The sequence below is a fragment of the Apus apus genome, chromosome 5 (genome assembly GCF_020740795.1).
Source record: "Apus apus isolate bApuApu2 chromosome 5, bApuApu2.pri.cur, whole genome shotgun sequence".
Taxonomy (NCBI): Eukaryota; Metazoa; Chordata; class Aves; order Apodiformes; family Apodidae; genus Apus; species Apus apus.
In genome coordinates, this window is record NC_067286.1 from 376,790 (window position 1) to 862,590 (window position 485,801).

The 485,801-nt window shown below is 52.5% G+C and overlaps 25 protein-coding genes and 1 non-coding gene across 41 annotated transcripts; 12 read left to right on the forward strand and 14 right to left on the reverse strand.

Annotated features, from left to right (window-relative positions):
• Positions 1–686: 686 nt before the first annotated feature.
• Positions 687–39,764, forward strand: PTDSS2 (phosphatidylserine synthase 2). 2 transcript variants are annotated; one of them, XM_051621303.1, is made up of 12 exons: positions 687–1,036; positions 10,621–10,722; positions 15,818–15,900; positions 22,954–23,021; positions 24,500–24,634; positions 25,645–25,695; positions 27,148–27,261; positions 28,675–28,793; positions 29,475–29,589; positions 31,681–31,826; positions 36,653–36,838; positions 37,374–39,764. In XM_051621303.1, the coding sequence occupies exons 1-12, from the start codon at positions 756–758 to the stop codon at positions 37,516–37,518; spliced, it is 1,545 nt and encodes a 514-aa protein (XP_051477263.1). In that variant the 5' UTR covers positions 687–755; the 3' UTR covers positions 37,519–39,764. The 2 variants fall into 2 exon arrangements, with proteins under 2 accessions (XP_051477263.1, XP_051477264.1); XM_051621304.1 differs by lacking the exon at positions 687–1,036 and adding an exon at positions 2,088–2,234.
• Positions 39,765–45,810: 6,046 nt separating this feature from the next.
• SYT12 (synaptotagmin 12) lies at positions 45,811–51,916 on the forward strand. Its single transcript, XM_051622305.1, has 7 exons — positions 45,811–46,639; positions 47,935–48,128; positions 48,538–48,924; positions 50,387–50,602; positions 50,695–50,815; positions 51,035–51,168; positions 51,654–51,916. The coding sequence occupies exons 1-7, from the start codon at positions 46,603–46,605 to the stop codon at positions 51,825–51,827; spliced, it is 1,263 nt and encodes a 420-aa protein (XP_051478265.1). The 5' UTR covers positions 45,811–46,602; the 3' UTR covers positions 51,828–51,916.
• A 2,351-nt stretch (positions 51,917–54,267) lies between these two features.
• On the reverse strand, positions 54,268–88,421 carry IGHMBP2 (immunoglobulin mu DNA binding protein 2). Its single transcript, XM_051621198.1, has 15 exons — positions 88,336–88,421; positions 87,100–87,260; positions 85,598–85,790; positions 84,849–84,946; positions 80,050–80,213; positions 79,472–79,672; positions 75,887–76,034; positions 73,536–73,710; positions 66,750–66,932; positions 62,878–62,996; positions 61,336–61,430; positions 60,851–60,974; positions 57,174–58,451; positions 56,360–56,541; positions 54,268–54,767 (listed from the first exon to the last, which is right to left on the reverse strand). The coding sequence occupies exons 1-15, from the start codon at positions 88,416–88,418 to the stop codon at positions 54,570–54,572; spliced, it is 3,402 nt and encodes a 1,133-aa protein (XP_051477158.1). The 5' UTR covers positions 88,419–88,421; the 3' UTR covers positions 54,268–54,569.
• A 28-nt stretch (positions 88,422–88,449) lies between these two features.
• MRPL21 (mitochondrial ribosomal protein L21) lies at positions 88,450–101,610 on the forward strand. The gene is made up of 7 exons (XM_051621216.1): positions 88,450–88,482; positions 89,691–89,751; positions 90,896–90,981; positions 94,219–94,382; positions 95,826–95,878; positions 100,636–100,739; positions 101,359–101,610. Exons 1-7 carry the CDS (start codon positions 88,461–88,463, stop codon positions 101,421–101,423), a joined length of 555 nt encoding a protein of 184 aa, XP_051477176.1. The 5' UTR covers positions 88,450–88,460; the 3' UTR covers positions 101,424–101,610.
• A 6,794-nt stretch (positions 101,611–108,404) lies between these two features.
• On the forward strand, positions 108,405–115,778 carry LOC127385448 (ras-related and estrogen-regulated growth inhibitor-like). Of its 2 annotated transcripts, none has more exons than XM_051621214.1 (4): positions 108,405–108,571; positions 112,973–113,029; positions 113,427–113,500; positions 114,078–115,778. In XM_051621214.1, the coding sequence occupies exons 1-4, from the start codon at positions 108,475–108,477 to the stop codon at positions 114,564–114,566; spliced, it is 717 nt and encodes a 238-aa protein (XP_051477174.1). In that variant the 5' UTR covers positions 108,405–108,474; the 3' UTR covers positions 114,567–115,778. The 2 variants fall into 2 exon arrangements, with proteins under 2 accessions (XP_051477174.1, XP_051477175.1); XM_051621215.1 differs by having other exon boundaries at positions 114,081–115,778.
• A 5,174-nt stretch (positions 115,779–120,952) lies between these two features.
• On the forward strand, positions 120,953–131,807 carry LOC127385441 (SITS-binding protein-like). Its single transcript, XM_051621199.1, has 10 exons — positions 120,953–121,411; positions 123,522–123,693; positions 124,396–124,603; positions 124,735–124,885; positions 125,489–125,671; positions 126,432–126,700; positions 128,185–128,321; positions 129,518–129,639; positions 130,594–130,773; positions 131,551–131,807. Exons 1-10 carry the CDS (start codon positions 120,953–120,955, stop codon positions 131,722–131,724), a joined length of 2,055 nt encoding a protein of 684 aa, XP_051477159.1. The 3' UTR covers positions 131,725–131,807.
• A 2,088-nt stretch (positions 131,808–133,895) lies between these two features.
• On the reverse strand, positions 133,896–135,642 carry LOC127385445 (E3 ubiquitin-protein ligase RNF8-like). Its single transcript, XM_051621203.1, has one exon. It carries the CDS (start codon positions 135,337–135,339, stop codon positions 134,350–134,352), a length of 990 nt encoding a protein of 329 aa, XP_051477163.1. The 5' UTR covers positions 135,340–135,642; the 3' UTR covers positions 133,896–134,349.
• Positions 135,643–138,112: 2,470 nt separating this feature from the next.
• Positions 138,113–154,013, forward strand: DNAJC17 (DnaJ heat shock protein family (Hsp40) member C17). Its single transcript, XM_051621205.1, has 11 exons — positions 138,113–138,258; positions 139,888–139,957; positions 140,623–140,681; positions 142,216–142,303; positions 142,689–142,771; positions 143,481–143,577; positions 144,736–144,785; positions 145,285–145,362; positions 146,048–146,128; positions 146,903–147,031; positions 153,799–154,013. Exons 1-11 carry the CDS (start codon positions 138,181–138,183, stop codon positions 153,919–153,921), a joined length of 936 nt encoding a protein of 311 aa, XP_051477165.1. The 5' UTR covers positions 138,113–138,180; the 3' UTR covers positions 153,922–154,013.
• On the reverse strand, positions 150,888–151,787 carry C5H15orf62 (chromosome 5 C15orf62 homolog). Its single transcript, XM_051621217.1, has one exon. The coding sequence runs from the start codon at positions 151,468–151,470 to the stop codon at positions 150,940–150,942; it is 531 nt and encodes a 176-aa protein (XP_051477177.1). The 5' UTR covers positions 151,471–151,787; the 3' UTR covers positions 150,888–150,939.
• Positions 154,014–154,253: 240 nt separating the features above from the next.
• Positions 154,254–160,988, reverse strand: GCHFR (GTP cyclohydrolase I feedback regulator). The gene is made up of 3 exons (XM_051621218.1): positions 160,879–160,988; positions 158,933–159,027; positions 154,254–155,071 (listed from the first exon to the last, which is right to left on the reverse strand). Exons 1-3 carry the CDS (start codon positions 160,912–160,914, stop codon positions 154,948–154,950), a joined length of 255 nt encoding a protein of 84 aa, XP_051477178.1. The 5' UTR covers positions 160,915–160,988; the 3' UTR covers positions 154,254–154,947.
• A 2,624-nt stretch (positions 160,989–163,612) lies between these two features.
• On the forward strand, positions 163,613–186,436 carry RMDN3 (regulator of microtubule dynamics 3). The gene is made up of 13 exons (XM_051620933.1): positions 163,613–163,781; positions 164,390–164,443; positions 165,962–166,157; positions 166,728–166,874; positions 171,678–171,945; positions 172,452–172,554; positions 173,430–173,490; positions 178,219–178,294; positions 179,081–179,158; positions 181,219–181,317; positions 182,867–182,920; positions 184,991–185,071; positions 185,989–186,436. Exons 1-13 carry the CDS (start codon positions 163,613–163,615, stop codon positions 186,040–186,042), a joined length of 1,440 nt encoding a protein of 479 aa, XP_051476893.1. The 3' UTR covers positions 186,043–186,436.
• Positions 186,437–196,037: 9,601 nt separating this feature from the next.
• RAD51 (RAD51 recombinase) lies at positions 196,038–203,881 on the reverse strand. Of its 2 annotated transcripts, none has more exons than XM_051621202.1 (10): positions 203,845–203,881; positions 202,112–202,221; positions 201,528–201,665; positions 200,761–200,878; positions 200,386–200,477; positions 199,480–199,574; positions 198,697–198,810; positions 197,706–197,835; positions 197,393–197,514; positions 196,038–197,116 (listed from the first exon to the last, which is right to left on the reverse strand). In XM_051621202.1, exons 2-10 carry the CDS (start codon positions 202,196–202,198, stop codon positions 196,993–196,995), a joined length of 1,020 nt encoding a protein of 339 aa, XP_051477162.1. In that variant the 5' UTR covers positions 202,199–202,221; positions 203,845–203,881; the 3' UTR covers positions 196,038–196,992. The 2 variants fall into 2 exon arrangements, with proteins under 2 accessions (XP_051477162.1, XP_051477161.1); XM_051621201.1 differs by lacking the exon at positions 203,845–203,881 and adding an exon at positions 203,304–203,373.
• Positions 203,882–203,933: 52 nt separating this feature from the next.
• KNL1 (kinetochore scaffold 1) lies at positions 203,934–225,137 on the reverse strand. Its single transcript, XM_051621197.1, has 25 exons — positions 225,079–225,137; positions 224,603–224,642; positions 224,387–224,446; positions 222,741–222,802; positions 222,194–222,249; positions 221,674–221,713; positions 220,529–220,566; positions 220,170–220,222; positions 213,671–218,704; positions 212,981–213,125; positions 212,256–212,323; positions 212,059–212,157; positions 211,627–211,742; positions 210,758–210,848; positions 210,010–210,126; positions 209,292–209,379; positions 208,820–208,888; positions 208,397–208,436; positions 208,179–208,280; positions 207,652–207,752; positions 207,294–207,362; positions 207,041–207,150; positions 206,387–206,505; positions 205,162–205,284; positions 203,934–205,050 (listed from the first exon to the last, which is right to left on the reverse strand). Exons 1-25 carry the CDS (start codon positions 225,135–225,137, stop codon positions 204,945–204,947), a joined length of 7,005 nt encoding a protein of 2,334 aa, XP_051477157.1. The 3' UTR covers positions 203,934–204,944.
• Positions 225,138–226,765: 1,628 nt separating this feature from the next.
• On the forward strand, positions 226,766–226,847 carry TRNAS-GCU (transfer RNA serine (anticodon GCU)). The gene has a single exon. It is a non-coding gene; the product is annotated as a tRNA-Ser (tRNA).
• Positions 226,848–227,682: 835 nt separating this feature from the next.
• RPUSD2 (RNA pseudouridine synthase domain containing 2) lies at positions 227,683–232,027 on the reverse strand. Its single transcript, XM_051621200.1, has 3 exons — positions 231,640–232,027; positions 230,564–230,860; positions 227,683–229,855 (listed from the first exon to the last, which is right to left on the reverse strand). Exons 1-3 carry the CDS (start codon positions 232,003–232,005, stop codon positions 229,013–229,015), a joined length of 1,506 nt encoding a protein of 501 aa, XP_051477160.1. The 5' UTR covers positions 232,006–232,027; the 3' UTR covers positions 227,683–229,012.
• A 631-nt stretch (positions 232,028–232,658) lies between these two features.
• On the reverse strand, positions 232,659–238,414 carry LOC127385447 (protein-L-isoaspartate(D-aspartate) O-methyltransferase-like). 7 transcript variants are annotated; one of them, XM_051621209.1, is made up of 10 exons: positions 238,344–238,396; positions 237,452–237,472; positions 237,210–237,347; positions 236,281–236,385; positions 235,810–235,841; positions 235,230–235,334; positions 234,501–234,621; positions 233,791–233,876; positions 233,426–233,595; positions 232,659–233,107 (listed from the first exon to the last, which is right to left on the reverse strand). In XM_051621209.1, the coding sequence occupies exons 3-10, from the start codon at positions 237,322–237,324 to the stop codon at positions 233,095–233,097; spliced, it is 747 nt and encodes a 248-aa protein (XP_051477169.1). In that variant the 5' UTR covers positions 237,325–237,347; positions 237,452–237,472; positions 238,344–238,396; the 3' UTR covers positions 232,659–233,094. The 7 variants fall into 7 exon arrangements, with proteins under 7 accessions (XP_051477169.1, XP_051477171.1, XP_051477168.1 ...); XM_051621211.1 differs by lacking the exon at positions 237,452–237,472 and having other exon boundaries at positions 238,344–238,414; XM_051621208.1 differs by having other exon boundaries at positions 237,210–237,469; positions 238,344–238,411.
• Positions 238,415–238,534: 120 nt separating this feature from the next.
• Positions 238,535–244,677, forward strand: CCDC32 (coiled-coil domain containing 32). 2 transcript variants are annotated; one of them, XM_051620759.1, is made up of 4 exons: positions 238,535–238,589; positions 238,954–239,203; positions 240,749–240,905; positions 242,686–244,677. In XM_051620759.1, exons 2-4 carry the CDS (start codon positions 238,963–238,965, stop codon positions 242,822–242,824), a joined length of 537 nt encoding a protein of 178 aa, XP_051476719.1. In that variant the 5' UTR covers positions 238,535–238,589; positions 238,954–238,962; the 3' UTR covers positions 242,825–244,677. The 2 variants fall into 2 exon arrangements, with proteins under 2 accessions (XP_051476719.1, XP_051476718.1); XM_051620758.1 differs by having other exon boundaries at positions 238,557–238,585.
• A 6,824-nt stretch (positions 244,678–251,501) lies between these two features.
• Positions 251,502–254,166, forward strand: LOC127385195 (prolactin-releasing peptide receptor-like). The gene has a single exon (XM_051620756.1). It carries the CDS (start codon positions 251,705–251,707, stop codon positions 252,794–252,796), a length of 1,092 nt encoding a protein of 363 aa, XP_051476716.1. The 5' UTR covers positions 251,502–251,704; the 3' UTR covers positions 252,797–254,166.
• Positions 254,167–262,184: 8,018 nt separating this feature from the next.
• CHST14 (carbohydrate sulfotransferase 14) lies at positions 262,185–264,442 on the reverse strand. The gene has a single exon (XM_051620757.1). The coding sequence runs from the start codon at positions 264,348–264,350 to the stop codon at positions 263,262–263,264; it is 1,089 nt and encodes a 362-aa protein (XP_051476717.1). The 5' UTR covers positions 264,351–264,442; the 3' UTR covers positions 262,185–263,261.
• Positions 264,443–275,951: 11,509 nt separating this feature from the next.
• BAHD1 (bromo adjacent homology domain containing 1) lies at positions 275,952–310,956 on the reverse strand. The gene is made up of 7 exons (XM_051620755.1): positions 310,796–310,956; positions 286,187–287,839; positions 282,784–283,145; positions 280,771–280,930; positions 279,781–279,857; positions 277,422–277,513; positions 275,952–276,317 (listed from the first exon to the last, which is right to left on the reverse strand). Exons 2-7 carry the CDS (start codon positions 287,820–287,822, stop codon positions 276,128–276,130), a joined length of 2,517 nt encoding a protein of 838 aa, XP_051476715.1. The 5' UTR covers positions 287,823–287,839; positions 310,796–310,956; the 3' UTR covers positions 275,952–276,127.
• A 19,577-nt stretch (positions 310,957–330,533) lies between these two features.
• On the reverse strand, positions 330,534–346,329 carry IVD (isovaleryl-CoA dehydrogenase). Its single transcript, XM_051621497.1, has 12 exons — positions 346,177–346,329; positions 344,062–344,151; positions 342,962–343,013; positions 340,150–340,319; positions 338,624–338,717; positions 338,023–338,159; positions 337,229–337,325; positions 334,635–334,728; positions 333,786–333,867; positions 332,763–332,867; positions 332,051–332,123; positions 330,534–331,906 (listed from the first exon to the last, which is right to left on the reverse strand). The coding sequence occupies exons 1-12, from the start codon at positions 346,306–346,308 to the stop codon at positions 331,773–331,775; spliced, it is 1,260 nt and encodes a 419-aa protein (XP_051477457.1). The 5' UTR covers positions 346,309–346,329; the 3' UTR covers positions 330,534–331,772.
• An 87-nt stretch (positions 346,330–346,416) lies between these two features.
• Positions 346,417–351,862, reverse strand: KNSTRN (kinetochore localized astrin (SPAG5) binding protein). The gene is made up of 8 exons (XM_051622302.1): positions 351,768–351,862; positions 350,678–350,810; positions 350,471–350,527; positions 350,163–350,262; positions 348,426–348,540; positions 347,927–347,988; positions 347,714–347,788; positions 346,417–346,862 (listed from the first exon to the last, which is right to left on the reverse strand). Exons 1-8 carry the CDS (start codon positions 351,829–351,831, stop codon positions 346,731–346,733), a joined length of 738 nt encoding a protein of 245 aa, XP_051478262.1. The 5' UTR covers positions 351,832–351,862; the 3' UTR covers positions 346,417–346,730.
• Positions 351,863–353,359: 1,497 nt separating this feature from the next.
• DISP2 (dispatched RND transporter family member 2) lies at positions 353,360–370,799 on the reverse strand. The gene is made up of 8 exons (XM_051620937.1): positions 370,735–370,799; positions 365,227–365,673; positions 362,867–362,896; positions 360,634–360,757; positions 359,586–359,701; positions 358,965–359,083; positions 357,920–358,017; positions 353,360–357,272 (listed from the first exon to the last, which is right to left on the reverse strand). The coding sequence occupies exons 1-8, from the start codon at positions 370,797–370,799 to the stop codon at positions 353,853–353,855; spliced, it is 4,419 nt and encodes a 1,472-aa protein (XP_051476897.1). The 3' UTR covers positions 353,360–353,852.
• Positions 356,556–424,863, forward strand: CCDC9B (coiled-coil domain containing 9B). 4 transcript variants are annotated; one of them, XM_051620700.1, is made up of 15 exons: positions 356,556–356,676; positions 384,801–384,854; positions 389,491–389,604; positions 390,283–390,387; positions 391,152–391,214; positions 391,604–391,768; positions 397,794–397,943; positions 405,970–406,044; positions 408,593–408,777; positions 410,132–410,193; positions 410,697–410,750; positions 411,140–411,242; positions 415,066–415,123; positions 415,473–416,286; positions 422,470–424,863. In XM_051620700.1, exons 2-14 carry the CDS (start codon positions 384,834–384,836, stop codon positions 416,253–416,255), a joined length of 1,938 nt encoding a protein of 645 aa, XP_051476660.1. In that variant the 5' UTR covers positions 356,556–356,676; positions 384,801–384,833; the 3' UTR covers positions 416,256–416,286; positions 422,470–424,863. The 4 variants fall into 4 exon arrangements, with proteins under 4 accessions (XP_051476660.1, XP_051476659.1, XP_051476662.1 ...); XM_051620699.1 differs by lacking the exon at positions 356,556–356,676 and having other exon boundaries at positions 384,633–384,854; XM_051620702.1 differs by lacking the exons at positions 356,556–356,676; positions 391,152–391,214 and having other exon boundaries at positions 384,633–384,854.
• A 5,268-nt stretch (positions 424,864–430,131) lies between these two features.
• INAFM2 (InaF motif containing 2) lies at positions 430,132–431,281 on the reverse strand. The gene has a single exon (XM_051620704.1). It carries the CDS (start codon positions 431,155–431,157, stop codon positions 430,738–430,740), a length of 420 nt encoding a protein of 139 aa, XP_051476664.1. The 5' UTR covers positions 431,158–431,281; the 3' UTR covers positions 430,132–430,737.
• Positions 431,282–442,446: 11,165 nt separating this feature from the next.
• On the forward strand, positions 442,447–482,310 carry PLCB2 (phospholipase C beta 2). Of its 3 annotated transcripts, XM_051621724.1 has the most exons (32): positions 442,447–442,859; positions 445,952–446,029; positions 448,395–448,463; positions 457,174–457,314; positions 458,066–458,145; positions 458,756–458,809; positions 460,776–460,851; positions 461,424–461,524; positions 462,198–462,364; positions 462,563–462,709; positions 462,990–463,147; positions 465,001–465,083; positions 465,482–465,566; positions 466,945–467,116; positions 467,935–468,032; positions 468,660–468,756; positions 469,660–469,744; positions 470,144–470,268; positions 471,310–471,464; positions 471,896–472,060; positions 473,126–473,225; positions 473,492–473,596; positions 474,184–474,269; positions 474,354–474,447; positions 474,702–474,755; positions 475,176–475,383; positions 475,590–475,758; positions 476,319–476,395; positions 477,728–477,823; positions 478,479–478,536; positions 479,438–479,524; positions 480,137–482,310. In XM_051621724.1, the coding sequence occupies exons 1-32, from the start codon at positions 442,776–442,778 to the stop codon at positions 480,395–480,397; spliced, it is 3,615 nt and encodes a 1,204-aa protein (XP_051477684.1). In that variant the 5' UTR covers positions 442,447–442,775; the 3' UTR covers positions 480,398–482,310. The 3 variants fall into 3 exon arrangements, with proteins under 3 accessions (XP_051477684.1, XP_051477685.1, XP_051477686.1); XM_051621725.1 differs by lacking the exons at positions 471,310–471,464; positions 471,896–472,060; positions 473,126–473,225; ... (9 more) ...; positions 479,438–479,524; positions 480,137–482,310 and having other exon boundaries at positions 469,660–469,803; positions 470,133–470,217; XM_051621726.1 differs by lacking the exons at positions 462,990–463,147; positions 465,001–465,083; positions 465,482–465,566; ... (17 more) ...; positions 479,438–479,524; positions 480,137–482,310 and having other exon boundaries at positions 462,568–462,685.
• Positions 482,311–485,801: the final 3,491 nt, after the last annotated feature.

Sequence of the window (485,801 nt, forward strand, 5' to 3'; positions counted from 1 at the left end):
CCCCTCCTGCTCTGTTGTCAGAGCACGACTTGAACCTCCAGCTCTGAGCAAGACTTGGGGTGTGTGAGTGTGTCTGCTCTGGGGACAGGCTGGGGGAGCAGGGGGTTCAGCCTGGGGAAGAGGAGGCTCCAAGGAGACCTGAGAGCACCTTCCAGTGCCTGAAGGGGCTCCAGGAAAGCTGGGGAGGGGCTTGGGACAAGGGCAGGGAGGGATGGGACGAGGGGGAACGACTTGAAGGTGGAAGAGCGGAGATTAAGACTAGGGAGGAGGAAGAAATTCTGGGCTGTGAGGGTGGGGAGACCCTGGCCCAGGGCAGCTGTGGCTGCCCCATCCCTGGCAGTGTTGAAGGGCAGGTGGGACGGGGCTGGGAGCAGCCTGGGCTGGCGGGAGGTGTCCCCGGGCACGGGGGGACCGGCCGGACCCGCCGCCGACCCGGGGGACCCGGTCCCGGGGGGGCGGGGCCATGTGGGGGGGCGGGGCCAGGTCCCGCGGGGGGCGGGGCCGTCGGGGGGGCGGGGCGGCAGGGCGCGCGCGCCGGCCAACGGCCGCGTGGTTGCCACGGCAACAGGCGACTCCCGCTCCCCCGCCCTCCCCTGGCAGCGCTTGCGCGAGGCCGTGCGCGGCTCCGCGCCCTACGTGGGGTCGTGTCGGGAGCGCGCCCCGCCCTCCTTCCCGCCCCCCGCTCCCCCCCCCCACCGCCACGAGACCGGCGGAGCCCCGGGCCCGCGCGCGCGGCCGTTGCGGGCGGCGCCGCCATGAGGCGCGGGGAGCGGCGGAGCCCCGGGCGCGGGGAGCGACGCAGCCCCGGGCGCGGGGAGCGGCGGAGCCCCGGGCGCGGCGGGGCCCCCGGCAAGGCCGCCCTGGAGGAGCAGCCGCCCGCCCCGCAGCACCCCCCGCAGCCCAACGGCGGGGCCCCCGCGGCGGCAGCAGCAGCAGCAGAACGGCCCCCGCCGCCCGCAGCCGAGAGGAGCAGCCCCGGCCTGCGCCGCAGCACCGAGTCCGAGGTGTACGACGACGGCACCAACACCTTCTTCTGGTGAGAGCCGCCCCGTCCCGCGCCCCGCGCCCCGCCCTGCGGGGAGGCCTCGGCACCCAGCGGGCCCGGTGCCCCCGCTGCTCGCCCTGCTCTGGCCCTTCACTCTCCCCCGCCTTCGGCCAGCTCTGCCGCCGGCCCGGCCCGGCGCGGCGGGCGGGAGGTGCGTTCCCGGGCTGCGCGGCCCCCGCCGGGGCTGCAGCTCTCGTGCCTCTCGCTTCCCTGCACCGGGTACCGCGGCTGAACCCGCCAGGCCGTGGGCTCTGCGTAAAGGTGGTTTTTTTTTCCCGGTGCTGTGGCGCCGTTACTGCTTGTTTCCCGGCGCGCAGCAGCGGCTCGGGGCAGGCTGGTGGCCGTGGCCCCTCTCCCCGTCCTGCCGCAGACCTGCCGGCCGGGCGGCTGCTCCAGCCAGGAAGGCTGCCCTGCTCCCTGGGGAGCCCGCCGGGGCCCTGCTTGGTCCCAGCTGTTCCATCAGCAGCATTGCTACCAACCCTACCTTTTCTTTCCTCTCCCTCAGTCTGGAAAGAGGCCCCTTCTGCCCACGGTGTTCCCTGTGATCTCGCTAGGAAGCTGAAGGTGTGACACTCAGGTCTGCTGGGCAGGGATCCCGCGGGGCTTTGTGGCCTGCTCAGCCCAGAAAAGGGGGGCAACAAGCCAGGGCTGCCGGTGTGAGTGCTCGTTTGGGTTAAATTCAGCCCTTGCGAGGAAGAGATGTGTTTGTACCTAGGAAAGCGCTTCTAAATCCGGCTTGGCTGGAGTTGTTCCAGAAAGCCACTCCAGCACACGCGTGTGCACGTCCCCAGCTTTCCTTGGTGTTTGAAACATGCGTGTCCCTTTGGGTGGAGGAAACCCAGCTGGGACAGCAAAGCCCCTTGTTTGGAAGAGGAGCCGAGGGTGACACGAAGGAGCAGCAGGGGGAGGGCACTTGGCTCCTGCCCTGCCAATATGGGCAGCGGGGGGAGTCGGTCTTGGGGGAGCTGCTGATTCTGGGTGGTGTTTCTGCCCGTGCAAACTGCCGCGGGGTGGGCTCTGCAGCAGCCTGACACACCGGGGTGTCACCGAGGGACCTTGCTGTGTTGAGGGCGAGAGGAGCTTTCTTGGAGAGCACGTTAGCGTTGCCACATGTCGGCTGGGGGAACGACTGGATAACTGGATCCTGCCGGGGGCTGCGGAGCTGTGCCGACTTACACATGGAAAATGGGTAACACGCTCATTTCCTCACCGTCTCGTTAAGGTGTTTCCTGGTGCTTTCAAACCGCTTGTTGCTGCTTTTATTGCATAATCTCACCTGGTTGCACCTTCTCCCTGCTGTGGGGGTGTGGGGCCAGCCTGCAGACCGCCGCTCCTATGGGATTGTCATCCCAAAATACCGGCGGTCACAGCAGCTATTTTGTCCACGTGAGTCGTTCTTTTGAATGTCCAAGTGTGCTGCCGTTCTCTAGGAGCTTCCCCTGTGTCAGCTCACCCCATCTGGGAGGGCAGTCAAATTGTTTACGTTTTATTTTATTTCCCCTAAGACCGTGTTCCCTTGCGCTGGCAGCCCGGAGTTCAAGTGCTTGGGAAAGTTTCAGGGTTTTTCCTGCTGTTCCTTTTGACCTGTTCATGGCAGTGCCGAGTGTGTCAGCGTGTCCCTTGGCAATGGCTGAGGTCCTGCAGCAGCCAAGAGTTAAGTTTATACAGAGGGACAGTTTTCTTCCTGTGACCCTCGGTACTCTTCTTGTGCTGCTACAGAGGTGGTCACAGAAAATGGGATTTAAAAGAGTAGGTGCCCTCTGGCTTTCCCAGGGTGGAAAAGTATGGACAGTACCTTTTCTCCTTGGACTTCAGAAGCTGGTGGGTGTTGTTACTTGCATGCCTGGCTTGGTTTGGGAAAATTCAACAATTTGGGACTTGCAGACACAGTCAGAAATCATTTTAGAGGTAGCTCAGTTTGCAAAGGTAGTTTTAGTGCTGTAGCTGCAGTCCTTGGGAAAGGTGGTGCTTTCTAGCTGTGTGTCTGCTCTTTTAAAATCTTTTTAAAACTTTGCAAAACAAGTTATGTGCTGTATAATGCATCTGTTCTTACTCAGGCTTAATAATTTGAGACTGGAAAAATGCTGTATCTTAATTACATTGTGGGAACCTGCTCAGTCAGTACCTTGACAGCTCTCCTTGTCATTGGGAAGTGTCAAGGAAGGAAAGGAGGAGAAGATTGTTGCTCTCTGTGACTTTTATCCCGGAACTCATCTCAAAACATCTCCCTGCTGTCAGGGAGCTGGAGATACAGGCCTGCCTGGCCAGCTGCTGCTCTAGGCAAGCGTTCACTGTTGTTTCCAGTAGGTTGGATTGTTTTTTGCCTGCCTGCTTACAGAAGGAGCTTTCTGAGCACAGACACAGGACCTCTTTGTGGCTGAGGTTCTGAGTTTTATTTTTTGTACAGTATGAAGTGCTGTATATCTGGTATTTTTACTGAGCTAGTATGGAAACACCACCAGGTTTGTGTGTTTGTTTCCCTTTTTTAATGTCCCCATATAGAGCTTTCTACAGCATTTCTGTGGCTTTATTTCAGTACTGTGGCTGACACTGACTTGTCTGACAGGTTTTTGCTGCTGGGACTTTGTTCTGGGCAGGAAAAGGTGAATCCAACAGAAGCTGGATTTTGCTACCTGGGAGCAGTCACTGGGACAGATGCCTTAAATAAAGATGCTGGAGGAAGAGGAGCTGGGTGTCTTTCTGTGGAGGAGCAAAGAGATTCAGGGAAGCAGTAATTTGATGTATCTCCACTAAATGAGATAATCAGTAAGTGATAGATGTAGAGGTCTGTAGCAACTTTTTTGTAGATGAAACTTTCTTCCCCCTCCTATCAGCCAGCAACAGGCACCAGAACATGATGTGATGGTGTTTTCTTCCCAGTCCAGTCTTGGATTACCAGTTTGGGATAATCTAGTGAGCTATTCTGTCTGATTTTCTCCTAAAATTTCAGTGCTGCCCCTGATTTCTGTATACATTTCATAGCCTGTATTTAACCAAAGCTTATCTTCCAGAAAGGCATCCAGTCTTGATTTGAAGGTGTTGGGAGGTGCCAGATAAATCTTTACCACCAGGTTACATTGTGACTTTATAGGTTAATTGGTTTCAATAAGCCTTAATTTAACTTCAATTTAATTAGCTGTAATGTCTTCTGTTGGCTATTGATGAGCTTTTGTCTCTCACTAAATAATTCTCTATTGCCATCATGTGGATGTGATGTGAGTTACTAACAGTCACAGCGTGGCAGCAGGTGTCTGTGGAGGAAGTTAAAAAACAAATAGGAAAAGAAGAGAGGGTAATGGTGGGTAGGAGACTCTGGGCTAGTACAGCTTTCACAGGAATGGATTCAGCCTGTTTGGTGCAAAAAGCCTAGAAAGGGCAGGTAAGGAGAAGGCAGCCTGGGGATGCCTCTGCCTGGATGTTGCTCTCCTTTTGCTCTGTACTGTGGGACATCTCTCCTGGTGGCAGCACAGAGATGTCTCCTTGGAAGTGAGGGGCTGTGTGTGCAAACCCGCCAGCTTTGGCAGTGCAGGATTGGTATTCAAAATGAAGTATTACTCAGCCACTCCTTGCACACTGCTCTCTAGAAAGCCGACCTGAGGCAGCAGGGGCTTTACTAAGAGGCTGCCTGGAGGCAGAGGGGGATTTATCTGAGGGAGCTCAGGGACACAGAAGATCTGCACGTTGGCAGGAGCTTTTCCTGTACCCTCTGGTGAGGGTTGGCTGCGTGTTCCTCAAGCTTGTTGGAAGCTTAACATTTGATGGATATTTCTCATACAAGAAAAGCTGGCAGGTTTGGAGCAGGCCCTGGTGAGGTGCTGTCTGTGCTGACCTGTGCTGCTGGCTCCCCACTTGCTCCCAGTTGGCCAAGTTTAGGCATGCTGCTTCACTGAGCAGAGAAATCTTGCATCAGGGTGGTGCTGTGACACCCAGGCTGTGCTTCCCTGCTGCTCAGGCATGTCCTGGCAGCGTCTGGAGTCTGGAACATTTGGGAGCCCCTTCTGCAGTCCCCTGAGCTGGGTCACAGTAGCTCTTGCCTCAGGTGCAGGGAGCTGCCTGTTGGGAATTGCATTATGAGGCCCTGTTACCTGTTCCTGGAACAAAGGGATTGCAGAGCTCCTTCCAGTGAGCTGGAAGTGGAGAAGAAATATCATTATACAGAGACTTTTTGAGAGTGAAATTGCCCCCTGGGCTTTAGGCTTCTCCCAGGGAAGTTGCTTTCCTTGGGATGGTGGATCCTGTGCAGGCACACAGTGTGTGTTGGAGGGTGTGCCAGGCTGTGGGAGCTCTGCAGGCTCAGCTGCTTCCATGCAGTTAAACCTGGCATAAGGGCACCTTCCTCCTGTTCTTGCCACTGTTTGAGGCCTGCTCCAAGTGTGTTTTAAACTAAAACTGTTTAAAACCTGCAACAAAGGTTTCAACAGGCTTAAACATACAAAGATGCTGATTATTTAGAATAGTTTTGAGAACTTTGATTACCTTGTGAGCTCTGTAGAAATGGTGAACAGAAACTTTGTCTTTCCTCACTCAAAGGAAAAGAGCTGTTTTGCTGAAGCTTTGCTTTTGCCTCTGTTGCTCGTTGCCCTGTGGGGTACGTGCCATTGTCCTTCTCTGAGTGATCGTTTCATGAGAGGCACCAACTTGTGGCAAGGAAAATGAACGTTGCTATTTTGGAGCATCCAAGTACATACAGAGATTTAATCAACGTTGTGTGCCTTTAGAGATGTGCTGAAGACTTGTTGCTGCTCTAAGAATAGGTACTTTTAAATGAGAGTTTTAAGCATCTTTTGCAACGCAGCCTGCAGCTTAGAGCCAGCAGCCACATCAGTACTTGGTGCAGCTGGAGGTGTCTGGAGCTTTTGGGCAGTGTCACGTACTAAGTCCGCACGTTGATTGATTGCCACCAGCTATTTGCTTGTGGTCTAGGTGGATGAGAGAGAGCTCATGTCACAAACGGGTGGTTAACCTCTTATTTTTTCAAGTGTTGATGCCTGAGTGCTTGCTTTGGCCCTCTGCAGTGTGAGCAACTCAGTTTCTGGTCTCTAATTTTGGGTGTATTATCAAGATTATGACCAAGGTGGAATCTTTGTTGAAGGTTTGAAAAACCTCTCTGTGCCCAGTCAGGGTTGTTTCCCTGTTAATTACGATTTTGATTTTTTAATATCAAAATACTTGTCAGGTTTGAATTGTTACTAATGTTTGTTGTATTTTCCTGTACCTTATTCTTCACAATAACTGAACCACTGTTCTGCTGCAGAAGTAATAGATTTGTTGTACTGTTTGTTATATTTTCCTGGAATTTCCACCATGTGTCAAATGCTGAGTTGGTGCATGGAGGGTAGAGAGCTTTGACATCTGTTCTAAAACTCTTTCAGAAGTGCTTTCATGACTTTGCCATTATTGGGAGTAAAGAAGAAACATTGTTGTGAAAAGCTGATGATAGGCTAAAGTGGAACTCATTGTTTTAGTTGCAAGATTCTGTCTCTAGCAGTAGCTATTAATTCAACTTTTAACCCAAGAGGCAAACTGCACTGGCTGTTGGTTGGAATCTTGTTTCGCCTAGAGACCTGACAAGAAGACTAATCAATAAATCCTTTGCATGCTGTTCTCACTGATTGTTATTGTCTTTAGTTACTGCATCATTTACGGCAAACAGGAACTCTTAATGCCAAGCAGTGGACAACAGGGGTGTGGTCCAGTTCACTGGAGCTGCTTTTAGTTTGTGCTGGAGATGAAAGGAGGTCACGGAGCACTGGGGTGTTCCTGCTCCTGTCCCTCCAGGGAGCTCAGCTGGCTCAGTCTCCCCCAGAAAAGAGATATTTAAACATTTCCTTATGCCATTTTTGCCATGTACTTTATTTGGAAAGTAAAAGCTCTGATAGTAATTTCCTTTAAAAACCTACAGTTTGTAAATGTGTCAGGAGAATGAATTGCCACGAAGAGGAGAAATTAGGATCAGATTGAATGGAAAAGCCCCACTGCTTTGCAGGCTGCAGTGTGGGAGAGGTGCAGTGACTGCTGCTGCTTGTGGACTGCTGGAGTTGCTCTCTCTTGGTGTGTAACTAAGGAGCAGGGCAAGGAGTTTTATAAAAACAGAACTTGAATTATTTCACTCTAGTGCCCCAGTGTTTGGACAGGGAAAGAGCTAGAGGTAGGATATAGGAAGAGAGAAAAATGCAGGTGCAGAAGAATAAGCTGCTGAATGTTCCAGCTTGTTTTAGTAGCTTGGGATGTGTTTTGGATTCTCTTTGCCCTTCCTGGCCTTACCTGTTTTATAGGCATATACTTTCAGGCACTGCTTTCTCTGATTTGTTTGCCATAAACCCCCCAGAACTGGCTGTAGTGCCAGCTTGCTTCTGGTGTAGCACCCAGCTCCTGAGTAACTTCAAGGGTATAATACCTGGTCTGCTTAGCTTGGCTCTTTCCAGTCCCCACACACTCCAGGTGAGGAGAACATAAGCCTTTCTGCATAATTCCTGCCATGCTTACCTTGCTGGGATGTTCTTAGATCTCTTGCCTTCCTCTTGGTGTATTATTTTAAAGTGTATGTGCAGACAAAAAAAAAAACCCTTCCTGCAGTTAATTCCTCCAGACTGGGACAGGCACTTCTTCCATATGCTGTTCATTTTTCTGGCTGCTCTAAATGTTTCACTTTTGGTCTCATTCCACATGGATTTCTATTATTTCTATTTTCAATTTTTTCCTATTTCTATTATTTTTCCCCCCCTCACACTGTGGGAAGGCCCAGTGTGTATCAGTGTACACTTGCCTGTACTTTTTGCCCTGACAGGTGGGTCTGTCTGAAGCTCTGCTGCCTCCAGCAGCTGCATCACTTGGTCATTGTTTGCAGTTTTCTGCTTAGAGCTGCCAACTTGCTCTTTCCAGAAGACAATCTGGAGGGTGTTTCAGCCTGCCCTCTGGATTGCATGCTAGCCTGAAAATACGTTTCTGCGACCAACCACCTTGAAAACTTGCTACAAGAGGATCCGCTGGAAATGAAGACTGAGCCAAAAGGGAAACGTTTGTTGTTAAAGAGGGGAGCTCAGTGAAGTTCAAGCTGATGGTTGTGACACCAAAAGTAAGCTGAAAGGAGTGAGGTGAGGCTCTGCAACACGGACCCTTCCCCAGGGATGGAGGAAACGAGAGCATCGGTGCTGTGCTGGAGGAGCTGCCGAGGAGCTGCTGTCACTGGGACGTGCTGCTCGCGGGCTGCTGGTGACCCACAGGGCACCCATGCCCTGGCATGGTCAGGGGCTCAGAGGGGTCCAGACAGGGCAGTGCCAAGGCAGAAAACAGCACTTCGGGATTTATTGGAGTAGCCTCAGAGGCACTGGTTTCAAAGAAGTAAACAATAAAGCAAGGCATGAAACATAAGGCATAGCCTTGCAGTTAGCAGAGCCTTTCCCAGCAATGAAGGTATAGGTGGTTGTTGGGTTCATTATATACATTGCTAAATGCAGAAAACAAGACCAGGGTCTGATTTAAGCGAATTAGAGCATTTTGTTCAGTCCATTGCTGTACTTTGAGAGAACTGTATTTAGTTTTTTAAACTACTGTAGGTTACAAAACAGGCCTGTCACGTGGCTGTGAGATGCATGTTAAGTATGTGCTGTCTGAATCACCTGGTGCTGGCATCCTGGGAGGCAAGGCAAAGGAAAATGCATCTCTTGAGCAGGGAGCTTGCTGCTGCCAAGCCTTGGCTTGGCTTTCCTGACATGTTCCTTCCTTGCTAATTTTGAAAACACCCGTGGGTCCTTCTCTTTTTTTTTTTTCTTTTTTTCTTTTTTTTCCTGGAGCTGGTTAGTCTGTGTCCTCTGGACTGCAGGGGAGGATAGTGTTAAATGCTGAACACCTTTTCAGCAGTGGCAGAAGAGGATTGCATCTGCTTATGAGGTATTGCATGGGTTTTCCAGTGGGATTAAAAGGATGCTGTGAGACGGGGCTGTGTTTTGGGTTAGGATGAAATTGTAGTGCAAAATAATGGTTGCCTTGTCTTTCAGAGTCATTTCAGGTAGATTACTGGGTTTGGTGTTTAAGGGTAGGTCAGTGGACTTTTCGGAAGTCTGCGGTGATCTCCAGTTTATCAGGCACCCTACAGCATGAATGTATAAACTTTGGTCTTTTGGCATAACATGGAAATATAATGCTAGCTTGTATTACAATATAAGATAAAAAGAAGATGTAAGAAGCACCAGCATGTACAAATACTGGTCGTATAGTAATTTTCATTGGCAGTTTTTCTATTCTTTAAGCTCCGTGCTCTATACCTGTGTTGTTGTAAGCATCTGTGTTAAGAGAGGTTGTGTAGTGCTATAGAGCAGAACTCATGTCTTTGTCACAGAATCATGGAATGCCAGGTTGGAAGGGACCTCAAGGATCATCTGGTCCAACCTCTCCAGGTGCCACTACAGTTGATATGAGGTGGCTCAGCACATTGTCCAGCTGAGACTTCAAACTGTCCAATGTGGGGAAATCTACCACTTCCCTTGGGAGATTATTCCAATGTTTGACTGTCCTCTTGGTGAAAAATTTGCCTCTTGTGTCCAATGGGAATCTCCCCAGGAGCAACTTGTGCCCATGACCCCTTGTCTTTTCCATGGGACTCCTTGTAAACAGGGAGTCTCCATCATCTTTGTAGCCACCCTTTAAGTACTGGAACATGGTAATGCTGAGCTGAGCTCAGGTATGTTTTCCACTGAAACTTTAAATTAGACAAAAAAAAGCAAACAGTGGAGTGTGAGAACATGGCATGTATATGATGAGTAGGGGGGTGTGTGCAGAGCAGCAGCTGCAGGAAGGTCCCCTCTTCTCTCCAGGTCTGGCTCACTGTGCTCTTTCACACCAAAACCAGGACCAGCAGATGAACTCTCGTGGGTGGGGAAGGGAGAACTTGTGGCCCTTGCACACTAATGATGTTCTGCCTGTACCAGTGTGTCACAGGGTCCTGTGTTTTACCAGCCTCAGGCCCTCCAGGGGACTTTGCTGGCAGAGCTGTTCCAGCAGAATCCCCTCTGGGAGGTGGATGTGTGGAGTGAAGCTCGGGATGCCTGGGAATGAGCACTGTGCTGCTTACAATTGCAGCTGCTCTCATTCAGAGCTTTTTAATTTTTTAATGACTAGTTTTTCTTGTCGTGGGTAATTCCCACGTCTGGAGTGAATTCTTTTCTGTTCAGCCCTGACAGTCTGTTCATTCTGCTGCAGGTGTTGTTCATGAGCTTTGAAACAGAGAGGTGTGGCAGCACCCCTGAGTGCACACCCAGCAAACCAGGAGGGGAATCTGGAGGGTTTCAGATATGTTAGCACAGTTGGTGCTCATTTTTTTCAAGTTCACTTGGCAAATGTTTGTCCAGATCTTCCTGAACTCAAAGCACTCTGGGGAAAAGGAGGGAGACCTGTTCCTGTGGGAGGTTCCTGTCGTGTGCTGGTGCATGGGGGACTGACTGTGTGAGTTCTGTTGCTGTGCAGCACTTCAAACTTCTTTCACTGTCTGTGTATTTGACTCACTGAGGCTTCACTGACAGGTGAAGATGTAAGGCTTTCTGCTTCCTGATGTCAGTTTTCTCTCTTCTGCATTTTAGGAGAGCTCATACTTTAACAGTCTTGTTCATCCTCACGTGTGCGCTGGGCTACGTAACCTTGCTTGAGGAAACACCACAAGACACAGCCTACAACACAAAGAGGTGGGTGTTTGGGAGGGCCTTTCTGTGAGGCGTGTGCTAGAAGAGAGCAGCTGTATGAACAACTTACCCTACACACTTCTACCTTGTGCAGAAGGTACCTCAGATGACTTTTGCATTAACTTGTCTAAATGCCTGAACCCTTAGAAAGTGACCAAACCGAGTGTAAGTCTCTAAGCTCCTTTGATGCTGGTTGTTGAATTTAATTTCTAATCAGCTGAGTGTCACTCACTGCCATACCCAGTGGCTGCTCAGTGTGTGTGATTTAAAACAAAATACTGAACTCTCTCCTAAGCCTCCAAGTACTGGCTGTGTTTCTTTGGCAGTGATCCTGCCCCTCTCTTGAAATAACCTGACTTTCTAAATGACATGAGCTGTGACTACGTTTTTCTGACTCAAGTGCTTTTTGTAAAATCCTGTTCAAGATTTCAATGCAGATCATTACTTGTTGTTGAAAATTAACAAGAGAACTTGTAGCCCAAAGGGAAACTCTTGGGAAATAAGAGTGAGATTAATCTTACATATGTGGTCCATTTCTACCATTATTTAAACTGATTCAATGCACTTGAATTTCTTCTCTTTTTAAAGAAATACAGTAAGGGAAAAAAGGGGAAAGAAAAGTGATCTTTTAAAAATTCAGGGGATGCTTCCAGACTGCAAAGCATCCTTGCCATAAGCGTGCAAATAATTCTGTTTTCTGCCAGCCTGCTCTCTCAAATACAATGCTGGTTTTTTCCCCTTGCTATTAAGGGTTTCTTCCTTTTTTTTTTTTTTTTTTTTTTTCCCCCTCCCTCCACATTTTTTAAGGTGACTCAGATACAGGATTCATTGCCACAGAGGTGCAGGAATCGGGGTATTTCCTGAGATAATCCTGCTTGTTATTCTTTCAGTTACACAATATCTGTAGCTGAGGGTTTGTATTTTTATGCGTGGGGGTGAAATGGAATGAGTTGGAACACAATGCCCTGTCTGGAGCTGGGAAACTTTCCACAAGGCTTTGGAGTGACCAGTTACACCAAGTGAGTCTAGGGAGCAGATGGGGACGTGCCAGTCTCTGGACTGGCAGTTCAGAATAAAGAAGGGGAAAAGCTGAAAGACAAGGGATGACACATCATTAGGGAGTGATACAGATCTAAGGTGATTCAGTGGACTATCTTATTATTAAGATTAGGGCCTTTACTGCTTTAATAAAAACAAAACCAGAGAAGATTAACTGGCAGATCCGCCTCTCTTGCATGAAGCAGAAGTTGCTCTCTGCATGTTCAGTGCAGGGAATGGTGTGTCCAGCTAAGATCAGTTTAACAGCATCATACTGGGCAGTGGGTAACGAGTGCTCTTTGGTCACTCCTCCATCTCTGGTGCTGCAGTACTGCCTGCAAAAATACATGAAAAGCAGCATCCTGGCAGTTGTGTACAGTCTCCCAGATACTGGCTTTTGTGACTGGTTTTGAAGGACATGTCTCTGTTTCCACTCAAGCTGCACTTGGATGCTCTTGCCATCTTCATTCAAGCTACATGCTGGATTCTGAGAGAATAGTTAATTCATCCGAATCATTCCTTTTTTCTAGCTAACAGTCAGGGTCCTGTGGGCCTTCCCTAACCTTGGCCCTGACTTACAGACTGACTGGGAGTGTCTGTGGAGCTCAGCACACTCCTTAAGCTGAGTCAATTTCCAGTGAATTCCAATCTGGTCCCAATTAAATCTCTGCTCTGAGGTCCTTGAGGTAAGTGCTGTGCCAAGTTTAGCACCATTAAGTACGAAGGATTCCAGATCAGTTCAAGTCCTAGCCCTTGTTCTTGCCTCCTACAGCATCCCTGTGTGCCTGCTGCTTTCTTATAGCTCATTGCTCCTGACCAATTTCGTGTGGCTCTTTAAGTGTATATTTGAACAAAAAGGGGCATTTCAGAGCAGGAGCAGGATGGTCTCAACATGCATAATTATATCCAAATTTTCACCGATTTTTTTTTTTTTTTAATATTCCATACCTTATCCTATCCTGAGATCTTCTTCAGCCTTAGTGTTGTGGGGCTGTTGTGTGTTTCGGTCTAAGGTTTTGGCTGGCATGAGGCTGTGGCTGTGTGCAGATACTTCATGGGAACACGTGCAGCTGAATGAGCAGCAGTGGTTTCACTGCCAGTGGGCAGTGTCTCTGCCTGTCAGGAGCTTTTATTTCCACCTGCTGCACAATGACAGGGGAGCAGTGTTTCTGTGCTGAGATGCAAGGGCTGAAAGGCCTCCACCCGCTTTGTTCCCAGGCTCTTGCTGAGGGCTGCCCTCTGTGAACTGTGAGAGGTGCTCACAGCAGGACATGAACTTGAATCAGTGTCCAAATTGCTGTGCTGTCCCTGTGCTTCCTGGGGTAGATGGAGCAAGAGGAAGTCAGCTGAGGCTGCTGTCATTGCTCCTAGGAAAGTGCTTCATCCAGTCACTCCCAGGAGCAGCTGAGGGCAGGGGGAGTGGCTGAATTCATGCAATAAGGCATAGGAGAAACGATGGGCAAAACCAAACTAGGTCATGGGGAGTGGTATCTGTAGCCAAGAGTTGTGTTGGTGTGCCGAGTTGGAGTGCCATCTTCCTGCCTGCAACTTGCTGGGGCAGTTAAGGGAGGATTTGTTGGGTTTTTTTAAGGTAAGATTTATAGAAGTGTTTTATATGTAAATCTAGTCAAAGTTGATTAGGATCATACACAGATGTGGATGTGATCATGTGATGTAGATGATCAGGTTGCCTCTGTTGCAAAGACAGTTAAAAATTTGCAGTGCTCACCAAAGAGGTGTTGTGCTGCAAAGCCTATCTGATCGAGGAGAATTTCTGTTCCCACAGTTCCTACAGCATTCAAAGCAGCCTTGGAACAGTCCATCCTGTCTGACAACTGTCAGCTTCTCCTCTTCCTGTAACACCCAAGAGGAGCTGACAGGGCTGAGCTCCAGCTCTGAGGGTAGTAAATGTTCAGTGACCTCCTTTGCATCCAGCGGCTGTGGAAGAGATGCACATTTCCCAGACATGTTGAGTGATGAGCAGGGGTTCTTCAGATAAAAAGTTAGTAGTTTTTCCATGTAAAAAACGCATTTGGGTTTAAAAATCGTGTGTGCATCAGGGCTGTGCATAGAATTTCAAGTGGTGAAACAGTCTCTTTCCTAAGATGCCTCTCTGCACTAGTTTTGTCAGTCACTGCTCACCATGGCAGCCAGGGTGTGTGTTTGCCAGCTGTGATCTGCAGCTCCTGTCTCTCACACCCACAGAGCAGACAAGGTAACAGGGAAGCCAGACCTCCACTTGTCAGTTCTTCAGCTTGTGATACCATAGAGGGGGTTGTACCAGTCATGCTACTGGAGATGCAGCAGGGAAGGGACAGGGAGTGGGAGCTGACTCATTTAGAGCCTGGAACAAAGGATGGTATCCAGATACTCATAGACAAGCTTCATTGTCTTGGGTCTCTGGATCGACTCAGTAAAATAACACAAACAATAACTTGTTTGTACTCCTTAAACTGTTGCCATGTTCCCCCTTTCTTATTTGGTGAAGTGCTAAAATTATTTTTGTAGGCAGGCTTTCAGTGTGCACTGTCTCCTGATCTGCTGCTCACAGAAACACATCAGCCGTGTCCCCCCAGGCTGCCCACAGAGCTGGCTGGAAGAAACCCCCTCTCAAATCCTGGAGAGGTTCTTGCCTCAAGTCGTGGGCAGCCAGCAGCCCAAGCTGCGGGTTGGGCTTTGAAAGCTGCACAGGGAGGCAGTGTGATGGTGTTCAGGGGAGAAGGATAATGGAGCTGGCAGGGTCATTATGCAAATTTGTGATCTTCAAAATTCCCAGGGTGAACTTGAGCTAGAATTATATAGTTGAAACTCCAGCTTATTCAGCACAGCTGCTGTTTGGCTGAGAGTGGCTTTTAGGAGAAGGAGCAGAACTGGAAGATGTGTGATTTGGGGTCTGGTCATCTCCAGCTTGGGGAGAGTTACCATCACAAGGCCTGAGACACTGATCTTGGACATCTGGGTTCATGGCTGAGCATAACAATAGTGAACAATCCAGTAGTAATTCTGTTGTGCTTCCTAGTGTCATAAAGCAGGCAAAATAACTGAGTTATGTCTTGTTAAGTAAAACCCATTTTTATTTTCAGGAAGCACAAACTACTTATTCTCAGAGGTGTATGTTGCAAAATAGTTTTCATAAATCCTTTTGTTTTCTCTCTTGAAAAGTTTCTGAAACGTTTAAAGCATAAACAGTAGTCTGCTGTTGCTTCTGGTATGTAACATTTTCTCAATAAAAGCAAAATTATTCAGTGTTTTCTCTGGCTGTTCTATTTACAGTTAAGTGTTGCATCCTTTGCTGCAGACACTGCCCACACTTGCCCTGCAGTGTGGTGAGGTATTTCTCAGTCATCTGTCTCCTCAGCCAGCTCTTAAGCAGTAATATGAGAAAGCATCAAAGTTCTGTGGGGAGTCCAGAGGTAGAAAAAAGCAGTTTTTCATCCCATTATACCATTTCATCCATTCGGACTAAAGGAACATGCTCAAGTACAGACCACGGGACCTCGTCTTCATGAAAAAGAAGTGGTGCCCCTGAAAAGAAAAGTGTACTGGAGCATTGAGAAGCTCTCCAACCTGAGAGCTGCTCTGCTGCCTGGTTTGAAGTGTCTTTCTGACAAAGTGGGTATAAAGGACCTGGGGAAGCGTTTGGCTTCTCATGCACTTTGTGATCCTCTACAGGCTGAGGCTCACCCCGGGGCTGAGGGAACTGCTCTTGTTCTGTTCTGCTGGGGCTGGGTACTGGTGAATGGCAGCAAGCTGGGAGGAATGGCAGCAAGCTGGGAGGAATGGCAGCAAGCTGGGAGGAATGGCAGCATGCAGCTAGGGGGGAGAAGGGTGGATGGGTGAACTGTGGGGTTGGAGACAGTCTGTCATCAAACCACGCTTACATCTGTAGGAATTTATACCCATTCCTCTGAAATACAGCCCCCAAAAGGCATCTGTTTATGATTGACATGTTTAGGAGTAACAAAACACAGACCAGACTTTTTTTTTTTACACCAAAGACTGATTTACAATTTTGTTGGGAGGCTGAAGCAATACAGTTTGTTCTGTTTTCTACTTCCAGAGGAATTGTTGCCAGTATCTTGGTGTTCTTATGTTTTGGAGTTACACAAGCTAAAGATGGACCATTCTCAAGACCTCATCCAGGTAATTTAAGTTGCTCAAGTCACTCAGATACTTGTGGTAAGTTGCATGGTTTATGGTGAAGGTGAATACTTGTGGTGCTTGTAGAGAAGGTAAGTGCTGATTGAAATAAGGATCATACAGGTTCACTGGCAGTGCACACATCTCACCCAGCCTCCAACCAGCACACTCATCCCTCTCTGCTTTCCCTCTGCATGTACCATAGGGTTATTTAATAGTGGGGGTTTTATCTATATCCCTGTTTTGGCTTCCTGTTGTTAGTGAAAAACTTCATGTGAACTGCCAGATTCTACAAACCTGAACATCCCTTGTATATCCTTTTTTTGCCTTTTCCCCCTCCTTTCTGAAATGGAGCTGCACTTCTGGCCATGTGTCCAGTGGCTAGAGCACTGCTGTCCCCTTGCTCTGTGTCCGTGATCCACAGCAACTGGTAGATTAGAAGCCCTCAATTATGAATTTAAAGATTTCTAGTAAGAAATGCAAGTCTTGAAAGCATTTCAAGCACAACACAAAACTTCTTCCATGTAGTGTTACATCAGGTGAAGTATGAAAATATTGTAATACCTTTGATTGTCTGCTTATTTTTAAATGTGAATCATTGAGAAAGAATTAAGGGAATCTATCTAGGCTTATATCCTGAAAGTATTAAGCTCTTCTGCTGTCAAATAGGAGTATTTCTTATGCCTGAAATTCAGCCTTCCAGCTTAGGAATGCCATTCCCTGTGAGAAACAGCAGACACTTAAAACCTTGATCAAAGCAGCCGTGGCTCTAGAGCAATGCCCACAGCACACCTCTGCAGACTGCAGGTTTTATTCAGAAGTTTGCATTTCTCAGGTCTTACTAAATAGCAGTTTTTAGCCTTTCCTCTCTGCTGCAGTTAATTCTGATGCCTCCTGTAAGACAGGTTACTCCTTTTAAGGACACTGTGATATTTGGGGGCTTTCAGTTTCAGCACGTCCAGTGGCTTTGCCTGGGATGGAAGCTGGTTTTATTCCCTAGAACAAAGTAGTGCAAACTGGATGGGGAAGGTCCCAAGGTCAGAGACCTCTACAACAAACTTGTGGCAAAGACTGAGCCAATGTCCAGCACCTCTGTGTGTTCCTGTCTTGGAAACAGCAGCTGCTGGGCTGAGCTGAGTACCTGGAAACAAACTGTCCCTGACAGGGTGACTGAAGAAGCTCCCACGTGTGCAGTCACTCCCAATGCTGAGGGTATCGGTCTTAACTTCACCTTTCCTCTAGCTTCTTTGATGGGATGGTCTCCTGAAGAGTGGTTTTCAAGGGCTGTAGCAGTTTGCTGGGATAGTGGGCACTTCCAGAGGCACGGGGGAGAGTGGCAGTCCTTCCTGTGCCTCTCCCATGGGAAGGCTCCTGCGTTGCAGCCCCTGAGCTGCAGCCTCAGCTCTCCAGTTACTGAGCTGGATCAGGAAGTTCCCTCCAGGCCACGGAGGCTCTGACCTTAGCTCTGTGCTGCTGTTCCAGGAGAAAGATCTCATCTCCAAGGAACTGGCATCACACTGGCTGGTGTGTGCTGCTTCCATTTATAGGGCAGGAGGAGGCAGTGGGTTGGGCAGGTCACCCCTGCCACACGCAGCCAGGGAGAGGGGCTCTGCAGCCTGGGGCTGGGCAGCCCTGGGGCTCCTGCCCTGCTGCTCTCAGGCCATTTTGCTCAGGGTGTGTGTACCTGTTGATGACCAGCTCCGAGATGTGTTCAATTTCTGTCTGGATTTCATGGGGTTTTTTTCTGTTTAAATAGCTCTTCTTGCTCAGTGTTGATCCTCCTCAATCCTTTGTTCCCAGCTCTCCTGTGCCAACTTGCCACTGGTTTTGTTAAAATTTTCTAAAGGAAAAAAGTTTTGCTTTTAGTCTTTCCCCTCAATCTAAGTCTGCTTTCCCCATAACATTTTGCTAGTTCTTCTCTTCATGTGTTTCGAGTTTTCTTCTTTAAAATGGCTGTCCAGAGCCAAGGAGAATATTGTAAGTGTGAGAGCACTTCTGTTTTTTGTGATAGTATCCAGTGTCTCTCTGATAGCACCCTGCTGGCTGGCTCTGCATTGCTTGTCCTTTTCCCATGTCTGACAGGGAGAGCTGAGTGGCTGGCAGGGAATACCAGATGCTTCTGTTTCAGCTGATGAGCTCACATGAACTGCACTGGTTCCTGAGTGTGACCTGTGTTAGGAGCTCCTCTCTTTCTCCAGCCCCTTGAGATCATCCGATTTTCTCCTTGCTGGCCCTGCCTTCCCTGCTGCTGCTGTTTGTGCCTTGTGTTATTAACCTACTTTTCACTAAGGCCACTAATGAAACTGATCTTAAGAACCACGTAGGTGGGATCCATCCAGACAGGTGATTTTTCTTTTTTTGGTGTTCCCTTCAGTATTACTGGCAATGTCAGCTTTAGCCAACAGCTCATCCAGCTTCACCATATTTCTACTGATTTCACACCCTCCTCCCCCATTTTCTCCACTTTAGCTAATAATTTGCTACATGGACCTATGCCAGTTGCTTTGCTGTAATTGAGAAATGTAGGACATGAAACTAAATAATGAACATAAAATAATGAGAAGTGTGACTATTTAGGCAAGACTTCTTTGCAAACTTACCCTGCTTTTTGTCCCATTTTCCATTTCCCCCTTGCAAACTGTTGTCGTCAGGGCCTCCATTTGGTTCCATCCAAACCTTGTCACAAAGCAGGGACACTGCCTTGTCCCCAAGGAACAATATTTTACAGGGCCCAACTCTTAAGCTTTGCTTGAGGGTCCATTTATTGGTGGGTGAGCACCCAAATTTGGGGAGTGTAATGTTTTTCATGGTAAAATTAAACACAGATGAAGTTTGGATCACTATGCTAACTTCTTAATATTTGTAAATTAAAAATGTTCTTCATTCTTGTTGTCAGCTCTTTTTATGGAGCCTTGACCATGCAGATGCCCTGGTGCTGTAAGAGTTCAGTGAGGCTTTATTGTCTGTGTCAAGATTACATGCCCACGTTGTAATTTAAAATAAATCTTCCATGACAGTTATTAATGCCCTAAGACAAAGCTTTTCATATTCCCAGCCTTTGCCAGCAGTGATTTGGGCTTCAGAGATGCTGTGTCAGAGCAGAGTGAGCTGTGCAGGTCCCAGCTGAGCCATCGGCTGGAGGGGTGAGGCAGCCAGAAAGGAGCAGAAGAGCTGATCCTTCAGCTCTGTCCCTGGGCAGAACCTGAGGGAGCTGGATGGAGCAGGTGGCCTTGGTGTTCTGCAAAGAAATCCTTTCCTTAGGACTTACCCAGGGAGTAGGATGTGATCTGCCCTTTCTGCCAACTCCTTAACAATTCAGGAATCCAGCTCACAGCTGGTTTTGTGTAAATGTCTGGACTGCTGGGATATCATATTAATGGGCTGCTTTTCACTGGTGCTGGAATGGATGACTCTGTAGGGCTTTGGACAAGCCGAGCTTTTAGCTCACGTTTTTCTCTCTTAACGTAGCATTTGATGTGTTCAGGCATTACATTGAGAAAGGCAAAGCTGCCCGTGCAGAGCTGAGAGCAGGACAAAGGGCCCCCTGCCCAGTTACTCTGCTGTCCCCCCTCTGGTCACGGGTGGTGGAAACCCTTGTGCTGCAGAGCAGTCATTCGAGCAGGGGAGCTGCCCCACGGGGCTGCTCAAACCAGACAGGTCCTTCTGCACCTTCTGATTCGCCCTTCAGAGCTCCCACCCACTTCTCAGCTCTGATACAAGGGCCTTGCTTGGGCAAAGAACTGAGAATATATATTATTTTTGGCCACATATATATATATTCCATATATATAACTGAGAAGATAAATTTTTTTTGGCTACCCATGTATATTATTTAACTGTTCAAGTGGCATAAGTCAGACTCAAACCTCTGCTGATAAATAGGGTGAGGGGCTGGTTGTGCTCCAAGCCAGGCAGTGCTCTGGGTTAAGTGTTCATCCTGTGTTCCCAAGCCTCCCTACAATGACAACAGTTTAGTGTTTGAGCATAGTAATCACCAAACTATCATGTATGTAAATGAGTAGTTGAAGCCTGCTTCATCAGGAAGATAGTCCTAATTTGAGGGAGGTTCATGGTGACAAGTGCATTTAAGGAAAACAAATATTAGAGGCATGCCAAAAATAGCTTTATAGCTAGAGCTGAGGCCAGGCCAGGCAGGGAGAGAACACAGTGTTTGTACAGCTTGGAAAACATCTTGTTTCTGGTGTACAGGCACAAATACAAAGTATTCTTCAGACCCTCTTGGGTGCTCCTGCCAGCCAGGCAGAGAGCACACCGAGTTACAACCAGATCCTGTTTGCTGCTGCTGCAGCCTCGCTGAGCGTGCCCAGCAGCTGCGGATCCTCTGTTGCCAGAGCCCTGGGTGCACAGGAGAAGGAAAGCTCAGATAAGGGTCTAGATTCTCTGCTTTCTGAACCGTGTGTGCAGCAGTCGCAGAACTAGTCAGCCACAGTCTGAGTGGTGTCAGGTCTGTCATGCAGGGCTTCACAGGTCAGAAAAAACTCGGTGATGTCAGGCTCCCTGAGGGGGAGGTGGGAAGGAAGCCATGCGCCACTCTCATGGGAGAAGTGTCTTAATTAAAGGTTAATTCTTCTGGCATGAATATAGTCCTTACTCTTCAAGGTGTGCAGCCATTATAGGAGAGAATAGCAGACACCTTATCAAATACAAACTGATGTTTTGGTCACTTCACAGCCCCTCAGCACCGTGTTCCTGTCCTGCTGACTCACACTGCCAGGATGGCCAGGGGTTCCTCTTCCAGATCCTTTGACCAATGGAGGGTTTTTTGCTTGCTTGCTTTCCCTAAGCTCATCCTAGAGAGACAGGAGGTTGCACCCTCAGTCAGTCCTGCCAAGAGAAGTTTGCCAGTGGATTTGAAAGTTAAACCTCAAGGAAAGGCAGAAGCCTGAAGCTGTGGTTTCTGTAGCTGTTGTGCGAGGAGAGCAGCAGATGGGGCTCTGGCCAGAGCCTCACCAAGGGCAGGGTGGGCTGGGCTGGCTTCCCTCAGAGAGAGCAAGGGCAAAAAGCACCTCGTGTTTAGAGGTTTGTCTGTTTTTTTAATGACTGACCTTTAAAAAGGCATTTCATCGTGCTGCCTAATTAAGACATTCCAATTAAGTTTGTAGGTGTGTTAAGTAAAAATCCTAGAAGTTCCAAATTTTCAGTGGAAGCTGTTGCAGAGCTCTGAGCTTCCTGTTCTCCAGGCCACACCTGCCTTTTTTATTTTTCCTTGGTTTGTTTTTTTGTGTGTTTTGTTTTGGTTGTTTTGGTTTTTTTTTCTTCTGGAAGTGTGAAGTAGGCCATTTTGATTAAATTAGCTTAGCAGTTTTGCTGAAAAAAGTTGGCACCTTCTCACATGTCAGCCTGTTTCAGTGATGGTGTCAGAGCAGGCTGTTAGAGGCTCCTGTTAAAAATGTAGATTTATTGATGTATTGATTTGTTTATTTAATTGAGGGTGAATTGGCCAAAGACAACATTGATTTTTGCTTCAGGGGGCAGACAAGCCCCTAGGAAGCTCTGCAGCACCATGGCTGCTTGATGGCAGGTTCTGAGCTGATGAACAAACACGTTTGCAAGCCCAGAGTTTGCTTAGTTCTTGCATTTGTTATGTCATGGTCCTGCTTTTAAGTGTGAACGTACCCAAGTTGCCTTGGGGATAATAGAGGTAAATGCCCACATAGGGGCTGAAGGTTCTTGTTATTTTCACTTCCTGGCAAACCACACTGATGCCAGTGGAGGAGCTCCACGTTCTCCACTCAGCCATGGGAGCCACCCTCTTGATTCCTCTTTGCCCCAGTCCAGCCCTGACTCTCTCCAAGTGTAACTGTGCAAGGAGAGCTCTGCTTTAGAAGTGTAAACAGGAAACACCTGAAGGAAAGTCTATTAAATCATTCCAAAGTCATTAACACGTGAGAGATTTAATAGCCACTTGCAGTGAGTCAAGTTTTGCTGCATTGCCCTGTGTGGATCCTTGATGTGGTTAGAAGTGCTGGAGCGCTCTGTGCAGATCCTGGCTCTGTGTTAACCACCTTCCCCTGCTCAGGAGCTCACAGAAGGCCAGGTGAGCTCTCAGAGCCCAGAGATCAGCACGTGGAAGGCAGGCGAGGGTGGGGAGCAGGATGGGCACAGCCCATGGACCACAGAGCTTGTACTCAGGACAGCCAGAGCCTGTCACCTGAGGACTGAGTCTGTCAGAGGAGCTGAGGTGACAGTGACAGAGCTGGAAGTGCACAAATACTTGAGTTTGTGTGCCCTGTAGGTTCAGGTGCTGCTGCAGGGTGAGAAGAGCTGTAATCACACAGCTTGGGAGGGTGAAAACCCACTGCAGGCTCTGAGGCAGCTGAGTTTTGCAGGATGTTTCTCTTACTATGAAGAGCTTCAGATGGTCTCATAGGTCTTGCATCTAGTACCTGCTAAACCTTTGGTACATTTTAAAAAATTTAATTCCAAGTCAAAGTGAAGAAACCTTTGGTGTTTTGGAACACTTTCTGCCTCCTGAGGAAACAGCTTTGTCTTCAGGGGAGAAGATGGGCTTGCAGAAGTGAAAGCGGTGGTTCCTCCTGCTGGTCTCAGTCTTCTCTGTAGACAGGCAGTAGAGAGGCAGAAGTTGGCCAAGAGCCTTGACTGTGATAGGGCTGGGAGAGCCAAAGCTGGTCAGGTTAGGTGGGAATGAGGAGAAAGAAAGTAGGATAGTTCAGGGAGGATATCGTTCTCTGCCCTGGAATGCTGGGAAGCATTGCAAGGGGCACATGCCATTCCTTCTGTTCCTAAGTGTTTAGTTCACTGGGTTGAGGCATTTTTATGCATTCTGGTCCCTTCCCACAGATCCAGACCATTGCCTGAGCAATTCTGGCAGATTTCCATAGCAGCCTGTCTGGGAGTCCAAGAACCTCTCTGGCTGTGCTCTTGGGGAAGGATGGTGAACTCTTCCCTTGCGTGCCGGGCTTCATAACTTCGTGGTGGGAGCATCTCCTCTTGAAATGCATAGTTACAGTAGATGAGTAATGGACTGCTGCGTTGCTGGAAAGCTGGCTGACATCCCCTTGTCTGTTTCTGCAGCTTACTGGAGGTTTTGGCTCTGTGTCAGCGTTGTGTATGAGCTCTTCCTCATCTTCATACTCTTTCAGGTAAGTGCCTTAGCCCTCTGGTTACTGAATGCCAGCTCAATAGTCATGTGTGCTGTTCTTCAGGATACTCGCTGACTCCAGGAGATACTCTTCCTTTTTGTGAGATCAAATAATTGTGCTACTTAATGGGACTTACTTCTAGGTTGAGGAAGAATTATAATATTCTAGGAATATGTCACCTTGCTGTCTGACCTCCAGTGGGTCTCAGCCTAGGTTAGATGTGGCAGTGGGGTGTTGTGGAATGAGTTGGTAAGAAGCCAGAGTTCCTGTTTAGACCAAACACCAGGATTTGGAGCTTCTCATGTGTGGTCTCTGCTGGACTTGCTGAAGCTACACCAGCTGGTGGTTTCCTAGGTCCTGCAGACTCGGGGGAGATTCAGCTTCTTTCATCTTCTGAAATACTTTTTACCCTGAATGATTGGTGGTTTGGCTGTTTTTTTAGCAAGAAACCAAAACTTCCTACAGAACTTGGTGTAGTGGCAGCAAACTGAGGATGAAGTTTTTTCCCAGAAAGACACTGTTGGAGCTTCCAGTTATTTTTTTCCACATTCTTGTCCTTTAGTAAACTGAGAATTTTCCCCTGGCTTTTATGATTCTGTGAGTTCTCAGAAATGCAGCAGTTGAGGTAAAATATGTTGAGATAAGCAAGAACAGCAAACCTGGCGGTAGAACAAAGCCCCTGTGTTTCTGTGCCCACACCTGCACCTCTGCAAGTGGAGCTTGAGTGCCAGGAAGGAGCTGGAGATTTGGAAGGAGACCAAGTAAATTAGTTCAAGGTTTGGTCACTGTTTAGAACTAATATTTTAAGAATTTCTTCCTTGCTGGTTGCTTCAAGCCCGTTACCTGTGCTGCTGGTGGGACCTTATTTGGAAGGTTATTGACTGAAAATCACTTTCTTTTGCCTGCCTGTTCCACAGCCCTGCAGGGAGCTGAGCACACATGCTCTAGCCCTGCCAACAGCCTGCCAAGGTCTGCCTGGGTTCCTTGGAGGGCTGTTGGCTCTTGCCCATTGTAGGAAACCAGAAGGTCATTAGCACAGGAGGGGCAGCCACCAAAGGAGCATTTCTGAGTCACTGCCTGCTCTTCCTTTGCCCTGGCCAAGCCTGAGGAGGGGAGAGAAAGGGCAGAGGGTGGGTGGGAAGGATGGATGCTGTGCCAGTGGGAGTGCTGAGCTCTTGGGAGGGAGGGACATGGGGAGTGTCCCGTGGGCTTAGGAAACAGCTCTGATTTTTCATCTGTAAGAAACCTTAAGTCCATCCTGTAGGAATTCTTTTCCTTAGTATTTAGCATTAGAGGCAGATAATTCAGGTTTGTCTGCTGTGTGATGCCTGCAGGTCTGGTTGTATTGCAAGAATTGTTCTGCAGCACATTTTTAAAACCCACCCATTGGAGGGTACAGTGTTGATCTTAATGATCTTTGTCCTTTCCGTGCATTAATACTTCCTAAGAGGGAAACGTGGCTTTGTGTTCCTTTGCAGACTGTACAGGATGGCAGGCAGTTCATGAAGTACATTGATCCACACCTAGGTGTTCCTTTGCCAGAAAGAGACTATGGTGGCAACTGCCTTCTTTACGATCCTGGCAACGGGAGTGATCCATTCCACAACATCTGGGTAAGAAACAAACAAAGGTACTTGTTAATGAGTCTGGTTTTGGTAATAGGTTACTTAGCTGAGCTTTGCAAAGTGCCCATTGTCTGGACACTGAATGAGAGAACAGGTCATGACTGTAGGTCATGTAGCTCTTGCTTCTCTGGACCTTTCTTCTTGAGCAGATGGAGGTGTCTCTTTGTGTCCTAATTACATTGCCCGGGAGAGAGGGTGAGCTGTTCAGCAGTCCTTGTTCCTCAGATCATGGATGTAAGCCCTTTCCCCTGGGAGTTGGGGTTTATAGTGTGCTGAACAAACCTGCTCACAGTCACCTTGAGGCACAGAGTTCAAAGGCTGCACATTGCAGGCTCCCCTTGAGCTGCATTTTTCTGAACATCAGAAACCATCAGGTTATTTTTTCTTGCTGGCAAACAGAAAACTTGAAATTCAAGGAATGATGGTGATTTACCACTCCCTGACTGCAGGGAGCTGGTGGTGCTGTGAGGTGAGGAGCACTGAACCCTTTGGGTCTCCTGTGGGAGTCTTCAGCACATGAGGAGCTGGAATAACTGAGAGCAATTCCAAATGTCCTGTTCAGTCTGGCACCCAACCCAGGAGGCAGGGCAGTGGGCCCAGGGGATTCTGGTGACAGGACTGGTACCATTTAAGCAGCTCTGCTGAATACAAGGTGAGGGTCTAAAGAAGAATTGCATGTTCTTGCTCTGGCTGGGACATGTTCTGCTGCTGTGCCCTTGCAGAGCAGGGAATGTGACATTTAGCATTAACAAGTAGTTTCTACTTTATCAACACAATCCTAATTCCAGTTTCTCCTTCTGACCGTTTTTTACTTTGCTTTGAGGGGAGCTTGTTTGTTCATTGTAGGTGAGAACAAAGAAGCTCCTACAGAGCAGTCAGTGTTTCTGTCAGAGCAACAGAAGTTAATTGCTGCATTTTTCTTGGGGGAAAAAGTCATCCTTGAGAATGGGGGATTGGTGGTGGTGCAAAGTGACCTACACACTCTTCTTGGTTTATAGGACAAACTGGATGGATTTGTTCCTGCTCACTTTTTTGGCTGGTACCTGAAGGTAAGAATGGGCCTTGTGTGACATTTCTGTCACAGAGCTGTTCTGCTTTCCAAGCTTGGCTGCTCCTGTTGGGTGGTGCCAGTCTTGGGGATCAGTCCTGTTGGGCACTGGGAACTGGGCTGAGGGTTTGCAGTAATGAAAGGCCATGTGAGGTCACCTCACTTCTCTCCACAGTAACATACATTGAGAGGCTGCTCCCTCCACCCTAATTCATGCAGAGGGCAGATCAGTGCAAGGAAAAGCCTTTTCTCCTGTAGCAGGGTGGACACTGGACTGGATGTTTCCTGTGGAGAGGGGAGGGTGGAGCTGAGATCCAGCAGGGAGCTCTGCTGTGACCAGAGGGAGGAGCACCATGTGCTGCTGCTGCCCCAAGGCAGGTCTTGCCTTGTCATCCAGAGCATGATTTTAAATCATCAGATGGCAGTGGTTTAATTCTTGTTACTTTTTAATCAATGTTAACCCATGTGGAAGGAATTCCAGTGGTGCTTGTGTCTGGCAGAACACATTCAACACGTTTTGCTCTTTACTCTGGTCTAAATATTCGCTTTTTCTTTAACCCAAGCAAACCCAGCAGCTAACCTCATTCTGCTCTGCAGGCCTTTTGTTTTCATAGCCACAATGTGATAAGCTGAAAAAGCTCAGGCTGTTTCAAATAAGCTATAGCTGTTGTTTTGTTTTGCCTTTCAAAGGGCAGATGTATTCCTGAGTGTTTTGCCTTGGTCTGGTTTCTCTTTCCCCCATAAGAGGGGTGTGCCAGGCATGGGGAGACCTGGGCTGCAGACCAGCTTGTCTGGGGCTTGCTCTGTTACCATAAGGAGTTGGACATTTGGAGACACTTGCATCTTCTGCGTCCAAGAGAATTGCAATAGAAGCTTAAATAGCATTTCAATTGCATTCTGTATCTATTTTTACAAATACTGAGGAAAAAATACCTGAATATTGAAAGCCTGGTAACCAGACCTAAGGGGAGCAGGAGCCCATTCCTGAGGAGCTGGAAGGTGATAGGGTTCCATGTGCCAGCCCACTCAGTCAGGCTGTTATCTGCCTTGGTCTGGAAGAAGCCTCATTTTTACCAGAGAGTCTTTCTGCAGAAGTGCTGGAGATGATACATGACCTTGTCAGCCTGCAGCCTGGTTTGGAGAGTCCAGCATGTTCCACATGTCCTCAGGATTTGGAATCCAGAAGGGTTAATCACTTATTCCTTAAATGATCAGGTTTGAAATCAGAAAAAAAAAGTAATAACTTTTCCATACCTGGTTGCAAAACAGTCCATCTGAGCATTGTCCCTGCAGGTGTGATGGAGTTCCTCTGTATCTCAGTGTCCAAAGGGCACCAGTGTAGGTAGTGGCTGGTTCTGCTCAGTCTGGTGTGCAAGTGTGTGTTTCTGTTACGGTTTTTAGCCTGTTGTGCAGCTGTGGGTGGTATCTGACACTTTTCTCTCCGTTTGTGTAGACGTTGATGATCCGAGACTGGTGGATGTGCATGATCATCAGTGTCATGTTTGAGTTCCTGGAGTACAGCCTGGAACACCAGCTGCCAAACTTCAGTGAATGTTGGTGGGATCACGTATGTACTGCACAGATCATGTCTGTTTGTCTAAGTGGAAGTTTGGGTTTTAGAGAGGGGGTAGGAAGTGGTGAGAACTAAAGGATGTAGCTGTGGCCAAAGGTGTGTGACTGCTCAGCTCAGGAGCTTTGCTGCATCTCTCTGCTGAGTTTGTAGCATGGTTGTCACTGCGGGATCATTTTGCAGGTTTTTCAAACTGCTGCAGGGAGTTAAATATTTGTTTTGGCTTCATTTCACACCAGAGAGAATCTAAAGCTTTACCTGAACATGTTCAAATATCTGGTGTTGGTAAAAAGCATAAAATCTGAAATCAAGAAAAAGGTAAAACTTTGAGTAAGTCGTTTCAGATGGTGACTTTTTTCTTGTCTATTTCAAACAAACAAACAAAACAGTGTAATTTGTGTCCAGCTCTTCCTTCTGTGCAAACCTGTCTTCACTGCCATCTGGAAACAGTAAATATTTCTGTGTTTAGAATTTCTGGTGTGCTTTAGAAAGAGGTTTTAAAAGATAAACTTTTGGCCTTACTGAGAATCTAAATGGTCTGTGCACACAATGGTCTGTAGCCTTTCTTGTCCTAAATTACTGCTTGTGTGGATTTTTTCAAGCCAGAGGGACTACTCTGATCTAATTTCTCTGTGGAAAAAACAAGCTCTGCAGCTGATAGTGACACACATTTATTTATTTTTAAATTTTGCTATGAAATGCAGGTTGGTTACCAGAGCAATCAGAATTATCTGGATTCAGGGCACACAGCTGTGGTTCTTAGGGTATTTCAGCTTGGTTGTATTCTTACAGTAGAAACTCTTCCTCAAGCTTGTAATGATTTGCTGCATGCTTGTGTTTATAAAAGTGAATACATTATTTATAAAGACATCAAGCAAAGCTATTTTGTCTTAAAAAAAACCTTCTAATGAAATTAAGGCTCTGTGCTCCACTGCTTTGAATGCAGAGGAGAGCCAGTGCTTTTTCAGCTCGAGAGCTCCATCCCCAGAGCTCACACTTGGCAGCAGGACAGAGCATGGTGAGAAATCCCTGCTGTAATTCCACATTTGGAGCCTGCAGATAAGTCGTTTCTTTAGGAGCAGCCTGAAGCTGGAAGAGTGGAGTTCTTTGGTGTAGTAAACCCAGTCTGTAGGAACACATTCAGATTCTTGTGTGTTTCTGAAGTTCTCACCTGGCAGAGTGGGCAGAGGTCTGTCCTGTAGCAGAGTGAACACAGAAGAGAAGCTCCAGCCACCATCTGCACAACAGTTTGGCTCTGTTAGTGCAGGCTTGGGCAGCTGAGATTCTTCCTGCTGGCAGCTGTGCACCCTGGGGATGCTCAGGCCTCGTGGCTGGGAGTGTGTCTGCACCTCTGTGCCTCCAGTGTTCCCTTCTGCAGTGCCTCTTCAGCACCACCCTTTCTCCTTGCAGTGGATAATGGACGTGATCTTGTGTAACGGATTGGGAATTTACTGTGGGATGAAGACTCTGTCTTGGCTCTCTTTGAAAACATACAAATGGCAAGGACTTTGGAACATTCCTACGTACAAGTAAGTGGGTGTAAAAAGTAACTCCACAGGTTTGGGCCCGTGTTAAAGATCCCAGTTGTGGAAGGGTTGCTCTGTTAGTTAATGTGAATTGAAGAATTCACATCTGCTCAGATGACTCCAGTACCTAGTAGCTTGTTGCTGCATGAAAGCTTGCTATGAGAGTTTTATTTAACTTGCAGATTAAACTGTTGAAAATAGACCTGTCAGGAGCTTTGCCTGATGTTGAGGAGTGAGGGCAGCTTGTGGGAATGAGCTTGGAGTCCAAGTCAGGATCATATTTCCTTATTCACAGCAAGGATCTGTTTGGTCCTTATGCAAAGAATGCATTCCCTGGTAGTCAGAATGTCATAGGAATTGCAGCACTGAAAATTAAAATTTAAGAAATCCCTTGTAGTCTTGTACCAGCAATTAACTACCCTCCTCTGTAGCGTGTCTCTGCTGAGCAAAGCAGGGCTGAGGATCTGCCTGCACAGGGGGTGTGGTGCTTGAAAGTTCACAATGACAGTGCAGGTGACAGGCTTTTCTCTCTGACTCCCTCCTGTTAATCTCATTAAGTAGCATTTTTTGTGGGGTCAGTGGAGACATTTTCTATGTTTGAATCAGTGCCTCAAGAGGAAATGTTAGTAGTCTCTTATGTGCAGTTTCTTAAAATTGCAAGAGTGTGCTCTGCTTTCTTTTCAGAGGTAAAATGAAGAGGATTGTCTTCCAGTTCACCCCGTACAGCTGGGTCAAATTTGAGTGGAAGCCAGCGTCCAGCCTGCGCAGGTGGCTGGCAGTGTGTGGCATCATCTTTGTAGTAAGGAAACTCCTCTGTCTCCTCTCTCTCATTTGATTCAATGTTTTGTAGCTCTCCAGCAAGTGTACTAACAGTAGCTGAGGCTGAAGCTCTGACCTGGTGATGTTTCTGTAGTTGAGGCTGGAAGGGACGACTTCCAAACCCTGCAGAAAAGGTGTCTGCTTCCCTGCCTCTGGAACAGTTCACAGAGTCACTGCCTCATGATTTGTCCCTGCTTGCTGAACAGTGTTGATTGGCAATGTGAGCAGTGTAATCCATGATCTACACTTAATTCAGCAAGGAACTGCTGCTGGCCAAGCCACTGGCTTTGGATGGAAGTGTCTTGTTTCCCTCAGCCTTCAGCAGATCCGTGTCTCCTCATGGCTGGAGAGGACAGTGCCCAGAGCCCCAGGCCTCTGCGTGCTGGCTCTGGGCCCCACAGCTCCTCAGACATAGTATATTTTGTACAGACTTAAATCATTCATTGGTCCCTGATTATTTTTTTTTAGTCTTTGTGTTTCACTGAGCACATAGCACAGGAAGGTATTGACAGTATCCAGCTGGACCAGTTCAGGTAAACTGGCTGCCCCATTTAGACAAAAGAGAAGCTGGCTTCTCCAGTGGCCGTGGCAGATGGTCAGTGCCTCCTTCACCCGCCCTCCGAGGGGGCTGTGCATCCCCCTGAGGTCAGAATGTCCCTCACAGTCACAGGTATCAAGTGTGACACTGATGGGGAGGCAAACGTGGCAGTTAAGTGCCTTTTCCCCACTCCTACTTCTTGTCAGCTGGAGGACTTTGGCCTCTGTGCTGCCCCTGGAATGGCACTGGATCTGTTTTGAGCAACTCAAACTTCTTTTAATTCAGCAAATGTGAAGTTTAACTAAAAAAAAAATAACCCCTTGTGACCCTTGTTATGGTTGCAGAGATGATGGCATGGACCAGTTCCTGTGGTACTGGTGTGGCACAGGAGGTAACCTGGTGTCACTCTGACCAGCTGCCAGAACAGCCTGTCTTTAAGCAGCTGGAAACAGATGGAGTGTGAACCCTGCTGGTGGTTTACTTTGGGGCCTGCTCAGGGAAGCTCCCTGTCAGGGTTTGCTGAGTGGGGCCCACCAGTCAGCCTGGGAAGCCCCCAGCCCTGGTGGCTGCCACAACAGCCCTGCAGTCTGTGCAGCCCCTTCTGCTCCCCAGCACTGCCTGGGCCTGGCACTCTGCAGGCTCAGCTGAACACAAGTGCTCATCACCTCATTTCTGCTACATAAAACCCTGGCCAAGTTCACCACAAACTTGCTGAGGTTGCCACAGTTTGTGGGAGGAATAAAGTAAACGTGCCTGCCTAAACAAAGCATGTTTCTGAGGGGGCAGCATGTGCATACCCCAGCTTTTGGCACCCTGAAGAAGCAGGGGTTTTGGTGCTGGAGCAGGGTTTGCAGCTGGGAGATTGCATTGAATTTATACTAGTCTTTGTTATCAAAATGCTTCTTTTAGCAAACCCTACCCTCAGCTGACAGTTTGTAAGCAGCTTCAGGTATTGGCTCACTCTTTTGGATTAAACAATCCTTAATGCCATTTGTCATTTATTTTGTGTAAGCAGCTTGGGCCTGCTTGCTCACTTCCTCACACTGCCAGGGCAGCTCCCTGGAGAGCATTTTGTTCTAAATGCTTAACCAGTCCTCTGGAGCTGGCTTGGGCAGTGATGTTTGCATAGCTGTAAAAACCAACCCAAAAACCCACAGTGTGCTGCCTATGCCTCCTGTTATTTTCGGGATCCCTCAGTCAGATTTTAAATGATAGAGAAAAGACAAGTTTTTACTTTAGGATTTGTTATCACTAGTCCTGCAGGTGCTTCAAGCTCCCAGTAGACTTGTTCAAGATAAGAGACGGTGCTTGTCCAGGTTTCTGTTGTGTTTTTGTTGGGTTTTTTAATACCTCTCCCAACACACAGAAAATGTTTAAAACCCAACTGTTGTTGGTCATCACTGCAGCTCAGTAATGCTGGGTAGAACTTTGTGGTGTTGGAGCAATGATGGGGAGTCGTGCAGGGAGAGAGGGAGATCCCAGGCTTCAGCCAGGGAAGTCTTCTGAATGTAATTAAAATGTCCTTTTTCTCAGTTTTTATTGGCAGAGTTGAACACATTTTACTTGAAGTTTGTCCTCTGGATGCCACCAGAACACTACCTGGTCCTGTTACGCCTTGTCTTTTTTGTCAATGTGGGAGGTGTGGCTATGAGGGAGATCTACGACTTCATGGACGACCCGTAAGCCAGTCCTCTCTGTAAATACATGTCAAGCTTCACCTGCTTTGTTCTGAATTTGCTCCAGCTTGTTGGCATCCATCTCAGGGCAGTTGGTCAGCTGGTCGGGGTCAAAAAGACCTAATCCCAAAGCATCTGCTTTGTGTTCTTCTGTTTTGGAGGTAAAATTCTGAGTACATCTGGTTAGAGAGCAGCTGTTGCTCAGGGAGTTCCATGTGCACTGTTTTTAACCTCAGTTTTTAATAAATGATCACTCTCTTGAGACTGTAACGTGTAAATTAGCTGGCATGCCACGGGCTGGTGGGCAGAGGAGCACTGAGCTCCACTTTCAGATTGATAGCCAGGAACTACAGTCCTTAGAAGGGCCTTCTAAGGACAGCAGGGCCCAAACTAAACAAAAAAAATGATTGTTTCTTAAAGGCACTTCTTTTCTTGAGCATCTTCCAGCTGGGCCTGGTCCTCTGGAGCTCTCCTGGCACCCTCTTGCAGGTCAGAGGACCCTTGATAGCAGAGTGTATTGAAGGGGAAGGGCACTCACACAGAGCAGTGCATGTACTGTCAGACTGTTCCTACCTAAGCATCATATTTGTCCTTGCTGCTTTTGTTCTGCAGACCATGCAAGACCTGAGAAAGCTTTTGTTCTCAAAGTCACATTTTCTTTTAAGTTTTAGTAGTAACGTCACCAGTTGCCTGAGCTCACATCTTCGGTCTAAGGCAACATCTGGCTTCAGGGGATGTTCATTGTCTGTCACTGACCAACGCAAAAAGTGTCTGTGTTCAGAATTTAGGGCTCCAACCTTCTGTGAAGATCAGTTCCCCTTGCAAGGGGCTCCTAGAGCTGGGAAGAAGGGCCAACCCACATTGCTTAGTCGGAGCTCAGGACATTCAGCAGTGGCAGGCACCTGCCTTTGGTGTCGGACCTACTGGTTTGGGACGTGCCTCCAACTCAAAGGTAAGAAGAGGTCTCTGCCTCTCACTGGTGAGCTCCTCTCCTTAGCACCATGCACAATCTTCTGGTCCTTGTGTTTGGGTTGGAAAAAGTCCTCTGCCCTTGGTTCAACCACATGGCATTAGCATTGAAGTGTAGGAGATCATCAGTCACCGGTGCCTCATTGCTGATTCAGTCGTTGCCATTCTCAGTCTGCTGCAGAAGTTCATCCAGCAAGCAGAGACTCATCCTGAACTGCATGTCTTCACCATTGCCGCTGCCACCTGCTGCTCTGTGTCTCTTGGTGGGGAGGTGACTGGCCCCTCACTTCTGAGGCTCGTGGCTCTGCTTGGTGCACCACAGAGCTGACCTCTTCAGACTGGTCATGCAAATGGCAGAACCTGACATCTGGTCTTACCTCACATCTTCTCTGAAGGCTTTTACAACTGGAGTTGGACTCCTTGTTGCATTTCAGGTCATCCAAGCAGAGAGAATCTGCCCCTGTTTTACCAGCCCAGCCGGGTGTGTTTTCACAGTGCATCACTTTGAACTGAGGAACCATTTGGGATATTTCCTGTTGTGTTGTAGGGAGAAGCTGCTGGGGAAGAGCAGGCTGTACCTGGGGATCCAACAGCACATGAGAAACCTTCCTGGCTTTTTCCTTTTGGACACTCACTCAACTTCTTAATGGACAAAGGTTGGAATATTCCATTGACCTTCCTTGCCAGAAACATGGCTCAGTGCCTGGTCTGGTGGTGACAGGATTGTCTGAGATGAACTGATTAGATCCCTTCCCCTAACCTTGCAATATTGAGTCTAGAAAGTGCTGCAGTTCAGACATGAAGACTCCTTTTCTTATTCAGGATTCCTAATATCTGCAGATAGTTCTAGGGCTTTGCTTGCAGGAGCTTGGTCTGAGCATGGGGACAAGAAAGTATCTAGAACTGACATCACCCAAGAAGAGGGGTGGTTCTTGAAGCTGTTCTCCAGTTGTTACCTACCATGCTCCTGTTGTGATCCCTGTGCTGCCCGTGAGCTCTGGAGGACTGGCTGTGTGGAATGGTCCTGACCAGAAATACCTTCATCCAAGAGTCTGGAGCATCTGACCTTGTCTTATCTTCCCGGTTTGTAGTCTTCAAGTCTCTTCCAAGGAAACTGCATTGAGGCCATGGATTTTAATCTCATTCATGCAGTTAAAAAAAACAAAACAAACCGACTTCCCTTTAAAACCTTTAGTGACCAGAAGGGCAGGAAACCACCTCTCTTCCTCGGCTGGTTTAGGCTCTTCTGCTGTAGTTCTTCTGCCAGTGTGCTGCCCTGAGCTAGGGGAGGAAAGCGACGGGAAGTGAGGAAGCAGATCAGCAAGGCAGAAAGCTGACCTCGTCATCTGAGCAGCCTGAGCTCACAGGGAGGGATCTGCTGTTGCTTTTCTTCTCTCTGTCCATGTGTCAGGGTTAGTTCCTGCCCATTTAATCTGTCACACCATGAACCAGCCGGAGCAGTGTCTGAAGTACTTTCATCTGAGTTGGTCTAGGCAGGATACTTTTAAAAATGGAATGCACTCATCCCATCTGCATCAGCAATAACCTGCACTTGGTTTACTGCATCACATTTTATTCCAGTGTATTTGGTTGATTTTGTGAAGCCTGAACTTAAGCTTTGGTGTCAAATGTGACTCTGAGGCCTCATGTTTACAAACTGTGTTTGTGTGCTCAGCTTGCAATGCCTGCCCTGGATTCAGGAGGGGGAAGAGAAGCTCTAGTTGCAATCTGTGCTTTGATCCCTTCCCAGATACTGGGAATCCGTGGGGATGCAGTGGGGCAGGTATGTCTGAGCAAAAGGAAAGCACCTGCTGAAGGAGGGGTCCTCTCCCAGTGCAGCCACTGGCAGCTGGTGAGAAGAGGGGAGGAGGAACTGGGAGGAGCAGATGTGCAGTCCCAGCTCTCAGTGCCCAGCACTGCTGGAGGTGCCTGGGGCCTGCTGAGCAGTGCTCCAGCTGGAGGGAGGCACCAGTGTCAGGCACTTTCCAAGGAAATCCTAGTCAGGGATTTGTTAGGTAGCTTTTTTTTTTTTTTTGTCCACTCCAGGGCAAAACCAGCAAGGAGATCTGGCCCCACATGCTGGGGTGGCTGCTGCAAATCTCAGCATTACTAAGTCAGAGCCTGGGGCAGATGCACTCCCAGCAGCCACAGGCCAGAATGCCCCGTTGTGCAGAGCCCCAGCAGCTCTGCAGGGGTCATCTCCACATCTCCAGCCCTCCATAGGCTCCTGATACCCCTTTGCTCCCCATCTCTGTCCTGCCTCAGTAGTTCTGCCACTTCACACTGAGCTCTGCCTGGATGTGTTTCACTTCATCTTCCTCCAGGTAGGAATGGACTAGCAGGGTCAGCTGGGCAAAAGAGAGGGGGGCTGGTGGGAAGAATGTTCCTTAGAATACTCTGTAGTGAAGTGAGAGGACAGAATAGCTGCTCCCTGGGATTAAAGCAGGGATGTAAGGAGCACAGGCAAAAAGGGCCAAGAGGCCAGTGCACCAAAATGCTGCCTGGTCTGGTCTTTAAGTAGAAGATGCAAGCCAAAGGCTGCTGAGGAAAGGTACCTGTGGGTGCTGCTGGGGAGACAGGTGGTGATTATGGTGATTGAGGGTTTTGCTGTTCTCAGGTTTGGTCTTCCTTGGTTAAAATTGGTTGGATTTTAGGAAACATTAAATTCATGCCTTTGGGGGAAGAGAAAACATACAACTTCGAGTAGCTTTCTCTTTTTGTTTTTTTCCTCTAATGGGAAGAAAATCCCTTTTTAGATTCAGAAAATGGGTGATGGAAGAACACAAATTTCATCTGCCAAGTGGTCTGTGATGGGCCTGACTGTGCAGCTGTGGGCAGGGCTGCGGTGCCAGCCAAGGTGCCATCAAAAAAGGGCTTGTTCTGTTGCCCAAACAGCATCCCATGGGATTACTGACATATGAGTGATCTGGTCTGTCAGGCCAGGAAGCTGTAAGAAATGACAGGAAGAGGCCAGGTCAGGAAGTGGAGGACCTGGCATGAAGCAGCTCCCCCAGGTTTCTCGTGTGAGGACAATGAGGCTTCTGGAAAGGCAGCCTGTAGGTATTTGGGGGTCATGTATTTTCCATGCAGGAACAGGTGACCCAAAAGATGGTATCTTTCCATCTCCCCTTCTGCAAGCAGAGCCTCTGAGTAGATGTCTTGATTCTACTGCAGTTTAATTGCTAGTGTTACTGATTGATGGGTCCTTCACTAGACCCATACACAGCACTGCAGCTTCTCGGGAGCTTCCCTGGTGCTGCTTAAAAACAAACCCTGGGCATTACATTTTAATCACATATTTGCCCCAGGGTTGTGTTGTCCTAGAAGTGAAGTGTTGTCCCTGCATCTTCCATTATCCTGCCTGTTTTTTGTTAAGCTTTCTTCCCCTAAGATCCGTTCAGAGATGATCAGTGACAGCTCATCAAATACCTTTTGGGGAACAGTGATTTTCAGGGGCCCTCACAGAGGGGCTCAGTGTGGTTACTGCAGCTGGACTTGACATTTGCTGAGGAAATCCAGGAGTCGAGCTCCTGTGCCCTGAACCTTAGCTGATCTCCAGCTGGTCAGATAATTGTTTTGTGTGGATTTACCAGTGCCCTGAAAACGGGGGCACTGCCTTGCATCACAGGATGGTGAAGTTCAACTTCTCGGGTGTTTTCAGAGCCTCTGAGAGGAAACTGAAGTAACACCAACAAGAAAGTTGTCAGTCTGCGTGGCCTTAGTACCTGTGTAATCCAGACTGCTTTTAGAGTGGTGCAAAGCTGACTGCAGTTCTTACCCAGCTGTGCTTGTATTAATATTTCTGAGAACGCTTGGTTCTGCAGCCCTAGCTTTGTTTCATCTGTGTGTCTGTTCTGCAGGAGGTTCCATAAGAAGCTGGGTCAGCAGGCATGGCTGGTGGCTGCCATCACTGCCACGGAGTTTCTGATCGTGGTGAAGTACGATCCCTACACACTCACCCTTTCCCTTCCCTTCTACATCACCCAGTGCTGGATCCTGGGAATCATCCTGGTGCTCACCTGGACAGCCTGGCGCTTCTTCATCCGGTGAGCAGGGCTGGCTGTGCTGCCTCAGGGCTGGGGTGGGTTGCTCTGGCTCTTCATAGGATCACAGAATCCCAGACTGGCTTGGGTTGGTGGGACCTTAAAGCCCATCCAGTCCCACCCCCCCTGCCATGGGCAGGGACAATTCCCTCTAGACCAGGTTGCTCAGAGCCTCATCCAGCCTGGCCTTGAACCCTTGCAGGGAGGAGGTGTCCATAGCTGTGTCAGTAGGTGTCAGTGCCTCCTGAGGACAGGTCACTGCTCTTTTGAATGGCTTGAGCTGCAGGGCTTTTGTGTAAGAATTGTTAAATGAACAGGGAGTTTTCTGTGCATCGTCCTGGCAGTTGTTATTTCTGGACCAGGCACACAAGTCGAGTGAATAAAACCATCAACAACTTTGGAAATACACAAGAAAATCAAGTGGGTTAAGCTATCCCGAGGGCACTTGCATCCAGAACAGCCTGGCCTTGCTGGTTTTGCTGTGTGTTGCAGCTGTTTGTCCCATCCCTGGTTCCCATCTGTGTGTTTTCCTCTCCAGGGACATCACTCTGCGGTATAAGGAGATACGGCGGCAGAAGCAGGAGCACAAGTATGAGAAGGACAAATGCCTGAGCAATGGTGATGGACACTCATCAGTGCTGGAGGAACAAAACAGGAACAAACTGAGGGAGAAGAAACTTTGAGCAACAGACAAAGGGCTAAAAGGAACTGGTAGTGCTCAAGTTGGCCTGGTGGACAGTTGCAACCTTACCCTACCTAACTTGTAACTTTCGTTGTTAGCTTTCCAACGCGTGAGAGCCCTCTCGGGGGAAAAGGTGTCGTTCTGACACACACATCCTTCCTCCTCCTGTCCTAGTGAGAGCTGGAGAAAGGCTGTGTAGAGGGAAGTCAGAGCCACCACCCTTGCAACAAGATGGGCTCTTCATTCAGACGTGTTGTATGTCTTCCTTGAAACCAGGTTTGGAGACAAGGGGCTTTAAAACAAAGCGCGAAGGAAACCTAGCTGATCTATTTCCAGTAAACTGTGAGATTTTGGTTTTGACCTTTGGGCATTAGGAACACTTGTTTTGGAGTGTACAGATACCTGGCACAGGAAATGAATTGATTTTATCTGCTCAAGCTTCCTTGAGCTGTGGAGCCAGGTCGTGTAAAGTGTCCAGCCACTGGTAACAAACTGCAGCGAGACAAATGTAGAGAAACTGAAGCTTGTGAACAAGTTGCACAACTTGCACAGAATGTAACCCAGGACACTACTGTTACACCCTCTGCTGGGGGTGATTGCCTTTCTCTGAGCTGACTTCCAACATCCTGGAATAGCCTACAATAGTTCCGTGTTGTATCGCAGCTCTAGGGAGACAGCCAACTCTCCTTGGTTCTTTTATTTTTCTTTTAGTCTTGGTCATCTCTTTGAGGGCAGGTTCAGTAAGGTCAGCCTGCCTTCCCTTCGCTCCGGGGAGTCAAACACCTCGCAGGCAGGACGCAGGGAGTTACTCCATCGGGCTTAAGTTATTTGCCTTATTCTCAGCTCGTTCAGTTTGCTTTCCAGCAGGGTTTCATTCTTGGTGCCTGCTGCACGGGGCACGTCAGGTTCTGCCACCCCTCAGGGCTGCCCCGTGGCTCCCAGGGTGGCTCCAGGGAGTCCAGCAGCTGTTCCTGCAGCCACACGAGGTGCTGCTGCTGCTCCTCCCCTGCTGTCCCTGCCAGCAGAGCAGCCTGAGTGCAGCAAAGTGCAGCTTCTTCCCCAGGTCTGCGGGCCAAGCCAGACAGCATTTTTTTGCTTGGTGACTCAGCATCTAGGAAAAGCAATTGGAAGCCTGGGCTGCGTTGTTGTTTTATTTCCAGGTCATTATTCCAAAATGTAAGTGCTCCACTAAGCACCAGTTCTGTCACCTCTGCTCTGGGCCTTGCAGCCGCCCCGGCGGCACTGACGTCCCTTCGCCGTCACTCCTAGATGCTGCCACCTGCTCTGGCTGCTAGAGGGTATTGTTTTTCAGGGAAGTGTTTATGCAGAAGAACATGACATAAACAGCACTGGTGAAAGTTCAGGAGTGCAACCCCAATGTTTTTAAGTGGTAGGAGACCCGTGGAGCTGCTGCCTAGCTGCCATCCACGCTTTCCATCCCTTCTCAACCTGTGCAGGAATGACCACCAATATCTGCATCTCTGCCACTTGACAGTGACCCAGGCACCTCCTACCCCTGAAGGATGGGCACTCAGTGGGAGAGCAGACTGATCCATGGAGCAGTTGGTTGTGTCTGAAGAGCCCCACAGAGGCAGCAGAGCTGAGGGGCTGCCTGCAGGGGAGAGGGGGTGACCAACACCAGAGGGGGCATCAGCTGCTTCCTCCAGCCCTGCCACGTGCTGTGGGCAGTTGCTACGTGGCTGCTCCTGAGTGGTGGTGCTTTGCTGCTGTGAGGTAGTGCAGAGTAGACAGCTGTGTAACTAGATGCTGACAGGTCTGTAGATGGGCAGAGTGCTGAGTTGAGCAAGTATTTCTTTGCCTTTCCACCCGGAGTCGTTCTAGTTCCAGCTTTAGACCAGTCCATGGACCTGGTTGTTTGGTAGCTCGTACCAGTGTGTTGTGCTTGTGTTGTCCCAGCCAGGCTCAGGTTGGTGTCTCCCCATTCTCTTTGTGCTGGTTAACTCTGTGCCCCCCTCTCCCACCTCCTGGGTCTGTCTCATTTGGGTGGCAGCAGGCATGTGGAGGGATCCATCCCTGTACCTGGCTCCCCTCCCTGCCAAAACCCCATGGATGTACCTGTGAAACACCTGGTGAAGGATACCTGTTCCCTGGGGACCCTCCTGGAGCTTTGACCTAATACATGAACCACTGACTTGTTTGTCTACATCCATCTAAACAGCTTCTATGGTTAGTCTGGGTAACTGAACCAGTGTAATAAAGCAATGTTTGCTGGCGTGTTCTTTGGTACCACGTGTGCAGGCTCCTGGTTTGTGTCCCTTGTCTCCTCAGAAGTGGAACTGGAGAGCTGAGGAGCTTGGCCCAAGTTCCCCTGGCTGGAAAGGCTGTTGATGGGTCAGCACTGTCCCTGATGGCTGCTGGGCCTGAAGGTAATGAACTTGTTCAGAAGAGCCCTTGGTGCACTGGTGTGAGTGGGAAGTGCTCCTTGCAGTGCAGGCACAAGGTGATCTTTTCTCCCTGCAGTGCCCTGGGGCTGTGCACAATGAGCTGAGGGACAAGTCCCGGGGCTTCCTCTAGAGCCATGTCTGGGTTGTGGGTGGGCTCTGCTCCCTGCAGTCCTGCCTGTGATCGCCTCGGAGAAGCACTCAGCAGCAGCCTCAGGAGAAGATGAAAGGGCAGCTGATGAGCCTCAATTAGTAACATTTGAGGAGGCATAGAACGAGACCATCCCCATGGAGATGAGAGGCAGCAAGTTCCCAATCCCTACACATCTGCATCTTGCTGTGTTTCCTGAGCTTCCTGGCACAGCTGTCCTGGGGGCTGTGCCATCTGCAGAGAGGGACACCAGAGCTGAGGTGTTAGCTTGAAAAAGGGACGGTGCAGGGAAGGGGTGGGTGAGTGTGCTCAGCTGCTGCTGCTGCTGCGGGGTCAGTTTCCTTGGAGTGGTTCCTCTGGTCTGGGGGTTGACAGGCAGGGAGGTGCAGGGTTGGTGTCCCTGAAACCCACTGGTGGTGCAACAGCTTCTCTATTGGTATGACAGCTCTGCTGCTTCCTCCTCTGTGACTTTTTGGTCCTTTTTTTGCTTTTGGCATCATCAGCCTCTGACAGGAGAATTCTGCTCTTTTTGTTATTGATGTTTGCCAGCTTGCTGGCCCTGCCTGGCTCAGGAGGGGCAGTTCCTCACCTGCTGAAGGAGCAGCAGGGGTTTCCTTCCAGCCAGGAGGTCTGGGGAGCCGGGGGAGGCTCAGAGGGGTTGGTCACTCTCCTCAGAGGCACCTTTTTCCTTCCCCTGCCCTGAGCAGAGATTTCAGCTGAGCAGCTGAAATCTCCTGCCTCCTGCTCATCAGCCCCAAAGGGTTTGTCCTTTACTTGGAGCATCTTTAGTTTTTAATGTGTTTTTTGTTGGTGGATGTTGCTTTGTTTTCCTAAAGACTGAGTTTTAAAATTATTTTTCAACTCAAAAGGTTGCAGAGAGCAGCTCTAGGTGTTGTTTCCTGCAGGAATTCAGACTTGGGCAGGGGAAAGTCATTCAGGTACATGCCCTGTAGCTGAAGGAGCAGGTGAAAACCCACCTGCTGTTAGATGCCAGGGGAGACCCACCACAGGTGAGTGGGGAAGAAAACCAGCATGGGAGAGACGGTGTAACAGCTGGACACCAGATGTGCAGGTGGGCTGTGTGTGTGGGTCTTTCCAGGAGTATTTTGACCAAGTATAAATACCTTTCCCTGCACGGTGGGCAAGCTGAGCATGCCACCAGAAGCTACCTGAGGTACCTCTGCTGTGTCCCCATCGTGGTACCCCCCCCCCGAGGGCCACCTGGGCCCCTCTACCACCAGCTGGGCCAGTCATGTGTTGCTCATGGGGGGCTGGATGATCAGTCTGCACCACTGAGATGCTGTTCGTTGTCCTCGTGGTTGTCCCAGGCCTGACCTCAGCACAGGGGTGATGACAAACTTGGGTCATCTGTTCCCAGTGTGGTGGTTAATAGATGGTTGGCATCCATGCGAGGCTGGAGGAACTCTGGGAGCATCTCCCCGTGCTGGCCCTTCCCAGACCAGGCTGGCACAGGAGCTGGAGAGCCCTGCTGCAGGGCAGCAGAGGGTGGCTCAGCCCTGCTGCTGGTCCTGGTGTGTTTTCCTGGGAGTAAAGGTCCTCTGGAGTGCCCTGCTGCTCCGTGGCCACCTGGGACTCTGCTTGCTTGGGGTCCATGGGTTTCCTTTTCTTTTGTGATCGTTGCGTTTTCTCCAGCTGGGGCAAAGTGAAATCTCTGGCTGCTTGACATCCTGGGGGTCTGGCACTGAGGTGGGGTGGCTGAGAACGTGGTTATGGAGCCAGGGTAAGACAAGGGAAGATCTCCCTCCCCATCACACGAGTGCCCGTGGAGGAGAGGGCTGCCCAGTGCTCACTTGGGCACAGGAGAAGGCACCGAGCCTGTGGGTCCCAAACCGCTGGAAGGGCTTTTGGGGTGAAGTCCTGAGCTTGTAGCACCTTGGGAGGAGCTTTGCCTTCTGTGCTGAGGGAGAGGAGCCCTGCTGGACTGGCTTGGTGAGTGGGCAGAGCCAAGCCCTTGCCGTGGGACCCCTGCCGGGTGGGCTGCCTCGGGGCCGGGCCAGGATCCAAGGGCTGGGCTCTCGGACGCTGCCCCCAGCCCCAAATGCCGGGATGGAGGGGAGCAGCACCCTCGGGGGGCAAGAGGAGGGGAGGGGGGTCCCGAGGGAGAGGAATCCTCGGCAGGGTCTGTGGGGCCGCGGTCCTGGGTGAGGGGGGAGAGCTGAAAGGCACAGAGGTGCTGCAGGAGGGGAGCGGGGGGGTCCCTGAGCAGCAGGAGGAGGGGATACGGCTGCCTGGCTGAGCGAGGGGGGTCCCTGGGCAGCGGGAGGGGGGATTGGGCTGCCCAGCTGGGGCTGCTGGGGCCGTGCCCGGCTCGGGGAGCCCCCGAAGGGAGCGGGGGGAAGCGGAGGGTGGCAGGAGCCGTCCCCGCTTCACCCCGGCGGGGGGCGGGCGGAGGGGCGGGACCAAGGGGTGGGGGGTGTGTGTTTGTGTCCCCCCCCGTGCAGCCCCGTCGGCCCCGCCCGCAGTTCCCGCTCCGCCGGCCGCGGCCCCCCCGTCACCGCCCGCAAAATGCACCTTTTTCCCCCAAAGGAGCGGTGAGTCGGAGCCCGCGGAGCTCTGCCCGGGGGGGCAAGGGGGTGAAGCCGCTGTCGTGGTCCAGCCCCGGGGGATGCGACACTGGTGACAGCGGGAGGGGGGGGGTGCGGGGGGAGGGATGCACCCTGCCGGGGCTTGCGCCCGGGGTCTCGGGGGTGCGGGGGGAGCTTGCAGCTGCCCCCCTCTGGGAGGGGGTGGGGTGGGTTTGTTTGGGATTCGGTGGGTTTTGTTGTGCTTTTTTTTTCCCAAGGCAACTTCCCAAGGAAAGTTGCCAACCTGCGGAGCCGGGTGCTGAGAGCCCGGGGGGCAAAGCAGCGCGAGACACGGCCCCCATCTCACCCCTAGTCCTCTCTATTTCTCCCATCATTCCCCCGACCCTACATATCCCCCCTCGACCCCTCCATCTTAGCCCCAGACCCCCTCCATATCCCGCCGCAGGACCCCCATCCTCCCCCCAGGCAATCTCCCCCCGTTCTCCCGGCAGCGGGGCCAGCAGAGCCGCCTCCTGGCCACTCCGGGGGGCAGCCGTGCTTTCCCCACCCCAGCCAGCCCCCCGTTGCTGCCAGCCCCATGGCCCCCTGGAGCGGTGGCCGCCGCGTCCCTCCCTCAGCCCGGAGCGGGAGTTTCCGGATGGAAATCGCATCCCGGCCTCGCTCGCTCCTGCAGAGAGCGGGGGGGGTGAAGGGGTGGGGGGACGGAATCTGGGGTGGGGGGTGTTGCTTCTCCTCCTTCCCTTGCCCAGGGTCTTTGAGCAAAACCTTCAGCAGGGTCTGGCCAGCTCGGAGAGTAGCCTGGAGGATGCAGAGACCGCCCAACTCGTTGCACGAGTGAGCAGGAGGCGCAGCCCGCAGCCTCCCCCGGCCCCGCAGGCAGCAAAGCCCCGCAGCCCAGCCCGGATCTCCTGCGGTGAAGCAGCCCAGCCTGTTCCCTGCCCGGATCCAGGAGCGGTGTCCGCCGCTCTCGGGGTCCCTGGGGGTCCGAGCCCCCAGCGCCGCTTCCCGCCCGGGCCCGCTCGGAAATCCCGGCGTTTCTCTCCCTTTCTGCGGACGAAGGCGCTGCTGCCTCCAGCTGATGCCGGCGGCTGCCGGGAGAGCCCCCGCTCCGCTGCCCTGAGCTCCGGGGCTTTCCCTGCTCGCCGCGATTCTCACCTGCCCAGGTAAAGCGCGGGACTCGGCCTGGGGAAGGATCCACGGGCTGCGCGGCCGGTGGTTTTGGGTGTAATTGGGGTGGGACTGGTGCTTTCCCGAGGTTTGGGGCTGCAGCTGCTTCTGCTCCAGTGCTGGGATGGAGAGGACAGGGGCCGAGCGAGCCGGGGGGTCCCGCAGGGATGGGGGTCCCGCAGGGATGGGGGTCCCGCAGGGACGGGGGCAGCGCCCAAACCTGCGTCTTTGCTCCGGTCTTGGATGCGGTTTTATTGTTTAGACACACGTGCCAGGGCGGGCTCGATCCCACTTTTCTGCCCTACGAATGGAGGCCAGACAGGGCTTCCCCCGCCGGCGGGAGGGCGATGGAAGAGGCTGGAAAAGCCTCGCTCAGAGCCCGGGGTCGGGATGGGAGCAGCGCTGAGCTCATCAGTGAGGAGAGTTGAGCCCGGCCTCAGGCGCCCGGCACGACTGGGCACTGCTGCCTGGGCTGGGCACGAGGGAAGGGACGAGCACGGTGATCCCTGCTGAGGTCTGTGGCTTGGGCTGTGGCAGCTGGGGTTTGTGGGGCGCCCTGGGGGGGGTGTCTGCAGCCGGGGGTGCTGTGTGAGCTGCTTTGGGCTCCCCCTGCCACGAGGCCAGACCAGCAGCCAGGTGTCAGCCCCTTAAGTCTGGGAGAGACCCTTCTCTTCCAGAGGGGACACATGGCTTCGTTGCTGTTTCTCTCCCTACATTGAGCCATTTTGTCACCCCTCCGAGCAGGAAAACATCCTGAGCTCTGCAGCTCCCGAGGGAAGTGGAGGGCAGAGGTGGGCTCTGCACCCCCTGAGCTGGGACTCTGCTGAGCTCTGAGGTCTCCCCGGGTCGAAACCAGCCATCCCTGTGTGGCTGGTGGTGGGAGAGTGGTTCCTGCCCCTTCCCAGTCCCTGGGATTTGATTTTCCAGGGAAGGATTTGAAAGGCATGTAGGGGGGGAAGGCAGACAGAGCATCTCAGCGAAATGCTCGCAGGGAAGAGCTTAGTTAACATAAAATGCAATAAATCCCTTCCCCAAGCACCTTCGTTTGCTGGCTCAGGAAAGGCTGATCCTGTTTTGCTAATAGGAAAATGCTCCTGGTGGAATTCCCGAGCCGAGCGCTGCAGTCCCTCCCTGGCCCTGCCTGGTGCCTTGGAAATCTGCTTTAAAACTCGTTAGAAAATAACGTTTTTTGGGAAAAATCTTGAACAGAAATGGAGGATTGGAAAGAAACAGAGGGTTTAAAAGGGTGTTTGCCCTCCTGTGGAGAGAGCTGCTCCTGGAAACTTCAATGTGTTATATGGAAAAAAGCTACCAAGAAACAGCCAGGGGAGCAGAGCCTCTTAATGAGGCACAGCAGGTTTTCAGAACATAAAGAGGCTGTTTTGGGTAAATCTCCACCGCTATTAAGATGTCAGAGTGGATTTCCAGTGCTAAACAGCAAAGTGTCCCTCAAGCTGAGCTCAGTCCATACACATGACAGGAGTTTTGCACATTCTCAGCCAAGATTTTTATCGAGCTGTTCTCTGCTGCACACAGAGGTTTGTGCCTGAGGAAGGGGGTTGGGGAGTGAGATGTGCATCTCCCAGCCCTGTCCCAGCCCTGCTGTCATTCTGGGTTGGAGACTTGATTACATTTAAAATAAACTCTCCTCCTGCTGTTATTCCAAGGGTGAAGCAGGTGGCCCTGGCAGAAGGGGGTCCCCAGCCACACCAGGCCAGCCTGGCTGATACTTTACACTATAATGCCCTGCAATTTCCCAGTTTGCTATTAAAATCCAAGGTTGGATGGTTTGGGGGAGGGGGAGAGTCGACCATCCCCACAGCATGCCTATCCATGAGCATCTGAGGTTTAACTGGAGGGTGGCCCCAAACTTCCAGTGACCATCCATCTGAGGCAAATCCAGCTATTCTCCTATGGGAGGAGTGGGCTGTGGGAATTTGCAGAGGGTTTGGGGGGCTCCAATGGGGAGATTGGAGTGTGGGGCTGAAGCTGGGTTCCTGGGCTCGGGGTTCAAGGATGGCTCCAGTGGTCTGTGTCCAGGATCTCCTGGCCCAGGGGCTGGGCAGCCAGGGGGTGCTGGCCCAGTTCGTGCTGGATTTGCTTGCTGGGTGTTTGTGGGGGATCCCAAATCCTGTTAGCAGAGCAGGAGACACCTGGCTTGGTGTCTCACCCCCTTTGGCATCACACAGGGCCTTCTGTGGCACCTCTCAACCCAGCAGCCTCCTCACCTTTGGGATGCAGCTCATGTGGGACTCTCCTGGGAAAGCCCTAGGAAAGAGATCAAGCTTCCCTGCTGCAGGAATCGATTCCTGGGGAACGACACCATCTACCCTAGAGGTGGGGCTGTTCCTTTTGCATGTGGCCACGGCAGAGCCCATGGGCACTGGGCAGCCCATGGTGAGGCCAAGGAAAGACACAGGAGGGGAAGGTGAGATTTAAGCTAGAAAAGGGACTAGAAAAGCAGCAAAGGACTTAACAAGCTCCTGGAGGGGAGACTTTCAGGCAAAGAGCAGTTGAAAATATCCCCCATTAAATACTCCTGAGGCAAATCCTGCAGCTCTGCAGCTCAGCGTGGCCACTCTCCTGGTTCCCGTGGGGTTTTCCATCCCTTCTGAAGCTCCTGCCTTCGTGGCTGAGATGCTTCAGTGCACGTTCACTCTGTCCCTGGAAGAGGAGCCAAGGCTGGCAGCGATGGAAGGGCAGCAGCTCCTCAGCAGCCCTGCTAACAAACCGAAAAGCAGCTATTTTTAATGATTTTCCCTTTACCCTAACTCGCTGCCCCCTCTCGCAGGCTGCCCCGCTAGAGGGGGGTGTTCGCCATGGACAACGGGCACACAAGCAGATCCCACTGGAGCGGTGAGTACCCTGCGGGAGCCGGGGCAGGGGCTGGGGGCTCCAGGCCGGGCTGCTCTGGGAGGGATGGATTCCTGCTCCTCGCAGCTGAATGCGGGAGGAGCCCTTTGCTCCCAGGCACTCGGGGCTTCCTTGCCTAACACAAGGGTAAAACCCTCACACTGTCCGACTTTAGGTCCTCAGCCCTAGAAAACGGGGAGGTATGCGGAAGGGAGGGGCTTTCCAACTCAGCTGGGGTTTGTACCTGGAGTTATTCCGAAGCAGGAGCCAGTAAAGGGTTATTTTACCCCAATTTTGGCCCCCCTGCCTTAAAGTGCCCTAGAAAAGCTGCAGAGCTTCCCTGGCATCCTCAGCCGGGGCTGGGGGACAAACTCAGCCCTGTGCAGACCCTGAGGGCTTTGGGCGGGGGTGGGGGAAGCAGGACCTGACTCCTGCCCCCGGGTTTAACCCGGGAGATCCCTCTGGGCTGCTCCTGGCACCCAAATGAGGCGCTTTGACTGGGAAGAGTCGATTCCTTCTGATCCACCCCTTTGCCGGCGCCTGCCGGAGCTTGCGGGGAGGAAGCAGCGGGTTGTGGTGTGGGAGTGAGGCTGCCTTGGGCTTTTTCTGGCTCTGGAGCTGCCGCGGAAGGAGGGAGCACCGCGGCGTGACGCGGGAGGGCTCCCCGGCAGCCCTCTGGAATCGGAAACCCTTTTTTCCCCCCCCCTCCATCCCCTTTTTTCCGCGCTGCGCGGCCGCTCGGAGCCGCTGGTGCAATGCAGCAGCAGCAGCAGCAGCAGCAGCAGCAGAGCCCGGCCGCTCCCGGGGGGCCCGCACCCGCGCCCGGGGGGCTTGCCCCGACTTCCCCAAATCCTCCTGTTCCTTGGGTTGTTGCTTGTTGTATTTCTTTATTTATTTTATTTGCTGTTTCTGGATTTCCTGGGCATCCCCAGCCCGGGCGGTGCAGAGGGCTGCGCCCAGGTGCGCTGAGCGGGAGCGGGACGGGCCCGGAGCTGGGAAGGGATGCTCACCCCCGGGGTGATGGTGCCACGCTCCTTGATTTTCCCTCTTTGCTGGGAAACAGGGCTGATATCCCTGTGCACTCCACCTCCCAGGAAAGCAAAGGGAGGGCTGGGATTGTTTTGGCTGGCAGGGCTGCTGCCCCACACATCTCACCTCCCGCCCGAGGGGAGCACGGGGCTTGATCCCCCTCCCGCCTCGGCCCATCCCACCTTGATGCAGAGCCGAGCTCCTGGAGGATGGAGTGGAAAATGGAGCCTCCACCCCGGGGTCTGACGGTGCCTCTTGTCCCCTGGCAGTGGCCACCAGCCCCCCCCGCTGGGAGATCGGCATCTACGCGGCCGGAGCTCTGGCACTGCTGGGAATTGCTGCCCTCAACCTCTGGAAGCTCTGGCGCTCTGGCAGCTACCCGGCCCCTTCCCCCTTCCCCAACTACGACTACCGGTACCTGGAGCAAAAATACGGGGCAGCGTATCTGCATGTCAAACACAAGGTAAAAGGGCTGGAAGTTTGGCTCTGTCTCCTTTCCCTTTCACGGAATTGTTCTGGTTGGAGAAGGACCTTTGAGGTCATGGAGTCCAGCCGTTAAACCTTTGCAACACATGAGCTGCTGGAGAGGCAAAACCCATCATCTTCTCGTGGGGGGAAGAGCCACTGGAGGTGACCTGGAGCTGCTGGAGGGTTTGGGGGATCAGCTCGAAGCCATAAGCACGGTTTGGGAGCTGCAGGAGGGGCAGGGATTGCTGCTGAGGCAGCTTTGGGCCAAGCAGGGGCTGTGCAGCTGCCAGAGTGGTGCTGGTGGGTCCAGCTCTCCCTGGCTGTGTGCGGAGGGGAGGGATGGGATGGGTTGGGATGGGATGGGTTGGGATTGCATCGCCTGCTTTTCCTTTCCCTGTTGGCAGCGAGGGATGGCCCTGGGCTCCCAGAGGGCACTGGAGAAGACCCCCCCCAGCCGCAGGACCAGCCTGCGGGCAGATGAGACCTTCGAGAGCATCAACGAGCTGGGGAGCCTGGAGCTGATGAGCAAGGACTTGGCCCACTACGGCCCCTTGAAGAAATCCATCTCGGCCGACTCCCTCAGCTCCATCTCCTCCATCGGGAACAACTTCGGGCAGGACCTGGTGGTGGGGCAGGTGGAGGTGTCCCTGGAGTACGACGGGCAGGCGGCCGCCCTGCATGTGACGCTGCTGCAGGGCAAGGACCTGCTGGAGAAGGAGGAGACGCGCTTCGAGTCCTGCTTCATGCGCATCACCCTCCTCCCGGCCGAGCAGATCGTCGGCATCTCCCGGGTGAGCCCCTCGTCCCCCCCGGGCACAGAGCCCCCCCAGGACCCACAGCTGCAGCCATCGGGTGGCAGATTCCCTTGGCCAAGCACCACAAGGCCAGCTCTGGGAGAGGGTCCCCGAGGGGACAGGGATGGGCCCTGGGGAGGAGGGAAGTCCAGACACATCGGGAGATTGGCCAAGGGATTTTTGGAGCCCTGCTGGGGAGGGTGTGGGGGGTTCCCCATGGAGGCTTGTACATCAGGGACCTGGCAGAGGCAGGAATTTCTCCCTCTTGACCGGGATATGAGACGTGTTGTCATCTCTGTGTGGGCTGGGGGTGCTGGGAAGGGGCAGGAAGCATTCTGGGGAGGGCAGACAAAGATCTAGGCAGCTGCACCAGCAGGGCCAGAACCAGGGGGTGTTTTGGGGTGAGACCTTTCATCTTAAGTGCCCTAAAAGCTGCTGCCAGAAAGCAGGATCCTCCGTTTTCTTTCAGCGGCTGCTTTTTGCACAGCTCAGGGTCAGGCAGTTTGATTTAATGAGGGTAGTCTGGAAAGGAGCAGAGAGCTTCACCCCACCAAGGAAACCCTTCCGTGGGGAGGAGGTGCCATGTCAGAGAGCACAAACTTACTGCCTTGAAAATATCTCCAAAGCATCCTTTTAAGACCATTTTCCCATCCAAAGATCAGACTCTTTATTTATGCTCTGGAGATATTTATTATTTAGCATCATTATTTATAATTCACCAGTGCTATTTACCGCCTTTTGCTGTCCTGAGACAAGGCATAAAGACACATTTGGTTCTTTTCCCTTAATGTTTTACAGCACTAAGGGGTTTTTTTTAGAATAGCAGCTGACATCACTGTTGTGCCTTTCATCCAGAGATCCCCAGTCTGCAGGTGGGACCTTGGATGCTGGAAGAAATGGGGCTGGAGCAGGGGGAAAACAGCCTCTAAAGTCCTAATTTCAGAGCAGTTCCCCCCTGTCCTGGTTTGGGACCAGCACCCTGAAGATGGTCCCTGAGGAGCTGCTGCTGGCTTTGCTCCAAGTGAACACTGATGTGCAGACAGTGTCTGGCAAAGGGCTCTGCTCCCGTTTTTGGGGGCTGTGAAGCCCCCTGGCTCTGGCTGGGAGCAGGGCTGGGGCTCCACCCTCTGGGCCACATCCCGTAGGGGCTGAGCTGGCCACACTGCCCAGCTCCCAGGGCACGGGGCTGCCTGGCTCTTGCATCTGGGAGCACCAAACCAACCTTACACTTCTCACGACAAGAGTTACTGGGCAGTGGGGCAGGTCCTGGCCCCCGTTTGCTGCCCCGGTCACGGAGCAGCTGCTCAGGCGGGCAGCAACCTCACCCTTTGGGCTGGGGGACAACCTGCCCTGGCCACCCCAGAGCCCAGCGCTCCCAGCAGATCCCACCAGGGTAGGTAGCTCGGACAGGACCCCCAAAACCCAGCGGGTACCAAGGGACCCCCCGTTCCCCCGGCAGATCCAGCCCAGCGCCTGCTCCGTGGCCTTCGAGGAGCGCTTCTCGGTGCCGCTGGCGCCCTGGGCGCTGGAGGAGCAGGGGCTGCGTTTCGCCGCCTTCGGCATCGACGAGGACGAGCGCAGCAGCGGGGCCGGGGTGGCCGAGATCAAGCTCAGCGACCTGGACCTGGGCACCCGCCCCTTCAGCGCCTGGCTCTACCTGCAGGACGTCACCAAGGTGAGCGCGTGGGGAGGGGGGGGGGGGGGGGCGGCCTCGGGGCGTTCCTGGGGGGGTTTCTCCGGCGGGTGACGGGGGGTTGTGTCCCGCAGGCGGTGGACACGGTGGGGGAGATCCTGCTGTCCCTCAGCTACCTGCCCACGGCCGAGCGCCTGACGGTGGTGGTGGTCAAAGCCAAGAACCTGGTGTGGAGCAACGGCAAAGCCACCGCAGGTGAGCAGGGCTTGCTGAGTGGGCGTCCCTTGGTCTGGGGGTGGCCTCTGATCCGGGGGTGTCCTGGTACGCCAGGCAGGTGTTTATTGGAGTAGCTCCTGTTGGGGGCAGACCCCACCAGGAAGGCCCACCAGAGATGTTTCCCTCCATTTCTCCTTATCACAAGGGAAACATGTGACTGACCCTGGGGTGTTTTTTTCCTCCCCCCACCCTGAGCAGATCCCTTCGTCAAGGTGTACCTGCTGCAGGACGGGAGGAAGATCAGCAAGAAGAAGACAGCAGTGAAGAGGGATGACACCAACCCTGTGTTCAACGAGGCCATGATCTTCTCGGTGCCAGCCATCGTGCTGCAGGTTTGTGCCAGCTTGGGGGGGCAGGTCCCAGCCTCGGGGGGCCACATCCCATCGTTCCTCAAGGTCCCCAAATCCCCATTCTAGTGAGGAGTTCCCAGGGTGTGAGTGGTTCAGGGAGTGGATCACAGGAGATGTGGGGTGGGCTGGGGGGCCAAACGGGTGCATGTACAGTTTGGGGGGATGTGGGCATGAGGGGGGAGGGCTGTGTGTGTACAGGGGGGGGTGGCTGTTGCGGGGGGCTTGTGTGGGTTGGGGATGCAGATGTGTAGGGTTAGGGAATGGTTGGGGACATGGCTGGGAATGTGGTTTGCAAGAATGGGGGGGTTATGGGGTGATGTCTGTTTTTTTGGGGGGGAATATGGGGTGTGTAAGTAGGGGTCAGTACTGGGGGGGGGGGGGGGGTGTGGCTGGGGAGGGGAGAGGGATATGTGTACACGGGGGAGGGGTCGATGCTGGAGCCTGGTGACAGCCCCGTGTCCCCCCAGGACCTGTCCCTGCGGGTGACAGTGGCCGAGAGCGGCGAGGACGGCCGCGGGGACAACACGGGGCACGTGCTGATCGGCCCGGCCGCCAGCGGCACCGGCACCACGCACTGGAACCAGATGCTGGCCGCGCTCAGGAAGCCCATCTCCATGTGGCACCCGCTCCGCAGGAACTAGGGTGCTGAGGAGGGGGAGATCCCCCCCCCTCCCCAGCCCGGGGGTCTGCGCCCCGACACGGCTCTGCTGGGGGGCACAGCGGGGCGGGGACACCGGGCAGCGCCGGACGCGCCGCAGCCACCGGCGCCCGGAGCGGCTTCCCCCCCATTCCCAGCGGGATACTCAGCCGCAGCGACTCCTCGGCTGTCCCCAGGGCCTGGCACGTGCTGGGGGCTGCGAATGGACCCGCGAGAGAGGAGCCCCCCACCCCGGGAACGGATGGAAACAGCAGCAGCCCCCCCGGACCCAGGACCCCCCGGACCCAGCCGTGCCCTCCAGCAGGGACCCCGAGGGCTCCCGGGGAGGGGCTGGACTTTCTTGAAGGCAGTTTTGGGGGAAGCAGAGATGGGGCTGGAAAAGCCCCGGCCCCGCGGGGGGGGCTGTTGCCCCGTGTGCTTTTCCTGCTGGGGTCCGGAGGGATTCTGATGTGCTGCATCGGGGAGGAACCGTTTCCAAGGAGAATGGAAAAAGGGAGAAATAACAGCAGAAAATGCGATTGTTACTAGATACGGTGTTTCCTGCCACCTTTCCTCGAGCAGAGGGACCCTCCGCCCGCGGCTGCTGCAGGGGGCTGGCTGGGCTCACCCAGGGGGGTTTCAACCTCTTAGGTTTGTGGTCAGACCCAGGCTGTCACCTCCTACAGGTCCAACACGACCCAGCTCTGCTTTTCCCACCCTGGCTCCTTTTCCCAGCTGAACCCACCCTCGGGGCTGCTCCTAACAGCACGGGAAATGCCTGCTCTCTGAAGGCAAATCTCACAACTGGGGCTTAGCTTTTACAGCCCCTGTTCCTGGAGTCCCACTTGGACTTGCTCGTCCCAAATCCTGCTTGATTTATCTGAAACCAGGTGCAAAGGGGAACAGCAGGACCCCGGGAGCAGAGGCAGACACGAGACACCCCTCATTTTTTACTTTCTAAGCTCAACTCCCGTTTCAGAGGGAGGGAGGGAGGGGAAGAAGCCCTTTGGATCCTGTCTGCTTGTGGGATCCTGGCTGTGGGCTCCTGGCCCAGCCCCTGGGTAAGTGTTGGGGTTTTCCTGGGGAGGAGCTGATGCCCACCTGATGGAATCATTTGAGCAGGGGGAAACACCAGGAATGAGCTTTTCTTTCTTTTTTTCATCACTGATTAAAGACACCACGGTGGTGGCACCCTGAGCTGAGGTGGCAGCATTTTCCTTTCTGCCCATCTGTCTCCTCTGCCTGACCCTCACTTTGGGCTGTGGTTTCTGTGCATCCCACCCCTCCTGCAGCCCTGGCAGGGACCTCTTGGGCTCCTTCCCCTGGACCTGCCCAGCAACACTCGCCCATCCACAGATTTTCCTTTCCCATGCTCTGCTCTTCCTCCTCCCCACCTTTCCCTCCAGGAGCCCTGATGTCCCATCTGCTGCCACAGCCGGTGCCATCCCTCTCACCTGGGCACGAGCCAAGGTGATGCTGGGAGCAGAGGGAGGAGCAGGTCAGCCAGGATTGCTCAGGACTGGGGATGCGGGTGGAAGGGGTTTTGAAGGATGAGGTTTACTGAAGGATGAGGAAGGGTTTTTTTTGGAAGGTGTTCACAGCCAGCACTACCAGGCACTGAGTTCTGGGGGAGAAGCTGCCTGTCAGCTCCCTGATGCTTGGCTGTCTCACAGCCCCTGCAAACTGCTGAGCCAAGTCAGGATGAGATGAGCCTTTCAGGATGAGATGAGCCTTCCACTGCTGCTGGAATCACCCATGGGTGAAATCTGCAGTGGTCAGCCCCTAAGTGATGGGCTACGTGTGGCCTGGGGCTTTTCACTGCACCCTCTCCCCAGACACTCCTCTGTGGAGGCACCTCAGCACCTTTTCATTCCTCGTGGGGTGGTGCCACTCTGGGGACAAAAAGCAGCTTCTTGAGCTGCTCCTCAGGGGGTGGTGGACCCTGTGTGATGCATCAGTACCTGCTTGGGGCCATCAAGGAGAGGGGGCAGAGCAGGGGGCTGTGGGTGGACAGAGATGCTTTGGAGATGAAGGTCAGCAGGCAGAAACCAATGTGGAAAATGGATTCGTTTGGGGGATTATAGGAGCAGGAACAGGTGTGGGAAGGACAGGAGACACTGAATGGGTTGAGCCCTGCAGGGGCCACATCCTGCAGCAGGGCAGAGGCTGGTGGGGCTGAGCCCACAGCCCCTTTCATGGTGGGGAGGGGACACAGCCCTGCTCTGCTGGTTCCCAAAGGGCAACTGGGGCTGTGCTGGCTGCCCTGGGGACACACCAGTCTGCTCCATCACCATGCTGGGAGGATTGCTGGGCTGGGCCAAGAGAGCTGGAGGCATCCATTGTCTTAGTCACCCTCCCTGAGGAGGGGGTCACCCGGGGCTTTGGCTCCTGCTCACAGCCAGCCCCCTTCCTGCTGCAGCAGGGAGAAATGTCACAGGGACAGCTGAGTGCTTCAGGGCCTTTAATACCCATCCTCCCTGCACCCCCAGCCCCCTCTGCACGTCCACTGCTCTGCCAAGGATAACCAGGACAAGCAAAGCTGCTCTGCTTCCTCCTGGCTCTGTGGTGTAGGGAGAGGTCCAGCCACCCTCCATCCGGGCGTGCTGGCTCCAGACTGTCTGCCACCCAAAAATGGGGGCTCCCATTCTCCTGGGGGGCACAGCGCGGCCCTGCAGCTTCAGCAGCATCTTTGGTTCACCTGGGCTGACCCGTGACTCCACAGGTAGGACAGAAGTATCCGGATCCTTCATTTCTCCTTGTCTTTCTTCTTGCTTTTTCTCTGGCTGGTCAGCTCGCTGAGCTTCTTGTCCAGGCGCCGCTGGAGATGGGCCCTCTTGGCTGGGTCCAGGGATCTGTCTTTGGAGCCACTCCCGGGGTAGAGAACCCCTTCCCTGCTGATCCTCTGCCGTGCCTGGGCCTTGGCCTTCTCCCCACAGCCATGGACCTGGAGGGGAGAGAATGGACACTGCTGGGAAACGGGGCGGGGGGGGTAGATGGGAACTGGGAGATTCTGTTCAGAGCCTGGAATTCCTCTTCCACCTGCTCTGCACCTCCCTAAAACCAACTCCCAGTTATTTATAGCTCCTCTAACAGGAAACAACATATAAAGGGAATTTTACTCTTGGAACCTGCACAGAAGGTAGCTCATCCATTTGGACGGTTTAAATTTCTCCTTCCAGAGCTTTCAACATCTGGGGGAAATCCTCAACCAGATGTGAGCAGCTGGATCTTTCACAGTTCTCATACAGAGCCAGAAATAAAACGGGGCTTCTGGTTGTGCTCTCTGCTGACACAGCATGACTGGGGGGAGGAGTGAAGCAGGAGAGGTGGCTTGGGAAGTAAGAAGAGACCATTTCACCCACGTATCTGCTTTTTTAGTGTAATTAGCTCTGTCCTCTGCCTTGGATTTCAAAAAGCTTCATGAAGCTAATCCTGTGCAACCTGCCAACTGTTTGTCACTGGAGTCCTCATTACAATTCAGCAGGAAGAGGCAGTTCTGCAGGAAGCAAATTTATATCCCAACTGGACTGTGAATGACCATAAATACAACTGTTCTTTGCCATGGCAACAGATAGAGCTTGACACGGGAAAATCTGCACTGAGGATTTACAGGTCAGTTGGCTCAGTGTCACCAAGCAAAGAGCTGTGCCTGGGAGCTGAGGGACAAGGGATGATGAGCCCAGAATGGAAAACTGTCACCTCTCAGCCCAGATACTTGTCACTGTCACCAGCCCTGCCAGCTCTGCCCACAGGACTCAGAGGCTAGTGTACCATGAAGCATCAGCTGCCAACCCTGGAGGCTCAAACTCACCTCTGCACCCCAACAGAAGGATGAAGGCTGACAGCAGTTTAAGCTTAGTTTCCTTCTTTCCTTCCCAGATCTGGGGAGGAAAGGGCTGTCAAGCAGCTATGGAAGGACAGCAAGTAAGAAGCTGTTGGTTCAATGGCCATCACAGCACCACTTCCCACCAAGGTGCAGGATGCTACTGGGATGCTGAGATGCCTGCTCTAGAGTCCTCGAGGGAAGCAGAAGGGCTCTGTCACTCAGGTAGGGATGGGAGCTCAAGCTGAAGCTGCCCAGTGGGGAGCAGCTCAGCTCCAGGCCAGTGCAGGCACCTCAGGAAAAGCCTGCTGGCTGAGCAGGCACACAGCACTGCTCGGGGCAGGCTCAGGCCTTGCCTGGGCCCCAGGCAGTCACTGCCTCAAACTCTGCCTCTTCATTCCTCCTCTCTGCTTTGCTTTACCTGCACAACCCTGGAGTGTAAATGCCAGTGAAAGGGAAAGAAAAGCACAAAGGCAGAGGCAAAGCTGGCAGGGGGAGGCGTGCAGAGCCCACGTGTTGATGCCTGGCAGCCCTTTCCACCTGCAGTTCTAGCAGAAGCCCTGTCAAGAGGGTTCTGCTCCAAACTCTTTGCGAGGAGATCCTGCCTGGGGAGCTCGAGGTGGGAAATTCCCCCACGAAACCCAGGCTGCTCAGCACATCCCACCCCTCTGCAGCCCCCTGCAGCCCCAGGGCAGGCTCCCAGCCCCCAGTACCTCGGGGAGGTGGTGGCTGAAGCAGTAGCGCCTGCTGCAGTGGGGACAGAGCTGGCCCAGGGCTGCCAGGCTGGCTGGGCAGCTGGGGAGGCTGCAGGTGTTGTCAGCCTTGATGGCAGCACAGATCAGGGCGTCGATGTCCTCTTCTGCCACGCCGGCTCCGCTCCTGGCTGCTGCCTTTCCTGGGGAGAGGAAAGGGGAGGAGACCCAGCCTTTCACCCCCTGCTCAGAGGGGCAGGACCAACCCAAACACCTGCAGCTGCAGCCCCAGCTGTGTGGAGCAGTGTGGGGCTGCTGACAGGGATTTCAGCCCCCCGGGACACCCGTGGTGCCAGAAGACTCTGGCCCATGCTCAAAGGCACCCAGAGCCTGCCTGTGCCCCCCTCTGCTACAGCTGGGGCTGGGGAAGAGGAAGGGCCCGTGTCTGGCAGGGAGGGTGGCAGCTCCTGGCTCAGTCTCCATGTTCAGGAGGCAGCCACGTGCTTCCACGTGGGCCAGGTTCCCTTCTCAGTTCCTATCCCTACATTTGGGAGCCTCCAATCTAACTCCTAAGCCTCTCTTCCTGGGAAAGGGCCCCCAGTGGGTTTCTTTCAAGTTAAGAAACGTTTCTCCCGGCATCCAAACCCCCTCTCCCCCTGATGCTGCAGTCAACTGATGCAGCAACAAGCACGGGAGAGCTTTCCAAGTGCCACATCCCATCCTTCCATTCACAGGGATAAATCCCAAGGCCCGGAGGTAAAACCACGAGGATTATGTAGCACAGGCCATTCAAGGAGCACCATTAGTTGTGCTGGTTACAAGGAGAGTGACTTACCCTTGGCTTGGCTTTTGTCTTTTCTCCTGCTGCTGCTGCCCTGGGGGCTGCCCCTGGGCTCCTGAGCCTTCCTCGCTGCCTCCTCCCGTCGGGCTTTCTCCCTCTCAACTCTCTCCAGGTGCAGGGTTTTCAGGTCCAGGTTCCCTGAGCCCTCCCTGCCTCCTCTGGGCTGAGCAGGGCTGGGAGGCTGTGGCTGAGGAGGGGGCAGCTCCTGGCCGGGCCGGGGGGCTGCGGGCAGAGGGGGCTGCACAGGCTCCTTGCTGACGCTGACGAAGCGCTGGGGGCCCTGCCCGGAGCTCAGGTGCTGCAGCCCCAGCTCCTCGGCCGCCACGTGCACCAGCATCCGAGCGCGGGGGCTGAGGGTCGGGGGGAAGTCCAGCCGCGCCGCCCCGCTCTCCAGGAAGGCCTCCAGCGCCGCCCTGAAGCCCTCGGCACCCTCTTTTGTCCTGGGGCTCTGCCTCCCGGCCCTGCTGGGCTTTGGGGAGAAAGGTGCTTCCCCCTTCCAGCGTGCTGCTTGGGGGGCTGCAGCTTCAGGGGATGCTGCAGCTTCGGGGGCTGCTGCTGCTTGGGGGGCTGCTTCAGGGGATGCTGCTTTGGGGGCTGCTGCTGCTTCAAGGGATGCTGCTTGGGGGGCTGCTGCTTCAGGGGATGCTGCTTTCAGGGCTGCTGCTGCTTCAGGGGATGCTGCTTCGGGGGCTGCAGCTCCTGCTTCAGGGGATGCTGCTTTGGGGGCTGCTGCTGCTTCAGGGGCTGCTGCTGCTTCAGGGGCTGCTGCTGCTTCAGGGGCTGCTGCTTCAGGGGCTGCTGCTTCAGGGGCTGCTGCTTTGGGGGCTGCTGCTTTGGGGGCTGCTGCTGCTTGGGGGGCTGCTGCTTCAGGGGCTGCGGCTGCTTCAGGGGCTGCTGCTTTGGGGCCTGCAGCTGCTACTTTGGGGGTTGCTGCTTTGGGGGTTGCTGCTTTGGGGGCTGCTGCTGCTGTTTCAGGGGCTGCTGCTGTTTTGGGGTTTGCAGCTTTGGGGGCTGCTGCAGCTCTGGGCTTCCTCCCCGGAGGGTGTTTGTGGCGGGGGGCTGCGGGGAGCTGTGCGTGGCCGTGGGGCAGCAGGCTGTCCAGGTACTGGAAGGCCGAGCGCACCTCCCCGTGCTGGCTGAAGTGGCCCAGCAGGCGCTGCAGGAAGGGCCGGGCTCCCACGGTGTGCGTGTCACACACCACGACCACCTGCCGCCGGGCGCGCGTCACCGCCACGTTGATCCGGCGGTCCTCGGCGAGGAAGCCCACCTGGCCTGGGGGAGAGAGAGCGAGGGGGGTGGGATGGTCAGGGGGGGCAGGGCTGGGTCTGGCCGGAGGGCAGGGGCAGTGTCTGTAGGAACAGGTGCTGAGAGGAGAGGCTGAGGGAGCTCGGACTGCCTGGTCGGGAGGAGGCTGAGGGCAGAGCTCTCCGCTCCCTGCAGCCACCTGAAGAGCCTGCAGGGAGGTGGGTGTCGGCCTCTCCTCCCAAGTAACCACAGGACTAGAGGAAGTGGCCTGAAGTTGTGCCAGGGGAGGTTGAGGTTGGATATCAGGAAGAACTTCCTTACTGCTTCACAACTTTCTTTACCCAAAGGGTGGGCAGGCACTGGGACGGGCTGCCCAGGGCGGTGGTGGAGTCACCACCCCTGGAGGTGTGAAAACAAATGTGCAGATGTGGCACTTCAGGACATGCTCGAGTGGACATGGTGGGTGTTGTAGTTTGGGTTTTTTGCTTGTTTGTTTTCTCCTGGGAGGATGGCTGGACTTGGTGATCTTCGAGGTCTTTTCCATCCACAATGATTGTGTGATTCTGTGTGACTCTGTTTCCTGGGCTCTGGTCCCTGATTCATGCTGTCACCTTCACCTTTCTGCCTTTGTGTCACCACTACCCATGACCAGAGCTTGGGCTCCCCATTCTGCTCCCAAGGTTGGGAGGAGGATGGATGGCATGGAAATACTTTCCTGGGGCCCCACAGTACAAGGTCAGGCTGGGAATCTGGGAGCAAATGCAATATGGAGGTGGAAGAGGCTCACCTTGTGACAGACTAGGTACAGAAACACACCCAGTCCTCCAGAGCTGCCCCCAGCCCCCCTGCTCTGGAGGGGTTTAACACAACAGCCATTTAGGCACCTCTTCAAGGGCTGCTCCTGCTCTCTGGCTGTTTTCTCAAAGAGAAGCAGTAAGATCGAGCCAATGCCAGGATGACTCAGTGAGGATTGGCTAACAAGATGGATAGTGTGGGAGGCTTTGGAGTTTGCAGCTCCTGGAGATTAAGAGGAGGCCAATTGGGAAGAAATCAATCTGCTGGTGTGGGGACCAGCCTGGCTCTGCCCCTGCCTTGCCCAGCTGGGCTGAGCAGCCTGGTCTATGCTGCCTTCGAGGAACAGGGTGTGGGTGATCCCCCCCTCCATGCTCTGCAGCTTAGAGAATGATTTCCACTACTCTGATATGGTTCCACCTGACTGCAGGGGCAGGTCTGGGTCCTCTGATCCAGCAAAAAGGGTTTCGTGCTGGATCAGGAGTGGCTGCAGAAGGGCAGGTTGAGGTCCCTGCCCTCTGCTGAGCTGGGGAATGCGGCCGCAAGAAGGGTCTGGATTTCTAGCAACACCTCTAACAACATCTCTTGTGTCCCATGCAGGTCAGAGCTGTGCTCAGACACCACAAGAAGCTGCTCTGTGCCCCCAGGAAAGCCAGTGATCCCTGCCCCACAGCAGAGCCTTGGCTGCAATCCATGCCCAGGAAGGGGGCTGGGGACACACGCCTTCGGAGGCCACCAGCTCCCACTCAGCAAAGGTGAGTCACTCATGACTGAGAACTATTCTTAGTCCTGTCCCCCACTTCCACTCTCCCCCCCAGCACTGCTTCTCTTGCTCTGGGCTTTCTAAAAAAAGAAAAACCTCCTCCTTCCACGCATTCTTTCCCCTTTCATTTCCTTCTCGACACCAGCGCTCCCTGCACACCCCCGGCAGCAGGGGCTGGGGCTGACACAGGCTGAGATCCCTGCAGGAAAGAGGTGGCTCATGGAGTGGTCCCACTCCTGCCTCAGCCTGAGCTGCCACCAAACCTTTCAGCACAGCCTGATGGCTCCAACGAAGGAGCCTCTGGGCTCCAGGGCAGCAGATTTTTTTCCAGCTATTCACTTTTGCTGCAGCTGCTGATGGGAAAGAACTTGATTTTCCGCTCTAGATTTTGCTCCCAAAGAAGCATTTTCTGTGCATCACTTGCACTGCCAGCTCCTGCTTGCTTTCTGCAGGGAAGTGACCCAAAATAGGCTCCAAACCCAAGGAACGAGCCCCCCAGACTTTCACCTTTTCTGGGAAGTGCTGGGCACTCCAGTACATGCGGTGCTAGCCTGACATGTGCCATTCTTAGGGCCCTGGTTTAAATCATTTCTAAGGCCTCAACAGTCAGAAAATCTTCAAACTAAGCATCTCTGGCTTCCTTTTTACCTGCTGCCTGCACAGAAGCAACTGTGACAGCAAATATTGTTCATTAAAAAAAGAAAAGGCTGAAAAGGAAGCTTCTTGCCAGTAAAGTGATTCAGAGCAAAGTGCTAGAGACTGTGATGAAACCCCAGCACTTGGCAACGTGACAAGTGCCCTTGGAGCAACCCCACAGGTCCCATTCCCTTCCCCTTCCCCAGGGAGTCCCTCTCCTGTAGTGAGCTCTCACCTTTCCTGTTGGACCTCACAAAGGACAGGATCACTGCCTCTTTCTCTCTTCCTTGGAAACCATCGACTGATTTGATCTCCAGCTCTGGGTACCTGTGGCAAAGATGCTCCCTCAGCATGTCCACCTGGAAAACACAAGCAGCTCTTTTGAAGAAAAGCACCTGGTGAAAAGGATCCAAATGGCACCATTTTGGTCAAGTCCCCCTCAAGCCCACCAGGATGAGCACTCACATCTCCCAGAGACCAAGTGCTGACTCCTGAGGGGGGGAGTGGAAAATACCCAACTAACATCTCTTCTCTCCATGGCCTCAAGCTGCTTCAATGTGGAGAGGCTGACCACAAATGTCAACTATAGGATTTGGCTCTGCTAATTCCCACCACCATCACTCTGAGGACATTCTGGATGTCCAGGTTTGGTCCCACCTGGGTGCACGTGCTCTGTGTGCAGGTGGAAAGAGCAGGAGCTCCAGGAGCGGGTGCTCTCACCTGCAGGTTGTAGGGGGCCACCACAGCGATGTCTTGTGCCTTCACACCAGCTTCCACCAAGGCCTGGACGTGCAAACCCACCAGCTGGACCTCCCCTAGGGCAGAAAGCAGGACTGATGGGGACAGGCTGCAGGCAGAGGCTGAAGAAACCTGCCCACCTCCCCTTGGGCATCGAGCAGAGGCCAAGGCACGTCCTGCCTGCAGTCCAGCGTGGCACAGGGTAAGGATCCCACCCTGGCTTGGCTGCTTGGAGGGGGGTGTGTTCCCTGGGCTGCACAGCACTTGTCTCTTGCCTTCTTGCCTTTGCAGCTTACCAGCTCACTGAAGCTTAAGAGCTTTCTGAACTGCACTTGGCTTTTTCTGGCCTTCCTGTGCTAATGATCAATGATAATCCAGGCAATGGATTATTCTCCCTCTCAAGTGAGACCACAGACCTCACTAAAAATTCAATTATCCTCTGTGCTGAAACTGAAAAGTACTCCACCTTTCCTCTGGATTCTGCTTTCTCAAGTCCCTGCAGTTCTAAACCTCCCTGGCCAAACAAATAAGCATCACCATCATCCTCAGACCCCTGGGGGTCTGCAGGCAGGCAGCCAAGAGCCCCTGCCTCGGCAGGGTGGGCTGGTGCAGGGAGCTCCAGGAGGACAAACTAAACACTCACATGAACTGTTTCACTGGTGCATTGGCTGGGCTGCCTCTACCCTCCATGTTGCTGCAAAGCACAGGTATAAAACCCAAGAATCTGCAGGCTGCTGCTTCAAATTTTGGGAGACACGTATTTAATCCCCTGCTCAAAATCCCTGACCTATTTTAGACAAGGATTTTTGGCTCTTCACGTGGGGACAAGAGCCTCTCCCTGTTCAGCAAGGTCAGGGGGACTGAGAGGCACTTCAATGCTGGTTGGTTTTCAAACACAAGAAGGCAAAAGATACTTAAACCAGTACAAACTGTGCTTGTGTTTTACAGTACATTTTCTCTGTCTGTTGCCCTGAAAGAACAGTCTCACCTTCCCCAAAGCCAAGACTTTACACTCAACCTCCATAATCACACCTCCTTTTTAAGTCAGAAAACCAGCAGGAAAATCAAGTGTCTTAAGGAAATTCACAGAGAAGAGCCCTGCAGGACCTCATGGAAGGGCTAGAGGAATGGGAGGCAATTCTGAGCCACGTCTACAGCCCCTCTAAAACAGGACTGTGCTCTGCCTGACATCATTTGCTCTGCCAACTTGTGTAAAGCATCTGCCACAGGGATCCTCCACCCATCCAAGGCTGCAGCATGGAGAAATGTCTCTGCAAGGAATCCAGGCACGTGGCTGCACAAACACCGTGGGCCTGTGGCCACCCAGCTCTGGCTGTGAGCCCTTTAATCTCGAGGAGTTACAAAGAAATGATGTCTCAAATAAGCAAAGCTGCCCCCCCTGCCACCAGCTCTGGGGAAGACATCTCTGGGATGTGGCTCAGCTGGTGCAATGCTCAAGCCCATGGGAGGCTGAGGACCTCAGACAATCAATTCCTGCCAACAAAACTTTCTGAATGATGGTACCTGGATTCCCTTTGGACTGCTCATCTTCCAGTTCCAGCTCAAACAGGTCACAGCCAGCAGTGTCTATCAGCAACAGGGGAATTGTGGTCTCTTCTGTAGAGGCAACACCCGGCAGGTCCCTGCACAAGATATTTCACAGAACCACAGACTGGTTTGGGTTGGAGGGGACCTTAAAGATCATCTAGTTCCAACCCCCCTGCATGAGCAGGGACACCTCCCACTAGACAAAGATTTGGGGAGGGGCCAGTTAACAACACAGGAATGATGCCAAAGGGATGATCAGGTGTCTTGTTGCTCACTCCTCCCCATGACACCCCAGGACAGAGAGGGAAAACAGCTGGATACAGATCCCAGGGACCCACCTACCAACCAAGAGCAGTGCCTGAGTGGGGAGAAGGCAGGAAGGCTGGCTCTGGACAGAAACTGAGAGCTGGGGTTCCCCCCTTTCTGCTCCTCCAGGTTTTGGATCCCTTTGCACCTGCAGTGATGCTACTGAAGAGCTCTGGTGGACAACCCAGGCCTTCAGCTCCAGGCATCCAGGGGTCAGTGCCAGGGCAGCAGCTGCACCCACCAACACAGCGGGTCCTGGGAGCCCAGGGGAGGCTGGCAAGGCCAGAAAGCCACTATTGCCCTGCACCATGAGATTGCCATTTAAATGCTCTCCCAAAAATGCAAACGAAGAGCTGAAGGCCCCAGGGAGTCTCCCAGGGGCAGCCAGCAGTGCTGAGAGCCCCCCCAGCAGCTGTGCTGCACAGCCCAGGGGCTGCAAGGCCAGGGCCGTCTGGGGGTGTCAGTGCCCTGCTGAAATGGTCCCCAGCAGGAAAGATGTGCAGACCTAGGGAGATGTGGCACCTGCTTCTTGGTTTTTTTACAGTCTTGAGAGGGAGAAGGAGTGCCTGAAGTATTACCAGAGATTTGACAGCAGTGCTGTCAGGCGAGAGAAGAAAGAGCAGCACAAGGAGCCACAGAGGAATTGGCATTTCACATCATTTCTACATCTAAAGCTGCTGCATTAAAAAAATATAAAATTAGAAAACAGTACTTTAATACTCATGGAAGCTGACAGCTGAATTCACAGCCTGGGAAGAGGACGGGCAATGGAGAGCAGGAAAGGAGAGCCTGGAGATGGCAGGAGAGCTCAGAAACAATGACACGTCACTGTGCATCATGTACAAATCACAGAGAGCTGTGACTGTGCAGACATAAACAAGGAATCCTGCTGGACTGCCTCCCAGTGAGGGGCAGGGAAGTGAGGGCAAAGGCAGTTTTCAGCTCAAGACAAGCCCCCAGCTGCAGCCTCTCCTTCTCAGGACTCCAAGTGCTGCTCCTCTGTTTGTATGCCTCCAACTGCCCTCACCTCCACTCCTGTGCAGACAGGAGACTTTGTACATAAGCCAAGTTCTCCATGTAGATAATCCTCACTCTGCCTACTCACTGTGGCCAGGGAAAGCTCCTGCAGCACCTCTCAGTGCCAGGAAAAATCTCAGTCCCAGGAATGTCACTTCAGAGGAGTAATTTCCTGCAGAAATCCTTCAGGTGTGAGAAGAATTCACGCTCTTGGATGGCAGTGAGACTGCAGCAGAACTGGCTGTTGCCTTGGAGAAAAGCTGTCCTGTGCTTTGCTGTCCCTTCAGGAAGGAGGGGACAGGCACTTCTGCCACCTCCTGCAAACAGCCCCAAGCTGCAGAGAGGGACTTTTGTTCCTGGAAAGATTCTTGGTCTGTGGTGACAAACCAGGCTGTCCCTGCAGGCAGCCACTGGATCCAGGCAACCTGTGCTGGGGTGGGAGGAGGTGACCCCTCTTCCAGCTTCCCAGCAGCTTCCAGGTCTCACACTGCTGGGGGGTTCCCCCCACTCCCCATCAGCGAGGGGGTGTTAGCCCCAAAATAAGTCCTAAGGGAAGGGACACCCAGCACTGTTCTGGGATACAAACTGACAGCAGAAACTGCTGGTGATTTCTTCAAACCATCTTCTCACAGCGTGAGTCACACATTTTGAATGTGCAAAATGCTGCTTGCAGCCTCCCCAGCTTAATTCTGGAGATGTGTGGGGGTTTCTGATGTGCTTCATCACCCATTTCAGAAGGAAGGAAGATTTGGGAAGAAGGTTTTCCTCCCTTGGAAGTACTCTGCCCCTGAAAAGACACTCTCCAGGTTCCTCACCCATCGGCCTTGAGGGAGGAGGTAACAAAAAGCTACAGAGTTTGTGTAACTGGTGCTTCTGCAGATCAGAAGCACTGACAGAGAAGAAAACTTATGCCTTGCTCAGGTGAGGGACTAAGCAGTCATTTTGGCCTAAACCAACAAAAGACACGAGATGCTCACAAATACCATGAAGGAATTTGTACTGGCAGCCCAGACAGAAGCAGACCATCGAGCAGGATCAAGCCCCTGCATCACCTGGTCCCCTCCAGCAGCCCTCCCTGGCCCAGTGCCAGCCCAGGGGATTGCTGTGCCCATGTGCTGTGCCAGCAGGGCTGTGGACTGACAGGTCTAGTTCTCAGTTTAGAAACCAGTGTCTGCAGGGGACTAGGCTGTGGCCTAGACAGAAAAACATTCACTCCTTTGTCAGCTAAAAAAATGCACCAGCTCATCAGAATAACGGAGTCACCTAACTTCAACTTCTCAATTGGTTTCCTGTTTGAACAGTTACAAAGCTGGGTTTCTTCACTGGCTCCTATTTTTCATCTGCAAGGTTAAAAAGAAAAACAAAAAGCACAGCAAGAACCATCAAGAAGAGGCATTTGCAGAGTGCTGATCCTGGAGGCAGATCCATGTGGCTAAAACCTTGCTGACCAAGTCCTGTCCATCTCAGCTGAGCTCCTCTGGGTGCTGAGGATCCAGCCTTGCCTGCTCTCACCTGCAGAACCCACCAAACTCCCTCCTGAACTCACAGACACGTTCAGACACCAGGCAGCAGCCAGCAGAGCCTCACTGAGCTGAGCTGGAGCCCCTGCAGCCTCACCACAGGTCCTCCTGCCACCAGAGAAGCCCCCTTGCCGGTTGCAGCCAGGACCCAGCAGGGTGCTGGGGCTGCCCTGGACACAGAGCTCCCTCTCCCCATCCAGGTGGATTGCTCACACTCCTCACAAGCTTATTTTGAAACAAATATGATAAAACAGCTTCTCCAGCTGTCTCTGTCCAAAACTGGATCTGCTACGAAATGGAAATATTCTAGGGGAATATAATTTTTTCTGATTCCTAAATATTTGCATTTTTAAAACAGCATTGCTAAAACCCACCAGAGCAGCATGCAGGCAAACCCTGCAACAGCTGATGCTTCTCCAGCAGAGAAAATGAATGTTTTCCCACCCCCCTCCCAGAGCTGCACTGACTGCCACTGTAAAACGCCCCAATTCCTGACAGTCACAGCCTGTGTTGGGCAACCCTGCCTGTCCCAGGGTGCAATGGAAATGGAACCAGTCACTTCTAGTCACTTCCTTTAAATTACCACAGAAAAGGGAAACCACTGCAGACAAGGAATGGATCAGATGCCATCAAACCTGTCCTGGCAGTGAAACTACCCAAGCTGGAGACGGAATCTTGCTTTCAGGTGTTGATGCTGGGACAATGATGGGACACGCTGGCCCTCGTGATCCCGTGGACATGTGGGGACACAGCAGCAGTCTGGTGCCTGGTCCTACCCTCGATGAGAGCTTGAGATAGGGGAACATGGCTTGGGCTGTGCCCACTGCAGGTCAGGCCTCTGTCTGCTCTCCCCAGCTGGGAGGGGATGCGGTTTCATTGCTTATCACAGCAAGAGAGGAAACTGAGCAGAAATGCCACGGCAGGGCCAGGAGGAATGGAAAGCTTGTCACCGGAAGGGACAAACCCCAACTCTGCTCCCATACCAACGAAGAGCAAGCCACTTACTTGAGCAAATGCTGTGCCACGGAGGGGTGGGCTGTCAGGCGGCCGCCGTAGAGCTCGGCGGAGGCCCAGGCCATGATGTCCTGGTGCATCCGGTACTGCACGGTCAGCATCCGCACCACCCGCTGCCCCAGCTGCTGCACCACACGCTCCATCAGGCTGAGGGAGAGGCCCTGGGCAGCCGCCCTGCAGGGGAGAAGCAAGGCAGAAGTGGAGGCTGGCTGGCTGCTCCAGCAGCCCAGCAGCTGGTGGGACCCTCTGGGACCAGCAGCTCCGTCAGGAGCCACGGCCAGCAGCGCTGCAGCAGGAACCCAGCTCAGTTCAGCTCAGTGGTGATGCCACAGGAGCCCCTGCAGCTCCTGCTCCAGGCCCTGCTGAGCACCTGGAGCAGCTCTGCTGGGTGGTGGCACCCCTGGCCTGCCCCCTCTGCTCACTTGGGTACCAGCAGGCAGTGGAAGGGAGCAGGAGAAGCCGGTAGAGTCCCAGGCGTTGTCTTGCTCCCCAGCAGGGTGGAGACCCTCAGGGACAGACTCATGCCCTGCATGGACACCAGAACACCTTGAAGATGTCAGAGTGGAGAGATACCTGCTTCCTTCTCCATAGGGAAACGTCTTGGGAGTTGCCACTGAAAGGCCAGAGCTGCAAATGGTGTCAGCCCTCCCTGCAGCAGAAGCCACTTCTCCCTCCCAGACCTGCTCAGTGGGGCTGGAATAAGATGAGTGAGGACACCAAAGATCTCTGTGTGGGGAAACAGCTCCAAAACAAGAACCTCTTGGCCTGTAAGCTCACCCTGTCAGCATCCTTAGTGCACTGCTCACTGCCAGCTCAGCACTGGCACCAGAGTCACCCAGCAGCAGAGCTTGACCCAAAACCTTGAAACCAATGGTGTCAGCACAGTCAGGGCTGGCCCATGTGCCATGGGAAATGGCTCAAGCATTGTCCTCACTCCTGGGCTGCTCACCCCTCTCAGGCACTAATACAGTTCAGCACTTCTTGCTTTACTGCCCATGGCACAAACCAACACCCCAAGGCTTCTGGCAAAGGTCCTGTGCTTATGTCTGTGACACGAATTAACAAAGCTCTTGATGAAACAAGCCTTTCAGAAGCTCAGCTGCTTTCTCTTCACCATACAGAGAGGGTCTGTTAGAAGCATCACCTAACAGCACCGCCTGAGGAAGGACAGAACTGCTGTGTTTTGTTTGCATTTTGAGCATTTCAAAGCATAACAAGTTTTTTCATGCTGCGTGTCCAGCGCCTGGCAGAGGCTGTGGTTCACACTGAGGGTTCTGCTTGCCAGCAGAACACAGTGAATAAGCAGTGATGATGAAATGATGAGAGGGAACAGCTCAGAAGATGATTTCCATCACAGCTGAGGGGCACAGTGTGCATCCAGCTCCTGCTGTGGGCAGCATTCCTTGCCTGCAGGGCTGCCAGCCCTGTCCTAAAAACAGGGCACCTGGTAAACACCCCACAGCCTGCACAGTCCAGCTGCAGAAGAGAAAATTGAGGGTAGAGCTTTCCAAGAAGTCCAGCCTCATAAGCCCTCCTTCTTGCTAAATCACAGAAGGCAGCAGACGGGGGAAATACAAGTCATAACCTGGGCAAGGACAGGAGGGCAGGAGCTGGGAGGCAGCCCTGCTCCGCGGGGCGGCCACGGGGTTGAGGAGCAACAGGGCCAGGCAGGGAGGCAGGAGGGGGCTGGCAGGGCTGCAGTGAGGATGCTGTGCTTCACAAAACAGAGGTTTCCAGCTGTGCATTTTGCTGCTGGTCCTGAACCCTGCCAGGGTTGGCAAGGAGACCCCAATGAGACCCCAGCCCCAGTGCTGCTGACGTGGCACAGGGGGCTCCTGAGGTGCTCACCTGAGACCAGCAAGGAGTGTGTGAAGCAGCTCTCTGTGAGAGGTGGGCTGGGGCTTCCATGGGGAAGGGGATTAGGTGGGATGGGGGGAAGGAGCAGGACGTGGGGCTGGGCAGCTCGTTCCAGCTATCAGGAATTAGCTTCTCCTCCTCCTGCTGGACCCCGTTAGCAGCCCTGGCTACGTCCCAGGAGGCAACTCCAGGGAGAAGTGAGGGGTAATGAAATAAGATGCTCTGCAAGTCCTAAAGGCAGGCAGCAGGCCCAGCAGCCTTCCCAACCACAGGGACCTCCTCTCTGCTTTTGGCCTGGACTCCCCTCCCTCAGCTCACAGGTTCTTGCAAATCTAAGAACAAGCCTAAAACTGGCTTTCACACGGAACTGGCAGGAAAACCCTGGTGTTTTTTAGCAATAAATATTCTCAAGTGCTTCTTGTAATGATACACAACAAAGCACAGGGGAGGCATTAAGCCTCCCAGCAAGCTTCAGAAATACTGCTCTTCTGTACCCTAACAGCACATGTTCCACCACAGGGACCTACATGAGGTTTTATGTTGAATCAATAATGAGGATATTAAACTGCTTGCAAATACTTCACCTGCTAATAAATTTCCTACTAGCTGACCACTCAATTAATTCCTGAGATCTTTGATTTTTGTGCCAACAAAATCATAAGAGCACTGAGCAAAAGCTTTTTAAGTAACAATTTCTTTAGAGAAATTAAATTGGGATAGGAGGTGGGACAGACAGAATCCCACACCTGATGCTCAGGAGTAGTTACTTTAAAGTACCTAAAGTAAAGCTGGGAAAGCTAAAATGACTGAAGATAGCCCAGAGCAGCTGGTATTTGCTGCTCACCTGGTTCCACCTTGTATAATAGGCAGGAGAAGGCTGTACTTTGCTGGAATGCACCTTCCTGGGGAAGGGATACCAGGATAGATGCCAGTGAGGGAGGACAAGGCTTGGCTGCTCTTCACAGGTAAGGCTTCCTCCTCCAGCTCTTGGGAGAAATGCTGCACATCAATGGTGACAGCTGTGCCCAAGTGGAACCAAATATTTCAGAGGCTTTTGTGCCCACCCTGGTGTGAAATACCCTTTCTGGGCTGGGTGCCAGGAGTCAGCCTGCCATGTAGGCTGTGTCAAGAAGGATCCTTGCTGGGGGGGAACAAAAGGGAAGTGTTTCCCTTGGAAGGATGGACCTGTGCCCTCAGCCATGTCACATCCTTTCTTACTCATCCTCTGGATGGCTGGTCTCCTCCCTAAGAGGCAGGAGGAGATGTTGGTGTGACTGAGCTTGGTGCTCCAACAGCAAGGCCTGGAGAAGGATGTGGCTGTTTTCCTGCCTCGAGCTCTGCAGTGAGTGAGCTCTTGGCTGTTGTGGACATGCAGGGTATGAGCTTTGTGCCCTGGGCTCTTCTATCCTGCCAAGGGTCTCAGAGGTTTCACAAACAGGCAAAGTCATGGGAAGTGAGGCTGAGCAGAACTCCCCTTTTCTCTGGATGCTGAGGACTAGCACGTGGATTTGAGATGGTGGAGATATCCAGACTGACTGCTGGCAAACAAGGCAGCAAAATATTCCTGTGCTTGCCTAAGGAACTATTTAGAGCAAGAGGTCTGATAAGTATCTGCAGAGTGTAACAACAAATTAACAAATCAAAGCCCTGTGGCAGAGACAAATTTATTAGGATGTCAGAAAAGGATGGAATGAGGACTAAAATGAAAACAAGGAAAACAAATGTTCCTGTCAGACAGCAGAACAGGTCCTGGCATTGAGATGGCCCCTGGGATTAGGCCAGAACCCAGGGGGAGGTCTGGGGCTGATGTCCAAGAGCTGTGGGGCAGGCTGCTGAGAGGGGAGCAGCAGAAATCTCTGCTTCCCAGAGCCTTCCCACCTGAGCAGGACTGACTCCTCATACTGTAGTAACAGAGCATCCCTCTGCCAGCCCCGAGTCATCCCAGCTAACTTTAGACCCTTCACTGAGGCCCCCAAAATAGGAGCCCACCCACTTCAGGTCTGCTGTCATCAATGAGAAGGGAGGCAGGCAGGAGTGTTTGAGTCCTGGGCATGAATCATCCCTAGAAACAGCTTCATCCCTTTCCTTCAACCAAAGAGGTGCCAGGAGGTGATTCCATGCCTTGATTTGATCTCAGGAAATACCTGACAAGATGGAGGCAGAAGGAATCTGCCTGTGTGTCTCCTCTGGCAGCCTGCAGGGCCTGTGAAAAGCAGCAGGCAGGGCTCTGCCTGCTTTGCACTGTGCTGAGGGATGGTGCTGGGAAGGGGGAAGCCCTGACACGTGCCTGGCTCTGTGCAGCAAGTGCTCCCACTGGGGCAGCAATCAAACACCAGCCCAGAGTTCAGAGCTGTCAGGAAAAGGGGTGTTCATTTTTAAAGGCATTTATCTGAAAAGTAACTGGATTGTTCAAAAGCAGATGTTCTAATTGATCAAAATGTGTTAGCTTTTGCATTTAATTAGGAGGCAACTGAGCCTACCTGTCAGCTGCTCCAGCTGGACCTCCATGCACATCTCATCACTGACTGGGGGGTTCATGAGACAGTGTCATGACTTGAAAGAAACTCTCAGCATTAGGCAGCTTTGCTTTCCACAGTCTGTGTCATCCCAGGTATTTTCTGCAGGACAAATCCCGGGCGTTGTGCTGCTTAAACCCTTTGCAGACTCCAGGGCTCTGGGCCGTGGCAGCTTTGCCTTCCAGGCTAAACCAGAGACCTGCCTGGGGAGCAGCAGCTTTTGGGAGCACATCACTCCTCCCAGGAAGCTGGAGTCACTTGTGCACTTTATCTGGCAACTGTGGTGAGGCTGAGCTCTGGTGACTGATGTCTTGTCTGGCCAGCCCCTGGCTCGTGGACCTGCTGATGCCTTCAGCAATCATTTTGTTTAATGTAGCAAGTTTTTCAGAACATAATTTATTGGCAAGCCAGCCCGAGAGATAAATCTGTTAACATTATGATTCAGACACACATCCTCTCTGCTCTGCTTCCTTTTAAATCTTCTGAACTTTACAAAGGGCACAGAGTGACTCGGTGTTTAAACATCCCTAAGGTTTCTCGTCCAAACGGGATTACCCCACAAGAGATGGGAGCTGACCTAACCACTGCCTTCCCTGCACAGCTGGTAACTCTGCCAAGGCTGAAGAACCAAAAGATCTGATTTCTACCCAGATTCCCTCTTAATTTTACGAAGACCAGTTCTTTGTGCAACCAGGATTTTAAAAACACGGCAAGAAAACACACAAGATGCACAACAAGAGTGTTGAGCTCTTTGAAAAGATAAACCATGGGAACAGCAAGGACAAACAGCTCGGTCCAAGTCATACCCACAGGATCCAAGGAGCAAAACAGCATTTCTGATGGAGAGAGAGGACGTGCTGATCACCTGTGAGCACAGGAGAGATGCAGAGCAGTGGCAGCTTTCCACTGCAAAGTCAAACTCAAAACTGAGGGAGAGAAAAGCACCACTCCTCAAGCAGAACCAGGAGGAGATCCAGGAGATGTGCAGCAGATGGGTCCCACCATTGGGGAGCTTTTTGCTGTTGACTCCAGCAGAGAGAGCAGCAGCAAGCAGCTGGGCAGCTGCTGTAAGGCTTCTGAAGAAAACCTGCTTCACTTGAAAGAGGGGCCAAAACTGACAGCACCCAAGTGCTACAGGGAGGGAACCTGCCCATTTATTGATACTGGTTTTGGAAGTGGGAGAGAAAGTTCATGCAGCCAGCCCTACTTCTCTGACCCTGCACAAGACGTGATGGTTCAGTAATTCCAGATTCAGAACTGGACAAACACGAGAATGATTCCATTGTAAACTACCCTTGGGCTCCCAGCACTGGCTGGAGTCTCCCCCTGGAAGCACAGGCAATTTACAGGAGCTACAGATCTTTTCCACCAACTAGTTGTGCATGATGCAAGGAGTATGAGGTTCTCCAGTCCCTGTGGTGTGTGTGGTATCTGCTGCAGCAGCAGCTCGGGGCCAGTTCCCACAGTAATAGTTCAATAAATGAATGTGGAACCACAGCAGCAGAATTTAATAAAGGGAAGAGAAGAGTTGGGTTAAACTGAGCTAAGCCTGAACCCACAGAGCCTGCAGCCAGCAAAGAGGAGGTAAGCCAGGCCACCCTTCCTGCCAGGCACAAGGAAACCTTATATAGAAAAACAGATTATCTTTCTTTCTGACCATCCTTCCTGCCCCACTCCACTCCCCTCCCTGCTGCCCTGCTATGCTGCACAGGATCCTCTGCTGGGGGCACACAATTCCTAAGGGAAAGTGGGACAATGGCAAAGTGCAGGCTCGGAGAAGGCTGGGACTCCAACTGCTGGATCGTGCCCCTGATGCAGCTCTGCCAGGTGGGCACAGCAGTGTCCCACGGGCAGCCAGCTCCCTGCCACCTGCCAGGACCTGCAAAGGAATCACCTTCTGCCTCTGGGGTTTGCTTTAGCAGCTCAACCAAGGTCACCCACCTAGGGCTGCTCCTACAAAACTCCATCCAATGTATCCTGCAGGCCACTCTGCTCCTGCCCAGATGAGAGCCTGACAGGCCAGGTGCACACACCTGGGAGCATTCCTGGTGCTCCAGAGCTCTCCCTGCCTGCAGGCCCTGGAGCTGCTCAGCAGCCACCCCTCAGCACAGAAACCTCCTCTCCAGCACCCTGCTGACCACACACCCCTGTGGCTTGGTCAGCAGCAGGTGAAAGGACCGACTGCACCAGGATGGGACAACACAAAAGCCAGCTCAGATGGAGCCACATTAAACTTGAAGCCATCAGTAAAACAGGACAGATGTCACCCTGGCAGTGTGACCAAACCCAGCTCACAGGAGTTGATACACCAGGAGATAACCCACATGATCTTGACACTTGAGGCATCCAGAAGCATTTGGCTGCACAAACAGCAGGAGGAGCCGGGGCCGCGACCGCTCCTTACTTGTGGGAGATGATGGTGGGGGGCAGCTGCTTGTGATCCCCAGCCAGGATGCACTTGGGAGCCCTCAGCAGAGGGATCCAGCAGCTGGCTTCCAGGGCCTGGGCACACTCGTCTATCACCACCAGGTCAAAGTGATTTTCAGGAAGCAGCTTCAGCGGGCCATCGGGGGAGGCGCCTAGTTCAGGGAGAAGGGGCACAGTCAGCAGGAAGCAGGGAAGAACAAGCAACCTGTTTTTAACACAAACACCCTTTCATTGTGATGGAGTGAGGCAGGCAAATGTTTCCTTGCAGGGATCTAGAAATTCAGCTCTGTACTCCATGCCAAACACACACATTTACATGTGTATGTCAGAGTTGTTTTTGCCAACTTCTGTATGTCGCTTTTTGTCCCAGCATCTGGACCCGAAAGCTTCCAAGTATCTTTGAAAACAACAGTGGGACCCTAGTGACAACCAGAATGATGTGCTGGAATACTGCACCCAGAGCAGGAGTAATCAACACCCACCTTCCCTCTGCCCTCAGATGCAAACAGACCCCCTCACCAACAACTGGAAGGATGACAGACCTGAGACTCGCCCTGCCTGACACACCAAGAGGGAAAGCTCAGCTGAGGCCCTGACTCCTCTGCCCTGCTGACCCCAGCTGGGCTGCTCCGTCCTTCCTCATGGCTGTTTCTTTACATCAGATGTCCATTTCTGATGTCAGCCCAATAACTCTTCCACAGGCCCTGCTGAATCCAGACATGAACCAACATTGATCCACACGTTGATCAGAACAGTGAATTTCAGAGGCATCAAAAACATCACTGCAATTTGTAAGAAAAAGGGGTGCAGAAGGAGGAGAGGAGGATTTAGAAGCCGGCATGCCAGACAAGGAGATTTTTGTTCACAAAAGCCTTTTTTAAAGGCTCCCATGACCCTGCAGTGCAGCTCTGAAGACAGCTCTGATCAGGGTGATGCTGCTTTGTCACTGTAGCCTCTGCAGCCCCGCGTTCCTCAGGTGTTACAGTCTCTCAGCCGACACCCCACCTTTTCCTTCAAAAACATTTTCTCCCAGCTCTGGAAACAAGGGGCATACAACCTGAGCCTGACTTCTGCAATTCTGCTGTTCTGAAGGTGGGAGGAAAAGAACTAAGCAGGAATGTTGTGTGTCTGAAACAGCCTGGAGCTGCATGGCAGGAGCTGTGCGGATGGTTCTCCTCCTTCCCAGCCCTGCAGCTCCACTTGAGTTGATCGACCTCCCATTAGCTAAAGGTCACTGGTGTCCCTGTGTGTTGCTATGATTACAGTCTCTCTCTGCTGAACCTAGCAACACAGCACTCTGGCTTGCATAAAGAAGAATCCCTGTCAAACTACCTGGTTTCAGACAATTACCAAGATTGATTAACTGAGGAAAACGCAAAATCCAGCCCCTGTCTGTCCATCCTCTTTTGCTGAAGCAGACTTGCAGAGACCTGCCCACTAGCAAGCCCCAGAGCCCAGGGGCAATCACATCTGCTCACACAATGGTCACTTTTACTGGAAAAAGGAAACCTCTCCCTGCTTTTTCAGGCAAAGTTAAAAGAAGTGAGAGACCAATTCCCAGCAAATAATGCATGGGAAGGATTTTTCTTTCCTTTAACCTTCACACTAGTAATGCCCCACCAGCTTCTTTTTTATGACCCAAGATCACTGATGTTTCCCTTCAGCAAATAATCCCTGAGCAACCAAATCTGAAGATTTTAAGCAGGCCCTGGAGTATCACACATCAGATCTAGCAGAGCACATCAGCAGGTGTTGAACTTTCAGCCCCTCTGTTCCCTGTACATCCCCAGGGTGTTGCCCTCCTGCCTGCAGATGCAGACGTGCCCACCAGCACTGCCTGAGGAACCCCTGGAAATGTCCCCTGAACCCCAGGTTGTTTACAGCCTTTGGGTGACTCACAGAACTAACCAAGTCCATGTAGACTGAGACCAGACTATGGACACATGTGCTGTATTCCATGGGTCACAGAAATGACCCAAGCAGGAAAGCAATGAATTCAATGGGCAGGCTGCACAGCTCCCCTTGGCTGCTCACTGACAGCTCAGCTCCTGCTCAGAACTAACCAAGATGGGCCACACTGGCTCACACCAAAGGCCCTTCTAGACCCAGATTCTTTGCTGAAAAACATCATCCTGTGCCAGTGTGAGCAGGGAGAATCCCACCATGGGGGAGTTTGAGAACACACAGCACCCTTGACTGAACTCCTGGGAGCTCAGAACAGGAAGACTAAGTCTCCCTCCTCCCCTGGCAGGATGGTGCACTGCAGGGCACAGGGTTTACCTGAGTGCTGGCAAGTAAGGGAAAACACTGCACAGGAGGATCTCCCACCTGTATTCGTGGCAAGGATGACACTGGCATGGGTGAGGGCTGCAGCCATGGCCGCCTCTTCTCGTTCCTTCAGCTCCTTTCTCAGCACCTTAACCTCACTCAGAAAGTGGCTCCGCTCCCCCTTGTCTTGAGCCTTTTTGGTTTTTGCCTATAAAACAGAAAAATCAAGGTAAAACAGTTTCTAGGGGAATCTTCAGCTTCTCAGACAACCAAAGGCCCCAGATGCAGCACGGCTTCTCTGTGTCCACCAGGACACACCAGCTCATGGTAATCAGCCCCACCAAACCTTGGCTTCTTCCCCTCACCCCTGCCAGAGATCCCCTTCCACAGCTGCCTGAAGCATAAAGAGTATTTCTGTCTGTGCAAAAGATGAACCATATCAACACAGCCCCAGGCTCTAAGCAGGAAGCAGCAGAATGAGAATATGGCTGCCCAGGAGACTCCCAGGGAGCACCTGCAGTGATACTGTCACTAAGTGTCCCTCAGCAGCTGCTCAGACCAAGGAGGAACCAAGACCTCCTATCTCCTTCTGCTCTGCTGCTCAGGGGAAGCAGGGACCCTCTGGCTCCAAGTGACCTTGAAGCAGGAGGGCTCCCCAAGCTGGCTGTGCCATCTCCAGCCTAAGCAGCAGCTCTGCATTTTTAAAAAGGCATCTCTGAGCTGCTGAAATGGCTGAGCAGTATCTAGACAGGTTCATGGCTTGTTTCAGCAACACCTGTTAACTGTATCTAACACCTCAACTCATCAGCCCTGCTTGCCAGTGCTTCCCCAGCTACAGACCAGCAGCTACAGGACAAGGGCCAGGCCATGGCTCACTGGGAGTCACCTTGAGAGAGCTACTGGCACCCTCTGATGGAAATTTGGATGATGTCCTTGGAGGTAAGGCTGATGACTTGAGAAACCTGAAAAAGCTGCAGCCAGAAGCTTCTAGAAGCAGCCAGAGCAATAGGACTTGATGGTTCCTATAATCACCCTCTGTCTGGATGGACCCTCCAGTGTTTAATGTGGTTCAGGTCACACTGCAGCCTTTCTCTGAGGAAAGACACGTGTCTCACCCTGCTACTCAGCCACCTCTTGTGGTTAATCTTGTAGGTATTTAATACCTGTGAGACCTCTACATGTCTGCCAGGTGTAGTCAGCAGTGGCTGAAGTTACAGGGAGGGATCAGACACAGACAATGGTATCTTACAGGCATCTTCTCCTTAGCTGGATCTGAAGAGACAGGGTGGGCACCAATCCTGGCAGTCCCTGAGCTGAAGGGACAAGGCAGATTGACATCAACTGCCCCTCTGCTGGAACCAGAAGGAGGTCAGTGAGCAGGACTGATAGTGTTAGTAGGGCCTAGTTTTGTGTCTGTTCTGCAAAAAAGAACTAGTTAGTAAATTGTCAACAGCAACTGTTCTCTGATGTTGGCTGGTGACACCAAGACCCAGCCACACACCTGGCTCCCAGCTCTGGGAGCAGCTGGCTCCTCGTTAGGGCTCTGGGTGCCAGCAGGCTCTAATTGCCCTGACCTGCCTGGGGCCCCCACCCACACCCTCATTGGTCTGGGAGCTGCATTTAAGCTGCCCCTTCCCTGATCTACAGGGTTTGTGTCCTGGGTCTGGTGTCCTTTCTGGGGTGGCTGCTGACCCTGCTCAACATCACTGGACTGTGCTGCCTCCCTTGCTCAGGTGCTGGTGACTGAGTGTCCAGAAGCTGATGTCCTGGAAGGCTTGAACAGGTGGGTGAAGGAGAAACAAAGGGGTAGAAAATGTGCAAAGAATGTGTGGGTTTTCATTTCTGTTACTAGCTCTCCTCAGACTGGGGTAGTGGTAAAGGAAATGAGTGAGAAGGGTCAAAATGTGGAGTGGACAAAGGAATTATTAGAGGGGCAAGCAGGGGATGAGGGGAAGATAGGCCAGGGCCTCAGAGGTGAGCTGTGAGGGGCTTCTTTTGTGAAGGACCTGATCTCGGGCAGCTCCCAGCACTGCTACCCAGGCTGGATGGCAGTGGGATTGTAGCTCCAGGTTTTTTGTGGGGGATTTTGGTCATAACAAGCCTTGGTGGCCAGTCCCTATCCCCATCACCATATACCCCTTGCTCTAGGGAGAAAGCAGATGGAGACCTTGGTGCTGAAGGCTCTGCTTCCTCCCCAACTTCCCTTCTACTGTGGAAAATCAACAGTGGGGAAAAAAAAAAAACCCTCCTCCTGAAGAGAGTAAAGGGAAAATGAGACACTTGTGAGAAAAGCAGGAAAGTTAAGAAGGCTCAGGGTGGGCTGTGACTACAGCCAGGCCTGGCAAGTGCATTTTCTATGAACTTGTCTCTTGGCCATAAGTGCCACTTGACCCAGCCCTGAGATGTCCTCTCCTTCCCCTGCACTGTGTGCAAGAACAGCCTGTCTGCTAGCTGCCAGCCACGGGGTGAGTTGGGAAAACTGAAGCTGCTGCCCTGGTGGTGGCTGCAGATCAGTGTCTGTGGAGCTGAGAGCCAGGTCTGGTCTGTGCAAAGGTGCAGGGCAATGAACTTGGGCAGCTATGACCCCAGCAGTGTGCTGGGGTATGAAGGTGCCCTCCTGCTCCCTGCTGGAGACAGGCCCTCTCCTGAGCTGGATGCATCAGCAAAATGGCTTCTGGACAAGGCTGCCACCAGAAGAGGGAAGAAAAATGCTCATTAGCATCAAAACCTCTCCTCTTGGGTGGAAGAGCTTCTTTGTCAATCGAGTTTAGGAAAATTAGGTTGTGAAAGAAGAAATTAAGGATGGATTTTTATAGTGCACTCTGCTTTCTACTTGAGGTGGCTGAGAGTGGGAGGGAGTGTCAGGACAGCCAGACAGCTCGTTAGGAAGTGAATTAATGATGTGAATGTTCCTCTGGTGAAGAGGATGGCATGAACAATGCCAGACAGATAATCTGGAGAGCAGGGCACTGCAGCAGCTCCCCACGCAGCAGGAAGGACCAGGATTTTGTCACATGCGGAACTTGGCCAGGAGGAGTTTTGCCCTCAGCTCCTGCAGCAGATGAGGAGGAGCACGGGTGGCAGGTCACCAGAGGCTCAGGCAGCCCCTGGTGGGACCCCTTCAGGCTGCAAGCCTTCCCCACTTCTCAAACTGCCAGGCTTGCAGCCTGGTCCCTGTTCTCCAAGGCCAGGTTGAAAGCTTCCCAGTTGGAGCAAATGGGATGAATGGAGGTTGCACCCTCTCAGCTGTCACTGCCAGTCCCTGCATGATGCTGCTCCTCCTTCCCACTGGTGGCTGCCCACAGAGAGGCTCCTGCCCCCCTGCTCTGCCCCTGCACTGCAAGGTTGGGAGGGTCACGGTGAGCTGGTGGTGCCCTGAGCCCACAGCCAGCAGGTTGAGGCAGGGTGCAGGCTGCCCAGGGCTCACAGCAGGACTAGTCACTGTGAGGTGCCTCTAGCTACTCATGTGGGGCAGCCCAGAGCACCTGGCTGTGGGGATGGTCTTCTGAGAAGGTGCAAGAAGAGGCAGAATTGTTCCTCAGTTTTGGAGACAAAGCAGCTTGCCTGGCTGGTGGGTCAGGTAGTGCTGAGCCATGGTAACCCCCAGGACACTCTCAGGACACTCAGGTGCTGCAGGACACTCACCAAGGCCTGGTCGATGTCCTTCCTGATATCTGCCACTATCTGGGCATTGTCACCACGGGCCAGGACAGCATCCAGGGAATGCTGCTGGATGGGCTCCAGCAGGCGAGCAGGGTGGCCCAGGCGCAGGAGGCGGGCTCTGGAGCCAGCCAGCCTCTCCACCAGGTTATCCACAGCCACGTTGGAAGGGGCACAGCATAGGACCTGTGGGAGAAACCAGCTGCTTGTCACTGCCAAGGGCAGCAGAGCACTGGAGCAACAGAGAGCAGAAAGACAAGGATCAACACATCTGAGGGGAATAAACCACTGGCAACCCTGAAGGCTCCAGGCAGCAAAGGAAACTCTCATCTTGCTTTGAAGCACTACTGCAGGGTCTCCACTAAACAGCAAACCTGAGCTCTGAAGCTTCTGTCTGCACCAGATTTCAGATGACAGGGGGAACTGCCTGGTCCTTGAAAGCCAAGCCAGACCCTGCAGCGTGGCACAGCTGCTGCTGGACCTGCCCCAGCTGCCACCAACAGTGAGTCTGCCAAACAAACCCAGGTGGTTGCTGTCACCCTCTTCCTGTCACCCATACTCACTTTCAGGCCTTGCTGTACAGCTTGCAGGATGATCTCCACTAGTGTTGTGGTCTTCCCTGTGCCAGGTGGTCCATGGACAATGGCAAGCTCCCTCTGTGCCAGTGAGAAGGAGACAGCCTCCCTCTGCGAGGCATCCAGAGAGTCATTGAAGAACTTGAGAGGCCCTGGGGACACAGGAGAGTCACTTGGACCTCAGCCTGAACTTGGGCACCACAAATCCATGAACACAGTAAGAAGCTCTTGGTAGCTGGCCCAAATTAAGCTGACAATAACTTGGGGAGGGAGGCACACTGTGCTGCACCATCCAGCAGGACAGGCAGCCCCCCCTGCTCCCCTGCCTTCCCCTCCTGTTGTGCAGGAGGAGAAACCCTTCAGTTGTGAGTACTGGAACTTTTCAGCACTTAAGGAGGCATTTACTTGATATAACATCTGTCATGTAGGATCTCCTGGGTGTGGAAGCTGCTCTGGGTTTATTTTATTGGTAAACCTTCAGTAAAAACTGGGGAGGAAGTAGCTGATCTTGCAAACAAATTGCTCCTGTTCCCATTAACAAACCCAGCACAGCACCAGTGAAAAGGCAGCAGAAAAAACTACAGCCTCTGTGAGCTTAGAAGAGCAGTCCTGTGTTTTTCAACAATCACTGAAAAGGAAGGCAGGAAAAAGATACAAACCAGCAATATCAATGATGGAAACTAAAATTAGTTGGGGCTTTAAAGATCAGAAAGGAAAAAAGGGAAAAGAATATGCAAATTGCATTACAAGAGAACTGGCTTCACTGCAGAAGATCAAATTCTCACAAGCTGCTTTTTACCTCCCAGATTTATCTAATTTAAACCCATATTTATTCTTATCCTCCATAATCCTGCTGCTAATCTCTGTGTTCATTATGGAAGTTAATTACAGCAGAGTTGATGACTCACTCAGGTTTACTGAAAATAATGTTCCATGAAAGCTTATATAAGGCAAATCTCTGGGCATCCTGCCCTGCTGGGCATCATGTGCTTTATCCCCCTCTTTGGGCTTGATTAAAAGCATTTCAGTTTCTCCTGCTTTTGGGCAGGTGTGCAACAAGTTAACACTCCCTGTAACCTCTGGCACTGCCCTCAGAAGCAGCACAAGTTGTCTGGGTTAAATACAAGTTGTTAAAAAGATGCTTGGGGAGGAAGAGAGAACAGCTCCAAGGGCACCTTTTCCTGGTAACCTGCCTCTTGATTTGCACATCATTTTTGTGTGAGGGCACTAATGACCAAGAGACGACTGGGAAGCACCCCATGGGCTGGGGAAAAAAGAGAGAATAGCCTAAAAACTGAGAGGTATTTCCCACAAGGAGGAACAGCTGGGATGTAGGAGTCATTGATGCTTCCTTGCTGAAGGCAGGAGCTCAGAAACAGGCTCCTCCACAGCCCCTTCCCTCGTGGGCAGGTTGGAGCTGTGCCTGTCCCCTGGCTGGGCACTGCAGCAGGAGGGCAGGGCTTTTGAGGGTGCTGTGGCTTCTCTACACCCTTCACCCCCCAGCTCAGCTGCAGGTGGGCTCACCAGATGAAATGCAGTTTATCCACCCCAGCAGGGCTGGCCCAAGAACTCTCTACAAGCCATTGGATTGATGAGCACAACAAATATTTGCTTTGTAAGCAGAAGGATTTGCAGAGAAGCTCCCAGAGGACACCTGCCAGCCCAGCTCCAGCCCTGTGCTGGGGCCTCCTGCTCTGCCCAGGGCTGCCCACCTCAGCCCCCCAGCACAGCCCGTGGAGGGGATGAGGGTAAATCTGCAGGGATGGGTCCTGGTGATCAGGTAACTCAGTCCTTGATGTGCACCTTGATTTAGGAGTTCAGCACTGGAGAAAAGAATCACCTTGGCCATCAAGGTTGGTCGACCAACAACATTTCCAGGAACTGAGAGAGTTTTCTGCACAGTACCAGCAGTTCAGGAGAAGTGGGTTGGAAGATGGTATGCAGGCCCAGGAGAGGGGTCTTTGCACCAGACATGGATGGGAACAGTCCCTCCTGGGAGGAAGAGCTCAAGTTCTTCAGACCTGTAGGCCTCTCATTCCTCAAAGTCTGTTCCTCATCACCAGTGTGCACAGGCAGCAAGAGCAAACCAGGCTCCACAACCAGCTCCTCTGCAGCCCAGCTCTGAGGGACAGCACCCAGGTGGGTGACAGCCTGGAACCAAGCACTTTTCCTGCTCTCCCTAAGGAATCACCTGGCAGCTGAGCTGTCTGGACTCCTTAGTTTGCCCCATAAATCTCAAGGGCCTCCTCATGGCTTGTGATGACCAGAGGTACCACATGGCAGAGGCACAAGGAGCACTGAAGATTTTTGCAAGTGACTTTTCATATGCACTGGACTTGAGCCAAGGAGCTGAGGGATTTTTGCTGGTGCTTCCCTAGTGCCCTCCCTACTGGGTCAACTTTTACTGGGACACCCCTGCCAGGCTTTTTTCCTTCCTCCTTTCTCTTTCCAAATGTCTTTTTACAGCAATAGGTGTAACTAGATACAAGCTTTGCAGCCTCCACACAAGCCAGCCAGTGTCTGGGCACAGGGATGAACATCCCTTGGCTGCTTCTGGACCAGGACACAGGAGGGAGCTGGTGGCTCCTGGTGACCTGCAGGGTCACGCCTGCAATAATCTGCAGCCTGATCTCTGAAAAGAAAAGGAATGTGTCCGTGCAGCTTGGCTGGCCTTGGGGAGCACAGCAGAGTGATGCTGGCCTCTGCTGGCAACCACAGCCTCTGCTCATCCACCCCTGTGTACCCTTCCCCCCACTTAAAAAAAAAAAAATCAGATTTAGGATTCTGCTGCTGCACACATCACTTGCTGGAGATTGTTTTGTCCTTGGGAGAACATCCTTGAACATCCAGGCACAGAACTGGGTGCTTATGACTTCCACTGACCCTTCTGCTCCTTGGTCTCCTTGTAATTAGGTCCTTCCCCACTGTCTGTACAGGGGTGGTGACAGATGCTCCCCCTCTAGGTGTGGATCTCACCTGCTCTGGGCCTTCCTCTTTCCCTGCAGGAGTGTCAGGAATAGCTTCTTCACTGGCTGGTGTTGATGTGGCTTCACCCCTGCCCCTGGAAGCCTTCTGGGCTTCTGGCTGAAGTGGAGATTTTATTGCAGCCTGGAATGTTGTTAGCACTGAAGTGTGTCTAGGGAGGCAGCTTTATGAGATGTACAGAACTTGTTAACTCTGAGGCTCATGATGGGTTTGTCTGAAATCAGATCATGGGTGGGATGAGACACAGGAAGGCATCTCCCCAGGAAACCAGGGTAAAAGATGCTTAGTCATGAAAGGAGATACTGTGCCATGGAGGAGAAGCAGCCTGAAGTGCTGTGGGGGTTTTGTGTCCTTGTGTCAGAGCCTGCACCTGGGAATCCAATGGGATCCCTGGCTGCCTCCTGCAGACAGTGCCCCCAGCTGTGAGTTCCTGCACTTTGCAGGGACACATCCCATGCCCTGTGGTGCTGGGGACACCAGGGAGCTGTGTGTGCCATCAGACAGGTGTAGGACACAGGATGTGCCCAGCCAGCTGCTCAGCACCCTCCCCTCCAGCTCAGCTCAGGGCACCTCACAGGACCTGCTGAAGTCACTGTGAGTTAATCCCTGGCTGGGCAGGAAGGGGCCCTGCAGGGAGCAGGGAAGGCTGCTCCCCCCTGCCAGAGCCTTCAGCTGGTCTCAGGTGCTGTCCTGTCCTCTCCTGCTGTCTCTCCTCAGTGTAAGGTGCCTGAATCTGGCAGTGAATGTTCTCAGTGTTGGGGAGAGAGGAAACTCATCTCTGTGCTCAGCCTGGCACCCCTGGGAGTTTTGGGGAAAAGGAATTTGGCTTTGTTAGGGAGGCAGCTCCTCTACTACAGAGGAAAAGTGGAGCTGAAGCTGCTGAGGAAGTCAGCTCATTAAAATTCAGTCCTTTTATCTAATATTGAAACCCTGAGGGCACCAAGGTCCCCTGGTAGCCCAAAGCAGCTGCCTTCCTGCCCTGATTGTGGCAGCCCAGGTGAGATTTCCCTCCTGTCAGAGGCCAATGTTCACCAGCAGCTGCTGAGCACTTGGCTGCTGTGCTGCTCAGGGGCTCTGGCCTCCCCACAGCTCCTCTCAAAGGGCAAGCTGTGCCATTCCAGCTCTCATTTTATCAAAGACTCACAGCAAAAAAGATCTGAGTAAAAGGGGATTCTACTGGTATGCAATCGTTTTGACAGCTGTTGGTATAAGCCAAGTGGTGAGGTTTTAATAAAACCAAAGCAGCCTGCAGGTCTCCAACCTGACTGAGCACAGCCAGGAGGCTGTAAAAATAAAAACCCAAGTGTTCCCATGCTGCTCTGAACTGCAGTAGTTCCACAGCCACTTAATTCCTCTGGAGGCTGAGCTATTAGATTTTCAATATAGAAGCAGTGCTGGCAGTTTCTGATCAAGTTTATGGAGGCAGGAAGCAAATAGGAAATGCTTCATAAACAAAACTGAATTTCAGATTGATGAGTGTGTGCAAGCAAATGCTCCCATCCCAAATCCTGCCTGTTTCATGCCAGAATTCAGCTTTGCTGGGTACACTGAGCAAAGTGCACATCAGGCAGCTGAGCAGTCCCTCATCTGGTGATGAGGAGGGTCTTTACATGAGCAGTGTGTCCAGTGACCCATAAACCAGCATGAAAAGTAACACTTGGGTCTTCCCTGGAGCAAAACAAGCTGCACGTTTGGGGTGGATAAAAACCTGAGTTATCTGTGTCCCCACAGGTTTTGAACTGAGAGCCCAGGGGCCCTTCCCTGCCCCGGGGAAATGAAACCCTACCAAGAAACATCCTTACTTGTTTCACTGGCTGTGCTGGGAGCAGAGGTGAAGAAGAGGACATCGATCAGGGCAGAGGCTGGACCCCCAGGGTACTGCTGGAGTGCACACAGAGCTCTGCCAGGGAGGGAAACAGCCAGGTGAGACACACCCTCGGGGCTGGGGACAGACTCTGGGCACAGACTCAGCTCCTCCAAAGCTGGAAAATGTTACCCCACACCAGACTAATCCTGTCTAACTGCTGCATCCCCCAGCCCTCCCCCACGCTGCTCAGAATCCCACTTTCCAGTGTCACTCCAGCTGGATACAGCCAGAACCCTGTGCTGAGCCTTTTCAGGACAGCAGTTCAGCAAGGAGCTATTCCTTTCTCCTGCCAGGGTGGAAAAGGTTCAGCACAGAATCCAGTGAGTGCCAGAGGCGATACAACATGGGACCAAAATATGCAGCTGAGTGTGGGATGAGGGGTGGGAGAGGAAGAGGGAAGAGTTGGGGCCATCCCAGGCAGTTGTGATGCTGCAGCACAATGTGTCCAGTTGAGTTACCCCAGTCTGTGCTCCCCCAGTGGCCAGCAGGAAAAGAAAGGCCCATCCAAAAGGTGGATCCCTCCCCTGAGTGGAGCTGCTGTAGGAGTCAGGAATAAGAGAGGAGACAAACCAGGCCTGGTGAAAGGGGAGCTCTGGCCCCCAGGAGCCTTTCCAGAATGAAGCTGGCAGTTTCCAGGGGGCTCCTGAGCAGTGGCAGGGGGGCCAGCAGCCCCGTGGCACTCACCTCTTCAGCCTGCTGTAGGTGACGTCGTTGGCCAGCTTCAGCAGGCAGTAGGAGCCCTCCCAGCCCAGGCTGGAGGTGCCATCCCTGCAGTCCTCAAAGGCCACTGTCACAGCCTGGGAGGTGACACGGGTCACCACGCCAGTGCAGAGCAGGTCACCCCGGCCAGCTGAGTCGTACAGGCCCACGATGTCCCCTGCAGAGACAGGTCTGGGGTGAGTGTGAAGCAGGGCAAACATTCTGGCAGCCCTCCCTTCTGTCAGGGTTTACCTCTGGCCAGAACCCAGTGCCAGATGCTCTGCTGACCCCTCTCCCTTCCCAGAAAGAGAACAAACACGAGGGACTCCTGGGCTGGGAACTAAACTGCAGCTTTAGTGGAAACAACAGTGATGAGACAGAAAACCCTGCAACAGACAGAACCAAGTAGGGTGCAGTGTAGGCAGCAGGGCCACCTGCAGCTCAGCACCCTGTCCCCTGCCAAGGGCCATGAGGAAGGAGAACACCCCTCCCAGGTGGGAGAGGGACCAGCAGCAGCAGGAAGACACCAACCAGCACCCAACCCACTGCCTCAGACCTCCCCAGGTGTGGGGTGGAGACCAGCAGTGCTCCTCACAGCCCAGGAAGCCAGCACACCTTCACAGCCCTCGGGACAACCTGACTGCTCTGAACCCTCACACATGACATTTCACCCCCCTTTTAATGTTAAGAGTAGCCAAGGAGCCTGCCTGGCAACCTGTGCCTCCCAGCTGACTGCTGTGCAGCAGCCAGCAGAACTCAGAGCACTGGCTTTCCAGCTGCAGCTTCTGCAGCTGCTGGGAGATGGCAAAGGAGTCGTATCACAGGTGTCACGAGGGCATGGGGCTCTCCAGCAGATCAATGAGTTTGTGCTTTAGCCAGGGCTGACACTGAGGATTACATTTCAGGTGAAGGAAGCTTTCCTCCACCAGCCCTGGCTGTGTTCTCATGGATGGGATGACAGAAGGTGGGACACAAGTGGGCAGGGTGCTGGCTGCTGTGCTGGGGAGTCTGCATTTCTCTAGTTCCTGCATTTCCAAAATAAATCCCACTGCTGATGGAATGTATTTCACTTCTTCCCTTGCCAAAAGTAACAGCACAGGAAAGGCAGGAATATGGCAGCTTGGGCAGGAAAACAAAAACCCATTTTGGAATTAAGTGTAAGTGACAAAAGCTCCTTGCCTGCTGCAAGACCTAAGCATGGCTGCTTCAGCTTGAGAAAGGAATGCCCATAACCCTCAGTGACAGGAGAGCAGGGCTTTGTTTTGATGGCTTCAGCAGCAGGAAAGCCAGCTCTCTGGCTACTGTTTCCTGGTACCACACAACATCTGTCACAAGCTGAGGGAAGCAGAGGCTGCCTGTCCCTAGGTTCACCCTGTGGCCACGAGGTTTTTCCTCCCTTCCTCTTCTGCATCAGGTGCCCGTGAGAAGGGAGAAGAGCTGGGCCACCTCTTCAGCTGCTTCACCCCGACAGAAGCCCTGTTACTCACCAGGCCCGAAGCTGTTGCAGGGCAGCCCGGGGTGTGCCCGGGGCTGGAAAGCCACCAGCAGGCGGCCGTAGAGGCCGGTGCGGGGGCTGTCAGCCCGCAGCCCCAGCAGGCACAGCCCCCGGCGCTGCAGCTCCCGCGGGGACACGCTCTCCTGCCAGGCCCTGCAAGCACAGGCAGCGCTGAGCAGGGGGGAGCCCATCCCGGCGGGCACAAGGGAAGAGAGGGCGGGAGGGGACGGGGAGGGAGGGACCTCCATGTCTGTGCATCTTCCCTCTCCTGCCCAGCCACCCACATCCCAGGGGCAGAACGACCTGCCACACCAAGGGCTAACACGGAAGATTCGCCCCCCCCCTTTTTTTTTGTTGCCACGAAGCCGCACTGACCGGCAGCCCGTGTCGGGGGGGGGGCCTGGCAGGTGGGTGTCCCTGGGGAGCCGCTCCCACGCGCCCCAGGGGGGGCCCTGCCCGGCACCACAAACCCGCCTCAGGCCGGGGGGGGTGGGCTGCGGGGCAGGGCCGGAGGGGCTGCGGGGCAGGGCTGGAGGGGCTGCGGGGCAGGGCCGGAGGGGCTGCGGGGCAGGGCCGGAGGGGCTGGGGGGCAGGGCCGGAGGGGCTGCGGGGCCTCTGCACCCCCGGGCTCTGGGGGGAGGAGAGGGGGAGCTGAGGGCGCTGCTGCCTTGAGTGGATCCTACAGGAGGCAGCCAAGGGGGCTCCTGCAGGGCGAGCCGGGCCTGGAGGGGCGAGTCCAGCAGGGCCCACAGGCTGGGCTGGGATGGACTGGGACGGGCTGGGACGCGCTGGGATGGACTGGGACGGGCTGGGACGCACTGGGATGGACTGGGATGGGCTGGGATGGGCTGGGATGCGCTGGGACGGGCTGGGATGCCCTGGGATAGGCTGGGACGGGCTGGGACGCGCTGGGATGGACTGGGATGCGCTGGGATGGACTGGGATGCGCTGGGACGGGCTGGGACGCGCTGGGATGGACTGGGATGCGCTGGGATGGACTGGGACGGGCTGGGATGGACTGGGACGGGCTGGGATGGACTGGGACGCGCTGGGATGGACTGGGACGGGCTGGGATGGACTGGGACGCGCTGGGATGCGCTGGGATGGACTGGGATGCGCTGGGATGCGCAGGAGCGCTTCCCTCCGGTCAGGGCCGGGCCCGGTGCCTCTGGGCGGCCGAAGGCTCCCTCGGCCAGCCCCGGTACCTGCTCTGGGCCAGCCCCGGTACCTGCTCTGGGCCAGCTCGGCCTCCCGCTCCTCCCGCAGCAGCTCCAGCTGCCGCCCCGCCGCCGCCGCCGCCGCCGCCGCCATGGTCCCGCGCCGCTTCCGCTTCCGGGGCCGGGGGTCACGGCGATGGCGGCGCGGCGGGCGGGCGGTGAGGCGGGGCGGGGCGGGGGGCTCCGCCGGGGCAGGGGTGGCGGGAGGCGGTGGGGCAGGGTCTGCACGGCCGGTGAGGCTGCTCCGGCCCCCGGTGTCTCCGTGCCACGGAACCGGGGGGTGGGCCCCGGGGCCCTGCCCTGACGGGGTGAACGGGGCACGGGAGGAAAGGCCGGTTCCGGCCAGGGCCTGGCCCAGGCTGCCCGGGGCAGGGGGGAGTCCCCATCCCTGGGCGGGTTTCCGAGCCCTGGAGATGGAGCTGAGGGACACGGGGCAGGGGTGGCCTGGGCAGGGCTGGGGGAGGGTTGGATCTGATGGTCTGAAAGGGCTTTTCCAACCCAAACCGTTCCATGAGCTGGGTCTCCAGCAGCACCAGCCCTGGAGCAGCCGCAGAGCAGGGGGGAAGCAGGAAGGAATGTTAACAAAAAGGAGAATTAACTTCACACCCTTATTTCCAAGCCGGCATGAGCCTCTCAGCAAACTCCAGGGGCTGGGGGTGTGCAGGGGCTGCACCCCTTTCCCCCCCCCGTCTTGCTGGGCTGGGAGGGTTATTGTGGGAGCAGCCGGGGGGGGATTCACGTCTGGGCTTGGTTTCTGTGCTGGTGGGTGTGACCCCGGTGTGACCTCGGTGAGCTGCAGCTTCAGCAGGTGAGCTGGGTAAGCCTGTCTGCTTTGGAGAGGTCCCTCCAGCCCCTTCTGGTGGCCGCGCTGTGGTGGGTGAACAAGGTAATGATCCTGCAAAGCAGCTGTGCCCAGGCTGCCTTTTAAGTAAGCAGATTGTTCCTGAAAGGAGCTTGTCACCCCTGAGATGACACAGGGATAACTCCCTGAGCAGGTGTTTTTACGCCTTGGAATCCCAGGATGGTTTTCTGCTAGTTACCAGTGTGTGCTGGCCCAGCTCCTTTCCACGAACAGCTGAAGCTGCACCCAGGCTGTGATTCCAGTTGTAAGGCCCTCACCCCGTGGAGCTTTGGGTGCTGGAACAGGAGCACAGCTTCCTCTTTCCCGAGCGCAGCCTGCGTGAGGCTCAGCCGGAGCTGCTGGGATCAGGGGTGCCCGTGGTGCAGGAGCTGTGCTGCCCTCCCGGGGGGCTGGGGGGGGATCCTCCAGCAGCACCCGCTGGTGCTCGGGGCTCAGAGCCTGCCCACGGAGTTCTTCAGACCCCCCGGGAGCTGCTGGCTCTGACTCTGGTTCTCTCCCCTGCAGCCCTCCTGCTGGTTCCTGCCGTCCGGCACCTGAGCTCCCGGCGCCCGGCGCTGCAGCACGGGTAATGCCCAGCACCTGCCTCCTCTCCCCCTGGAGTCCCACCTGCCCTGGGGGTGGGGAGGGCAGCCGGCTTCTCCTCTGCGGTGGGGGCTTCGCTGCCCCCTCGGTTGCTTCCCAGTCAGTTCAGGACCCTCTGCCCACCCCCATCACGGGGGCCAGAAGGAAGCTGTGGGTTTGTGAGATGAAGCAGCCGAGGCTGGAGCGCGGGGTGCTCCCCCGAGCAAGGGGCTGCAGGGTGGGCTCGGATGGACACTCAGGATGCTGCAGCTGTGGAAAGGGCTTGAGCTGCCCCTGGGCTGCCTGGGCACGGGCAGTCTGCTCCAGGCCTGGGCTCTCCCATCCCTGCGGAACTCGTGCTGCGGGCTCCCTGCAGCGGGATTCCCGGCACGGCAGGACCCCGGGCTGGGGACCTTGAGGCTCCGTTTGCTTTAGCACTTCGAGAGCTGCTTGTCCAAGTGTTCCCTGTCCCTGTTCCGTGTCCCTGTCTGCTCTGGCCAGAAGGGGCCGCTGCCCGGGGGGCTCCCGCGGAGGGAGGAGCCGGGCTGGGCTCGTTCTCTCGGCGCTGGAAGGGGGGCGGCCCCTTCCCGCAGGTCCCCGGGGAGCACCGGTCCTTGGGCACTCAGCACCCTCTGGATCTGGCGCCGGGACAGACATCGGCACTGCCAGCCCCGGAGCCTCCGTGCCCCTGCCCGTGGTTCTGCACCAGCTCCTGAGAGCTGTGGGTCCCTGTTCCACCGGAGCCCTCTGGGAGGCATCCCTGCCATTGCAGAGCAAACCCCGGGAGTGCAGCTGCTGCTGCTGCTGTGTGGATTTCCCTGCTCTCACTCGTGGGCTTGTCCTGAACACGGGATGCAGCTTGTGTGCCTGATGGTGTGTCCTGAGCAGCACCTTTCTGGTCCTGTTTCAGAAGCTGACACCTCCCTGATCATCCCATTGAGATCCAGGGTGACTCTGCTTAATCTGGGAACCACGAGCTGGCCCAGGTTGGGTTTGGGTCGAGTCTTTCATACTGACAAATGATTAAGTCTCCAACAACTGCTCCCCCAGTGGAAAGCCAGTTTCTCCACCTTTCTTCCTCTCCTCATGTTTTACATCTCTTGGCAATGGCTGTTTGCTACAAGTGAGTTTTACCTTCTCATTCGCAGACTTGTTGCCAAAACATCTCTGAGCTCCCCTCCATGGCCTGAAGTGAAACTCCCAGATCCAGCAGAAGAGGCCAAGTATCATGCAGGTAAGGGTGTCCTGTCTCCAGGTGGGGCCCAACACTCCAGCATTGCCAGGGGTGGCCTGACTGAGCACGAGTCGGTGTCCTCAATGGTCTGAGATAGTTTTTGTTCTTTGCATTTGTCTCATGTCTGGTGTGTGTCAGTGTCATGGGGCTTGTGTCCAGCTGCTGGTATTGGAGATTTGGGTAGAATATGAGGTCTCCTTAGTTCATGACAGCTCATAACACCCCCAGAGGAATCTTGCCTGGTGTGATCTGGTGCTTTCTTACACATGAAACGGGCTTTTGGGACAGCAGAAAACAATTGTTTTTCCTCTAATGTATAAACCCAGGAGCTAAAGCCAGCAGGAGCAGTTGGCTGGTGGGCACAGGAGAGAGCTGGCGTGGTTCAGTGCCTGAAGCAGAGCACTGGAGCCAGCAGGAGCAGTTGGCTGGTGGGCACATGGCAGAGCTGCAGGGGTGTGACAAGGCACAGAGCATCATGTCAGTGAGCACATGCTTGTCCCCACATCCATCAGCTCACAGGGGACACTCCACCAGTCATCAAGGGAAGGGCCTGGAGCTGTTCCTCAGCCATCCTGGCTTAGCCATGCTGGAACCTGTCAGAGGTTCCCTGGCAGGTGGGGGTGACAATGAAGCACCCAGAAGGCTGATGTGCTGCTGTCACATCCCCTGCTAGCCATGCTGGGGGGACTCAGGGATGTGTCTCAGCTCTGGGCAGGAATGAGCCCCCACAGGGGTCAGTTCTTCTGCAGTTGCAGGGGTGGCCACGAGCAGTGCAGTGCTTGGTGCAGGCCACAAGCAGTTGAGGGCTTTGTGCAGGCCAGGAGCTCTGGTGTTTATTGACAGGCAGTCGTACTGTCATCTTGTGTCAGCCCCTGGGATGTCTGTGAAAGGCCTGACTGCTCTGCTGGAGGTGGGAGAGCTGTGGGATGGAAATGAGAGAAGGGGGGGGGGTCTTTCAGAGGGGGAAGGGGAAAAGCTGAGCTGTGTCCCCCTCCATGCAGACAGTCTCCTGTCCTCTGGCCAAGGTGTGTCAATGCCTGTGTGAGTGACGTGCTTTGGAGAGAGCCTCCTGCTCCAGCTCCCCTCTCTGGCTGCTTTTCAACCTGCTCTTTATCTCCCTTGCACTGCTGGGATTGCTGCAGTGACAGATGATGTCTGTCCCCAGCGTGGTGTGACCCCACAGTGAGCTGCCAGCTGCTGGGGGTGCTGTGCTGAGCTCTGTGGGGAGCAGGGTCCCATCCTCCCCTGCTGGGCTCACAGTGGCTCCCTGGGGCTGCTCTGACTTCTGTGCCTGGTCCCCTCCTGCTCCTTGTGAGCTTGGATCATTACCCTCTGGCTGTGCTTACCCAAAACACAGAACAGCCAGAGCACTTGGATCTGCCTTCTGTTCTCCTGCTGGCTCTGGGAACGGCCTGGATATTTTAGGAAGGGTTGCTCCACATGGTGCTGAGACACGAGTCACACCAGCAACCAAGTGGAAACACCACTTGGTGTGTCCTGTCACGAGAGGGGTTTGGAGGAGTTAGCAACAACTTCTGAGCCCCGGGATGGAGAGGAACATGGACCTTTTTTGGTTACAGAAAGGCAAGAAAGCCCTGTGGGTAGAAACTTGAAATCGGGAGAGGAAATAACCCTTGTTGGAGATTACTCTGCATGGGTTTTGCTGAGGGAAAATTGTGGGCCAGGATTTTGAAATTTGGTGTTTGAAGTGTTGACCCCTGGACTGCTGGTAGACCTGGGTCAGCAGATGGAGCCAGGAGAAACTCCTCATGGTGCAGGTGAGGGGATAACAAAGAGACAGGGTTGTTTTCTCTCCTGACTTGTTGCAATGGAGCACTGTGAACCAGAGAGAAGGGCACACAGTGGATTTTTGTTCTGGGACAGCAGTTCCAGCAACACAGAACCTGAACTCTTCATCCTAGTGGAAGCTGCAGCAACTGCTGCCTGGCACATGATTTCTTTTCTTACCACTACCTTAATAGTTTGCATTTGCTGAAAGTTGGACTCTTGCAGAGTGTTCCTGTAAGGGCTGGGTTTGGTCTGACTGGCTGCTAAATTCTTCTCTGTCCCAAGGGGGTGTTGGTTTGTTTACATTCCAAGAAAAACAGATTCAGCCACTTTTGAGGACAATGAAGGAAATCTACTTTTCCAGTTAGAGAAAAGCTGCTCTTTTTCTGAGCAGCTCCAGAGGGTGGAAAGCTGCTCCTTGGCAGTGGAATCGCTCTCACTAGGCAGTACCTCCTGATGTGCCTGTAGAACTTGGTGTTGGGTTCACTGCACAGGGAGCTCCTCACAGAAAGCAGAGTTTGTTGGTGTGCAGGACCCTGTCCCTGGGATTTGTGCTGCTCCTGGCACCTGCTCTGCCTGCATGTGTGCATGGAAGAGATTTGCAGGGAAAGGGTGAGGGAAAGGACTCCTGCCTTTGCTGCAGGTACAAGTTCTCAGGCCAGGCTCTGTTAGTTGTACTTTGCCAAACCCTTCCTGATGTTCCTGCACTCCTTACCTGGTATGAGAGTCCTGGGCCTTCTGCAGGTGACTTGGAAAAGGAGAGGAGCTCCCCTCCAAATGTAGGGTGCATGGACAAGCACTCCTTTCTGGAATGCTCTATGTCTGGTAAGAGTGCATTTGGGGATGCCTGAGGAACAGGCTGAGAATCCAGCAGTCTTGGATTAGCTGCAGAGTACACACACCAGGGGTTGACAGCTGCATGGGTTTGCCAGCAGCTGAGGCACAAAGTGGTCATCGAGTTTACAACAGGAGGGTCCCACCTCATAGGACACAACATGGCTCTTGATCCTGCTTAAAGATTCCCAGCGGATGAGAGGAAGAGGTGGGAAGAGGGAGAGGGGTGGCAGGGCAGGGTGTCTGGGCAGCCCCAGCAGCTCCCCTTCCCTGCTCCCTTCCCTGCCCTGCTCCCTTCCCTGCCCTGCTCCCTTCCCTGCCCTGCTCCCTTCCCTGCCCTGCTCCCTTCCCTGCCCTGCTCCCTTCCCTGCCCTGCTCCCTGCCCTGCCCTGCTCCCTGCCCTGCCCTGCTCCCTGCCCTGCCCTGCTCCCTGCCCTGCCCTGCTCCCTGCCCTGCCCTGCTCCCTGCCCTGCCCTGCTCCCTGCCCTGCCCTGCTCCCTGCCCTGCCCTGCTCCCTTCCCTGCCCTGCTCCCTTCCTTGCCCTGCTCCCTTCCCTGCCCCCTGCCCTGCTCCCTGCCCTGCTCCCTGCCCTGATCCTTTCCCTGCCCTTGGCAGAAGTGGTGCAGAGGGTGAACGGGCTGATCGCGGCCGGGCACTACGGGAGGCTCTTCGCTGTGGTCCACTTTGCCAGCAAGCAGTGGAAAATCACCAGTGAAGACCTGATCATGATGGACAACGTGCTGGAGGCCGAGTGCGGGGACCGGATCCGGCTGGAGAAGGTGCGTGCGGCGCTTCCGCGGGGCTGCGCGTGGGGCCGGAGCACGGGGGCTGCCAACAGGCACAGCCCTCAGCCAGCTGCCAGCAGCCAGCCCTGGAGGCCTCCTGTCAGATCCCCCCTTCCCACCATTTGCTTTGCCTTCCTTCTGTTCCAGTTTCAGCTCCTCTGTTAGTGATAATATCCTGATTTCTGTTGAGCAGGGTGGGAGTGAGTCATGCCAGACTCTGCGAGGAGACAGGTTCCTGTTGGACTAACCCCAGCCAAAGAAAGGAAAATTAAAGTTGTTGTTTCTAGGGACAGCAGCTAAAAGCTGTGCTTACCCTGAGACCCCAACACCCACAGCCCTTGCAGTGCCTCCGGGGACTGTCACTGCTCTGTGCTTCCTGACATCCCTCTCATGGCTGGATGGAGGGAGAGGGATGGAGAGGGAGGGCCATGGAGGGGAGAGCTGCCAAGATGCAGTTCAATATCTTTATCTGTTGCCTTGGTTAATTAGCAGGAACTTGTAGAGGCTCATTAATCCAAAGCTTAAGTGAGAGATGATGAGGTGGGATGCTGGTGGCCCCTGATGCTGGTTGCTGGAGCCAAGCCAGCACTCAGGGAGAGCCAGGCAGTTCTCCCACTCATCCGCTGCTCCCAGCTCCAGTTTTGAGGCAGTTTGTAGGCTTGTCTGCAGCTGTGTCCTGCAGCCCTGTGTACAACAGAGAGGATTTGCATGGAGCAGCCAGCTAGGAATGCAGAGGTCTAGATGGAAGTGAAGAAGATTAAATAATTGGAGGGTTTACTGTCTAAGCCAAAAGCCAGAACCCCTCATGACATTGACATGTTGCTTTTAGCTGCTCCACAGCCTTGGGAAGGCGCAGCTGCAGGATCTGCTGCCTCCTTTCCTGGTTGTCCTGCCTGCTTCTTTAGAGGGGCAGGTGGTGTCAGTGTCCTGGAACAAAAGGGTGAGTCCCTGGGGTAGAGAATCCCCCCAGGTGTCCATTTCTTTATTGCCCATCTTGAGGCCCCAGGGAGGAGCATGAGGAAAGCATTTCCCTGCTAGGATACACAGCAGTTGCCATAAAAATCCCAGGTTTTAGGAGCTGCCATTCATTCAGATCCCATACAAGGCTGCTTGTTCCTCTTCCCTGTATTGCTTCTCAGGTCTTTTACAACTGTTGGTGTGCCAGAACAGAACGGTTCAGTGTGTTCTGATCCATGTGAAAGATCCTTGTAAGGAATGTTCCAGTAGGATTTGCTCTCCTGGAGGGCTCGGTTTAATCACTCTGTCTCTTGCCCATTTCCCCTCATCCCTCTCCAGTGCCAGTGTCAGGTTTGAAATGGGTAAAGGCCTGTTTTTAAGCAGTTTGACACCTTTATGGTGACTGTAGAGGCTGGAAGATACTGTTTCCCTTTCTGCTGGGAGAGGGACCAGTGATAATGCCTGATTTATTGTCCACAGGTTCTGTTGGTTGGGGCTGAGGACTTCACGCTCATTGGAAGGCCACTCCTGGGGTAAGATGAATGCAAGAATTATCTTCAAGGCAATTCCTATACTTAACTGCAGGTGCAGGGCTCCTGCAGTCCCTGAAGCTGAAGAGAAACCTGGATTTATCAGCACTAACTTTTTTTTTCCAGCCCTGTGGCTTTTGAAAGAGTCACCAGTAGAACAAGGTGTTCAGCCTCTGCTGACTCCAGCCACCCCCAGTGCCAGGCAGGGCAGCAGTGCCATTTCTGAGGTGACTGGGATATTCACCTCTGCTGGGCTGGAGCTGTTTCTCATGGTATAAGCCTTGCACAAACTAGCAGTAGATCTTGCTCTTCAACATCTTTACTCCCTTGCCCTAATTTTGGTGATAGTCACGTTGGAATAGCCCAGAAATCCTTTCCCGTCCCGTAATCATTTTCACTGGGGTTTTTTAATCCATTTCCTTTTGCCCTTGTCTCAACCCAGCAGTCCTTCATTTTAGAGTTCCCAGTTTCCCCTTGCTCTTAGTCACACAGTCCAGCAGTCACAGAACAAGGAGGGGGTGTTTCCCCCCTTGGCACCATCTCCATCCCAGTGCTGTGGGACTTGCTCTACAAACTGGCAGGACACCTGGTTCTTCTGTCTTTGCTGTTCCAAAAGGCAGGTGTGGGGACTAGCCAGAAGTGAAGTCATGAACTGCTATTTTCCCACTCAGGATGAGAGGTATCGGTGGTGGAACCCAAGTCAGAAGTGCTCAGAGTGTCTGGAAGCCCTGGTTGTGGTCCAGTTGGAGGCTGAACCACACGTTTAGGTCTCAGCTTGAGCTGCAGCAGCTTTGGCAGAGGATGGTCAGAGAAGGAGGAACTTGTACATCTGAGAGGTATTTCTTGGTGTCTGGTAGAGCCAGGTTAGAAATGGCACCTGGTTTCAGGTGGGTTCCATGGCTGGGTGCTCCCTGCAGCCCCAGGGGCTGTGAGTGCTCAAGAGTTAGCTGTGAAGTGTTGGTGCAGATGGTAACATGATTGCACTTGCACTGGTGGCAACTGCCTCGGGTTCCCTGTGTGAGGGAACTGCCAGTCCTTTTCACAGCTCTGCAAATAGATCTGCAGCAGCAGCTCCTCGGGAGTCTTGGAATGATTGCCAGGCATGGCACTTGTACAAGGTTTTAGGAAGAGGAAGGAATCTCATCATTAGGGCTGGAAATGTCATCTTCATTCAAATAAGAGCCCAAGTTGTGCAGCTCAGGAGCATCATCCTTCACCTGGCTCTCTTAACCAGGGGGCCTGGGGTGGTTCTTTGCAACTCCCAGTTTGTGTGCTGGGCTTGGCTGGTGGCCCAAGGCCCAGGAGCTTGGAGGCAGGAGGAGAACCAGCTGTGTGGTTCCTGCAGGTGCTCCAAGTGTGGGGAGAGACTTGTCAGGTGCTTGAAGCAGACCAGACTGCACATCTGGCAGTGTTTGCTTGAACTCCAGGGCCTCTGGCAGAGGAGGATCTGTGGGAGGAGGAGGAGGCTGAGCAGGCAGAGGGGAAGGCTGGGGGAGAGGTGCCCTCCTCCCTCCCAGCTGCAGGGAAACCTCCCGAGTCCCCTGGCTGAGGAGAGGAAAGCAGAACCCATGGGGACTGCAGTTGTGTCCCACAGATCCCAGTTGTGCCTAAACCACAGAGGCTTTGGAGGGAGACAAGAGGTTGGATGCCAACAAGGGCAGTTTTGTTTGTTGTTTTAAAAGTCAACAGATGAGCGAATGTTTGGCCCAGTGTCTGCAGGAGACCTTCCTCCCAGCTGTACCCCCTGCAGACCTGGGGGTGGGCAGGAGCTTGTCCTGGACACAGCCATCCTGAGATTTGCTGTAGCAGCAGATACCTCCCAAGATGAGGCTCCTCTAAAGCCTCAGAAAACAACAGTGCAACAAACCAGCTGTGTGGCAGAGGCTATTCTGGGAACTTCTTCCTGGCCTCTGCTCTGGAATCTGCTGGGGTCTGTGTGTGTTCCGGGGCACAGGGGCACCAGGCAGTGCTGCTTTGTTCAGCTGGATGGTAAGTGGTGCAGGTCTGAGGCTGTGCTCAGCCCTGAGCATAACCTGGGCAGGTTTGCTCTCCAGGCCATCCATGGAGTACCCTCAGCTGCTCCAGACCTGAGGGAGAGGAGTGGTGCCTCTGGGAGAACGCTGAGCTTCTTGCTAGACAAAGTACAGCAGTGGGAGTGTTTTCCTCTAGGTGGGTCCTGTTCCCTCTCCTGCTCCCTGCCTGTTTTTGCAGTGGCTTCAGTGGGAATGCCAAAGGGTCCTGGACCTGTTCTGCTCCCAGACAGTCAGGCTGGGACTCCCTTGCCTGCTGCAGGGATTGAGCTTGGCAGCTGGAATTGTTACTGCCAGGAGTTAGGATCCTTTGGGGTTGGAGCCTGGATCTTTCTCTGATGCCAAGAGCTCTCAGCCCAGCTGAGGGCTGTGAGATTTCAGTGGGAATTTTTCCTGCCTCCTGCAAGAATCTGGTAGATGTGCTTTGTCCTGAAGCATTTTGCTGCTAGAAGCAGCAGGCCTGGCTGTCCCTGTCAGGCTCTGGGAAATGTGTGACCCCATTTTCATTTTTATGGACATTCCAGTCATGCCTAAAACATTTGATAACCATTTTTAAATTATTTTCTTTTTTCTCCTTGAGCTCTGTTTTGCTGAGAACTTCTCTGTTCATGTGCACTTCACCTCAAGTTGATTTCTACTGTGCTTCAGCCTTTCACCCAGCATGTCCTGGTGCTTTGTCCAACAGGAAAGGATCCTTCAGGACCTGCTAGCCTTGAGCTTTGAGGTGCAGAGTGAAGCCCCACTTGGATTTTCAACAGCACCCTTAAAGCTTTGCTGGGGACCACGTCAACATCTAAGAGCAATGTAGGGGGGACACTTACCTACAGATCTGTGTCCGTGTTTGTCCCTTTGGCTGGATCCTGCCTGGGACAGCCAGAGCAGGGCAGTGATGGGGGCTGTCCCTGCCAGCCTGGCCTTGCTGTGCAAACCCCAGGAGCAGGAGATGTGGCTGAGCGAGTGGCTTCAGCTGGCCTGGCTGCTTTCCAGTTCTCCCATGTGATCCTCAGCAGTGAGGTTCTTGCATGCCTTTAGAGTCCAAGCCTGGGAGAAGTCAGGGAGAGTTTAGCTTTCCCCCTGCCTTCCCCGGGCAGGAATTAGCCCCAGCTCCCAAGGCAGGGGGGAGGCACAGGCAGCCCCTCAGTGCTGGGCTCCTCCCTGGCCTGGCAGAGCTGGATGAGTGCTCAGGGGTGCTGAGGGGTCTTGCCACTGGGGAGAACACCCTGCAGCTGGGGTGTCAAGACTCACCCAGTGGTCTCTTAAAATCTAGATTATCTCATGTCTGATTTCTTCTGGGCTAGACACTGAATGCAGATAGATCAGTTTGCTGCTCGGGCTGCCCTCCCTCCTCCCTTAAGGGTTCAGTCTCTGAGATACAGATATATATTTATTACACCCTGGAGGGTAAATGTTGAGAGATGGTGAATGTCTCAGAGCCCTTGGCCTCCTGGTGACCTCGCTGGAGCAGTCAGGCTGGATGGGCTTCCCCCTCTGCCCCCCTTAAGTGCAGACAGGGCCATTTGTCAGGAAAATGTTCTTTAAACGTCTTCCGGCGCGAAGCCAGTGTGTGATGGGCTTTTAATGGGTTCTGCAGGGGTGCTGCATGGAGAGTGTCTCCTCCTCCTCCCTTGGGGCTGCTGATTAAAGGCACACTTTCTGAAGTCTGGCTCTTGTCTGGAGAGACTCCTCTGCCCGGAGAGGAGCTGCTGTGCAGGCGGGTGCTGCTCCTCCAGCACCTGCTTCACACCCCCCTGTGCCCAGCTCTGGCCTCCCTCAGGGAGCAGCTCGACATCCCAGCTGGGATGGGGAGGGCAGGAGGGGTGTTTGCCTGTTGGGAAGGTGATGTGGAGGGATGAATTACTCTGGGATCTTACTCACCTGCAAAGGAAGTTCGGGCCATATTCTTCTCTTCCCCTCCATGCCTGGGGAGGCAGGGTGTTCACTTGCTGAGAGTTTCCAGGTGTAGAAATGAGACCTAGACATAATTAGATTATTTGAGTGTTCTGGTCACTCAACTTGAACTCCCCCAGCTATGGTGTGAGAAGCAGTGTGTGAAATCCTCCCCAAGTCCCCATCCTCTGTTCCAGTTTGGGGTAAGCCAGCAGGTCAGAGCAGGAGTGGGAGGCAGGAGAGGCATGTGGGAGGAGAAGCGAGTTGCTCCAGCAGCCGATTGCCTGGGATTCCTGCTAGAAACAGTGGCCAAAGCCCTTTTCACTGAGCCATTGCCAGGACTTGCTCAGGTGAGCAAGGTGAGAAGGCTTTCTTCCAGCTCTCGGTGACACTTTGTAGAAGGAGGAAGGACCTCTGTGTTGGCCAGTGTAGCCCAGGAGAAGGACCAGGGCTGTGCCACCAGCACGGCAGGACACGTAAGATCATGTGAGCGTGACGGGGAAATTTATCTCACTGTGGTCCTACAAGTTCCTGCAGGTTTGTCTTCCTGCTCCTTCCTCAGCTGTTCCTGATCTCATCCCTCACATGACAGAGGTTCTGCCTTGTGAACTGTCCCATCACTTGGCTGATCCACGTGCAGCAACTTCAGGCCCCTGTGTCTGCACCCAGGAGCCAACAGCTCAGCCCATCTCCCTCCTTCCATGGAGACTGTAGATCCTGTGGGTCTGGGCTCTGGAAGGCAGGATGTGTTATCTCTGTGTCACCTTTCTCCAGAAACCTGCTGGCTGGTGGGGGAGAATGTAAATAATGAAAAAGTGATACTCTCCAGCTCTTGTCTTTCAGGAAAGATCTGGTCCGTGTGGAGGCCACTGTGATTGAGAAGACAGAGTCGTGGCCAAAAATCAACGTGCGCTTTTGGAAGAGGCACAACTATGAAAGGAAGAAAAGTAAGATGGAAAGGGGACAGAGCTTCACTTGGTGCTGGATCCGGGAGGGGGAGGCACCAGAAGCCAGGGCAGTGCCTGGGCAGGGAGGCTCCTTCACCATGTCCCCAGGCCCCTCATGGCACAGCACACCTTTCCCTGCACCTTTCAGGGTGCCTTCATATCCCGTGGTTAGAGAGCCTTGCAAAACACCTCCCTGGCTAAAGGTACCCTGGGCAGAAAAGCCCTCTTGTTCTTAGTCCAGAGCCTTAAATATTGGATATGTAATCCCAGGTATTAGCAAGATGTACCAGTATCCTGTGGCAGGCTTCTGGATTACCATGGCCCCTTCTCAGGTGTGACTGAGAGAGGGAGAGAAATTTTGACTTTTTTTTAATGGAATGGACTCTAAAGCCTTGGCCAGGTTGAGCCAGTCCCGGGGGAGCCCTGCCCAGACCTCCTGCTCGTGCTGGTGTGCCAGGTCCTGCCCAGGTGGCAGCATCTGCCAGCCCAGTCCCTGCCCAGAGCCAGCTCTCTGGGGCTGCTGGGACCAAACCAGCAGGAGCCTCCCAAAAGGTAAACAGCAGTTCTGTGCTCTTAGCTGATCCTGTTTCCTTTCCCCTCTCTTTTCACTCTTTTTCAGTCATCATCCACCCACAGACCGTCCTGCGGATAAACACCATAGACATTTTCCCCTGTCTGTCCTGATGGGCTGATCAGGAGTTGAGCAGCTTCCCTTGGTTTGTGCCTCAGGCAATTGTGGAAATAAACCTGCCTTGTCACTGGAAGGTTCTGGACTTCGTGCTGTTGGTGGGAATGGAAACCTAGATGTAATTCCTTTTCAACAAAACAAAACAAAAAAAAAGACAACATGAAATATTTTTTTAAGCTGTTATTTCTGCCTTGATGGTGTTTATTGGTCAGGAGTTTTGAAGAACCTGGGATCCACTGCTTGTTGTCAGGCTGTTTGGTGCCAGCTGGGTCTGCCCCTGCCTGCCTCTGTGTGCTGCAGGAGCTCAGGCTCAGCTGTGTCCCAAAAACACCTGGAGCTTCACTGGTGGTGGGAGAAAAGGGCCGTGGGTCCCAGCCCCAGAGGTGAGGCCTGAGCCTGGAGGGCAGAACCTGTGTAGAATTTGTTGATTGAAGCTGCTGTTGCTGTGCTCAGTGACTGGTGTCCCTGCAATTCTCCTGTCCTGGGGCTGTTGGTGCCTTCAGGCTGAGCAGGGGGGCTTGGGGGACTGGGCTGGTCTGTGGCTGTGGGTTGGCATGCAGGGGTGGCAGGGAACCCTCCTGGCACAGTCTGTTCCCATGGGATGTGGAAGCAGCATTGGCAGCTGGAGCCTTTGTAGCAGGGACCTCCTGGTCCCTCTGAGCTTCTGGAGGCCTGGGAGTGCTGGGGCTGGGAAGCAGCCTGCACAGCTTGGCTCTGAGAGGGGAGGGGGAATTTTCTGTTCTTCCTGGTTATGGAAAAACACTTGAGAATAACAAGAGAGACTTCAAGGCTCAGGAATACGGGAAGAAGAGTCCAGTGTCAGTTCAAAGGAAAAGGCAAGTCGAGCTGTAAAACTGGTCCCCCCCTGAAAGAAAAAGCCCTTGGGAAATGTAATTCTAACCCAAGTGAGATACTGTGTGATGGGAGGGTGAATTCACAACTTTTTGAGGGGAGAAAAATGCAGGGTGGGAAAATTCAATATTGGGAAGTCCTGAGTTTTGTTTCGAAAATGTTACAATACAAAATTCAGCAAAATACCCAGGTTTTAATGAAATGAGGCATTCAGACTGAGGCAAAAGGGGGTTATTTTTTACCTTTTCTTCAGGGGAATTTAGAGACAAAGTGTTTTGCCATTCAAGTGGAAGCAGAAATCCCCAGCTCTTCTCCAGAGTGAAATCACAAGTCCCCGTCTGGCTTCACACGGGGGTGGCTGCTCGTGATCCTCCCTGGCTGCTGGGGCTGGTTTGCCACTCACACAGTCAGAGCAGAGGTTTCTGAACTTTTCCTTTTTTTCTTCTAAGCACTGATTCGTAGTGGAAATGTATCTGTTAGGACAAAACATCTTGTTGGACAGCAGGTCTGATCAGGGGGGAATCTGAGATGCTTTGCCCAGGGTCTTTACGGCTGAGTGAGGAGCAGGGCTGGCTGCTGCCAGCTCCTCCAGGGCACAGCTGCCTGCGTGTCCCTCATCTCTGAGCCCCCCAGGGCAGCAGCCAGGCTTGTGCTGCTCTTTGGATCCTGGAGGTACCCTGAGGACCCCCCTGGCCCCCTCTGTGCCAGCGAGGGGAGGTGTTTCCCCAAGCCCTCCTGGTGTGCACAGGAACCCATGTCAGCCCAGCCCTGACCTCCCCTGCGCCCTTTGGAGACCACAGCACCTCCGTTCCTCTGTGGCTGCAGGGTGGGTTTTTTCCTCCCCCTCAGATCCAGAGGCTTTCAAGAGCTGGATTTGGAGCGAGGTTGCAATCATTGAAAGGCTAAAGCTGCTCTCCCAAACCCTCCAGTGGGATGTGGTGGCCACAGCTGCTTCCAGGTGCTTGGATTGGGGTTTTGTGTCCTGACAACAATGTGATCATCGTGATTGAAGGGGAAACAGCCTGAGCCTGTCAACCCACAGGACAGCTTTCTGTGGTGTGCAGCCAGAGCTCTGTCTGGACAAGTTTTAAATTACCTCCGTGGTGGGGTTCCTCTTCCTTGCCTTGGCAAGTTGTTCAGTGCTCAAAAATAAGCTTCCTGAGCAAAGCCATTTCTCACAGCATGAGGGCTTCCCGTGGTGAGGAGCTGTTGTTTGTGCAGCCCAGTGAGGTGTGACAGACCCTGTCCCTTCTCCTGCACAGGCAGCTTCTGCAGGAGACCAGAAGTGCAGGAAACTCTCTCCTTGGGACCCCAGGGCCAGCAAAGGGATTCAGCAGCTGGGTCTGATATTGGGGTCAGCATCACGTTCCCGTGCTCTGCTGCTCCAGGAGCTGCAGCGTCTGCCCTGAGAAGGGGCAAGGCAGCTTGAAAAGTTCTTTGGACGAGCTGTTGGGGCTGCTGGGGTGCAAGGGAAGTGCTGTTTGTGTGCCCCTCGGTGTGTTTTTGCATCTTTGAGCTCTTCCCTGCAGCCAGATTTATTTTCTCGGCAGGATCAGGCCGCGCTTTGGCCGCGCCTCGAAGCACACTTTGGTGGTTAGAAATCTGCAGCAGCCGGAGTGTAGCACCGGGAACCTGCCTTGCTTTGAGCCCTCTTGCACTGGAGGTTTTCTTTTTCCAAAAAAAGAACCCCTTCATTAAGGAGAGAAAGGGAATGCTTCCCTGCCAGCTCCGGCAGCCCGCGGGGAGCGGCTGGGCAGGCAGCCTGGGTGTCAGCAGGCGCTGGGGCCTTTCAGCTGCTTTCTCTCTCCCTATTTATAGGACGCGGAGGAGACAACTGGGATCCGTGTCCCTGCTCCCGCCGTGTCGCTGCCCGGCTGCTGCAGCAGCCCTTGCCCAGGGTTTGCTCCTGGCAGGGGCAGAGCGAGCCTGCGGGGAAGGGAGAGAGGAGAGGGCCCCGGGGGTGCTGGGAGCTGCCTGCCGGCTTTGCTGTAGCAACCGCAAACATGTTTATTGACAGGGCTGCATGGCTCCAGTTCTGTTCTTGGAGAGCGCTCCCCACGGCCCCCACCAGCCCTAACACTCACCACACGAGCTGGCAGCCCCGTCCCAGCAGGAACAACGTTTGTGAGTCGCTGGTGAGGGACAATTAACACGAGGTGTGAGCTGGAAACACGGGTCCTGAGCCCTTCGAGATCAGCTAAACTTTGTGGGACCAAAGCTGTGCCAGACCTTGGTCATTTTATAAAACAGGGTGCAGGCTCTGAAGGTGGCTTGGAATTGAGCTGGTTTCTGTGTAGATCTTTGAGCATCCCACACCTTCCCAGCATCTCACGGGAAGAGAAGGAACTGGCTTTTATTTTGTCTTCCCTTTCCAAATAAAACCAAACACACCACTTCTTTCTCTCAGAAGCAGCAAAGCTCGGGGGGGATTTGGGAGCTCTCAAAATAGCCAACCATCTGGCAGGGACTTGGTTTGGACCAAGGTCTGGGACTACCATGATCTCAGGCTACAGCCTGAGGTGTTTTGGTTCCTCGTCTGCTTTAGGCCAGCTTTTTATTTCTCCAGGATTGTGTTTGCAGGGACATGATTCATGGGTGCCTTTGGCCCCTTTCCCGGCACAGGCTCCACATCTTTCAAAAACTGCAAGTATGGAATAGCCTGACCACAAATATTTCAACAGAAAACAATATCTACTCCACCTACTTCCATCTGGCTCCACCACAGGTGCCTTGTGATGCTGGAGGTGGCTTATTCAGCGATCGCGGGTGATAAAGTCATGTTTCCATCGTCATCCAGCTGAAAGGTCCTCAGCAAACCTGGGGCCACGTCGGCACCAGAGCTGGATCCACGTGTGGGAAGACACGTGTGGCTTCCCCACCATGCCAAGGAGATCTGTGCCTGAGGTGAGTGGGAGTTTCTCCAGGTAGTCCCCAGATGTGCAGTCAGGGATATAAACCCCCCCGGCTATGGGGCCCAACCCAACCTTTTCCTGAAGAAAACAAGGATACATGTTTCTGTGGTGTCTCTGAAGTGGTTGGAGTTGAGTTGGAAGGTCACAGTGGTCCCATCCAGCTGCTCATGAGCAAAGGCTTTGAAGGTTGCAGAGCTGTTTTCTCTCCAAGAGGTGTTTTTTGGCTCCTCACCTCAGCAGGAGGGTCTGCAGCAGAACGGGGCTGTCTAGTGATGCCCAGGGCTGGAGGTGAGCACCACACCCTGGATTGCAGCACTCTGGTTTGGTGACTTCAATGCAGGGTGAAAAAGAAACAAATTTACACCAGTTCTGGTCTAGGTCAGTCTGCTCCTGCCCCTGTTCTGGAGATCAGTGAAACACCACAGTGTCTTGGAGGGAGAGAAGGAAGCTGGATGCAAGCTGGCCAGGGATGTTTCTCCTCCTAAGCTCTGCCCTGGGCTAGCTAAGGTATCATTACTCTGCACTTGGCTGGTTTTAGACATTTACCACCAAAAAGTGTTTGGGGTGGACTCTGCTGAATGCTGCTTTCTGTCCTGAAGACTAAAGAAGTACAGGAGGTGGAGTGGACCTGGATGGAAGTGCCACCTCTCCCACGCCTCCTCTGTGGGCCCTGCTGCAAGGGCAGTGCTCTCTTCCAGGAACACTCGTGTGTCACAGAGCAGGTTTGGCCAGAGCTGCCCTGGATGTGTGGGAAGTGTCTGGGTGTGCTGCTGGGTTCTCCAGCAGGAGCCCGTAGAGGTCTAGAGCAGGAGCTCAGGGAGGGGCAGGGACAGGAGAGGGGCAGCTCCCTAGAGCTCTGGTCCCTGAGCTCCACAGACTTCGCTGAAGAGCTGACAGATGCTTTCTCCATGCTGAGACCATCCACATGGATCTCCTGTATGGTTTCTTCTGTGTAGGAGGGGGCTGAGCCTTCCCTGCCCTCAGTCCCCTTCCGTGAGACCTTGTTGGGCTTTTGATGTCTTTGGAATGCTCAGCTGTACCGTGGCTGATCAAAAGCAACACAAGAGGGGACCTGGATGGGCAAAGGACCTGTTCTGGAGGACACTCTCTCACTAAGTCCAGTTTAAAAGGCCTCTTGAGAGAGCCCCAAAGTCCAGCCTGGGGTCTCATCACTTGACATCATCGCAGGGCTGTGATTTTTTAAAAATCTTTTTCCTCAATACTGGAAGAAAAAGACAAGACAGCCCCATTTTCTGTGCTGGTGCAGAGGCCTCTGAGCAGAACAGCTCAGCACGGGTGGAGGTTCCTGATGTTCTGAGGTGCAACTAGAAGCAGCTGCAGATCCGTGCCCTGCCGCTGGCACCAGAGTTGAGGCAGGTGTTGATGTGTGGGGTGGGGCTGCCCGGGCTCCAGCACCACAGGAGGCTGCAGTGCCAGCTCCAGGGGCAGCTCCTGCTGCCAGAGAATCTGCGCAGGGGTGATCAGAGCCGCCCCTGGGAGCAGCAGCCTCGTTACTCTGGGCCCCTCCAGCAGGGCCCTGCCAGCTGCTTCCTGCCTCCCGAACTGCAAGGGTTGGTTTCCAGTGAAATGTGACCAGGTTTTGTCACAACGCTTGCAGGAAAAGATGTTTTTTTCTACAGCTTCTCCCTCCTGGCTTTGGCTGAAATCGGGGACCGTGTTCAAAATGGTATTGAGGAGGGACAGGGGACTTGGTTGCAGACATCTCATTTCCTTAGGAAATTGGGCTAAAAATAGGAAAGGAACATAAAGGAGGCTTCTTTTTCGTGACAAACCACCCCCCTTCCCCAGCTGGGAATCGGCTGTTGTCCCGAAATTGGCGGTTTATTGCTCTTGCTGTGGTCTTCTGGGCTCCAGATGCAGCCACGCAGGGGACGTGTCTCGTCAGCTTCGGAGAAGTGGTTTGGGAACATGGTTGTGGTGCAGCCACATGTGGGGGAGCACATGGCAGCACAGGAGGGCAGGATGGGTAAGGTCTGCTTGTTCCCCTCTGGGCTCCCTGGGGACAGTCCCTGTGTCCCCACAGGACCACACAGGCCAGCAGAGCTTTGCCCTGGCAAATGCCCTGGATAACCCTCCTCTGGGTCAAGGTGAGACACCCACCCGGGCACTAGCTGTGTGCTCGTGTCCCCTGAAGCCACCAGTGATGTTTGTCCCCTGCTGCCACTAGACATGTTTGCCTCTGACACACGATAAGGACTATAAATACCAGGCTGGTTTCATCTTACCTTGAGCAGCATCCAAGGTGGCACAGAGGGTCTGGGCTCTGCTGCGAGCGAAGTTACCCGAGATGGTCAGGGAATGAGATCTCCATGCCAGAGAAATTACTGAAGCCTTTGGAAAAGCCACTGAATCCCTGGCAGAGGGGTTGGCTGCTGCTCCAGGCCCTTGCTGAGGTCTGGGGTGTGCAGAGCTGGTGTCTCCCCTGCTGGTGCCCCGTGGGTGAGCCCTGGCCTGCAGTTTGCTGGTCGGGATGTTGCAGGGCTTCTCCCTTTCAAGTGCTCTGTGCACCCACCACCCTCCCCACCCCCCGTGCCCCTCTGGCTGGAGCAGTTAGAGGTGACCTGTGCCCACCCGTGTCACAGCCCCAGCCCCGGGTGGGGACCAGCCCTGCCGTGCTGCTGCACCGGAGCACACGGGAATTCTGGCTCCGGGCCTGATGTCGAGCCTTGGCTCTGGAATGCCGGTGGGGATTTAGCCGCTGGTTTGTGCGGATCCGGGGCTCCCCCCTTGCCGTGCTGGCATGCTTTGGTGAGGACCTGAAGGATGGGCCGAGGGGAGAGGCTGGGGCTGAGCCCACCTGCCGTGTCTTTGCTAACTCGTCCTGCACACGCAAGTGGCCGAAGATGAGATGGTGACTCCAGGCAGGGACTTGGGGACAGGCAGCCCCCCCGACCGCGTTTCCCCCCTCTGAGGACGGGTTGCACCTCTCCTCCCCTCCGCCCCCTTTGAGGCGAGCAGCTCTCCGGGCCAGCAGCTGCCTTCCCTTTGGCGGAGGGTCCCGGCCAGAGCCCCCCGGGAGCTGCCGGCATGAGGGGAAACTGAGGCACGGTGCCCGGAGGGCCAGCCTCCTCCGGGACGAGGGACCGGCCGCCGCTGCCCGGGCGAGAGCAGGAGCAGGAGGAGGAGGAGGAGGAAGGGCAGCAGCTGGGACCGCCTGCCCCCAGCCAGGGCTGAGCCCGGCCCCCGGGGCGGAGCCCGCGGGGCAGCGCCCGGCGGAGCGGGGAGCGCCCGGCGGAGCGGCGGCCCCGTTCCCGTTCCCGGGATGAGCTTCCCGCGGCCCCTCCGCCGCTCCGTGAGCCTCAGCCCGGCCCGGACCCTGCGCCTCGTCGTGCTGGGGCAGAGCGCCGTGGGCAAGACAGGTAGGACCGGGCCCCCCTGAGTCCCCTTCGCATTCCCCCGTGTTGCCCCCAGCGTAGCCTCCTCCATCCCCTCTGCAGCCCCCCTGCAGCCCCCCAGCATTCCCCCCGGGCCCCCCCAAGCCCCCGGCTGTCCCCCGGGAGGAGGGGTCGGGCTCCCGGGGTCCAGCGGCGCTGGGCAGCGGGGCCGGGGGGGCAGTTTCTAAAAGCCGGGATGGGGAGTGAGTTTCCCCGGGGCATCACCCGAGCGGGACCCCCGAGCTCGTTCTGTCGCGGGGCAGCGAGTTTCCATCCTCCGGAGGTTTAGCTGTGGGCGCTTCGCAGCCAGGGGCTGATCCCGAGGGGATTTTCCAGCCCAAAGCGGTCCAGCTGGGTCAGGGTGGGATGTTGGTGACCGCGGGAGCTTCGGGACCCAAAGTCGAGCTCAGGTTTGTGCTTTAGCCCTCGGAGTCGCCAGTGCGACTCGTAGCGAAGGGGATGGTTTGCAGAGCCTCGTGTTACAGCCCTGCCTTGAGTTTTCCTTCAGGAAAAACTCGCTTTCCCTGCACTTCGCTCGCTGCTCTGCGCTTCAGGAGGATTTGGGATGCTGCGCTGGGAGCACCTGAGCTTTCTTCTTCGCCCTCATTCGCGCCCGGGGATCACCCTTCCACCCCTTCCTGCTCCTCTCTGCCAGCCCGGGATGCTCTGCGCAGCCTCTGGAGCGCGGGGAGCGGGGCTGGAGCTGCCGGGCACTGGTGGGAAAACCTGCGTGTCCGCCAGGGAGCAGCGATCCGCCCGGAGCTCGGGGGGACACAGGCGTGTCCCTGGGGACAGGACAATGTCCTGCCGGCTTGTCCCCCCGGGAAGGAACAGCCTTTAAAGAGGCTGCAGCCGTGGCGGCTCCTCCGGGCTGGCGGGCGGCAGCTTTGGCTCCTGGGGCCGTGGAAGTTGTGTTTCCATATACAGTAACCGGCGAGTCCCTCCTGCCCGGCGCTGGTGGGAATCACCGTTTCTCTGGTTCAGTTCAAGGAGGCGACTCCAGGTCTCGGTTAGGAGCCCAGCAGCGGGGAGCACGGGAAGGCAGCTCAGCTCTGGGGGTACCCAGAGCAGGCCGGGGGGTCCCACATGCCGTGTTTGCCCTGAGTCCCTGTGAGCAGAGGGAGCCAGGAGCTGGACGCGGCCTCCGGGCCCTTGGGCGCATCCCTGCTCCCCCGGCACCGACCCCCCCCGGCAGCGCCGGGTGCCCCCGCGGGCACGCGAGGGGCTCTTGCGCCTCTTCCGTGGGGCCCGATCATGCCGAGGGGCTTCAGAGGTTCCCCCAGCAGGTTTGTCCCCGGTGCCCTCCTCGGTGGCTCCCAGGGCTCGGGGCCGATGGCAGGGTGTGCCTGGGGTGGGCTCAGCTCCCCGCAGCCCTCACGCCCTTCATCGAGGCTTTTCCTGTCCCCTCGGGCTGTGACAGTGACACGGGCCGTGAAGCCAGGGCAGAGGGAGGGAATGGACACCTGGCTGGTGCAGAGCGAGCGTGCCAGGGAGCAGGGAGCAGCGGCCGGGAGTGACTGGCACATGATTCCCCCTGGGCTGGCAGCCATCCCGGCTCAGGGCTGTCCCTGTCCCCTTGGGTGCTGTCCTGCACCTTCTCTTCCGCAAAGGGACGATGTCACCTTCACTGTGCTGTGCCAGAGCCGCGGGGGCCGGCTGCCAGGGGCGAGGAGACATCCGAGTGCTTTTCCCCCAGGACAATGCCCAGGATCACAGAGCATCTGGTCTGAGGGACCTGCCATGAGATGCGAAGAAGGAGGCAGCGTGGCTGGAGCTGCCGCAGGGCTGGGATGGGAGGATGGGCTTGGGGGGGTGGTGCTGGTCCCTGGGCAGGGGAGACAGGATGCGATGGGTGGGGACCCCTGTTTTGGGGAGGGGGAGCGAGGTGGAGGTGAAGGTGGGTTTCATTCGAACCTATCCTTGAGCTGCCGAGCCCCTCCTGGTCCTGGTGGGGTGCGAGGGGACCCCACACTGGAGCATCACCGGGAGCTGTGGTATCCGGCCCCTCGGGAAGCAGAAGCCGGGCTGGGGGGAGCCGAGGGTGTGAACAATCCAAAGAGCAACTGAAATCCAGGCAGCTGCAAAAGGAGGGAGAAAACCCCTCAGTTCTCGCAAGAGAGTTTGATTCTTTGGAGCAGTTTGGAAATGAAGATGCGACGATCCGAGGTCCCAGATCCTCGGAGCGAGGATGTGCTCGGGTGCAGCCCCGTGGCCAAACCCCACCGGCAGGTTGGAGCTTTGTCCGGGGCTGCAGCAGAAACGGGGCAGCACGGGGGGGCCTGGGGCTCGGGGCGGTCCGGGGGGGACCCGTCCTGTCCCTGCACAGGTTGGCAGCGCATCCAGCCGTCCCGCCGTCATCCCTAGAGACCGAAGTGAATATAAAATCTACCCTCTCCGCTGCTTCAGCTTTCAGCTAACCCTTTCTGAGGTTACTTCTGGTCAAGATGGGGGAAAGAAAAAAAAATGAAATCATTCCTTATAAGGCCGCTGGATGTGCTGCTGCCTCCGCCCGCGGCCGCCGCTGCCCCCGGCAGCTCCGCCTGCTCCTGCGCTCCAGCCAGTTCCTAATCAATGTCCTTGGCTCCTCTTCTCATCCGTCACCATGTGCTCCAGGCCTGGGTGCTGCCTCACACGACAGAGAACCAGGTGCTTCCAGAAACCGAGCCAGACTTGGTAATTTGGTTGCCTCTTTGAAGGTGCTGACAGATCCTTCCTGCGGGATCCTGGGGGATCTCCACAGAGCAGTTTTGCTGAGTGACATATTTGTTCCATCAAATCCCTTCTCTGAGGGGCAGGGTTTGAAGCCCAGAGGCTGTTTGGAAGGCAAGAGGCTGGTGAGTACCCCGAGCAGAGGGGGGGGAAATGAAGCTGGCTTGGTGGCATCTCACCAACAGCCTGGGATTATCTCACCAGCAGCCTGGTAGCATCTTGCCCACTTTCACGAGTGCCAGACTCCTCGTGTCATCTTCCCGTGCCACCCAGGGTGCTGGCCTGGGGCCCACGATGTCCTGCAGTGGCCCTGGGGCTGCTGCAGTGCCCGGGAGGGCTTCCCTGTGTGCCAGCTCTGGAGCAGGGAACCATGACAAACCAGGGCAGGGACAGGTGCAGTTTTGTGGCCCTTTGGCCACTCTGGGGACATTTAGCAAAGCTGGATCCTCTGTTAGCAGGTGACAGGAACACTCTAGCTGCCTCTCTGCCCCATTCAGACCAGTCGGATTTTCAGCACCTCCCAGTTCCTTCATTACTGTCAAATCCTTTGCTTTCCCCCCCTCCCCGGTGCCCATCCCTGGCTGAGCCGCAGCCGTCCCTGCCGTTCCCACTGCTGGAAATTCCCGTCTGGAGCCCCAGGCCACGGCAAAGCCTTTGCTGCCCCTCACGGATAAACCTGAGGAGTCTCCATTTCTCTCTGCCAGCCCCCAACCAGCCCTTGCCCTGGGGCTGCCTCCTGCAGCCCGGCTGGGGAGGGGGCTTGGGCTCCGTGTCCGGCACAGGAGGTGTCACCCCTGCATGAGAGGGGTTTAACCACCCGCACGGCCGGGCTGTGCCTGCTCCCGCCCCTCCTTGTCTTTGCCAGGAGGAAAAATGGGGCCAAACAATGTGATTTCAGTGCCGGTGCAGAGGGAAGGATCGGGGGGGGCTCATCCTGTGGAGCTGCCAGGGGTCAGGACTCCTTGCCAGGCTGGAACAGAGTCACTGGTCCCAGCTGGTGCCCAGCATCCCCGTGCTGGGAGGTGACTTCCCCAGCGGATGGCAGGAGGGTGACAGGTCCTGGGGACATCTGCCCAGCTCTGGATGCTGCCAGGAGCCTTCCCAGGGCTGGGTTTGCTGCCAGGAGCAGGAGCTCCTGCTTCCCCATGCTCCACATTCCTCCCACTTCAGCCACTGGATGGATCCAGTGGGATTTGGTGCCATGGGCCCTTCCTCCCCTTCTCGCTGTGATGTCCCTTGGTGAAACAAACCCCACTGGGATTCAGGACACCTTTCCAGGAGGTCTCACCCCCAGCACAGTGATACAGAGGGGGAGCCTGACCTGGCACCAACTCTCTCCCATCTTGAGCTGATCATTGGGAATCACAGAATCATCTTTTTAGCTGGAAATGACCTGTAAGATCATTGAGTCCAACCATTAACCCAGCTCTACAGAGTCAGGAGCTAAACCACGTCCCTGGACACCCCACACAGGTCTTGGCTGGGGGCCCCCCAGGGGACAGCTCACCCCTCAGAAACCTTAAGCTTGTGCACAAATCTGTGCAGGATGAAGGCCAGAAAATGCAGTTTCCTGACTCTGGGGGTGCAGGATGGTGAATCCTGCCTCATACTTTGCGGTGGGATCTGACCAACCCTAAATCCCAACCTTAACTGCCTTTGTTGTGGGTTTTTTTACAGCACTGACCGTGAGGTTCATCACCAGGAGGTTCATTGGAGACTACGACCCAACCCTAGGTAGGTCAAGGCCTTTTTCTTGGTGCCTTTACTGCTGCCCCTGGCTCAGGCTGGAGACCCTGGTGCTCCCAGTGCTGCTCCTGGCAGAGCCCACCCTGCTCCCAGACTCCCCTGTTCACTCCTCTTCCTCCTCAATCAGCAGTCAGAGCCACTGGCCCTTGTGACACCCCCCTGGCCCCTGCAGCCCTTGTCCCTTTTCTCTGGTTTTGGTAAGGCAAAATCTGCTGGGGGAGCCACCAGAGGCCCAGCTTGGTTATCCTGGAGCCATGAGCTGGGGGGTGGCTTCCAAGGGGAAAGAGGCCATGGGTGGCAGGAGGTGGAAATGGGCTTCTCCAGGGTTGTCCTTTGCTACCTGGGGACTTCTCTCCCCCATGCTTTTGTGTCTGTCCTCCTCCAGAAATGATTTACAGACACGTGGCTGTGATGGATGGGGAGATGGTGCACTTTGAGATCCTTGACACGGCGGGACAGGTGAGCTCACCCTGCTCCACCACTGGGCAGTGCCACGGGGAAGGGCAGCTTGCCTGTGAAGGCAATCCCTGCTCTCCCACCAGCTCTCACCTCCTGTATCCAAAACACTCGTCGAAATGGGCCCCCCAACACAAGGTCATGGAGCTGTTGGATCAAGTCCAGAGGAGGCCACAGAGATGATCCCAGGGCTGGGGCAGCTCTGCTCTGGAGCCAGGCTGGGAGAACTGGGGTGTTCAGCCTGGAGAAGAGAAGGCTCCAGGGAGACCTGAGAGCACCTTCCAGTGCCTGAAGGGGCTCCAGGAAAGCTGGGGAGGGGCTTTTTACACAGAGTGACAAGACAAGGAGGAATGGCTTTAAACTGGGAGAGGAGAGATTGAGATGAGATATTGGGAAGAAATTATTCCCTGCCCTGGGCCTTGCTTGGCACGTTGCTGCTGCGTGCAAGCCCAGGGCCAAAACCCTTCAGGGAGATGGTGACCAGCCCCCTTGGGAGGTCTTCTAGGTTGCAACCCAGTGTTGCCAGAAACTGTAGGAAATGTTGGGGCTTCTGGTGTTAATGCAAGTGTGTCTGGCCCAGCAGGAGGAGGATTCCCTGCAGATAGAGGAGAAGATCAAGTGGGGCGATGGCTTCGCTGTGGTCTACTCGGTCACTGACCGGTGCAGCTTCGACGAGGTGATGCGGCTCTGCTTCCTCATCAACCACATCCACTCCAGCCCCAAGCGGAGCAGCAGCAGCGAGCAGCCCCCCGTGGTCATCGTGGGCAACAAGAAGGACTTGCAGTTCGACAGGATGGTGTCCACAGAGGACGGCGAGAACCTCTCCAAAGCCTTGAAGCTTCCTTTCTACGAGATCTCCACCCGGGACAGCTACGAAGAGACCGTGGTGGTGTTCAACACCCTCTACCAGGAGCTCATGAGACAGGGGCATTTCTCCCCAGGCTCCTTCAAGAGGAGGACAGTGTCCAAGCTGATGGAGAAGATCCCTAAGATGCAAGCCAGCTCCACCTTGAACTCAGCAGGCCGGAGCCTCAGCTTTAACTCCTTCAGGGACTACATCCCTGAGTGAGCACCCGTGGGGTGGGGACCAGAGCGACGGCCAAGCCAGGACCAAGGGATGGGTCACCCTGCTGCTGGAACCCCGAGTTGAGGAGCAGCTCCTGGGGCTGTGCTGGCTCCCAGAAGGGGACAGTTAAGAAGAGGGGTGGGTGGGGTGGGGATCCAACAGCCCGTGGGGTTTTACAAACAGGCTTTGTGTCGGCAGGGAAGATGCTCTTCATTCATCTCACCCCTCTGCTCCCTCTTCCTCCTCCTGCATGGCCAAAGTCAGTAGGGAAGGTGGTTCCTGGTGGCTTCAATGGTGTTGGGTCACCCCTCAAAGAGCCCGGCCGGCTGCTTTGCCCACCCACAGCCCCCAGGGTCTGTCTGTCAGAGCCCAGGGCTGTTTCTGCCTGGTTTTCCCCTGGCTTTGTGACTTGGAGCCAACGCAGAGGGGCAGACCCCTGGGATCCCCCATCTTGCCAAGGAGCTGCCAGGTCCCAGCAGTGCTGGAGCCCTTCTCTCCCCTGGGCTGGCACCAAGCCCATATTAAAAAGTAATCCAGGGATCTGTGTACAGGGGTGTGTGTGTGAAATAACCCATTAATCTCTTAATGTTTTTACCATTTTGGCCTCCTTTAATAACACTGTAAATGAAGCCCAGGGCAAAGGGCAGTGGTGGCAGCAGATGTTCCTGCTCCATCTCCAGCTGGAGGCACTTGGTGGTTTGCTGGGGCTTCTGCCTGTGCTGAATCTGCCCCTCGTTTTGCAGCTCCAGGGGAGGCAAATCAGCCAGATCCCGGGTCTGATGCACAGCAAAACCCTGGGCTGAGACCACACTTCTCCATCCTGGAGGCAGGGTATTCCCGGGGCAGCTTCTTCCTTTACTGCTGAGTGTGGCAAGAGCAAAGCCACCAGGTGGGAGCTGGCATCACTGGATGCAACGGGGCCAAGAGCAGGAGGTGCAAAGGTTGTTCCTGGTAGGGACCCCTCGTCTGCTGAGGAACTGCCCCAAATCACCACACCTGAGAGTCTGTCCTTTTGCCCGGAGGGGCAGGGCAGAGCGGGGCTGGCAGCGGCACCAGCTCCATCCAGCAGCCCCTCTCCCTGCTCCTGCTGGTGCAGGGCCCTGCTGGGGGTGGGGCTGTGGGAGACCCCCGGGGTCACTCACTGTCTCCCCCCCGGAGCCACCGATCACATCATGTGCTGCTGTGTCCTGTGACAATAAAAGCTGAGTCAGCTGCCGTGCTCCCGTGCCTGGGGGGCTCCCGTCCCTGGGGGGCTCCCATCCCTGGGGGGCTCCCATCCATCCATGCCTGCGAGCTGGGGAGGAACTTTTGACTAGGGCAGAAAGTGACAGGATGAGGGGGAATGGTTTTAAGCTGAAAGAGGGGAGATTGAGATGAGATTTTAGGGAGAAATTCTTCCCTGTGAGGGTGGTGAGAGCCTGGCCCAGGTTGCCCAGGGAAGCTGTGGCTGCCCCATCCCTGGCAGTGTTGAAGGGCAGGTTGGATGGGGCTTGGAGCAGCCTGGGCTGGTGGGAGGTGTCCCTGCCCATGCAGGGGGGGCACTGGGTGGGCTTTAAATTCCCTCCCAACCCCAACCATTCCATGATTCTACACTGGACATCTGCTCAAGCCTTTCCCCTGCACAGATGTTTTGGGTGTCCTCAAGCTCGTGGCTGAAGTCCCTGATGTCCCCAGGGTTTGTCCCAGGGCCCGTGTTTCCTGGCGGGCTCGAGCTCCAGGTCAGTGCGGTGCCGGGCACGGCAGAAACCCTCGTGACTCAACCCGAGTTATTTTAAAATGACGGGTGGGAGGGAAGCGGGGTGTGAGCAGGGCAGGGGGGCAGCCGGGAGCTGGGCACGGCAGGGATCGCTGTCCCCAAATACCCTCCGTGCTTCTTTTACAGCCCCAGGAATTCCGAAGAGTTCTCGGCCAAACGCTCCCGCCGCCCGCCCAGCCCGCAGCCCCTCGCCGCCACCGGCAGGCGGCTTGGCCTGGCGCCCCTGCTATAATTAGCAAGAAACCTCATTAGTGTCAGGCTCAGCTGCGTCCAGAGAGGCTCGGGGGAGCTTGTCAGGGCTGCTAATTGCTAATTATGGAAAGCATTTAATGGGTCTCCTGGGGGGGGAGAGCTTCCTCTCTCAGGTACCAAGTCTTGAGGGTGCCATGTCCATCATGGGTGGGAAAAGACTTGGCTGGGTGGGGAGGGTCCTCTTGGGAGGTCATGAATCCTAAGCCCCTGGGGTAGGGGCTCTAGGGGGCTCAGGCAGGAGGGGAGAAGAAGAAAGAAGTAAAGGAGGAGGAAGAAGAAGAAGAAGAAGAGAAGGAGGTTGTCTCTGCCTTCTTTGGAGCAGAGCCTGCAGCTTCAGAGGCTCAGGAAGGTGGGTTAAAATCAAGTCCCTGGAAAGGAGGTACCCAGGGACCTGCCTCTGGCAGCCCCTCGGGATGTTGGGTCTGTGGGGCTGCAGGACCTGCAGCCTCCTCCTGCCTGAGAAGGGCATTGTGACTGGAACAACATTGAAGGGGAGTGTGGGGGTGGAAGGCAGGAACATGTGGGGTGGGGGGCTGTGGTTTGGTTTGCCTTGGAGGCTTCCAAAAAAACCCCAAACCACCCTCGTGGGGGAGCAGGTTGAGGGCTACTCAGTAGCCTGGGCAGGAAAGAGAGACTGACAGACAGGGAATCCTGTGTTGATCCCTCGGGTAACGGTTCTTGTGTGATGCTGGAAAATATCACGCCTCTTCTGGGGACAGGTGGGAGCCCAGAGGGTTGTCCCACACCTGGGGACCAGCAGTCCTTGGAGCCCCAGTGGGGACAGGAGGAGGGGCACATCCCTGCTGCCAAGCTTGGGGCCATCTGTTTGGCTCCTCCCTAGATCTCCTGCCTTGTGGATATAATGGAGGGAAAAATGGAGGGCTGGGTGTAGGTTTTGAAGGTAATGCAGGAGCCATCCCCACAGAGAGCTTGGCTGGAGCCTGTGGGATGAGGCTGTTCCCCCAGGGAAAACCAAGGAGAGACACCAGGTCCTGCAGGCGCTTCGCTGCTCCCACCAGCTCTTTTATTCTCTGCCAACCCATGTGGCTTTGGTTTATTATTTTTTATATATAAAATAATATCAAAGGCCCCAGCCAAGCATCCTGGTACAGGCTGGGTCTACTCCTGGGCAGCTGAGGCTGGAATCACTGGAGCTTTGAGGCTGTAGGAACATATTGATGGTAAGAGCTGATCCTCTGCAAGTGCAGCCCTGTGCTCCTCAGCTCTGCCCGTGGACGTGGACAATCCCTGTGGCTGTCCCTGCTCCCTGCTTTCCAGGCAGCTCAAAAGGATTTTTTAAAAGGCTGCAGAAGGCCATGGACAGGGTGCATTGCAGGAAACCCCTCTTCCAGGCTGCTGATCCTAAATCCCAGTGGGAACAAGCCTCAGCCCCTGTTTTCTGGGTGTTTCACCAAAAAGCTTCGATTCCCCAGGTCTCTGTGTGGGTGGGCTAAATGCATTTCCAGCCACCCCCCCTCAACCAGCCCTTCCCTGGCCACCTGCAGCCCGGGGAGCTGCACCCACCCACCCCAGCAGAACCTGGAGGGTTTAGAAATCCAAGCCCTGGGGGGTGGCACGGGAGCCCCTCAGCATTCCGCAGGCTTGGGAAGTCCTGTTGGAGGTAGCCTGGGAAGCCCGAGGTCATCTCAGGGCTGCAGAGTCGGGAGGGCAGGAAAAGGTGCCCCGTTTTGCAGAGGAGGAGACTTAGAAGAGTAAAAAGCCTCTGGGTGAGAAGAGGGGCAGGCTGGGTTGCTGGAAACCAGGCAAACCGCCCCGAAATGTTTTTCCTTCTGCAAGCGGTCAAGGGCAGAGGTTTTTTTTGGCGGTTTGAGGAAGACCAAGGGAGGAGAAGCAGGACTTCACGCTGTGGGTGGGAGCCCGGTCGGGCTGTGCTTTGTGATGGCAGGAAAATTGTTGAAACTGTTCCTCCACCCCCCAAAAAACCCTGGGGTTGATGAGAGGGTGGGCGGTGGGCTCAGCCCAAACCCCCCTGTGCAGCCACCTGTTTGCAGAGCTGGGGTGGGGGGGACTAATTTGACAAAATATCAAGTTGCTGAAACCTCCGGCAGGATCTTCCCCCGATGTGCGAGGAAGAGATTTGAGCTGCTTTTCAAGAAAAGCTTTTTAAACCTTCCCCGCCCATCCCACCCCCTGTTCCTTCGGGACCCCGCCCGGGTGCAGCCCCCCCTCCCTTAGCCCATCCACCAGCTCTGTCAGACTCGGCATCCCCGTCTTCCTCCAATCCCGTTTTCCAGAGATTCGTGACCCCTCTCCCCCCCTGCCCAGTCAGGATTTAATCGCACACCGTGTGACAGAGCTTTGCCTGCAGCTGCTGCCAAAGAACCCTGTTGGTCACTCCTCCACCCCCCCAGCCCCTTTTGGGGTGAGAAACAGGGAATTGCTGATTTTTTTAACTGTCCCTTATTGCTTTTCCCAGGTCGGGGTGCACTGGGCAGCGCGAGTCCTGCAACATCTCCCAACACTTCCTTGCTGGAAGAAGCCCCCCTGCTTCCTCTTTATTTTAACTAGTTCTCGGTCTGTAACCTCGACAGCTGCTTTTGGGGGTCCCATGAGAGGAATGACCTCTTGAGCACACCCCTCCCAGCCCTGTCCCCATCCCCTGCAGCTCTGCTGTCACCTCCTCTCAGCCGGTGGCTGGGGAGAGCCTTTCCCAGGTGATCCTGGACCCTTTTTGGATGGATGTCACTGTCCCCACCTCATCTCGGCTCTTTTGGTGAAGTCCCTGCCTCATCCCTCCTCCTCATCCTGGATCCAACCTTTTCTCCCCAGTCCAGAGCCCCTGCCAGCAGCTGGGAGATGATGGTCCCAATATGATCAACCCCTTTTCCCCTCCATCCCGTATGGATACTGCCCCAGCTGAAGGGAAAAGTTCATCCTAAGTATGCCTGTGGAAAAGGCCCCTCCAGGGACTTATTTGGGCCCCTGCCATGAATTTTCCCGGTGGATTTGGCATCGCTGGGACTCTCCCAAAGAGCAGCATCTCCTGGGGTGAGCAGAGTTTTTTGTCTTTGGACTCGGGGCTTGGGGCTGTTGGGGTTTCATCTGGACATTGAAGGGGAAAACTCTTTAAAATCTCTATTTTAAGATCTGGGCAGCCAGCGGGCTGGGATATTGCTCCTTCAATCCAGATCTTCCCTGCTCACCTGCAGAGAGGGGAGGACTGGGGAGATCAGTGCCTGGGGCAAGGGGATGGAAATCCCAGGTTTCCAGATTTTCTGCATGGTGGGGCTGGGAACACGCCCCTGGGGGCCCCAGGGGAGCCCCAGCAGCTCATTTAGCACGAGGGAGAAAATGCTCCAAAATAGCGATAATAATATGGCAGTGATATTGCAATAGAATATAGCCATAATAATTTTAGAAATAATAATACAGCAATAATAATAATAATTGTAAAAGCCGAAGCAGCAGAATAGGGAGGCCGAGTGTTGCCATGGCTTTCTGGTGTGTGGATTCACCGGTGTGTAGTAAGGGCTCAACCAGAAATATCCCCATAACCTGGCAAAAAAAAAAAAATCCTTTTAACATGATTCCCATTAAAATAAATGATTTTTAAAAACAATTATTTTTTTAATATTCCTGCTTCTGTTTCTCCTAGAAGTACCTGAGGGTACGTGCAGGCTCGAAGGGGAGCGGGGTGGGAGGGAGCAGGTCTCGTCTTAGGTAACGCTCCGGGGCTTGGGCGGCTCAGGTTCTCTCGGCTATAAAGAGCCCTGAGGTGGCCGGGGAGGAAAAACCACCCCGGGGAAAGAGGAGAAAAAAAGCGGAGAGCGGAAAAACAAGCGGGGCTTGAGTGCCTGGTCATCACCCCCCGCTCTGGGGGCTGCTGAGGGGTCTTCTCGTCTGCCTTTAGGTAAGAGGAGCGAGCGGAGCCGCTGCCGGGGGGGGTGGCCGGGGAAGGGGGTGTCAGCCCCCCGAGCATTAATCAAATATTTTTACAGGACAGAGCGATGGAAAACTGGTGCTGTGTTTCCCCCCCCGCCCCGTTCTCTAACCACCCCTGCAATGTTTTTTCCTGCACCCTCCCGGTTATTTCGCCGCTGCTCTGCAAGCCCCGAGCGAAGGGGAGGCCCCAGAGCCCGGGGGGTGCTTGGGCTGCTGCCCCGTGTCCCCTCCCGCGGCTTTTGGCCCCTCGGGGGGGGTTTCTGGCCGAGCCCCGCAGCGGGGGCTGCAGAGGAGGCTCCCCCGACCCCCGGGATACTGCGCGGGGAGAAGAGCTGCGGCTTAAAAAAAAACCAACCAACTTTTTTTTTTTTCTTTCTTTCTTTTGATACTCCTTGGGAGCCCTCCAAGCAGAGGGTTTTCTTTCTGGTGCTGCTGCAGGAGGGGAGAGGAAGAGGAGCCCGAGCATCCCCGCCGCACCATGCCCCTCGCCCGCCCCGCCGGCCAAATCCCCGAGGCCGCTTGGACCTCGGGCATCAGGGAGATGACGGAGCCCTGGAAAGGCGCCCTGGGCTGCCTCGGCGTGGCCGTCTTCTTCGCCATGACCATCGGCATCATCTCCTGGCAGGCGCTGGAGCAGTCCCCGGAGGAGTGGGTGCTGCGGGGGGGCGCGGCGGGGGTGCTGTGGGAGCGGCGGCGGGGGGCTCTGCTGCTGCGGGGGCTGCCGGGGGGGCGGACGGCGGCGGTGATCGCGGTGGGGGGGGTGCCGGCCGCAGAGCCCCCCCCGCCCCGGGACCACTGCTGGCACGACGGCCGCCTCTTCTGCTACGCCTGGGAGGAGGACGCCGAGCTGCGGGTGTCCCTCGAGCAGCCGCCAGACCCCGCCACCGAGTGCTACAGCGTCCGCTGGACCCCCCTGCGCCCCGACGTCAGGCTGAAGGTAACGGGACACGCACACAACCCCATCCTTCCCCCCCCCGGGACCCTTCTCTGAACCGTGGAGCCTGGGGGGAAAATGACCCAAAACGGGGAAGGTCTGGACTGAAGGCAGCGTTGCCCAGCAGGGTTATGAGTCACACCATAGACTCGTGGAATGGTTTGGGTTGAAGGGACCTTAAAGATCACCCACTCCCACCCCCCCCGCATGGGCAGGGACACCTCCCACCAGCCCAGGCTGCTCCAAGCCCCATCCAACCTGCCCTTCAACACTGCCAGGGATGGGGCAGCCACAGCTTCCCTGGGCACCTGTGGTCATGGAAGCTCCACCTTCCAAAGCCTCCAGTAGCTGGAGGGCCCTGGCTGGGAAAAGCCCCTTGTGCCCTGATGCTAACCCCAAAATCACAGCAGGGCTGTGGCTGCCTCCTCCTGGGGCCACGTTGGTGACCCCCGGGGTGGGAGAACCATGTTTATATAGAGACCAAATAAATAACCACTTCAGATCACAATGCTGGCGAGAGTCCCAGGAGCTCGGAAGGTCCCTTCCAACCACAGACACAATGAGCAGCTCTCTCGGGATGGGATTCCTCCATCTCTGCTGCTGCAAACATTTATGGGGTTTTTTGCTTTTTCTTGTGTCCTTCCCAGTTTTCACCCTCAGTTAAATGAAAGCAGACTCTGAAAACAGGCAGTAGGGAGGGGAAGGAAAAACCCTGTCAGACCGTGGGGGCTCTTGGGACAGCTGAGGGAGTGGGATGGGATCCTGCAGCGAGGGGGGATTTTCCCCTTTTAGCCCTAAATCACCTATTGATGTTGTTTGGGGTGGTGGAAGGTGTTTCTTGAGCCCAGCTGTGGCACATGGGGCCGGTTTCCCAACATCATTTGGGGTGGTTGAGAGGATGGGTAAGATAGAATCGGGTTTTTTTTCCACTTAAACCCCCCCCCCAAAAAAAAAACCCTGAACTCTTGGACAATATGATCTGGTGAAATGTAAGAGTTAAGAAAGGACATTTTTTTTTCTCCCCCCCACCCCCGGCTGGTGCAACTCGTTCAGCTGACACCTGGCACAGCCATCGGAGCCTCCAGGGTTTCCACTTTAATAATTTACACCTCCTCTCCCCACCCCTTAATGAGACTTAACCTCTCTCTGCCCCCACGGCAAGAACAAGCCGAGGGCTCCCGGGGCTGCTGCCCCGGCCTGGGGCTGGGGTCGGGGTGACGGGTGGGGGGTTGGGGGGTGCTGGTGCTTTGCCCACCCCAGCCTGCAGCCCCGGATCCTCGGGGGGCTTTTGGAGAAGCCTGTCCCAGCGTGTGCAGTCACGAGGGATGCTAAGCCCTGCTGATCCTGCTCTGGCAGGACATTCAGAGGCTCTGAAGGGAAAGCTGGTGTTTTCTGACAGAAGGTGGGTTGAGGATGGGCATGTCCCCCTGGCCAGCAGCATTTGGGGATGGCTCGCTGCCCCCCCAGCCCTGTGAAAAGTGCCTGAGGAAAGTGCTTCTTACTGTCAGAGCTCCGGGAGGAGTTTGCCTCGGGAGAAAGCAGAAACCTCCTGTTACCCCAGGACACTGGTGCTACTAGGATGGGCCCTGTGGCAGGGGAAACACCTCCCTGCGTGTGTGCAGGTGGGGAGAGCTGCAAATTCAGCTGGGAATTCCAAAGCTCCTTCCCTTCGGTAGTGGTGGGCAGGTACTGAGATGTGAGAAGAGGCTCTTGGGGGTGAGGGGGGGGGGGGCACCTCTTGGTCACCCAGCTGCTTCACAGCAAGTTTAAGCTCATCTGCCTGAAACAGGCAGGCTTCGGGGAGGAGTTATTTTATTATTCCTACGTATAATTTTCTTTTTGTTTTAAAGGAAGCTGTAGTGTTTCAGGTATAGAGTTTTATTCCTGTGGTGGGATTTTTACATCCCTCCACCTGGAGGATGTTGGACGCAGGCACGCAAGGGGGGAAGGAGGAAAAATCGTTGCCTTTGGCTGTAATTAGCAAGTTAAAGCGCTTTTTTGTCTCTTCAAGATGAAGTGCATACCTTGTACTCTTGACTCTTGCCATGATTATTTTTTTTTATTATTTTTCTTCCCTCTTCCTGCCCTTACGCCATCTGCCAACTCTGAGCAGGATTGCTTCTCCATGGCCAACATCTCCTGGTTCGGCGGGGCGAGCACCCGCGCCCCCCGCTGGCCCCTCAACGGGGCCGAGAGCCCAGCCCAGCCCTTCGTCAGCGGAGACCTCGGCAGGAATCCCGGCGGATTCGGGCCTGTTCTGGACAGATACTTCTTAGGCTCAACAGGTAATGGTGCCCTTCCCTGTCCCACACCCCACTGCTTTAACCCCTGGGTTTCTCCATCCCTCCCCTCCTTGCCTGTAGAGCAACCAGGCTGAGCCCGGGGTAGGTGTCTCCGAGGTTAAAATACCCTACAAGTGCACTGACACAGCAGGACACAAGGGACCGCTCCCACCCTGCCCATCCCCGTGGAAAAGGCCGGGGTATTAAACCTCCGCGCTCCTCACCTGCACTTCCGAGTTGGTGCCTGAGTGCTGGGGCTGGCCCTGGGGAACCCCCTGCTCCCGGTGCCGTTTGTTTTTCCAGCAGGGATCTGTGGCTGTCACCGCATCCTCTGGCCCCTCTGGAGAGGCTTCACCCTGAGCAGATGGGTCCCCGATGCTGGGTGCAGGCACGAGTTCCGTTGCTGTGGTCATTTTTTGGGTGGATATTTGGATTATTCTGCAGGACACCAAGCTTCGAGTATGCCCCCAAATTCAGCTGAAGGTGCTGCTGGAGCAGCAAGGCAAGGAAAGGGACAAACCCTGCCCTCGGCAGGCTTCTGAAGGGAAAAAATTGAAAAGGGAGAGGCAGAAGCAGAGAGTGGGGATGTGCTAGCACGGCTGGGAGCAGCCCGGGAAGCCGGCTCGGGCCCTGTCCCCAGCGCCAGGACAGAGGGGAAGGAACCTGACGCTCGCTGAGACTGTTTCCCCTCTTCTCTCCCGGCAGGGGTGACAGTGACGGTGGCCCCCGACGTGCCCCTCTTCCTGTCTCTGGAGAGCAACCAGCACTTCTGCCTGGGGACTCCGGCCGGAGGGGCCGCGGTCCCGCTGCGCTACCGCCTCTGCCTCAGCCCCGACGTGGCGGCCGCGCAGCGCTCGGTGGGCAGCCAGCTCGGGGGGCTGCCCCGGGCCCGGCCGGACACGGCGCTGCTGAGGTGAGCTGCTCCTTCCTTCCCTCCTTCCTCCGGGGCTCTTTTCCAAGCTTTTGTCCTCGTCGTTGGCCGGGGCATCTGGTGCCGGCACAAGGTGTAAACGTCCCTCGCCTCCCCCGTTCTTCTCACCGTAGGGCTCCGGTCTGGAAGTATCACGGCCCGGAGGGCTCGGTTGCCAAAATCAAGCGAGGTTTGAGGTCTCTGGCCAGGAGGCTGAAGAGGCACGGGCTGCAGGAGGGGGTCCTGGCGCTGGGGGAGCGCGGCACCGCTGTCCTCACCGCCACGGTACGTCCCGTCCTGCCGGCTCACACGGCAAGAGGGAGCTGCTCTGGGCACCTTCCATCCATGGAATTGCTTTGGCTGGAAAAGCCCTTTCAGACCCTCCAGCCCACCCGTTCCCCCAGCCCTGCCCAGGCCACCCCTGCCCCGTGTCCCTCAGCACCATCTCCAGGGCTTGGAAACCCCCCCAGGGATGGGGACTCCCCCCCTGCCCTGGGCAGCCTGGGCCAGGCCCTGACAGCCCTTTGGGGGAAGGAATTGTTCCCCAGATCCAACCTCAGCCTCCCCTGGAGCAGCTTGAGGATGTTGCCTCCTGTCTCATCACTTGTTCCTGGGGAAAAAAGACTGACCCCCACACACTCCCTGGCTCCAACCTCCTCTCAGGAATTTGCAGAGCTAAAGGTCTCCCTTCAGCCTCCTTTTCCCCAGGCTAAACTCCCCTCACGCCCCCAGCCCTATGTGTAAAAGGTGGGGTGGGGGCTGTAAGCGCCAGGAGAGACACTCGGCTTGGGGACTCGCCCCAGACGGGCAGTGACAGAGCAGCCGGTGCTCGGTGCCTTTGCCCACTCGTAGAAAAAAATCACCTGTTTTCTGTCTCTCCCCCTGCAGGACGACATGCCCCGGGGGCAGGAGGCGGGGGGCTCCGGGGCCCCCTCGCTGGTGGCCCCCCTGCAGCTCTCCATCACGCTGTCCCCCTACGCCCCCGTGGCCTCCCCGCTCTTCCTGCGCTCCCTGCGGGACGGCCGGGCCAGCTCCTGGCTCAGCCTCCAGCCCCGCCCCGGGGGCTGCTCGGTACGGGACCCTCCTCCCACCCCTCCACCCAAAAATCGAAATGAGAGCTGGATAAACACCTGCCGAGGGGGACAACCCGGCCCTCCTGTGCTGGGGGCAAAGCGAGGTCCAGGGGAGCAGCTTCTCTTCTGTTGTAAAAGGAAGCAGCTTTTGAATTTCCACTTCCAAAATATGTTGTTGTGGGTTTTTGTTTTGGTTTGGTTTTTTTTATATATATAGTTGCCAATGTTCAGAAAAATCCCCCCAGTTCCCTTTTTCCTTAGAATCCCAGACTGGTTTGGGTTGGAGAGACCTTAAAGCCCACCCAGTCCCACCCCTGCATGGGCAGGGACACCTCCCACCAGCCCAGGCTGCTCCAAGCCCCATCCAACCTGCCCTTCAACACTGCCAGGGATGGGGCAGCCACAGCTTCTCTGGGCAGCCTGGGCCAGGGTCTCACCACCCTCACAGCCCAGAATTTCTTCCTCATGTCTAACGTAAATCTCCCCTCTCCCAGGTTAAACCCATTCCCCCTCACCCTATTCAGAAGCTCTGGCAGCCGTGTTAATGGTTTGCCAATTTGCCACCAGCTCAGGGATTATTTTTTTTTGGAGGGATGGGGTTGGAAGGGGGTTCACACCTGTATGGGTTGCAGTGTGATAGTGCCAGGAGGTGGGCAGAGCTGGCAGCCTCCAGCCTCACACCGGGGGCTGGTGGGACATTTTCAGAGTCTGATGGGCACTTTAAGAGTCTGATGGGCATTTTCCCCCCTCTGCCCCAGGTCCCACTGCTGACCATGTGGAAGGGGCAGCTTTGTGCCCGCCTGAACGTCACCAGTGAGGAGGCCCTGAGCTGGTACCTGGCACGTGCCCAGCGCCTGCAGCAGGAGCTGGGAGCCACCTACGTGGTCTTCGAGGGTGCTGAGGGGAACACCTTCCTGGAGCAAGCTCTGCCACCTCCTGCTGAGCTGCAGGGCGACCAGTACACCCAGGTGCTGGCAGCAGCACTTGCCATGCTGGGAAATGCCACTGTCATCAGTGCTGGTACCAGGTGGGTACTGAGGGGGAGATGCTGTGCTGGAGCTGATGGCACCTTGGGAGAGGGGCAAGGTGATGCTTAAATGTGCCCTTGGGGTGCCCAGAGGCTGTTCAGCACCCGGGGGGCCAGCAGGGAGGAGGTCTAAGGCAATAACTAGGGAGGGGTCATTCTCATACCCCCCTCTTCCTTGCTCTCCTGGAGAGTTTTAATTATTTTTAACATCTCGGAGCATAAAAGCTCTTTAAATGTGTTAATACCAGATGCTATAAAAACACATCTTGTCATTTATGGCTGGTCAAGCACCAGGTCCCTGCTTCTGCTGCGGGAGGGACAGGGTGAACCCTGGAGTCTTGGCCAAACCCCCACGCTGGTATTTGCTTGTGGGGTCAAACAGCTGCCGTTTTCTGACTCCTCATGTTCACATGGTCCCTAGCAGGGTAAACGTGTTCTCAGCAGTTGGGACCTGCCTGGAGACCCTTCACCTAAAGGCACAAAAAACCCCACTGAAATGTCTTTTTTTCCCATTATTTTTACACTTGGCAGTTGCAAAGGGACATGCAGCCTGATTCAAAATCACTTGTTTTGTGGTGTGAATGAGACATTGATGGCAAATTGCATGAGAAGGCAACTTCTAACAACTTCTAAATAGCTCATTTCCAAAGAAAAGGCAGAGCTGCAGATGACAGGGCAGTGATGGGCTCTTACTGAGCCATCTGCAAATCCAGGGTGGTGGAAACAGCCCTTTTTCTAACCACCTAGGATCATGCTTTTCCTGCTGGGCAGTTTCCAGGCCAGGAGTGTTTCATAAACCATCACGTCAGCCTCACCACCTCCTGAGATGAAAGTGTCCCTGGGAGACCTTTGGGGAGTCAGCACCCAGGTGGGGGGTGAGGAGACAACCAAGCTCTAGGGGCAAGCAGACTCAGACCAGCCCCACCCCTTGGTTAGATGAGTTCCAGACCATTTTTCAAGCCAAAGCTCATAATTAAGATCTAGATTTAACCCTTTATTGCCACCAGAAACACTGTCTCCTGCACTGGGCTGCTTGATGACAGCACCCCTGCACCCTCCAGGGAAACCTAAGGCATAGAAATGTTGCTGGAGAAAAAAAATAACACCCCAGCTGGTGTCCTGAGTATGGTTTTTCTGAGCATCTTCCCACCAGGGTTGGTGCTGCCATGTGAGAAGGAGGGACAGCAGGGCTACAACCCAGAGCATGCTGAGCTGCCATCAAGGTGGGCCGTCAAACCGTGGTCCTCATGAGGTCAAGCCAGGAGAAGGAAAGTCTGAATAAGGGACTCAGGGAGGAGGAGGAGGTCTGGAGTTACCAGATCTGGCAGGCACGGTGGTGGGAGTGGTTCTAGGAGCACTGGTTTCCCTCCAACAGGGATGCCAAGGGGTTGGAGAAACCTGTCCCTGACCCTGGGACTGCCGAGGCAGCGGGAGCTCGGGCTGCCACCAGCCCTGTGACAGCCTGGGGGTGTGTTTGTCCCCAGGTCCAGCCACCTCCCACTCTTCATCCAGATGAGCCCCCTGCGCTCAGACTGGAGCCACGCTGGGCTGAAGGGGCTCATCCCCTCCGTGCTGCACTACAGCCTCCTGGGCTACAACTTCTTCATCCCCGACGCAGTAGGTAAGGATTTATTTCCCGCTTTCCCTCTCCCCCACTCCTGGCTTTTCTGCAGAGGTTGCTCGGGGTGTTTGCACCCCCTGCCTTAGGAGGGCTCTATGGGTGCTTGAAGGACTTGGTTCCTGGTACCCAGTTTTCCCCCAGGCTGACTTGATTGGGTTGAATGTTACTAGGGAACTGAGCGAGGAGCTGAAAACAAAAAGTCATGCTGTAAATGTTCCCGGGCAGCCCCAGAAGCAGCCGGGCCTGTGGGGCTGCCCTTTGCAGAGCTGCTTCACTGGGGAGCTGAGAAACGATCCTTTAACGGGGGCTGATCTGTGTTTAACATGTCCCCAGCACGTGGAGGCTGCACAAGAAGAGCCAGGCCCTGGGAAAGGGGATGCTGAGCAGCTTCTCAATTTAGCCTCTATTTTTAGCCAGCTCTCCTTAGGAAATGAGGCTGAGGCAGTGCTGTGCCAGCTCCCTGCCCAGAGAGGTGCCCGAGTGCTGCTGGGTGTGTGGTCCATCGGGGGCTGCAGGAGGGCACAGGGGCCACTCAGGTGGGAAGAGGCTCTGGAAGAAACGGGGCTCAGTGGGGGCTCTGGATGAGCCCTCAGCACTGGGGGGTTTGTGCCATTTCTAGGGGAAGCTGCACCAGGCTTTTAGAGCGACAGCTCCTGGAACACTCCAGCCCCAAGGGCTTCATGTCCCTTTCCCTGTCCCATCCCACCCTCTCCCATCCTTCCCAAGCTCCTCTCTGGTGCTTCAGAGGGGAACTGGGGTCCCTTCCACCACATGTTTCTGTTTAATCAGTTACCTATACTCTGTTTTCCCACCACTTTCCACTATGAATTTCAAAGGATCCAAATTACAGGAGTTCATACCCATCATGCTTCATCTTTACACATCAAAGTGGCAGGGAAGTCCAGCACTTTCCCAAAACTCTTCTTTGAAGGAAAGAAATCCCCTTTTATAGCATTCTGCTACAGTTTAGAAACTCCTGAGGTATCATCCCCAGCATGTCTGGTCCTAAACCAGCCAGGGATGGGTGTCTGGTGGACATCTGATGGGGCTCAAGGAAGAACTGCACGGGTGAGGAGAATCCAGCTCCTTTTGCCATGGGGTAACAACTTCTGGCTGCAGGGAGAGCAGGTCACTTGGGATTCATTCCACGATGAGATGTCCCCAAGCAGCTTCACTCAGCTCTTTGTCCCTGGCAGGAGGGAGTCTGGCTGGTGACACCCCGGGGGACCCGGAGCTGTACGTGCGGTGGCTGCAGATCGTGACGTTCCTCCCCGTGATGGCCTTCAGCACACCACCCTGGATCTGCTGTGACACCTGGGTATGTCCCCCATGCCCTGCAGAGGAGGTCACTATGTCCCTTGGATCTCTTGGAGCAAGCCTAGAGGAGGCCCTGGAGATGATCTGAGAGCTGGAGCAGCTCTGCTCTGGAGCCAGGCTGGGAGAGTTGTGGTGTTCAGCCTGGAGAAGAGAAGGCTCCAGGGAGACCTTAGAGCACCTTCCAGTGCCTGAAGGGGCTCCAGGAAAGCTGGGGAGGGGCTTGGGACAAGGGCAGGGAAGGATGGGACAAGGGAGGATGGATGAAAACTGGAAGAGGGAGATTGAGTTGAGATCTGAGGAGGAAATTCTGTGCTGTGAGGGTGGCGAGACCCTGGCCCAGGCTGCCCAGGGAAGCTGTGGCTGCCCCATCCCTGGCAGTGTTGAAGGGCAGGTTGGATGGGGCTTGGAGCAGCCTGGGCTGGTGGGAGGTGTCCCTGCCCATGCAGGGGGGTGGGACTGGATAAGCTTTAAGGTCCCTCCCAATCCAAACCATTCTACACTCTGCTGATATGACAAACATCACCAAAAGGCATCCAGGTCCCTACTGGGGAAAGCTGAGGCTGAAACTCCCTGTCCTGCCCTTCCTGCCCTCAGAATCCCACCCCTGCCTCAGCAACCACAGCGCTGGGCACTCCCAGCTGTGTTTTTGCTGCAAAATGAACAGGAGTTTTTGTGGCTTTGCCCTTGGCTGCTGGTCCCCTGGCACCTGAGGAAGGGACAGCAACCCTGGCCTGTCTCTGCCCCGGTCCCTTCTGCTGCTGGAGCTGTTCCACTCCAGTTTGATCCCATAGTTAAGACCCACAGGAGGGCAGAGGCTGCAGAGTCACCTTCCAGATCTTTTGGAGCAGTTGGAGCCATTTTCCCAGGCACATCACCTGCAGGGGGGAGCGATTCTGAAAACCGGGAGTACAGGGGGAGGTGTCCTTCAGCCTCCCTCCCTCCCCCCGCGCCGCAGGTGCTGAACCTCACCCGGCAGTGCATCCAGAGGCACCGGGACTTCGTTGTGCCGCTGCTGCTGAGATCCAGCGAGGAATGGCTCCGCCTGGGACACCCCATCTTCCGCCCCGCCTGGTGGCTCAGCCCCACCGACCCCGCCGCCTTCGCCATCGAGGACGAATTCCTCATTGGAGATGAGGTAGGAGAAGGAGGGGCTGGACCCCCCCAGAGGGAACTGGGGGTGAAGCAGGTAGATTCAGTGAATGCTCCTCGCACATCCGGTGTTTCCACGCGTTGCCTGCGGCTTGTGCAGCGGGGGAAGTCGCTGCTGTTGTCTTCCCTGCAGAGGTGCCCCCCTGATCCCACAAAGTCTCCATCTAGCACCGAGATGGCACCATGTTTGATGTGAACTGTGGCTGCTTTAAGTCAGGACTCTCGGAAAGGCAATTCAGGCCTCCTGAAAAAGACTTTTCTGGAAGAAAGTTATGCCACGTCCTCCCATTTTTGCAAGGAGGCTTTTTATTTTGTGCAGCAGCATCACTTTATCTTTGTCCCTCCTGCTTTGCCTGGAAGCAGGATCCAGCAGCTCTAAGACTTTAACAGTTCCTATAGTTGGCTATTTTTTCATTCAAACATAACCCTCAGTTCATCCCATTGCATTGGTTTTGCAGCAACGTGCTCAGCCATCCTGACATGGGGGTGGCTGCTAATCGTGCTGACACTGCCACCCCAAAATACATCCCAAAGCCAAAAGCAAAGCTCAGTAGGAGCTTGTGTCTTGATCTAACAGAAAAGAATTCTCCCTGCCATTGCAGAAGCCTTGTCCTCCCCAGCTTTGGTCCCTGCTGGATGGATGTTCCTGCTGGCAGCCAGGAGCCAGACTTGCTCTTCGGGGATCCCCTGTGGTTGCCCACATCCCTGGAGCTTTGCTTGGCTCCAGCTGCTACACTGCTCTGTCTTCTTCTTCTCCCTGCAGGTCCTGGTGGCCCCTGTAACAGAGAGAGGACACACGTGGCGAGATATCTACCTGCCTGGAGCAGGACACCTGTGGAGGGACACCAGCACTGCCCGCCTGTTTGACGGGGGCACCATCCTCAGGAATTACTCTGCTGGTCTCACAGAGGTGCCAGTTTTTGTCAAGACCTCCTGAGTTCACCCACTGCCCCAGCCCTTGGGCAGGTGACCTCTTCCAGAGCAGCACTGCCCCAACGTGCTGCCTCTGCCTTCAGACTGTTTCAGCCTATTTGCACTTTTCCAAGAGCCTTTGTTTTTGTGGGGTTTGGTTTGGTGTTTGGGTTTTGTTCGGGTTTTTTGTTTTGTTGTGGTTTTTTTTTTTTTGGGGGGGGGGTGGGGGTTATTTTTATTTCAGCAGAAATTGTTTGGATCTTTTGTTATTCTCCAGCAGCAGAAATACAGCTTTGGCACAAAGGTACCTCCGTGCAGAATGCTGACCTCTGTCTTTTCCAGGGTTTTCCCAGTGAAGCACTTGTGTGTGTTTAGGTGGGCACATCCAGCACTTCCAGGTCCCTGGCACCACGCTCAAAGCTGCTGCCTTGGCCAGAGAGTGGATTCTGCAGAACAGGAGAGAAACAAACAGCAGGTCATACCAGATGGGATGTTCTGCATGGAAAGAAAGGATCTTAGAGGCACAGCCAGCTAGGGCAGCTTGGTCCTGTGCACGGACACCCCTGTGCCACATGCTTCTGGGGCTGGGGGTGCTCCCCCAGGAGAGCCTGTAGTAGCAAGACCCCGACTTTGAGGATAGTGGGGGAGCTGGGGCAACTCCAGGTCTACTGGAAACAGGTTTCTGGGGGAGAAAAACTCCAGGGAGCCCAGGAGTGGCTCTACCAGCTTCCAGTGATGAACAGCAACACCCACCACCTGGGGTTTGTGTGGAAAACTGTGGCTGTGCCAAGCAACAGCTCTGCTGAAAACCTGAGATTTCAGGGGTACCAGCTCCTCCTGGCAATTCCTCTCTGAGAATGATGTGAGGGAAAGCACAACAACCTGAACAAAGGGGTTTCAGGTGCAGAAGCCTAAAGAGCTGAGAGGTGAAGAGCTGGGGGGGAGGTGGGAGCCCCTCAGCTCCTTCCCTCATCCAGAGAGCTACGGGATGGGTCTGGGGGCAGCAGATAGAGGTGAGGCTGATGGGGGCTGGTGAGTATGACCAAGGCACAACCAGGGGCCTAGGCCATTTCCAAACACCTACCAGAGCTCCTCAGACACTTCAATGGGCGCAAACGGACATAAAGGAGCCTCTCACTGACCCTAACATAAAACTCATTTATTTGGAGGGAGGTCAAGGCCTGGCAGAGGCTGCCCAGAAGGGTCTGGAGGCTCTGTCCTTCATCAGAGCCTGATGGGAGCAGCCCTGGGCAGCCCCTGCTCTGCCTGGGCTTGCCTAGATGATCTCCAGAGCTCCCTTCCCATCTTCTTGAGTCCGTGGTTCACCATGAGCTACCAGGCCCTGAGCCCAGCAAGGCTACAGGATCAGCCCCTCTCTAGGGCCATGGTATGAGCCCCATGCTGTCACCTCAGGGACCTGCCTCAGGAACAAATGCTGCATTGCCCTCCCTGGCAGGGGGATCAAGTCCTTGCAGTGCTCTGTTCCACAGAGGAATCCCAGCCTGCTCCTGGAGGAGGCCTGATGTCCTGCTGGGACAGAGGAGCTTGGCCCTTGTGGCAAGCAGCACCCCAAGCCCTTCTCTGCTGCCACCTCCTTCTCAAGGAGTCTGAGCTCCAGGTGTGGTGACAGAGGCCACTGAGGTGCTATCTCCTGGACCTGATTCAGTCCCTCTCTGGGCTGTGGTGCAGGCAGCAAGGTGCTGCCTCGGGGACCAGCTTTGGTCCTTCTCTGGGGTCCCATCACGGCTGCTGTGATGCCTCCTCAGAGACCTCCTTCAGTCCCTCTCTGGGACTCTGGCGTGGCCACCACCATGGTCTCTGCTGGCAGCTCTGTGGTGCTGGTGGCCAGAGGAACAAGCTGCTGCTCCCTTTCTGCAGGTGGGCATCAACCTCTCCTATGCAGAGCTTCACGTCTGGCACCTCAGATTCCATGGGTCCCTCTCGGCCGACAAGGAGCTGAAAAGGCCTCGGGCAGAGGAGGTCGAGGGCATTTCTGCAGCTGCACTCCAGGATGCACAGAAAACAGTCCCTGTGCCAGCACACACCCACCAAGGCCTCCCTGAGGATGGAGTCCTGGCAGACTGGGCAGTCCAGGTCCTCCGAGGAAGCCAGCGGTGAGGCCTGGGGCACCTGGCTGCTGCTGGCAGCAGAAGAGGTGTCCTGCCTGGTCCTGCTCTCCTCCAGTGCTATCTGGTGCTGCAGACAGAAGAGTTCAAAGCTCATCACCTGCCCCTGAGACACAACCTGCAGGAAGCAGCAAAGCTGAGAGAGTGAGGAGCTACCAGAGGTGCCAGCTCTGCCCCGGGGCTCTGCTTGTGCTGTTGCAAAGGGCAGACGGGACGTAAGGGGGTGTCTGTGCTTCTGCTCTCCAGGCAGAGCAGTGACCAACCCCTCTGAGATGTGCAGGCAGGAATTAGGAAGGCAAGAAAGCACCTCCCAGCCTGTCAGCAAGAGCAGCACAGAGGTGGAGCTGCAGTGGGTCGGGACCAGCGCCGCTGGCCCTGCTGGTGTCCCTGTCCAGAAGATCCTCTCTGCCTCCATCCACGTGTCCCTCAGCCACCACCTCGAGGGTCTCCTGTGCCCCGGGCTGGCCGTGCTGCCCCAGGGACGCCGGTCGGGGCGCAGCGCTGCGCTCCCCATCCTGGCAGGGCTACCAGGCCCCGTGCCCAGCGCGGCTGCGGGGCCCGTCCCGGGACCGGCTCCTGCCTCTGCGGTGCCGCCTTCTCCTGGAGGAGGCCCGGGCGCCCCTTTCGAGGCTCAGAGCTGGCCCCCGGTCCCGCTGCCCTCGCCTCCCGCTGCGGCGGGACCTGCTGCGGGCTGGGCTCCTGGCGTGCTGCCGGCTGGAGGAGCCCCCGCTGCCGGCCCGACCTTGCCCGTCGCGGTGCCGCCTCGGGGACCTGCTTCGGATCCTGCCTCTGGCCTCGGCGAGGCCGTTGAGGTGCCACCCTGGGGACCTGCTCCGGACCCTCTGCAGGGTCCCGTCGTCTGGGGACCTGCTCCGGACCCTCTGCAGGGTCCCGTCGTAGCCGCCGCCGTCGATCCTGGTGACCCTGCGGTAGTGGTGCCCGGAGAAAAACAGCTGCCTCCTCTCCAGAGCGCGGAGCCGGGCTCTGTCCCGCCTGTAGGCTGAGATGTTGTGCACCTCGTACAGGATGGATCCCACCCGGAGGAAGAGGAGCTGGAAAGGCCTCCGGCAGAGGGGGCAGACGGCGTTCCGGCAGCTCCACTCCAGGATGCACAGAAAGCAGTAACTGTGCCAGCACACGCTCACAAAGGCCTCACTGAGGATGGGTTCCTGGCAGATCGGGCATTCCACATCCTCCGAGGGAACCAGCGGCGTGATGTGCAGCATGTGGCTGGTGCTGGCAGCGGGAAGAGGGGTGCTGTGCCCTGCCTGCTCCTGCCCTGCCTGCTCCTGCCCTGCCTGCTCCTGCCCTGCCTGCTCCTGCCCTGCCTGCTCCTGCCCTGCCTGCTCCTGCCCTGCCTGCCTTGTCTGCTCCTGCCCTGTCCGCTCCTGCTCTTCCTGCCCTTCCAGCTCCTGCCCTTCCTGCCCTGCCAGCTCCTGCCCTTCCTGCCCTGCCAGCTCCTGCTCTTCCTGCCCTGCCAGCTCCTGCCCTGTCCAGTCCTCCTCAGATGCCATCTCGTGCTGCAAGTAGAAGAGATCCAAAGCTCATCACCTGCCCCACAGACACAACCTGCAGGTGACACCAGGTGGGTCCTGTGTGCTCCTGCTCTATGGGCAGGGCAGTGACTGTGGAATTGGGCTGCAATGTGCTGCTGTTCTGAGACCCCAGCTGGAGAACTGTGTCCAGCTCTGGAGCCCCCAGCAAAAGAAGGACACAAGCTCTTGGAGAGAGTCCAGAGGAGGCCACGGAGATGATGGGAGGGCTGGAGCAGCTCTGCTCTGGAGCCAGGCTGGGAGAGTTGGGGTGTTCAGCCTGGAGAAGAGAAGGCTCCAGGGAGACCTTAGAGCACCTTCTAGGCCAGGTTGGATGGGGCTTGGAGCAACCTGGTCTAGTGCGAGGTGTCCATGCCCGTGGCAGCAGGTGGGACTGGATGGGCTTTAAGGTCCCTCCCAACTGAAACCACTATATGATTAGCTAGATCTATGATTCTATGACTGACCTCTCTGAGACATGCAGGCAGGAACTGGGAAGGCCAGGAAGTGTTTTCCAGCACAAGGATGGGGATGCAGCAGGTCAGGACCAGCACCCCCAGCCCTTCCACTGTCCCTGTCCACAAGATTCTCTCTGTGCCCTCAGCAGGGAGCTTGGGGGAGGGGGGTCCCTCGTCCTCCCACGTGCAGACAACTGTCCTCCAAGACTCAGGACAACAATGTCACTCTTCTGGGCTGCCCCAGCCTTAAAAGGACTGATGCCAACCTGTGACCCTCTGGTGATGTCATAATGCTGTTGCTGACCACACCCAGAAGACACAAGCCCCCACTTGGGGCAGGGGAAGTCCCATTTGGCAAGTGCATTGTGTCTGGAGCTGAGGAGAGCCCAAGATGGGGCCACAGGGGTGCTGACAGGACTGCAGCACCTCTCTGGTGAGAAGAGGCTGAGAGCACTGCTGGTCGAGGGAGCTTCTGTGCCAGGCACTGACCTGAAGTCTCCTAAACATCAGGCGGAGAGAAGGAGAGGAGCAGGAGGTAGAAAGGAGCAGGAGGAGGAGGAGAGGAGCACAGCTGGAAGGAGCCTACAACCATCATCTAGTCCAGAAGAGCTAGATGCTGCCCAAACACCTCACGGCTGACCAAAAGTTAAAGCAAATCCCATTGCACCCAAGGCTCCCCTCTGCTAGAGGCCTTTTCACCTCCTCTTCTTCTGGTGACGTGCAAACTGCTCATCCCACCCACCTCGAGGGGCGAAAGACTAATCGAACCATCTAGCAGTTGGTTCCCTGCTACGTTTCCCTCAGCAAACTCCAGTTTCCCTCAGCTGGCGCTGTGGCAACAGGCACATTTACCAGGTAAAGCAGGGTGGGACCCAGAGCAGGACCAAGCAGGGCTCCTCTTCTCCTGCTGCCAGCAGCAGCCAGGTGCCCCAGGCCTCACCGCTGGCTTCCTCGGAGGACCTGGACTGCCCAGTCTGCCAGGACTCCATCCTCAGGGAGGCCTTGGTGGGTGTGTGCTGGCACAGGGACTGTTTTCTGTGTGTCCTGGAGTGCAGCTGCAGAAATGCCCTGGGCCTCCTCTGCCCGAGGCCTTTTCAGCTCCTTGTCGGCCGAGAGGGACCCATGGAATGTGAGGTGCCAGACGTGAGGCTCTGCACAGCAGAGCCAGCTGCTGCCTCCTCAGGAAACTGCTGCCTGAGGGGCACTCGCCTCCACGACATCAAATATTAGGCACCAGATTTTGGGGGCTTCAAACTGCTCCCCAGCTGTGTCTTCCAGCATCCGGGGTCTGGGGACCCAGTGAACAACAGGCCATGCTACTCAAAGCTGAGGCAAAGTACCTCACTTTCCTCCTCACCCCCGAACACTGTGTTTCCCCCTACATCCAATAAAGGACAGAGATTCTCCTTAACCCTCCATTTGTTGTCAGTCTATTTAGGGAAGCATTTCCTGTTATCTTTGACAGCTGCAGAGCCAGATTAATTTCAAGCTTGGGCTTTGGCCCTTCTGATTCCCTGCACAGCCTCACGACATCTTTGAAGTCATTCTGAGTAGCCTGCCATTTTTTCCAAAGGCCATAAACTGTCCTTTTTCCTCTGAGTTGCCAGCAGATTTCTTTCTTCAGCCAGGCGGGTCTTCTTCCCAGCCAGCTCATCTTGCAGCACAGGGGGCAGCCTGCTCCTGTGCCTGCAGCACTTCCATCGTGAGGAGCGGCCAGCCCTCCTGGCCTCCTGCAGGGCAGCCTCCCGAGGGACGGTGACCAGCCTGTGGAACGGGACAAAGTCTGCCAGCCCAAAGGGCCAGCGCTGCTGATCCTCCTCCGAGAACAGAGAGCTCTGTCCCTTCGTGGTCGCTGTGCCCATGGCCTCTGACCATCCCACCCCTGTTCTCGAGGAACCCCCGGCCCTGACCCCTCCGGACCGTGCTGTTTCCAGCAGACATCTGGGACGTTGCAAGTCCCCGATGAGGACCAGGGCACCGATCAAGACACTCGTCCAAAGAATATTTTACTACTCTCTTCTTGGGGAGGGGCCTCGCCAGCTGCCTCCTCAGGAAAGGCCACCTGAGGGACCCCGGCCTGCCCCCGGGCCCGGGGCCCGCTCACGCTTTGCTCTGGGGCTCCCCATCCCCACCCAGCCGCCAACATGGCGGCCCCGCGGCGGCGCAAAGCCCGACGGGAGTTGTAGTCCCTGCGCCGCCCCGCCCCGCCCGCAGCAGCGCCCGGGAAACTACAGCTCCCAGCGCGCCCCGCGGGGGCGGGGGCCGGGCCCTGCGGCGGGGGTCGCGGTGCGGCCTGGGGTGTGTAGTCGAGGGGCCGCGGGGCCTGCAGCGCCCGGCGGGGCCGGGGGAGCCGCCCGGCGCCGGGATGGCCGTCGATAAAGAGCTGCTGGAGCTGGACCTGTACGGCCTGCTGGGGGTCGGCGAGAAGGCTTCGGAAAAGGAGGTCAGGGCGGCGGGCCGGGCGGGGGCGGCCCGGGGGGCCAGGGCCGGCCTGGGGGGCAGGGGAGGCCCGGGGGGCAGGGAGGCCCGGGCCTCGCCGCTGTCCCGGTGCGCGGCCGCTGCAGGCGCTGCTCGCTGGGGCCGCGCGGCGATGGGGCTGCTGCGGTGCCGGCCGGTGCGGCGGGGGCAAGCCGGGCTGTTCCGGGCTGGCTGCGCTCCCCTCCGGCCTGTGGGGCGAGGCCCGGCTTTGGAGAGGGCAGGGGTCGGCTGGGGAGAACTGCCCGGCTGGGGAGAACTGCCCGGCTGGGCTCGGACCGTGTTTCTCTGCCGCGGTTTGTTAACGTGCTGGCAGCAGGGAAGCTGCTCCTGCGTTTACCAAAACCCCCGTCGTTTAGAGGCCGGCCTAGGTGTTGTCACAGGTTCCCCGAACTCGCCTGGTTAATTTTGTGGGTGTGGAATGCCCTGCTTCTCTTTTTTCTTTCATTTAGTTGGTAAGCTAAATCTTAACGCAAGATTTGAGCAGCTGAGCTGGGAAGGTGAGCTTTTGAAGGGCTTGGAGTAAAACTGTTAGGAACTGAGCAAAGTAAGACTTGAAATCTTTTATTTTCCTGCTTGGACTTTGGTTGTTTGGGTTTGGTTTTGCTTTGCTTTTTCTCTAGCAATAAAGAGCAGTAGCAGGACAGGAGAGTAAAGCTTGGAAGCTGCGGTCTGGGCATAACCAGGACCTGTGTCTGAGGCTGCCTGGAAATTCCCTGCCTATGAAGCACAAAATCCTGCTGTCCGGGAGGAGGCCGAGCTCTCTCCTGACTGCAGCTTTGCTCGGGCAGGAGCTGGGACCAGCCCCTCAGGCTGTAGCTGCACATTTCCCTTCCCAGAGCCGTGTCCACCAGGTGGAGCCGAGGCACCGCTCCCGACACTCGTGTTGGCAGAGCCCTGCCTGGCGCTGCAGCAGAGCAGCTTCCCTTCCTTCCCTTGCAAGCAGAGCTTTCCCTGGAGAGGGCAGCTCGGCTAGTTAGGAGTGACCGAGCTCAGAAAGCTGTCGGTCTTTCGTAGAAGTGCAGACGAGATTAAACAGTCTTTGGTCAACATTTCTTCACCTCGCTGAGCTCGGCTGTTGCACAGTTAATGGAGCTTTTCTCTGTCCCAAAGTTACAGCTGCAAAAGCACAATATTCCTCTGGCTAGAAAACTGCCAGGGCAGAACCAGCCCTGGCTGTGAAGATAGGGAGGTTTGACTGCTGAAACACAGTGCACCTGGGAGTAAAACTACTGACTGTGAAAGGCAGAGGGAGTGAAAAGGACAGGTTGCTGTGTGGAGGCTGAGGAGGGAGCTTTTCTTGCTGTCACAGGGGCTGTTTGCCTCTCCAGCTGAGGTGAGTCATGGAGCTGGTGGCCCTGGGGGCACAACTAATCATGTCATGAATGCTGGTTCAGCCCCAGCCCTCTACTTAGGATGGGGAGGAGTGGTTTAAGTTAAACAAAAAGAAACACAAAAACAACAAAAGAAACCCTCTGAGTAGTAATTTCTTGTTTGGGCAGCTTTGGGGTTGTTTTTGTGGGGTTTTTTTCCAAGTTGTTTTTCTCCACACGGACTAAGAAGCACCAAGCAGTAAATGTCACCTCTGGCTCTGCAGGTTAAGAAAGCATACAGGCAGAAGGCCCTGACATGTCACCCAGACAAGAACCCGGACAAACCCCGAGCAGGTGAGATGGGGCTGTGCAGACACAGGCAGCTGGGGGTGTTTGTTTTCACCCGTGCAGGTTCCTGCAAGTGGCTCTGCTTGCCTTCAGGTCTGTCTCTGCGTGGGATCAGGGGCATGCCTGGGGGTGTGGCAGGGAAAGTACAGGTGTGCAGGACTAGGACTTACTTTTGTCACTGTTGGAGAGCTCTGATTATCAAGGCTGAATATTTACATGTTTGTTTTAGTAACATGGGTGCTGAAATTTTACTTGCACCACTCAGGATCCCAGGCTTCTGGCCACGCTGTCCCCAGCGTTTACTGGCTGGTCACTACTTCAGTTCATACCTTTAACAGTCAAACCTTCAATAACAAACTTAGAGATGGTATTATCTGCAGGCAGTGCCCATCTCAGTCTGTTGGAGACAAGGCCCTGACTCTGTGGAACTCTAATTGTTCATGTTTTCATCATGTCTGTTACAATGGAATGGTCCCAGTTTTTGTTTCTTAATTTGCCCTGAAGATAACATGACAAACGTTGTTCTTTGAGATGATCCTGCCTCTAGGGTGGCTTACAAATGCTTTGGGAAGATTATTCTTCTTTCTGATGTTCTGCAGACCTCTTCCTCAAGGGATTGTCTTTCCTCATTGCTCTTCAGGCCACTAACTTGGTTTTCTCCTTATTCCCAGCGGAAGTTTTCCACCAGCTGTCCCAGGCCTTGGCCGTGCTGACAGATGCAGCAGCCAGGGTAAGGATGCCTGTCCCACGGGGGGTGGGGAGCCTGTGGGGTTACTCCTTACAGGCTGGAGAAGAGCTGGAGACTGTTGCTGTCTGTCCTGCTCTCTTCTCTGGTTCAGGAATGCAAGTCTCATCTGTTATTCCCTGTAGTTCTCTGTGAGATCAAATAATAGGGGCCAGATAAGAACCTGGACAAATGTTCTTGTTCTGATGTGATGTGCTGGGAGTAGCTCTGTCCAATTGCTGCAAGGGGGAGATACTGTCTTTAATAATGTGTTGGACTGGGGCATATCCTGTTGAAAAAATCAATGATAAGCAGCACTGGCTGAGGGACATATTAAATTCCCATGACAACAGGGCCTTTGCAGTTCCCTTGAAGCCAAGGTCTGGCCAATAAATAATACCCAGATGTAATTGCTGAGGCTCAGAGCCGTTCTTTCCATGGGGCACAAGGGGCATGTGAACAGCAAAGCTGGAGCACAGTCCCCATCTCTGTTCTCTGGCTGCAGGAGCTCTGCAAGCTGCCCCGTGCAGCTCGGACTCTTTCCTTGCTGTGAGGAGGCACTTGGGTGCCTGCTGCTCAAGGCCTGGAAGTCATCTGGGCACCTGAAGGGAAGGAATTAAAACAAAGTAAAATGAGAAGTAACTCTACCCAAATAAACTCAGTAGAGAAGGCACATTGCAGTTTGGGATGATCAGATTTAAACACATTCATTAGCTCTCCTCTTTGCAAACACTGGCAAAGATTGCAATCTCCCCCCCTCCCCCGAGGGGCAATTAAGATTTCAGCTCCAATCACTTTTTGGCTTCTACATTTTAAAAAGGAAAAAGCTTTTAGCAAACCCTTCCCATACAGGAAGGGAAAACACCAGCCTTTCTGGTTTGAAGGGCTTTCCTGTGCAGCTGCTCTACAGGTAATGTTGGAGCATTTGTGCTGGTCTGTGCTTCACCTACTGCAGAAAGGTTCTGTGTGGGCTGAGGAGCATTGTCACCTGGTCTAAATGGGGAGCAGTGAAAATGCCAGTTTACCCCCTTTCTGAAGTCTCTGTGATGCTAAATGAATGTTGATGTGTTGCTGCTGCTGACGAGTTCTGAGGCTCTTTGATCTAACATGTTAGTGTGGGTCAAACATGTGTCTTGTGAATAAATCTTTAAAATAAAATAGACCTTTTTAATTGTATAACTTTGCTCTCAACCAAACCTGATCTGTTACCAATGCCCCTAAAGCTACTTCTGGCATGTTCAGGAAACCAGAATGTTCTTCCCACCCCTGAAGATGGGTCAGACTTTCTCTCCAGCACACTCTGCAGTTACCCCTGGGCTTCCTCCCCCTTCCACGCTCCATCCGGATATCCTTGGGCCTCTTCTCATGTTCTCAGGACAACTCTGTTGGCTTCCACCACCTTTGGGAGGAATGCCAGCAGAAAGCAGAAGATGCTCCACCTCTGCTTGCAGTGTTTCAGTGTCTGATCTCCCCTTTACTCCCTGCTTTCCATGTCATCTGCTCCGCGCGGTGTCGCCTTCCTGCGCTGGGTGTCGGGCAGGCGGCGTACGACAAGGTGAGGAGGGCCAAGCAGCAGGCTGCTGAGAGGACACGGAGGCTGGATGAGAAGAGGAAGAAAGTAAAGCTTGGTAATGCAATCAAAACTTCACCTTCTCTGCCTCCCAGCTTTTGCCACCTGGGTGTTTGCATTGCCTCTACAGCTGGAGGTCACCACTTGTCCATCCGCTGCCCGTTGGCCATGGCTGGGGTTGCCCAGTGCAGGGCAGTACCCAGCTGGAACCTCCTGCAGCCATGGCTGGGGCTGGTCCTGCTCGGGGAGGGAGCTGGGGGTTTTGGTGACTGTTGAGAGTGCTGATACTTGGTGTGCCTGGGCAGAGCAGGGGCAGCAGAGCCATCAGGCTCTACTTTGAAATGGGCGTGGGTGTAGCCAAGTTTGTGATCTTCCCATCCACCTTTTTAGCAGCATCAGCAGTGAAAATTTGGATTGTTTTAATTGTGTTGCTTTCTCTGCAGATCTTGAAGCCAGAGAACGAGAAGCCCAGGCTCATGAGAGTGAAGAGGAGGAGATCAAGATAACAAGATCACTAGAACAAGAAGTAATTATAAATTCTTAATTTTTCTGCTTTTGAGAAGAATTGCTGAAAGTCTTCACAATCAGAATGGAAACCATGTGAGGAGCTGCAGCAAATGTTCAGCAGTCCTTCAGCCTGCTGGATTGGTGGGCTTTTGTAGCAGCCTGGCAAATCCTAGAATGCCAGGTTGGAAGGGACCCCAAGGATCATCTGGTCCAACCCCTCCAGGTACCACTACAGTTGATATGAGGTGGCTCAGCACCCTGTCAGGCTGAGACTTGAAACTGTCCAATGTGGGCAAATCTACCACTTCCCTTGGGAGATTATTCCAATGTTTGACTGTCCTCTTGGTGGAAAAATTTACCTCTTATGTCCAATTGGAATCTTCCCAGGAGCAACTTGTGCCCATGACCCCTTGTCTTTTCCATGGGACTCCTTGTAAACAGGGAGTCTCCATCTTCTTGGGAGCCACCCTTTATGTCAGTCCCAGGATTTTATTTTTTGCCTGCCCTTTTCCTTCTGCCCAGCAGACAACAGCAGCAGCTGCCTGGTATGTGCTGCCTGGTGGGGACCGTCACTAGGAGCTTGGGGGGCACAGCTTGAGGAGCACTGAAGCTGTCACAGGGGCACTAGCAGGAGGATTGCCCAGGAGGTGTGCAGGACACAGGCTGCCCCTGGCAGCCTCCAGCCCTGGAGCTGTGCCCTCAGACCCTGCTGTCCTGCCTTGCTGCAGATCATTCGCCTGCGAGAAGAAGGCTCCCGCCAGCTGGAGGAGCAGCAGAGACTCATTCAAGAGCAGATCCGGCTTGAAAGGGAGCAGCATCTCCAAGGTGAGAGCAGATGAGCCTGGAGCCTCAGCCAAAGCTTTCAGGTGGGACTGCAGCTCTCCTGTAGGGGAGCTCCACACAGGTGCAGCCTCCTACCTTGGGCAGGTTGCCCTGGATGGGGGATCCTGATTAGCACCTTCTCCAGGATAGGTCAGAAGGCTGGGATTTCTGTGGGGCTGCTTTCTTACCCATGGCATGCTGCTCTGGAGCACAGTGCTGCTGCTCCTTCCCAATTCCTGTTCCAAAGCCCTGAACCTCCATGATCTGGGGTGGGGCCCCACAGTTAAGCTGGAGGGAGCCCAAATGCTGCTTGTCTGTCCCAGTGGAAGCAGCAGTGCTGCACATGCACCATGGGGAATGATTCAAGGTTGCAAAAAATAAGTGTTGTCACTGGGTTACTGCTCTGTATCCCCTTGGAGGTTTTCACTCCTTGTCATTCAAAGGACACTTCATGCTGGGAATCAAGTGTTGTTTAGTCTGTGGTTGCTGAAGCTTTTCTTTCTGGAACTTGAGTCTTGTGTTCCTTGGGCATACACAGACTTCATCCCAGCTTTGAACAAAGACCAGCAACAAATCTGCCAGGAAATACTGATTTAATGAGTTAAAAAGATTAAGAATAACACCAGAGGTCTAAATGTAGAAGCTCTTTTGTTTGTCATCAGGGTTTTCCTGTGATTCATTCAGCCCACTCTGGCCTTTCTTACCTTAATTTCCCATATCGGGAATTGAGGATGTTGAGCAGTTGCCCATCATTGTAAAGTACTTAGTTGCAGGGCCTGATTAAATTCTTAGGTAATGCTAAACTGGTTTGTGTCTGCCTTTAATTTTTCCATGCTTATTTCCAGCAGCACAACCCTCTTGCAGGGAACAAAGCTGCAGAATCTGACAGGTCTCCTGCTTGTATTTTTACCCAGCTACTTCTAGCCTGGATCATGACAAAGTCTGTGCATCCAAGAAGGGGGCAATGCTGCTGTGCAGTGTTCAGTCAGTGCTGATGAGCCCAGGGACAGTGTTGCACAAGACTTCTGGGCCTGAATGGTCTGGTGGGAACCCAGGAGTGTTTGCTCTTCCCCTTTGTAGGTTCAGGGAGGAGGGGAAGTTCTTTAGTGAAGGAGTTTTCACCTGTGTCCTTGTCATCTCTTTTTCCTTTCCCCTCATTAGGTAATCAAGCAAGAAATGGGGCAGAAGACAGAATAACTCCCAAACTCAAGGTAAAACATCCTGATAAAGCTGGATGTTGGTGAAAACCAAGAGAACATGATGCAGCTTTGGAAAGCAGAGGGGACAGTTCAGCTCTGCTGGGCTGGCATGTCCCTTTGTGCAGTAGGGTGACTTTCCTCTCTCTGGTGTGTGTCACACGTGGGAGCAGCTCCTGTTGCTGCCTTGAAAATACCTTTCCTCCCTCACCCTTTCCTCTGCTGCCTGCTCTAGGTTTCTGAGCCTGAGATTGCATTGCTTCTGCTTTAGGTACAGGGACACATCTGCTTATTGCCCTGCTGTGGCCATTATTAGGTTTTGAGGCACTAACTTGAGGATTTCCATGTGCAGTGTTTCTCCTCTTCCCCAGGGGATTTGTTCCCTTTCCACATTCTGGTGTGGAAATCCCTGTTCTGGCAGTTCTGGAGTGTAGCTGTAAATAGCAAACTCAGCATTGGATGTGGCATCACCTGTTCAAAGGTACAAAATTAACTTGTCACCTTTATTTCCCAGCTCAAATGGAAATGCAGGAAGGAAGATGAGACCAGAGGGGGATACTCAGAAGATGTTCTGTTGAGGATCCTACAAAAGGTCCTGTCTGACACCTCCCTATTACTTGATCTTACCCTGCTCTAAATGGTGTAAGAAAGGACACTAAATTCTGGGAAGCTCCACATATACCAGAGTGGCTCATTCATTATTTTTTTCCCCCATTTCCAGCTTTCTCATGCCATTTTCAGAGATGATCAGTATGATTCATGAGCTGTGAGCTGGCCCCCAGTTCCCACCCCTGTCTCATGCCCAGCAGGGACTCCTGCTGAAGCAGAGTGACTCCAAGCTCTTCCTCTGCCCTGGACAGAAGTCTGCCTGTTAAGGTGCACTTTTGCCTCCACTGAAAGCCCTGCACATCAGCTGCAGGGGAAGTTCAGAGGCAGGAATAGAGAAGCCTTTCATCTGATGAATCCCTGCATGTGGTCTTTATTTTCCTTCCATGCAAGTACCTCTTGTAGCTCTGACACTGAGCTGGGCCTTGCTGGAAGCAACGTTTGGAGCTCCATGCCTGCCCAGGATTATTTCCTGGAGGGGTGGGAATTATGACAGGTTGGGATCAGTGGAAGCATCATGTAAGACAGAAAGGGTGATGGCTCAAGCCTTGTGTCTGTGAAAACACATGTTTTCACTGTGAAAACACATGTTTTCACTGCTTTCATTCCACAGGTGAACTTGACTTCTCTCCTGGCCCTGTAATTAACTTCTCTCTCCCTTTGTCTGGCAGTATGGAGAGGTGCTCAATTTGATCATCTCCAGCAGGAAGACTGGGAGTGCAGTCGTGGAATTTGCGACCGTGAAGGCTGCTGTAAGTCTGGGGGGACCCCAGCTGTGTGACCCCAGCTGTGTGCAGTGGGGAAGGGACAGGAGGGGTGCTGCAGAAGGGGGGGGATGGCAGGCTGGGGGCCCTGAGACACTGCTGTGTCATTAAGGCAGTGGAGAAGGGTAATGAGAGTCTGGAGGCAGAGCTGCAGGAAGGGAGTGGCAGAGCTGGAGGCATCGACCCAGATCAGATCCTGCACATAAACAGGCTGTGCATGTGAAAGACTGAGGAGAGAGACACTGCTTCAAACAGCAGGCACTGAGCCACTGAATCAGCCCTCACTGAAGGTGTGTGGCCCGTTGTGGAGATGGGCTTCAGGAGCTTTAGAGGCTATATCAGGCATTTGCAGTTTAAAAGAAATCAGAGTGTCTTGGCTCTCCGGGAGTTACAGCAATTCGTGTGGCTGTGGAAAGACAGCTCCTCAGTTCCCTTAGTTTCAGTAGTTCCTTCAGCTTACACTGCAAGAGTCAGTGCTCTTGGCACCTGTTCTTTCACTCGTGTCAAATAATCACAGAACCCCAGAACTGCCCAGGAGCTGTTGATGAAAGCCCTGGCAGGGACGTGTTCTGGCCATGCTTGGTGCAGGTCTGGACCTTCAAGGGTGCTTCTCATGGGGGGCAGCTGTGGGATCCCCCTTGTCTGTGCCCTGCTTGGCCTTGATGCTGGGCTGAGATGGAGAAACTCTTGTGATGGGTAGTGACCTGTGAGGGAGTGGGGTCTGAAGTTCAGACTGTGATGGAAAAATGTTTTCATTGGTAGGAGATGGCTGTGAAGAATGAAGTTGGCCTGATCAATAATCCTCTGAAGATTTCCTGGCTGGAGGGCCAGCCCCAGCATAGTCCCAGCACTGTCCCTTCTGATAGCACTGGTCAGCCCAGGACTTCACAGGTAAGGAGACAAAGGCTGCTGCTATTTAAATCTGTTTCTATAGCAACCTAAATTTAACTGTGTGCTCTGCATTTATGGTGAGATAAGTTGATGCCCAGCAGAGCTGAAAAGAAGCTTTTACTGGAAGGCCTGCCTTTCTGCTGAGCCTTTCTGTGCTGAAGCAGTCCCTTGTTGGAAGGACCTCTTGCCTGAGCAGCAGCATGCTGAGAACACAGGCTGTTTGGGTGACTTGACTCTTGACACACTCTCACTTTCTTTCTACCAAGTGAAAAACAAGGATGTTCTTTGCTCAGCCCGAAGCCTCTAATCCCATTCCTCTGGAATTGTTTCTAATATGCTTTGACTGTGGGAATCCTCTGGCTGAAATGGGTCTGTTGGGAGGCTTCTTTAGAGAGGCTTGGTTACTGAAGAGGATGAAATTTCAGTGCTGAAAGGAAACCTGTTTTCTTAGGGTCTCTTAGGAAGAGAAAGCAATATCAAAAGAAATACCCTTGTAGAGACCTTGCTGTGGTTTGGGTCCTTGTCACCAGTGTGGTTGCCCTGGGTGCAAGGTGTCTGTTAACTCTCAAATGCTTCCTGTTTATTTCACCAGATAATCCCTCTGAAGCTCTTACTCCTGAGCAGCAAGTGTATTGCAGTCACAAAACACATGGAATGCAGTCACATCCAGTGGTTAGAACACAAACCAGTCTGGGGCTGGTTGTTGGCTCCTTGTTATCCCAGTTGGTCTCTGGAGTGGGAGCTGAATCCACTCCTGAGGCAGGGGAACCACACTTTGCTGGGCAGCACAGAGTGTATCTTGTGCTCTGCCTGTCTGCTGGGCTGCTCAGTAATTCCTTGGCTGTGAAGTTGTGAAGGGACCCAAGATCCTTTGTGGGTTATTTGACTTCAAGCCCAGTGTGACACTTGTTCCCCTCTTCTTCCCTGTGCACAAAGATCAAAAAGCTGGAATTGCTGAGAGGACTCCAGCCTCCTGCTCTGCTGGTGCCCTCGGTCTGTGTCTGTCTCCACCACCCTGGTTTGTGCTCACGACCTAGATGTTGTCTCAGCTTGTGGGATTGTTTAGTACATTCACTCTCCTCACTTCTTGCTAACTACTTCATTTATAGCAGATGCATTTACACGTCAGAATGCCTTGTTGTTACCCTGGTTTTGTGTCTTTGGGATGCTTGTCTCTGCCCAGCCTGGCTGGAGCAGCACAGCTTCCCAGGACTCTCAGGAGAGGCAGGTACAGTGTGGTACCCAGGGGCCAGGCAGATCTCTGCAGGGTGCAGAGCCAGTGACAGCCCTGCAGGCTCACAGAGGTGGTCTGTGTTGGCAGGCTGACTGGGGAGGAAAGCAGAATCCAACCCAGTTTCAGTGTCCCTTGCCAGTGGGGAGTGAGACCTGGCTCTGAAGAGCTTGTTCATCCCTAAGGGTGCCATGGGAGCTTGGTAGTGGATTCTTGCCTCTGTGGGTTCAACAGCCTTGGCTTTTGACTGAGTTTGTCTTGGCCTATTTCCATGGCCAGGGCTTGGTGAGGAGCTGCAGCATCTGCCTGCTGTGAAGGATGAGGGTGGGGCTCAGGGGGGTCCTGCTGGGTGGTGCTGATTCACTGTCCAACACAGCCCGTGGATCCCACCTTGGCTCTCTGAGTGCTGAGAGGTTCTGGCCAGGGACTTGCCTCCCCTCCCAAGAATTGCACTGCTGGGGCTGGTCTGACCTCCTCAAATCCTGCTGCTGCTTCCACTAGGATGCTTCCAAAATTTGTAACAGCTCCCCTTGGCTGTACTTCTCCAGTTGACTTACTCTTTGTCCTTAGCTCCTCAACTCTAGACTATGCAAAACAAGCTCTTCCAACCTGCCTCAACCTACTCCCTGCCTCATCCTTTCCTACCCAGTCTGGCTCCCCAGCCATCGGGACCCACATTCCTGCTTTCAAGCTGCACTCACCTCATTCTGATTCAAGCTGCCCTCGCTTCCCATTTGCTGTTCCCTCTGAGCTGCTCCTATTTTTGTCTGAATCCACCCCCAGGTTTGTTCCCACCCTGTGCAGTTGCAGCTCCTTCCAGCTCTGCCTCGGAAAGCAGCCGAGGACCCCCAGTTCTCATGGCAACACACTTGCTACTCATCCTGTCTGCTCCCTGCTGGGACAGTCAGCCCAGAGCTGGCACCAGAGCCCTCCAGGAAAGGGCAGCCACATACAAACTCGAGCAGGGGGCTTTGGAAGCAGGTCCCAGGTGCAAGCAAGGCTGGCCCTTGAGCAGTCGTGCAGTGAGGAGGTGGCACTTTGCAAGAATCTGCACAGTCTTGGTTGGCTTGTTTTCATCTACAGCCACAGGGATATTGTCCAGCAGTTCCTGGAGAGATGCTGGAGCCCAACGGGCGAGTTGTGCTTGAATTACAGAAGCTGTGGGTTGGCCAGTGTCACTGGAGGCTATTTGAGAGCAATGGCTTTGATTGCTGCAGCTCGGAGTGGTTGAGAGCACCCAGCAGCTGCACAGTGCTGCAAAGAGCACATTTTGCCACTACAGCAGCATGAAGCTCTTGCTTCTGGGGAGGTCTGCCTTGCACCTCCAGTAGTGGGATCTCCCTGCCAGTGCTCCTCAGGCTTTTTAAGCCATTCATTCAGCCATAAAGTGCTGAGAAAAGCCTTCTGCCTGGCACTCCTGCATCTTTTGTAAGCTCCTTTGAGGTTTCATAGACTGCTTTGTATTATCTGACTTTGATGTGAATCTAGTAGAGCAAGAACCATCTGTGCCTTCTGAAATGGCTCAGTGCCCTTTGCTGTAGCCACCTTCCAAAGCTTGTGGTTACCTGGGTGCATGGAGATTTTCTTTTTTAAGAACCCTAGTGTCTACCCTAGCTATGGAGAGGTAAGAACTGGTGGCTCAGTAGTTTCTGCAGTGTCCTGGTTGCCCCAGTACTGCCTAAAATGTTCTCAGCCTGGCAGAGCCCTTCCCACTGCCCAGCTCACAGGGTGAAGAACAGTTCAAGGCTGGGTCTTCACCTGAGCTGTAGGCACTCTTCTCCAGGGAAGGTGAAGTACCAGCAGCTCCAGCCTTCTCCCAGCCCAGGAGAGCAGAGCCACACTGCTTCCCCACTCTCCTCAAAACCTGAAGTGCCAGAGAGAACAGGTCTTGGTCAATCCAGATAAGGGACCTATGCTCTGGGCTTTTTTCTGGCTTGCTCCCAATGAAATGAGGCAACAAGAAGCTTCCAATCACAGACACGTTTATTCTCCCATATCTGTACAGGTCAGTGCATGCTTCAAGCAGCAGTAGCCAGAGAAATTTCTCATCCTCTAGTGGGGTAAACACACTGCTCTTGCTGCATTATGAGCCCACACGGATGCTTACCTGTTCCCAGGCTGGGAGTGCCAACTGCACTTGAGTTAGGGGAAAAGAAACCCACAAGGAAACAAAAAAACCAGAAGAGGAAGGGTTTTGATTTCTCGCATCCAAACGTGGTGGGAGAAGAAACCCCAGTTCCTGTCTCTTGACCCTGGCCACAGCTATGGCTTTGAGGTGCAGTGCTCCTGTCTCCTTGCAAGCCTCCTGCTTGCATCCACAGATGGTGTGTGCCAGAGCCCTTTCTGTCCGTGCTCCACAGTGTCACTGCCACATTCCCGGAACAACGAGTCCTTTGCCAAACAATGCCGCTCTTCCGGGCGGAGGGGATGCACAGTCAGGAGTGGGAAATTGCTGCTGAGGAGCATGGAAACTTGCCCACAGGGTTCCTGCAAACAGTGCTCTCATGTGAGCTCTGCTCCAAAGGGCTCCTTGGCAGGGACAAGGACAGTCTGTGGTGGGTGAGGTGAGAACAGCAGAACAGACCACACAATGGGAATGCTGCAGCATCCTTCCCATCGGGACGGTGAGCCTGACAGCAGCAGGAAGGGAATGGGATGTGTTAATTGATAAATACCTTCAGATGGCATAATCTCTTGGGTTCTGTTTCCTGAGGGTCTGCAGAACATCCTCGAGCAGCGATAGCCCCAAATCCACCTTGAAGGACAGGAGGGGATCAGACAGGTCGGGAAGAGCGGAGCCGTTCTGGGAACCCGTCTCTGCCGTCCCACAGTCTTTATCCTGGTCCTTGTGGAGCTGGGTCTGAGTGGCTTTGTGGTACTGATGGGCAGCACCAGAAAAGGAGATGTCAGAGTGAGAATCTGTGCGGTCGATGATGTTGGGGCAGCTAGAGCTGTCCAGGTAGAGCCGGGGAGGCTTGGGAGGTGCCTGTGCCTTGGCTAGGTTTTGCTCACTCTGACACGACAGGTAGTCAGACTTGTCCTTCAGATCCCTCAAGCCTTCCCTCTTCTGGCACTGTCCATCACTGTCCATAGTGTGGCTGTTCTTATTCAAGATGATGACTTGGTTGCCCAGCTTTTTGTGTCTCCTGAGTGAGAAACGTCTGAAGAACGTTGTGGACTTGATGGACCCTCTCCTCCAAGTGTCCATGCTGACGGAAGGCAGGGAGAAGAGGAAAGCTGCTGGCTCCCCACAGCTGGTGCTGGGCTCAAGTCGCAGGATCAGCAGCAAGCCACACAACAGGAACAACCTCTTCCTTCCCCGTCCCTGTAGCTGGAAGGAAAACGGAGAGGCTGGTATTGCAGGAAATGCAAACTTCACACCACGTCCCTGTGTTGAGGAGCAGTTGGCCTGTCCTGGATATTAAGGAGTCTCCTTCTTCAGTGAGAAGGAATGGCAGTGTCTGAGCTTACTGAATCTGTGCTGCAGAGACAAGCTGGTGGAGAAGAGCAGAGGCACCCAGTCACCATGAGAACAGATCTGCTCCAGCATCTAGAACAGAAGGGCACTGTGGTACCATGGTAACCAGCCACCTTCAGGGGAAGGGCAGGGTATAAAAATCTCAGTGGGTGGTTAGGAAGGGAGACGGTGACTCAGGCACACCCGAGGAACCGAAGCAGCGCAGCCAAATGGAAGCTTAAAAAGCAACAGAACGCTGATGTGGGAGACAAACGTTGGGGAAACGGAATGAGAAACAGACCTACCCTGTGTCGGAGCAGAGCCTGGGTAAGACAGGTGGCCAGGAGAAACTGCTGGAGCTCTTGGAGACCTGTGACCACCACGTTCACCAGCACGTTGGAGGAGCCAAGTCCAGGGACAATTCAGCCAGGTTGGAACACCAGGAGTTCCCAGTCCCTCCTCCTCATGTGCCTCCCGTGGCTGCTTCCGTGGCTGCCTGCCTTGTGCCGATGGACTTGTTTTGAGCCAAGCCCTTGCTGAGTCAGCCACGTCAGAAACTGGGTCTTACACTGCTGGTAATTACCAGGATTGCAGGAAGTAGGTGTGTGGAGTGCGAGGCACCAGCCCACACGCTGCCTGAGGAGAAGGCAAGAGCCCCCCAGAGGCACCCTGATCCCTTGAGAACCCCCAACCTGAACCTCAGCTTCTACCCATCCTGAATCAGACTCTTCCTTCTCTTGGTGCTCTCCTTTCTGCCACTTCTGATGGCTTGTTGTAGCAGCAGGGCTCCCAGATGAGGCCAGAAATAATCTCTTGTCTGTTTTAAATTTAAATCCGGAGAGTGAGGTAGTGATTCAGGTCTGTATGGGTGATTCATCTGCATGAGGCTCATCTAGGCTATTTCATTCAGCCAAGCAGATGACAGCAGGTATCTGTGGTTAGTGGACAGGGACTTTGAAGAAACCTGGTTCTGCTGATACAATCTGGTACTTTCTCAGACACTGTGCAAGTCCGTGCTGTGCAGCACTGGAAGGTTGTTTCATTTGTGCAGCTCCTAAGAAAGCAATTATGGCATATTAGTCTCTTTAATTTCCCTGTCTAAGTTTCTCATCTATTGTGGGCTTCTATTTTGTCCTCTGCAGCTGGAGGAACCACTTTGCTGGCACATAACAAATTTGCACTTGCCCCGTTTTCATGCAGAATCTCACTTAGCTGTTCTGTTGCCTTCTCATCCCTTTGATTCTCTAGTCAAGTTGTCCTTAAATCACCACTAACTCTAGTTCCTGGAAAAACGAACGTGGGATTATTTTTCCTTTCATTCACCTTCTGTCAAGATGCTTTTATTTCTACCTGAGCTGTCAGGCGAACGAGGTGGATGTTTCCAAGCACTGCAGTGCTTTGAATACACCAGGAACAGCAAGGCCACCTACTGCTGAGGTGGCTTTTGGAAGCAGAGTTGCCAGAACCAGCTCCCTGCTCTGCCACAGCCCCTGCAGTCACCACGGAGCTGGGTGGCAGTTGCTACCACCCGCAGCAGAAAGGCTCCAAGAGCCTTCAAGAACTGAAACGCTCTTGTCTCAGGTTTGGGAACACACCTGGTGGTTTTCCTTCTGCAGCCACTTCCATGACTAAGCCAGAGAAAGGTCTGATTTATTTTTTTATGGCATGAGGCCGTGTAACGGGTGCAGCGTAGGCTGGACTTTGTGCGCCAGCGCAGCACCTTGGTCACCCAGAGTAACCAGCCACGGGGAGGGAAGCTGTGTCCCCGCCCAGCCTGGGGAGCAGGGAGCAGCAGGAGGGTAGTTCAGGCTCCCCTCTGTCCCACTGGCTCTGTCACTAACATCACCCTGGCTCTGCTCTGGAGCTGGCTCTGCTCTGGAGCTGGCTCTGCTCTGGAGCTGGCTCTGCTCTGGAGCTGGCTCTGCTCTGTAGGCCAGGCAGTTTTCACCCCATTTCCCTGGGTTCATCCTGCTTTGAACCACCTTCCTACCTCCAACGTGCATCCTGGCAGGCTGGTTTGTGGAGAGGGGGGCTGGGGTCTGTGCTGTCCTTGACAGGCTGTTTGTTCCCTGCTCCCAGGGGTCGGTGGTCTCGGAGCGGGACTACGAGAGCCTGGTGATGATGCGGCTGCGACAGGCAGCAGAGAGGCAGCAGCTGATCCAGCAGCTCCAGCAGGAGGATGAGGAAGAGTCTCACACCTAGCACGAGCCAGGATGGGTTCCCCCTGCCCCATCGTTCTCCACTTCCCAAGCTGTTTCCTAAGTTAAGTCAATAAAGCTCCTTTTTTACAACCATTGTAGGAACAGACTCGCAGGGGCTGCAGCCCTGAGCCCTTTCCTGAGCGGGGGGAACTGGCTGTGTCAGCCTCAGGGTAGGTGTGTGAACCTGCCAGGCTGTGCAGCTCAAAGGGCAGGGTGTGAGGGGTGCTATCAGAACACCAAGGAGCTCATTTGGATTCCTGAGAGCCTACTCAGGAGCTGTGGATCCACAAGGCTTTGGCAACAACCGTTTAAAGCAACCCACAGACACTGGTCTCTTCAGAGGAATGTTTTATTGATGGCACCTCTACAGCAGGATGGATGTACAGTCCCAAACAATCCAGCACTGCAACAGCTGCTGCTCAGATCACAGAGCCCATGCCTGAAGTGTTCACAAGACCTTTCCGAGGCTGTGTCAGGAGCAATGTGAGAGGCCTGGATGGCACCCTTGGGGCCAAAGGGCTGATGCTGCTGCTCACCACGGTCCCAGCTGGGAGAAACTTGCTGTGCTGCTGAGTTGAAGGGGTTCCCAAGGAGCACTGTCCAGGTGCAGCAGTTGCCCTTGATGTTTTGGGGATGAGGCAGCACATCATCTGTACGTGGCCTCCCTAGGGCCTGGGGACAGGCCTGCCCTGGGCTGGCAGCACAGCACGTCCCTCTCTGGGGAGCAGCCAGACACGTCTGCTCCTTGAGCTTCCTGCAGTGCATGCTAAGGAGATGATTAAAATGGGAGAAGCTGGTGTTTGCCAGACTGCCATGCAGGGGCTGCAGAGATGGAGCCCCCTGTGCTGTGCCTGAGCACACCTTCCTCCCCCAGCCCTGGGAGGGGCAAGTGCCCACCAGGTCAGGGCAGCCTCTGCATCACTCCCAAGTGCCTGGAGTCTGGGACAGAAAGGAGTGAAGGGGAAAGGTTTGCTATGAGTCCTGGGTGAGGTCTTGTCCCGGGGGAAGGCAGGAGGAGCCTTCCTGGCTATTCCTTGTGGAGGCACCAGACCAGGGTCTGCCCCACGCCCGTCATGCTGACCACCCGGTAGCCGCAGCTCTCCAGCTTGTTCAGGACCAGGCGTGGGGCCTCGTTCACGTAGTACTCCCAGCTGCAGGGGCAGAAAGGACACGAGGTGGAGAAGGAGAAGACAAGAATTTCCTGGTGGAAGGGACTGCCTCGCCACCAAAGCGAGGTAAGGCACTGCATCAGTGCATCCAGGGCATCTGGCAGGGGGGCAAGGGCAAAGCCCACAGCTTCCAAAGCAAGGAGGAAAGCTGTCCAGAATGGAAGGGTCACATTGAAGTGTGGTTTGGGGACCAGCTGTGCAAAGCCACCAGGTGCTGCTGGGCTGCCTGGGCTGGAGCTGCAGCAGGGAGGGTCCGTGAATACTCAGAGCTGGGAATTCACAGGAAAAGAGGATGAGCTCTGCCAAGCAGGGAAGAGTGATTCGGGTGTTTCTAAGGGATGTTAAACCACAGTTTTGCCTGTATGTTGAGTGGGTTTGAGAGCCTGTGCTTGAAATCTGGGGATTGGGAATAAAGGCTGCCTTGAGCCAAGAAGTCTTTGGAAAAGCAGTAGTTGTCAGAGCTCAGCAGAGCTGCCAAGGGGGGAGCACGGGCCCCTGCTGGCCTGGCCCCTCCAAGCAGCAGGGATTTCTAGGAACTGACCCTTGGGATCCTTGTCCAGTGGCTCCTGCCAGCTCTGCACACCTGGAGCAGGAGCTGCCGTTCCCTCCACCTGATCCCTGAGGCTGCTTCTCCACAGAAAACCTGCGGGCAGGGAAGCTGCTCCCACCACATGGGGAAGGAACTGTGGGGTGGGAGAGCAGCAGGACAGGGACACAACCTGGGCTGAATGAGGTGGGGAAGCAGCAGAGCTGAGGTGGCAAGTGAGCCACTCAGTGCTGGGCCTGGCAGCCTGTCTGTCCCTTTGGCACAATCCTTTGGGATGCAGTATTACTTTGAGCAGATGGGCTGAGCCTCACAGTACTTTAGCTCATAATAGTTTAGCTCTTAGGTGACTCACTGTGCCAGATAAGCTGCTAATGATGGGCTACAGGACCATTGGTGATCTTGTTTGGGCACCCTAACAAAGACTCTCCTGATTTTCATACTAATAACAATAAAAAAAGACCCAAAAGCATTTCCAGAGTTGTTCTTGCTAGGATTGCAAAACATTAATGCACTGGTGAGTGCGTTCAAAGCGTGAAACAACACCAAGATGTGAAAGCTCTTTTTCAGTTTCTGAAGACAGACTATACTTTGCTGTAATTACAGATGTGGTATAAGGATAATATGTATTATTATAAGTGTCTTTGAACTTAATGCTTTCTCCAAGAGGCTTGCCACATACCCTTCGGATTCACATGTTGGAGTTGGGAGATGTTTCCATTATGCAGAGGCAGGAGCTGAGGCAGGGATGGTTTGTTCTTTGCAGGAACCTAAAAAACTGAGCAGCTGAGCTAAAAGCAGCAGGAAGGCTGACTGGCCTGGGGCCTTAAACACAACCCAGCACTGAGTGAAACAGAAGCTGGCACACAGTGTGTATCAAGTACACCCCTGTCTCCGTGTGTGATGAGGATGGAGAGTGGCTGGGAACATCCACAAAAGCTTTTCTCCCAGCAAAATGCCAGCAGGGAACAGGAGATTCACCTGAGAGTGGAGAGGACATCAGCATTTGTACACCATGAGCCTGTGACCTCCCAGAGGGGCCAAAACCAGCAAAATAGGGCTGGGGCTGAGCTGGGGCAGGAGCATCTTCCTCTCTGTGGCGGCGGAGCAGGCAGCCCTGAGCTGCCCAGCTGCCCTTTCAGCCTCCTCCAGGCCAGGGCTTGTGCCCTGGGGATCAGCCTCACGAGGGCATCAGCAGGTGCCTCAGCTCCCAGGGGGGAGGCAGGGGCAGCACAGCCCGGGAGCCTGTATCATTAGAGGCTGGGATGGTGCCCACAGCCACCCACACCTGCACGTCCACCTGGGTGGACCCAGCAGGATCCATCCCCTTCCCTGCAGCCCAGGGTTGGGTTGTTGATTCTGGAGCCCTCCCAGCTGCCCCCCGGGTCCTGCCAGCCCCTCGGGTGGGCAGCGAGGTGCGTGCCTGTGCCCTGCAGCCACTGCAGTAGCTGGTGCAGAGCTGCACGGCAGGCTCAGAGCTCTCGCTAATTAGAGGCAATTAAGTACTTCATCTGTGCATTACAGTCCCCCAGCAGGTCCGTACTGCTTAGACCTTTTCTTTCAGGCTCCTTTCAAGGTTATGTTTAAGGTTTTTGGGCCCAGGATGCTCTGGGAAAGGCAAGATCTGCAGCGTCCTGCAGCCAGGCTCCCTGCTGCCGTCGGCGGATGGAAAACCCTGCTGGGCCACGGGGCAGATCCTGGAGCTCTCATCCCTGGCCAGGATGTGTTTGGCAGCTCAGCACTGGGCTCACCCTCTGGCATGCTGCTGGGCTGCCCGGGGTGCTGGAGCCACATTCCAACCCGGTGACTTTCTCCCCCCCCGTGTTGCTCAGACGTGCGGTGAGGACACAGCGGAGGCACCTGGGGTACAACAAACTGTACCCAGTGCAGGTGGGGCAAGAGGGAGCTTGGAATGCTCCATGGGAGATCCCATGGGCAGCTCAGATCCCTTCTCCAAAAAAGTGACATGTGGCACTCTGGTTCCTTCTAACGCTGATGTCCCCCTGGCAGCCGCCCTGGGAGGCGTTTTACCTTTCTCCACCCAAGTCCTAGGGATCCTCACCCCCTCTCTTTCAAGAGCCAGCAGCACTTCTTCCCTCTGGAAGCCTCACCTTTTTCTCCCCCCTCGGGTCCTCCTTCCCTCATTGCACAACTCCTGCCTGCTCCCAGCCTGCTGTGACAGGCAGCACCAAGTGACATTGCTGCCAGGCTCTGGCCACCCACTGCCTTGGGAACAGCGGTGCAGGGACAGCTCAGCCTGGCAGTCCCACCTGGGGCTGGTTGGGAGGGAGGCCAGGGGCAGGAGGGGTCCAGGATCAGCCCTCCCACACCTGCAGCTTCCATTTGGAAGGGTTGCTCTTTAGCCACAGGCCCGTGGTGTTTTTAAATCTCTTTAAAATCTCCCACCCCCTTCTGGTTTTTAAGGCTGCAGGAGCAGAGGATCTGAAGCTCAATCTTTGCCAGGCTGGTGGGTTTTCCCTACAATGGAAGTTTGAGAATATACTGGGACCAAGAGGCCCCTCCTGCCCAACGCCTGGTTCTCCTCCCCCTCCTCTGCACCTCTGGGGGGGGCAGCGACCTGCCTGCTCCTCCTGGCTGCTTCAGTTTGCATCTGGGGCTTGGTTTGGTGGTTGGTTGTTGTTTTTTTTTCCCTCAGGAGAAAAAAATAAGTGAGATATCAAGTGGGGGGAAAAACGAAGTGGGTCAAGATGTGAAGAGCGTGCTGGTGACATCCCCGAGTCACACGTTGGTGAAGGCTGGTGTCAAACTTGGCACGGGGAGAGAGAGACAGGGACACGGGGGAGGGACAAATACAGACGGCGTGGGGACCTGCAGGTTGGTGGGCTGGAGTCAGGGGGGACACACGGGTAAGCATCTCCCACCCTGTGGCTCAGCAGCCCAAAGAGAAGCTTCAGGAGCCATTGAGAGGGGCTGGCTTGGGCTCTGGGTAGTGGGTAGAATCCTCAAGCTGCACTGGAGAGAGGGACAGGAGGGGAGAGACTATGGGGGGTGGGCGTGGGGAGGGGCTTGGCACTGGGAACAGCCACAGCCAGGGGGGGTCGGGGCTGAAATGGGGTCAGAGCGAGGAAAAAGCAGGAACTAAAGGAAGTATCAGGCAGTGTTTCCTTGGGTGAGTGTTCACAGGCAGGGGCAAGGACACGTGTGTGCCCTTCAGCAGCAACTGGCCCCGGGGTCAGACATGCAGCTGGAGTGGGGAACACGGGGAGTGCAAATGCCCCCCATTCTCTGGGGAAAATAAGGAAAAGGGGGAGCTTGAAATGAGGCAGAGCAGGACTTACAAGTGGTTCCCTATCATGTTCCTCTTGGTGGCCCCCAGGAAGCTCATCAGGCTGGGATCCGAGTGCTCGTCTCCCACCATGGTGGGACCGACCTCCTGCAGGGAAGGGCAGCAGAGCAGTCAGCGACCTGGCAGCACAGCCACCCCCAGCCCCCAGTACGGCTCCAGTAAGGGAAGGGAACTGCCATCGGCCACCTGCCCGGCCCAGGAGACGCCCTGGGTGGCTTTGCTCCTGGAGGGCCACCTGCTGGAGGAGCTCACGGTGGCTCTGGTCCTCCGAGATCCCCCAGTGGGGAGCCTGTAGTGGTGAGGTGCTGCTCTAGCCTTCTGCTGCAAAACCAGCAAATCCGAGTGTTTGACCATGAAAGGAGGGAAATCCCCGGGCCAGCCGGAGACTGACTGCCTCTCCTGGCAGAAGATGGCTTTGGGAATGGCCCCACTAACTGGGAAGGGTGAGGAGATCGGGATGAGAAGGTGCCATGGAGTGACCAGGGTAGATGGGCAAGTGGAGCATAGAGGGTAAAATCCCTCCCTGACAGTATCTGCTGGCACTGGCAAATTACTGGAAATCAGGAGCTTAAACCACCCTCTGCTACCCAGAGGGCTGGAGCAGCTCTGCTCTGGAGCCAGGCTGGGAGAGTTGGGGTGTTCAGCCTGGAGAAGAGAAGGCTCCAGGGAGACCTGAGAGCACCTCCCAGTGCCTGAAGGGGCTCCAGGAAAGCTGGGGAGGGGCTTGGGACAAGGGCAGGGAGGGATGGGATGAGGGGGGATGGATGAAAACTGGAGGAGGGGAGCGGTGCCACGGGACGAGGGGCTCATCCCTGCCCTGCCGGGAAGCAGCAGCCGAGCCACCCCCGCCGGGTCAGGCCGGGCTGTTTCCAGCCGCGGCTCCAGGCCAGGTTTCAGGTGGGGAACGTTCGCGCTGCGCTTCCAGCGAGCGCTTCCAAAGTCTGCGGGAGGACGCGTGTCCCGCCGGGCTGCCCGGCCGCGCTGCTCCGCCCGCTTCCCTGCGGCTCCAGACCTGGAGCATCTCGCTCCGCTATCAACTTCATCACCGTGTCCGGTGCCAAACGCCGCTGCCAGCGGGTGCCCCGGTGCCGCAGCATCTCCCCCCCCGTCCCCGTCCCCAGTTCCCTGCCCGCTTGGGCACGGGACGTCTCCAAGGAGCGGCCGCGCCTTTCCCGCAGCTCCTGCCAGCCCCTCGGTTTGCCTTCCCCCCGTCACCCCCTGCCTGTGCTGAACAGCCTCGTCCTCTTTTGGCTTGGGTGCAGAGCTCCCCGTTGATTTGGGAAAACCCCAAACGAAGCGGAAAACCACGGCACTGCCGGGCCACCCGCCCGGGAGGGGCCCGCGGGGGGCGGCTGCAAACGCTCCAACCGTCGGGAAATAAACGTTTCCCGCTCGGCTTCCTGCGGGGATGAGGAGCTGAGCCCCCAGCCCGCCCTACCCGGAGGGTCCGGGGGCTACCGTGCCCCCCCGGCAGCCGCCGGTTTGGGAAGGAGGGAAAACCGGGGGACAAGTGGCCAGAGAAGGGGATTTTGGCGTTCAGGGGGTCCCACAAGTTCCCTGGCTCTGGGACCTGCTGCTGAGGAGGGGGGAGAGGGGGCTGGGGGCAGGAGCAGGGGGTGCAGGGGGGGTTGTGCCCAGCGGGGTCACGCCAGGTGCCAGCAGCTGGGGCACAGCCTGGCCGTGCGGGGGGTCCCCCAAATCTGCGGGGTGCGCCCCGCCAGCCCCGTGCCCCCCTCCCCCGCAAGCAGCAGGCGCAACCCAGCCCGGGGGCAGAGAGTGTCCCGCTCGGTGGTCCCTGCCCGGCCCGGCGCCTGCTGCCACCCCGCCACTGCCAGCCCCGGCCAGCTTGCCCCCCGACACTGTGTCCCCCCCGTGGCTTGCAGCCTCCCTTCCGTGTCCCCCCCGCCCGTGTCCCCCCGTTCCGGCGGGCGGACCCACCATGCGGATCTGGGTGCTGATGAGCAGGTACGGCATCCTCCTCCACCGCTCCCGCCGCCGCTCCCGGGGGGCCGTGCCCGGGGGGGCCGTGCCCGAGGGGGCCGTGCCCGGGGGCCGCCCCGTTCGTCCCGCCCCCCCCCGCCACCGCCCCCGGGCAGCGGGGACCGCCCCGCTCGGGGGGGCCCGGGGGGAGCAGGGGACTTGGGGTACGGGCTTAATCGAGGGTTGTGGAGCCCGGGGAATGGGGGGAACAGCCCCGGATTGTGCCCCGGGATCCTGGCGCTGCCTTCCCGGGAAGGGCGAGTGGGCGGGAGGGGATGGGCAGGGGGGTGAGGGACGGGGAATGGGGCGGGGGGCGGGGGGGGTGAGGGGCAGGAGGTGATGGAGAGGGAGACAAAGGACCGGGAAATGATGGAGAGGAAGATGAAGGACCGGGACACGATGAGCAGGGACATACGGGACAGGGAGACGAAGGAGCAGGAGGTGATGGATGACAGGGAGATGAAGGACTGGGAGATCATGGACAGGAATATGAGGGCTGGGATATGACGGACCAGGAGCCAGGGAGGTGAGGAGCGGGGCCTTGAAACTTGATGATTTTCAAAGGTCTTTTCCAACCCAAACAATTCCATGGTTCTATCCCAGGTGCCACCCCACCCCCAGCATTCCCCCGAAGCCGGGTGTTTGGCATAACCAGCATATCGGGGAAAAAAGTCCCTTTTCCCACAGGCTGTTGAGTTTTGATCTGGAAACAGGGGGGTTAAATCGCTTCAAGATGCGAGGAGAAGCTCATTTCCTGAGGCTGGGATGGATGGAGATGCTTCTGCTGTAGGTGCCGGTGGAGTCATTCCCTCCTCAGCACCCACCCTGGAGTTAGAAAACAGTGTCTAAAGCAGGTAATATTTCCATATCGTTTCTCCCGCAGGAGAAGGACGTTCCCATGCAGAAGAGCCAGGGCTGGGTGGCCCTGTCCCCCCAGTGTGACCCGGGGCTGGTTTCTCTGGGCTGCTCCGAGTTACTGATTAACCCCACGGGGAGCAGGGGAGAACATGAACATTCCTGGTGGGCAGGCTGGAGGAAACGCCGTGACAAAGCCAGACCTTGCTGACCCTGATTGTCAACGTCATTACTGACGTTCCTTGGCTTTGGCAGGATAGAAGTGAATAACCAAGCCGCACTGATGGTTTCCTCTTCCTAAAGCGGGCCCCGAACACCCCAGTTGAGCCGGGATATTTGGAGTTGTTGAGCTGTTCCTGGGACACCTCGCTCCGTGGTTAAACATCAGCTCACCTGGATCGTTTCCACCCCGGGGAGGGTTTTCCCCAAGTCCCCGTCGCTGGAGCAGCCTGAGGGTTCCCTCCTAACTCCCCCTTTCCGCTGTGAACCTGTGCCGGGCTCCCACCCCGGCCAGGGGAGCCGCCCCCTCTGGAGCTCTCCCAGTAATTCAGATGAAACAGGAGCCATCACCCTGCTCCCCACACTTGCCAGAGGGTTATGAAGAGCTTTGTTTTCCCTCCTCCCACGGCAGCAGCTTTTCCTCCTTAACCTCTTCTTCTTCCTGCAGCACCCGCTTGAATTTCCTGCCCAGAATATTCCCAACGGGATGGAAGGCAGCACCCCCGGACCAGCATTCCCTGAACCCAAGCAGGGGGGTCGGACAAGGGCAGGGAGGGATGGGATGAGAGGGAAGGGTTCTGAGCTGCAGGAGGGGAGCTTTGGGTGAGATCTTGGGAAGAAACTCTTCCCTGTGAGGGTAGGGAGACCCTGGCCCAGGCTGCCCAGGGAAGCTGTGGCTGCCCCATCCCTGGCAGTGTTGAAGGGCAGGTTGGATGGGGCTTGGAGCAGCCTGGGCTGGTGGGAGGTGTCCCTGCCCATGCAGGGGGTGGGACTGGATGTTGTTGTGTCCCCTCAACCCGAACCAGCCCGCGATTCTGGGATTTTTGAAGGCAAACCGCAGCTCGGCGGGGCAGGGAACTGCTGCGCGCTGCGGTGGCTGCGGGGACAAACCCCCCGGGAGGTCGCGGTGTTTGTCCCGGCACCAGAACTGAGCCCCGCAGCCTGGGCACAGGCGGGGCCACCCTGCTCTGTGCGGGGACAGACACGGTGCGGGGGGACAGTCACGGTGCGGGGACAGACACGGTGCGGGGACACAGACACGGTGCGGGGACAGTCACGGTGCGGGGACAGACACGGTGCGGGAGGACAGTCACGGTGCGGGGGCACAGACACGGTGCGGGGACAGTCACGGTGCGGGGACAGACATGGTGCGGGGGGACAGACACGGTGCGGGGATAGACACGGTGCCGGGACAGACACGGTGCGGGGACAGTCACGGTGCGGGAACACAGACACGGTGCGGGGACACAGACACGGTGCCGAGACAGTCACGGTGCGGGGACAGACACGGTGCGGGAGGACAGTCACGGTGCGGGGGCACAGACACGGTGCGGGGACAGTCACGGTGCGGGGGGACAGTCACGGTGCGGGGGGACAGACACGGTGCGGGGGGACAGTCACGGTGCGGGGGGACAGACACGGTGCGGGTCCAGCCGCTGCGGCCACACGGGCTCTGCGGGGGGGGTTTCGGGGGCTGCGGGGGGGGTGCCGGGGGTGCGGGGACCCCCGCCCATCCCGCTCCCGGGACCCGCTCCCGGTGACGTCATCCCAGCCCCGCCCCGGCCCCGCCCCCCCGGCGCGCCCTGATGACGCCATCGCGGCGCGCGGCGGAGCGGCCATGGCGCGGGCCGGGCCCGGGCGGGCGGAGCTGGGCCCGCCGGTGGGGCTGGTGCTGGGGGCGGCGGCGGGGGCCGCGCTGGGCCTGCTCTGGGCGCTGCGGCGGCGGCGGGGCGGCGGCGGGACGGCGGGGGAGGACGCGGAGGCGGCGGCGGGGCGGCCCGGCCAGGGTAGGAGGGGGCGCGGGGGGCGCGGGGCTGCGGGCCCGGCCCGCCCGGCCCGTCCCGGGGCTGCGGGCAGCGCTGCTCCCCGCGGGCTGGGCCCGGCGCCATCGGCTCTGCCGGTGTTCCCCCAGGGTTGGTTTGAAAAGGGGGTTCCCCGGCAGCCGGCACGGCCCGCCCGGCAGGGGCTGCGGCGCTTCCAGCCCCCCCGCTCGCTGCCCGGCCCGCGGGCGCTGGGGATGCCCGGCTGCTGCAGCTGGCCCGGGCCCGCCGGGCCCGCCGCTTATCCCAGCCCCTGGGAAACTGCAGCAGGCGGGGGGGGAAAGCTGCCTGGCCGTGGGGGGGGCTCGGGCGGTGGAGTGAGCCGGGCAGCGCGGGGGGCTGGGCCTGTGCCGGGGGGTTCCCTCCGGTCACGGCATCCGTGGCTCAGGCCGCTGGAGTCAGAAATAAACATGCTCTTTGGGGAAGAACTTGTACCTGAATGTCTCTGCCCGGGCGTCGGGGGAGTTGGCTTTGCTGCTGGGGTGGGGTGGGAGAGGTTTGTGAACGGCGTTTTATCTGTGCTGTTGCAGAACCAGGTTTTAGATACTTTTTATCTTCTTTTCCTGCTCCCTCAGGCAGCCTGGGCCCTGCGGGCGGGACGGGAGAGCAGGAGCAGCCCTGCAGCTGGGGTAGGTGGAGCTGCTGCTGCAGCCTGTCCTGGGAGGGAATTTCATCCCGTTTCATGGGACTTCACCCTGAACCAGCAGGCCCAGGCAGAAACTGGGTGGATGGGGTGGTGTGGGAGCAGGGCCAGGGAGCTGCAGGAGCAGGGCAGGTGCCTGAGAGCAGCAGTGAGGTTCTGCACTGCTCCTTCTGGAGACACCTGCAGAGCAGGCAGCCTGCTTCCCCAGGAGCTGGAGAAGAGCAGGGCAAAGGCTGCAGAGCCTCTTCATTCTAGAGAGCTTAAGGGTTTATCTCTGAGTTCAGGTGTTATCACAGGTCCCCTTGGAAGGTGACCCCTGCATTTCTGCAAGCCTGGCTGCTTTTCAGAGAGATTGTTCTTGTTGCATATAAGGTCCTTAAATAATTGACCTAACTGGTAGTGTATTTCTTTTTAATATTTATGAGCTTTAAAGAAAGCTTATTTAAAATCCAGAGATGCAAACCTGCCCTTGGGTTGGTCACCCTGTACCTGCAGGATGATCAGCCAGGCTGGTGAAGGCCCTGGGTCCTCAGCACCAGGCAGTGACACTTCTTGGTGACTAAACTGCTATTTCAAGTCTGATGTCTCCTCTTTGGGTTTCTCTGGGGCTGTTTCTTTGTTTTCCATGAATAAGAAGACAGTGGGGTTTTGTTTGCTTGCTTGCTTGCTTGCTTGCTTTAAAGAATGGGCCATTTTTTTGGGGGGGGGGCCAAAATTGGCACCCATTGCCCTTGTTCATTGTCACATGTCCTCTGGGCAGCTGGTCCCTTCCCTGGCTGGGGGCCTGGGCTGATCACAGTGCGGGAGAAAAGCAGAATGTTTTTAAAATGTGGTGCTAACACAGAAGTGTGGAGAACAGGAGCTCAGTTAATTGGCAGTGAGGACTTTAAAAAACAATTCCCAGCAGTTTCCCCACCTCCAGGGGTCTTTGTGACAGTGTGGATTTTGCTCCTTAAAAAAACCCAACAACTTACAAGAGGATTTTTATAGAAGTGTAGTTAAAAGAGCTTTGTTTGCCCCTGACTGCTGTTGCAGGTGTGTGAAGTGTGGCTGGGGTCAGGGGAGGGAGCAGTGACCAGCTGAGGAGCCCAAACCTTGGGCCAGGCAGGAATAGTTGAGACCAAACCTCATTTCCTCCATCTTCTGGAAACAGATCATGGAATCCCAGACTGGTTTGGGTGGGAAGGGACCTTCAAGATCACCCAGCTCCAACCCCCCTGCCATGGGCAGGGACACCTCCCACCAGCCCAGGCTGCTCCAAGCCCCATCCAACCTGCCCTTCAACACTGCCAGGGATGGGGCAGCCTCAGCTTCCCTGGGCAGCCTGGGCCAGGCTCTCACCACCCTCACAGGGAGGAATTTCTTCCCAATGTCCAGCCTCAATCTCCCCTCCTCCAGTTTTAATCCATTCCCCAAAAAAATCCACAGTTGCAAGAAGCTTTTCCCTGTGGAGCCCTGCCCTGTCTGCGTCTCATGAACTTTCTCTCCTCTTGTTCCCTTGAAGCTGTGCCCGGGGTGCTGGCTGCTGCTGGGGCAGGGGGTGGTGCTGAGCACACCCCTGTCCTGAGGCACGAGCAGCAGGTGGATGTGCTGGAGCGCCTGGACTCTGTCCTGGGAAACATCCTGGAGCTGAGGAGGGAGGTGGAGGAGCTGCGGAGCAGCCTGCAGGGCCTGGCTGCAGAGATCGTGGGCCAAGTCAGGTATCCCCAGCCCCTCTGCTGCTGCTGGGCTGCCCTGGGGCCCCTGCCTGCCTCTGGGTGCTCTACTGAAAGCCCAGAAGGGGGGAAAAAAATGTCTCTAGTTCCCATTGGGTTGATGTTTTGGCTTCCAGTGAGATTAATGTAAAAAAAACCTGGTGTGTTTGGCCAGGGCTGTTCTTTTTCCTTCTGGAATGTGAAGTGCTGACACGGGACTGGGAAGGTGGTTTGTTCTGTAAAGGTCTGTCTCCTGCACTGCCGTTTCTGCCAGCTGGAGGCAACTTCTGATGCAGAATGGAAGGTCCTCTGTTCTGCAAGGTGTTCCTGGGTCTTTGCTCAGTGAGGAATGCCCGTGGTGTGGGCTGCACACAGACCAAGCCTGCCTCAGACCTGCTGTAGCTCCAGGACGTGTGGAACGTGCTGTGTGGAAGCAGGGTGTTTGCTGGGGCAGGAGCCAGAGACCTTGTGAATCCTTTGGATGTGGAGTGAACTGTCCAGAATGTGTGAGAAGAGAAGGGAGCAGCCCAGGTCTCACTGGCAAACCTGCATGTGCTTCTCTTTGCTTCCCCAAAGGTCCCAGCTGGAGGAAACGCAGCGAGGGAGTCGCCGGCGGCAGTTCCCGTGGGGCAGGGAGAGGAGTGATTCCACTGCCTCCAGCTCCATTTATTTCACAGCCAGCTCTGGAGCAGCCAACACGGATGATGGGGAAAGTGAAGGAGGGTAAGTGGAGCACCTCTCTCTTGTGTCTGAGCACCTCAGCACGCCAGGGAAGGGATTGCTTGCCCCACCAGGTGTCTGTCACCCTGGCTCTAGTCAGTCTGTCACTGCCCGGGCCAGCCTGGGGTCCCAGCTTTTTCCTAAAAGAGGGAAACTGAAAACAAAATAATAGTTTTGAGGGTTGTTTTAAGCAATGATTTGATTAGGGGACCTGGCAGGAAGAAAGCAGAAGTCCAGCCTGGGACTCGGGTGAGAGAGTTTATAAATGAAGTTGCCATGCAATAATATGTTTTAGAGTGTCTGGAAACTTGAGCAAATTAAAAATCCATTCCAATTACCTGAAGTGCCTCTGGCTGGGCTGTTTCTTATGGATGTTTCTCAGTGTTCCACACTGGTTAGTTGTGCTGCTTAAGAGCTGGTAGTTTAAAAGCAGGTGGAAAGGCCCTGTGCAGTTTAAAGAACATGGGTGAAAATTACAGTATAGATGCAGGGATTGTGATGGAAATCAAGGGGTCTGTGTGTGAGTGCCTTATTCCTACTGGAACACTCCCCTTCTGTGCCCTGCTCAAACTGTAGCTGTGGAGGAGTGTCAGGTGTGCTGAAACATGCAGTGCTGGCTGGGTCTGTCTTCCCAGGAAAGCTGAAATGGAATTTAAAGAAAGAAATTTGGACTTGATGATCTTCAAGGTCTTTTCCAACCTAAGTGATTCTGTGGTTTGCAGTGCATTAGAGAGCCCTGAGAGCAAGGCAGACAGAGCTGTGACCTGCCCTGCTCTTGGGTGGCACCTGAAGGACCAGCCAGCTTGTGCAAAGTGTCATTTGGTGCACAGGTTTGGAACCAGGGGACAAAGGTGCCTGTGCTGTCACACCTCCTGCAACAAAGGAGATGGGTCTGCAGGAGAAGAGCCTGCTCCAAACTGTGATAGAATAATGGAATTTGGAAAAGACCTCTAAGGTCATCAATTCCAACCTTCAAGCCAACCCCACTGTGCCAGCTGAACCATGTCCCACCTTTGAACACCTCCAGGGATGGTGACTCCACCCCTGCCCTGAGCAGCCTGTTCCAACACTTGACCAGTCCTTCAGTAGAGAAGTTTTTCCTAATACCCAGCCTGAACCTCCCCACCCTTCTGTTGTTTTGGTGTTTGATCTTCAGCAGCTGGAGCTGGTGAGGCAGGGAAGAGCTGGTGTGATCTCCTGCAGGTTATGGAGCTGCTCCATTCCTCTCAAGTGGGTGTTGATCTGAGCTCAGTGAGGGCTCCAGTGGTTCACCAGGGTGTCAAGGGACAAGCTGCTTAACACATCTTGAAACTCTGTAACTGGGCCTGCTGACAAGACCCTGCTATCCAGGGAGCAACAGGCACATGGAGTCTCGGGGTGTCTGTGTGTTCTGTAACCCTGGCTGCAGAGGATGGTGTTTCCCAGCAGAAACCAGCCCTGTCTGCCAGCTGCTGGGTGGGACATTTGAGGTGGTGGCTCTAAGGTTCAGAGAAAACATCTGCCTTAGAGGGGCCTCAGGTGAACTGTGGAGCAGGCATGTCTTTTACTGCATTTATTGGGGACTGAGTGGTGGCTGGGGGAGTTGTTGCATCTTCTTTAAAGTCTGTAATGGGGTTTAATGACTAGCATGGAGAATTAGTGGATAAGCAGCTCTTATCTGATGGAGAAAGTGAAAGGTAGAGCATTTCTGGCTCAGGGGTTTGTCCTGTACAGGAGGTGTAATGTTGGTCTGCTCAGCACCTGCTGCCTGTAGTGTGCAGTCTCTTCTAGGGATGTAAATACCACTGTTTTCTTGTAGAAAACCAGGGTAGGAAATGCTGGAGTTTTGGAAAAGACAATTCAATCTTTTCAGCAGCCACTGGGAGGAAGAATGAGACTGTTGATGATGAATGCCAGCTGTGTGCTCGTTTCTGGCAGCCCTGCTCCTTTAGTGAAGTTCAGGGAGAGGAACTTGGGTTTCAGCTTTGGGAGCCACACAAACACGAGCATCTTCTCCCATTTCATGCACGGTTCACAAAAATCATCAGGAGCTGCCAGGAGCCCAGGGGTCTTGGGCTGCTTAATGTCTCTATATTGCTTTGGCTCTGCCTTGTTCTTCTGGGCTTCTCTGCCTCCTCTTCCCATGTGCTTTTTTGTTCCAGAGGGTGTTTTCATTTCCCCCAGGATGTGTGCTGGCCAGAGGCCTCCACACACTAAAGCATTTGAGAGCTTTCCATCATCCTAAACTCAAGAGAGCAGGCTGATAACATCCGAATCCCTTAATCTGTCTGAAGACTCTCAGGTTAAGGAGTTATATATGCAATTACTTGTCTTTTTAAACTGGCAGCATCTTGTATGAGCTGTCTTGGAGAAAACATTTCTGTGGTGGAAAAAAGGTGTGTGGGAGGCACCCGTGCCTGCTTGTGTGTCGAGGCCTTGTTGTGTTTCAGGAGCCTTCAGGCTGGGAAGGGGGTTCAGCTGAAGGGCTGAGGGTGTTGCAGCTGCCAGTGAAATGGTGTAGGGAGAGGGTGTCACAGCTGCAGGCCACTGTGTCACAGCTGTGCTGCCTGGTAGGTTAGGATGGGAAAGAAGAGAAGATGAGGGGCTTGTGCTAAAGTACTGGGAATGAAGCAGTCTGGAGAACTAGTAATATCATTAATATAAAGAAATGAAGCTTTTAATGTGATGCAGAGCTGTGGCAGTGTCACCTACCACTGTGTCCAGAGGGGTCCATGGGGATGCTCAGAGGCCTGGAGGACCTGCCACATGAGGAAAGGCTGAGTGATCTGGGTTTGTCCAGCCTGGAGAAGAGAAGGCTCAGGGGGGAGACCTTGTGACCATGACCCTGCACATAAAGGGTTGCTCCCAAGAAGATGGAGACTCCCTTTGTACAAGGAGTCCTGTGGAACAGACAAGGGGTGATGGGCACAAGTTGCTCCTCGGAGATTCTGATGGGACTCTGGATGAAAATGTTTCACCATGAGGTCAGATATGGGGAATAATCTCCCAAGGGAAGCAGTGGATTCCCTACATTGGGCAGTTTGAAGACTCAGTTTGACAAGGTGCTGGGTCATCTTGTTTGAACTATATTATTACCTGGAAAGGTTGGGCCAGGTGATCCTTGAGGTCCCTTCCACCCTGGCATTCTGTGAAGGCAGTGCTGCCCACACTGCAGTGTGTCTCCTCAGGGTGCTTCTCCTGCCTTGGGCTTTAGGTCTTGTCTGGAAAGGTGTCAGCACAGGGGCTGGTATGCAGGGCTGGGTGTGGGCTGGGGTGGTCTGCCCACCCTCTGCCAGAGGGAAGTTCTGGAGCTCTGATAGCCAGATGTCTCTTGTTATCTGTGTGTGGGCAAAGGCCTGCAGCTGTGTGGGTCAGATGGGGGCTCTGGTGACATATCTTTGTCTGCAGACAAAGGCAGCTCCACGCAGGGAGCTCCAGCCTCTGCTTGGAGGGGAGGCTCAGCAGGACAACAGGAGCATGCCTGGAGCTGCCCCCAACCCACTGACTGTTCATTCTGGCAGAACTTGGCAAGTGGGGCACAGGTTGTTGGGGAACAATCACAGCCACCCCTGGAATGGAGCCCCTGGGGGGTCTGCAGCAGCTTGGAGCTCAGGTAAACCAACAGACTCCAGCTATGAAAGTGCACGTTCCTAAATCACCTTCTGACTCGTGCTTCACTGAAGAGCTCACAGATAAATGTGAGGGGGAGAGATAAATAAAGAGTCTAACTCAAGAAAAGCTCTGCAAGTAGACACCCCACCACGGTGGTAAAAGTCAAGATGCTGTATTGAATTTCCCCCCTCAGGTGTCTGTGGTTTGGGGGAGCTCAATTTCAGCCCTTCTCAGAAGCTTTGATCTGAACTTGCTCCCTCTTAATGTGACTAATTTAGCAGCTGATCATTGCCTGGCCTTTGTACATGTGGTGTCTTTCTGGCTCATCTGCTGGCTCCTTGCTGGACTTCTTGATTAGGTGAAGTGGTTTTGATTCTTCTCTTACTGGTTTTCACCTTGTCACACGTCAGTGTGAACAACCTGTCCCATCGGTAGCGCTCAGACGGGATGGTGGAGGAGCTGGGTGTTGCCAAAACTGCTCCTGGGCTGACATTTCCTGGAACAGACTGAAAACCTCGGATTATATTTTCCACATGGAGGAGGATGATGGATGTTTTGTAGAAATTCTCTTTTATAATCGATACATTTAGCTGAACGGTCCTGGCTCTGCTCTGAGTTGTTTAATTCTCTTCAGTGCAAGTCCAGATCATGGAACCACAGAATGATTTGGATAGGAAGGGACCTTAAAGTTCATTTAATTCCAACTCCAAGTAGGGACACCTTCCACCAGCCCAGGCTGCTCCCAGCCCCATCCAACCTGCCCTTCAACTCTGTCAGGGATGGGGCAGCCACAGCTGCCCTGGGCAACCTGGGCCAGGGTCTCACCACCCTCACAGGGAAGAGTTTGTTCCTAGTGTCTAACCTAAATCTATCCTCTTCCAGCTTAAAACCATTCCCCCTTGTCCCATCACTACACACCTTGGTTCAAAGTCCAAAGGGAGAAGCTGTTAGGGTGTGCAGCTTAGGTGTGGGTGCTTGTGAGCGAGTTACTGAACTTTTTGGGGGGCCTCTCCCCACAGCTGTTTGAGCCTGTGTGTGTTGCAGGAGAGCAGTGGTCGGTGCAGTGTTTGAGGTGCACGGGTCCTACACTGTTCTCCAGGATGAACCGAGCTGCTCCTCTTCCTCTGTTGGCAAGAGCTGTTGTCTGTAGGAACCCGTGGTGGGCTGCACAGTGTCTCCTCAGGCTCACGTGGTGGTGGGTTTTCCTTCTCCAAGGTACACCACGGCCAACGCCGAGTCTGACTACGACCGGGACACCGAGAGGGAGAGCGAAGAGGGGGAAGATGCAGTGAGCTGTGACACGGTCAGGACCATGCGCCGGGGTTCCCCGGAGCTGGGCCCTGAGGATGAGCCCCATGTGCCCTCGGATTCCCAGCAGGAGGAAGGGCTGGGCCAGCTCCTGCAGCAGGCTGACCGCCTGCACTGCGGGGACGCGCAGGAGAAGAGGGAGGGCTTCCAGCTGCTCCTCAACAACAAGCTGGCGGTACCGGTCACTTTTGGTGTTCTCCAGCATGATCTGTGTTCCCAGATAAAGGGCTGGGAGGAGGAAATGGTGCCTCTTAGGAAGGGGCAAGTCCTGCAGCACCACGGGGCCAGTGTCATCGCTTCCCTGTGTGGAACAGTAGCACCGTGTGTCCGCAGGGAACTCGGCCAGCCCCCTGGGAATGTTCCCCTCCTTCCGTGTGCGACGGCTCCGTCTGTGCTCAGGAAACGTGGAGTGTCCCAGGACTGCCCAGTTGTGGGGGGGTCAGGGATTAAATCAGTGGGATGTTCAAGCAGAAGGGTTAGGGAACACATCATGTTAGTGAATGAGATTGGAAACTGGGGGGGGGCGAGGCAGGGGTTTCACTGCTGTAAAGAGTGTGGGTCAGTGCACCCTGGTGCTACCCAGGGGGCCTGGCAAGGGGGTAAGGGACAGTTGTAATGTCTCCTGCTTTCTGGCAATGGCAGAAGGGGTTTTGATGTAGAACCTGCCTGTTTCCACCCCAGTATGCAGAGCAGAAGGACTTTCTGTGGCGCCTGGCCCGGGCACACAGCGACATGTGCGAGGTCACCGAAGACGCCGAGGAGAAGAGGACGTACGCCCTGGAGGGTGAGGAGTGTGCCTGGGGCCAGGGAGGGGAGTTCCAGCTGGCACTGCATGGGTGTTGAGCCTTTTTGCTTCCTGAAAGACAGTACAGACCACGGGCTGGTTAAAGGTGTAAAAGCTGGCTTCTCAAACCTGTCCCCCGTGTTCCCTCATTCCGTGATTCCACGTGGTACTAAGGGAAGTTTTTGCTCTAATGCATTTTCTTTTTTTGTGCTGCTAACACCTGCAGATGTAAAAAAGAAGTTATATTTTTAAATGTGGATTTACTTAGAGTAGTCACATTAGCTTCATTCCCTCATTCTTCTTTGCTGTCTTGAGTGTGGTTTGGTTGCAAGATTATGGGTGGGTCAGAATAGTCAGTTAATACTGTAACTGTATCTTACATAATTGTTATTTTCTGGCAATCAGTGTAGCCATTTAAAACATGACATTTTCAGTTTTACTTTGATAGGCCTTTTAGCCTGCACTTAGTTTTCAGCTTTTTGAGACTATAGGTTCTTGGAGGAGAAAGGAAGAAGTGGGGGGCAGATCTTAGATCTGAGACTGTGCAGTAAATCGGAGCAAAACTGCTGAAAGCTCTGATGACCTTTTCTTCCCATGGTGGAGAAGGTCTGTTCCCTATAGACAACTGCTCTTCCAGGTGAGGTGCAGCCACATTGCTGCTCTGCTCAAAGTCTGCATGACCTCTCTGAGTGGTCTGGGACGTTTCCTATGGCTGCAAGAGTGTGAAATTATTTACAAAACACTTTCATGCCCAAGGTCTTATAAAACTACCAAATATATAACTTTTTATCCCATTCTGCTCTCACAGCCTCAGAGGAAGAAGCTGGGAGACAAAGCAGCTGCTGTGTTTCTTACCTCTGACCCCTTGTTTGCAGGGAAAGAAGACCTGGAAGCTGCCTTACAGAAGTGGGATGAGAGTGCTGAGTGCCATCAGTGGTGGGTGACTTTTCACTTCTTGCTTTTAAGAAGCATCAAAAAAGGACTCAGAGATTGCTGTGAGCTGAGCTGCATTTAAAAACATTTTTAAAAACCCCCAACAATCAGCTTTGGTTAATTGGCATATTAAAAAGCAGCCAGAAGCTGAGGAGCTGCTGTGTGCCTGGCAGGAGGCTGCGGGGGTCCCGGCTCCCCTGGCACTGCCTGTGCAGACCCTGGGAAGGGGCAGATTGGAGCCCCCTGGTCTGTGCTGGGTGTAGCTGGGCTGCCAAAGGATCTCACACAGAGAACTAGCAGAAAGCTAGTTCCTGGCTGGGAGAGCTCAGCCTGGTCAGCTTTATTTTCTTAATGTTTCTTGATTCTCTTTGACGAGTCCTGTGTTTCCTTTGGCCCCTTCCCAGCCCCTGGAGCCCTGTGGCCTGTGTCCTGCACAGCCCAGCTCACAGCCAGCTGCACACTGTGGGGGCAGAGCCTCAGGAGCCACATATTAAAGATGAATGAGGTTTTTCCTGTGTGTTCCTCCAACATTCTTGGGTTCACTGTGGGTTTTCACTCATATTGACATTTCAATAATGCTCCCTGGTGCAGAGATGCCTTGTGCCAGGAGGGGATGTATTTGTCTCAATCAGCCAGGCCTGTGAGCTTAGTGCTGTGCCAATGTTCTTGTATTAATCTTAATTCTGGAGTGAGGAGAAACATCATTCTCCCCAGACAACCTTTTATAGGCTTCTGGAGAGTGTCTGCTGGCCTGGAACTGCTCAGGGCACTGCTGGGCACTCTGCAGAGCACTCTGGCTCTGACATGACATGAGACAGCAGCATGTGGCTCTGAGGGCCACACCGGGGATGGGGCTGGGGGGGCTGAGCTGGGAGGGGCTGCCCAGTCAAGCCCACCTGTGTGTGGTGGGAGGAAAATGTGTCAGTAGAAAGCTCTGACAAGAGCTGCTCTGCAGCTCTTGTCACCGGGGTTGGTGCAGGTGGCACCTTCCTTGGCAGCACTCGTGGTCCCTGCAGTCTCTTCTGATGGTTGGAACATCTTCCCCAGGTACCTCCAGGCTCTTTGCTCTTGGGAGGACAGCTGAAACTGTCTTCTGAATAAAACCAGAGCTTTAAATAGCTGTGAGGTCACTCAATGAAAATGGTTTGTTCTACCCCAAAAATACCACTGGTATCTTCATGCTCCCCTGGGATGAGTACATCTCACTCTCCAGAGGGAACACGTGGCCCATTCCTGCCACCTCCCAAGGCAGGCTGGAGATCTTCAGCAGATAACACTGACACAAAAATACAACAAAACTGAAGACACATTTTGTCCCAGCTGAGGGAGCCAATGAAGATTTCAACTGGTTTAGGATGCAGGGGGACAGAGAAGGGGCTGTTTCAGCCCATGTTTTCTGTGGCAGACATTGGAATTTTGACTGAAATCACCAATGATGATGGCTTCAACCATGTGCCTGGGTGAATTCCTGACAAGCTAACATGGAACTTGGCAGGATTTGCCAGGTCTCCTGGGAACCTGAACGTGTTCATAGGGTTGTGCATTAAGTGTGGAACAGAGCACTGATCCAGAGAAGTGTTTGGTTTCTAGTGTTTAAGGAATCAAGAACCCAGAGTTGGGAGGGACCTGCAGAAAGTCATCTCATCTCTTGCAGTGGTGTGTGCCAGGTGTGCCAGAACTGTCCCTGAGCCCCAGAGACTTCCAGTGATGGAGCCTGGCCAGTCCCCTTCTCTTTCCTTTCTCCTGTCTTATCAAGTACTGTATTTAATTGCATAGATACCTTATATATTAAAAGTAATATCTATATGAATTATATACATAGCTCTATGGGTTTTTCCTGCTCTCAGCCTCAGCTTTGCTTTTACTTCTGTCCTCTCCAGACATGGGAAGAAAGTTGATTGTGAGGAGCTGTTTGTAAGAGAATCCATTAGTTGTTGTATTCATCCAGTCTTTTGAAGGAAGGCAGACCTGCCTGGCTCAGCCTGGTGCTGAGATGGTGCTCTGCAAACCTCCCAGGCTCCCCTGCCTTGTGGACTCTCTCCAGCTCATCCTTTTTTCTTTTTTTTTTTTTTTTAATTTATTACTCAAAAATTGTATATGGTCCTTTAGCTGAGGCTTCCAAGGACAGAATCATGTTATTGCCTTGAGCAGCTTCTGATCTACTGTAACTTTTAAATTTGATTTTCCTTTGTGACCCCCTCCCATTAATTGGTGAGTTTTCTAGCATATGCTGCTCTGCAGCCTCTTTAAATTTAATCTCCACTATATTACCCAGTTTAATGGAGTTATTTAACAGCATCAATGTTGCTGGGACTTTTTTTGCTACTCTTCCAGTGTCTGTTTGTTCATGGTCATTTTCAAAGGACAGTTAATCATGGAAAAACTGGGGCAAAGGAGACTTGGGTAATTCATTCACTTTAAAACAAAGTCACAGAGCACCACCTTTCTGGTGGGTACTTCTCAAAACAGATCAGACAGATTTCCAGCAATGAACCTCCCATGTTTGCCCTTCAGTGAACTGCACATCAGCTCCACACCAGTTCCAGCTATTCCATGTTCCCTGTGTTTGCTTCCATGAATGTCACAAAAAGGGTGCTACTGCTCCTAAAACAGAGTATACACCAGGCTGTGTTTTGGTCCCTGTTTGTGCCTCTGAAAGCAGGAGATCTAGGTTACTTGGACATTCCTGTCTCTCACTGGAAGCTCCTCCACTTTTCCATCTGTTGGAGAGACACTGAGGTGCATGAACCACCACTGGTTCATCAGCAGTGGCTGGTGCTGGACACAGGAATTAAAGACAACCCCAAGTGTCTGAGCAAGTTTTCTGGAATTGGTTTGGAGTGAGTGTCTGAATCCATCCTGAGAATCCAAGGGTTGCACTTCTCTGAGTATTTTCTCAAATTAAAACCATGAAGTTGTTTTCATGGACAATAGTGAAGACCTTCATTCAAATATCTGGGAATTTTATGGCTTGGCAAAGGGATAGTGTTCATCCTGCTATATCCATGGCCAGGCTGTTAAAAATGTGGTGCTGATGTTCCTTGACAGCTGCAGTGGCAGCACGTGAGGGGTGGGTGGTGGTTGGTGGGAGAATCAGACTGGACTAGCTCTGTGTCCCATGGGGTTTATTCCTGCTTGGAAGGGGCTGGTTGGGCTTTCCCTGGGGAAGGATGAGGAGGTGTAAAGAGAGGCTATGCAGAGTTTTAACTTCTGTTTTAAAGAGCCAGGGAGCTGCCCCATTTTGTTGCAAATTTTAAACTTGCCTTGAGTCACCCAGACACATGTCATGCCTGCCCACCTATTCAGGAGCCTGAACAGCTGTAGGAGCCAGAGTGTGGCAGTTGCTGTGCTTCAGGCAGGGCTGCAGAGGACATGATTTATTGCCTAGGAATATTTTATCTTGTGGTCTCCAAAAATAAGCCTTCTGTTGGCTTGTATTTCTAAACCCTAGTTGTGGTGTGGTGAGGGATGTTTGGGGCAGGCTGATGTTTGTTGTGAGACAAACTGGGGAGGATCACAGAACACTGAGTGTCCTCATCTGCCAGTGGCAGGTTGTGGCAGTGCAGCTGTGGCCTTGTTCAGCTGGAGGAAAAGGGTTTTACCCAGTTCAGGGGGAAACTTTTCCATTCTCTTGAAAAATAAGAATTTTTGGAACTGAACCAGAGTTTTTCACAAGAAAATTAACATGTGAAAGGCACGAGGTTTAATGACAAGATGGTAAATATTCAGGAGACACAACTTGTTGGTGTTGTGACTTACACATAGGAAATTCAGTGAGGTGTGAAATGGTTTGTGGGGTTTTTTTTGTGACACTGGAGGAAGTGGAGTGTGAAGCTTTCTTCTTTTCAGCTTTATTTCTTGAAAGAATGAGACTTGTGTTCCATCTGTTCCACCTGCCATTTCTGAGCCAAGCTCTGAGAGAGGGAACCCTCTTCCATTCCCACCCCTGCCCCCTGCACGGGATGGCAGAGATCAAGGACAGAACCCCTGTGACTGATTCCCATTGCACTGCTCTCCCATCTGATGATTCTTGGGAAGCAGTGCAGGGAGGGAGGGGGTTTGAACATCTGTGGTGTGGGGAGGTGAGGTGGGAAGGTGCAAACCCATGGGTAATTAACCTTCCTTGGCTTTCCCAGCTCAGGCAGTAACAAACCTTGCTGGGTACTGTGCTGCTCAGGGTCAAAAGTCACCATCTTTTGCTAGATGAAACTGAATGGCTTTGCACTTGTAAGACTGAAAATGTGTTGTTTCCTTCCCCACGTTTGGTGGCTGTGCTGGGCTGCAGGATCTAGGTAGGTTATCCATGTCCCCCCTGGAAGTAGAGAGTGGGAAGAGGGTAGAGAGTAGAGCTGGTGCTGCCTGGGGAGGACGCTGCGCCCTGTAGAGCTTGCCCTAGGCCTGCTGTCCCTGCTGCAGTGATTGCTCCTCCTTGCTCTGTGCTCTGACACAGTCCTGGTGCTCAGGGAAGATGTTCAGGGTGTAGAAGCTCCTGCCCTATGGAGCAGGAAGGCTGTCCAGCCAGCAGGGCAGGGGCTGCTTGTGTCCCCTCCCGACCCACCAGCGCCCTTCTTGCGCACCGCGTACTTCTCAACCCTGTGAAGGATGTGCAGCGTTCCTTGTGTTCCCTAGGAAGCTGTGAAGCTTCAATGCACTTGTGTCCCTTCCTGCTGAAGATGCCCCCAGTGTCAAGGTGCACGCAGAGCTTGGTCTGATGCCAGCCCCTCTGTGCAGGTATGCTGTGCTGTGCGGGCAGCTGGCGGAACACGAGAGCATCCAGAAGCGCATCCAGACCGGGTACGTTTTTAAGGTGAGTCCCAAGGACCTGCTGGGTTTTGGGGTAAGTACTGAGCAGGGCTTGTTGCTCCAGGAGGAGGTCAGGAAAATGGGCTCCAGCTCTCGTTAGGGGAGCGGCAGGTCTGAAGGAGATGCTGTGAGTGGGGGGTGTGGGCTGGGGAGGGTGACTCCAGCACCCTGGGATGGGGGGGCTGCTCTGGCTCTGCGCTGGGTGTGCTGGGGTATCAGAAAGAGAGGAACAAAGAGGAAAGGTTTGCACAGAAACCTGTGTATGTGATGAGACTGAGAACTTGCAACGTGAAATTACCATGGTGATAAGACAGAGCACCAGCCCTTCCTCAGGGACTGCCCTGTGCCTGCAGCCTTGGGAATGCAAATCCTCAGAGGACTGAATCTGCCTCAGGCTCCTGACCTTGCCTTCCATCCCCAGCTGGGGTGTTATGGCTCTGAGTGCACCTCAGCAGTTGCTGTCTGGTGCTGTGTCATTATCACCTCCTTAGTACTGATGTGACCAGGAAGTTGGTTATGTCCAAGCTCTGAGAAGGTGGCAGCATAAAAGGAGGGGCAGCCTCGTGTTTGTGCGTGTGAGAATTCCTGTCTCTGGGGCTGGTAAAGTGCTGGGTTTCTGTGTTCACTTACACCATTTTAAGAAAATGTAGAATCTTTGTAGCTGTAATTTTACTGGTCACTGACACATTGTGGGTTTCTTCCCTCTTTCCACATGAGCTCCCCTGCTCCTGTGGATATTGTGTTTGCTCATAACAACAATGTCAGGTGTGTTGGGGATGATTTTCCACAGGAACACGTCGATAAAGCGATTGAGCTGAAACCAGAGGATCCAAAGTCTCACTATCTGCTGGGCAGGTGGTGTTACGAGGTACAATCATTTATTACTCCTTATTGCTGTTTTCTTCCTCCTTGGGATATAATTCCGTGTTTGAGTGAAGCAGCTTGGTGGGCTCAAACCACCAAGCTCTAAGGACACTCTTTTAGCTGCTGGACTCAGGTACTTGGTCAGGAAGTGCTGGCATGGAAATGTCCAAGCTGCTTGAAGAGGTAGTTTTCAAGTTGCACTTGTGTGGGATCTACAGACTCTTCAGTCCTGAGACAGTGCCAAGAAACCCCCCTGCTGATGTGGTGCATTCAGAAACCTCTTATGGTACAAAAGCTCATGTTCTTGTACCTGTAGCACCTGTGTGCTTTTATAAAAGCACTGTTGAGAGTGTTCCCTGCCAGGACACGCTGCCGTTCAGCTGCTTTCCAAACTGTTTTCTTAACTGTAACTGCAAGGTCTTTGCCAGCCCATCTCCCTCTTGTCTAAACCTCAGATGTGTGCCTTCGTGCTGGTGTTCCCACTTAAAGCACTGGGTTTGAAATGGTGCAGGTTTTTAAGAAGGGTTCATGTACCTTCATGGCCAGAGGAGCACTGAGCTGGTGATGGACACGCGCGGGTCAGCCCGTCGCTCTGTGCTGCCCATCAGAGGCCAGAGGGAGGTGGAGGAAGGTCAGTGGTGCTGAAGCACACTGCAGTTTTTAAAAGCACAAAGAGTGTGGTTCTGTATTGGCAATGTCATTTGCTCTTGCTGTTGTAACTTTTGTCCCCAAATCAACAAAAGGCTTTAGAACTGCTTGGTGTCCCTGTGCAGCGCAGTAAAAGCTGCTGGGGTTGTTGCTGTTCCATTTATTTATTGCCACTATTCTGCTCCATTTCCCCCGTTTTTTATGTCTTTCCCAGAGGGAAGCTGTTTGCTAAAAGTGTTATTTCTGAACTGCTCTGAATTGGAGTGCAGAAAAGCTCAGGGTTCTGGGCTTAGTTTTCAGTCCCTGCAGGCAGCACGGGAGGTGGAAGGGCGAGGAATGGATTAGGAGAAGCACTAGCTGCAAACTAGCTGACTGCTCCCCCTGCTTCACCCAGGGAAAACAAACTGCCTTCAGTCCTTTCAGCACATCTGGATGTGATCAAGGGCATTTCAGGCTGGCAGGAGCTTCTGCACACAGAATCTCTCTCTAATCCCTGGCATGTGTTTCCTCTGCCTTTGCCCCACGGAGCCCTGGGAGCAGCTTGTCAGCTGCCTTGTGTTTCTTGTCAGGGAAAAGCTTGGTGTCAAGCACCATGAACCAGATTTAGTGCCTGTAAAAAGCAGTAAGAGTTTGCAGTAACTGTCTGCTTTTCATTTTATCCAATTCAAAAGCACTTTGCTGCTGTCAGAGGTGGAGCTGCATGGCAGAGATTGCAGCTGAGATGATTGACACTGGTCATTGCAGAGGAGCAGTGAGCTGAGCTGGTGGAAGCTCCTGTGTGTTCTCTTGTGGACTTTTTGCTCAGCCTTGCTGCTCTCAGCTGCTGAAGCTGTGGAACAAGCAGATTGTGTAGGAATATGTTGGTGCTTCTGCTATCTCATGGTAAGAGTTATACAGTACCAAACAAAGGAGCTGTTTTCAGGAGTTCCTGTCCTGTGTGTCCTGGTCCCCACTGCCATTGCAGGGGGATTCTTAGAAGAGCTGGGAGCAGGAAAATTGAGATGAAATCAAAGAGCTGCCTGGCCCTTCAGATGTGACTGGTGGTGGGAAGGCTCCAGCCTGCCCCTCTGGCAGGATCCCTGTGTGGTGAGAACAGGTTCTTGTACCACATGGGAGCTGGGAGGCAGGAGGGCTCTGTGCCCTGTGCAGAGGTGGGACCTGCTGGAGCTCAGCTGTAGGGACAAATCTTTGAGTGTTATGTGTGTGGCACTTGATGTGTGGAGCTGCCAGTCTGACCTAGGGCAAGAAAAGCAGATCAGGTTTAATTCTGTGGCCAGACTTGGAGACTGGTCCAGAATCTGCCAGCCCTACCAAGGACTTTGGCTTTTCTCTCAGGCTCACCAGCTACAAGAAACCAGACAATTCCTTCTCTGTTTCTCCAGGGGCTTTGACAGTTTCATCTTGCTGTCTCTGCAGGTGTCCCACCTGGGCTGGCTTGAGAAAAGAACTGCTGCTGCCTTGTTTGAGACGCCGCCGAGCGCCACGGTGGAGGAGGCCCTGCAGAGCTTCTTACGGGTGAGGACACCTGGGGGAGCTGCCACCCCCGAGGGGGGCTCAGCTCTCCCCCAGGGCAGAACAGCCAGGCAGAAGAACCTGATGCTGAGCACACCAGAACTAGAGCCAAAGTGTCCAGAATGGTTTTTAAGGAGCTTCCTTTTCAAAGCTGCAGAGGGGAGTGGCTCGTTGCTTGCCACTGACTGCTTTGGCTCTGTCGAGCTGTTGGAGCTCATCCCCAGGAGCCCTCACAGATACTCATTCTGTCACTGTAACTTCTCTCAGATATTTTGTCAAAAGGCTGGCTGATCAGGTCAAACCTCTCCAATTCCAGCTTGTGAAGACATTAAGGTTTCAGGGGCACGTTGCTTATGTATTTCTAGAAATAAACTCTAAGGAGCACTTCTTGTGGTGCACAGACCCTCCCTTCTGAAGGGCTTTTATTTGTCCTGTTGATGGAAATGAAGTTGAGACATGGCCTGAGAGGCATTTTTGAGCAGACAGCTCTTGTTGCAAGGGTCTGCACCAGATGAAGGAGCTACCCAGACTGTGCTTGGCTGTGCCTGTGAGAACTTCTCTGAAGCTCCCCTGATGAAGTGTTACAGAAACAAATTGTCCCACTTCATAACTCAGAGACTGGGCCAGCACTTCTGCAGCCTCTCAGTATGAGTATCATACTCATTCCAATTTCTTAGAACTTTGCCAAAACGAGGGAAGTTTGGGATCTGCCCTTGACAATGTGCTTTCCAGCCAAGTCATTTGGGAGAGCAGTTTGAGGCAGAGTCTTGTGCTGCTTTTTGCTGGGGAGAAGAACAGCTTGTCACTTTGATGAGCTGGAGCAGAGCTGTGGTTTGAGACAGGACCTGGCATTTTTCTCAGGCTCAGCTTTAGTCACATACAGAGGGAATTTTGAATGGACACAGAAACATCCCTCCAAGAGCTCATTGCTTGTCCCTGCACAAGTGCCCTGTCTGGGTCTGTGGGCAGCCAGGAACTGGGAGAAGGAGCCCCAGCTCCCCCCAGGCCTGGGACTGGAACATCCTGGCAGAGCACACAGGGAGTCTGAGCAGAGGTGGGATGTGGGTCGTGCTGGAGCAAGGCTGCTTGGAGCTGAGAGGAATGGAAGAGGGCAGAGGGAGATGGGTAAGCAGGAAACTGGGAGGCAGTAGCTGGGAAGGCCATGATGAAAAATCGGGGGAAGAAAATGGTGAGGAAGCCAAGTGGGTGAGACAAAATGGGGGAGAGGGTTAAAGAGGGGCAGGGGAAGGTGGTCAGGCTGGGTCTGAGCTTCCCTCCCTTCTCCTGTCACACCTGTGGTGGGTGAGAGGGTGAGTGTTGTTCCCTGGGTCACGGGCACTTCCCAGACTCTGGGGATGTTCTGGCCCAGCCGGGCAGGCCCGTGAAGCCCTCACACTCATCTGGGCACTCACAGAAGCAGGGTGTAGTCATCTCTGGTTTTAACTTTTTAAAGAGGTGCAGGGAGCCTGATGTAAACTTTAGGTGTGTCCTTTACCTACCCCTAATGTCTGCTTTTCTCTGCCTGTCCCACCCTGTCCTCTGCTCTTGGCAGGTTGAGGAGCTGAACCCGGGGTTTTCCAAAGCAGGAAGAGTCTACATTGCCAAGGTAACCACCCTGTGCTTCCTTCACTGCAGCCCTGTGCTTCCAGGATGAGGAATATTGGTTTTAAAAATTACCTTTGGCTGTAAAGTGCTAAGCAGCTGTGAGTTGCTCCTTGCAGAAGCAAGATTTTACAAGATGATAACATTTCTAAAACAGGCCAAATCACCCAGTGCAGAGGCATTACAGTTCAGGGAGGGTTTTGCCTCCAAGCCAAGCAGTGGAGCATCCTTCTTGTCTTTTCACAGATGGAATTCTAGATAAAGCTGCACTGGTAACTTGTAGGCCCCAGGCTGGAGGTTTAATCCTGCCCCCACCTTGGATTTCTGTGGGGTATACAAGGAAAATCATGGGGAAAAGTAAAGGATCAAGGATATCTCTATTTTACCAATAAAGGTGGGAGTCTTGAGTGATGATCAGATACAGCATGAGTGCCTGGAGCTGGAGCTCTGAAGATCTTGTTGTTTGCATGGAGGGAGTGGTTGGTTTTGAACTCTTAAACATTAAAATTGCTGCTTAATTCCCACAACCTCCAGTTGGAGTCTAGAAATGTTTAAAGCCCAGAAAACTTTAGAAACATTAGCCAAAGTGGGTGCAGCAAAGAGGAGCTGCAGTGAGATTCACAGCTCTCTCTGAGATTCCTGAATTCCCCATGTCCCAAAGAGGGTGAGTTTCATCAGGGCAGCACCCAAGTCCTCGAGCCTGCTAAGCCTGGGGTGCATTGTCATAGAATCATACCACAGACTGGTTTGGTTTGGAAGGGACCTGAAAGCTCATCCAGTCCCACCCCTGCATGGGCAGGGACACCTCCCACCAGCCCAGGCTGCTCCAAGCCCCATCCAACCTGCCCTTCAACACTGCCAGGGATGGGGCAGCCACAGCTTCCCTGGGCAGCCTGGGCCAGGGTCTCACCACCCTCACAGCACAGGTTGGACATTAGGAAGAAATTCTAAATCTCCCTCTTCCAGTTTTCATCCATCCCCCTGCTCCCATCCCTCCCTGCCCTTGTCCCAAGCCCCTCCCCAGCTTTCCTGGAGCCCCTTAAGGCACTGGAAGGTGCTCTAAGGTCTCCTTGGAGCCTTCTCTTCTCCAGGCTGAACACTCCAGCTCTCCCAGCCTGTGATTATGGTTGGAGCTGGGTGCAGAACTGATGGCACAATGAACCTCTCGTTGAGGGAGGATGAAGGTGCTGCAGGGACTGGTCTGCAGGGACTCAGGGTTTCTGGAGGCTTTGGGGATGTCCATGACTCTCTTTTGAATTCAGCAGATGCAGAACTGGGGCAGCACTCACAGAACAGATCATTCTCCTTCAGAACTGTCCCAGCAGGCAGGAAATTCACAAAACACACGCAGACACATGCCCTGCAATGACATTGAACAGTCTGAAGTACTCAGCTGTTGTCCTTATCCTTAACTGTTGGCTTTCTGTGGCAGTTCCAGCCATGATTAACTGCATTGCCTGGGGGCTTTTTAGCAACCACTTCCCTTTCCCACACCGATTTCGTAGTCCCCAGGTGCCTCCATGACTCCCCAGGCACTGGAAACCTTCCTGTTACATGGAGGGATGACTGTTCCTCTGCTGTTGGAGGAGGGTTCATGGTGAGGAACGTTCCACACCTCTTGTGAGACCTGAGGGACCTGTAAATAGAAGATGCTGCAGTGCTGGCAGCTCAGCCTCAGTTTTAACAGCCCAACAGCAAACTTTGTGCTCTCAGGGCAGAGGTCTGATGGTGGCAGCAGTGTGAGGAACAGTGGAGAGGTGGCAATAGAAACAGAGCTTTGAAAATGGTGAAAATCAGAGGGACATCTTAAAACCTCTAGCCATAAACCCAGGTCCTTGTCCAAAACAAAACACACAAAAAAAGGGAATCTAGTGCTCCAGACCCTGCTGGTGATCTCAGTGCTTTGTGGATGAGATACAGGGAATGTCAGAAGCCTGAAACCACAGCATGGAAATGGTTAAGAGGTAGAAATAGTTATTGCCATTGGTTGCCAGGACCCCCACTTTGCTGTGTTTCATTTGCTGCCTGCTTTTTCCTACTTACCTCTTGTCCTGTTGCTGTTTTTCCCTCGCAGTGTTACAGGGAACTGGGGAACAACTCTGCAGCTGCTCTCTGGATGAATCTTGCCTCGGAGCTGCCAGCTGGTACAAGAGAGGTAGCAGTTCCAGCCAACACGCAGTGGGGATGGGCAGAGATAAAGTGATTCCAGAGAAACAGTTGTTTTCTGAAAGATGTTCCAGCTTGTAAGCCCAGGCTTTAAACTCTTTCCTTCCTTAGTGTGGACTCTTCTCTGGGGGCCTGTTACCAGAATGCTTGGAGCAATTCAGCAAAATAGTGAGAAATGCTGAGGAGCTGAGTGGTGAGGTGGGCTGGGCAGCCCTGCAGTGCCCCCAGCAGCCCCTCTGCTGCTCCTGGGGCAGGTTAGAGACACCTGTGGCTGCCCTGCACGTGTCCAGCACTGCAGCCCTTCCACTGGAGGGTCTGCAGACCTGCTGAGCAACTGCAGCACCTCCCCAGCACCCCACCTGAGGCTTTCAGGGAAGGCCAGGAGGGAGCAGCAGGCAGCAAAGCCATCAACAGTTAATTCTCTCCTGTGCTCTGAAATTAAAAGTGGGAGTTGTGTCAGGCAGTGCTGGGGGGGCTCTGGTGAAGTCTCTGCAGAGGGTGGTTCTCTTCATCCATCACAAAACTTCCACTGTGGTGAGAAGGAAGAACAAAGGTGTTTATCCAGTCTGTGAAAGTCAGTGAGGAGCAGAGGTTGGAATTCTGCTGGTTGGGTCATCAGTTCCCATCTCAGAATAGCCTTGGTTGGAAAGGACCTCTGAGATCAGAGTCCAACCATAAGGAAACATGAGAGAAGCTCCTGTTGGATCCTGGAAAACTTAATATGCCCTTCAGAGACAGGAGCATCCAGAGGGAAGGACAGGGGGCAAGGGAGAGAAGCATTAGGAGGAAGAGTGTGAGGTTGGGGTTTGCTGAAAGCCTGGTATGGGGGTGGGAGAAGAAAAGGGAAATGGTATTTTTAAATTGTCCCAGTGAGAGTGTTTCTGTGTCCTCCTGTTGCCTTTCCAGGATGCAGAAAGTGAGAGGGAGCTTGAAGAGATGCAGACCAGCTTGGTGGAGTGAGGGGATGAAGGCTCCTTTCCCCGGGTGCTGCATGGGCAGAGGTGCCAGCTGGAGGCTCCTGGGATCCAGAGGTGCCAGCTGGAGGCTCTTGGGGTCCCCACAGCTCTGAGTGCCCTGCATGGACAAGCCCCAGGAAGAGAAGAGCAGGAGTCTCCTCAGCAGGTCCAGGAGGAGACCTCGGTGGGAGTTAATTGGATGGAACTTTGTGTTACTTTCCACAGCACTGAATATGTTTGATTTTTAAAATTCCTTTAAAGTGTCACATTCCTAAGAGCTGGTGTGGGGTGTGTAGGTAGAACTTGTGATACAGAAATATTTGTGATTATCTATATGTCATAGATACACGTGAGGTGCACACTTTGTGATACAAAATATATACCTATTTATATATGCAGCTCTGTATTTTCTATCACAAACTCTACCCAGCATCCTGAGCCTCAGGCCTGCTCAGGGAGCTCTCTCAGCTGGTGCCTGAGGAGCTCTACAGCCCCAGGATTTTCAGGTTAGTTGTTTTTCCCTCGATGACCTGCCCTGGCTGCCTCTGTTGCAGTGAGTGCTGCCAGGGCTGGCAGTGCTGGGGGAGGCAGGTGTGGAGCTGTGGTCCCCGTGTCCCTGCCTGTCACCAGTGCCAGGCTGGAGGCCACGGGGTGTTCTCAGCCCCTTGGCTCCAGTGGGCACTGAGGCTGTGACCTCAGAAAAGGCCATTGGAGGAGGAGAAAGCAGGCAGCAGTGGCACAGCCCACGGGGAGGAGATGGGCAGCCAAGTCCCAGCCGTGCCCCTGCCCCTTCCTGGGTTCTCCTGGGGCAGCCAGCACTGCTCCCTGCCCCACTCACTGCCCGGGACCAGCAGGATTCCCCTCACTTGGTTTGTAAGGGGTGCATTGCTTCTGTCAGAGAAGTGAACATGAAGATTTTTAACTTCAGGACTTCCCACTGACTCCCCTGCACTCACAGGAGACCAAGAACTTCATCCCTCTTAACCCTGCTGGGTTTGAAAAGCAGTTGTTTGTCAGTGAAACCCTGGTCCCAGGAGCAGGAATATCCTGTGGCACAGCTGATGCTTCCTTCTAACGTTCCTCTGCCAGTTCTTGACCTGTTCAGTGACACCAGGAAGGTGCAGGTGGCAACTGCCCCTTGCTCTGCCAGCCTCGGGTCCCTGTGCTGCACCCTTGGCACCCCCAGAGGGGCAGCAGCTGGGACAGAGCCCCCCCAAGCACTTCCCAAGGTGCCCCTGGCCCCCCAGCTCCAGCTGACCAAGCCCTTCCTTTGTAGCTGGTTTTGTACCGTCGGTTCCGTCCCGCCCTGCTGGGCCAGTGTGTGTGAAGTGTGAAGCACAGAGGTGCAAGAGTAAAATGTGGCTCCAAATCACGTTTTCAGTCCCTTGCACGTGTTTATCAAGCTGACAGGCACTTTACTTGATGAAAAGAAGACAGAAGGGGGGACGTGTGGCACACTGCAGCCCAAAAACCTCCCGTTCTAGGGACCTGGCACTTCTGGCTGTTTGGGGTGGGGATTTTTTTTGTCCAAATTAGGCTCTGAAGTGGTGGTGCTGAACTCGTGGGACCCAGGCAAGGAGCTTCATTTGCTTGGAATGGTGAAAAGCTGGTACTTGGAGATGGAGCAGTGAGTCCTGACGGGCTGGGGGGGGTCCCTGTAGCCCCGAGCAGAGCTCCCCTTGGGATGGGGGCTCCTGCTCCCTCACTCTGGGAGTTTTTCATGCTTGCTGTGTGCTCCAAGTTCCCCCCAGGAATGCTGAAGCTGCCTTTTTTTACTGTGGGGTTTGGGGTATTTCCCTGTGAATGACCGTGGTTTGGTTTGTTTTTCCTTCTGAACAGCCAATCTTTTAGAGATTTGCACAGGGGTTTTTTTTCAGCTCTTTGCGGTTGCTTGAGCCCAGCTGGGACACCCGCAGCAGGGATGTCACCCGCAGGGGGGTGGTTGGGAACTTGACTCTTCCGTGGAGGATGCTGCTGCAGGGGGGACGTGTGCTTGGGTGGCTTTGGGACCAGCTGGGAACGGAGCTTTTTGACAACGGGCGGGTGCTCTGCAGGCAGAGCCCAGGGAGCAGTGGGAGCCTCTGGAAGGCTCCTGCCCGGAGCACGTTCCAGCCGCGCGGGAAATCACGTTCCCTGCTGCCGTTTCGGTGGAGAGATCCACGCTGCTCCCACCTGGGTGGGTTCTCCCGGACTTATCCCAGGGGGGAAGAATAATTTCCTGGAGCTACTCTTGCCTTAATTTAACACCAAACCTGCCTGTGGTTAAGGGACGGCGCTGGCGCGACTGGGGCTGCTCCGTTTGTCCTGGCCGCGCTGCTCTGTGTGCGAGAAATCGGTTCCAGGGCAGGGCAGGGGGATCCTCCCCCAGCTGCCCCTGCTGCTCCCTCTCCTTTGGTGCCAGGCGATGCCATCCGGCGGGCAGGGGGTGACCTCCTGTGTGGCATCGCGGTGCGTGTCCCCGCGGCGGCCGGGGATGGTGGGAAGTGCTGGAAAGGCCGTCGGTGACCTGCTCGGAGCGGGGAGAGCGCGGGGGGGGCTGCAGGATGAGGACGCGGGGGTGGATGGTGCCTCCAGCCCCCGCACCCCGAGAGAGGGAGCAGAGCCAGGTCCCGTGTCTGATGATGGGTCCCCGTGTATCGCTGTGGGGACTCGCTGCAGGAGACAGGAGCTGCGGGGATGGGAAGCAGGAGACAGGAGCTGCAAGGATGGGAAGCAGGAGACAGGAGCCGCAAGGATGGGAAGCAGGAGACAGGAGCTGCAAGGATGGGAAGCAGGAGACAGGAGCTGCGGGGATGGGAAGCAGGAGACAGGAGCTGCAAGGATGGGAAGCAGGAGACAGGAGCCGCAAGGATGGGAAGCAGGAGACAGGAGCTGCGGGGATGGGAAGCAGGAGACAGGAGCTGCAAGGATGGGAAGCAGGAGACAGGAGCTGCAAGGATGGGAAGCAGGAGACAGGAGCTGCAAGGATGGGAAGCAGGAGACAGGAGCTGCGGGGATGGGAAGCAGGAGACAGGAGCTGCAAGGATGGGAAGCAGGAGACAGGAGCTGCGGGGATGGGAAGCAGGAGACAGGAGCTGCAAGGATGGGAAGCAGGAGACAGGAGCTGCAAGGATGGGAAGCAGGAGACAGGAGCTGCAAGGATGGGAAGCAGGAGACAGGAGCTGCGGGGATGGGAAGCAGGAGACAGGAGCTGCAAGGATGGGAAGCAGGAGACAGGAGTTGCGGGGATGGGAAGCAGGAGACAGGAGCTGCAAGGATGGGAAGCAGGAGACAGGAGCTGCGGGGATGGGAAGCAGGAGACAGGAGCTGCAAGGATGGGAAGCAGGAGACAGGAGTGGGAAGGGGGGTGTGCCGGGCATTCTGCCTGGCTGCTCCGGGTGGGAATAGCGGAGACGGAATCCGCCGCCAAAATGTATCAGGGGGAGGGGGAAATTTGTATAACGACCTATTCCTCCCCAAACCCGGACCTGCCCAAGCCCTCCCTGGTGCTAGAGCGGGCGATGCTCCGTGCCCAGCTCACCCCCAAACCTGTCTCCTGCTTCCCACCTCCTGGAGCCGCTCGGGATGGCTGGGATGGAGCGAAGCCCCTGAAAGAAAAAGCTGGATTTCTTCTGGAAAAAAGGGATGTTGGTCTTGGGGGGAATAAAAAAAGGTGAGTGTACCTGGTGGAAGTGGTGGCGGGTTCAACCTGAGCGAGCAGGGCTGGAGAGGAGTGTCCTGAGTTTGATGCCACCAGGGATTCCCGGTGGTGCTGGCTCAGGGACCCAGGACCCTGCAGCATTCCCGAGGGAGTGGGGGAAGCACAGGAAGGTGATGCCAGGGCCACCTCAGGGCAGGAGCCTCCAGGTATTTGTTGTGGCACTAGGACCATGCCATGGGTCATTGTCATTCCAAGAGGGATTTTGTTCCTGCTGTGTATTTCGGTGCTGGGAAAGAGGCATTTTCCTGGTGGATCCCACGGGAGCAGCAGGATGACATGGATCCCGGGCAGCAGGCAGGGATGCAGCAGCACGTCCCAGTCCCTGGAGCAGCCCGAGCTGGACGAGGCTGGAACCTGCCCCAAACCACGAGGGAAAAACCCCCAGGGAAACACTGGCTCCCTTGTCCCGGCCCCTTCCTGGCTGGGGCACAAAACACTCGAGCGGCTTCAGCTGCAGCTTTTGGGCTCCGGTAAGAAAAACACAAACACAAAACACTGTTTTCTGGGCTGCAATTCCCGGGGCTTGTCCTTGGATTTAAAGCACTGAAACGTGGCACTTCGTGCTGGGTGCTCGAGGGAGGGCAAGAGGTGCTGGTGCTGCAGGGGCTTCACGGTCCTGGTGTCTTGGTCATAGCAGAGCAGCAACTCGGAGGGAAAGGGAAACAAATTCTGCATGGAAGGGCTGAAATGGGAAGTTTTCTTCGCCCTTTCCCACCCTGCTCCCCGCAGAACTAGTCTCTGTGGGGCTGGTGTTGCTCTTTGGCATCGTCCCCAGCCCAGGCTCCAGGATGGGGAGCAGACCCAGCAGGGCTGCCCCAGCCTGGGGAGCTGGGCCAGGGGGGAACAGGAGTGGGAAGAGCTCTGGAGTCATCCCGAGGGATCCCACGGCAGCTTCACCCTGACCCAACAGTCACTTCAGCCCCTTCCCCCTTTCAGGACGATTCAGCAGATTGTGGTGGGTTTTTTTTCTTCTCATTTTTCTTGTGTGTGTGTGTTATTCCTTCTTTTTTTTTTTTTTTTCCCAGGTGGGCAGAGGAAGGTGAGGAGGGAGATGGGAATGTCCAGCCCTGGGAGGCTCCGCAGCAGCAGCTTTTCCCGGCAGGATTCCCAGGCTGGGCTGAAAACAGTTGAAAATGTCCAAGGAATTGATGCAGCTGGAAAACTTCGGGGCGTGGGAAGTGCCTTGTTGTTGCAACTGAAGTGTCTGATTAGTTAAATTAAGCTCTTGATCATTAATTAAGCTAGTAATATTTCATTAAACTATTAATAATTAGTTAAAGGGTAACATCTCCCACAGAGGTGGTTTCTTTGGGGAATTCAGGGGGGGAAAAGCTCCCCCGGGGCCAGCAGAGCCACGGGACACACCCCGGGTGCTCAGGGCTCAATTCCTCTCCTGTCCTGGGGAGAAGGGAGATAAAAAAGGGGTTTGGGGGCTCTCGTGGGACTTGCCTGAAGCTGCGAGTCCCGGTTGGTTGGAACAGCTTTTATTTTGTGACATATTTATGTGTTTTATATAGGGATCTTGAAGATATTTTTTAATATAGAGGTAACTCATCGTGCAGCAGAGCAGCAGTCAGGCTGCAAGTGGCTGTGGCTTCACTCTAGGCATAGAGAGGAATAACAATAATAATAAATTATATATGTATATATTATATACACATTATATACAGTGTATATATATATACATGATATATAATACATATATAGGTATTGTAAAATATATGTTAATAAAATATTATTAATAATAGTAACACAAGCAATAATTATAATAATGGTAATGATTGTTATAATAATGTATTATATATAATATAGACAATATTATTATTATAATGTATTATACATTATAAACAATGTATTATATATAATATATAATATATACAATGTATTATATACGCATTATATAGTGTATATATATACTTTATATATAATACATATATAGGTATTATACAATATATAATATTAAAGTATTTTCAATGATAATAGTAATAGTAGTAATAATGATTATAATAATGACAATAACAATTAATAATAACAGATTATTATTAGCATTAATATATGTTATTGTTGTCCCTGGCCCATCCCATAGATGACTGGTTTGAACCTGGGGCAGCATCACCTCTCCTGACCCAGCAGCCCAGGGAGTGACACAGAGGGAGGCACAGAAACACAGACACATCAATCCATACACATAGGATGAGGATTAGGACAGGAGGAACCTCTGGGCTCCAGGAAGGCTGAGCCTGGGAGGGAAAACAGAGGCCAAAAAACCAGCTGGCCTCAAAGTGACTTTCCTTTGGGGTGGCCCATGGGGTGAGGAGCAAGAGAATAAGGATCATAATGTCATTATTATTATTAATATGAGGATACACAGCGTGGTAATAGTGAATTCCAATAATACTGACTTTGTAAAATGGGGGGGGTGTCGTTTATTTTTGTTTATATTTTGTTTCATTTTACTTATTTTATTTAAATTGTTGTTGTTTGGGTTTTTTTTTTATTGCTGGTGGTTGGATTGGTTTATTTAGGTTGAAATTGTCCATCTCAACAAGAGATGATGTAGATTTTCCAAAGGGATCCAGGTGACAAACTCATCCCAAGTACCCAAAGCTCCCCTGTCACTCTAAAGATTTTTGAACCTGTTACCCCAGCATGTCAGGGAATTCCTTTTGCAGGAACCAGGGCTGCAAGTGGCCACCTTCACTCCTTTTTTTGCAGGGTGGTGCCCAAACCCTGGGGGTGGGAGCTCAGCCCTGGAGCCCATTGGCCACTTAGAGACCAACGTGCTTCTCCCAACACCTCTTTTTTGTGGTGGTTTTTTTGTTTTTGTTTTTTTTTTTTTTTTGTTAATTGAAGGTTTTCCTTAAGGATCAAAGCAAACACCTGCATCCCAGGGAGCTGCTCAGCCCCTGCTCCCACACCCACCAGGTGCAACGTTGCTGCTTCACCTGGACCAGGTCACCCCTTCCATGCCTGATGCTGGTGAGACCAACCCCACCTTTGGGCTCATGTCTATGGTTTTCCCATTCATTTAATAACTTAATCAGGGACTTTTTGGTGCCATCCCCAAGATACAGGGGGTGCAGAGCGGGAGGACGACTTGGTGCTGTTGCTTTTGCAGCAGCACAGCCCAGTCCTGCAGTGTTTCCCACCCTCCCTGTGAATGATCACACCTGTATTTTAGTAAACATCACTTTTATAAACAGCTTTTTCATAACCATTGTTTCCTGACCACAGAAAACAGGCTCTGCTGATGCACACAAACCTGGAGTCGGGGCCGTTTCCTGCTGCCAGCCAAGAGCTTTGGATCAAGGACAAGGTAAGAAGAAAAATACAGGAGAGGGTTGGGAAATTGATCAAAGAAGGGAAAACCAAAGCAAAACACAACCCAAAGGCTACCCAAGCTCCTTGGGCTTGTGGCCACCTATGAACTCTGACCAGAAAACAAACACAGATTTATTACCTGCCTAAAAAAAAACACAGTCAGAGGGGAGGAGAGGATTTATTATTTAAATTAAAACCACACTGGGAAAAATAAACCAGTGGTAACGTCTCATTTCCTCTCCTTGACTGGCTTGCAGCTTATCAGCTCTGCCTGCCAGCAGCTCCAGAGGGGATGTTTTCATCCTGCACAAAGAGCCTGAGGGTGTCTGAGCACATCAAATAATGGGAAAAATACACCTTGGGGGCCAGGCACAGCCTCTCCTCACCCCCCGCCTGTGCCTGGGGCTGCTGAGCTCCCCGGGCAGCTTTTTGAGGAGTCTCGAATGGTTTCCTGGTTTGTTTTCAGTACAAATGATGCTTTGTCATCGTGCTGAGACACTTCTCAGCCCGGCTGGAAATGCTGCAGAGGTTTGTTTATCCCCCCCAGAGGCAGCCCGGGGCTCAGCCCCTGCTCTGTAAATCTCTGCAGGGAACTGGACTTGGATTTACTGACCCAGGGAGGGTAGAAAAGCTGTTCTCCTTCTTTCTTGCAGACCCCACGGGCACCGAGCATTTCAGAGCTCATTAACCTCCCGGATGAGGGAGCCGGGGAAGCGGCTGGTGGCGCTGGGAGGGCCGGGATGCTCACATTGCCCGGGGAAATTATTTCCTTTGCTTAACCAAATCTTTGGCTGTTTGGGCTGGCCTGAGCACCCCCAGCTCCCTGCCTGGGCTGCACGGGAGCAATGGACACATTCCCTGTGTGTCCAGCCCCGCGATGCTCCCTGGCTCTGCCCCTGCTTCTGGGCAGGAGCTCTGAGCGCTCCGGCTGGAACGTTCCGCTGCGGTTCCCTCCAGTTTGCTGCTTTCTTTACTGGTTTGAAGCCTCAAGCCTGCAGTTCTTAACGGCTCCTTTGTGTCTTGTAGCTGCTGATGGCATGAACAAATCTCCAGTGTGTTTAAAGCCCCAGCTCGTGGCTGGATCCCCAGGGACGTTCCTGGCAGAGGACACAGCCCACCTGGGCGAGATGGAGCAAGGAACAATGGATGTAGCAGAGAAACCGGTGCTGAAATGGAAGTTTCCCCTGAAAATAAAGGCTGAAACCATCCAGAAGGGAAATAGTGGCTGGTGAGTGGTGGGTGTAGTCAGGAATCTGTCCTTTCAGCTCCTTCCCCTCAGCAGAGGGCTGGGCCAGGCAGGATGGAGCATCACGGCTGTGTTGCACCCGCAGGAGGAACCAAGACCAGACCCAGCTCTTGGCCAAGGGCAGCAGCACCACGGGCCTCTCAGGGATGAGTTTGTGTAGTTTAATTAACATAATTAACACAGCTAATCAGTGAAAGTAACTGTCAGCTGAGACTTTGGGCCCTGCTGCCTTTGGTTCTTTTTTCCCATCCCTGGCCTGAGGAACGGGGGTTGGACAAGGTCACAGTGTGAGGCTGGTGCTGCAGCCCCTGCTCTGGGTGGGGAAACTGAGGCACGGGGTGGGGGGAAACTGAGGCATGGGGTGTATGGAGCGGGGCTGCCATGAACCCCTCACAGAGAGGTTAACTGGGAGGATGGGGATTGCTTATCATTCCACAGTTTCCAGAGGAGCTTCTTGGGGACACTGAGAAGCATTCCAAGGACACAGCAGGAGAAGTGACACCCAAGGGGTGCCAATCGTGTCTCCTTGAGGTTTAAGAAAATGAGCTTGTTCAAGGAGTGTGGCACAGAGCTCTGCCATGGGCAGCTTCACCCTCCACGGACACACTGGCCTGGGCAGCTGCTCCAGGGCTGGCATAAGGTGACTTGGGACAGTTCTAGAAAAGGCTCTTGTGTGGAAAAGAAACAAACTAAAAACTCCAAATCCCCATGAGTTTGGAGCCTAAACTGTGAGCCCAGAGAAGAGGAACCAACCATTCCCAGGTTCTCCACCTTGGCTTTCTTACAGAGCTTTCTGCTGCCTGAGAGAAGCACAGCTGAGAGGACTCAGGTGGTGGGTTGTGCTTCTTGTGGTGCGTGGGGTTGTTTTGGGTTGGTTTGTTGGTTTTGTTGGGTTTTTCTTCCCTTTTTTTGAGGGGATTGACAGATGGACACGATGAGCTTAGAAGCCTTAGTAGCTCAAAGTCCTCAGTGGACTTTGAAAAGGAGAAAAGGGTGAATTAGATGAAATGAAACAGCATTAACAAAGACACAAACAGCAGAGGACTGTGATCCTGGCATGGTGAAACTCCAGCTCCACACAGGACACTGAAGAGCAGCAGCAGAACAGAAAACAAACATGGTATTTTGACTTTTGGTGTTGCCAATAGCAGTGGAACAAACCCTTTCCTTGTCCTCCCAAATGCCATTTACACCCAAGTGATCCCAGCCCGTTTACACAGAGGGGATTCAAACTCCAGCCCCCCAGCAGGGCTGGGAGCTGTGCCCCATGGAGCCTCTGGGGCATCAGGGAATTGCAAAGCCTGTGACAAGTTTGTAACCGGGGTGTTTAAACCCTTCCTGACTCATGAAACCAGTTTAATGGTCTGTTATACACTGGGGGCAACTGGACATGCACCACACACAGTTACAGCACAGAAAATGTGACAGAGGGGGAGACACCCCAGGTTGGGATCCCCCCTGTCTCCATCCCCTTTCCACAGGGCTCCAGTGGAGCTGCTCCTCAGCCCCTGCCCTCGCCCCCCATTTCCATCAGCCATGGCATCCCAGAGCCCAGCTCCTGCCAGACCTGCCCTCTCAAATCCAGGAAGGTGAGGAGTTCCCAGACAATACAGCACAGCTATTTATGGGCCTCAGTAAAAGCAGCTGATGCCTGCCAGCCTGGAAGGGAAAGCTGGATTCTTCATTATTTGTCCCAGAAAAATAGTCCAGAGCAAAAGAATGAGGAAAAATGTCTTGCTGCCACCCACCACCAGGACACTGTTCTCTTTAATCAAGTTGAGAGCAAGTTCACAATATCATACACCTTATATGAAAACATTGCAGAATGCAAAAGAAGCTTTTTAACCTCAAAAAACTCCTACAAGGCATCTCCAGGGCACTGGCAGGAAGGTGGTGCTGCACGTCCCACCTCAAGGAGATGATTAATTTAATTAGCATCAAAAAGGAAAAAAACAAACAGGCTGATTCATTGAAGATTTTATGTATCTTCTCCCTGCCTGCAGGTAAAAACACCTGTCTGAATGAACACCTGGCTGAGTCCCAGCAACCTGTCATGGCAGCAGTATTTCCATGGTCCTCTTTATTAAAAGTAATTTCCACAGAGAATTAATGAAATACCAAAAAAATAAAAATAATTATGAATGGAAATGCCAACTAACAGCTCCCAAACCCCAGCACATTGCAGCATCCAAACCAAAATTAACAGAAAGAATAAAGGACTGTGAGCAGCAGCTCTGCTGGTGGAACACTGCTCAGCTTGACCCCAGCATCAGAGCAATCCAGGAAGTATCCAGGTCCCTGCTCTTCTTACTTGACAAACCCTCAATGCTACTTCAGCTTCACCAGGTTATGAACTGTGGGCACACAGACTTTGATCTGACTGTCCATGGGTAGAGTGCAGCTGGAGCACCAGCCCTGGGGACAACACCAAGGCCGTGTCCTCTGAAGTGTCCTCCAGAGCCCAGGTCAATCTAAGAGCAGAGTCAAGCCCAGGAGGGCAGAGCTCCCCCAAGCAACACCTCTAGATGTGCCTCAAGGTGGATTCAACCTGATGGATTCTATGCTCAGGTCCCTCTGCCAGCATCTGAACAGCAGCTGTGCTGGGAAAGAGTCCAGAAGGCGCCACAGGGAAAGGAGCCTTCTCCAGACACCTTGGCTTGGGTTCCACAGGAAAGGAAACAGTGTCCTCAGTCTTTAGCATCTCCCACCCCGTCAGCGTTGATAGCAAACATGGCCTCAGCCTCAGGGAGGCACGGGGAGTCATAGATCTTGCATATTCTGGTCTCACCTCGGCCCTTCCGCAGGTACAGCCTGGCAGGGAGAAGGAACAAAGCAGGTCAGGGTGTTCAGCCTCCCCTCAGGAAACCATCACCACCCCAAGGCTCTGCCAGGACACGCACAGCCCGCTGCAGCAGCTGCTGAAGCTGTTCATTTTGCTGCAGATTAAGGAGTGCTCAGAAGGGCACCTGTCCCCTGAGCAGGGCTCTGCGCCGGCCGCTGGCAGCCTGTGCAGAACCCGGAGTTCCAGGCGCTGCTTTCACATCATCTCCCAGAGCAAGGCCTGAGGGCATGACAAGCTGTTCTCACCTCGTGGTGGAAGCGTGTGCTATGATGTTTCCCCCGATAGGTTTTTTGGGATCTGCAGCAAACATGGCTGCTCCATCCACCTGTGCCACCACCTGGTTAGTGATCACAACGGCCACCCCGAACTGCAAGGAGAGAAGCAACGAAGGGAAAAAACCTTCACTTCCAAAACCTGAACCGAGGAGGAGGGGGTGGGAAATAAACCCACCCCCCCCCCCCAAAAAAAAAAAAACACCACCCAAGACAGCTCTGCTGTCCCCGCTGCTGCCTCCCACCCAGCCTGGCAGCAGCAGGCAGGATGTGAGGGCAGGGTTACCTCGTCCGCCAGGCGCAGCAACATGCGCAGGAACCGCGCCAGGTGCATCTGCCGCGCCGAGAGCTCCCCCCGCCCCGAGTAGTCGGTGCGGTACAGGCCCGTGGCACTGTCCACCACCAGCAGGGCGTACCTGGCAGGGTGAGGACCAGGCTCTCAGGCACTGCCAGGCATGGGTGGTGCCCCCACTGCAGCCTGACAGTGCCCTCCAACCACAGAGCTGCCTCCGGGCGCTCCCCATCGCCTGCCGGCGCGCGGGGTCGTGGAACGGTTTGAGGTGGGAAAGAAAGATCATCCAGTGCCACCCCTGCATGGGCAGGGACATCTCCCACCAGCCCAGGCTGCTCCAAGCCCCATCCAACCTGCCCTTCAACACTGCCAGGGATGGGGCAGCCACAGCTTCCCTGGGCAGCCTGGGCCAGGGTCTCACCAGCCTCACAGCACAGAATTTCCCCTCCTGTCTCACCTAAAGAGTTTCTTTCAAGAGCAGTAAACACATTTTCAGTCACAGTTTAAACCTCCCCTTGTGCAGCTTGGTGCCATTTCCTCTTGTTCTATCACCAGTTCCTTGTGAGAAGAGACCAGCACCTACCTCTTTACAACGTCCTTTCAGGCAGTTGCAGAGGGTGATGAGGTCTCCCCTCAGCCTCCTCTCCTTCAGACCAAACAGCCCCAGTTCCCTCAGTTGCTCCTCATAAGACTTGTTCTCAAGGCCCTTCACCAGTTTGGCTGCCCTTCTTTGGACACGCTCCAGCACCTCCATGTGTTCCTTTATTGAGGTGCCCAAAACTGGGCACAGACTCAAGGTGCCAACTACAAAGGAACCATCACCTCCCTGGTCCTGCTGACCAGGCTATCTCTAATCCAGGCCAGGATGCCACTGGCCTTCTTGGCCCCCTGAGCACCAATCGGAACCCCCAGGTCCCTTTCTGCTGGGCAGCTCTCCAGCCACTCCTCCCCACACACCAGTGTCAGTGCACAGAGTCCAGGTTACCTTGACTCTGCCATCATGGCTGAGGCCTGGAACAGCAGCTGGGTCTGGTGGTCCGTGTTGAAGCCCCGCGCGTAGGCCACGTTGTCCAGGACGTCACTGCCAGACAGGCCATACCTGGGGAAAAGACCTTCAAGTGACAACCTCCTCAGAAGAAGCAATCCAGCAGAGTCACCTGGAGACTAGGATAAAAGCTGACATTCCTGGGAGGGTCTTCAGAGATTAAAGTGGACAGCAGAAAATGCAACACAACTCACAGGTGAAAAGAGAACCAATTTTAAAGAGTATTTTCCTGCCTAGTCACAGCAGGACAGTAGGACACCAGGCACTTCCCTCCAAGAAAACCAACCACAGTGAAGGAAAACTACCACTCTGGAACAGGTCATTCTGAAAGCAGAACACTGCCACTGAAACCCAGTGACCAACAGCCCTCCACCTGCAACGCCTGGCACTGCTTAACTGCCAAAGGAATAACAAAGATGGTCACATGCCACATCTTGAATTTAAATCATATGGCACTTCCAGAGATCCCTTAGAATTTGGAGAACCAGTTGATTGTCCCCTTTAGATCCTTTTATTTCCCAGTGAGAGAGAACAGAGGTCACTTGTTCTCCTTTCCCACCCTCCAGCCAGGACCAGGGCAGGGTGAGCCGCAGCGGGTGGCTCAGCGCTGTGGGTGGCGAACGCCTTCAGGGCTGGAGCCCCCATAACCTTCAGGGCTGGAGTCTCCTCCCTTGGGCAACCCCTCCTTGGATTGTTTTGGCCAGAGTGGAGACCAGCACAGACCTTTCAGCCACGGCCAGGAGGCGCTCGGGGCGGAAGGTGCCCTCGGTGTCGATGTACATGGCCTTGCCCTCCCCGCCGCCGCGGTCGATGGGCAGCTGGGGGGAAGCAAAGGAGACCCAGCGTCAACAACCAACCCAGCCACCCCTTTGTGCCCTCAGCCTGCAGCACACAACGTCCCCAGCTGCTGTGGTTAAAGGGACATTTATCTGGGAACAGGGAGAAGCAAGGCTTTAGGAGCATAAGGGTGTTAACTAGATGATTTGGTTAAGCCTAAAACCTCTAACGTTGCATGAAGTAACAACCTCTAGAGAGTAATCAACAAGTTTTAAGTGTTTAAACTGAAATTAGGATAAAAGGCCACTCCAAACTCATCTCCTGTTGGGCAGCAAGAGCCTGCTGAAGGCTTTCACAAAAGGAAAAATCAGCTTCAGGGTCCTTAGGAGAAAAGCAGCTACTCAGAGAAAGTCCTAGAACCCAAGACCCAAGCTGCTTCTCTCCCTGCAACACTCCTGGGGATGAGACAGGTGAGGAGCACCTGCAGGGAGGGCAAGTGCTTCTCTGCAGGTAAGGCCTAGAACTCTGTTACAAGGCTGATGTGTTAAACCTGGTTTAACCTGTTAACCAGGACACTGAGGAGGAAAACAAAAAAAGGCTACAGAACATGCTAAACAGGCAAGAAACACCCCAAACTGAACTGCTGCTGAGGTCATCCCAGCAGGGACACCAGGCCCCAGCCAAAAGATCCTAGAAAGCTACAGGGTCAGCCAAGGGGGCTGCAAACACTCCTGTTCTTTGCAGCTGTTTAGATCCATCCCATTCCTGTTGGCTGAGAAAAGTGCCCAGAGGAGCAAAGCTCCCCAGGCTGTGCTGCCTGGGCTCTGGGCTGGGAGGAGGAGCAGAGCTCACCTGGCAGGTGACTGCCAGGGTGTGACACAGCTGGGTCTTGCCCGTGCGGAACTCCCCGAACAGCTCCGTTATGGACCCCGTTTCTATTCCTCCTGCAGGGAAAACAGCAAGAACAATCCAAATAAAATAACTCAAAGAAGGTCAAGCACTTCAGGCAAAGACCACACATAAAGTATTACTTCTGGAGAGACTGGGTTCAACCCTTGCTTTGGTTAAAAGTTTCAAAAGTCTAATTGGAAAAAACTGGTTTTCGTGCCGAGGTTGGTTCGTGTTGCAGAACTTGTGTCTGAAGAGTTTCTGTCCAAGGGTTGTGTTTGCAGAACAAAGAAAGGCAGGTAATGAAGGCTAATCAATAAAGAGAAATAAAATGATCACCTTGAAGAAGTTTATCCAGTTCCTTGGAGCCAGTGGTGATCTGGATGATCTCTGACCTTCGCTGGTGGAATTCCGTGGCTGTGGTGAAGCCCATGGGAACCAGCTTGGCTGCCTCAGCCTGGGGAAAACCAACCCAGGCAGTGCAAGGAGAGCTCCTCCTCTTCACCTGCCCCCTCCAGTAATTAACACTGTAATTGCCTCTTTTGTGAAGAAGCCTCTGTGTCACCTGATGCACACATCTCATTTTATAGGCCGTGAATGAGTTGGTTTCTCTGGAAAGCACTGAAATTCTGACCAAAGGAAAAGCTTCAACAGCCTTTTGGTTTCTTAGATGGAAACTGGGCCCTCCTTTCAGGCCAGCTCTGTCCCTCTGGCCACACTGGGCTGGGCACAGCCCGTCAGGAATGCTGCCTGCCTGCTGCTGGCTGAATGCCCGAGGGAAGAGAAGCACTGGAGTCCAACGTGGCTTGGCAGAAACTCTGCATTCTGAACCAGAAGGTGCTGAGATCACAGCTCAGGCTTCACTCCCCGCCCCCAGGAAATCCTGTGCTAGGAATAACACTCCCTTCCCTCCCTCTTCACCTCCTGGCAGGGCCCCAGGGCTTTTTGTCACCCCCCCATCACAAGTCACATCATACCTCTAATAATCTTCCCTGCCCTTCTCAGTCTATCCTGAACAGAGACCTTCCAAAAGCACCTCAAGACCTTAAGCCAGGAGTAATAAAACTTGAACACCTTGGGTTAAAGCTTCTCCATAACCCCCTTACCAAGATTTTGTCAGCTTTGGCTTCACTGATGCCTTTAATATTCAGAAGCTCCTTCTTTGGTGCATAAGCAACAGCCTCCACTGTGTGAAATCCAGCTTCTTCTAACTTCTTCACATCATTTGCATTGATGCCACATTGCTGGAAGGGAGAAAAAAGGACACAGCAAGACACAAATTCCTGAACTTCCACTGAACACCTTCAGCTGGCTCCATCAGATTTGGATCCAACTCTGTGATTCCAAGTCAGCATATGGAATGTTACTGATCCACAAAGAATCCAAACAAATCAAATCATTTTTGTCAGTGCAATGTTTGCCTGAGCTGCTCACTACACAGATGGCACAGAGCAGGCAGAAGATACCACTCTGGTTCAAGAGGTGATGGGGGTGACCAACACATGCCAGGAAAAGGTAGACAGGGAGGCAACAGAAAATAAAACATAACTGCTGCACTTGCTGGGTGCTTTGGGCTTTTTGACAGAAGACAAGTAAGAATTTAGTAACAGTTTTCAGCTACAACTTGTGTTTAAGGAAGAAGACAAGGAGGTTTCTGGAAGGTCAGCTCCAGAGCTGACTCCTGACCTACCTCTAACCTGGAGATGAGCTGAGGTCCAAAGCTCTCATCCTCTGCTGACGTGTCTGCGTTTGCTTCCAGCTGCATCTGCATGGCCATGGTGCTGAGTGCTCAGCACAGCTCTGCCAGGGACACCACAGCCCTGTGAGACAGCTCCCACCCTGCTCAGGAAACCAGGACACACACCCACCCCTTGGAAACACCCCTCCTGGGGTGGCCTCACTGAGGGCTCAGCAGGAACCAACAGCACCTCCCAGGCACCAGCTGCCCTCTGGGGTGAAGGAGAAGCCCCAGGCAGGCACAGCAGTGACAGCTGTGACCACTGCAAGGCTGCTCAGCCCAGTGTCCTCCTGAGGCCAAGCAGAACCAAGGAATTGTTTGGGTTGGAAAGGCCCTTTCAGACCCTCCAGTCCCACCCGTTCCCCCAGCCCTGCCCAGGCCACCCCTGCCCCGTGTCCCTCAGCACCATCTCCAGGGCTTGGAAACCCCCCCAGGGATGGGGACTCCCCCCCTGCCCTGGGCAGCCTGGGCCAGGCCCTGACAGCCCTTTGGGGGAAGGAATTGTTCCCCAGATCCAACCTCAGCCTCCCCTGGAGCAGCTTGAGGCTGTTGCCTCTTGTCCCATCCCTTGTTCCTGGGGAGCAGAGCCCGACCCCCCTGGCTCCAACCTCCTCTCAGGAGCTGCAGAGCCAGCAGGTCTCCCCTCAGCCTCCTTGGCTCCAGGCTGGACACCCCCAGCTCCCTCAGCTGCTCCTCACAAGTTCTCCAGCCCCTTCCCCAGCTCCGGGGCCCTTCCCTGGCCACCCTCCAGCCCCTCCGTGTCCTTCTTTGTCCCGAGGGGCCCCGGCCCAGCCCAGGGTGACCCCGGCCCCGCCGCCCGCTCCGCTCCCGCCACGACCCAGGCCGCGCGGGAACCGCCGGCAGAGCAGGCGCCCGGGGGGCAACCCCGGCCCTCCCCGGCAGCCCCGCGCCTCACACCCCCCGCAGCGCCGCCTCCCGCCCGGCCTAACGCGGGTCGTTCCCAACCCGCCCCGCAGGCCGCGCCGGGCCCGGCCGCGCCCGGAGGGACAGGGGGGCGGGCAGGGCAGGCGGGCGGGCAGGGCAGGCGGGCCGGCCCGGCAGGGCTCCCTCCCGGCCCCGGGGCTCCCTCCCTCCCTCCCCCGGGGCTCCCCCCCCCCCCCCCGGGCTCCCCCCCCGGGCTCACCGGGCCCCGCGGCCGCTCCCGGGATCGCGGCGGTTCGGAGGAGCCCGCCACCGCGTCACGTGACGGGGGGCGGGGCCTCGAGCCCAGCCCGGCGGCGCCTTAAAGGGGCCGCGTCCCCGTGCCCGGCGGGATTCGCCCCCCCCCGGGGCCGGGAGGGTCGGTTTCAGGCAGGATTTCCACCCCCAGCCCCTGCTGTGAGCACCAGCCCCGCGGGGAGGGCTGCGAGGGGGAGATGGGCCCCCCGGGCCCTGGTTTGTATCAAGGCGAAGCGCTGCCTGGGCCATTTCCCCGATTGCGGTGGGAGCGGCGGCGGGACCGGCCCCGCTGAGCCCTCCCGCGGGTCAGAGCCCCCGGTGACGCCCCGGGAGCCCCGCAGGTGCGGCAGCCGGGCCGGCAGCGCAGCGGGAGCTCTGCGCGTGGAAGTTTCAGCCTCTCCCTCCTGGCGCCCCTGGCAGCAAAACGCGGGCGAGACGGACCCTGCAGGGGCAGCCAGGGCCGGGGTCTCCCCCTCCCCGGGAAGAATTTCTTCCTCCCGTCTCACCTGAAGAGTTTCTTTCAAGAGCAGTGAACACGTTCTCAGTCACGGCTTAAACAGCACAGCCCATAACCACAGCTTGAAGAAGGAAGAGCAATCGTTCAAATGTTTAATGAGCTCCCACCTTCCAAACAGAAGGAAAATTTGTAGAAAGGCAGAAACACACGAACAAACACATGAAAACATTTTTAAACTCAACGTATTTTACAGAGATAAGAAAAATCTGCCTGTGCCTCCAGGAGGGCAGGCACTCCTGCACAATCAAGTCAGGGCTAGATCAGTTCTACAGCTCAACCTGCAGAATAGACAACAGATGGACAAACCAGCCCAGGCAGCATCTACACATCACTGGTACTGCCTGAATCCCAAGAGCTCAGTCTCCTCCCTACAATCCTAACACAGGACAAACTAGGACACTGCTCCAGAGCCAAGAGGTAGACTGGACTGGACAAAGGCTCCAAATATCAGAACAAACTTGGAGCTGGACAGATCCCACTGATGGGACCCAATGGCTTGGACTCTGCTGCCCCACAACATCTACAGCCAAGCGCAGGGATCTTTGTGACAAAAGCCTTTCTGACCCTGGCCACCTGGTTAATTATGACAGGTTATCTGGTTAACCAGAAGCAGGACTGTACTGTCTGTGGTCTGGGAGGGGTTCCAGGAAACTGACAGAAATCCAAGGTGAATGCTGTGCAGGGCTGAAGTAAATGAGGGTGGAAGTTCCAGTCGTGTTAATTTAGAAAATACACATCATTGTTTTATCCAAGAGCTCTGTAAATCAGCCCAGCACAAAACCAACATGCTGTCTGGAGAACAACCACACCAGGAAAGACTATACAAGGAGGCCAAGGCCTCAGGTGAGTGAAAGATAAAAGGCAAACTGGATTGGAAAAGGATTTAGGAAATTCCTCCTTCTCCTCAGAGGCCTCTGCTGTTATGAAAACTTGAGGCCCACACCAAGCATCCTGGATATCTACCAGCTCTTGGCCAAGATTCCTGAACTAACAGCACCCCCATGCTGGTGAGGAGCAGCCTGAACTCCTAGGAGACTAAAACGAGGGAATATCCAGCCTGGCTTGAGTCCTGTGTGTGGATCCAGTGAATCATCTGGGAGGCTGGAGCAGGTGCTGGTGGATCAGGCTGACTGCTCTCCGCAGGTAGTGGTGGCCAAGGGGCACCCTGCAGAGAACAGCAGAGATCTCCTCCTCCCTGGGAAAGATAAAGCCATCAGATGTGCTGGAGAGGACACAGACCACTGAATTCCCCATCCCTGGCTCTCAAACTGACCCCGTTGGGAGTGGTTCTTTCTGTGCAACTCACCCAATATTCCCAATTTGCTTGTGGACAGTGAAGGGCAGGGAATCAGAGGGGTAACTGGCTGAGAGAGACAGGGTCAGCTCAAACTTTGCAAAGGCTGTGGAAGCAGAGAACAGAAGCTTCACTCTGCATGGGAAAGAAACAAACAAAAAAATCAACACAAAGCACTCAGATGTACTGCTGCTGCCTTTGGGTTGGGGTCCAGAGGTGAAAACAAGGGATGTGAGTGAGGCAACAAGCTCTGTAACTTCTGAGGACTTCCAGCAGAAACCATAAGCTCATAAATAAGGTTTAAAACCTTCCCACTCCAACAGTTAGAATACAAAACCCCAGCTTGCCTCACAGAAAAAGTTAACACACACAGAGTTCACAGAACCTCTCAAAAATTGTGGGGGAATATAGATTAATAATAAAAAAGTGTGTTTTCTAGTTAACATAAAATATTCCTAGGGAGCTTAAGTTCTCTGAAGTTTTAAGTAGGACTGTTTTACCTCTGATCCCATAATTCTAAGACTGTTTCCATAAACCAGGTCATTCCCAGGTAAACCTCTAACCATTTGCAGCTTCCTGAGCACAGGCTGCCCCTGCATCTGTTTGGTGGCTGAACTAGACACTGTTTGTGTGGGACTTCTGGCCTTGCAAAGAGGACTGAAGAACTGGAACAACCCAAGGGAGGAGCATCAAAGCAGGCAGGGCAGGAGTAACTGGGCAGATCCTTGTTCAGGATACACATCCATGAGGGAGGACAAGGGGAAGGAGGATTTCTTATGTTCCACTGGGACATGCCACAGAGTCAGGAAGTAGGATAAGAAAATGAAAACTAAAACCCAACAACTTTAGTTTAAGTTCATTTCTTCTTCAACAACTGATTCTGCTAGTAGCAAACAGAAGATTCATTAGAAGATGAAAAGTAACAAAGCACTGAGCTGCAGGTAAACTCCTGGCTCTGCTTCCTTTACACTCTAGTTAGAAGTAAGAGTCAAGTCAAACAGGGAAGCAGTGAGGAAGGAGAGGTTACATGATAGTGAGGAAGTGGCTGAATTCAAGGACAGCTTCATTTCCATGCATGTGGATATTACAGTGCAATTGCATTAAGACACATTAGGTCATTATTAAAAATAGTGGCATTAAATCTCAATTTCAAGAAAACCAAATGTCAAGTATTTCAGTTTTGGTTCTGATTATCTAGAGACTCTCTGAAGGACAAACTCCAGCTGAAGTTACTCACGTTGTGTCACTGATGTCTGTCTTCAGAAGATTGAATTTTCCACCCCATCTCTCCAGAAACTCAATCTCCTCTCCCAAGATCTTGCAGCGACTCACCACCAGGGAGATGTCCTGAAGAACCTAAGTGGGCAATCAGGAAAGCAAGCACATTGGCACTTGGGCTAGCAAACTGTGTGACACCTGAACAAGCAGTTTATGCCAAAAAGTATAGATATTAAAGTGAAAACGAAATTGTACAGACATGACAAATGAATACATTCTGTGCCCCAAGCCTCTCCCTTCAGCTTTCCCAGCAGGAACACTGACATGCAGGAACACCAGGTTGGGCTGGGCAGTTTAGGCCATTAATTGTTTAGAAGCACAAGGACATTCAGCTCAAATCTCTAATTTCTACTAGTAGGAAAAAAAAAGGATGTTAAGAAGCCACCAGGCCAGGCAGACATTAATGCAGCAAACAAGGGAGAAACCACAGCTTTCAGGACTCTTGCCTTCAGGGGCAGGTACTTCCCCTCACACCTCAGAATATTCCTTGAAGCAGATTTTGATTTGCACTGATGAAACATTCACTAAGATGTTGTCAGTGTCAGCCCTATTCTCTGTGCCAGAAAAGAGTTATTGTTTTTCCAGAGCCTTACAGGCTATCCTGGAATGTTACCTGGGGCAAGTGGTACAGTGTGGGACACTTCTCCTGCCAGCACCCCTGACTTTCAATGAACTGGAAGATGAGTCTCTGGACTAAACATGAAGAAGGTGGGGCATTTTCCTCTGTAACACAAAAGAAAAACATGTTGCCAGGAATCCTTTCAAAGCCAGACAGTGGGATTAGCAGATAAACCAGGAATTTACAGGTTTTGCCAAGCACAGATTATCAGGGCAGTGACTTTCAAGCTACTGAAAAATAATCTTACCATCCAGGAGAGATTCAAAGCTCAGGCTAACTATCTTCCTGGAAGGGTCTTCACCAAAAACATCACCATCTGTGAAGGGAAAAAACCCACACAGTGGTGATTTTCATACTCAGTTCTGGAGTTGCAGCTCTTCCTCTTCAGAAACAGCCACTCATTACATACTTTCTGAATTTTCCTAGAAACCCACTCATAAAAACACATTCAAAGCCACTTCTCTCAGCTTACAGGCTCCTGCTGTGGCATGTTTTCTGTTTCCTGTTAGCAGGTCTTCACAAATCCAGAGACCTCAGGTTTCTGTTCTGTAACTATTTAACCTGTCCAGTTCATCAAACAGAAACCCACCTGTTTTGTGACTTACCTATTGGGGGTCCAAACACCACTGTGAGTTCCAGAGCATCATAAAGAAAACTAAAGACTGCCTGCTGCTGGCTCCATTCTGTCAGCTCCCACTCCATGAAGCTAGAAAGGGGTTGAAAAACAAACACCATCACCCCGAGTGTCAACCAACCCACCACCAAAGTGTCTGAGGACAAAGCTCAGAGCATCATGTGCACTTGCAGCTATTTAGCACCTCATGTACCTACAGGATTTCCACTTTTCAACAAAATGTAAGAGTCTGTTGGGAACACAAGCAGAACACTGCATGAATGGTCACCTTGGTGCTGGAGGAGAGCTGGATACAGCCTGAATGCAAAGGGTCACTGCAAAGCTGTTAATAGGAGACCAGTGCATCTCACAGGGAAGTTCATGGTGGCCTTATTGCCCATCCTAGGCTGTGAGGAGACTGGATTTCCCAAATCAAGTAAGGAAAAAAAAACCAAAACCATTTCTATATGATTGTGAAGCCCCAGAACTAGCTGATAAACCTGAAGGTCTTTCCCTTACTCGTATTTCTCCAGGTGTTCCTGGCAGCTCTTTTCTCTTTCCTTCAGCAGGTTCATCTGCACAAGCATCTGCTCATTCTCAGCCTCCAGATCTGCCAGCTCTCTGCAAAGACAAACCAGCCACGTGAGATCTACCACACTGGTTAGAAAAACACCAGCCCTCCAAACCTGAAGGTGCACATGTTATTTCAGGTCTTCAGATCCCCTCTGCCATCTTACCTTTGAAGTTCCTCTTCTTGGGCTTTGAGGCTTTCCAATTCTATGAGAAAGGGGTAAAAGGTGAGGGAGAAGAGCAAAGCAAGCCCTAACCTGCTCTTAACAACAGGAAAGACCTCAACATGAAGGGACTCCTGGATACAGATATGCAGTCAGCAAAGGTAATTACTGAACAATTAAATGCTCAATATGCCAGCACACACTCTCCAACTGACACTGCACCAAGTTCTAAATCCCTTTTTTCCAGGGGAAAAGCAGCCCTTTTTGTACTTAAACATCTCTGTAATTAGGTCTGTCCCATGTGGACAAGAAAGCAGTAAAGTTTGCATCCATATCACAATTAATAAATCAAGGAGGAGACTGAGTATCACCCTCTCCAGAATTTAAGCAACAAAACAAGAAGTGCCATCTGGCTGGTCCCATTACCTTCCTGTAGATTTTTCCCTTCTGCCATTTCACCAGTGCTGTCTGCTTCCCATTCTTCCCTGTCAGAATCTATGGGAGAGAAGTATCAGGTCTCTGCAGAACTCCCATGCAGTCCTTAGATCCCATTTGATTTGCCTGTGGGTTCTACACATCTTAGCATTTCAAAGTTAACTAAGAAACATGTACAAGAAGCCAGAAGGGTATCTACCAAAAACCTCAAAAAGGAACTAACAAGAGGGAAAACTCCTTTCATTGCATTATTTCAAAGCTGCTGCTGTTCAATTTGGTTTCTACTGAAGGGATTGGAAGAAAATTCAGTTGGAAGAAATGAAAATACACAGAGCACTGTCCTGCAGCAATGCCAAGTACTGACTGCAGCTTCTGAACCACCCAGCCCTGGTGCTGAGAGCAGGACAGTCTTGGAGTGCAGAGCTTGGTCTGCAGGATTGCTGCCAAGTTTGGAGACACATACCTGCTTCCAGGGCACCAAAGCAGCTCTCTGCCTCCTCCAGCAATTCACCCAGCTTCTCCATCCTTGACTGCAGCTTTTCATGTTGTTCCTAAGATGGGAACATTGTGTTCAAGTCAATGACATTTTGAAAAAGCTGAATTGTCTTCTGGGGCCACCATGTGGATCTTTGCATGCTGAGAAACTAATTAAAGCAGCTGGTACCATCTCTCATTAGAATGAAGAGGCAGGCTGGCAAACACCAAGACAGCAGCCATGCCTAAGAAAGCACTAGAACTTAACAGTGTATCTTCCTAATGACTTTACTTATGAAGGGATAAGGCATGGAAATACATAAATTCCCAAAGCTTTTAACACATCCACATTTCTGATACCCATCACAATGCATCACTTCTGCATTTCCTTGCTAGCTCCTAATCCTGACATCACTACAGCAGAAACCAGTCACTTCTGGTGGCTTTTCCTTGCACACTCCCATTTCTCACCATTAATTTAATGGTCAAAACCCTTAGGCAGAAGGTTCCTGCAGTGTAAGGGCCAGAAGGTCACTGTCCCAATGTGGTTTACATTTGCATATAAATGAAAGGGAAGCACATTAAAGAAGAAGGAGACTTCCCAGAGCTCGCACACTTACACACAGTTATCAGGCCCCTAAGCTTGGCAAAGACAGACAAAACATGGCAGAAGTTGCTGGTTTCAGAGGTAGCCCCTGGCATGGTACCTGGGCACTCTGCAGCAGTCTGCTGTACAGTGTGGCCTTCTCCTCGTGAGCCAAGATTTTACTCTCCTTGATGAAGCAGGATTTCATTTTGTTCAGTTCTGCTCCAAAGTTCTTCAGCTGCAATGAAGGGAAAACAGAAAAGAAAGTGAATGGGAACATGCAATAAAAGGCTGTTCAGTTGCCCCCCTTAGGCCCTTCTCTGCTCCTCCCAATATCTCCTTGCTCTAGGACCTGTACTATGTGACACTTGCAAATGAAATCCAGTTTAGAACTGGACACTCTCTGGCAATTCAGGTGCAGTTGCTGACTGAAGTAACTGACTTTCTTTACTCAGCTGGGGAGCTGCACAGGTAACTGAAGAGATGCTTTTACCAAAACCCAGAGCACCTGCTGTGAGTACCTCTCCTGTCCCTCCCCCAGAGGTTTCAGACTTGCCTTCTCAAGTTTCTCCTCCCTTTCCTCAAGTAACCTGAATTAACAACCTGAATTAACAACCTGAATTATCAAGGTTTCTCTTTCATAGCAACATATTCCCTTGAATGTATTTTAAAGGGCACAAATCTTTGCATCCTCCTGACACTTTGGAAGTTCTCAGAGCAGTTTTCCATTCAGAAAATATTTTGTCTTGTATCACCCACCTGCCTGCTGTTATTCTGGGACAACTCTGGTTCTTATTTTACTTGAATACAGTAATTAACATTACTTCTTCATTCTGTATAAACAACATTATCTCTTCATGCAGTATTACCTCTTCATCTGAGCAGGTTCTCATTACTTCCCAGAAGCTCCTATTCACATTCACCAGGAGCTGATCCTGGACATTTGCATATGGTTTTAACCTGAAATATGAAGTAAGAAGTTGAAAGTCCTGTTGGAACTGCACCGAGCAGGTAAAGCAGCATGTTGGTATTTACACAGTTCATTCCCCTTTTCTAATTAAAAAAATAAAATGTAAATATTTTCATTTAGCTGGGTCAGACCCTCTAAACCTTGATAGAATGGGGGCTCTTTGCTGAACTCTAGCACATGATGCCAAGTTCATTTCCTAGGTGGAATTTTCCAGGGCTGACCAGGAGGTGGGGAGCTCGAGAGCCCAAGGACTAGAAGTGGTGCTAATGAGGCTGGAAAAAATCTTACTACTGATTTTGAATTTTATCATAAAACTTAATTTTGCATGTAAATTGTCAAAGGCAGAATGAATCAGACCAGAAGTGTCCTTCAGATAAGGAAATAAATCATGATAACTGTATCTCAATCTAAGAAACCCTGGAAGATTGGAACAGACCACAGGTCGTGTGAGGATTCTGCTGTCAGTGTTTGATCATTTTTGATACAATTTGAAAAGTTCAACCCTTTTGATGTACAACTGAAACACTCTGTTAGTAACAGGTAAATTACTTGAGGAAAATGAAACTTTAATTATCTCCATAGCCCCTCCCCAAGAGTTAGCCCTGCACTGTCTAACTCTGTAACTAACTGGCTGCCAGCATCAAGTAGGTTAACTACATATTTTTTATTTTCCCTATTTGTGATGTATTAACTCTCTTCAGGCCCCGTTGCCACCAGAGCTGGGAAGTGAAGTTACTACTGTGTCCTGTGACTGAAAAACCCACTCACTCTTCTATCTTCTGAGCAAGGGCCTGGCAATCTTCCTCATAAATGCGCAGCTTGGGGCGGTACACGTAGTGGCTGTAGAGGAGGTCTGCTGGGGTGGGGGCTGCACTGGCTGCACACTGGGGAAACACAGAGGGAAGAGGGGTGAGGAGAAAGAGAAGTGTATTTTTCAGAAGCAGCAGCAGATGCAGAAAGCAGGAGAAGGCCTGGCAGCTCGATTTTTGCAGAAGAGGATTCTTGCCCTGGCCTTCTGCAAGCTGACAAGACAAGGCCTGCAGGCACAGCCTTTGTTTCCAAGGAGATAAAATATTCATTATGATTTAAAAAAAAACCCCAAACAACAAGGAAAAAAACCCACCAAACAAACATGACAAAACCCACAAGAATATAACTGAAGGTCAATGCCATGAGGCAGATCAAAGGGCAGACACTCACAATGACCGGAACGTGGCTGTGCCGGGGCTTCTGAATGGGGACATGGACTTCCAGGAGTGTGAAGAACTCCCCGACTGTGATCACACCATCCTGAAGTTTCTGGGAGGAGGAGGCAAAACGCAGAGATAAGCACATTGCTCAGGCCAGGAGGCTGGCTTGGGTACATGCAGAAAGGTGTCTGAGGAGAAGCCCCATACCTCCCGTAAGGTGTCCTCACACACGCTGTCTGTGAGCAGCTGGGACTCCAGCTGGCTGCTGGGCTGAGCTAGCAGGGAGGAAAAAGGGGGGATATTGCTGGGTTAATAATATTCTCATGGAAATACCAACTTAAGCTGATTAGCTCTAGATAAAAAAGCAGTTTTAATGTAGAGTTTGTCCCTTATGGGTGTTCCCAGTGCTGAACGAAGACAGCAAATAACTGGGACAAACACAGAGGACTAGAGTGAGGATCTAATGCAAAATGAAATCAGTGTCTGCGCAGTCATGGAATGACAGAATTCACCTTTTATGGGAGGAGAGGCACAGGTGAGGGACTAAAAAGCAATAAAACTGAGGGAGAGACTCCAGCCAGCCCACAGAGGGTATCCTATGCAGACAGAGACTGAGCTCTGGAGGTAAAACCACAATATCCCAGTTCTGAGCCAACCAGGGCAGGTTTCTCAGGCAAAGGGAAGAGCCCAACTACTGGAGAAGGCAAATTCTTCCCTGGCTGCTGGAGCCCAAAGGTGGAACTGGCTTTGTAACAGAGGAAGGATGCTGCTCACCAGATGACTGGCAGATTTCTGCCTCATCGTTAAGTATCAGCTGATTAGCAAGAGCTAATTAAACCTAGGGGCTGAATCTGCACAGAGCTCTGTCCCAGCAGAGCACTCTGAGGAGATTTTTTTCCACACAATTTGAGACCATTCCCACAAAGTTGTACTTGTTAGTTTGGTGTCAGCCTTCACAGAATCCAGAGAGCTGCTGTTGCTGGCATGAGTAGAGTCAGGGCTTTTAGCTGAGACATTTGGGGGATCTTCACCTCCATGAACTTCTACTTGGCTTTGAGACACTGCCCCAGAAGTCACCTAATAATGGCAAGTTAAAAAAAAATAGGTTATATGAAACAACACAAGAGGAAGTGGAGCAGAAGTTCATTGTAGCTGTTTCCTGACAGTCAGAATTGTTTCATTTTACTTTCAACACATTTTATATCTCATCAGCAGGACAAGCCAGCACATCCTTCATTTCTCAGCCACCACAGCACTCCCTTCCAGCTCTTGGAGCTAGAAACTTTCTACTGCTGATTTACAGACTCATTTTTAAGGTGAGATGAAGGCTCCATATTTGCACATATTTTCTTGATTCAGCTGCAACTTGTGCTGTCTATAAAAAAAGCTAATTTAATCAAACATCCATGTTTGGATTTTAAATAATTGCTCCAGGCCTTACTCTATCTTTACTCTGTACCTAGACAACAACAACTAGCAAATGGTTCAGTTCAGAGGACTAAGAGCGTTTAGTCAAGAAAGGATTAAAAGGATACTATGGGGAAAATGATCTCCCACCCCCAAATTCCAGCAGAAGTGCTGTTAGTGTTCACTGTGTCCTTCTAATGAGTGAATAGGCTCACCTGCAAGTCTTGGGAGGCCTCACCATCCAAAGTTTCGTCCCTCCTGGGCTTCTTTGGACTTTGAAGATCCTCTTCATCCTCTTCCAAAGCTCTTTTTGTGTTGCTGTAAGTTTTTGTCTCTTCTAATAGATTTTTTCCATTGTGGGAGATTTGGGGTTTGCTTATCTCATTGCCAGCATTTTCCACGAGTTCAGTGCTTACAGACTCGTTTGAGTCCATTTCATCCAGGCAGACAGGAAGGAATTCTTCTGCTATGAACTGTGAAGGGCTGAAGTTCTGCCTGCCAGGCTTGTGGCCACCTGGGATTTCACCAGCATGTGCCCTTACTTCTGAAACTGGTGCTCCCTCTTTGTCTGAAGATTGTGCATTTGTGTCTTGTGCACTAGAAACAGGAGGATTTCTTCTGCTTGGTAATTTAGGCTGGAAGAAACCTAGGGGGATGTTTATTCCTTGATATTTATCCTTAATTGCTATGCCTAAATTTGCACCTATGGGGGCAGCTCCAGGCTCAAGACATGTGTTCTCCTGGTCTTTGCTAGAAGGGAAATTATTTGGTTCATTTACAGTATTTTTTCCTAACCTCAAGGTATCCTCTGGCTGAGCTGGTGGTTTGGGCAACTGGTCAGACAAGGCAGTTTCAGAAACTGAGAACACTGCAGATTTCCTCCTCATGTTTTTCAGTTTGGAATAAATTTTTAAAATCCCAGATACTTCAGGTGAAAGAGCAGGATCTATTTCATCTCTTGGATTGTCACTGACCACAAGTTGTTTAGTTTGTTCAGAGTTTATGTGAAAGTCTTTTGGAGGTGCCTCCCCCTCTGCTGACAGCCCCTCGTTTTCCTCTGATTCCATGTTAGGAGCTGGAACAAGGTTTGCTCCAGCCAAGCTGAAATCTGCAGCTAGATCTTCATGTCTAGATGGACCATCTTTCAATCCCTGGTCTCTCCAAGCACCACATGCATCTGGAGGACCCATCAGAGAACCTGGCTGCTCGCTGGGAAGCAAGACATGGGACACCAAATCACCCCTTTCTTCACCGCAATCCGTGGGCCCATTTCTTGGAAGCTTGTAAGACACACTCTTTGCACTCAGGTTTTCTGGAGGTAGGAGAACCTGCTGACTGTTTAGAGGGACAGAGTGAGCCCTGGGAAGGGCAGGACCCTGTGGTGCCTGCACATCCATAGTCTCTTCTGGAGGCAGGACAGAACACATGGAATCTGGTGGTGTGCCACTGGGGTCTTGGGTAGCTCCTTTCCCTCTGTCCCTTCCCAGCGCTGTGGCTGAGGGAGCAGAGTGGGGGATGCTGGACTTATCCACAGACTTTGCAGGACAGTCACCATTCAGGTCTTGTGTGTGTGGGGAATCAATCTCAGCTCTGCAAGATGACAGTGATGCACCACGCAAGCCTGGCTGCTGAGTGCCCTTAGATGACACTTCTTGGTTCTCCAATCCATTGACATTGTCATTAACAGCAACTGTGTGAGATGCAGTGATTTCCATGTCGTCGTGGCTGGGGTTGAACACAAGGGTTTTATCAGCAGGAAGGGCAGGAATGGGCTGTCTGTCCTGCACAGGGACTGCACACCTGGGGGCAGCTGTCTGAGCTGTAGTCATCTCCATGTCCTCAGCCACAGTAAAAATGACAGTTTTGTTTCCTGGAACAGCCTCCAGGCCAACCTGCTGACCCAGGTTTAACCTCTCCTCACACAAGACTCTTTCAGTCCTTTCAGCAGAGTCAGCCTGGGTCATTTCCATGTCAGCCTGGGTCATTTCCATGTCAGCCTGGTAGCTCGTGAACATGATGGTGGCTGTGAGAGGAGCAGAGCAGTGGGGCTGCCTGCCCTGCAGAGACCTTCCCTCCAAAGCTGCAGCCTGGGGTCTGGTGAGCTCCATCTCATCCAGAGCCAATGTAGTAGCGTTGCCATCTGCAAGGGCTCCCCATCCAGCCTCCTGAGCCAGGTTTGGTTTAGCATCACATACAACTTTTGTGGCAGTTCTGTCAGCAGAGCAGGGCCTGGTGGTGTCTGTGTCAGCCTGGCTGCTTGTGACCATAACAGTCCTGAGGGGATGAGCTGAAGAGCCAGTGTGAGGTCCTCCCTCCTTTTGTGAGACAACTTCATGGCCAATGGCAGCCGTGTGGCTCTCTGTGATCTCCATGTCATTGTTGTCATCACTCAGTGAAAATAAAACAGTCTTCTCCCCCTTCAAGCTCTTCCTCCCAGTCCTTTCAGCCATGCCAAGCATCCTGTGGGATGCAGCCTTTGCCAGAGACTTAGCAGTTGCAACAGTGTCGAGTCTACTTATTTCCATGTCATCATTGAAGGTAAAAATACAAGTTTTATCTCCAGAAATTAAGGGTGTGTCATCATTTGAGTTTTTACACTGCAAAATTATTTTGTTCTCAGCTGAAACTGTGTGACTTTTGGTGATGTCCATATCAGCATCTTCTGAAAATATGGTTGTTTTCTCACCTGCAAAAGGCAGATGAGTTAAACCAGTCATGGTTAACATTTTCTTGCCAGATACCAAGGAGTGCATGTGGCACTCAGCCTGTTCCTGACTAGTTATTGTGATCCCTTTTTTTAAGGACATTATTGTATTTTCATCTTGAACAAGGTGCCCAGGTGCTGCTTTTCTTTCAGATAAAGCAGTGCTGGTGTGATCAGGAACCATCACAGCACAGTTTCCAGTCAAGTCCATGTTTTCACCAGAGGGAAACACAACTGACTTTTCTAAACACGAAGGCAACTGGGAGCTTCTCTTCTGTGCTTCAGACCTTTGGGCTGCTAAGGGCTCCCCAGCAGCCCTCCAGTGCAGGCCACCAAGAGAGGGAGGGTTTGTGGCATCTTCTTCTGAAGAATCTGCTTTACCCATGAAAAGATCTCCCTCAGAACCCACTCGAGTTGGCAATACTTTACTTAATACCTTCATAGCATGTGTCTTCTCCTGCCTGTCTGAGTTTTGGCAGCCTGCATTTATTCCTAACATTGTTCCAGGTTGTTCATTGCCTTTCATCCCAGAGGGAGCAGGCTTATTACTGGCAATAAATGGGCCATTTGAAGCCAAAGGATGAACAGTTTGCTCATTTGTGCTCATTTTCAAATCCCCACATTCTGTTGCTGCAGCCTGACTTGTGATACCTACACTAGCAAACTGCAAGGTCTGGTGTTGCAGCTGCTTGGATGTGACAGTATGTTGATTATAATTACTCTTGTAGTCTTGTACTCTATGAATAGCAGCAACATCAGAGGGAGCAGGATGAGTTGTGGTTATGTCCATGTTTGGATCACCTGGAAACATGCCCATTTTGTTATTTGTGCAGGAAACGGAAGCATTTTGGGTTCTCTCTTTATAGTTCTTCTCCATAACCAGGCTTCTTCTGCTGTTCCTGTCAACAATGGTCACCTCAAGGTTTTCCTTCTCCATATCTAAAGGATTTGTGCCTTCCCTGACATTTGTGTTCTGGTTCATTCCTGGAATTAATTTACAAAGCATTTGTTTTGCTTCTGCAGTTCCCCCCTTGCTTTGGTCATCAATGACAACAGCATGGCATTTAGTTATTTCCATTTCTTCCTGTTCCTTTACACTGGGAGACGTGGATCTGCCATCAAGAAAACGAGGTTTGCAGGTGACAGAGGTGACCACTCCAGCAGGAGGCTGATTCTCAACATCCTCTCCCTCATCCTTGACAACACAGGTTTTAGTCAAGTCCATGTCTTCTCCTGAGAAGATCACTGTCTTCTCACCTGGCAGAGAACCAAGCTGGGAGTTTGCTAGGCTGGGCTGGAGCCGACTCTGGGAAACACCCACAGACACTGAATGTGTGTGGGGATGGAACCCAACATTTGCTGATGCAGTTCTGTGATCTCGGGTCACTTTTTCACCTGATTCATCTGAACCTGAGGGTGGCTCAGATGCACTATTTTTATATGCCACAGAAGCTGGGAGATCTGAAGATGTCAGACTCGTGGTGTCCCTAGCACCATGTGCTGAACGTCTGGTTTCTGCCAGCACAGAGTTTGCATTCACTGGCTTTTCACAAGTTCTATGATGAGAGCTGCTCGTTTCTTTGGCACCGTCATTACAGATTATATCTGTGTAATTCCCAGTAATTTCCATGTCATCATATTTAGAACAAACAACAGCTTTATCACCTCGGAAGACAGTCTCAGAAGAGATGGATCCTGGGATGGCAGACCTTGCTCTGGCCTCTTGTTTGGCAGCTCGCAGCACCGTGGGGTCTCGTCTGTCTTCAAGAGTCACTGGTTCTTTGTCTGCACAGACCTGGGGGTCCTGCTGAGCAATTAAGTGCTGATTAGGTGCTCTCTTTAAGGCAGAATTATCTGTGGATGGTAAATCCTTTTTCAAGTTCAGGCTTTGATTCCCAGCGCTGGAGAAGGGAAAAGACACTTTTGCAGTGTGGCTGGTTGTCATATCCATCCCATCATCTCCAAACGCCTGAGTAACATCTGCACATGGCAACAGCTCTGCTGGAGCTTCCCAGGCCCCAGCCAAGGCAGCTCCCTGGCACTGGGTCATTTCCATTCCATCCTCTTGCTCCCTGAAGACTTTTGTGACATTGCAGGTGTCCAGAGGCTCGTGGGAATACGCAGATCCCACCTCTGCTGGTGCCGCGGCTTGTGAGGGCACAAAGAAAACATTCTCCTTCTCAGGCCCCTCAGCAGGATGGGGTGCTGGCTTGTTTGACTTCAAGCTCATCAAAAATTGATTGAAATCTATTTTTTTTACAGCAGTAGCATCTTCCTTCTGTTCAAGAGATGGACACGAGTGGTTTGTAGGGTCAGAGAAAAAGCGAAACCCTTGACTATCTTCTGCCTTCCCATGGCTGGGGTTTAACCCAGCCAGGAAGGAGCTGATGTCTACTTTCTCCGTGGGGTCAGCTTGGCTGTTCTTCAGGTTCCGAGCGATCACTGCGGTGTGACTCGCTGTCATATCCATCTCATTTCCTTCTGAGAAGAGGAGGGTGGTGTCGTGCCTGTTTGCTCTTTGAACGGCCTTGTCTGCCTCCTGCCACTGAGAAGAAAAAGTGAGGAAGAAGTTCCAGTCAGTGACACTTCCCACCAATGACACGAGGGCTCATTCCACTGAAAACAAAAGTCACCTCATGCAGCCCTAAGGTTCTGGCTCTACCTTTACATCTTTTTTCAGAAAAACAAAATAAAATTCTTGATTCCAGCCCTGGATAAGCAATAACACCTTTGAGAGAAGGACAACTTAGTTACTAGATTTCATTATTAAATTATCATCTTTGAATGTTTTTTTTGGAAGAATGTGTCTCAGTTTTACTGTTGGGCAAGACTTCATTCCTAGCCATACAGTGGTAAGCATGGAAGAGTGACTGACTCCCATGGATCAGTATTCCCTGCACCTCTCCCTGACTCCTATGGATCAGTATTCCCTGGACATCTCCAGTGGGGTTGTCACCTTTCACCCCCTGCAGAGACCTTGCCCAGTTTGTCACGTGTGCCCCACAGCAGCCACACCAAGGTGGGTGTTTTCAAAGACTTTTCCTCCACTGACAAGGGAGATTTTAGTCTCTTTAACAGAGAGGATTTAATTTTAAAGCTCTGGGGAAAAAAAAAAAAAACAACAACATGATATAATCCTCTATTTTAATGAAATATAATGAATATATTGATTAAGAACAGCCCCGTGTTTACTTCATATATGCTATTTTATAAATGCAAGAACTAAAATACACTAGAAGCAGCACAACCATATACACTACCCAAAAATCTGACCTTTCCACCCCCATGGTATCCATCTTCTAATCCACACTGGATTTGAACGGTTCTCTTTGTTTTTAACACTCATTAACAAGAGCTAACACGTGTCTTTAAGCCATATCTTTAAACTCAGCATAAAAGCCAGAAGCCATTGCAGCAAGGGAGACTGTTGTGACAGTTAACACCACAGTGCCAGAACGTGAGCTCTCAAGCATGACACACTCCAGGATTTCTGTGCCTGGCAAGGTCTTAGCTAAGAATTTTGTGTTTTATCACTTGATTGAACTGAAGAAATTCAGTTACTTTTCATGCTAATCATTGCAATTTGTCTAAAGCTTTTGAACAGCAGGAGCACAGTGTCCATGTGTGCACAGCCTTTCTACCCTGGGAGGAAAAAGCACACAAGCAGAGAGTGAAACACAAGGAACAAAACCCAAACATCACCAGACCTCTCTGCATCATAAGCTCCTTTGCATAATCTCAGACAGAATTGAAATTGGAGGAACTAGCCCAGTTACTGGAAAGTTAGCAAGCAATTTGAGTAGCAAGAGGTATCAACAGTGCAGTGCCCAGCATTTTAGGAAAATACTTCCAAATATAGAAGACTGGCTTCCAGGGGAATGTTATGTGAACACAAGGATTTGGTTTTCAGGCAGTTGAATTACATTCCTCATCTTTACCACACAAATTATTTGCATGTATTTTGGACACTGTTACTTTCAGCACCCAAGGAATAAAAAGCCTTCCCATACCTCAGTCTGCTGCACCAGTGCCTGGATGGGGGCATGAAGCAAAGTGTTCATCCCTGCCAGGAGAAAAGGAAACATTCAGTTTGTTGCCCTGTTTTCCTAATATTTTATCCACTGAGCTGAAGATCCATGTGCTCATTTTACAAACACCACTCAGTAAGTAAGTACAATTACAAACAAATATATATTCCTGAAAAATATTTTCAGTACTCCCCTCAGCAAGTGGCAGAGACAGTGCTTGAAACAGCTCAGGGGACAAAGTCATGCTCAGGGAGACTGTTGTAGACATGTTACAGTTATTCCAAGGGGATCCACAGCTCTGAACACAATCATTCTGTTATGACATCTACTTCCAAACTCACCTGTGATCTCACAGGGAACAGCTTCAGAGTCTTCATTTCTACAAAAGGTGAGTTAGGAACAGTTTGTTAAAAGATTTCAGAACAGAAGGGCTGCACCAATAAACTGAAAAGGCAGAGAATTCTGGTGCAGAGCTCACGTGGGCCTGGGCAGCAGAGACCAAAAACTATTCACTCCTCTGCAGAGGATTCTAATTGGAGTTGCCTCCTTATTTTCCCAAGGGATTCTCTCATTTAATCGTGCCACAAGCTACTGTTCAGCACACAGGTGGCATTTTAATGCCTCAATGACAAGTAAAAAAATAGAAAAGATTAATTCTTTATTTTTAACTCAGATCTTTCACTTTTAGTTCTTCCTTTGTCTCTGGGAAACCAAAGCTGTGTTCCTAAAGCCTGAAATCATTTCTCTGTCAAACAAAAAGCCAGATACAATCTCCACCTTGTGAGGGTTTCTGTCTAACTTTTAATAGTTTCTGCTGTTTTATTGGTTGCTCTTTCAAGACCAAGAAACCCTGACTTGATTAGATAAACATATATATGTGCATGTGTGCACAGTCACATATATATCTGTTACTATATTGTGTTGATGCCTTTAGTAGCAAGAGTTAATTAACTACAGCTGTACAGAAGTTGTTTCCTTGCTATATATTTTACATGTAAGAAATTTCCCTTCACACACAGAAATTGTCTAAATCTGTTGTTTTCCTTACCAGGTCATTTTGATTTTTAAAATCCCATCACTGTGTTTTACCTAGACAAGAACTCTGAGACCAGACTAACACTTTATCTACCTCTGAGGGAAAAAGTTCTGATAATAAAAGACTGAAAACTGTGTCTATCAGGTATGTGAACTGCCACTGCTTTCCTGGAAAACACTCCCAGGCAATCAGCTTTGGAAGGAAGCAGTTCCAAGACAAGAGTTGTTCAATTTTTCAGGAAGCCACTGTCTTTCTCTACGTGACCAACACAGTTACATGCTCTTTTCACTGTATCCCTTGTTTCACCACAAGCACTGAGCAATTTTAGATCTAAATAAATACGTACATGGGGTCTCTTTGAGGAGCAACATTTGGAGGTTGCCTGCCATGTGAAGAGAAGTGTTTGCAGGACAGAGCTCTATGGGAATTGGAATTTTTTTGCAAACTTACTGATTATGAAAGACATCGTTCCCTGTGTCTCCTGCACCCTCTAAAAAGAAGAGAATTCTGGCATTACAATGTGACAAGCAAGACCAAAACATTCAGAGACAAGAGGCAACTGCACAGAAAATAATGTTATGAAGTTCTCACTCTTGATGTGCCTTCTTATTGTGGCAAAACCCCAGAGAAGTGACTTCTTCACCCCAGGACTTGAGGATGCATTAGCTTTTCAGAGTCTTCCTGGGTAATCTTTGACAAAGTGGATGTGACATCCTGCTCAGCCTTGTTCTGATCCAAATCCCCAAGGCACATTTTGTTCTAGGTGTATTTTGCCTAAAAAAATACTTCTTTTTTTTGAGCTACAAGGTCCACAGCACAGGTAACTAAAGGGTTTTCAGCCAGTCTGTGATAAACAGCTGACCATATTGTTCCTTAGCTGTGACTGACAAGCCTGACTTCTTAAATTCAGGCTAAAATCTTGTTGTTAATAGTCTGTGAGTCCTGCCAGGAGAATAAAAAGGAGTTTTACCTGTATTTTCTCTCTCTGATGTGTTATTCTTAAGATCTCGTGGGAAGACTCTGCAGCTAAGAACAAAAACAACATCAGGTTTTGAAAGCACAAGACCATCTGTTTCAAAGCAAGTTACAAAAAAAAAAAAAGGGTAAAAAACCCCACAACAAAGCAAAAAACCACAGCCCCAGTTTCAGTCTTTTCCACATGGTATGTTCTGAAATGAGATCTCAAAGCAAGAAGCACACTGAACCCAACCATATTTTCCAGCAAGAAGATGCAATTATCACACACCAGCTGGAAATCACTAAAATGAGAAACAAATTATGGGAACCAAAATGTAATGGGAAACAAAAAACTTCCTCATTACATTAAGTTCACTGAACTGTTGGGGTTTGTTGTTGGGTTTTTTTCCAGCCAGGAAGAGAAAATGAATCATGGCTCTCTTAGGGCTCCAAATCAACTCAGCATTACAAGTCATCAGCTCCTTGCAACCCTTTGTGACTCTTCAGGGGAGGCAGTTTTGGGGGTACCTGCAGCTCTGCCCCCTCCAGACCCCACTCACTTGATGGTGTCTGCAAAGCTGACCCGGCGGGAGTTTTTCCTGCGCTTCTCTGCGTGGATGTCCTGGCAACAAAGAACACAACAGCTGGACTCACACAGGCCTCTTCTTCCTCCACAAGCAGCAAACACAAACAAAACCACCCTCTAAATCCAATCATCTACAAGCCCAACGAGTAAACCAGATATTTAGCAACATCTTTAAACTCGTTTATACAGCTCTCCAGCTCCTCCTGCCAGACAGGCACCATCTCCCAGGGAGCAGGATCAAGAGCTCCCTGGGAGAACTGCCTGTTTCACACACAGGAAGCACAACACCAGCCCTGAGGACTTTTGTCTGGCATGCTGAGGAAGCCAGATGCAGCTGCTTAGCAGGAGAGTTGCAGGATTCTTTTTTATTTAGTTTTCTGTGACTGAAATGATAATAGCAATAATGGTTTGTCTCTATGGGAGAAAGGGGAGGATTCATGAGAGGATCCAAGTCCCCATTTTCCTACAGAAGTGCTCAAATGGTGTCACTGACTACATGATCATGCTAATGCAACACCACAGGGTGTGGAATGATATGACACGTGCTGGGAAGGCAACTCATCATCCCACTGCTGTGCAGTTGCCTGCAATGAGCTTCCCTAACTTCCTCAGCCAGGTTTGGAGCAGCCTGGGCTGGTGGGAGGTGTCCCTGCCCATGCAGGGGGGTTGGAACTGGATGAGCCTTGAGGTCTTGTCCAACCCAAACCATCCCATGACTCTATGAACAGCTCAGGCCCAAGACAGGAACACTGGTTGTTTAACAAAACACAAAGCAGTAACATACCCATCACATGGAAATCCCTACCAAAACCTGTAAAATACCTTTTTTTTTTTAAATTAAAAAAATCATGTCAGCAGCACGAGCAGCTATGAACCTTGTCACCCTCCTGCAGGTGCCAGCCTTGCATCCCATCATTGGGAACAGACACTGCACTTTGAATGGAGAATTCACACTCACCCAGTTTTGGGACAGATTTTGTGCATAAATATTTTGGGCTCATATTTAAAAGAGATTATTAGAGACTTTCTCACTGAAAGCTTCACAGGCTTAAAATGAGTCTTCAAGTTCTGTAGCCAGCAGCAGATGAATCACATACATCTGTGAGGTAACTCACACTTTAGACCCCAGAACACACCCTGGGGAAAAAAGGCATTTACAGAGAAATGCAAACTGACCAGGCCCAGAGTTACAATTTCTGAGAAGCAACAGACACTATAAACATGAAATATATTCTCTATGTATTTCTGGAAGAAAATGTATCTTTTTTAGCTTTTCCTTTAGATAAGATGGCAGACTGGTTTTTTTACAGATGTAAAACCATCTTCCTGACTATCCCAGTTTGTTCACTGCTGCATCAAACTTCCAATCAAATGGAGTTCAGCAGGAGCAGGTTATGCCTCTTAATCCCTGCTTATTCTTCTTTTCCTGAGAGGATAAACATTCTGATGTAAACCAGAAGTAGAATAAAAATTTGACAGATTTCTTACAACACTTAGGACACCAAACACTCTCCTCCTAAGCAGCCCCTGCAAGTGTTTGCACTATTCTAGTGACACGTTTTAATCAGCAACAAGTTGAGGAGCAAACTGAAGGTGTTGAAAGCCCCAGCGTGAAAGTACCTGTGTCAGCTCATTCCCATTTCCCAGCTCATCAAAAGGGTGTCGTGGAGCCTTTAAAATCTGAAAGAAAAGATAATATTTGAGAAGATCAGCTCCAACTACAGGAACTGATGACTTGGCTGGAGAGTTCTTCCCCTGTGATGAGAAAATGGTTCTTTTCACTGCTTCCCTTTCCTGCCTTCCCTCACTCACAGGGGTTGATTTTGAGTTACTCACAGAGGACAGTCGCTTCACTCTGATGTGCTCTGTATTATCACTGGGGGAGAAAAAACAGGGAAACAGGTGTTAGGGCAGAAACTTGAACCCAGATGTATTTTGTGAGCAGTACTGCTCCGTTTTTCAGGTTAACAAATTGGTTTCTCCATGATTTTTGCAAGTGTGAAATTAAACAAACAATCTCGCTTGGAATAGGTGGTTCATTCCAGCACTAGTTCCCAAAAATAAGCTTTGGAAAATTCAGCAGGTTGTCCTCCCAAACCCCCTGGTCAGTTGGTCTCCAGGCAACCCACTGCTATGGAAGTTCCTCAGACCTTTCCTACTAATGATCAAGGAAACTCCCTGTTCTTTGTCTTCCCAATGGAAAACGTGCTTCATGCAAGAGATGCTGGAGACCACACAGGGATTAAGGGAAGTTGTGCCTCTAAGTGACAATATTTGTACCACAATAAAATCCTCAGAAGCTTTCAACTTACTTTTCCATATTAGGGTCTGGATAGTTCTTGTCCATTTCTGAAGGATGTGCTTTTCCCATGAAACACAGTCCTGAAATCCAAAACCACGAAGGAGCTCAGGCAGAGCAAGAAAGCATGACAAGAAAACCCAGCCAGCAACTTTTCCCCCCTCCCCCAGTAAATTTCTGTTTGCTTAAACAGGAAAAAAACAAAACAAACCACCTCATTTTAGGCAGCGTTACATGTGGAGTTTTCCCTGAAGGACACTGTACTCCCAGATAGGAACTCAATTGCTGAAATGAACATCATTGATTTCTTGTTTTATTTTTGCATTTGTCTGGAGAAGAGTGCAAGGGCCCAGCAGGGGTACAGGGAGCCCCCTTTGCTCTGCTGGTTATTATTTACTTTGCTATTAGGAGACCTGCTAATCTGGAATTCACATCACAATCAACACGCTCAGCAGCCTTTCTCTAATCCTGCTTGGAACTTATTTCCAGATCCCTAAGCACCCGGCAGTGAGTTGAAATGCACTCTTATTCTGTTTGTTAACAAAAACAGCTCTTTTTATCTTTACATTTGACAATTTAAGTGCCTCCCAGTTCCACGCAGTGAGCACAAAGAATCACTCCGTAACTGTTTTCAGCTCATTCATGATCTCGTAACATGCCCACCCCGGCCCTCCTCTGTCTTCCCCCTCTTTAGGAGCAACGACCTCTCCGGTGTCTCCTCACGACAGGGTTTGTTCCCGAGCTGTTCGCTCCCCGCCGCTGCCGGGGCAGGGCCGGGGCAGGGCCCAGGGCAGGGCCGGGCAGGGGCAGGGCCGGGGCAGGGGCAGGGCCCGGGGCAGGGGCAGGGCAGGGCAGGGGCAGGGGCAGGGCCCGGGCAGGGCAGGGGCAGGGCAGGGCAGGGCAGGGGCAGGGCCGGGGCAGGGCCCGGGCAGGGGCAGGCCCGGGGCAGGGCAGGGGCAGGGCCCGGGGCAGGGCCCGGGCAGCCCCCGCACACCCGCTCACACCTCCCGGCACCTCCGCCGCTCTCCCCAGACACCCACCGCCCGGCGGGGACCAGGGCTGCACCGAGCGCCCAGCTTGCCGGGAGATTCTCCTCACGCTCAACCCTCCCGGGGCGGGCAGGCCCGGCCGCCCGGCGGGGCCCGCTCCTCCCGCCTCGCCCGCCCGTTACCCGCCTCACGGCCGCTCCCCCGGCCCAGCCTCTCCTCGCCCCCGCCCGGCCCTTCTCACCTGCTGCTGGGGGCGCTGCCCCTTCCCCTGCCGCCGGCGGGACGGCCCCCGCCCCGCTCCCGCCCCCGGCGCTGCCCCCCGGGACCCCCGGGCTCCCCCAGGCCCGCGCCGCCGCCGCCCCGTTCAAATCTCCCCGCCGCCCGCTGCGCCTGCGCGGCGCGCCAACCCGCCTTCCGTACAGCATGGCGCCCCCCGGCGTGCTCCGTACAGCATGGCGCCCCCCGGCGTGCTCCGTACAGCATGGCGCCCCCCGCGGAACCAGCCCCCTGCTCGCCGTTTCACCGGCTTCCCTGGCCAGCTCGCCCCGCCGCCGGGAGGCGGGCGCCGCAGGGACCGGTCCCGCAGGGTTCCGGCGCCAGCGAACGGCGGGGCGGCCGCCGCCGCCTGGCAGAGGGCGCGGAGGTGGGAGCGGCTGCCGCGGAGCCTTCGTCGTACGATCCTATAGGCTGGGGGAGGAAGGAGGGTGTCGTGACGAGGTGGCCGAGTGGTTAAGGCGATGGACTGCTAATCCATTGTGCTCTGCACGCGTGGGTTCGAATCCCATCCTCGTCGGAAAACGATTAACTTTTTATCTTTTTTTCCCCAGCTCCCTTCGTTTATTTGCAAGACCAGGGGCTGAGGGAGCTCCAGCCACGCAGGCCCCAGCGCCTCACTGAAAATTAGCACAGCGTTTGCTTTAGAAAAAGAATGACTGCTCCTGGCTTGGCTTTCCAGGAAGCTATAGCGATTTGAAAAGCTTAAATGATTGCACTGCAGAGATTCAGGGAAGCTGTTCCGCCCTCCTCATCGACAGCTACCTTTTAAAGAAGTGAAAGGCACGCAGAGCTAGCTGATAGCCAGGAAAAGGAGAAGCACAGGACTGAGCTCCACAGCAGACCCTGCAGCTACCCTCTCCACCTACTGGCACCAGCCGGTAAAATCCCTTTGAGATGCTTATTATTCAGAGAGGAAAAAACCAAAACCACCCTGAGCCCCCAGACAATAAAACCCAGGACACCTCAAAGTCTAATTGCTTTTGTTCTGAAGCCTGTTGCTCCTCAATCTACCACCTCTCCCTCAGCCCTGAAGCTGGTGACAGCTGCAGACACCCCTATTTATGCACTGAGTTTCATTTAGTTTCATGAAAGAGGTATTTCAGTACATGCAAAGTCTGGATGGCACCACTTTCCAGTGTCTTCTTTCAAACACAGGGGACCTTTTACCTCCTTCATTTCACGAGCTGGCTGCAGCTCAGTACTAGAGCTGACCTTAATACACGATGGCAGAAATTATAAATAAAGTATCTGCAGTGATATTTGAATCCCAAGAGACCCTGAGCAGGATTGAACAACCAACACATCTCTGGATGATCCAGGAGAGAAAGAAATCACCTGAGTTTCTTGAGCTATTTGAAGCAGTAAGCACTGGTTTATTCTGATTTGGTCCAGAGTCCTGATCTTAGTAACATTAACCCATTTGCAAACAGCCCTGGAACAATGTGGCTCTTCCCAGGTAAAGGTTCTGATTGTTCTCACAGAGCTGGTCATTATCACTGGTGACATGTATGGAAAAGGGAAAACAAATTATAAAACAGAACCTGAGACATCAGAATTATTATAATAATCCTCCCAGTGGCCAAGAAGTGACCATATAAACACCAATGAAAATGAGAACTACAGTGGTATTTATCACCCTGGAAACATATAAAACATAATTTTAAAAGTCTTCTGGTTCATAAAACAGCTTTGGTTTTTCTTCAAAGCTGATTGTCACACAGATGTGGTCTAGTATAAGTCCTCATCAGTCAGAAACAACCTGCCCACAGTACAGCTGTGACAAAATAGTAAAAAAATAGAAGCTGGCAGACTGACCTTTACTTTGGATTTGTGGTCAAGAATGAAGATGTTTTCCATGAGGCATGAGGGACAGAGAAGGACCAGGTCTATGAAGAGCAGCCAGGTGTTTTTGAGAAGGCAGGAGACATGTCACAGGGGAGGGAGCAGAGAGGCAAAAAACCTACTCAGTCTCCTGATGGATCTCAGAGACAACATCTGGAGACTTTCACATCCAAAAGCAAGCCCAATATGAAGGGCCCAGCCCCTAGAGTTGCTAACTTTAAATAAGTCATTATTTGCAGGAATACTGAAAGGGCAGCTTCAGAGCAAAGCCCACCTTGCTGACAAGCAGCAAGCAGGGAACAGACCAGCTGGACACTGCTCTGGTTTTACCTTACAGAGTTCTCAGGGGTAACACTTGAGTTTTAAAATCAGTCTGACAATAAAATACAGTAAAAGTAGGTTTGTGTGACATGACATCCAGCACTTGAAATGACACTCCAGCAGCAATTACTGTGAGATGCAAGAACTTAGCAGGCCAGAAGAAAAACCAGTAGCTGCCTGTGAAGTGCAGGCACTTAGTTATCTGTGTGGATAATCACCAGCAGAGCCAGGACAGGTTGAGGTGAAAGGCAGAGCTGCCTGTGCCAAGAGATGGGTGCTGTCCTGCAGTGCTTGTTCACTGCAGGGCAACAGAAACCAGGGCTGTAGCCCCCTTTTCCTGCCCATCTTCCACAGCACCTCTCAGCAGTCTGGACACTCCTCCAGCCCCACCACCCCTTCCCACCCCACTCAGAGTCCTCAGGCAGCTTGTTCACCTCAACCACATTCACAAAATCAGTCTTAGCTCTTTACAAGACACTTTCCCAGCCAACAACATCCGTAGGTGTCCAGTGTCCTTGGTCATTCCTCCCAGTCTTCCATGGCCCACTGGGGCATCTTGGAGCAATACTCAAACTGGGCTCCCTTGTAGCGCAGGGCGTGCAGGTACATCACCAGCTCCTGGGGGGACGGGTCCCGCCGGCTCACTCTGCACTCCAGGCACAAAGGGTCCCTTTCTGAACCCTTGTCTCCATCCCGATTCTCACAGGAGCCCAGCTCTTTGTTTTTTTCAAGCATTTCCAGGTCGCTGTCAGAGTTCAGCGGATGAGCTGCTACATTGTTGCTTTCAGAATCCTCAGTGTCCCTCTTGGGATCCTCAGTGCCCCTCTTGGGATCCTTTGAGTCCCTCTCGGGATCCTCACTGTCCTTGGAAGGGCAGGAATCCTCACGTATGGGATCAGCCTCCCCAGACTTGGTGCAGCCCCTTGAACTACCACAGTCTTTACTTTCAGCGTTGGAGTCCACGTCCTCCTCCGAAATGCCCAAGATATCCAGGCTCTGTTTGGAACGATGCTCCTCCACCAGAGCCTTAAGGAGTTCTTCATCTGTCTTACCAATCTTGCCACCTTTTCCCCTCTCGGGGCCCCAGGCTTCCAGGTTGTAGATGGGGTCATTGACAATGGGATGCCCCAGATACTGCAGGTGGACCCGGATCTGGTGCGTGCGGCCAGTCTGGGGCAGACACTTGACCACGCTGGTCTTGCCGTTGTAGCTGAGCCTCTGGAAGGTGGTTTTGCAGAACTTCCCTTTGGGGTCCACGCGGCAGACCCCCACCTTGTATGAAACAACCAGGATGGGCTCCTGGCAGACCACTTCATGCTCGGGGAACTCCCCCACCACACGGCAGACGTACTCCTTTTCCAGCTACCAGGAGACACAAGAGCAACTCTCAGAACACAAATACAGAAAAACCACCTCTGGCCCAAATATTCCCAAGTCTCATCCGGTTATTCCTCTTTTCCCCTTCAAGGAAATACACGTGTAGGCAACAAACTACCCTAGTTTTATTACAATTGCACAGGGAAGGGGGGGGGGAAAGCCAAAACCAATTATTTAAACCCGATCTCCTCTCACACTTTCCCCCTACCTAGTCAGGAAATCCAGACCAGAAGGGCCTGGCCTGTTTTCCTCACATCCAATTCAAGAGGCAGTTCTCAGCGACTTTTGGGTTGCCACCTCAGAAAGCAAGCCCTGGCAGCTGAAGCTAGAACCTTACAGCTACAGCTCTGTCTGGGCCAAGAGCCTCTGCAAAAACGAGGAGAACCTCTTGAGAGGAGGCGGCGACGGCTGACACATTTCCACGGGTTTATGGGACTGCTCCCCACCTGGTTTGCACAACGCCAGTCACTCTGCACCCTCCCTTAGGAAAGGAGATTCCTTTCCAACCTACCTGCCCCCCAGTTGATTACATTTTCAGGCAGCCTTTTCCTCCAGGGGCCTCTCAGGCCTAAGGCCGCAGCGAGGCGGCTGCAGGCAGCTGGTGCTGGGAATCCGCCCGACTCTGGGCCCGTTCCCAGCCGCTACCACGACAGGAGACCCCCCCAAAAACCTCCTGCAGGCCTCAGCTCTCACCTGCCTCTCCCGAACCTGCTCATCGATCCTCTTGGAGACCTCCAGGGTCTTGGCAAACATCAGCACCCCCGAGGTCATGCGGTCCAGGCGGTGGATGGTGTGCAGGTCCCGCAGGGCGTGCTCCTTGCCCAGGATGAAGATGACGCTGTTGTGGCGGAACCGGCCGCAGGGGTGCACGGGCAGAGAGGAGGGCTTGTCCACAACCACCACCTCCTCGTTCTCCACCAGGATCTGCAGGGGCTGGGCGGTGACCGGCGGCTCGTGCCGATGCACCGTGTTCCTGAGGAAGTCGTTGTTCTGCGAGAAGGGAAAGACACTGGGCGTGGAGCCAGCCCCGGGAGCCACCTCATCCCGCCACAGGCAACGGGGGCTGCAGTGCAGGGACCAGGGCAAACGGAAGCCCCTTGGTCCTGGAACCCAGGAGAGAATCAGGGAACGGTTTGGGTTGGAAAAGCCCTTTCAGACCCTCCAGTCCCACCCGTTCCCCCAGCCCTGCCCAGGCCACCCCTGCCCCGTGTCCCTCAGCACCATCTCCAGGGCTTGGAAACCCCCCCAGGGATGGGGACTCCCCCCTGCCCTGGGCAGCCTGGGCCAGGCCCTGACAGCCCTTTGGGGGAAGGAATTGTTCCCCAGATCCAACCTCAACCTCCCCTGGTGCAGCTTGAGGCCGGTTCCTCTTGTCCCATCCCTTGTTCCTGGGGAGCAGAGCCCGACCCCCCTGGCTCCAACCTCCTCTCAGGAGCTGCAGAGCCAGCAGGTCTCCCCTCAGCCTCCTTGGCTCCAGGCTGGACACCCCCAGCTCCCTCAGCTGCTCCTCACAAGTTCTCCAGCCCCTTCCCCAGCAATCTTGCCCCTTCCCTGCCCGCTCTCCAGCCCCTCCGTGTCCTTCTTTGTCCTGAAGGGCCCGAAACTGAGCCCAGGATCCCTCAGCCTCCCTCTCTCCAGCTGCCAACTCCACCCTGCGCTCGGCAGGACGGCCCTCATGGCGCTCCCCCGTCTTGGGTGACCTCCCACTCCACGCTCATCCCCCCTGAACCCCCTCCCGGGAGCGCCCAGCCCGGGGAGCGGTTCCCCACCTTCAGCACGATATCCAGGTCCTGGACGGGCTCCTCGTTGAGGCGGAGGCGGCCGGCGCGGGCGGCCGCTCGGTAATAGGAAAGCGGCTGCGCTCGGAACTCGCTCCCGAAGACGTGCAGCAGAGTCCGGCCCACCCAGCGCCCCTTGCAGTAGGTGCAGAAATCGAAGTAGTAAGGCCGGACCTTCCGCAAACCCCCTTCGAAATAGTAGGAGGTCTCGGCGAAGTGCTGGGCCCCGAAGCTCACCCCCGCGCTCCGCCGGCGCGGCGGCGGCACCCGCCGGTCCTCGCCCCACACACGCCGCTTCTTGGGGCTGGGGGAAGCGCCGTCCCCGTCCCCGGGGCCCGCGGGCTCCTGCGCGGCCATGGCGGGCGGGCCGGGCCGGGCCGGGCCCCACCGCGCGTCGCATCTCGTGACGTCACGTCCGGCCGCGTCACGTCCGGGGAGCTGGGGTGTGCGGGTGGGGGGAGAGAGGGAGGGTCCGGGGAGACCTGAGAGCAGCTCCCAGGGCCTGCAGGGGCTCCAGGAAAGCTGGGGAGGGGCTTGGGACAAGGGCAGGGAGGGATGGGAGCAGGGGGAAGGGTTCCCAGCTGGCAGAGGGGAGATTGAGGTGAGAGCTGAGGGAGGAGCTCTTCCCTGTGAGGGTGGTGAGACCCTGGCCCAGGCTGCCCAGGGAAGCTGTGGCTGCCCCATCCCTGGCAGTGCTGAAGGGCAGGTTGGATGGGGCTTGGAGCAGCCTGGGCTGGTGGGAGGTGTCCCTGCCCCTTGAATTGCAACGCAATGATCTTTATGGTCCCTTCCAGCTCTTAACCCTTCTATGATCTTCAAGGTCCCTTCCCAACCCATCCTGGGGTTCTGTGCAAGACCTCACTGCTGCCCACACCCACCACCCCTCAGCCTCTCCTGTGGCCAAGTGCAGAAGGAAGGGCCCATCAGGGAAAAGCCAGGAGACCAGGATTTTTCATAACCCCTAAATTCTCCCCCGACTGCTGGAGACTGAATCAAGTCAACACAAGGCAGGAAGAGAACACGCTCATATAATTAACCTTTGACAAAGCAGGGCAGACTGCTGCTCTCAAACAGTAATTGCACCTTTTCTTCAAGCATTAGGCAGAGTAGTCAATGTTAAAGAGTCATTTTAGTGAAGGTCTGAGTATTCCTGTCTGCTTTTGGAAGTCTCTGTGAATAGATGTTATCTACAGCTTGTCAGAGAGGACAGACAGACTTAGCTGGATCCACTCACCCTCTGGAACCAGACACGGCCCCCAAGAGCCTCCCCTGCTCCTGGGGAAACACCTTTGCCTCCCTCCATCACCAGCTCTGCCAAGGCAGAACTTGCCTTTGCAAGCACCTCTGCTGATAAAGCCTCTGCTCAAAAAGCAAAACCACACAGACCATCTACAGCCACAAGTCCCCATTCATGAGCTTTCTGAGGTCACTTTAGGGATCCATCCATCAGAGTTCATCCCTGAGGCAAAGAAAAACCAACAGTTACTCCTCGTGGCCTCCAGCTCAGTGACAGAACTAACACGGCTGCAGCGTTTATGGGAATGCACAGGCTCCAGGAAAGAGAAGAGAAAAGCTTTGAGTCCTGCAAGCCCCAGCCAGCAGAAATACCCCCTGTGCTCCTGCCGGGCCTCGGCACAGCCAGGTCTACCGGCAGCAGCGTCCCCTGGCAGCCAGGACCTGTCAGTGGAGCCAGCAGGCAGGGAGAGCAAGCTCAGAGGGACAGCTGCCAGGGAGGGAGGGAGGGAGGGAGGCTCCTCGAGGGACAGCAGGTTGTTACCGAGGCCACTGCTTCTCCCTGTCAGTCAGAGGGACGTAGATGACGCCCATCAGCTGCGTCTCCACCACCTGCCCCTCGCGGGTTTTGTCGTACTGCATCAGCACCTGGTTGGCACCCTCGGGCCCCACGGGCAGGATCAGGCGGCCCCCCGGCTTCAGCTCCTCCAGCAGCTGCCACGGGGAGACAGCAGCATCAGCAGGGCCCACAGGGACAAGCCCTGCCGGGAAGGGCGGGACAGCTTGGAAGGCAGAGCCTGCCAGCTCCGAGCGCAACGCGCAGAAAAAGCAGCTTCCAGGGGCTGCCCAGGCATGAATCCCTGCACAGCTGCTGATGCAGGCAGCCCACGGGGACAGGGTCACTCTTACCTCCTTGGGGACAGCTGCTGCTGCTGCTCCCACGTGGATGGCATCGTATGGAGCCTCTTCAGGGTATCCCTGCCTGCCATCCCCAACTGCAGGAGGAAAAGCACACAGAAAAGACTTCTGCCCTGATCACAACTCTGCACAAGCATGATCCTTCCTGCGTCCTTCCAGTTGAAATCTAGAGGATGAAAACTCTGTAACTAGACTGTGATGGGAGTTTTAGTTTTGTTGGCTTACTTTTAAAAAAGGGGGAGAGATTTCTGGAGCTGAGCCATGCTAGGAGGAGGAAGAGTCAAAGCCAGGAGGGCCTGTCAGTGGCACAGCAGCCTCGTGCAGGCTGGAGATCCCAGATACAGGGAGAGCTGACTCAAGTGACTCTCCCAAAACCACAACAGTGTGTGCAGGCCCTTCACAGAAACTAAACCCCAGGTGTGGCAAGACCACTCTTCTCTGAAGAGCATCTCTTACTGACTCAGATGGCCACAGCACCCACGCTGGTGTGTACAGCCAGGCTGCCAGCCATGTTAAATACTCCTCATTTACCCCAGCGTGCTCAGGTCAGGGGGGCAGGTGCTCACTTAGCCAGTGGCTTCTGCCAAGACACAGGAGCATCAACACAAAGTGAGCCAGTGCTCCCAGCAGCAGAGCTGTGCAAGCAGCCAGAACCAGTGCCCACCCAGGAGGGGAACAAGGAGCAGGACCCCAGAGCTCACCCACAAGCTTCACACGGCCAGAGCTGAGCAGTGTTGGATCATCTTCCTGGACGTTTCTGATGGATTCATGGACCAGCTCTTTGATGTGCTCCACTCCCACAGCTTTCCCTGTTGGGCCCATCTGAAAGGAAAGCCAGCAGACACCTAATACCTCCTACATGGAAAGGAGATGTACTTGGTAGGGAAGTTACTGTGGGGACTGGAGGATTTCCAGGCAGAAACTCCAGAGTTTCTGAACAGGAAGTGCAAACACTCTGCCCCCTGGTTCCAAGGCTGAGCAGTCCCAGCTCTGTCAGGGACACACAGGCACTGCCTAAGGGCATTCCTAGCAATCCTTCATTTCCAAAGAAACAATTGTTTGGTAGAATTAGCAGCTCCCATGGCAGGGCCAGTCCCTGGCAAGCTAACCTCCTGAGAAGAGTAACTTGACCAGCTCCAGCATTTCACAAAAAACAATGTCAGGAGTTCAGAAAGCAAAGGCACAGATGAAAAGGATCCTGCAGTGGACTTGCACAGCAGATGACCACACTGCTCTTGATCTGAACTGGGTCAACACACAAAATCTCTCATGGCAGATACAGCATTCACTGAGATTCCAAAAATGACTGTTTTTACAAAGAGCTGATTTGGGAGGAGTTTACCCCTTCCCCCCCACAGAAGGCAGGTGCCAGCTCTGGCAAGTGCATCCTGATGCACCTGGCTATGAGGAGCAGAGTCCTGGGAGCTCACCATCCTGGCAAAGCAAGCAGTAAGGTATCCACTTCCAGATCCAACATCCAGTGCTTTTGCACCTTCCACAAGCTGATCCTTCAGCAGCTCCAGTGCGTGGGCATGCTGTGGGGCCAACAGCACAAAAGGGTATCAAACATCCCATTTGAGTTTCCTCAAACTTTCTCTTCTTCTAGGTGTTATTTAAGCACCCCTGGCATCCTGTCTGACACACTCAGAGCAAAATTCAAGTCTTTGATCTGGGACATCTTTTTGCAGAACAGCATTTGGGAAGAGGTTCAGTAATGAGGTGACAAGCAGCAGGAAAGAAAGGTGTCATGCAAAAGCTGGACAGCACTCGTGGCTGGCCTCGGTGGCACGGAGCTCCTCTCCAAGCCTGCTCTTAAAGCAGCTGGAAGAGCACAGGGCAAACCCTTCTTAAAAGAGTTTCACACAGTGCCTAAAGAAACAAGCATGATAATCACACCTGTGGGATCTGCTTCACCTTTCTAGTGCAGTATTTGAGAAAAAGGGAGGGGGGAAAAAAAAACAAGCAAACAATTCACTCAATTTCTGTTCCAAGTGAGAAGGTTCATCATACCATGTGTGGTGCACTGATCGTGGCCTTGTATCCTGAAAGGGAACAAGTGACAAAAGTGATGTGATCAAGAAATTAAAATCACCAGTGTCAGCAGTTCTTTATTCTCCCCCACTTCCCCCTAAACATAGGAAAACACTCTTGTGCTGCACTAAAGCAATGAATTGACCTAAGAACTCCTCCTGTGGGGGTACTAAGGAGCACAGGAAGGCTGCACAGCCCTGCAGCTCCCAAACCCTCTGCAGCCCTTGCAGCCCATGGGCCCAGCAGGACCTGGAGCAACCAACAAACATCTTGGACACAGAAAAGCCATGTTGTTCTTCCCTCTGGATCCCCCAGCTGAAATACAGAGGGGGTTTGCTCTGCTTGATCCATCACAGAACTCAGCCACCCTTCTGGGGAGAGGGCACAGGGAACCCAGACAGTGAAGGTGCCCACCTGGAAGATGGGAATGCTGTGCCTGGAGCTACTCACCAATAGACTGAGGAGAATCCATGTATGGGAAATACTTGATGTAGTGTCCTCTGTCAGTAGCCAACAGCACATCAAAGACTCGCTGGGATTTAATGATCCCTTTTTCTGGGAGAAGAAAGAAAACAGAAAGGACTTAAATCCTCAGTCCCGCAGCAAGAGGAGGTTTGGACGTGGGGGAGCAGTTCAGTGGCAGGGGGAGAATTCAGCCTTAAGAACCTGAGAAGGGACAGAAAACAGAACTGCAGAGGGAACCAGATCCTTTTCAGTTCCTGCTACACCAAATGAAATCCTGTCATGGTCCCAACCACCAGCCTGGCCTCTCTCCAAGGATGGAGACTGGCACCCCCAGAGCTCCTGCCACATGCCATGGAACTGTCACACCTTCAGGGGTGACAGTGGGGACTGCAGCTCAGGCTCCAGGAGCACTGGCACAGTCAGTCAGCTGAAGATAAGAGTGGTGACTGCAGAAACACTCAGCATGCCTTCACACCTCATCTCAGGGAGCACTTACAGGGGACAAAACAGCCTAAGCAGCAGGGAAAGTTTAAATCTCTTCTTCAGTGTGTTCCAGCCACCTGCCTGGAATGGAATGCTGCTCCTGTCCCAGCTCCAGAGTGGAGCAGCACTGAGCCCTGCTCCTGTCCCAGGGCATCTCACTGGAGGGGACACAGAAGCTGCAGCCCCTGGGCAGGTGCCAGGCAGCCCCCACTCCACGGGCTGCAGGCCCAGGTCCCTCCTGCCACTTTTGGCATAACCTCTTGTTTTTGTTTATAAACAGGGCAAGTTCAGACTGGGACAAACCCTGAAACTCAGGCCACGCTGCCTGCAGCACTTCAGAACAAACTGCACCAAATATCCTCACGCTGAGGTGCCAGGACATTCCCTGGGCAGCTGAAGGTCCCTGAGCCAGAGCCCAGCCGGGTACTCACTGTAGAGGTTGTTGACCAGCTCCGGGTGCGTCTTCCCACTCGACGTCCAGGCCATGGTCCTGGCCAAGAGCAGTCCCATGAGTGGCAGCACAGCACAGGGCAGCAGGCAGCTCATTCCACGGAGACAGATGGGGCTGGCTGAGGGGGAGAGCACAACCAGGCACCCCAAACCTTCACCTTCCCTCCTTGTAAGGCGACGCAGCAGGTGACACGGGGCAGGGAAGAGCTGCAAGGGGTCTTACCAGCTGCAGCCCACAGAACTGCTGGGATTGGAAAAGCCCTTTCAGACCCTCCAGTCCCACCCGTTCCCCCAGCCCTGCCCAGGCCACCCCTGCCCCGTGTCCCTCAGCACCATCTCCAGGGCTTGGAAACCCCCCCAGGGATGGGGACTCCCCCCCTGCCCTGGGCAGCCTGGGCCAGGCCCTGACAGCCCTTTGGGGGAAGGAATTGTTCCCCAGATCCAACCTCAGCCTCCCCTGGAGCAGCTTGAGGCCGGTTCCTCTTGTCCCATCCCTTGTTCCTGGGGAGCAGAGCCCGACCCCCCTGGCTCCAACCTCCTCTCAGGAGCTGCAGAGCCAGCAGGTCTCCCCTCAGCCTCCTTGGCTCCAGGCTGGACACCCCCAGCTCCCTCAGCTGCTCCTCACAAGTTCTCCAGCCCCTTCCCCAGCTCCGGGGCCCTTCCCTGGCCACCCTCCAGCCCCTCCGTGTCCTTCTCTGTCCCGAGGGGCCCCGGCCCAGCCCAGGGTGACCCCGGCCCAGCCCAGGGTGACCCCGGCCCCGCCGCCCGCTCCGCTCCCGCCACGAGCTTCAGCGCAACAGCCTTTAAAGCTGCCAAACCGTCCCGAGTCCCGCCCCGCGCAGCCGCCTCGCCCCAAGCCCTTGGGAACGCGCATCCGGGGCTGGGACAGACCCGGTCACGGGCCGGGCGGGAAAGGGGCCCTCGATCACCGGGAGCTGCCGGGCGGGGCCGCCGCGGCTCCTCACAAGGCCTGGGCACCCGAGCTCTACCGGGGGAGCGGCTCCCTCCGCGGCAGCGGGCAGGAGGGCGCGGAGCAGGCCCCAGGCTGCCCCCTGTCCCGCCAGGTCACCCCAGCCCGTCGGGCCGGTCCCGGTGCCGCCCCCGGGCCCCGTTACCGGGTGTCACGGCCGGCCCCGCCGCCGCGCGGGAACGCTTCCGCCCTTCGCCAAGATGGCGCCGGGGCGGGGCTCAGCTTCCCGGGCCCTGCCCGCCGCTGCCCCGCCCTCCGCTGGGCGGCGGGCCAATGGGAGCGGCCCTGGCCGAGGGGCAGCGCGGCGATTGGTCAGGCCTGGCTGCCAATCGAGATCCGGTGCGAAGCCGTCGCGGGGCTGCCCGCGCTTACGGGGCGGAGGCGGCGGCGGGTGCGGGGCCGGGGCCGGGGCCGGGATCGGGGATCGGGGACCGGGGCCGGGGCCGGGGCCGGGGCCGGGATCGGGGATCGGGGATCGGGGATCGGGGATCGGGGACCGGGGCCGGGACCACCCCTCCGCGTCCCCGGGGAGGAGGCTGGGGCAGCCGCGGCCGTGCGGGAAGGGCAGCGCGGCCCGCCCGCCTCCCCGCCGCGTCCCGCAGGCCCCGCGGGGGCTCGGGCTGCACAGGCGGGTCCCCGGGGCGGTATCTCCGGTCCCCGGCGGGGTGGGAGCCCCTGCAGCCTCCGGGGGGAGGCCGCGAGGGGCTGGTGCTCGGTGCTCGGTGCTGAATCCCGCCGCCCCCCCCCTCCCTCAGGGCCTCGCCATGAGGATGATCGAGAGCGTCGAGTCCGCGGTCGCCAGGCCCAGCGAAGACCTGTGGGCCGAAATCTGCCCCTGCCTGCCCCATCCCGACCAGAGGGACTCCGGCAATGCCTTCACCGACTCCTTCCTGGATTCCTGCACCGACGGAGGCAGCCAGGGCCGCGGAGCCGGCGGCTCTTCCCCAGCCAGCCTGAAGCCCTGGGCACCCCTGCACGATTCAGAGGTGTATTTAGCATCGCTGGGTGAGTGTTGAGGCTTCGGCCTCCCCATGGCTCGGGTGCCTGCTGGCAGCCCTGGCTGCTGCTGTGGCTGAGGTGGCAGTCCTGCCAGCTCTGGCTGGAAAGGTGTCTTGCAGACATTTAGCATCTCCCTCGTGTGCTGCAAGCAGGGGTGGGAAGGAGAAGCATTGTCACCACTTCCCCAGCTCTGCCACAGAAATGAACTTGGTATCACCCAAAGAATCTGGGGGTTTCCCCCCCAAAAAAAATAAATAAATGGGATGGGGACACTGGTACTGCTGTTTTTTTTCTCTGAAGAGCAGGTAGTTCCACTGTAGTTGGCTGGAGGGGAAATGCATTCTGAGCTCATTGCAGAGCCCTTGTGCTTCTGTGTCACCAGTGTGTGCCTCATGCTTTTTATGGGGCCTCAGGAGATGCTTCTGAGGGGAAAGAGAGGAGTGACATTTCTTTCTGTGGTCTGCTTTCTGGTTGGAGAGGAAGGGGACAGGAGTGGGAGAGAAAGCTCTGATGCTTCCCCATCCTGCCCCTGCAGACTCTGTACTTCAGGGAGACACACCATGCAGATCATCTTTGTGCCACTGCTTAATTCCTGAGCCATTCATTGATTGCAAACTGAGAGGGAGCTGACAGAAACCCCTGACGTGAGGGCTGGTAGGGTTCCCAGCTCCAGAGCTCACATCCTGGCATGGCTCAGCAGTCTGGAGCTCTAAGGCCCTGGGGTTTCTCACCCTGTTGAAGTATTTTTTGCTCCCTTCAAAGGCCTCATTGTACCACAGCATTCAGGCCCAGGATGGACACTCCTGTTAGGGGGGAGCTTTGGACTGCTGCTCTCTCCACTTGTAGCAAAACAGTCCATCTTTGTGGCTGCTCTTTTCCCCTTCTTTCCCTCTTGCAGAGTTATTTTTCTCCTGGGCCAGCCTGCAGTCTGGTTGGCAGTGCAGCCACACACACAGCTCCCTTGGCTCAGCCAGCCCAGAGCAACCAGGCATGATGCACTGCAGCAAAATGGGAGTTCAGAAGTCAATACCTGACCAAATTTGAGGAAACCATGTCATGGGCTTTTGTGACCAGAGGAATTAATGACATTTGCTTCCCTGTAGCTCTGGGCACTGTAGTTGGGTGACTCTGGGTCTGGTACAAGGCACTTTGCATGGTCCCCTGTGGCTGAGAAACTCAGGTGCTGTTCTGAGACTTCCAGCTCATAATCCTGTCATGTTTGCATCTTAATGCCTGTGAGATCTGAACCCACCTGTGGGACTTTTGTGGAGACTGAGCAGCAAGTGCCAGAGTTATTAAAACCCAGAAGTGGGCAGAGTTGGCTGGTGGCATAAACCTGATTTCCTCCAGAAGTGCCACCTGGTAGGGGCCATCCTGTGCATGTACAGTGGATGCAGTTGTGTAGCCTGCAGATACAGGGGGAAAATGACTTAAAATATGACTTAGTCTTGAGCTCATTTAACTTTTTTGGTACAAGTCCAGGTACTACTCTTCTTCCCTTTCAGAAGAACAGAACCAAGGTAACCAACCCCCTCCCTTGCCTCCTGACAGAGAGAAGACTGATGAGGATCAAAGGCCTGTCTCAGGAGGTGACCTCCAAGGAGATGCTGCACACTCTCTCCCAGGCCAAGAAGGAGTGCTGGGACAGGTTCCTGCAGGAGAAGTTTGAGTCTGAAGTTTATGTAGAGGGACACGACTCGGATGAGAGGTAACGAGCAAGTTGGTGAGAAGGGATTAGTTCTTATCACCTTGGCAAACACTCTTTGTTTCCTAGAAACTAGTTTGGGCTCTGGCAGGACTTGTGCTGGGACAGTGTCACTAACTCACAGCTCGTTGCCCCTCACTGTGGCTGTCCAGGCTTTCTGGGACAGCTGGATAACAACCACTCTCCTGGTGCTAGAGGGGAGCACACTGCCCTGGTCAGCTTTGGACTTCCAGTGCTGCTCACTGAGCTTTGCATCCCTCAGACTGGGGTGATCCAGCATGGAGACAACCAGGACCTCTGTGATCAACTCTCCTGTCCCTCTGGGGTGGGGAAAAGGTGCAGGAGGGGTGTGTGATGTGTCTCAGGCTGCTTTTTCTGAGGCTTAACTCCACAAGTGACCCCCAAGCCAGTCCCTGTGTGTCTGCAAGAGCCCAGTGAAGCTCTGCTTCAGCCACAAGTGGGGTCTGAAGTTCAGAGCAGGGTTGGTACCAATCCTGATCAGAGCTGGGTGCTCTACCTCCTGTTCTGCTGCTCCCTCTCTCTCCTCACCCTTTTCCAGATGATGTATGAATTAAGATGAGAGTCCTTTTCCTCAGCAGTCTCACTTCCAATCACTTATAAAGCCCTCCACTGTTCTCCTTTCTGAGCTGACATTTCTCATGATTGCCTCAAGTTGAAAAGAAGATTATTTTTCTCCCTTGAAGAAAATCTACTTAAGCTAGATTGGGAGTTTAAGCATGAGAAATAATCCATGTTCATAAGGAGTTTTTAGATTCTCTCTTTGACCAGTAAACTTCAATGTGATTTACATTTAAAAACAAGCTTTTGTAGCCATATCTGCTCTGTTTTGAAGGGCTGGGGATGTTGTCCATGGAAGCATTTTCCTCCCTAGAATCTCTGAAGTTAGAGGTCACTCCCCAGCAGCACCAGAGTATTTGATTCTCACCCACCAAACAACAAACCTTAACTTTCTAGCCCACAGATAATTCCAAGGATATTGCCATGTGAAATTCTGCTCCTGGGCAAGAGAAAAAGAGAAAAGCAAGTCAGTTTTGTGGCTGTGCTAAATGATGTGACTCACCCTTCCAGAAGGGGAGCAGCCCCTGCTCACTCCTGCATTTAGGAGTTAGAATATTAAACTTGTAGAATTCTAGCCAGTATTTTACCAAAAAGAAGGGTAGATCTGCTCTGATCAGACCAGGTATTGTGAGATAGGCTGTAGGACAGTAATTGTGCTCCAACATATTTGTGAACATCTGTAGAGTCCACAGGTTGATTGGCCTTCTGGAGTGTTCACATAGTGCCCTTTGCTCCTGCAGTCCTTGGGGGGTATTAATGGTCACATGTTTTGATAGGTGCTTGAGTTTTGTTCCCCTCTCTTCGCCCCTGTTACTTCCTCATCTCCATCACAGTTTTAGTTTAGCCCTGTTTTTTTACTTCCAGCCCAGAAAGCTGGGAATGGAATTGTAGTTTTTAGACAGTACTTGAAGAACAAGGGCTGAGGGACCTGCTGAGGGTTCTTTTCATCAAGGAGAATCCAAGTGTAAAAACTTCTCTAACCGTAGTTGGAAAAGCCCAAGTAGAGCAGAAAGGCTGCAGACCAAGAGATTCTGCTTCCTCCTCTGGCCCAGGAATCACTCTCATGCTGGACCTTGTCTGTGGCAACAGGAATTCCCACGGAGGGGAAAGGAACATGTCCCAGGGTTTTCCAAACGCTGCTCTCAGACCTTCCTGTGCAGCTCTGTTGCTCTGGGGGTCACGGGGTGTCTTGTCTGTCCCTCAGCACACTGGAGCACCTGAGGAGGTGGCTGCAGCCCGACAAGGTGGCCATCAGCAGGGAGGAGGTGCAGTGTCTCCTGCCCCTGGAGCCCCAGCTGGAGAAGCAGGAGATGGAGGAAGAGCCTCCGGCTGCGGAGCAGTGAGATGCACCCCGGCCAGCCCAGAGAGCTGCCCCTGAGGAAGCTGTGTCCAGCCACAGGAATAACAGGAGGGTGGGGTGGGGAGGGCAGAAGTGCCAATTGTCAGTCATTTAAAACCCACAAACAACCCCAACCCACAGGAAACAACCCCAGCTCTGCAGCTCCAGAGACTCTGCTGGGCCTTTGCCAGCGCCTGCTGAACCCGCCTGGCTCTGACCTTCTCCCAGCCTGTGGCAGCCACATCATTCCAGTCTGAATGGGAATAGTCTGTAATTCACCAGAAGACCTGCTAAACAGACAAAAAGCCCACAGTTGTTCAGAAGCATCCTAAACCAGGATGGTTTAGAACAGATCAAACCACTGAATCAGGTTGTCTTCCTGTCTTGTACCTTTTTAACTTCTCATTAGGGCATTTTTTCCTCTCCTGCAAAGCCCACTGGTGTTTTCTGTAGCTGATCACTATTTAAGGTGCAGCTGGCCCCAAGTTGTCCCTGGAGGAAGATATTTTTCCCCCGAGATGGATTTGGAACCCTGAAGGCAGCTCTCTGCAATCATTAGATGGCTGTTTTCATTGACATTGTCCCCGTTTCACATTCCTCTGCCCCCCTCCAATATCCCACTTTATTGGCCAAACCTGCTACAGAACACACTGGACAGGGAGTATTTTTTTTCTCTCCTTGCTCATTTTGTACCTGTATCTCCTTCAGCCTCTCCAGAAGAGGGTCAGAGGAGGTTCTGTATCAGGAAACCAGGCTCCATCACCAGGGAGGTGACAGCTCATTCTCCTGGCAGGCTTGCCTAGAATTACCTGACTTTAAATCTGTTCTAGCTTTTAATCATTTTTGATCCCGTTTAACTGCAGAGTTTAACAACCTGCAGAGGGTTATTTCCTGTTACTAATGGGAGGGCTGTGCCCTGCCCTGGTGTCAGACTGGCCCTGTGCTCTCTGCCTGGGCAGTGACAGGGCTGGTGGGCTGAGCCAGCAGGGCAGAGCTGGCAGGGGCAGCCCCGGTAGCTCCTGCACCCTGAGAACCACAGGATCAGTGCTGAGGGGGAAGGGACCCATCAGGGTCCAACTCCTGTCCCTGTGTAGGGCACCCACACCACATGCCTGACAGCATCATCCAAACACCTCCTGAGCTCAGGCAGGTTGGTGCTGTGACCACTGCCCTGGGGAGCTGGTTCCAGTGCTCAACCACCCCCTGGGTTAAAAACCTTTTCCTGATGTCCAGCCCAAACCTCCCCTGATGCAGCTTCCTGCCATTTCCCCAACTCACACCGTGTTCTTCATGTACCTGTATGAAAATACATTTTAAAAAGTCTCCTCCTGCCAGAGCTTCCTTGTTTCCTGTATGATTCCCAGTGGTGCTTCAAACTCTCTCCTGGACAGTTGCTTTGTGGGAGCTTCTCCCATGGTGCCAGGACTTGGGGCTGGTCTGCAGGCCTGGCTCTGTCTGCAGGACCCCCCAGGCTCCTGCCCACAGCTCCTCACCCTGCTGGAACACACACTGGAGATCTGAGCATTACAGAGAATTACCTGCACGAGGATGGTTTGGGACTTGCCAGTCTCGTGTCTTGTTGTCATCCTTTAAATGTCCCTTTTCATTTATCTCTAAAAATGAGTCTGCTTCCCTGTCCCCAGTGCTGCAAGTCTCTCACCTGTGACATCAAGCTGGAACAAAGATGTTTCTGAGTATTGACCAGAAACTGTGTGTACCAGGAGAGAAAGATGCAATTTCCCTGTCGATATCAAGGCTGTTTTGTAGTCAATACATTTCCTTCTCCTGATTAGCAGTGACTGTGAAGAGGCTTTATATTATCTTGTCTGTTCCCATTAAAGATATTTGAGAAAGAAATGTGTCCAAAGTAACTGTGCTGGGACACTGAGAGTTCCAGGCCCACATAACTTAGAGGAGGGGCCTCAGAGAAAGTCTCTCTCACCATTTCGCTTTGAAAAGTAGCTCAGAAGCCCAAGGAAAGGTCTGGAGATGAACTTTTGTCCAAACACTATTTTATAAGCACACAAGCTATTTTTCCATCTGGTTTTAAGCTAACCACACTGCTCTTCAGAAACACAGCCCTGGGCTGCTCAAGGAAAGGACCAACACCCAGAGAAGGCACCTCAGGAGAAGACACCAGGAGCTTTCACATGGACACTGACCCAGAAGGAACCAGACCTGGGGGGGGGGGGGTGAGGGGGTCTGCTCTGGGATCACTGCCAGGACAGCAAGAACTCCTCTGTTAGGGCCCTTAAGAACTGCTTATATATATATATATATATATCACTTAAACTGAGAACACATGGAGAAGCCTGAGGCCCCCAGGCAGCAGGGGGGGATGCATTTGGGGATGATGCCACATGTGGGTTCATGGGCAAGGACTTCACTCCAGGCTGTGAGGGGTTATCCTGAGGAGGGAGAGCTGTTTGGCTCCCATTCATCAGACACACTCCTGCTGGGGCATTTTCACTGGGGATGTTTTTTGCTTGTACAGCAACACCAGCTTTCCTGTGCTGGGGGGTGTGACAACCTGTTCTGCATCGGTGTGACAGGAGGGGCTGAGGGGACAGGGCAGCAGCAAGGAAAGTAGGGGCTGGGGGTGCAGCCAGGTCCACAACAGCAGCCTGGGAAAGCTTGATGCCCAGGCTGCTCTGCACACAGACCTGCTCTCAAATGCAGGAGATGATCTAGCTGTGAGAAACCTGTAATCACCAGAGTGATGTTCCCTTGCTCTGGTTTGTACCTCTTAAAGGTGACATCTGCCCTTTTCTCTGCATGAAACAGCACTTCTCCACCCCCTCAAGCTTCCCAGAGGGATGGAGCACACCCTGTGCCTTCCAGCTACAGAAATTTGTCTTCAAGATGGGGCAGAATGAAGTGAAATCTGAAGAGAGCCCAACTGGTGCCTCGTGAGGGCAGGTGTCAGTGGCCAAGTGGCAGCTGAAGTACTGGGAACATCTGGCAGGGAGGAGAAGGGACTGCAAAACTGTTCCTAAACCAGTGAGCAACCAAGAAACATCAAGAATGGGGCAGTGGCTGAGGCTGGTGAGTGTCTGCATGGGATGCACTCAGCTGGGAACATGCACCCAGCTCACCTCTCCAGCACCAGCTGGGACAGCCCCTGGGCAGGACGGGCCATGGATGGAGCCCAAACTTGGGCAGCAGCTGATCCCATCCCAGTGCATCTCTGGAGACATCCAGCAGGTTCTGGAACCTGCTGCTAGTTCTAAATCCAACCTGGTGACCAGACACGAAGAGAAGGCTTAAGTCACAGCAAATCCAACTCCTGCTCATCACCTGCTTGGGGGGGACAGACACCAGGATGTCACGGATTCAGCCACTGAATCCATCACTTGTATCCATCTAAAGGCAGACACTCCTGGTGGGGGGACAACACAAGCTCTGGAATCAGATTTCTCCTACAGGGTCCCTGGAAGCAGCAGAGATGAGGTCAGACAAGGCTTTTCCAGGATGAGCAGGAGCTGGACGTGCCCCATCCCCACCACCCAGCTGCTCAGCATTCTGCTGCCACATCCAAGCTCCATCTCTCATCTCAAACGAGCTTTTAAGAGCCTTGTGCTTCCCTTATCAGATTGTTCTGCTGCTTGAAATTAACAGCAGCTCTCAGCCAGGCTGTGACAAGGAGACAAAGATGATTTTCCCCCTGCTGATGCTTTGGCAGGTCCCAGTGCTCACATCTCAGCCAGCTCTAGTGACCCACACCCGCCAGGTCGAGACAAATCCACAACCTTCTCCCACCAAAGGCCTCCTTTTGCAGAGCTTCCCCTGGGACTGGCCTGACAATTTTCATCCCTCTTGCCCCCAGAAATTCCAGCTGATGATCAGTTTTAATGTCCCCTTGTTTCAATGAGCTGGGAAGGAAAAGGTGGAAAGACCCCACACGTGGGATCAGAGGCTTTCGGGGAAGACAGAGCTGGTGGGCAACGACCTGCTCTGGATCTGGCAGGCAGGTGCCTCTGCCACCTCCTCTAACACACACCCCTCTTACTATCCCCTCCCTTATTACGGGGCTACAGTAATTAATACTGCAATTAACACACCTGCCTTCAAAGCCCTGTGGGTGGAGAAGCAAAGGTTTGGTTTTCCTTCCACAACAGAAAGAAAAAACAAGCAGAGAACGATGACAAGTCCTGGTCTCCTCATGAGGGGCAAGAGCTGCTCCAAGGCAGCTTCAGGACAGTGGATCCGAGAGCTTTAAAACTGCCATGTTTGTCCTGGCACAGCTCCTAAAAACTTCCTAACAGTGTTTGGGCTGAAAGGTGGAGTTTGTGGTTTGGGGATCATGGCTACTTAGTATTTTTGGGACCAACCTGGCAAACCCATGGGGGTTTCTTGATGCTTATTGCCCTCCCAGTGCCCCCATAACCTGCTGCCCTACAATGAAGGGCCCAAACCCACCAGACAGGCCTCAGGGAATTGATGCACAGGCTGGCCAAGAGGGCTGCTCCCCCACCTGCACTTCCAAACATTTTCAGCTTTACTTTTACCTCTTTTTCTTCTTTGGGTTATCTCCAAGATCAGCTTCTTCCCTGCTCAGCTGGGGCAAGGATCCACATCCTGCCCCCAAAATCACAAACCCAACACCCTGACCAGTTGACCCTGCTGCTCCCGAGGCAAATCAAAGGCTCCTGAATTTGGGGAGCTGAGAAAATGACAGTAGGATCTAGAAAAGAACCTGCCAGGGCAGCACCGCCGACATGGCAGAGCTTGCAGGAAAAAGGGCAGCAGGGGTTGGGAGAGAGGATGGAAGGGAATTGGGAGCTCGGGCAGGATCCAAGCAGATCCACAGGAGGGAAAGGAGTGACCTGCAACCCTGGGGAGACCCTGGCCCAGGTTGCCCAGGGAAATCGGGCTGCCCCATCCCTGGAAGTGCTCAAGGGCAGCTTGGATGGGGTTGGAGCAACCTGGTCTGGTGGGAGGTGTCCCTGCCCGTGGCAGGAATTCTCAGAAATTTCCTCATGCAACAAACATTCACGCTAGGAACAGAGAATGAAGCAGCTGCCAGCACAGGGCCCGGGGGTGCCGAGAGCAGGGCGTGGGGAGCAGGGCATGAGGAGCTCACCCCTGCTCCCCTCCTTCCCTCCCACTGCTCCCTGCTCCTTTCCTCCCTGGAGCTGTCGGGCAGCGCTGGGAGCAGCCGGTGACCTGATCCCTCTCCCGGCTGCCCAGAGCTCAGTGCTGGTTGCTGGGCTCCTCGGGGCCAACTCCAGCTTTTATCCCACCCTTCTCCCTCTTATCCCGAGCCCCACCAAGACCCACTGGTGCAGCCACCTCCAGCCCCTGCTACTCACGTTTTTGGGGAACTCCTCACTCCCCTGTTCCACATGCGGAGCAGGATCAGAGCAACCGAGCTCTTCCCTGGGCACAAAAGCACCTTCATTCCCTGTCACCAGGGAGCTGGGAACCCCCACACCCCCAAAGGCAGCTCTGCAGAAAAAAACCTGCTTGGGCTTTTCTTCCCCCCCCCTACTATATATATATATATATGTTTTTCCCAAGTTCTGTGAAGCCCTTTACAGGGAGGGGGAGGAGGGGGGGGGGGGGGGGAAGTGTTGAAGACAAGGAATCCCTCCCAGGAAGGCCACAGCACGACCTTTTATAGCTGGTTGGGGAATTAGTTTCACCTCCTGAAGCCCGTTTGGCTGCTGTGGGCACAGCTGAGGCCCCAGCCAGGCTGCCCCAGCAGCTCCCCTGGCTTTCACAGGGTTATTTTAGCAGAGCAATGAGCCAGGGGCCTGACCTTAAGCCTGGTTAAAAGACCTGCTCCTTGTAAAATCTCTGATAAAACCACAAAAGCTCGTTAAAATGACTCCATGCAGCTGGGCTGGGCACAGCATGTCCCTCAGGCACCAGCTGAAATTTAGAAGAAAACCAGTTTTTCAGCCATGTGGGTCATGCTTGCTCTACATCCAAAAATACTGGGGTTTGGGTGTTGTTTTTTCAAAAAACCCCTTTGCTGGTGGCTGGATGATGTGGTGGCTGGGTGATGTCCTGAGCCTGGACCACCAGCTCTCCTCAGAACCCAGACTTGCAGCCCAAAGGGAATGAACGTGGGTGGAAATCCAGGAAAGAAAGGAAACACACACCTGCCGTTTTACACGCCAAAAGCTTCATCCGAGAGCGAGGAGTCTGCGGGGAGATTTGGCTTATTTGCTCTAAAAGACATTTACATGATTTGTAAACAGACACTCAGGAGGGATCAGCCAAGAAATAAAAATCTAATGCTGATCCTCCCGTGTCCCCAAACACTCCCCGTGCTCTGCAGAAGCTTTTTCAAGTGGCTGTGCAAAAAGCGTTTTAGTGCCTGAGCCCTTTTCCCCAGCTCTTAAAAATCATCAATATTTAGATTGCCTGGAAGGTAAATGCCTGTGATGGAACAGGGTGTGCCCCTCAGGCCCTGAGGGCATCTGTGGGGAAAGGTGACCCCAGGTATTCCTGGAACAAATGGGAGAGGCTGGAGGTTTGGTGGGGAGAAAAGCAGGGGGGTGCTGGCTGGTCCTGGCACCCCCAGGCATTGGGGGCAGTTCTGCCTCATCTCCCAGTGGTGGGAATTGGGGCTGGGGGACTGGGAGCACCCAGTGCCTTCAGGTGGGGGCTGCTGTCCTGCCCTGCCTCTTGTTTATATTTCTCCAGCAGGAAATAAAATGCAAAATGGGAATTTTTTTTGCCCCCCCCTCACCCCCCCCAGCCTGCTGTGGCTCTGGGATGGATGCAATTCCCCCCTTGCAGCTTCCAGGCCTGGCCCCTCTGGGCTCCTTGGCTGGACCCGCTTGGTTTCAGGGGCCAGGCTGGTGCTGGTGTGCACTGGGGGTTTGGGGGGCAGCTCCGTGGGGCACACACTGGACCCCACACCTGTGCCCCAGACCACGGCTGCCTGGTGGTCCCTGCTGGCTGGTGGTCCCCACTGGTTGGGTGCCCACCAACCCATGGCTGCACGACCCTCAGTCCCCTCTGCCCTTGCTCCACGGCTGGGCCACCAGTGGGTGCCCATTGCCCCTCACCCCACTCTCCCTGCACCCCCCTCTTCCTCACCCCTCTCTCCTCACCCCCCTCTTCTTCATCTCCCTCTCCTCACCCCACTCTCCCTGCACCCCTCTCTTCCTCACCCCTCTCTCCTCACCCCCCTCTTCTTCATCTCCCTCTCCTCACCCCACTCTCCCTGCACCCCTCTCTTCCTCACCCCTCTCTCCTCACCCCCCTCTCCTCACCCCACTCTCCCTGCACCCCCCTCTTCCTCACTCCCCTCTTCCTCACCCCCCTCTCCTCACCCCCCTCTCATCACCCCCCTCTCCTCACCCCCCTCTCCCTGCCGGGTTCCCTCTCCCGGCAGCTCCGGGCGGTCCCTGCCCGTCCCTCCCGTCCCCCCTTTCCCAGGGGGGTCCCCATGATCCTGCCCCCGGGGCGGGGGCTCCCGCAGCAGCCCCGCAGCTCCCCTGCCAATCCCTGGAATGCCGGAGCAGCGCGGGGGGGACACGTCCCGTCCTTCCAGGGCTTAAAAGCTCCGGCAGCGGGGGCGGAAAAAAAACCCCAACAAACCCAAAGGCACGAAGACAAACCCACCGGAGCCGGTGCTGGGGAGATCGGGGGTGCCGGAGGCTCCGGGGGATCCGCCGGGAAGGGAACGCGGCTCCTCCGCTCCGAGGGAATATCGGGAAGCAGGAGTCGCTCTCATCCCGCCGCACCCAGCCCGATCCCCAGCCCGATCCCGATCCCGATCCCGATCCCGATCCCGATCCCCATCCCGATCCCGATCCCGCAGGTGAGCGCGCTCCGACCGCAGCCCCCGGGGGGCTTTGGGGGGTCCCTCTGAGCTCCTCGTTGCTCCAGGTCCCAGCGGATCCCCGGGGTCCTGAAACCCCCGGAGGGTCCTGAAACCCCCGGGGGGTCCTGAAACCCCCGGAGGGTCCTGAAACCCCCGGGGGGTCCTGAAAGCCGCGGAGGGTCCTGAAACCCCCGGGGGGTCCGCCCAGCCCCGCGGGGGAACGACCCGCTGTCATGATCCATTGAAGGGAGGACGAAACTGGGCTGCAATTCGGGGCGTTTGTGTTCCCAGCCCGACCCCGCGCCGAGTCCGGCGCCGCAATATCTCTCTGCTAATTACGGGGCTGCTGAATTAAGGCCGGTTTGACTGTCCTGTCCCCTGGGGGGAACACGAGGGTCCAGGTCCTGGGCAGTTGTTGGGGGGGTGGGTGGGATGGTACGTTTGACCCCATGAAGGCGGAGAGGAGGGTCCCGGAGGGCAATTCCTCATCCTCTCGCCCTTCCTGCCGGGATGTCTCTGCCACTGCCCCCCGGGCTGGCCCCAGGGGGCTGGGGACACTGGATGCGTCCAGGGGGTTAGAGGGAGAGACCACCCTGGGCAGGAGAAGCCCAAGCTCAGTGGGTGGGGGAGAAATAACCAACGGGGTAAAATAACCCGGTGGGACAGGGAATGGTGGGGTGGGATGGGAGGGCAGGAGGTGGAGAGGACCCTTCTGCTGAGGTGGCCGGGGGGCAGTGGTGGGGCTGGCAGGGGACATGGAGACCAAACACCAGGGGAGCAGCTGTTATTTCTGCTAATTCCTGCTTGTTTCTGCGCAGCCCCCAGGTTTCTCTCCAGGAGGCATCTCCAGCCGCTTTCCCTCTCCCGCTGGGACCTGCACCCGGCTGGTTAACCTCACCAGCTTCCCTGCCTCCCCCGCTCTGCCACGGAGAAGTCTTCTGAAGTCAGCTGGTGCCTCCCTACAGGGCTGGGCAAGAGGACCTAGACCCTGGGGACAGGTTCTCCTGCCCGGAAGGACAACCAAGGGTCCGAGGGACAACCCTTCCCCGCCAGGACCAAGGGTCTCGTCTCCGTTGGCGCTCAAGGCGCGGAGCAGCAGGCATGGCCCTCCACGCCCTGCCCAACGACTCCTGGCAGAACAGCTCAGCCCCTCTCTTCACCGGCCTGGACCTCCTCCTGGAGCTGAAGCCCCTCTTCATCCCTCTCTACGCCACGCTGGTGGCCGTGGCCTGCGCGGGGAACCTCTTCCTCATCCTCCTCATCGCCCTCACCAAGAAGCTGCACGGCACCACCAACTTCCTGATCGGCAACCTGGCGGCGGCCGACCTGGTCATGTGCCTGGCCTGCGTCCCCCTCACCGCCTCCTACGCCTTCGAGGAGCGGGGCTGGCTCTTCGGGGCCTCCATGTGCCGCTTGGTCGCCCTGCTGCAGGCCGCCACCGTCTTCGTCTCGGTGCTGTCCCTCAGCGCCATCGCCGTCGACCGCTACGTGGTGGTGGCCTATCCCACCCGCCGGAGGCTGGGCCGCCGCGCCTGCCTCTGCCTCGTGGCCTGCATCTGGCTGCTCTCCATCCTGGCCTCGCTCCCCACCTCGCTGCACACCCACTACCTGGACCTCAACGCCGTCGGCCACGACATGATCATCTGCGAGGAGTTCTGGAAGCACGAAGAGAGGGCGCGGCTGCTCTACTCCTGCCTGATGCTCCTCCTGTCCTACATGCTCCCGCTCCTGGCCGTGTCCCTCTCCTTCTGTGCCATCACCTACCGCCTGAGGAGGAGGAGCGTCCCGGGTGCTGCCTATCCCTGCCAGGACAGATGGACCAAGACGAAGCAGAAGACCTTCCGGGTGCTCACCATCTCGGTGGTGTGCTTTGCCATCTGCTGGCTGCCCCTCCAGGTGGTGAACTTCATCAGGGACATCGACGAGGATTTCACTATCCTGGACAAGAGGTACGTCAACGTCATCCAGGTCTCCTGTCACCTGGTGGCCATGAGCTCTGCCTGCTACAACCCCTTCATCTATGCCTCCCTCCACGACAAGTTCTGGTTCCACCTCAGCAGCTACTTCTACCACAAGAAGAAGAGCTCCGGCATCATGTCCTGCAAGGCTTCTCGGGTCAACACCTGCTCCATCCTGGCAGATGCTCCCACTGGGGTCTCGGATAAGATAGCTTTGCAAACCAGGTTCTCCTAACTGAAGGACCCCAGGAGATCAGTTTTGCTTTTGGACCTGGCGTGCACTTTGCTTTAGACTGGAGGTAGGAGCTGGTGGCTTGGTTGTGGTGGTCTGTTGGTGCTCCCAGTAGAGGACTCTTGTGTGTGGCAAGAAGCACCAGGGAACAAACCAATGGACTCCATGTCCTTGAGGAGCAGCTCAAGGATGTTTTGTTCTTTGGGGAAAACAAACCAGTGCAACCAGAACCACGGCAGGGTCACTGGGAGCAGGATGGACCTGCTGGCCCACACAGCCACGCTGGAGCTGCAGGAGGTGTTTCCACCCACCTGGTCAACCAACAGATGTCTGAAAGACTTGTCAATGTTGCTCAGCTGATTGAAACAGAACAATGGGGGAGTGTCCAGGGCAATGACACAAGGAACCTGGTGAGGTTCTCTGTAAGCCTCAAGTTTTCAGAAATGCCCCGAGGAGGGGCTGCCCCTCCACGGCTGGGCAGGGGGTTCATACCCTGGGTCCCACCCCACGGCTGGGTCTGGAGTGGACACCCTGTCTCAGCTCACATCTGGCTCTAGGAGGTGGCTGGAGCTGCATCTGAAGCATCAAGACCTCTCCCCGTGGTCTATTGAGGAGGTGGGCCAGCTCCTCAGGCAGACATCAGGGGCATTTTGCACAACTCTTTGGAGAGCGGAACTCTTCATGTTGTAGGAGGAAGGTTGTTCCTAAGCAACCATCAGCATTTTCCACCTCTGAAAAACAGGGGTCCTCACCCCTTGCCAGCAGCCGTTCTATTGTGCTTTTCCTTCTGAATCACAGCTCTTTGGTGAAAGGACAAATACACCCCAGGAACCTGCATCCTCAGCCAGGGCTGTTGGGGCCACGTGGCCACCAGAAGCAGGCAGGTTGTGGTGAGTTGGGCAACTTTCCAAACCCCCTTGGCTGTCTGAAGGAGCTACCAGTGTGAGCAAATGGGAAGGTCCCAGCTTCTCCAGCCAACGGTGGCAGATTCAAGGCACCAGCATCCCCACCAGCACCAAGTGCCTGGGTCACCCAAGGCCATGCCTTTGGTCCACCATCTGCTCCTGTGCTCTACAAGGCCAAGCTGTGCATCTCCCACCACTCTTCATGCTCCAGTGACTGAACTTGAAAGCCCTTGTGAAGCATCTCCTCACCACCACATGACAGCTCTCCATGGTGTTGGCCATCACTCAGTGCTTTCAGGGGGCAGCTTGGCATCCTCTGGTGAAGCCACAGCTGGTCAGACCCTCCTGGGATCCCTCAGCCACTCTGATTCTGCCCAGGCTGAGCTGCTGCCTGCTCACCTTCCTGCTGAGACCCTTATGGAGGCCAAGAAGGACCATGGTAACATCTGTGGGGTAACCAGCTGGAGATGGGGGCTGGTTGAATGTGCTGTGGGTGCTCGTGGCCCTCCAGAGCAGCCAGCTCCCTGGGGGCAGGGGCAGGAGGAGCAGAGCAGAAGGGGCCCAGCTTGTCCTTCCTTCTAATAAAGGCTTCAAGAGCTTCAGGTTCATGTTTGTGTTGGTTCAATTCTGACAGCCCTGACCCCTCCCTGCTTGCAACTCAGCCCCAGCCCGGGAAGCCCCCCAGTGTGGACATGTTCATCCCTGTTGCCATCACTGGGGTGGGGTCTGGGGCAGAGGGAGGGCTGGGAAGGAGGCTTCTCTAGCCACATGCAGGTCTACAGACCAAACCTGGTCTGCTCGAGGTCTCGTTTAAAACCAGGGGGTTAACGAAGGTGTCGTGGCCCATGGGATCGTGGGTGGCTGCTGCAAAGCTCATCCCTGCACCCGTGGGGTCCCCCAGAGGGGGCACAGCCTGTCCTGCCACGGGCCTGTCCCCCGGGATGGATCCAAGGAAAAGCACGGGAGCAGAAACCACCTCAGTCGTGTTCTCGGAGCCCAGAAGGGGCCTGGGGGCAGCCCTGGCACCTCCGGGGGTCCCGAGGGTCAGGGGGGCTGTGGGGCTGGGAAACCATAGGGATTTCTCAGGTTTATGCACCGTTCCCCTGCAGGGGACCAGGCTGTGGCCAGAGCTGCAAACCTCTTTCTTCTGAAGGGCTGCTGAGAAATGCAGGTCAGTTCCCTGCCGGTTCCTTCTGCGAAAACAACATCCTGCTGTTTGTCCAGGGTCAGGCAGGGAAGCTGAAAAGAAGAGGCCCCTCTTTGTCAGGTGCCTTCTCTTGTCTGTTTGATTTCAGCCTCTGATAAAACTCCCCGTGGTTTCCCAAGTCTCATCAAACCTCTTCTGAACTCCAGGCTGTGGGAGGGACAGTCACAGCAGGGGCTGGGCTGGCAGGTCTGTGCTTTAGAAGTTCAGGGCCACGAGCAGGGAGCAGCTGGATCTTGGGAAGGGGAGGACCAGGGGCAGGACCCCAGCCCTTCCCTCCTGCAGGGCTTGTTCCCAAATTCCCACTGTTCCCTCCCCCTTGGTGCTCCTGGAGCCAAGAGGACGGTGCTTTCACAACCTGCCTTGGGCTGTTTGTCCTGCTGAGAGCCCGTGGGGGCAGCCACAGGCTGTCACCCACTGCCCCCTCTTTCTCCCTTCATCTCCCCCCATCACTTCACTCTCAATTAAAACCCCTTAACTTGCCCCAAACAGCCCTTCTTGGCCTTTCCTCCCTCCCCCCTGGCTCAGAGGTGGGTGGGTTTGGTAGAGGAGACCCACCACCCATCCATCCCCACCATCTGAAACCATTCAGGTGGCTGCAGGACCACGTAACCAACACCTGCAGCCATCCTGGAGCAGGGACCTACACAGAACCTGAAGGTTCCTCCTCTGGGTTTCCAGACGACCAGAACTTGCAATTATTGAGCACCAGGAGAACAAACACCCCCTCCCCACCACCCCCCAGCTCCCCGTGGAGATGTTTTGCTCATCTCCCCAGAGGACGTGCAGGAAATGGGAAAACACTTGTTTGCCAGGGCCAGATAAAACCTGAACATCTTCTGGGAATAAATCCGGAGCCTCTCCAGGACCCTTCAGCCCGGGGCTGAGTCAGAGAAGCCGGAGATAAAAAGAAGATAATTTGTTCACTTAACGAATGCAAATTGGATAAATGGGCGAGGGGACCCGGCTGGTCCTGCTGAGCTCTCCTCCAGGAGATGCCAGCAGCAGCTCTCTCTGCAGTTTGTGTCCCCCTGAAGCGTTTGACCAGTTCCACTGGGGCAGACCCCTGGGCTGGGGGGGTCTTTGCCCACCACAAAGGCCACACTGATGCTCTGTGGCCACAGCCTGTGTCTGGGGGGGGGATGTGAGGACTCGGACACGGGCAGCCCCTGGTGAGAAGATGAGCTGTCTTCTCCTTGCCCTCAGTGCCCTCCTGCAGTGGGCCAGAACCCTCACCCCTGGCAACTTGGTGGCTTCTTCCCAACCCTCAGGTCCCCAGGACCTGCTGCCCCTTCCCAGCTGGAGTTGTTTGGGGTCACCTCCAAGGACCCCCCCCCCCCCCCCAATCACAGCCCTTTTCTCCAGTGCAGCCCCCCAGCATCACCCTTGGGCAGGGACACCTTCAGGTCTGCTGTGACAGAGCAACCTGAGGTTCCCCACAGCCCCGCTCACATCTCACCCCTCCCTGCCTTGGGGATGCTCTAGATGATCTCTAGAGGTCCCTTCCAACCCTGACAAGCCTGTGATTCTGATTCTCCCAAGGACTTTGGAAAACTTCCTGAGGTGGAAAGGTGCTGCCACTGGGGTTCTTATCAGAGACCTCCAAAAGAGAAAACATGAGAGGCAAACCCCCAGGGGGATTTACCAACAGCAAGGGATGGGTAATTAAAGCCTGTTCAGATGCCTGCAGCCCTAAGAGGAAGGTAATGTTACTCATTACAGCCATGTTCTTTAGAAAGCACTCGAGAGATTATCCTCTGAAGGAGCTCGCATACGTGCAGGGCATTATTCCCATTATTTAACCATTCCAGTTTCTCCCGTGGCAGCAAAGGATGACATCCCTTGTCCTGCTTCTCAGAATTAATGGAGATGAACCATCAGCTATGAAGGTACACGGAGGACCGCTGGTTCTTCTAATTGCTGGGTTGTTTATTTTTCATGCCCACTGAATCGCTTCTTGGAAATGTGCTGCTTGGTCTCCCAGTCAGGCACAGCAAATACAATTAGCCTGGTAATTTCCCACTGGTTTTAGTCCCCTCTCCTTGGCTGTGTTTGCTCTGTCTTGATGTCACCCATGAGGAAGCTGCTGCAGTTGACTGAAAGGCCAGGAAAGCACAGTCTCCTCTGAGAAGCCCGTCAGACAGACCTTGTTCGTGGAGGAACTTGGCAGGAAAACGCTGGGGAAAGGTTGGTTTGTTTTGCTTGATGATTGTTCCCTGGTTTCAGAGCAACATGAGGACTCCAACCAGACATCTCTGCTTCCTTTGACAGGTCTTGCAAAACAGTTTCTCTATGAGCAGAGACCTCATGGGCTGGACCAGCTGTGCCCACCTCTGGGGCTTGGCTCCCGCTGAAGAGGTAGGTCTGTGGCTGCTGCAGAGTAAACTTGGCTTGTTTTCACTTCTTTTGCCTAAAAACCCATCAGGATGGGGCAGGTCTCCAGCAATGACACTTTTCCCTGGCAGAACAGCAGCTCCTCTCCCCAGCCACCTCTCCAAGGGGTCCCTTCTCCATTCACAACTTCCCCTATTTGAAAAGGGAAGGAGGAGCAGCAGCACAGGGGAGGTTTATTGATGCTCCTTCCCCCCCTCTGACCAAGAAACTTCCCTTTCTCCACCTGCCAGGGGAGTTCCCAGGCTGCCAGCTCCTTCCCTCTGCCGAAGACGACACAGATTCTTGGGCCTCCATAACTATTGACATGTGGGCTGCATTTATTGGCAATTAAATGGTTCAGTGGCTCCAAGACATTAGCCTCCTCTGAACATGTTGGCTGCCAGATTGTTTCCTGCCAGCAATCCCTGCAGGCTGGGAAAGCTTCCCCAGCCCTCTGGGGCTGAGCCTGGATCGGCGGGAGCAGCTGGTGGAGCCTCCCTGCTGTAAAATAATATAGATATAGATATATATAAATTAATGCTGTAACCAGGCCTGATGGTGGGAACTGGGAGCTCTGAGCACATCCCATGGCCAGGAGGATGTGAGCCCTGGGAGATGGGGGGGCTGGAGGGACAGGGTGTGCAGCTTCCCTGGGAGAATGGCTTGGGAAAAATGCACTGGCCTGGGAAAACCCAGCAGCAACTGGGGAGCACCCACCGTGGGGAGGTGGGGAATAAACCCCAGCAATCTGGAAAACTGAGTGGAGATCCATGAGGAACCTGCAGCAGTCCTGACACATGCCTCTGTCAATGAAACCAGATGTTTTCACTGCTGCCCCAAACGTCCCCACATCCCACCCCCCACACTCCACATCCCACCCCCCACATCCCCACGCTGTTATTCAGGCCCCTTCCCAGCCAATGAAGCAGCCACAGCTCCAGCAGGGCGGGCACCGTTGCCCCTCTGTGGCTGCTGGGTTTTCAACCCTGTTTTCCAGGGAGGGATGGAATGGGGGGGATAGTTTCAAACTGGAAGAGGGAGACTTAGGTGAGATATTGGGAATAAACTCTTCCCTGTGAGGGTGGTGAGACCCTGGCCCAGGTTGCCCAGAGAAGCTGTGGCTGCCCCATCCCTGGCAGTGTTGAAGGGCAGGTTGGATGGGGCTTGGAGCAGCCTGGGCTGGTGGGAGGTGTCCCTGCCCATGCAGGGGTGGGACTGGATGATCTTTAAGGTCCCTCCCAACACAAACCAGTCTGGGATTCTACGATCTGCAAAGCAAAAGGTAAGTTTGAAAAAACAAAGGTTTGCTGTTTTTTTTCCCCCAGAATTAAAGGAAGCCACCTCATGGGTCCTCGTAGGCAAGTGCAAAACAGACCCAAAAAATTCCGACACAGAGAGGAGGTCAGATGTAGCTGAGGCAGGAGTCTCCTGCCTATTAGAATAATAAGTTCATAAAACCATCTGATTGACACAGGTGATGCCATGGGAAAGCAAGGTCAGCACCTCATGGTGTGACCTGCTGCCAAGAGCAGTAACTCTGTGCTTTCCTGCAGGTCTGTAACTAGCAAGATGGAGCTGTGGTTTCTGCTGGGACCACAAGGCAACCCTGTGACCCAAATGATAAATGATAGCAAGATGTAAATGACTTCAATGGGACACCAAACCACAGCAGGCAAGAGTTTCAGCCACTGATTTGTCCTCATTCTCCAGTTTCTTCATGTAATTTCTCAAAGAATGGGAGGGTTGCTGAACAGATGTTTAATTGAGCTGCAGAGGGCTGCTTGTGAGCAAGCCAGCTGATTCAAACCCAGTTTGGTGGCACTAGAGCTGGAGAACGAGCAGATGAGGTTCATAAAAGCCCTCTCCTCCCAGCTGACATGTCTGATTTCTCCATTTGTGGCTCTCACAGGACAAAATGCCAAGGACAAGGGCACCTGTGGAAAACTGCGGGGGCTCCAGCAGGAGCCTCTGCCTGATAAGGTGTCCCCTCCTCCTTCCCCCCTGGCTCTGGGCCTGGAGAGATTTTGCTGGTGATGCAACTTCCATTATTTCCATAGCAACCAGCTTTTGTCAGGTCTCCAGCTTGGGGATTTTTGTTTAACAGCTCCACTTGGCAATTCAGGCCCCAGAAGGAAGCGGGGCTGCAAGAGGAGAAAGTTCTCATTCAGATGCAAAACAGCTGCAGGAACAGCCCAGGGGGGCAGGGGTGTTGGGGGGGAAATCTCTGGGGCACGTCCCTTTTCATCTTTTCGTCCAACCCTTCCTCCTCGGCCTGGCTGACAGTGTGAAAGAGCCTCATCCAGTGACACTTTTGACACGGGAAGCCACAACAGGCGTTGGGGCACTCGGACAATGCCAAGCCTGGCTGGCGAGGACCTGAGCCAGATCTCCCTCTGATCAATGACAAGACCTTTCTTTGCTTCAGTGGGGGCTTTGGCTCTGTCAAAACAACCCTGGGGTCTCCTGGGAATGCTTTTGTTGCCCCCAAGACCCCAGCCCCTTCCTGGGCCAAAGAGGTCCTCTGCCCTCTGTCCCCTGGGCAGCATCAGCTTCCATCACGTTGTACCTCAGCTCCTGAGAAGCCTAAAATTAATGTCTAAAACGTGCCAAGAAGGGGCTGGTGTGTCACCACACCAGGAGAGGATTCCCAAGATACCAGCACTGCTGCTCAGCACTGGGTGGAGCAAAACCCCAGCCCCAGGGGTCAGGGCTCATCACTTCTGCCCACCCACCAGCACATGGGGCTGTCACTGCTGGGAGGTGACAAACAGGTTTGCTGTCCTGCCTCCCCCAGCTCCATCCTGGAATACAGGGACACCAGCTCATTCCTGGCTCTTCCGCACAGCGGAGTCATGGAAGTCTGATAACCCCCGCCAAAACTTCAGCCTAGAGGGTGCACTGGCCTCATTCCCAGTGCCTTTTAAACTCTGCATTATCTGTAGCTTTGGTCCTGTGCTGCAGGAAGGGAAAGCAGGCACGGGCTGCATGAGATAAGCAAAACAAAGAGAAGGAGGAGGAGAAGAAGCAGGAAGAGAGCTCAGTTCAGCTGGAAGGGTCCCACAAGAATCATCAATCCCAACTGCCTGACCACCTCACTTCAGGCAGGGTCTTTACCTCATTCCAAGAGTGGAGATCCCCTGGTGCCAAAACCTCGAGTTGTTTGCCTGGGGAAGTTTGGGGCATTCCATAAAGTGTGAAGGCTTAACAGAGCCTACTGATTAAACAACTCATGTCCTGCTGGGGGACTACAGGGGTTGGGTTGTGGGCATGGAGAGGTGGAACAATGAGCTGCCAAACAGGAACAGGTGAGAAAGCAGCAAGGTTCAGCTGCCAGGTTCAACCCAAACAGTTCCCAACATCACCGTTTCCCTCTGGTCTGTGGGAGAGCTGCTATGACCCCCACTCTGCTCCCTGCTTTCCCAGACCTGCCCCCTTTCCCTGCAGAGGAGGGATAAATCCTGCTCAGCATCTCTAACCTCCAGCAGCTGCTGTCAGCTCTGGAATTTGCTCCTGATTTATTCCACATTGGAGAAACACCTGACAAAAGAAAGCAATGATACAGCTGCTGAGGGAAATTGCTTTTGTTTTGTTGGTTGGTTGGTTGGTTTTTTTACCCTTCCTACTTGGCCAAAAAGCTCTCTCAGGAAATTGTATTATTGGCCATGGATAAAATGAAGTACCACTAATGGAAACCTAATTGATTTTTCATATTTGCTGACTTGCAGCAAAGAGATTAAGGAAATCAAAGACAGTTTGTAACCTTGATCAAGTAAGATAAAAAAGGTCTAGAGGCATATGACAAAAGCCCACCCTGCTTCAGCTGTTGGGAGACTTCCCACATTCCACACGTTTTTGCCAGGTATGGGACAAAATCCTGTCCCAGTTATGAGGTTTTCACTGCACTAAAACCCTCCTCATGGAGGGTGCAAGGAGGTGGGAGGCCATCAGCTTTTCCTTAACGAGACAAAGGAGATCAATGGTATCCAGTAAATGAGTAAGAGACAGAGAACAGCAAAATCCTTCTGTGTGCAATAAATTAGATGAAGGGGACAAGAGATTAAAATTTTAATACAGAGAACAGAAGCTGCAGCAGATAAACAAACATGCAGCACAAACCTTTAAAACTAGAGAGAAATAAGCATTTAATTAAAAACCCAATCACTAAAGAAGCAGGAAACATTCCCTCAGCTTCACAGAAGCAGACAGAGATAGTAAAGCCTAACCAGCTGACTCCTAGTTAGGGAGACCTGAGGGTCAGGCTTAATTAAATCTCAGACCAGCCCACCACGGGCATCTGTTGTACAGAACAAAATCAGATTCCCAGCTGGAATCTGGTGCCTTTGGCTGGAGAACAAGGCACATCTCAACTCAAACTGTGCTGGGCCACCGACTTCACCAGAGGGAGACAGCGATTTCACCAGGAGTTTATGGATACAGTAAATCTATTAAAAAGTCATGCCCTAGGCAGGATTTTTCCTCCCACCACCCCGAGCCTGCCTGGACGTGGCTCCGTGCCCTTCTTCCGGGCAACTTCACAAATCCTAAAGAAAACACCTTCACCTTCCTTCCCCCTTTTTGAGAGATTAATCCCAGGAAGCCACCGGCTCCCCACAGAACCTAGACTCCATCCCTACTGCTTGGTATCAGCTCCACAGCAATTAAGGGCCTGTTTTGCTGCTGGCTGCTGCTTTCCATCCAATTGCCCGTGTCGCGTAATCCTCTCGTCGCTCGGCTCGGATGCGTTTCCCTCCACCAGTTCCCGCTGCTCTGGCACTTAAAACGCACGTTAATCAAGGCAGGAGCTGCCTGTTCATCACACTTCAGGCCAGGGCGTAGCACGAGGGGCAGAAGGCCCCTCCAAGAGTGAAAATAAGCACTAACACTGAAGGACAAGCACTAAGCAACAGGCTAATTCGTATAAAAGATTTATTAGAAACGAGGACGCAGCCTCCCGGGAACGACGTTCCACATTGTCTCCCAAACTTTTACCATTTAACAGCCATCATTAAATACGAGTAGCTACAAAAACAGCGTGCACCTCTATGAAAGAAGGGAGAACTAACCCTCAAACGGCCCTTGTTTCAAACGTGGCTGGAGGAAGCACTTTTCCAGGGTGGTTTGCACCCAGAGGGCCACGGCGGCTGTGGGGCTTGTTGCTTTCTGTCCTCAGAATCTTTTTTGGTCTTATCAGAAGAGTCTGTATTGCTTTAATTCCGAGAGAGAGAGAGAGAGAGAGAGAGAGCGAGCAAATTGCTATGGCTTGATATTGCATCCGATTTGTTACGCCAGGCAAACAGCTGGTACTTTCAAAGCTTAGAATCACACAAAAGTGGGTGTTATCCTCTCGCTGGTTTCATTTCCATGGTAAATAATAGTGATAACAACAACACTCAGAGGTACCCCTGTCACGGGGGAAAAAAAAAGAGACCAGCCTCAATCAACCACCATCTACAAATGAGAAAACAACGTAAAAATAAGGCCTAATTCATAAAAACGATTTCTTCTACTCGTATCTCAAGATCACCTCCTGTCTAACCCAGGACCAGGTTTAACAGTGCCAAGTTCTAGCACAACAGCCTCTACGTTATGACTGCAATTCAGCCACGTTACTATTACAAAACACAAAAGAGTGGGGGAAAATACTTTAAAATAGATCCGTTTCTCGATTTCCCTACAGGTGTTTTCCCCGTCTTGGCATAAAAAAAGAATTTAAAGCAAAATAAGATATACAAAAGCTGCTGTGCTCCACTCAGCGGCCTATGTACACGCTGAAATCAGGACAATACAAAAAAGCATCCTAGTAGCAAAGGCAATATACAACATTTTATATATAAACAGCGTTTGGAACGTATAAAAAAAATAGGAAACGATGCATAGAAGAGGGTGTTCCACAGGCCCTGCAGCAACGGGTCACTCGCAGGGGTGGCTGCACCAGCAAATCCCTGCTGGGAAGGCAGAATCCACACCAGGCCCCGCGCGGAGCCGCTCACTGCCTGCAAAACTCGCTGGTCACGTTGGGAAGGGGGTAGGCGAAGAGGGAGAAATCCAGGATGTATTTTGGCAGCAGCTCTCTGATCAGCCAGCGCTGGGTGCTGCACAGGTAGTACTGGAGCGTTTCCGCCGTCACGGGCTTGTACCAGGGCTGGCGCTCGGGGAAGCGGATGAAGGAGGGCGACTGCACCCGCTCCAGGACGCGGTTGGCGTCGGCGTGGAGCCGCTCGTAGGAGCCGATGAAGTCGTAGCGCACGGCGCAGGGCTGGCACAGGTTGTAGATGGGCATCCAGTGCTCGTTCATCCTCTCCACCTCCTCGTCCAGCAGGTACCGCAGGAACTCCGAGAAGGTCACGTCGTCGCCCGCCGAGTTGCCCCCGTTCTTCCGGTACCGCCGGATGATCTCCACCCCGTACTTCTGCTGGTACTCCTTGATCTCCCCAAATTTATTCCTGTAGGCCGACAGCAGCCGCTCCATGGGGTTCCGCACGAAGACGAACTTGTAGTAGTTCTTCAGGCGGTAGCTGATCTCGTCCGGCTTCATGTCCCCCAGGAACACCAGGTCGCTCTTGTGGTCCATCTTCAGCTTGACGTCGACGCTCTCCAGCGCCCCGTCCAGCACCTTCAGGATGCGCTTCCAGTTGGAGCAGGCCACCTTGGGCACGTAGCAGTACAGGAAGCGGTACTTGTCGCTGACCAGGAGGTGCCGGAGCACCGTGCGCCGCTGCCCGGCCGGCAGCTCCCAGACGCTGCGGGGCATGGCCCGCTGCCCGCACACCGCGCCGATGGTCCGGTTGCGGATGTCCCGCAGCACCTCCGAGTCCAAATCGCCGGGGGACTCCCCGGCACCCGCACCTCCGCCTCGGCGGGACGGCTCCCCCGCCGCCGGGTGCGGCGGCTTCACCTCGGCCAGGATGCCTCTCTCGATCATGAGGAGCAGCCCGCTGGAGGCCAGGATGACGCCGAACATCAGCATGGAGGGCAGCAGGACGGGGCCGCCGCCAGCGCCCCGCGGCCGGGAGCGGCTGCGGCCCGAGGCAGCCGCCCGCCTCGCCTCCCCGGGGACGGCGGGACGGGGCAGCATGGCCGGGGGGGGCTCGGGCCGCCGCCCGCCTCAGCCGCGCCGCATGGGGACGGGAGGGGAGCGGGACGGGAGGGGAGCGGGACGGGAGGGGGGCGGGATGCAGGGGAGCGGGATGCAGGGGAGCGGGATGCAGGGGGGCAGGGATGCAGGGGGGCAGGGATGCAGGGGGGCAGGGATGCAGGGGGGCAGGGATGCAGGAGGCCGGGACGGAAGGGGAGCGGGATGGAAGGGGAGCAGGGCGCAGGGAGGCCGGGATGCGGGGTCGGCCCCGCGCCCGCGGGCAGGCGGGGCTCCGGCCGGCAGTGACGGCCGCGAGGGGCGGGCCGGGGGAGGCGGCGGCCATTTCGCCCCGGTCCCGCCTCAGCGCTCGCCTGCCCGCCGGGACAGGGCAGGGCAGGGGCAGGGAGGGCCAGGGAGGCTCCCCCGCCTCGGGCTGGGCAGCTGAAGCTGCTTCGGCCGCCGCGGGACAAGGGTCAGGGAAGGTTCTTCCCGCCTCGCCCGAAGCCGCCGCTGCCCCACCCGGCGGGTGTTGAACCACCCGCTGCCTCGAGCAGGGGCCCGGGTGGCACCGCGGCTCCCCCGAAATACAGTCAGGACGTGGTTTGCAACGAGCCCCGGCAGGCGGTGCCGGGGGCTGGGAGCGCTGCTCGGCAGGCTGGGACGCAGCCCGGCGCTTCCCGGCTGGAATTCAGCCCGGCCGGGCTGTCCCGGCCACGCGGGCTCCAGCCGAGCGGCCGCGCTGGTGGCTGCAGCGCCGGCCCCGCTGGGTCCTTGCGGCGGGCTCGGTCGCAGCCCGGTTCCGACAGCTCCCTGGGGAGCAGAGCACGGCCCTGCCAGCCCCCGAAAGGCGTTTTCTGCCTCGTCCCTCCGAGCGCAGCAGCGGGCTGCCGAGCCCCGGCCCCTGCCGGGGGCTGCCGTAACGCCCCGAGGAAAGCAGCCCCCGCTGAGCTGCCTTTGATCGAAAGCCGGGATCGCTTTGTCAGCCCGGGCAGAGCGAGCACGCGGAGCGGAGCGCGAGTGAGGGCCTGGGGCGAGATGATTTTCCAGGTTCGTTTTGGTGTAAGCACAGCAGCGGCTGCAGGAAAGGAGGCTGCGTCCTGCCCCGCAGCGCCGCGGGAGCGCTGCCCCCTCCGCGGCATCGCCGGGTCCTGCTGCTCGGATCGCAGAGGGACCCGCCTCTCAACGCCAGCAGGAGCTGAAGCTGCAGCAGCACACACATCCCTGGCGCCGAGAGGAGCAACAGGCTTCCTTGGAAAGCCCTCACCTTAGAGGAGAAGACTCTGATCACAGTCAGCTCCAGTACAGGCACTAACACTAGTGCCAAAGCAGCCAGGGGAAGTTTTTACTTCTTAGAAGGCATCTTAGCCTGGCACCAATTCTCCTGTTTCTATTCACCCCGAATACCTGTAGGTCTGGAGTAGTAATAGATGATAACAGAGGTGTTCTGAAAATATGTTCCAGACTGCTAGGAACAGAAGGCTGCCCACGATGACAGTGGGTTTATTTTTCTCCCAGTGTGCAAGACAACCTGGATTTAAGGTCTGGTCTGAATAACACAGGTATCTGGTAGGATGCAAAGTCTCCACAGAAACAGCACAGCCAAGCAAATACACAGTTCAGGGGGGGTGTTTTGTTCCTTTGCAAGGCTGAACCCCCTGTCACTGGAGAAAATCACTGTGCTCATACTGAACGTGCCTATTGTTCACTGCGGATGCCAATTAATTTGATTCTCAAAGCAGCTAAAAGAAGCCTCATGCTCAGAGCAGAAAAAACTACAGAAGTATGTTTCACAGACTCATTTCTTCAGAAAAGGTAAGTTTAGCAAATAAAATGCCACCTAAGAAACCCAACTTCAGGCCACTGAGGTTTGCCTGCAGGTTTATACTTCAAACCACAAGGGATGGAAACGTTTAGTTCCTTCTTACAGAAACAAGAGGAGGATTTTTACCACTCCCAGCCCTTTTCAAGGCGCTTTCAAACCCTTCCATTTACCTTTGCCACTTTATTCCAGATAGCTAAAGGCAACCCCCCTGGCTTTGGCTGAGGGAATAAATACCCTGGCCGTGTCCCAGTTCCAGGAACAGGTGGAACAGAAGGCCTGGCTGATCCAAGTGTGAAACCGCCAGCCTGGGAAGCAGGAGGCTGGCAGACATCCTCCTTCCTCTGAGGGACCTGCTGACTGGGTGCTGGTGCCCTCTGCTCAAGCTCTGCTGCTCGTTTCTCCAGACTGATGTTATGGCTGCAGCTTGCCAGGGCGTGCAGAGCGTGGTGTCAAGAAGCTGCCTCCCCCACATGGGCTGAAATAAAGTGCTGAAACCCACGTTCCAGAGTCTGTCCCTTTGCTCTTCCGCCTGGACAGACACCCACAGCAGCTGTAGGAATCCCCACCTGGGGAACTCGGGCACATCCCTGTTTGTCCCCACACCTGTAGCTCGGCCCCGAGCAGCCTTCCCGGGCCATCCCACTGCCTGGGAAAACTGGCTGGCTTTGCAGCCTGCCCAACAGGTGAACCAAACCAGCCCTCAGCTCTGTACCTGGGTGCATCCTGGCCTGCACTTCAAGAGCCTGTTCCATCCACACGGAGCCTAAAGTGCCTAGAAACGGTGCAGAAGCAAGAGCCCCAATCACCAGCCCCAAGTCACTCAATCTTTGCATCCCGTGGGCACAAGCAGCTCTGTGGGAGGGAGGAAACCTGCACAGCCCTGCCTGGGAGGTGCTTTGCCAGACCTCAGAGTGCTCCCTATCTACCTGGGGGGCAGCAGCAGCCTCCTCCCCCCAGTGACTTCCTACAGGTGTTTTTGTAACTCGCTGTGATTTTCAAGATGCTCTCAACCCCCAACGTTTGCCTTTCCCCTAGGAGCTCCATGGCAGCAGCAGACCTGCCCCCTCAGGTGGCACTGAATAATTCTCTAGGCCTTCTCCTCCCGTGAGCAGAACATGAAAGCACAATTCCTGTTTGATGCATTATGACATGATATGCATTACACTGGGCTCATCTCCCAGCATCGCCTGTGTGGGGCACGCTCGGGTTTGGGGCAGGCAGCAGAGCTCAGCCCTGGCTTTCAGGAATGCTGGTTTGTCAAGGGAAGTGCCAATTCCTAGAGCAGGTGGAAAGAAAGGTTGGGGGACACCCCTGTCCTTCCAGCACAGAGTGAGGCTGGGCACTGACGGCCACCACAAGCACTGCCACGTGCCCTACCAAGGCTCTGCTGGCCATCTGAGTAAGAACAGACCTTTATTTTGGTCTGTGAGAAGAAGGACTGCAGAAAGGAAGAACACCCGAGGCTCCTGGAAAAGCTCAGCAACAAAAGGAGGTTTCTTTGAATAGCAACAGTTGAGCTGATGCCAACTTTCCAAACAAGCAACGGGGACAGTGACTCCCAGAGTGGGCAAGTCAGACCCCTCGGACAGAGCAGCTCCAGATGAAGAAGTGAAACAAGCAAAAGAAGATGAGATCTGAGGCTGTGGCTGCATGTCCAGAGATTATCCAGTCATTTAGACTAATAAAGCCTCTTAACCAAGTGGATAAGCACAGAAGCCACCTCACAATCAGCTCTCTGTGTAAGGCAGAGTTCCTTATCTCTAGGGTAAAAAAAATGCAAACATGCTGGATAAAAATGCTAAATAATTCAGAGGAGATTGTTATGATCAGCTCAGTCCATCTCCCTCAAAGCAAAAATCAGTGTTTTCAGACCTGTTTCTTTTTGGACACGAGGGAAAGGGTTGGGTTTGGGTGAGGGAATAAAGGTGTCCTTTCCCTGTGGCACCTCAGGAGCATTCAGGGGGTGGCAGGGATGGAGGTGCCTCTCCCCAGGCAGCCAGGACATCCTGCCCCGGAGGCTGGCTGAGCTGCTCCTGCAGCACCCAGGTGGCTGCCCTGAAAGGAAGGAGAGGGAATGGGGTCCAAATCCGGGCCCAAAAAACCAAGAGGCTGCAAGCACAGGTTGATTTTTTGGTGGCTTTTGTTTTCCAATGAATAAACACTCATCGTTGATCTTAACGCTCCTATCGATGCAGCAGATGTGGAAAGATGGTTCCAGAGTTTTCAAGCCTTAAATGCATCAGCATAAAGGTGGCTTTGAAAACGAGCACCCAAGAGAAGAAAATGAGGGAGGAAACTTAAGATTTAGGTAAAGGGAAACAGAAAAGAGCAAATTCCACCCCTCATGAAAAGGGAGCTCTTATAACACGTGCACCATCGTTAATCAGATGGACTGAGCAAGAATTCCAGCCTGACATCTGTCCCAACAGGATGAATGTAAAATACACATCAAGAGGAAGAAAATGAGTAAGCAAACCTGCCCCCTCGTGCTTCCTCACCTTGGAAGAATGAGTCTTGCTGCAGAAAGGCATAGGAAAGGGATTCCCCCATCTATAAATAACGTTGCATTCTTCCCAGATTTCAGAAGAATGCTAGTTAGGGAGCTGACCCAGGTGTTGCAATCCTTGCACTGCATGATCAAGGACTGTGTTTTTGGCTCTTTCACCAATAAATCCTTTTCCCCCCAGGTTCATTATGTGATTCTACCCACATCCCAGGGGTCACGGTCCCCCCAGGACCCCCAGCCAGGCCACAACCCCCCTATTTTGATCACAGCTTCTAAGGAAACCCCTTGCAAAGCAGCAAGGTCAAATCACAAGTAAAATTTCTCAAATATTGTTAAAATTTTTTTCCAATATTTCTCCCTGTTCCCAAGACAGGGAGATCCCTTTGGGAAACCAATTCCCACGGAGTACCCCAGCTTTCATCTCACAGGGAGGCGAGAACAACACCCAACCTGGCTTGTTTGTGTGCATGAAAACAGCTAATATGGTAAAATAAATGGCACTAACACAGCATATTATTCCTTTTTTATAGGCTGCAATTATAGTCTGTGGTGTGAATCCAGCCCTAGTCACTCGCTGCACTCGGCTGGAATACAGATGGGGGCTGGGCTTGGACACAGAGGAACAGCCCCCAGCCTGGGACAGGGGGAACAGGGCTGATTGCTACAGCAATTTAGCAATTGCAACTGAAGAGTCCCCTGCTCGAGGAATTCATCTCCTCACCCCCGTGAGAGCAGAGGCTGGTGGGCTCCCCCACCTGGGGGGTCTTACCTGTGCATATGGGGGGAAAAGAGGGAAAAATGTCTTCAGTGAAGGCAAGGGGACATCCAGAGGCACAACGTGCTGCTCCCTCCCTGCCGCTCCTGCTGGCCAGGATGGGACTGGAGGGGGCATCACGTGCTGCTCCTTAAATCAGGAACACGGGAGGTTCCATCGTGAGGTTCCATCCCCACCTGCTGAAAAACAAATCAAAATCAAGGGAAATTCAGGAGATCTGGTCTGGAGGGCTGAGCCACAGCATTCGGGAGGAGGGAGAGTTTACCTGCTGGACAGGGAAGGAGGAAAGTTTTCCTACCAGCTCTTCCCAGAGCACTTGATGCTTCTGAAACCACAACATTCCCAGCATGTGGAGCAGTAATGATCTGGGAAGAGCCACAAACCCACTTTCCAGTGGGAAACCCTGCAGAGCTGCTGGAACCTCCTCACTGATGAAGCACCAAATGCTGCCAGGCGCCGCAGTGCCCAGATCAGCCTCCCTGTCTCAGCTTCCCATGGGATTGCCTATGCAGGTGCCTGCCCTCCTCCCAGCAGAGACCCAGCGTGGTCACTGCAGCCCTGCTCCAACTGATTACTGATTAAATTATTGGATTATGATCCATATTCTTCAGAGGAAACAGAGCAAGGAGGAAACCTCCTCCTCGGGAGTCGAGTGGGTGACCGGTGGCTGCTCAGGGCTCCCAGGGATTCCTGCTCAGCTCTGCCAGCCAGGTCTGTGCAGGAGAGCCCAGTGTCACCTCTGCTTGGGACACACGTCTCAGACATCCCAAAGAAGAAGATGATTTTACACCAGAGCTGGTGGGGACCCAGCGGGTTCACCCTGGGGATCCCAGGCGACTTATTAAAGCACAAATGGAGCTGCTGGCTGCCCTTGGTGGGGGATGCAGCCCCTGGGGGTGGGGGGTACAGAGCCCTCATGGACAGCCCAGGACTGCAGCCACCCCACCCTGCATGAGAAGCATCATCTCTTGCTTCATCATAAACCTCCCTCAGAATCTGGCCCAAGGAACAGAGGGTGAAGCCTGCAGGGACAGAAGCAGCAGCTGCCGCCAAGCCGGGCACTCCCAGCCTGTGCTCCTCAGCTTCTGCCCGACCCCCTTCCCCAGCCACCTCTCCCTTTGAACAGTTTGTCTTCTAACACACGTTTGTGCTCCTGCCTTCATCAAGATGCAGGCTTTTCTTCCCCCCTCCCCCCCCAGCATCGTTAAATTAATTTGCTTTTAAGAACCACGGGGCGGCTGAACCCGCTCGGGCTCCGGCTTGTTTTTGCAGAGCACTCTGGAGAGGTTTATGGAGATATTAAAATTAAATACGAAGCTGCAGAATAAATGGTGCTTCCACTCAGCGTGGCTTGTAAATCCAGTTTAAAAGGTTTCCTTTATTAAATATCCTTCCCTCTTAAAAATGGATTAAGTGCTCTCACTGGAGGCTCTGATGGAAAAGCCATCTCATCCCTATAGCAACGACTCCCCCCTGGCCTCCACCCCACTCCCTTGGCTCCCGACACAGTCCCATTTCCAGTGCCACCATTACAGCATTCCCAGTTATTAATTACCCCCTTGCAGCTGGTTCCAAGGCCACACCATGACTTCATGGCTCCTCTGGCAGGGTGTGCGGGTCCTGTGCTGGCCCTATGGATATTGGGTGCCCACGTGTCCCAGGGAGGCCAGCAGTGGGAACCTGGTTTCTCTTCCATCCCTGATTTTGGGCTCATTTCCTTCTTCTTGACAACTCTCCTGCCTCTCCTGGTGCTGGAGTGTGGTGGCCCTGGAAGGAGCCACTCTTGGTGGCTGTCCCCAAAGCTGTGCCCTGGGGAGGTTTAGGTGAGGGGCCCTGCAGAGCTCCTGACCCCCATTCCAGGCAGGTGTTGGGAAGAACAAACCTTCAGCCCTGCAATAAACACCCTCGGGGTGGGGGGGGGCGTGTCACAGGGCGGATCAGTGGATAAAGGGCTGATTGCAATGGATTTCTGGGGTTTGGAGCAGGGTGGTCCTGGCTGGGCTCCCTGCACAGCTCCCTCTTCCCCAGGACTGGGGGGGAATTATGGAAGCTTGGAGCTAACAGCAGCACGGAGGGGTCAGGAGCATCTGCTGTTTCCTGCCCTGACCCCCAGCTCCGTGGGCTGAACATTTTCCCTGTAGCAACAGGGTGAAACAGGCACCATGGAGCAGGGAATCACCCACACTTCAGCTCCCTGGGGCCAGCAGGGCAGTATGGGGGCATGTCCCATCTCCCCGGGTGGCAGCAGCATTGCCAGAGGCTGCTCCTCAGGCAGACACAGGAGCTGCTGCTGGGCACAGCTGGTCCATCAGCTGCTGCTTCCAAGGGCACAAGCCGGGAGAGACCGCGCTCCGTCACGGGAACGTGACAGTCCAAATTGCTGCTGCCTGCTGGCTGGGATGGCTCTTGGCACAATTACAGTCACTTCTCATTAGCAGCATCAAAGCAGCAGTTCAACGTAACCAGGAGCTGGTGGCTTTTGGGGGAGTCACCAGGAGCTCGCGTGGGGAAGACACACGGGGAACCAGAGCAGGTCCTGAGCGCCGCTTTGGGTCTCCCTCTGGGAGCTGCAGGGAGCCAGGCCCGTGGTGGGAAAGCCCCCCGGGAAAGCCCCAGCAGTGGTGTGTGCCAGGAGCCCAGCTGGCACCTTCCTGGCACCAGGAGCTGCTCCCACCCATCCTGCGTGCTTGTCCCAGCACCCAAACCTCACCCAAAGCCTCTGCAGGTGCCTGCAGCCCCAACTGCTCCTCCCCAGCCCCCCAAGTGCCACCTTCCCCCCCGCAATTCCCCCCGTGCTCCATCACCTCCTGACACCACCTCCAGCACAGGCTGGCTCTGCTGCTCACCTCCACCACCCTCAGGTTATCAAAACCAGACATGGAGCAACCAGGAGACTCTCAGCTGGCCAAGGCAGCGTGGGATTCCAGCGGTAACACACCCCTCCAGGTGAGCCCACCTCTGCTGACACCTGGTGTCACCTCCAAGGATGACCCTGCGGGCAGGACAGCCCCAGGGTAGCAGCAGGAAGCCCCTGGAACCAGACGCAGCACAAGAGGAGTTTGCTGCAGGTCGGATGCAGAGCTGGATGCAGCTCAGCACAGCTCCCTCGGTAGCAGATTTCTACAGTAAATCCAATTTTCTTTGACATTAATCCCAACTTCTCAGCCCGCCACAGATTATCCCTTTGACGAGGTGGGGAGAGCTGGGATGGAAAAGCTGCTTCTCAGTTTTAATTGTCCCCAGTGAGGGACCATTCCCAGCCAGCCAGCCAGAGGAGTGGGGCACGCACAGGGCACAGGTGTCTGCTCCATCCCAGGGGTGAGGAGCAGGGACAGCCGGGGGGCTGCCTGCCCCTCCATCCTCCTGCACCCTTCGGGCACTGCCTGGCACCCCCAGACCTGCTGCTGACACCCCCAGATCTCACCTCTCACTGCCTTCACACGGTGATGCTTCCATCGGGCAGCCTGATCCCATTCCTGAGGGGCCAACCCCTCTGCACCATTCCCAGCAGGTCACGTTATTCCTCTCCTCTCTTGCTCCCACTTTTTCCCCCTCTTGCCGTTTTCTGGGGCAGGTGCAGACACCCTGATGGTGATGCCACCAAGCTGCCCTTCCAGAGACAGCGACTCTGGAGGCTTTTCCAGAAGGAACATCTCAAGCTGTGTCCTCCTGGGGCTGCTGAAGCAGGGGCTGGTGCACCAAGCCCTGCAGAGACACCTCTGGCCACCACCACCCTGCCTGCCCCAGAAGCTGAAATACTCCTATGATGGTCACTGCCAAGAACACATGGGAAAAAAAAAGTAAGTCAACCCTGATGGATCCTCCTTCCAGCAACTCCATTTTCACTGGAAAAGCCAAGAGCAGTTGGTCCTGGCTGCATCCAGATCCCTCACCCCAGCACCCAAGCCCGTTCTCACCCTGGCACTTCCAAGCACTTCCCACTCCTGCCCCGCAGGGACGTCCAGGCAGGGCAGAGAAGAGCAGCACTGCTTTGTTTTCTAAATCAATACGATTTTTCAAATTTATTTTTTAAGAATTACTTCTAATATATCTTTCTCACAGAAGGAGGGTATAGGGAATGCTCTCATTCCATCTGTAAACACTGAAATACAGATCTGGGAAACCAGGGAAGAGACACAAAAAAAGTGCATTTTACAAAATTATCAACTAAAATATATTTTACATGTATTACGTTTCAATTTAAATTCTACCGACTGCATTTTCAGTTTCAAAAAATATTTCCATATCTAATAGATTAAAAAAGCATGAAATATTTTCATTATGGATAAGACATTTCAGTTCATTTACATGCTGTTTGCTCAACAGCATAAGCAACCACGTGAATCTCCAACAATATTCTTGGCCTCAAGCAGAATCTAACACAACAAAGAGTCAGGATTTGTCCTCCCCAGACATGGGGCAAAGCCTGTTCCCGACCCAGGGAGAGTGGGATTTCTGTTCCACCTGGAGAGGAGCCAGGACAGAGGTGGGAGAGGGGCCAGAAGGGGTCTCAGGGGGTTCCTGTGGTTCCCAAGGCTGGTCTCCAGCCCTGCCCCAGCTGTGCAGCCGTGCTCAGACTTTGCAAGGGGTTGGGAAACATCCCATGTCTGAGGGCACTTTTCCCAGGGGAAGGCTTGGCTGGCTGCAGGCTGGGTGTCCCAGGAGGCCCTCCCCATCCAACACGTGCATTGAGGGCTTCCCATCACCTTCTGTGCCACCACTCCCCTGTGCACCAGGCAGCAGCAGCTCTGCTTCTCCCTGCTGAGGAGCCACCCAGCACCTGCTCCCAGCATCACGCAAGCCCCTTCTCCTTGCACTGTCCCCCAGGAGCCCCAGGAATGCTCCCAACTCCCACCCTGCCCCAGCACCCCCCCAAGAGCCCACCCCTGCCCATGGTAATGGAGGAGAAATCCGAGCAACTGCTTTGACACCAACAAGTACCTCGAGGTATAAATGAGAAGCTGCTTCACCCACCAGTTCTCTCGCTTGCACACCCAGGAGCAAACCTCCTGGCTTTGTCCCTGGTGGTTTTTGTCAGGTGTTTTTCCCTGGGCTCCACAGGCCAGAACACTTTGGGCTTTCCAGCATCCTCCACAACACGGAGCAGGAATCGTCCCTGCTCACCCAGGTCTCATCAGCTCCTCTCCAGTCACAGTCTCCTGGACACGTTCCCCTCTTTGGTATGTAGAGCAAACCTCTGGAGAGCTCCTGCACTAACAGGCCATTTCCACGTGAGGGATGTGATGCTGTGGGGTCTCCTCTCCAGTTCTCTCTCCAGGCGTGAGGCCACAAGCCCTCAGATCCCACCCTGCTGCAGTCACGGACAGGCAGAGCTACTTCCACTGACAGGACACCACTAGAGCAGGATGAACACCTCCACCACTGAACGTGGGCTCAGAAGCCCCAAAAGACCCAGAAAAACGCAGATCCCCACTGTCAGTGATTCCAACCAGCAGGAAGGTGGGATGATGCTGCTGACTTCCCCAGCAGTGCAAGCTGGAGCTGGGCTCCCAGCCTGGTGTGGGCAGCTTGAGGGGCAGTGACGCTGCCCCTTGGTTTGCTTTAGAATGAATTAACTGAGCAGTTTGTGTTCTGATCAGCTAAGGTCTCTCCAGGACCTACAGGCTAAGGCAAGAGGCGGTCGATACTTGTGGGGCACATTTGTCCATGTGAACCTTTCCCAGGGCTCCGTTCCCTCCCGGAGCCACCAGGCTGCTCTGGGAGCTGGAGGGGGAGAAGCTGATGGCTCTGAGAGCACAGCCGGGCTCAGGACCTCACCTAAGGGAGGGAATTGTTTAAAAAGCCAAAAAAACCCACAAGAAAACACCCAAGAGAAGGTTTTGCCTTTTCCCCCTCAGGCCTCTGGCTGCTTCACACTGCAGGTATGTAGGGTCACACAGGAACTGGGAATTGTCACAGGGAAACAAGCTGGGAAGAGAGCAAAGCCACTGCTATCCCTGGGATGATCCTCAGAGGAGACAAGATGGAGGCCACCCTGCTCCCCCTGCCCCTTCCCTGGAGCCGGGCTCCACACCTGCCTGCCAAGCCCCAGCCCAGGGGGGGAATCATGGAACAGCGAGGTGAGGGGAAGAGAAAAAGGAGAGGGAAAAGGAATAATTTCTTCCCCCAGCGGAGCAAAACCAACCCAAGCACGACACAAGGCCACTCTGCATCCCAGGAGCTTCCCAAGCAACGGCTGTATTTTGAAGCAGCTCCCACTGGGAATCCTCAGTCTGTCCCGTGGGACAACGGAGACTCCTGTGCTCTGCCAGGAACTGCTCTGGGTCCTCACACTTCTCACCAGGGCATGAAAACCACGGAACTGTCACAGCTTGACTGGCACACTGCACCCAAGCACCCCTCCTGCACCTTCCCAGCACTCCCAGCAGCCATGGCTCTGGCTTCAGCTGACTGGCTTTTATCCCTCGCAAACCCCTCCCGATAAATGCATCTCTAGATACATATATAGATATAGATTTACATATGCAGGTACCTATATCTATATACATATATTTATTTTATACGCATATATTCTCATTTATGCTTTTCATGAAGTGCTGTGCTTTCCACTGCTGCCTGGCTCCCCGGGAGCTGCTCCTGCAGCCCCAGGGCAAAGCGCTCCGGGCTCCCTGGAGCGCCGGGATGTGCCGGTGCCGCCGGGACGGGGAACGGGGCTACTGGGGGTTCTTCAGGATGCGCCCGTGCCTGAAGTCGTAGACGTGACGACAGAGGAAAACCAGCTCGGGGTCAGTGTCCTCGGGCACCTTGCGGTGCAGAGGGGTGGAATATTCTTCCGAGGGAGGAACCATCATGGTTTTCCTGCCCGGGATCCCTTCGACGCGACGCTTTGCCAAGGCACAAAATCTGGAAGGCAATGGGAAGAGTCAGCACCAGCTCAGCCCCCACTGCTTGTGTCCACCCGTCTTGCTGGGAAGGGGCTGGGAAGGAGGGAAGCAGAGCTCTGCTGGAGAGGAGGGACCAGCTGCTGCTGTTGGCCTGGGATGCGGGCAGCAGCACAAGGGTTCCTGTGTCTGTACGGGTGGGAGCTGCAGTTAGGAAACTGCAGTAACCCACCTCGCTTTTACTGCTTTGGCCTCCTTTTTGTTCATTAGCCCCAGGAAAGGCTCATGCATCAGGCTCGTGGTTGAGGCACAGAAGGATTCAAGATGCCTTCAGGGAACATCTCTCACAGGCAACCTTGCCCACAGCAACACACAAATTCCTGCCAACAGCTATTGCAGGGGACTGGGCTGTTAGAAAGGGAGGGAGCTGTCTGGATCCAAAGCTACAGGAGCTGGGTGTTTTGCTTTTGTTTGTTGTGTTTGGTTGGTTGTTTTTTGGGTTTTTTTTTTTTAGAGTTCTCCAAAGGCAGAGCAACACTCAGTTCCCAGAGATGCTGAACACCCCCTGCATGGTCAGCCTGCACATTTCAGCAGAGGAGCCCAGCGAAACCAAAGAGATTTATTTACAGCCCTGTTCTGCATGATGGATTGTGTGTCCACCCAAGCCCCATTTCCATTCTGCCCTGCACAGCCATCCACCCAAGCCTGGCAGTGGTGGATATGGATGCTGGGAAGTTCTCACTGACAGTTTCCATTCAATCAGCAAGAGCTCAACAGCAAAAGGCTCCATCCCTGCTCCAAGCACTGCTGCTGCCAAGCGGGATGGACGGGCAGGATGGACAGGATGATCTCCTGCCTTGCTCAGGGTTCAGCTCCACGTGAGGAAGGTTTTCCTGCCCTGTCCTCCACTGCTGTGGTATAAGGTCACACATTTGTGAGCCTCTCAAAGCACAGATGTTGCACAAAACAGAGACGTAACAACTGCAGAGGGGAAGCAGCACTTGTAGAGCACAGCTCATCCAGCTCAGCCAGAGCCAGTTCTGGGTGAGGACTGGAAACTCAGAGGGTGGCAGGAGCTGGAGACAGAGGAAGGTCTGGGGAGCAGCAGGTTCAGAGCACCACCTACCTGCAGTACTCTGCAAAGGTCAGCACGTAGCACTTCTCTTCTATGCAGGCAACACTGTTTTCGTCCTGATGCCTGGACGCAAAGATCTCGTTCTGCAAGAGAAGGAAGGAAGAGGTCACCCAGCTGGCAGGAGCCCAGGGAGGCAGGGTCAGCTCCACACCTTCACCCATCCCCTTAAAGGGGAGTCTAACAAAGCAAGCTCACAGCAGATTCTCCCTAGAGGAAGTATTTCACATCATCCAGGCACCTTCCACGTGTTTTGGGACCTAGAGCATGCACCAGACGTCTATCCAGCAACATGTGAGCAAAGCATTTGAAGCTCTCCCATCATTTAACACTTTGTGAGGCCAAGTGTCCACACCCCACACCTACTGCCAACGTTACAAAAGCCCTTGAGCAGCAAGGCCACCACCAGCTGCACCACTCAACCTCCTCTTTCCTCCTGGGGGTGACAGGCTGCTTGTGGCCCCCACTGAGAAGCATCCCAGGAGATGAGCTTTTGCAAAGCTGAGCTGGAAAAAATAAAAGCAGCATTTTGAAAGTGCTATTGCAACACCTGGGAATGACAAGGAGACAGGGAAGAGGGAAGACGGCAGAGTCCTTCAGGGCAGGTACTGCAGAGGCTCAGAAAAATCCCTGCTCTTGCAGGTGCCTTTGCTCCAGCTTGTCCAAAACCTGACTTTAAGCACAGACTCCACATGGAAGGAGCCCTCACACCACAGCCAGAACACCCAGTGAGCCATGCTCCTGCAGGCAGGAGGTCAGAGCATTCCCCACCCACACATCCCTCCCAGCTCCTAGGGATGTTCTTCCTCCATTTTTCCTTCCCTGTGCTGGAAACCCTTCCAGTTCATCTGTACAGCTAAGAACTGGAATGCAGGCTGAACAGCACTTTGCTGTCTTTATAGACACATGACCCTCTGACACACGACCAGTCTTTCTAATCCATCTCTGTATCAAAGCTAAAAGAATCCCTTCATTTCCAACCCTTTCCTCACCCCAATTCCATTTAAAAGGCTGCCTTGGTGAGGGAAGCAGCAACAGTCTTTTTTCCCAGGGTAACCGAGGAAACTTGGCAGGATGGGTTAGATGTGGGGCAACCCAGACAGAGCCATCTGAAAGCATTCCAGGTGTGGTTAGATCAGCAAAGATGATCTCTGGGAATAAGGATGCTCTGCCCAAGCCTGGAAGTGTTACCCCAGGCTCTGTTTCTGCTCACAGCTCCAGGGAAGGAGGCTGGAAGGGAAGGCTGACAAAGGGTCACGATGGGGGACAGGCTCCATCAGAGCACTGAACTGCCACACCTGGCTGGGCTTTTGCTCTGCTCCTTGCATCAAAACCATCTGAGTCATGCTTGGCAAGCCCAGCCCAGCCGCTCAGCCCAAACACACTCTCTCATTTAGGTGTTGTGCAATTAAGCTGCTGTGCAAAAAAAACTGGCTTCATTCCTCCAGACCAGACTACACTAAAACACAACTGGATACAGACACTTCCTTTAGGGACCAGGACACTGGGAGGTGCCACATGGTAGTGCAGGAACTCACCTGTGCCCTGCAGGTCAGGCAGGCACAACTCCCCAGCCCTCCCTCCCCTTTTATTTAAAAAATGGGGGGGGGGGAAAGGAAAAGGGCACCAAGTATTTTGGTGGTTTGAAAACAGCAGTAAATTCTCCATCCTTGGTTTAAAACCAGGTTGTTCAGTCACCAACATGAGCCCGTGCAAAGCAGAGCGTGGTGTGGAGTGAGGATGAGTCACACTTTGTTCCTTCTACAAGGCAACCCCTGTTACACTGGCACAACCTCCTCGAGCCAGTTCTCACCATAAATCCACACAGGGAGGAGGATGCATCCCCGTTTCTGCACAAAGCAAACAAGTTTCTGGGGTTGCAGCAGCAGCTGGAGGGGTTTCTGCCCCAGAGGCTGGTGCTCCAGAGCCTTCAGTGGCAGCAGGAGCTGCTGCACTGAGCTCTGCCCTCCTGGGTGACCCAGAACCCACGTTTTGGGAAGGACTCTGACCCCTGGGTCCATATGAACTCACTCTTCCCCACTCCTGAGGCAGCAGGCAGAGCAGCTCTTCACTTTACGCACAGGATTTTCTCAGATTAAAGGAAGAAACCTTGAAATGTAGTAGAGGAGACCAGGTCAAGAACCCAGCAGTTTCTGCCACAGCCCAGAGCTTCCTCACACCACAATAAACCTGGGGAAGGCCCATCTGTTGGACACCACTGCCCAGCACAGCTGGCAACAGCTGCCTCACAGCTTGAGGCCACCCAGGAATGCAGGGGGATGCTCGGGCTCATCCCCTCCTCCCGCGGGGATACACACACACTGGGACACCAGTCTGGCACCGGGGGGCTCACCTGGTGCATACTGGGATTGCGGCCTCCCTGAGTGTGCTCCGGTCTGTAATACCACAGGAGGCTCATCATCAGCTCCCCTGCAAGAAGAGTCATTGAAATACATCAAGCCTCAGTTTTCTGGTCGTGTTTTCCCACCAACATCCAGCTTCCTTCTCCGGCCTCAGCCCTGTCCCTCCCCGAGCGCCCCGGCAGGGCCAGCCGCGCTGGGATCAATATTTCATGCTGAACCAGGTGTCCTTTTGTCACAGCAAGAAGCCAACAGGGCTCTCCCATTACACCTTCACCCCCCTCTACTTGTGCCACATCGTCAAAGAGATCAGTTAGGCACAAAATAAGAATACAGAAATGGAACATTCCCATCTGAAAAAAAGTGTCCACTCAGATGGAAAGCTGGGAAAGCTGCTCATCCAAAGGCCAGTACTTGCAGCATTAACTCCCAGGTTTATGCCAGAACTGCTGTCCTGGGATGACATGACCAGGATGGGCCTCACCACACTTTTATCAGTTATTTTACACCTGATTTTTTGGTTTTTTTTTACTTTTAAGCAAGGCCTGTACTCTGCAACATCTTTGGCACAGGTGTCACTGGTCAGACATGGGACCTTAACATCAAAGCCACACTACTCCAACCACCACCTCTGCTCCAGTCCCAAGAGCTTCTGCAGATCAGCCTGTGCTCACAGCAACTCCCAGCCCACGGGCTGGACCGAGCAGGTGAGCAGCAGCTCCTGAGATGTCTGCCATGACGAAACAACAAAGGAGGTTGTTGCTAAGATGGACATTTGGCAGATATTAGGTGCTTTCACAACCAGGAAGATTCCAATTACCAGCCCCAAGCCGGTGATTCAAGAACCTCTCAGCTCCTGGAACAATCTGAACGAAAGCCACGGAGCTGATCTGTTCCTCTCCATCACCCTACCCAGCCAGCAGCTCTCCCGAGACCCATCACTTCCCAGTTCCCCTGCAGCACCCCCCCTTCAGGCACGGTACCTGTTTTGGGGTCTTCCCACAGCGCCGATATCTTGGCGACGTAGGGCATGGATTTCTTGCGCGGCCCGGACTTGAGGAGGACGGTGTCCCGCACCCGGATGATCTCCCCATCCCTCTCCACAGCCTGGTAGCTCTTGCGAACGGCCGGCTCGGGTTCGTTCTGCACAGTCAGACACACCGAATTAAGCAACCCCAGGGTTTGGGGGGGTTCGTTTGCTGTTTGATCCAAGATCCTGCTGCAAACTCAACCCTTCCCTCAGCCTGCTCAGAGCTTCAACTCACACAGCATAAAACCACCCCTGGCATCTCTGTTCCCACCAGGTTGGATTATGACAACAAAGCTCAGGTCAAATGAGTGACTCCTGTGGGCAGGGCCCTCTGAGGTAAGAAAAGCTGACTGGGAAGAGCATCAGTGCTGAGGTCCCATGGCTGTTGTTTCCCAAGGAAGCAGAACAACTATCTCCCTTAGGTAGTGGTGTCAGGAGGAGCAGCTCACCAGCAGGACAGCAGGTCTCCAAAGCACCTATTCCTGAAATTAATACTCTTCTTTCAAATTAAAAACCAGTAGTTCCTTCAATTCTGCATGCAAAAAAAGCAACCTGCAAAAAAATCCTCATTTTATCTGCCTGCAGGTGTGTGTTTCCTTCACGTGCAAAGGCATGGGAAAGCAGGCTTATCTGGAATGCTGGACAATTCTCTGCCACAAACATGGGAAGAAAACAAACCATGACACATGTCACATGAAGAGGGCAGGGAGTGGCAGGGAGGCTGTGCCATAAGGCCACAATGGCATTCATGAGATTATTAACATTTCCTTTCTAGCTCTAACAATATAAAATTAGGATTTTTTTGGACTAAGAACTGGGAGGGTTTTTCTTTTATTTTTGCCCTGAAAATTCCTTGCAGAAGGCCTGAGCAGGATGGGTTCCACCTCCTGCCAGCCCCCCAGGCTCAGCCAGCAGTGCTCTGTGCCAGGTCTGAAGGAGATGCCTGGCATGCTGCTCCTCTCCCAGTGCCAAAGCCTGAGGGGTGGGTGCAAGGGGCCCGTCTCTGGCCTTCACGGGCTTCATCCTGACACAGCCTTGGTCCTGTGCGCAGCCAAAGGCTGAGGCTGCAAAACCTGTCCTGGATGATGCTCTCAGCAGCTCCAGGCTCCACCACCACTCCAAGCAGTGGCACAGAGGCTCTGCCAGGACCAGCTCCTGTGCTCAGTTACTGCTCACCCTTCAGCACCTTGTCCCACCTCCCCAGGCAGCCTGTGGGTCCAGATTTCCAGCCCACAGCTCTCGTGTTCTAACAACAGAAGGATGTTGCCTTCTCCCTCACTTGAAGTGCACTTTACTGCAGCTCATGACATACTCCAGCAGGGAACCTCCCCATCTTGCAGAGCCAGTGTCTGCCCCTCCACAACACAAACGAACAGGAAAGCACAGACAAGACATCCTTGAAGGAGTGACTGGCCCTTGCACCAGGTAAGTGACAAAAAGGGGACATCATGTGCCAAAAGAATTCCATCTGGGAGCCAGGAAACTGTCTTGGTGGTCTGTGCTCTCTGGGAGATCCCTGTAGGGCTACAGACACCCTGGTGAGAACCATCGCCTTAGGAGAGCTACCTTCAGGCTCCTTGTAACCAGGCTAAACCCTCCCCAGTTTCCTCAGACAGTTTTGCCCTGACCCAGGAGGAAGAAGCTGGAGGACACTCTCTCTGTAGGAAGGACTCACGGATGCCACCCTTGCAAACGCCCAAGCCAGAGGTACTCATCACGGTGGCATTCCAGCTGACGCTAGCACAGGAGCAGCAGGTTCTCCTCCTCCCCAGGCAGCCTGTCACGCCGCGCAGGCAACGCCAGGCGCGCAGGCTCAGCGCGCTCGCCGAGCAGGCTGCCGACGGCGTCTAGCGACCACCTCCACCTCGCGGCTGCGCCCAGAGGGCTCGCAAGCTTGGCCCTCAGCCCCTTGCAGCTGCAACGGAGGGGGAAGAGGGGCAGGGAAGAAGGCTGCACAGACACCTACCACCACGTAGACGGCCTTCTCGCAGGCCGTGCCCACGGGCATCCAGCCGTTGGTGGCTTTGCGCCGGCTGATGCGCTGCTGCTTGGGGTGGCCGTGGCCCCCCACGGCCTTGCTGTCCGAGGCGTGGAGACAGCCCGGGGTGTTCCTGAGGCCGGACTTGGAGCCGCTGGGAGGCTTGGAGCTCTGCGGACATTCTCGGGCCATGGTCTGAGGGTCAGAGTTGGGGGTCTGCAGATGAGGAACGGGTTCTGCAGCCGGTGGCACGCTGGGTACAGGACATCCTGAGAGCGGGTGGGCAGGAGACGCGGGGTGCCCTGCCACGGGGATTGTGAGGTTCAGCTGGTCCAGAGACTTGCAGCCTTCTAGCAGAGGGGAAAGAGAAGAGGCACGGATCTCATTTAAAGCAGAACACGACTACACAACCCAGACTGTCCCAACCACCTCCGCTTCCCCCTGAAACTCCCCTCGCTGCGCTACAGCAGCAAAGACTCTCTGCGCTGCCACTTCCTTTTGCACTGTCACTGGATTCTAAAAGCCAAGACACTTCCAAGCCTGCAACACTCCAATATGTTGCTGCTGCTGACACTGCACCACAACAAACCCCTCTGAAATCCCCCCGAGTGATGCCAGCCAGCAAGAGACATAAGGCTGGCCAGTGTCCAAAGCAGCTCCAGCCTGTCAATATGTATAAAAGAAATAAAAGGCTTATCAAAACGATGGGAAGGATTAAACCACACTAGCAGTGGCAGCCAGGTTCTTTCAACAAGCCGAATTCTAGTAATCAGGGAAAATTGAGAAGGTTCTCCAAAGTAACTCCAGAAATATGAAACAAGGTGGAACACAACTGTGTAAGATGATGCACGCTGCTGCCCTCAGCAGAACTGTGTCCTTAGAGCAAATTATTAACCACAACAGGTGAGTAAGCTGGCTGACGCTGCCTCTCCAAAGCATCCCAGAACAGCTCTCACTGCTTCAGCAGCCACAGAACAAGCTCTAAACCCCGGCCAACATGTCCAATAGAAAAGCAAGTTGGTTGGAATGACCCACCAAGAGCAGGGAAAGCTCCCAGGCCAACACCGGGCATGCCCCTGCTCCCTAAACTGGGGAGTGTGCTTTTCAGGGTGACCAAAAAGACAGCTTCAGGCAACCTCCAGGAGATGCCTCCAGACTGGAGCATGTTCTAGCAGATCTGTGGGACTGCACTGCTGCAGAGCTGCTAAAAAGCCTCCAAGTGCAAAACCACCTGAAGTCACCAAGTGCCAGTTGATTAACTGCCGAGATCCCCACGCAAAAACAAGACATTCTTGCCTCCTGTCTCCCACCTGACCCCCCAAAGAGGGTTACAACCAAACCACCCCAACCTGCAAAGGTGGGGCTGCTACGAACTGTCCCTGGGCTCTGCTGATCCTGAGTAGCCACTGCCCCAGTGAGCCCTGGCATGGGGGATGAGAGCTCAGCTATCCTGTCTGGCCTCAGCAGGCACAGCACCCACACCGCACTCCATCACCTCTGGAATATTTTGCTGCCAAAAGCAGTTTCCAAGCTTGAACTAAACCAGGATGAGGCTTCACCAAAGTACCCACTGAACTCCAGGAAGGCAGAGCAGAGCTGGCTCTGCCGGCAGCCCGGGACGCTTCCAGCCCCTCTGCCCTGCTCCCAAACTCCCTCCTGCAAACCCCAGCAGGACAGGGAAAGCAGAGCAGCCCACAAGTGCCACAGTCACAGCCTGGTTGTACCAAAGAGATGCTGGGATTTCCACAGGACCATCCCAAACACACCAGGTAAGACAGATGTCACACGCGACACGCCAAGCCGCATCCCTCAGAGAAGGGCTCCCCGCCTGAGCCTGCTGCCTGCAGCTCCTTTAATCCACTGCACTCACCCATTCTGGGGAAGGAAGTGACTTCAGAGGGGCACACACATGTAAAAGTCAACTCCTAAGTGCAAATCTGTGTTAATGTTCTAGCAGACCGGATTCACTTCAACAAAACCAAGTATAAATTATTCCGGTGTCACAGGCTTTTCAATCATTTTCTCACAGGGAGGGAAGTCACACCAAGGAAGATCTTAGCAGCCTGTAAATGTGTCCCTGGAACCACCGCTGCCCTGACATGAGGAATCATCACTGAGCTGGCAGGGAGGGCTGAATCCAAACCCACTTGGTTTACACCACCTGCATCCCCCTGCTTGCAGGACAGCAGAGGAAGCAGAATGCAGAACTCCAGGAACAAAGTGGACTGACATGACCTCAGGGCACTGCACAGCAAGCTGTCAGACGCCAGATGCTGCTGAGCTGGGTGTCTCATGAGCTTTCAAGAGCCCCAAAGCCACCAGCCAACCCTGTCTATTGCTACCCAAGGAAGTGGCACCACGACAGATGGGATTTTTGGGAAAAAGACAATCCCTTGACCAAACACACCTGAGTTTCAGCACCTTCCTACACGGGAAGATGACAAAACCTCGCCCCCACCAAGTGCTGAACCAAGACTTCATCCACCTACCTGAACAGGGGGTTAAAGTGGGCAAGTCCTGCCTCCTCTTGACTCCAACATGTGGGGACAGAGGCAGGGGCTGAAGCAGCCACAGGCCGCGCGGACGGCAGCACTGTCTGGCTTGGTGGCTTTTATACAAAGTGCTGGTGTTTGGTAACCCCCACACAACAATCCAGCTTTAAATATTTCAAAAGATAATTTTCAATAGCAAAGGCAAAGCTCCAAGGTAAAGCACACTGGAGGACCGAGTCTGGAAAGCAGATGGGGACAGAAGAGAGCCAGGCAAGCTGTGTCACCTCCTACCTGTTCTCACTTCAATGTCTCTTTGTCAGGCATCAAGAGGAGCCAAGACAGGCTCACCCAACCCAGTGTGCCCTTCCAGCACTGCAGTGAAATTCAAACACCTGCCCACAAAGCAGCCTCGAGCCCAGTCCTTACACAGCCTTGCCAGAGCACATCCATAAAACCTGAAATGGCATTCCCCAGAGCTTGCACCCGTAGGAGTCTCACCACTCAGGCAGTGCCTGCTTCTCCACAACGCTCTGCTCTCTGCCAGGACACTCAGTCCAGAGCGTGAGGTTCTGGGAAAAAAAGCAGTGCCCCAGCCACAGGGGCTTCAGCCAGTGAGAAGCCACACTGAGCACACAGGAGCTCAAACCCCCTGGCTCACCTCCTCACTGCCCAAACCCTTTCACCCATTCTATGGTGTCCATACCAGTAAGACTTTCAGTGGAAAAGCTCTCAGGGCTACAAACAGGGGGAGGTGAAACGTGGATCCCTTCTGAGCCGCAGTTTGGCTGCGAAGCGGAGGCGCAGCGGGCACAGAGGGAGGTGGCCTCCTGGCAACCAGAGCCCTCCATTAGCCACCGTGCCCAACCAGCCCTCAGGTTTGCTCACACTTGGCACCTTACCTGCTGCAAAAGGCATTTTGTAGGGGTAGCTGTTCCGCCCGGCGTGCACGCTGCTGATCCTGCCCTCTGGCACGTGCACGACCCCGCAGACGCTGTAGCTGTTCACGGCTGCTCCCTCTCCGCAGCAGTACGGAGAGTTACACCAGTGGAGTGGCTGGAAATGAGCACCTGATGGCAAGGAACCGGGCGAGACCAAGAGCCCCTCGCAGGTGGCAGGCTGCGAAAGCTCGTCCTTGGGGTAAACGGAGCAGGGAGAGTAGCCACTGTACCCACTTTGGCCATAATAAACATAAAACCCGTTGAAGGGCGTCAGATCCGAGGATTCATAGAGACACCCACAACCCGAGTGATTGCCCGGCACAGGCAAGGGAGGGAACTGCTGCACGGGAAAGGAAGGCTGATGAAATTCCTGTTTGGGGGTTGGGGATTTCTCTCCGGGTCTTCCATACTCTGGCTTCATGGAAGCTTGTCCACCCATAAGCAAAGGCAGTCTGTGGTAGAACCCCTCCGTGCTGGCGTAGGAGCTCGACACCGACTCGTAAGGGACGGGCTCTGCCGTCCCGTAGAGCCTGGAGGAGTCCCTCTGCTCCCCTTTCCCCACAGCCCCCAGGTGAAGTCCTCGCCAGCCGTGCTGACCTTCCATTTTTAAGCTAGCCATTTCCTTCTTGGATTTGACACAGTTCTTCCTACCGGCTTTGGCCCATTTGAGTGTAGATTTTGAACAGTGGTTCTCAGACTTGCCCTCTCCGTCCGATTTACTCCTCTGCTTCAGGGGTTGGTCCTTCTCATGGGTCAGCTTCAGAAAGGCCACAGCATTCAGGCTGGCCAGTCTCTTTGGGGTGGGATGATAGGAGATGGCACCATCCTCCCTCTTCGTCCCATCCTCAAAGACCTCATCCAGCGAATGGTCGCAGCTATTGCATTTCTGACTGGGCTCGTGCCGGCTCTTTCCTTTACCTGTCTTCACAGCCGTTTTTTCCAGGGCCGACCAGCTGTCCCCAGCTTTGCAATGCAAGCCCTTGATGGAGCAGTCTGCCCCGGCCTTGCCCGGGTCCCTGCGGAGGCGCCGGCCGGACACGCAGCCGTCATCCCGCTCGAACAGCAGGTTGTTGACGGCCTCGGCGTTCAGCGAGGCCAGCCGGCGCTTCCGCGGCTCCGCGCGAGCAGCGTCCAGCTCTGCCTCTGTCCCTGGATAAGTTATTGTGCACTTTTCCCCAGCTGAGTCACTCTTCCCTCCTCCCACAGGCTGAACTTTTTCAGAGAACAAAGCAGGTCCCAAACCTTCCATCCAACTGGGAAGGTCCTTTTTTTGACAGCTCTGGCTCTGTTTCGACAGAGACCCGGCCACGTCCTCCAGCCTGGTGAGGAGCACTTTGCAGGTCTTTTTGCTCACCGAGGGGAGCAGGCGCCTGCGCAGCGGGTACGTCTTTCGCACCTCATGCAAAGTCTTGCTTTTGTTTGCCCCCATAAATGCACTGGGACACTTGGGAGCCCCGGGGCCATCTCCATCTCTCTGCTTGCCACACTCTGCCTCGGTCCTGTCCATCCTCCTGCTGCCTGCTGGTGAGGAAGCCTGGCCAGCAGAACCGGCCGGGTGTTTCAGAAGGAAAAGCTGTTTCTTTCGGGCATGCGTCATAGGATCAATGTCCAATCCTGAGACCAAACAGAAGAAAACAACTATTAATACCACCGAGAGGGGCCCATCTCCTCACAAAGCACCAATTAGGAAATATTCGGGGAAGCTTGTTTCCATACACAGTACAGTCCTTTTGGGTGAAGGCCAGTAAAGCCAATTAAGAGACAGGATGTAATGAGATGTGGTTTAATATTAAGCCGTAGAACACGACGGTAATTAAAAATACCCCAGGAGCTGGAAAACCCAGGGCACGGCCCAAGAGATGCTCCCCACCCGAGTACCTGCCCTGTCACTCCAACACTGCTCCTAACAAGTGCTTGTGACTCTCCCAGAGCTGACGTGAGTGCTGGACCAGGGCACCCAGCAGAAATAAAGCCCAGGTATCTGCCTGCTTGCGTGTTGATACAGGCAGGCTGCTCCGCTGTCGTTTTCTGAAACAATTAGACAAAAGAAAAGCAAAGCGTCCACCTACTCCTGTGAAAAGTGCACTTGGTCTATTAAGCAAAGACCTGCCAACATTAATAAATTAAAGACATGCAAATCCCCATGCAGGTTAGAACCTGGCTGCTTGCTGCTGCTGTCGGTCCCTACAGCTGCACCTTGTAAATGTTGTGGACATGAAACAACCAAATCTTCACATTTGGCAGAGAAGCCCTAAAAATACCTTTTTAGGAGGAAAAAGAATTACTCATCTGTATGTCATTCCTGACTTTTCATCCAGATGCTATGCCAAGGCACTGCTAAAAACCAACACAAATTACTAAAATGTAACAAGCAAGAGATAAGAATCTGCACTGGCAACAGGAGCTGCCTCGCTGAAGGCACGGCTGAGCAAACCAGCTTCTGCACATCTGGACTTTCCCAGCCAGGCAGAACATCATCCAAGTGCTCTGGCTCCGATTCACCCCCTGAGGGAACTTCTCCTGCCATGGCAGAAAGCAGCCCAGCCTGAGGAGGAGGAAGGCTGCCTCCATGCACTGCGTCCCAAGAGGTGTCCGTGGAAAGGTGGGGTGGAAGCATCAAACCCAGAAGAGCTGGGGACAACAACTGCTGATGGCGTCACACAGCCAGCACAGCCCAGGGCTTGGGAACACACGAGGAGGAACCTTCTACAAGTGACAGGAGACGAGCACTGAGCAGAGAGCCCCTCCAGCCATGTGCTGCCTTCACGAGTTATGCTGCAAACTGAACCTGACTTAGCTTTCCCGTGTCATTTTTAGCAGATTTTTTTTACTGTGCCTTTGCACTCCTCCATTTCAGGTTGAGCAGGTGACCTGCAGCAGGCTTGTGTCAGGTATCTGAGGAATTTTGGGGTCTGAAGAAGCACACATTCACAGGAGAAGCTGTATGTCTAATGCTAAGAGAAGATAATACAGGTGGGTGATATAAACATTTAAAAAAAAAAAAATCAGTCTAATTGAGTGATATTGGAATAGATTTAATTAAGTCTGTACCTGAGCATTGGCAACAGCAGACAAGGACAACTGCTCACACTGAATGGTAGGCACAGTCAGGTTCCCTTTGTTGGCATCAAAGACTCAGTCTCCATATCAGCACCAGCCCAGGGGTGGCTTGACCTCCCCTGCAGGCAGGGGCTTGGCTGGGCCAGCTCTCCACTGACACTGCTCTGCCACTTCTGAGCCTCTTAATTAAAGCTACTACTGCTTTTGCAGTGATTAGAACAAAGCTACTGAATTACAAGAACTGTTCATTTGATATGGTTTAATCAAGCTGATAATTAGATTATCTATTTGAAATAAGCCCAGTGTGTTTTAATTGACTTGCTTATATATGCATTAACTAAAAGAAATCTAGGAATTGAAAACCACTGTGGTTTGCACGTGGCTTTTATCCATCTCAGACTCCTCCTGACCTGTTCTAGGGTAACTGGCGCCTTTCATTCCTTCACACACAGGGTACTACCCACGGCCAGTGCCCAAACAGGGCAGTGGGGGCTCTGTGAGAAGCAAACACTTATGCATATCCATGTTTTTTCTTGGTAAGGAAAACAGAATCTGGAAATTGGGAGGATCAATATCAAATGAGACAGGCTGTTTCCTCCAAAATTAGAATTCTTCTTGCACAAGAGGCCAAACTGGGCACACACAACCTCTGCAGATTGCAAGAAAACTGTTAATATAAAAAAATAAATCAGGCAGAGCAGGGTTTGGAGTGGTGGACTAGGCAACCTACAGAGCCATGCCCTGGGGAGGATAATTTTTCCCAATTGCTTCCTTGCAGCTCTCATCCTGTTTCTGTTGTCCCTCGTGAGAGCCCAGGTCTGTGGCAGAGGTGCTCAGCACAGACAAACCCCAGACCAACAGCTCTGTCTTGCCCTCAGACCAGCACCTGCCACCTCTGTGTCCTCCAGCTCTCACCTGCCCTCTCCCCACCCAACCCCCTTGCTGGGGCTTAGCAGCCCAATACCATGAGTCAGAGCATCCACCAAAACTTGAGCTCTGCAGACATGTCTGTTCATTCCACACCCGCTCCAAAGTTACAGAGTCCAGCAGAAACTGAAGGAAGAGGATTTTTCCAGCAGTAAAGTCCAGAGTCAGTAGCAGCAGTGACCATCTTCCCTGACTGAAACCATTAGGAATGCCAAGACAAACAACAGCTTAAATAAAATACTTTGTCTGGAACCTAAGCACAGGAATGCTTTCAGCAGCAGTACCCAAAATGAAAACCGATGGATTTTTCCTTTTTTCTGCATACATTTCCTGTATGTGTGAGAAACCTTCGTCTCTCCAAAGCTAAACTTGCAGTGTAAAGAGGTATCAAATCAGCATCTTGCTGTGCTGTGACACAACTACAGCTACTGCTCCAACCCAGCTCTCATCCCCAACAGGCTGCAGCCAGAATCCTCAGGAGAAACACTCCAGCTGAACATGCCAAGATGACGAGACATGGAGCCAGAAACTCACCAAAGCAGGAAAAGCCCCACCATTAAACACCACCTGTTTTAAGAGCCTCAGTCACACAAGCCCTTGGACACAAGTTCCCATGCACAACAGTGATCACACAACCACAGGCAGAGGGGGGGTTGTTTATTATTTTTTAATAAAAGGAGGTGATGTCTGCACAGATCTCCTTCCTGGCATCTGCTCTCTACGTTCTCTCTCCCACACTCAGAGGTCAGCTGCTCTAACACTGCACAGCACTTATCTACAGATGAACAATTAAATATCTGGAAATTTGTGGAAAGACAGCACAAGCCAACCCCACACACTCTGGCCTCAGAGCCAAGCCAATCCTTCAAACGCCGGACGGGAAACACCAGTGCCATCCAACACCACTTCCACATGGCTGCAAGCCCTCTGAAACCCAGCTTCACAGCAGAAACACAGCACAACGTGCAGAAATACAACCAAAGGGACTTAAGCAAATGCAGACATTGACCTCATTCTCAAAAATTGCCACGATGGATTTCTTGGCTAAGTGGAAACAAAACCAATCAGCCAAGTTTTTCCCTGATCTACTCAGTTTGGAGACCATGAGAAGCTCATTCTTTCAGATCACACACCACTAAAAGCATGAAGCCCCAAGTCAGGTGAATTCTGTTTGTCTCCAAACACACGACCCAGTCCCTCTGGCTTTGTGTTGGCTCAATGGTGGCAGCACATCCTCAGCAGAAAGAAACCAATTTTGAGTGGATCAGTTAAAACGAGGGTAAAAAGGTTCAGTTTCTACTCAGGGAACTTCCCCATGATATCACCACTATAAAACACCTGCCATGAGCCACACAACTGTTTGTCCTCTCAAGTCCTTTCTCTGACACAATACTCTGGAGGTGGGAACAGCCAGTTTAGCATCTGTAATGAACCTTGTTATTCCAGAGCCACACACACTGTGAATTCATTACAAACCAGCATGACCAGTGAGGGAGCAGTTGGCTCTGTGTCCCACAGAAGCCACGTGAAATGTTTTAGCTCCATTCTTTGCCATCTCCCTCACAGAAACTCTCTCACCTCTCAGCAGAAGTCACTCTCAGCCTGGGGAATCTTGTGCATTTGTGTGTTCTCCATGGTTTGTGACACAAAGGTGCAGAAAGAGCCACCCTGAGTGCTGTGCTGAGGAGGCCTGGCTGCAGGACAGCTCTAGGGACACCACTGCCAGCTTTGGAGCTCTATTGTGACCAGCGTGAAGAAAAATCCCAACCAAACTACCATCCCCACAGCAAGCAGGCATCAAATCACCTTGCTAGCATGCTCTATTGATCAAAAGTCACCTTTAGCACAGGCTACCGAGAAGTCTCTCCACGCCCACACAACCACCTGCAGTGCATGGATTGCTTTGCTGGAGGGATGTTCCTGCTCATTTTTCTTGGCAAACAGCACAGAGCAGCTAAAGCTACTGGCTTACCTCTTATCTAGTGATCCCTTTTCTTCTTCCAGCATAACCAGAAGCAGAGCTTTTGAACACTGCTCAGAACCAAACCATCTGACAGTCAAGTGTATGATGCCCCCAAATCAGAGGCACAGAAAGCTTGCTTACAGCTTCAGCTGGGAAGGGAGTGTCAGGGCTCTTCATCCTCTTTCCACCTTTGCACTGCTTCCCAAAGCAAAAGAAAAACCAACTGTGCTCAGAAGTTTCCAGGAAATCACAAAACAATCTGAAGAACTGAAAGCGAAGATACTTAAGCCAGAATCACCCATTTACTTCTTGCAGCTGAGGAATGGGATTCACAGTGAGGAGAAGTTTAGGTACAACTATCGGAAACGAAACGAGCTCATTGAAGCAGGTTGGTCTAACCAGCTTCAGCCAGAGCCCAACAAGCACTTTCAGGCTAGTTGGAATCACTGCCTCCTTCCTTGTTCTAAAATATCCACTTGACAGCTGTTGAACCCAAACCATATCCGAATGAAGAAAGATTTTTAAAAACCCCAACACTAGTTCAACTTTCTGCTAGAATAAAACCACTACCCAAACAGCAAAATCAGAAGAGAGCTGATGCCTCATTAGTAGGAAAATAAGCAAGTGTGTTAACAGCTGCATTTTCTGTAATCATGCAGCTGCAGCATCTGTCTCTCCCTCTCTATTCTCTTGATTGCAAGTGAAATTAGAAGGAACCAGTCTGGGACTCCCCACTCAAGGACCATTTCCTTTCCAGAGCTTTGCTACAGAGGTGCCCTCGTTCCAAGGAGATGATGCCAAGAGCACGGAAATTTGAAGCTCTTAAAGCTCTTAATCCATTTGGAGCTTCAGTAACATACCAGGGGTTAGGACAACACAAGTGCCTCTGGGCACAGCTCTGTCTGCTCCACGTTCAGCCCATCCACACGAGCAAGTTACATCCATCTCAACTGGTGCAGCTTCTGCTCTGACAACAGCCCTGTCACTGCAAGCACCTGGAGGATTGGCTCCCTTCTCCCTGCTGCTTTTACAGTTGAATAATTCACCGTGTTATGAGGAACATGTTGCGTGAAGGAAGCCTCCCAGGAGCTCTCAGAAATCGGGATAAATCCCCAAGGCATCAGGTATCCCAGGCTGAATTCTCCAAATGCTGCGCGAGTCCTGCGAGCAGAAGCAGCGTTTCAGCCCCAAACATTCAGTAAAACTCTAACTGTGGCTGCCTGCATTTTTTCTTCCTGTGGTCCAGCCCTGACTTTCCTCCAGAGGTCCACCATCCACACGCTCCAGAGAAAACTCTTTACACGGAGCTGATCAGGCTGCAAAAGAGGCTTGTTTCTCTCTCTCATCAGCACAGCCCCAGCCATTTGCCAGCACCTCCCAAAAGCCACACAAATCCTGCACCGCAGGACGCAGCCCGTGCCTCAGGAGCTTCCAAAAAGCTTTGCAAACAGGGATCGAGTGCAACTCTGGCACAGCCAGGAGAGGATCTCTGGAAGCTGTATGAGACTACACTCTGTTCCACTCCCTGCTGCAACACCAGTAATCACAGCCTCCTGCATGCTCCAGCCCCAGAGCTGGGAGTGCAGCAGCACACATGTGGCTGTGACAAATGACAGAGCTTCACCAACCACAACTGTAAGAGGATCCTTCTGAAACAGGAGTGCCAGACCTGGCTGACAGCAATGGCAAGGTGAGGATGACCCATGCTGGGGTGCAGCCTGACCCCCTGCATGGACACGAAGCAGCCCTGTGAACACCCAGCAGGCAGGTCCCCAGCTGGTTCCTGCAGAGGGTCTGTCGTCGCCCTGTCTGGGCTCTGATCTCACCTGGAGCCACTGCTCTCAAGTGCTTTGCAGGGAAGCCACAATTGAATTTCTCCAGCTGTTCTCACTCTCCACAGCCCCAGCAAGCAGTGCTCACAAGGAATAAAAATGAAAAAGGAAAAAAAAAAAAAAAAGAAGAAATCCCTGTTGCACCACTGAAGCCCAGTCCCAGCACACGAGAGCCAAACAAACAGGAGCTACCTGACCTCTGGAGCAGGCACAGAGTCCTGGGCAAAGCGCTCCCCGAATGCCAAGCTCCCATCTCCCTCTCTGCAGGCAGCATTTATGACCAGCATGCCACAGCTTGCCAGCCCTGGGGAAAGTGGCCCTTTAAGTCTCAAATGCAGAAAGTGGAATTCAGAATTCCCCGGCCAAAGCAACATGGAGAGCCCAAGGAGGCCCAGTGCCCAGGCAGGAAGGACTTTGCACACCTGCTGAGCCTGCCCTGCCCTCGCTGTGCAATTCGACGCCCACCTGGCTGAGGAAAGGCTGCTCCTTCAGCACCCGGGGGAGAGGATGATGTACAAGGCTAGGGGAGAGTGGCAAGACGTTTCCTCAAATGACCAGGCACGCTGTTTGGGGGACTAATGCAACACCTGGAAAAAGCATGTTCCTTTTAGGAAAGGCATCAGCTCTCCTTTCCCCACTGCTGCTGCTGTATTCCATTCAGTGAAAGGCTGCACTTAGGTTGAATATTTAGTAAATGCTACAGTAAAAAAAAAAAAAATTAAAAAAAAAATGAATGTGGGAAGTTATGTGACCTCAGCAACACAAACATCAGTCACCAAAACCAGATCAAGCCTTTTAGCCACAGTCTGTATCCGCATTTGTATTAAAGTAAACCCGATGTTTCTGAACACAAACCCTTCACTGAGCACCTCTCTGTACAGCCACGGCCAACACTTGCAAAAACCACTTCCCACACATGTAACAACTACTCATTTCCACCCTCCTGAGTTGCCACAAGCCTTCTGCTTGTGACCTGAACATGCAGCAGCATCCTGCGGGTCTGGGGACGGTGGGATGTGTTTGCTGCAGCCTCACCGAACCGCTCCCTGAATCTGCCCGGTCAGTCCCGAGCTCCAGAGGCAGCAGCACAGCCAGGGCTTCACAGGCACTCTCTGCAGGAGAGATGCAAGAGCTGAGCTTGGCCACAAGCAAAGCCACTCTCATCTTCCCAAAACTCCAAACTCACTAGGCAACCAGGAAAAACTGGGAGCAACTAGATATCAGTCTGACCCCTTAGTTTGCCCGGAGAGGGATAAAATTACCCGCTGAGGGTAAGGGAAAGGAGGAAAGGCAGTTCTTCTGCCTCTCTTCAGGTTAGAGAGGGAGGAACCAGGATGAGAAGGAAACACTGAATTAAGGTGTCCTGAGGGTGATAAAGTGCACAGCAATTCCTGAACAGCGTTTTAATCCTGCATCCATCACTCACGCTTCCTACAGGAGAGCCCCTCAGCTGCAGCAGCAGGAACACAGGGCCACACCAGAATTTGGGACATCGGCCTTGCGATGTTATTCTCTAAACCCTGTTTGTGCACTGAGCAGTTCAGGGGCTCTGGGGAAAAATAACAGGCAACCATGTCATTAAAGACACAAGCAAACAAGTGTGCACAAAGCCAACCCCTCCCCGAGCAGAAACCACCTCTGTGCCTGCACTAACAGTGTAATGATTCCCACAGTGCAAAGCCCCCCACCAGCTTCCTGCCTCTGCAAGTCTGGGAATCTGCAAGATCTATGGAAAAAAAAAATATAAAAAAGAAGAACAGCGGAAAACCCTGGAACCTGCAAGGACAGCAGATGAGTTTGTGGAGGGGTGAGAATCAGGCTGGACTTGTCTGCAGGTTGACAACTCTGAAGGAAAGCGCTCGGGCTTCAGAGGCACTGGGACTGGGCTTCTGCTCTGTCACTCCCCAGGGAATCAGTCATTAAGGTTTCCTTGTGACAAAGGCAGACATAGGGCAGAGATTAGACACTGGAAAGGACAGGAGGTGCATGGACTGGACCACCTGAGAATCAGGAAGGCTGAAATTTACATGGACTTTCGCAATTATTCCAAAATATCCCAGAGAACATCAGCAGCAACTGCAACTACACATGAAACACTAGATATATTTAACATCACATGTTTACAATGAATTGCCTTTTAGAGCTTTTAACAGGCTCTGCAGAAAGCTGCCTGGGTGACAGCTGGGCTAGCAACACTGTGTGATGGCTATAAAGTAGTTTGAAAAACCAAGTCAAAAATATTTCAGGACAGCTTTGGCAATGGTGTTTCTAGAAGGAGCACAAGCTTTGCCAATCAAGTTAATCAAGGTTTTTTAAAAGAAACCCAAGCCCTGCTCATCTGATTTTCCATATATGCAAAATGCAAACGAAATTCCCCTATGGCAGAAGGCTGAGTCTGGTAAAATATCAATCATATGTCAGTGTGCTCAGATAGCTCTGGCACCACTCCTGGTCATATGGACAAAATGGAATAGAATAGCTAATTAGTTCCAAGACATTATTTTGAAGAACAAGGTGCAAGATTTTTCTGCAGGAACTATTAAAGCCCTTCCATACATTATAATCAGTCTCTTCCACAGCCACTTGAGGAAGTTCCTCCAAGCTGCTCCCTTTAAATAATTCAAGATGCACTGTGATTCCATGTACTACATGTGCATCTGCAGAATGCTGCTGCCTCGGGAATTTCAAGGGCAGGTGCATCCCTGCCAGCTCTCTCCACTGCACAAAGCCACTGCTGCCATCCTATCTTGGGATCTGGAATCCCCTTCTCCTCTCTCTGGTACATTTTCCTCCACAAAGGTCTCCATTCACACTCAATTCTTTCGACTACAAACTGTCAGCACAGCACCCCTGAGATCCAAAGACAACATGTTTCTACTCAACAAGCTCAGAAGTTGCTTTAGGGGAGAAAAAAAAATAACAAAGGAAATTCAGGGAAGGGCAAGGCTTTCCTTCAATATAACAATTAATTAACCACCCTAAAATCCAACACAAAATGCAACTTCAAGAATATTTTTTTTCCTTTAAATAATTTTCATCTTACAATTCCTCACCCCAGAGCATCCTTCCAAACTGCCTGGCAACACAGCTCCCACACCCCAGTGTCTGAATCCTGGGCACTGCAGCTCCAGGTGCTGACTCTGTTGGTTATCATCTCCCAGACTTGTGCAGAAGAGAAACTGGATCTTTAAATGTAACAGAGACACGTTTATAAAAACAATTTAAATTTACATGAGTCTGTAGGCAGGCAAAACAAAGGCTGTGTTAAACAGCAAGTTCACGTAGCATTTCTGAGATCTGAGGGCTCCTGTGTCCTGACTCAGCCCCAGCTGAAATACATTGACCAGAACTACCTCTTAAGACTGAAACTGCAACCTCCATGTATTTTCAGTTCTGGAATAAGCACTTTAGACAGGATCACCTTCCATTTGGAAATACCTATGATCTCTCTGCAGTTTTAAAAGCAGTAGCACATGCCTTCAGCCTCAGCTCAGTCTACACAAAGCAAGCTGTCCACAAAGCAGAACAGCTTCCTGGGATTTCACATTTCCATCTCAGGTTTCGATCCCTCTTTATATTCAAAGTGCAACAGACATTTGAAAAGAAAATGAACTTTCCATTTCTTTATTCTCACTTTCCTGCCACCACTTGAAACACCAGCATCTCCCACAGCTGACAGGAGATGCTGAGCAGTTTTCCATTGGAGAGCTTCAATCCCACTCCAGAATTCCAGTCACAGAAAGACCTTACAAAACTCCTGCATTCCCACTGGAATCCCTACAGCCACTCTCCTTCCCTGTGTGCCTTACTTACTCCAGTGCTGCACTGAACACTAAGCAGAGCTTAAATTTGAAGCTGAGTTTGCTGTGTCTGAACTTCAGGAAGAAGAGCTCAGATGTGGCTGAAACTGAAGATACTCTCATCAAATTGGGTAGAATGTCTGATCTAGAAATGTGGAGTTCTGAGCAGGGAAGAGTCAAGTTACAGGACACCCGTTGCCATCCCAGTACCTAAAAATTACCAGGAGTCCACACCAGTTTCAGTAAGCAAGCTCACCTGAAAACATCTCCACAAAAGACAATTCTTTTTCTTCCTTCACCAAACAGTGCTCTCCACCACCACACACAGGTGCACGGTCACACAGTGTCAGCAGCACAGCTCTGACCAAGGCAAAACTGCCAAGCCTAACTCAACCTACTGTAAAGCCCTTCCTCCTTCATGCAAGGGCACACTGTTTACACCTGAGTACAGGGTAAGTCAAAAAGCTCCTCTTAAAATTTCTCAGCTCGACAGGTTTAACTATTAGGTCACTAAAAAAACCTCAGCACAAGAGAATGGTGCTGCAACACCTCATTCCTCAAAGGAGGACAAGGTTCTTAATTCCTAGGTTGGTGTTAACACACCTGTGTGACTGAACTTAGACAAGGGTTGCTTTGTTTTGTTAAAGAGCAGTTAATTAATTGATTCTCCATTAAGGGAACGGGCACACAGGATACACACACTGCTGAGGCAGCAGGTAGAAAGGTGGAAGATGGTGACAGGCTCAAAGCCAACGTGGAACATGCAGGACATCCCACAGCAGTTGCACTTGTACAGGAAACAGGAGATTTCAGTCTGCGACCTGAAGTTATTAATGTCCTCATCAAACCAGCCTGAACCTCCATCAGCCACTAAGTGCTTAAAATTAATTGCCTGGCAATTACACTTTTCATTACTAAGCAATTAGCACTTGAAGGTTTTAAGTGCCCAGCACTGCCTCCTTCCAGAATGATGGGGGGCCTGGGCTGCGCTGGGGGAGCCCAAGCACCACGTGTGGACCACATCAAACACCCACAGCATCCACCCCATCAAACACCAGGGCTGGCACAGGGCTCCTGGCCGAGGCAGAGGGACCCCCAGCTGATGATCCTGATGATTTAAGCCCAGGAAAGCAGAGGGAATCAACACTCGCAGGTCCCAAGCACAGCCAGGAGAGCATTTCTAGTGACCAGCTGGCAGGATGTTCTCATCAGAAATTGGATGAGAAAAAACTCTCAAGCAAGAAAGCTGGATGCTGCTACATGGCTCCACACAGGAACTGTGAAGTGGTATTGAAATGACAAAACCCACAAGCCAAGCACAGGCAATTCAGCCACTTCCAGCACCTAGAAGCCCAATCACTGGAACACCACTTCCATGAGAGCCCATTTAATCCCCATTAGAAGCTGGCCCAGCTCTTTCAGCCTTTACTTGTATCATTAGAGGTATATTAAAGACACACATTTGCTTATGCCCCAGGTTTGATCAGTCATGGCAACAAACATCACCTTTAAATGGGCTGGACAGCATTTGCAGGCCTGTGCTGGGAGTGATTTGCTTTAGATCCACTCATTAACTTGCATTTATCTACCTACACAAGCGTGACATGACTTGGCCATTCAGAGAGGGAGCGATTAAACACACTTGGCTTTCAAAGCAGTGGGTATGGCAAGACATTTTCAACCAGGTGAGCCATTTAAACTACATCACACCAAAGGGCTACTCAGATTTTGTTGCATCTTGCACAGCTGGAAGGACAAACAGACAAATAAATCAGGAACCATTAAGAACAATAAGTAAGTTACACACTCAGACCCGAGAGCTCTGGATTGATCTAAGTGGGGTTTAATGGCTGGAAGAAGGAGATTTAGGTGAGACATTAGGAAGAGATTCTTCCCTGTGGGGGTGGTGAGACACTGGCCCAGGGAAGCTGTGGCTGCCCCATCCCTGGCAGTGTTGAAGGGCAGGTTGGATGGGGCTTGGAGCAACCTGGGCTGGTGGGAGGTGTCCCTGCCCATGCAGGGGTGGGACTGGATGGGCTTTAAGGTCCCTCCCAACCCAAAGTGTTCTGTGACTCTATGAACAACAGCCACTGCAGGTTCCCTGGGGTAGGCCTGGGACTGCTCAAGACTTTATTAGCAAGTCACAGACTCCCATGCAGGTTACACTTGGGGAGAGAGCAAGCAAGTCAGCAGACAAGCTATGGGTCCACATACAACCTTGGGGGACCATGGAAGCATTAAGAAAAATAATTGTAAACAGTTCACAAATGGGGACAAAGACCTTGCAGACCAGACAGGAGTCATCAGTCCCACAAAGACAAGGAGGCAGCAGCCACCAAGGTGGGACCCTCAGAAAGCAGCTGAGGGTTATTGCAGAACACAGGCTGGATGAGTCAACAACATCCCACTGTAGTCAAACACCAACCTCATGCTGGGGCAGGTGCCTGGGAGGGCTGGTGTCAGCCCCACCAGGAGGGCTGGGCTGGTGTCAGACCCACCAGGCAGAGGGAAGGAGCCCAGGGGAGCAGGGTCCAGCTGGCTGGGCTAGTGCTGGGCAAGCCAGGGAGCAGCAAAGGACTTGGAGGTGACCAGCAAGGAGAGGGTGGAGGGGCTTATGTTAGGAGATGAAAAGGGCCAAGAAAAAAGCTCCTAACATGTAAGAAGATGGTGATATGGCTTTCTATAGAGAATGAGAGGGGAAGAAACTTGAACTGCACTCAGAGAGATTTAGAAGTCTTTTCCTGTACCTTTCCTTCCTGCTGGGCTAGAAAATGCTTGAGATTGCTTAGAAGAAGCTGAGGTTAAAAAAACAAACCAGAAGAACATCTGCCAGCAACATTTTGGTACAATTCATCCCCTGCCCGAGCAGGGCTGACCCACCACTCCAAGCTCCCTCTCCATACCCACTACCACCACCACAGGCACAGACAAGCAGGGGACATAGAGCTGGAAAGCTGCTTGGAAGTGGAGTGCAACTGGCACCATTCATTTCGAAGAGCACACACGTTCAGTATCACACCACTCCTCAACTTCACACCATCTAGCCCCCCAATGTCAGACCAACAGCTCTTTGCAGCACTGCACCAAAAGAAGAGGCCAGCCAACCCAAACACATGCTGCAGTCACTCCACAGCATGAGGCCACACAACCACCAGAAGAGGTTCAGGATGGGCATTTTCTGGTGCAGATAAACTCCTGAGCACCAAGAGCTGCCATTTGCTTTGAGACTAAAAGAGTTCCAACACACAGCTTCCATGCAAATCTCACCCACAGGTACTCTGACCTTCTTCATACCTGGGTACTTCCCATGCAAACAAGAGGGGCCCATGCAGGCACTGGCTCCCTAGGCAGAGGCACCGACTCATCCCAAGTGGAACCCAGCAACATCAAGACATTGAAAACCTCCATTTTCACATCAATGCAGACCACCATGAAGCCAGTGTGAACTGCAGAAGATAAACCAACATCAGATCTCTGGCAAAGGAACATAATTACGACTTTCTCTTAGAAGCCACAAAGCTTTTAAGCAGTTCAGCCTAGTTTTACAGAAAAGTCATGAATGCCTCCAACTGGATTTTCAGGAAGGTGCCTTGAAGTCAGACTGTGGCTTTCAAAACATCTAAGTGTGTTGAGTACTGGGGATAAGAGTCCTACAAGTGCTACACAAGCACTTCTTCACAAATGAGTGCTCTGCTACTTCAAAGACACTCCCTGTGCTTCCTCCAACTCTGGCTTCAAGGAGAATATATTCATAACGGGGAAGAAAAGAGCAAAACTTTTGAGGAACTCCTACCACCGACAAATGGACAAGCAAAAATAATCAAAATTAGCCCTTGGTTGTCAGCTACAGGATTTGGGAACACTGAATTACTCAACACCTGGGGCAGATGATGGGGAAGAGAGAAACGCCTTCCTGCAGCCAAGTCACAGGCACAAGAGCACCAGGGCAAGGGATGCAAACAGCTCAGAGCTACAGACTCCAGCAGGCTGGGGTACAAGCAGGCAAAATCCAAAGCTAAACCCCACACATCTGACCCAAGAGGCCATCAGAAAGGGATGCCTGCAGCTGTGGGGCTGCCAGCTGAAGCAGAGCCAAAGCAGCAGCAAGAGATGCTCACAGCTACCATCCCAGCCCTGGAAGAACTGGTACAAAGTTTCCAGGAGCTGCTGGAAGAGACCAGGAAGCTGCAGCAAGGGCAGCTTTCCCAGGCTGTGCCCAGGAGCCCAAGGGTAAACAGCTGATAAGGAGGAGGGATGTGCTGCAAAACCCCCTCCGCTGGCCAGAAGAACCAAGGTTCTGGCCAGAACCAAGGTCGATTCCCCGCCCCCATATCCCAGTGCCCACCTCCCGGGAGCCAGTCCCAGCCTCCCGAGATGTAATCCAAAGAGGATCGGATGCTGGACAACAGCTGCAGGGAGCTGTGAGCTGAGGAGCTCTGCCTCATGCTGCAGTTACAGTGCACAAGGACACTGCATCCCCAGCCCTGGACACCACAACCTGGGCTCCTGTTTGTCCCAGGAACACGCTGAGCCCAGCCTGCCAGCAGCATTCCTTAAAACCTCAGATAATGTCCCATGTTAGGGCTCCAAAGCGAGAACCTTGCTACTCCTTTCCATAACCATGATAAACATGTAACAGCTGTATCACAGGCAGAAACACACACTTCTCTGGAAAGCAGGCCTAGAATTCTGGCTTCTGCTGAATTTAAATTCCCAATTAAAGAAAAATTGTTTTAAATAAGGGGAAAAAAATAATCCTCATTTCTTCTAAACAGAAAGCAAGCACCAGTTCTGCTTTCCAGCCTGCTCTGGGGCTCCCCAGCCTGTGGGAACACGAGCAGTGCTGAGAGGCTCCTTGGAGCCCCGTGGGCACCGAGCATGTCACGAGTCCTGCCGGGTCTCTGCTGAGGCTGACCCGTGGGCAGGGGCTGGAAAGGTAAGAGCAGCAAACCTCCCTGGCTCACGGGTTTCCTCTCACCTCTGGGAAAGGCTAAGTGTGAAGTGTCTGGGAATTCTCATGCCTTGGGCAGAGATGAGCCCTGAGGGCACCAGGGCACCTCCCCTTGCTCTGTGGGATCAGAGGCCAACATCCCAATATCCATCTGCTCCCCGGGCAATGTGATCACTGCCCCTGCCCTCCACACAAACACACCAGCAGGCAGCACTGCCAGCCTTTGTTGCTCTTTTATCGTGACCACGACACTGATCTTAAATTTATCTAAACAATTTCCATGTATTTTTTGGAGCGTGTGTCTAAGCATTCACACACAGCCTCCCCTGGGCAGAGCAGGGAGGCAGCACTCCCAGCTTGCTTTGTTCAGCTGAGGGACGGCATGAGTTTTCCAGCCTGCTGGAAAGGAAAGAAAATTAGGACCACACCATCCAAAACCATCATCTGTATGGGAGAGTGTAAAGCTCCAAGAACTGGAATAAGACCTCGGGGGCAGCACCTGAAGCCACATTCCTCTTTTGTTTTAATTTTTAAATGATTATGCTTCATTTACACACAACACAGACTCCTCCAGGAGGAACTATCTGACCTTCAAGTACTCTAAATGCTGCTCTGTATGGGGTTATTACAACTAACCAGGTTTTAATCATGTTTAAGTCCTGAAAAGTAAAAATGCTGCTGTTGAGCTTGCTTCCCTGCCCCTCCATGGTCCATTTCCCACCATTGCCTCCAATGGTTTCCTTGGAAACATATGCAAGCTTAAATTGGATTGACATTCACTTAGTGGACAGATGGAGTTTGGAACAGCCCAGTGCCTGAAATTCAAGGCTGAGTCTTGGGATAAGTCATGTTACCAGTACAAAAACACCTCCCTTCCCGGCTCCCCAAACCCCCAAACCTTGTGGAAAGGTTAAGGATCACCTAATTATTCAGTAATGAGCTTCAAGGTTGCATCTCAGGCAGGGTCAGCGATTACCCATTGTGCTCCCATGAAAGCTTCGGGCCAAGCACGCGACAACAGTTTTGTTTGGAAGGAAGGATTTAATTTTTGTTAAGTACAGAGAAAACAGGAGAGTTCTTAAGCTCATTAGTGGTTTCAGGCAGGACAACTGATGCAAATCACACATATGCCCAGCACAGACAAGAGCCTTTGGCAGGTAGGAAGGCACTACCCACACTGCAATTATGCTGCTTGCATCAAAAACTTGGGTGTTTTTGGGCTGAAGAGATTCCTGATGACCAAGGCTGACCCGCACCCCCGCAGAGCTGCAGCCCCCCTTCCCTGAGAAGCAGGGTTTTATCACACCTTTATAGCCCCCAGAGGTGTCAGGACTGCAATTTCAGCAAAGCTGGTAATTTATTCTGAAGTGGGAATTATTCCCTTGCTCTTCTTCCACTATATGGGAAGAAATGGAAATGGCAAGAAATGAAAATGGCTTTTTTTTTTTTTTTTTTTTTTAAAAAGGCTGGCTAAACAGAGCTTTCCCAATCACCCTGTCTTCTCTAACAGGATTTGAAAGGATTCACCCAGAATGCAAGAAGGACAGTAGAAATCTCAAATAACTAAATTCCTAGAGATCTTTCATGAAATCCAGCATCTAAGAAAGGGAAAGCCAAGACACAAGAGAAAAGGGGAGCAGGCAGCAGCCAAGGCACATTCCACCTCACCAGACACTCTCCCAGCACGTGCTCAGCTCCTGCATGTACCACCTCCAGATGACCAGGGACGTGCACAGTTGGGGTTACTACCCAATTCTTTAGGACACAAATCCCCAAAATGCCTGGCTCACCCCTGTTGCTCGTGCAATTTGCTGCAACCAAAGGAATTCCCAGTTTGGGATATACCTGTCCCAGTCAGGTTTCTCATATCTGTCCTGCCACCAGGCATTCAGGCAGGACTTTAAGAAAATCTCTTCTTCCCTGTCCACACGTGATTACAGCTGCCAAACCCTTTTCCTTTGCTACCTTGCCCACCTCAGGGAGATCTGCTGTGTCTCCTATCTCTGAACCACCTCCAACCTGGCTTTCTTGAACCGATTTTGACTGAGACAGACAAACAAAGAAACAAAACCAAACATGCCTCTTGCATCTGTTTTTTGCAGGATTTTTTTTAAATTAAAAAAAAAACCCAAAACAAAACCAATAAACACACCCTCCTGCTGCCCGCTAGTTTCCTCCACAAGCTGCACTTTCCTCCCTCCTTCCAAATCTTCCATGCTTATCAATATGTGATTATTGCTGCTTATTCCTCACTGCCTGCATTCCCCTGGTGGCTCCATCCTCCTCTGCAAAGCAAGATGCCTCCATGCCCCCTTTCCTCCCCCCCCCCCCCAAATCCTTTTCATTTTTTACAGCATTCCCCAAACCTAAAGCAGCAAGAATGCACTCCAGCTGCCAGCCATCCCAGCACACACAACAAGCCACCCCAGGACCCCGCTGCCCTTGCAAAGCCCCGACCCCATCCTGTCAGGGGCTCGTTAAAAGCTCTTTTAGTTCAGAGAAGTTAGCAGAGGGGTCTGGGGGTGCAGGGGCTGGGGATGTGGGGTCTGGGGGGTCTCCCCCCAGCCGGCTCCTGACACAACTCAACCCAACCATCCCCTCCCTCACACGCCTGCAACTCGTCGTTTCTTCCCTTCCCCGTCAATTTAAGCCTCTTCCAGGTATTCTGCAGGCACTCCAAGGCAGAAAGCAGCTGAGCAGAGGATAAGCTGTGCTGCCTGCAGCAGGCTCAAGCTTGCTGTGCTCAGTGCTTCCCACAGGCCACGGCCAGGAACAATAGAAGGCCATGCCTGGTGCACGGATGGAGCGGTTCAGCGATGCCCACGGATCTCGATGCTTCTCCAGCACTGCAATTTTATTTAAAGGGTGATAATTCAGATGCTGGGGGGGAAAAAAAAATAAAATAATAAAATCAGCTGCCAGCAAAGCGGCTTTATTCAAATCAGTGCTAGGAAAATGCCTCCTTTTTATTTCTAAGAGCATCGTAAATAATTTGAAATATTGATACACATGCAGTTAATAAAAGCCAAGATCTTTTATTAAAAAAAAGAATCAAGCCTGCTGAGCTGGGCAAGCTGTCTGGTTTCAAAGCTGAGCATGAGAAAGCCCTTCCAAAATCTGCTTGAAGAACAATGGGTGCCAGCAAGCACTCCTGTGATGTGGCTTACAAAGCAGGGGGGGGAAGTAAATATAAAACCCATCATTTTCTTGTTTAGTCACACCTTTGTTCCAGAGAACTGGGACACGAGGAATACACCAACTGGCAGCTCCGTATTGAAACACCATCTTATTCCTGAACAAAACACATTTAACACACATCCCCACGCTCCTCAATGCCCAAGCCAGGCAGGAGCCCACCTGCTTGGCGTGGAAACGCCTGCATCCAGCCCTGCACGACGGCACCCGGAACGGCAGCGGGAAAACAAGCCCACCCAGGCTGCATCCAGCTCCCCCTCGGGTGGGGGAAGGAGCTGGCCGTGACATGCATCTGTCCCCAAGCCTCCCTGCTCCCCCTGGACAAGCTGACACCTGGCTGGTGCCACGGGACACGCTCCTGTCCCGGAGCTTGGCCACCACCTCTCCAATGCCGGGCTCTGAACATGCTGGGGAATTCCAACGGCCACGGAGGAAGTGCCAAACCAAGGGCTGGAAGTTGTCCTCGGCAGGAGCTCACCCGAGCACTAGTGAGGCTGTGCCTACAGTCTCAGCCAGAGCTGTTTAAAAAGGTGCTAAAAGCAGCATTCCCAGAGCGCCAGGTGTGGAAAGCGCAGCTGGGAGGTGCTGAACACTCTGTGCTCCAGGGGAGCTGACACACGGCCCTTCACACCTTGCCCGTCTGTGTCGGCACAGCTGGGACACCACCGGACACAGGGAGCATCACTCAGGTACTCCCACATGTTTTAGGGGGCTGAGGAAAGAGACGGGCTGTCCCCACAGCCCAGGGGCTGCTGCCTCAGCGGGCTGTCAAGAACCAGCAGCCACCCTCATCCTGGTTGTGACTGGCACAGAGTTAATAACCACACACCTTCTCTGCAAGATTTCATTCAATTTGATGTATGTCAGCTGGATGTGGGGGAGATAACTGCTTCTCCAGAGGAGATACCCTCCTTTTCAGTTGGGTCTAGCCAGGCCGGAGAGCAGCGCCGCTGTCCCTGGCTGAGCAGCTCCCGCTGCCAGTTAACTTGAAATATTCTTTGGAAATTGGATTACTGCAATGTTGATAGTGCAGGGAATTTAAAAGAGGGCTCAGGTCGCTCACTTCACTCAGCTGGCCCCACCAGCTCTCCAGACTATTTCCTACTTCGTATGGGTTTGCACCCACGCTGAAGGACAAGAAATAACATGGAATGGACAAATGAAATTCCAAAGCCACAAATACTGGCAGGGATAGAACAGGTGAAAAAAAAATTATTTAAAATCAGATTTCCATTTATTCTTCTTAATGACATCCTTTAGTTTAACTTTTTAATAACAACAGCAGTCCCTTATTTTGCTTTACAGCAAGACAAAGATTTCTGTCGTCCTACTATTCCAACAGATTTTTACTCTCACTTGAATCATCACTGTGACTCTATTCTGCTTTTTGTACAATAAAGCTTCATGCTAGAACACCAAGGCTGGGCAGTAACTGGATAAAGGTCTATTACATTGCCCCATACAACCACATTTCTTTCTGTATTAAGAAATGAAACCAGTTGTATTCTTTTTAAGTGCATTTTCCCCATTTAGAGAACACCAGTTGCCAGTCTGGGGGTTGCAAGCAGGAGCGCTTAGAGGGTTAAATTGTAAAGGGCACAATCCCACCTGAGCACCATCTAAAAACACCCTCTTTATTTCCCTTACACGCAGTTAGCATCCAGCAGGTACAAACACTCCCCAGCCTCTGCACTTGGAGGAAATACCTGATGTCAGAGACAGATCTGGTACAAATGCAACCATTTACCTGCAGCTCACATACAACCTGCCTGTGAACAGGCAAATCCACCCTGAGGTGCAGCAGGAGACCAAACTGGGAGGTCAGAAAGCCCTTGGGATTGGGAGAAAAACCCCGGGGAATATTCAACATCCCTGCCCATCACCCTGGCCCACGGCCGCCTATGGCACAAAGCCCACAGCTTGTGCCTGAAGCTGGTTTTAGTTTTACTACTTCTTTGGGGAGTTTATTTTTCAGTTTTTGTATTTTCCCAGTTATCTAAACTGCTGTTTCATGTATTATTAACAATATGATAGTTGTGACTTAATTAGTTCGGCTGGTTGGGCACAAAACAGGGGCTGTTCCCATGGCTACTTCCATGGGGTGTATTGCCACGGTTAACTGAGTATTAGATGGGGCAAAAAGAGCCCCACAAGGCTCCTTCTGGATGCAATATTTGCATATCTGAGCATATCTTCCCATTTTTGCAGCACCAGGTACAATCATTCATTCACCTTCTTGTGATCTGAACTTAATGCCAAACAGCGAGCCTGCCTCTGCCTACCATTCTAATTATTTTTCAGTTGTTTACTTTGGATAGATTTGCTGCTAAGGGCTTGCTTTCAGTGCTGCAGTAGCATTAGAAAAGCATTTGCTGAAGGGTGTATTTCCCCAAAATAATCGCCAAGCACAATCTACATCAGATATCCACAGACTGTCCCAGCACACACGTCCCGTGGTCTGTGCAGTCCCAAATCACACAGCAGCAATTAACACCATCACAGCAAACAAAACGAGCTCACATATCCTGCCCAGAGAGGTTAAAAAAAACCCACCCAAATAAATAATAAGGCTTTCAGATCAGAGACAGAACAGGGATGAAGATGACTGGCGAGAAGGTCAGAGCACCAATGTTAGATAATTGATATAGTTGGATCAGAAAACCTCACTGGTTCCCAAAAAAACAGGACCAAGGTTGTGACTGGTTTTCCTCCCCAAACGCTACATCTCTCAGCAGCATTATACTGTTTTGTGCAACTGTCACCATCAACACACAGCAAACAGAGCATCCAGAAAGGATCCACTCTCGCAAAGTTGAGGGAATTCTTTTCACCCACAGGTTTGGCATTTTCCAGGTAATTTTACACCTATAAGCAATGCTACACTTCACCACGCTGCCAATTCTGTTCTGCTGGAGAACAGCAGTCAGGAAGCCTGTGCTGCTGCTCCATTTAAAAGGCTGCACTGAATTCATTAGGAAAACAAACAGAAATCAATGTTTAAATCCAAAATGTCCTGTTAAATCAGACTAGCACACAGTTTCCCATCGGAAGCAAATATTTAGACAGCTCCAGCTGAAGCTCGACAGCCATCCAGGTAGCCAGGACATGACAAACGTGAAGGATGGTTTGGGATGAATATGTTAGCAGGATATTTCTGTTAAAGCGACCAGCAGTGTGCTGGTATTTAAATCACATTAAGATTTCAAAAGCATCAGTCCATCACGCAGCTCCTGTCACCCTACCTCTCACAGCCCTCAGGACTGGAAACATGAACACAAAAACCCGAGACCCCCCCACACCGCCCGGCAACCGCAGCACCACAGAGCACACCGAGCCCACCAGGCTGGAGCAGGAGCTCTCTAATTGTGGCAAACTGATGGACAGATCAATTAAGCAGGCAAGCACAAGCCCAGCAAAGCCTTTTCGCTTTGAGGTTCGCCTGCTCCTGACAATGCTGACTTCAGATGGAGAGCGAGCACGAGGGGCAGCTGTATTCTTGAAAACAAAACCAGAACCTCTTTCAGATAAGCACTCGTGGAAGGAGGGGAGGAGGGGGGAGAAGCCAAACAGAACAGATCCCAAACGCTTCTGTGTTGGGTGGTTTTTTTTTTTTATTATTCCCCTCAAGTTTTTTCTGGGTGCTCTTTTGAAAGAGAGGGGGTCCCCGCGGAGCCCCGGGCCGGGGTGGGCAGAGGGCCGGGCATCCCCGGCTACCGAGCCCGGGCAGCTCTTGCTCGTCTGCCGAGATCTGCCCAGTCACATGTGCTGGCTCCTGCGCCTTGTAGAAGCAGCTGGAAAAGAGGGAGCGAGCGGAGCTGCCTCCATTAGGAGCTACCGCTACACAAAAGGAGAAGAGGAAACGAGCTCTCGGCCACCGGGGCTACCGACAGGAAAAGAGGGATGGCCAGGGCTAAGCAAACGTGCGGCAAGTGCAAGCGAGAGGGGTAGGACGTGCTGGGAAGGCGAACCCCGCCGGCCCGGGAGGCTGGATGGCACCTGCGCTCCCGCCCAGCCCCGCTCGCCCCGGGCGGCCCCGCCGGCACCTCCCGCAGCCCGCGCGCAACTTGCCCGCTCCCTGAACGGCCGGCCGGGCGAGGGGCTGATGGACCCCGCCCCCCGCAAAGCTCCATCTCCCCCCACCCGTGCTAACTTGTCCCCGAGCAGAGCCGGCTGTGCTGCCGCCACCCCAGCCCCCTCCCCCGGCCCCGGGCACCGAGGGACCGGAGGGGAGCGGCTCCGCCAGCCCACGCTCCGGGCGGTTTCTCCCCAACCCGGCGATGCTCAGACGAACCCTCCACCTTCCCCGGGGCAACCGGCCTCTTCCCCCCACCCACCCCCCCCGCCCCCCCGCCAGGCCCTCACCGGTTCCGGCCCCCGCAACTTCCCCGGCCCAGCGGCCTGCCGTCCCCCCCCCGACCCCCCAGCCTGTCAGGCACCCGCCGGCCGCGCCGCCTTTGTCCTGCCGAGCCGCCGGGACCGGACGGGCTGGCCCCGGGGGGGGGGGTACCCGCCGTGCCCGGGGGGGGGTTCGGGCTGGAACCGCCGGGACCCGGCAAGTTAACGGCCGCCGCACGCGCCCAACCGCCGCCCGCACCTGAGGGCGGCCCGGCCCGGCCCGGCCCACCTGCCGCCCAGGCCCCGCTGCCTCGCCCGCCCTGCCCTCCCGGCACCGGAGCCGCCCGCCGCCGCCCCGCCGGGGAAAGTTCCCGGTGGCCCCACGCCCCCCCCCCCCCCCCCAGGGGCGACGGCACCTGCTCCCGGCCCGCCGGAGTTACCGGGGAGGGGGGGGGAAAGGACGGAGGGGAACGAAGCGGCGATCGGCACGACCGCGTGGGGACTCACCGGGGCGCGCTCCCGCGGCGCGGGGCTGCCGCAGGCCCCGGTCTGGGGGGAGAGATCCAACGACCGGGAGCCCTCCTCCCGGGGCGCCCGAGTCCCGGGCTCCACGCTGCTGCGTCAGCGCCGCCTCCTCCTCCTCCTCCTCCTCCTCCTCCTCCCTTCGGCAACCGCCCGGCTGCGGGATGGGGATGAGGCGGCCCCCGCTGCTGCCGCCGCCGCCCGCCCTCGCCTCAGGCCGTGGGGATCCGGCGCGGCCCGGGCGGGCGGCGCGAAGGGGGCGGGGGTCGGGGCGGGGGGGCAGGGGGGGGAGGGAGGGAAGGGGCGGTGTGGGGTGGGGGGGGGTGGGGGGGGGCGGTGGAGGAGCCGCCGCCGCCGCGAACTCCCCGCAAGCCGCTCGCCCCTCCGTCCTCCTTCCTGCTTCCTCGTCCGCAGCCAATCGCCGCCCGCTCCCCCGCCCGCCGCGCCCAATCGCCAGCGCCCCTGCCCGCCGCCACCGGCCAATGGCCGCGCGCGGCCCCGCCCCCCGCCGCCCCCCCCCCCACGCCCCGCTTGCCCCGCGCCGCGCCCCCCCCCCCCCCTCCCCGCATCCCCCCGGGGGGCACCGGGCCCGGCCGGGGGTGCGGGGGGAGCCCCCCAGCCTGGCGGTTTCCTCACCGGACGGGGTTTGGGAGAGGGGACACACACACACACACACACGTGAGGCGCGGCCCCCTCGCTCTCCTGTCAGCGCCGAGCTGCCCCCCCCCCCCCCCGAGGGGAGCGGCGACCACCGGCGGGTTCCAGCGGCTCAGCCCCAGCTCCCCGGGACGCCTGCAGACCCCACAGCCGGTTTTACCGGCCCAGAGGGGTGACCCCAGCTGGGGCCCCCCCCCCCCCGCCCCGGCCCCGCGGGGCTCCCCCGTGGTCTGGGTGTGTGTCCCGGTAAACCGAGCCCCCGCCTCCAAACTGTGCGGGAGTTGGAAGTCGCGCAGGGGTTTAGGCAGACAAGGGGTGAGAGGGGGGGGGCAGCGCCCGGGGGGGGGCAGCCGGGCGGGAGGGGAAGGCGCAGGGGTTCGGGGGGCCCGTGGGCGCGCACGGGAAAGGGCAAAGACCCTCCTCAGGTGGTTGCTCTCCCCCCCCGAGAAGCCCCGTAACGCGGCATCGGTGAAGTGCCCCGCTCCTCGGGGAGGAGGGAAGTGCCGGCAGGGAATTCCCGGGTGCCTTCCCCGTCTCGCCCGTTCCCCCCGGGCCGTGCCGTGCCCACACGGGCTCCGCCACCAGGCCCGAGGTGGGGGCAGCGACTGCGGCTCCTTCCCGACCCGGAGAGCATCTGTAGCTCGCCCTGTTCTCCTGAAAAACGGGTTTAACAGCGAGCCTCGGCAGCTCTTTGGTCACCGATGTGCTATCTTTGGCAGGACCACGGTCCCCTACCTCTGAAGTCCGTCCCTTGCAGAGCAGAGTGTTTTGTTTGTCCTGTTTCCTTTTAACCTAGCAAGCTTCTGAGAAGCAGGGGATGAACAACCCCAAGTGCAGCAGGAGAGAAAAATACACACAATGAGTTAAACCCCTCAAGCCTCGAGGGTCTGCCTGAAATACAACTGAACTGCTGGAAACCTGGGGGGCTGAAGTACTTCCCTGCCTTGCTCCTGTGGTCCTTGGTCCATGAGGACCTCACAAGCAAGAGCAAGAGCAGCCACTGGTATGAGCTTTGCAGGACCCAGATCCTACATGGGCAAAGATCAAGGGAAAATTCAGGTATGTGGAGATGCTTACTCCAAAAAAATGGGTGGTTTCCTTTATATCTGAAGTTCAAAGCTGAAGTTTCTCTTCTTTCCTCTGTCTGCAAGGCGAGTGATCAATCCAAGTCAGGATTTGTGAGGTCTGAGCAGCTGCTGCTCCCACACAGTGACCAGGTCTCACCATGGACACCACAGGCTGGGCAGCACACGGAGGAAAAGGGGTCAGTGCTTCCTTCTTGCCCAGTTGAACTGCACCTCATGGTGCATGGGCAGATAAACTGTGCTCTCCATCGTGTTTCTGGAGCACCCTGGGCCAAGAGGAGGCCTGTCTGGAGGGTCAGAGCTTGGCACAGCCATCCCAGCAGGAGCACTGCATCTGAGTGTGACACACCAGCAAACCAGCAGCCTGCCTGAAACAAATCCCAACCATTGGTGATGCAGCAGAAAACAACTGAGCTAAATAACCTGAACAGCTACAGCCCGGGAAGCCCACAAGGGCAACGTGCAGCAGCCTCTGCACCTTCCCATGGCAGCAGCTCCCCTGCTTCAGCATGCTTGGAATATAATCCTCTGAGCTCAGACGGGACTGAACAATCAGCTTTCCTGGCTGTTCAGGCAGGATTCAAATGGGAAACCACTCATGCAGGGGAGTGTTCATGAGACCACCACCAGATCGTTCTCAAGTGAGAAGTTAGGAAACACATTACGTGCCCAGGAGAGGTGGAAAAGTAGGCATGCCTCCTGGATGTCACTAATGAGACTGTCCCTGGGGACTGTGCCCATGCTTTACAGTGCAGTCTGTCAGAGGCATCAGCAATTCTCCTTAAAAACTGTTACACCATTTCACTGCTTCCCTCAGGGGCTGCCATGTAGAAATTCTGCTTTTGGGTGAGGCTTTCAGAGTCTCTGTTGAACACAGCCAAGCACCACCAGGTGCTCAAGAAGTGCCACAAGGTGCTCCCTAAAAATGACATTTTCAGCAGAGCCCTCCACTCTTCTGTGAGCCCCAACCACGAGGAGGTAACTAGCACACTGCTGAGCACCAGGGTGACTTACACTCCAGGGCAGCACAGAGCAAACCCCTTAGACTTTAGAAATCAACCACCCCGACTAACTGACATAACTGGGACTGATTTTGGAGCAGGAAAACGAAGTGACAGTAAACTGTAAAGTTTCAGGACATGTACGTTGCTGCTGTGATGTTCACTGTGTAGATACAATGATTTTTTGCATGGGAAGTGGCTCAGAGCCCCTCAAGGCTCTGCTGCAAAGAGGCTGCCAAAAACCTCCTGCCTGGAGCTCCTCCTGACCAGGCTGCAAGAAGAAAACCAAGAGTGACTGAAATGAGCTGCTTGGAGATAAAGCATTTGCACCAAGGCTCAGATAAACACCCCCAGGAAAGGCCTGCCAGTGGCTGCAGCAGGGTGGAGGTTTTCTCTCCCCAGAGGAGGAGAAGCTGTCCAGGCAGGGACATGGAGACCTCGATCCTGAAGCCTTGATCTTTGCTGCCTGCTGAAGCTGTTTCTAAAATCCTCCCTGCTCTTGTGGGATGACAGAATAGGTGCCAAATACCTCACACAGTGAGCTCATGCACTTGATGAGGAACCAGGGCACATGAAGGAACCCCACACTTTAATTATCGGCTCTTCATTAGCCCCCAACCCATTCCTACCCCTGTGTCTGGGGCAGGTTAGACGTAGCTGAAGCCATCCTGCCACCCCAGCAAACCAGCAAGAAACCTTCAGCTTCCCAGCACCCAGGAGGCAAATCCTCAGGGCAGAAAGAATGCTGGACTTTAAGGATAAATATCAGGCATTTCACGGCTGCTTTTTGGTGAAGGTGGAGGTGAGGCCACCTCCCTGCTCCCAGGTGTTGGGGACAGGAGTACACGGATGGGTTGAGGATGGAGGGCTGTGTGCTCTAGAGCTGTGCAAAGGTGGAAAGCACAACAAAATAATCTGCAGAGCTCCTTCCCTTTGGAGAAATTGATTTATTCTGAAGTGGGGCCTTTCCTTGTCCCTTTCTCAAAGGGATCAGGGGGAAAAAAAAAATCCAGCTAATTGCTGGTCACAGAACAATATGGCTTTGTGTCTGCTGTTCTTCAACCTGTCAGCATAGAGACACAGAGACGTGTTCTTCCTCCTTAGCTGGGAAGAACAAGCCACCAAAGCCCCAACAGGAGATGTTCCTACCCCAACTTCTGGCCTCTCTCTTGGGAAAAGGACAACATCCAGGGCTGCTCTGCTGAACTGAAGGGCAGCAGAGCAGTGATCTGCTGTGACCACGCTCCCCATCTCCTTGTCTGGGCTATGGCAGTGACTTGCTGAGGTCGCCCCCGTTTTCAGAAGAGGTTGTGAAGCCCCACAACTGCAGGAGGAGCTGGGGCAGCCCCAGCACGGTCCGGGTAGCAGCAGAATTTCTCTCACTGCACCCCCTCATCTTACCAGCTATCGGGAGGGGAAAGATGCAAAACCGATCCAGTGCTGAAAGGTGAGGGAGGGAAAAGAGGATTTCACCAGTAAACCCTGGGCTGCCGGGGGAAAAGGAGCTCTGCGTTTCTTGACTCTTCATTTCAGCAATAAAAGCTTGATTGGTCCCACGGGAGTGTCACAGTGGAGAGGCTGGGGAGGAGCCCCAGGACCACCCAGCCCCCCGCAGACCAAGCAGCCCAGGCTGGGAGAGAAGGGGTGTTTGCATCGTGCCCGCCCCCCCGGGCGACTCGGGGCTCTTCCCACCTCCGGGAACAGCTGTGGGGAGATCTAAGGAGTCTCAGGAAAAAAATCGAAGAAGAGGAAATAAATACATAAAACCAAAATTCCCCAGCAATGCTGCAAGGACAGGGAAGGGAAGCCTTGAGCTGCAGGGTGCCCGTGCTCGCGAGGGGCTGCGGGCACCCCGGGAAGGGCAGCCCGAAGGTTCCCGCACGCCTCGGCACCCGCGGGCTGAGCCTCCCGGCCCGCAGCAGCCCGCACGCAGCCACGGCAAACTTGGGCAGCAGGCTTAACCCGAGCAGGCTCACGGGCTGCAAACAGCAATCTGCAGCAGCCCGGAGGATCCCGCACCGACTGGTTCCTCGGCCGGGCCCCGGGAAGGCCTCGGCTGCGCGAAAGAGCAGGGAGCAAACGCGAGGGCAGGAGCTGCGGCCGCCCCGTCCGGGAGCGCGGGCGCGCGGCCGGGGCTCAGACACATCCCGCTGCTCAGGATCCCCGTCCCGCCGTCCCGGGGCTGCTGGCGGTGCCACGACCGGCTGCAGAAGCCTCCCGTGCTTCGGGCAGGTGTCAGCTGCATCCCCTGCGCTTCCCTCCTGCCCCAGGCGGGTCCCCAGACGGGCCGGCAGCAGGAAAACGTCCCCAAACCCACAGCAGCAGAGTTATCCCACCCCACTGCTCAGCACAGAGTTATCCCACCCCGCGGCTCAGCACAGAGTTATCCCACCCCGCGGCTCAGCACAAGAAGTGCTGGTGCTGAGCTGGCTCCGGTGGCAAAGGGGATGGTTTGCAGTGGTTCCACTCCTCTCCCTCCCTGCTCCGGGGGCCGATACAGAAGGTCACATCAATCCCTGGGGGAGCTCTGGTGACTGCCTTGGAACTACATCCCACCAAAAAAGCCCAGGGGCTGTCAGCGTTAGGGACACAGCACCCCAGCTGTGGTCACATCGGGTGCTTCCTTTAAGATTTCAGGTTAAACATCAGCTTTTCCTCCTTCGTCGTCGGGTGAAATATTTCCCCTTTCCCACCCAAAGAGGCCGGGAGGGATGTGGGCTGGGGGAGAGCTGAGGTACCACACGTGGCCTCATTGCCTACCTGGAAAAACAGCCAATAAAGAGCACTGGATCTGTGTGGCTCAGGGAATCGTCTGCATGTTTTTTAGCTTTTGTTTAACTGCTGTTAAGGTTTAATTTATGCTTTATTTTGGTTTGAGAAAAGGTGCTGCTGCCTCTATCAGATGCTGTTGTCTACCAAGCAGCAGTGCCAGCAAAGTTCAGCCCACGTGCACTGCAAAAGGAAGGGGATTTCTATTTCTTATTTCATCTTCCATCTTAAGACCTCAGTGAGGGATATATAAGCACCAGTAGCCCAATGTATGGATGGGAAGTAAAAAAAAAACAGAGGGAAAATGAGTTCTGCTTGAGATGAGTTTGGTGGGGACCAGCACAGCCAGGAAATGAGACCTGGATTAAATTAAAGCTGAAGATCACAGGAGTAAGAGTTAAGAACATACCTAAGTGTTGTCACGGGCAGAGGTGAAGGTAGGTGTGTGCTGGAGTGCATTGCAACAGGATTAAACCCGAGGACTCGGCTTAATGAGCTGGATCGTGGCAGCGAAAAATTCATAAGCAGGGGAAGAGCGAAATGTTTTGCCTGGAGTTCCCGGGGCAGCCATTATTTTATGAAGTGTGATTCACAAAAACAGGGAGGCTGGAGCAGCCCGAACGCAAAACACATGTCCCAAAAAAAGACAGGATGGGAAAGCAAACAGTAATTACGTGGCCATCTGCGCCGAGGGCTGGGGCTGGGCTGGGAGCAGCTGCCTCTGCTGCCGCACCCGGGGGGCTGCAGCCCCCCACAGCCCCCCTGCACCCCCCGGCTGGGCACTGGGCTCAGGGCAGGGGGGAGCTGGCAGCAAACCCATGGCTGCTTTTGCAGCTCAAAGCAGGGGCTGCTTTCCTTGCTGATCCAGGAAACCGAAGGAGAAATCCCGAGGGCACCAGCTCGGCCGATCTGGATTTCCATAGGAAGCAGCTGCATCACTAGGAAAAAAACTTCAGCCCCCTTCTCTGCATGTCCCTCAGGTGGGTGGGAGCCCGTGGCAGCACAGGGCCTGCTGGTGACATTCCCCAGCAGAAGGGACGTGTCTCTGCTCCCCCGGGGTGGCTGCTTTAACCAACCTGTTCTGCTGGCTGGGCCACCAGGGAGGTGACATCTCGGGGGAAGAGGGAGGGCAGGGGTGGCAGCTCTTCAAAGCCCTGCAGCTGGCTCCTCTGCACCCTGGCTCTGGCTCCTCCTGCTGAAAACAGAGAAGATCTCGATTGTTCTGCTTACTCCAGGTGTTGCACCAGCAGCTCAACAGCCACCTACTCTGCTTATGCCACCACCTCGGCCAGGCACGACCTTGGGGCAGGTGAGGGAGCCTCAGGGCAGAGCAGAAACAGCAGGAGAAGCTGAACAGGGAGTCAGACCCCTGTGTGCACCAGCCCCAGCACCCACATCCCAAAACCATGGGGTCAGGAGCCAAAGGAACACAGTGGGATCATGTGGTGCTCCAGAGCATCCCTGCCCTCCCCACAGGCACTCCTGTGTGAGCTCCAGGGCACTGAGGAGCACTTTGCCTTCAGCCCTCAGGACTCTTGGTTTAATAACCAAGTGGTTTGAGCTGCTGAGGCAAATCCCCCTTCCTCTTTCTGCTCTGACTCACACCAGTATCAAACTGGGCTGCATTCTCCAACCTGACACAAGTGTCATCACCCTCAAGGCTAGTGCCCACAAAAGCTGTCTCAAATATTACGAGCTGGCCAAGAATTTTGTGACCTCTGGAGAAAAAGCCCCTTTTGCTACCCAAGCTTTCAGAGTCCTTGCAAGATGCTGTTGTGCAGAACCTCATCAGGCTGTGGTGAATCCAGCTGCAGGTGACTGGAGTTGTGAATTAGTGCCCGAGCAAAAGAAGCACAGACAAAAAAGGATCATCATGCTTCTCAGAATGGACTTTGCTCGTTTATTTTATCATTTGTAGCTTTTTCTGAATTATTTATGATAATACTTCGTGGTGGCATCTGTAGTGTATGTTGTGGAAATAATGAAATCCAATCCACATGAGACTCTGGTCTATTAAATCTCCTCAGAAAGGTGAGGAGAGCCTGCCAGGATTTGTGCCCTGGAAGTGCAGCAGGGAGGGTAGTTAGGAGGTTCCCTGGAGTTTCTAGTTTCCAGCCCAGTCTGCATCCATCTGCATTTGTTGCACCATGACCATGTGAAATAGAAACCCTCTGGAATGGGGCATTGCTCAGCTGGTGTCTGCACAAAAGCTGATTCTCCCTCCAGGTCCAAGCCCAGGCAGTGCAGCTCCTCCAGGGTGCACTCACAGAATTAAAAGAGCAGCTACATCAAGAGCCTGCGGCTGGGGGTGTTTATTCAGCCTCCAAGAAAACCCATTCAGGGGCTTTGCACGTTGTGTCCTCAGAAATCCTGGTGCCTTGATGGAGACTGGGGACCATATTTCCCCACCTTCCTTATTCTGCCGAGTTTCCCCTGCTGAGCACACCGGGGGAGTGTTTATCTCTAGATCACTCTCACTCAGGGATTAGTTCTTCGGGCTTTCTGAGCAAAGACTCAGTCTTTATGAAGCAATTCAGCCCCAGAAGTGTTTTATAGTGACCCCAGGGCTCTCTTGCTCGACAGATTCCCTGCCACTCTTCACTCCACACCAAGCTCCAGACACGTGCAGAGATTTAAAAAGGAGCTCACCCAGCTCTTCCCCCTCGTTGGTGGGGGGGATGTTGGTTTAATGTGAGCAGTTGTACCACAGTCTGGTTGGAAACTGAGCAAATGTGGGGCTGGTGGTCCTGGAGATCAGTTTTTTCAGCACACAACCCCCTGTGCCTCCACCATGGAGCTGCATTCAGCCCCTCACTCTGGAGGGTCCTCAGTGCTGAAGCTTTGAGGCTAAAGGCACATGGAAAAGCACCTGGGGGTGCCTTGGCATGGGAAAAATTAACTCCCCCATCACCTCCAGTGACCTGTGGAGGCCCCACCTGATGCAGGGTGTGAGGATCTTCACGGAGCAGCAGAGCCAGATCCACTAAACAACACCACGAACAAAATCAGCCAGAACAAACACCACTTCAGGGGTCCAGAGTTGGTGTTGGAGCTTGTGAGGTTCCTACCATGAGAATCTGAAGCCCAAACACCCCCTTGGCACCAAAGAGTCAGGGAAAAGTTGGCCAAGGGGCATTTTGAAGGTGTTTGGAGTTCTTCTCCAAGGAGATGCTCGCAGGCTGGCCAGCCTGTTGGAGGCTGCTTGCTGGAGAGACTCCAGAGAGCTGGTTCCCTCTGGACCTTGATCCATACCACTCCCAGGCTGAGATCCTGGGGGAAGGGAGGGCAGCAGCTCTTTGCTCAGCAATAAAACAGGGTGTGAAGCAGCAGCCCTTGGGCAGCCTCTGAGGCAGCAGCGGGTGCTGCCCCGGGGGAGCACATCTGGGCTACTGGAAGGGGCTGAAACTCTCTCCTCACCACTGGAAAACTCACCCCAAGGTGGATTCTGGATTTTGTATTGCCTCTGGGGCTGGGAGCATCAGCAAAGCACCCACTGCTGCTCAGCGGGGCGAGGGGCAAGCCCCCTTGTCCAGGGGAGTGGTGCTGCACCGAACCTTCCCGCAGGCATGGGCACTGCAGCCTGTCCCATGACAGCACCAGTAGCGTCTCTTTTTTTGGTTAGAAGAGTGTTCCAGCTCCCAAGGCATGGCACCTCTTGCTGGCCAGGCTTGTGAAGCTGCTTCCAGACAATTTGTCCCAGTTTTCCAGTACCAAGGTAGCCAGCTCCCTGGTTTGGGTGAGAGAAATCCTGGAGGACACTCACCTGCATCTTGGTGAGCCTGAAGGGATCTGGCACATTTCTGGGCACATTTCTGCTTTATTGAGGAACTTCTGCCCTGAATCTTCCAAGGCTCTGCTTGTCCTGTTATGGAGGAATGGGATACCTGACATGAAATATATAACATACCACCAGCAAAGGCCAAGATGGGGCAAACCCAGCTATGCCAGGCACATCCCAGGCTTTTGGGGCTCTGCCTGCCACTCCCTGCTCTATGAAGAATATCAGCTGGTAGCCCATAAAGACACTCAGAGGTCTTTTTTTATTTTTTATTTGAGGGGGGTTTGCTGGGGGTTTGTGTTTCCATCAGAAACGACTCCTTCCTGGGCACACACCCCAACTCCCAGACGCGCAGCATGAGCCGTTCCTGGGCTCGTTTGTTACCCACCCCTTTCAGGTGTTCCAATTAGCAGATGTTTAACCTCCTTCCTCACTCACCTCTGCAAAGAGGAGCCTTTCTGCAGATCATCCAGCAGGAATATACTCACCAGACATCCTGATCAAGTCTGGGATGAGCTGGGAAACTCACTTTCCTCCTTTTTCTTTTAAACATGGCGGGAAAAAGTGAAACGCTGAGGTTGGAGCCCTTCTGAAATGGTTTTATATGTAACCAGGGAGGAAAATGCTAAAGAGAGCATTTGCAGGCCACTGCTGAGGTGATTTAAAAAAAAAACAACACCCAAAACATTATAAAATGAACACAAAAGGCAAGTGAAGTCAGTGCAGTTTAAATATGGAGTGATATGGAAATCTGAATGCCTGTTGTGAGCAGGTCTGTCACGTTTCCAAAGGCAAATGTCACGTCAGAGTCACAGCTGCCAATTCCCCTCACAAATGGCACGACTGCCATCTCTTTACCCCTGCCCAGAAGCTGCTGGTGTCAGTGACATGAAGCCAACGGGGCCCCAGGACAGCCCTGGCTCCTGGGCTGGTTCATGCTCTGGGCTGCTGCAATGACATCTGGCAGGGAGAAGATTTGTCAGTGCAAATGGGTGAGTCCAGCTTCACCTGGGGGCTCTGAGCTCAGCTGGCCAGTGTGGCATGCCAGGAGTGCAGGGTGTTTATCTGTCTATCTGTCTATCTATCTATCTATCTATCTATCTATCTATCTATCTATCTATCTATCTATCTATCTATCTATCTATCATCTCTCTCTGTCTCAGTGCCAATAATACAGCATCTGCACCATTTCAGGTGTGTATCTCCAGAACAATTGTAAACAAACCAAATCCTGATGCAGGAGCTGCAATGATGGAGCCCAGCCAAGGTTTCCCTGCTCCCCTCGGCCCCGAGGGGCTGGGGCCCTTCTTTGACCCTCTCCCTGCTGCGAGGGGGCCACGGCAGCCCGGGTGCTGGGCAGGGATGGGGAGAGGATGTTGGGCAAGGACGGGGAGAGGATGCTCGGGAAGGGGGCGGGGAGAGGATGTTGGGCAGGAACGGGCAGAGGATGCTCCGGGCAGGAACGGACCGGGGCGGTGGGTCCCGCGGCCGCCGGGAAGGGCCCCGGGGAGGTGTCGGAGCCCGGGGCGGGGAGAGCCGGGACAAAGAGGGGAAGGGGCGGAACCGGATCCGGCGGGGACGGTCCGGGGCCGGGAGCGGGGCCGGGAGCGGGGGCTGCGCTGCCCCCCGGGGCTGGGAGGTGGGGCCAGGGTGGCTTCTGTTACCCCAACGTCTCGGGCGAACAAAGTTTCTCTTCTAAAGATCTTCCCTTTTTTTTTTTTCTTTTTTTTTTCTTTTGAGAGGGGGAAATCTCCCGGGGCAGGGACAGTGAGCCCGGACTCAGACGCAGAGGCCAGAGCAGAGAAGCTCCGGGTGGGCTCTGAGGGGGGTTCCTGCCTTGCGCCCACCAGCACCCAGCAGCTCCGTGTCCGCAGCGCTGGCAGAGCCGGGCAGGGCCCTCGGGGGGCTTTTCCCGGCGGCTGTCATGGGATCCCGCTGGTTTTCCTGAGGCAGCCGCTCAGGGGGAGGTGGGATCAAGAGCTGGTCAGCACCTGACAACCATCCAGCCCGTCTGCTTGGGCTGTAGTGAAGGTGGGCACCCACCGCAGGCTCATTGTCGATCCCCCAGTCTCCAAATCTGAAGGTTTGGTTCAACCTTGTAACCATTTGTTCACTTACTTATTTTTCTTTAATGTGAATAAAATGTAATTCCTGGACGTTTTATCCTCACCTTTCCCCGAGGTCCCAAGGATGCTGGCTCCACGACGTCTGTCCCACCTGGAGATGTTTTCAGGCCTAAGGGTTGTTTTTTTCACTCCTTATTTCCTGGCGGTCAGAGCAGCAGGAGGAGGGAGCATCACCTCCCTGGGTGGAAGGGTCCGAGGCAGCTCCCAAAGCCTCGTGGGGACAATCACAGAGTCTCAGTGGAGAAGGAAAACCCACACATCACCTATCAACCTCTGCTCAGCCCCGAGGGTGGCAGGGGTGAGTACGGGCTCAGCATCCACATTTTGAAGCTCGTGTGGATGCTGTGGAGCATCTGCCTCTCCATCCTTTGGTGGCTGTAGCTCAGGTACCTGGAGAGCAGTGGAGGAGTTAAGAGGAGTAAGTTTTCCAGGGAGGTTTGGAGCTGAGCTGGACAAATCCTGTCAGCATTAACATCCGCCCTGGGGCTAAATCCCTGCAGTCTGCACAGAGCCAGGGTCCCCAAGGGGCGGCTTAAACGAACACCAACTCAGAAGGGAAGAGTCGGGAGCAGAGGGAGGTTTGTCCAGGGATGGCGGCTCCCGTAGGAAGTAAATCACGAGCACTCGGGGATTTGGGGCTGCTGTGGAGGGTTGTTTTCGTTTGTTCTGGTGGTGGGTGTAGAGGGTTTGCAATTAGCTGGGCTAATGATGTGCCCTGGGTGGGCAGCAGCAGCCCCCCGTGCCCAGGGGGATGAGAGAGGGTGGGCAGGGGATGAGCATGGCCTGGAAGGGAGAGAAAAGAGAGGGGAAAAGGTAAAAATGAGGGGAAGGAGCTTTATTTGAGAAACAGGGGAGAAAAATGGCAAAAGAGGAGGGCTTGAGCAGGGGAAGGAGAGGGAGAGGGAAAGAGAGAGGGGAGAGGAGGGGAAAATGGAGAACGTGGAAAGCAAGAGGGGCAGGGTGGTTTTTTCGGCAGAGGTGGGCAAGCCAAGGTGCTGGTGGAGACCCTGTGCTGGACATGGATGGGGTGATGGTGTTGGAGAAGACCCACCTCAAAACCTCACCACGAATCCTCTGGTTTGGGCAAAACAATCCATGATGTGCAAAACGTTTTGGGTTGGATGGTGCAGGCTAGTGGAATTGCTGGACCAGAGTGCTCAAGAATTGCTTTCAGGAGGCTCTGCCAAGTCCAGGTTTGTGTGGACACAGGTCTTGACAAGCTCAAATAACCCCAAAGGCTCCATACTTAGCATGGGAACCATGTCAGTATCCACCACGTTCCAATAAGGTGGGTTCTTAGCACTGTTTGGACAGAGCCTTATATCAAAAGCCATTTATTCTGCTATTACTATTCATGATTCCCCTCAGTGTTACCCTGGATGTTTGAGCTGGGATCTGCCTAATCCTGTAAAGCCCAGCTTCTCCTCGTGCCAGAACGGGGAACAAAGTCATAATTCTCCCTTTGCAGCCTCCCTGGTTGTTGCTATGGGGATGATGCGATGGCCCCGGGCCAGCCCTGCTGCTCCTGCCAGCACAGGTAGGAGAAGACCCTTCCCGAAGGGAAGGCTGCCCTTGGATTGCACACCACAATTAACCCGGGGAACTTACAGGAATCGGCAATTAACCGGGGAAGTTGCAAATCACTGGGTGCACGGAGGCGCCAGGCTGGAGGGAGCTGTTCCCTGCACGGGAAATGAAGCTCCGAGCCAGCCCGGCTCTGCTGGAGGGCTCCGCAGGCGCCGAGCTTTGTACTTCAGAGTCCTCAGATACTGACAATTCTGCTGGATTTGCCCTATTTGCAGCCTGCCCCACTCGTCCCAGTCCAGGTCCCACTGGTCCCCATGTCCCCAGCAGGCTCCTTGCCCAGGACTCAGCCCTGGCTCTCCCTGCCGACCCTGCGCTTCACCTGCGTGGAGAAGAGACTCCTACGGTACAGAAGTCCCCTTGAAAATAACCCCCTGGGATGCTGAGGATGCCTCTGGGTGCGAGGGGCTGGTGGTGTGACCTCCCCCCAGGCAGGACACACTAACCCCACCTGAGAACAGCAACGCTGATAAGTCCTCCCTTGTTTGATCCCAGCAGCTGCTGGACCTGCCTTGTCCCCAAAAACCTGGACCTGGGGCCACTGTCCTGCTCCGGGTGCAGGTTTCCTCACCAAAGAGGGAAATCAGAGAGGTTGGATGTGGTCTCTTCTTGACAAACCCACCCTGGCTGCTTTTTATCACCTTGTTATATACTCCGTGGGCTTGAATAGATTTACATACACACACCCCCCACCCCTCGTATTTCCACCAAAGAGCAGCTTTATAACCCCGTCACCTTCCTCTTTACACGTGAGCCGAGCAGCCCCCACGTCCCTGCTTTTGGGGCTGGAGATGTGACAGTGACACGGGCTCCAGCGCCGCCCCCTTCCTCCCGTTTGTAGGGCTGGGCAGGAGGATGGCATGAGAAGCCTACCAAAAAATTGTGGAAAGAAAAACAGGAAAAGGAGCCTTCCTGGCGGGCAGAGGGTCTGTGGGCAAATCACGCACCACGAACAACCCCCGTGCCAGGAGATTCCTGCAGCGGTGATGGTGAAGCAGCCAAAGCCCCGGAGCAGTGAGCTCAGGGTGCTCTCCTGCTGCCTCCAGCACCCACCCGAGCGCAGCGGGGATGTACAGGTCCTCCCGGCCTCTCAGAAATGGAAAAATGGGGGGAAAGGTGTGATTTGTGCACCTGATGGGCAGGAAACCCCCAGGAGCTTGTCTCCTGTCTCTCCCTGCCCTTCCCTGCCGTGATTATAATCTTTAATTTCTGACTTTGCCACCTGCACTGTGTTTCATAAAATTTTAAAGCTAATGCTCTGCCAAACTCAAATGGCACCGGAGCAGATGTTTAAGTGCAGCCCAGGATGAATAAATTATGGAGCTCGTGGATGTACAGTGAGGGAAGGAGAGGCTGGCTAGCTCTGAATGGAGAGATAATTGATTTAAATGACATTGTCCATTGTAATCACTTGGGATTAGCTCTTTGGGCACAGGCAGAACAAGGGATGCAGCCATTAAAGATACTGGTCTAATGACAACAGTGACTCTCCCGCCGGCAATCCCTGCTCAGATTTTTCTTAAATTATGTTTTGGCAGCTCTGAGGGTTTTCTGCCTCTTTCTCCCACCTCGATCATCAGGGAGAAGAGACAGGGCTGATTTAGGGCTGATTTGGGGCTGATTTCGATCCCAGCCCAGGACAGCCCCTGCAGTGGGTGCAGTGGGAGCCCGGGGTTCAGAAGGGCTGCTGGGGATGGGGCTGCAGTGAGGGAGCAGCCAGGAAGGGCTGATTGGATGCTGGAGAAGAAGCTGCATCACAAGATGCTCTGGAGCTCAGCCCGGCTGGGTTATCCGCTGGGGCGTGGGGAGGGGGTTTCATTACGATACAGAAGCACCTGCAGGGAGAATATATTGAGCATTAAAGAGCTTTCTAGTGTCCCAGAGAAAGGCGTTAAGAAGAGTCGATGGCTCAACACCAAATCCAGCCGCAGCAGCACCTGGCTGCTTTTTTTAACATCGAGAATGGGTAAAAAATGCCTGTGACTGGTGAACCCACCTCTTTTTGTTGCTCTGCTACAGGCAACGGTGATGACCCTGGGCAAGTCACCCTTCCAGCACGGCTCCGTGGGGAAGGCGTTTACCTGGCAGGGTTAAATAGAGTAGCTTGGCAAACCCGCCGCTGCCATGGAGTTTATTCCCCGGGATCCCAAGAGCTTCCCGCTCCGAGTCCCGTCTCCCTGAGGGAGGCTGCTGTCCTGCCCCCCCAGGCAACCTGCGTGTGGGGGGCTCGATGCCACCCCTGCCCTTGCGAGTAACGGCCTGGAGGTGGCATCTGGTGAAACTCGTGGCGGTATTTTTGCGCTTCACAGCTTTTTGTGTGTGTGTGTGTGACTTTTTTTTTTTAATCGGCTTCTGAATCCTCCCCTTGTCTCTGCCTCCCCAGGGAGGGAGATCTGCAGCGCCCCAAAACCTCCCTCCGTCGCACCCCTGTCCCGGGGTAAAGCAGAGAGCAGGAGGGGAGGGATCCCCAGGCCTGGGGGTCGCTCCGGCGCCCCTGCCAGCCCCCCAGGGATGCTCCGCTCCTGACCCCGCGCTGGGGACAGAGGAGGGACCCTCGGGGCTGCCAGCGGCAGCTCAGGGGTCTCAGGGGCACTGGGGAGCAAAGGAAGTGTCCAAGGGCAGGCTGGACGGGGCTTGGAGCGAGCCGGTCGAGCGGGAGGTGTCCCTGCCCGTGGTAGGAGGTGGGATTGGGTGATGCTGAAGGTCCCTCCCAACCCAAGCCCTTCGGATCCCAGCCCCGCACCGCGGCTCCTCTGTCCCCGCCGCTCCCCCCGGCCCAAGGGTGGGACTCTTGCCATTGCCTTGGGCGGACGCCCTGAGCGGAGCCTTTTTTTCCCTTTCCCCCCTTTCAGGCTGACAACTGGGCCTCAGGATCAGCTGCTTGTTGCTCAGCATCGGCCTTTCAGCGCGCAGCAGGTGCAGGAGCGGCCCCGGGCTCGGCTGCTGTAATCCCCGCTGCCCCCGGGCCCCCCTCGCACAATATTGTCCCCTCGGCTCAAGAATGTTTTTTTGTCTCCCCCTTCGCAGTTGCGAATTCTTTTCTATATTGAAAAGAAACATCTTTCTAATCTTCCTCCCCGGCCGAAGAAGCGGCTGCGAGGGGGAACGTGCTCCTGCCCGGCTGTGCGGGAGGAGCCGCGGGAGGAGCCGCGGGGCTGGGCAGGACTCGGGAGGATGCCCCCCCTGCCCGCACCTGCCAGGGGATCGGGCCCCCCCTGCCCGCACCTGCCAGGGGATCGGGGCCCCCCTGCCCGCACCTGCCAGGGGATCGGGCCCTCCCTGCCCGGGGCAGGGGGATCCCGGGGCCGGGGGGATCCCTGGGCAGGCTGTAGCATCGCCCTGCTCCAGCAGCACCGCAGGGCTCGGCCTCGTCTCGTCCTCCCCGTGTAGTAAATAAGACGCGATGACACTTCCGTTATGTGTCACCCTGCGCTGAAGTGGCACAGCAGGGAAACAGCCTCCTCCTCCTCCCCGCGGCTGCCGGAGCCTGCCTTCCCCGCGGGCAAGAAACCGCGTCCTCTGCCCCGCGTCCGCAGGGGCACGGACATGGGCACGGACACGGACATGGACGCGGCCCCCGAGGCAGGGAACGGCTCCTGCATCCCCAGGGCAGGCTGGGGGGACAGAGCAGAGGGCACAGGGGCTCTCTGGGAACAAGCAGGTGGTCCCAAAGGCACAGCAGACTGGAGATCCCATCGGGCAGCCCCAGCAGAGCTCAGGAAGTGTAATTTTTGGGGGAAACTAACCCCTTCAGGGTTCTGCTGGGAAGTGAGGACCCTGCCTGGGATGCTGCTCAAACACGGGTCCCTCTTCTGAAGGACTCATCCTGGAGAACTCAGCAGGGTTGGACCTCATCAGATCAGAGAAGATTTGGTTTTGGACACAGCTTGGAGAAGCCATGGTCCCACCTGCCCAGATGCACGGGGCAGGGCACAGGATGTGCTCCAGGAGTTTCTACATCAAATGCATTTTAGTACCTGTTCAGGCAGCACCGGGGCTCAGCACAAGCCCAGGTCTTCCAGGCCAAGCTGCTTTTTCTTGCAGTCAGCTCCAGAGAGGAGTCGTGGAGCAAAGGGTTAAGGACACAGAACAAGTTTCCCCGTGCAAACAGTATTTAGCACAGCTCAGGAGTTCAGTGGAGGAGCTGAAGAGAGCAGAGCTGCAGAGTCCCTGGCAGGAGGGCACGACCCAGACCTCCCCACCCTGCCAGTGCTCAGGGCAGGGCAAGAACCTGCTCCCTGGCCTCACACCCCTACCCTGCTGCTGCAGCCAGCTGGGATCCCACCATCAGCACACCCTCGGATCCACCCATGGCTGCTGGCAGCAGAATGTCTTCAGCTGCAAAATTCTCCTGTAGGAGATCACACTGAGCCAGAGCTTTGGTCCCTTCAGGCCACCATGCTCAGACTGTTCTTCCATTAGATGTTCAAGCCTAGGGAAGAAGCTGCAGAGCAGCTCTGGTTGCACACAGCAAAAAATCAATCACCTGAGCTGGATGCCCCAGGCTGCCAGGCTGGTTTTAGTTCTTTCAGGCAATCAATAACTGGTAACCTGTGAGCCTGACCCAGCTGCTACAGGATGGATGCTTTATACACACCAAACAACTGAGGGAGCACCCAAAACTTCCCCAGCTGGTGGGCACTGCTGGGTGCAGGCTCTGACAGCAGGCAGCATTGGTGGCTTCCCAAGCAGCTGTGAGAAACGTCCTTAGGAACCTGCCCCATTCCAAATCCTCATGTTTTCCACACACTGCTAAAACAAATCCAGCATTTACCCTTGTGAATACTTCCCTCTGCTCTCCACGCTTGTCTCTGCCTAGTCACCAGCTGCAAACAGGACAGGTACCCTCAAACCAGGAAAGGTGCAGCACACCCAGCCCTGCCTGACCACCAGCCAAAGGCTGATCAGTCTGGGACAATTCCATGATGAATTCAGAGCAGACACATGAAGATCATCTCCATAGGCACAGTTTTCCCTGTTTGCTCTGCTGCTCTCCAGAGGAGGCCTGAGGCACAGCCTGGGTGTTTCACTGTACTTTATATATAATAGTTATTCTTTTTAAAAAGTATTGTTAGGGGTCAGACCTGTTGGAGAGGGTCCAGAGAAGGGTCACCAAGATGATCCAAGGGCTGGAGCAGCTCTGCTATGAAGACAGGCTGAGAGAATTTGGGCTGTTCAGCCTAGAGAAGGCTCCAGGGAGACCTTAGAGCACCTTCCAGCGCCTGAAGGGGCTCCAGAAAAACTGGGGGGGGGCTTTTCATCAGAGAAGATAGTGAACGGACAAGGGGTGATGGTTTTAAACTGAGAGAGGAGAGATTTAGGTCAGATATTAGGAAGAAATTCTTCACTGTAAGAATTCTTCTTTGGTAAAAGCTGTGGTTGGTAAGGAAGAGGGAGGGAGAGGAAGGGAAAGCAGCTACACCCTCACTGCTGCCAGCCCCGTGTGCTGCAGTAGGGACCGGGCACAGCCTGCACCTCCCCTCTGCTGGGAAACACCCTGGGAGTACAGGCCCCCTGGAAAAAGCTTATTTTGTTAGTATCATTTAAAGATTAAAGCCCTTATCCCTCATAGAGCCCTCCCCACTCTTCCTTTTACAGTGAGACCTGCCTGGCGGGAGGAGAGGCAGCCCCTGCAGAGCTGTGGGTGAGGTTTGATTTACAGCCCCTGCTCAGGACTGATGAGTCTCTCCCTCCCCCCTGCCCTGTGATGCGTTGGACATTGATTCATTTTACCTCCAACTCCAAGGTGCTGATCAGCTGAGAAAGTGAAGGGATTATTTCTTATGTGTATTAAAAATTAGACCTCTCCAATGTTAAGAGGACAGGTTTAAAAATCCTCAGGTCCCTTCACTTCAGAAAACCTATTTTTAACAATCTGAATCTCACATCCTGAAGTGGCTTCTTGGAGAAGCTCCTCTGGCCAGAGACAGATCATACCACAGTGACTCAGTTCCTCTGTTCTTTTGAGAGTCTTCAAGGCAAATTGCTGTGATTCATTCCCATATTAAAGAGCTGAAGAACATCCAGGTGGAATACAAGGTACTGGAGATGTTGTGCCTGTGCTTCTCATCCCCCCTGTGAGTGTTCCCACCTCCTTTCCAGTCAGATCTGCCTTCTACTGGGACCCAGAAGCTGGAGCAGAGCAACATGCTCTGCAGCAGGGCTTCCTGCCTACCCGCCCTGGCCACAGCCTGCTGGAAAACATGCCAGCAGGGAGGAGGGTCAGGGCTTTGGGCTGCCCTTCCTCATCACAGCAGGAACCTGCCTCCCAAATAATTTGGTACATCTGGAAGCTCCTGCCCTCGGGCTTTCAAGGGACACTAGCTTGGGGTGTAGCAACTGCAGCAATTTTGTGCCTTGCACATCCAGGAGGCAACATCTGAAATCACTGTGAGAACACAGAGCTGCCTGGTCACCTCCACTCAGGTACAGTAACAAACTCAGTGTGCACAGGCACCTCACTTGTGCTTCAAGGCTCATTTCCAAAGCACTCTCCGGTGCAGCTCAACAAGATACCTTTGACAGGCCACCTCTCACCCCTCTCTGCTACCTCCATCCAGAGGTTCAAGCTGAAAATTAAACCCAGGGACACTCCCAGAGCAACAGCCACCCACCCCAGCTGCAGCAACACGAAGTTTGGGAAGAAGGCACTACCACCATGACTTCAGCAGCTCTTTCCAGCTCTGAATGACATGGAGTTTTGTAACTTTAACACACACTTGGTGATTCAGAACAGCGAATTTTTCTTCAATCTGTGGTATTTTAAAATTCTCTATTAGCCTGTCACCTGGTACAGACAGATGTCAACTACAACCAGAAAAAATACACAAAGCTTTAGTCTTTTTTTTCAGTTAAAACTGCTGGGAAGTTGCCTACATGGCAACTGTTTTTAATTAAATGTTCTGTCATATTTACAGAACTCCATAAATCTCTGTGATTCACTCTTTCAGGCTGGCAGTACACTGTGCAATTTTCTTTAATGAAGCTGGATAAACCTCCCTTTGCTGTGTATAATATGCACTGAGGACACCCACAAATGCTGCTGCGCTCGCTCTGCCCTCTCGAGCCAGCCCGAGGGTGGAGTGTGAGTACCTCCTTTGGCCAAAAGAAAAACCTTCAGGAAAGAAAACAACAACCAACAAACAACCCCAAAAGTCACCCTCCTCCTGCCTGCTTCATTCATGGGTGTCACAATACAGGCCTGAGGCTTGAGCTGCTCCCAGGATGCTGGCTGGTGACATCTCTGAGCGAGGGGCCGTCAGGCAGAGCAGCAGACTTGGAGCTGCTCGGGGACATCTTGAGAAGCAGCAGGAAGAAAGGGAAGTAAGGAAAGGAGCAGATGTGGCATTTTAACGAGGTTGGAAGAACCATCACCTAAAACCCTGCTTGTGCAGAGATGATGCCTGAGTGCTCACGACAGCCACCTCATGATGTGATTGGCCTTGAGTTTCCAAGATGGAAGTTATTAATCCCACCGGAAGGGAGATTTCACCTTCCAGTGGTACTAGGCTAAACACTATTTCATGGCACTTTAAAAAAAGAAATAAAAACAACCCCAAATTCTTCTCTCATTGGCCTTGGTTTTTTGCTTTTTTTTGGTTGACTTCCTGTGCTCAGCAATGGCTGCCTCCTGGTTCAGGCACACTGCTCACCAGCCTGCGTGGTTGGGGAAATGTCCCCTGGATGAACCACAGCCCTCTAATGCTGAGGATCAGGTTGGCTGATGAACAGGATGAATCAGGATGATCATGAGAAGAGAAAAAAACACTTTTCCTTCCAGGCCACCTTCTGATTCATGCTGCCAGAGCTCGGTCCAGCAGCACCTCCAGAAGTGGGCGGAAGAGCATCCACAAGTGACGATGCCAGAATGACAAGCAGAAAGAAGAAGAAGAGTTGTGTGCTCCAGCCTCTGGGGCCAAAGGCCTCGTGGTGGTGGGGGTGCTGCCTCCCTGCTGGCAGACCCTACTTGAAGGTGGCATTGAAGGCCCTGCCGATGACGAGCCTGCGCACCTCGCTGGTGCCAGCCCCGATCTCGTAGAGCTTGGCGTCGCGCAGGAACCGCCCCATCGGGTAGTCGTTGATGTACCCGTTCCCACCTGCCACCAGAGAGAAGGCACAGGTCATTTCTCCTCCCTGATTGCAGGGGCTTTAAGGGTGGGATGGGAGAGGGCAAAGCTCTGGCACTGCTCTTGGCTCCCTCCAGCAGCTGCTCAGAGGAATCAGTGCGGTCAGTGACTCACCCAGGCACTGAATCCCATCCAGAGCCACCTGGGTCGCACACTCTGCTGAGTACAGGATCACTCCAGCACAGTCCTGCAGGAGAGGCAGGAGGATGACAGTCAGGAAAGGTGTCACCTGCCTGTCTCCAACCTCCACGTCGCTCTGACCCTCCCACTGCTCTACAGGCATCTGCTAATGAGCCTGCAGCCCTGACCACAAAGGCACAAGAGAAGCTGCAGCAGCTTGTCTGTCACTGCAGACACTTGTGGCAGGTCTGCAAAGGCCACGTGGGGACGGGAAAAGAAAAGAAAAAAAAAAAACAAAACAGAAAAAGGGGAAAAAAAGGAGTGCAGCAGGGGAGCTGGTCTCTCATGAACGACCATCATAGCCACAGGAGACCAATGTGATTTGATTTGGGATGCAGGGCTCTGTGCTCCAACTGTTAAACACTCAGTCCCCTCCTTTCACAGGGGTCCTGGAGATGACAACACCTCGGAATGACTCCCACAGCCCCTCCCCACAGCCAGGATATTGTGTTTGGGCTGCCAATAAACACCTACTGATGCTGCTAAATCTGCTGCCTTGCAGAAGGAGGCTTTCTTTTCCTTCTGGGGGGGAGGAAGCACTTAGGGCTGTGAGTGGGTCATTCTGAGCCCCCAGGACAGAACCTCCACCCGGGGACCACATGACAGGGATTCCCCCCAGCAGACAGGCCAGGTGGGAGCAGCTGACCTTGGCGTTGAAGTGTCCCCGGTCACAGGCCCTGGCCACGTTGTAGACGTACTGCCGGCAGGCCATCAGCCGCGTGTACATGTCTGCCATCTTGCCCTGCATCAGCTGCAACAGCAGAGACAGGGGTGAGGGTCACCTTCTGCATCAGCACTGGGGAGCACCCATTCCCCAACCCACCTCACTAGACACATGGGAAGACGTGGATTCACAGCTACATGTGAGGGAGCTGGAGGTTCTGTCAATTCAGACTCGGTTCTCCTCCCACTCTATTCTGCCTTCAAGAGGCCCCATCTGGAATATTGTGTCCAGTTCTGGGCTCCTCAGTTCAAGGACAGGGAATCTGCTTAAGACTCCAGTGCAGAGCCACAAAGATGCTGAAGGGAGTGGAACATCTCCCTGGTGAGGAAAGGCTGAGGGAGCTGGGTCTTTTTAGCTTGGAGAAGAGGAGACTGAGGGGCAACCTCATCAGTGTTCACAAATATGTTAAGGGTGAGCGTCAGGAGGATGGAGCCAGGCTTTGTTCAGTGATGCCCAGTGATAGGACAAGGGGCAATGGGTGCAAACTGGAGCATAGGAGGTTCCACATAAACATCAGTAAAAACTTCTTTACTGTGAGAGTGACAGAGCCCTGGGACAGGTTGCCCAGAGAGGCTGTGGAGTCTCCTTGGCTGGAGACATTCAAACCCACCTGGACACGTTCCTGTGTGATGTGCTCTGGGTGACCCTGCCTGGCAGGGGGGTTGGACTAGATGATCTTTCCAGGTCCCTTCCAACCCCTGAGATTCTGTGATTCTGTGACTCCCAAGTGTCAGCCACAGCCCTGGCTGTGCCCATCAGTGGCCTCAGGCAAACATGCTTAGAGATCCTGTCACCTTCCCACCACATCATTACATCATGCAGCCCCAGCACAAACTCCAGACAAACTTCCCCACCCAAAGCCCTTCCACCACAGAGCTCTTTGTCTTCTTCTTTTTGAAGAGAAAAGCAAGACAACAGAAGTTCCTAATTTCTTTGCTGCCTCACCTGGAAGAGGCCAATCTTCTGTCCAAATGCTTCTCTTACATGCAGGTATGGGATCGCGTGGTCAAGGACAGCTTGCATGAGCCTAAGCCAAGCACAGATACAGAGGAAAAGGAAGAACAGAACTATTAATTAATAATAATTAAACTTTGGAAGTGTAATCTAAGGCAAAAAAGGTTCTCCTACCTAGCATGATATGCTGCTGCATTCCCACAGCTCCACTCAAACACCACTAGGAACAGAATCCAAAGTTCCCATTTTTCTCCCCAGTGCTCTGCACATTTGGGACACCTTGTGGTGAGGTCTCACCTGCGTAATTCAGGGGACTGAGACAACGAGGGAAGAGGTTTCTTACAACTGCAGCCAGGACAGCTTGTGCTGCCTGGCATCTCCAGAGACCAGCAACTCTTGGAGTGCTTGCCAGTACCACAGAAAAGCACAAGCAAGAACAAGAGGGTGAAAAATCCTCCTTCTGCTTTGTGGAAGATGGTCTGTCCACCTGAGGATTAGTACAGAGAGACCACCTGGGAGGACAAAAGGACTGCAGGGTAAAAATAATTACTGGGGAGCCTATTTATTCTGAATAAATGCAGAATGAACCCTTTCCCCAGTCCAGTGGAGGGGCTGTGGCCGGGCTACTCTGGAAGACAGGTTTGCCAGCTTTCTTTCTGGTGTTGCTTCCTCTACCCCTTCCCTCTCAGAGCATGTTCCACATAGATGCTTTCAAACTGAAAAAACTGCACAAGAAGTGTCCCAGTATCTCAGGTCTCCATTCGAGCTGCATCCCACTGGGCTAGGTGATGGTGAAGGATCCTCTGGCCTGGCAGTCTATAAAAGTTGACAAACCCTTACCCCAAAGGCCCACCAGACAGAATGAGTCTCTCCAGGTCCAATCCACTCATCAGAATGTAGACTCCTTTGCTCAGTGTCCCCAAAACATTTTCAGCTGCAATCAGCAAAGGAAAATTACTTACTTCTGTGCAGAACCAAGACAGCCTGTTCACTGGGGAGAGGATTCAAACTTTCATTCCCCTTTACCTTCCCTTTTGGTTTGAGACAAACTTCCAGACAGGCACTGAGATTTGACACACACACTCCCTGCCACCAAGATGCCTTTTCAGTCCCAGCAAAGCCAGAAAGGAAAAGGCAGCAGAGGGTTACGAAGGGCAGCTACAACCACTGCTACTCTCTTGTCTGTCTTCTGAAGGGTGAGGTGCTCTCCAGAGACCTTCCAGCTCAGCACTTGCACCAAGAATAGCAGACTTAGTAGCCTGGGAGAACAAATTAGGAGCCCCCTTCACCATCCCATGAGTATGTCCCTGACCCAAACTGATCCATCTACTGAGTGTGTGTTTGAAATGAATGCAAATCCTGGTTGGATATCCTTGGGTCACCTCCATGAGCATTCCCAATCCAGGAACCAGAGCTGCCAGAGGCAGGCAGTCAAAGCTCACCACTTATCACACATTGGAGGGATATGTATTAGTCCTCTGAGTCTGGAGAATATGAACAGTCATTATCTCCCCTCCTGTGAGGGGGACTGAACAGAACATTGCAGCTGTTATAAATAAACGTTTGAAAAAGACAAGTATTATTTCTGTGCAAATGGAACAGGAAAATAGCCACATTAGATAACGGGCTGAGAAAAAAACCTGAAGAAACAGTTTCACTTTGGGACAATCTAAAGCACACACTGATGTTAGCAAGTACAAAAAAAAGAAGCAGGAACAAAAGGCTCATCTCAGCAAGGCTGTACTACTCTTACAATCAGGAGAGAACTTAAAGCCTAACAACTGTGTTTTGTAGATGGACAGAGATTATCCTGACCACCTCACAGAGCAGAACTGAGATATCATTCAAGCTTTGATCACATGAGATCTGAGAGGTGTGATACGCAAAGTGAAAATGAGACAGGACTTGGACCCATGCAGATAGTCTCCTGAAATAATCAATCTGTTTTTCAGTGGCAGAAGCTCATGAACTGCATTGTCTCCTGCTTACTGAAGAGCATGTTGATGTAGGGTAAGAAGTGCAGCCTCTGCAGGGCCATCATCATGATATTGGAGCTACCATGGGGAAGAAGAATGAAGCTTGGCTTTCAGAGAAAAAGCTCAAGAGCCCCACAGACAAGAAATAAAAATACTAATAGCCAACACTACTGTGAAGAACAGAACACAACTGCCAGCATCAGTAACAGTAAAATGTCAAAGCTGTTCATAAGTAATGACATCTCACAGCTAAAAAAGGACTGAATAGCCTGAACAATTCCCTGTAGGACCAGGGAAAGAGGATGGATAAATGTGTGGTGGGCTGAGGGACATGGGCTGACTGCACCAGGGCAGCAGAGCTCCTGGCTGCATATCACAGCAAACCCAACAAATGCTGGGGCTCTGAACCAACTTCTACCAATGCAACATGAGTGAGGAATCCATGGACCACACTTGCCATGAGAAACACACCAGCCACTCTGTGCAGCACAGCTGGCAGGGAGCCCATGTGTTCTACAGCATAAGGAAATGCAGTGCTAGGGAACATCTTGATCTGACAGAAACATCCTGCTGACACCTGAGATGGCATCAAACTGGTTCTGCTTCCAAGGCAGAAGATCAGAAGCAGCATTAATGGCCAGAGTGCCAAGTGTGTTAACTTCCAGCCTGCAGTGCTGGGCTTCCCCAAGCGGTCAGCAAGCGGGAACCCCGCTCCCATGAGAACACGCTGCTCCTGCAGGTGGTTCCTCAGGAGATGAGCTGAAGACCTGGGCACTGGCCTTGCTGAGTTCACTGGAGGGATCCAATCAAGTTAGAAATGCCAGACTTCAGCTGAAGCTCTTCCACTTACTGCAAAGCAGCTTTTGGTGGTGTATGGGGAGCAGGAGCCACTTGCTCTGCAGGTAAGCAACCAGGATTTTCCTGAGTTCAGTCAGATAAGGCAGCTACTCCACTTGCTGTGGAGAGTCTGGGATTTTTCTAACAACAAAAATGACCATTACAGTGGCCCCTGCTGTACTAATGGGGAAAAGGAAGTTCATTTTCAGGCCCTGACCCCCAAATAACTCAGAAATGTTACAGGCCAACCAAAAATGTGTTGGACAATCTCCAGTGATTTGGGAGAAAAAAACCCTTCAAGGCAAATCAGTTCGGAGTATGCTAGATGGGAGCACTAATGGAAACAAAGTTCCTTTGGAAGCCTCACCCAGGCTTTGCAGAAGCAGGGGTTAAGAGTTAGGTCCATTAGGGTGGAAGAGGAGTGAGCTAAGGAGGGATGTGCTCATTCACTGCACACCAGCAAATTGGACTTTTCCAGTTCCACCAGTTCCCTTGAGGCTGCCAGAGAGCAGATAACCATCTGCAAACCCTCTAGGTCACAGTCTGAACATGCATGTAATTAGTGATCCAATTTATCTGATCAACAAGACAGGAAACCACCACCATTTGAACCCAACTCACCAGGGATCTTGCAGTTCTCAAAGATCAATTCACAGGTATTAGACCCTCTCATTCCCAGCTTATTGAGCTTCTGGGCCGTGCTGAAACCTGGCATTCCCTGCAAAGCCAGGACAGGAAAAATACATTTCAAGTGGCAATTCTGACAGACTGAGTAAGATCACTAGATGCCTGGGAAATCTCCTTGGCCACACAAAGACATGTAAGGTACCAGGCAGGGGTGGGAGTGGATACAGAAGAGGTAAGTGCAAGTGCAGAGGAGCAGATCCACAGAGAAACATGCACACATGGGGGGCACCTGGGACCTGAGTGCATCCATTGTCTAATGCACAGAAACATTAAATAAATAAATGCTGTGGACAGCTGCCAACACTGACACTCTGGGAGTAAGGGCTGCAAGCTTTGCCATAACTGAACTATAATCACTAAGTCAGGCTAAGTCCATCAGAAGGTTTGCAGATCTCTGTGATTTTCCAGTACCATTTATTTTATTGCAGCTTCCTGTCTTCCTTGCAGGGACAGAGATGTATATAGCATAGGTTCAAATAATTGAAAGGGAAACCCTGTTTTCCAAGGGCCCCCCATTGAACAGTCAATTTCTGCTCCCTTTGGCCTCCTCTGCTTTGCATGTTTAGGTCATTTCAGGATTCCAAGAGAGCAGTGCAAGAAAATGAGGCTTAGAAATGAACATAGCCATTTTAATGTCTTGGCTAGTTGGCTTCTAAATGAGCCAGTTAGAGTGAAGGGAAGGAGTTGCTTTAAAAACCACAGAACCATAAGAGAATTATTCAACCCACCTTCTCCACAATGAAGGCAGTGATACCTCGGGAGGCTGGAACTGCATTCATGTCAGTTTTAGCGTAAACAATGAGAACATCTGCATCTGGCCCGTTGGTGATCCAGAATTTGTTCCCATTCAAAACAAAGTAGTCTCCTAGAAGCAAAGAGCTGCAACCTGTTAGCTCACAACAGAGCAACACCTATATCCCCACTCCATTTATTTCAAAACAGGCTTCCAAGGATGTTCTTTAGGACCCCCAAAAGCATGCACAAATCCTTCCCAAGGTCAAGAAAATTAATTTCCTTCATTTCTGGAAATGACAGAATTTCCAGAGACAGTTTAACAAATGCCTGACAAACTATGGCACCTACCACTGGTTCCATCATTCCACCAACCTCCACCACCACAACCACAAGTCCACTTTTAGACCTTGTGTCTTCACTGCCTGGCTTTCTCCCCCACTGAATCCCCTGGGAGGCAGCACAAGCCTGCAAACACGGCCTGGGACACCCAGGACCATGGACCCTCTCTTGGTGGTGGTGGGGAGGTTAGTCTGAACTTACAGGAGACACTATTTACACCAGCTCTCTATCCAGGCAGCACATGACAGGCTTTACCTTTCTTATCTGCTCTCAGCTTCATGGACACAACATCAGATCCAGAATTGGGCTCACTCATTGCTAAGGCTCCAATGTGCTCCCCGCTGATTAGCTGGAACAGAAGACAACCAGGGTGGAAAAGGCAGCACTGCTCCTGCTCCCTCGTTAGCCTGCCTGCCTTTTTTCTCTTTCCCTGCAGGAATCTCCAGGGTAGCTGTTCTCTGCAAGAACTGCAAACAAGAGCTGCTGCTTCTGGTGGAGGCCAAGCAAGGAGCTCCCTGGTGCTGCTGTGCTGAGGGAACAGAACCAAACCCCAGGGGTATGAGGAGGATGACTCGGCTCCCGGCTGAGCCAGACCAGTACAGCTCTGCTCAGAAAACACCATCTCCAGGAAGGTGCCAAAACAACCATGCAGGCAGCCATATGCCTTTCACCAGCCCCTTGCTCTTCACTTCATGACTGCCCTTTTACATAAACAAGAGCTGTGAAACACAAAAGGCCAGTGAGGGGGATGAAAAGAGATTGCAAAGTTCTCAGCAATGTTCTCATAGCTCAGTCCCCCCACACTCCCATTACAGCAGCAGATGGACACCCTCCTTCTGTGCCTGCTCATACCAGGCTCTGGCAGACCTGCTGCTTCCTCTTCACTATTTCTTTCATCCTGCCCTTTCCTCCTTGCCTTTTTTTCTCCTTCTGTGCTTTTATACATCTACTTCTCCTTTTGATCTCTTATTTTTTAAAAAAAGACTCAGTGCCCAAGATGCATGTTCCACCAAGTCGATCCATCAATGCATTTCTACAGAAGTCCTGTTGATCTGCTCAAAACTCTTTGAGTAAGTGCTCTGTCATGAACCAGACAGGTAAGAACTTGAAGTGATCACAAATCTCATATTGAAAGGCAGTGAATGAGGGCATTAAAACACACCTGGGCTGCAAAAAGGACAATTACCTCTGAGCAGGCTGCATGGTACTTTCAGGAAGCAACACTGTGCTTTCCATGTGATTTAAATCAAATTTCTTGCACTGATAATTCCACTGATCACTTCAGAAGCTGGGATTCAATGTACTAGTTATGTTTTTCCATGCATTTAAATACTGAAATCTGTATAACATGCTTTTAGTCACAAACATCAATGCCCCAAATGATGAGGTTTCATGTGCAGATAATTAGCATAGGCAAACCAAGCATTTGGGAAGTGAGAAATGGCAAATACAGAACAGGAAAGCAGTGGCTTTCAGTCAGAACTCTCAAAACAATTTGGGAAGCTGGAAGAATATAATCCAGTGTCACCTCAAAGCCTTTTTTACTAACACAGCTCCAGAGAGAACTGGACTATGCTACCTCCAGACACAGACCTCAGCACAGGCAGAGGTCAGTGTGCATTTAAAGAGAAAAATGAACAAGTTAGAGACAGGCAAGTTTGGCAAGTACAATATTTCCTGAAAGCTGGGTGACTGAAATTGGCTAGTGCTTAAAATGCTCCATCCTGCATGCAACCAAAACCCAAATGCTCTCCAGTTTCCTCCCTTTTCCAGCCATGTACCTTGGGCAAGTACTTCTTCTTCTGGGCCTCGTTGCCGTTACGCACCAGCTGATTGATGCACAGGTTTGAGTGGGCTCCATAGCTGAGCCCAACAGCTCCTGATGCACGAGAAATCTCCTCCATCACCAGCACATGGTCCAGATATCCCAAAGCAGATCCACCATATTCCGCTGAAGAGAGAAGAGAAACCCTGTTTACCCCCATGGAGCAGATGAGACTCAAGCCACTTACAGGAGATCTTCTGTTTTGACTGACACTGTCCCTGAGCTGGGCTCCTTTGGCTTTCCCCATCCTCTCTGAATTCCAGTTTTCTTATCTTAGAGGCACAGTGATGTTACTTCTTCAGCATAATCAATAATTTATTTTTATACACATAGATAAGGATGCACTTGCACAATAGTTGGTGCTTCTTGTTAACCATCCTCAAGCACAACCCTATATTATCATGGAGATTAAAGCAAAGTGGCAACCTGTATTGGGGGGAAAAAGGAACACAGGCAAGGTTTGTAAATCCCACACATTTGTTACAACAAGGAGCTCTAAAGGAGTGAGGAATCCTCTAGCTGCTCAGAAAGTGGGGCACTAGAGACTTCTCTATGCCCACAAAAGTGCAGGAGAGCAGCACTTTGATGGGTGGCTGAGGCAGAAGGAACATGACTCATAAATATAACTGCTGCGATTCACCAGCGCAAGAACATGGATCTCCAGAGAGGATGAGGTGAGACAGAGCAGCACGACCATCACAACCAGGAATCTAGTGAGGCACACAGAGCTGAACCTAAAACTGGAGGCAAGGATTAAAGGCACGGAGTGGAACAGGGGGTGGAAAGGCAGGGAAAAAGAGAAGGCCAAGCAATGCATAATGGCCTTGGGCAGCTGACAGCCCACGTACTTATACACACCTAGGTACCTACACGCATGTATATACACACAAATACAGCCACATCCCAATGAAAAGCTTTGTTCTACAGGCAAGAAGCAAGTGATTGTACTGCTAAGGGAGGAACAGTCAGGGAGCTGAGCTGGGAGCTCTTACCTGTCACCAACACGAATGCTCTCAGCAAGCAGCAACAATGTAAGGGCAAAAATGTTTGTTTGTTCAAAGTGACCAAAAGCTGAGTGCATACCCTGGGCTCAGAGAGGGCTACTGCCCTTGACCCCTCCAATTAACACCACAGCCAGGGGCATCAGGTGCAGCCTTTCCTCCCTCCTGGCTTTATCTGCAGGACTCTTCCAAAATCACCTCCCTGCCACAAATCAGAGTCTGGGGTTTTACTGAAAACCCCACCTAAAAAGTGGGTTTAACAATTTCTCATATGTGCCAAAACAAGAGAGTTTTCTATTCACTCCTGTAGTAGGCACAGGTTGGGGGCTACTGCCTCAAGAAAGGAAAGGGAACTGCCTGCTGCAAGCAGGACTGGCCCCTGATTGCCTTGTACTGCAAGAGGTGCAAGAAAATAATCCTCCCAGACAACTCCTCATGTAACACAGACCACAGTGTGAATGGGAATGATGCTGCCCTTTCAAAATTACTCCTTTTACAGGACATGCCTGTATTACCATTCCATGGTAGTCACACATTTGCATTTCTTAACTTAGCTCTTTATACAAGAAATGGAAAATTACAAACCAACATAGTTTTATTAGTCTTAAGAAGAAAACAAAAAGCACTGTTATTTAAAATGCTGCCTTAATAGACTCGATCCACTGGTGCCCAAACATGCCATTTAATTGAACACATGCCCTCATAAGATTTCACATTATCTTCACATCCTAAATCCCAGTCTCCACCTCCTACAACAAAACCAGTGCCAATAAAGTGCACACAGCTACACAATCAAAAACAAGGCAGAAAAATTCTGGGCACAGGAGGGTTTTAGAGGTAAATCTTTGAGGAAATCAAGAAGGACAGGACTCATGAGGGGCTGGCTTATTTATAGTGTGGGAAACTGCTGTAAGCCTCAGGCACAACATCAAAGAAGAAAGAAGGTAAGAGTGAGAAAAAACAGGAGCAGCAGTAAATTGGGAAGAGTAAAGAGAAAGAAAGCAGAAATACAGACTCTTTCAGGCAGCCCCAGCACCACTGAAAGGCAGGCAGAGGCTTTATTCCAAGGCATTGCTATTCAGCTTGCTTCTGCAGAGGCCTTTGCACAGCCACCTCCAGAAACACAGACTTTACGAGGGGCACATAAAGGCCCCATTGGCTGCTTTTCTGCACTAAGGGCTTCTCCTCATTACACTGTGTTAGTGCATTCAGCATGACCACAGCAGCCTCAGTAATCTATAACATTAATCAAAACACTTTTCAACTAACCTGGACAAGGCTGAATAAGATTTACCCTGATTTTTTCTAACTGGTTGGATGTGGTGAGCTTTCCATTAGCTATCACCGCTTTTCAGAGCATTGTTTTACACCCTTTAACTTCTCCCATTAGAGATGGATGTTTGTTCTAGGATACTTTTATCTATAGCTCTCATTCTTCAAGACTTGCAGCAAATGCCTCATATTAGAGAGGCACAAACATGTTTGAATTGCATATATCTGGAAAAACATTTCTGAACAGTACTTTCAAACTGTAAAAGCCATTTTGTAATCATCCAGAAGACTATCAAGGAAAAAGGATTCTGAGCCAGTGAAGAGTAACAAAAGTTGCAGAAAAGGTTTTAAAAGCCATTAAGGTAGGAGCTTCTGGACAAAAATGATGTGTCATCACAGCCAAGGCTGTTATCAACTGGAAAGGGTAGGTTTAAGTAGCCTGTCTTTTGTTTGAAGAATTACTCAGCAGAAGGTAAAAGGTGGAAACAGACTTACCAGGAGCTGTGATTCCCAGAACTCCCAGTTCCCCAAGTTTCTTCCAAAACTCCTACAAACAGAACAAGCAGTGAGTCCAGACCCACAGGGCACCACAAAGAGAGTGGCTGCTGTGAACAGCAGGTACCAGGAGTTATCCATGGCTGAAACTCTGGAATTATGTAGGAGAGCTGCTATGAGCTGGCACTTCACAACTCCTGAGGCAGAGAGCTGCTGGCTGACTTGGGATGTACATCAGCTACGTCTGGCAGCACCACAGAGTAAGAGGGAAGCCATGGCAATTGTGCAGAAGCCAAGGATGAGAGAAAACAGACCTGCTGGAGGGGGCATCGCTCTGCTGCAGCCTCTTCCCCACTGCTTGGGCACACAGTGAAGGCTTGTCACCTGGCCTCAGTGTCCAGTGAGAAGATAATCATCAGTGAATGGCCTCCAGAGACTTCAAAAAGTATTGTTCAATAGCTCTGGATGACATCTGGTGCACCAGACTTAATTTATATATTTCACTTCAAAGCTGTGCATATATCCCTGAAAATGTCAACATCAGAGCTCCGGGAAATCCTGGCAGATGTTCTGAGCTTTTAAAATCTTGTGCAGCTTATGAAAACCAATAGTTAGATCTCTCATTTCCACCAATCAGACCATCCTGTTGCACAGAATGTGTTGTTTTTATTAGGAATGCAAGTTTCAACTCGCCAGCCAAACAACTCTCCACTTCAGCATTCACAACAAATAGAGAGGAAACTCAGATGTCTGAGGAAGGGTCTCAGCGAGGAGAACACAAAGCACATGTTAGAGCAGGGGTCTGAACAGAGCCAAGCAGAAATACCATGGTAAGAATCCACACAAGACTATAATAAATTCTTTTTTTTCCCCCAATTGCATCCTGGCTGGGTTCTGCCCCAGGTTGCTGAGAGTTGTTAACAAAAGATAAAGCAGGAAAAAAAAACAAACCTGTTTTCTCTATGACTTTCAAGTTTGAAAACTTAATGCATGTGTCCCTGTGGTGTGGGCTGGGATCCTTTGTCTGGCCTAATACACAGATCAAAGCACAGAGGGGCTTTCACTACCCTCTATTTCAAACACACACATGAAATACTTACTCGCATGTCTTTGAATTCATTTTCCTGGTCAATCTGTTGGGCCTTTGGAGCCAAATGCTCTTGACAGAACTTTGTCATGGTCTGTCTGAGCTGGGAAAAGATATGAGGAGAAACGTGTGTTATATATCTCATCTTCTTCCCCAGGACACTGCCAACATTCCTCTGCCAGGATCCCAAAGGCAGAAGCACAAGTCCCTAAGGAAATGGATGTTTCAGGTTAATAGCTGGGAGAGCATATGGAAGGCCCTTTAGTCTTTTCAGGAGAAGACACTGACGACTTAAGTTCCTCCCAACATTGAACCTGGACACTCTGAGCCCAGCATGAGAACAGCACTTTACTGCCTGCAGCAGGGCTCAGGGGATGGTTCTGGTCAGGAAACTGAGAGCTGATGAATAGAGCTCATGGTGCATCCTCCCCATCCAGTACCTGCTTGTTTCATTTAATTACATGCAGATGCCTGGAATAAGCATGCATGCTAATTAAAATGTGCCAGTGCATCAACCCAGAACTACCTTTGCTGTCCTACTGTCTTCTTCAGAAGGAAGCTGGGTGAAGTCAGGTGTGCTTGTTGTGCCAAGTGTTAACAGACTCAAAATCTTTTTCTAAATTTTAAAATTTCAATACTTACATGCAGGTATTCTGCAAGGTCTATACACACCCTAAGAAAATACACACAGTATCACTTCTAGTGTTTTTACCATAAAGATTTTAAAACTTTGCCTAGATATTATGGTAGAGCTTAACAACTCTGTATTTCCTTTTGGTTCTTTATTCCTACAGCTTAATGCTGGTGAAGGAACAGCCCTAGAAACCAAAAGCCTCTGCTGCACAACCAGAATCTGTAGAAGGGGCAGAAGCAGCAAAGCAAAATCTGCCCAACCTTCTCTGCCCTTCTTTCAAGCCCACAGCCAAACCAGCCTCTTTTTACAGTTGAAGAGATATCCTGATTTCCATGGCCACCAAGACATTGGAGTCCAGTACCACCAAACAAGTACAGCAGGAAACTTGAGCAAAAAGCTTGAAAGATTAAAAAAAACTTAAAACCATAATAAAAAAAAAATATTAATAGAAACTGAGGGATAGACTCACAGACATCTCTGATACTCTAAGCCAGGGTATAAGTTACAGTGCTGTTAATTCACATTCAGTGCTACTGAAGATTTATTTCTGATTTTTTTCAGCTTTTCCACCAGACAGGTAAGAACTACAACAGTATTTCTGTCCTTTTACTCCTGCCAAATGTAGAAGTGCAAAAACCTGTCAAGTTAATTTGGGCTGATAAGGCTATAAACCATGAACTGCAACCTGGTAAAGAATAATTCTGTAGTAAGAAAGCAACTGAGTTTATTTTGTCCCTCTGTATGCTTGCATGGCGCTGCTACTGAGCATAGGAGGAAATAGTGAAGCACAGAACTATTATCCTAAAGCTTTAGGTCCCCCATCGGGCAAGAGAACAGGCTGGGAGAGCTGCAACACTTTTCTTGAGAGGACTTCTGGAGCAGCTCTGCTCTGGAGACAGGCTGGGAGAGTTGGGGTGTTCAGCCTGGAGAAGAGAAGGCTCCAGGGAGACCTTAGAGCACCTTCCAGTGCCTGAAGGGGCTCCAGGAAAGCTGGGGAGGGGCTTGGGACAAGGGCAGGGAGGGATGGGATGAGGGGGATGGATTAAAACTGGAAGAGGGGAGGTTTGGATGAGATCTTGGGAAGAAATTCTTCCCTGTGAGGGTGGTGAGACCCTGGCCCAGGTTGCCCAGGGAAGCTGTGGCTGCCCCATCCCTGGCAGTGTTGAAGGGCAGGTTGGATGGGGCTTGGAGCAGCCTGGGCTGGTGGGAGGTGTCCCTGCCCATGCAGGGGGTTGGAACTGGATGATCTTTTGAGGTCCCTCCAACACAAACCAGTCTGTGACTTGACGAGCCCAAACGGACTCGTCTCCTCGGTGCTATTTCTGACCACGGTCCCGAGGCCTCTCCCGGCCCCGCTCGCTCCCGCCGCCGCGCCCCCCCCCAGGCGCGCGCCCATAGGCCCGTCCCGCACGGCGCGGCCCAACCAGCGCCCGCCAACCGGGACACACCCCCCGGGGGCGGGGCCGCCCCGGTTCCCCGCCGCCCCGGCCCCACCTGCCGCTGCTCCTCGCTCAGCCCGTTCACCGTGTCGTCCACCGCCAGCCCCGCGCAGCCCCGCCGCAGCAGCCCCGCCGCCCGGCGCCGCAGCCCCGCGCACGCCGCCGCCCGCCCCAGCCCCGCCGCCATGGCTGCCCCGCGGCCGCACCGGTGCGCAGGCGCGGGCCGGCCCCGGGAGGACGCTCCGCCCCGCCCGGAAGGAGGCTGGAGGGGAAAGATCAGCGAGTGTCCGCAGCCTTCTATTCTAGGACATTTTAATGCGTGGAAAACGCTAACAGTTACAAGCCGCCGGCAGGCTGAAGCCGAGGCGCCGTTCACCGGCACGGCCGGAGCCCAGGCGAGGCCCCGGCGGGCGTGGGAAGAGCAACAAGAGCCCCCAGGGCTTGTCACAGGGTAACCAGCCTCGCTGCTCTGCCCCGACCATCCAGCACCCCCGGGAGGTGACATCCCACCGGGGTGCAGCGCCCTGCGCCTGGGCTTGGACCACCCTGCATGACAGCTTGTTTTGAAAACTAGTAAAACACCTAAAAAGAACAGTCCGTCCTTGTGCCTCACATATCCAGGAGCTGCTCCAACTCATCAAGTATTGCTGAACATTCCGTAATTTCTCCTTGAAAGGAGCCATGCTTCTCCAGGGACTGCTGCCTCTCCTCCTCAGCTGATCTCCACTTGGCCATGGCTGTCTGAGGAGGAAGCAGCACACACATTTTACTGACACCAAAGCGCTGGGGAGCAACCTGAGTGCAAAAGCAGCTCCAGCTAAAGCATCTGAAACTATTCAGCAAGGTCTTGCTTGCTGAACTAAGCTCAGCCTGGCCTGACTGGGATGTCTTTTGCCTTTGTTCCTTGAGGAAAATGGCAATTTGTCCATGACCAAAGTCTAGGAAGTCTTACACAATAGCAATTTAATTAATTAGCTCTTAATATTTTTACAAATTTTAGAACTGTGACTTAATGACAGTCTATAGACAGCAGTGAAGCTGCTTGTGCCTGCACACTTACTAGCTCCCAGAAAGACAACCTGACATCACTGGGCTGCAACACTTTCCAAGCTCACCCAAGTGTTCTGAATCCCAACATGAAGCCAAGGCTGGGGGATCAGCTCTGCCACTGGTGGTTCCCACCACTTGACACAGCCTCCAAAAGCCCTTGAGAAGTCCCTTTCCAGTACTGACATCCATCTTTACCCTGGAACTGCTTCAGTCTAACATGAAAGTTACCAGATGTTAATGTCACTCTCACCCCCTGCCTTGTGTCAAGTTCAATTGTACATGATTCAACTTGAAATGACAGATGAGAATTGGCTGCTCCACCAGAAACTTTGCTTTCAGCCCTCTAGTTAGAAGGGCAGCAACCCACACGGTTCCCTTAACATTGGTGTGTTGAGAACAGAAGATGAGTACTGCAGGTTTCTGTCTAGTTCACTTGGAGACTAGAGCAGAACTGGGAAGAGCAAAATAACCTCCAGAACCTCACCCAGCACCATTACCAGGTGCTCGTTACCTGATTGAGTCAAACAAAGCCACAGCCTCACCTGAAGTGCCTCCTTTTCTTTTGCAGCTGTTTGATTAAATAGCCTGGATTCTTCTATGAGCTTCTCAGTTAACAGCTGAAGAGCCAAAAGGAAAATGGTTTAACACAATTCCAATAAATGCAAGTCTCAGCAGCTGTTTCCACATCAGTAGGAAAGGGCAGGAGCCCATTTAAAACCCATTTGATTCCTATTGCCATTTCAAAATTTCCTTACCCTTGTCTGCTTCTGGCATTCTTGTGTCTTTTCTTCCTCCTCCAGAATGTTGCTGCCTGTAACTAATTCATGAGATGCATTAGAGAACCTCTAATATACAGGTAACTTTTCTTGTAAGTGTTGAGAAATACTAGTTGTTTAGCTTAAATCAATAAGTTTTAAGTAGAATGAATTGCTCAGTCAGTAATTTAGCAAGAGCAGCTGGATTTGCTGAAGCTGTGTGTGTGACTCCTTGAACAGTGTGTGAGTGCTCAGGCAGGGGCTTTTTCTAAGTAACTTTCTACAGAAAAAAAGACTATGTTAATTTAACAGTTTATCCAGAACAAAGGCTACTACAGGGAGCAGCTTTTTCTCTTAAACTAGAAAAAACCCACAACAACCCTGGAGTTACAACAGTAGCTTGGCAAGGAAGCAGAGTCCAAATGTCTTATGTACAGTCACATCAGGGAAGCGTCTGAAGAATGAGTACCAGAATGGCATGAGATAGTATAGTCCTTACCAGGATCAATGTTTCTGCTCTCTAAAATCACCATGCAAGTCTCCTGGAACTTCCTGAGCTTCTCAACTTCTTGCACCAGGCTTTCGTTCTCCTCCTTTAACTCCTTTATAGTGCCCTGTCATTAACACAGGTTGACAGTGAATTATGTTTCCAAGGAGATTGTCTCCTCTTCAGTCAGTAGTTCTGGGTGATGCTAATGGCTTAAGAGGTGCTCCACTAGCACCAGGAATCAGTTCTTGCCCTTCTGTCTCTTATCACCCCAGCGAATTAGACCCTTGCAGACCCTTACTCCTCCATCTTGACAGGATTAACACATTTATCACATTCATACATCACAGCAATTAGTAGAAGAATTTGATCCTGGAGATAAATTCAGGCAGTCCTAGCATATCTTCTCTTGTGCTCCCTCTCATATATATATATATATATATATATAAAAATAATTCTAGAGTTTGATGCTTGAAGAGCACATAAACATTAGGAAGAAAAGGGCATCTTGGACTCTTTCAGCCACAGCATTGTTCCCCACACAGTTCAGATATCACCAGGCAATCAGATAAGCTCATCAACCTCCCAAGTTGAAGGCAATTCTCCAAGAGAATCAATAAACATGTAGATTAGGATGATCCAGCTGATCCTGTCAGAAGCTTTCAGAACATTTCATAGTAGGTCTCAAAGGCTCTTAAAGAAATCAAGCTGTGAGATAAGAGGAATGATCATCTCACAGATTAGCAGCTGGTTGAGAACTGGGAAATAAAGGGAGCTTTTACAGCAGAAGGCTACCAGTACTGATGTCAGTTATTAACAGAAATAAATACAATTGGGGGAGGGGGGTAGAGTTACACAAAAGAGATCACAAGGGACACCCAGAATAAAAACAAGACCTAGATAACAGTGAAACAGAAATAATTGGACAAAATCAGATTCCAATTAGATAAAAACACTCCCCAAGTAGTCACAGCCTGACCTTGAGACAGGCCTGCAAGACACCTGCAGGACAGATGGAAGAGAAGGAAAGGAGCCCTACCCACAGCTTGTCTTGGTTACAGCCTTGAGCACTGGGGAAAAACACACTGAGTAACTGAAATTGCCATATTAATATATTAATGAGCCATTGGCATCCTAAAATTCACACCCACAGGCTAGAGGGACCCCTGCTAACAAGTCCCCTGCCCCTGGAGCAGATAGTGACCTTTTTGAGCATTGCCACTTCAAATGGAAGCAAGGGATTAGCGACCAACCATGTGCCAGTGATAGAATAATGTTAGAAATAAAGTTCTCTCTCACATTTCTGGGTATAAAAGTAGCACTTGCATTTTGGGAAGCTGAGCTGGGTGTGCAGAATAGCTCCCTGCTCTGCACAGAGCTGGATATTGAAGCAAGTATCTCCACTCAGTGTGGATTGGCTTCTTGCACACCTGGTGACAGACCCTGCTTTGGGGACAACAGTACAGCCTCTTGCACATGACAGAAGTTGTGCTAAATGTATCCTAGAGTGACCTGTAAGAGGTGGTGAATAACTAGATGCCAATTCTGAATCATGATTCGATTCAAGAAAGTGAAATCTCCCTGAAACAGAATCCACTGAACAGCCCCAGCTTGTCAGAGGACAAAACCCAGCCCACAGAAACTCTACTGACTTCTGATCTGACTCTGCTGACCTTTGATCTGACCCTGTAGGGATCAGAATATAAGAAATATTCAATTATTTATTAAATATTCCCTCCTTTTCCTTACCTGTGCTCCTGTTAGTCTGGAGTGTAGCTGCTGTTTGGCTGTTTCTAACAGTTGATTCTTGGCCTTCAGCTCTGCTTCTAGTTTGTATCTGTTGAGAGGTCTGTGGAGTCAAAGATTTAGGGACAAAAATATCAGTATTACACACCTTCTCTTTCACTGCCATGAACCTGTCCTTTTCTGAAGTGTTTGCTCTTCTTTCTGACCAAGGCCTTTAATCAGCAAACTTGGTAAGAAAGCTGTGCATGGGTGAGAGCTCATCATAACCCTCCAGGAGGGAATATTACTAATAGAAATGTGAGAAAACATACCCTCTTGTAGCTGTCTTCTTTGAAAGCGGTTCCACTTTCTTGGCAGATTTAGGCAACCTTAAAAGATGGGTAAAATACAATTACCAGAAGATCACTGCATTCTTGTAGATTACCAAGTTTGTTAGCCTGATGAAATCTGCAGAATGCTGAGCCATCCTCAGGACATTTGCCAAGAAATAGATCCATCAATATTTTACTTCCATTTACCCCTGGTTCGTAGCTTTGAAGACACCATCTGCTGGAATCTGTGAGCTAAAGTTAAAATTGGGATCTTTGTTGAACTCTAGATCTGCTGTTTTGCTGACACATTGCTTCTTTGAAGGTAAAGCCATTTGTGTTTCTGCAAGAAAAAGAGAACAATGAAAACACTACAGTCTCCGAGAGATGACCATAATATGCAGAACTACGGGATCTCTTAGGCCTTCATTTTGAGGTGAATCACTGCTGTACCTGGCTAGAATGGAGTCTTTAAGGTAGTGACAACAAAGGGCAGTTCTGAAACTTCACCCAGGATTAAGGGTCCAGAACAAGCCACAGATAACTCAGATGGTGAACAGCATTAAAACAAAGTTACCAGCACTAGGGAAAGTTTGACAGTGATAATAAAGGTGGTCTCAGCATCAAGGAGACAGCATGCCACAGGGCTCCAAGCAAAGCTATTCAGCACTGGAAGCAAAACAAACACAGCCCACTAGAAACTCTCACTTAGGAGAGCTCCTTATTTCAATTCACTGTGAGTAGATACACTTCTAAAGTAACACAATAGAGAGCTAGCTTCCTACATAAAGTTTATCTGGCTTTAAACCACAGGTGTTTGAGTATATGAAGGGTTTATTTAGGAAGGCTTTCTCCCCCCTCTCAAGCTTTTGATACAGACCAGTGCCTACGTTTTTAACGTTAAGCCTGGGTGCCCCAGATTTCTAAGGTGCTGTAAGCAGTACCAAAAGACATACAGAATTAAGAACCCCTGAAGGAAGGCATCTTTAACCCTCAGCGTGCCGCTGCACAGCAGATACACAGGCACCAGGCCCAGCACGGGAGCAGGTCCCAAGGGGCCCAGCTACCCCGCTCACAACCGCGCGTTTAGCAAATAAAACGTTAACCGAAGTCGGACAGGACAGCTGAATCAAGCCTGTAACCAGCCACCGCAACGGCCGCCACAGGCCAGGCCAGGCCTGGCGCCCCCCAACAGCCGCCGCCCCCGCCTCACCCCACCGCCAGCCCCCGGGAGCCCGCTGCCCCCGCGGGGGGGGGGGGGCAGGAGGGCTGCCCGCTGTCCCGGCGGGGCCGCACGCACCTGCGGGCTGCACGGAGCGGTGCAGCGCGCTGTAGACGGGGATCCGGGAGGCGTCCCCGTCCATGGCGGCCGCGCTCCCCTCAGCGCCGTTTGAAGCCCGCCCGCCCAACGGCCGCGCGGCCCCGCGCCTGCGCAGAGAGGGCCCCGCGCCTGCGCAGAGCGGGCCCCGCGCGCTTCCCGCCCGCAGCGCCGCCTCAGGGGCGGGGCGCGCGGCTGCCCTGACAGGGCTGCCCTGACGGGGCTTCTCCTCGCAGGTACCCCCGGGGGGATGGCGGGGCCCTGGGCTGCCCTGACAGGGCGTCCCCTCGCAGGTACCCCCGGGGGGATGGCGGGGCCCTGGGCTGCCCTGACAGGGCTTCCCCTCGCGGCTGCCCGCGGGGAAGGGCTTCCCTGCTTCCCACTGCCTCGCCCGGTGGTTTGGCCGGCCCTGGAGGCTTCGGGGGCCTTCAGGGAGGGCGGTGAGGCTGTGGAGTGATCCCTGCTGTCCCCTCACGGCACCCGGTTGCTTCTGAGGTGGTTGAAACTTGCCTGGGGTTGTTCAGCCCAGAGGAGAGCAGGCTTAGGGGAGCCCTTAGACCACCTCCCGGGACCTGAGGGGGTGGGACTGGATGAGCTTTTCCCTCCAACCCAAACCAGTCTGGGCCTCTACGAGGGGAAAGAAGGCACCTGTATAACGTGTTGCCTGGTTTTATTAGGTGTTTTTGCAGTGTTTTCCAACACAAGTTTTCCAAATGGGTGAGAAGTCCCTCCAAACTGTGATGGAAGCAGCTCTGGTTTGTAGGAGGACTTCCGTCAGGGTTGTCTCACAGCCTCGGGCAGCTCTGGTGGCCAAGACACCCACCTGAACAGCCAGTATGAGAATTGCACTAGGAAAATTTAAAACAAAAACATGTTGTGTATTTCAAGTGTTATTCTTAACTTTAAAACAGCCCATTTCCTTATTGGCATGAGGCACCTGCGGCCTGTCTCCCACAGAGCAGGGAAAACTTGTGGGTGTCAGAAGGAGTGAATATTTTTAAAATATATACTTTCCTTTTGCTATTTATATTAAAAAATAATGTTAAACTCTTAAAACGTTAAGAAAATGAACCACAGTGTTCTTGGTGAAAATGAAGCATCACCCTGATTTAGGAAAGTTTGTCATAAGCATTTATTTTACGTCAACTCGTATAGAGAATGTTTTCTCCTTTTTTAACAGATAAAGGCAAGAAAGTGTTTGTGTTCCTGCTTGTCTCTGGTAGAGAAGAAAACATTCACCAGATACCCACATTTTTTAAATCTACATGTTTGTGGGGAATGCCTCGAGTGGAAACAAGCTATGAAGGTAACACACAAAGCCCCCGAGTCACTGTGGGGATGAGGACACTTTTCTCAAAGGGAATATCTCGCACTGAAAATCTTTGGCAGTACTAGAATTTCTTCTGGTAAACCAAACTGAAATTGTTACTAGAAACAGATTTGGGCTGGATTCTGCAGCCTCCTCCAGGATCAGTAAGAGACTGTATCAACTCAAAAGTCTCAATGAGATTTTTTAATAATATCTGAACTGTTTTGATGAGATCTGTGAACCTGGACTTCACAAAAAGCAGCTTCTGATTCAGTAAAAAATGAAAGACAGTTTTTAAATAAACAACACACTCTTCACCTGATAACTAGATTTTCAATAGTGATGGGTTTGGGGGTTGTAATTTATTTTTTTTTCACACGAGTTCTGTTTCTCTGTTGTTAAATATCTGGGGAGATTCACATTCTTTCTCTCCTATGTGAGCTGGACAAGGGAACAAAATCTAATTGCCTTGTAAGAAATGACAAAAAGGTTTACTCCATAGTTTTTGCAGTACAGCTGTGACTGTGGCACCAGACACTGGAAGGTCAAAGGGCTTGTACCCAACAGGATTGATCTCACATCCTCCCCTGGTATCAGATTTGCTGGTTCACTGAAAACACAGGTATTTGCACAGCTGAGACACTAAGAAATAGTCTCAGCTCGAGGAGAGGCAGGAGGAAAAAAAATAGTATTTACAGTTCCAAGGCGACTGCAACTTCCCTTTACCCTAGCAGCACAGCTTCGTTTTCTGCAAGATTTCAGCTGTTGTAACCAGAACTTTGTGCACTAGATCGTTTGATCCAAACATCAGGCATGTCTGGTTGGCTGTTGGGTAACACGACCGGACCTTCGCTCCCTAATCCAAACTGATTTTTCCATGAAGAGCTGTTCTGCTGTGACGCTGCTGGGGAGATATCAAAGACAGTCTCCCGCAGGTCGAGCCGCAGGGTATCTCTCTTCCCATTCAAGAAACCTCTCTCTGTTTGACTATAGGAATCCGACAGCTCTAAGACATCGGGACAAGAACTGGCTGATTCAGCAAGCTTTAGACCTTGCTCAAAGTCGCTGATGGACGTCTCACCGGAGATGTTGAGCATGTCAAAAGAGCTGCCGAGAGAACAAAGGCATCTGTGAATTTTGTAGATGTCAGCAGCAGGGAGATGGCTGTTGTCTGAGGTATAATCTGACTGCTGCTGGGCAGTGTCACTGGAGCACTGTGATTTATTGAGCTGCCCTTCTTCCTTCATGCCAGCTGGCTGCATATGGTCCAGTCCAGACCCATCCCAAGCTTTCAGACCATACTTCCGACATTGACAATCTTGGCAGAGCCTCTCCCTGTGAATTTCTGCCCCTGAGCTGCTGTGCTTGTACGGGGAGGAAGTTTGCAAGGCAGGACACTGGCACAGGCCAACCTGCTGGTCTCCAAGGGTCTCCTGCAGGTTCTGTCTCTCTCTTTCAAGGGAAGGGTGCATTCCTGTCCTGGGGCATCTGTTGTCTTCAACTTGAGTGTCTTCAGAGAGCACTGATGGCCGGTTGGACAGCTTGCTTGTAGAAGTGCTGTTGTCAAAACTGTCGCTGAGTTTTCTGGACAAGGGCTGGAGCTCGTACTGCTCGTTCACAGTGTTGGACTCCTGGACCTTCCGCAACCGGTTTTGCTTCTCGCTTCCCCCACAGGCAAAGCTGCCGTTCAGCCCAGAGTCATCAGCATAGTCCTTCATGGTGTGGGCACAGGGCCAGAGGATCTGCCCACAGTTCTTCTCTGGGCCGAAGAAGCAGCACAGCGACTGGAAGAAGAAGCTGGCAAACCCACAGCTGATACACTTGATCATCACGATGAATATCCCCAACTTCCTATACGCCAGGACCGTCGCAGGCAGCATGATGACCCCGGCAGAGAAGAGAGCAGAAGCTGCCATGGCCGTGGCACAGCTCATTTGCTTCAGGGAAAAGGCCACTCGGCTCAGGCGGTCAGAATGGGGGCACAGATGGTAGGAGATGCAGTAGTTGACAGTGAAGTCAACAGAGAGACCTACTGCAGCTGAAATGAACAGAGACTCCACTGCATTCAGCTGCCACTCCAAAAGGACCAGAAGGCCAATGGTTACCAGGACAGTGCCTGAAATGGCTGTAACAGAGAAGACACTAAGGAGGACATTCCAGGTAGTGAGCAGCAGCACCACAAAGGAAATGGCTATGGAGAGCCCCATGACCACCATCATTTCTGTGCTGAGACTGTGCTGGAGGTTGTATAGCTCTAGTTTACTGGTAAACCATCCATTCTGAAGCCCCACAGGGGCAGTTTTCATCTCCTCCGTTACCCAGAGGTTGATTTCATCGTAGAATTGTTTGGCTTTGCTGTAGTTGAAGCTGTAGTGATAAATAGTTTGGAACTGCAGCACTAAGGCAGCAAGCTTTCCCTCCCCGTCAAACCTGAGGCCCAGATCGTACATTTCTGCCCCTTCCCTGCTCTGCTCCAGGAGCATCATTTTGATGCAGTGTAGAAAGACCTCGCTTCCATAAGGGAAAGAGAACTGGTTACAGCAAAGGTTGAAGCTGTGGTCTCGCTGGGAGCACTGGCGACTGTCCATCCACCTGAGGAACTCCTCCATGAAGCACACAGTAGCTTTCTTCTCTGCATCAGGGTAGTAGAAAGTTTTGTTCTTCACTTTTTGGCAGAATTCCAGGAGCCACTTCTGGGCATCAGGGGTTTGGATTGTGAAGGTGACATCTGTCACTAGAGTGCCGTTGCTTTTTGGATTGAAGTGGTCCCCATTATCCACGGGCAGGATGCCCCAGACTATTGTGACAGGCATACGCTGCCCTTCTCCACGCTCCAGCCTCTCAAACATGAACTGGTGGCAGTACTCAGAGTCGTACCTCTCGAAGGGGTGGCTCAGCCTGAACACCTGCACAGACGACGTCTCCAGAGTGGGGAGTTTGAGTTTAGGGTTGGAGCAGGAAATGTAGGCACCTCCTATCGCTAGGGCAGCAAACCAGCAGATCCAGATGTACCGAAACTTGATGACACCACAAGGCAGAAGCTTTTCAAATAGCAGCTTGGAGGTTTCAGACAGCGTGTTCTGGAGACCCCTGAGAAGGTAGTGGAGGGAGAGAGCGACTCTCTTATGGCTGCTGTTGTTCCAGTAGTCTTCTGGCTTGTAAAGGCAGGCTGCTGCGACGTAGCGCTCGTACAGCACAGCCGAAGAGGGAAGCCAAGTCACCATGAAGAGCAGGCTGACCAGCACGGAGGTGCCCATGTAGACAGCAAAGCAGCGGATGGCGATGATATTGCTGATGTAGCTGGCATAGAAGGCAGCACCCGTCGTGAAGCAAGATGCCAGCATGAGATATGCAAAATGGTGCATGGTTTGACTCACCCACTGAGAAAGCCCAGCAGAAGGGTTCTGGTGCTTGCTGAGGTTCCAGAGGTCGAAGAAGACAAAGGTGTAGTTGGCACAGATGCTGCTGAGAATGATGACTGCAGTCAGGTTTACAAAAGGGAAGTAGGTGAATCTGAAGGCCACCTTGTACAAGAAGTAGGAGATCATTAAAGAACTGACAACGGCGAGCAGGACCATCAAGGTAATAAAGACTGACCGTAAATAAAAAGAAATGCTTAGAAAAATAGCTAATATTGCCAGGACTGGGTACTTAGTATCCAGTAAAAGATAGTGTTGGAATAGTTTCTGTTTAAGGCCCAGGTCCATGCCAGTGATAGATGTATAGTTGTCAAACAGATCCCAGGTTTCAAGGTTGTCTAGATAGATCCCCATCATAGATGCCCCTTTCCTTGTAGGCAAAAACAGCAGGCTGTATTTGAGAGACGGCACTTGGTACTCCATGGTCTGGGGGCTGAGAAAGTCTCTGTCAACCAGGAAGTGAAGAAGCTGGTAAATGGCATTGAAGCGGGTACATTTTTCTGGGACTTTGGCACACTGGGAGTGTTTCTGTCTCACAGTCTCTGGACCTATGCAGGAGGGAGTGAGGATACCTTTGTGGTAGTCAGGGGCGCAGGCACGAAGGAGGGCCAGGGTATGGGAAATGTCTCCTTGGGTTATCTCCAAACATGAAGACCTGTTGTACAGGACAGCAATGTAGTTCCCCAGAGACCAGCTCGGGCAGCATTCATTGGCTTCAGTGCGTTGGCAGAGGTCTTGAAAGTGAACATGTGAGCGTATCTGGAAAACAGACCAGGGAGTGTTGTGTCAGACGTTCTCTGTGCACGTCACCCTGAGCCGTGGTGTTCCTCCCTCCATTCACTGGGCCTCCCCTCCCTGTGTACCATGATCCCCTCCCTCCAGAGGTACAAGCCATGACTTGCTTTCTCCCCATGACCACTTGAAAATACTACAGCTACTGAAGCACGTCAGCCTTTTGCAAAAGTTAAACCCTGTCCATTATTTACATTTCATAACCTCTGATTTGAAAATTTGGATCCTGTGGCAAACACAGCTAATCCAGTTAAACTTCCCACTTGCAAACCTGCTGTCACAGTCTCCAAGACGATGGCTCTGTTTTGGTAACTAGGTTCTGCTGCCCAAAATTCTCTGCAGGTTTTGATGGACACCTTTGGCTTCTGGACCAAACTCTCGATCAGTGTCCCTTTATTCTTGTTTAATGGCAGCTGCTACTTTGCAGCAGGACTTTAGTGACAGGTGGGACCATCCCTGTATTGCTAAGTAGATAAAATGCTTTGAAGTCCTCAAGGCTGAAACCTGTTCTGTAGCTTATGTCATTTTTGTCTGGCTTCCTTTCAGCTGGAGATTAATAGGGCAGTGAGGAAAGAGACAGTGTGTATATGTATGTTCTTCCTGACATTACTAACCTTGTCTTGTTCAATTTGACACATGGACTGAATAGCTTGCAAGTTCCATAAGCTACCAGCAGTTGTGGACATGAATACCAGTTGGGAATAGCTCTTTTCTGAAGTAAAGAAGAAAAAAAAGGATTAGGTAATGAAGATGAATCAGCCAGGCTGTTTGGTGTAGACTCTGTGCACAGGGGAAAAAACATAACAATATTAAAGAAAAAATGTTTCACTGTCTGTAGGACTGCTATGGAGGGCTCCCTGAAGGGAATCAGGGTACACAGTAGCTTGTAGTGAGTGGTAACATCTGCCTTGTGTACTCTGACCTCTGCTCCTGGCCCATCTGTCAGCAGCTGGGGCATGTTCAAAACATGCTCCCCGTGCTGTCAGCGTGTTTCTGGGGACTGCTGGCACCTGGTGCTGCTCCCCTGGGACAAGGGTAGGGGCTCCAGTGCAGCCAGAACCTCCCAGGAACCTGCGGGCTTGTGGCTTCGGAGGTGGAGTAGAGGCAGGGGAGGGAGTAAAAACATCTGCATGCTGTCCTGCTTTTTTCTACTTACTAGTGTCCATTTTAGGAGGAATTTTGGGTGCCTTGGAGTTCTTCTCTTTTTTTCTCTCCAGTTTTTACTGCCACTTAGATTTTTCAAGAAGAAAAGAGGGAACAGAGAGGGAGTGGAAGCAGAGAGGGACTGGGGCACACACCGTTTTCAGAGTATTCACTTTTGATATGGGTAATTGGTGAAAACATTAGTCTTTTTACTGGTGCTTTTAAGGCGTGTTTCTAAGGGCAACAATAAGCAGGGGAAAAAGAAGTATGGCAAAAAGTTAAGGGTGAATTACTCTGCTCTGGAATTTCAGAACAAGGTTTTTCTAACCACTCAGTGATGAAGTGCTGGAATATCACTCTCCAAAAGTGGCTCAGCTTTCACAAGGTGGTGTTGCACACCCTGCTTTCTTAGAGCATGTTCAGAACATCTCCCTGTGTCCCAAGCCCTGTGATGGTTCAGTATGCTGGTGAGTTCTGGGTGTGTCACACTCAGTGCCCCATCAAGATTTCGCTTACCTGGGGGACCACAAAAGAAACCATCTGCTCTGTAGATTTGTTCCACCATCCTCCGTGTCCTTGCTTCTTGTTCTCCCTGAGCAGCAGTCTGTCCTCTGCTAATTTCAATGTCATCGTAGCTAGTGAGAGACCAGATCATTGGGGTAACTAGAGATCATCTGGCTGTGAGTTGATCATCTGGCTGTGAGTTATGGTCACTGAGAGGGCTCTGGTGCTGCACACAACACTGCTGCAACAATTAAAGTCACCATAGTCTTGAGAGAGCATTACTTGAGTGGGAGCTTTTCAGTGTTGGGGTAACTGTGCCCCTTTATAGGGATCTTGATGAGACTTCAGTGAGAAACTCCCCGCTCTCCCCCCTGTGCAGAAGTGCTGAATCCCCCCTGCAGTCTCTTAAAGGGAAACAGTGAAATAAACTCCTGAAGAGTTTAGAACCTGATTCCTTGTTTCCAGAATAGGGAGCCCAGGTCCCTTGCAGTCAAACAGACTAAACTCTCCAGTGCCTTGGTCGCTTTTAAGATTAGCAGGTATGTTGTCATTCTCATAGGTATCTTGGAACATTGAATCTGTAACTTTAAAGCCAACATTTCCCTCAAACCCCCCCAAACCACACTCAAATACCTTTTCTTCTCGGCATAGGGAGAAAGGGAAAAGGTCTTCTTGTAGCCTGTGTGGCTCTCTATGTTCCTCCACACAATGAGCCTTCTGCCAATGTCAGTGTCTCGGGGCTCGAAACCCTGCAGCCAAGGAAAAGGCTTTTGTCATCAGCTTGCATTTGAGTCTAGCTTAGTTTTCTTTAATCCTCCTCCTAGACACAGAAACTGTGAGATTATTGCTGTATTGTGGAGAGATGCACTAATTGAATTCTCCCTGGAAATACTGCATCCCAGAGCTGACAGAAAAAAATATTTCTCCATTTCTTCCTGGGCAAGGATGGCTACAGTTCTGTCTCCCTGATCTCACAAGGCTCTTCTCCTCTTCAAGTAAAATAGTCACTTACAGAAATGTGAATAATTTTCCTCTTCCTGGATGAACTCTAGTCTATTCTTATTTTCTCAGGATTTTTCCTTTAATGAGACATGGGGATGGCTTCAGGAAATGTGGGATCCTGTGTGGAAAACAGGACCCTGTGCAGCAACACTCAGACCAGGGCAGCGTCTCCATTTCTAGAGCCTTGCACGCAGGCTGTAGGAGCCAAGGCCAGATCCCCCATCCCATCTCCATCCAGCCCAGCTGGTCCGTTTGGGTAACCGAGCCCTCCAGCGGTGGGAGGGGAGCGCCGGGAGCAATCCCGGGTGCGCTGGCAGTGTCCCCTCGCCAGGGGAGGGCACTGGTGCTAGCTGACAGGTCTGCTGAGAGCTGGGCTGGTAGCTGCTCTTTGTGCTGTCGGAGAAACAGCAAGTACTGAGCATTGCTCTGACACTTCGTGTCCATCCTGAAGGAATCTTGCTTCAGCTGCGTGCTCTGAAGGGGGTTAAGGTCAGCAGCTCACTGCTAAACATGGCCATTTTTTCCACTGGCTTTAGTGTCCTCCTTGATTTACTGCCCTGCCTCCACCTGCCGAGGAGGAAGGCAGCATAGGCTCGTCTTAGAGGCAGAGAGAATGTACCACTGGTTGGCCTGTGGCTTTTCCTTATGTTTATGTTGACATCTCCTCTGTGGGACTTACCATTAAGGGTTCTGAGAAGTCAGGCAGGTTTCCAACAAGCAGGCCAGCTAGCGTGCAGAGCACAGCCAGCACTGAGCACAGCACCAGGACAGCGAGGGGCCACTCTGCGATCAGCTGAGAGAAACTGGAACCAACAGGGGAAGGAAAAATGCAGCTGTTAAGGCACTTCTGCTATTGGCACGAAACCTGCTGTTGAACTACTCCAGTGTTAGTAAAAGGAAGTAAAAGAATTAGGGCTTTCTGGCTTGAGCATTTATTTATTGAAAAGCTCAGAGGCTCTAGCAAGGCTATTAATGAACATATAACTCCAACTGGGTGTTTGCAGGCAAGTCTAATTAAGTCGGCTGATTACATTTTGCCTCCCTACATTTTCCTGCTTTTTCAATCAGAAATAATAAAAACCAGACTCTTGTGTCCTGGGGCAAAATGAAGCTCTGAATATTTAACTGAAAATATGGCATTTAAAAAGAGCTTCTTCCTTCTTTTTTTCCCACTGTGCAGTGTAATCTTGGAGCTGCCCAACTGTCTGGCCTGTGGGTGTTCAACCTGTGCCCCCAGAGGGGTCTGGCTATTTTGAAGGGTTCCCTCAACCTAATCATGGGATGAGTGAATCTCACCCTGATCTCAGCCTAAAAACCAAACACTGAACCTACAACAAGAGCCTCTGCAAATGCAGCATTTTCCTTCAGGGTTTGGAGAACACCTGCAAGGCCACAGGTTCGGGCTATGCTGGGAATATCGGTCTGGTTTGGTGGCACAGGCATTGTTAGTGCCATTTCTAGACAAACAAGACCCTTCCAGCTCTTAAGAGCCTGTCTGAAATTTCCCATGTGAGGTCTGTTTTCCTTATGGGACAAGCTGTGTCTCCTAAAGGATGATCTATCAAAGTTACTATTCCACAATTTTTTACCAGTGCAGGTTTTACTGCCTCAAGGTTTTTGCCTTCCTTAAAAATATCTGTTTTGATAGAACTCTCTCTCTCTCTGAACTGACCTGAAAATTCAGATTGTGTTATTTGTTTGTTGTTTTTTTGAATGTCACGTTAAAATGGAGAGAAAAATGTGAGGATTCAGGAGCTATCACTATAAATGGTTGGTTTTGAACTAGGGAGCCACAGAAGGGATTACAGTAACCTGAGACATGTTTAGTGGACATGGTGGTGTTGGGCTGATGGTTGGACTTAATGATCTTTTCCAGCCTTAATGATCCTATGGTCCTATGATATAAGATTGGAATAGGTTCCTGCTCTGATTTGGTGGGTTTTAGGTAGTTCTGTTTTCTGATGTATTCCTGAAATACTAGAAATTCCTTGTTGAAAAATAGATGACAAATATTTGAGTTTCATGGGGAAGTGAAATATTTATGAACTTTAGAGTGGCTGTGCCAGTGCATGTCAGCCTCGAGGTGTGATGTTCCTGCTCTTTTGCTCCTCTTGCCTCCAACTTCACTCAGTCAATTCATGCAGCTATTCCTCACCATAAATCATCACGAGCCCTTCCAACAGCTTCTCACATGACTTTTGGTCAGGCCTGGGACTTTTTTTTCAATTTAAGACTGCCTTATCAATTTTGTTTTCATAAATAATGTCTTTGTTAAGAAAAGGAACACAAATTGCCCTTTGTGCATTAGTGTGCCTCCTTTCTGGAGGCTGTTTTGGGTCTTTCCATGTCCAATGACTAGAAAGAAAAAAAAGAATCAGCTGCAATTTATGATGGTGGAAGATACTTACTTAAACCTTCTAGAAAAAAAAATAGGTTTACAAAAATCAGCTTTTTGAACAGAAGCTGAAAGCAATCAAATTATTTTAATGTTGTGAAGTGTATTAAAAATCCTCTGTCTTTTGAAAAAGTGAACTGATTTCATGGCTGGGCTATCCTCCTGATGGCTCATCTGGTGGGCCAAGCTGGATTAATCCTGTGTATAGAGCCAGAGATAGATGTACACACATACATAGAGGATTATTATCTACATATAAAGCTGTTGTATGGACTAGAGCCAGGCATCTTCCCCAAGAACAGTGTTGCTATTTGTTACTGCAGGTTAAATTGGTCTCCCAAGCAAATTGGGATTTTTCCCAGCAAGGGGAAGCCCTGTGAAGGGAGCTCTGACCTTTTCTCTGAAGCTGGGCCTGCCAGGGCTGTCACCAGAGATAATGCTCTGCAGTCCCTAATAGCAGGGTAGGAGAGCAGTGATAATGGGGTAGAAGGACAGAAGCTTTTGATATGAAACATACCTTTTTGGCATCCTGAAAGCTTTGTCATGTCTGCAGACAGAAAAAAAAAAAAGAAGAAAGATGCATTCATGTGTTACTGTCGTGGGACGCCCTGAGCTGGGCTGTTGATGAGCAAGGTAACCCTTTCAGGGGCTGTACAGCACCAAGCTGAGCCATTGCTGCAGCAGTGCTGGCACTGCAGGAGTTATTTTAATGAATAACAGAGTCTTTCCCTCTCCGTTGGCATTTTAACCGAGCAGGGTGGGAAGCCATGGAATCACTCCTCATTTTTGCCTCTCTAAGAAAACCCTGTAGGGATTGATAGACAGTAGCAATGAGATCACACAGAGATCACACCACAGCTCTGTCCCTGAAAATCTGTTTTAAGTGCTTTCTTACTGAATTTTTAAATTCTTACTTGACAAGAGTGTCAATTAAATTCCATCAATTAGGCTAGCAATGCCTATAGACAGTTTTTATTTCCTGTTCAGCTCAGCAAGGATTTTCCCAAAGGTGCCTCTCCTTGGTTTCCAGGGCCCTCCCAAAGGCAGGGATTGTGTGGTCTAGAGGAGCAGAAGGCCAGTGGAGCTGCTCAAAACACTTCACTGGGCTTCCTTCACAGAGTAGCATTTGTCATTCCTACCTGCAGGGCTCTGAGGAACAAAAGGAAGAAGCCTTCCCGTTTGTTAATGAATCCCTGAGGGCAAGCTTTCCACTGAACCTCAGTGGGTCACTGTCTCTGAAGGACCTCTTATTCTGCTCTCAATTTCCACTGAAATGTCCCCTTGGAATACACCCAGCCCAGCAGGGCCTTGGGTTGGGATGCAGCTTCCAGCACACTGCTCTCAGCTGGGGGTTCCTCCCCTCTGCACAGCCCTGCTGAGCTCAGCCCAGCGAGTTCCTCCTTCTTTCTCCTCCTCCCACACTCCTGGCCTAAACTGTGAGAAGTTCCTGCCACACTCTGATATCTGTGTGGGGCAGCTGGCCCTTGGGTTCTGGAGCAGGGGCTCTATCCCAGACAGCTGGGCAGTAACCCTGTGACAGCTCATCCTTCCTGGCAGGTTGTTAGGAATGGAAGACATGAAAAAGCGATCAGTAGAGTTCCCCATAGAAGAGTCACTCTTGGTGGCACATGTAAAAATAATACTGTGTTCTCCTCATCACACTGATGCTCTGTAGCACTGGGAGAGAGGGGACAATCACCAGATTATTAGAGAGGTCTCTTTCTGGCAGCACACTGCCCAATCCTGTGCTAATTCTCTCACAATAGCTGCTCAAGCAGATTTGCTTGGATTAAAGCCCCATTCCAGCATTATTGTGTTATCACTTCTCTGGAGCTAGTGCTGCAAATTCTGCTAGGGATTTGCAATCCAGCTGTGCTTCCTACTTAAATAACCTGCTAGGGAGATCAGAGTTGACAATTTTGTTGATGATGTACCAGCTCAAAAGGATCCAGGCTCCACTCCTCTGCCTGCGATTGCTCTATGCTGCAAACACAAGCAAATTAAATCCTCTGTTAATGGCCAGAAAATGAGTCCATGAAGGGCCTGTGTGCCTAACCCTGCAGTGCTGGGCAAAGGCAGGGGAGGAATCCTGTGCCGGCCCTTCTTGGACTTTGGGATCTGCTGCTGTGGCAGCCCAGGGATCACGCCCTTTAGTGCCAACAGTGGCCTCCTGAAGGCACACGCAGAGAGGAAGGATGATCCCAGCTGGCAGGAGTGGGGATTGTAGCTCAGGCTGCTGGGGACACCCATCCTGTGAGCATCCTTACGGAGCTGCCCAAGGCGCATCCACCACCCAGCGAGTCACCGGGGCGCTCTGCACACCGATGGAGTTTGCCTCATTCTGTCATGGACAGGACAGAATTCACAGCCTTGTTGCTGCCCAGCCTGCAAAACTGAATCATCTTCCCCACTTTTCTCCCTGCTCAGCTGTGGCCAGTACGTACCCTCTCTTCCAGCACAGGCAGCAGCTTGGGTGGGGGCAGAAAAAGAAATGAACTCTGCTCTTACCGCTGAGAAGCTCTGCCCAGACAAAGGATTAGCCAGCTGGGTGTCTTGAAGTGCAAAAGGGGAAAATACAAAGCTTCCAGAAGATGGACGTAACGAGGAGCAGTTGAGTGACCTTGGCTTTATCCAGGGCAGAAGCAAACCCTACCTGTCCCTGCTGTGGAATGGCAGCTCTCTGTTTACCCTCCACAGTGATGGGCAGAGCAGACTGGATTCCTCCATGGGCTCTGGGGAAGCTGCTGCCCCAAGCTGAAGAGCAAATCTATGTTGTATGCATCCCCACTCAGGCATTTCTCATCCCCTCCTGCTTCCCACCACAATGTTCAGGAGATGCTTGGAAAGCCCCTCAGCTGGTCTCCCCGTGCCCCTTACCTGACTGTGACGACGTGATGCTGCACTGGCCGGCGCTGCCCAGGGGACCACTGCTTCCAGGGGATTTCTGGGGCCTCGTGGTGGGAAGCTGGTGAAGGATCACTGCTGGAAAGGTGGGAACACAGCATGGGCCTCTCACCATGCCCAGGGAGCAGGGGCAAGCCATAGCTGCCTCGGGGCTCCTGCTGGTCACAGGGGTAATACAGGGGATGCTGCTGTGAGTCCTGGGAGCTGGATGGCACCTGGCCATTGGACTGGGTGGAGCCTGGCCCAAGCGTGTGGCTGGAGGAGGGCAGGTGGTCTCCCCCCAGCCTGGGGGATGGTGGAATGGGGCAGTGATGGACCGGGCAGATTCTTTCCCAGGAAGTGCCACTGTAGCTGTGCTCGGTGTTCCCGATCTCTGGCATGGCGAGGCAGGTCTGGCAAGGTCCTGCATTTGGCTTTTCTCTGTGAGAGAAAAGAAAAGTATGGTAAACCAGTAGAGCAGTGGGAAAGTTACACGGGAGAATGGCACCCTGAAAACTGGAGACTCTCCCAGGCCTCCTGCCAAACACAAGATGTAAAATCTCACCCACTACTTGCTGTACCAAGAGCCAGCCTGAGGGCTGAGCTGGATCATGCCTTTTGTAAGGACATCTGTGACTCACTCAGGGATCCCAACTGATGGAGAGTCCATCCCACCTTTGTGCGTGTTGCTCCAAAGTTTTGAAAACCTGGGTGACCCCTCCTCAAAGAACTCTTCAAGCTATTGCACTGTGGAGGGGGGCTAACACACTGGCTGGTGATAATGGCAGGGTCCTAAATCAGGACCACACAGAGCTCTGGGGACATGGAAATGAAAGGAGACTGCATGTGAAGAAGACACTAGACTGTGCTTCTTGGGGAAATGATTTTGTTTGATTGCTCTGCAGAAAGACTGGCTCTGCTCCACATTGGAAGAGTAGGAGGGTGAATCATCCCTGAGACTAAAATAACTGAACAGTGAACCTGGTGGCTGTGATGGTGCAAAAGGGGCTTCAGCCTCCAGCCTGGCACTTGCCCAATGGTTCCATGACCTACAGATTCCCCACTGGGTTCTTCGGAATCATTTTAAAACCTACATCGCCTAGGGATGTCAGCAGCAGATATTACTGGTCTTGGTATGCATGAAGGAGATGGACTAGGATCTCCCAAGATCTCCTCAAGCTTGACGTTCCTCTGGCTGCTCCGTTTACTGAGACAAAACATTTGCAGACTCAGTTCCCTGGTATTGAGGTCTCTGCAGGATACGCTGCAGGATACACTGTCTTCTCTCCAAGGAATTAAAAAAACTATTCCATTCCTACAGCCCTTGATTTATGGAACCTGAGAGATTTTGCTTTTGGAAGTGCTGTCTCAAGGGATGTGGCTGGTCAAGGTGTGGGAGGTTCAGCAGCATGGAGCAACCTGGGGCTCAGACAGAAAGCTCAGTCTGGGAACGCCAGCAGTTCTGGTCCTTGTTCAGAGCACTTGCCCTGGGGTCTACAGCTGACCTGGATGTCTTGCCCTAGGGTCTGGCTTCAAGGATTAAGTATGAGGAATGATTTGGGATCACAGAGTGTCTCAAGTCATCAAAGAATTGTGAGTGCTGGGGCCAGACAGAAGTGAGATGGACTGTAGCCTGAGGCACCTGATGCGATGTGGGAAATATGAAGGCAAAATGTTTGAGAAGAGAATGTTTTAGAAATGTGCAGGGTCCCTCTCATTTCTTTTTTTCAGACAGCCATAGAAAAAGACAGAATTTTAACAATTACAAGTCTCTGGAATTGCACCCAGAGTTAAATGGCATGACAATAAAAATGACAAAAGGGATTTGAAGAATACTGTTAGCTCAGTATGGCTTCAAATGGTTACTTTTTTTTCCAGAGAAAAGGACATACTGGCCTTGGCAGCTTGTGCTATGTACTTTCCAACACCAATTGAGTTTATCACCACTGAGAAACTATATTTCATGATTATATAAAATGGGCTTGTTTCATTAAAATCATTACAGCAGAGTGATGTCTGTGGTGGCACTTAGAGCAGTGCTCGTATAGAGATTGGTGGGCAGGTACCATACTCAGTGTTACTTGCAGGGGGTACCAGCCCAGGGACTAGTAGTGAAGAAATCCCTGTGGATTAGACAGCAATTGGCATGTTCTTGGGTCCTCCTTACAACAGCACTGGCTTCAGAAGCAGTACCTGACCATCAAATGCAGATTTTCCTGAAGCTCTCCTGTGACTCTCCTTCATTATCTGCTTTTCAGACTGAACAGTCACAGTTCTGTCAATCACCCTCTGGATATGAGTCGCCTTCTGCTCGTCCCTCTCCAGCTCCATGACAATGTGACCTTGCTTATCTAGAATCTCCAGGGAAACCTGGAGCTCTCAAATAATGATGGCTTTAGCTAATCACTGCTGGCAGTTGTGCAGAATTCCAGTCTTCCCTTGCTACCCTTCCGCTTAGCCACAGGGCTGGCGGGGTTCTTGTTTGCTGTGCTGAGGTTTGCACCAGAGATGGAGGCTGGTCCATGTTGTTATGACTTTTCTGGGCCCACAGGACCCTGACCTAGGGTGAAAAATAGTTGTGGAGGAGTCTCTGATACCTGCTCACTGCCAGGCAGGAGAAGGGGTGGGCAGAGCACCACGCTGGGCTCTGCTGGCCACACTGCCACTGATGAAGGCCGATAGGTTTGAATGTTCACTCCCAGTTCAGACTGTGTCAGATATTTAAAGTCTTTGGGACTGAGTGGGCAGAAATGATCTCAGAACCACAGAAAAGCATATGGTCACTGACCCTTCCTTCAGCCACTGGCTTCTTTGGCATGTCTCTGGTCTTGCTTCCCTCAGAGCCCTGCAGCGGGAGAGCCTGGACAGCTCTGAGAGAGGAGAAATTGCCCAAAAGTATCCAGCATTTTGAAGGAGTGGCTTCTTTATCAGTCTGCCTAATTCCAGCCTCATCCCCAAGACCATTTCTAGAAGCACTTCTCTTTTTTTAATAGAAAGGTTCTCTCACCCTTTGCATGCTAAGGAGAGGAATGGGAAAGCAGGACTTAGCATGCAAAAGACGGGAAACACCTTCCAAGTGAATGGAGCTGTTTGATGCCTGAGTCAAACCACAACTTCTCCTGTTGACAGAAGAATCTCATGGGGCAATAAAAACAAACAAGAGAAAGGGCAAGAGTCTGTATCATGACTACAGCCAGAGCCTGTTTTCCCCAGGACCCTTTCTCAATTAGACACTGTGGAGTTTAATTCATTCATTAAAAAAAACCAAACAGCTAGTTTTCTTTCCCTTTTTTTCTGACTCTCCAAGGTTTTCCTTGCAAATCAGCTGTATGAGTTTTCCCAGATGAAAAACAACAAGTTGTTTCTGAATGGCAGCCACCTGCTGGAGGTCAGCTTCCAGCACATTCGTGGTTTTTCCTTTGAGCACTGGAAGGGGCTTTTTAGGAATGGCTTTTTATAATGGGATTTAAATAGAGCTGTTCTCTTTGAACACACCACCAACAGAGCAGCAGTGGTGTGTGAAGAAAAAAGAGCTGCTTTCTTGTGTTTTCTAGTGAGATACAAGTGCCCTTTGCAGAGATTAGGGAAGGGTTCCTTGTGTTTCACTCTCACTTTGTTATTTAGCTCCCTGGTCAGGCTGACAGGGGCAGACAGGCACCTCCCAAGCCATTCATCTCCTCAGGCAGGCTCAAATTCTCGTGCACTGAAACATTTCTGTGTAGTCACTATTTGATGTGCTCTTTCAGTCTAGCAGCAGGATTGTGCATATCCTTGAGAAAACCTACGATCTTCTTGTTCATGAGACTCCTGAGTATGTTAAGTCATCATGAAAAATTAATGAGACTGCAAAACTCTGCCTCCCACATAGTTTGCCGGGGAAAGTTTAGCTTTATAAACCTTTCCATTGACTCGTCTGCTCAGCCTTCCCTTCACCTGCAGGCAGTTATGTGGGACAGGACACAGCCAGACACCAAGGGCTCCAGGTCCCCACCCAGAACTCAGGGCCAGAACAGGGCTGGGAACACTTTGCTCTGTCTGCCCTGGCAGTCAGAAATGTGCTGGTAAAACCATGTTTGCTAAGCCTTGTTTTGTAGGGAAAAAAACACAAATGAAATGAACAGGGAAAGGAAAGAGCACCTGGCTATCCTAGGGTGGAGAGACTCAAAGGAAGGTCATGTGTGAAATGTGTGTGTGCTTCTGGTGAGGAACTGAGCATTGGTGCTGCAGAGCATGGGCTGGGAGCAGAGCAGGGGACTGCAAAGCTGCCCCTTTGGCAGGGGCAGGAAGAGCCTTGCACACAGGCTTTTCTGTGCACCCATGCTCAGGAGTGGGAGCTGTCTTCTGGTTCTGTGTTAGTCCCTGAGTGAGCAGCATGAGTGAAATTCAAAACACCTATTCCAGATGGCTTAACTCGTCTCTGTAACCCAACTCCTACATGCTGCAGCATTCCTTTCAAAAGACCTGTTAGAATGAGCAAGGATTGCTCAGGCCAGCAAAGCAAACAGGGCTTCAGTGATGGTTCTGACCCCACCAGACACCCAGGATTCAAACGAGTGCTGGGTTGTGTAATGGGCACTGGGCAAGCACCAAGACCCAAGAGTCCACCAGCCTCTGGCTGAGCTCTTCAGAGCTGTCTGAAGAGGAGTGACTGCCCTGCTAGTTTTCCAGGGCAGGGGGGATGGCTCAGCACAAATCTCCTGTGTCAGACAGAGCTGAAGCTCTTTAGCTTTCAGAAGGAATTTGTGTGCTGCCAACCTCGGGCTGTGCTCTGCTCAGAGTCTGAAAAGCTTGGAAGATCCGTTGCTGCCGGCCTAGCAAATGAAAATGTGCTTACAAATTTGGGGATGGCTCCTTGCCCACAATCGTGGGCTTGTTGACGCTTCCAGAAAATGATTGTGGCTGCCAGGCTGGTTTAAGGCACCAGGCAGGGGAGCATATGGCACAGGGGGGAGAGGATGAGGGCTGCAGGGTTTTAAAGAGACCTTTGGAGTGAAAACCATGCTTGCCCACAGCCTGAGACATGCTGAGCTTCACCAACAATAGCTCACCCGGAGCTGCAGAAGGGAGAGCTCACCATGTTGCAGGAGAAAAACCTGCCAGTGAGGCCAAGCCAGGCACTCACCTACCAGCCCGGTGGGCTCCGCGGGGTGTGCCTGGCCCCAGGCTGAACAACGGGGGCACTGGGCTAGGCAGCACAGACCTCCCAACCCCGAAACCGAGGGGCGGGCAGCTCGGCAGGCAGCGGGGGGAGGATGGTACACGCCTCAGTGGGGCTGCGCACCCCCAGCCCCGAGAAAACCCCGGCGTTACCGGCCACCTCCGCACCCACAGAGCTAGGGGCGGCGGGGCGGCAGCTCCCGCTCGCCGGGGCACCGGCTGGGCGCCGCCGGACCGGGCACAGCCCATCGCCGTCTGCCGTCCGCGCCCAGCTGGCTGCCCCACCCGCGAGGGCAGTGAAGCCCCTGCCCCGACGTCCCGTCCCCCGGGCCCCCCGCTCCTCACCTGGGCGAGGCGGAGCCGCGGCGCGGTCCCTCGGGCCGCTGCTCCCGGCGCGGCGCGGCCTCCATGGCCGGGGCGAGGCGCTGTCCGCAGCCCGCGGTGCTGAACGCGCCGGCCGCGGGGCGCTGTCCGCAGCCCGCGGTGCTGAGCGCTCCCGCTGGCAGCGCCCGGCGCGGGTCCGCGCAGCGCTTGCGCGGCCGCGGAGGCGGTCCCGGCGCGGGTGGCCAATAGCCGCGGGGCGAGCGCGGGGCGCTGCCGCCTGCCCCGGGGAGGGAGCGCGGAGGAGGGTGCCGAGGGGGGTGTGAGCATCGATCGCCCGCCGCCCCCTTCCTCCCTCCGCCCCCGGGGGCGCAGGGCGGTGCGAGGAAAAGGGTTTTTCTCCAAGCCTGGAGGTGGATCAAACCTCCTCACCCGGCTCCGAAATCTCCTTCCCAGCCCCAAATCCTTACCCCGAGTTCCTGATGCAAAATGTCTTGGGGTGCAGCGAGGAGGTTGGCAGGTTCAAACAGCGCACAAAGCCCTCTGGGTGTTGGGTCCCTCATCACAGCAGCGTGGTGCTTCTGCTTTGGCCCAGGATGGGGCAGCTGCCAGGGCATTCCCAGGCCTGTGTGGCAGGCACAGGGCAGCATTTTGACATGTCTGGGGTTCACTCTTTTCATTTTAGCAGCATTAAATAAGTGAACGATTTGTTGATATAATTGGTAGTTTTGAAACAATGGAGTTGAAAGCACAGAGAACTCAAGGAGGTCAGAGACATTCTGCTCTGTGCAGGATCCTGCTATCATTGTTGATACCATGGCATCACCTTGAGTTGAGTGACAGCCACACACGTCCCTTTGTGCTGTGGGGAGAGCTTCCCATGGAGCTTGTGAAAAGTGGCTGCTCCTTCCACAGCCTCTCCCATGCCAGTGACCATGACATTACTTGTGCTAGGAAGGGCCTTTGGTGCCTTCTCATGACTGTGTGCATGGTCATGGGAGTGGCAGTGACCTTTTATCCTTTCATTGTCCTCAGTGTGGCCATGGTGATGGCTACAACCTTCTTGCTTTGAGCAACCTGGTCTAGTGGGAAGTGTGTCTGCCCATGCAAAGGGGGTTGGAACCAGAAGATCTTTAAGGTCCCTTCCAACCCAAACCAGTCTGGGATTCTGGGATTCTTTCTCATGGCCATGTCTGTGGCCCTCACTGTGGCAGTGACCTTCTTTCTCACAGGGTGGCATCCTTTCTGCTTCACATGGTACAGAACAGCTGAAGCAACAAGGGAGAGTATTAGACCAGAGAGTATCCTATAACTCCCACTAATCCCCTGGCTGCTTAGAATACGCCCTTCCTGCCTTAATGACTTAAATGCCTGAGAGAGTTTAAAGAACAAAAAGCTTTTCCTAATACCGGGGTGGGTGATCATAGGCTGATGCTGGGGGAGAGTTTCCAAGGACAGGCTGCAGGCAGTGCCAGTGTCCCAGCACCATGATCCCTGCTGGGCTGGGCCATAGGGGACCAGCTGGCTTCTCTGAGCCGTGGCCACAGAAATGCTGCTGGCCTGTTAGGATCAGATTTGCTGTGAGGAGCAACTACAGAGTAGCTGGTATTATGTGGCCCTGCAGGAAAGACTGAAACCTGGTGTCTGCTGTAGAGACTGGTTGGCATGAATGTGATGACAAGGACATGGGTGCCATTTCCTTTTCTTTCTTCCGGATGCTAAATAATTCTACAGGCAGCAGGAATGATGACAATAAAGCCAGGGGAGCTGGCAGGATGGTGGGAACAGGCTGAACTGCAGACACCCCCCTGCTGCTGACACAGCCACATCCCACTGCGGGGAGCTTGGCTCAGCCCGTGTGGATGCCTTGTCTGTGAAGCGGGGGTGATCACACTTCCTCACTCCCACAGCTTGGCAGGTTTCCTCTGTGGCCTGCAAAGTATTGACACACGGATTAATTTTGTTTAATTGCCTTTACCCAGGGACTTGAGCAGGGCTGGTGCTCCCAGCTAGCTGTGCAGCACGGGGCTGTTGTTAGGCAGCCGGGGCTGGAGCCGTTGGTCGGGACAGGAGCTGGCTGCTTGCCATGGCAACCCACATCTGAGACCAGCAGCAGCAGGTCCAGCTGTCCCCAGTGTCCCTTCCACGTGCAGGAAGGTGGAGGAGGGTGAGTGGAGGGACAAGGAGAGAGATGACCAAAAAAAATACATTAAAAAAAAAAAGAGAAAAAGGAGGAGCAAAGAGAAAATAGCAAAAGAGGGAGGTGTAGGGTCAGAAATATCACAAAAACCAACAGGCAGTAATGGATACATGTGGAAAAGACAAAAAAGCAGCTGAGTAGAGAAAACGGGAGAGGGGAAACAGATGAATAGGTGACTGGAACAACAATGCGCTGGGGGTGATGTAAGAAGTGGCTGGGGGGGGAGGCAGGTTTATGAAGTTGCTCTGCTGCAAAAAAATCCCCTGTCCTCCAGGACAGCAATTTGCTGCTGCTGACCCTGAGAAACTTAGGGAATCAATCAACTGCTCCCCATTTCACACACACACACAAATAATCCAAAAGCAGGAAGTCTGCTGGCTCAGGGCTTGAGCTGCCCAAGCAGGGCTCAAAACCTCTGCCAGTAAAAGGCCAGAAAGTGCAGGGGAGCCTGGCAAAGATCTCCTCTGCACTGCTTCTGGGAGAGGCAGGGCAAAGATATCCTCCTGTCCTCACAGCTGTTGTCTCTAGGAGGCAGGGTGAGATAGGAAGGTTGCCATGGGCACTGCCTAACAGAGCCCCAGGAGGAGAGTTGGGTATTTTTGACACTAATTGGAATTTGTGGCAATTGAAGACAGATTTCTTACCTCTCCTGCTTGACCTGTGAAAGAGATAAAGAGAGAAAAACTTGGCATTTGAGCTTTGGTGCAATTTTCCTTGAAGCACCTCTTTCCTTTGTTTTGTGTAGCTTGCTGCTTCTGTTCCTGCTGCTCACCACCCACTTGCATTGCTTTTGGAAACAAAAAGCAAATCTTGTCTCTGCAGCTCTCCTCTGGCTCTAGAGAAATCTGATTCAGAAGCAAACACCACATTTCACCTGCTGGGTGTGCAAAGTTTGGAGGTTCCTCCCTTTCCCACCAAAGTCACTAACAAGGCTCCCTGTACCTTTAGGAGCACAAGCCAAGCTCTAGGAGAAGTCCAAGGAGACAGACTAAAGCTTCAGCTCTCTGGACTGGCAGACATGTCTGAGAGCATTTCCTGCTGGGTTTGCTTTGCTCTGCAGGGGCAGCTCAACAGGGCTCATTTCATGCTGCCCTGTCTGACACAGTTCCTTGCAGCACAATTTGTTTTCCTTTGCTGTAAATCAGCATTTCCCCAAGCAGAATGGAGCTGGGCTCCCCATGTCCTGCTGCCTGTCAGCAGAGCTCAGCATGTCACACACTAGAGGGGGCTGGCTGGGCACACCCCAGCGGCCAGAGGCTGTTGGGCCCAGGGCCTGTTGCCATTTAGAATATTCTCACTCTGTGGCCTCTCGGTGCTTGGCCAGTTGGAGACTGGTAGAGCAGATCTCAGTGCCATCTTGGCTGATCCCAAGATTTTACCCCCTTATGGAAAAAAAATACCCAAGAGTGAGCAGGAAGAACGAGCAAATGAGGCTTCTAAATTGTTTTAGGAACATAAATTATTCCCACAAGGCAGTTTCTCCAAGTTGAGGCCATCCTTCTTGCACACAAAATATTACCCCAGAGAAATGTTTCCTGCCCCAATGCCTGACGAGGGGTGAGTGGTCAGGGCAGGGGCAGAGTGGTCTGATCAGTCTCTTTGGATGGGGATGCATCCCTGTGCCCCTTGCTGCAGGCAGTGCTGCCCTGGTGCTCAGGAAAACCACGCTCAAAACTGCCTGCTCACAATGCTGACACCTCCATGGTGTTTTGGACTGTGCAAAGTCACTCACGTTGTGAGTTTCTCAGACAGACAAGCACTTGGGGCCCCTGTGGGCTGGGCAGGGCTGGAGGAGCTGTGGGGCTTTGCAGGCTGCCTGGTCCCCAGCACTGTGCAGTGTCCTGCAGCCAGCTACCTCTGAACCTGGCCTGTCACTGCTCACTGGAACAATGAAATAGCCAGGGTATTTTCAGTCCTCACAGCCAGTGACAGTGTGCCAGGCACCTCCTGTGCTGGCAGATTCCCACGGGTGCAGCAGCAACAGCCCTGGCCTCTTCTGCTCTATAAACCTTCTGTTGTCTCAACCTGTGAAGTTGCTTCCTTAGCCAGAGCAGGTCCGTGTTGGGGCTGGTGCTGTGTTAGCAGCTCCAGCCCCGTTCACCTTCACTGCACACAGCTCATTGTACAGGTGAACGTAGCTACCCACTCTGCAACCTCAGGGGGGTGTAACTGAGAGACAGAAATGTGCTTTAGTAACAGTATGAATGCCAAGGCCTGAGTCAGACCTGTTCATCCCAACAGCCACTCACATCTAGGCTGACCCTCATGCCAAAAACGTTGGTGCCTAGAGGGAAAGGCCTGGATGCAAGGGTTGTCTCCCTTATAGAGATGCTCAGATATGCTCCTGATCTGCAGAGGTCAGATGAACTGGTCCATGACTGCCTTTTTCTGGCTTGTAAGTACCCTGATGCTGTGAATTCTTAGAAGTATAACTTCTGAAAAATTGAGATTTAGTGCTTATTTATTCAAAGCCATTTGTGGCCACTCTGTCTTGGGATGGGCTTGGAGGAGCTGACACCTTCCTAAATGTGTGCATAGTTGTCTGTGCCAGGACGAGCATCCTCCACAGCACATGCCTCAGCATGAGGGATGAGGTTGCAAAGGGACTGAGGAATCAGGCTCATGGGGCTATTTTAATAGCCAATTATTATTTCTGGCCATCACACGTGCCCAGGGTGTGTGCTGGAGCAGGGCCCAGACACAGCATGGGAAGGAGAGGTCCATGCTGGGCCCTGCTCTGCTTCTCAGGGTGCCCATGAGGTCCCTGCAGTGCTGGAAAGCTTCTTGTGGCTGGTGACACAGCCCCATGGGCTGAGGAGGTGCCAGCGTGTGGCAGTTATGTTTCTGGGCACCAGTGCATTGCAAACTGAAGCCAATCACAGTTTGCTGTGTGTTTGAAGGAGCAGGAGGCCCGTAGAGACCCATTTCAGCATTGTCTTGGCAGGGAAAATCTCACTGGAGATACATAGTAGGTATATCGTGCCATTTGCTGCGGGGCCTTGTGCTGGCAGCAGGGCCAGGTTTGCTCTGAGGCAGCCCATGTGTTTGCACCATTCCCCAGCCTGACTGACAGCCAGTTCCCTCAGAGCATCCTGAGATATCCCAGACTAATTCATCCTTTGCATGTAAATATTCTTCTTAGGAAGATTTGGGACATAAATTCTCAGCCTGGGGGTGGCCAGTGCAGGCAAGGGGATAGATAACAAACCTTGGCTGTGGCTGTTACTGAACCTTCTCTAGCTTCAAAATGGTTTGAAAATCATGGCTGCCTTTCAGTGGAACTGAGGATCCTGGAGGTCCTGCCAGGACTTGGCTCAATGCTCATGTGAGATCCAACACTGCAAAACCATGCACCCCCTTTGTCAGGCCTCACATGAAACCCACATTTCAAGCCTGACTCTGGACAATACACTATATCCAAGTGTCTCCCAGCACACTGAAGCCTAACATTGAAATACCCACATCTCTGGAGTGTAGGAAAGGAGATCTGGCTGTGATAATGTGCTCAATGGGGCAAACACCCTCCTTTTAAATGCTAAGAATCAGTAAAGGTGTGGGACCTCTTACCTGGAAGGGGTTGAGTCTTCAGGAAAGCCCTGGCAGGATGTTAGTCCCACTCTCTACCTCCTGTGCCCATCCCAGAAAGGGGAGGTGTTCCCATGTGTTGTCAGTGCTGGTTTGCAGCACACAGGAGCCTGCTAGAGGTGGAGAGAACACGGTGGGCACTGTGGGTCCCTGCTCCAGGCAAGAGCAGCAAGCTGGACGTGGCCCCCCATCGAGACCACCAAGGAGAATATGAAGAGCCTGTGGACTTTTGGAAGTAAACCCCAGAGGATCCAAGAGAGATTGAGAGTTACTCAAAGAGAGTAACTGTTCACAACCCTCTTGCTAGGAAGATGTGGGAGGAAGCAGGACATGGCTGAGAGTCATCAGGCTACTGGTCATCCTGATAGAGAGGGGAGTAAGCCACAAATTTCCTGCAGTACCTGTTGCCTTCTGCTTTTCTCAGCTTGTATCTGCCTCTGGTAGATGCAGGCAGATTGTTGCTGTAAAGAGAGTATTGGAGACCAGCGAGTCTCAGACATCAAGGTTTCATTTCAGAAGGACAGGTCATTAATAAACATGATGAGGAGGACACCAGGAGGCACCACGTGCTTGGGGCTCCAGGCTGCACGGTTTGGCACGGGGAGGGGGGTTGCCTGATGCTGAGGGACATGCAGGTGAGAGACGAGCAGGTCTCTGCTGTCTGTGGTCTAGGAACTTTGTACACACAATCAGAGAACTCATTTTTTGAAACAGGAGGTTTGCTTACACAGGACCTTTCATGTGAAAAAAAGTCTCTTTTCCCGACCTGACATTTCCCCCATGGGAAAAAAAAAAAAATCTTACAAAAGCCCTTCAAGTCCCTGAAGTGCTGTTAGATGGAGGGAGATCCGCCCTTGGATACAGCCCTTGGTGCCCGCAGACACAAGTGTCTGCACTCCCGAGCCCGCAGAGCCTCCTCCGGACGCAGCCGGGCGATGTCGCCGCTGTCGCAGCTCCGGTCTCTCCCTCCCGACCCGCCGGTCCCTCCTCCCGGGGCTCCCGTTTTGCTCGCCCTGGGCAACCAGCGCTGCCGGCTCCCCGAGTTTCGTCTGGCAGCTCTGCAGGCTGGAACTACCTGTGTTCTCACCACCCGGCAGACACAGCCGAGCTGTCAGATACCAGGAGACTCTCGGCCTTGCTTCATCTGAGTTTTCTTGGAGGGAAGTTTGTCTGAGAGCTCCAGGGAGTATTTAACCGTGTGCCCTCCTGCTCCAGCTCTCTGGAGAGGGGACTGTGTTGCTCTTTCTGCCGTGGCAAAACTTGTTGACGAGGTTCCCACCCTCCCTCGTTCGGGTGTGTTAAGGCAGTGCTGACAGATTTCAGGACAAGACAAAGTCTCAGCCTGTGTGAGTCTGTCCACGTCAAGGATAAGAAAATCAGATGAATCACCAGAGGTATCATCTAGGAAGTTTTAACATGGGGACAGCTTTTCATTTTACTACCTTATTCTGTTATTTTTTGTCTTGGTGAATTTAAACTTTGCTGTAATGCCTGCAAAATAGGAGTACTGCAGTCTTGTCAGGGATGGCTTTACATTCCAACCTTAAAATCTAGCTGGGAATAGCAGGGGTGATTTCCCTAAGAACAGTTTGGTGGCTTTGGCAGGTTTCTGGGCTGTTGTGAAGGTGATCATCAAAGCTGCAGTTGGGAATTGGAATAGATATATTAAAGATAAAAGAAGTACCCTGAAATACAACCCTAATCCTGGCTGTTGAGCACAGCACTACCAAGGTCTTCCTCTCTGCCAGGAGAAACTTCTCCAGCCTGTGCAGGGCTGACAGGTCCCAAGAGAGGTCAAGACATCCTGTTGTGTTAGTTGCTGCTCAGTTTCATCCAGGGAAGACCCAGTTGATATTTTTGGAGAGGAAATTGGCTGAAATGGCCTATTTCAGATGGATCAGATGGGGGGATGAAAAGCAAATGTTTTGGCTCAAGAACAAGTAGGAGAGGGGAGGGGGAATGTTCTCTCAAACTGCTGAAATGCTTCTGCTTTCTTTGGTTAGAAACTGAGCTTCAAAAATGCTCAAAATATTTCAGCTGATGCTCCCAGCAAAAGGCATCTTTATGTGTTTGTTCCAAAACTTTTTCAACAAAAGGTTTAAGAAAACAACAAGTCAAAAGAAGGATGTTATTTATCCACATCCTTCTGAAGGTACTGAAGCAAACACAGTATTCTAGGGGGAATGGAAATGGAATTTTTCCTGTTTACAGACCCAATTCTAAACCCTGTATTTCAGCCCACACTAATCCCATGTGTTTGGGCTGCTCAGTGTCCCCAGCCCTGAGCAATGTGGCCACACTGCAGGGACCAACTCAGAAGGGCCACCAAAATGTCCACTCTCCCAGGGGAGGGCAACCTCACTCAGGAGCTCACACAGAGGCCTGAAGTGGCTGCTCAGAGAAAAGAGAGACCAGGACAAGTGCAGATGATGTCTGCCCAGGTGTTTTGCAGGGGATTTTCTGAGTGTGATGTGTCCAGCTGGGAAACTTCCAAGGAGTAATTGTGTGGTCTCTTCTTGGACATTGGTAAATGGGCTATATATACATTTACCACAAGTTGAGCCTCCTCAGCTTCTGCAAGGGTTGAAAGAAGGCAAACATGGCTCAAATTCTGACCACAGCTGGAAGAAGAACCACTGTCTCCAGCTGGGCTTTAATTCACCCTCTTGAATAATGATTTCCATCCTGCTGGAATATGGATCATTTACAATTTCAAGAGTTTTCTGCCACTTGAGTGAAGCACTCAGCCAGGCAGGCACAGCACAGCAAGTGTCTGCAAGAGCTTCACATACCTCCACCCTTTCTCTCCACCCAAGTATTAATTATTGTTGAACTGGTCTTTGAATACTTAATTGCCACCTTGACTCCCATTTTCATCTCCTCCCTTTGCAAGTGTCTCTGTGCCTCTTGTGCACTTTCCCTGGGCTTGTTCTCCAAATCAGCTCTGCACCTTAACCCTGCACAAGAAAATCCTGTGTCCTGCCAGCTGAGCCTAAAGTGACCCCATGCAGCACCAGGGAGAGGTGACCCCACTGGAGTCCACGGAGAGTCTTCAGTCTGGGTTAGACCCTGGAGACAAGGTTGGTCTCTGGACCTTGCTTTTGAATTCTGCAGGCAAAGGAAAATGAAATGGTTTGTTAGGTTTTAATTGAGCTTGGGTGGGATGAGAGGCACCCATGGCCTGGAGAAGAGCTGCTGAGTTTGCCACTTGTTTTTCTTGCAGCACCCTGGGCATGTTGCCCTGGTGAAGCCCCAGAGCAACCCAGTGTAGAATAATTTTGACTTTTGGTGTTCACAAGAGGCATATGATGGTGTCAGGAGCCAGTTGGTCTTGGCATGCTCAGTTGCAGCTTGCAAACTGCAAGTTACAGGCCATGGGGCTACCCATGTCCTCCTGAATCTGGGCTGAAGCCATGGGCTGGAATGGGAAAAATCCCTTGGTCCCTGCTGATGACAGCTTCCAGCCAGGGAGAGCCAGTTGCTGTCTGCAGCTCTCCATTCTTTCCCAAGGACCACATTTCCATAAAAGATGAAAATAACCTGCTTGACTGGCTGCCCCGGCCACCTTCCACAGCCTGGCACCCTTCCCAAGGCTGGGCTGTGTGTCCTGAATCTGAAGGCTGGGTTAGCAAATGGGGTCAGCAAACCTGCATTTGGCCCTGCTGTGCATGCCCCCAAACTAGAAAGAACTAAGAGGACATACCCTCCTATTGTTCACCCAGCTCCACAGGCCCTACACTAGAATTGCACGTTTTTCAGGAGCAGAAAATGTCAGGTGAGGTGATGAGGTCATGAGTTATTTCAGGTGGCATTCAACACAGGGTAGGCAGAGAGTTCACCCACAGGACTTGGGCCAAGAACCTGCAGGCTGGGATGCTGTGTACAGAGGGGACAAACTTGTCCTTCAAGGGGAACAGGGCTGCTCTGTGTATCCTGAGAGGCTTCTGTGGTGGTGTCAGGAGTGGTTTTGCTGTGGGAAGCACCAACAGGCAGCTCTGACCTTCACTGATTTGAAGCAGGACCTCGGGTTTATGTCCTTTAACTAGCTTTGGTAGTTCTCATTTTAATTGTACATTGATACAAGTAAAAATGAATGTCTCAGCAGCCCTTTGATCCCTCCAACTAAAGCAGGTTTCTGGCTGGTCCCTCCTCCCAGTCTAGGGAATTTGCTGACCTGTCTCCTGGCTGCTGGAGGAAACGCCTCAAATGCCTTTTTGTCCTGCAGTCACAGGTGGCTGAAGGGCCAGAGCAGGGGATAAGGGAGGGAGGCAAAGGCAGGGTTTGCTTATTGCAGGGACTTTGCTATGTGGTTGATACAAGAGGTTCCTCCAGGCTGCTGGGAAGCTCTTCTTTGATATTCTGCACGTTCCCACCCTGTGTATGACAGGCCTGGGAAGGGGTTGTTAGTTTTGCCCAGGAGCCTCGGGCAGCGTGATTTGGGCTCATGGCTGCTCAGGGCAGCTTGCAGGAGCACCTCTGAAACTCGGCCAGGTGGCTCATCTGCAGCCCCCATGCATGATACCAAAACAGCCTCCCAAAACAGGCAGAGTTCAGGCTCCTTCTGCAGCGGGCTCCTTGGCAGCTGGCTCCCACTTCTCCCAGCAGTTCCTGAGTGCCATCTGTTGACTAAACAGTGATCATGCAAAAAATGGAGAGGAGCCAAGATGCAAACGGGTGAAGTGCACTTGGGAAAAGTGGGACCTAGTGGCTTTGGAGGAGTTTCCCAGAGTGCAGAAGGAAAAGAAAGGAGGGTTTCAAGCCAAGGTAGTTCCTGCTGGTGAAAGGGCTGATGGAGGGATGCCAGGAATGCTTCTTGAAGCAGTCAGGTTTGGGTTTATTGAGGAATCAGATTCTTTCCTTCAGCCTTGGTGTAAGGTAGAGAGACAGAGAAGAAACAAGCAGTCTTGCTGTGAACATGTGGGACAATACTTCCTGCAAGCCACTGAATGATGTTCTGAAGCAAGGAGGTTGTAGACTCCTGTCAGAGATGGTTCTTTGTGCTGAAACTGGTCAGGGAGAAGCTTTGCAGCACCCAGCTAGAGAAAGGGACTATTTCACTGTCATGAGCACAGGTCATTGCCCTGATTTCCTTCCTTTGCTCCAGAGAAACCTCCAGCAAACTTTGCCCTGTGTGGAGAGCAGGGGCTCCAAGTAGGCAGCTGGAGGCTGTGCTTCAGGGACGTCAGCCAAGCCCTTCTGTAGCTCAGGCCTGGCAGGGCAATGCTGCAAGAATCCCCTTGTGTCCTCTGGATTCCTCCAGCTTTCAGGCTTTCCTGAAGGCAAGCTGCTGTCCACTGCAGGGACTGCTCCTTCAGGGGCTGCCAGCAGCCAGCAGGAGCTGATACATCCCCTGTCTGTGAGCCAACCTGGGGTCTCAGCCCCGTGGCTCCTGGGCTGAGTGGGCGTCTGAGATAGCACAAGCCAGGCCACAGCAGCCAGAGCACCATAAATAGCCCAGATCAGGCCATCCTGATTATTAAAGGTCTTCTGGCTATTTCAGAAGAATAAAGAAATTAACTCAAGGGGTGGTGGGCAAATTCCTGGGTGATGAATTAAGCTGGTTTCTCCAAACCTCCTTCCTGTTGCACATGGATGTAATAGACACTTGCTGGCTGAAGTTCTTCATCAAGCTGGGAATGCTGGGAAATTGCTGCCACCAGCTGCCCGAAGGAGCAGTACTGATGTGCTTCAGCCTCTGAGGGGGGTGTGTGAACAGCACTCAGTGTGGCCTGAGGTCCTGCAGCACCCCTGAGATGTCATGCATCCAGCACACCCTTCTCACGGGAGCAGGAGACCGGGGACCATTTTGGCTCCTCTCCTTCCCAAGTGACAGACCTGTGGGTATTGGTGCTCCCTGGTGCCAGGATGCTTGTCCTGAAGGATTAGCCTTACCCTGAGGTCAGCGCAGGCCCCGTGGGAAGGCAGGGCTAATCCTGGGGCTGACACTGCCCTGGAGAGCAAATTAGAGGACTTGGCAGTTCAGAGCAAGCCCTCAAGTTGGGGCCAGCCTGGGTGTTATTGCAACCCTTTCTGGCCATGACTCCAGGAATAAGCAAATACATGTGCATGTATATAACCCCATAATGCTCAGCATATTTATAAGGTCCTGTTTTCTGTGTCCTGTGAGAGTCTCAAGAGCACAAACAGGTCCCCAAACCAACCTGTTCTGCCCCACTGCTGAAGCTGCAGGTGCTGCTCCCTTGACTGGGCCCTTTTGCCCCTGGGTTTCTGTGTCGAGCATTCATCTTCTCATCTGTCCCAGATGATGATGCAAAAGCAGATGCTTGTCATTCATGCCACTCAGACATGGTAAAAGACAGCTGAGAAATGACAGATCTTTGTGTGGAGGGCAGTGGGGTGGCCAACACTGCCCTGGGGGAAACTGCAGCTCTGCAGAGACATTAGCCAGGGCACAGGTGTTTGGGGGCTCTTCATGCCTGCTCATGGCACTGCTTGTTGCTGGCAGAGCTGGGATGCCACGGCTATGAGGTCTGCAGAAACTCCTTGCCAGCACTTGGCTTATGCTTTGACAGCTCGGGCATGACATGGTCCCCTAGCTACTGTGACCCATGTGTGGCACAATGGACCCTTCTGTATGTGGTGGTGACTCTGCTCCATGCAAAGAACCCGGGACAATGCTGTGGATTTCGGATGACCTGGCCCCGGGTGTCAGCAGCATGTGCAGGCTCCTCCAGCTCTGGGACATGGCTGCTGTACCACTAGGATCAGGAACCATTGCTGGAAAGAGTTTCCATAAGCACTGGCTCCTTGACTCAGCCCAGCAGCATCTGCTGGGGCTGATCTCATCCCCACAGCCACCAGCCCAACCAAAAATGGGCCATCATTCCACCCTCACAAGGGACTGTGCCAGCTTGGAAACCCAAGGCAGCACCATCCTCCCAGCTCCCCTGTGTTCCCAGGGCAAGGAAAAGCCCTGTGTGGCTCCTCCTGTGCAGGGTTTTCCATCACAAACCTCTTGACAAGCCCTTGGGCTCTAGCAAAGCTCTTGTGTCTTTTTCCCAGTTTTCCTTCCACAGCAGAGTCTTCATTTTCTTCTTCAAGTGTGAATCCAGAGGCACTGCCTGGGAAATGGTTTCAGTTTCCTTTCATCATCTGAGTAGCTACTAATTAATATGGGTCAGTCTTTCCCTCTAAGTGCTTTTACTAAGCCATTCTTCCAGCTCCTTTAGTGCCTTAGCTCTGATCTCCAATGGCTGGAGTTTCATGCAGAGACAGGAAAATCCAGAGCTCCTCACAGTCTTTTGAAGGCTTCCCTTGAACCACGCTGGATTTTGAGTTGAACTTCTTGGGTTGACCTGCTCAAAGTCTTAGAGAGGATAGGTGCCAGCAGCAGACCTGCTCCTTTTTAAATGCTACAACGTCCAAACATTGCAGGGCCCTCTTGAAAGTTGGGGTGTGCGTTGGCCCTTGGGAGATGAAATATTCCCTGGTGTGCTTCCATCTCCTGTTCACCTCTTGCCAGATCTGAGTCCCTCAGAGGCTGAGGGAAAGGGTCTGTGCTGAAGGTGGACATAGCACAGAGCCAGGACATGGTGCCCAGATAAGGGTTTGAGTGCAGCACCCTGAGATTGCAGCAGGCAAATGCTGCCTGTTTTCTCAAAGCCCCACTCTTTGTGACTCTTCTGGGGGTCCCAGACTTATGGGGGGGGCCCCTCTTCTTTGACCATGCTAGTCATGGTGCTGGAGGTTAATGCCCACCCCACAGTATCTCTTCTGCTCCCTCCCTGAAAGAAAGGCATGTTTGAAAAGCAGGGCAATAATTCCCGGAAAATAACAAAATTAAATAGAAAAAGGCAAGCCTGGCACTTTTTCCCCCACGAAGGCCCTCGTACCTACTGACACCGGCAAGACCTTGAGGACCCCAGGTACTTTCCCGGTTCCCTGCCAGGTGTGCATCTAGCCAGGCACGACAAACACCGCGACCCCATCCACGACCACCAAGTGAAGTCAAGCTGTTTGCCTGATCCGTTCTCCATTGTTCCCCCCGGCTTTTCCCCGCTTTGAACCAGGGCTTGTGGCATCAGGAAGTTAAAAGGAGTCAGGAGGGGGTGGAGAGGGGTGAAGGGGGGGGGGGGGGGGGGAAAGGGGGAGTGTTTCTTTTAAAAAGAGAGTGAGATTGGAGAGGAGGACACAGGCACTCAAAACCCTGTCTGTGCTTGGTATATTAGGCAGCCAGTGCTCTTGGCTGGGAGCCCAGACGAGGCTTTTGTAATCAAAACATGATCTTGTGTGCTGTGCAACCAGTGCCGAGAAGGGCCGTCTGATGGCTCTCCTCCTCTTTTAGCTCTGCTCTGGAATCCGCCCGGCGTCGCCGCCGATGTCCAACATGCACCGAGCTGTGAGTGCTGCCGCTGCGGGGCCCGGGGGGGCGCGGGGCGGTGGGTCCCTCACCCCAAAAGGCCACGGAGGGACCTGCACTTGCTCCCTTCAGGGTGGCCTTGCGGTGGCTGCCGCTTTGTTGTTTTTCTTCCCCTGGCGGGGCTGCCGGCAGGCTCCGGCAGCACAGGGGGCAGGCAGCGCCGCGGGAGGGGGGTGCTGGGGGGTGGATTTGGGGTGCCGGGGCTTGCATGTCCATCACCGGGGCAGGTGGCAGTGGCTGGGTCAGGACAATGTGCCTCCCGGGAGGGTGGGAGACGCGGGGGGGATGACACCCAGACACCCGGGCAGTGCTGGATGTTGCCCATCCCAGCAAGGGCTTCAGCAGCAGCTGTCAAGCCACAGGATATATCTTAAAAAGAGCGGATGCGTTTGCTTACGCAGAAGAGGGTTAGTTCAGGGCCCTGCTCCTCTCTCCTCTTCCCTCCCCGCCCCCCCCCACCCCCCCACCCCTCCGCCTTCTGTCATGCTGGCTTTTCCAACCCCTCTGCCTCCGAGGTCTCAAGCGGTAGAAGGAGGCGACCGTGGAACTGTGCGGGCAGGCACCGCAGGCAGAGCCAGGCTGCAGCGAGGTGTCCCCGCGGCTCCCGAGGAGAGTGCGTGTGCCTCCCAGGAGTGGGGGTCACGGAGGGAGGTGTCCTCGCTGAACTGAAGCACGAAGCCTCTCGCTCTCCGTTTCTCCTGCTGTGACATTTTTATTCGGGATAGAAAGAGGCCTCTCGTTCTGCAGCTTCCTCGCTGTGCCTTGCTATCAGGAGGCACTGGGCTCGGCTGCTCCCTGGTTCCAAGCCATGGCACGTTTGTTCTGCCAAAGCCATTTATAACTCCCTGTCCCTGTGACATACGGGCACCTTGGCTCCCCGGAAGAGCTTTGCTCCGGGGAGGGCACGGCGGAGCCAGTTTTCATCCCAAACATCAGCTTCAGCAGGGGCTGGGGATTCGTTCCAGAGGCAGAGCAGAGGGCACGTCCCCCCCGGCTGGCTCGGGGCGGTGGCTGACCAGCAAACGCTGACTTGGCTTAACTGGACAATGGGCGAGCCCCGGGCAGCTGCTGCGTGGGCTCCAAAGGCTGCTGAGAACCCCCAGGCTGCCCCACCAGCCCAGGGACCACCTCTCCCCCCCGCCCCAGCTCCCCAGCATCGCTGGGTCAGGTCGTGCAGAGAGAAACAGGTTAACACCTTCATTTATAAAGGGGAGGAGAAGCGCTGAATACCAGCAAAACTTGGCTCCCAGTGACTTGTTTCTAGCTGGAAATGGAGAGACCCCCCCTCCCCCCGACACTAGCTGTGCTGCAACGTTGACAAAACGCTGACGAACGCGCAGCCTCAGCGGGGAGGGAGGACAGCCTGGCAGGTCTGCTCCATCTTTTGCCTTTGAAAAGAGAAGGGCAACAAATACAATCTCTGCAGGAATTATTAAATTCTCCCTGAGCCGGTAGCTCTGTCAGTCGTCCTTCAAAGGAACTGGAAGATGAAAGGGGTGTGTTTGAGGGCATGCACCACTTTGATCCCACCCTCGAGCAGCCAACACCCCAGCACTCAGCAAACAGCAAACCTGCCAATTTAGCGCTCGCAAAACAGCTTCTGTTCAGGTAAACACTGAATTCAGCCTTAATCAGCCTTGCAAAATGGCCATGAAAGTGTATCCACCCACACGTACAATATTCTCACCTGTCGCCTACCCAGAGGTAGGCCTGTTTCATTCTCCCACAGACCTTGACAAAATCCCATTGTCCAGCAGAAGAATGTGTGGAGTTGGTTTAAATGTCCCTGTTGTTCCAGCTGAGCACAGGTGTGTGGCTGTGTCTGGGCAGAGCGGCCCTTGGAGGGGCTGTTAAATCAGCACTCCCCACCAGGGATACCAGTGCAGATGTGCTAGTGCAGGATCTGAGGTCTGCTCTAGCAAACCGGTTTTCCTGCCTTCCCCCTCTCTGGTTCCTGACATCCAACACACCTCCTCTGTGATGGTATCATGTTTTCAACCTTTAGTCCCTTTTCTCCAAAGAACATTACCTAGGCAGACTTCTCCCCCCATCCAGCCTTATTCTTTGCAGGTCAAGCACGGGTCTGCTTGATCAGAGCTGAAATGTAGTTAGTTTGGGTTTTTTTTTTCCATGCAAAGGCCCTGAATGGAAGCCCTAGGGCTGCAGGGATGTGTGGTGGTTCAGCAGCTGGATCCCTTCCTTGGAAGGTGAATGCTGGTCATGTACACAGGGTAAGATTTGGGAGTCCTGGTTCCCAAGAGGCCTGTGGAAGAGCAGTGATGCCAACCCTTGGCTGAAATCCCATGTGCTACCTGGAGCTATTTTCCATAGGGCCAGCTGATCAAGCATGCCCATTTTCTTACTTGGTGTCCATCTCCGGGTATCTGAAAACCTTCCCATTTTAAGGAGGTAATTCCTGCAGCTCATCTAAAACCTTGTGCTTTCAGATGAGCAAGTTATTCCCATCCAGGCAAAATGCTACATGGCACACAAGAAATCAAGGCTCATTTTCATTTGTGCCTCTTTGGTACTGGCACACTATAAACATGTAGATCTTCAGGAGGCTGGAGCTCCTGTACATTGCTGGATAGGCTTCACAAATGGAGCTGGGAGCGTCGAGCAGAGTCAAAGACTTTAGCATCTGAGGTTTTACTCTTTGCCTTCAAGCTCTGTGCTTCTCACTGCGTGCTTGATCATCCAAGGAAAGGCTGTGTTAGACAGCACCCCTTCATCCCCTCCTTCTGGCCTCTGCTGCTCCACTTTTTCCTCTGGTGATCTTGTTAGGACCAGACAAAAGCCAACTTGATGTCTCCAGGAGAAACCCTCCCAGGAGAAGGCTTTGCAAGCCCCTTGGCCACCGCTGGCAGCTCAGCCCTGAGGAGCCTCACTGCTGGCAAGAGGGCACCCTGGGTGTCAGGACCAGATCCCCTGTCCCCAGCTGCTATGGCTGACCCGTGACGTGTCCTTCCCTGGAGGAGGTCACACCTGCTATGTCATGATTAATGAAGTAGAAACCCCTCCAGCCTGGGCAGAAGTTCTTCCCAGCCTTGAACGCCACAGATCCTGCAGCAGAGGATGATTCTGGGGATTCTGCCCTTGGGATGGGCAGAGCTGTTGGCTCTGAGGAGATGCAGGCAGCAGAAATACTGGCAGGGATGTGAACGTGGGGAAACCAAGAGCTGTCCTGAGGGCCCTGGTGTTTTTAGGAGGAATCTGGTGGGAAGCCAGCAGCGATGGGCAAAAACCCATGCCTTGCCCATGCACTGCGAGCAAAAACACTTTACTGTTGGGGGAGGTTGAATCGATTTTATTTTCCAATTAATTTTCTTTTTGACTTGTTCCTGCTCTGGCCTCCTTCCCCTCTCTTCACTTTGCCTCCACGGAGGCACCACTGGGACGGGGCTGGGGAAGCTGCCAGGGCTTGGGTGGAAGGTGGGGCCCCTCTCCCTGCCCCCTGGCTGGGGCTAAGGTGCCCTGAGCAGGGCCCAATACCGGCCCCGAGGCCATTGGCAGGTCCAGGGGTGGGAGCAGGCTGGTCAAGCACAGCACCTCGGTGAGGCAACGCTGGCCCCAAAGGGTGTTGGCACACCAACCTCCTCGCCAGCCCTCAGGGATCATCAGTACGCCTTCCTGCCATGCTCTGGCTGTTTCCCCTTCATAGGGACACAACCCTTGAGGGTCACCTGCAGGAGCAACATCTAGTTGTAGTGAGATGGGCGATGGTTTCGTTATATTTGCTTCTTGTCTCCTCCCAACTTTCCCAGCACTGTGGGCAACGTGCCTTGTGCAGTGCAGCTGGATTTGCTGCAGTGCTCCTGGTGCACATTCACTGCACAGGGCCAAGTGGCAAAGGTGGCAGGTGGGGGTGACCTGGTGGTGGTTGGAGATGCAATCCCAGGAAAACAGGTATTGAGGCATGCAGCGCCTGCTCGGAGACTTGGGGTTCCTTTCTCCCCAGTCTCACTTCGTCCTTTCCTGCTCTCTGTGTGAGCAGAAGAGAGGGAGCATGAGATCTCTGCAGTGTGCAGATCCCATGCTGATAAGGAGAGCACAAAAGTGCTGCTTAAAAATAAATGTGTAGTGCCTTGGAGATCTCAGCCTGGTCACCTTGCTCTTCATGCAAACACCGGGCAGACACTAGACAACATGGATCAGCTTGCTGCAGCTGATACCCATCAGCAGTAATTTTCACTAGACACTGCTTGTCACTAGAGTTTAAGAAATCCAATTTGTTATCCCTGTGTGTAACCAAGGTGCTCTCGGAATGTAAATGGAGGGGAACTGATGTGCCTCAGAACACCTGAGCCAACAGCAGGGAGAGGTGTCATTTCCTGCATGCAGCTAAGCAGAGTGTTAACTCTGGAGCCTACTGACAGTTATCACAGTGGGACATCAGCTTTCTGCTCTGCCTCATTGCTGAACAAAAACTGTAGGATAATAGGTCAGTTCCATCAGGAAAAATTGTTTACAAGACGCAATATTCTTTTTAATGGAGACCCAAGGAGAGAAATGGTGGGGAAAGTCTCTTCCACTTCCCACCCTGTCCAAGCAGAAGGAACAGGTTTCATCCTACTGGTGTGATGACTGAGGAGATCTTTGCTCCTCCTGTTTCCAGGATGCTGCTGTGGATGATGCAGTGTTGAGGAAGAAAGAGCAGAAAGATGTTGAACTCGATAAGAAAATCCTGGCTTTGCGGAAGAAGAACGAGGCGCTCATCCGAAGGTACCAGGTGAGTCTGCAGGGTCTGACTTTCCCCAGCTCCCTCTGGGAGTCTGAAACAATGTGAAGAAGTTGGCCAGCAGTGTCAGGGTGACCTTGTCACCGGTGCCATTTTTGCATGGGAAAGCCCTCGGAGCAGGTGGGCAGAGCTCTGCCTTTAGCTCCAGCCCCTGGATTGGAGTGGCCAGCAGGCTGGCTGATGCTTGCCTTGCTGCTGCAGCATCTCCTCTCACCCTGCTGTTTTCCTCTCTCTACATCACACCTTTCCCATGACTTCACCTCATACTGGCCCTAGAATAGCCAAGGGGCCATGGGGCTTGTGCACATCCCTCCCTTTCTGCAGGCCTGGTCTGTCTTCCAGCCTCTTCACATGTCCTATATCCAGTATTTCACAAAATTCAGACGGATCATCTTCCCTGCCTGACAGGAGGGGACTCCTGTCCTCTGTTCTTGCTTCCCACTCCATGTGCTGAGACCAGACCCCACAAAAGACTCTTGTGTCCACAAGAGGTTTACTAAGGTGCCTGTGGCAGAGGGACAGTTAATGCAGGTCACAGCAAGGGCACATGGATGGGACACAAGTTCTTAGAGATGGGGTGGGTCCATGTAGGAGAAATCCTAAACAGGAAAATGGGCATCTGTGGACATCCAGGCACAGGCAGATGATAAGGATCTATCCACGTTTCAGGAAATAGAAGAGGACAAGAAGCGAGCTGAGCAGGAGGGGATGGCAGTTACCTCCAGGAGACCCAAGCAGGATGGACTCACTATTACCATCACCAAGGCTCACAATGTAAGTGCTGCCTCTCCTTCACCAGGGCCAGCTCCCACTCCAGTCCTACCTCAGCAAAGTGACATTTCTGAACGAGAAAGCCTCCACAGCAAAGCTTTTCCAGGCACAGGCCTTAGCTCCAAAGCCCTCACAAAAGGATGTGAAAACTCTGCAGGGATGTGTGCTCAAAGTGATTTTACATGTTCAGCACGAATCTCCAGCCATGTCCAGGAACCTCTGCCCAAACACAGAGAATTAACAGGCAAATGGATGAATGTGTGAACAGTTATGCTTGGTCTTGGCTGGGTCCCAGGAGTCAACATTGCAGCAAATGTGTAGGCAGAACCTCCCAGGTGTGTGTGTGTGTCACCAGGGGCATCAGGAACACCTCTCAGGTTGCCTGTAGGCTGGGCAGTGTCATGATCTCCTCAGGCTTTGTGAGTGAGCAAAGCAAGGACCTCCTGGTTGCTCTGGGGCTCCCCACAACTGGGGCAGAGGTTACAAGCCCCAGACTTCCTTCCCAACTGGACCAAATCTGTGTCTGACAAGCCCTGTCCACCCCTCCTGGCAGTGTGGGGCTTGGTAACCCCCAGCCAGTCCTGCTGTGACCCTGACTGAAGAGGTCTGCTGGAGCTGGGTGGTGCTGAGCCAGCCCAGCCTCCCCCTGCACAGGCTGCAGCCCTGGGCTGTTAGAGCCAGCCTGGTGCATCCCTCGCTTCCCCAGCTCTTCGGGCCCTCGCTGTGCTCTGGAGGTGCTCTGTTGCACACATTTTTCTCTCATACAGGACCTGAAAGATGCAATTACCCAGACTGAACACTATGGACAAGATAGCCCAGCCCTCTCGATGGTGAGCACCACTCTCAGGAGCCATCCACTTGGCCTCCAAGGCCATCTCCATCAGGCCTTAGGCTTTCCCGAGCTAACTCAGAGTGCTGCAGAAAGAGGATGACATTTGTTTCCTATAACTCTGGCATTTTAGGCTGAAATGTCAGATTTGTAAGTGCAAAGGATTTTCCAGACCCACTCTAGTTGTGGGTTTTGCTGCTGAGCAGACAAGGAGCCCCTTGTTCCCTAGGAATGTCACAGCTCCATGCTGGGCACAGAAGGCTTCCCCAGGGCAAGGCCTGCCTTCTCTGTAGCTGGCCTCCCTGCTGGCCTGCAGGTGTGTTGGGGAAGGGAATCCCACTGGTGAGCCCAGGGGCCTGGATTTGCTAACAAAAGTGTTTCATTTTCCAGGACAAAAGGGTGGTGAGTGAGAAATGGGTGAGCCCCTGTCCTACGAGCCCTGGGTTTGCCATTGGCAGTGAGGAAGAGGAGGAGGAGGAGGAAGCAGATCATATGTTCACATTCAGGATGGGGAAGAGGATGCAGCTGGCTGTTACCATGGACAACAAAGCCAAGGTGAGCAGGGAAGGGGATTCCTCTTACACTGCAGCCTCCTGACTTACAAAGGGGCTTCTGTTCCGCCTCTCACTTCAGCTTTCTGCTCAGTGTGTCCCCCGGTGTCTTGTCTCCCAAGGGAATCATTCCCTTCCTGCTCCTTTTCTCATTTCTCAGTCCTTCAGCACAGCCTCAGTCTTCATCTCAAGGTGCCACACACTTTTCTCCCCATGCCTGATTCACAGGGATCAGCCCTCAGGCCTAGCTTAGCCTCCCAGTGGCTCCATCCAGCCACGAGTGGCCAGTTCTCTTCCTGTGCCATCAGTCACCTTGTTGTCCTCCTGGGCCACCAGCAGGTTTCTTGGAAAGGGGATGGAAATAAGTGGGAGCTCAGACAGGTTTATGTCCCAGCTGTTCCCCAGGGAGACGGTGGTGTTTGGTGGTAAAAACAGCATCATTTCTTCCTGGTACTGTATTCCAGAAATTTCTAAATGCAGAAGGAAAACCAGAGTGACACGAGTATCTGCTGCAGCTGCCAATGTGATGGGCAGAAAATGTGACCCAGTATTTGCAGACTTAATTAAGAACTGTGCGAAAAGGCAAAAGTAATTGAAAATGCAGCTTCGTTCTTTGAATCCCCAGACACCCCCTCCTGGGCTCTGCCCCATCCCTGCTGGAATCTGTGCCTCTGGATACAAGGATCTTGGTGGCAGCTTTGGCATCTCGGGGCTGATTTGCCAGGAAGGGTTTGATAAAGCTTAGGCAGCTGGTGCTGGCAGCATGGCTGAGGAAGTACGTGCCTGGATGAGCTGCATGCTCTCGTTTTCTTCACTGGGAGTGTGTCTCAGGGGGCTGATCTTGTTCTCAGCAGAGTGAGTGAGTTTGGCCAGTGAGGAGCCAGGATCAGAAGTGCCACCTGCTTTGGAAAAACGTATCTGCATGCACAGACACACCTGTATTGGAACTGAAGGGAGCTCTCCAGTTAGTAAGTCTCTGGAGGCAGGCTATTGCTGCAGGTGATGTTTCTTGCTGCTCCAGAAGAAAACAAGAGCCAACCATTTCTTTATTGATTAAGACTAAAAAGACACTGGTGAGACAACGGGAGGCACAACACCCAGGTGAGCACAGCCCCTCTGTGCTGACCACGGGGGTGTGAAGGAGGCAGAAAGGCTCAGCTGGCCCTGAGACACGGGGCTGGACAAGGACAGCTCCTCCCTCTCGGCAGCACTGGGAGAAGGAAATGGTGGCACCAAACGATGCTCCCCGGGGTCCCCTCTTAGGCACAGCAAGGGGCTTGGTCCACAAGTCAAGAGCAGGCTTTTTTGAACTGAGGTCCAAGCCAAAGACATTCCCCAGGGTAATGAAAAGAAACTCCACCCTTCCTGCTACCCTGGTGCTTTGGGGTAGGAGTGCTGAAAACCTTGGCTGTAAACAAAGGGCAGAGAGCCATTCCTCCCTCTGAGGCAGCTTGGAAATATTTTTCTGGTTTTGTGCCTTGAATGTCTTTTCATTTCTGCTTCTCCATGACCTAGTTACCCTTTCTTTCCATCAAGATTAGGCCACAGTCACTGTGCCATTATAAAGTCATTATATGTAATCTTCAAGGAACTGAATAATTTAGGAAATAATGCACCTTTCAGTGATAGTTCAGGAGAAAGGGAAAGGGTCTGAGGCCTGTCATTTCCCTGATAGATTATCCTGATAGATTATCAGGAGCACGAACATCCCCTTCAGATGAAGTCTCATTCCAGCACAATCAAACCTCCTGATGTGCAGGGGAAAATGCTGTTTTTTCTTAGAATAGAGTACATAGAAATCTAACCACCCTCATCACTGCCTGACCCTTACCAATGAGATACTTAAGGGTCTCCTCCAAGGTCTCTCCTGCCTCTGCAGCTCTGCATGGGGCATCCTATTTGAAGCAATGGCATTTGCAGAGGGAGAGGCTCTTGCAGAAAAGGCTGTGACCCCTGGAGCTTTTCCATAGCCTATAGCTCAGAATTCAAGTCCTAGGTAGGGATTTGTCTTAGCACAAAGCACTGGCAGCTAAATCACATTGTGGCCTTGAAATCCATGCTGGGGTTTTGCAGCGTGGCCAGTTAACAGACCTCTGAGATTTATTCTGCTGGAAATGCAGACCTCTGTGAAAACTCCCCCTGAGTTCCCTGCTGTATGGTATGGGTGAATGGGCTTGCATTAAGCACCTTTCACAGCCCCCCACGGTCTCCTGGCTGTTGGTGTAAAGCACAACCCAGCAGCCTGACTTGATGACAGGGGAAAACTGATGTATTGGTGAATGTTCCAGTGGCATCAGTCCAGAACCTTCCTTTAGTGGCTTTAAATATAGTTCCCAAAGCAAATAAGTAGGAAGAGCAGGGGGCTGTAGTGGGTGAGAGGGGAAAATTAGGATTCTGGACAAAAATTGTGTTTGATATCATATAAAGTACAAGCTTATTTATCGCTGCTGCCCTATTCAGGAATCCTTTGGGCTGCTGAAGATTAAGAGAGGATAGATAACTTGGTTCAGCTTCCCAGTGAGCAAAGCTTCACCAGGTGTCCCCAGAGAGACTTGCTCAGTGGTGCTGGGGTCACTAAATGGGCCATCTCCATCCTTCCCATGGCCATGGCAAGGTCCAAGCAGCAGAGGGGCTGGGCTGTGCAGAAAGCCATTTACATTCAGCCCAAAATATCCCAAATCACTGTAAAGAGAGAAGCCCCAAAGGAAAGGCAGCTGGAAAACTGCATAAACTGAAGTCCAGGGTTTTCCTTTGACCCCCATGTTCTTTTCCCTGATGCTCCTCAGATAGGCATTTTTAACCCTCCCTTTGCAACCTGTGGTGTCCCCCAGACATCAGATGGGCACTTCTCACTGCAGTTTCTCAGTGTGTTGCTGCAAGGAAGTGGTGTAGCTTTGGCTGGCTGCAGCTAAATGGCCAGTGCCAGTTTCACACCTCCTACAGGCAGGGAGTGAGTGGGATAGGCCCTGTGGAGGGGAAGAGGTGCCTCTGCCAGGCTCTGCTGGTCTGTGCATGGGTGCTTGCCTCATCTGGCTCCCCTTGCCTTGGGAGCCAGGGTGTCCCAATGTGGGACAAGCAATCTAGGAAATCACTGATCTTCTTCAAATGACAAACAAGCTGCCTTCAGGCATTGCATCTTAGCCAGAAGCAATAGGGGGAGCAAGGGGGGCAGGCAGGGAGGGTATTCCCTAGAAAAGCTGGAGGTCTCCCAGCCTGGGTCTGTCTAGCCATCCCAGCTCTGCTAAACAGGCACCTCCTCTATCAGCCTCGGGGTCATCCCTGCCATCTGCTCAATAAACTGCAAGTGTTAATGGCTTTGCCAACATGCCAGCCTTCCCACTGGGACTTTTAATACCTGATGGCCCAAGGAAGGTGCCACCTCTCTGTAGACCCCACAGTGCACTTTGAGGCTTATGTCCTGCTCATGCTATTTTCTAGCTGTGCAAGAAAGTGTAAATAGGCAGGCTCAGGTTTTCAGAGCAGCTGACAAGATTCCACTTTTCACTGTCCTATCACAATGGGAGGTATTTGCCCATGTATCTGGAAAACATGTGATTCAGTTGGCATAACTTTGCAAGCTACCACGTAAGAGATGTCCCTTTACAGAGGATTTAATGGAAGAGTGAAATAAAGCTGCACTTGCCTGACTTTATCACAAGGCAGGAGCACCAGCTTGGCCCCTTAGTGCTGATACTCAGTAACTTCCTAAAAGGACCATGTTAATGAAGTGTATTTGAGTTACTAGATCATCTCAGTATAATTGCCAGCAAGACTGAGACCAGAGGATACTCTTGTGGCTGCAGACATTGCCCCATGAACCCAGAGGGGATGGCAGGAGACATTTGCAGCTTCAAATTATCCTCTGTGGTCTGAAACACAAGACCAAGATGGTAAATTCAAAAGGTTAAATCTTCTTCCACCCACGCCCGTTACTATCGATTTGCACTGACATAAGGACAAACCACATTCAGTTCTTCCACTGCAAGTAGGAATCCTGTTCTGATTTCAGTCTCCAGCTTCAGTGAAATTTAGGAATAAAATAGAACATAAACAGGATTTGAAACATTATTTTCATTTTAAAACATCCTGTGTTTGCACTGGCAATGGGAACATGTTACCTTTGGACACGAGGCCATTCATTCAGAAGCAGGTGCCTAAGAGCCAAGACCTAAATGCTTGTGAGCTCCGTGGCTGCCCAGGGCTGGATTCTGGTCTCTACCACCTAGTTCTGATTGTAGAAAAGCCAGAGCTGCAGAAAGCAGGCAAAGTTACTAAATTCATACTTGCACATTAAAATCAGTACTTGCCTACATCTGCACACATGGGTGTGCTTATACACACAGGGGCCTCAGCAGCAGTTCCAGCAAGAGGCTGCAGTGACACAAACACAGAGAGAACATGGAAAGTTCTAGAATGGCACTGAGCAGATTGGCAGCAGGTCCTTGCTTTGAACCCAACATCTGGTTCCACTGATTTCAAGAAGAGCAGAAATAGCAAAGGTCCTACCAAGGGCTGCAAGGCTGGTTAGGAGCTACAGCTTAAACCTAAACCCAGAGCTGGACACACTCAAGGGAATGACACAAAGTTTCCCACCATGTCCACAGAGCTCAGACAGAGCCAAGGGCTCTGAGGGACACACTCTTCCTCTTGCCTGCATCAGACTAACTCAAGAACTGTCTCTACTGAGACAGCAAAGTTACACAGATGTGAAGGGAGAATGAACAGGAAACTAAAGGTCTGATGCTGGAAATATACTCCAGTGCCTCCTAAAACATTTATCATGGTTAGGAAGCCTGATGACTGGGCCAGCAATAAAAAAGGCCTTGCTGACGGAGGCTGTCTGCAGCTGGGCTCCCTCCATGCTCACATCTGCACTGCTGGCAGAGCCAAGTGAGGATGAGGCTAATGAGAGAGACATCTTGATATCATATGTCAGGGCAAATTGATGGATACTTGCAAGACTTCCACAAAAACCAGAGATCAGTGTGTGCTGTTTGTTTTTGAAATCGAGTTCGTAGCAACAAAGAGTTCCCAGGTTTCACTGGAGTTCACTTGGAGATTTTGAGCTCCTCTGAAATCAAGACTCCAGTAAGTGGGAAGTCCAAGGATAAAAACAAAGGAAAAGATTCCATTCTTTAGAGAGAGAAGTTCCTGAGGTTTGTTCATCCCTGGTAAAGTTGAGCAGAGGAATCATACAGATGAAGAGAAAAGAAAAAGATCAGAGATAAAGATGGAGATGACTTATGAAGTCTCTCATTGCCTTGTAAGGCAAAAATAGAAAAGCACATGATGGGACAGAAAAATGATACTTTTAAATGAGAAAAAGTATGTGTTTTTGTACAAAAGATGTGCTCATGTGGAAGTGATGGCTGAGGGCACTGGCAGGAGCTCAGCCAGCAACAAAGATGATTAACAAAATAAGAACCAGATGTAAATCTATGCAGTAAAGTCATGAACTGATACAGACAGCTGGAAATAATATCTGAAAGGGGTAAACTGCCGTTGTTCAAGGGGTTTATGGATTAGTTTTCTAAGCTATTCCACTGCTGAATAAATCATTCTAGAAATATGAACACACAGTGACTATGAAAAGGATAAATTATCAAGTGTTAAGACAGGTCAGGGTAGTAACTGCTTCATAGGCAAGGTTGGAGAGAACACCACTGTTCCCCTCTCTTCCACCCTCTAGGCTTCTGCTCCAATGCAGCCTCACATTTACTGGGACGTGTTGTTTGGTGAGAAGACAACTTCACATTTATTTCAAAGACACAAATGGAAGATGACTCCAAAAGAAAAATGTCAATCAGTGCTCATGCTGCAGAGCATCTGAGCAGGGGAGCTCCCACCCCAGCTCACCTGCGCTCAGTTAAACATGCCTGTGGAACGTTACACATCCCTGGAAGCAGGCTGGCAGCTGTGTGAACCAGGGAGACTAACCAAAACCCTTTGCAGTCTGGGGGTGGCCCCTCTCCTGGGAGGGCACTGGGCAGGGCTGGTGGAGCTGCATGAACTCCTCCTGTTCCTTTCAGGGCAAGCGGATCGTCAGCGAGAAGCGCAGCGAGTGCTTCCCCGGCCCGGGCAGGGTGCCTGACCTGGGGGAGGAAGGGACAGACCAGCTGGTGGCTTTCCGCAGGGGAAGGAGGATGCAGATTGCCATCACCATGGACAACAAGGAAAAAGTAAGTGCACTGCAAATGACTGGACTGCAACGGGCACCCGTGGGTGGTGTGGGCAGCAGCGGGGCCATGGGGGCAGATCAGGAGTGAGCCCAGGAACAGGACACTGGCAGAGGCTCTATATTAACAGTGAGGAGCCTGTCACCCCAAAGCTCTCTGGCTTCCATCACTGGGGAAGAGGAAATGCCACAATCCTTTCCCTTCTGTGACCCCAGCTAGATCTAGCAGGCTCTGAAACATATGGGGTCCAGAAGACATACCAGATTGTTCTGGGAGTATCCATGGACGCCCTGCCAGATACAGGGCATGAATCTCCCTCCTGGCTCTTACCAGCTTCTTGCTGTGGCCACACAGGAGAGCCAGGAGCACGGTCCACTTGTCTCACTGCACAACTTAAAAGGTAACAGAGCTGGACAAGATCTGCTTCTACACCCGAGTCTTGCTGTGCCTGGCCATAACCTACAGGGTGAGCTGGCTCAACTTTGTTAATCTTTGAAACATATTTCAAATACTTCTTTGCAAATACCTTCCTCTTTACACGCACCGAGGCATGTGATATTTTCCTATTTGAGAGTTAGCACAGATAAGTAAGAATGCCTGCAGCAAACAAAGTCAGCAAAGACTGTGAAGGAAAACAACACAGTGTAGCTGCCAAACACACCCAGGAACGCTGGGACACCTGTGCAGGACCCTCTCTGGGACAGCAGCCAGCCATCTGCTAACTGCCCGTGTTCATCTTCAGTTTCTCCTCCTCCCCAGAATTTACCTGGGCTGAGAGCCCATGTGCTCCTTTCTCATTGCTACCAGGCAATTTTTTGGATGACATAAACCTCACTAAAAGCTGCCTGGTTGAGCCACCAGTAACTCTCCATTCACCAGGGGTTTGCATGGCAAGGGTCACCCATTTCAGTCTAGGCACCAGAAACACACCCAAGATATGATGGTAGGATGAGACCTGGCCATGCCTGTGCTGTGACTCTCCTTGAGGCTGCCAGTGTAATTCTGAGATTGCAGGGCAAGGATGTCCACTCCTGCTCTTGCTGGGCTTGTTGAAACACTGATGTCTGAGCCCATCAAGGCTGGGGCTGTGCTAGGAGAGAGCAGCAGCAAGAGTGCCTAGATTTTGGCTTCAGAACCTGAGTTTAAGTGCATGGACAGCCCTGGGAAGGCAATATCTCATGTGCTTTTATTAGGGAACATGAAATTGGAGGCTGAGGGTCCATGTGGTGTACCTTGCTCATGTTGGCCCCAAAGCAGTTAGGTTCAGAGTGTGTATCAGGGTAGGCCTGGTCCGACCTGCCTACACCTCCTTACATGAACCACTGACGAGCTGATGCTTTAGTTGTAGGCTGGCAAAGAGGCTGCCAAGTCCCTAATGCCTCACAGATTTGATTTTGGTGATTCAGCAGAAGTTGGCTTCTTGGGTCTTGTTCCTGCGGCTTTCAGCTTCCCCCGCACTATGATTCCTTTCAGTTCATTCCCAAGGAATGCCATTACCTCCATGTGGCAGTGCAAGGAGCTCACATAACTCTGCCAACCTGCCTTTCCCCACTTGTACACAGCCACCCTGGTCTCCTTCTCATAGCCTGGGCTAGAAGGTAATCCTGATAATCCCCAGGAATGCAAACAACTGTGCTGCTCCTCCTCAGCTCATTTCAAGTTTTCCCCCTCAATCCAAACATGTGGCTCAGCGGGCAGAGGGTGGGGCTGAGCCCCAGGCACCCTTCTGGCAGCAGCAGGCTGTGCTGGAGGCCTGTGGGGTGCTGGGGGCTGAGGGCCACAGGGAGAAGGACTGTGCAGAGCCATTTGTTGCCTTCACACCTTGGCTGAACAAGGGGAGGGCCTCCGTCAGGAGCACAGGAGAGCCACAGAGGCTTCATGTGACTCCTGCTATCAAGCAACACTATGGAGGAGCAGTATGTGCCCTCAGCACTACTTCAGACTGGAGGGAAAGATGAGTTTTGCTTGGTCCCCTGATCCTCTGCCTGGCTGGATATCCTGGCTCAGCAGCAATCTTGACTAATGTCGCTGGCAAGACCCGTTTAGTGACAGCATCATGCTTCTTGCTGGCACAGAAAAACTGTCTCCTGCTTTCAGTTGCTGAGCCTTGAAGCAGGTCTCCCCCAGCCTCTGGGGAGCTCTCAGGGAGCAGGATGGGGGCTTGCTGCTCCCTGGAAGGCAGGGTGCTCTCCAGAACCTTTTCCTTCCCAAACTGCCCAGGAGGCAGGGAGCAAGCAGAGGGGCAGCAGCTCCTCAGCTGGGGAATGGAGGTAGAATGCTGGTAGAGCACCTCAGTGAGCTTATTTGAAATATGGGCTTTTGTGCAAGGTTGAAAAATGGGCTTTCACAGGAGTATTTGTTCTTTTAAGTCTTCTTGTAATTTAGAAAAAGACAAACCTAGGTTTTTGAAACTCTAGTTTCTAATACCTGTTACCAGCTGGATATGTTTCAGAGTCCAGCTGAGCCCAGGAGATTTCCTTGTTCCCAGTGATTTCCCTAGACTGCTCAGGCCCTTTCCATCCCTAGTTAATTAGGGTATCTTCATATTGTCATTTTAATTGTGTAACTTCAGACAGCAGCTGTAAGAGCCAGGACAACAACCAGCTCTCAGCACACAGGCACCTCACAACATGACAAAAGGATGTGGCTGTAAGAGAGTTTAATGGTTAGATCTCATGGTCACCTCTGGAATCTGCTTTCTCCCATCCACACGTGGTCAGCCTTTTCCCAGGATCAGTGACAGAAGCAGATGGGGCCTGAAGTGTCAGGTCACATTGGCATGTCACACATGTCACATGTGCCAGCTTGGCCTGGGTGAGTCGAGGGAGGTTTGGTCTGGCCCACCCTGTCACTTCAGCTGTTCCTCAGCTGTGTTTTAAACAAGTGTTTCTTTTTACTGGTAGTGATAGTCCTTGGAAAATTGAAACCAGGCAAGTCTGTCTCACATGCTGTGCCTCAGAGCCATGTGTTTCTCCAGGAGGCACTGGAACACTGCCCTGCAGAGAGCACTTCAGAGTTAGTGATACCAGAGTGTCTAAAACCTTGTTAAATAATCTTGGCCTGAAGAGCTCAGCAGGTGCCAGAGGGGTGTTGAACGCAGCAGTTCTGTTCTCCCACCCAAGCAGGGGTTTAGCCAGCAAACTGTGGTGACAAGTCTGTGTGATGCTGAGGGTTGCAGCACTTCAGGAAAGCTGGTAAACAGGGAACCAGCTGGAAAACAGGAAACCAGCTGGTAAACAGGGAAACTTGTTACCTGATGACTCCATTTCTGTGGCCTGGGAAGCAGTGCATGGATCATTCCCTGTTCACTTTCCCAAAGCATAAATGATTCTATTGACCCACATCTCCCTTCAACCATCTCTTCTGCAGGCCTGAGAGACTGACCCTATGCAGACGTGGCTGGTGAGGAAGTAGTTCTATAGTTTTGATCACTCTTGTTGCCCTCCTTTGTGTCTGTGTTATTCTTACTATATTACTTTAATACAAAAGGACCAGACCTGTAAATGGTACTCAGGCTGTGGGGTCTTGTGGCCATACTCAGTGACATAACAATGTTTCTGGCTTGTTCTCTATTCTTCTCCTAACAACTTCACATTTTCTTTGTTTTTTTTTTTCTAAATAATTGATCTAACATTTTCAGAGAACTAGTCACAATAACACCGAAAATTTCATTCCTGAGTGTTAATCATAGTTCAGGCTTCATTACTCTGTGTGTATATATAAGAAAGGGCATTTTTCTCCATATGAGTTATTTTCTATTATCAATATTGAATTTCATCAGTAATTTTATGATGCAGGCATTCAATGTCAAGAGATCTTTTGCAGCTCTTTGCTGGCAAATTACATTCTTTGCCCTGGATGATTTAGTATCATCAGCAAACTGTCATCTCTATTCAGCTCCTTTTCCAGACCATTTATGAGCATGTTGAGCAGCACATGTTCCAGTGACACACCCCTGCTCATCTTCTGCCATGGAAACTGGCACTTTCTTGCCACATTTTGTTTTCTATCCTTTAATTAGTTGTTATTCCAAAAGAGAAACTTCATTTTCATCCCCAAATTGATCAGCTACTGGCAGAGCCTGATGGGGTGTCAGTGTTGTCATCTGAGTAGCTGTGTGTTAGGACCTGAACTACCACCCCAACTGGAGGATTAGCTTTCAGCCCCCTCACTGCCCCAGCACAGTCCATCCTTTGGGGTTTTTCCCCTCGTGCCCCAGCTGGTTCCCTACTCATCCCAGGTTATTTGAGGGGATCACATCCATCACCCTGCCTTTCAGTCACATCCCATGGCTTGACCACTGTCAGATTTGCCTCCTCCTCCCTCTCTACACTTGCCAGATTTATCCTATTAAAACATTTGATGGCCATCCTCGTTATCCCACATTTTTCTCTGGTTTTATTCATGATGAATTTCAACAAAAAGAAACAAAACCTCTCCCATTCTTGCTGCCCTGGGTGCTTCTGGCTGCCACCACGGGCCGTCCCAGCCCGCAAGGCAGCTGGCAGCACTCGGCTGTGCCAGAGAGGAAATGCAAGACAAAGCAAGCTGTTCTCATTATTTCCTTTTCCAAAACAGCCCAAGTGACTTATAGTACCCTGACATCTTGAAGCCTGATTTTTTCTACCCACTGAAAGCCTCTCCCTGTTGGCATGGAGGCCTGGGAGGACCAAATTGTCTCCTTGCAGAAGGAATTAGCCTGAGCACATCGCTCTGCTGGCACAACTTCACAGCCTCCAGCCCTGCTGCTCCCTTGGAACTGCCACATCTGGGACCTTTCTTCCCACCTCTGCCTGACAGCCCCTAAATCTGCAAGTAGGGCTGGGGATAATGCCTAATGTTTAGCACCAGTTTTCCTATAAAACCACTTCTTGCTCTGGCAGCATTTCAGGGTCGTTAATACATTAGAGCTGCAAGCCAGCAGCCCAGGACCAGTGGAGCACAATGGTTAATTAGCAGGTTACAAATCATCTTTTAAATGGACAGTTGATAGGGCTTCAGGGCTTTTAAATTGTCCTTTTATTAACAGACTTTCCCAGGATTGTAGATCAGAAATGAGTGTTAGTAATCAAGAGACACAAGAGCTGCTTTCAGTGACTTAGCCAGATGCGTTTGACTCAGGTGCTTGCATGGGAGAGGAACCAAACCTGTGGCAGGAGAACCACTTGGTTTTACAATAGAGACAGAAAGGGTGGTTGAAAAGTCTTGATCTCCCTTCAGGCAGCACAGTTAGTAGGCACATTTTTCAAAAGAGTCTGAAAAAATATCCTCTCACGCACTAGTTTCCAAGGTCCTGCCCAGTGGGGGATCCAAGCACTGGAAAAGCAGCTCTGAGCTCTTAGAAAGGTCTCCTCCAGCAGAAGAAATGCCACTGCTGGTGCTGACACGTGCCTAGAGAAGTGGGAACCAAAAGGTTAATTTAACTCATCTGTTGGTACTTATTTTTAAAATAAGAAGACAGTGAAGTAGCCCAGAGACACTGAAGCCTGTCAAAGGTTTTGATTTGGAGAACTGTTAGCACAAAACGATGCTTAACAGGGCTGGGTGGTGGCATCTGCACCTTCACCCTTGCACAGTAACTTTGGCTGGGAGAGGCCAGACAAGCCCAGGCTCAGAAAGCATTTGGGATCCCAGGGCTGTGTCCTGGTTAGGAACAGGCTCTACCCTCCCCTGGCCCAGACCATTCTGTGGCTGAGAAACTGAGAAATCCTTGCATAAATCTCAGGATAAACAGCCATCATCTTCTCTGTCTCCTTCGGGTTTTGTTCCTCCCGCGCAGCTCTTCCCCTGCTGTGCAGAACACTTAAACTAGGAGCTGATAATGTCATTGTCATATTTCATAATTTGGGAGGCGGAGAGGAGGAAGGAGGAGAAAAACATGTTTTGCTCTCCCGCGACCTGGGTGTGTCAGAATAGAGGAACAGCAGCTCCGGGGCAGCACGGAGCAGATGCGGAGCTGCTCCTGAGCCAAGCCGAGCAGCTCTCGTGTAACCGCGCGGCTCAGACCTGCGCTCCTGGGGGGAAGGAACTGGATCTGTGTGGTCCTCTCTGTCTTCCGCGGGACCCTTGGAGACGCAAAAGGAGAAGCAGCCTCAGGAAGAAGGCAAGCCTGGCTGCGAGCGAGGGCTGCGAAGGGCCGGGGCTGTACGGAGCGGTCTGGGGTGCGCCCTGAGCAGCTGGTGCCCGAGGCGGGCAGGCTGCGGGAGCCCGGCCGTGTCCCGCCAGCTGCTGCGCGGCCCCTCAGCCGGGCTGCCCCAGCTCCTGTCCCGGGCACAGCCTGGCTCTCCGCTGCCCCTGGGCAGAGCCGGGGCTGACGCCGAGCCGTGCCGGGCGAGGCACAACCCCCCGCGGCTGCACGGCCCCGCGGATGCGCCGGCTTTCCGGTCCCTGCCTTTGGGGACACAGTCAGGCATTGTAAAGGATCCAAACCCAATCAGGCTTTGCATGAGCTTGCCTGAGAAATATGCAGGCTCGGATGAAGTAACAAGCACACCCGTGCAGCTCCCTGCCTCAGTTTCCCTGTACATTCTGGCTGTCTCTGGCATGGCTGAGGCGGTCAGTGCTCCTCCTCTCCTGCTTCTCCTCCCACACAAGGTTTCTCCTCCGGGGACCGAGGGGCTGCAGCTCTTCTGCAGCAGCTGGCTCCTTACTCTTGATAAAATGGTGAGTTTCTTTTCCAGCTGCTTTAAAGGCCACACATCCCTCCGTGCTGTGCTCCTCAGCCAGCCTGGGGGGAGCTTTTTTTGTTACAGAATATTTGCTGCAACCTTTGGAAATAAATACCCAGTACCATCTTTCACCTGCTGCAAGACAGGCCAGGCTATGGTAAGGGGTGGCTCCTCTGAGCACAGACCCCTCTGGATTTTTCCCAAATTTTTGCTGAACAATCCAAGGACAATATAGCTAACATCTTTCTCATTATTTCCAAGAATATGTTTATACAAGCTTCCCTTGTACTGGAGCCAGACCAGCTTCACTGGTGTGAAGCTGTCATGCCTGGAGTGCATGTCCATGAGCACTGGCTGCATGGTCACACTTCTGACCTGCCTTGGATTTAGCAGGTGGAGAAGCCCCAGAGACTGTCCACAGCTCCTTCCCTGTGTGATCCCACCAGGAACAGGCTGCAGTGGGGATGAGCTGCCTTAGGAGGCTGGGCAGAGCCAACCAGGACTGAGACTGGGATCCCAAGTTTCAGGTATCCAGCTGGGGTAGGCCTGGGCTTGGCAAATGACTGGAATACAAGTCCTGTTTGCAGCCTGGGTTAGCCCCCATGGCCCTGCTGCTTTCTGGAACAGCTGACCTGGCAGTTTGTGTTGCCACTTTCCTCTTTGTGTTCCAGTTTTGTCTGGCACTGCAGAACAGCAGCACGATAACCTCAGCCCCACACACTGCCCAGCCCTGTAACTGAGCAGCAGGGATCCCCAGCTGGATGCCCCAGCTCCTGGGGGCTGCTGGGCTGCAGGGAGCTGAGGCCTTTCCACTCATGGCAGCCCCAGCTAATTAGGGGCTAATTTTTTCCCCTCCTGCCAGGCAGGGAGATATGAGCCCTAGAGCAGAGCTTGCCAGGCTGGTGGCAGCAGGGCTGACTCCAGTGGATGCAGGGATGGACCCCAGGGGAAGGACTCTGTGCTTGACTGGGATGAAAGTCACTCCCAGCTTTACCATGGTGGCTTTTATCTGCATCTTGGGTGGGCTCCCAGCTCTCACACAGTTGAATTATAAGCTGGGTTTGAAAAGATACTTTGGTCTGTCTTGGAAAGAAATAGGACCATACAGGACACCTCTCTGGTTTGGGAGGAGGAGGGGCCTGTGGGAATGCATCCCTTTTTGTTGCTTTTCTCATACATTCCTTACTTTCTGACTTCTCTTTTTCTACATTGGTTTGATTTAGGGCCCTAGAAACCAATCTTCCTTTGCTGACCTTTTCTGGGCAGTTCTTACATGTCCTGGTGGGCACAGAGTCAGGCATGAAGGCCTTTTCCAAGAGTCCTTGTTTAGTCCTTGAAACAGTTCGTGTGTGCTCTTGCAGGCAGAGGAGAGGAGAACAACAGAGAAGAGGAGATCAGACAGTGACAAAGGCCCAGAAACTGAGCACAGCAGGAAGGTGAGTGGGACCCCATGTCCTTTGGGAGCTACCCTTGCCTTGGAAGAAGAAACCAGAAGGATATGCCTCCCCACCAGTAAGAGTTGCCTCCATCCTAAAGGAAGCAGCAATATGCTCTGGTGTGGTCCTTGTTCATCCCTTTCAGTGTCCAAAGCTCTGCTGAGCAGCCAACACACCTGAAGCAAAGCAGTGCAGGGAAGAGGTGAGAGGGGACCTGCCCTGCACACCTTGCTGTGCCTGCTCAAGTCCCCAGCACAGCAGCAGGGATGTTGGGAAAGGTGTAATGAGCTTACCCATGTGGCAGGACAGGCTTTGCTGGTTTCTCTCCCAAAACCATTAATTTGTGGATTGAAAGGCTCAGGCCATATTACCTCCAGCTCCTCACTTCAGCAGAAGCTGGGTAGGATGGAGGTAAACTGAAGCACAGGCCTTCCCACTGACTGTTTAATGCAAACCCTGGAGGACATGCTGGTCCCCCTGAGCCTGCAGATGCTCTTAATTAATGGAGCACAAATTGAATAGACCCACCTCAGTGTGATTCATTAGGAGGACACCAATGGGCTCTTAAACATTAATTCCAGCTGAGCCCCCCAAAGCAGAAAAGGGGAGCACAACCACAGCCACACTGCAGCTGAGGTGAGCCCCTGGTCAGGGACCAGCTCCCCCTGCCCTGTAGGCCCCATCACCACCTCTTCATCTACCCATGAGAGAACACAGGCACCAGCCATGGTCTTTCCCTCACTTTTGGCTTCCCTTTTGCTAAGGGGCAAGGTAACAGCACAGGGCACTTCCCTTTCCTCCAGCCCTGGAGGCTGAGCCCTGCCCTCACCAGCTGGGTGCTGCTCAGCTCTCCTGTGCTTCTCCTCCATGGGCACATGGGGCTGGGAGCTGTGTGGAGCATCTCCAGGCCTGTGCCCCAGTCCAGGGACCAGTGCCTGCCCTTGCTTTGCCCTGCTGTGCCTTGCCTTTCTGCAGCCCCCATTTTCCTCTAGGGGGTGCAGCCTTGGGTCCCCCAGCTCCTGCCTGCTGATGAATGGAGGAGCAATTACTGCCACCCCATCTCCGGCCCACGCGCCGGGTCTCCTTGGTAACACAGTTTTCCTTCCCTCCTTCCCTGCTGCTCTGCTTTTAGCAGCAGTGCGAGGCTGAGGAGGTAATTCCTGTGTGGGGAAGGGGTGGTGGTGACTGGTGTGCAAGGGCACGTGTACAGAGGGATGAATTATCCACTGGTAATGAGCACCCCAGGTTGCAGCTCTGCCCTAGGCTGTTTGCTGCTTGACAACACAGCCTGGCCAGTTGGCTCCTGTTTCTACCATGTCCATTAACCTCACAGCTGGATTACCCACCTCTCCCTCCTCACCTGCTCTGTCAGCCCTGAACAACCTTTTCATTAAGCTTTAAATTTTTGAGCAGTGACAGCTCTGAACTGGTCTGTCATGAGGAGCAGTGATGAACCAAGGGGCTGAAAACAATGAAGGTGGAGGACCCCTTCTCTGCAAGGATGCTGCTCTTGGCACCTGCAGTACTGTGTGCCCTGGGCACAGAGTTGGCCCCAGCCCTGCTGTGGTCTCCTGAGGTTGCCTGGGGGCCAGAGAAGGCTGCCTTCCTCCCTGTCAACGTGAGGAATCTCATAGGCATAACTTTGATTTTAGTGTCCCAAAGTCTTCAGGTGGGTGATTCATCAGCCCAGTGCATCTTCTGTGAGAGTTCCACCTGTCAAACTCTGTTGGGAGATGCTGCAAGTACTTCAAGAATTAACTACATGTTTTAAGAAAACCTTAGCAAAGTGCCTCTTCCAGGAAAAACTGAGAACATTTGGTTTTAAAACCTTCAGGTGAGCAGGAGCACAGCAGGTGAAAGCCACTGTCTGATTTATGCCTGGAGTTAAAGTGTCTGCAGAGAGAAATGAGGCAAATCAATCCCGTGACCATTTGCACACAGAGTGACAGGGGCAGGCTATGAAAGTTTGTGATCAGGTTCTGGATATCTAGGATGAAAAGCTCCATCTTATGGCAGCTGCTTCCCAGACCAGGAGGCTGGATATGGCTACAAGCACCAAAGAAACCTTGTGGTTCAGGGCAGGGGAACAGCAGTGAAGCCCCAGCTCATCAGGGCAAGAGGAGTGTATCCAGGTGGAAAATCCAGGGGCTGGGTGGAAGCTGTTTTAGTCCTTGGAAATGGAACACAGTTCACATGGCCTGGGTGCAGAGCAGCACCTCCTCAGAAACCCCCTGCCACAAATCATCCTCCTTGTTGAATACCCCTGGCAGGGAATGGCTGCGTCTTCTTTGGCTCTGGATTTGCAACGAGGCTCCAAGCAAACCATGTAACTGCTTCCTGCCTCCGTTTCCCTCTCTGTAAAGGCAGCCAGTCCTGGGAACAGTGTGTCCAGGCTGTGGGTCAAGCAGAGCCCTTGTGCGGGTCCCTTTGCAGAGCTCACCTTGTTCTCCAGCCCTGCGCGGGGTCTCTGGTGGGGGCAGCGCGGAGCACACCGGGTGCAGCTCTTGAGGGCGTGTGTGTTGACACAAAGCTCTTTTACCTCCACTAGGAGGGCGGGAAGTCAGGCCAGAAGAGCCCTGGAGAGCTGAGTTTCCCCATGAGCGGCCGGGAGCGCTCGGAGTACATCCGCTGGAAGAGGGAGCGGGAGCAGATCGACCTGGAGCGACTGGCCCGCCACAAGAACGCGAAGGGCGAGTGGCGACGGGCTTGGGACGTGGAGAAGTCCGAGCACATGTAGGTCCTCCACAGCCCTGGGGTGGCTTGCCTGCAGCAGGACATCTAAAGCCAGGGATGAGACCTTGTGCAGCTACTTATTCCTGATCAGATCCCTGGCTGTCACATGCCTCTCCCCGAGCAAAGCCACACTGCTGTCTCTTTCTCCTCCTGACCTGGTCTGTCAGTGGGACCAGGTATCAGAGTGATTCTCCTACTTTCTTCCTGATGTGGGCTCCCCTACCCTGGTTGGAGGTGCTGTGTGCTGACAAAGGGTGTCTGCCTTTGATCCCACTGGGATCGGACTGCAGGAAGGAGGGGAGCATGGATCAACACTCATTCTCCATCTGGAGGGTCCTCTCCACCTCCACATGGACAAATCTAACAGCAGGAGGGCACAGGTGCTCTTCTAGAAGCAGGGATGGACAAACTCATGTTGCTAGTCCACAGGTTTGCTCACAGCCCTGCTGGTTTCTCCTTTTCAACTACGGGACAGGCCAAAATGCCCAAATCCTCCAGCCCTCCCAACCCGAGCCTGTTCAGGCCCTGCAGTGTGAGGGGATCATGTCAAAGGGCTGCCTGTGTGATGGGGGAAATACTGGGACAGCCATGAGAGAGCTCTTCATGGGCCTGACACTTCCCTGCTGCAAACACTGTCCCTCTCACTGTGCTTGTTCAACTGGGTCACACCAGCCAGAGAGCTTTGGAGGATGACTTGGCACCTGCAGCAGGACAAGGTTTTGATAGGGTGTGGAGTTAGGGAATGTTACAGGTTCTTGCTGAGAGAAGAGTTTGTACAGGGCAGAGAGATGGGGCAAGATTTTAGCTGAGGAATGGGACTAAATACATGGATTTTCAGTCACTGAGAGCCCAGTAATTAGAGGGGAATTGACTTCAGTGGGTGCTGAGTGTTGCTGGCAAGACAGCTCTGAGCCCTACTGTTCTCCAGTGTATTAATTTTTTAAAATAAAAGCAATAATACAAATGAAGCAGGATTAGAAACCAACCAAATTAGTCTGATCTGAGAAGTCTTGAGGCTGCTTCAGATTGTGTTTAGAAGCTTGGGAAGCTGCATCTGAGCACAGCACAATTACACTACAGCCTGCTGTAGGCTTCACGGATGGTCATAGAATTAAATACATATGGGCACTGATGTAAAAGTTTTAGAGGTTCTCCTCTGGGGTAGAATTGCCTCCCAGCCTCATTTCTCCTGGTTGGTGCATGCAGTCTCAGCTCCTGCTGATGCACCAGCCTGTGTTTGCCAGAGGGCAGGTGCAGAAGGGCTGGAGCCTATGTTGTCCCAAGGTCTCCTGCCCACGCTTTGCACACTGGGGGAGAATGGTCAGGTCTGACAATGCCTGTTTTTAACCTGCAGGTTTGAAGAGGACTTTGTTAAGGATGGGGAGCCAGCCTTGGATAATCCCAGCAATAAGAAAGGTTGGCAAGGGACACCTAGACTCTGTCCTGACGCTAGTGAACGCTGATCGTGCGACTCCCAGTGCCACAGCAGCTGTCCTGGCTGGCACTTGTGAGACTCTGCTTTCCTGGGAAAGCTGTGAGCGCAGCAGGGGGTCTCAGCCTCTCTGCTTTGCAGAATGCTCAGGGGATGGGATTTGAGCTTCTGGGTGCTAGTGCTTTTTACCTTCCCAGGGAGAACAGTGGCTTCTGGAACCTTGTCCGACATGACACGGAGGCTGAGCCCCGCCTCCTTTCCAGGCACTGGCTTGAGAGGCAATCCCAGAGCACCTCGTCTCTGAGCCTGGGGGCACCTGCTGCCTTCTTTACTAGCCTAAGTCCATCATGACTCCTGTTCCTCAGGAGATGGGCTTGGCAGAACCAAGCTTTCCCTTGTGACACCCTATTTGAACATCAGGCTTTCTGCTGAGTGTCTAGTACAGAACCTTGCTCACTTCTGTGCTTGCTTTGCTCTGTCCTTTCAGGGGGAAGAAACGCAAGGAAATTCCAGCACAGGTCCTTTCCTCCCGACGGGAGAGGTGAGTAAACCTCCTGGGGAGAGCTCCCTCCAGGCACCTGGCAGATCTGGAGAGCCTTTTGGGGTCACACCATGTGGCTGCTCTCATAGCTCCCTGGAACAGTCTGTGCTGTGTGGCAGGGGAGAACAAGTCTTCCAAGAACAGCACAAGGGAGACTGTATCCAAGGAATAAGATTTAAAGTTATAATTGGAATTTGGAATTAAAAAACACGCAGCAGAAATATCCCTAAATTCTCAATTTGTAGTTATTACTTTAGAAAGTATAGATACAGCTTCAGAGGCTTCTCCCTCCAGAGGTATTTTACAGTGACCCCAGGATGTTGGCCCCTTCAGTGGTCCATCAGGAGGTTCTGCCTGCTCCTGCATGGCCTTTCCAACCTGTCTTCCAGGTGGGCAGCATGGAGTGAACGTGAGCGACGCCGGCTCGAAGGCAGTGCCTGCAGTGAGCAGCAGAGCCAAGGGCAAGGACAGGCTGACGGGCAGAGCCAGGAGGTGAGGAGGCCAGCAGCAGTGCTGCCAGCTGCTGCTTGGCATCTGCATGTCCAGGGCTCATTCCTTCTCGGGTTGTGAAGAGGGACAGACAAAAAGGGACGTTGTTCCACGAGGGCAGCTGTTCAGAGGAGTTCATGCTGGCTGGGACCGTGGCTGGCAGGACTTCCCTGTGGGGTCTGTGGTACTTGTGGGGTGCTGACCCTCTGCAGAGCAGCCCAGGGAGCAGGGTTCTCTGTGACCAGATTTGGGTAGCACTGCCACATGCCCCAGCAAACTTCTGAATCCCTCTTACCAGACTTCACCAGGCGCTGCTGATGTGGAGGAGCTCTCCAAAGATAGTTCCCAACTGAACCAATAGTAATCAGGATTGATAGTGTGGTACAGGTGTATTTTCTTCCTAATCAACTCCTGTTCAAGATCCCCAGCCTGGTGAGGAGGGCAGGGGCTGCTGCCAGCTGTGGGCAGCACACAGCCATGCAGTGATGGGCACAGGGGCAGTTTCAGAATCCCGGCACAGCTCCCTGCATTTTACAGGTTCGCCCACATCCTCCCGGAGCCCCTCCCCTGCTGCTCTCCCTAATTACATTTCAGCACCGTCTCCAGCTTCCTGGAGCCACACTGACGGTTTAATAACAGTCATCATCTTCTCAGCACTGCTGTGCCCTTCAATGGGCAGCCAAAGGATGAAGACTTGATTACATACCCCAAGCCCCTTCATTTCTCCAGAACACACAACCATTCCAGGAGCTTTTCCTGTTAGCATTCCTCAGCCTCCGAGGGCAGTCAGGAGTGTGGAGCTGAGCAGATGCAGGAGCAGATTTGTGCTCCATGGGGCACTGACAGCATCACCCAGAGGACATCAGCTGGCTAGGGGGCAGCTGCTGTGAGCTGGCTGAGCTGGGGAGCACTGGGCAAGGTCTGAGTGTGCAGGGCTCTGCTGTGTCAGGACATACAAAGATCCAATATGCAGCTCCTGGCACCATGTTAAGCCTGGAAATTCTTTAATGTTGCTTTGATTCCCAGTGGCTGTGCTCTGGGAACGTGCACCTGAGCAGCCAGAACTCTCAGCTAGGTGGGGACTTGGAATCTACTTAGAGCAGAAAGATGGGTTCTCTTCTGTCTTTCTAAGCCCTGTTCCTTAATCATACTTTTAAAAATTTAATTTAATTCTGATGAACTGATGACAAATAGGATAAAGAGCATGCAAATAATCAAGTTAGCTTTGCCTGCAAGTTACATTCCACCCTTTCCTATTCTTCAGTTCCATCCCAAATAAACTGTACTTGGGAAAGAAAAGCTGATGAGCTGTGCTCATGGTCTTCCTCCCCCAGCCACTGGCTGCAGCACTGGGGAATTGCAGCAGTTCCCAGAGGATTTGCAGGATGGGCATGCCAAGAGGTTTGCTTTCTGTTGTTGCCTTCCACAAATACCTTGGGAGGCTTCAGACCACAGGCTGAACGTGGCTGTTCAAAGCTGTGAAAGCTGTGGTGAGTACACACAGCTCTGGCCCACCTGAAGGTCCCAACCCATGAGGGCAAAACCGAACTCCCAGACCTCAACAGCAGCTCTCAGGAGTCAGCAGAGCTTCTGCTGGTTCTGCTCCTGAGGTTTGCCTCTGAAATTGGTTTATTTGTGATAACCAAAAGATGATGAGGAGCTGGCCAGAGAGAGGGGCAGAAATAATATCTAAAAAGTGACAAGCTGCAGAGCAGAGAGGGAGTAATTAAAAAACAGAGATAGGGAGGTGGGCAGAGAGAGACATAGAAAGAAAATATGTGTGCAGGAATTACTTCAGCAGCTGCACTGGAGAAGAGAATCAGAAGGAAAAAAAATATATCCAGGTGGTATAGAAAAAAGAAGGTAAAGCACAGGTGGCTGTTGGCCTGACAGTGCCACCCCAACACGGGTGGTAAGATTTTTAACAGCCACACAGGACCTGACTTAAGATCATTGTCCTTTCTAAAAGGCATTATTTCTCCTGGAATGCAGCTTTCCTGAGATCCCACAGCAGTCTGGGGCTACACTGGATTCAAGAGGAAGGCTACAGCTGCAGCCTTGCCCTCTCTGCTTCCCTCTGAGCTGCCCTGGAGCTGTTATTATTAGTTGTCTGGGTCTCCTCTGAGCTAATCAGAAAACAGGGGTTCCTGAGACACTTTTCCTTTAGACTTTGATCCACCTGTTCCATTAAAGCACAGCTCCAGAGCCATCCCCTCTGCTCTGAGGAGGGCTCACAGCAGGGTTTACTGCTGCAGAGCAGATTATGTCTCATTGCTGGAGAGATGCTCAGTGTTCCCAAGGGCTGCAAGAAATTGCACAGAACAAGCAGCTCATGGTTCTGTCAGTGCTTGCTGGGAGTGTGAGTTATACCTACTGCAAGGATCATTTTCTTCCTCTCTCTCCCCTTCCTGCTGGAGTCTTTTCTTTCCCTGCACTTCAAGGCTGTGCCCAGGGTGCTGGGCTGTTGCTAAGCCCTACAGAGCTGCTCCAAGGCTTCACCCTTGGGCTTATTGAGGCCAGCATACCCAGCTCCACATGCCCAGAGCCTCAAGGTGCTTGCAAATGCAATTCCCTTCTGCCCCAAGGGCTTTGCCAGGTAAAAAGACAGTGGAGCAGCTTAGTGTAGGGGAGGTGCAGCCTGTGGTGGCAATTCCCACACAACTGTCACAGGAGCACATGGGGTCACTCTGAGACATTTGCCTCTGGAAATGACTGACCCTGCAGTCACCTCCATGTGCATTTCCATTTTCTGTACCTTGGCCCAAATTTGCCAAATGTAGAGGCCAGTGAGCCCAGCAGTCTGTCTAGAGCAGAATTAAGTCTCAAACGTTTGCACTTGGTGTGTTTTAAGTGTACGGGGCAGGGAGAAATAAGTGTATTTTCTAGAGGTGTGTATGTACACACATTTGTGTGTGTGTGAGGTAACTCAGCAGCCACACAGATGAGAAGGTAAGGGTTACTAAGACCCCTCCCTGCCCAGCAGCACTGCATGGGCAAATTCAGATTTATACTTACTCTAACAAATTCAAACAAGCAAAGGAAAGCAGTTCCTCACGGGGTTTAACTCAGCTGTGACCCTCCTTGGCACAGGATGTAGCAGCTGCAAATTTATTATGGGGTCAAAATGCACTTACACAAATCCTTGGAAGAGACTGTCTGCTAAGCATGACTCAACAGAGTGATACCATCTCAGGAACTCTCAAAGCACATTCCTGGGAGCTGGGCAGGGCACTGGGGGTTAAAGGCATTTTCCCTCTTTCCATACTCTACCCCTAAGCATCTGCTAGTGATGCTGAGAGGGCAGCAGAGCCTGGGCTGGCTGGACCTTCAGTCTGAGCCTCACAGCCATTCCTGCAGGCTGCTTGCACGTGTCCATGGCTCCAATCTCCCAGGCTACTCCAAAACAATTTTATCCTTCACTGTCTGCTGTTGTGGGGGTCTGGAACAGTTGGGCACTGTCAGGCAGGACAAGGCTTTGGCAGACATCAGCACAAGCAACCTGTGTATCTTATTAGCCTAATGACAGAGGTCTGTTCTGGCAATTGGATTTTACGTTTTCATTACATTTAGAATTATAACAACCAGTTCATTAAGATTTAGTGGTCTCAGATGAGTGGCTCGGGATGGGCTGAGTGTTTTGCACGTTCCAGAAGGAACTGGACCAGCTATGTCTGGTTCCACCTTTATCTTTGGTTGCCTGCTCGGGGGGCTGAGGCAAGGACTGCATGGTCCTGGGCAGAAATCCCTACCCAGGTGTCAGGCAGGGACAGAGGCTTTGCCACATGAGACCCTGAAGGCCTGATTTCTGATTTGTCTTTCCTGGCAGATGGGATGCAAAAGAAGGAGAGGACATGTCTTTTCTGAAGGATGATGTTGATGGCCAGGTGAGTCCATCAGTCCAGGCTGGCTGCTAAGTTTCCTCAGCACATGCCCTGTCAGGAGAGCTGGAGGCTTTGAGCCAGAGCAGAGCTGGGAGACCTGTCTTGGGGCACACATACCCCTCAACAGCACTCCCCAGATGGCATGATGTGGGAGACCCTCTGTCCTGCATTGACCCTCTGTCAGCACAACCCCACTTAACTCTGGTCTCTGACCACTTCTCCACCTACATCCTTTTACTTCCTTGACTGGCCTTCCCAACATTTTCCCCAAGTTTTGGGAACTATCACAGACAAGAAATAGCATATATCAATGCTTTAATAAGCTGAGCTAAATATCTCCTCCTTTTCACAGAGGAGCCTTGGTATGGACAAGCAGAAAAGCAGAGGTGAGGAGGGGGTGGAAGACAATTGCACAGCTGAGCTGGAGGAAAAGTTGAAACAGCCAAGCCCCCAAGATCATGGATCCTCCTCATCACAAAAGCTGAGGAATGGAAAGGTCCAGTCTGCCCAGAACGGCCAGAAGGAGGAGCAAAGAGGAGTGAAGGGCTTCAGCACGGAGGTGTCTGTGACCAGCACAGGGGACTCAGAACCAGGGCACAAGCCAAGCAAGGAAGGCATTGGGGAAGATGCCAATGGGAAGCCTGGCACTGCTGACACCTCTCAGGAGGAGGAGAGCACTCCCAGCATTGCTCCACAGAGCAACCTTCCAGACACTGTGCAAGCCACCAGGCATGGCAGTGAGGAGACCTTGTCACTGCCCACAGGAGCAGCAGATGGAGCTGGCTTAGAGAAAAACACAGCTTCAGAGCAGGAGTCCAGTGAGGACTCTTCCAATGGCCACAGAGGAAAGCTGGACACGGCAGAGGGAGACAGGCTGGATGCAGGTCAAGGACAGCTGGTGACAAAAAGAGGGGAGGAAGTGACCCAAGACACCGCCCTTGAGGGGCAAACACTTGCACTGAAAGGAGGTGAAGATGCTGAAGGCACAGAACACAGAGGAGAGCCTTTGCCCCCAGGGAAAGCCACCTCTGACAAGACTGTTGTGCCTGAGCAGAACACAGTGAAATCACAGTCCAGGGAAGGGGACCAGCCTGAAGATTGCAAGGACAAGGACAGAGGGGACACTCTCAACTAGCAAAGATTGCACCAGTTGCCTGAGACAGAAGGTGAGTTCCTGACCCACCTCCCCATGGTGTGTTTGCTGTCCCATTTATACTCAGTTGTAGGGCAGATCCACAGCTCCATTTTCTGTGGCCCTGACAGCATCATCCCAGATAACTGTCCAGAAGTGTTAATGAACAGTGCTGTGGATCCCTCAGGCAGCCTAAATCTGTGCATCACAAAGACCTGCCCTGGAGTGGCAAGTCAGACAGGAGAATTTGGACAGAAAACTGGGCTGTTGACTCTGGTTGATGGGGTTAGTTAAGGCACAAACTGAAACTCTTCCCCGGAAGGGATAACCTCAGAAAGGAGAGCAGGGTTAATTTCTTTCTGTCTCTGGGGTGATCACAACTAGAATAACCTGAGGTCAGTGTGGTCCCTTTCCCAAAGCACTTGCACAGTTCCTGAGGCCCACCTGGTGGACAGTGCTTTGAAGGAGGTTATTGCACCTGGGATTCCCTTCCCTGTACAAGGTCTGTGAGTGCTACACGTTGGGTTGTACATGTGGTAACACTAATGTGCCAGGCAGTGTGTAAACACAACAGGTGAGATGGCTCCTGTTGGAAAGGCCTGTGAACAAAATAGAAAGGAGGAAGAACAGATCTGGGTACGTAGGTGTTACTCAAGCAAAGCAGTTTCTCCCAGAAGGGCAAATGCAGGACAAGAAAAGCCAGGAGAAAGAACAGAGTATGACAGCCAGAAAAATAAGGTAGAAATCAGGAGGGCAGGACAAGGAAAGAGAGTAGGGGCTCCTTGGCAGTTACCTTTGTAAGACATGTTGTTGGCAGGCAATGCCACCACAGGTCAGGATGTCACACCCCAGGCCAGGGTGTCATTCTGCCACCAAGTCAGGCAGCAAGTTTGTGATTCACTCCCCCTACCTCAGGCTGAGCACAGAGACACCTGCCTTCAGATCTGGGCTTTGTTTCTCTTCAAAGGAGAGACACAAGCACTTCCAGAACTCAACCCAGCTTGCCTAACACCTGACTTGCCCTCAGGATACTCCTGCCTCTACCCTAGGCAGCAGCCACCTCCATAGTGAGCCCCTGGGACACTGAGCTGCCCAAAGCTAGGCAGGCAGGTCACTCCCACCAAGCACCTCTCCCCCCTTCCAGCAGGCCCCAACCCAGCAGCTTGTCCCTGGGTGTTGCTTAGAATTCATCCCAGAGGCACAAATGAGCTTAGGGATGAAGTGGTTAAGCTGCTAACAAAAAGATTTGCACTATAATCCCACTCTATACAAAAGGCTTGGAGAAGCACAAGCCTTTCAGCTCTTTGAAAAAGACAAAACACCAAGAACCAGCTGGTTCTGTGCTTGAACTGAAATCCCTTTGATTCGGGGAAATGAATTCCAACAGCACTTAGGAAAATGTTAAGAGACACCTGGATGCACATGGAGGGAGTTTAATGTCCAGGCCATGCCTCTCCAATCTTCCAAGTATTCCTCCAAAAGCAGAGGAATTAAAGTTATCCTGAGTGAGAAAATTAGTGATTAATTAGACACTAGCTAAGAGGGAACAATGAGTTACAGCTGTCCATTGTCATCTCAGCTCTGCAGATCCCTATGGTTTGGTGACAGGGCCCTGAGTCCACTTGAGCACAGCTCTTTACTCCATCACTCCTCACTGAATTCATCAGGGCAGGCTTAATTACACACAGAGCCCCAGGTCTTGGAGAAGAGAAGGTGACTTCACTTGTTTGCACATCAGTGCTCCCGTGTCTGCTTGGCTGAGCTAGAAATTCAGACCAGTATTTCTCAGTTAAAATATTTATTGCTTGGGAAACACCAAGTATCATGATGCTGGGGGAAATGAGGGGTTAACTGGTGTCCCAGTTACTCTCTATCATTTCATCCTGCCTGCCTTCCCATCTCCTCCATCTCCTCCCACCTGCAGTGCTCAGCTTCCCGTGCCTGATCGTGCCCCCCAGGTCAGCTCCTCACTTTCCTCTCTTTCCCAACAGTTTGGGTTTCCAGGTGTCCCTGAACTACACACTCAACATCAGATGCCACCTTTTGATGCAGACAAATTAAAGCAAGCTGCTTCCCTTTTCTGATACTCCCTGTAATTCAGGAGATGCCTTAGATTTCAGGGGAGCCCTGAGCAGGACGTGGACAGCAGCTCATCTGCGCTGCCACCTTTAACAGAAGCATTAGGACCACAGGAACAAGCAGAGCTACATCAAACCTTGCACCAAGAGAGTGCATTTGCATTCTTTTTACTCCTTAGAACAATCACTAATTCACAACAAAGACACAAGGACTTGTCCTCTCTGTGTGCTCTGTGGTTGTCTCATCTGAAGGTTTCTTGCTCTTTCCCCTGCAGCCACGGGTGTTCTGGCTGGCAGGGCACCCCGAGGAGGTGCCTGGGTGGGCCAGAGCAACAAGTTCTGTGTCCTCCAGCTCAGCAATGGGCTTCTCCTGGTTGGTTTGTTGGTTTTTTTTTTAGTTCCATCAACTGCAAGAGCATTTAGGGAATGAGTGCTGCTTGGCTCTTTCATGATGCTCTAGGGCATCATTGTCACCTCCTATCTACTGAAGTCACCACAAAACAATTTAACCTCTCCCTCTGCAGCAGTGATAGGCCACTATCAGGGTTGGCTTTCTGAAACAAGCTCATTTGCAGATGGGGTACATTCTGCCATGATTTATTTGTAGTGGGGAGAAGAGCCAAGAGGAAGACAGAGGGTCGTGCCTTTAACTGCCTGCTCCCTGTGTCCCATTTGTCATCCCTTGGCTGACACAAACACGCAGGGTTTCTGTAGTGCTCACTCAGCACAACCCCAACCTTCCTCTGCGTGGCCTGGCAGCAGGGCTCCCAGGAGCAACCAAACAGCAACAACAACAGCCACCAAAGAAGCAAAAGCTCATTTGGCTCAAGCTGGTTAAGCTGTCAGTGTGTTTGGAGTGAAAAGGCCTCGTGTCTATTCCTGCTGTTGTTTTGAAGTCCCCAAATCAACATGACAGGCTCCATAATGACACAGATGGCAGTCAGAAATAACCACTGGCTGGTAACAGGCCCTTCCCTGCTCCCTTGGCTCCTGTTTCCTAGCCCTCCACAGACACCCTGGTTTAGGCCATGGTATATAAAAAGCTGCCAAGCTCTACTTCATTTTCATGGAACTCTCTCCAACATGTTATATCACAGCAACTCTTTGGAACCAGCTCCTGCAGGATTGCCCCTGTCTGAGGTGTGTTTGAATCCTTGGCAGGTTTTTCTGTTTGATTTTTTGGCTTCTGGAGGCTGGTGCCTGCAGCTGGCTCCAGACCATGCTTCAGGGCAAGGATTGCCCATGGGGCATCCCATAGGACACCTGGGCTTGGCTTGTTGCATATGGCCTACAGAGGGACTCACTAGGTGTGTCATCCTTGAGGGAAACATCACCACCTCTGCTGGAGTCCCTCCTGAACATGACCACATGTGGCAGGGCAAGGATTCTACCTTTCTCAGCCTGTCTCATGAACAGTGCAGCATTATCAGGCAGAGCTGGGTTTGGCAACAGCCAGAAAAAGAGAGAGCATCATTCAGGAGGCTGAAAGAACAAGAAGATCGAGCATAAAACCAAGAGCTGCATCTTTTCTCTTAGTATGCAAAATTGGAAGTTTATTTATTCCTTTCTGTGTCTAGCACCAGGAATTCAGGTGCCCAAACCACCACACTCATTTGCTTCCACTCTCCACTGGAGGCTAATCTTTAAGGAACAGGTAGTTCTGAGTGAAGGGCCCATAATGCAGTTTAAGAGGCTGTGGGCTGGTGGCTCATGAACAGTTTTTACCAGTTTAATACTGGATGGCAGGGTCTGTGCCTCATTACTGCTCTGGTGTCAGGCCAACACAGCTACCAGGTTATCCCATGGCAGCAGGGGACAGAGGGGGTGCTTTTCACCCCATGGTGTATAAACAATGGCAGCCCAAGTTCTCTGTAGATGAAGGAGTAGTTGTGGCAGGGTGAAGGGGTTGTTGTTCTTCAGGCCTCCAGGAGGTGCCCAGCAGCTCAGCCTTGGTAAATCCAGGCCAGCTGGAAACCTGCACTGTGTTCTGTGCCCGTGCCACCGGCAGGGATTATACCTGGGAATGGCCTGGAGTGCCTGGTGGAAAACATGAGCAAGGGCCGTGCTGAGAATCCAGGTTATACAGAGCCTGAATGACTATGGTCTTGCTACCAACAGAGCGTTGGTAGCAAGAAAAGGAAGATGGTTATTTAACTGGAACCCAAGTGAGAGAGGAGCAGCCTTAAGGAGAAGCATCTGAAGGCAAGTGCCCTCATGGTTAATAATGTCCTGCCAGGAGGTAGCAGGTGACTTCCCAGTCAGATTTTTTTTTTTTCACTGTGAAAAAAAACCAGATTTGACAAATGCCATCCATGTAGCAGCAACGTGTCTGCTTCAACATCTCATTTTCCTAACACCCAAATTGGAGCCCTTGTTGAACCTTTTCAAAGAAAAGAAATGTTGTGTTTTTAAATACCAGTGATTCAGTTTTGATATGGTCCAATTTTTGGGAAATCAGCATTGAAACAGACTGGATGATTTTGCAAAATACCACCTACCAACCCCAAAAGGAACGTCAAAATATCATTTCATTAAAAAGTTGGTATTGTGGAATTTCCATCAAGTAGAATATCCTGTACCAGGTCCCTTCCCCTGCTGCCAGGGACATGCACTCTCTTCATGTGCCTCACACCTCCCAAAGCATAGCAGAGATTTGTAGCACCAGTAAACATCAGTAACTGGTGGTAACAATATGGTCCCACCTGCCCTGCTCCTGGGCTGTGGGTGACCCATGTCCCTCTCCATTAATGTGCAGATTTGACTCCCCACCACAGATGCTGCTCGTCCATCTTTGCAAGCAGCCACCAAGTGGGTTTCACAGCTCCCACTGCAAGCCTCTATTTATGGCACAAAAAATCTCCATCACCTTCAAACTGGCTGGAGATGCTGTGCAGAGTGGTGGGGCTTTTCATCCTTTGCTTCAACTAACAAGGAATAAATATTTACCCGAAGTGCAGGACTGGAATCCCTGGAGAATGTCCAAGAAGTCCCAGAGAAGTAAACGATGCACAAAAACCACAGAAGCTTTTCCTTTAATTCTCATGAGAAAATTAATCTTAACATCTTTAGAGAAAATGCAGCTGGGGGTGGATTTCCAGAGCAGCTCCAGGGATCTGACCTTGCAGCTCTGGCTGACGTAAGGGGGAGGGGGCAGGCAGGGCCTGAGTGCTGCAGGACTGAGGTCAGCACAGGTCAGCCCTCTGATGCAAACCACTGCTAAAGGTTGGTGCAGGGAGCAGTACCAGCAGAAGCCAACACTTCTCAGTGCACTTGTGGAGCTACTGAAGAACATACCAGTTTCCTCAAGGCTCAGGAGACAAGAACAGGCTGTTTTGTCTTGGACGTTGGCCTAGGATTGGCAGGCTCGGGTCTCACGGGCTTGACTTGGCTCCTTGGTCCTTCCTGCAGCCCACACCACCCTCTGGAGTTCCTTTTCTGCAAGCCAGGCTTACCAGGACCTGTCCTGCCTTCATGGCATTTCATCTGTTTGGTTTTTTTATACCCCCTTCTGCCTGTCTCTTGGGAGCTCTGGGGGATGGAATCTCCATCAGCAAAAGGCAGATCAGTGGATTTAAAGATAGATGCAGGAAAATGCCAGCTCAGCCCTTCTGAGCAGCATCTGAGCACCTGGCAACTGCAGGGAAAGAAAAACATCTGCCTTTCCCAATTAAAACCAATGTATGTGGGTCTGGAGGCACAGGAGAGCAGACTCCCAGGCACAGGTCAGTGTTTTCACTACAGAGAAGCCCAGACCCCCTTCTGCCAAGTGCTGCACCCCCAGGCCAGCCTTCAGCAGAGGGGGCCAGCAAGCCCTACCCAAAATCAGCCCCTCCTCCTGTTGCTGCAGGTGCTGTACAAGCACATGCAAAACCATGACAAGATTAACAAAAGGAGAGTAAAGTAGTCCCAGCTAAACCAGGGGAGCACTGGGAGCTCCACCCAGACTCACACTCTGCATTCCCTGGGTTGCAGAGCCCCTGTTGCTCCCATTGGATTTGGCAGGTGGGTGGTGGTTCTTCCCAGCAGCCCCAGCCATGCAGGAAGGTCAGACTGAAACTGAGCAGGCAGTTTTCATTTACTGCTCAGCAGTTCCCTGAGGACTGATCATCCTGCTGCTGTCTCTGTTCTTGTTTCACCAGGATAACGTGCTGGAGGTGGTGGATGAGAAGAGGAGCACAGGTTTTTCCTCACTCTTTGATCTTCTATGAAATCAGCTTCCAGCACCTCTCCTGTGCCCTTCAGCACCCACTCACAACCCAGGGGGTCCCCATCACCACCCCCACTCCCTGCTCACAGTTTTAGCATCCCCCTTTCCTCTCCATATGCCAAAGGACAGGGAAGGCTACACACACTCCCAACCTACAGACACCACCATCACTCCTCTTCCGGATTTGTTTTGCCTATATTGCAGCTGTGTGACAAGCCAATGAAATGTCTACTGTATGCACTTTATTTTATTTAATAACTAATTCTGTTTAAAGTTAAGATTTAAGTTTCTGGGCAGCCCACCCCTTCCCTCCCTCAGGGCTGTGCCAGGAGGAGGGCAGGGGCTGTGCCAGCTCTCCCTTGCTGTGGGGCAGGGAGCACGGGGAGATGGGGTGAGAGGTGTTAGGCTGTAGCTCAGTAGGTGGATGAAGATGCAGCATGCAGAGCAGCTCATGCCCTGGGGGTCTGGAGATGGATGAAGTGTTGGCACAGACGTATGGTTGTTGCCCCGGTCGTGGGGCACAACAGGGATGGACCATTCCCAAGTGGCACTGTAGGGTGCAGGAGCTTTTGGCAAGCATACATCAACTACAGCACCTCATCCTTTAAAACCTTCCTCTCCTCCTCCTCTTGGATGTAGCAGCAGAGGCTGAATCAGCACATCAGGAGGTTGTGCTGTTGAATAAGGAAGGTGGCTGCCAGGTTGAGCAGGAGATCCACAGCTCAGCAAAGCACCAAGGCTGCTTCTTGAGACCAGCAGTGACTGGAGGACTTGCAGCTCCACAGGCCATGCAGCACAAAGGCAATAATAACCTCCCTTCTCCACCACAATGCACAAAGGAGTTGGCTCCAGACCCAGGCCAAGTTGGACCTGAAGGTCTCTAAGGCTTCCTATCAAATGTTTTTGTCTTCCTGGTTGTGCCTTTTATAGCCTTGTGCTTGAGAAAGGGGGGAGAAGCTCCCCTGGAAGCTGCCATGCAGACATCCTGACCTGGCCTTAAGACACCTTTCAAAATGAGGAGCTGGAAGAGCATTTACAAGCATAAATGAGCAAGAATTCCAGCTGCCTGGATTTCCAAGCAGCTCAGAGGTCCACAGCAAACTAGGACCTAGCTGAAATATAGCTGCCAATTAAGGAGACACAGAAAGCAAGCACAAGGAACAACACAAGTTCTGTCTTCTGAATGACACAGCAGAGAGGATCCCACCCTCACTTAGAAGTGCTGCTCTAAAACTTGATGCAGAAGTAAATGTACATGCAGACACGTGTGGAGATTTATTGGATTTCCTTGCAGGATGCATTTGCTAACCCAAACAGCAGACTGCCTTGGTGACAAGGGTGGCATGTGTGGACTGAAATACTTATGCTGCTTTAATAAACTAATATTTGCACAGATAAACATTTTGGTTTTCCACATAACTTAGATCCACAGTACCTATCTCATGATGGACAAGCCTGGAATTTTCCCCATGTGCCAAATTCAGGAGAGTTTACTGGCTTCAGAGTAGGTAGTATCTAAAAACAGAGTGTGCACCTTTCATCTTTTATTAGTAGAAACATCTTCACCCCACCAAAGCCCAGACTGGGTTCATTTGGACTTCTCCAACAGATAAAAGAACAGATACATTAAAGCCAGATTGTGAAACTGCACCAGGCCCTGGAGATTCTCCATCACTGTTAAAAGCTCATTTTCCTTATCTGACTGGCTCAAAAACCTGCTTACAATTATTTTACTTTTTAATTTATTACTATTTTACATCAGGTCACTGACCTCAGTCTTGGTCCTGACTGAGTCCTCACCAGCCATGCCAGGAACCAGTTTGCCTCACTGGCCACCCCAAACACAGCTCAGGAGCCTGGTGCACCGCACCAGCAGCCAGGTAGAAACTTGTACATTGCCCCTGGCACAGCACTGAGATGTAGAGATACAATTGTTCCCCTGCCTTACTGCCCTAGGCTCCTTTTTGAAAGGAAAACTGACACTTTTCCCCCATTTCCCTCTTCTTTTTCTCTTGCAAAGCCAAGTACTTTTGCATTGAATGATGCCTGGGAAGGAGCTGCCAAGCTCCAGGGTGGGACTGGACAGGCAGTGCCTGTTCCAAGGGTAATTTTGCCCTGCTCATTAACACTTTGCTCAAATGCACTTTGGTTGGTGCCTGGATTGCAATTTTTCAGAAAACTGGCTAGCTGTTTATTCTTTACAGTGAGAGAAAAGACTAAAAAGTTGAAAACTTTGATGTAGAGGAATTATTTATATGAAATAAAAGTTGTCATTACGAGGAAAAAGCTCCAGTTTCTTAGTGTTTCTCAGTGCCACATGTAGAGTTTTCTGAACTGAATCAGGAATCTCCGCTTTTCAGAGCACCAGCTCCCCTTCAGACTGCTTACCCCTCAGGGGAGCACTTGCCTCTTGGGCTAGCTCAGCTAACCCACCCAAGCAGCTCCCTGCAGGAAACCTGCATCCCAGCACCAGGTTCACTTTTCCATGGAGGCATCAAGGCCACCTCATTGCCACCACACTTGTCTTGCAGCAAATGTGGCAGGAGTGCAAAGTCACCTCTCTGCCTGTAGAGGTACCCGTTTCTTCCCAGCAGTAGCTGGTAGCTCAGGGATGTTGTGAAAGTTATCCTAGCTCTTCCAGGCAACGGGAAAGCACCAGTAAGTCTCAGGCAGAAAACTTCTCTCTCTTTAAATCAGAGGAACATGTCTCTAGGTGCTCCTCTAGTTGGTAAAATTCACCATCAACTTCAGCACAGCAACTCTGTAGCTAAACTTGGTATTAAAATCTCTTCCAGCCTAGTGAATCAACTCTTGTATAAAGAGATCAATTTGAAAAAGCCTCAAGCCAAGGGAAAAAAATACAGCTGGATCAAGCTGGAAGATACCTCAGTTTCCCAAGCTTCACCAAGCCAATTCCTGTAGGAGGCAGGCAAGGTAAAATCTTGACAGCAATTCCAGTTCTCTATTCCCACCTCAATGGGTCTCAGCCCCACTGCAGCATAGCACAGGGTTGGTAACAAGCCCTGTTGCAGGGTCCAGAAGCAGAAATAACAGAAGCATTCACTTGTTTTCCACACCGGTTCCTCTTCAGAATCACTGGTTGCTAATGACATAAGAGCCTGAAGCTGAATTGGCATTTAGTCAGTTCTGTACTTAGAATGCACAACACAGTAGGGGTTTTTAAGCAAATTTGAGACACAGAGCAGGAGCAGGGCTCAGCACTGGTGTGAAGTTGAAACCCTTGCCTGCTGCCTTCCCTTGGAAAGGTTGGAACAGCTCAACCTGTTCACAGGCTCACAGACCCTGCAGCTCCTGGCAGGCAAAGCTAATGCACCGGGAATTCCTCACCAGACAACAGCTGAGCAGAGAGCAGGGTCTCCCAGAACTGTCTCCAAACACACCAAATGGCCAGAAGTTGAGCTTCACCCCCTCAACTTTATGCTCCAGCTTGGGCAGGACTGTCTTTTGCATCATTTCCCCTCTCCCCACACTGCTGACTGCAGGACTCACAGCCATCCCCCCGTGCACAACCCTCTCCAGAGCCAAGACTGCTTTTGACTTCCCTGAAGGAGACCCCTGATGCTCAGAAGCAGCTACTGAGTTTGTAACCAACACTACACCACAGGACTGCTCTTCAGCTACATTCATGAATTGAGCTAAGATCAGCAGGAAAAATAACACCACCTTTCAAATAAAAAACACAGCCCAGTCCCAGGAACTGGGATTAGGATGGTGTGTGTTACATCAGCTGAGACCGCAGGAGAACATGCATGAGCAACGGGCAGCTTTTAGAAGATGAAAGTGTGAGCCAGCTGCTGAGCATATTACATGCCCCAGTAACTCTTCCCAGCCATTTCCCTCCTTCTGATCCCTCTGCACGCGAGTTCTATCACTGGCAACAACCTGAGCTCAACAGGACAAGCCCAGCACGTACAGGCAGAGGGTTTTTATAGGTATTATACACTGACAAAAAGGTGTAAGTCCAGAGGCATCTATGTGCAAGGAAAGAATTACCAAGGTTTGAGGAAACATCCTCTGATCTAGATACACCTTTGACTGGACATCGTTCATAATTCTTCACCGAGTTCTCCTTTTGGGAAGCACTTCCATTTGACAGAGATTGCAGCTCAAACCCTTCTGCAAGGATCAAAGCAGCATCACACGGTGCTGGAGGGTCAGTGCTGTCTGCGAGAGCTGGACAAGGCAGCAGTAGCAGAAATTGTCTCACAAGAAGTCAGTTTCCACCCTCATGAGACTCTCCTCAGTCAGAAAGGCAAAGCAGAACATGATCTAGTCTTCCCTCCATCCTCTTAAGCAATTACCTTGATTAGGAACTAGCTGCACCTGAAGCACTCACGTATGGCAACTTTTTTTCTCTGCAATATTTTTTAAAGCCTCTTGGATGACAAAAATCTGGAACTCAGGACCTAAATAATACAGAGACTCAAAGCTTGGAGGAAAGCTGGCATTACAGAATTACTAGCATGTTTAATCAGTAAAAAACTGAAGTAAATAACAGAAGCACAGGTGCCACTATACCAGCCACATTTACTGCCATTGTGCTTTTACAGGAGCATCCTGCAGTTAGAAGTCTTGGGACTCTTGTTAACTTCCCTATATCACTAAAGCAAATGCTTAAGACATTGTCCAAACTGACTTTCAGAACTCACCAGCAATTCCAAGGAAATAACATTACAAACAACCAGGCTACAGTGATTTCTATCTAGGAAGCAACACAAAAGCCTGGGCCTTATCTTGTCTGGCACAATGACACCAGGTGAACTGAACGTGTTTGGGTTCTACTGAGGAGCAATGAAAGGGAAGACTGAATTGGAGCTGAAGTAATACAACAGATAACAGGTCAGTTTGCCTTTTAAACCTCAGGTTTACCTGAGCCTGGTGACTCTACCATCTCAGGGCACAAAAAAATTATCATCTAGATGGAGCTGATGGTCTCAGTACAAAGCTGGCAACATCATGCAAAAATTCACAGTCCAAGGTGACAATCCAGCTGTTCTCTGCTGCAGCTAACCTACTTCCTGAGAAATCCCCAGTACCCTGAATCTTAAAAAGTTAGCTTATACCTAGAAAACACTCCAAATTAGGTGGTTTTATTACCATAATTATTTGCAAAGTGCACTCAGTCGCTGATTTCCTAGACAGTCTGCCACAAAGAGAGTAATCAGCACAGAGTGGCTCATCCAGCAACAGCATCTCGAGGGGAACAGATTTTCCTCCTGAGGACTGAGATTCCTGGCTAGGGAAAGGACATAGAAATTTTAGCTGAAGAATCTAGGTCCAAAAGGGCTTTGGAAAACAAGGCTGCTCAAATCACAAAAGCTCCTGGACTGTTGGGCCAGCAGTCTGCAACTTTTCTGCATCTCTGTGAGCCACAATTTCCCCCTTGCACGCTTAGTACAAGAGCAGTGAAGTCACAGGATGCTCCAAAGCCAGTTGTAACGGGTACAGAAATAGAAACCTTTCACTTAAATCTCTATTTGTCAGCAGAGGAGACGATGCAAAACACACAGTCTGGGAACTCATCAAGTCTGCACTTTCATACAGGAATGAAGACAGCCACAAGCATCTTCGTACTGGCTCATCAACTATTTTTAGCACCAGAAAGGGAGGCAACCGTCAGCTATGGGTCTATTCCCTGTGATAAAGCAGATCTGAGCACTGTTCCTGTCCCAAAGAGCCTCTGCCACCAAAACCACAAACCAGGTGAAGAGCTTTAAGTTGTTCCTGCTCCTGGATAAAAGGCACCTCTGGGCAGTCCCACGGCAGGTTGGAAGAGGGCCACGCAGCCCGTTAAACTCCGCTCACTTCCGCCTCCATCCGCTCCACGCAGCCCTTCTCGATTAGTCTTCTGAGAGCAATTGTATTTAAAGTGAAAAATGCCAGGAGTCCGTGCAGCTCCAGCAGACACTGGAGGTGCTGCTCAAAGCTGCTGTAGATTCACCAGTTCTGAGCTGCAGGCCAGGACTGGATAAATCCCAGTGCCCGTGCCATCCTACCCAGCTTTTATTTACCTTCAAAGGTCTTAAAAGTTAAACACAAGCTCCCTCCCAGAAACACTTCCCAACTGGTTCTGCATTTAGCAACAGAGCCAAGAAACAGACTAAACTCAACTGGCACCAAACAATGAGCTATTTTGTCTCTTTTACTCCTTCCTTCCCCAGAGAGCTGCAGAAAGCCTTTCCCTCTACAACCAGGACCCAGAGCTGCTGCCTGCACAGGGCAGCTCCAGGAACAGGTATCAAGGTGCTGCAGGCACAGCTGCCAAGGGAACAGAAGCCCCCCCTGCTACAGGGCAGACACACACAGACCGACCCAGCCAACTGTCTGGCCACAGCCCCGAGCTGCTTTGCTGCCACCAGCCCAGCCACTGCAGTGGGCAAACGGGAGGAGTTTAGAAGCAGCCCAGCTGAGGGGAGTGGCAGGGCAGCCGTCTGCTCCAGCAGCAGCTCTGGGCTCTCAGCCTTCACCAGCTCCTCCACCTGCCCTGCAGAACGGTGGCAGTGATCACACATACACTTTGGGCCAAAATGACTCTGTGGGATCTTTTCTCCTTCCCACCAGCTCAGCTTTCTTTCCCAGCACGTTAACACCACACCGACTTTCCTGCCTGCTCTCCAGAAAGGGGGGTTGGAAGATCATTCCCAAAACGCTCCTTTTGCCTAGTTTCTCCCTGGAAGCCTTCTGCTCCTGGTTTCTGCTTTTCACAGATGCTGTAAAGCAATGCCCAGGATCAATGCAACACCACCAGTCCAGGTATGATGCAGCTGATTTCCCTCCAACTTCTAGCCAAGCCCAGTGCCGTGTTGCCCGGTACCTTCATGATCTGCACAACTGAAAGACCTCCACTACATCAGAGCACAATGCTGTCTCTCAGCAGAGAAGACCCCTGAACCCCAGGGATCACTTCACAGGGATGCAGAACAGCCTGGCAGCCTCACAGTTAAGGCATTCAACCGAGACCATCAATCCGAGAAGCAGCTGCTCACAAAGACACAGTTCTTTTGGTTTCCCAGTTGACAGCCCACCTCCCACAGTCATTGAAGGCCAGATTTTTTCACAGCTCATCAATGAACAGGGCCGAGCAGAATATTTCTGCGCTACAGGGTAGGAAAACATCCAAGCTGGGAGAAGAACCTGCCCAGGGCCCATCATGAGGTGGCTGGCACAGACCTACCTCCTGATGGCATGGCTCCGGGGTGCCACCCAGGTGCTGTGACAATCTGGGAGCTCAGCCATCCCACGCAGGGCACACGAGCCAGGAGGCACCTCACAGCACCCTGCATGGCCACAGCTGCCCCTCAGCACCCACTGCCAGAGCTCCACCTGCTTCTCCTGGGAAAGATCAAACCTTTTGTCATCACCAGGGCTTAGTTGCCATGATGAGCAGTTAGGGACATCTGGAGATGTCTCCAGCCTCACCTAAGGAGACCAACGACAAATGAATCAACAACATCATATGCCACAGTTGCCCATTTACAGGAAACATTTCTGCTACCCAGAGAGCCCTTCCAGTCCAGCATTCCTCCCAAATCACCCTCCCACCACCAGAGAGAACATACAGTGTTACAGAGACTTTCATATTGGGAAAATATTTTAATATAGTAAACAAGTCAATTTACCTTTCACATGTGTTTAAATAAGTTTATGCTTATCGTTAAACAAAACTGGTTTTACTTAAACAATGGATTACAGCCTCTAAATTCGTATTGTTCCCAGCTGATCCTGTAAATGGTGAGGAATTTTGGACACCGATATCCTTTTATAGGTAGCAGACTGGCATAAATAGCGCAGGAATTCAACGCAGGTTCGAAGGGAGAAGCGAGCCCCGGTCAGGAGAAAAAACGAAGACACAAAATTCCCTTTTGAGGAAAAACGGAGGGAGGGGGGGGGGGGGGGAAAAGGGTAAGAAAACCCCCAAAAGATACCGCAGTTCTACCGAGTACAAATCCTTCCGTCCCCCAGCGGGTCCGCCTGCAGCCGCAGCTCCGCGGGGCTCGGGATCGCAGCTCGGGCAGCCGCCTCCACCCTCCGCCGAGCGCGGCCGCCGCACCCCGCTCCGGCCAGAGCCCCCCGGGGCGGTGCCAGCCCCCCGGGGCCGCGCCAGCCCCCCGGGCCGCCCGCCGCCGGGCCCTCCATCCCCCCGGCCGAGGGGTGGGGGGGGGTGACCACCGAGGCCGCCTCAGGGGCTCCCGCGCACCCGGCGCAGCGCGGCGGCGGCCGCCTCGGCCCCGGGCGGCAGCGACGAAGCGTCCGGGCGGTGGGTCTGGGCGAGGCCGGGGCCGGGGCCGGTCTGCGGCGGCGGCGCCTCCTGCGCGGGGCTGGCGGCAGGGCCCGGCGAGGCGCGGGGCTGCGGGCTGGCGGCGGCGGGGGGGATGGAGCCGGAACCGGAGCCGCCGCCGCCGCCGCCGCGCACCGGCTGCCAGATGAGGCTGTAGTAGACGGCGAGGACGATGGCGGCCAGCGAGACGGAGAGGACGTAGGCCAGCACGGTGGCCAGGCGCACCCACTTCTTGTTGGTCTTGGCCGCCATGCGCGCCTTCTTGTCCCCGGTGTAAGTGGCGGGCTTGCCCCGCTCCGCCGCCGCCTCCTTCTCCCTCATGGGGGCCCGGCCCTTGGCCCGCTGCTCCACCGGCCCCTCCGTGCTGGGCCCGGCCCGGCGCCCGCCGCCCCGCTCAGGACATGCCGCTGCCGCCGCCTCGTGCCGCTGCCCGCGCCGCCGCCGGCCGCGGGGCGGGGCCTCCCGGGGCAGCGCCGCCCGGCGGCCGCGCTTAAAGGGGCGATGGCGGGAGGGAGCCCAGAGGCGGGTGTGAGGAGCGGGATGGAGCCCGGCGGGAAGGCGTGAAGGATGGAGCCTAGAGGAAGGTGTGAGGGGCGAAGGAGGGAGTCCGGCGGGAAGGCGTGAGGGGCAAGATGGAGCCCGGTAAGAAGGCGTGAGGGGCAGAGGATGAAGCCTGGTAAGAAGGCGTGAGGGGCAAGATGGCGCCCGGCGGGAGGGTGTGAGGGGCGGAGGATGGAACCTGGTGTGAAGGTGTGAGGGGCGGAGGATGGAGCCCGGTAAGAAGGTGTGAGGGGCAGGAAGGAGCCCGGCGGGAAGGCGTGAGGGGTGGAGGATGGAGCCTAGAGGAAGGCGTGAGGGGCAAGATGGCGGCCGGCGGGAAGGCGTGAGAGGGAAGATGGCGCCCGGCGGGAAGGCGTGAGGGGCAGGAAGGAGCCTGGTGGGAAGGTGTGAGGGGTGGGGATGGAGCCTGGTAAGAAGGTGTGAGGGGCAGAGGATGGAGCCCGGCGGGAAAGTGTGAGGGGTGGAGGAAAGTGCCTAGAGGAAGGTGTGAGGGGTCGAGGATGGAGCCCGGTAAGAAGGTGTGAGGGGTGGAGGATGGGTCCCAGCAGGAAGGTGTGAGGGGCAGAGGAAAGCGCCAAGAAGAGGAAGGTGTGAGGGGCAAGATGGTGCCCGCTTGGGAGTGTGAAGGGTCGGATGGCGTTTAGTGGGGGCTGCGGGATGGGATGGGGCCTGGAGGAGGATGTGAGGGGTGGAAGGTGCAAGGAATGGTGCTGCAAGGAGGGATGAGTGCTAGGAAGGCTCCTGGTGCAGGCCTAGAGCAGGAATACAGGTCAGGAATCTGCTCTCTGGTCTGTCTCCTCGGTGCAAGTGGCTTCATGGTGCCTCCCTGCCTGCAACTTCAGTGAAGCTTGAGGGGTGCCCTGGCTAAGCAGCCACTTCTGGAGACAGGCTGTTTTAGTTACTTTCAAATTGGGCTGATCCCAAACCTCTGGATATAGGCTAAAGTGGCTGCTAGGGTTTGAATTGAGTTCACTCCCCATAATTTAGTCTCTCACTAAAGCATTAGATTGGCTTGGTCTGAAGACAGCTGAAACACTGGTCTAGGGTATGGATTAGCATTCTTTTTCTTTATTGTGCAATTTGTTTGCTTTTGAGACTGATTTAGTTGCTCCTGTTGCAATCATTTTCTCCCTCCATTAAATCTTAGGCAAGTCAGGTGTGCTGCAGCAGAAAATCTCTTGTTCAAAGGAGCTGCAGCTCAGAGAGGCTAACAGCAGCTGGAGAAAGGACTGTCACCCAGAAAGGCACCAGAGGAGGTGAGTGAGTTTTGAGCTAACATTAGCATTTTATTTTTCTCTCAGTATCAGGAAAAATGCAGAGGACTGGGAGTGAAAGGGAAAAACCTCTGAGTTTTTGCAGGAATAAGTGTAGGGCTTGCAGCTCTGAGGAAGACTGCTGGGGAAGAAAACAGGGAATAAAACGGATTCACTTCAAAATAACTGTAGTTCCTGGGAAAATGGTGGATTGCGTTCACTAAAAGCTCTGGCTGATTGTTCTTAAAAGGGCAAAGGAATTCTGGGGTTTAAGCTTTTTTGGGGGGGAGAGAGCAGCTATGCAGTGTTGGGATCTTTATCCAGACCCTGCTCTTGCCTGAATGGAACTGCTAAACGGTGTGACATAGGGCTTCCAGCTCCCTTCCAAGCCAAGGGAATCTGTGATTCTACAGCTAAGGACATGCTCCATGCTAGAATATTTTAATTTTCATGAAATGTTGCTATAAGGCAGTATGTTTAGGAAGCATTTGTTAGTAGGTGTTATGACTTCTCTATGGGCTCCTTATCTCTCTTGTCCTGATTTAAGGCACCTGGCTGCATTTTTCTTGTTGAAGCCAAACTTCATACACCTGAATAGCAGGAGCTGCTCCCTCCTTTATCTCTTACCCTGATTTATTACACCTGACTGCATTATTGAAGTCAATTTTGTACACCTGAATAGCATGAGCTGATGGCATCCTACTAACAAAGTTTTCCTGAGTCATAGAAATTAATCTTCTGTGTTGATTCTGTAGATTTTATACAAAAATTCCCTTGCACTGTGTGAGTTAAGCAGTACATGTGGATTTATAGCAATTCCTACAAAATGGATTTTCTACTAATTTTTCAGGCTGTTTCTCTATGATGAGTTTGCTCCAGCCTCTCATATTTCACTTTCTCGTATTTTACTCAGCTGCCTGCTGCTCCATCTTTGCCTTTTAAAATAAACATTCTGTAACTTGCTTAGGACTCCAGCACCCCTTTCCACTGCCTCAGAGGACAGAGCCTTTTGGGTTTCTGTGCTACAGAGTTTAAGACTGAGTGTGGACCTTTTTTTTTTGTGTGTGTAGTGTAATTTCTTAGCTCTTTAGCTTGTTTTTTAACCTGTCCCTTGGGCTGCCAGTCTGTTCTCACACTCTTGCTGGCCTTTGTCTTCCCACTACAGGACGCTGCAAGGCTGGAAGGGGCAGAGGGGCTCACTGCCACCTGTGCCCCTCAGCTCTTCACGTGGTCTGTGCAGAAAGCAGTTTGTTCCAAACCCTTACACTTCCTATGGTCTGTTATTGCCAGTGATACAATTTATCACTGCCCCTGGTGAAAGGAGGGTGAATTACTACCTACCACAGCTTAATTTCAGTTCTGGATTATTGTGGGAGAGGATTGACAGATACAGGCGGTTCCTCCAGAGATGCATGAGGCCTTGACGGTTTTTGCCTGATGCTTGTCAGTCCATGATGTCTTCTTGCATTCTGAGTCTGTCCTTGGAGATGCTGCATTCTCCTTTACTGCTGGACTTGACCCTGCTGTACTGCCTAGAAGCTGGTAGACAAAAATGGGAGCCCTAGTGTTGCTAGTGTATATTGAGTTTGATAAATGAGGTTTAAGAGAGTCAGCAGATGGATACAGCAAACAGGCACAGAAGGTGCTAGTGTGGTGTATCCAGGGAGTAAAAAGCAGTTACAGCTGTGTATCTTAGTCCTCTGTCCCCAAAATTAGTTTCTTCTGACCTGGGAGGGAAACTAATCCTTCTTAATCTCTGTGCAAATGATTGCTGCTCTTTCATTGGTGCTGCTTTTTTTTTTTCTCTGCTCACCAAAGCTGTTTAGAAATCCAACAGTTAGCACTTTTCCATCAGCAGAGGCCTTGGCAGCCTGGCTTGGCTGAGGGCACGTGATGGAGTCATAGCAGCAGTCCCAGGAAAGGCAGTGAGTGTGATGTGCTTGAGATCCCACTGCACCTCGTATTGCTTAAGTGCAGACTCTGGGAGCAAGTAAAGCTGCTCCAGCTGGAAAACATGGCAACAGATAATTCAGCAGGAGTTACTCCTTCCCACCTTCCCATCTCTCTTGCTTCCTTCCACTCCTTAGGACTACAGCCCTGTTGTTGTCCTAAAACAACTGTGTCACTCTAGAGAGATTCTGCCTTCAGCTTGGCATCCTCATCTCCCCATTGCACTTCCTGCTCATCCAGGCTGCAGGGTGGCTGTCGTGTAAATTTACCCTTCAGAGAACACAGCAGTTCTGCCACAATCCCTTAAACCTCCCTGCTTTATGCCAGGCCCTCTGCTGTCTCAGCTTGGAGTAGGACAGGATTTGTATTCCTTAAATGCTGAGTCTTGTTGGCTGTTGCCACAGTCAGGTGTAAGCTTTTCTTTTTACTGTGAACAAATAAATGGGTGTGGTTTTTCTCTCCAGGTCCCTTTGTTCCAGTGCAGGCCGCTGCTGGAAGGCATGTGCCTTCTGTTCCTAAACTTGGGTTCTTGCTAACAATTGCCTTTAAAGGCAAATGAGAGACTGGAAGCCAGAGCTGCAATCATGATCTTTTCTTTTTGTCCTATGGGTTTTAGCAGGAATCCCAAGCTGTGTGTTAAGCAGGCTCCTGTGGTGCAGAAAGAGAGAGCTCTGGGGCTCAGAGGTCTTGTAAAGTCAGTGAGTGTGTCAGACACTCGTCAGCTTGCAGATCAGTCTGCTCTGAGATTTGTGCCCAAAGAACACAAAAGATGTTGCTTGCCCGAGACAAATGGAGTCAAGGGCATGTGTTGCATCCTGAGACTGGACCTGCCAACAAAGGAGAGCTGTGTAGCCCATGAACATCCAGCCCTTCTCCCCCAGCACTCCAGACACTGTACTCTTCAGGATCCTATTCTTTACTAGCTTCTTTAATTTTTGAGTTCTGCTTGAGGCTCCACTAGGAGGCTTTTTTAGTTATGAGCCTGAGACTTAGCTGCCTTATACCTGTGTTTAGTTGAAAACCCAAGTGCTGAGACAGATTGTTGAGGATCTGGTGTTCCACCTGCCCAGCTGAACAGCTCTGCCTAAATTCTGCTGCTACCTGTTGCAATGGGATGTTTGTTTGCTCTCCAAGGACTCCTGAAGGATGTATCTAAATAAACTTGTATTATTGATTTCTCATGTTCAGAGTCCGTGGATAGTTCCTAATGCTTCAGGACAGAGACAACTTAATTAGGGGAAGATTATTGGCCTGAGATAGTATGTCTGTAGAGGCCTTGCTTCTGAGAATAGAGAGACACTGGGTGGGGTTGCCTGGGAGGTGGCTGAGTCTCCACTGTTGACAGAGGCCTCCTGAAGCCCTCTGAGCTAACATCTGTCAGAGCTGATAACTGTCCCAGCTGATCCTGCTCTGGGACCCAGGAAGGGCTGGATGGCTTCCCACACTCCCCTTGCCCTGTGCTTTTGATTCAGCAGAGGCAAGCTATTCTGCCTTCCCTTCCCCTGCCCTCTCATTAGGAGGCAATGGGATGTGACACTGAGGAGTCACTCTGCTTGGGTTAGCTCATGTAACTCAGAATTCATCAGGATGCCAGATAGACCCTTGCCTGAACTCTGGCCCTGGTTTTTGTTCTTGGTGTCTGCCTCTGGCAATGTCATTTCTACAGGCAGATTAGAGGCTTCATAAAAAATTGTAATTGTTTTTATTGGCAGTGTGTTGTGTTTTAAACTTCTTACTGTCTCCTTGGTCACATTTATGAGCTGGGAAGGGGTGGGATGGATGAGGTCTTGCTACCTGACTCCTCATGTTTTAAGGCTGAGATAGGTATGTTTGGATTCCTCTTTCTTGGCTGAAGTTCTTGAGTAAATAGTGAGGCTTGAGCTCTCTGCTCTTGGCCAGAGACAGTCTCTCATGCTCTGCTGTTCACTCTTCTAGAGGAAATAAACCTCATTTCACACTCCTGTTCCAGTCTCCTGTTTGGGGCCTGCAGGGAACTGGATTCAGTTATTTGGCATTTTCCTCTTAACATCTGAAATCCCTGCTGACTGCTGTGGGAAGGTGCTGGCTCCTGTTAATCCAATAGCAGATGGGGGGAGGTTGAGAATGTTCTTTCAATTCCTTCAGCTTCTGATTTAGCTGTGGTAAGTGAAGGCTGCATAATGCGCTGTCTTGGAAAGAGATCTGCAGAGGTTATAGGGTGGATGGGGAAGATGAAAGTGAGTGAATTTGAGATACAGCAGCAAGAGGTCTGGTTTTGCTCAGGACAGAGGCCTTGGGCAGAAAGCTGGTTGCTCAGGGTAGGGATGTATGCAGAGATGCAACCTTGCATCATCGATTTGGTGAGCCCATTTTGAGCCAATTGATCATCCTGTGAACCATCTGCACTGTATAAAGGGTTTGTCCTGCTAGCAGGAAAGCCTTGTCCAGAGAATGTGTCCTTGGGGAAACTCTGGAGATTGAAAAGTATGTCTGAAAAGGATTTATTGTATTGTTCTTAATGCTTAGAAACTCCTGTAAGTAGACAGTGGTTCAGGTTCTGGAGTGGGGAGGGCTGCTTGGGCAGCTCTGTAGCAGAAGCGTTCGTAACACTTTGGAAGCTCTGCATCTGGTTGGTGTAGTTTGAGGTTGGGTGTACTGCTGAGTGGACACAGATCTCAGCCAGCTTTCTGGAGGCAGGGAGTTCTCCCAGAGAACATGGGTTGTCTTTGGCCTGTTGTTTTTTATGACATGATGTTGCAACCAAGGAAAGGCTGATGAGTGACTTGACTGTGCCCTGGGGACTGACCTTGCTGTTTGCTGGAAGGTGAAGCTCCAGTCGCAGGGGTTCCCAGTGCTTTGAGCTGTAGTTTTCACATGTTTGTGGAGAGGAAATTGTCCTCATTTCACTAAGTGCAGGACTCCAAGAGGGTGAATGTTGGGGAGCTTTTATATAAATAAAGTTTCTCTTTGGGTGTGAACCTGTATTGTCTATGTTGGTTGTGACTATAAATGCAGTCTGCAGAAATTTAGAGTAAAAAAATCAGTACTGCTTTGTTCATTTTGCTAGGAGGAAATGTGCATGTGTGCACACCCTGCACAGCTGAACACAGCTCTGAGGGCTGGATTTCAAAAATAACCACCACTTTTCAAGCAATAGCACAGCACAGATTAATGGCCATGTCATCTGACTGTGCATCTTTGCCTCTGCTTTTCATGGCCTGAGGAGGCTGAACTCGCCCATCTCTGTGCACAGAGAATGAATGTGTGAGTTGTGCTTCCTCCCTGTTGCACACAGATATCTATATAGAGCATTTGCTCACATGCATGTGTGGGAGAGTGCTGACATAGCTGGCTGGAAAATACAACCTGTAATGTTTGCAGAATGACACCACTTTATTCAGAGTTGCACCAACTTGTGATTGCCCCTGCAAACACTGGAACAGGGTTTTCTTGTAAAGCCTTTTCCACAATCTCATGCTGCACCCCTGAAGCTAGTTGGTGATGCTGTATTGTCTTCAGATAAATCCTGTGTTACAAGCCACTGGCTGTTCTGCACAGGAGAATATTTCTTCCAGTAGTTTGATCATCCACTCCTCTGATGTATACATTCCCAGCAGAGGTGTCCAAACACTTCTGGTTGTGTAACAGCAGCAGTCTTCAATTGTCTGTGGACCACAGTGCACACATCATTGTCAGCTGAAAAATACCGTGGAGGTGGTGGGGGCCTGGGGCTCAACTGAGGCTTGGAGACCGCCAGTTGTGAACTGCAGAGTGCAGTCAAACCCAACATCTAACACAGTCCTGTATGCCTTGAGTGTGTGTCAGAGCTGGTGTTGATATAGAATCACAGAATCATTAAGGTTGGGAAAGATCTGTAAGATCAAGTCCGACTGTCAACCGAGCCCTGCTGTCACCAGTAAACCACGTCCCCAAGTGCTACATCTACATGTTTGTTTTTTTTTAACACCTCTAGGGATGGTGACTCCACTGCTGCCCTGGGCAGCTTGTTCCAACATTTCACCACTCTTTCAGTAAAGACATTTTTCCTAATACCCAATCTAAACCTCCCCTGGCACAACTGGGAAGCTCTGCTACTTTTAATGAACATGCCTTAACAGACAGAAGCCTCCTCTGATACACCTTCTTAAGCCTTCCCTGTTCCCACCAGTACCTTCAGCCTCCTATTGGGCAGCGTAGCTCATGAACATGCCTTTGGCCACTCATACACCATGAATGCCACAAAATGACCTAGTAAAACACCCTCCTTGTGCTCCAGTAGAGCTTGCCATTCTATTTGGTGCTTTTTCCTATTCCTGTGTTTATTTGACTGCTCAAAAAAGCAAACAAACCAAATAAAAGCATGGCTGGAGTTGCATGCAGTGCTAAATGTTTCCTAGAGAGCTCCTTTCCAAGATCCTGTATTCATTTTGTGTGTTTCTGTTGTTTGTTCCTGGTTTGATAATGTAATGAAATAAAAGATCATTTTCCAAGATTTAATTTTGACCTTGAGAAAGACAGGAGATGTTTTAAAATATGCTACACTGATTGCACTCATTGGGGCTAGAAAAGCTCTGTGAAAAGCACAAGTAACACTGAACAGAGTAACAAGAGGGGTGTTTCTGGTAAGGCAGATGTGGCTTTCAGAGAGCAGTGGTGGCCACATGGGGTGTGTGTGTGCTCATGTGCTTATGAGTTAACTGGAGTCAGGGACCTTGCCTGTGCACACAGGGTACTGCGGGCAGCAGTGATTGCCCTGGAGAAAACCACTGCAAAAGGGAACAAAAACTCCTTTCATCATCTCTTTAGGGTATGATATAAACTCCTTGTTCTGTGCACAGGTGATGATCAAAGGGCAGTGCCTGGATGAGGTCCTGCCCCTTTAGCTTCAGACAGTTTTAGCTTCATCTTATGGTTGCTGGTGTAGATCAGTGGTGTAAATTAGCTTCATTCAATAGCTTCCAGGGGCTGTGGAGCCACTCTACCTTTTGATGTTATTTTTTCCAACAGCTTCAATGATCCAGGTAGAGGTTAGTGAAAAACTTGTGGGGGCTGAAAGTGATCCTTAGCCTGACAAGTTTGTGCATGGCTGATTTTGCACAGTTCATTTAAAGCACTGACAGTTGTAGACCTACCTGCAAACCTACCAGACTTTTCCTTTGCAGCCCTAGATAGAAACAGTGTTTTTTCCTATGGGACTCAACTTGAATCTGCCATTGCTTCTCAAGTGCGTTTCACCTCAAGGTGGTGAAGAAAATACTGGCTTTTTTGGTCCTAATGGTGTTATTTATCTTGTGGGTCTTCCCATTCCCTGGACTCAGAGGATGGAATAGGAAAAGGGAGCAGCAGGATGAACTCTGTTTTGTTTAGCTGTGTATGGATTCCTGGTGTTGCAGACTGTGTGTGCAATGTCCTCGCTGTTCGCTAGAGGACACTATGACACACCACAAAGTGTGATTCCAGTGGAGCCATGCTGGAAGAGCTTTCTTACAGATGTAAGGAACAGGTTGGGACTGAGGTTGCAAAGTAATTTGCCAGCCAGAACACGGGAGCCACCCATTCAAGGTGGTTTAATAAGCAGCGTCTACAGCCCCTATCTTGTCAAGCCTCTGAAGGGTAATGCTGGCTATCTTGCTTCTGCCTGTACTTTGTGGGAGGTAGAGGCTGCTGAATAGACAAGACAGAGAGATAAGAAAGAGTTTCTGGAAGGAAGAATAAAAAAGTTAAAGTTTTTGCACCTCAGAGCTCTTGTAGGGTGGTGGGATGCACTGTGGTGATGGGAGGGGCTGAGAGCAAAGGAGGCACAGGGCCCTTAACACGGGATGTAGGATGGGTATGCACTGGGTGGTGGCCATGCAGGAGATACAAAATAAAGGGCAGTTGGAATAAATAGTGCACGAAGTGCTGCTTCTGCCTGCTCTGATAGCAGGGTTTTCAGCAGAGGGCAGGACCGTTGCTTTATTCTATCACTGTTCCATCAGCCATCTCTTCATGCAAGGGGCAGAAGCTCCCACATAGAGCAAGGACTGTGAAACGACAGATAAGGAGGCTGGGTTATGCAAAAGGAAGTGAGCTGCAGCTTTGTGAGCTTCTCTGTGCAAGTGGGGATGGTGGCAGCTGATGCCACGCAGTGCCATGCAGCCTCTTGGGACAGCTGCTAGTGTGGTCACTGCTCTTCACCTTTGGTTTGAGTGTTTTGAGATTTATTGTTTTATCCCTTAGGGAAAGCTACCGTGAGTGACAGGCAGGTTAAGCTGCAGCAGGATTCTTGCGTAGCTCAGATTTGTTGATGAGACAAAGGTGTTGAATACACAGATCTGACAGAATGCAGGACAGAACAGCCTTTCCAGAGGCTCTGGTTCTGGCAGGAAGCAGACATGGCTCATGAAGCGATGATGGTAACTGAGCTAAATACCAGACAGGCCACTGGAACGTGTGGCTGTGACTGCCTAGTCTCACCTGCAGTCCCTCTGCTCTTGGCAGGACCAGCTGGCAAAGCCCATCCTGCCTTTCACCTCTTCCCCACTGGGATCTCCAGGGCTTTCCATTAGCATGTTCTATGTTGCAGAGGGTGGGAGGACTGCAGCACTTCTAAGTGAGATGGAAGCTCTTTATCCTTTCCATAGCTGCTCCCTAAGTTTAATTCACACAGCCCTGAAACTGCTCTAGCCTTGCAGAAGCGATCAGGTGAGAGTGGAGCAAACTCCTCACTGAAGCTTCCTGTGCTCCCATGGCCTTCCTCCATGTGTACCCAGGTCTCAGGGGCTGTTCCTAAGCTGCTTACAAGAAGAGCACAGAGAACAAAACCTGCCCAGCAATGCTTGGCATTTCACTGGCACTTGTGCCAAGTCCCAGGCTGTTGACGTCCATGAGTGCTTCCAGCTCCGCCTTTGGGATCTGAGCAGGCCCCGTCACCTGCTGCTTTGGCAGGACAGTGTTCTCTGAAGGGGGGGTCCTGATGGTGCTGTCTTGGCTGGACCTGGAGTGCCCCAGTCTCAGCTGGCTGTCACGTGTCACTGACACACATGCAAAGGAAGCTTAATATCACAAATGTGGCTTGGTGATGAGGCTGGAGGGGATGCATTCCTATGTCCTGAATCTCAGCCCTGATGCCAAGCAGCCACAGCTGCCACTGTGTGGCTGAGAATCCTGAGCACAGCACATGTAGCACAGTTATCTCCACTTCTATTAATTGTAGGGCTCTGCCTTTTTGACTGAAATTAACCTTGCTTACATCAGTCCTCCTCCCAAACCAGTGCTCCTGTGCCACCTTTCTTCCCCAGCTGTCCACACATAATCCCCTTGTCCCAAGGTCAGGAGCTGGGACTTGTTTTTGCCCTGTTTGCCATATACCTTCTGTTCTACTTTCTGTCACTCCCTGCAGCTTCTTCATTCTAACCCCCACCTTACACATCTCTCTCATTTCGTGTTGCCAGAGCATCCATGGCAGACCCAAGTGAATCTGGAGAATATTGGAGTTCCTGGCGACTCTTGTGAATGTTTTATTTCATCTGTTGGTGGAATTTCCATCTGCTCTGCTGATCTGGCTCACTGTTCAGATTGACACTCAGAAGAACCCATCAGAAAAAGGAAAAAAGTTAAAGGCTGGACACTGAGCAAGTGGCCCCAGAAATGGAGCCTGTAAAGAGCAAGGCGTAAGTTCATTTTACATGATATTTGGCCCATCGCATGAAGGGGGCAGTCTGCTTGTAGCCAGAGCCTGAGCTGCTCCGTGACCGCATCTGCTGAGATAGTTTGAGCGTCGGCTGGCAATGCCTGCGCTTCAAAGAGAACATTTCAGGAAGTTCAGCAGCGGAAGTGCCGGGAACCGTGCGCCTCGAGCAGCTCCGAGGAGCAGGGAGCAGGTCCCTCCCGGGGAGCCTGTGGGACGGGACGGCGTGGGCAGCCCAGCCCACCCCACCCCGGGCTTTCCTCTCGGTGACCTTGGGCTGAGTTCCCTGTGCTTGCTTGGAGAGCTGTTGATTTACAATGCAGATTCATCAGTCCTCGCCTGCCTGCCCCTGCCCCTCCTAAATTTGGCTGCAATATAAGAGGCTGTTTGCTTCCTGATGCCAACAGTGGCAATGGCAGAGAGCCCTGCCATGTGAGAGGCAGAGATAGAGGAGAGGGGGCCAAGGAGGAGCAGACTGTGCAGCTGCTGTTGCTTCTGGTGGCTGAAGAACACATCTGCAGGACAGAATGTCAATGCTTACGCCTGTCCTGCAGCCACCGGAGGTGAAGGAGTATTTGTCCAAGGGTGAGCGCTTCATCAAATGGGATGATGTGAGTACTGGGGTTTTGTTTTGTTAGATTGTATGGGTGGTGGCAGGGCAGGTGCTGTGCTCTTGTCAGGCTGGGAGTGTGTCTTCAGGGAGGGCATGGGACACTGTGTTGTACCCGAGAGCAGCTGTGTCTGGGCCAGGAGAGTGAACTGGAGAGTGGAGGGGTAAAAACAAAGGGTGTGTGTTGGAGGCTGGTGATGTGGCCTCTGCACCTCTTGTTGCTGTGAAGGATGGTGATACCTGGAGCATGCCACTGGGTCTGTGTGGGCAACTCCTCAGGTGCAGGACCCCATCCATCTCTGCCTCAGGACGGCAGTCACTGCCTGGAGCCTCCTTGGGCCGGGGGCACACATTGCCTTCGGACAGCGTGGAGCAGCCTGTGGGGTAGGATTCACTCTAGAGCTGAGCAGACGCTCCGTGCTTTGCAGATAGAGAGGAAATCAGGCTCCAAGTTGCTTCCTCTTATGGCCCCGTTCTGGCATGGGGAGCGTGAGCCATGTCCTCCCACTCCTGCCTGGCTTCTGGCTTCTGGAGCTACCAAGCGCGCAGTGGCCGAGGAGCCCTTGATGGTGCTGGAGCCTGGGAGGGTGCTGTAGAGCTGCTTCTCTCTCCAACATGGTGTCCTCTTGTGTCTTCAAAACACCAGGTTTGCAGTCTGTTGCTGTTCATTGTGAGGGGAAGAAAGCGTGGAACAGTGGAAGAGAAGTTAATTGAAATGTAATAGTTCCTCTCCTCACTCACTAAGGAGAGGAAAGAATATTTCCCCTAACACCCACATACCTGAACAAGGGGACAGCAGCTGCACATCCATTTTTGTCTGGAGTATGAGCATGAATGCTGATAAAACGGGGGTCAGGCCAGGTTATGATTATTCACCAAGATCCAAGGGAAACATTTGATGTGGTGTCGCAAACGTGACGCGTTAGAAGGAGCCTCCAGCAGCAGTGCAGGAGGGATCAGTGCTTACTTTTGTGGGCGTAAAGCTGGAATAGAGTTTCAGGTCCCAAGGCAGCGTGTGGGAGGTAGATCACTTGTGTGCAGTGGTCCAGCAGCACTGAGAAATGAGAAAGCAATGTCATATGCAGCTGACAGAAAGGATGGATGCTGAGGAATACAGGCTGGAATATCACTGGGCAGTGATTCCAGAAGCTGGACATAAAGAGGATGACACCAGGGTACAGTGGAAACTGCAGCATACACTTGTGACTGCTTTGAATTTGAACAGGGATTTGCTTTCTGAGAATAGCGGTAGCCAAATGTGTCTAAAATTGCTGCTGACCTTCTGTGCTCAGTCCTTGGAGAACACTTTCTCGAAAACTTGAGGCTGTTAAATACTTCACTGGGAATTCCTGGGGTGGTTTGATTCCCTTGAAACCCAGGATGATTCCAATTGGGCCTCCAAGACCCACCAAGTGTTATTTGTTGTTGCAACCACTGGAGTTAGAATCACAGAATCATTAAGGTTGGAAGGGACCCTAAAGGTCATCAAATTCCAACCCCCTGCCATGAGCAGGGAACCCTACCACCAGATAAGGTTGCACAAAACCTCATCCAACCTGGCCTTAAAAACCTTCAGGGATGGGGCACCAACAACCTCCCTGGGCAACCAATTCCAGTTCCTCACCACCCTTATAGTGAAGAATTTCTTCCTAAATTAGGAAGTTAGGGAGCTCAAGTCCTGTGTGGATTTTCCCCTAAGGTTTACAGATTTGTAAACATTCCTAAAATGTTGCCTGTAGTTACTAAGTAGTTTACAGACTTGGCCTCCAACAGTAACAAAAGCCTTCTCCACAAGTGGGAAGCTCTGGTCACGTTGCTCCATCTCCTCATGCTCTCCCACTCCACATTTGGAGCAGGCTGTGAAGGATGATGGCAAGAGCTCCAGGCTGCAGGAATGCTGTTCTCCGGGGGTCATGAGCCGGTGGTGTTGTGTCTCTGAACTGATCTGACCATGCTGTTGGTGACAGTTCTGAACTTCATGCAAAGGAATGAAGGCAGGTCAGACTGGCTCCTTACATCACGGTACGGTTTGGGAGAGTACTGGAGCCTTCACTGGACCCAACAGTTTCTTGAAAAAAGGGAAACTACACTTTATCTGTACTGCCTTAACCTTGGCCAGCATTTGTAGTGTCTTCTCTAGAGGGGAGAGTGCAGTAGGATCTCTGACAGGCAAGACTGTTCTGACCTGTCCCACTGAGTTATTTGCAGCTTCTTGGGGTAAGGAGCAATTCTGCTGTGCTTTGTTTGGCACCCAGCAAGCTGGGCTGCCAAACAAACTAAAGAGGTTGAGTTCTACTTTACGGATGATGGTTTGATTTGCTTGGAAACCCTTTCAAAACCTCTGGAAGGGCACAATGGAGCAGCTGACCTCTTAAAGGGAGCAGATGCACATAGATTTGGTTCTATGCTGACTCTTAGCCCTTGTAGTAGAAGTAAAAATGTTTCTATCTCTAAAGATGATGGATTACAGGATTTTACCAGGGAGGGCTTGCTGTCTGCCCTAGAGTTGAACTCCACAATGTGAGCAGCAGCCAGTTGTGCTGCCAGACCATCTTCTGTTAGAATTCACTATTTTCTTTGTTGCCAGGAGCCACCCCATAGGAGAGTCTGCCTGCCCCATGCCACTGTCCACATCCTTGATCAGGAGACCAGCTGTCAGCAGTCCTCATTTCACCCTTGTCCTGCTTGCAGGAGAGCTGCTTGGTAGGAGATAAGGTTAATCTAGCAACATGGCACAATACTCAGCAGTAGTGCTACAGTGCCTGTTCTGCTCGCCGTGGCTTGTGGCCGTGTGCTCAGGGAGCTAGGCAAGAGCTCTGAGAACAAGATCTGTGCCCATCAGCATTATCCATCACTTCTGTTCTAGCTAAATGCGCAGTGTTAGGTGAGACTCAGGCTTCAGCAGAGATCAGCTTCCATTGCCTCACACTGTTACTCTGGAGGTGTACTAAAGTCAGCTGGTTCATTTCCATAAATCTCAGAGCATGATTCACCCAGCTGAGTCTATATTTGAACTGGGAACCTGATGTCCCGTGATGGGCTCTCCAAGTCACATAAGGTGCTAACCTCCTTTCTTCTGGTTTTGTTTGTCAGGAGACAGCAAGTGCTTCTCCTGTGATTCTTCGGGTGGATCCAAAGGGCTTTTACTTATACTGGACCCATCAGAATAAGGTAAGTGTTGAGACTGCACAGCTTGCTCTCCAAATAGGCAGTTCAAGTTTGTGTGAGATTAAAACACTGTAAGTGCTGGAGTCCTGTGCTCAGGAGCAAACTACCACACGTGCCACTGAGCAAGAAACTCCCCACTAAGGACCTGGGAGCCTCATGCTTATTCAGTGGCAGATTAGTCTGTCTTCAGAGTTCCAGGAAAGAGTAGAAAATTAAGCTGCAAACAGGCCAGAGAGATGAGCATGGGCACCTTCTGCTTGTCACACTGGCATCTTATACCTGCAAAGTTCATTAGATGTGCTTCAGAGGGCTTCCCAGAGAGCAGCAACATCCATATCCCTGTTACCCAGCATCCTAAAGGGTTCTTCCAACAGTACAGTGGTGCAGTTGGAAAGAAAACACCTAGATGTATGCCATTAAATGTGTGCACCTTCTGCTAACGTGCACCTCATGCAGCCTGTGTTGTAATTAACTGACTTGTTGGGGTTTTAGAAATGTTAATGACAAACCAAAGCAGTGACCGTAGTGATGTAAAGACTACCTCAAGTCTGGTAGGCAAGTTGTGCTCCTCTCAGGCCAGTGGGGTGTGCACGCTGCTGGAGGTAAAGCACAGGATGCTGGGGCTGCTGGAGGAGACAGGGAGACAAGAAGATTAGGAAAGATAATTCAGTTCCTTGCTGATGAGTAGCAACAAGGGTTGGAGAGATCTGGCTAACTGGAGGTGGAAAGCTGGGCTTACTTCTGCTTTCCAGAGTAGAGCTGTGGTTCAGCTCTGCTTCCTCCCCGTGACCTACATGCTGAAGAGGCATGGTAGATAAAGAGACAGAGACAGTAGTCTTGCATGGTGCCTGCCCAGAGACCTGATGTGTTTTGGTGAGCTCTGCCTTCTCAGAAGATGGTGCCCAGTGTTGTTGGGAACAAGTCCCTGCCATACAGCTGTGTCCCCCCAGAACACAGTGTCATCAGGCTGGGGCCTGTCACATTGCTCTAGAAGATGTACTCTGCTTTCAGCCCTCTCTGCCACTCGCATTCCCCTTCCGAGCTCCGCTCCTGGTGGTGGAATTTTTGCTGTACGGGTTCCAGCCAGACAGCAGGAGGAAGTGGTAGCACTGGAGGAGATACGTAAGATGGGCCAAGGGGACCTGTACCCATCAAAAGAGATGTTTCACTGGCTGAGTAGTACGAGGGATTTAACTACCTGGGAAAGGGTCTGGGTTACAGAAGCATAGCGGATGTGAGGAAACCCAGACCAGAGGCGGGCTTATATTTCTGGAAAATGCCAGTGATTAGCACCTAAAATAAACTGTGGAGCCACAGTGGAGCAACAGCCTGTTTTACATCCTTGGGGAAGCACTTGTCTTTCCTGTTCTCTGAGGGAATCTGCAGTGTGAGGCAGCAGGATGGGTGGTGGACAAATGCTGGCTTCAGAGGGAGCTGGGGCAGCCATGCAGTCGTGCAGGCTGGCATGAGCACAGCCACCAGGGACCAGAGATGGGCTGATACAGAGCATGGTGTGGTACGGTTAATAGTTTCTGTTGAATTTGTGTGGCTTATTAATCTTTGGCTGAGTCCTCCTAAGATCTGCTCGTCCTGAACAGCACAGAAGAAAAACTGCACTGCTTTTGCACTAGGGATTCAGAAAGGAGTGGGATTAGGAGTGAAATTTCCACCCTGCTTGACAATAAAATGGGGATACAGCCAGAAGACATGGTATCCACATTGTTCCTTATTGTGATCTTGGAAAATAGTATTATCTGCTGCAACAAGTATAATTTGTTCTCCAGATCTGTGGTGAGGAGACAAATTAGTAACGGAGGAAGGAAATTCAGGTTGGATATTAAAAGAACAAACAAAATAAACAGGACAACTAGCCAGAAATGAGGACATGGAGTGGGCTGCCTCGTTAAGGCTGTGGAATGTCCTCCATGGGAATTGCCACTGAACAGATTAGGTGAAGGTCTGCTGGGAGGGACCTGGGAAGAGAGGTCCTGCCTGCCTTCCAGCTCAGCTGCTCCGTGTTGGATACCTAGAGGCAATGGACAGGCTGAGAGCATCAGTGGGTTGGTTGACACATGGACTGTAACTGGGGTGGAGTGTCTCCATGCAAACCTGTGTCCATGTCATGCCCTCCCTGTCACAGCCATCCCCACCAAGCCTCTGGCCTCCCTCTGAAGAGGAGGCTGCTGCACCCATCGCCACCTCCGTGCCACCCAGCCCACCCTCCAGCTCGGCACCTCGGCAGCCCTTGCTCCCCTGCCTGCTCTTCCCCAGCCAAGGGCACTGGCTGAGGCCTGCTCTGCAGTTTCGTGGGACTCTTTCCTTACTCCTTTATCTTTCCTTCATCTACCTTGTCCTTATTCTGTTGTAGGAAATGGAGATTTTGGATATAACCAGCATCCGAGATACCCGAGTAGGGCGATTTGCCAAGATCCCCAAGGTGAGTGCACAGTGTAATTTCTGCTGGTTGTTCATGTGGGAAAGGCTCAGGTTGCCTCGGGCTTTTGTGTAGGCTGGGGCAGTTTATCCTGGGGTTCTGCTACAGGAAGGTGGAGAGGATCTTTTCTCCTTACAAGGAGAGGCCTACAGGAAAGCTGGGGTGAGACTTTTTCCAAGGACACATGGTGATAGGACAAGGGTCCTATCTGGAAGAGGGGAGATTTAGGTTAGGTGTTAGAAAGAAATTTTTTAGTGTGAGGGTGGTGAGGCACTGAGACAGGTTGTCCAGGGAAGCTGTGGATGCCCCATTCAAGGAGAGATTGGATGGGACTTTGAGCAATCTGGTCTAGTGGGAGGTGTCCCTGCCCAGGGCAGGGGGGTTGGAACTATATGAACTCTAAGGTCCCTTCCAACCCAAACCAGTCTGGGATTTAGTGATTCTACATCACAACTCTGTAAATACAGAAAAGCCATATTTACTCTTGTCCCTGAACTGCCCCGGGTCCTCTGTGCACCCAAAGGAAAGGCACATCCATACTGAGGTATATGAGCTTGTTGGAGAGAAGAGGTCAGAAAGCCAGGAAATCAGCAGCTCCCCTCCCAAGTGCCTTCCAAAAGAGCCATGTGCTGTTGTGCAGAGTGGCTGTGTCCCCTCCACCCCCTGCCATGCATCTGGCCAGCTTTAATCTTGGCCTGTCCCTTAGGGTCACCGAGCTCCTCTGGGCAGTCCTGCAGGAGACTGGTGATGCTTCTGGACTGAGTCAGCAGAGCTGCTCTCTTGTACAGAGATGCACAGGCTGGGTCAAGGCAGCCACAAACCTGTAGTTACAGTGAGATTCCAACACAGTGTGTTGGTTCTTCCCTTTAAAGGGAAGAAAAAGTAGTTTCAGAAAAACTAGTTGGTTTTTTTTCTCCTCAAATAATTTAAAATTGTCTGCTTGCAGGGTGGCAGACTAAGGGAAGCACATGATGATGGCTTTGTTCTCGGTTTCAGTTATAATTTAGGCTTCCTGCAGCAAAGTTGTCCTTGTTAGGACTTTCTTCTGGGAATGTTTTTTGTTTGTTTTTAACTTTTCCATGTATGGAAAAGGCATGCAGAAAAATGAAGGAAAGCTAGAATGTGAAAAGGAAACAAAGGCATAAAGAGAATGGCTCCATATGGTAAGAGAGGTGATCCTCAGCCTAATGCAAAGGGCTGATTTTGCAATCTATACTGAGGGACTCCAGCAGCCTCTTTGCGCAAGTAGCACGTCTGTTTTCTCAATACTGCTCTGAAAATGACTGCTCAGCTCCCCACCACTGGTGTTTCTCAAAAGACCATGATGAGATGGGTGCTAAAAGCCCAGCAGAGCTCCAGAACAGCACCCAGCTTTTACAGTTCCTTCTGAGAAACTGCAGTGCTTCTTGGAAAGTCATTAGAATGAAACGTATTGGAGTTTTCAACAGGCATCAGACTTTGTCTGCAGCTTGTTTTGTGGGAATCACATTTGGAAAAAAGCTCTCAGAAGTGTTTTGTTTTTCTTGGGAGAATAAAATATTTGGAGAGATAGGTGCCACACTCCAGACAGAATGCAGCAAGGGAAAGGTCAGTGTAAAGGATAGGCTTGAGGTACTGTTTTCTGGCTTGTTAAACTTCCAGGAGCAGCCTTTTTATAACATGAATTCAGCTTTATTATAGATTATAAATCAATGGTGTCGGTACTGAGGCCACAGATGGGTGTCCTTCTGTTGGCAGCAGCCAGGATGGAGAAAAACATCCTAGATTTTAGCAATTAGTTAAGGAAGACTAATTGAACACTACCAGGAGAAACGTGCTGGCACTCCCAGAAGGATCACTGCTTGGACCTGTGACACACTGTGTTCAGTGTGATCTGCAAAAGAGGTGTGGGGAGACAGGACAAAATTTTGTGGGCTGGTGTGTAGAAAGATGTTGAAATGCTGTTTGGATGATCTAATAACTGATAAAGTTTAGTACAGATAAAAATCAAGACAATGCGCACAGAAGAAAACCCCAATCCTAACCTTGTGTAACAACAGGCTCTGAGTTGACTTGCTACTCAGAAACAAGATCTTGAGGGGAGGATAAATCCATAAAAATACCAACTCTGTGTTCATTAGTGTTTGCTCACAAAGTAAGTTGTATGTTAGGAATTCTAAGGAAAGAATTAGGAAATCATGCCCCTGTGTACACCCTGAATGCACCCACCTTTCTGTGCATTTCTAGTGTTTTCATATCCAATGAGACAAAGAACTGAAAAAGGTAGAGAAGGAGCAGCAAGATTAATTAAAGAATGAAGTGGCTGTTGTCAGAAGAGCATCTGAGTAGGCAAGGACTGTAGGCTGGTAAAAAATAATGAGGGGAATGTGGAGGAGTATTGTAGAGTGCTGTAAAACCAGGAGCTGAATGGGGAAGGTGAGCAGAAGGCAGCTACTCAGTGTTTCTCCCTGTGTCAGAGCTACACATCAAGTGGAATTTTCCAGTGGCAGGTTCAGCACCAGCAGGAGGAGGTGCTGTTTTGTACACCTTGTGTCCCTGCACCAAGGGATCCCATCCTGCACAAGTCATGAACACCTACCTGAGTTTAAAAAATCAGGACAAGAAGGAAGTGCCCTTAGAGGGTTATTAATTGCAAGGTAATGCCTCTGGTTGAGGCAGCTGCTGAATCATAAATTGCTGAAAGCTGCAGAAACGTGTCAGGGATGTTTCACTACGTTTGCCCTGTTCTTACACTTTTCCCCAGGCATCTGGATGGATCTGTGGTTTGATCTGGTGTAGCTGTTGTGGTTCAGCCATTGTAATGGGCCAGGGACAGGATTTTATAATCCTGGGAATTGTCTGCAGCTCTTTTGTTACAAGAAACAAAACAGAGGTCAAGCACTAAGTGATTTATTAAGTATCCTCAGCAGGCAGAAGAGATGCACTTGATGACAACCTCTGCTGTGAAAATTCCAAATGCTTTTTGAACTCTGCATTTCAGAGAGACCCGTTTACAATAAGACTACTTTTTATTTCAGGGAATTTTCTGCCATTTCTATGGCAACATGAAGTAAAATGCACTAGGCTGGCTCCTTACGCAGCTTTCTCTTAGGGGGTGATAGGAGGTCTTATGTGGGCACTGAACTGGCAATGGAACCCAAACGGTGGTAGAGAAGTGCCATCCAGTCCTGGAAATTTCTTATGGACACCTGGCTGTTTTGGGCATGGTGCTTCTGCAGGGTTTGCTCAAAGCCCTCAGCTGTGTATTCATTTGGCTTTCCTGAGAGCACAGTTTGTTCAGAGGAATGCAGAAAGCAGTGAAAATTCCTTGGAGTGCATCACCACTCCCTGCACAGAGGGCAGCTATGGCTGGTGCCTCATTACAGAGAGGTACAAAAATGAAAACCTGGTGTGATGAAGTGGAGGAGATGTGCTGGAGGTGACAGGCAGCAGAGTGCAGAGGGTGCTGTGTCCCCTGAGACAGAATGAGGACTGGGAATGGTTGTGGGGTATAACTGCGGAAATTAATATGAACTGTTACATTTTTCATTGATCAAAAGTGGAGGAGGAAGGCCTGATTTTAAGACAAGGAGAACAAGATGATGCTGTTGGGAGAGCTTTGGATAGTACCAGTAACAAATCAAGCCTCCTTTTCCCTCCTGTCCCCTTCCTTCCAAGTGACCCCATCATAAACCCAAAGTCTCTGTGAGGCAAAGCTTGTGATCTGGCTTTCCTCCTGAATTGTGGCTGAAGGATTTTACAAGGAAGGAAAGGGCTCTGTTGAGAGCATCTGCACTGTTGCTTTCCTCTGCAAGGTGCTGTGCATGTTCTGGCTGTGGTTCCAGCTGCAGGAGGATGGAACATGCCCTGAGCTTCTCGGACAGATGTAGGTGACAGGAATCTCCCTGCTGGGTGGTTGGGCTGTTCATGTCAGGAGTTACCTGCTTTCAGTAATATTTTCCAGCTGCTGCTAATCAAGAGGTTTGGGGTATTTCTTTGTAACCCCTTTATTCACAGCAAAAGGAATAGCACCAAAGCGACCGCTCAGGAAACCACTTCTGAGAAGTGCTGCCATCATATGTGCTTGCTCACCAGTACAGGTCCCAGCATTGTCCCTGTAGGATGGGAGGCAGGTACTGGTGGGACGTGCTTTCTGACCCTGCAGATGTTGAGGGAGTGGACAGCCAACCTGTAGTGCCCAGCAGTAAGTGTGACACTGAAAGAGGGAGAAGTCACTAAGGCTGGCAGCAATAGGAGCCACCTCCAGAGAGCAGGGCAACCACTGTTTGCTCCAGCAGGAAAGGATTCCTGGAGCTGAGCCTGCCTGTAGATGAGGGTTAGCCCTGCTCTCCTTGGGCAGAGGCTCCTCTGCCTCCCTGTCCCCTCCTGAGCCCTCACATCCTGCCATATCAGCACAGAAACACACGGCCCTTGAGTCCTCCCGTGACCTTTTCTAGCATGTGCAGGTTTCCCCTTCTCACCCCCTTTGCTCTGTTTCCTTTGAGAGCTACTTGGTGTCCCACCGTGTTATTTTTCCGTAGGCCTTTTTTTGGAGGGATGGGGCAGAGTGAACTTTGGCACATGCTCAAGAGTAATAAAGATAAAAATTAGCAGGGACTTTGAACATTAATGAGACAAGATAAAAAGCTATTGAATGTAGCTCAGCAGCATGCTGAAGCAGATCAGGGTGTTATTTACAATGCAATTCTGTGTTTTCCTTTGAGCAACAAGGAACAATGACGGCAGCTCCATTTTGGTTTTTGCTGACACACCAAGGCTCCAGAACACTGACAGAGAATGTAATAATTAGGTCCCAAATATATGATGTTTTAGGCCAGGCTGCTGGGCTGTTGGCTTCATCTTGGGTTTTGTTTAGACATGTCAGCACACATTTGCTTTGAAAAAAAGCCCTATTTTTCATAAAAACAGAAGTTGTATTTTCTGTCATTTTTATAAATGTTTCATCCTCCATATACATTTTGTTGTTGCTGAACCCAGAGATGCAAACTCTAAACTGAACATGTCTGAGGCTGAAAATTATACCAAGGTATTTCACATGTCATATTTTAAGATGATAAAGTAGGAGCAAGTAGTGTTCAGGAGCCAGCAGTGCAGGACCACTCACTGGGAGCTGAGCCAGGACTGGAAACGTGTCATAGGTGGTCAGTCAGGGCAAGGCAGCAGCTCTGTGGACTGAGCATCACATCAGGGCTGTGTATTCAGCAGCAGGCAGGAGCTCAGGAACAAAGTTCAGGCCTCCAAGTAGAAGAGTGATCTCAAGAAGCCGTGTGGGGACAAACTGATGTGTGCAGGCAGGAGAAAAGTGGGCAGAAGCCCACGGTTTGCAAAGGATTTATAAATAGTGGAGCAGGGGCTGAGACAAGAAACAGATCTGGGAAAGGGCTTTTTGGCATGCTGGGCCCTTTTGCTGCCTCTTCCATTGTCCTGCAGTGTGAGCTCTCAGAGCACAGGGACAGAAGTTACTGAGGATGCACAGCCTGCCTCCCTCTCGCTGTCTGTTCCTGCTCCTCTCCAGAGAGCTGCGAGTGATTTTGTGCTGTGTCAATCCATGTGCTGCTGCATGTTCCAGTTCCTTTAGATAAGACAGCAGTGAGAGCTGAGAATGCTTCATCTGGGTATTTTCTTTCCTGCCTTGTATCACTGAGCTGCTTGGCACAGGGACAGGCTGGTCCCCATGGGGCAGAACAGCACTCCCTGTGTCCCAGCCATCCATTTCCTGCTGAATCCACGATGGAGCAGAGCTGCTCACCAGGACATGAGCCTTACTTGCAGAGCCAAAGGCATTTAAATAATCTTTGGTGCTTCCTTTCTTTTCTGGCAACCAAACAAGACCTTTCTTCTCCAAAAGAGACAATTTGTTGTCAAATCCTGTTCTCTAATACCACAAACCCCACATCATGTTGCATGAAGATAGAAAGCGGTGAGTATAGTGAGTGCCTGCCCCTCTGGCAGATCCCAGCTCTCACTGGCTGTGTCCCATTCCCAGCAGAGGAAGGACTGTCTCTCTCTGTCCCTTGCATTAGGCCTGCCTCTTTGTTTATGTTTGCATGAGAATTTGCTTTTCTCTGGACTATGAATCTGGTTTGTACAGAGGAGAATTTTAGGGAAATAGGAGGGCAAGAAGTGAAATGAAAGCTGAATCTGTATTTCAGCCACTCGGTTGGTGGGTCATTTTCTATTTGCTTGGTATGGTTTCTAAGTGGATTTGCTGAGCATGTTTCCCTTCCTCTGATTTGCATGGCTGATCTGCTTGTCCTGCTTTTCATGTAGCAATTTTTATTTTTCCTTTATGGCCCCGTGCAAGGTGACACCAATTATGCACCAAGGAGCACAGGTTATGAAAGAGCTGTGGCGTCAAGTTCTGTGCCCGTGGACACAGTCTCTAGTCTTCTCTGAACACCTCCATCCAACATCACTGCACTTATCCCGCAGGGGAGATAATCCCCATGGAAAACAGGCAGCACAAAGTCAGTGAGTGACTTGCTTAAGACCAGGGAATCAGTCACTGGGAAAATATGACCCAATTTAGATCCCCAGCAAGATCATCCTTTCCTCTCCTGGCTGCAGTTTGCTTCTCATAAAACGCAGCTATCAACCTGGAGGAGTTAGGAGGTGTCAGAAGTTAGTGCTGATAAAAGCATGGCATGTGAAGAGCAGCACAGGCTCAGGCTAAGCATGACCAACTTCTGAGAAGGTGATCAGAATCAGGCTGCCACCAAACACGGCCTGGGGCAGGTTGCGCTGCAGGAGATAAAGGCAGAAGCTCTGAAGCAGCATTGACCCCGTGAGGAACATGGTGTGAACAAGGTCTGCTGGGGAGGCTGGTGACACCAAGAGGAGGAAGGGCTGGGAGGAGCCCATTTGTAACAAATACAGGAAATGAGTTCAGCAAAAACCACAAGTTCTCTATTGTCTGAGCTTCATATAATTTACACCACCAGAGGTAAGGAGGCTGAACAAACGCCAGTGGGTTTGCAAGATGAAGTTAAATTTGAAGTCCTAACACTTTGCCTTAACTTTGAAAAGTTAAGGTCCATAAAGAAGTTACTTCGAGCACAGAAAGGAGGTGTGGGCATGTGGGTGCTGCTCCTTTCTGCAAAGGAAAAGTGCTTACAAAGCAACAATGAGCCAGTTGATAAATTACCAAACTATTAGAAACCAGGCACGTGTCTGGGTGGCTGACTGCCTGCCCCCTTCCTTCCCTCCTAATGCTCTTGGATCATGCAGGGTACAGAGTTGCCTTTATGAAGTGAGAGACAGCAATCGGGTGATCTGAGTTACAATCCAGCACATCCTGTTTTTCCTAAAGATGCCTGTTTGCTACAGAGGTGTTAAAATTGGAAATGCTTCAGAAAACTGGAAAAATGCAGTGAAAAAAAAAAATCTACAGGGTTTCTTAAAATATATGTGTATCTGCAGCTCTGTCTGTGACATGGTACAGACACAGGAGTGCCCAAAGCTGAGCTGTTTGTGAGTTTCTGCTGTTACAGTCCAAATGTAAAGAGAAAATTTTGGGGCAGAAATGGAATTGCTTCTGTTTGACTTGCCAAACAGATGGTGCATGTTTGGGCTTTAGCTGGTCTGGGCTAAATGGAGGTCCATGGAAGTCTAAGATCTGGAGTTCCCTTTGGTCAGGGATTCAGACATTGTCCAGTTAGTAGCGGCTGAACCAGTCACTGAGCATGAGCTGAACTGCAACAACTGACTTTGTGCTCCACATTTATAGAAAACACAAAGGAATTGAACTGGAACCTCTTCTTCTGGAGTCACTCTGGTACCTCAGGCCTTAAGGTGTTACTGCTGTTTTACCTTGTTGAAACACAGGCACTTGGTTTCTGAAGGAGCAGGGGCTCTGCCAGCCTCTGGCTTTGCTCTGATGGGGTTTTATCCTGCACTTCAGGTAATGAATTGCTGTGCTTTATTCTAGGACACAGGAATTTCATCCTTTCATTCCAAACAGTGACTGACAGTACAACGCCAGGTTATCTTGCCTTAGTGATGCCTTACATAGGAATGCAGAAAATGCTAAATAATGTAAAAGGATTCTATAAATACTTTCAGATGGTGATGAAATACAAGTGTGACTAATGGGATGAGCCATATACTTCACAGAACAAACCTGCTGAGCCATTGCTGTAGGGTACTGCAATTGCTATGGAAAAAAACACTTCTAGCAACTGACAGATAGTAGAAAATGGGACTTGGAGGGAGAGAACACATCTCTCCAGTGGCCAGGTCTGAATCTGGCAGACCTTTGGGTTGCAAACCACATCTTTCTTGTGGTAGAGGGAGGTTGCAGCAGAAGGTGTCACACTGATCTGAAAGACTTCTTTAGTGTGTGCTCTGGCAAAGGACTCTTTGCACTCACCTGGCCTCTGCTTCTCTGCCAGTTCAGGCTGAAGTTTCAGCAGGAATTTCTTTAAGAGCAATCTCCAGCTTTCATTTTTTCAGACCAAAACAGAATGTTTGTGCAGTGATGTGAGTCATAATGTTTTGTACCATGGAAAATCCAGGTAATGTAGACTTCAGGATTAAGGTGAAAAATAAGAAAAGGAACAAATTTTGTTTACTGTTTATAAACAGTAAACAAATTTTGCAACCCCTGAAAAGTTTGCTGTGAATTCAGGTCAATGTTTGGATTGGGTCCTGATTTTTTTCAGGTAAAATTTGCCTCATTCTCCCTTTGTCCCCATCTGTTCTGTTTCTTTTGCAGTGCCAGAAGCTCCGAGAGGTTTTTAACTTGGATTACCCTCACAGCACCTTCCTGCTTAAGACTCTGACTATTGTATCTGGCCCTGACATGGTTGACCTCACTTTCCATAACTTTGTGTCCTACAAGGAGAACGTTGGCAAGGTATTGGGTTCTGAGGGCAAGGGAACACTGGGAAACACTAAGGATTGGGGCATTAAGTGGGGAGCAGGAATGGAGACGGGAAGGCAGGGAGCTGAACTGTGACAATGTTAGTGGCAAGGTTATAAGCAAGCAGGTTTATGTTTCAATAAAGTGTGATACCTCCGTAGTTCTAGAAACTTCTGCCCTGCATGGAGAAGGACTAGTCAAAGAAATTCAGAATGTCAGTTTTGTCCTTTGTGTGTTTTGTGTGGATAAACAGCTGAGGAGACTCAGTGGGAAAGCTTCAGCTGCTAATCTATGTAGGCAGTAGGAAGGTGATGTAGCCCAGCCCAAGGCACAGCTGTGGGGATTTGGAGCCCAGCAGTGTCAGGACAGGCCTTTTTGCAAAGGTCTGTAGTGACAGGACAAGGAATCACGGTTTAAAACTGAAAAGGGTAGATTTAGAGTGGAGGTAAGGAAAAAGTTTTACTATGGAGGTGGTGAGACCCTGGCCCAGGTTGCCCAGGGCAGCTGTGGCTGCCCCATCCCTGGCAGTATTGAAGGGCAGGTTGGATGGGGCTTGGAGCAGCCTGGGCTGTTGGGAGGTGTCCCTGCCCATGCATGGGGTAGGACTGGATGGGCTTTAAAGGTCCGTTCCAACCCAGATCAGTCAGTGGTTCTATGCCCTCTCAGTGTTTGTTGTTGGGTACTTCTTGGTGCAGTTCCCTAATGTCCAGCTGCCTCTGCCTTGTGTGTGTGTGTTGGTTCCCAGAGCTGGGCTGAGGACATCATGGCCATCGTTCGGAACCCCCTCACGTACAACGCCTCTCGGTACACCTTCCTGGAGAAAATGTGAGTGATTGCTGACAAACATTGCTCTCTGAAACCTTCCGGTACTGCTCTTCCTGTCAGTACCAGAAATAAAAGGCTTCTCAGCATCCAGGTCCTTTGGCAGACTCCAAAATAAGTCCTGTGTCAGCTCAGGAGCCCCAGGGCACAGGTAGTTGGCCCATATGTTTCGTGACAACTGACTGGCACAGAAGTGCTTGAGCCAGTGAAGCCCACACGTGGGACTTCTTAAACTGAGATTCTCAGCCTCAAATGCGTCTCCCACTGCAGCCACACCACTCACCTCAACAAAGTGTTACCTCTTTTTTTTTGCTCTGTAGAGCTGTTTGGTTGGCAACCTGAGATCACTGAAGAATGATAAATAATAGTGATATCATTATCTCATATCTGTATCTTATGGTTTAGAGAAATCCTTTAAGCTCTTACAATTAGCCTGTTTCTCCTTCCCAAGAAACAGGAACAGGTTCTTTCTGAGGTTAAGCTGATGGTTTGCAGAACCCTGATTTTCAGTTAACTGTTGTTTTCCCCATTGCGTATTTTTTCTTACTCTTTACTTAGTAGGACCTCTAAGATTGTATGAGTGCATTTTCATAATCTTGGGGTTTTTTCACAGCCTGGTGAAGCTGAAGATGCAGCTTAACGCAGAAGGGAAGATTCCTGTCAGGAAGTGAGTATGGAACTGTGTTTTACTGTATGTTCAGTCCGACTAAGGACAGAGCAGCTGGCTTGGTGCATCAGGGCAGGACTGCCATTAGACTAAGCCAAGGCTGCTTTGCTGAAGCAAAGACCAGCCTGTCACTTCTCCTGTCACATGGCATCAATCTAGTGTCACTCAGTGTCCTCCCTAGTAAGATCACTCCATGGCTCATCCTGTGGCTCCTCTGTATTGATTCAGCTCATGAGTGAGTGACAGCCCATGGCTCATGACTGCACTGCCATGTTGAATTCCCTTTTGGGTGCATAAATTACCTTTTGTTTTAAGAATAAGGACCTGCAGATGGTGCATTTGTGGGTGTTCACTGTGAAGTTTTGAACCGCTCTGCTTCCAGGGTCGTGCTGTGTTCTGGCACCACCTGAGGCAAGCACTGAGCACCTGTAATCAACAGGCTACCACGGGGTGTTTGTTACATTGCAGAATGGTTCCAGATCAAATCTGTGCTGGCTGAATGGGCTCCTGGGTGGCTGATCATTACTCAACAATAAACGTTTTTTGTGGTTTGTTTTCTAAACCACCAACCAGCAGAATTTTTCTTCTGTCAGAAACCAGTGTATTCATCAAAGGGCTTTTACAAATGTATAGGTCTGAGATTAATAACTTGCACCAGGGAAGAGTACTTGGAATTGATCTTTAGAACGCAAGCAAGGCAGCATTACTGAGAGAAAACAGCTTATTCTGCCAAAATAAGCTAGAAAAAATAGCTGGTACAGGCTGTACCTCTCTTCAGTGTCCTGCTCTGTCTTTCTTGCAGAGTGGTAAAAATCCTTTACTGTGTAAAGCATTAGACCATTAAATAGTCCAGATGAAGAGCCAGATTTATAAAAATAGCCAGTATCTCCAGGTGCAGGAATATGTAAGGCTTTCAAAACTCCATGTCTGAAAATTCCCCTGAACATCTGCCTTTCCCTTACACATTTAAATCCCTTTTGAATCATAACCAGGGTGCTGCAGTTTTTGCTTTGCAAAGGGCAGCTTGGGAACTAGTGTGCACTGGGTTTGCATAAACCTGCTGCAGCTCCTGCTGAACACTCTTCCACCTGTCAACACATTTGGCACTTTTTGTTCCCCTTTTTGGCTGTGAGCACCTGTGATGCCAGGAGCTTAATAGAGCTGACGTCTAAATTTGTCCATGGAGGAGACTTCATTGCTGCTGACTGAGGTATTCTGAGAGCAGGAAGAGTTCAGTTATTGCTCCTGTTTCATAGTGCAGCAAAGAGGCTGCTTTAAGCTGAGGCCTTGGCCAAGTGAATCCTGCCCTAAAGACCAGCTTTCTAAATTGGAGGTGAGCTGTGGCTTCTGCAGCAGCAGGCTTTTCTTGTTCCATCATGTAGTCTACCAGCTTCTTTGCCTGTATAATGAGTTCCTTGAATTCCTTGGAAAGCCTTTGGTTCCATGAAATTTTGCCTTCTTTCAAAGCAGCAAATGTGCCCTGTGTTTGTTTGCTATTTTTGAACGTTGTCTTGACAACAAAGTCATTCCTTGCTACTGCCAGCTACTGCATGGGATAGTGTCTTGCAGCAGGAAGTGTCCTGGGGGTTTGTGGCCCCAGGCCTCTTGCCACAGAGGGCAGCTCTGGGAGGGGCAGGGGGAGGACAGGGAAGGGAGATTTTGAGGATGAGAGGATGCAGTTTAGTGGCAGGGCTCTTACAGAGTTCGAGGCAGAAATATACAACTTCTGTTTTAAGGCAACAGTCCAAAAATCCACACTAGGTTTATAAGACTTGGTACATCTGTTACTCCTTTGGAGAAAAACTGGCTGTCTTCTCTGGCTCGTGTTTACAGTCTTTTTGTCAGTCTCCCTCGCTGCATGTTTTGAGTGTCTCACTCTGGTAGCAGCTCCCAGCCACCCAAACCCAAGATTTTGGACTTTTCTCCTGCTACATTGTGGTGATTTCTCTTTTCCCTTTCTGGTCAGTATTTTTCAGATGTTTCCTGCAGACAGAAAGAGGGTGGAAGCAGCATTAAGTGCTTGTCATCTTCCCAAGGGCAAGGTAAAGGTTTCGCTCAGTAGCCACGGGTCTCACTAGCTTGTGAATAATCTTTTTGCCTACCCTGACTGTGATGCTCTTGACTATGAAAAAATCACCAGCCCAGATGCTTTTAGTTGCTGTCCAACCTCTTCCTTACCAGGAGCTGCCACCCCTGCACTGCAGGCCTGCTGGGATCAGCTCTCACTGTTGGTGTGGCTGCAGCACTGCGACTCCATCTCGTGCACTGTGTGCCACAAAAAGCAGCACGTTCCCTTCCTCCCGTTGCACTGTCTGCTCTTTGAAGCAACAGATCTGATGGTCAATCTTTGAGCTCCTACCAACCTGCAGGGGACTGTCCAGGCCTCTGGCAGCTCCCACCACTGCCTCAGTCTTTAGCTTTATAACATACAAGAGGCTCTGAGGGACAGTTTGAATAACTGTCCGTTCTGAAGCAGGGCATTGTGTGCTCCTCCATCCATCTGTTCTTTCCTCCAGACCTTGCCAGGTGTTCCAGTGCTTGCTTGCGTTGTCACAAGTGCTGGACTCTGGGTGTCAGGGGTTTGTGATATGATGTGTCTTCATTGTGTTCTCAGAATGATGCCATCAACCCAGAGGACTTCCCTGAGACCGTGTATAAAACTTTCCTCATGAATCTGTGTCCACGGCCTGAGATTGATGAGATCTTTACCTCACAGTAAGTTTCCCTCAAGCCACAGCAGAGAACTTGATCTGTAGCAAAAGATAGGCAAAAAGGAGGGACGAGGGGATTTTATGCTCTGTGGTTTGTCTGGTCTCAATCCTTAGTGGGGCAGGAACCCAGGTCACAAAAGGGTCTGAACACATTGACAGGCAGCCTGAATAAAAAGGGTGAGACCTCACTGTGCTGCAGGAACTCTCACCATCAGCAGGGTTGATTCCAGGTCAGCACTAGAGCATGCTGCTGTGCTACTGGTTGTGGCTGGCCCCAGACAAGGCCAGGTACAGGGTGAGAACCACAGGTCCTCACAAATACCCAGAAACCTTTTTGTCAAGTAGCTAAACCTGTGACTTAAGTGGACTTGATCTCATAGGGCAAGAAATTCAGTGTTGTCTGAAATTCAGGTCCCTTTAGACTTCAGAATAGAGGCTGAAGTTACACGTTGTGCTCTCCTCAGCACAATCTCTTCACAGTGTTGAACTAGGAAGAAGAAAGGGCACAGTGGGAAGCACCATCTACAGGAAGAAATGCAGACAAGACAGAAATCTGTGGGCACTAGGGGTGGATGCCTGTTGCTAACCTGAGGAAGGACAAATCTCTCTCTTGTGGAAAGGTTTTCTGGGGAATGCACAGGCCTTACCTCTGCTCCTCTGTAATTCTCCCACCTCAGCCACTTGAAAGCAAAGCCCTACATGACCAAAGAGCACCTGGCAAAGTTCATCAACAAGAAGCAGCGAGACTCTCGCCTCAATGACATCCTCTTCCCACCAGCCAAACCTGAGCAGGTGCAGAGCCTGATAGAGAAGTATGAGCCCAGTGGGATTAACATCCAGAGAGGTGAGTCTTGTTCAGCCCAGAACTCTTGCTACAGAGGTAGTATGAAAGTAGCAGAGGGTCTCACACCTTCTGCTCCCCTAATTTTCCTGGGGGAGCAATCAGCCCAATCCTCACATGTCCCTGTGTTGCAATGAGCAGGCAAGGAGGTGCCAGAACCATGTTGTTCTGGTACTAGTAACAGCTTTGTCTTCCATGTAGGGCAGTTGTCTCCAGAGGGGATGGTCTGGTTTCTCTGTGGCCCTGAGAACAATGTGATAGCACTGGACAAACTGGGGCTGTACCAGGACATGACCCAGCCGCTCTCACACTACTTCATCAATTCCTCACACAACACCTATCTAACAGGTACGGGCAGCCCCTCGGCTCCAACGGGTGTGTCTCACCACTAGGGGTGGATGAAGGACACTGACAGTCGGGCAGATGGATCTGCCCTGGAGGTTGGAGGGCTGAGATGCACTCTGAGGGGCTGTGTAAGAAGAAATGTTACCCTGTAGCTGAAAACTTCTTGTCAGTCTGCCACGTACACCTGCTCAGGGGTGGCAGAGAGTTCTGTGGCTCCTGTTTATGCAGAAACTGCCCCCCCTCCATAGCTGATGTCGACCTCCCCCCTCCTCCTCTTCTCCAGCTGGTCAGTTCTCTGGGATCTCCTCTCCGGAGATGTACCGACAGGCACTGCTGGCTGGCTGCCGCTGCGTGGAGCTGGACTGCTGGAAGGGCCGGCCCCCGGAGGAGGAGCCCATCATCACTCACGGCTTCACCATGACCACTGAGATCCTCTTCAAGGTACGGAGTTTTCTCCTTACCTGCTTTCCCCTGATCTGTGTTAGAGGAGGGAGCTGCCAGACGGATGGGCTGAGGACAAAGATGTTTGAGAGGAGAAGATTGATGGCAAGGTGACAAGTGAATGAATGTGCAGACAGAATGAAGGATGAATATGTGATAGGTTGGAGTTTGTGTGCAGTTTTGGAGTGGGAGGACCAGAAATAAGTTAACTGGATGAAGATGGATGAATGAGGGAAACGCAGGCAGTCAGATGGGGTGGAGTGGGGGTTGAGGTGTGCCTGCATACACTGGGCTGTGTAGCAGGGTCGATGGATGGACAGAAAGTTGCATGAGGATGGTGGGTTTCTAGAGAGATGCATGTCAGAGAAGCAGAGATGGCTTTTGGAAAACCAGTGGTTAAAATGAGTTCATCTTCTAAGTGGTCTACAGCAGGTTTCTGTGGCTTGCAGCCTCCCATGGTGTCCATTTGGAGGAACAGGTTGCAGTTACTTCCTAATTCCATGTGTGTGGACTGTGTTCAGTGGAGCAGCTGCCCTCTGTGTGCTGGGCAGGTGGCTGCCCTCAGGATTCAGCTCTCAGGCTCCAGGAGCACAGTGCAAAGCTGACTTCTCCCTTGGAAATACAGGACATTTAACCACAGAAGTTAGAGCTTGCAGGTTAAAAATTAATGCATCACACTTATTTGCCCTCCTGTTCACAGCTGCTGGCAACAGGCAGGGGCATTCTGAAGTTTCTCCCAGTTCCCACACTGCACTGTTACTAAAATATATATATGAGGGGAAAAAACCCCACAGTCCTTAAGATCAAAAGTATTGTCACATTCAGTGTCAGTCATTCTCCAAATCCTGTAGCAATGCTGCTGCTTTTTTGCAAAGTGGTTCCCTACAGACAGAGATAATGAGAGCTGTGCCTGCTGTAATTGCAGAGTTCTGCTAAAGCAGGTGACTCTACCTCAAGGAAACCATAACCTGTTCACTCAGCATGTGCCCAGGTTTTAGTTTTACATAATTGTAGATCTTTCCCTCCACACCTCTCTCCCTTTTCTACCCTTGCCTGTGGCCCTTTAGTGGCTTTCTCTGTAGCTTCTCCTCCTCTGAACCTTGCAGGTTTCTGTGATAGAAAGTCCAAGTGGTCCATGGAGGAGCAGCTCTGGCAGCCAAGGTCATGGCAGAACCAGGATTTTGGGGGGAGTAAGGGACTGTAATTGCAAAGAAGCAAATGAAGCTTCTTTACCCTGTCAATTAGTGGCACCAGAAAAGAAAAGAGTGGAGAGTTTGTGGCAGTTTTTAACAGGAGCTTGGGGAAAATATGATTATTTTTTATTGCATCATTAATGGTGAGAACATTTCCATGGTATTTGCATTTGAAATGTCAGCACTGCTGGTTACTGAACATTCCAGTTTGCTGCTAGACAGAAGGATTTTATAAGCAGGTAAAATGATAGTAAATTGGACAGGTTCAGAGGTAAGTATAAATAGGGTTTGAAGCAGTTTAATCTGGTGCTGCATACACCTTCCTCTACCAATTCCAAGTGCATGTGGCTTGCCTCTCTGGCAAGATGCTTTCACATTCATTTATGTGTACACTAAATTATGTAAGGAAAGTAAAAACTTAACGTCTTACACCTTCATATTTTCTTATGCCAGCTCTTGAGTTCAGCTGTACCTTGTATCCTCTGGAACTGGAAATCTGGGTGGGTGTGAAAAAGACACTTCTCCCCTTCTTACTGGATGGAGATTAATTACTTTAAAGAGAAGCCCCTGACAATGATCAGCTGGGGAATGTGAACCTTGGGGTTCTCTTTTGTGGGAGATCAGCTGCTGTTGTTCCTCTGACTATTGCTTCTCCTTCAGGATGCCATTGAGGCCATTGCAGAAAGTGCTTTCAAAACATCTCTCTACCCTGTCATCCTGTCCTTTGAGAACCACGTGGACTCGTGAGTATCTACTGGTGGGGAGAACTGTGCTCTCTGATGTCCAGAGCAGAAACTATGCAGGTGAGGGCTGCTGGTTCTGCAGGGGGTGCCTGGGCTGAAATGAAACACTGATGGAGATTCATAAAGCAGCTGGAGGTGGGGCAGAGCTGGAAGATGGGCCATGAGCTGTAGGGTGAGGGTGACCACAATTGTGCAGCCTTTTAGCTCAGGATGGCAGAGTATGGACAAATGGGAGTCGGCCTGGGAAGGCACTTCAGGATCTGCATAGCTGTCTGTGTGAAGGCAGGAGATGGTCTGCTGGGTAGAGTACATGGATCTCGAGGTGGTTGCTCATGCTAAGCTCTGGATTCAGGCTCCTGTTTACCTGGTCACTTCTGCTCCATCTCTCTGTTCACTAGGCCCAAGCAGCAGGCGAAGATGGCTGAGTACTGCAGGACCATCTTTGGAGACATGCTGCTGACAGAGCCACTGGAAAAATACCCCGTAAGTGGGATTTGGGGAAAGAGGCTGGGGGAGAAGTCTGTCTAAAAAAATTGGTCACTCCTAGTGCTAGTAGATGCCACAGCAGAGACAAGGACAGTGAAAGAGAAGATGATGCCATGGGTAGATAAACCTGGTTCATAGGGGTGAGCAACACAGTAAGTGGATGGAGGAGCCCTCAGGTACAGAGGTTTTCCTGAGCACTTGCCTGGCTCTGCTCCTCTTTAACACTCTGGCTTTGGAAGCTGAGCTCTCAGGAGCTGAGGGGTCCCAGCTGTACCCAGATGAGTCAGTGTAGTTCTGTCCACTGCTCTTTCAAATCTTCCTGCCAGCTCTTGCTTTCCAAAGAAACAGGAACAAGGGCTTAGCAGCATTTCAGGCCCTTCCTTCCAGAGTGTCTCAATTTCTGCTTCCAAACTGGAAACATTCCCATCTAGGCAGTGCTGGCCAGGTCAGTGAGAGGCACAGCTTTGAGCTCAGAGTAGCTGAGCAAGGTCCACCTGCTGGACATTGCCACCAGCACATTGGTACAAACAGGTATTTCTGTGGACACAGTGGGTGACATCTCAGGTGATCCCTGTGCATGTTGCTGCTGCAGCTGCTTTCAGAGTGGAACTGATCCACAGATAATAAGCAGTGCCAAGCATCAGGCAGGTCCTTGGGATACACAGTGGGGATGAGACACCCAGCCAAGCATTTATTCTAACACACTGAGCCCAAAGGAAGAGCTGAAAGAAGCAGTGAGCAAACCAGCACTTGCCCACTGTCCAGACCCATGTTTGTGTCCAGGCAGGAGGGAGAATCAGGATGTGTGTGGGGAGAAACAGTTCAATGTGTTACCCAAATTATGAATAGGCCTGTTGCTGTCTCTGCAGGGAGTGTAGGTCTAGAAGCACAGTCTGAATCCCACATCCTTGTCTTGAGCCTCCTGCTCTGGGATCTTTTTTTTCAAAGCTGCTGCAGGCAGAGTCTTTAAATATGGCCTGAGTGCTGCTCTAGGACTGAGGCTCTGGGGTAATGAGAGAAGTAGGTGGAATGTGAAACCCGGAGGTGTGGGGATGCCTTCAGGCCATGGAGATGTTTGTTTTGCTGTGGTGCAAGATGAGTGGCTGGGAACAGCATGGCCTGGGCAGGCAGCAGAAGATGGGAGGGCTGAGAGGTGCAAAATGTTGGTCTGAAACCAAAGGTGAAGTCTGAAAAAAATCCGCATGGATATAGTGGAATATGCTGGCAGATGGAGAAATTAAAGTATACAGTGGGTGAGAGAGGTGTCCATGCACCAGTAAATGACCAGAGGAATGGTACTGGGAGGGACAGGGGAGATGAGTGTTTGAATTCCATCATTGTGATGAAAATTCAATATGAAGTTTGTCTGTTGCAGCTGAAGCCAGGAGTTCCTCTGCCAAGTCCTAAGGATCTTTTAGGGAAAATCTTGATCAAGAACAAAAAGAATGAATCTATATCTGGGAAGAGGCAGAACTCTTTGAAGAAAGGGAGGAATGTGGAACCAGAAATCACTGAGCAGCCAACCCCTCTGGATACTGAAGATACTGGTATGTCTGAAGGGAAGATGGAACTAGTATAGCTAGATGAGCAAGTCTGGCCCACTGGAGGCCTTCCAAATCACTCAATGCTAGCTTGAGGCAAGCCAATAGTCATTAATTCAGTTATCTTAAGAAGCAGCCTAAGCTTAGAAGAGAAATTAAATCTTCAGAGTATTTTCAAACACTTCATTCCCACCAGAAGAGACAATCAACTTGTGTCCTGCCCACCAGTCAACTCTTTTGCCTACCCTGAGGTGTGGGGCTGCATGAGCAGGTAGTTCACTAACACACTCTGGCTGTTGGTCTGATGGAATGGTGGATAATTCTTCAAAGCTTGTAGCTCTCTGATAACCACAAACTCACCGTGGCCTGGTTCTTCCCTGTGAGGTTCTTGAAGGTTTATAGAACCTTCAACCCCACTCTCCTCCCCTCCTCCAGTCTCAAGGCTGCCACCTCTTGTGGAACCCATGGTAGAACAGTCAATTTTGAGTCCCTGTCATGGTAGGAACACCTGGAGTTGTATGAAGACAGGGTGAGCACCACTACAGAGCACCTAGAAATGGACATTGATTCCCACAAATGTGTGTGACCTTGGTGGGGAAACAGCACTGGGATTGTCACTCTTGTGGTGTAAGGGAAGCCCTTGGTCTCTTGAGTGTGCTAGTTCATATTTGGATTTGGTTCATAAAATGGTAGGATTCTTCCACTTCTTGCTCCTGCATGACTCCATGGGGTGGTTTTGCAGAGTTCTCCCTTCTAGCAATCTGCAGTGTCTTGTCTCAGGGTACTGCTGGGGTGCACCACTGATGGGGGCTGTGTGTGCTCAGTCTGGGCAGGTGATGTGGCTGAAGAGGAACCAGAGGAAGAGGATGAACATCTCAGAACCCTGGATGAAGAGGAAATTAAAAAGATGCAGTCAGATGAGGTACTGTCCCTGCTGTTTCTGTTCCTTTTCTGGTTTCTTCTCTGAGGCTTCACTGTATTGAATAGAGCTGAACCCAAAATGCACAGGGAAATGGAACTGTGCTGAGACCCATAGAGGGCTTTCCCCCCCATGCAGCAGGACTTTTGCAGGAGAAACTGAGTAAGATAAATTATGTTGCAAACATAGAAATAATAACTCATCTGCCATATTCTCTGACTCTCTCTTGGAGATTCTGCATGATTTGGAGGTAACTGTCTGCCTTGAGGGTATCTGGAGAGCCTTGGCCTAGGCTGATAAAAGTTGTTACTGAAACATGAAGTGCTGCAGCTGAAGGGGAAGGAGGTGATCAGCATTCTCATGAAGAAAATAAACCAAATGTTTTCCATTCCTGTCTCCCTAGTGTCACTCAGAGAGGAGGGAAAACCACGTCCCTGGTTTGTCCCAGGCTCTGTGCTTTGAAAGGTTAAAGAGGTCTGGGGCTTCTCACATATTGATGTCTCTCCATATGGCGCAGTTCCAGTTTTTGCCAAGCTTCCTAGAAACTGTGCCCTGACTGTGCTGTCCATGATGGAATTGTAGGACCAGAAAGAATCTTAATCTGCTTTCTTCTGGATGTTTTCTGCTCAGGGCACTGCTGGTTTGGAGGTGACAGCGTACGAGGAGATGTCCAGCCTCGTTAATTACATCCAGCCTATCAAATTTGACTCCTTTGAAGTCTCTGCCCGTAAGTCAGACTCAGTCCCATTGGGATCCCAAGTATTTCCTCTCAACCAGGAGAGCAATGCTTTCAGGTGCTGCTGTTCTCCACCTGCCTTTGTGACTTGCTTCCACCCATTTTTGTTGTGTTCTCCCTCTCCCACAACATGCACATGGTCACAAACACCTCCCTTCTGCCCACCTCCCTGGAATTGGTCAGGAGAAGACAGGGAGATGTCAGATACTGCTCCCAGTTGTATGAGTGAGGATGAAAATAAACATTCTAGAGGCCAGGGACATACCTGTGGGTTTGCTTTGGTGCTTTGGAGGGCAGAGTTGAATCCAGCTTTTCTTTATGTATGTGAACTTCCTTGTCTGTGGTGACTGGACAGACAAATGTCTGAAACTCTGAAATGCACCAATTTCTTTATGCACAGCAGGTTCCTCTAAAGAGTTCCCATGTTTGAGTCTAGTTTTGAGTGGGTTGGTTTGATTGATGAAAGAAAAAGCAATGAACACGGGAGTGAAAAAGGGGAAACTTGACAAAAAAAGAACTTTGTGCAAGACTTTGAATGAATGGATTCACTTGGAACTAAAACTGCAAGCAGGAGCTGTTCCCTAAATGTCACTGAAATCCAGGAAGAGATGGCCATCATTGTTGCCATTTTAGTTTTGTGAGCCAATTCTGCCTGTACTCCATGCAACTCCTGTCCTGGAGTGCACAACCATCATCTCCCTGGTAAACAGAAATCACCTTTTATGGAGAATTATTCTTTGGGACTGAGAAAGGTAAATTGCTTTGATAGAAAATGGAGCCTGGTAGGAAGAGGGAGTAAAGAGGCCAAGTGCTTCTTGTGTCCATCAGTCCCCACCCAGAAAATGGGGCTGGGCAGGGCTTTCTTCTCAACACTTCCTTCTCTCCTGTTTCCAGAGAAGAACCGGAGTTATGTCATCTCCTCCTTCACCGAGCTGAAGGCTTATGACCTGCTCACCAAGTTCCCTGTGCAGTTTGTGGAGTATCCTTTTGGCAGCCTTTGTCTGGGATATGGAGCATGAGAGCTCATCTGAAGCTAGGGTAAGGCTGAGGTGTATCCAGCTGGCTTCTGGTTTCAGGACCTGGTCAGCTCTTCATCAGAGAGATAAACATGGAACATGGGATCTTCCAGGCTGGCTCAGGGGCTGCTCACAGAGATTCTTGACAGGATGCATCCTGCAGTAGTGAGCACCAGGGCTGCCAGAGGCTTGTCCTTAAGAGAAGAGGGATGGGAAAGGAGCCTGTTGTTGCTAGGGCCTCTCTTCTTGTTTGGAAGAGTGTGGGCATTTGGGAGCAGAGCTGAGAGAGTTTTCATGCTGGGGGTGGAGGAGCTGGCCCCAGGGTGCACAGGCCGTGCTTGTTTCCAATAGAGCACCTGTAGATATAACAAGCGCCAGATGAGCCGGATCTACCCCAAAGGCACCCGGATGGACTCCTCCAACTACCTGCCCCAGATGTTCTGGAACGTTGGCTGCCAGATGGTGGCACTCAACTTCCAGACCATGGGTGAGTGTCACATTGTCCTCCAGCTCCTGGGCGGTGAGGCTGTGTGCTGGTACTCACTGTCCCTTCCTTCACTGCTATTTCCTACTGCTGCTGTTGCCCTCGATGCCTTTACTTCCTGTGCCTTCTCCCTGAGCATTGTTGTCCTTTGGCTCCATCTCCCGCAGACCCAAAGCACTTCTCTAGGCTCAGCACAAACCTGGCACACCATGTCCAGGCCGTGGGTCCTACCCACTTGTGCATACACCCATGGACTTGCTGTCACCCAGTGTCTCGTCCCACCTCTGGCTGTACCGTAAGGTGATGTCAGGATGAATCATGTGCATCAGAACATGAGGCATCAGAACCTCCTGCTTCCCTCAGCTGCTTCCTCTTCTGCCAGGCAGCAGGCACCGCTCCAGCTGCCTACAGGCCTGGCTGGCCATGCTCTTCCCAGTATTTTCATCTGAATAGGGAAGAAGGGCCATTCCTTGCTGCACAGCCAGCATGAGAAGGAGACACAGAAAAGCCCCCAGAGGAAGCTGTTCTTTACCCCTCTTCCTTCCTCAGAGGAGTGTCTTAAGTACAAAGAGTGTAGGATCAGTAGCAGGAAAAACAGATGCATTGAAAGGGAAAGTGTGAGATTGGTTATGAGGAGGATCTCATATGAAAGACTGCAGAAACCACAAGAGTGTTCTCCAGAGAAGGGGCAGAGGAGAAGATGGACTGAGACCTAAAATGAAGGGGGGAAGGAGTAGAGTGGTTCAGACAGCTGTTTACTTCACACCCAAAAATTGCAGGTACTTATTAAAGGAGATTTTAATTTAGTTCTACCCATGACTTACAGTGCAGTCATAAGCAAACCACTAACCTTTCTTACAACAGCTGCTGTAATATTTCTCCCTGTATGGTGCTGAGAGGCTTTAATTAGTTTTTGCAGTGGCTTAGTGAGCCCTTGGCTAGCAGGGGCTGTGAGACTGCAGCATCTTTCAGCTCACTTGTGTCACACAAGCCACCTGGTGAGGTCCCCCAGCCATTTTTCTCGTGTGTTCCTCTGTACCTCAGATGTCCCCATGCAGCAGAACATGGCTCTGTTTGAGTTCAATGGGCAGTGTGGCTATCTGCTCAAGCACGAGTTCATGAGGCGCCCAGACAAGCAGTTTGACCCCTTCTCTGTGGACCGGATCGACGTGGTGGTGGCCAGTACCCTGTCTGTCACGGCAAGTACCAGCCCCGGGGCTGCTCCTCCCCAGCAGCCACCACCTGTGCAGCTGCCATCCCTGCTCCTGCTGTTCATCACCCAGTGGGGTTCTTTAGTGGCAAATGAACCTGCAGAGTCCCGTGGGAGAGTGTAACCATGGCAACTCCCAGGCTTTTCACTATTTTAAATTAATCATCATCGCATGAAAATGGAAAATCGGCATCTGCCACACAGGAGCAGCCAGGGCTGTGATGATGGGGAGGGAGAAGGTTGGAGGAAGTGCTGAAGCAAGACGTGGGTAGAGGTAAAAGAAGAGCCTATTGTGGATTGGGAACTGCAGCAGAGAAGATGTTTTGGTGTGGGAGGGTGACGTTGAGGTGAAGGTTATGGGGGAGTTCTTCTGTTTTGTTCTTCTCAGCAGTTGCTAATTGTGTTTCTGCATGTTCACAGATACTCTCTGGTCAGTTCCTCTCAGATCGCAGTGTGAAGACTTATGTGGAAGTGGAGCTGTTTGGGTTGCCAAGGGACACAAAACGCAAATACAGAACCAAACTGACCTCCACTGCTAACTCCATTAACCCTGTATGGAAAGAGGAGGCTTTTGTTTTTGAAAAGGTAATAATATAATTCATAGTAATTTAGACAGAGAATCCTTCAAGATCCTGGTGGACACAGCACTGCCTCCTGAGAGGTCATTGACAACAGAAGGGACTCCCTTCTGGGGAGCTCAGTCGTGGCTTTAGACACACAAGGAGTTACATGCTTCACTCTCAGATAATATCCAACCACAATATCCAAAACAACTCTCCCAACAGTATTTCCCTGAACAGACAAGGGGTAGCTGGGAACATTTCTGGAAATAACAGGCACCAGAAGTGTCCCATTTGTGATGCACTTCAGGCTGAATTGACTCATCAGCTTTGAAAACTTCAAGCACCAGCAAGCAGAAAGGAATGGAATGTCTGCGATTAAATTGTAAATGAGAACCAGAGAAACTGAAGAAACGATGGGAACAGAGGGAGGTTTCATTTGTGGCAGAACAGAGAGCTGCCCTGTTGTCCACAAGAATTCAGGGGTCACTAATCCAGCTACAGGGCATGGGGAAATGAAGTCAAAGGTGACAGTAATGTTTGGCCTTTCTGCAGTAAGTTACAAAGGCAAAATGCATGTTACACAGTTCATCTCTGTCAAGCACACAGTGAAAGAGCAGATATTTTCAGCCTACTTGGGATGTGGTAGATAAATAATACCCTCATTTCAGAAAAGACTTTGGTTCAGACAGTTTTCAGTTCATTTTATGGCAGCAGAAAATGGGAGAGGAGGGAGGCAAGAGCCCTTACGGCGAAGTTACCATCCTTGCCAAATTGTCCATTCATGTTCATTCCCTTCAGCTGTGGTCTGAAGGGTTTGTTGCCCTATTTTTTCTTTGGGTAAACTGCCCCCCTGTGATCCTGTGCAGTGTCTCCTCTGACAAGCCAGTGTTTTGTGGAGTTTCTGTGAATTCAGTTACGTCTCTGAAAAACTGTAGCCTTAAACTACAAGATGAATAGACAGTGACTTCCCTGGAGAGATGGCCTTGTTTTGTTGGAAGGAGAGAGTAAAGCCCTACTTGGTGAAGCCAGTGTGCTGCTAGGAGTTGGAGGTGAGGACATGGGTTCCTTACTCTGGTTTTTTCCTTAGATCATGATGCCTGAGCTGGCATCCCTCAAAATTGTGGCCTGGGAGGAAGGAGGGAAGTTCATTGGTCACCGTGTCATTCCTGTTATTGCAGTGCATGCAGGTGAGCTTTGAGGAAATTCCTCCAGCTTTTGTGCCCTTGAGACCCATTCATTGGAAACTGTAAAGATATGAACATCTGCATGTTTTGCTACTTAGTCTCCACTCCTTTAGTCAGTGGAGCCTTCAAATTCATCCTGTTACAGTCTTGCCTTAATTCCATAGTATGTTGATCATCCCCTTCTGTAAAGAGATGTTCCGTTGCTGTTGGAGCACACAGACAAAGAGGAGATTCTGTTTTATTCCCCCTCTTGTGCTCTCTCTTCCCAGGCTACCACCACATCTGTCTCCGCAGCGAGAGCAACATGCCTCTCACCATGCCTGCTCTCTTTGTGTACTTGGAAATCAAGGACTATGTTCCTGACGCGTGGGCAGGTAGTGCACATTGGACTGTGCCTGGGGAGGGCTCTGCCTTGGTCCAACTTGTCATCCTGAAGCATTTTTCCAGCCTTGGGGGTGCTTTCCTGCTGCACCCTTAATTCCTTGTCAGGGCAGGACTTGAGCGGGTACCAGCATCCTGGCATGTCCTGGCTTTCCTTGCGGGACAGTGGATGCTTGGAGTGTAACTGGGACTGGTTCCCCACAGTGGGTCAATCTTTCTACTGCTTTTATTCCAAGGCAGGGAGGGGTTTCTGAGAACTGCCAGGGGCTGACAGCAGTGGGGATCTAGGGAGCATCAGAGTGGTGGTGTTCCCTGTTTGAAGAGAGGGAGGTTCTTGCTGGTACTGAGATACAGGGAAAGGTCCAACAGGGAGACGTACATCAGGAAAGAAGCCCCACTGCAGAGATTAACAGCAAAAGTTGAATAATCCCCTCCCACTGTCCTGTCAGGGAGAAGCTTGTTGCAAGCAGAAAATATCCCTTCTCCACAATTTCCTGCCCTAGTCTGGCAGGGAAGCCAGAAGGCAGGGAAAATCAGAGCAGAATGAGTTATTGAGCACAGACCTCCTTTTTGTTTCTAGACCTGACTATTGCTCTCTCCAACCCCATCAAGTTCTTCAGCCTGCAGGACAAGAGATCAGTCAAGCTCAAAGATGGCTCAGTGGAGGTGAGCTTTTCCGGGTCCTGTCCTTGTCTCTGAAACATGTGTCATGGACTCAGGCTTCTCATTTACCTCTGATCCCTGTTGCAGAGGCCTGGCACCCAGAACTCCCTGTCTGCTGAAACTAACGGGATACCAGACTCCACTAGGAAGTTCAGCACTCCCCTTTCCAATGGGCCTGCAGGTAAAGCTGTGGATGTGGCTGAGCTAAAAGTGGAAGGGAAAGCATCTGTGTGCTCCAAAGGCTGCAAAAAGACAGTGCTGGAGGGGGAGGTCCTTGGTGATGGGGTCAGAACCTCTCAGGCCAAGTCACCAACTTAAATTCTGGTGCTTGTCATTAATGGCAAAAGTTTTAGATTTCCCCTGACTCTCGTGACTGCAGAGTGGGATGAGCATAGTGCTTTTATTCCACACTAGGAATACCTTTTGTGATTTCAGGAGCAGCAGCTTTTGCCAAGGAAGAAAATGTTATGGAAGTGACTCAGATTGCAGGTGAGCCCTCACAGGGCTGTGGCCCTTCTCATGAAAGCACCTGTTATTGTAACAGTTTTGCAAAACAGTAATGGAACAACAAAGCTTCTTCCTCCCAATGAGAGCTGCCAGCTGGCTTAACAATTGTGCTGTCTTTGGGATACTAGGGATTGTGGAAAAGGGGGCGATGCACAAGACAGACAGACTGGCCCATCACCACCAGTGTGCTCCTCTGGCCAAAATGCCACAGGGCAGCAGGTCTTGTGTCTGTCCCCATGCCAGGCACCCAGCAGATGGGGAGCTGAGCTGCCTGCAGGGCTGGAGGGAGGAAGAGCTGAAAGAAAGCAGTGCTGCAAAAGCCCTGACTGACCCCCAGAGGCATCTCAGCAGGTTGAGAAATGCTGTGTGAGAGAAAACAGCCTCTCTTCTTTGGTATTGTAGAGCCTCAGACAGCCAGCCTTGAAGAACTGCAGCAGATGAAGCTCTTCTTGAAGCTGCTGAAGAAGCAGGAGAAGGAACTGAGGGAGCTGGAGCGGAAAGGAAGTAAACGGAGGGAGGAGATGCTGCAGAAATACTCTGTGCTCTGTATAGAGCCTGTCTGCTCTGGAGGCAAGAAAAGGATGATGCACAACAGGAAAACCCAGAAGAGGTAAATACAGCAGAGGGGCTGCAGCAGGGCCTGGCCTGTGGTCACCTCCCCAAGCCAAAGAGAAACATGGGCCCTCCTCCTCTGAAGGCAGCATGGGGTGGTGGGGGCATCCAGGGTGTTGGGTGTTGCCAGGGATGGGTGGGAGGGAAGGTCAAGATTGTATCAGCACCTCTAGAAGCAGCACAGCTGCTGTGTCTGTTCTGCAGGCGTTTGACAACAGGTGACCTTGGTACGTGTGCACATCCTGTAGAAATGTCAGAAAGCCTTGACAGCCGCCTTGTGGAGCTGAGGGAGAGGCTGGAGCTGGAGCTCACCCACCTGGGGAGAGAACACCACGAGGGGATTCGAAGGAAGAAAGAGCAGCATGCCACGGAGGTGAGGGCTGCCAGGGGCAGCAGAACACCTAGCTTGGGGAGCCCTTGCAAGGACAGCCTGAAAAACCACATCCTTCGCTAAACTGTGAGCTTGGAAATGTGGCCACAGGGCAGAAAACACCCCTCAGAGCAATTGTCCATGCAAGATGATGGAGAGTGCAGACAGTGATGCTTACTATTAGAAGCTATAAAAATGCAGTAGAAACATTTTCCTAGGTCTGCAATTTGAACAAAATGGAGCAGCACTGCCCTGGAGCACTTCAGGCTCCATCTGCTCAGCCTCTTCTGGTAGCTGGGGGCCCAGGTGGCATTCCCTGGCTTCCCTGTGTGACAGCTCTCAGGAGCCTCTGGCGCCTGGGTGGGGTCACTGGCAGGGTGCAGTCTGAGGGCACACCTGAGCTCAGCTGTGCTGCATCTGGTTTGCACAAAGCCATGTGGGTTTCCTGGCTCCTGGAGCTCGGTGCAGGGGGAAATAAAGCAGAATCTGGCTCTAATTCAGTATGGATTATGTGCTGTGTCTTATCTTGGTTTGTTTGATTTTTACCTTGTTTTCATCAACAGCAAGTTACCAAGATACTGGAGCTGGCCAGAGAGAAGCAGGCAGCTGAGCTGAAGGCACTGAAGGAGTCATCAGAAAGGTAAACTTTGTATTTGAATAGCAAAGTAATAATGCATAGCTCCCATCGGGGGTGGCATTTTCTGCTAGATCTTAAAACACTCCTGCAGAGGAGGTTTCCTCTGGGGAGATGTGACACAGGGTCTCACAGTTACACAGTGGCAGTGGTGGGAGAACAGCTCCTCTCTTGTGATCTCCAGAACAGTGTTCAAGCCACGAGGCACCAGCCAGGGCACCAACCTTCAAGCTGCAGTGAGTAGCCTTGACTGATTCAGAAAGATAGGACATAAAACTGCTGGTCACTGGGTGTCATCTCTGTCTGCTGGAGTCAGTCCATCCCATAATCCCTTCCAGGGACTGATCAGCTCAGTCTCCTAAGTGAATTGAGCCTCCTGGCTCCAGTACTTAAGTCAACTGGCAGAATCAATTCACCAGTTTCTAGCCTGGCATTTTTCCATTTGTTCTTGCAGTAACATTGTCCTGGAGCTAAAATCCTCACTGCTTCCCATTAGATCCTCTCTCAGCCTTTAGTTGCTATGTCAGGCCAAACTTCCTGTGTCCTCCACCAGGACAGTCTCCATTCCCCTCAGCTATTCAGCATATTCAGACCAGACTAAGCAAAACAGACTGAGTAGCTAGTTAATGGTTTGCTAACAATACAGTGTCATTTAGTACAGTCACGCCTACAGCTGGCTGTGAGGAGCTCCAGAAAGATTTAAAGATCTTGAACAACAGGCAATAAAATGGCAGTTAAATTCAGTGTGAGTAAATACAAAATAATGGGAATGGAAAAAAAACCTTAAGCAGAGCTCACCTTTACATGGTGAACTATTGTCACTCAGGAGAGAGATCTTTGGCTGCTGGGGCTACTTGTCTCACAGCTCTGCAGTGGCCCAAGTGGCAAATAGAATTTTTGGAATTGTATGAGGAATAAAAAGATTTAAGGTCATCACCTGCCACTAGATCTGCCTTGGCAGTGCAGGAGCCTCTTCAGGGTGCCATTGGGAACACAAAGCTTGGGAAGAGCAAGAATGGTCAGCAGTGAGGAGTAATTTCTGCACAGAAAGAAATGAAATAGGACTGAGCTTGGAGAACAGATGATTGAGGGGGATGTGACAGAAGGGTGTAAAATCATGAATGGCACGGAGAGAACAGGGAAGTGATTACACACTGGTTCATAGAAGAGAGAAATTGTTGGGTGCCTAGAGAAGTTCTCAGGCAGCACCATCTGCTGCACATTCAGACAGACTTTGTTTTTCTGGACAGCGGAGCACACCAGAGAGTACCCATGGGGGGCTGGTTCAGTCTGTGGGGTCTGTGAGGAGCCCTGTCACACACTCTGCTCTCTCCACAGCAATATTAAGGACCTTAAGAAGAAGCTGGAGGCAAAACGAGTGGAGCGGATCCAGGCCATGATGAGGAACACCAGTGACAAGGCTGCTCAGGAGAGGTACTGGGGTAGATCTTACTGGGCTTTGTCTATGCCCAAGCTTCTTGCTGACAGGACAATGCACCTTCCAGGCACTTTGGCTGAAGCCTAAGAGACTTCCAGTCGTGCCTTGGTGGGTGTTTATCTACCCCTACAATCAAAGGCAGGTCTTCCCCAGCCCATCTAGAACTGGTTTGTAACCGGGTTCTGTGGCCCCCTCAGGTAAGAGGTTGGTGGGGCACACAATGGCTGCAGCCTCCTTCCCAGTCCTTGCTACAGAAATCCTCTTGCTCTGCTGCTGAGCCTCTGCTCAAGCACAGCACAAATAAAAATACTTGTAACAGCTTCACAAGTTCCAGGGTACAAAAGAGGGTCTCTGCCTCCTTTGCCAGCTCGTAGCAAGGTCCTTTGGTGTCTGTTAAACTGAAAAAAATAGAATTTTGCATCTAGTTATTTGGCTTCTGTCTCAGTCAGACTGAAATGCTGTTTTATTTGTCTCTCCTAAAATTGCAGCAGCCTCTCAATGTGGGAGGACATGAAGAGAATGTAACACCTATCTCTGTGTGGGCACCAGCAGTCCTGTCTTACAGTATGGTGCTTTATCAGTATTGATAAGAGGCTTTATTTGAAGATAACATATGGGTTATAGGTATATCTACATTTCCTTTATTTAAAGGTTGAAGAAAGAAATTAATAACTCTCACATCCAGGAGGTGGTGCAAACAGTCAAACTGGTAAGTTCTCCTGTGGCTCCCTGCCCCAGCCTCTCTGGTTCCTGCAAAGGGGGTGTCTTGTGTACATCATCAGTGTGTCTCAGAGCCAGGGTGTGACTTCTTGGAGGCACTTCAGTCCCGTGACACTGCTGCTGCTTGGAGGACTCTGTGTCATTCCCACAGCCAAAGTGCAGCTGAAGAAGCTACCACCCTGACTGCAACACTGCAGGGGTGTAAGGGTCTCGTGGGTCCTCCCTCCAGGGTAGAGAGGCAGCTGCAAACAGCTGCCCAGGTTATTTGCATTTCTGATTCAGGGATTTATTTTGTTTTAAGCACAACTCATGAGCATTGTAACCCCACATCTATTTGATCATGTGCAAAATGTTGCAGATGGGGCAGAGACCCAAGAGACCTCATCTTTGCCCTTCACAGACTCATCCCCTCCTAGAGCAGAGCATGGGGGTGTGTGTGTCTGTCTATCTGTTTCTATCTCTGTCTGTCTCTGTCCGACACTCTCTTTGTCTGTGTCTGTCTGTATCCATCCATGCCTGTCCCTGTTGGTGTCTGTTCATGTCTGTTTGTGTCCACCTCTGTCCCTGTTTGTCTGTGTCTGTCTGTCCATGTCCATCTCTGTTTGTGTCCGTGTCTGTTCGTATCTGTCTCTGTCCATCTGTGCCTGTCCCTGTGTCCCTGTCTGTCTCTGTCCATCCATGTCTGTCTGTGCCTGGCAGCAGTTACAGCTTCCCCAGTCCTGCAGCTCAGGGCTGTGGTACCACACAGGTAACAGACCCAGCAGATTGTTCAGAGCTGGGCAGGGGACACACACCCCTGCTGTGTAACTGTGTCTTGCCTGGGCTGGCTGAGACATTTGTTTGTAAAAATGTAAATCTGAGTAGGTTTTCTTAATTTGTTCTTTTTAAAGGTGACAGGAAAGACAGCCAGGTGTCAGCAGAAACTGGAAGAGAAGCAGGCAGAGAATCTGAGGACTATCAAGGAGAAGGAAATCCAGGTAAAGGCAAGGATGGAGCTTGGGGTCAGGGCTGTTCCTCAGCACAGTAAATCCAAAACTCTAGAGGGGATCATTCTTCCCTGCATTCATTTAATTAGTGCTGCACTCATCCTCCTCCACACACATCAGACACCCACTCCTCAGTACATGGAGAAAAGGAATAACTTGGGAGGTGGTTCTACAGGAGCCCACACAGAGCCAGGTCAGAGGTGCTGTGCTCCTGCCCTCCCTGTGCCAGCACCAGCACTCCTCTCACCAGACAAAACACCCCTACATTTAAAGTGTGATGGAAATGCATCTTTAGGAGATGAGTGTCCCCCCAAGCTGCTCAGACTCTTAGAACACACTGATGTGCTTTCAAGGTTGCTGTGTTGTGACCACACAGCCTCAGTTCATCCAGCGGTGGAGCAAATCATGTCATCAGCAATGCCCCCCCCATGCACTCCCAGGGGAGGCAGAGTGCCTGAGGGACAAAGACCAGTTGTTCAGGACAGCACTGAGTCCAGAATTGTGAAGTGCTAACAGCTCATCACACTGGCTGCCCAGGGAGGGTTTGGTTTCATACCATGCTCAGCTTCAGTGTTCGGAGAATGATTTGAGGTCTCTTTGCAGCTCCAGCAGGAGGCACAGGCAGAGTATGAGGAGAAACTAAAAAGTCTGCATATGGAGGTGCAGGAGATGCTGAAGAACTACACAAAAGCAGGTGCTCCTGGAGAGCCAGAGACTCAACAGCATGTTCCTGAGGGAGAACAAGGCTCTACAGGACAACTGGAAGGAAAAATGCCAGTGGCAGAGGTGTCAGGGCTTCCCGTGGCCATGCCTGAGCACCCAGGAACTGGAACTGAAGTTGAGATTGAAGAAAGCATCCTGTGAGATGCTCACCTGGCTGTGAGAGATGCTCACCTGCTGTTCCACTGCAGGAAGGTTTATGGAGGTATATGGAACTTAAAAGACCAGCTTGACAAACTACTCTCCCTTTTGACTCTGGAGAATTCCTGAAATCCTTCAGGAATGTACTGCTTCCTTATCCTAGCTCCTGGAAGTGGTCTGAAGAGTTCACCCTTCAGACAGTGCTTCCCTCTGTCTTCCACAGCCTGGGCACTAAGGTGTTTTAGTAGCATGGAAGGGCCTGTAGGTGAAGACCAGGAAGTTGCTGTTGGCCCCTCACAGCAGCAGTTGTGGCTCAGTCTGTATTCAGACTTCAGTTTTTAGAGTAAGTTCCCTCACCATCCATCACATTATCCCTCCACATCAGAGGTAAAGCCCTTGTACCAAAATTTAACAGAAACACTCTTCAGAGACCCCTAATATGCTCCAACCACCTGAGCACTAGTCCAGGATAAACCCCCCTGAACACATCTAAGTGTAGGTGGTGGGTGCTGAGCAGAACCTCTTGTCCTCTCATGCACCATGTCCCCTTGGAACACCACCTGCTCATGTGGCCACAGGTTCCAATATCTCGGTCTTATCTTGCAGCAGAAAAGGGGTAGGTTCCTCTCTGCTTTCTTTCACATACACGCACACTTTCTCTCACCTGTTTTATGACCTTGTGCACTGAACATCTGTGACACACCAAATGCTCCCTCATCCAGCAGGAAGGAACTGGAAACCTACAGGCCAACTCCTTCCTAGCACACGTTTTAAGACAGACTTTGCTTACGGAGCCTAAAAATAATCAGGAAATAGCAATAATTAAGTCCAGAGCAGCTACAGCCTGGGCTTCCTCCTGCAGGGCCTGAAATGTAACATGAGCCCAAGAGTTGGGAGTTTGACCTGCCCAAGTACAGCTGCAGCAGGTGACAGGGACCCTGTGACACTGGGCACTTGTCACCAGATGTCCCAAGGGGAGGTGGGTGGGGACACTTACCTGACACCCCCACAAAAAAGAGTGAGCCCTCTCCAGTCATACATCTGTAAATAGCAACACTTCATTAAAGGAGGTGGAAGATCCATGTGTGGATACAAAAGGAAATGGGAACTGCAACTATTTTATTACAAGTGCTGTTTCTAGAGATGAAACACTAGGTCATATCTTCCAAAATGTTGAAGGAAACAACAAATCAACCCAAAACACTGCTAAAAAGAAAAGGGGAGGAGGAACAGGAGCCCCAGATCTCAACCTGCAACTGAGCAGAGCCGTGATTACAAGTCTTGGCACCCACAGCCCAGAGAACCTTGCACTGATGAAATCCTTGGGTGTCTTTATTTGGCCATTCACGCCCCTACTGCCACCTTGTAGAGCCACAGAGGGTCTTCCAACCCAGACACAGGAGAGAAACTGCTGAGATCGGGCTCTAAAAAAAGGTTACTCTCAAATTTTTGCCCTTAACTGGAGACCATACCGGAAGGGATGTGCTCCTCACTGGAGCAACACCCCCTCTCCTTATACTTTAAGTACCAGGCTGCAGTGTAGTTACTCCAGTCCCCACTCACCTCAACTTTTTCCTCAGGTTTCTGTCTTATCTGGCCAAGTGAGCTCAGTGGTGGCAAGTCCACAGTGGTTGGTACATGAGAACAGTTACACCTGGAAGCTGCCTTGACAAATGCATTGACAAGCACACGCTCAAGTGCTGCTAAAAACCACAAAAAAACCCACAAAGCCCCCCCAAAAAACCCAAACCACCAACAACCAGCTCAAGTAGGTGTAAGAGACAAGATGGTCCAAGCCTGGCTGGGCATCCAAGAAGAGATTAGACCTCCCTGTGATGTTCACATAATACTGGACTTACATATTGTACATTTCTGACTTATTTATTAAAAAAAAAATAAAACTTTGCATTTCTTAAGAGTTTGGATCACCTGATTTTTGAAGAGCAGTTGGTGGATACAGGAGCAAGTCCCAAACATTGCCCAGTGTACACACAGGTTGAGAGAGACATCAGGTGTCCTGCCATCTGATGCCCCCTCCAGTTACTCAATATGCAGTGAGCTTATTTTTTTAACCCTAACATCATTCTCACACATTCTCCTCTGCACAGCTCCTTCCATCCTTACTGAAGAATATCAGTCTATATATATCAAATTGAGATATCAATGCAAATATCCATCCTACCCTTAGAGGCAACCTTGCCTGGCTCTGGTTAGTGCCCCTTTCCTCCCCAGGCACTGCTGAGCACCAGGGATCTCCTGTCATCAGTGATGTTCCCTCTGCATTTCCCAGCCACACACCAGTGCCTGCAGGGAGGCCCCCAGATCCAGTGCTCGTGGTTGTAAGACAAGCAGGAACTGCACCGAAATACTTGCAAAGCTCCCTCAGCTGAGCACCAACCCACCACACCCAGGCTGCAGCCCCGGGCTGCTGGGAGCAGGAGCTGCCAGGGCTGTTCCTCACGGCACCCCCAGGGGCAGAGCAGCCACCCCTGCTCTTTGTCCTTACCTGGCACATGTTGCTCAACACAGACCGAGTTGTGTGGTTTCCATCCCACCCTTCTGCTGCACACGCAGCGTCCAGCCCTTGTGCTGGTGAAATGGGGGCTTGTCCATGGGGCCACCCAGTCCACATGGGACAACCAACGCCCCTCCCGAGAAGTTTTCTAGAGTTATTTTAAAGGACAGTTGATCCCACCTCTCCCTGGAGGGACCCCAGCTCAGACTGAAGGTGGGCACGGGGAGCCCCCTCTCCACACACCTTGCCTAAGCACCAGGGGTGACTTTTTCCTTCAGACCCTTGCAGCACATGAAGCCTGCAGCGGAAACCCACATTCCAGACAGACACAAAGCCAGGACTCTCCCCACCTTGGTAGCTCTCGCCCCTCCTCTCCAAGCAGAGCATCAGCTCTGACAGCCTTTGAACAACATCAATTGGTTGGCCAAAGCCAGGGCTGACACAGTGCCAGAGTAAATTGCTCTTTGGGAGGCTGGTTTAAAGGTGTGTGCACTTCAAAAAACAATCAGAACTCAGCTACACGGTGACACAGTCGTAAGAAAACTGAACCTCAGCAGTTTGGATTCATGTTAATACAACTAGAGGCCTGAGGAAGAAAACACACCATGATGTTACACCACATCATAGCTTCTCCTGTGCAAACCCTTCAGTCATCAAAGCAAGCACCAGCACAGCTTTATCAGGGGATTGATGCAGAATGCCATGAGAAACAGGGGTAATGTTTTATGGAGATTTCATCTCAGTGCTACAGGAGTAGCTTCTCAATGTGCTGTTCAGAGTGTACCTGACAGAGTCACTAACTGCAAGCAAAGCCCCCTCTGGGGTGAAGCACAAGCCACATCCTGCACCAACACCTTTCCCCAGGGAGGTGGAGCAGTCATTGTCCCCCAGAGGCCAGGCCCACCAGAGCCCCTCTAGCCAGAATACTGACTAAACAAAATGGGATTAAATTTCTGGAAGAAATGGACAAAAGTCAGATAGAGCAACTAAAACAAATGGTGCTGTAAAGGTTTCACCCAAGACACCATGAATTCTGACCATCCCTCCAGCAGCACAACTGCTCAGTCACACCAGTGTTTGGTTACTCACCCACTCCGCAGGACAAAGGCCACCTTCTGATTCTCCAGCACTAGTTCTTCCCACAGAATCCAGACATCCTTCATGTGGCCATGGAGCCCTGCCTGTGTTTGTGCCTGCCACGGGATACTTGCTGACCACAGGGTGACACAGCAGCTGGATCAGAGTCTCTAATGAGGCTGTTTCATACAAAACCCAAATTCTGTGGTAATTAAGGCAACAATAGTGCCTGGAAAGACACTGAACAGCAGCAGATTTAGGTACAGTCTTAGATCCTTTCCACGTTTTAATCTTTCATGTGGCATCTTGTAAATCTCATTTCTCTACCACTACATTCTCTTGTCCCAAATAATTATTTTTCAGGAGCCCAAACTTAGTCCTCTGCTCTTAAAAAATTTCATAGTGGGGATCTCTAAGCACAGGAGGACTCCAACAAGGGACACAACCATGAGACACTGGACCTGAAGGTTCAGCACAGGGACTCACTCCATCAAGAGCATCATTAACAAGAGACACAGCAGACAAACCCACCTCCTGGCCAGGCCCTTTGCAGGCACCTTCCCTGAAGAGAACCCAGCACTAACATTTAAGGAAAAAAAAAAAGAAAAGAGAAATACCTAGAAGACTGGCAGGGCCCACAGGTTCAGAGGAGAAGCCCAGCCCAGGGGAAAGTCTCCCCTTCACTCTCCTTTGGGAACTGGAGCTCTGGGAAGGGGGATCCCAGCTCTCCTCAGCCCTGGGTCTCTGCCAGCACTCTGGTCACCCTCCTGCCCTTCCCTTTTCCAAGCACTTCACCCACAGGAGTACAAGCCTGAAGGTCATTGCTAAAGCAGCTGAGTTTGCTGTGGTGAATAGATGCAGGTCCCTGTAAATATGATGCTGTCAACCAGACATTGAGAAGTAAATTGCCAGAAAATGCACGTAGCTGTTGCTTTAGCTCTATTCCAGCAGCATTCCTGAGGCAGTCAGGGACCTGGAAGCCTTTGATGTGTCTTTGCAGCTTCAAACAAATGCCTGGCCATCCTCCCCTCCTTTGCAAGCAACAGTAACTCCTTTCTTTCCAATTTGCCCCCCTTTTTAACTGAAGAATGGACAGTGTGTTCAGGCAGTTCTCTCTTCTCCCTTTCCTGTAATTACAGGAAAATCTGCCTTCAGATATTTAGTGACAAGCTGCTCTACATATTCCTACCAACTACACCCAGTCAGAGCTGCAGCCCAGGATCAGTTTGTACTGAATGATCCAAAATTATCTCCCATCTCCATAATGAAGATATGGTGCTGACATGTCCAGTGCTACTACAGAAGGAATTGCTGCACAGCAGCTGCTGTATTTTAGGGACACTCTCCCTGCCGCACACATACCCCCAGACAGTCAAGATTCCCTAATTATTATCCCTGTTTATAGACTAGGACCTATGGCAGAGCAAAAGCTTTCTCCAGGCTGCAGGGGGATGTGCAGGATTCTTTTCACCAGGCTGAACAATCTGAAAAGTCAGGAGTCTTGTTTGATCCAGGGTCCTTCTGAAATCACTGGCTAAAAGACAGAGGCCTCTGGAGGAAGATTTGTCCCATTCTGAAATAAATGGGATAATAAGCTGCTATGCTTGGTAGCACAGAGTCCTGTTTGAGGAGGACAGGAACCATTACATATATAAACAAGTGCAACTGGGAGATGACAGCAGCCACAGAGTCCCTGTTTGATTCAGCAAATTGTCCCTATTAATTCAACCTGCCACCTTCAAAGGCCTGGGATGTGCTGCGAGCCGGGGCTGCGGCAGCACGGAACAGACTCTGCTCCAGCAAGGCTGACAGGAA

Bases quoted from the DNA above. Each gene is read 5' to 3' on its own strand.
- LOC127385445 (XM_051621203.1), bottom strand. From the start codon at position 135,339: ATGGCATCTGAGGAGGACTGGACAGGGCAGGAGCTGGCAGGGCAGGAA.
- DNAJC17 (XM_051621205.1), top strand. From the start codon at position 138,181: ATGGCCGTCGATAAAGAGCTGCTGGAGCTGGACCTGTACGGCCTGCTG. The intron at 138,259-139,887 runs GTCAGGGCGGCG...CTGGCTCTGCAG, and splicing joins AGAAGGCTTCGGAAAAGGAG to GTTAAGAAAGCATACAGGCA. The intron at 146,129-146,902 runs GTAAGTCTGGGG...TTTCATTGGTAG, and splicing joins TTGCGACCGTGAAGGCTGCT to GAGATGGCTGTGAAGAATGA.
- IVD (XM_051621497.1), bottom strand. From the start codon at position 346,308: ATGGCGGCGGGGCTGGGGCGGGCGGCGGCGTGCGCGGGGCTGCGGCGC. The intron at 344,152-346,176 runs GTGGGGCCGGGG...ATCTTTTCCCAG, and splicing joins TGAGCGAGGAGCAGCGGCAG to CTCAGACAGACCATGACAAA. The intron at 332,868-333,785 runs GTGAGGCAGCAA...CTGCTGTTGCAG, and splicing joins AGAAGATTGGCCTCTTCCAG to CTGATGCAGGGCAAGATGGC.
- BAHD1 (XM_051620755.1), bottom strand. From the start codon at position 287,822: ATGACGCATGCCCGAAAGAAACAGCTTTTCCTTCTGAAACACCCGGCC. The intron at 280,931-282,783 runs GTAGGTGTCTGT...CTGACTGTGCAG, and splicing joins AGAAGGCCGTCTACGTGGTG to AACGAACCCGAGCCGGCCGT. The intron at 276,318-277,421 runs GTAGGTGGTGCT...ATTGCCTTCCAG, and splicing joins ACCTTTGCAGAGTACTGCAG to ATTTTGTGCCTTGGCAAAGC.
- CCDC9B (XM_051620700.1), top strand. From the start codon at position 384,834: ATGTCCAACATGCACCGAGCT. The intron at 389,605-390,282 runs GTGAGTCTGCAG...TCCACGTTTCAG, and splicing joins CGCTCATCCGAAGGTACCAG to GAAATAGAAGAGGACAAGAA. The intron at 410,194-410,696 runs GTTGGCAAGGGA...CTGTCCTTTCAG, and splicing joins TAATCCCAGCAATAAGAAAG to GGGGAAGAAACGCAAGGAAA.
- RAD51 (XM_051621202.1), bottom strand. From the start codon at position 202,198: ATGGCCATGCAGATGCAGCTGGAAGCAAACGCAGACACGTCAGCAGAG. The intron at 199,575-200,385 runs GTGAGCTCTGCT...GCTTCCCCCCAG, and splicing joins CCCTGGCAGTCACCTGCCAG to CTGCCCATCGACCGCGGCGG. The intron at 197,836-198,696 runs GTAACCTGGACT...TCACCCTGCCAG, and splicing joins GCCATGATGGCAGAGTCAAG to GTACGCCCTGCTGGTGGTGG.
- INAFM2 (XM_051620704.1), bottom strand. From the start codon at position 431,157: ATGAGGGAGAAGGAGGCGGCGGCGGAGCGGGGCAAGCCCGCCACTTAC.
- GCHFR (XM_051621218.1), bottom strand. From the start codon at position 160,914: ATGCCGTACCTGCTCATCAGCACCCAGATCCGCATG. The intron at 159,028-160,878 runs GTGGGTCCGCCC...CCTTCCCTGCAG, and splicing joins TCAGCACCCAGATCCGCATG to GAGGTCGGTCCCACCATGGT. The intron at 155,072-158,932 runs GTAAGTCCTGCT...CTGCCCCTGCAG, and splicing joins AACATGATAGGGAACCACTT to CTGGGAGTACTACGTGAACG.
- IGHMBP2 (XM_051621198.1), bottom strand. From the start codon at position 88,418: ATGGCGGCGGCGGCGGCGGCGGCGGCGGGGCGGCAGCTGGAGCTGCTG. The intron at 62,997-66,749 runs GTAAGTGGCTTG...TATCTTGTGCAG, and splicing joins GTGGCACAGCATTTGCTCAA to GGACCTGCCGGGTGTTGCCT. The intron at 56,542-57,173 runs GTAAGTCACTCT...TCCTCTCCCCAG, and splicing joins AGACAAAAGCCAAGCCAAGG to GAAAGGCAGCAGCCAGGAGC.
- KNL1 (XM_051621197.1), bottom strand. From the start codon at position 225,137: ATGGGAAAAGCACATCCTTCAGAAATGGACAAGAACTATCCAGACCCT. The intron at 211,743-212,058 runs GTGAGTGTCTGC...GTGTTTCCCCAG, and splicing joins ACAGCCACGTTCCGGTCATT to TGTGCAGCCAGTGCAGCCCC. The intron at 208,889-209,291 runs GTATGTGTCTCC...TCTCTCCCATAG, and splicing joins CTTTGGTGCCCTGGAAGCAG to ATTCTGACAGGGAAGAATGG.
- LOC127385447 (XM_051621211.1), bottom strand. From the start codon at position 237,324: ATGAGCTGCCTGCTGCCCTGTGCTGTGCTGCCACTCATGGGACTGCTC. The intron at 235,842-236,280 runs GTGAGTAGCTCC...GTTCCCTTTCAG, and splicing joins GGATTCTCCTCAGTCTATTG to GATACAAGGCCACGATCAGT. The intron at 233,596-233,790 runs GTAAGAGTGACC...TCCCCGTGGCAG, and splicing joins CAGCAGCTGTCCCCAAGGAG to CTGCTGGAGGAGCTGAAGCC.
- MRPL21 (XM_051621216.1), top strand. From the start codon at position 88,461: ATGGCGGCGCGGCGGGCGGGCG. The intron at 88,483-89,690 runs GTGAGGCGGGGC...TCTCCCCTGCAG, and splicing joins GGCGGCGCGGCGGGCGGGCG to CCCTCCTGCTGGTTCCTGCC. The intron at 95,879-100,635 runs GTAAGATGAATG...CTTGTCTTTCAG, and splicing joins ATTGGAAGGCCACTCCTGGG to GAAAGATCTGGTCCGTGTGG.
- DISP2 (XM_051620937.1), bottom strand. From the start codon at position 370,799: ATGGAGGCCGCGCCGCGCCGGGAGCAGCGGCCCGAGGGACCGCGCCGC. The intron at 362,897-365,226 runs GTAAGGGGCACG...TTCTGTCTGCAG, and splicing joins CATCACGTCGTCACAGTCAG to ACATGACAAAGCTTTCAGGA. The intron at 357,273-357,919 runs GTTAGTAATGTC...TCTGTTTTCCAG, and splicing joins GTCAAATTGAACAAGACAAG to ATACGCTCACATGTTCACTT.
- KNSTRN (XM_051622302.1), bottom strand. From the start codon at position 351,831: ATGGACGGGGACGCCTCCCGGATCCCCGTCTACAGCGCGCTGCACCGC. The intron at 350,528-350,677 runs GTAAATGGAAGT...CCATCTTTTAAG, and splicing joins TTCAAAGCTACGAACCAGGG to GTTGCCTAAATCTGCCAAGA. The intron at 346,863-347,713 runs GTGAGGCTGTGG...CTTCCTCCTCAG, and splicing joins AAGAAAAGGAGGCACTTCAG to ACAGCCATGGCCAAGTGGAG.
- PTDSS2 (XM_051621303.1), top strand. From the start codon at position 756: ATGAGGCGCGGGGAGCGGCGGAGCCCCGGGCGCGGGGAGCGACGCAGC. The intron at 1,037-10,620 runs GTGAGAGCCGCC...TCTGCATTTTAG, and splicing joins GGCACCAACACCTTCTTCTG to GAGAGCTCATACTTTAACAG. The intron at 23,022-24,499 runs GTAAGTGCCTTA...GTTCCTTTGCAG, and splicing joins TCATCTTCATACTCTTTCAG to ACTGTACAGGATGGCAGGCA.
- RMDN3 (XM_051620933.1), top strand. From the start codon at position 163,613: ATGGCGCGGGCCGGGCCCGGGCGGGCGGAGCTGGGCCCGCCGGTGGGG. The intron at 163,782-164,389 runs GTAGGAGGGGGC...CTGCTCCCTCAG, and splicing joins GGCGGGGCGGCCCGGCCAGG to GCAGCCTGGGCCCTGCGGGC. The intron at 181,318-182,866 runs GTGAGGACACCT...TGCTCTTGGCAG, and splicing joins CCCTGCAGAGCTTCTTACGG to GTTGAGGAGCTGAACCCGGG.
- LOC127385441 (XM_051621199.1), top strand. From the start codon at position 120,953: ATGCCCCTCGCCCGCCCCGCCGGCCAAATCCCCGAGGCCGCTTGGACC. The intron at 121,412-123,521 runs GTAACGGGACAC...AACTCTGAGCAG, and splicing joins GCCCCGACGTCAGGCTGAAG to GATTGCTTCTCCATGGCCAA. The intron at 124,886-125,488 runs GTACGTCCCGTC...CTCCCCCTGCAG, and splicing joins CCGCTGTCCTCACCGCCACG to GACGACATGCCCCGGGGGCA.
- CCDC32 (XM_051620759.1), top strand. From the start codon at position 238,963: ATGAGGATGATCGAGAGCGTCGAGTCCGCGGTCGCCAGGCCCAGCGAA. The intron at 239,204-240,748 runs GTGAGTGTTGAG...GCCTCCTGACAG, and splicing joins GGTGTATTTAGCATCGCTGG to AGAGAAGACTGATGAGGATC. The intron at 240,906-242,685 runs GTAACGAGCAAG...TCTGTCCCTCAG, and splicing joins GGACACGACTCGGATGAGAG to CACACTGGAGCACCTGAGGA.
- LOC127385195 (XM_051620756.1), top strand. From the start codon at position 251,705: ATGGCCCTCCACGCCCTGCCCAACGACTCCTGGCAGAACAGCTCAGCC.
- CHST14 (XM_051620757.1), bottom strand. From the start codon at position 264,350: ATGCTGCCCCGTCCCGCCGTCCCCGGGGAGGCGAGGCGGGCGGCTGCC.
- LOC127385448 (XM_051621214.1), top strand. From the start codon at position 108,475: ATGAGCTTCCCGCGGCCCCTCCGCCGCTCCGTGAGCCTCAGCCCGGCC. The intron at 113,030-113,426 runs GTAGGTCAAGGC...GTCCTCCTCCAG, and splicing joins AGACTACGACCCAACCCTAG to AAATGATTTACAGACACGTG. The intron at 113,501-114,077 runs GTGAGCTCACCC...TGTCTGGCCCAG, and splicing joins TCCTTGACACGGCGGGACAG to CAGGAGGAGGATTCCCTGCA.
- SYT12 (XM_051622305.1), top strand. From the start codon at position 46,603: ATGGACAACGGGCACACAAGCAGATCCCACTGGAGCG. The intron at 50,816-51,034 runs GTGAGCAGGGCT...CACCCTGAGCAG, and splicing joins CAACGGCAAAGCCACCGCAG to ATCCCTTCGTCAAGGTGTAC. The intron at 51,169-51,653 runs GTTTGTGCCAGC...GTGTCCCCCCAG, and splicing joins TGCCAGCCATCGTGCTGCAG to GACCTGTCCCTGCGGGTGAC.
- RPUSD2 (XM_051621200.1), bottom strand. From the start codon at position 232,005: ATGGCCGCGCAGGAGCCCGCGGGCCCCGGGGACGGGGACGGCGCTTCC. The intron at 230,861-231,639 runs GTGGGGAACCGC...CCCTTCTCGCAG, and splicing joins ACCTGGATATCGTGCTGAAG to AACAACGACTTCCTCAGGAA. The intron at 229,856-230,563 runs GTGAGAGCTGAG...GTCTCCTGGTAG, and splicing joins AGCAGGTTCGGGAGAGGCAG to CTGGAAAAGGAGTACGTCTG.
- C5H15orf62 (XM_051621217.1), bottom strand. From the start codon at position 151,470: ATGGACACTTGGAGGAGAGGGTCCATCAAGTCCACAACGTTCTTCAGA.
- PLCB2 (XM_051621724.1), top strand. From the start codon at position 442,776: ATGTCAATGCTTACGCCTGTCCTGCAGCCACCGGAGGTGAAGGAGTAT. The intron at 461,525-462,197 runs GTAAGTTTCCCT...CTCCCACCTCAG, and splicing joins GATGAGATCTTTACCTCACA to CCACTTGAAAGCAAAGCCCT. The intron at 475,384-475,589 runs GTAAATACAGCA...TCTGTTCTGCAG, and splicing joins AACAGGAAAACCCAGAAGAG to GCGTTTGACAACAGGTGACC.